This window comes from Aythya ferina (assembly GCF_964211825.1).
Source record: "Aythya ferina genome assembly, chromosome: 3".
Classification (NCBI taxonomy): Eukaryota; Metazoa; Chordata; class Aves; order Anseriformes; family Anatidae; genus Aythya; species Aythya ferina.
In genome coordinates, this window is record NC_140298.1 from 56912284 (window position 1) to 57488999 (window position 576716).

Here is a 576716-nt window from a genome sequence, read left to right on the forward strand (position 1 = left end):
AGGATAGACCAAAAATAAGCCTTCAAGTGGCCTTTACTGGTTCTAAGACTGCCAGCATGACCACATCTTGGCAGACACAGTTTGAAAGCATAGAAACTTTTAATAGTTAGGGGACCCTTGGGATCTAGGAATTATGAACAGAAAGAAAGACATCTAAAAATGTGGCTGCTATAGCTCAAGAGATGTATCTTTCCAAAAGAGAATGAAAGTTTTATATTTCAAGTTGTGGAAATACACAATGAAGGTAGAACTAACTACAATTCACTAGTTCATTCAGACACTTCTACAGCTGGTCTTGGTCCAGTGGAGAGGGGATCTTTAAAAAGCAAACTGACATCACAGCAATAAGTCAAATCTGTGAAGGGAGAAGTCTGAGCAAAGAACTTGAGTCCATACTATACATAACAGTGTGTTTTGTAGCTGCTAAACTGGCAGCATGACACCAAAAACATGGTTTAGTCAGATATTTTTTATTTAGACAACAGTCTAATTAATTTTGGGCAGGTTACCTTGATTTCTGGTTGTTTCTGACTTATTTCTGTCTCCAAGTACTACTTCTATCTTGGCAAATAGCAGTAATGCAAAAGAATTTTTTTTGCTTTTAAAAAACATCCATTAATGACCTTTATGACCTAAGTCAAAAGGAAAATAAAAATATACTGGAGCTGAAAATGTTTGCTTGTTTGTTTGTTTGTTTTTTACTCTTCTTTTTGTCTTTTAGGATGTACAGTTGGGGGATTGTCATTGAAGAAAGTAAATTAGAGAAGTTTGGGTTTTATATTATGCTGATACACTTAGTAAATTTCCGTAGCATTGGTTTTGAATAGAAAAGGTAAAATCTATGCCCTTACTCAACTAATATGTTGAACTGTTTTTAATCTATCAGTCAGGAGAGGGATTTTATTACTTCATTCTTTAAACAAGGGGAATCATGTGTAAGTCAGAAGCTCTGTGTCATTACTGGGTCAATGCACTACAAAGTTACCTCATCATGGTATTTTATTCAGAAAAAAAAATGTTTTGGAGTGAACACAAAAAGGTCTTGATAATGCCTCACTCCCATGAGAGCATAGCATAACAGTTTTCAACACTTCCCACTTTTGAGCTGCTGTATGAACCAGTGTGGAGGGCTGTCTGTATTACTACTGCCCCATGCCTACAGACTGCCAGTGCCATGCATCTCCAGCCATCCACCTCCAGCAGAATTGCTGTGCCACAACATTCTGCCCTAGTTCTCGTAAAGCTGGAGGGCCCCATCTGCATCAAAAACTGGAGACTGCTATAGAGTAGAACAATTATTTCCACATAACATCAGAGACAAGATATCCTGGTGGACATTAGCAATTTTGCAAGCCCTGGCTCTATAGCAGGCAGCCCCTCTAGCATTTGTGCCATGTAATACTTATCTGCCGGTCACATAACGTCCCTCCCATTACAGTCCTCTCACCATCCTCCCATTTCATGGCCAAGGCATGCAGCAGCCAGCTTCTCACAGTAGCTGGGGACTTGAAGGAGAGAGCAGAGAAAGGATGAGAGAGCAGTGCTCCAGCTGTATCTTATACATGTTTGTCCACTTCCTATACTCATACAGGAAAACAAGTTCCAACATGGGTGAACATCTTTGGAAAGCTAGCTATGCTTGATGTCACTAACTCTGTTACATCTGAACTACTAAAGAAATTCTTGTATGTATATAATAGGCATAAAGGGTGAATGCGTGAGAGTTGTTTGTGTCCTCTCTCCATGCATTGTGACTGTCACTCCTCACACTGCAAACCCCAGACTGATATGAAACCTATAAGCTTATCCAAAGATTTGTCTAATGGTGTTGAAAATCTTTGCAAAAGCTGGCATGGAAAACTAGTCCTTGCCTGAGTGCCAGGGCTGTTGCTTTTGGGGTCCTGCTATTCACAGTGATGGTACTGTCTTTTGGCATTGCTGCAGCACTGCCCACAGCTGTACACGGCCCACTGCCCAGGTGGATCTGCAAATTGCATTCCAGTGTTCAATTACGCATAGCTTTTGACTGTATATATTTTTAGATTTGTGAGAGTTGAGTAATACTCAGGGTAGATGAGCTGAAGACAACAAAATAAAATCAATAAGATAGAAAGCACTGCCAGTTACAAAATGACAAAGTATCCTTATCTTCAAGCATCCTAATGCTTGAAACTAAATACTGTCAAGCCTCCTTCAGCTTTGCCAGTCTGAGAGCCGTTACCTGATTTCTGTAACAGAGCAGCCATTTCAGCAGAGCTCAGCACATCTTTGGGCTTAGGAGTCTACAGCAACTTCTCTGAGTTGATCTTGTAGCAGAGGAAATATCTGTAAGAGAGAATGCCAGCAGTGGCAAACATTATAAATTCTGCTGGGCACCTGCTGCAGTTAAATGCTTCTTCCATGTCTAGACACTGTGTGCTTTCATTTCCTCCAGACAAAGACAGATGTATTCACCATATTTTATTGTTATCACTTTCCTACAGATTCAGCAAAGAAAACACATGGTTTTCATAGCAGCATTTCACTCAGTGAAGGAACAAGTCTGTTTTAAACCACCTTTTTGCCCTCAGGATTTGTGTAGGTTCCCGTGCTTCAATTTGACATGATATCTATCGATGGATGCTCTAATAGTCTGGCTCAGATTCTGGCTGAGCACTGACAAAGAAGGGAAAGCTAAAATCACCAATGCCTCTTTTTTTTTTTTTTTTTTTTTTTTTTTGGTGTGAGATTTCATTCAGGTAGTTGTTACTTCTAGGACCAGAGATTCTTCATTCCAATGGGATTTCTCTTTACTGATTGCACAACACAGGTCCTGAAGATAGCAAGGATCACTCTACATCCAACATTTCCTAATTTTAGAGTGCTTAACTTTTCTAATGACCTTTTACTATGATTTTCTGGAATGTTCTGTGTGATGTTTACAGGGGAACAGTATGTTTGTCTCTGTGTGTGGGGGTTTATCCTTTATTGAAATGAAGTGTCCCAATCACTCTAACAGCTTGTATCATAAGAAGTCAGGCTGCATTTTCCAGCACAATGGCCAATACTAACAAGCTCAAAAACATAATTCAATTAAACATCAAAGCTTCAAGCCAGCCTGTACTTAGGCAGTATTCAGAAGTGCCTGACCATAAAAGCACCTGATAAAGATGCATGTCCAAATAATATTATTAGAACCTGAGCAGAAGCAAATTCAGTGTGGCTCTTTTACCCACAAGTGAAATAGATAGGAGAGAATACATGCAGAGGACAAAAATGGTACTTTTGCACCACAGATACAAGAAGGCCAGCATGCCAATGATCACACACTGCAAGATTCCTGAATGGGCAAATATGTGCTCTGCAATTAACCAATTTCACAACTCCTTTTCAATTCTGAACTGACTGTAAAGGTGTTTTATGATGGTTTTATAAGGGCAATTCAGCCTGAACTGGGCTAATAAGAAGAATACACTGCTGTAGTGTTTTCTACTTTTCAATAGAGTATAATCAAATATTGAATGCTGTAGAGTAATGGTTGTTTGCATGGGAGATCATAGAGTCCAGCCTCCTCTTAGTATTCCCTGTTACCTTTTTCTGGCAGTGTTTGGGTTGTATATACAGGTGTGATCTAAGAAGTTACAAGCTGATGTGCCCTGTCAACATCCAGTGAAATTATTATTATTTTTTAGGTCTTATCTTTACAAAACTGTTATTTAGAGTTATTTAGTAGACTAATGTGGTATATTACTGCCATTTAGCTAGCCTGCAAAATCAGTTTTTTTTTTTTTTATTTATTATTTTTTTTAGATGTAGGTTGTTATCTTACAGAAATTTTGAAAATACAAAACGTCATCTGGAGAAATAGTTTGAATGTAACTAGATAGCCCAAGTCCACTTCAGAGTTATCTCACTGGAAATGTTAAGCTGTAAGTAACTAATTACCATTTGACTATTAACATTTCCTGTTAGACTTAAAAAAATTAGCAATTGCTACTTCTGAAGTTTTGCTGAAAGTCATTTCGAGCATGAGTCAAAAAAGGTAATTTCTCCAGACCAACTTTACCATTTTTAACCTTGCTCATTTTCCATTGCCTCGTACCTCTTATTGTCCCTGATGTAGAGTGAGTACTAAGACAGCTTTCTGCTCTATGTTTTGGTTAAGAAATTAACTAACAGTCTCAGATACAAGTCCTTTAAAAGTGTTAGGAATTCTCTGAGATAAACATGAAAGAGGGTGAGAAAGTGGTCTGGCAAAATACCTCTGGGTGTTTGTTACTGGCCCAGAAAGAGACAGGGAACCTGGGCAGATGGTTTGATGCTTTATGGCTGTTCTTATAAATTACATGAACCTCTGCAAGTTCTGATCCTCAGAGTTACCTTGATCAGTCCTAGATCCTCATATGTCTGTATCTTACTGGCATTGCTAGTTGCAAAACCATGGAGATCTCAGAGCTGCAAAAGGCCAGATGCTTAGAAGGTGTGGTGGTCTTACCATGCTAGGCAGCTAAACACCAAAACCGCTCTCTCACTCCCCCTCCTTAGATGAGGAGGGAAGCAGTAAAGTAAAGAACAACCCACGGGCTGAGATAAGGATAATTTAATTAAAGAGAAAAATAATAATAATTATGAAGGAAAGATTATTATGAACTAAACAATTTAACTAAAGGAAAAAAAAAGGGGGAAAGGGGGAAAAGGGAGGGAAAAAAAAAAGGCTATGTGGAAGTGCAGAGGAAAGAAATTACTCTCTACTTCCCACAAATGAGCGATGCTTGACCACGTCATTGAAGCAGGGCCTCAACACACATAGCCGGGATTACGTGCTGCTGCAGGGAAAGTTAACATCCCAGCCAGACCCAGTACAGAAGGTGCTCATGGAAGTTACAACTTGGATGTACCCTCTTCTTATACTATTCCCTTGGCATACTCTTTTGACCACTGCAGGAGATACTATTTTTATAGACTTTTGCTTTGGTCCTGTAAGGATCATATTGTTAGCCATATAGCTTTAGAGATGTTAGACAAAATTATAGCTTTGGAATAACTGGAAATGATGAGTTTGGAAACATTATTTTGGTCTTACATTAGTGTACATGGGTACAAAATAGGAAACCTTACGCTGCATTTTTTAGGAAGACTTTACTGTACTAAAGAATAAAGGTGATACTGTTGATCAAATATACACTTACTGTCTTTACCTTTCTCACATGGTTTATAAGGTTTGGAAATTTAACATAAACTTATGCAAGCTTATTTTTGGCAGTGTAAAGCAATGATAAATATTTAAGAAAGTTGAGATTCTAACATGACTTTATTTAAAAATCTTTCAAATAAATGCAAAGTTGTTCTGTACAGTTATCATTGATATTAATAGGAAGTGCATGTGAATACAGAAAGGACAATAAAGTGGTTCTTCAAATGCCAGTGGACTATAAATCAGACCATATGGGATTGAGTATTTGTTGCACTACCTCAGCAGTTACCTCAATTTCAGTATAATTGGGTTCTAATTAAATTTTACTTTTGGAGAAAGGCTGCTAAAAATTAAATCTTAAGAGCTTTATTTTTCAAGCTGAGAGCATGTTGGCAAGTGTTCACTGTAATAAGCCTGTTAAAAATCCGTTTATTTATCTGACTTGGCCTCTATAATTCCCATGGAAGTAAAAAAAAAAAACAAACAATGAAGAACATCTAAAAACCAAACCCAGGTGTCCTGAGCTATGATTTTCAATAGGATTGTCTGAAAAAAAAAATAAAAAAAATAAAATCCTTCCCAAGAAAACAAATCATACAAAAACAAAACAAAACATTTTTTTTTTTCTTGAAAATGTCACAATTTTGTGTGATAATAAGGTAATAGAAAGTCCATTAAAGTAAATGACAAACTTGTTTGAATTTAACCAAGAAGCAGAGAAAAATGAGATTTAACTTCAGAGAGTCTTTGTTTTTGAGGAGAAGAACAAAATGCCCAATTCATACTCTCTGGTGTTGGTTTTAAATCTAAGGAAGCGACTGACAGTTCCCATGCAGCCGTGATGTGCAGCAAGCTAAATAAAAAATCAAATTTTAAAGGGTCTGTCCTGTCTATAGAGAATTTTTACTAGAAAATCCCCTTGATATTTAAGAAAATTACACGTCTTTTCTTTCATGTGAAAGATATTGATATGAACAAGCACAATATAGCAATTTGATGAAAAGTGCAGAAAGTTAGAATGTTGATTCCATCAGTGTGTAAGGTGAAAATAAAGATATTTTCTGACAAATTCTTGTATCAGACACTGCTCAGCTGAAGACAGGGTAGACCATAACACTTAATCTTTTTCCCAGAGCTTGTATAATGGCAGAACAAAAAGAAAATTTTAAATGAAAAAACATTTTCCCTTCTTGCTGTGACAAAAATTTACACAACAGATAGAGACTCTTCCATTCCTATTAAATATATTGAAAGTTTTCCTGTTTTGTAAATCGTCTTTAATGAAATTTTGTTGGTTCAATGACTGTGCAGATTGCTCATAAAGAACATAGAAAATATTGTAGGTGGTGTGAACAATGGGACAATGCTGATTTTGTAGTGTATTTATTATATACTTTGCTTAGTGGCAAACATGTCTAGATGGATAAAAAACCCTCACGATTTGTAAACACATAGAAGACCAGAATAAGTCATGTAGCTGATACAGCTGAGTAGACACACACATAGTCCTGCTGAGGTCTTCAATATTCTTCTTAGGGGACTGCTCAGAAGTGGGAACAGCTAACAACACAAGACTTGTCAAAATCATAGAATCATTAAGGTTGGAAAAGACTTCCAAGATCATCTGGTCCAACCATCCCCCTACCACCAATATTGCCCACTAAAACATGTCTCTAAGCACCAGGTCCAACCTTTCCTTAAACAACCCTAGGGATGGTGACTCCACCACCTTCCTGGGCAACCTGTTCCAATGCCTGACTGCTCTTTCTGAGAATAAATGTCTCCTAATTTCCAACCTAAACCTCCCGTGGAGTAACTTGAAACCATTCCCTCTAGTCTTATTGCTAGTTATCTGTGAGAAGAGGCCGACCCCAAATCCCCACAACTTCCTTTCAGGTAGTTGTAGAGAGCAATAAGGTCTCCCCTGAGCCTCCTCTTTTCCAGACTAAACAACCCCAGTTCTCTCAGCCACTCCTCACAGGACTTGTGTTCCAGACACTTTGTAGCCCTTCTCTGGACCTGTTCCAGGGCCTCAATGTCCTTCTTGTAGTGAGGGACCCAAATCTGAACACAGTACTTGAGCTGCAGTCTCGAGAATCCTGCAACAGAGAATCCTTAGGGGTAGAGGGGGACGATCACCTCCCTGGTCCTGCTGGCTACACTATTCCTGAAACTGGCCAGGATGTTGCTGGCCTTCTTGGCCACCTGGGCATGGACTTGACAAAACCCCATGAAATCAGACAAGTATCAGTCTTCAGATGATGTAGTAAATTAACATTTATATTAAAATTAAGTTAATATCCAATATATGTTAATTATGTTGATAGAAATATCAGAATACTTCATCTGGCTGTAAGTATTCATTCAAATATAGGCTAGACACATCTTCCTGCACTGGTGCTCCTTTTAAATCCTAACCTCCCCTCCTAGCACAGATGTTTAATTCACCTTCTATGGAATGTGTTCCACTGTAGATGTTTTTGCCCTCATTAGAATAACGCAGAGCCTGAATGTCTGGTTGGTTATATAGTACTGCAACTAGAAAGTAGGTACTTGCTGGGCAGTCACAAGTGAACACTGGTTTCTGTACTCAGTGCTCCTTTGTCATCATCATAAACATAACTCTCTATTGTAAAAAATGAAATGAAATGAAATAATAAATATAAAATAAAATAAAATAAAATAAAATAAAATAAAATAAAATAAAATAAAATAAACCCTTTTTGCTTATCAAAACCCAATAACAGAGGAATTCTATGACCTGACCTACAAATAATAGTGGTGTGTTTTTTTTTCTTTTCTTTTTTTCTTTTTTTTTCTTTTTTTTTTTCTTTTTTTTTTTTCTTTTTTAGTAGAGGAAGGTGCAGCCTCTATAAGACCAGTGCTGAAATTAGAAGTGGTGGGATTTCTCAGAGAATACTGTAACATGACCATGATGACTGATTCATTTTCCAGAAAGAGAATTTTCTCTGACATGGGATGGGGAAATAATCTAGGAGAAGACAGTGGGAAGGTATCAGAGAAGAAACTCCTAAGGATTCCCAAAACAGTAAATAATACTCTGGAAACCTGACTTGGTTTCATCCTTGAAGTTACAGTTCAGAAGGAAGTTGTCATGTACCTCATCAAGGACCTCAGTGTACCTCAGTGTATTTTTTGGGGTATGGTGGACTATAAAAGGTTAATGCTATGAAGGTAGGCATACATCTTCCTGGTAGGTGTATTGAAGTGCTCTCTTTCAGTGATCACTTCAATGTCATGCTCCACAGATGGATTTTTTCATTTTATTGGATATTCTGATATTCCATACCGTAAGAAATATCTAGACAATTTTGTATACCGCAGTATGTTCTATAGCGGTTGAGAGATTTTTTTTTTCTTCCTATTTAAATTCAGTGAGTTTTTCAGTTCCAAGAAAGAAGGAAAAAAAAAAAACAAACCAAAAACAAAAAAACAAACACCAGAAATTAATATTTCATATAGTAGTGTGATAGAAATGCCTTAAAAGAAAAAATGAGGAATATGATTTTCTCAGTCTGTTGTTACAGCTGCAGGGTATGGTGATAAATAACATTTTGCTTTTCTTCTCTTCCCCATTACTGTGGCAGTGCTAGCGTTGTTCCTTCTGGAAAAACTCCATGGTACAAATAACAAGATAAAACCACTTTCTCCATGTTGTGAGCTGAACATAGAACATTAACTTGAAAAATCAATGGTCCTCATAAGATTATAGTTTTCTGGGATGGGGAAAGGAGACTTTTGAGACCAGCCTCAAGTCTTAAGAAGTAATATATGAGACTTCACAGGCTATGCAGTACTAACTTTACCTACAGAAAGTTTATGGTGCTTAGGAAGGCAACTTAAGCTGGTGCTTACATACATCTGTGCTTACAACCCTCTGTGATATGCCCTATGTGGCGACCGGAGAGTGTAATATATGCCAGGGTCTTGTGCTGTTATAAAGTTGGGATAAGTGTAGGGCATTCACCCTGACCTGGAAGCTGGAATATGTCAGGTAATACAAACATACTCTTACAGCACTGGTATTTTGGTATTTATTATTTCAGGAAGAAATAATACAATGCCATTGAGGCTGGTCTCTAAAACACTAAGACTTATATATATATATATATATATATATATATATATATATATATATAAAGAGGGAAATTCTCTTGTTTTGTGATCATGTTAGAAAGGAATGGTAGGTATTTGTGGTAGGACCCTTACTGTAATTTGGATGAGAACTTTATTGTAAGTATGACAGAAGGAGAGAAAAGTAGCTGAAAGGAATCATAAAATAGAGTCATGGTAAAAGAATCATAAAATACTCTTACTTAGTTTTGAAAGTAAATCCTAGCATCTTGTATCAACAGAAGAGATCTTATATTTGTTTTAAAACCTTGCTGAAATAAGACAAAGCAATCTCAGCCTGAGCAGATAAAGAAAATTTCAAGGGCAGATTGCATGTCTGGAATAACTCTGAAACTATTGCTGAGAAAAAAAAGCTATCTCTTTTCTCTCTCTCTCTCTTTTTTTTTTTTTTTTTTTTCTCCAGTCTTTACATCTGAAAACTGACTGGTACTTGAGGCACCACAAAAAGTTAAAGATCCTCAGGCTCCCCCCCCCCCCATGTCCGTGTTCCAGCATGAACATGGACATGACAATCACAGCAGTGCAGTTTTTTCCTGGCCATGACGTGTTTTAAGTGGTCCTCCATTTCATTTCCTCTTCTTTCATTGGCTTTCATATTTATCCTGCAAATATGTGTGTATAAATAGTGTTTTTGAAGGTGCCCACTCTTTGTTGGCATTTTAAGTAGCACTATGAAACCTCTGTTAATAAATATAATGCTGTGTTATCTATTTCTGAACTCTGGGTATAATGCTAGAGGAATGTTTTTGTTACATCCTACTTAAAATACCTCTTCACAACTCTTTTCATATCTGCAAATGCTGATGTATAAAATGGCTGCTTTTTGTGTACTCTGTGACCCTTGATGTGTGATGATGTGCTCCTCCCTGACATTGATCTGGCCATTGCTTTGCTCAAATATTGGCCTTGCTCAAGCAGATAGTGACTAGTAGATAGAGTACTAGTTATGCTTGAGGCCTTGCTCATACAGAGAGTAATTTCCTGTGCATGCTTTATAGGGAGATCTTAGCTAAGCAACATAGAGGACTGCATATATAGAATCCTTTAGACATAAACTGTTGACCAAGTCTGGGACTGAGACTGGATTCAGCCACACTTATGCTCCTTACCTCCTTGTCTCAAGGAGTTTAGGAATCAAGGGCCAACGGGGGGAGGAGAGGAGCAGGGGGTGGGGGACGAACAACACACACAGACATTCTGAACCTTGTGGCTTAATGGGAGGGCTTCCCTAACAATCTTATCTATCCCTATCCTCTATGCAGTAAATTATCAAATGTGCACCTTCCCATCATTGAATCTTTGTGAACTCATGTAAGCTTTACTAAATCAATACTTCAAATAAATAAACCATATTGCTGTTTCTCTCTTCTGAGAACTGTGTTTCTTGTCTGTGACACAGTGGCCCCATTTGGGCCAATAACATTGAGGATTGAGAGGCTGAATTTTTCTTGTCTTGTGGTTTATTTCTGAAAGAACATTTAATAAACTCAGACTTACTGTCTCTTGTACTAAACAGACAAGTAGATGTATCATTAAGTTGTATAGACATTGGTTTACATTTCTTTTCTGGGACATTTCATTTTTTTTCCCCTACCTTATCATGATAAATACAATCTTAATTGGAAGAAATAATGTTGGCCAAACTATGCAGCTTAGCTATCTTTTGAAAATATTTTTGATAAAGCTGACACAATATGTGGTGCTTGATTCCCCAATTCTCTCTAAAACCATTTAATATGTCTGTTAAAAAAGGGTAAGAACAGTGTGTACAAAGATGATTATTATGGGAAAAAGAAGGGGATAAATCAGAAGCCTAATCACTAGTTTTGTTTTATTAGCCTTAGGCGAATACTATACTTCTCCCCTAATGACAATATTCAATACCTAATACATATAGAAAAGCATTTGTCTCTGGTGTACTTTACAATATGCATATCCCCAAATTGTTAGCAGCTGCCTGGTTCTCAGACTTCATGTTCATTCAGCTGTTGACTTATCTGTAATGACTGCCAAGAAGAGGATTAAGTAGTACATACTGTAGTAGCTGTTCTAATGAAGGCTTTTCTCGCCAAGATTTTGAATTTCATATTTTGGTTGTAAACCATAATGGATTGGGCTCTTTGGTGACACAGCTGAACAGAATGTGAGGTTACTTTAAATCCCCTAATGACTGGCCTCTCAAACTTTTGCCAGTTAACTTCCCTAGAATAATATTTCATGATACACAATTTCAAACCTCACTTTTTCCAGGTATTTTCAACATAGAAGTACTTTTAGGCAGGGTTGTTACTTTGAACTGGTTCTTAGCAGATATTCCTGTTCTGCAGAATCTCCTGAGATACAGGATGTCCAAAGGATTCTTACACTAGAAACTGACCAAATAGGTATCCAAATATGTATTTCTCTCGCAAGTAGTTCTTCCTCTAGCTGTTTGTCTAAGACCAGCTATCTTGTTATGCAAATGATGTCACTTTAATATAAACGCAGAGAAGGCTTAAGCTTATTGGGAGAAAAAAAAAAAAAAAGTGAGGTTGAATGGTTGAATGATAACCCTTGCTAAAAGAGAAAAATTATCCTTCTTGGATAAATGTGTGCTCTTTAGGTATGTCTACAACAATGTGATTGACTTAAAGTAGCAATGACTCAATGCAGCACTCGTGAAATGAAGTGGCTGCAATTCTGCAAGCCACACACAAAAGGACTGTCTCACTTGAAAGAAAGTATTCTCTGAATGACATATTTGGCATTTTGAAAATCAGGAAAACATAAGAACAAGTATCAATTAGGTAAGTAGACAAGAAGTTGAAACCTATGAGCTGAGTTTCAACAACTAAATCTTACTCACTGATATACCCTACCAACCCACCACTTTCTCTGGGATTCACAATGAATTTAAGTATGGTAATTCTGCTGTTATATTCCTGCTTAATGTGCATAGCGTATGCTCTCATTTTATCTTCCATCTGCTGAATTTAATTTAGCTTTTTAAAAGTGTGTGTTTCACAAAGTCTGCCAGAGAAGTCAGTAATCCAAGCAGAGTGTGAACCACCAGCAGTTTCCATGCAATGTACTAAACAGTGTATCCAAAATTGGAAACAAGACATATCTGCTAGAATAAAGCCAACAGTGTGTTCATGATCATCTTGACCTTTGAGAAAATGACAAGAGATGAGAAGGAGAGTGAGCAATTGATTAATCTGTTTGCCAGCAGCTACCTAAAATGGAGTAGAGTAGGGTTTAGAAGACAGGAAAACTGCGGAGATTGAGGAGATGCCAGGAGTCTGTCATACAGTAATGAGGAAAAAGCACACAGGAAACCCTGGGCTGGACAGACAAACCAAGCAGTGACTTATCATCTGTTGGCTTGGAAATAAGGTACCTCAGAGGGAAGAGGCAGCAGTGAGCTGGGAAACAGGCTAAGGAATGCTGAAGCTACTCAGTATATTTGTCAGTAGGCTGCAGTCTCGTGTCTTTTGGCCATGCAGAAGCTCTCTTCAAGGAAGACAGCTCTACTAAGAGATCATGGCTCAGTGCTAAACTGTGTAGCACCTGTGGGACTTCTGGCAGCTGCTGTAACAGCTTGATTTGTTTTCAATTTACTGTATATTGCGTTCTGTGAAAAAGGTCTAGCTGGGAAACAAGGAGCAAGGTTGCTTATTTCTAGGTGATGCTGTCTGACTCCTACACCACTCTATGGTGTAGAAAGAAACTTTTCTTTCAAACTCTCTTGAAAGAAACTGGGCAATGCCAGGAAAGAAAATCTGTGTGGGTCAGAAAAGCAGACTGCAGCTAGAAAATAAGGAGTGAGAGGAGCTCTTACAGCAGAGGGCAGACATATAAGTGACAGAGAGAAGGAAATTCAAGGGAACAGAATGAAATAATGGCAGCTTCTGATGAAAATATCCTATCCTTTAAAATATCCTGTCCTTTCTGTTCTGTGGGAACAGAAGACGTTTGCTTTCACGCAACTGGTTTTAATTTGCTTCACCTGACCTTTGATCTGAGATTTTCTCTGTATGAAGAAGTATTTTTTTTTGCAGCGCTAATGTTTCCTGCTCTAATAAAACTTAAGTATAAGTGGGAAACACTAATATAGAAACATATAAAAATATATATTTATGTTATATATATACATTAATCAGCAAGTCCAAACGCTCTGGGATCCATGCTCCAGGTAGCATCCAGGTATTTTCCACAGCAGCTTCCATGGTGGAGACAGAGGAAAGTGTGTCAGACAATAATCCTCAGAGAAGAAGGTTCAAATAACAAATTGGACAGAAATCTTGTATGCCTTTGGTATATGCTTTAAATCCTGACTCACTGGCAACTTCTCACTATTAGTGCCTCCTACTCATTTCCCCTGCAAGAGGAAGGATGTGTTCAGAGAAAGTCTCTTGGATGAGGCTCCATTGAGAAGAACAAAAATAGCCAACTGGCAAATCTTTCAGATGTTTAGATCCTGATCATTTTATTGTTGCCAAGGCATTTACTGTTGGAAGGTCCCAGACACACTTCACAGAAGAAGTGTAGATACTTTGGAGTTGAATGGTGATCTGAACTTTGTGATCCTGGGACCAAAACTGTAGGTAATTTAAGTGGCAAATTTGGGTTCCCATGTCCCGTCTAGGACTTAACCTTGAAGTTTCACATTGCCTTTTGTTCCTGTACTAGCAAGTTGCAAAGTCATTTAAATAGCATAAATTGGTTGGCCTTGTACTCATCTGTCTAAAAAAGGCCTGCCAAGCATCTAGCTAATAGCTAGCTCATAATCTTTGGATGCTTTGCAGGATCTCTTTTCCATTTCAGCTCATTTGTTGAAGCAGTACAAATTAGAAGAAAGAAGCTTCAAATGAAAATTAGTTTAAACCCAGTCTATGCAACATCTCTGCCACTGCATTGAAAGAAGGTTCCAGCACAGGAGACAAGTGTGTTGTGCCCTAGGAGTTCCTACCTGATACAGCCTTAAGGCCAACTGACATCAGCTCACAGCAGCCAGGAACCATAAATGACACCTTATAGCTTCTAGTCATCAATCCCTGAGTAAACACTTCTCTGTGCAAGAGGAAAAAATTCTTCTAAGCATAAGTGTCAGGAGATTATTTTTACTAAAATAATACATAGTATATTCTGGCAGCAACCCAGCAACAGTTGTTTCCTTTTACTTAAGAAAAGAGTATTATAAACACAGAATTATTTCTAAGGTTCAGCAAAAATCAGCACACTAATTAAATACCAGCTTATATAAATTATTTTTAAGGTTCAGCAAAATTCATTTGACTAATTAAATACCAGGCTATGATAATTATGGTATTAATACTGTAGTAATGAAATTTTCTAGTTATCAATCTAATGTCAGTGTGAAAAAAATATAAACATTGTTGAACAGAGAAAAGTGAGCTTTTAGCAGAAAAAAGTATGCAAAACAAAGGATGTGGTGTCATCAGTGGACTGGCTCAATTATTTAATAGAACAATTCATTTGAAATGAGCGTTTGGGAGTGCCGTTAAAAAATTATTTTCTGTGTATCTGCTGTGTTGAATTCATTCACTCCAAAGCTGGTGCTGTCATCTGTGACCATGAGACTCATAAAATAATAAGTGGATAAAAATTATCTAACAAGTTATTTTAATTCCGTGCATCGATGCTGATATTTCAGTCTTCATTATTCCAGTTTTGACGTTTTAACACCTCAGACAGAGGTTTCAATGAAAAAAAAAGTCATGTTATCAAACCTTAGAGAAATGACTGGAAATGAAGACAGGTAGTTGTTTGACAGAACTAAATCAGGCCAGTTATTTACTTAGAAATGAATTAATGATTTTGCAGGGAAGTCTTTCTGCCTTCATGGAAGACAAACTTCATCTCTTAATAACAGGAAATACATTTCCTTGCTCTATTTCACTCTAGCTACTTTATTTATTTATTTATTTTCTGTTGTGGACACTGAGTTGGGGCCAAGGACAAAACCTCTAAATGTTAAAGAAAGCCATGTAATTTTTACTAAAATACATGGCATATTCTGACAACAACCCATGAAGCAAGTAGTAACATACTTAGTTACATAGTAACAAGCTCCTGTCAGCATATCTGCACAAGGTATATGCTTGGTTTCCTATCATTCTTTACTGATGATTCATATGACAGCTACAAAACCACTTTTCCTTCACAAGGATTAGTCATGTTTCAGCTGTGAAAACCGTGAAAATGCCTTTTTCTCCTGATCAAAGCAAGGCTCAAGGAACTACTAACTCAAATGAGAACTTAGGTGTTCATTCCTCACCAGATTGCTTGCAAATGATGACAGAAAGATGGGAAAACTCATTTTCAGTAATGTGATAAGAAAGAACTAAATTAATGGATATACAATTAGAGAAAAGAGGAGATGATTATAAACGAAATATCTTTAATTTAGATCTGAATATGTAGATCTGCTTTGATGAGTTAACAAAATGTATTGCCTTTTCAGCACAATATTTGTTCATAATAATATTAAAGGGATTTGATTTCTTTGACTGGGAAGAAAGCCAATCCTAATCACAGGCACAATAAATTTGCTCTAATCCCTTTCTCTGCTTTTTTTTTTTTCTTTTTTTTTTTTTCCCTCTCTCAGATATTTATATAACAACATTTCTGCACTGTCTAGTCATTTATATGTATTGTTAATCCAGCACAATGTCCTCTACAATGAATATTATTTTATTCTATACAGGCCCTAAAATGGCTGCAGCAATCATTTTCTTAATTACATTATTAACCACAAGGATACCACATGTTTTTTTTTCAGAGAGCATGAGTTTCTATTACTCACTACAGTTATTGTAGCCAATAGTGAATAGAAAAAGATGAAGGAAAGGGGAAGAATTATCAGAAAAAGGGAAGAGAATGAATTAGAGAATCATCCTAAGGGAATGAAAATAAAATTGATTTAAAAAATCTGTTTTATCTCTTTTCTGTGTTCTTTGGCTGGAGGTAATCATCGTAGCTACTTCAGAAACAATTGAGCTATATCATCTTATGAGAATTTGGGCATAAGGGTAAATCATGAGCAAGAATGATTTGCTTAAATACATTTAATGAACCTTTTAACTTCCTGAATGATTTGTGTAGTCAGGAAATCTCTAATGCAGAGGCTGAAATAATACTGTTTATGTCTTGGGGTGAGAAGAGAGACATATAGGAGAAATCTGAAATAACAAAAATTAAAACGAACTTTAAAGGACTTCTTAGTATATTATCTCTAGCAGCAAGTTTAACCACTGATATTTTATCTCTGATAAGGAGATACGAAGTCTAGCTTGAAATAAAAGGATGAATCCACTCACTATGATTTCATGATCTGCTTTGCCAATGAGCACCATTGACCTGATGGTTGATACACTGCCATTATTGAACTTTTCTTTTGATATTTAGCCTATTTCTTCCTTGTATGAAGAGGAAAGTAACTTATTTTAGTCTCTAAAGTAAATAGAAAAACTGGTGTCTGTTCTATCTCAAGCACTGAATCACATGACCTTTGTTAGATTAGTCTCCATTCTTTTGTCTCTGAATAAAGAAATAAATCAAAGAAGTGTCACTGTAAAACTCTTTGATTTATTTATCACTCCTTAGGAAGACATTGTTAGCTTTCTGAATTATATTCATTAAAACATCAGCTTACATTCCTCTTCTATATTCTTGAATTTAATTGAAAAAAGGAGATGATTTAGAGGAAATTAAAACAAAGCAAAACAAAACAAAACAAAAAATCTTATCATGATTTAGCTTAGTTTTCATGCTGGAAGATCCAAAAGTGGTTTTCATGTTGTTTTTCTAGAAGTCCCTTTTATGAGTAGCCAAGGATTAGGACGCAGTCTAAGTGCCATTAAGCATTTCTACAATGTCACCCCATCCCACAGCCTCACATAGCCTTCTCAAAGGAGATGTACCTTAAGAAAGAAAAAAAAAACAAAAACTGGAAACACTGCTGAAAAAGGACTGTCCTATTAAATGCCCTTCCATTCTTAAGGGTTTCTTTCACTGTAGTTGCAGATATGCTCACAGCTCCTACAACTATGTATTTCCTTGTACAAATCTGCTGATAGCTTTTTGCATCATGAATACATGAAAATGGAATTCCAAGGAACTGCATGTATGGAAGAAAAGAATATTAAGGCATGAGAGATTATCTGAATTAATCATTATTTTCTGTTTCTCAGACAGTGAAATGGAAGTCAGCATGGACTTAACATGCATTTGGCATCTCATGTTAGAGCTAAAAAGCATTTGTGAGGATCCAAAACAGTAACTGCAGAGGGAAGCATGCTGTGTTGTGACACAGGCCAGCCTGGTTTCCATGATGGATGCATTTCCATGCATCTACCACCACCTAAGTAAGGTGAGAAATGAAGGTCGCTGTACTCTTATTCAAGAGATTAGATTATATTTAAGTAATATATGAGTATTCCCATCCAGTGTGCTGGGTCTGGCTGGGACAGAGTTAATTTTCCCTGTAGCAGCCCATATAGTGCTGTGCTCTGCACTTGTACCTAGAACAGCACTGGTATCACAGCAGTGTTGTGTCTGCTGCTGCACAATATTAACACCACATCAGGACTCCCTCCAACCCTGCCAAGAGCCAGCAGGCTGAGTGTGAGCAAGAGATGGGGAGGGGACATCACCAGGGCAGCTGACCTAAACCGACTAAAGGGATATTCCATACCATATTATGTCACACTCAGCAATAAAATGTGGAAAAGGGGAAAGAGAAGGTTGGGATCTCATTATGAAAATGTTTGTCCTCCCAAACAACCACTACATGTATTGAGGCCCTGCTTCCCAGGACATGGCTGAACATCGCTTGTTGATGGGAAGTAGAGTAATTTTATTTCTCTTTGCTTCTGTGCAGCCTTTGCTTGTGTTTAACCTTGAGTTCTTTTCATTGTATTTTCTCTCCCTTCCCTTCTGAGGAGGGGGAATGAGAGAGCAGCTTGGCTGCCCACCCAAGTAAAACCACAACACACAGTAACAGGAAAGATGTAAAGTTTTAACCATGATTTTAAAGGATATGTCTTATCTTCTCTTGTTATTTAGTACTTTTTTTTTTTTTTTTTTTTTTTTTTTTTTTTTTAGGAAAGCTTTACTCATATGATTATGTTAAATACAAAGACAAAACAAATCATGTGGGTGCTCTTTCTGCTCTGATCATAAAACCTGTGACTTCCAGAGATACTTATGTTGAAATATGACAGGGATGCCAAAGAAAATAGACTCATCTCTAGCTTTCCTCACTCCAATAGACTCAGCATTTGTATTTGTCTTGATAAAGAAATTATTATTATTATTATTATTATTATTATTATTATTATTATTATAATCCCCATAGGAGGCGGTATCTCCAGCAGCAAAATACCTTTTAATCTTTTTTTCTGAACACGTTTGTGTGGAGTTTGAGGAACTGAGTAAGTGGAGATTTTTCTTACAAAATTAAACTGTGAATAATACCTAATGCCAAATCAGACTACAAGTCTGAATTCTGGATTACACTTAATTACATTAATCACTGCTGTTTCATTACTCTCTACAAAAATGATAAAATCTTGACTTATCTATAATAATAATTGCTGGTTGTGATCAAGCATTTGACTGAGCTTTTAAAGAAGAATACTCTTGTACATGAAGCTCAGGTGGATGTTGGCTCTTATTGATGATCATGCAAAGTTCAGCTCATGAACAAGTGCTCTCTGATTTGCTTTCTGACAAAGGAACTGGTCTTAGGAACAAATGCTCTAGCAATGCTTTCTAATACTGTGGGGCTTGCAGGTGTTATGAGTCTAAGTCTAGCACTGGAAATTAATTTCAATAACTCACATGGACAATTTAGTTATCAGCTTTTCTTGTTATGACTCTGAAGACAGCATCTCTTTCTGATAGCATGGAATAATAAGAAGATTCATAAGCTACTAGGAAGACACTATGAAGAATGATTTTAAACATTTTGGAATGCAGTAATACCTCCCAAATTACATTTAGATTTTTTGCTTTTCTACTTAACAATCAAAATGCCAGTCAGTAATACAGCTTTTCCTTTTCTGGAGATACCTTCTACCTTCATCCTGTCTAACTTCTTTTGCATGACTGTCTATTAGAAACAACATTTATCTCACCTCTAGATAAAGGTTGCAACTCCACATACTAGCATTAGGACCTATTAAAATCAGGAGCAGTGCTTGCATTTTACCCTGTGATCAGCCGGTCCTTGCTTCCCCATCTCCAAAGGAGAAAGGCAGAGGGAAGACAAGGGCAGCGGAAGTGGGACCCAGTCACTCAAAAGTTTTTTTTTTTGTTAAGGCACGGGACTCAAAATGCTCCTTTATGCTTTGAAAAAAGCAGAAGAAAAGGGCTTTATGCTTTGAAAAAGCAGAAGAAAATGGTTACCTTGTGTTTTCTTCCTCATACTGTTATTCTGACCATTTTTAGGTGCAACTACAATAAGTGCTAGCATGTTTGAGATATTAATGTGTGAATGGAATAGGTGGGTGTGGCTTGAAATATGTGGTTGTAAAAATGTGATTAATTTGTGGGGTCAATATTCTCAGATAATGCAGCAGTAACATTTTCTCTACAATATGGTTTTCAACATGAGCAATTCCTTCACCAAAAGTAACTTATTACAAACTGAACCTAATACTTGCTAGAGTGCAGTAGCATTAATTTGCAAGTATTAAGCATCAAAAAGTGAATGAAATTCCTTAGAGTATCATTCAATTATTTCCCTTCCTTTTCTGTATACCTGGACATCTGTTGCTGCCTCCTGCTGTAGATGACATAAAAAGGAGAAGCTGTCCTTCTGTTCAAAATATATACACACCTTGTTATTTCCTATTTATGACTAAGTTCTTATTTGTTGTAACAAACAAACAAACACAAACAAACCACCACCACCAACAACAACTTGAAGTGAAAATAGAACTATACAATCATTACTGCAGATAACTAGAAGGATGCCCATTGATTACCTGGAATGAGCAATGTGAAGCTCAACCTTGATGCAGCTCAAGGACATAGTTTTAGTGCCTTTTGCATTGTTTGCACTACCAGAATTATTAGCTTATCAAGATGACATTTGCTGTTAATCTGTGTTTGTAAAATGCCTTAAGTTATGCCAGCAACAGCATCCCAGTATGTGTGGCAGTATGCACAGAAAATCCAGTGTCCTATGAGCTCCAGTTCCAAATCTGGTCATCATTTGTTGAGGTCATCTCTCTGTCTACATATACTACTTATATGTCTACATATATATATATATATACATGTAGATGACTTTGCATCCTCACCTGGATCCTGGAATGAACATAATTTAGATTTCTGGGTTGCAGCCTTTTAATTCTAGGTTGAAGAACTTCTCTATAGCAAAATCATACCCCAGTAATTTCAACAGAGTAACAAGCACCACATTTTTTTTGCAATTGCAACATTGTTCTGTTTCTTGTTGTTGTTTTGTTGTTTTTATTGTTGTTTTGTTGTTTTTATTGTTGTTTGATCATAAATTCGGTCAGTTCATGAGATGTAGACATGTAGACATTTCACAAATGTTATTCTTTAGTCCACAAATTAAACACTTTAGTTATATCTGATCTTATTAATGTTAAGTATATCAGATGTTGATGTAAAGTGTTGATCTACAAAATAATGCATAGCAACAATAGCCTATTTTTGCATTTTGAAGCTTTGAAATGGTCAATTTCAGGTGAGAACCTGAAATATTTGAAGGTTTTTCCTTGACATCTGGGTGATTTTTTTCAAATAGTGAAATGTGGAAACAAAAACAATTGGAAAGCTCATGTATTACATCACACCTACTCTAATGCCTTAGTTCTTTCCTTCTTGTTTCTGTAGAAGTTAAAACATGGTGGAGAGAAAACTATATTTAAGGTTTTAATACACCTTTATAAACTGTTAAATAGTATGCTGTGCTTTGTTTGATTCTTCTTGATTTTGTTAATTTGGTGATATATTTATTACATTTCACTACAACACTTTTATAAAGAATTGTACTTGTTTGAAGAACAACCTTTTATTTTTTTTTCTTTGTTATTGTCCTCTCATGTAATGCCATAATCCTCTGTGATTTTAAGACAATGTTCTCAGCAAGAGACCGAAATATCACAAAGAATAATCTCCTGATAAGCAAAAGCAAAAGACCGATTTCTCTTTGCAAAAGGTAAATTCTTTTCATGGGGTTGTGCTTAGCATAACAAAGGAAGCCATAGCAACATAAGTAAGCATAGACATTCTTGTTGTTTCAAAAGCTGTAATTGACCAGTAGGGTTGAGACAAAATTAAAGACCAAAATCACTAGTGTTCAAAGTTTGCAAGCAAAAAATGTGATGTTACGTCAAGGTTTGGATTCAGACTTCACAAAAATTCAGGGATAAGGATCACAGATAAGTACATTCGAAATCCCTGGGATTTATGTCTACTTTACAGCAGACTTAACAACTAGAAGGGTGTGTTGTGAAATACAAGACTTCTTGCAGAGTGCAGGATATTTGGTGATAACTTTCCTAACTTCTGGAGGTTCAATGAATTAGAAAGAAAATCTCCCATGCTGGCTATTATTGCTTATATTACATTTCTAACTAACAATCCTGTTTTTTTCCTATAGACAGGGTGTCATGACACCAGCACCAGCATCAGTGTAAAACTACTGTTTTACACTTCCTGCAGACCAGATGACACTTTATTTGGATATTTTATTATCCGCAGGCATGGTCTGCCTGCGGATAATAAGAGAAAAATTTGGCCTAGATTCAATCCATAAAGACTTAATGGGAGAGAATATTATCAATGGCAGCCATTGTAGCTTCCAGTAGGGTGGTAATGGTGAGGAAACAAAGAAAACACAACCAACAAACACACACAAAACAAACAAAGAAGTTGGAAAAAATAAACAAAACAAACAAACAAACAAAACAGAGTACTGGAGTATATCAATTTTTGCAATATATATATATATGATATATATCATCTTCTTAACTTGAGATAATAATTTTGTCTGATTAAGGAAAAAATAATCTGTAAAACATAAAGCCTTAGGTAATCAGTTTCAATTGTATTTATGACCTTCAGATTGAAAAGTGACACTTATGTTTGTGATAATTAGATGAGAGCTGACATGCAGTTCTCAAACCCTGTCATTAATAAGAAATAAGCAAATGGAGTTTGTAGTGCTGGAATTTCCACTGAGGATTTTCAAGGAGCACTTTTTAGCATAGTACGACACAGTATTTTCATCAGTAATCAAGAACCAGATTTAAAATACAACAACAAAACAGAAAAGAAAAAACAATGTACATATTACACAAGGCTGATTCTGAGTGGTAAATAATGATAGCTAGACAGTCATACTTACAAGTTTTGTTAAATAGTAGCCATCCAAAGAAAAAGATGCATAAGCAATACCAATTGCAAATACAGAAGTTACCACCGTGATTCTTTCATGGCAAAATGTATTTTCTAAAAAGATAAATAACTGAGGATAAAATTACAATGTTATGGTGTAACAGAAAGTCTAGTGTCACCCTTAGTGCCATGAAAATGGAATTATTGAGTAGAAGCATGGCTTCACCTCTATAAAGGGCTTTGTTCCTACAGTATGGGTGTACTTTATGCTGTGGTTATCCACGCTTTCAGAAGGATGTTGAAAAATTGCACAAGACTAGAAGTGATGAACGGTCTGTAACATATGGCTTTCTTTTAAAGAATGGAGGAGTTCACTTTGTTTAGTATATCAAAAGGAAGTGTAGTATATCAAAAGGAAGAGTGAGAACTGGCATGATTCAGCTGGAAGTTTTTATCCTTCAGAAGGTGAAAGGACTGGGATTATTAAAATTATTTCCAGCTCAGTAAAACAGAAAATGTGAAGAAAGTCAATGATCTGGAATCAAAGCTGAATAATTTAGATGAGAAAATAAATACATTTTGATGAAAGACATAATCAATTATACAAATTACCAAGATACATTAAATATAAACATTAACAAGAAACAAAGAAATATAAGCAAGAACAGTATTTTTATAATCAGAACTATTATTGATTAAGGTCTTTTGATTGGAATTAAATACTTTATATGAAAACATTTGGCTTAATATTAGAATAACTATGAGAAATTCAAGATGTACTCTCAATCAAATAATATAACAGTTCTTCCTGGCCTTCAGGTTTTGCAGGTTTTCTATCAACATTTCTATGTCTATCTCCTTTTTTAAAAAAATACTGTATATGTAGTAACAATGCATGAAACAAGCATAAGGGATGTGTATAAAGAAGTAGTGATGGAATAGGAAATCTGTTTCTGTACATCTCCTGCAATGCCTTTTTCTTTCCTTTTCTCCCTTTCTTTAAAACTATCAGGGTTGTTTCCTGATACTGAGGTTGTATAAAGAAGGATTTATCTTAGAAGGATAAGAAAGCTCTATAGAGATAATACTTAGCAAAATGCTTTTATGTCTCAATTGCACTTTCCAGTTCAACTGATAAATCCACAGAGTGCATTGGAGGAGGCAGGGGGGAGGTTGTTCCACATAATCGTTCAAAACTGGCTGTGATATCTAATAAAATCTGGAGATTGGTAGTAAAACCTACCTTTCCTAATTTCTGTTCCAACACGTAGTAAAATGTAACTTTCAGAACCAAAAAATGACCTGAAAAACAGTTCAGAGAGATGAAATAAACAGATGAGCTTCAGAAGAACTGAGCAACAGTTCAGAACAACACTGTAGATGATGTAAAGATCAAGCCATGGGAAATTGTGTGACCGTGGCTTGCTAAGTAGAATGTGTGCAATGCAGAGTTAGTATTTATTCCCCCCAGAAAATACTTTTAGAGCAACCTTGGGCTTTTATTTATTCTCTCTCTCTCTTTTTTTTTTTTTTTTTTTTTTTTTTTTTTTTCCAAACAAAGTTTCAGTATTCTAATCATTTATGAATTCCTTTAGTTTCTGAAAGTTTTGTACATGAAGGAGGGCAATCATTTTGCAATGTCTCATCCCAGACTCATACTGGGATACCTCAACCACGGATACCTCACATGTTTCTATGATTGTGATGAAACACTTGATTATCTTAATATCATTATTATCAGTGGATATCATGGAAAATTAATGCTTAAGATGCCTGAGAACATGCTTGCACTACAAATGTAGACCAAGGCAGAGAGTCCCTAATTTAACAATGGATACCAAGCTAACAAGTTACAACAGAAATTCTTTGTGGTATAGCAGTTCAGATCCAGAAATAGTCATGAGGTGATGTCTCTTAGGCAGGGCAAGGCAGGCTTAGGTGAATACGTCTTTTAGGAATAGCTTTGGTGGACTGGAGTATGGTAGCAATAGTCTGGTGGTTCTGTTGACATGAAAGTTTTCTGGAAAATTTTACCTCAACAGTATACTATATTGAAGCATCAGAATCAGTGCTATACCACCTACAATCTTGATAATTATGGTGAAATTAACTTCCTAAATGTGCATGTACATAAAATGTGTTATTTATAATGCGGCTTTTACATGAAAGCTCCTTGCCTTTATCGCATGCTTTATAATATAAATGTTGTTTCTTTTCAGATCAGTACCAACATTATTTTTTAAGTGTGTTTTCCTTCCTTTCTTTCTTTTTTTCCTCTCTGTTTTTCCATAGCAGAGCCAATTCTAAGCTGTATGAAGTCAGTAGAAAGACTACTGTAAACTTCAAAGGAACCTGAATGTGTTTTTAAGAACATTTTAACATGAGCCCTCTCCTGTGTTGAAGGATCATTTAATCAGTAGCATAGGAAATACAAGCTGACAGCTCCAGGCTCTGTCATACTCCACAGAAAAGGACAGCTCTTCTGAACAGAGTATCTCATTAGTTCAGATCACCCGTCATGTTTGGGGAGGCATGCTTAGTATGGCATTGAGTAGTCTTGAGAACATAGAAGACATTTTCTTGACTGGTGACAAGCCAAGACCAGTTTATACAATTAAAAACCTGCTGGTGGAAATGGCTATACATTTTGTTCCCAGCACCTGTTTGCACTGATACCATATCCTGAATTAAGTCTGATTTGATTTGATTTAAGTGAATCTGCTAGTGTTAATTTGTTTGTTCCAGAGTCCCACACTTTCCCACATACAGCCTGACTGATTTCCAAAGCAGACACTAAACACTTCTGTTTACCAATGACCTATTTTATAAATCAGTGTGAGACAGAAATGATGTCTTAAATAATGCTTTGCTGGTAGAGGTTCTGACTGTCATATCTGGAATTGAAGGAAACATTGACAAAACAGGCTTAATTTATTATTACTACTATTATTTTTTATTTTACTATGCAAAGAATGATGGCTGTTTATGTCTACCTGCTTTATGCATTGTTGGAATATCCAGATATAACATGTTTTTTCTCATGCAAGGGAAGATGCTCTCTCACTGTGCTCTGCAAAATACATCCAGATCAATCCTCTCTGCAAGGCTAAAATTCATGAAAATAGGGGCTTTTGTTGATTGTCAACAAAACCAGCTAGATTTATCCACATTTCTCTTTTGATTATTGATTTATCTTTTATGATTGATATAAGTAGCTTTGCACATTTTGCCTTGTACTTTCTTTATCATTTGCCATTCATCCTGTCTTATGCAGTCTCAACTTAGATCTACAAATGATTTATGAAGCAAGATCCCACTAAGAGTATGTGCATACTGATTTCCTTTCTTTCTCATCACGTCTCCATCTCATAACAAAAGGGCACAGACAGTGCTGGGAGGACTACTGTGTAAACTATACATACATGTACCTGAAGGTAAATAAAACCTTTTTCTTTATGCACACGGAGAATCTTCCCTCTTCTAAGAATGCATTGGAACTTCTACAGAAAGGATGTCTTAGGCAAAGTTAGTGAGTATTTATGTTGTGAACAGAATTAGTATCTAAATGAAACAAACAGAAGCACAACTTGCTTGAACAATTAGCATAAGGATAATGTGTTTCCCTGACTGGCTATGTGACTCCATGAGCTCTGTGTTTTAAATGATATTATCCGTATAATTAATATAGATTGAGGAGATGTCCAGAATTATAATGAATATGGTAACTCTTGAGCTAAACAGATAATTATATCAGGAGGAAAGAATTAGCCAAATTGTGTTGGGTTTTGGCAGACACTAGCATTGGATAAGTATATTCACTTTCATTTGTCCCTAGCTGATACAAGCAACCCAGTCTCCAGAGATGAACAGATGTACAGAGCTCACTCTGTCACCTGGTTCACCATCTTGTCCTTTACTGTGTTCTGTCAATGGCAACAAGCTGGTACTGGCAACAATTGGCATGGAAATTCAGGAATGAAGCATTTGTATGCTTCATTCACAGAAAGCATTTGAATTATAGCAACACCCTTCCATCCCCCTGCCCCCCCCCTTTTTTTTTCTTACTTTATGTTCATTTTAATAAATCAAATGTCTCAAAATCCAAACCATTAGGGCTTAGCAGGAAGCTCATTATTTTGGATTCAGTGACTCTAATTTTAGCCTCTTGGAAACAGTTAAAATTACTGTAACTGCTCTTCATTTGGAAAGCTTTTGAGACTGATAGTCTGCCTGGTGTCTCTCACTTCTGCCTTGGCAAAGTATATGCCAATTTAGTCCTTGCCGGTGTGCCAAGTAACTAAAGATTATCACCAGTGATAATGTGAATTATGATTATTCTTAAAAACTATGCCAAAAATAATCGTTATTGGTCAAAGACAATGTGCATACATGTTATAAAATTATAAAGGTCTGAACCAACATTACAAAATCCCTAGGATATGGGATTCTAAACAGAGTCAAGTCTTTTCCAAACAAAAGTTTTTTAAAAAGAATTTCATAGATGCTCAAAACAAAAATAGTCAAGAAGTAAAATATTAGAAATGTGTTACCTATACATATGAGTATATACATGACTCTCTCCTCTCTTCCCTCCTCCCCATTTGTATATCACATATATTATGTTATTGTATATTATTTGTTTGCAATGTTATATAGCATATAACATAATTAAATTATATATATACGTGCATACAAACATATGTACATGCGTGTGTATATTATGTGTGCACTTTGTATGTAAAAATATAGGATGAATAATATATACTATATATACCTACTTATAATATTATGAACAAAACATTAAACTCTGAATATCTTTAAGGTTTCCTAAATTTCTTGACTGTTTCCATTTTTGTATCATTTCCTAACTTTATTCAAAATCACCTATGAAGCTAATTTTTCTACCAATCCTAATGAAAATATATTTTATTCTCATTACTATGGACCACTACATGACCTTCTAAAGTCATGACCTTGTCCTTTTCAAATGCTGATTGTGGGGTGCAAATTTATGCATGGAAAAAATATTTGTATTAAGCTTACACTCATCTTCTCCTGTTTATGCTTTTACACCTTATTTGTTGACACAACTTTTGTGGTGTTAATTTTCCTCTTACTACTTGTATGCTTTCCCTTCTAATGTCTCATATCTTTATTTATAGTGTGAAATAGCTGTAGTGTCCTACAGCTTCCTTACTTCAGGAAACTGCTTTTTGTGGATTCATCTTACTTGTTCCGAAAATAGAGATACTATGAGTGAAAATGAAAACAAAATTAAACCAAAATCTGAAAATGAAAGCAAAAAGGAATTATCCATTTGATACATGCAAAGAGTCATTCATCCTTGGCAGCTGTTAATATGAAGTAATAATATACACGTGAAACATGAGCCCCCCTTGTGGCATATTCTGTTTCTGTCAGGTTTCTATTAGAGCAGTGTATACATGTATGTACTTTCTGTAGGCAAAACAATGTGAACTCTGTTTTGTTGCTTAAGATTCTTATTGCATCTATGAAAAGAGTAAAAAGAGACAGATTATTTTTTTTACATTCTCAAAGAATATTAAAAGTTATTCAGAATAAGAAATGGTTTTATTAAACATTTTCCAAACTAAAATTAGTTTATCATGTTATGAAGACTTTTTTGTAATTAATACTATTCTGACATCTCTTGCTTTTATTTTCTGACTGCAGCATTGCAGGTAAGGCAGAGCTGTGATTTAAAACACTTTGTAGATGAAAGATTTATCTTCCAGGACAGTACCACAGAGCTCTTATTGAGTGTTAATACTGCTGAACAAATTGTCTCTTAGAGTGTTAAATTCTGTGTTTTCAGACAATTTATGTGATCGAAGTAACAAGAGGTTCAATTTTGCTTTTTAAATATAAAGCAACTGTGTATAAATTACTGCTCACAAGTTATAATTCAGTAGTTAGGACTTTTCTGCAAGATGAATGCAGATAATACAACGAAGCCATAGATTGCTCGTTTAAATTTTATTTTTAATTTTATTGCATAAGATAGTATATAACATAATCCACATGAAACATACTTGTAACAATACTAGGTCATTTTTCAAATTTGTAGAGCAAAATAGAATTATAAAACCATGCCACATGGATGATGCTAGAGCACTTCTATATATCTCGTACTTATATTGGTTATTCAATATATGAGTAGGGAAAGGAAAATCATGACTTGTATAAAATCTTAGACTTCGGCCTACCTGTCAAGACTAGTAAATGACTGTTGACTTATATTACAAGCCACTGAAAATAGAAAGGCCCCTATTACACCACAAAAGTGTATTGTTTCTTGCTATGGAGGTGTGAGGCCCAAAGGATACAATGCAGCTCTATATGATATCCTCTACGTCCCAAGCAAACAGAAAAGTGTCATCCATGTGTTCTTTTCATCTTTTTTTTTGTTAAATTATTATTTTTATTTATTTTTTTTAATATGCTCTATATTGGCTTTTAAATGGAAAATATTTTCAATTTCTTTTTAAAAAGAAAATCTATGACAAATGAAAATTCAGTATTATGTCTATCTACAATTTGTAACTGAGAACTGTGACATCTGTTTTGCATGGGTTTTCATGGATTCTGCAGAGCATGCCTGGAGGTCCCTTTGGACGTCAAGACAGTCACTGATATCAGACTCATTAGCCTGTGCCTGGTTCAACAGCTACCACAGCTGCTGATATGAACAACTTGGCAACCTGCTGTCACCAGATCTCATTGCTAGTTGCGTGACTTTGCCCTGGGCTGGGAGCTGCTCGTGAGCTATTCGTGAGCCACAGGATATTAAAGGGCCACAGAGCAGCTGTACTGCACCGTATCAATCAGTTGCCCTAACTCATATCTTCATCTACTTTCCTTGGTGACTGCTAACGGGAAAAAGGAGTGTTTAATTCCTAATCCTCACTTGATGGAAATCAGTGTCACCGATATGAATAGAGCTGCACCAGTATGTGCTGGCCCATGCTGTGTTCTGCTCCTTAGAGTGTATTTTTCTCTACATTAATTTTTAGGGAGTCTCACCCCCAAGTAGTGTTGTTATACTAAAGGCATGTTTTATTTATATGATAATATTGTCCTAGATAATTTAATATAATGGATCCTTAACTTGCAGCACTGGCTATTTAATGCAAATAATGTAACCATCATAAAGCAGCAGACATAATTTTATGCAAAGAACACTCTAGCTGGCTATTAGTATCCACATGAAAAGCTGTTACTACGATAAGTATTTCAGGCTAAATTTTGTTATATATTTCAGAGCCACTTGTAAAAAAAAGGGCAATGAAATATATTTCCTAAATTTAGATCAATCACACAGATTTTTCTCAAGATGATTTTAGAATATACAGCAAATTTGTGATGTTCGGTATTTCAAAGGGTAACAATGATTTTTAAAAACTTTATATTTCTTTACTGTTTTCATTTGTAAACATATTGTGTATCTTGAAAACATTGTCTTGATTGTACAGGAAATTATTAATTTCCTTTGTCTGTTTCAATTTTTAATATGCTTGTTCTGTCATTTTCAGGTTCTTTCTTCCTTCTAGTTTCTTTGTCATTTGCAGGGGAAGAAGGGGAAAAAAAAAAAAGCTCTCTTGTTCTTATATACTTTTATTTCATTATCTCTGTCCTGTTACCTTTGTGCATCTCCTGCCTCATCAGAGGTTCATGATATTTCTATCAGAATTTAATTGATATAAATGTTATAAGTGTCATTTCAATATTTTTTTTCTTAAAAGAACAGATTTATTGCAATGTAATCCTTTTACTAGTGAAGTAACAGGCTTAACAACCAGGATCTGGTCTTCAAACGTACTTTCTAACAAAAGGGTCAGATTGAGGGCAACATCCTCACAATAAAATCTGTAACAATGACCTGTACTTGTTTCTCACTAAAAACACTACTGCAGAAGAATGAGTAGGGGGAGAGTTTAATGTATTTCCCCTTACCCATTCCCAATTTCTGCTACAGCGGTGCTTTGGAGCTGATCCTGACAAAAGTGATGGTGATGAAGGATATATTAAGTCAGGCACCCTGACTGAATGTACCAGTGTGCAGACAGCTGATTGAAACTGAGCAGCCATAGAAGTCTTAACGCCAGAACTCCAGTTGCATTTTAACTGCTCACACATGGAAAAATGTGTTGAGCCATCAAGGATGAGATCATATTTAGTTTTAGTACAACCATTGTAACAATGTTTTATAATGCTGACAATCCTATGTAACTGCAAGTAGTTTGTATAATGTTTTACATTGTTGTTATGCGAACATTTTATTTATCAAGACACTTTTTCAAGAAGCCAAAAGAAATGAGCTTTACAGAATTTGACTCGTAAGGCAAATGTTCCAGTTTGTAACTGTTAAAGAAGAAATGATAAATACATGTGCAACTTGCATCACAAACACAAACTAATTCTTGTAAGTGTTCAACACATTGGGTGATTCACTCTTGGACACATACAACATCAGAGTTGTGGCTCTTATTTTGTATATACTGAGGTCTACCTCCACAAAGAACTTCTGGGTAACATCTTTCTGAAGCTCATTTCCCACCTGGCCATCCCAGCACCCAGAGAGCCCCCACTGCTAGAAGAAGCAGTGCACTGCATACATGCAGCAGACCACCACTGAGGGTTTGCTGGGCATCCTTGCAGCTGAAGGTGTGTGGTTGTATGGGCTAAGCATAAGAACATTGTGTATGAGAAAGGTGTAGGGCCTGAACAACCAGCCTCCTTGTCATCTTGTTCGTAAAATATGTAGTGAGGACTTACGATAGAGTTGTCTTTTGATCCTGCATTTTACAAGGAAGTTTGTTTAGTGAGGCAAAGGACAATGACTTGAGCTGCCTCCTCCAGCTTCTCTAGTCCAAGACCACTCCTGTTCAGCTGCTGGTGCCCAGCCCAGTACCTGCAAACTGTGGGTCTCTGACCAGGCTGGGGGATACAGCTTCTGCTTTTCCCTTTGTAGGCTCAACCAGTAGCAAAGCTGAGCATGTGTCCTAGAGACAGGCAGCTCTAGCCAAAGGCTGCCTTCAACAGGATTCACATAAAACATAGAAAGATAGTTGACCCTCGTTCCTCCTCTCTGGCTGACACACAGACACCAATCTCTAGGCTCAAAAGCATGCACATACCCACGGATCATTCAAGTACGTGGCATGGCCCCTCTGCCTGTCCAGCAGCCCTCACCTGGATTTTAAAGTACCAATGTGACCACTTTGTCAGCCCAGCACCCCTGTCCAGTCCCTGGCCGTTCCAGCTTGAAGTTTGCTGCAATGTGCACACACTCACACACTTGACCCTCATGCACACCACATTTATAAGTCCCCTTGGGCATACCATCACAGACCTACCACCCACCTGATACTCTGGCCAGGAGCCATAACCCCTGCTACTTGCTGGCAAGTCCAGCTTAATGTTTGCTAGTGAATACACATACACACCCCGTGCACACCATGTTGAGGAAGATACACTCACCCCTCCTCAGCCAGGCACATCAGCTATGACACATGGCCCTGCTCCAGCTGCTGGTTCAGAGCTGGTCACTTGCCTCACCCCTACAGAAGTAGCTGAACTGCTCCCATCCCAGGTGGATGGAAGTAGAAGACACTGCTCACTCAAGGAGCTGATGCTAGGACCCCACTCACTCTAGTATGCGACACCACAGTCTGTGGGCCTACACCTCCTGGTCTAACTCCACTGGTTGTCACCCAGTAGCTGGCATTCTGGGCATAAAGTCTTTGGAAACCTGTGTAGGTCTAGAGAAGAACCTTCAGATACCAATGCTAGGACCCTCACTTGCTCCAACAGCAGACACCACAGGCATGGGTGCCTACACCCCTTGTTCGATTCCAGTAGCTTTCACTAGAATTCCCCTCACACCAGTACCTCCAGAAGCTAATTTTCTGGGCTCAAAGTCTGTAGGTCTCTTCTTAGATCCAGACTGCTACATTCCCTCCAGCTACTGATGCTAGGACTCCCACTTGCTCCAGTAGCTAGCACCACAGCCCGTGGGGCCTACACCCTCAGCCTGACTCAGTAGCTGGCACCAAGTTCACACAACAATTTACCAGCAGCTGTTTTTCCATGCACAAAATATGTAGGATGTTTACTAGATTCAGAGAGCTATGCCCCCCACCCTCACTACTGACACTAAGATCCTCACTTGCTCTAGTAGCTGGCGTTATAGTCCACAGGCACCTACACCCCTGGCTTTACCCCCGTAGTTAGCAGCAACTCCATTCACACAGGTTCACACCATTCACACCAGTGACTGATTGAGACCCCCACACTTGCTCCTGAAGCTGGCAACTCAGGCCCTTTCCTGACCCAATTCCAGTTGCTGGCACCAAAGTTCACTCACCCACATCCAGATTTCACCAATAGCTGGCACTTAATCCTTGCAGCTCAAGTACACATAGGAGAGAAAGGGCAGATATGCAAAGAGATAGCTAAGAAAATATTTAATGAGAGAAAAACAGAATACAGGACAGACTGTGGTGATTAGGCAAACAAGCATACTGACCAGTTGTGCTTTACATGTGACTGGCCCTTTTATACACTCTTCTACCTAGCAGCCCTCTTTGTTGCTCTTGCGCCCCCTTCTACGTGCCCACCTGGGGTCTGGAGGACTCTGCACCCTCTCAGCCCTGCCCCTCCCTGGCTCAAAGTCTTATCAACTGTGAAGCTGTTATTATCAGCTGCTGATCTTCCTAGAAGTGATGCCTATAGCTTGATAGCTCCTTAACTAAGTGTGACTGGGAGGTTTGTTTCTTGTTATTGTCTCCATTTTTGCTTTGTCAGGTCTGTGTCTCAGCATTTTGGTTATTCTTTCCCCTTCTTTACTTCTTATCATCCTGATCCATGGATTCTCACTCAGAATTCTCACTTGCTTGAATTAACAATCCCATATTCCATCTTTCCCTACCAATTAGTACAACTCACTGGGCTTTTCTGCCATTGTCTTCCAAATTAGAAGTCCTCAAACAGATAACCCAGCTGGAAAGACTGGGTTAGATGAGGCCCTGAGCAACCTGGCATCCCTGCCTATGGCAGAGGGGTGGAACTAGATGATCTTTGAGGTGCCTTCCAAACTAAGTCATTCTATGATTCTATGAATAAACACTCTCACATTCTCACATGCCCTCATCAATTAGTGTGACTGATCAGACTTGGTTCCCATCACTTCCTCCTCTTCTTATTAATCCTTTGTTGCACTGGAAAAGGTTCTTGACCAGATATTCTTAAAATAGCAGACACTCTCCTATACGCCTTTACAAATTTAATGAGGTAGGCTTTTTGACATCTCCACTGTTGAAAAAGAATTAAAGCTGCTGCTGTGCTGAAAGACTGTCTGCAATGGAGGAGGCCTGTTCTTGCCTGGAATCAGAGAACTGCTAATATCAGGAGTGAGACACTTCATCCTTGTAATACCGAGGATGGAAATTTGAAAATTTCTTATACAGTTTTGTATATGTGGATCTCAAAGATGCAGAGACATTATAGATCTTCCTGTCTTCTCATCAGAATGTGCTTTTTTTTTTTTTTTTTTTTTTTTTTGTACAACTTAGACTGAGATTAATGTGTTTGACTATTATGAAGTCAAGATTTTTATTATGCATTAGCAGTTAATAAAAACACTATGTTTTCTAGATCCATTTGAAACTCACACATTTCTCTCAGCTTCCTTGTAATTGCTATGAAATAGAGTTTCAGATTATTATTTACCTGCTGTGTTACAATTAGCATGTTTCTAATAGCTTCAAGATGGAAAACTAAAGCTGAGCATCTGGGTCTAATTATAGTCCTTGTCACCCATTACAGGAACTGATACTTGTTGCTCTTGACAGAGTTAACAGCCAATAGAATAAAACATAATGGTCTTATCAGGGTGCCAAGCCTAAAACTCTAATTAGTCAAAAATGAATGTAATTTGATTTGTGGAGAAACATATCTGAGGAAGATGGGGATGCTACATTATGTTTGTGTGTTTGATTAATAGGACAGAAAATAAGCCTGTTTTCTTCAAAGTGCATATTCAAAACCAGAAGAAACCCGATTCATTTTTTATTGGCATTATTTATAAAGTTTATAAACAGGGTACATCAACAGAGCATGAAAAAGCTATCGTTTGGATTTCTGCAGCCATAGTCTCTCATCCTCGTGTGGAATGATGGTACAGATGTCTCTCTGGGCTGGCTGCCAGTTCCCTACCAAGCCACTCTTACACTTTTCCTCTTCAGCAGGACAGGGGGAGAAAATAAGATGAAAAAAGTCATGGGTTGAGATAAGGTTGGGGAGATTGTTTTGCCCATGAGAGTACTTGGTGAACAGACTCAACTTGGGGAAAATTAATTTAATTTATTGACAATTAAAGAAAATTAGGATAGTGAGAATTAAAACCAAATTAAAACACTTTGCCCCAATCACCTGGTTCCTAGGCTGAGCTTCAACCTCAACTTCTTTACCTCCTTCCTGTTTGAGCAGTGCAGAGGGATGAGGAACGGGAGTTTCAGTCAGTCCATAACAAGTCTCTGCTGTGCCTTCATTGTATCTCTCTTTGCCTGCTCTGGTGTGGTGTCCTTCCCACAGGATGCAGTTCTTCAAGAATTGCTCCAACGTGGGTCTGTACCACAGGGTCTTCAGGAACACACTGCTCCAGCATGTGTCCCTTATGTGAAGCAGCTTCTTTCAGAGTTTATCTACTTGCTATAGTGGGGGTTCCTCCATGGGCTGCAGAGTGGAGATCTGCTCTGCCGTGGGACCCATGGGCTGCAGGGGGACAGCTGGCTCCACCAAGGGCCTCTCCATAGGCTGCAGGGGAGCTGCTGCTTCACCACCTCCTGAACAACTCCTCCCCTCCTTCCTCACTGACTTTGTCTGCAGAGTTGTTTCTCTCAACATTTTAAATCACTCCTCTCTCCCAGCAGCTGTTGCACAGCATTTCCCCCCCTCTTAAACATGATCTCACAGAGGCACAACCAACATCACTCCTTGTTTTGGCTCTGGCCAGTGGTGGGTCCCTTGGAGTCACTTGGAACTGAGTCTTATATAACAGGGGGAAGTTTCTGGACTTCTCATAGAGGCCACCCCCACAGCCTCCCTGCTACCAAAACCTTACCTTTATAGATCCAATACACTCATGTATAAAATACTTTGGCAAGGCTAAGTAGCTTTCAGTTAATGTTGATTGTGGGAATGAAAATCCTGATTCTTACTTATCTCAGGGTTTCTTAAAGGGTTAATTAAACATCATTGAAGATCATCTAGATATCTGTCTGGGAATTGTCAGCCTTGTTCTACTTAAACAGGAGCCTTGAAATAACATAATCTTGAAAATTATTATGAGTGATTTTTTTATTCCCTTTCAGCAATAGGTGTTCTTGATCCTGGCAGAAACTCTTCTGATATCCACACTGCAGTCCATGGAGGAGCCCACAGTAGAACAGGTGGATGTGGACTGAAGGAGGCTGCAGCCCATGGAGAGCCCCCACAGCAGGAGGCTCTGTGCTGGACCTGACACCTGTGGGGAACCCAAGCTGGAGCAGTCAGCTCCTGAAGGGTGGATCCTGTGGTACGGACCCATATTGGAGCAGTTCTTGAAAAACACCAGCCTGTCGGAAGCTCACATAGAAGTTTCTGGGACTTGTTCTATTTTTGTTGTTTTTGTTTCCCACAAATGTATGCTAAGTCCTTCAGCCAAAAAAGAAATAAAATAAAAAAATGGAAATTCATCAAAATGTTTCAAGTACTTACGTGCCTAGAAAACTCTATGTTTATCAAATAACACATATTTGATCTTGTTCTCAAGCTTACACTTTCCAGTCAGTCACACATTTACACACAGGCAAATGAATGGCACAAACTCCAGAAGAATTCTGGATTTTTTTCTGCAGGTGTAAGTGAGCTTGGCTTGCCATAGCCCAGCTATTCTGGCACTTGCCTCTTCATGAGCACAGTGTGAAATCCTGTTCTACAGTCAGCTCATCAAAATACAGGACAGTTTAGGAAGGAGGTCTATTCACCTCACAGTTGTAGATAGCCTCTTTCCCTCTACAATTACTTTGGCCTTCAGCTGCTGTTCCAGACTCTCTCATACCCCTCTTTTCACTGTCTATCCTTCCAATTTTGAAGTTTGGCAAATCCATAAACCTACGTGGCTTATCACTGATGTACAATGAAGATTACTGCATTGAGCTGCCCATTCATTGTGTTTACTATTTTAAGGAGGCCTAACTTTTCCATCTCCTGAGCCAGAAGCACAGTTTTAATGTGTTTATTGGTGTTTATAGGGTTAAGTCTCTAAACCTCTTAGATCCTAGTGAATCTTGGTTTGCAGTCATGAGCAGCCTGGAGTATAATATTATTTATAGAAAAGTTACCTTTTCCTCACGTTTTTTCCCCCAAGAAGCCATCTAATTAAGGTTTTTATCGTTATTATTATTAATTTTTAATGAGGGCTTCAATAAACTTCAATTGTTATTTAATTTGTAAACCTACTCAGATTTTCAAAATGGATTAAAAGAAAACATTTTAGTTCAAATATCTCCCAGAGAAAATTGGAGCCATTCCAATCCTCCTGGCTTTCCCGACACACGACAGCTTCCATTACGTTGTTTTCAATTCTCCACAACTGTTATGACAAATTGTAAAGACTACATTGCAATGCCTGTGTTATACTTGCCAAACTTTTAAGCAGAACTGGTTTATCAAAAAATAGGCAGACATATTTAATATAATCAGCGGCTTTCTAAAGTTAACAGGCTTTAACCTCTGACAATGTAGCCATGGCAACCTTTTGTGAAATGACTACTAATCAGTAACAACAACTAAAGAAAAGCTGATATGCCAGCAGCTTTAATGTGGGTGACATTACACAGGTCTGTTTTGATGCTGGACATGAAATATACAGACACAATAGGGAGAGTGAAGGAAAGAACTTGTAGTTCAGCTGTAATTGTCACAGAAGGTGAGGTTTGATTCAGTCATTGCAGAGATGTACCAAGTAGCTGCCTGCTGGAAGGCTGCACCTCCATGTGTCTCCAGTGGAAAACCCACCCTGAGACTGCAGAGAAATTACTCTGGATTCCTCTCCCTGCATAGATACAGACTGGCATGGTAAGGCAGCCACTGAATATTTCTTAATCTGTAAATGAATGAGTAATTTACTGCTTATGCACTTACCATGGCCTGTTTGCAAGGTTTGTGACTCTTCTCTACATTAATCTGCTTCTCCCCAGTGGTGCTTTCCAGCTTGGCAGCTAAAGCCACACCCCTTTCAAGTATGTTCCTTTATTGTAATACTCTGCTGAATGCCAAAATGTTGAAAAGAAAAATCTGTTGTTTCTGTACTCATCCTCATGAATAAAATGCTCCCTTTTTTCAGTGTGGTTTTCCTAATTCTTCCACAAACTAGTTCTAGAACATCCACAACATAACACATTTCCACTCTTTCTGAATAATACCATTATAATACACAGTAGTTGCACAGAAAACACAAACAAAACAAAACAAAACAACAACAACAACAATTCTCTAAAGGAAAGAAAGACAGCATTGTAATGCTGTCAGAGAAGAGACTGGGGTAGAGCCAGGGCATCTCAGTGCTGTACCAAGGTGAGGCAGACTTCCCTTCCTACCTTTCCAGAGTCAAAGGCACTCTTTCACTGTTAGCATGAAGAAAGGATAAGATAGACACATCTCTCTTTATGAAATAGTAAAAAAGAGCTGCTGTATTTCTTGTTTTTCCCTAATTTCTTTGTCATTATATTACTGAATTTCTCCTCTGAGTCCTTTCTCTGGATTAATATTTTTAGTTCCAGAAGTTTCCAATAGCACCTGCTGTGCTATTCACCTCAGGAGTAATCCTTCTCACCTCAGATTTTAAAGCAGGTGAGATATCACTGGAACACTAACTATTTTTTGCCTTTCAGTATGTAGATTAAATGGGTGAGGGTGAGTAAAGAGGTCTTTCTGGATGAGAGAAAAACGTTATTATGAACATGACTATGGCATGGAATATATCATGGTGAAGATTTCTTTGTAGTGGATAGAAATCTAAGGTAAATATGTCTCTCTCCCCTTCATGTGTAGTGTGACACAGCACTTTGCAGACTCACATGCTTCAGGCTAGAGGCTATGTACTTGCAGATAGATACATGATGACAGTTTAGTAGGTACTACACAAATATAAGAATATACAGGATTCAGACCACAGATAGTTAATGTGCATCCAAAATGAATATCTGCAAAGCAGCATCCCCATTTGTTGAATGTCAGAAGAGTCAAACTGGTTCTATATGTGTGTGTGCTTCTAAGAAGAGCCAAGGGTTTTTGTTGCTTTTCTTGATCAGTTATTTGGATCTCTGAAAGTATTACTGTATTTGATAATCCATGAATGCTACAAACATCTTCATTTTCATCTTGATTTTATTCCACAAAATGGACTTGGTAAAGTTTTGGTCAGTTAAAATGATTTCATTGGAATAATTACACAATATTTCTGTAATCTTTTAATTAACAAAGTTGATACAATTCCTGATAGTATATTTATTTTCATTTTATTGCAAGTAAGGCATATGACTTCCTGAGTGACCCAGGCAATTGAATGGAACACCTAATTTTTGTAGTTTTAAACTAATTGAGTTATTTTGTAACTAAATAGCTGGGCTTATTTTAAATAGATTCTAAATGAATTTTATTTTCATATAATAATTTACTTTCAATAATGATTGCAAATAAATAAATACATGGTTCAACCTCATTCCCAACAGATTTTCTGTTTTGCCAATATTGGATTAAGAAGTTCCAATTCTTAAAAATTGTTAACTACATTTGCAGACTGTCTTTCTCAGATTCTGGGAAACACAATTGTTTGTCATACTACAGAAAGCAAAAACTGCTTAGATTTTGACTAACACAGGCACAGCCAGAGTGTTTGTTGGTGTCAGGGAGGGGAATATAATTCCAATGAAAGCTTTAAAAGTCACAGTAATACCAGTCTTGCAGCAGTTTTCCATGTCAGCTTGCAATTTTCTGAGCTTCACAAAGATCAATGCACATTTATCTGAATCATGGGCAAAATATGATAGTAAAGATCACCTTTTATTGCACTGAGTTGATCTCTGATGAAATTTTTGCACATTATAAGAGCTGTATAAGGTATTGCTCCAATAAACCTAGGACTCACTGTGATATTATAAATAACATGACACTAGGCATTGGTGAGGACACTTCCCATTAGCTTTCAACTGTCTCTGTACTTCTATGTACAGTATTCAAATAAATTCCTTTTTCTTGAATAAAAGCACTGCTGATGTATTGAATACCTATTTAATTATCTGGATATAATAGACCTAAAATTACTTATGCTTTATACCTCTTTTATACCAGTTCAATTTTAAAGGGGGTTAATTTTCAAAAGTAATGGTAACACCATGTTTCTTACTCCATCAATTTAGCTACATAACTTATATATAACTCATTATAACTGAGAACGGTAAAGTAATAAAGCTGTTTGCTGAAAACAATACCAGTATAGATCAAAGCCACAGATCTTATAGTCACTCAGCTATTGTACTCAATCAAAGTAAAAAATGAAACATTCCAGTGACCCAGTATAACCTTAATATGCATATTGCTGTAACCAAATCATTCAGCTCTTATTATTTATTCACAGCACACCAATATCCCATTGTGCTAAGCAAGAGTGGAGACATAGAAACAGTCTCTGCTCTACTAGAGTTTCTAGTCTGAATTACAGTTAAGTCTATACGTGTTGAATAGAAGAAGAAAGGTAACAATACCAAATACATTTCTTGGTATTTTAAAAATGCATAAAGCTGTAGTTTCATTCCCTTGAAAACATGAAACAAACAGACAAACAAAAAACTCACCATGAGCTGTATGAGTTTCCATATGGAAATTCATTGTAAGGATGCTAGCATTTCATTTTCCCTCAGTATCTCTGACACATCAGAATGACAAAATGTAAATTCAGCTTTCATTTCAGTTCTGACATGGATCGGATAGGAGTCCTAAAAAAAACTTCACTCTGCTTTGAAGAGGGGGGTGATATAATCATAATACAGACTGGTACATTCCTGCCCACTATCTTTGCTCATTTAAAAATTAATTCAATTAGCTTGTCTCAGTATTAAAGAGAAGAAATTGAAAACGAACTGAAATAAAAATATCCATTGCACCTTCATAAAAGGATCAGGTGATTTGAAATTAAATAGTTCATGTATGTATGAGGAGCAAATAACATTAGAAGTAGAATCACTCAGATATTTAATTTTAGTAGGATTTGTATGATGAAAAGTAAGGTTAAAATATATATTGGCGTGCCAGTTAAGAGGTTAAAATTTTTGAAGGCCATTTTGAGAGATACTTTTTTTTTTTTGGTCTTCTGAATGTCCAAAAAGCCTTCCATATTTTTTTTTTTCTCATTTTCCCCTTCATCTTTCTTGGTTCACAGGATAGACAAACAACGTAAGCATAACACACAATAAAGAAACATGACTAGATCGTCCCTAAAGGGAAAAAAGTTTCAGTGGAGTCATTTTAAAGGCCAGTTGTCCTTTCAGAAGTAGATTAAATGGAATAGTGAATCTGTATTCTATTTCCACTTCAGCATCAGCCCAGGCAGTAAAAACTAAACAGTATTAAAGGCTGCACTATCTGCCGTGTGCACAGGGTAGGAAAAGAGATGAAAGGAATGGCAAAAATTTACACTGAAAGGCCAGAAGAATCAACACTATGCGGAATGGCCTCAATTAAATTCTACCTGAGCTAAGAGTTCTACAGTTAAGTCCTTTTTGACCTCATCCTTCCATGATTCTTCCAGAAGGATCCCCATGATTCTTCTTGCCTGATATTGGCCTAGCTTTATTTGGAAGTAGTCTATCTGGAACACTATACAGAAAAAGGATAATCTTCTGGCATTTTGAAATTTCACACTCCTCCACAGATCCAAGCTCAGCCCACGTTTCTTCAGTGAGTTTCAGTTTCTCCAACCGTTAGTGTTTTGTGCAATAGTCAGATGTTTCTTCAACACCTCTGCATTTTAAGATGCCATTGTCTTACATTCTGGATATATGGAATTTGGGTGACTAAGCTTGCATTGTGAATGAATTTCAGTCCTGGAACTGAATGTCTAACTTTTCGGTGTAGCAGTGTTGATTTCCTCTTTGTATTTGGCTCAATGTGATTTCCAGGTTCTCCTAGACACTACATCTGAATCTACCCTTCATTAGTTTTGTTATTCTAAAAAGAATGTACAAGTTTTACAGTCCTTATTAGATGTTTAGGTGCTAGTAATTTATTGCAGAATGGACACCAGATCATCCACACTGCTGTTTTTAAACCAGATTGGTGAGCTTCATAAAGTCACCACTATACTGAGTTCACCCCTCTATATTTAGCTATAAATTTCCATCTTAAAAAACAGGCAGTCTTGTCTAAGGATAGCAAGAGACAGAAGCAGTAGTATTATCCTTGGTAATTGATTTCCATGGTTTAATCACTGTCAAAGGAGATTATGCTTAATTTGTTAGTTTGAATTTGTCTGGCTTTTACTTTCAATCATTGGTTTTATCATGCCTTTCTTCACTAGACTAAAGAGCTGTTTAATGATTGGTAGTTCATCCTTGTAAAGAATCATATATCATATATATACATGCATATATATATATATATATATATTTTTTTTTTTTTTTCCAAATTTAAAAACATTAATAATCTCTTCAATCCTTCAGTAATTTTTCTATATTGTTCTTATTTACTTATTTTACTACCCTTCTAAACTTATGGAAACCAGAAGCAGATATATTACTCTATTGTCATCTCATTAAAGTCCTGAATTTGTTGTAGTGCTGCATGATAAAAGCATACTGCTTTTTAGGACACAGAATGTAGTCCTTGTCATAGATCTATTACTTCACATTTGTTGTATTGAAAGGCTGTGCTTAAGCAGGTTTCATTTGACCAGCATTTCGGAGCATTCTCTGACTCTCCTTATCAACATTTACCATTTTGTCAGCTCTGTATCACCTACAAATATTACCGGATTGTGTTTAAATGCTCCTCATCATTAAGGTACTGAAAGCTTTCAGTCCATTATCAGGCTCTTCAAATGCTGGAAATACATCTATTTTATGATGATTCCCCTTGAGAATGACATTTTTTCATCAGTTAATTGTATAAATTTTAATCCATCTAACTTATGCTTCATGGATGCTGTGTCTAATTATTTTTAAATTAGACTGTTGCTCAACATGAAGTTGAATGCCTTACTTTATCCTACACTGTGCTTCTGTTATGTCTTTATCCACTTAAGTGAAATCCTCTCCACTGATATCCCATTTGCTTGACAACACTGTGCTGATATTCCCTATATGCTTTCTCTCAAATTCTTTATACTTTTAATTCTTTATACTTTTACAGGCTTAGTGGCCTGAATGTTGCCTTCAGGGGGCAGTGGCGACCTGGTTCAGGAATGGCACGGTGACCAACCCCAGGCCACTCGGTCCATCGGCTCACAGACACCAATGTAGTGGATGGCAAATGGCATTTATTGTCGAGTCACATGGGGTTATATACCCGAGGCCCATAACGTCACTTCCGCTTGCTTACATCACAGACCACACGCTACTGTCCATCAAGGGAGGGGCTCCACCTTTCCATACAGCGTGACATCTTCCGGCCGCCAGACCCTAACTACCCACACCTGAACAACAAGCTTACAGACTGACCAGTCAATACAGTCAACAAATGCAATACTATCAATACAATATAATACAATAAAGCCAAAAAATATCAATTATTCCAGCTTCAGCTGCTGTAAGAGCTGGATCCAGGCTTTTCTCAACAGAGAATCCCATAGCAACAGTCTTCACCCACCCAAACCAAGCCCCCTTGGAGGGCAGCAGCACATGTTGCATGTTGGCACATAGCTCTCTGGGCAGTGCTGGATGCCTAGGAGCCTGTCACATGCTCAGTTCAGATGCCTGGGAGCCTGATGGATGCCTAGGATCCTGTCATCTATTTTCTTTCCCAAAAAAAAGCAGTGGCCCAGGTGGAAGCAACTCATGGGTCAGCTTAGAACAAAACTGCTAAATAGGCTGCTGGTTCTGGCCAAAGACATTCCCAATATTCCAGATTTTAATAAAAATAAACATCAACAAGCTAGCTGTCTCCCCAGCCAATGCTTTCACTACTCTGGGTAGTTGTGTGAACTTCCTTAGTTTACAATATTTCTCCACCATCTAAATAGGCAATTAAAACATTACTCAATTATTAATATAACAAAAAGTACTTCAACCTTGTTTGAAGTATCTCCATGTTTCTTCATGAGTGTGAATCAGAAATATTCATTAAAGACTTAATGACTCTATATTTAATGAAGTTTTGTTTGTTTATTATAGAACAGTGTGCTGTAGAAGTCTAACAATGAAGTCCTTGACTATGTATTCATGGTAATAGTCTGAAACAGCTCCTCTCTCTCTCTCTTTATTTATTTATTTGCTTCTCGTGTGTGTGCTTCTTTATGTCTCTTCTTTGAAGGATTTGCCAATTGTTATATTCATCTCATTTTAATTGCCACTTTATTTTCCAGAGCCACAATAAAAATATAACTCATAATAACTATCATTTTAATTCTCTTAGCGTGTGAAGAGAAAACTTTCATTCTGAAACATTAAGAATATTCATTTTTTTAGAGAGCTCTTCCTTCAAAACACAACAAGCCTTATTTTCATTTAACTCACATTATGAGGAAAAGAAGAACCTGGAGTGTCTTCTCTATATCTTTCTTTCATAAGATGAAAGGCATGGATATGAACTGAATTCACTGGAAGTTTTACAACTTTCTGTTTCAGGTGGGAGGGTGAAAGAAACATTCACATCTGTCTTTTGGATTTTATTAATAAGCTGGATCTGAAAACATGCACAGAGACAGTCAAGGCTTTTCCAGTGCCAGACTGGTGTGCCTCTTTTCTTGCTCTTCTTGGGGAAAATACCCTCTGGCATGCATTTGTAACTGGATCCAAAATGTATCCAGGACACACTGTGTAAGAGACAGCACTGTTTATTTGTGCAGTAGTATGTCAATGGCTAGAAAGACGTTTTTCTGCACTGTGTATTGCTATTGACTCATGATGTTGTTTCTGCACTATGTACTACTAGTGACTCATAGTGAATGACATAATTATTTCTCTTGCACACCTTTGCATACAAATGCCTGTAACAAATGAGGAAAGTGTCCTTGGCAAGTGGGAGAGCATGGAGCTTTACATGTCTCAGGATAGATTAGCTGGGCCAAAGGAGTCTGACCACAGAGATGTTAATTCTAATTCTGTTTTTGTAGCACTGAGGCCACTAGCACCACAGAAGGTTATTAGATTTTGTGTCTTCATTTTATATCAGTTACTGTTGGATAGGATGTTCAAACATTTTAAGCGGTATTGAAATGATGAAGATTGTCCATAGCAAGCAGAATCTCTCAGCACATCCTTGAAAGTCTCTGACTTCCATGTTTTAATCTCTTCAGGAGACTTGTTCCACAGCTTAACTACTCAGAGAAGAATACTTTATTTCTAGTACATTCATTTTCCTGTACTTTCTCAGCTGCACTGCCAAAACCACAAAAGTCTAATATGAAATAAAATCTAAGGAGTGAAGGTAAAAAACAAACAAACAAACAAACCAACACCCAACCAAACAATTCCCCCTGTAAAAAATATTAGAAGAGCAAATTATCACAAATGGCTTTCCTGAACTTTGATTAAACTGAGGTATTTCACCCACTCTTTGAAAGCCTATTCTTTGTGATATTCATAAGTACGTAATATTTTATGCAGGTCTCTTCCCCTTCTCTCCTCTCCCCTCCCCTTTTCCTTTCTTTTCTTGTACCCAAAAAGGAAAAGAAAAATGTAAAATGCAATGTATATAAAATAGCATAAATAGCTCTTTATACTGCATTGCTTATATTACACTTGCAATACACCTCTATTAAACTAAACTTGGAGAATTTTTATACCATTTCACTGATGTTAATTTGTTTCTGCTGAAACTCACTTCATAGTACAATGCAATCAACAGCAATAATCATCTGGTATTTTATCCTTTGTTAAGATACTACTGATCCAAGTTATTCCCAGATAACATGAATCTATCAGCAAGGATATTTTTCACTTTTGAACTGCTAGTTTTCAAGTTGCAACACTGCACATGTTACAAACTAAATGTAAAGAGCTGCTTGTTTCCATTTTGAATGTGGAATACTGATTATTAATTGAAGCCTGGCAAATCTCACAAGGACATGTCTATATTTATACTTACCCTGAAAAAGATAGCCTTTAATACCAGATCAGAAACAAATGAAAGCAAAGTTCAAGTAGTAAAAATTACTGTGACTTTAAATCTGTGGAAACAAGGAAGAGAATTTAAAGAATTTGGCACCTAAATCATATTAAAATTCAATGGGAATTGAATTTCTCAGATTCAGCTAGAAATCTTAATTTGGGGGCCAGATTTTGAAAAGATTTTACATATGCAGTGCAGATGTGCATGTAGTCATATACTCAGAACAATACTGGTTACCTAGCCAGTGATGTCCCCACATTATTGAATACTTAGATATCAAAATATTAAATATTATGCTTTTATGACATGCATCTGTAGCTGGACCCAGATAATAATTTAAATAGGTTAAGTGTATGAAACTCTTTACTAAATTTTTCTTATATGTTGCTGACTAGTGATGATAATTTACATTTAAAAGTACTTTATACTTACATTTATCCTTTGTTGGCAGATGAAATATTTGATAATAAATTATTGTCCCGAGACTACTATAGTCATCATGAACAGTCTTACTTATCCAAATTCTACTGAAGCACATTTTGCAGAAATTAAAGTGAAAATTTTCCTTTATAGCCTCTGCAGAGAGATTTAATTTTTTTTTTTTTTTTTTTCAGTGATAATGATTAAAATATATTTCCAATCCTGTGTTATCTAGGTAAAAGATTGTCTTCTAAAACATTTTTACGTCCTTATTATTAGAAATCTGCACACAAATAATTTCAGAGAACATTGGTAACAGAAAAGTTTTACAATTAAAAAAGTTCTTATAAAGAGGCCAAAATGAAAGACTACACATTTTTTATAACTCAATAATGCCAGATACCTCTAAAATTAATCTCTTTCCAAGTAGTACTTGAAATACAACAGCAGGCACAATATAAATTGTATGAAAATCTTAACAGAAAATGAAACTATGATCCCACCACAAGTTCTTTTCATAGTAGAGAAAAATAATTTACAATTTTTTTCTGCAGGGAAGATAGGAAAAGACAGACAGATAAAAAATTAAAAATCTTAGTGGTTTCTGGTCCAAAGGCATAGTTACATATCTCTTTGTTTTTCACTTGATATGATTCTATACTCATAATATCTCTTAAAATATAAGAATTAACTTTAGGCCAAAAGAGCTGCATTAATAATAGAATAAGTTCTGTCACAGTCCATAAAATAATTATTTCCTCTACATTTGTTGGTTTTCTCATAAATTCAGCTGTCTATCTCATACTTCTATGGAGACCCCACAAATTTCACTGCTGTGTAAAACAGCCACTCCGCTCCCCATGAAAAAATGAAGCAGGGGCTCTGTCACTGTGTCATTGCATCCAGATAAGAAACTTGAACTCAGGAAGGAAGACAGCTTTCTGATCTAGGAAATATCTTACTCTTGCTATACTGAGCAAAGTCCCTCCAAACATGCTGGTGAAGATCCCTAGAAGTGCTCTTGTTGGCTGCTGCTCAGAGGCTAAAGCAGCCATCAGGTAGCAGGCATGGAGGGACACAGAGAAGGAAAATTATGCCTAGGGACCAGGGGAAAAAAAAAAAAAAAAGGAAAAGGGAGGGAAGAACTTGAGAAATATTGATGTGTTATATGCTGCTTGTAAAAGGAGGGAGAAGAGAGACTCCAAAACTCAGAAATCTGTGGTAATCCTAGTATGAAGACTCCCAGTTAAAGTAATTCCTGTAATTTACTTTCCATACACAATATTTTTTCCAGTTATAGTTTTATAATCTTCCTGACTTCTAAATTCATAGTCTTTTTTATATCAGCCCAAAATCTTGAATTTCCTCCCTTCCAGTAGAAGTAGCTCCTAACTGAAGTAGTACAAGGCAGTAATTATGGTAAAAAATGACTTAATAACACTTCTGCCACTTTCCAGCAATTGTCAAATGGCTCCTTACCACATTATCCTGCTGTGATAGTAGCTGCCTAATGAAAATTCTATGCAGCTCTTTGAAAATAGAATGTGTTTATATTAGGATGATATGTGCTTGAATGTCTCGTCCCTCTTGGTATTTACTAAATGCTACATCTGTTTGATACATGCAGTGCTATATATAATTGCTAACAGTCTCATGATGCCTATTGACCATATACAGTTACACCTCATCTATACAGTTTTCTTGCAGACAACTAGACATCTTGTTGTAGCCACATCTAGCAATTGTGCTCTGGTGTAAACTTATTTGGAGAAAAGAGCATGAAGGCTGCAAACAATTGTCAGATGCCATTTGCACAAAGTATCCTGAGCAATTAATTATTCATCAGGGAAGATGTTACATTGCTTCTATCACAGAAGATTCTTGCTGCAAAAGGAGACAAGCAAGGCCACCAGATCCATGCTCTCCTGTGTTATTATTAATAGAAAACATCTGAAAAACACTCACTGTGATTTGTCCATAAGTATGAGCAAAGATCTGTGGGGAATTGTGTCTCTTTTAAATACATAATGCCTTCCGTTGCTTAACTGGAATGACAGAACTATAAATTGCTAACACTGCCCTCTGTGTTTAACCTGTCCTTTCATGAATAAAACATCTGGGAATGAAGCTTCAACAATTTTTTATTTTGAGTCTTTATTGGCACAGAGTGAGATCTTCGGAATCTTTCAAGTGTCATTCATGAAGTCTAAGACAGGGCTCTTCAGTTACTGGTTCCCCATAAGCCTGAAACTTCATAATTCCTGGGAGCTTTTCCTTGAAAAATGCATATTTAAAAAACGAATGCGTCATCACTTCCATACATACCATGCAGCATATAGTTATATTGCCTTTAGAATATTTAATTTATTGTGCAGGTAGGGCTTGTTTATAATTTTACTTTCTTTTTCTCACCCATTGTGCAATTAAATATAACCTTAAAGTAGTCAATTAGTTGAGATTAAAAAAGTTGGCTACAGTCCAGATCCCTGGCAGTATGATTTCACTCAGCTTTAAGTTTATCTTTATGACATTTTTAAAGCTAAGACCATTCCTGGATTTGTAGAAATTACATCTTTATAACGACATCATTGTAATTAAAATTACAATTAGAGAGAAAAATTATCTTGAATCTGGTAGCTTGAAGACAGAGCAAATGCTTTGCAGATATTGTCTAACAGGTAAAAAACAAACAAACAAACAAACAAAAGTTATTTGGGCAAGATCTGAATCTGCAGCAGGTAGTCTCTTTCAGTAAGTAAGCAGCAGCTATTTTCCTTCAGTATCATGGTTTGCTAGGAATAACTATTCTAACATTAACTAATTCAGAGGTCTATTTAGACTACAGTATTTAGACTACAGTGAGAGCACAGAAACTGTTCTGTGCTTGGTGGTTCTTGGCCTACTCTGTTGCTCTCTTTTACTTTTGCATTTACTGTTACATTCTCTAGTTAGGGTACATAGTTCTGTATTCTTGTTGGTTCCTGTGACAGATATCAGGAATGAAAAAAAAATCCTACATCTTTATTTCAGATGTCCACCGTTAGGTAACAATTAAAATGTAATCATTAATTGAAGAAAAACTTTTGTGCCTCAAACACAAAAACTTTTTATAAATATATACAAATATATAGATTTATGCATAATTTATATGAATACTAGCAGATATTTGTCTTAAAATATATAATCCTGCTTTAGAAAGTCAATCATTTGATTGTACACTGTCATTTTTTAGTGTAATTTTAGTAATATGTGGCCCAAAACAGTGTATTGTGTGGGAATGAATGACTAGCTAAGGGAGATTGAAAGACAGACACTGTTCACAGGTGATAATGATAGCTCAGCACTATTTCTCTTGCAATTATCGAGAAAGAGGTTATTACCTTTAGAAATGGGAAAAAAAAAAAAAGCCACTAAAGTGTTTTATTTATTTATTTATTTTACATGTGCCAGTAAAGCTGGTTTCAGTTTGTACTGAAACACTGCTCACTGTTTACTCATTTTAAAATACAATCTGTGTTACATTTTACTTGCTTATTATGGGGAGCCTTGAAATTTTTACATTTAGCTCTATTAATGTTCAAGATGGAATGAGATACAAACAGCCTTCTCGTATGTATGTGATCAACACTTGCAGAAAAAATTTTAGAGTATTCAGTTACAACTGAATACACATTTGGATCATGCTACTATGATGAAGTTCAAATGTGGGAAGGGAAGTCAGGAAACTACTTATCTTGTGTGCATATAGCAAGTTTAGTCATTGCACAGGTGTTGTTCATAGTCCTTAGTGGTCAAAATGATGACTACAGGGCTACACATAGTACTGAATTAAAGGTACTGTTACATTTTTGGTTTAACATTTTTTAGTCATCAGCAGAGATTCTTACTCATATGAGCTGTCATTCTTTTATGAGAACTTATTTGCTTAGTGAGAAAAACAGGAAAAAAAGGCAACATGAAAGGGTGTTACAGATCACAGTGTATGTATCATTTCATCTCTATGGAGCTGAAACTAATGTGGAATTTTAAAGTGGTTTCCAGATGATACAGAAATATCCACCAGAATTCTGGCAATATCTTAAAATCTTGCAGTTCTTTGTAAATGTATTATGAATGACAGTATAATCTCAGTGGATATTTGTAGCCAGAGGTTTTTCTTGAACTTTCTACTTTTGGAAACAGTATTTTATTAACTTTCAAACATAAAGAACTACTTAAAAATAACACTATCTACATCTCTCAGGAGCAAACATATGACGTAAAATTTCCAATGTCATTTTACATCATGACTGTGCAAGAATTATGGCCAGAAATTGGTTGCATTCAGAAAATAGATATGTTATGGTTCAGACATTAAAAAACTACATAAAAAGAAAGTGACAGCATTCTAAACAAACTGAAGTCTCCAAGGTTTTGCTGTGACATATTGTCTACCTGTGCTGTGAAAAATGAGCTTTGCAGCAAATTTTGGCATGCTTGATGATTCCTCCACATTTTATTGATGTTGCTGGCTATTGTTCATCCTCATATCATTCTTATTCAAGAAGAGCTAAACTTTGTATAACTATGTGCATGATTACATCTGTATCTAATCTGACTAGATTATGCAAACCAGAAATAAAGTTCAAAGCATGTCTGGGCATTCACTTTTTGAAAGCTAGAATCATTCCCTAGGCCAATTTTTTGTATGAATAGCAGGTTAACACTACCGCTGGTGGGTAAGTCTGGCTTCACAGACTAATGCTAGTTTGCTTAATTGACATTTTGCATATAATGCTGTTGGCCTTTGGAATAGCACTATATCAGAAACATTGCAATATGAGTCAGATGAATATAGCCAAGACTGTGTTTCCAAGAAACACTTTTAGCTTCTAATCGGAGAATATGGCACTTCTGTAGATTTACGGGATGATGTGAAAGGTTGGAAGGCATGAGCAGAGGCCATCCAGACCACCCTGCTGCTCAAGGCAGTTAGACCATATCGTGCAGTGCTATGTATGAAGGATAACCCCTCTTTTTCTTAGAAACTTCCTTTTCAATTTATATAGAAAATAAGTGAAATAAAAAAAAATTTTTTTTTGTTTTATTTTGATGCACCCCTTCTACTCAAGTGAAATTCAACCACTGGTTGGAAAAAGCCCAGTCTGAAAAAACAGGCACCAACCTTGATCTCTTAGTTTTATACCAGGCTCTGAATTTTGAAATATCATTTTATTTTTCAATGATGTTTTTCTTCTCCCATTTTATCCAGGGGTTCCTCTTAACCCTATGACCTTGAGGTCTCTTCCAACCTAGAAAATTCTGTGATTCTGTGTGATTCTGTGATTCTGGTGAAAGGATTATACTCTTCTGGGCATGTAGAAAGAGTCTAGCACATTGGGGTCCCCCTCTTCTTGACCTCCTGGATACTAGTTTAATATATAACAACATAATAATAAGCAATAACAAGACTGCAATGGAGGCAGAGGCACAGTGGAAAGCTAACTCTGATGAGACATCAGCTCACTGCATAGAACAAAACACTGGGTTCTATTTAAACACCGTGTCTCCATTCACATCAATTAAAATGACAGGAAAATGTATATATATAGAGAGAGAGAGAGAGAAAGAGAGAGTAAATGATTTTACAATAATTAATTCCTGCTATTCTTTTCCTTCTCACACTTCTGTGAGAAATTTAGACCCAAATAATTTCTTCAGACACTGTTCATGTCTGAAAACCAGAGGTCAAATAATAGAGAGGAAGATACCCAGTTTGACATGAGGTCATATATAAACCTAGACGTGTAAAAATGCCCCCTATGAGCACATGGTCCAAAGGACACACACAAATATTTATAGGGTGGTTATAAAGAAGGAACAAATTAAAACTGCAAACATTTCTACAGTTGATTCACAGGCATAAAAACAGCCAAAAGGAACTGTTAAATGAATAGTTTGATAAACTCCCTTTCCTCCCTTGTACACAAACATACCTACTTGCAGTGTGTTATGAAAGACACTAATTATTCAGTCTGTGCAGTATTAGTTAAGGCATTTGCAAAATGACATGCAATAAAACCTGATGTTTCGGAAAAAAGCTATTTTGATTTTTTTTTTCCCCCAGCCATATTATTTGTGAATATACAAGCTGACATATTGTCATAGAAATGACTGATTACAGCAAAGAGAAAGGTGATCTTTGTTTTTGTAGATTTCTTCCCTCATAATTACAATTCAAATGAAAGATAGCAATTAAAATTGAAAGACCTTTTGTTCTTATTTTCTGAATTATGAAAAGATGCATTAAAACATATTTAGTAGGTGCTATTTATTGTTGGAAAGACATGTAATTATTTTGTTCTTCAATAAAATATTCACTAAAATTGCTGTGGTATTGAATAAATAATACAGAACATCCAGAGTGGTAACATAATTGCAAAGTAAGCAGACTTCTGATTATATTGCTTTAGAAATAATGGGAAGTAGAACTGCTGATATTTCTCATAATTATAGGTCCCTTAGGTATTTTCTTCTCCCTAAAACAGAGGAGTAAACAAATGCACAGTCATTATATTTCTGTAATGATTTGCAAAGTCTAAAGCTAAGAAAATTTTAGGAAAAAATGTTCGTTGAATGAGCTTGAGCTATTAAATACATTGCGAGTTTAATGAAAATCTATTTTTTAATGTAATCTGGGAATTAATGGACTTATTATTATTTTAAAATTTATCTGTTTATTTATTTATAAATCCTTATTGTTTTTAATGGAGAGCACAGACTTAGAAGTGTTTTGGATCTGCTTTACAGAGTTGTAGAGCAATAGCAAGAGAATTTAATACACTGGACTTTTGCTAACAGTCTTGATAGCAGTACTGGTTTGTAACACAGCAGGCCTCTTTCAAGGAAGACATAACCAAATATCACAGATGTAATTGAAATGAGTTTGCAGCCTTAAGGGGATGTTACAAGTAGGATATATTTATAAGAATTTAATTCAAATTACAAACAAAATTAAAGTAATAATTTAGATACAATATGGTTTATGCGATAACTTGTAGATTATGCCATAAGAATATGTGATATCTAAAATCCTGGATTGAAGATACTTTTAACTGTATTTTTGGCAACTATTTAACTTTTTAAGAATGATGAAAATATCACATTAAGTATCCAATAAAGAATACTTTTTGCTGAATGGCTAGGTCAAGATTTTTAAAGACTTTGGGGTAAGCAGTATTTATTATTTCCCTGAATGAATATGAATGTCTGCAGGTAAAGGAAATACTTTTTTAAAATGATTTTTTTAAATTATTTTTTATTATTTTTTATTTTTTAATATTTTTTATTATTTTTTTTTCCAGTTTGATTGATATTATGTATTAGATCATTCAAATTTTCAGTCAAGATTTACTTTCTCATTCAGAGATTAAAGAAGCATACTATATAATCAAAAATGCAACATGAGAAACTAAAAAGTTTCAAATACTGATCCTGCCAGTGGTGGCACTGCAAGACTTAGCTGACATTTCAGGGATATGGCAAGCCAGCCTTAACCAATTGTTTTCATAACCAATCAAGAAAGTGTACATGACGTCATATTGCAAAATAAATGTATCTTATTTTACCTGATTTAGAGCTTCCTAATAGCTAGGCATGATAGGGAACAGACTTGCTTACTCCTCGTTGCTAGAATGAAATGACATAAAAATATATAGTCTCTAAGAATCAGTGATTTTACAATAGAAAACCAAAAGAGCCACTTCAAAGTTCAGCCTGGAGAAGAGGAGGCTCAGGGGTGACCTTATCACACTCCATAGATACCTTAAAAGAGGGTGCAGCAAGGTGGAGGTTGGTCTGTTCTCCCATGTGCCTGGTGACAGGATGAGAGGGAATGGGCTAAAGTTTCACCAGGGGAAGTTTAGGTTGGAGATTAGGAAGAACTGCTTTACCTAGAGGGTTGTTGAGCTGCCCAGGGAAGTGGTTGAGTCACCATCCCTGGAAGTCTTTAAAAGATGTAGAGATAGTGATATGGCTTAGTGGAGGACTTGTTAGTGTTACGTCAGAGGTTGGACTAGGTGTTCTTGGAGGTCCCTTACAACCTGTGACTCTGTAAAAGAGTAAGCAAAGCTAATTCAGATGTATTTGAATTTCTTTTTCCTACCACTAGAAATGAGCTTGCTTAATACAACAGTTTCCTAAATTTATATTACATATATCCTATATGTATAATACATACCCACTTTAAGTGTATCTGTATCTTTACATCTACACACATAAAAATATTTTTGTGATAACTCAATTAAATGTATTTATGTATATATGTAGCATCTATGCATGTATACACATTAAAAAAAATCTAATTGCAACATACTGGATCATACGGGATATGTATGTGCATGTATATATATGTAAGTGTACATATATGTGGATATATATGTATGTATAAACATAAATACAGACACACACACATATATTTACATCCTGTATTTTATAGGAGATTACTAGTATGCTACTAAATATTCCTACTTCTGGGGTCTGAATTAAAATTTTGTTGTTAATTTACCATAATATACTAATGTACTCCTTAAGACTGTTGTTTGATTAAATATTTGTGAGAAAAAATACTTGGTCTTGCAGCTTAATTTCCAACAGATGCCAGTGAACATGAAAGTTTCAATTATTTTTTTCTGCATTTTGCCAAGTTAACTAAATGCACAAGCTTCTAATTTCCCAGACTTTCACACTCAGATGTTAAAAGTTTCCCTTGTGAGGATGGAAACCATCTACTTGCAACATCCAGACAGGCTCAGGGAACACAAAACTAGGAACAATCAAAAAATTGCATTTCTGGCAGCCTACATTGAAGTGCAACTCAATCTCAATTAAACTCCATTTTAAAGGCAAGAAAATCATATAGAGATGTTGGAAATATCAATATGAGACAGTAAGCAGACAGCTGTGTGCTGGTCAGGCTCCAGCAGTTCACATGGTGCTTTGGAAGAGCACTGTTGTGGATGTAGCACATGTGGATCTGCTTGTTGGTGGTGACTTGCTGGCTAAACCAATAGACCTGAGACAAAAGGAACGTATGGTAAAGCAGTTTAATTATGTGTTTTTATTCTTTTCATAATAAAAACTGGAGGCAAAAGGAGAGGTGTGGAGAGAGTAGTAGAAGACACTAAATGGAAGGGGAAGGTTTCAAGCATTTCCAAGTAATTCTTAATGTGTCAAGACACCTAATAAGCCCAACACTAATATTATGTGTGATTACCACAAGAAAACATTTATACTTGCCTGTGAGAATTTTTCTGAGATTGACACACAAAAATACCACTTGGCTTCTATTTTTAGTTCCTTTCTCACAAGTTTTATGAACTATACTTGCCAGTTTAACTGAACTATATAAAATCTCTTTATATCAAGCAGATTCTTATGCTAACTTAAAAGCAGTTACAATGGTTTGTTGTTTTTGCAGTTCACTTTGGACTTTTATTGGATTTGGGTTTATTGATTTGATATTGATATTATTTATTTGACCTACACAGTAGGTCTGATCACAGAAAGATTAATAGGTTTCTCATGTCCCTCTTGTAGTTACATGCATATAACAAAGCTTTCAGAGGTCACCGAGTCAGATACTCAAAATATGAATATTTTTCATTTTTGTTGAATGTGGTGATTACCTGTTTCTACTGCTATTTTAAAATATATATACCTTTTATGGGGAACACAAGATTTAGATTTGACCTAGCTGAACTAGGAAATGTTATGTGATTAGCAGCAAAACTAAATACTGCCGGCTTGTGCAGCATGACATAACCACATGAAAGATTTTCTTCCCAGTATAAATCACTAAACGTTTTTTCTTTCTGTCCCATGTGTGTAAAAGGAAGAACAAAACCTGATGAAAGGTTGATGCTTGAGAAAGTATCTTTGCAACAATTAAATCACTCTTCTGCAAACATCATAATTCTTATAATATTTGAAATGAAGATTGAAAAAGACATAAAAGTTCCAACTGTGTACTTTTGTCCTCTTTTCAGATAGATGAAAGATGTTCTGGGAGTGCCTCCCAGAACAGATCCATTTCCAATTTTTGCAAAACACACAAATAATCACCTGTGGATATTGTTGAGGTCACAAGCTTAGTCTGAATAAAAATGAATAAAACACTTATATGTGCAATTACATACACAGACTTGTGTAAAGAATGTGGAACTAGAAAGTGATAATATTCCCTAGTTTGAAGCTTAGGTTATTGAGGGTGGAAAAGAAATTTTCCCTTCAAACAGATTATTCTATTTTCAGGTTTCATGTATCCTCCTTTCAGTAAAACATCTGCTATGCTAGATAATCATTCTTATGACTCACAGTGTGAAGCTTCCATTGCACACCATAGCAGACGTCATTTATAAAACACAATCCATAATTCTATTTTATCACCCATTCAAGATCATATACATATCAGACCCACTCCCAGCGAATGAACACATTGAATATAATTTCTCAGAAGCCACATCTAGCTTCCTATCTGTATTCAGGTTGGTGAGAGGTACATCCATGCACTGAGGTACACCCACTGTGGAAACATACTTACCAAAGAAGCTACTAGGAAGTCCTCCCTGTCCCAGTCTCATTTATTTACAGGGACTAGAGAAACAGTTTCTCCAATACCACTTGACATGGTCACTGATTAAAGAAGAGTTAAGTTCTCTGCTGCTTCCAAAATGTGGTGGTAGCACATATTTCTATTAATACACACAGCTTTATGTTATGGCTTTTAATGTGGAAAATAGGTGACAAACTTTTCCTGGGGGGATTTCTGCTCTCACACACCTCTATGAGCCAATAACTGGACACAGAAGGAACAGATCAAAGAGGTCAATTTTTGGAACCCCGTACCAAAGTTTTGGACAAAGATTATAGTATCATAGTATCTTAAAAGGTTCTTGAGCTACAGTCTACCTTCTTTTTTCATTTTGTTTCTTTAGATATTTTTCAGTGCACATGTAGGTATTTACTCTACTTCAAAATCATACAGTTTGACTAAACAGGAAAGAATTTCCCTGATAAACCACAGGTAAATCAGAAATAAAAACAGGAGTAAGGTTGGCACCTACTACTGAATTGAAGCTTAGCTCTGTATTAGCTGACACTGACAAGAAGTAATCAACCTTGTGCCTACCTGTGTGAGCATGGGATGTAACAAAAGTTCTCTAGTTACTTTTACCTCCTGCAGCTGTAGGACATCTGGCTCTCTGGTGGGGAAGAAACCAGTACACAAGAACAATCACACATCTATGACTTTCAGGAGTCTGCAGACATCATTCATCTGCCAATAAAATATTTCCCAAGCAATGTGTTCCAAACAGGGATTATCTTTTAGACCATAAAGTGTCTAATAAAACTCTGTTAACACAAGTGCAGAGACTAGATGGATGTTTTATGCAGTTTATCATCCAGAATTCATGAAAGTGAAGGGACCATTAAATCTAACAAGCCTTTGTATTGGCACACTGCAATTGGGCCTGCTGGACCCACTGCCATCTGTGGGTGATTTGGAAGAGGTAAACTATGAAATCTGATAGCATCTATATTGAAGATTCAACTGGTAAAATCATAATATGTTTAGTGTGGAAATCTTATACTTTTCCTGACTTTTAGGTAAAGTGATGGAGCAGCCCTGAGCTCTGGCTGATGAAGAGCATCCTTGGTGCAGGAAGTGTGGAGACAAGCACAACTCTTTTCCAAAGGATCATTCCAGGTCCAAACTGTGTACATTGTGGGCAGTATCCCACATTGTCACAGAGAGGATCCGGTCGCTGTGGCTCTCTTTCAAAGGTGAACTCCAGGACTTAGAACAAAATAATCCTAAGTACATATGTAGTGTGGCCTGCAACTGTTGTGTCATGTCTGAGAGACACTCCAGAGAGTCACAGCCTTGAGAGTGTATTTGTTAGAAACAGGGAGACAGAGCCCGTAGCAAAGAAACACATATCTTCCCATTATTTATTTCTGCCAAGCTAGACTGATTTTCAAAATGACCAGATCCTGCTTTGATTTAAGCCTGCATTGACTTCTCTGACAAAATTACAGACAACATTGGGTATCAGTGGCTTGCAGTGCTGAAGACACCTAGACTTACAAACTGTAAACACCCAGAAACAAGCATTTTAACAGAAATTTTTGAATACCATTAATACAGTTACAGACAAATTATCCTTGATTTCTGCTCTGTGTATATGGCATACAGGACTACATCAAGAGACAATATTCACTAAAATTTCTATATAAAACAGAACTCTGTGAGCCTAGCAGGTGGTCTGTGTTTTGAAAATAACCCAACCAAATGTCTTCAGACTTGTCCCATATTTTTTATCCCAGTCTGAGAGAAAAGGGAGAGATTCAGGCCTCACTAGAAAAAAGAATAAGAAGGAAAGTCAAGGTCTTCGTATTCCTCCTACCAAATTTGTAGAATCATAGAATCACTTAGATTGGTAAAGACCCTCAAGATCACCAAGTCCAAATGTCTCCAGGGATGGAGACTCCACAACTTCCCTGGGCAGTCTGCTCCAACACTTGATCACCCTCTCAGTGAATAAATTTTTCATAATATTCAATCTAAACTTCCCTGGTGCAACTTGAGACTGTTAAATTGGAAGAGCATATAAGAAAGGGACTCTTCATCACTCTGCAAGGCAAGATGAGGCTCATGCAAATATGACATGGCCTCCATCATGTCTGTGAGATGTTTTCAAGTGAAAGAGAACATCTGGTGAGTACCCAAAAGTAGCTGAAGCTATACCTGTGAGAAATCTGACTGATTCCACCCATGGCAGTGTATTTCTACTATACTTTGAGCATATCTGAGCCCATACTACTGACTCAAAGCTGAGTCATCAAGCACACTTTAACCAGGGTTTTAGTACTTCCTCAGAGGACTTTGCAATAATGCTGGCAAGGACTTGTGCTGACTTCTCAATAATGTTATTTTCACTAAGAAAACTTGAACGTCAGTTGAACTCCATGATATTTCCTGTCCTGAAAACACAAGTAAGTTAAAAAAAAACCCACAATATTTAATAACTTGTAGTGCGCTTATTATTCAAATTATTATTTTTTTTACAAAAATATAAAACATTTTTATGAATTAAAGAAATATTTCATATTAATTATAGATGTCAATATGCAAAATATTTATTTGTGGTTTACTTTATGAAGATCTGTAAGTGTATACACATGTTTACACACAGAGACATATGTTTTTTTTTTTTTTTTTTTTTTTTTTTTTCTGTTACTTGTAGACCCCTCAGAGTTGAAAATAAATCATTAGAAGACACTGCAGATTGTTTTGTTTTGTTTCTGTAAGAAGCCTCTGCAGCTGTTATCTTACCAAGTGCATTTGATAACTTTTGTGGTATGAGGTGACTCTCTTATCCTTATAAAATTTGTCCTGTTATTGTCCATCACTATTCCAGTCAAACCATTCGGGAGGCAAGAGAACATACAAAATATTCGAGGCATGATTACCTATTTTTTTTTTTAAAGAAAAAAAAAAAAAAAGAAAAAAAAAGAAAGAACTGTAGATTTCTATGTAATCTTTGATAATGGCCTGTAGAAAATACTCATTTTCTAGGCATTCATTTTTTGATGTCATCTTACTCTTTATTGTTAATGAATTGAAATGGTAAGCTAAAATTAAAATTAATTACTATGTAAATCATATGAGAGCAAAACTGAAGCATAAGCAAATGTTGCTTATGTTTTTGTATCCAATATCCCCCAACTATTATCATAATACATTTTTTATCAATTCAGCCTTTTCAAATAGTAACAGTACCTATATCATATCATTTGAGTAAAAAATGACTTGTATCAAATACTTTTTACCAAAATAAAAATGCATAATCAAACATGTAATTTATTATTTTATTTGCATACATATTTTACACAAAATTTCATCTACAAAATCTACTCTAGGTTCTTTCTCAAATGTGGTGAGTGTGTCTACATGACTTATTGTAGCTGTCATAGCTAAAACAAAATAAAGCTCATCTTCAGTTTTAACTCATCGTTGGTTTTAAAAATTGTTATGCATCACTCAAAGATGAAACACTTTCATTCTTTTTTCCTTTGGATGTTAAGGTATTGATATAAACTATTTTGACAAGACTTTTGCTAGCACGGAGACCCAAAAGTATACACTTCTGGGTGTATCTCACTTCACTGCTGGCAGAACTTTCAGCAGGGGGTGGTCTTTTAAACATTGCCATGCTGTCATGGACATTTATGAGCTTTGGGCTGGATGTTAAATAACTAGACAGAAAGCAAGTGAAGTGGAACTGAACAGTGAAGGGAAAAGTGATCTCAATCTTTGTGCTAGAAACTGGTCAATTTGCTTAGGGACAAGCGAATGTCATAAAAGGCATGCAGCAAGATGCTTTCATTGCAGAGGGACAACAACTAACAGATCTGAGGCATACAAAGACCTTCAAGCTCTGTAGACATCTCTTACCTCTGAAGTTCAGGGTAACCTGGGACATGACATCTTAATTTCACTTTGTCTGTAGAGGGTCCAATCACACAGGAAGGACTCCAGACATCTTGTTTAACTGAGAATGGTCATATTATGTTGCTGTAAGAGAAAATGAAATAAATTAAGACTATGGACAAGGAACTTTGCTGAGGCCTACCTACAAGGCAGACAAATAATTTTAAACCTTTAACACTCAGGGGATATGAAAGGTGTCCTCATTTCAATAGGATTAAAAAACCACCATCACAAGCATCTGCAAACATCTGTAAATAGTGAGTTCAATCACTAGATTGACATTGGCAGTACCTCCTTTTACCATTGTCACAAAGTTTGCCACTCTGTATCTCCCTTCCTAGGTGGTATGTGTGTGGATATTGCTACTATTGCTATTCCTATTGCTGAAGTAGTTCTAAAACCACTGGACCAAAAACAGAGACCAATTATTTTTGGCTTTGCAAGTGAATGAAGATAGGTTTTGCTCTAAAGAGCACACAATCTAAAGAGAAAAAAAATCAACAGAAAAGGGAGAGAAAAGACAGAGTTTAAGTGTCCTTATTCCTATTTCACAAAAGGGAATATTCCTATTTATTCCTATTTCACAGAAGGGAAACCATTTATATATATAAGGTAAACCTTAATGTGCATACCTTATATATATAAGGTAAACAAAGGATGGCGTAGTAAATCTGGTGTTGGGAGATGGATTTGCTTCTTCCTCAATGCCTACTTAATAAACACCACCTCTGTACCCCACCAACATCATTTTAAACTACACTTTGTAGAACTCTGTGGGAAGTGAACTGTGAAACTTGATCAACTTAATAGTGCTTATGACTACATATTCACATTCCCTTTTTCCAGGGATCATATTGCCTACTCTCTATATATTTGAATTCCTGATTATTCTTAGCTTGTTCCCTGTAGTTAGATTTTTCTAGAGTTAACAAATTGTTTGCAGTAAGGCAACAACAAATTCCAACATGAGATGGTACAAGAAAACAAGAGCAATTACCTCCACAATCTAAAATACTTTAGTAGTACATTAAATAGATTATAGACATCTATGAAACATCTTTCCTATATATATATACATATATTTTTGTTTTCCCTCTCCAAATATATTTTGGTGTTTTGCATTCTGGCACCGATGCTTTTGCCTATTCTGAGAACAATTTGCTTTGCTCCTTCATAGGGTGCATAACAAAGATTTCTCTGAGTTCAGGTGAAGTCTGGAGAACATGTCTCTAGACAAAGGCTTTATTCATGGAGAAAAAAGTTGGATCGTCACAACAGGAATCCTTTGCCTAGATTTGGCCATAGTTCAGCACAACCGTTGTTGAATGGGTGCGTGCGGGAAATCTCCCACTTTCCTTCCTATTCTCCCTGCCTTTAGGGATGCTGCTGCAACCTGGATGCCACATGTGCCTAGTGTGGTGATGCACTGCTTTCACCTGAGAAGACCTCAGTAAAAGAAGATACAGTTGATGTTATCTAACACATCTTGGTAAAAGAATACCAGAGCAGCATTATTCTAGACCAGTGGTTTGGACCTCTGCAGTCTGCACCTGCATGCTCAGACCTGTTTGCTTTGCTTGGTTGGCTCTGTGAATTGGAATGGGTTGCCCAGGGAGGGGGTGTTCAAGGAAAGGTTGGACCTGGTGCTTAGGGATATGGTTTAGTGGATGACATAGGTAGTAGGGTGATAGATAGATCTTGAAGGTCTTTTCCAACTTTAATGATTTTATGATTCTTGTGCAGAGCTGGCACCCCTCTGGAAACTGCTGTAGTTGATGTTATGTCAATGTTATGTCAATGTTATGATGTTATGTCAACGATATGATGTTAAGGAGTGCTTTGCTGGCATATGATAAATTTGGTTTTCTCTGGCTCCTGGTGCAGATATGACCTTAATGGAAACATACCTTTCAACACCTAAGAAGAGTAAGTGCTGAAAAGAGCATGTGGTCTGTTTTTATATCAGATGTAAAAAGTTCTGCTATTTGTTTCCAGTGAGACTACAAAAAAAAAAAAAAAAAAAATCATGTCCTATCTCATGAGTGTGTGTGTTGGACACAGCAGGCCAATATTTGCAAAATATTGCTTCAACCCAAATCCTAACTGTAATGCCTGAGAGACCAAACTGGGATCTGCTGAGATTACTGAATTTCCTGGTTAGCTGTATCATGGTTATCCAGGACAGCCTGGATGTTCATAAATATCAAGATTCAACATTAAAAAAAAAAAAAAAAAAAAAAAAAAAAAAAAAGGACAAGTTCTTTTCAACTTTCTTATAAAGAACATTTTTTTTTTTTCCTTAGCATTACTTTGAGTTGCAAAACTTTTTCCAGAGACAGTCAACTTGGGCTTTCTCTGGCCTTTGCAATAATGGGAAATAAATTACTTCTTCAAGTAAAGGAGTAAATAAACACCTAATTACCTTTAACCATACTGATTTTATATTAAGCCATTCCTTGGGATAAACATACACAAAATAGTATAAAATGGCTTTGAAATTCAGAAAATATCTATTCTTCTAGTCTTCTTAAGAGCTTTCACTGAGTTTTGGCTACAAAGGAATGCACCTAAGAAATAACAACACCACGTCAGGTTCAGTCCTCTGTTTTTTACCTAGCTATTTTCAACTTCTATCTCTGTTGTTTTTGCTATACTCTAGCTTTTCCTTTTTGGATTCAGTTTTCCTTTGATGTTTGTCCTTTGTAGCATCAGGAAAGTGAAGAGACCATTTTCACTTTCTTCTCCCATACCCTTCAATGAACCCCATGTATCTTCTGATAATAAACTGTAGTTTTCTGGTACAAGAGGTGCCTTTGGGACATATTCTGCTGAAGACAAATCTCTGTGTCATCAGTTTCTTTAGTGGTTCCTTACAGACCATCATAGTTTTCTTCTGCTTTCAGAAATACTTGCAAACCATTCCTGTCCAGAGCTGCTTGGACTTGTGACTGCATTCGAATATTGACAGTGTTGTGAATCCTGGCTGTTAGCATGTCCTTCTTACACTGCAACACATATCTATTTACCTTTCTCTTCCTCATGTTTCTCAGTGATTGGGACAATATTCATTGACCAGTAAAACAGAAAATAAAGCTTAATTTCTATTTGGGGTCCTTAGGAAATAAATTTTACTATGTAATTTTATGTCCATCAATAATTCCATGTATTGAGTGAGGGTCCTACCTTTTCTTTTAGGATCTTATTAACTCAACATTGTTTATAAGTAGAACAAAACTTATTAAGATTCCTGCCATATAGGAATTGACTTATTTACTTACAATTATCACAAAGCCAAATTGTATCACCACCTATAATACACTTAATTGTTGCAAAGCTGAAGTGAATTAGAAAAGGGGTATTATTATTTCTTCGATATATATTTTTTTTGTATGATAAAGGAACTTAGGCAAAAAAAAAAAAAAAAAAAAAAAAAAAGGAAGCTTTGATTCTTTTATCTATTAGGTAAAGGTAATTCCTATTGGGAACTTCTAACTGGGTCCATTTTCAGCTTTGGAGTATGTTATCCATCTCTATAGACATTAATTCATATAGTCAATTTGTCATTGACATTATCCTCTGATAATGTTTATTATTGTAGATAAAGTTATTGCCACAGAGCTTGCTTTCATTGTCATATGTAATTGCTCCATTACTCACCCTTTTCTTTGAAAAATCATTAGTTTAATTGGCTTTGGCACAGGAACCTTACCTTTAAGTAGATGCTGCATATAGAAGAGTGGGTCCACTTCCAAACACAATGTATTCTGTTTATTAAACACAAGTCTGAGCTTCCAGTAAATGAATATAATTCCTCTAAGTCCTAATTTCTCCTTTTGCAGTTATTAGGTTGGGGTCCTTCCACATGGCTTTTGTTTCTTTGTTTGTTTGTTTTCCTTGTGCTTCCCTGTCATTGAACTTTATCCTTGATATATCTGTAAATTGAGAATAGTTTTGGTAAGTATTGATGTTGATTTAGCCTGACAGCTTTGATGAGTAACAATTTGGCTCCTTTAATCAAATCTTGGGAGGAAAAAACAGATGTCTATTTGATGCAAATAAGCACAAAGGCCTGTTTTGGACAACTGTTAACTTAGGCCAAATCTGATACCAGCATAAACTATTTTTTCATTTACATTCTCCAGATGTCCTATTGTTTAATGTGTCTACCCGGTCTGATGGTTGCTTTAGTCATGTTAAGTAGCATTGGAACCAGTTACTAAATTCTAGGCAAATTTTTAATTACTTTGTGCTCATTTTCCAGGTAGATGGATTTTTCAGCTTGCAATATTCTGAATAATTTTATGATTAAAATTTGGAGAAAATAATTCTTTTAGGATTTAGATTTGGGAAAACATATGCCATATATGTGTTCTCTCTTTCATACTCATGCATACCATCTGTCCTTTTCCCTCCTCCCATCTCTCCAACACACAATGTTTATACTCAGAGGATAATATCCTTGTTTCTGCCAAAAATAATTTGAGGTTTCCTTTACTTTGCTCTCACTTCTTCTTCGGGGTGCCTAAAAGATCTTAAAGGTCCAGGCTGCAAACCAAGACTCTTCTGCTCCAGAAAAATGCTTGTCCTCAGCCCACACAGAAGAGCCAAGAGATTATGTATGTTCATGCTCTTCTCTGCTGCTTTTGTGTCTGTGTTTTTGAGTTTGATTTTTCTGAAGAGAGAAAAACAGACTGAACCACCAATGTAGCAATTGAATGGGGCAGCAGGTTCCAACATTTCCATGTCCCATGAACTGATCTTAATAATTGTGTTGTACATTAGTCTTCTTTCTAGTCAGTTCTTCCCAAAGGCCTGTTGGTGTTATGCCTACTGACAATATAAGGAGGTGAAACATTTTGACAATAAAATTCTGGAGAAAATAAGAGTACTTCTTGTCTGAAGATACAGGAGAAAAAGAAAATATAGAGAAAGAGTTAAGTTCAAATTAGCAGTTGGGTAAGGCCAATTTTGCCCTTCTCCCACTTATTACAAAACATATTAATTGCTTCTTCAGATGGATGAGCAGTGATACTTCCTAATTCTGAGAGATGTTTGTTTCCTGAACTGTTTTAGCTAAGTAACAAGCATTTAAAGGTTCCCTTGTGGCTGGGTGAAAAGTGGAAAAATTAGAAATAAACATATGCTAATTTTTCTTGTTAGAAATTCTTTGCACATGGTGCAATTAAATTACTTGTGGTTGTCTTGAAGAAATTTTAAAAGACTGTCCTTATTACAATGGTTTTTAAATTGCTCTTTACTTTTGAAATGAGAAACAGGTCCTCTTTTTAAAATTGTTTTTTGTTAAGAATGCAATTTGGTAATTGTAATAAGACCAGCCATGCCAGCAAGAAAAAGAAGACTGCAATAATAAAAGTCACATTTTTTTTTTTGACATTTTCAACATTTCCCCCTAGAAAAGGTATAGACTGAAGGAATAAAATAAATTTGACTAATCTCTGTAATACAGATCTCAGATTAAACCATGCATTTCCCTGTTTGTGGACAATTATGGCAATTTTGGCCAATGTTCTGGAGACCATGAATTTAATTTTATTGTCTGGTGCACGTCATTTACAAGATTCACAAAAACGCTGATTAAATACACAGAAGCAGTCTCACTAGTTTCCTTGACCATCAGGTCAACTGTCTTGCTCAGGTTGCCTTTTGCAGAAATGACAACGCTTTACAAGATGGGAAACTTTCCCAAGTACTCTGTTTTGCAATATACTTATTGTTGTTTAAAGAGTTGCAAGAGATCTACATCAGTAGGAAACTTTACATCATGCAAATGTTAAACTGCTTTTAGTGACCCTATATGCCAATTATTCAGAAGTTTTAAAACAGTCAAAACTTGCAGTACATCAAACAAATTACATAATGATGATATGTTATTATGTTATTACATCATAACAAGGCATGTCACTGATCCATTGAAGCAACCCATATTTTGAGATGAGCAGAGGTTCAAACCACCTGTTATGTGAAGTACAGAACCTTTTAAAATTAATGTTCTGAAGAGCATTCCAATCACAAGAGCGAATGGGATGTTTCTGGCAGACATGGGCTTGACCTGCACATAGACAATACACTGGACTTTGAACAGTTGTACCAAGTCAGAACATTTGGTGTGAAAGAAACTTTGGGAAATGAGATTACAATTTCTGCATACAGAATGTGAAACCTGTCTGCAATGGCAAAACTTTAAGCAAAGAAAAATGTCTTCAGATACTTTGCCTGAATAAAACCTTAAAACTAGAATAGCAAAAGAACAGCTAAAAACAGCATTTGTGATAAGAGGAGAGTAGTAGGAGATACTGTGCTCAGACTCAAATACAAACTCTGAATTCTAATATATTTTTAAAATTCATTATAAAGATCATAAGAAAAGGTGATGTTTAGAAGATGACATCTTTAGACAAGTCCAGCAGACTAGTCCATAAAAATCAACTGCAGTATTAAACAAAGTTATTACATAGCAATACACTTACAGGTGGACACTGAAGTTTGCCTTATATACTAATGCATATGTTATCACTTTGCCAGAATGACCACAGGAAGAAAAGGCTGTGCTAAAGGATTGTGATATTACATCACCCACAGGTGCAAAGTAATTAAGTACACATGTTGGTTTGTATGCGTGAGTGGGGAAACATTTTACAATAGCAAGAGAAAAGCAAGCAAAATTAATTTACAGCCTTGCCAAGGCAAATTCAGCAGCCATGAATAGTTAAGCATCTTATACATGTATGAACATCGACAGATAAAAGATAAAAATCCCTTAGCAGAGGGATTAGCTAGGTTTCCTCTTTTGCAATTAAGTGTTATAAATATTTAGAGAGGACTACTTTTGGTTACTCCCTCTTTATGGCCTACAAAAACACAAGATCTTTTCTGAGGAGTAGAGACAAGTCAAAAGGAGAGTTATGGGAATATTTTCTCTCCCAGGCAGAGAAGAGAAGAAATCCAGTTGTTCAATATTTTGGCAAATCTTTCTATTGTAAGGGTTGTTGTGGGGGTTCCAACTTCCTTGTTTGAAAAAAATTAAGTCAACTCCACTGTTTTGTGTGTTAGGTGAGATATAGAATGCAGCTGCTTCCTCCAGATGCTTTGACCCAGGATCACTCCTGCCTGGCTGCTCGGTCCCAACCCAGCCTTACTCCATTAGTTGACACCGAATTCCACTTACTGGCCTCCAGCAGCTGTCACTTAATCCTTTTAAATCAAATACACACATGCATGCAAGTCACACTGCCCCCCTGCCCATCCATGTTTTGGATGAGATATTCCAGCTGGAATAGACATTCCCACATTTCCCAAAGACCTCATCAGTTAGTCTGACTGACAAGATCTGGTTTCCATCACTGCCTCCCTTTCTTATTATCCTTTGTTACATTGGGAAAGGTTCTTGACAAGATACCCATAAAGAAGCAGACGCTCTCCTTCTACATACCCCTACATTGCAGAATCTTATTCTACAGTTGAGAAGATTTTTCTCTGAAGGCTTCCTAGGTTGAGTACATAAGAAAGTAAGAACCTCAAGGACAAGATAGATATAGAGGTGTTGATGCACAGCTTTCTTGAATTGATTTTCCTTGATGAGCTCATTCAGTCACTAACAGGCATGTATAGCCCAGCAGGGCTTTCATTACCATATCCACCTGCATAGAATGTGTGTATACAAAGATGAATAAGCTTATATGCCTGTTGCTCTGGGAGCTTGGCTTTATGCAAGGCATCATTTAATTGTCTCACTATATGATTTTAAGTGATTTTAAACAAATTTTACTAGAATATAGAGAAAATGCTACAGGGCAATTTTAAAATTATTGATGTAATAATTGTTAAGAATAATTGAAAGAGATGTTCTGAAATTCTTCCAGTATATCTTAGTCTGATATAAAGTATGCTTTATGAAGAGCAATTATGATAATCTTACAAGCAATAAAGCATTCATATAGGACACATAACCTCTTTGCACAGATGAGGCATCACTGCAATAAAGATGTTATAGCTCTAAGATGATGACAAGATAGTAAGGAAACATCTCCCTTAAAGATGAACAAAGCACCTGTGAATTCTCTATAGGCAACTCTGTTAGTTCTCCATTCCACCACTATTCACAGACACAATGAAAAATATTTGGAGAAAGCTGTAGTTGAATGCAATTCAAATTGTCCCAGCAATTTTTGTCAGGGAATCAGAAAGCTGACATCTTAGTTCAGAGTTCTAAAGTTTCTCTTATACACCTTACAAAATAGGACTGTAACTCCATGACTCTAAGCGTATGATGAAGATGAGAAATATCAGCCTTTTAAGCTTTAACCCAGTATGGCCACACAGTAATAAAAATCCTTGTTTAGTTTTGAAGAAAATTCTCTTTAATCTTCCTGCACAGTGACTCTTGATATTTCTCCTTTATTTTCACATGTTTAAGGTTCTTATATGCCAGAGCTATTTCATTGTGGAAGTGGAGTCCTGCACTGTGGCAACAAATATAATTTTGTTGTTTCGTTTCTAGGGAGAGGAATAAACACTTTCTCTGCTTTAAATTTTGTTCAGCATTAGGGCAAATTCACAATTCCCCTGAATTAGGGCAAATTCAATTCTATTCTTGACAAGGAATAGTTTATCTTTAGTAGTTTATCTTTAATAAACTATTTAAACTTATTTAAATTCAATGTATTTAATTAAACTTATTTAATAGTTTAGCTTATCTCTATGCATTGAACTGTTGGGAAACTGCTGTTAACCACACTATTTGTCACAAATCCATGTCTACTATGTTGTAGTTTTTTGAGACATTCGAGAGGGCAAAAATTCCAGACCAATTCAGAAAAAGAGTCATATTAAAGCAAAAGCAGAACTTTTTACAGATCAGTAGTTTTGCATTTTGACAAGCACCTGCAATGTTTGAGGCTTCAGTAAAGAAGTCAAGGGAACTTTGTCAAAGACATTGCTGAAAGGATGATGGGCTTGGGGTGGGGGTAGGGAGTGACATGGAGAGAGACGGTAGAAATAGACGATCCATGCCTAGTCTAACAGGGCCTTACATGATGCTGTTAAAGTTCCTAGATGACATAGCACATCTTGGCATTGGTCAATAAAATTAGAGATATCTGCTTAAGTTCAATTTATTTACAGTTAGAAAAGGGTTGTCTTCACTTAGGGTTGGAGACAAAAGATAAGAAAGGCTTCAAGTGAAAAGAGAGGCAAATCTAAATACTGTAGTATGGTCTAAATTAAAAAAACTGTTTTTCCTATATATTGAATTTTTACACTGACAAAATTTACTAGTTTCTGTCCTCTCTCTCCCCCCAAGGGGAAAAAAATCTACTGTTTTACTTGTGTTAGGCATTTCAAATTTATCTGAACTAATTCATGATTGTGTTTAAGTACTTTATGTAGCTTGACCATTTTTTATTTGAAGTACAAGGAAAAATTACAATGAGTTTTCTTACATAATGGATGTTCTTTTCTCTCCTGTTAGCTTTGCAATGGAACATCTCTGTAGGGCAGTACAATCTATTACATTTTTCTCAGATACATTATTTATGATAACTGTTAAAGCGTGTTTCATTTTTTCTTACAATGAATTCTTACAAGCTATATAAATCTGAATATATATTATTGACATTGCTAAAATTATACCAGATCTTATGTTAGATGTGAACACTCAGATGATCTTTATTTCTGGAAGCACTGCCTGAATGTTATAGTTTGAATCTTAGCTGTTATGTGACCTAAAGAAAACACAAATGGGAAAGGTTCATACACAAACCAAAAGGGGACTGATAGTGTGATGATCAACAAAAGATCTGGAAGGAGATATATATGACTAATCCTTTAGGTTTATTATTAATATTGATGAAAAATTGGTTTGGTTTGCTTCCTCCCTCCTGTGTAAAATTCAGGGCAAACTCTTATAATATATAGACTGTATATCTGTAGTCTACCTATCACATGACTCATCACTGAATGATTGGTATTAAATATCTTAATAATTCTTGTAAAAAGTCTTTTTATTTAATTACTGTCTTGTCTAGACATTGCCAATGACTTTTTATTTTGATTCCTTTATTTTCTACCCTCTGAGATCTCTTTTATGTCATCTCACAATAAAATATGGGACATGTTCTGTAAGAAGATATCACTGCTGTTTTTGTGGAGAAAAGCTGCCATAATGTTCTCCAGCAATTAGCCTGACCCATACTTCAGACCTATGTAGGACTCAAAGACCTACAGATCTGGCCAATCTTATGAACTTTAAAACCCATACTGAAGGGTGTCTGTTAATTTCTCCTGTTTCTCTTGTACCCTTCTTCTCCAGCCACATCCCTGGAAGTAGCTGGACAGGAAACCAGAGATCTGTTCCCCAACATGTGACCAACATTAGGTCACAGTACGTGGGTACTTTCAGGTTCGCACCAAAACCAAGGCTTTCTGTACCCAAAAGAGCAACATAGTCTTATGTGTTAGACCTAGCTCCTGAAGCAGAGTCCATATGTAAATCCTATCCCCTCATGTAGCTTCATTTTAGTGAGATGTCTTAATGTTGTAGGTGAAGTTCACTGAACAAATTTAGTGCTAACTGGCTCCAAACTTCAATCATTTCAGGCATGAGCCAGCACAGTTTTACTGGAGTATAAGTAACTTTTGCTGTTTTCCAAAACTCTTGAAAATGTGGTACTGCTCACATCAAATTCTTCCAGATCATGCGGGTGCCAGGGAAAGAAATACTCCATGGGAATGAGTAGCTAAACAGATGGGTAAGTATTTAAAATAAATACTTAACACATTATGCTTGGACTTCTGTAAAGAACCAGAAAAATAATGTTAAATCAAACATTTCTGCACTAAATTATGATCATACATTATCCAGAAGGAACTTAAAAACAAATGGAAATGTTTACAATTCATGATTAAATAATTCCTGTGATCTTGGGAAAAAAAAAAAAAAAACCAAAAAAAAAACAGACAAGCACAAACCATAAAAAAACAAAACAAAACAAAACAACAAACAAACAAACAAACAAACAATAATCTTCAAAAATTCAGTGGCAGCTCTTTTATGAAAAAAGCCTGACTACAATCAAGTCTGTTTGGACTATATCATGCACAAATGACTTCTATAGAGACTGCCAATATCCTTGAGAAAGTGGTTACAGATTTGCCTTCTTTGCAGAGTCCAAAGTGTTTGCATTCCTACTGTTTTGCTGATTCTTTTAGGATTGTATATCTACTATACTGCTCAGGAAACCTGTAGAGTGGTCTGGTATAAACAACTTTTTCAAACAGAAGTTATCAGTTCTCTAAACAATGTTGGGCCTACTGGGCCCAGTGTTGTTACAATACACTAGTCAGACTGCCTCTGACTATGGGATAATACAATGAATCGGAAAAAAAAAACAAAAACAAAAACCAAAAACCAACCAACCAACCAAACAACAACAACAACAACAAAAAACACCAAAAACATCTCATTTGGAAACAGTAAGTGGGAGTAGTGAACAGCATGGGAACTGTATTCTTGGAATGTTAACACACATCACATAATGTAAAACACTTTGATCCAATTATAGTATCTGGAGACAACTGAAAATTGGGGACTGAAACTGCGTATAGTCATACTAGTGCAAACTAGCACTCATGAATGCTTATTAGCTTCAAACTGCAGATTAAGAATTATGAACTTTAAAAAGTATATTAATTGTATAATGTATACATATGTAAAAATATTCATTTTAACACATATTTTATATCATCTAATCATACTGAAACACGATGATTTAGAAGAAACAGAATTGTTTGGGTTGGGGACCTTTAAAGACCACTTAGTTCCCACACCCCTGCCATGGGCAGGGACACCTTCCATTAGATGAAGTTACTCAAAGCCCCATCCAGTCTGGCCTTGAACACTTCCAGGGAGGGGACATCCACAACTTCTTTGGCCAACCTGTTCCAGTGCCTCACCACTCTCATAGTAAAAAATGTCTTTATTCTGTCTAATTCTTTCCAAAACTGTTCGTATGAGATTTTAAGGCTGTAGATACCATATGACAGCTAGTCTTACATTTCAAAAAGAGTGATGATTGTGAAGGGGAATCCAAGACCCAAGAAGCACATATATTTATTTATTTATTTTTAATTATTATTATTATTTTAAATCTAAAGTCAAATTTTAATGTTCCAGCTAACAAAACATGTATTTTGGTATTATTTTTTTTACACAAGCCTTTGGGAATCTACACTGAAATATAAAATATAGTGATGTTTATGACATTTTTTTTTTTCTCTGCCAAATGGATATGGATGAACCTGGAAAGATTCCTTAAAGACATTTACAGTCAGTATTATTCTGATATGTAACACGGTGCCAAAATTGTCATGAAATAATCTACAGTAGATAATTATTTTTATTGAAGGCATTAGTAGAATAGTTATAATAATAAGTGTAATTGTGAATTGTTCCACCCTTTTGAACAATTACTACCAATTTCAACATGGCCTTCACAATGAATTACAATTCAGCTCACTTACATAACTTGACATAAGCTTGGAGAGGATGAGTCAAGTACTATTTAAGAATTGCAACAAAACTTTAAGTAGACTAACACACTGCAAGCGTAATAAGAATGATAGACTCTGTACACTACTGCAAAGGGAATAATATCTCACACACTGAAGTGCAGGCTGCATGCAAATACTCTGCAATTCAAATACTTGTGATATTAAGATAGCATTCCATTCCATTCAGAATATTTTTGTTTGTGCATGCAGAAATACACACTCCCACTTTTGTTAATATACTTCTTACTAGAGAATGAAAACAAAAAATAAAATATTTATCATGGGTGAAAAATTTATCACTGTGAAAATAAAGAGTTTTCTTCTAGAATGCAAAAGAATCCTGAGTTAAAAGCAGTTAAAAGCAGATGTCTCTTTGTCTTGGCTTGATCCTACTCATCTGATTAGACAGATTTCTGCAGTTTTTCTGTAATAGCTTCTTGTAACAGTTTTTTTTTTTTTTTTTTTTTTTTTTTTCCTGTAAGATTTCCTGTAAGAAACTTTCCCTTTTCCAACTCTTCTTGTTTCTTTAATTTATTCCTCGGAGATGTGTGCTTGCTCAATAGTCATGAAATTTTGTAACCTTTGGATTTGCATTATATTTGTTTTTATTTTGTCAGTGAGCAGAAATCCAATACACTAATAAAATATCACAACCAGCATTCATCTTCAAACCATAGCTACTGTCTATTTATTTACTATTTATTTACTGTCTCTCTCTCTCTCTATATATATATATATAGGGGGTCACTGATATAAAACAGGAATTACAATAAATATGCAGTGTATATTTTTCTGACTTCATTGTACAAGTACCTGGCACGATGCAACTCAGTTCTAGGTTCTTTTTTTTTTTGACTTTGCAACATTCTATTAATTTGTCAATTATCATCATGACATAATAAATAAACAATAAAAAGCTGAAATAGATGAATAAATTAATGACTATATCTAAACACAGTAGTCCACTATTTTCAATAACACAGAGTAATTTATAATTTCCCTCTGGTTTCACATAATTTGAAATGATTTGAATCTTTTAAAATAAAATGTTTGCCTTCAAATTAAAAAAAAATAATCCAAAATTTAAATATTAATAAAAATCTAAATTAGTGAGCACAAATTAAGAAAATTTCAATCCAGCAACTCTTGTTGAACATTTTTTATTATTTTTTTCTGGACCTTATTTTAACAATGACAAGTCATACTGTTTATTAGAAACATTTGTCTAGTAGGTATATTAGGTATTTCTTTGTGAATGGAACAAGTTACCTGGTTTATTGAAGGCAATTATTCTAACAATGACAGTAGAACACCTCCAACACTCGCATTGCTTTACTTACATGTTAAATGAGATCTGCACTTAAGCATTCCGAGGAATATCACTATGTGTAAAGCTACTTACATACTTATTTACATATTTATAATACCCACTTCCTTTTTTTTTTTTTTAAAAAAAATTTTTATTTTTATTTCTACCCACTCAACAGTGCAAATTTACATCTGTATTGAAAGGAATCTTTTGCAATGTGAAAATCATTTGCAAATTGTTCTCACAAGAACAATTTGTCTACATAGATGTTTTCATCTAAAGAATTATTTTACTTTACTAGAAGATATTTTTTCATATTAAAAAAAATAATGAAATTAGTATGCAACTACAGATTATTAATCAAATGAAGAATGTCGGACTGCTGAAGTAAAAAATTTACCAGAACTGTTTCACAGACCTATTCACTGCTGAGAGTTTAGTCAGTTACTTACTATTGGAGCAAGCAAAAAAAATGTTAAAATTGTGTGTAAAATTGAAATTTAGCATAGGTTTGATAAAAAATTCATTGAGAGATGTGACTCTTTTTTGACAATTTGTTAAGCTACTTTTTCCCTTTTGAAAGTTAAGACTTTCAAAATTTATGCATACAAAATTTACACAAACCTGAACTTATATATTTTTCACCCGGTTGAGAAAAATGCAGTGTTTTTTATAATATTCAACCATAATCAAGGAAATTATGGTAAGTTTCCTTGAGTTTCACTGTGAATTTTGATGAATCATTTTTATGAATATCACAGCCAAGTTGAAAGCCAGTAAGAAAATGTTACTATATCTTGAAAACTTGCTTTATCAGCTAGTGGGAAAGAATAGCATGATCAATCACAGTATTTCCATGAGAAAGAATATGTAACCTTTCTCCCATCAAAGTACTACATTGTAAATCATTCAGAAGAGTAATAGGAGTTAGAAGAGAATTAAAAAAAAAAAAAAGTAACAATAATAAAAAAAATCAGGGCTGTATACTAATATAAAATGCTAATAAGAGTTTCAGCTGCAAACTGAAAACCCATTTGCAATAAATGGAAAGGACAATACACAGGGAGTGTTGAACACTAGTATGATTAAGGGCTGCCACACTGATGATGCTAGAAACGTTGTGATCATAGAATATTTCCATGAGAACATCATTCATGTAACTGAACATAAATGGAAGATTACATCAGAAATATCTAGTAAAATGCTTGAAAAAATCAGCTGCAGAAAGGCTTTCTTTTCTTTTTACCCCACTTTCCCCTATTCTGTGTTTCTGTTCAGTGAAATGAAGTATGTAATGTTCTTACTAAGGCCTTGCTGATTGACAGTGTCCTTAAACGGGTATATTAAAACTATATATTTATCTGATAACGAACACAAATAGATACATGATTCCTCAAGTTATGCAGTGAAGAGATAACACTGTATAAAATATTTTTGTTATTGTTGCTTAAGTTGTTTACATGGTCTCATTAAATAATTTTATTATGTTCAGTTTCTAGACAGCATGCTATAATTTCTTGATTCTAGTCATAGAATCATAGAATGGCTTGGGTTGGAAGGGACCATGAAGATCATCTTGTTCAAACTCCCCTGCTATAGGCAGGGATGCCACCCACTAGATCAGTTTGCTTAGGGCCTCACCTAATCTTGAACACCTCCAGGGATGGGTCATCCACAACCTCTCTGGGCAACCTGTTCCTGTGCTTTACCACCTCACCACCATAGTCTTTAATTTGGAGGAAAAAAACAAGCATGCTGTGCACACCCCTGTCTCTCTGATCTAGACTAAACTTGATACAGGCTTATAATGGCAGAGATGAACTTTTCAGTCTTTTTGTTGTTGCTGTTTTTGTTTTTCATTCATTAGGAAAAGCCTAATAGGACAGTCATATGACTCTAAAAATCTAATGTGGTCTATGCAGTGCTTCTGTCTCACTGAACTTTCTAGAGCTGAGATGATTAACAACCATCGCTGGAATCAAAGTGTTAAAAATTATATACTACTGCTAGCTGGAAAGTGAAAACAAGGGAGTGATGTACCATTTTACATGAAAGATCTAAATGATGGCAGAGAAAGGAAAAACAAAAAGTATTGGTCAAATAAGATCTCTTTGAAGCAAAAGTATTTTAGAAAAGGATGATAACCACCCCCAGCCCCCACCCCCCCAAAAAAAAAAAAAAAAAAAAAAAAAGTTTAAGTTTAGTTCTGCATGTCTGTTATAGACAGGAGAGGTATAATCACAGAGATTTATTAGGGGTTGAAATATTGTGTGACTCATTGACTCATTCACTCCCCAGCCAGCTTGATAAATGAACACAAATAGCAGTGCTAGGGATCAGTAATTCTCAGATGTGTTAGATAACGCTTTGCTTTATCAAATAGTTACCAAGTCAGTCAGAGCAGATAGTGGTATTTGTGCTCTAGCTTTGCAAATAAATGAAGAAATTACAGAAGGTTGGTGGTAGAAAATAATATTTGAAAAACATGATCACAAGTTGGTTGAGTTTAAATAAAAATGTAAGCAAAACTAGGTCTAAAATTAAGCGTCAGATTTTAAAAATGCAAATTTGAATAAATTTCAATAACATGGAAGTGAAACCAGCTGGACCAAGGCACTTAGATATTTGCCTATTTATAAAAGATCTGGAATTTCTCCAGAACAAAAGTGCAAACCCTGTCAAGAATAAGGAGTAAAATGGTTTGAAGTTTGCTCTCTGAAAAGAGAAGTTATAAGAAACAGCACCCCCTGTACTCCTCAAGAGTGATGTTAAAAATAAGTAAAGGAATTTTAAAGAGAAGATCAAAAGGGGAGCTATTTACAAAACAGAAACAAACAAACAAAACAAACAAACAAACAAACACACCATACAGGAGATCAAATAAGAACTTATGAAAAGAGTTAAATTAAAATTCCAGAAGTTATTCAGCCAAATGAATTAAAAGTAAATAAGAAAATAAGTAGTGATTATGTGATGTGTGAAATGTGTTCATCTGATTCGTGTCAATATGGAACAATGCTAGGGCCACATAATATGATGAAATGTGACCTTCTGTCTTACATACCCTTGTATAACTACAAGTCTAAGAAAAACAGAGTGGTTAATGTATATAGTTATTGTATCTTGCAAAGGAATGGTCCAGTAATTCGTGTCAAGAGGGGATAAGAGAACAAAGGTGTTTCAGAATAACTGCTATTAAGACTATTGCATGGGACACTTCCTTCCTTCCTTCCTTCCTTCCTTCCTTCCTTCCTTCCTTCCTTCCTTCCTTCCTTCCTTCCTTCCTTCCTTCCTTCCTTCCTTCCTTCCTTCCTTCCTTCCTTCCTTCCTTCCTTCCTTCCTTCCTTCCTTCCTTCCTTCCTTCCTTCCTTCCTTCCTTCCTTCCTTCCTTCCTTCCCTCCGTCCTTCCTTCCTTCCTCCCTTCCTCCCTTCCGTAGTCAGTTCTGAGAGAGGTCATCACTGCTCAGTCTTTACAAGGAGCTTGGGTCACTGCCCTTTCAGCCCACACTCCTTGAGGCAGTGCATTCTTGTATCCTCCCAAAAAGTTCTGTAACTTCTCTGCATTTCCATAACTATTGCTAGCTTTGAAAATGAGCTGTCAAGTATGCTCTGGTCTGGCTAACTGCATATTCATTGTTTACACTATACTACCCTTTGCTCTCAGCTGCCAAAATTGGTTTCACCTGTAATGTGTCAACATTTGATTTGATGGAAAACCACTGGTCTAGAACTTGTATAAAGCACTCAGATCATTAACTACCTGCTTTTTATTGGTTGGTGTCATAATAATAAATACTACATTCCAAGAGAAATACTATTATTATATATATATTTTTTTCTGATAAAAGCCAATCTCTTCTGATCTTCTCATTATTTTATCTTCTGATCTTCTCAGTTATCTTATCGTCACAATGGCATGCATGTTATAGAGATATAACAAAATGGGGTTTTGTTATTAAAACTTCATGTTTAATCATTGGGTGAATGCAAATGAAAAAGAGGGAAAAATCATACACTTGGTGAAAACAGAATATTTTTCTGGTGCTATCTAGGCATGATTAGATCAGCTATAGTTTGCATGTCCCTCTGTTCCTTCTCTCTCATAAAATTTGTTAACATTGTTGATTGTTTTGCACTTTATAAATAAAGTGTTCATCTGAATTTTACATGTCATTTGACACAAATTAGGTATACATTATAACTACAAGGTCTTCCTTACTCACAACTGAAAGAAATGGGACGGTCTTAAAATACTGTCCACCCTTTTTGGCATAGTCTTTGACTACCCAAAATGTAACAAGATGGGTCATTTTGCTTAGAAATCACAGAATTCACAGGGAATGTATAAAACTCTTATAAATTTACTATAATTTATTACCTAAGGTTCATTTTTATTTCTCAATAGTGTATTCTGTGGCTAGTTTTCAGATTGGCACAGTCATAATCACTTCAGGTCTGTCCACACCTCTTGCACCAAAGTGCTAATGTCTGGTAAGTCACTTAGGCAGGTGTAAAAAGGACACCCCTTTACCACAATCTGTCTTCATCTCTTATGAAATTATAGCACTTTATTTTAAAATGCTATTTCTTTTCACCACATTTTGCCAGTCACAACAGCAATTTGAAGCTCAATAAGGCTTTGCTTGCCCAGTTGTTAGAATTTTTTAGCATGGAAGACCCTGAACTGAATCTCTCAATGCATTGAGATGCATGGATCTCCATGCTTTTGTGGTGGTAGAAGTCTTAAAAAACAAACAAACAAACAAACAAAAGCAACAAAAAAATCATTATCTATTCACTGCCTCTAATATTTATAACTTCTTTTATTCCTGTTAATATTTAAAAATAAATCTATATCTTCTCTGTTTATATCTAGAGCTGCAGTTAAAATATGTGACTGACTGTCATGTTAATCCTGCTGTTTGCATTAGGAACTCCCAGTCCCCATACTTTTTCCAGCCAAGGTCTGGCCTAAATTGAGCTGCTGTTTGCTAAATATTGTGCAGTAGTATCATTAAGCATTTGTTGCTGCTTCTTTAGAAATTCAAATGATGATTAATTGAGAAAAAATGAGGCCTTTGATGACAAAACCAAAACAATTACACAAACTTTTAGTTTTCCCAGAAAGTTAATCATGGTCACTAAATGTTGGCATGGCAACTAACAGCAACACCCATTAATCCAGTCACTTGAAAAGGTGGCAATTAATAACTATATGCATCCTTATTCTTATATTGTGCAAGTAGTAAACAAACATATTCACTTTGCCAAGTTCTTGAGTTGTAAGGTAGTGCATAAATATCATCATATCTTTTATTCCCTCTCAATCATATTCATTTCCAAGAAGCATGTTTACCTTTCAAGAACGGGTACTTTCTGAAAAAAAAACATATTTCACAAACCGGGTTTAATTCTTGGAATGGTCTTTGTGATATGGTATTGTGTTATTTCATTGCTGGAGAACAACCTGGAGAGAAGTGTGGAGATTATTGGACATTCAAGGTCCATACAAGGTCAGCCTACTGTTCTCCACATCATAATATATCACAACAATTAATATCAATAAATATTTTCAAAAAAAAAAAATTTCAGTTGCCAATAATGTGAAAAAGAAAGTACCTGTTTCTTTCTAAATTTCTCCTTCCTCTGAAAGCTGTGTGGATAATTAAAATTAGTTTTAGTCTGGGAACTTGAACTAAACAATGAGATTTTACAATAAACATACAGAACAGCTACAACAACATATATATAGAGAGAGATAGATTCAGACCATTAAAGATCCCTCTTTTCAACTTTTCAAGAGCTTTCAAAGAGAGACATTTATACCAGTCAATATTTTAGCTAGTTTTGTTTTGTTTTGTTTTGTTTTATTTTATTTTATTTATTTCCCCACAGGCTTTCAAACATTTATTTTATTTTATTTTATTTTATTTTATTTTATTTTATTTTATTTTATTTTATTTTATTTTATTTTATTTTATTTTTTTATTTTATTTTATTTTATTTTATTTTATTTTATTTTATTTTATTTTATTTTATTTTATTTTATTTTTTTTTGTTTGAGTTATATTTTTATAAAATGACTCACAAACCTCTCTTCCTCCCTTTCCAGTGGAGCCGCAATCAATCAGTTGGTTAAATGGAAAAGTTCAGTCCAGAATGAATGTATATGTACCTATGGTTAAGGTGACAAACTTTTGGACAAGACAAAATTTCAGGTTAACATAATCTACTATGATTAAGGACTTGGATGCAGAATGTCATTTCGCATATACTCTGTTCTTTTTAAAATAAATATGGCAGTTCTCACCTATCTTGATATTTCACACAATATTTTGAGGACAAAGTAAATCCCAGCCCTCTACCCTGCCTCCCTTTGGCCAAAACTCTGGAGTTTTGACTCCATTCTGGTATTTGTGAATCAGAGATAGTGTTCCTGAGTATAAGTGTACTTGTTTTGCTCCTGCTTGCTTGAACAGGAAAGGTTGATTTGAAGTGTAATTCTGGACATATAACCTGGGTTAAAAGCAGATTCCACTAGCTATAACCAGCCTTGATTTTAGATCAACATCTCCATACAGTATCTCACACCTACCAGCTTTAGTTCCCTCGTGTCAAAATAATTGCAGCTCATGAATCACCTTTCATAATAAGCACCCTGATGATGCTTTAGAAAAATATTTTTCCCCATAAATGATTTTTTTTTCCTCTCAAATATGGATGACAGGATTCAATACCATCAGGAAAAATATTTGTTTGGCTGGACTAATCATCACTTGGAAAATAAAGTGGTTGAATGAATAAATGAAGTGGTTGAGTCTGGCTGAGTCGTTGAGTCTTACTAATGTGCACAAGACCTGACAGCATTTATTTCTTTTAACCTTCTTTGTTTCAGAGAATGTTGTTTTATGGAGAGATTGTGACAGGAATTGTCTTAATAATGTATCTCAATCCTTAAATGTTCAGTTAAATATAATTTAAAAATTCCTTTTAATAACTAAGCTACTGCTTACTGTTCTATGAAATCAAACTGATGATACTTTTAATAAATATTCATTAAAAAAGGCTCAGACTCCCTCAGAGATAAAGATTTGTGTTGCAGCTGTTTTGTTGCAAAGTAGCCAAGAAGTGGCTAATTTACAATGAAGTCTGTCTTTATCTGTGTGTTGAAATATTAGTTTAAAATAGTTTAATCTATTTCTAAAGAGGAAAAACATTACCCTTGAGCTAATGTTATAATTTCTCAAAGACAAAGTGGTCAGAGAAAATGAATCATTATTTTAATCTTAACAAATACCCTTTTGTATAAATATAGATATTTCATTAAGATAAAGTAGCAAATGAAATAATCATGCTAGAACCATTCCTGGATTTAAATATAGAATATTCATTTATATTGAATAACTTTGCAATTAATCTTAAGCTATCATTTTCTTAATCTTTTGAAGAAACTCCCCAAAGCATTATTTCCTTTAAACTTCATGTAAAGCTATTGTATTGTATAAACAGTATGTCATATAAACTGCAAAGATATATAAGTTTCTGCAAGCAACACAGTTACAGATATTGCTAGGTATTTGATCTATGTCTTCCTTGTAGACCCACAGTGTGGTAGTTAACAGAACATGAGAGGGTTTGTGACATATTATTCCCAGTTTTATAGTGGAGATAGAATTTTCTGGTTTGAGAGAACATTAAAAAAAAAAAAAAAAAAAAAAAAAAAAAAAAAAAAAAAAAAGATAAGGAATGATGTTTTCTTGAGTAATTTACATCTACCCTGAGTTTCAGGTGCAACTAAGCAAAAGAACAAAAGCTCTACAGGTAATACAGAACTATTTAATCTGTTTTTAGAGAAAATTGATTATGATCTGTAAAATCCAATCTGGATTTTGATTAAGAGAAAAAAAAAAAGATCCATACATTTTGTAATATGAAGAAGGATTTATTATTTAATAGATATGGAAAATGGTCTTGTTCAAAAACTGAATTTTCCATGATGGATATTTTTAAAGATTTTGATCTACTTTTAACTATGCATCTAAATCCTACTGTCTCAAACTGGCTGTTTTGCCTTAGGTTGGCTGATTGGTAGTACTTTTTAGGAAGAGTACAATAATTAATTTTCTAAATTCCTGTTAGCCAGGTGAGAAGTTCTATACTGAAGTCATGTAACCTATCCCTCATCATATTTTCTTCTTTGAAAGAGGGTGTAATATTTATATTTGTTACAGCACACACGCCCCCCCCCTCCCCCCATTGGTCAATTTGTTAAGAAATCTTTGGTGGGTCATCTGGTACAGCTGCACTGGGACAGAGGAGAAGGGAGGCTCTGAGTTTGTCATACCCAAATCTCCCAAGGTCCTCCATTTTATCTGGTTGAAGTTTCACTTCTCTTATAAAATAAAATTTTTACTCTAAGGCAACCAATGCCTCAAACAAGTAAAATCTGACTGAGATCACCTTCTTGAAAGACCCCATTATTCACTTTGCCCTTTAAAAATACACAGGAATGTTTATTTTAAAATATTCTAACCTATACTACAGAAAAAATAAAATGAAATATTGTTATTGGACCAGAGAGAATAATTTTATCTTTTTCTATGTGTGTTATGTGTTCACCTTTTTATACTCATTTTTTTCTTTGCTAGCACAAATGCAGGATTCCTTTATGATGTCTGCATGCTTTCTCTAATACAGTGTGGTGGGTTTACAGACCCAGCACATACAGAGAATGTAATAACATAATAAGTCACATGATTTTCACATAGCTGTGCAGAAAGAAAAGAAGACAATCGATTGAAGAGTTATTTATCCTTTTCTATTCCATCCAAGAAAAAGTGCAAGCTGTTTTGCAGGTTGCACCCAGAGACAGTTGGCCCCATGGGAGACAGTTGCTTCAGTGTACTGACTTAGATTAACCTGCTCTGTAATGTGTCTTGAGACTCAGCATATCCTTGGCAAGATTTTAAAACAGATGCGTAAACAATTATTTCATTAATTAAGTCAAGATCAAATTCTCTAGAACTGTGACAATAAAAATATAACATCCACAAACACATATATACAAAAATTCACATAAAAATTTTGAAACATTTCTGTCCTAGAAACAAGAAAAAAAATGAGAAAAGGTCTTATAAACATAACTGGGACTTTCTCAAGCCTCAAATGAGGAGGATATTCTCGGATACAGAAAGATGGTATTGTAAATCTGAACACCATAAATTATATGATGTTACTGCAGAACAAGTGTCAATTGTTATTGCACTTACTCAATGACCTTTGAAATTGCCTTTATATCAAAAACAGACATGAAAGACACAATTTTAATCACTTTGACTTCAGCATTATTTATGTTATATGCTAGGGTCCAGTTGTGTGGTTTTACTCAGCTGGACAGCTGAGCTCCACCACAACCATTCTCTTACTCCTGCTGCTCAAAGGGAAAGGGGAGAAAATATAATGGAAAGGGCTCCAGGGTTGAGATAACAACAGTAAGACTACTCAACAATTATGGTCTTTGGCAAAACACACTCAGTGTGTTTAGATTAGAGGAATTTATTGCCCATTACTAACAAGCTAGAGAAGTGAGAAACAAAGGAAAGAAACCAAAGTCACCTTCCCCCCATCCACCCTCTTCTACCTCCTCCCCACAAGTGGCACAGGGGAATGGGGGCACTGGGGTTGTTCAGTCTATAGAACTTTGTCTGCGCCTCTCCTTCACAGTCACTCTTTGCCACTGCTCCAGCAAGGCCTCTCCCACAGGATGCTGTCCTTCCCGAACTGATCCAGCATGGGCTTCCCACAGGCAGCAGCTCTTCAAGAACTGTTCCAGATATGGGTCTGTACTATGGAGGTCCATCCATCAGGAGCAAACTGATCCAACATGGGTCCCTCACAGGCAGCAGTTCCTGCCAGGTCACCTGTTCCTGCGTGGTCCCCTCTCCACAGGCTACAGGTCCATCCCAGAATGTGCTCTGTTGAGGGTTCTCCATAGGCTGAAGTCTCCTTCAGGCCACATCCACCTGCTCCACCAGGGGCTCCTCCGTGGGCTGTAGCGTGGAGATCTGCTGTGCATCATGTACATCATGGGCTGCAGGGGGACAGCCTGCTCCACCAGGGACCTTTCTACGGGCCTCAGGGGAACTTCAACTCCGAAGCCTAGAGCAGCTTCTCTCCTTCATTCTGCACTGACCTTGGTGTCTGCAGGGCTGTTTCTTACTCCTCGCTCTCCCAGCTGTTGTTGTGCAGCAGTTATTTTTTCCTTTCTAAAATATGGTCTCACAAAGGCACAAACAGCATGGCTTATTGGCTTGGCTCTGGCCAGTGGCTATTTTTTTTTATTTTTTTTTTATTTTTTTATTTTTATTTTTTTTGGAGCTGGCTGAAACTGGCCCTTATCTAATATAGGGTAGCTTCTGAACTCTTCTCACAGTGGCTGCCCCTGCAGCCCCCCGATACTAAAACCTTGCCATGTAAAACACACTACAAGTTCTCATCAAAACCATAGAAAACTGCTGACTCCTACTGGCCATTGGCTTAATCCATTAATGCCTCTATGAGAATACAACTCACTATGTAAAATGAGAATGTAGGCAAATACTGTCCCTGCAGACAGTGCCTTTCCAATGTGATCTTCAAATTGGGCATCAGAGAAGAGTTTTCCCTCCTTTGTCCTTTTATTGCAGCCTGGGAAATTGATGCACAGAGGCAGATGTTTTCCACTGCAAGAAAAGATGAGTTCCTCAATGTATATTCTGCTCTCACTGAAACACTGTAAAACGTCTTGTGAAACTGGTGAGAAATGTATAGAAAAAAAAATAAAGGTATATTTGCCTGTTTTTGTATTATGTAGTTGTTTAGCAAAACAGGTAAAATGGGCACAGACTAAATGAATTATTAGGAAACAATGAGACTTGAATTATATTTTCCCAGGCTAGTAAAGTTTTGCCATAGTCAAGTGTCTTAGAAAAGACAATAGAGAGTGGCTAACCCAGGGGGGTTTCAACTGCCTTAATTCTGGCAGCCACTGAAGGACCATTATTTTTCCTGTATGGAAAAAATATGAGGGTATAAGAGATAGAGAGTGAGAGATCACCAATGTTGTGTATTAAACCTGCTGCACATCAGAGCTTTAACTTGTACACTAGTCTGTACAGCAGTATTTGAAACTTTGCTATTGCCCAAGGTTAAAACAGTATTTCCACATCATCATCCCTGTCCACAGGTCCTAAAGAATGATCCTTGTTTGTAGCAAGGGACCTCAGAGAACACAGAGGAGCAGCTCTGATTCGTCTCCAAAGCAAGCAGTAACAGATCATGTTACACAAATGTGTATAAATATCTGAGGGGAGGTTGTCAAGAGAATGGGGTCAGTCTCTTTTCAATTGTGCCCAGTGAGAGGATCAGAGGTAATGGGCAGAAACTGAAGCACAGGAAGTTCCAGCTGAATATGAGGGGCACATCTTTACTGTGAGAGTGACAGAGCACTGGGACAGGTAGCCCAGACAGTTTGTGTCCTTCTCTTGAGATATTCAAAACACACATGGAGGCCATTCTGCACAATGTGGTCTAGGTGATTTTGCTCAGCAGAGGGTTTGGACTAGATGATCATCAGAGGTCCCTTCCACCCTTGACCATTCTGTAATTCTGTGATTCTGTGATCATCACTCCAATTCTCGTATTATTTCTGCACCTTCTCTCATGAAAGGATGTCAAAGCTCCAAGCCTCTGGATTAACTTCCAAGATACAAATGGCAGAATATGAAATGAGACTGAAGAGTAGAAGAGATGGTACTAGGCTGCACTAGCAGCCTTCATGGTGCATTGTTTTACACTTTGAAACTTTTGAATTTCAGTTCAGTAACCTGTGAGACTTGCCATTTACCTCTCATTGTAACTGTCAGAAAAAAAGATCAAAAGATCCCATAAGAATAAAATTGACAACATACTATCGTCAGTCTCTGCTGCCTCCAAAATTGCAAATTCAAAAGAAACAACTGGTTGTGGATATTTGTTTATGCAGAAGTAACAGGTTGGCATACACTATATAATCATATGGTGTCCTGTCTCTTGTCATGAATAAATTGATTGTGAAATCCACAGCCAGAGTTTTCAATATTGATTGCTTGTTCTCTGTTGTGATTTTAGCACGCTAACAATTTAACATGGAATAACTCACATGGCCTTAGCCTTCCCCCTTTGTCAGAAACAGATAGCTCTGAAGGGTTAAACTGTCTGCGGCCTAAACTCATGGCTTGGCCTCACCAAATAGGCATAAAATTGAAGACATTATGTAGATAGCACATTCCTCCAAGGAAAATCTCTAAATATATATTCCCGAAGCATTACAGATGTTTGTCTAATCTTTAATTACATCACTTTTATGACCCCTCCAAAAATATATTATAGTGATAAGCTATCTCTGCAGTTAAAAAGCCTTGCCTATTTTCTACTTTGTTTCAGTGTAATCCCATTGTTTCTTGCTGAATCCAGAGGAGACACAGAGAAACTGTGCTACTTCCCTTTTTTATAGCTGTTTTTTATGTACTTGTCCTTTGAGTCTCACATGAATTAATTTATTTCCTTTAATCTTTCCTCTCAGATCATGCATTCTGACCAGACTCACTGATTTCTAGGCTGTTTTCTATGCTGGCTCACACCTTTTCTTGAAATGCAGGGTCTGAAACTGGCAACCGAGGTTGTCTTAATAAGGTAGAATAGAAAAATCACTTCCCAGATCTTGCATACAATACATCATTTTTTCCATCAGTATGATGATTCAGACTCAGACTATGATCATCTGACAGGTATAAGGGGGATGTGGGAGGAGAGAGGGGCCACCAAAACGGGGGGTAAGAGTGCATCAATAAAAGTAATGCGTCTTTTGAGAGTGGGATTACAGACAGAATGTGATAAATGGATACAGGCTGTGATTACAGTCCAGCAGATATTAAAAAGCATTTTGCTGCCATCTAGTACTCTAATAGTAGAAGCACCAACCTTTGGAAAAGCACAGGAAAAAAGAATAATGTAAAAACAAAGAAAGAAACAAACAAAAAACCTGCAACCCTAAGTGTGTAGGATCTACATGAGCATCAAATGCAGAATAGAAGCACAAATAGTGTCAGTCAATACTTCTCTGTGGGATACCACTGTCCATAGATCAATAGGAAATTAGATTCACAGTCTATCAATGTTTCTGTGAATTGTAATATTTCTTTTCTATCTTGCACAGGAGACTAAGTGTCATACCTGCTTATTTCACCATCTTTAAAATCTGGTCTTGATAATGCATGTATCTTCCTAGTCTCCTAACTTTTCTCAAACCACTGCTTTAAAGTGCTGGCAGTCAGGATGCCTCTGAGTTCAGACTCTCTTTCTATCTGTAAAATGTTCTCTCAAAATATTGTCTCTGATACAACCCATTGGCTTGTCAGACAATCTTTGCCCTGTACTCCTGCTCTATTTCCAATCTGTGTAAAAAGCCACTTATTAACACACCGCAGTGTGCTGGTTAATTCTATTAATTATAAAGAAAGAAAGAAAAAAACATAAAAATTAATCATCTTCCTTCCTCACTGTGGTAGTCAGTGGATAACTGCTCTGAAAATTCAAAAACACATAACACAAATTCTGTTGTGTTTCTGCTACCCAGAAACATGTATTCCCTTGCAAAGTACAAAGTAGTGTCTTCCTCCTTTTCTCCACGGCTAATGTTCTTAATCAAGACTTACACTCCTACACTAATACAACAATATTCTTTTACTTTACCTCACCAAATTTCTAGAATGTTATTTAAGCACTGTTCAGGAGAATTATGAATTATGTCCTGTTATGACATATTTACTTGATGTTCCTTCTATTGACAGTCTTTTTCACAATAAACGTCTCAAGTAGCAGTTTTGAGATATCCTTCGCATATATAGGGCCAAGAAAAACTAAAACAACTTTTAGTAACATAAAAATCCATTTATGCATTTCGCCCTCTGAATAATCAAGAGACAATTGCTATCCTTTTTACATCTGCTTCCAAATAACAAAGACCTCACATGTAGCTGAGGCGTATGAAGAGGTGATGTAAGAGTACAGAAAACTGTACAAAATCCTTCCCTGAAACAAGTATTCTTTAGCATTTATGAGGTGTATATTTTACTTTATTTAATGTAGCGGTGTTTATACATATGAAGAGGACCCTAGTTTATTGTCCCTTCACATATAGCTAGTTCTTTTTGTTCTATACACCATTTCCCACTTCTGTTGTGGTTATGTCACCAAAAAATAAATTTCTGACAGACTGCCAATTACAAGTTCCATCATTTTTACAAATGCTTGATGCCATCCTATTAACCCTGGTTACCCACCTACAGTCCCCCAAGGTAGGCCAGGATGTGCTTGAATGAACGCACAAATACAAATCTTACAAAGAGCTGCTGTTTTGGTAACTTTCCCTCCTGGGCACTAAGTTGCAGTGTTTTGCAGAGCTCCACTCATCTATGAAGAGTGAAGAAAATTCTGGGATTAACACACAATATCCTCATCTTTAGAAAATACAAACTTTTTTTTTTTTTTTTTTTTTTTTTTTTTTATTGAGAGATTTTTGGCCTTTCAGATAACTTGCCTTGAGCACCGTAACGTTAAATAAGGACGTTCAATTCAGTTCCACATTGTGATTTCGTTTTATGAAAGCTGATGTGCTTGGAAAACATTTTGTAACCTGTCTACATCTACAGGCAACAGAATGTAAAGGGATTTTTTTTTTTTTTTGTATAATTTAAATCCTCCTAAGTGTTTTATTTTGTTTTGCCTTTATTTTTAATTCTTATTTTGAAATTTAAGTACTTGCTGCAGGGATTTAAAACATCTGTTGTTTTTTTAGCACAAAGAATGATGGATATTTGCTTCTTCATATGAAAGATTTATTGGATAAAAGGATATACTAAATGACTGGTATACAAATTAGAACTAGATGGGTTTAGAATTCAAATGCATCTATATATTTCACATGAGCTTTTAAAGGAAAAGAGGTACAAGATTTATCCTGTGTATAAATTAGAGACAGGAAAAATGATACTCAACATTAGGAGTGTATTGAAGCAAAACAAAATATTAACCACATTCCTCACTTAAAAAAATGTTTTAGAAATTGTATGTGAAGATAGAATGCAATTTGGAAAAAAAGATTTGAAATTAAACTGTTTTCTACTTAAAATGTTTTCCTTTTTCCATCATATTGCATTAGTTGTGTTTAATGGATTATGATATTCACGTCATCAAGATACAATATGCAAACTTCTGTGCACTAAACTTGTATGCAATATTTTGGCTATCATATTTATATAATTTTCAGTTTATCTTGTAGGAAAAAGATAAATTCATATTTATGTTATTATTTATTTTAGTTAGTACAGACGGTCTCTTGTAATCATTATGGATATCTCTTATTTATATCGTAAGTAAAAAATGTGGCACTGAATAGAAGCAAGTGGATGGCAAAGCATCCTTCTGTTACATTGGTCTCTGGATTGCCAGTTATAATAAGCCTGAAGGCTTTAGTGTGTTCAAAAGATCTGGCAGATATGGCAGACAGCACTGAATCCATAACATATCTGCATTTGTTTGCCCATGAAAAAACCCATAAGGGTAAAAACAGTCCCAACCATGCAGAACCAGGAAGCATCAGCACATAATTTCCCAGGACTACAGATGCACTTGGCCTGCCACTGTAGAGGAAAAGGAGAGCTCTTAGAATTAAGTGACAAGTGATTAGGTCAATCACCTGCCACTTTTTGTGTTTTCCAGATCAGGTAGGAGGATAATTAGGTAATCATGTTCTCCTTCTCACCTTAAGAATTACTCCTCAAGTACTGCTATACTGCTATTCCATGGCTTTTTTTTTTTTTTTTTTTTTTTTTTTTTTTTTTTAACTGATATCGCAGGAATTTTCTTGGACTCACCCAATCCAGACTTGGCTAGCTTGAACTTCTGGTGCAGTTAGTATTTGCATTTTGCAAAAGGAGGAAGGACAAGAGTTCAAGGAACTTATATGGACCTTTGAATGGGTGATGGTAATGGCCGGCCTAATAATCAGGCACTAGTAAAATCCTGAAGTTGTTGCTCATCTTAACCAATTGACTGTCAGGCTGCAGGCTGTCTCCCCGCAACCAGTGGATCCCACATGGATCTCCACACTGCAGCCCATGGAGGAGCCACTGGTGGAGCAGGTGGATGTGGCCTGGAGGAGGCTGCGGCCCATAGAAAGCCCCTGCAGGAGCAGGCCCCGGGCCGGAGCTGCAGTGTGTGGGGGACCCACTACCCGTGGGAGACTCATGCTGGAGCAGTTTTCTCCTGGCAGATGAACCCCATGTTGGACCAGTTCTTGAAGAGTTCCTGCCTGTGGAAAGCTCATGCACGATCAGTTAAGGAGGGACAGCATCCCATGGGAGGGCCCCATGGCAGATATGAGGCATTAGGGACTGACAGCAACTCCTATTCTCCCGTTCCCCTGTGCTGCTTGGTGGGAGGTGTTGGATGAGGGTGGTCTAGCTTGTTATTAATAGGTAATAAATGTCATTAATCTCCCTATGCTGAGTCTGCTTTGCCCATGACTATAATTGTTGAGTGATCTCCCTGTCCTTATCTCAGCCCTTGAGCCCTTTCCATTGTATTTCCTCCCCCTTTCCCTTTGAGGAGGGGGAGTGAGAGCAGTTGTGGCGGAGCTGCCCAGCTGTGTAAAACCACATCACTGGTAAAATAAACTGCAGGGTAATATGCTGCCAGCATAACCAGAAAGTTGTTTATATAAGTCTCAGCAAAGATTCCATATACTTTTCCATCACCACTGAAGGGTTCTTAATAAAAGAAAATAACTAGAAGAGTTTTATGGGATTTGTAAATTACTAGCAGAGCTACTTTGAGTTTTGATGATCAGAATGGCTCTTCCAGTCAAAAGATCATTACAAGCATTAAATGATTAAGAGGTGATTTTATTACTTCTCTTTCACGAAGATTTTTTTTTTAAACTGTGTGTTTTTCTTACCCTTTTTGTCCCTCCATAATGTGACAGACTCGGGACTGTTACCTCAATGGTTTTCTGCATTGCCAAGCACAGTTCAGAGTACTTTTAGAAGTGATTGTGGATGAAAGCTGAATTTGGTTTGCTCTGTCTCAACCTGAAAGTAACCATAATTTGTAATTGGTCAAGACTGACTGAATTTGAACTAGCAAAACTGAATTTCTAAGGAGCAGAGAACAATTGTAACATTTTTTCCTCAGAGGTTTGTTTGGGTTTTAGAGTCTGAATGTTATTAATGACTAGCTCAGCTGCTAATAATACTTGGTTAGGATGATATTGCTTTGTTCTCTGAGTCAAGTTCTAGGTAGACAAAGTGCTATAATTAGCATTTTTGACAGTTGTAATATTTGGCCTTCGTTTAAATTGTTTGAAAAGTCACTTTCTTCCACTTTTTTAAAAATGTAATTTTCGGAACGTGACTAATATATGCTGAAGAAAAAGAAGAACCTAATTTGCCTTAGCTTCTACTAATTTCTGTATGGCAGGAAGACTTCAGAGTTATGGAACTGAACAAATAATTAGTAAAAGAATCTGGGGAAAAACAAGTACAGTGTATGCTTTTTAACTTGATGTACTTGATGGCAAGATTTATCTTTTTATTCATCATCATAAATTGGAGAAAACATTAACTAAAAAAAATAAGCATTAGTCCTTCATGTAAAATCATGCACCTTAAAATGCATGTTCATGCATTAGAAAATAGAAAAGGAAGATGTTAACTCTGCAGCAGTAAATAGCAAAAATAAATGTCTTGTTAAAATCAGTAACCTTGAAAGAGATTTTAAACCTAGCTATTTTTGCATAAAATAATATTCTCCAGACATTAGCTCATGTAAATGACTTATGATCCATGCACAAAGAAAACTCCTCAGATTGTAGCCCTCTGCCCCATAATTCTTTGTTCACAGAGCCACTGCTGTTGCTGTTCATTGGTAGTAGATTAATTTTTCTAGTGCCATTCAAAAAGAAAAAGTTTAATGCATTTGGGGGCTGATGGTGCAGTGGCTTATTACCTTTTGTACCAGATGTGGAGCCGTATCTTTGTTCCATGTGTCACCTGTTGAGAGATCTCTCTCATTTTAAATCTCTTATAAGAGATTAGAGATTATGTTTATACATAATATGATATATATACATGTATATATATACATATATATTATATATATATGTATATATATTATATATACACATAATATTATAGATTATGTCCATAATGGGGCATAGGTTAAGAGTAGAGTAGTTAGGTAAGGAACAAGAGTAGTTAGGTAAAGGAATATACAAAAAGTACAAAGCACTGCATATGCAAACATGTATGATGAATGAATGCGTAATATGACTGGATCTTGAGTAGAACTCCTTTGTCTTGGATGGCAGATGAAAAACATCTTTATCAGCTTTCTAGGTTTGGCATTAAATCTTTAAAAATGCAGAGCCTACTTCTGACCTCAGTAAAAGCAACATTACATTTCTGCCGATTTCAGTTTTACTCATTGATTTTACTCAATTGAGTTTTCATTTCTGTAGTCATAAATTGTTCAGAAAAAGGTCTCTGCTAGATTCTACAGCTATATAGGTGTTGATGGTAAGTCTATATCAATAAATTAAGTGTTCCCAGGAATATGCGGTTATACAAACATGTCAAGCTCAGTTATTCAGCTGGGCATCTTCTGCACAGAACATGACTAACATCACTACCACTCACAAACGCAGCACAGAAAAGCTACAAACTGGTCTGAGGAACTGGGAAACTACATGTCTCTTACTCCATCCTTTCCTCCCTGAAGTCCTATTCACACTTTCAGTGGAGGTCTGTTTCCTTATCAGTAGTAACGAACTTGAAACTCCAGGACAGCTGTAATTCTGTGCATTTTTGCACTATTAATGATGTTGCACATGCTTTCCATGGGAGTAGAAAATATTTAACTACAGTTCAAATAGAAATGAAGATACTAATTTAGACAAAAAGACTTGGCTTTTAAGGTGCATTAGTACTAGGAGTTAACTTGATTCACCAATAAACTTTAAAACCAGGACTTAACTGTGAATTTGATTCATCTAATTTGAATCTACTTCTAGTTTCATGGACCAAGTACTTAGAAACAACCACTGTGAGCACATTATAGAAATCCAGATGGATTATAGTCTGCTATTGAGTTGGCAAATACAGGCAGTTTTTCCTTATCAAAATAGTTTGTTTGCCTATTACTTTAAACTAATGTGATGAACCTTATTTGTCAAAAAACATTTAAAAAAAGAGTAAATGTTCCACTTTGACATTTTTAAAGGTAATATTACACAAATTTCATAATGTAAAAGATGTTTCATTTAGGATTCCAAAACTGGCCTATGATTAATTTAGAGAGGGAAAAAAAAAAAAAAAAAAAAAAAAAGTAATTAAACATGATCAATATTTCTAATAGAATACCTAAGAACACAGGACAAAGAAAGGTTTAATCATCAGCAGCTCCCATCTTGTGCTATTACAGGCAACTAGTCCATTCCATCATTCCATTTAAGGACTTAGATAGATTTATCCTTGTTTGTATTTTGTCACTGATTATTTTTTTTTTTTTTCCATTTTAAACTTTACCTGGAAAGCCACAATAAAACGATTCAAATCAATTCATGCTATTTTTCATTTATTAATGCCTCCCTTCTTATCTCTTGAAAAATCCTCTGTTTCTGAGACCATAGGCCTCACCTATGCTTATCAATAAAATAATAATACTGTTACTCTGACAAAGAAGTTGATGAAAGATTCAGCAAATATTACCTAAGGTGTTTTATTTATTATTATTATTATTTTTTAATTTAATATAATTTTACATTGTTTTACTTTAGTTTATTTAAACTTGCTATTGCTAAAGAATTTGTAAATTATTGGTGTTTTTAAGAGTGAAAAATAATGTGTTATAAACAACTAATGATGGAAGCACTCAGCTCGAAGTATTAACACCTACACTAGACTTAAAATTAAGGATAATATGTTCAAGTGTCTTAGCACTGTGTTTGGCACTGCAACTGCTAGACTTAATTATAAAATAGAATAAAATGTAAGGTGATAAAAGGCTATAACAAGAAATAACTTTTTACATTATTTGGGTAACAACATATAACTATAAAAAAGGAGAAAAGGGATGGCTCATTTTATCTTTTTCCAAGAGATTTTTTTACAACCCATTTATTTCTAAGATCATTATCTTACAGAAAGTAGTGTTTTATTCCTTCTGTATTCTTTATGTTTACTGAATGTGAATATTTAATGGGAAACACATTATTATTGTTATTTTCTGTTCCCACTATCACACTATATAAAGAACTAATTCAACTGGAAAGAAAATATTGTTTAGTGGGAAAAAAAAACAAAAACAAAAAACAAAAACAAAAACGTAAAAGAAAGAAAAAAAAATAACAAAATTAACACAGCAAAGAAATTAATAATTTTCCTTGGCTTCATTTCTTTTGAGTGCCCTACTAAGTACTTTATTAATGTTCTCAGTTATTAAGACAGCAGTGAAACTTTAAAGCAGGTTTATTATTCTACAGTTAACTGCAAGAGACCTGTGCTTGGTTGACAGGTAATCTCTGTGCTTGTTCCTGATCTGATTTTGCTAGAGAAGAATATTACTGCATGATCAAAATGAATCTTTTATAGAAAACGATGCATGTTTGAAAATGCTCAGCAAAATTATACTTTTTATAGAATCATAAAATCATCCAGGTTGGAAAAGACCTTCAAGACATTCTGGTCCAACCATCACCGTACTACAAATGTGTTTTATATGCAGCAAGAGAGTTGGTCTGAAAAAAAAAGTGTATCTTGTCAGATTCTGATTCTATGGCAGCCAGACACAAAATCAATGTGGTTAGTGACTTGTGCAGGGATCATTTGAGACGCTGCAGAAAACTTTCAAATATATTTTTAGGATCCCACTCTTCCTGTGTTTGCCTGAATTGCCCTTATAAGAGAAAGCCTTTGGAGACAGGATGAGATGTGGCTTAGTGTGCACTCCAGCTGTTTAATTCAATTACTGGACTGCACTGATTAAATGCAGAAGTCATTAATAGAAGCACTGTATTTTCTCCTCCAGTTTTGTTCCACAGAATAAAGTAGACTGCATAATTCCCTTACAAATGTAATTATTTCTATTGGAACAAATAAATTTAAACTCTGGCCACCTTTCTTATTTCTTTTTCACATTGGAGAGAAGAGTGAAAAAAAAACAATGAGATGATGTCCATTTGCACTTACAGATGAGTCTACATTTAATTAATGTAGCTTAGCCATGAGGAATATTCAAAACTTGGCATCAAACTCTAAAGACAAACTATAAAAAAACTGAAAAAACAACACACGTTAATGCAATAACCCAATTTTCAAAACATGAGAAAATTGAAAGAGAAATGGAATACAGTGATGGTCCAAGCTGTAAATTGGGGAAGTCTTGAATGAAGACCTTCCGAAAAAGTGAGATAATCCAGAGACTAGATAGACTTGGGTAGAATTAGGGAGTTTAAATCCAAGAAAGTGCTCACAGAGGGACTACCATTATAAAACAATTTTTACCTTACCCTTTTTTACCTTCTCTGTTAGCCCATGACTCTTACACTGACTTAATTGTACCTCAGCCTCAACTGAAGGCATTTATTTCATAGCCAATGACAGAAGCCTTTTGGAGTTGAGTAATATGAATTGCAACTTCACCAGATGCAAGAAAGAGCTGAAACCAACTATCCAAGACACTTTGCAGAAAGTAGGAACTATCACCTTATGGATTTCTGACAGAAAACTGGTGTTAAACTTTGTGCTGTGCCATTATTTAGAAAAGAAAGATCTAAGTATTACAGCTTATCTTGATTTAGGTGTTAAAAACACTTTATGTTCTTCCTAGACAAAGTGGAATGATGGGTGGGTGGATGGATGAATTGGGTTGGACACCCTTCACTCCAGACTTAAGTGGTTCAGCACAAGCAAGAATAGCTTTTTCCAATGTTGGGGCCAAAAATGTGTTTGTACATCCAAGTGGATTCGGGCCTGTTTTCTTCAATCTACGTGTTTAAATTTATGTATCTAAGTAAACTGTCTCTAGGTCATACTTGTACAGCCAGTAACATCAACAGTAGGTGGTTCTTGTCTTTAATATGCAAGTAACAAAAATTCTAAACTAGCCATTTTTAATCTTTGGAGACAGGAAACAGATGTAGCAGACAATCACCAATTGATCATTCATCCACTTGAAGTTGTGTACTAATATAGTGCTTTAGGCAAGCTGACATAACAGTTGAAATAACTGAATGTGTTTCACATAACTAAGCACTGAAATATTTTTTTTTCCTTTTCTTTTTTTTTTTTTGTTTGTTTTTTAAACACAACACTTATACTTCCAGAACATGTATTTCAATCAAGTTACATTCTGCTAAAAAATTCAAATAACATTAGCAGAACCTATGCATACCCACTAAAAGCTAAACAAATGCAAACAAGGAAATCAAACACAAGAGTTAGAATCCGGTAATTTAATTTTGCTTTCCTCGTGACAACGACAAGACACATGAAATTCAACCTTAAGACATTACGCAACCAGAGATGAACTGAATTATTTTGTTCATCTCCTTGCAGTTATATAAACATTTTGAGAGGCAATTCATCCTACTGTAGGTCAATGTGCAGCTGTAATTCTTCAGTTTATCAGTACTTCTTGTGGAATCCTTAGCAGAATTTTTTTTTTATTTTTTTTTTTTAAATACATATACATGAAAATTCAAGTTATGGTAAAAAATAAAATTATAATAATAAAATAAATAAATAAATGCAGAATATATTTAATGCATGTATTGTAAAAAAAAAAAAAATCCAAATGGAATAATTAGTGAATGTAACAGCAGAGCCCATTTCTGTCACAGCAAGCTCCATCATTTCAGCAAACAAAACTGAAATAATGAAGGCATCTCTTAAAGTGGTTATAAAAGCATTTTGATTGATCTAAAAACCTGTACTTTTAAAGCAACCAAAAGTAGTAGTAGAAAGAAAGCCACTGAATTGCATTTGCCATTGATTTTTTTTTTTTTGCCAGAGTGTATAAAATATCAAAGAATAGATGAAGATCTCAGAATTACACTGATCTTCAGCAGCTGACAGTTGAAACACTACTATTTACAGATAGTTATTTCATTTGTGAATAAATAAGTGAAGACATATGTTTATCACAAATATGTTTTTTCATATTTGTGATATTTCAAATGTACATATTTTCATATTTTTCAAATTCATATGGTTTGTCCATATGAATGAATTTCTGGAAATTAAAAAGAATATATAACCATATCAAAGTGGACAGCTCAGAATCATTGCAGACCCTGTGGTCTCACATAACTGGCTTTTTCTCATATTCTTCTTGCTGGGAGACCTTTCCCACAATTGAACCCCAGCACTGCAGGACAGGTCCCATTCAGAGACACCATGTGCAAGATAGAGGAACTCAGCCTACCAGTGATCTGCAGGCTTCATCTGCTGAAGAAAATAAGCTCTGAGAAGCCCACCAGCAGGATGTCATTTAGATAGTGTCCTCTTCTTCTTGGGGTGTGGCTTGCCAATTGCATGCAACCCACCTGAGTTCTACCTCTCTGTTGTCTCATGATATGGTGTAAGAAGAATTCTGTGTTGAATGAGAGGAAGCTGAAAAATCTCTAGTACTTTCCAGTTACATAGTTCAAAGCAGTATGAAACATTTCACTTCTATCATAATGTTGGTTACAAAAACTCTTTTCCTTGGAGTTGTTGAGGGGAGTTCATTTTAAAATGACAAATTACTTAAAAAAATAAATTCCATCTAAAGATATTTACTCTTTTACTGTTGCAAGATTTATTGTTGTAATTTGCAATTGTAAATTATTGTAATTTATTTATTTCTTATCAATGACAATAGAGAAATGGTCCCTAACGGCACCATTTGTTCAGAAAGGACTATGATATACGTAAGCCATCCTGCTGACTGCATCATCAATTCTAAATACAGCAGCTGAATTGAAGCAAAGGTTTGGAGATGTTTAACGAGAGATAAATGTGTTAGACAAATTTCATCCCACTTTCTAGTTTGGTTAAGTATATAGTCTGTGGATCAGAATCTACATTTACAATATGGGACTTAAATTAATTCTCTTTGGGGCAATAAAATGAACGAGTAACATTCTTGTGAAAGGGCAACTATTAAAAATATCGTGTGTATTTTTTCTCTCTCTCTCTCTCTTTTTTTTTTTTTTTTTTTAATCTCTATCTTAAAACTCATATGAATGTATAGCTCATTGTCTATATAGGTTTGAGCTATCTCAAAAGTTAGTCACTTTTCATCTGTGCACTGTTCTATAGTTTAGTATCATCTGTTAGTGTGAAAAACAAAGGCTCATTGAACCATTAGTTTTTCAGCTTTTGGTACTTATTCAGACCATGATGCGTGATCATCCATGTAACTACTGCACTGTTTTCACTTTCAACAGCAATATTGTCTCTGGGCATCTTGCTAGGGTACAGGAAGCAAGAGTGATTTTTCAGTTTTTAAAAAATGGGTTGGAAAACAATCAGAGGAAAAGTTTAAAATATTTTTTTTTTCTTTATTTTTAGAAAAGTTTCAAGGGTTCAGGAAGGGCTAAGTCTCCTACTTACAGACTGGCAAGGAACAAATGATAAACAAATGAAACTTAACACTGCCTATGCTACGTTTACTGACTGCCCAGCATAATTCGCTATAGGGACCTTTGAATTTATCTAATAAGTTTAACTACTGTCACAACACAATATCATGCAATTTTAAATGTTTAGTAGCAAAATGATTAGATTTAAATTTTAGATTTAAAATAACTTTTTTGTCTGTTCAGTATGTTAAAATATACATTAAATCATGACAGACTCAGAATATTTCCCCATTTAATCAACACTTGAAATATGCAAACTGAGGCTGCAGCTGCTAGGGCAAACTGGAAAGAGAGCTATGGCCAAGTTGAATCAGGTTCTTCTTGATTCAGGGTTTCTTTCAGGATTCAATGTAGCACAGGCATGGGGCTAAAATAACTCTGAGACCAGGTATGACAAGGATATTTCTTCAAGGTGTCAAGAGAAACTGAACAAAAACACCAGGAGTCACCAGCCTCACAACACAATGCAATCTTACAGCATTGCTCTAACTTGTAACTCAGCTCTAGCTCCTCCTGAGTTCTGTTTTAGCTTCTCCTTTTTATGTTTTCATCCCTGTACCCCTTCAATTTAGTATCAGTGCAAATTGTTCACTTGCACCTCTCTTTTTTCCAAGGGAAACTACAGCAAAGAGGTTTGTATGCTCCTGGCAATCTTAAGAAATCTGGATATCTGACCTTCAGAGTCAAGCCATGTTGCTGCTTCTTCACTATCTGCTGTATTTCCAACCTTAACTGCACACTTCCAGATTTTATATAGAATGATGACTAGTCAGTTGTCCTCAAAATTGTGAGTTGTCCTCAAAATCAGAAGCCTGATTTTGATCTCCATGGCTGTTTTCTTCTGAAGTTCTCTCCTCTGGTTTGTCAATACCATCTTGGCAACTTATTTTTACTTCACTCAATCCAGTGCACACAAAATTTGAGTGGAGGATGGCCCAGATCCTCAGCTTTCTGCTAATAAATTAGAAGGAAATCACAACACGTTGCCAGTGTTTCACCCCATAATGCAAAATTGGTTAACTGGTGAACATCAGCTACCTCATGTGGGCAAGTTCTTCAGGACTTGTCTTATAAAATTTTTTTTCTCCCTCTGTTTTCTGTTAGACAGCTGACAATCAGTGACCTGGCTGAGAAGTTTCCAGAGGAAAACAGAACTTTTTCCTCACTGAAACCAGTGGGAAATTTGATAATCACTTACAGGGGAGTAAGCATTCAACTGCAGTTAAGCTTTTATAGAAAACAGATTGAAATAAAAAAAAAAAAGAAAGATTGAAATAAAAACAAAACAAAACAAAACAAAAACAAACAAACAAACAAAAAACCACAAACCTTCAACATTGGCAACTAGGTGTTGTTTCACGTTTTCTTTTTCTTTTACTTTATTTAGTTATCCACTCCATAAGTGTTAAGAGAAAAGAAAGCCAAGTGCTTCACAAGAGCACATTGTTATTCAAAATCTCTCAGGAAAACCCATCTCCCAAGAAATCTGACCAGAAGCAATTACAGAAAGCAAGCACAGAGTGTGACTACAAGTGTGATGCACGTTGACAAAAAGTAAAATTAGGAAGACCTCAAAAGACTTTAGTGATTTACATCAATATGTGGCAGTCTCAGTAAGCAACTATGATTAAAAAATGACAGTTCAATGAATCCTGTGTGTATCATATGAACAGAGTGTGAACAGTGCTCATTATGAAAGCAATAAGAATGACAGATTTCATGATAGGAAATTAAGATCCTTGTAGGAAAATATTCTGGAAATAAAATAAAATACAGCTCAATAAAATCTGTATTCAGTTACATACCCCATTTGGATAGAATGCTGAAATAAAAAATTAAAAACAAAACCAAAAACAAAAAAACACAAATGATTGTCTTAATTTATAAAATAGAAAATTCACTAAAATGTTATGAATATAACTGCATACAGTTTTAAAACTCACTGTTAAGGTCCAAGATGCTGTTACTTAAGTAAGATTAAACGTATTTTGAAGTCTTGAAATAAAGTTAATGGAAGAAATTTTATCCTTCTCCATGAATCACTTTTATGGAAGACAATCAAACATTAGGCTGATCAATGACAGTGTAGAACTCTAATAGAGATTTCTGATTTCAAACAAAATTAGTATATAAATAATGTGTGTAATTTTTGAAAATTTATAAAAATATTTTGATAATTGAAAACAGATTTTTATAATAATAATAATAAAAGCCTACATATATTTAAAGATTGATTACTAGGAATGATTTCAATACAAATAAGGATTATAATATGGCATTTTAGTGTAGAGGAAACTCTTTTTTTTTTCATGTATTTACCTATTCCTTTCTCCCCTGATATCTGCTAACTTTCAAGAGAAACAGCAACACATTCAGTACATTTTTTTCCCTGCTTTTCTTGTACTTTAAATTGTAGCAAAGTACTTTTGTCTTTTGCTAAAATTATTCATAATTCATTCTTCCTAGTCAACATTTTTACCCATTACAATAAACTAACATACAAATTGTTAAAAGTAATGATAGGTAATTATTACTCATAAAAGTAATAATACAAGAGAGGTAAAAAGGTAAAAATACAAGACAGGTTATGTGCAGTGCATGACAATGTCCTGGAGGATTCAGGAACTATTATTTGTATTCTTCAATATCATTATTTGTCTTTTTATCTTAGTTTCATTTTCTTAGTTTTAGACAGGAGTCCAGGCATAGATGAAGTAGTGTAAAGATGTCAACAGTTCTGTAACTTTTCCAGATCACGTTTTCATTTTTTGTGAAAGTTAATGTTGCACAAGAAAGTATCATAAAAAGAAAATTGGGTATTAAAAGAACCTTAAAAGAGAACCCCATTGGAAAAATTAGTTGTTCATTGTTGGTTTAAATGCAACAAAACAAAACAAGCAAAAAACCCCAACCAACCAAACAACAACAACAACAACAAAAAAAAAACAACACAGAAAATACTTTTTTTTGGGGAGACTGGTGGGGTGGGGGGCAACAATTCTATTTCAATGTTTAGTTCTACAAAACAAAACATTATTTGTTAGTACTGCCATAGTAGTGTGTTATTACTGATGTTGGCAGTAGATGGTTATCCCTTGTAAATGATACCATTCCTGTTAGTGCCATTGAGATATACTGATTTTTCCCAAGTGTAATAAATCATCTGTTCTGCAAGAAACTGAAGGCTCCAATGCAAAAAATAGAAAAGGCCTGAGTGTAGAAGAAATAAGACCTCTATGGACTTATGAATTTATATAAAAGCTCCATTATCTTTGGAACAGGTAATATGTAGTTAGCTGTAGCTAAACAAAGGTCTGCTAGAGACAGAAGCATGGAAATGTATGACCTTTCATGAGATGAAAATAACTATTCAAATAGTACTATATAAAATAATTTTCAAAATTATTCATTTTAATTTTAAATTTTATATAAATGCCTACATTAGCTGAAAAGTCTATATGCTATCCTGAAAAGATCCTATTATAAGCTGGTGTTATTAGCAATCAAAACTGAGGAATGTATGAAAAATACATCCTTCTCTTCTGAAAACCAATTCCATCATTTTCACTTACTGATGAACTCAGATAAATTTATAGAGATATCAAAGAACCTTCCCTGAATCTTCTTCAGCAAGTTTTTCTTATGCAAACTTTAAACTTAGAGTCAGTTTTGGCCTGTATTCAGTTAAAACACCAGTAATGTTCTCATCTATATCAACACAAAACTATCTTTCTCTCTTCTGTTCTCTTTTGCTGTTAGCTTCCTGATACTTCTTCAGACTTTCAGATACATGTCTGTCATGAATGCCTCAATCTGGTATGCTAAAAATAAGAAAGAAATCAGGCAAGCTGAGCTAATGTTTGGATGTATAAGATTATTTTTTTTTTATGCTCTCTAACAGCCTAAACAGCATATGAATGGGAGATATGAGAAATCTGGACAGATTGTTTTAATTAAAGAAAGAAAGAAATAGATGAACTGCTACCAAAATAAAGAAATATGGGTACTCAGAGTTAATTTCACTAAGATGAAAATGTGTTGAATTTTAAGTATCCTTTATTCTAAATTGTTACCTGGATGACAGAAATTTTCTCTTTGACTTTCACTTAGGAAAATGATAAAAAGTAAGATGGAGATAGTCTACAACCTCAGAACAATATAAAAAATCCCGTATACCTAAATTTCTGTAACTGTACCTAAAAATTGTACCTAAATTTCAAATTAAAGTATTTTGTTTAAATTATTTTGGCATTAATGCCCTATTTATCTATTTATTTATTTTTGTTAGCTAGAATAAACTAAAATGTCGTCCATTGCTGGGAAAAACATTCTCTCCTTACCTGAGGGTAAAGCTTTCTTTAACAACAATTTTCACTTTTTTTTTTTTTTTTTAATTTCTCTCTCTCTTTTTTTTTTTTTTTTTTTTTTCTTCATATTCCTCAGAAATAGAGCTAAAGCTAAAGCTTTCTGAAACTTTGATTGGTCTGGAGACTGACTTGTTTTAAAGCAACTTTTTAAGGAAAAAAAAAAAAAAGTAAAAGCAAAACCCCAAAACATACTTTCTTGTTAGGCCTGTTGGTATCCTCAGCTGAAAGCCATGATCTGTTTTTAACAAACATTGCAGGAACAGCTAGAGGGAAGGTATTACCATTTATCTCACCAACAATCTCATCATCTCAATACATTTGCAGGAGAAAAAACTTTGGCTGTAATCTCATAGCATTTGGAAGTAAATTAAATATATGATGAACTGCAGTTCTGGCCACTCATCTGAATATACTAGAGCTATAGACTGAAGGGTAATTTATTTTCTTGGTTGTACTTGTATTACGATTAATTTGCTGCTAATGTTTCTAGTTCAAATACTCTTAACTGAAGCATATATATATATATATAAAGTCTCTGCTATGTTTTTGACAAAAACAGTAAACCAAGAAAATATATCCAGAATATTTTATACATGCACCTTATTTTCTTGCAGGTTGCAGTATTAGAAAATAAATTATTTATTCACAGAGGTGCTTACCTTTCTTGAGAAAGTGAATTGTTGCTTATTAGCCTTATGAAAGGAGTTTCAACAGTGCACTGAGACTCACGGAGTCCCAAACCAAAACAATAGCTGTTATGCCTACTTTGTACCACAAAAAAGATGTAGAGAAGTACATACTTTTCTTAGGTTCATTCATTTCCTGTAATTTCAAAGAGATACTGGTGGTTTAAGTGCACAATCTAGAAAGCGTTATGTTTTGTTTAATTAATCAAGATTATACTTCTCAAAATGTTAAGCTAAACTTCAGTGACATTGAAGCATCACTCAGCATCACTTGAAGCACTACAGGACGGGAAAGAATATTTTCCTTGTTGTTTTGGAAACCATTAATTTCAGCTGAGATGGCTTTATATGGTAGAGGTCACATGAAATCAAAAATCAAGACTGAATTGTTTGAAAGCTGTTGAGAGAGTTTTGGAAAGGTTCCAAGTTTGGAAACTCTGGAAACTGCTTCAACTCTGAAGTAGTTTGCCAGTGTATTTGAAAATGTACTGAAGGGTTAACTCCGGAGGGGAGTGAATACACCGCATATATTTCTCAGAGGATTTATGGCTTTTTTTTTTAATGTAATTAATTAATTAATTATTTTATTCAGTGACTTCATGACATGCATAGTAATCTCTGAAGTCCCAGGTAAGTCTGAGTTATGTAGTCCAAGACATGGGATATCTGTCTTACCCCATCAGAATCAGGTCTCACCCCATCTTCCTGTTCACAGCATGCTCAGATGTGACATCAGACTGGGTTGATCAGTGTTTATCCAATCGGGTCTTTAAAACTTCTAAGGACAGAGAAGGCACAGCATTTCTGGGTGACCTGATCTGACTGTCCTCAGAGTAAGAAAGAGATTCTATTACCCATCTGAAACTCTCTTGTTTCAACTCTTGCCCAGTGTCTCTCATCCTCCTGCCATACCCCACCATTAAGAGCCCAGCCTAGTTGACTTCTTGTCTCCTATATATTAACTGCATATATCTAGTATATACAGTTTCAACTGATGTCTTGATGCCATTTCACAAATACCAAATATGAAGAATAGTGCACTTTTATAACCTGTCCACAAACTGGACTAAAATAATCTGAGTCAAAAAATCAGAAAAGGTATAACACTAATTTAAATGGAAAAAGTTTTCTCTGGCCTATCAGCACTGGGTCCTGTGTTCCCCAGGAGCCTTTTTGTTAACATTACTAACTGCTGGTCCAGCCTAATAAATATATATATATATTATATATATATATATAATATATATATATATATATATATAAGCAAAACAAATGGCCAGATAAAAAATGTAGAGTGTCACGTACTAAAATCTGGATTCACTTTCATTCTCTGTTTTTCACAGATAAAAGAAGACATATATTAAGTGAAGGTGCAAGGAAAACACTAGCAGCAGATCTCATTAAATAAAAGAGAGGCAAACAGAAAGCCCAGTCTAAATGAAAATACATCCTCTGACAGTTAAGTTCCAATGTAATGTAACAATACCAGGTACAGATATATTAATGAACAAATATGTCTTATCTGAGAATTTCTCTTCATATCTTCACTTGTTTGTTAATTCCCATAGGTCTGTTTTTGTAACATAGGGTTCTCACAGAAAGGTACATTGTCTTTCTAGCTTTTATGGAAAATAACTAATTTTGTGTGTGTGTTTAGAGGCAAAGCAAGATATAATGGTGTTTATTCTATCATTAATCTGAATAGAAACAGATGTTCATCTAATATTCCAAGTTAATTAAAAAAAAAAAAAAAAAGAGAGAGATGTGGCCTATATGTGGGCACAGTATGTGTATTTTGCCTTTTCAAGGCCAAGGTTAAGAAAACACCGGATTTTTATTTTTTTATTTTGGGCATAAATAACTTTCTGCTGGATTGCCACAAATCTGAAGAGACACTATTGACTCTTACAGGATTACTCTGAATTAACAACAGTGCGACTGAAAATAGAAACTGATTCTTTTGGTTTTAGATTAGAAAAAAAGAAGCTTATTCCAACCTTTCTAATTCTGCAAGCTCACAGACATTTATGTAATATGTTTCTTATAGAACATCATAACTAGCTAATAACTGGAAAATCAGAAAACTTGAGTATAAGTTTGTTAACCAGTACTACAATTGTTTTATCAGCAAAACACCTTCTACACATACTTACACCTTTTAACAACATAACAGAACTAAAAACAACACCTATATAATGGATTCTTAGTATGAGACGAATCAGTGATTCCAAAGGAGTTGATGCTATAAATGACCCAAGTTTAGATCTGGCTACATGCAGGACTCTCTGAAGGTGCCAGGGCTTTGGGCAATTACTACAATTGGGCATGAATACAATTACTATCATATGTGGAGACAAATCCACATGCACTTTATGTCAAGTCTAAAGTACTTAAATTTAAGAGGTAGATGTAACTCACCCAGCAGTTAACCTTTCAGCAGGGCTTAAAATGCCAATGGACTCTGAAGTATTTGATGATCTGTAAAGCCAACTTTTTGATGTACTGTTTTTTGTTTGTTTGTTTGTTTGTTTTTATTTTTTTTTGAGTTTCACCAATCTGTCACAAATAAATGCAGGTCTATTCTTTGTAATGCAATTTTTATATCTTAAATGCAATTATTTTTGCTCCCATGCTCCCATGGTATGGGTGTGTTCAGTTCATCACTGTTCATTTATACCAAAACCAAGAACAATTTAAATTAATTTTGCTGGACTGGACTGTGACATTCCAGGAAACATCTTTTTGACAAGAACAGAGCACCCACTATGCAGATGAAATAGAAATATTTTCCACAATACATAACACTTTAAGATCATTTTATGAATATCTTGCATCATTTGTACACACAGTAGGCATACAGGTAATGTAATTTGTTATTGTGATGTATTTATCACACTTTTTTGTTTTGTTTTGTTTTGTTTTGTTTTGTTTTTTTCTGATAAAGACCGAAAAAGGAGCTGCAGGTTTCTGCCATTGCTATTAATTTCCTGATACTGGGCAATATTGTGTACAAACTTTAAGCCACTTTGTGGGGACTGGATTTGCAAGAGGTCAGGTAGCCCAATTTTTATGTAATAAAGATGAATAAACCAAGTGGCACTAACTCAGATCACCTTGCTGATCAAAGAACTCTCAAGCTCAGCTGCAATTAGGATTTAATGGAGTGCTCATTATAAATGATACTTATAATGAATCAGGTTGTGCAGTATATTTTGTGAATTTCAAAAGGGCTTTTTCTGTAGCTCAGAATTAATTGAACATTTGTTATGAACACTTAGATACAGGGCTGTCAATTTGCCAAGTTTTAGGCAACAGTCACTAGATTTTATGGTTCATCAGAACCACACGACGACAATCACAATAACAAATGCAGCAAACAAAATGAAGAATAATGTGAAGTTTGTTCCTGCAATGCACATTTCATTTCGTCCCAACTACATTTCAAGAATCAGCATCTATCTTGCAACTCAGAACTCTTACTTCCAATTAGTTTATACTCTTTTTTGCAACCCAAGTGTCACTTGTTGAAATTTAAAAATGAATAACCTAGTTTGTGTTCTATTTTGTTAACACAACCAAATGAACGCTGGCATGTAAGGCTTAACTCTGTAATTGCTAATCATATGAAGATCGTGTGAAATAAAGGAGTGATGCATGACTGTTCTAAAAATGATTTTCTAGTATCATTTTGAAAAGTTCTCTACAGAGCTTACTAAGGTAAGTTCATGAGACACTGTTTTTCAAAACTGTTTTACTTTACATTACATATATAATGCTGTCAAAAAAAAAAAATGAAATATAGTTTTCTCTTTAGCAAAATACACTACTATCAATATAAATGATTCTATCAGCATCAGTTAATACAAAAGTCCATATTACAACTGGTGCCTCTTTTATTTATGTACTTAAATTTGGTCTTAGGTCATAGGATTTGGACTTATTTTTATCTTAGTACTCTAATCAATATGAACTAATCAATAACGATTATCTGATAATATTCTTTAGGGGCATGAAAAGCTATTGCTTGGTCTTTGAAAACACCTAATCTACATCAAAAGAAAGGAAATTCAGCTGAGGTGTGAGAGAGAATTTTCTAATGTTAGAGACTAAAGTATAGGTACAGTTTATATCGGTAGAGTGTAGTATCTCCTGCACTGAGGCACTTAAAGAGAAAGCTTGAAATGCTTCTCAATAATTTTGTACTTGACTGATCCTGCCTTGGACAAAATGCTACGTTTGGTATTGCAGTGATATGGTGGTAAGAAAGCGTTCAGTATGTTGTGCTCAGATTTATTTATTTTTTTTCCTCTTGGGGCCCCTATCTTCCTCATCTTTGAGCATTATAACAGTATTTTAAAACACAGATCCTTACAGATTATCTTCACATAAATTCTATAGTTAACAGTCCACTGTTAGCATCATGAATCAAAATGGTAAAAAACAATAATGCTTTTCCAGCTGGGAAACTGGTTAAGAAATTGCACACAAAAAAGTATGTGAGTATGAAAAGGAATAATCTGTGGAGGAATAATAAAGGAATGCTGTGATTCTATAGACACTGCAGTTGGCTCAACACACAGATTATTGCATGCAAAAGATATTTGTTTAATATCCACTTTAATTTGATTATATACCCTTGAGACCAGAAGCTCAAGTATACAAATGGATTAACAAATACAGTCTTTCACTTTAATCTTTCAATGTTATGACCAGAATGTCTTATAAGAACCATTGATTGGCTGCCAGCTGTGATAAAACATTGCAAATACAGTCATGAAGGGTCATAATGCTAAATCTGCTTCATGACAGTTCTGATTTATTGAAATACAGATATGAATTCAGCAATGAAGCCTCACAAGACACATGCAAAATGCAAATCTCTGTTAAGTTGACTGAAGTACTCAGACACCACAAATGACAAAAATAAGAAAAGATCTCATTCACGACTGGGAATGACGTTGTTTGATTTTTTTTTCCTTATTCAGCAAAAGCTGCATTAGCTGCATGTCTTCTTATGTGTATTGTCATAGTATATTGTTGCAGTTAGCATTTTTCATTCTAGTTAACAAACTCAGAGCAATGGCATTTACAGCTCTGAAACAGGAATAAGCGGAAGCAACTGTTGGAAAGTGTCCAGAGGAGGGCTACGAAGATGGTGAAAGGCCTTGAGGGGAAGACGTATGAGGAACGGCTGAGGTCACTGGGCCTGTTCAGCCTGGAGAAGAGGAGGCTGAGGGGGGACCTCATCACAGTCTACAACTTCGTCGTAAGGGGTTGTCAAGAGGCAGGAGACCTTTTCTCCATTAACACCAGTGACAGGACCCGCGGGAACGGGGTTAAGCTGAGGCAGGGGAAATTTAGGCTGGACGTCAGGAAGGGGTTCTTCACAGAGAGGGTGGTTGCACACTGGAACAGGCTCCCCAGGGAAGTGGTCACTGCACCGAGCCTGTCTGAATTTAAGAAGAGATTGGACTGTGAACTTAGGCACATGGTCTGAACTTTTGGGTAGACCTGTGCGGTGTCAAAGAGTTGGACTTGATGATCCTTAAGGGTCCCTTCCAACTCAGGATATTCTATGATTCTATGATTCTATGTTTCCCTGGAGTACTTGTTTCCTGTAGCTTCTATATCTTGTTATTCAGATCTATGTGATTGATAATAACTCTTCAACATCTATGCTTCCCCTAAACAACACAGATATACCGTGGAAAACTAAAATGAAAAGCTTTTTTTTTTTTTTCACAAAAGGGGACAAGAGGGACTAGAACAATAGAATTATGTTCACAATACAAGAAGCCACCAGAGATTTGATGTCATTGTCCTAGAATGGAATGATAGTTGTAGAGAATTAATGTAAAAGTTAGCATTGTGGGCTGGCAGGCACAAAGACTTCCATAAGCATTATAGGTTTCTTTAAAAGTTAACTTACTACCACTGCATTTTCCAACGTTTTTTGTATGTTTGTTTGCTTGCTTGTTTTTCCCTCAAAGTTCCTAAAACTCATTGTGAAAAATTATTTTATCTAACCAAAGGTGAGATTTTGGTTAACAGCAGGGTTTTGAAGAGCTCCATGGAGGGAAACTTCACAACCTCTCTGGGCAACCTGATCCAGTGCTCCATCATCCACACAATACTTCCTCATGTTTAGATAGAACCTCCTGCATTCCAGTTTGTACCCATTGCCTCTTGTCTTGTCACTGCAAGTCTAAAAAGGGCAACACTAAAAATAGCCTGTCTACATCTTCATTGCAGTCTCCTCTCATATATATATATCCTCCTGAGCTTTTTCTTCTCTAGACTGGACAGTCCTAGCTCTCTCAGCTTTTCCTCACAGAAAAGATACAGGCCCTTCATCATCTTTCTTAACTCTAACATCAGTGGATTTTGTTTATACATTTCACATCCAAGTTCATCTTTTATCCTTGAAATGTCATTCAGTGTCATTACGAAAAGCTATTGATCACACACGTCTCATTTGCATAGTTCTACTACAATTGCTACAGATTCCCAATAAAACTTCCATAACACCATTTAAAAGAAAGTCTCTTGCTAAACTCTGCAAAGCATATTGTTAATAGCAACTTGACCTGGAATTTGCTATCAGTTGAGTATTTATTTATTTGTTGATTGATTGGTGGCTAGCAGAATAGGTATTTTTCACACCAGTAAGAATTCATTGTATTTAATGTGGTGTTTTGATGAGGTTATGCCTATTCAAAATGAGTCAATAGGGGCTCACCTACAACAGAGATTTTCTTTTGAAAAACTTTTTTCTGTGAGACACACGCAAGACAAAAACTGTCACAGAGAAGTACACTATTTCAGTCCTTTCATTTTACTTATATCATGCTTTCTAAAATATTGTCATAAATTTTTATTATTTAGGAGTCTGAACCTGACTTTTTATAAATTGACAGAGAAGCTCTGCAAATTTATACCAGTTGTGTATTTTGTCTCACATTTATGTTTTCCTACTGTTGTAATTACATATCACATATTTCTGGCCTTATTAAAGAGCTTACTTCACTTTGTCTCCACTCCAAGACCAGGTGCATCACCTGCATACCTTTCTGCATGTTTACTGTGGTTTAACCAGGCAGGGAGCTAAGCACCACGTAGCTATTCATTCATGAGATGAGGGAAAGAAACAGTGAGAAAAAAATAAAAAAAAAGTTAAAACTTGTGGATAGAGGTAAAAACAGTTTAATAGTACAGAAAAAGAAGGGAAAATAATGGTTAAAAAAAAAAAAAAAAAAAAAAAGAATATACAAAGTAAGTGATACACAGTGCAATTGTTCACTACTTGCTGACCAATGCCCAGCCAGACCCTGAGCAGCGGCAGCTCATTCTGCCAACTCTCCAAGTTTTATTATTCAACATGACATCAATTGGTATGGGATATCCCTGTGGCTAGTCTGGGTCAGATGTCCTGGTTGTATCCCCTCCCAGCTCCTTGTGCACACTAAGCCTCCTTCTGGCAAGGTGGTATGAGAAACCAAAAACTCTTTATCCTTAAACACTGCTCTACAACAATTAAAGCATTGGTGTGTTTTAGTATTATAACAGGATTATTCTCATCTTAAAACCACAATACAGTACAGTATCAGCTACTAGGAAGAAAATTATGTCCAAAAGAGATTGTTTTCATTTGAAGTCACAGCATGTACCATTCACTTGAGCCCAGCCAAATTTATCATAAAGGTTACACTAAACCTCTGTATGGAAAACCACTGAAAGAACTAAAGAATGAATCAGAGGTCTGAGAGCTCTTGCCAGTGCTGCCATTTCTCTTCTGTCAGCCTTCATTCTCCAGCATTCAGGCTGCTAGTCTTTCCCAGCTTATACCTAAAGGCACAAGTCTCCATGCCCCCACCATCTCTCTAGCCGCAGATATACTGTCATAAACATTGATTAATGACAAACTTGAATACTGCAGTTGGGACATAAATGAAGAATTTATGAATAATATTTATGAATAATGCACTGCACCAGGCTTCCCTTAAAATGTTAAAGAGAAAGAATGTTTTTAATGAAAATTCATAACAAGCTATGCAACTATTTTTTCAGCAGTGGAAAAACAGACCCTTCAAAACTGTTTCTGAAGATAAAATAACATGATTTTACTGCATGTTGTCCAAATGTATCCTAATACCACTTTGTGAAAGCACAGATGGATTTTCTTCATTATTGTTGTGCTGTAGAACAAATGCCAAAATTCTACTGAGTGTATGACTGTAAGAGACTGACATTTAAAGCATGTCCCAGTGTGCTTCCATTATATGCACATAGATACAGAGCAATTGCAGTGGCTCCAAAATAGAGTTCTGTGTGAGAATTTGAGTTGATTATCTGAACAGTACATAAGGACAAAAAGGTTTCTAAATAATTTGAAATAACTTTGAACAAAACAAAATCTTCTCCTCAGAGATGCTGTAAACAAAAATATTCCCCAAGAAACAGGTTTTTGTGGTTTAAGAATTCTGTTCATATGAAAGAGGTAATTGTTATCACTGACTTACACTAATAAAGATTTATCTACAACTAGCTCAAATTTACTTTTTTTTTTTTTTCTTTTTTTTTCTTTTTTTTTTTCTTTTTCCCTATAGCTTTGTCTGTCTTAAATGGCATCTCAGTAGGTATCATGATTTTTCTTTACAGCTTGGTTGAAATACCCTTCAGTCAATGAGTATAAGCAAGCAAGCAAACAAAAGCCCCAGACTTTTAAAAAGTCTCTCTCTCTGTTTCTTTTTTAATTTTATTTTTTAATAGGTACTTAATCATTCAGTTTTTCTTCTTAAAGCTCTAGTCTTTTTTATCAGTTGGAAGAATACACTAGAAAATATCATGAAACTTTTTGCCTAGCTTAATAAGGTATAGAATCATAGAATCATTAAATTTGGAAAAGACTGTAAGATCGAGTCCAACCTTAACCTAGTGCTAAAGTCCACAAGCATATTCAATCATTTTTCAACCTAGCTGCACTTTAGACTCTTTTCTGATTCACACTCTGACAGAAGTCTTATCTCCAGGGCACCAAATCAAGGAAGAAGTTTTCAGTTTTATTTGCCTTATTCAGAGATTTCACATTCTCTAGACCACCTTGGATCTATGGGACTAAAAACAGTCACTGGATGCAGTAAGACTAATATATAGTTAGAGATGATTAATGATAATATGGTAGAGTGGGGAAGATGGTATTGAAAGGCCAGATAATTTTTTTCTTTTTCAGTAGATAGACAACCCAAACTTTATCTGCATATCCAAATGAAGGATTCATCTTTCCAAATGAAAATAGTGGGGTACCAGGACCTGTGAACCTGTTTAGGTTCACAGGAAGAATCAGCAGATGCTTGCTGCCTTGTGGTAGGAAGGATATATCAAGTTATGAGACAGAAGCATAAAAGACATATATATAACTTCTAAAGAAGATGCTATTAAAGAGACTCAGGAAAATGACTACTAGTTTTTGTTATAGTAATATCTTCAGTGCTTACTCTTGTAATTTTTTTATGATACAGCTGTTCTCTTAGCTGCTGGAAAACATTATTTAGGCCAATGTATTTCTTCAGGATTGTGGATCATAGGTGATGTAGTCAAATTTTCTTCTATAGCCTCCTGCTGTTAGTATGTACTCCATAAAATTAGTCAACACGAGGAAAAAATCCAAATCTCATGTATGCTTTTGCAAAACATTACATTTAAGTAGTTGGGTGATATGGGATAGGTATCAACAACATTTTGTAAAATTCCTTGTTGGTTCATTTCTCACAGTGGTTTGAGAATCTCTGTAGTAAGAAAATCTTTGTTGATTGAAGCTGATATAAGCACAACATTTGTAAGTATCCTTCACAATAAATTGGACATGCCTTAGGGGCTGATGGTTGCTTCTTAGAGAAGGTACTGCAAACGGGGACTATTGAATATGCTGGTGCTAATTCTTTTTCTTCTCAAAATAGTACTTGTCATTATAAACACAGTATAAAACACAGTAAAATGTTAAGATATTTTTAAACAGTAATTTCAAAATCAATTTTAGTTTAATGTAGCTGCACCGTTGCTTTCAGTAATGCTCCAATATTGCAATATCTTTTACTAAAGATTCCAAGCTTAGGATACTAGAGTCATTCTTTCAAAGACCTCTAACTTTGTCTGCCTAGCTGCTAAAGAAGATCACTACAGATTTCAGTTTGAAATAAAAAGTCATTATTTTTTTTTTAAGTGAAAAAAAAAAAAAATAGTCTGCAGTACCACCACATTTCTTTTTCTCCAAGTCTTATATTATCAAGGGGGGCAAAGTGCTTTCACTTAGCTTTAGAATTTTTCCTCATTGGAATTCCTAATTCCTTTAAAAATCACGAAATACCATGTTTTTAAATCTCTAAATGAAGTAGCTCTTTTCTATTCGTCTTTCCATTAAAATATATATTAAAAAAAAAAAAAAAAAACAGACACACAAAAAACACACTTTTTTTTTTTTATTGTTCCCCACACTGTCAGCCAACTTCAACTGTAATTGAGCTGTGGATGCCTGGATTCTCTCTCTACAAAGGTGAGCAGCAACCCTGTGGTTCTCCCATGTCACCTGATCTTGCTTCCAGCAGCCATGCACTTTCTTTTTCTGCCTAAACTTTGGAAGAAGATCCCTGCTCAGCCAAGCTGGCCTTTTGGCCCTCCTGCTTCACTTCTAACATTTTGGAATTGAATGTTGCCATGTTAAGGCACTTTTGACTCTTTGCATAAAGACTTTGTAAGCTGGAATTTAAACGTACAAAGCAATGTATTGACTAATGCACATAATAGTATTAATATTCTTCTTAAGAATTAATATGCTCACTTCCCTTGATGAGATATCAGTGATATTTTGCATGCCATGCAGTCACCACCCCAGTGGGCAAGGATGACCTTCAATTGCCCTTTGGAACAACAGAGTGACTCTTGGTGTTGATGAGTTGCCAACTTCTGACTCCATATTTTCTTTCATTTAATTTACTGTTAACTCACAGCAACGTCAACAATCTCACCTCTGCCTTTCCTATCACACATGGTTCTAGTCTGTCGGGTTCGAGACCCTCTGATTATTCCCCTCTGATTATTCCCCTCTGATTGCGTGGGGAAGCAAGTGATAGACTCAATATGAGTGGTAATACAAGCTTCAACTTTATTGCGCAGATATCCATATATTTAAACACACAGCTATAATTATGCCTACTGGTCACTATCCTATTGGCTAAGCCTAAAAGTGTTGCAAAAAATACTGTTTCTCCTACTTGCGGTTACAGCGCATAAGCTACTCCCTTATTTTCCCAGGCCTCAGATCCACCTGTTTATCTCTCTCTCAAGGACAGACTACTCTTTTCACAAGAATGCTTCTCATCCGGCCTACTCCATGGTTATAAACTCTGCATTTTCTTTGCCTTGCTTGTACAATTCCTCTAGGGACCCGTGCCCTTGCTCTTTGAGCCATTCTTCAACACTAGTCTACATATTTTCTCAACTTTTTCTGAATTCAGCAGTATCCTCAGAAATCTGAATCACATGGCATCAAAATCAGATCTTGTGACCCAAGGATCACATCGTGCTGAATTCCTGACTGGTGTGTTTCAGGTACACATCATTATTACCAATGAGATTTTCAAAATTTGATTTGGAAATACTGTATTTTCTACATATTTTCTCATTCTGTGTCTTTTCTCACAAAAACAAACAAGCAAACAAAAATGTCCGTGAGTTTTTGCAATGTGATATTGAGGCCAATTCTGACAAACTGGTTCCAGGAATGCTTTATAGCATGACAGAAGACTATAAACTCCTTTTCTATTGGAAGCTGAGCTTTTAGCTATCCTCGCAGAGAATGAATGTGTTGAATAGGAGCAAGATGACAGAAGAAGACCTCATTACTCTGAGCAACTTAATCAAATGAGTTTAGCATCTTGGTTTTCGGTTTCAGTTACAGAAGCACTGGCATAATAAGGCAATTTTTAAGGCAGTCCCTTTTTACATCTTTCCAAGTCAGATATTGCAGATATCTTCAGGGAATCTTTGTGTGCCCTATGCAACACAATCTCTTAGAGAAGGAGAAACAGAATAAATATTTGTCAGGCATAAATTCATAATGAAACTAACGAAACTCATTATAAAAGTGGAATTATTACATCAGTGGAGTGAAAAAATTACTCCTAATCACTTTGAATTACTTCTTTCAATGGTATGATAGGGCTGGAGGATTTTTCTATATTGTCTTCTACATAAGATTTGGGGAACATAAACATGGATCCTATGATATCAGCTGGCAGAAGACTCAAATCTGCAAAACACTGGGCGTATGCATACTAGAAATATGGTGCACAGTGACTGCAAAATAAATGTTGGAGCTACCTGTTCTGAGAGGGAGAAAAAATAAAAATCAGTGGTTTAAGCACAGAGTAATATCTCTGTAGAAGCCAAAGGATCAGCGGAGAAAGAAGTGGAAAGTGGAAGGTAAAATAAGTGAGCACCTTACTTATTTTGAGTGTGTGAACACACACAGAGTGAAGACAAATCTGTAGTTCTTTTCTTTTGGAAAGAAATCTATTAGAGTAGAAATATATTTAAGTAGAAATTGTTTTAACTGTATGAATGACTATATGCAGCCTTAATAAGACACGTTACAGTAAGTGCTAGCAATGTTTATAATCAAAAAATCCCTTTGTCTACTAACGTTGATCTGATCTATAGAAGATGTAATTTAGAGGAAACAACATTCTATTAGCTCCTGAATCCCATGGATCTGGCAATGAATGTGTGCATCTATTTCTGGTGTTATTGTCACAAGAATAAGATGTACCTAGTAATATTTACTGATAAAGACATCTGGAGTATTACAAAGTGAGAGAATGGTGTATTTTTAATCCTCTCTATAGAAGTTGGTTTAAAATTTGCATGTAGAAAACATGCCTGTGAGTTTGATATTAAAGTGTTGATACAAGTAAATTTGTCAGTTGCCACAAGAACAAATCCTTATCAGATGAATGGAACATAACAAACCTTTTCTAGGTGTCATTCATGCTACTTGGCAAATAGAGGATATGAAGTAAGGATGACTCATCAGGTGAACCTGTTTCAAGTAATTTTTCCCATTTTGTTTAATTAAATAAACAAGTGTTTCTGTACCATTTGTAAGAAAACTCTGGAAGATAGAGGACTTCCACTCTACCGTACGGCAGAAAGTGACAGTGAATATTCTAAAACTTAGAGCACATCAATCTCGTCCTGAAATGTATCTTTAAAGCAACATTGTGATTTTACTTTTTCCATTCTTTAAATCTAAACAATCAAAATTGCTTATATAGTATTTTTGCATACACAGCTCCTTGGTTTTGAAGGCATTGTTAATACCTACACTTTCAGCAGTTCAGAAGGGACAGATGTAATAGCACTTCATAATTCATTTATTTTTTTCCTTTTTATTTTTCTGTACTGTAGTTATGGTATTGACCTCCTGGAATCAGGAGGTCTGGTCTTTCATCCACTAGAATGTGCTGGCTTAGGCTATTTTGTGTGATGCTGGCTGCTTTTTGCTTAGTCCCTACTGTTTCTTAATTTTTTTTTGGATTTTGTTGTGATGAACGGGCTAACCAGCAATTCCATTTTGTCCTTCGAGACAATATTCTTTCTCTGCTTCACTGTTTCTACTGTTTCACTAAACATCAGGTCAATTTGTCAATTCAGACAAATATGCACAGGAAGGTGAAAGACCATTGATCTCCATGTGCTGTTTATGGTGACTGTTGCTAACTTCTGATGACAGTGTTATATTAACTTCTTTAATTATATGTAATTGCTGGATCAATTTTGCATAATCTCCACATTTTCATTTTAACAATTTAACAATTTAACAACAAATGATAGCATAATGTATTTATGAGAAAAATTTCTTGCAGGCTTGACTGTATAAACTAAACCTCAAAATAAGGAATTTATCATTTGCTGTACTCTGTCAAGAATATATTTACTTATTTATTTATCTGTATTCCTACAAAAAAATTAAGGAGCATGTTGTTGAAGGAATTGACAGTCCTAAGCACAGATGTACCTTGCACATCTCTCAGCTTTAAAGCTTCTTTATTCATAATTGCTTAGACACATGCTGCTTCAATTTTAGTGCCAGATTACCAATGCCTAGACTATAAATCTAGACTATAAGTCTAGGCATTGCCTGTCAGTAAGGTGCCTGGATACACAGTATTTTTCCTTTTGTCATAGAATAAAGGGTCTCCAAGAAACCCTTCACCTTCACTGTTTGGTTCAAACCTACAGTAAAAATGTGCATATTACAATATGCAAATGAATTCAGCAATATCATATGAGTATTAGGAGCACAAGATAAATGCACAGAAGTCAACATGAAATTTTCATTTCAACATCCAACTGAGAAAATGTCTATTAAGCTCAGGAAAAAAACAAAACAAAACAAAACAAAAAATTCCTGATACATATTACAGCCTTGTTAGGTCAGAGGTTGGACTAGGAGATCTTGGAGGTCTCAGCCTAGACGATTCTGTGATTCTGTGATATTCTTCTGTACATATGTAGACATTATATACATATATAGGCAGCTCATATCATTTCAGTTTTGACAGATTTTTTAGAAAATATCAGTTCATGAAACCTGAAGTATTTTAACAAACAAGTCTCTTGTGTGAAGGATATTCAGCAAAACTGTTTGGCTCATATAAGACATCCCAGCAAGTTCTGCTAGCTCCAAGAAACCTTTCTCTAAGTGCAATTCATAGGTCATTTGTATACATGGCAAAAATCTCCAAGAACCCAACTGAGTTGGACAGATTAATATATGGAAGTCATATATGGAAATATATGATGAGGGCATTTTTAAAGAAATTACTGAATTAATCTGTTTACCTAATCTCACAACCTAGTTATTAAGCCTAATATCTGCAACCATGAGGGTAATGACCTCTTTGGAAGAACTGAGTTTTATTTCATGGCAGCAACAGATTTTTTTCTTATTTTTGTATGGTAAAGTCCACCAAACAGCATTTCCTCAAATTTACAAAAATCCTGTGGTGAAAGGGAGAAAAAGTAAAAATGACAGCTTGGTTGTTTTTGAGTTTCTAAATACTACAGCTATGAAGAAATCTGTAACAGAATTGAGCATTGAAATAATCTGGAATTCAAAAACAGAAAAACAAACAAACAAACAAACAAACATAGATGAAAAGTCATCCTGTTTCAGTAAAAACCAGGCATAGTTGAAAACAAATCTTTAGTAAATGACTGGGTATGAAATGAGAGTACCAGGCTTTCTGCAATCTGTAGGGATACACTTCACTTTTAGATAGCTTCATATTGCCAGAAATGATTTTTAGGAGTAAGAGGTCAAATAGTGAACTTGCTTTTGTATGGGATGCAGTACACCTGCTGCAAGCCCAGACAGCACAACTAGCAAGTATGTATAGAAACATTCTTGTCTCATCTTTTTCTCTAATCTAGAAGTGTCAAGGCACTAGAAGTGTCAAGGCGAAGGAGAAATATGCTTGGTTCTGCTTGGTTCTGTTCTAGATCCTAGAAAATAAATGTTTTTATTGGTTCTGTTCTAGATCCTAGAAAATAAATGTATTGATAATAAAATTGTGAAAATTAGATGGACATAGCTGTTCTGTACTAAGTGCATTAAAAATATGATAGAAAAATCTTCAGTAAAGTGTTTTTCTTTGAATTGACGAAGTTCAGGGTATCAGACAGATTTTCAAAACCTTGTTTTTACTAGTCATTATAATTTTTTTTATTATTATTATTTTTTCAGCATGGACTAAAACAATTAAAACCATTTCAAAGTTAGCAATCCTAAATTACAACAGTAAATACCATTAAATTTTGTATCCTTTGCGGACTGAATTGGTACCACAATGCTGTCATTATGTGAAGGGACACAAAGCATCCAAATGAGGAATATGCTTTTCATTTGTGTATATGAAATAAGTACAATATCTAAAAAAAAAATCATGATTATATCACTTGTGGGAATGAAAGAACTCGCCATTTGAGAAAATGATTCCATTATCTGTCCAGCTCATTACAAAAACATACTTTGTCTATAATATCACCATATTTTAATGCAGAAATTAGAGCTTGTAAATCAAGAAATTTATCTTTTAAATTTACTATGCATTTCTTCATTTACATTTAAATTACTGTAAATATTTGTTGTGTTACATTTAATACACAAAGGAGTTGAGTTTTGAAGGTACTTTTTTATGCTTGTATTCTTTAATCTCAGTGAATTTAGTGTTCATAAAATGAGCATTTCTAACAAAGAATTGGAAGCTACATCTATACTATGAATTGGGTATACATGATCCATGATGTAATGGATCATAGAAATAGCCAATTCATCCCAACGGTGATAATAATAAGCTCAGACTGGTTGTTTAAATCAAGTTTCCAGTTTCTAGTTCCAAATTTGTATCACAGAGGTCTTTTTCACAATCATTACTAGCCTCATAGAACAGGTTAGATGACAAACACTACATTCATCACTTGTAATATTGAAGCAGAAGTTTAAGTTAAAATGGATAAACTCTTGTTCTTTATCACTTTTTCATCATTTCCCCAACATTCACAACAATTCTTGAAGTGATACTGCTATATGTCTGAGAAAGTACTTTGCAATAACAAAAGCTATGATTTGCACAGGACACTGATGACAAATGGATTAATGATGGTGTATTGGGTCTACATGGAAAGATTTTGGTATTGGGTAGGGATGGCCTCTGTGAGGAAAGTCCAGGAGCTGTCCCATATTAGAAAAGAGACCATTCCAAAAGGGACCCGCTACTGGCCAGAGATGAGCCAGTGAACGATGGTGGTTGGATGCCTCTGTGAGAACATATTTAATAAGGGGAAAAAAAAATAAATGCTGTGCAAGAGTAGGTGGGAAAGAGGAGTGAGAAAATGCTGAGAGAAATAACCCTTTCCCAGTGAGGAAGGAGGGATAGGAGGTGCTCCAGGTTTCAGAGAAGTTCCCCTGCAGCCTGTAGAGAGGCATACAGTGGAGCAAGCTGTCCCCCTGCAGCCCATGTTGTACCACAGTGGAGTAGATTTGCACACTGCAGCCCATGGAGGAGCCCCCGGTGGAGCAGGTAGATCTGACCTGAAGGAGGCTGTGACCCATGGAGAGGTCCCGCAGGAGCAGGCCCAGGACTAGAGCTTCTGCCTGTGGAGAGGAGTCCATGCCGAAGCAGGTGATCTGGCAGGAGCTGCCACCTATGGGGGACCAAAGCTGGTCCAGCAATACAGACCAATATTGGAGCAGGTCTTGAAGAACAGCAGTTAGTGTGAAACTCATGTTGAATTGGTTCAGGAAGGAATGCATCCTCCTTGCTGGAGCAGGGAAAGAGAATGACCATGAAGGAATGGCAGATTAAAAAGTTTTATGGACTGACTTCATCTCTCATTCCCATTCCCCTGTGCTGCTCAGGGGGAGAAGTTGTGAATGGAGGGAAGGTTGTGGTGATTTTACTCACCAAGGTATCTGAGCGCCACCAGAACTACTCTCTCACTCCCCCTTCTCAAAGGGAAAGGGGGAGAAAATACAGTCCAAAGGGCTTAAGGGTTGAGATAAAGACAGGAAGATCACTCAACAATTATTGTGACAGGCAAAAGAGACTTAGCATAGGGAGATTAGAGGAATTTATTGCTTATTACTAACAAGCTAGAGAAGTGAGAAACAAAGGAAAGAAACTAAAAACACCTTCTCCCCATTCACCCTCTTCTACCTTCTCCCCCTGAATGGCGCAGGGGAATGGGGGCTGCGGTCAGTGCCTAATGCTTCACCTCCACTGCTCCTTCATGGTCACTCTCCACCTCTGCTCCAGCTTTGGGTTCCTCCCAGGGGATTCTGTCCTTCCTGAACTGATCGTGCATGGGCTTTCCACAAGCAACTGCTCTTCAAGAACTGTTCCGAATATGAGCCTGTACTATGGGGTCCATCCATCAGGAGCAAACTGCTCCTGCACGGGTCCCCCATGGATAGCAGGTAACAGCTCCCGCCAGAACACCTGCTCCTTTATGGGATCCTCTCCACAGGCTGCAGCTCTGGCCCAGGGCCTGCTCCTGTGAGGGCTTTCCATGGACTGCAGCCTCCTCCAGGCCACATCCACCTGCTCTACCGGGGGCTCTTCCATGGGCTGCAGCATGGAGATATGCTCCATGTGGGACCAATGGGCTGCAGGGAGACAGCCTGCTCCACCAGAGGCCTCTCCGCAGGCCACAGGGGAACTGCTGCTCTCTGCCTTGAGCACCTCCTTCCTCTTCTTCACCTACTCTGGTGTCTGCAGGGTTGTTTTTCCCTCCTCACTCTCCCAGTTGCTGTTGTACAGCTTTTTTTTTTTTTTTTTTTTTTTTCCTACTCTTAAACCTTCTCTCAGAGAGGCACAAACAGCATCACTTAGTAGCATAGCTCTGTGCAGTGGTGGGTCCCTTTGGAGCTGACTGCAACTGACCCTTATCCAATATGGGGCAGCTTCTAGATACTTCTCACAGAGTCTGTCTCTACAGCCCCCTACTACCAAAACCTTGCCACATAAGTGCACTACAATGGTGTATTTAGTTTTATTTTAGTTCTTACTGCTCTAGTCAGTTATCAATAGATAAAAAATTATATTTATTTCTCTTACTCTGGGCCTGTTTTGGCCATGATGGTAACTGGTGAGTGATGCTCCTGTCCTTATCTCAACCTACAAGCACTTTTTCATCATATTTTCTAGTTAGTAATACTTAGAATACTTATTCTAGTTTTTTTGTTTGTTTGTTTGTTTTTTTTGTTTGTTTGTTTTTTATCTCTTCAGAGATTTATCTCGACTGGTGAGTAAAGTAAACCCTCCTACCAAGTAGTAGTGATGGACAAAAGAAGAGTAATCAACAGTGTCAGAACTAATGCAATTCATTTATTTGTTTCCTTGCTTGTTTTCTGCCCCTTCAGAACAATATGCTTCTGAAATCCTTACCCCATCATAAAGTCAGTAAAGTCATGCAGTCATAAGAATATGAATGGGAGAGAATCTCAGAGAGGGACTGGGGAAACCGAAAGACTGAAAATTTTTGGAAGGAAAATCTTCAAAGCTTAGTATAGATACCCAAAGTATTCAAAAAGTTATGTTTGTGAAGAATCCCATATTAAAAATTAGTATTGAGAAAATATAATTAAGATGTGAAGAAATAACATAATCAAGTATTGATTTTTCCCCCTATTGAGAGGTTTATTTCATTTCAAACTATAGTTCCCTGCTCTTTGCTGAAAGATTTTGTACAGTAAATTAATTGTTGGCTCCTTTTCTAAAGGTTTCATCTTTTAAAGTCTGTTAGCAGCAATTTTATAGTCTAAAGGAAATTAGCTCTACACTGGTAGTGCTCTACAAATAAAAAATCAATAATAATTAGTTTTCACATTTAAAGGATTAGATTGTCAACTGTTAAGACTTTTAATTTGCCAAGATAGTATTGCAAAATGAATAAAGTCACAGTGAAAGAAATGACTGTAGCATTAAACCTTGTCTGTTAGTCTTGTTACTGGGACAAAGCATAATAACTTAGAATATCATGTTAAATCACTTCCAAAATATCAGGAGGCAGCCAGGATGCTACTGCATTGATCTGGAAAAGAAAAACTGGAAGGGAACCCCTGGTGCATCTCTTTGATGGACTCATGATTTCAGCTATCTTTCTAATTGACTACAGATAAAAGAACCAATATATGATGCTTGATACTATCTCCCAGGATAAAAACACTACCTTTATCCATCCTTCCAGTAGAAGAAACTGTTAGCCTAAATTATTTCCCTGACAGAAAGAAGGGCATGAAGAATCTGAAAGAAAAGAGTCATGGCTGTGATTATGAGGAAAGAAGGGCATGCCAGCTCCCAGCATGTAAGAGGAACAAATGTAGATAGACAGAGGCAAAATACAACCTATGATAGGGAAGAAAGAGAAATGAAATGCATCTTATCCCCTCATGCATATGGATTTTTATTACGGGAGCAAAGGCAATATTCAACTCATTTCATCAAGTGAATGCATAATAACCACATAGAAAAGGATCACTGGGAAAGACAGAATGGAACACAAAATTGCTGGTATGTGGAATGAGAAGCAAATAAGAGTACGAGAGAGCAGACAAAGACTATTACATAGGTAAAGCACATGAAACAATGATAAGAAAAGAGTTGGTTCTGGAAAGTGCACAAACCCCATACCATGAAAAGGAAAGGGCATCAAGGGAAAAGAGAGAAACATAACATTATGGCAGAGTGAACAAGAATGGGAAGCCATTACAAAGAGCCTGAGATATGGAACTATAGCCCACCCACAGTAAACAAGTATATGCATTCAGGAAGAGTGGGAAAAGGTAATTTATTTTAAGTCTCCGACAATAATGGTGTACTCAGCAAAACACAACAGTAGCATGAACCTGACATCTGCACAATGTTCTCCAACATGGAGATGAATTTTATCAACACTCATACTCTTCCTAACACTCTACTAACTCTTCCTAATGCTGTACTTACTAACTCTTACTCATAGTCTTCCTAACTACTCTCCTTTTGGGCAGCTGGAGTGCATAGTTTCTACAGATTTTATTATGTCACTAAAGAAACTAATATGTTTAGCTACATGGTCATGAGAGCAAAACATTTTTTTTTTTTTTTTCAGAAGTAGAGTGATAGCAATAAATATCATGTCTTGTTCATATCACTGGTTTTAAAAGGGGATTTCATAGGACTAGCGGATAACCATCATCTGCTAGCCGAGAAGGAATGAGTATGTCAGCAATAGAAAAACACCCTAAACAAAAATAATAAAAATAGAGGTTACTTGACAGTTTTAAACATAACATACATACCGTGACCCTGAAAACCAAACCAAACCAAACCAAACCAAACCAAACCAAAACAAAACAAAACAAAACAAAATAATTAAACTATTTGGAAGTGTAACATAATCAGATGTGAGATAAATCGCTTTTAAAGTTACAACAATGCTTATACTTATGTTTATACTTAAATTTCTCCATCCTTTACTGGATGCGGGGGGAAACTTAGTTACAAGAGATGAGGAAAAGGTGGAGGTGCTTAATGTCTTCTTCGCTTCAGTCTTTAGCGGCAATACTGGTTGTTCTCTGGATACCCAATACCCTGAGCTGGTGGAAGGGGATGGGGAGCAGGATGTGGCCCTCACTATCCACGAAGAACTGGTTGGTGACCTGCTATGGCACTTGGATGTGCACAAGTCAATGGGGCCGGATGGGATCCACCCAAGGGTACTGAGAGAACTGGCAGAGGAGCTGGCCAAGCCGCTTACCATCATTTAGCAACAGTCCTGGCTATCAGGGGAGGTCCCAGTTGACTGGCGGCTAGCAAACGTGATGCCCATCTACAAGAAGGGCTGGAGGGCAGACCCGGGGAACTACAGGCCTGTCAGTTTGACCTCAGTGCCAGGGAAGCTCATGGAGCAGATTATCTTGAGTGTCATCACGCAGCACTTGCAGGGCAAGCAGCCGATCAGGCCCAGTCATCATGGGTTTATGAAAGGCAGATCCTGCTTGACGAACCTGATCTCCTTCTATGACAAAGTGATGCGCTGGGTGGATGAGGGAAAAGCTGTGGATGTGGTCTACCTTGACTTCAGCAAGACTTTTGACACTGTTTCCCACAGCATTCTCCTCAAGAAACTGCCTGCTCTTGGCTTGGACTAGCGCACACTTCGTTGGGTTAGAAACTGGCTGGATAGCCGGACCCAGAAAGTTGTGGTAAATGGAGACAGATCCAGTTGGAGGCCAGTCACTAGTGGTGTTCCCCAGGGCTCACTGCTGGGGCCGGTCCTCTTTAATATCTTCATTGATGATCTGGATGAGGGCATTGAGTGCACCCTCAGTAAGTTTGCAGATGACACCAAGTTAGGTGTGTGTGTCGATCTGCTTGAGGGTCGGAAGGCTCTGCAGGTCGATCTGGATAGGCTGCACCCATGGGCTGAGGTCAGCTGTATGAAGTTCAATAAGGCCAAGTGCCGGGTCCTGCACCTGGGGCGCAACAACCCCAAGCAGAGCTACAGGCTGGGAGATGAGTGGTTGGAAATCTGCCTGGCAGAGAAGGACCTGGGAGTGATGGTTGATAGTTGGCTGAATATGAGCCAGCAGTGTGCTCAGGTGGCCAAGAAGGCCAACAGCATCCTGGCTTGTATCAGAAACAGTGTGACCAGCAGGAATAGGGGGTTGATCGTCCCCCTGTACTCGGCTCTGGTGAGGCCGCACCTCGAGTACTGTGTTCAGTTTGGGGCCCCTTGCTACAAGAAGGACATCGAGGTGCTTGAGTGGGTCCAGAGAAGGGTGACGAAGCTGATGAGGGGCCTGGAGAACAAGTCCTATGAGGAGCGGCTGAGGGAGCTGGGCTTGTTCAGCCTGGAGAAAAGGAGGCTCAGGGGTGACCTTATCGCTCTCTATGGGTACCTCAAGGGAGGCTTTAGCGAGGTGGGGGTTGGTCTGTTCTCCCACGTTCCTGGTGACAGGACGAGGGGGAATGGGCTTAAGTTGAGCCAGGGGAGTTTTAGGTTAGATGTTAGGAAGAACTTCTTTACCGAAAGGGTTGTGAGGCATTGGAACAGGTTGCCCAGGGAAGTGGTGGAGTCACCATCCCTGGAAGTCTTTAAAAGACGTTTAGATGTAGAGCTTAGGGATATGGTGTAGTGGGGACTGTTAGTGTTAGGTCAGAGGCTGGACTCGATGATCTTGAGGTCTCTTCCAACCTAGAAATTCTGTGATTCTGTGATTCTGTATACATTGTAGATAACCTGAAAGAAACTGAGCTTTGATTATTCTGTCTTTCCTGGACATGTTTTTTATTCAAGCATGATGCATTTGTAAGAGTGAACATACACTGATGAAAAATATAGATGCTGTATTATTTGGGCTTTACTAACTACAAGTGTTCTGTGATGCAGTGAACCCAAAAATGTTTCTATCCCCTGTAACTTAGCTACTGCTTTTGTTTGTTTATCTTTGTTGTTGTTGTTTTTACTTTTTTTTTTTTTTCTTTTTTTGTCATTGCTGTTCTTGTTGGCTTTTAGTGACTGCTTGAAAATTATTTTTACAATGGGAGAATCAGTTCACAAGTGATGAGGGGTAAGTGAACCTTCTGTTTTAAGTCTCTGCTTCTTTTAAGGTAAGGTCTACTTAAAATCAATGAACAAATGTTATAGAATAGCTGTAACATTATAGAATATATCGATGTTGGGATCTGGATTGGAGATTTAAGCTTAGAGTTTTAAACTTCAGTCCACGTTGTGAAATTCGCAGAATCACAGAATCACAGAATTTCTAGGTTGGAAGAGACCTCAAGATCATCGAGTCCAACCTCTGACCTAACGCTAACAGGCCCCACTAAACCATATCCCTAAGCTCTACATCTAAACGTCTTTTGAAGACTTCCAGGGATGGTGACTCCACCACTTCCCTGGGCAGCCTGTTCCAATGTCTAACAACCCTTTCAGTAAAGAAGTTCTTCCTAACATCTAACCTAAAACTCCCCTGGCGCAACTTAAGCCCATTCCCCCTTGTCCTGTCACCAGGCACGTGGGAGAACAGACCAACCCCCACCTCGCTACAGCCTCCCTTGAGGTACCTATAGAGAGCGATAAGGTCGCCCCTGAGCCTCCTGAGCCTCCTGAGCCTCCTGAGCCTCCTTCATCTGTAGCATTCAGAGAATGTCAGCAATGCATGATGCTGAATTGCATGAAACACCAAGTGTGGAATAATTTAATATTACTCAGTATCGCTTCAGAAACCATAGATGGATCTTACATTGATTCTACTAAACAGCTTTAGGTAGCTTTTATACCTTTGCAGAATTAATAAAACCCAGCAAATCAATATTAATAAAAGAGATCCTGTTTAAAAAATAAATGACAGTCACATTAAATGTCATATTTGTGAATGAATTTTAAATGGCTGTTTGTTTAAAAGAGTTTCCACGCATAATTAGGTAAGGTCAACAGCTTGGACCTATGATTTTCCCACAGCTGACTGCATGACTTTTTTTTTTTTTTAGAAAATAGAAGACAGCATCTTGCTCAGATAGGACACGGTTCATTAAAAGTGATTAAAAGTGGATGAGCTCTTCACCTCATTGCAGCATGGGAACCTCTGGACAGATTTCAGTAGGAACAGAGGGAGGTTTATCAGAACAGAACAAGCTAGGCAGTTCCAAAAATCACACCACATAACTTACATATATTGCAAGTAACATACTTTATATACTTTATATAGTTTAAAATATTTGTATAACCAGTTTTCCAAATACCATGTTATTCCAAATAAAGCTTGTATACTTTTTTTTTTTTTTTTTTTTTTTTTTTTATATAGCTGCTTGTTTTCTTCCATTTTTGTTTTGAAAGCTGTTGCTTGGAGCTGTTCTGGAGAAAGCAGGAGAGTAATAAAGGGAATCTGTCTCTACCTTTTAATTCACATAGTGGTTCTAGAGGGTGAGAGGAGATGGGAGTATTCACACGGCTAATGGCTACCCCAAACCAATGATTATTATTAAATCAAGTCTTTCATAAATGGTGTTTTTCAAGAAAATTTTAGAGAAACATTTTGATAAAACTATGAACACAAAAAATAGACTACAGAAGTGCTGTTATTATGGGACTTGTTCTAACTGAGTTGCTTTTGTTGATTGATTTGCTTTCCTAAAAGAAGTGAGAGAAGTAAAATTTTGCAATTTTGGTATAATTGGGATATAGTCTTACATCTATAAGAGGGTCTTTACTATAAATAACACAGTGTAAAATGAGCTCAGAAGCTTTTGTTCCAGATTTTTTTTTTTTTTTTTTTTTTTTTTTTGCATACTGTGCAAATTTAGCAGAGGGAATGTAGATTATCAAACTCTGCCAGGTGACAACAAATGACATAAATGATACCATACAAGGAATGAAGACAATGAAGTCTGAGGGACACATTGGCAATGTAATCATAAATGTCAGACAGCCAGGAGAAAATAAATAAATAAATAAATAAATAAAAATAAAATACTCATGAATAGGGAAGGCCAACATCTAGGAATCACCTACAGAATAATCATCTTTGAGTTGTGTTTCTCACCTCTTCCAGGCATAAAAAACATAAGAAACTAATACATTGAAGAACAACACAGGAAAAATGGAAAGATAGCTATCACTTGAAATGAATACATCTAAGAAAGTGCACTGATTGCTCAAGCTGGTTGAAAGAATTTAATAGTCTCTGAAACCTTCTAAATGTATTTGAAAGGATCTTTTCTAAGATTTTGGAAAGCAAGATTTTGAGTTCAGTGAGAACCTGATCAATTTGAAATCTCAAGTATATATATTAATTGAAAGCATTTGTCATTTGCTCACTGCACAATTTTGAAAAAAAAAAAAGTTTGTAACTAATTCACACAAATCTAAATCTCATATCCATTGTTTACATGAAGGAAAACATGAATTCACTGACATTTAAAATATGAAAATTTCCAGCAGAGTCCAGACTAGCAGTGCTGCAGATAACCCTTGAAGAATGTCTTTCATTATTATGTATTTTCAAAAATAAAAGGAATACATAATTGAACGTTTTAATAATATTCATAGTAGTGTAACTGGTTCTTATTAACAAAGCAAATGTAAAGTCAGCATCCTTTTTCCTTTAAGATCTGTTTTAAAAAACTTTTGACTTGTTAAAAAAGAAGGGAAAAGAAGACATCAGCTTTGCAATGGTTAGTTTTAAAAAGAAACAAAGAAACAAAAAATATTTGCTTATAAATATATTATGATAAATACAAAATCTGTTTGCTGATGAACTCAGGATTGTTTACTCCCTGAGTTCTAATGCTGGAGACAGTACAGTAAGATCCTCTGTGAACCAATCTCATCAGATTCCTCAAGACTTTTCTCTAAACCACTCAGGTATTGTGTGCATCTCAGCAAAACATTTTTTTTTCTTCATCTTATTGTTCTAGAAACCTCTTTTACATTTCCGTCTGTAGTATAATTCCCTGAGCAACTGTTAGTTTGACAGGTTAGGCATTGCTTGTGACTAGTCTCTTGGTTTCAAAGCAATAAAAGCAATTATAGTTTCCCACGTTGAATAAATAGGAAAGCTTATCCTTTTCACTCTACTGGACATTTTTCTAAATGAAAGTAATTCTTCACAAACAAGTGTTCCATTATAATTTGCTTATACACAAGTTACTTCCTAGGCACTTTAACACACTGAGGTTTTACTCAGGACAAAGCTGAGTATTAAACCAATAAAGGATGGTCCTGCACAACTCTTTGCTAATAAAGTGCTGTTGGACTTGCAAATGAGAACGATGCATATAGAATATGCTCCACTGATGTTCATGTGATCTCACCAGGAGTTGTCTTGCTGCTAATCATCTCATCTGAAAACCTGTTTTGCAACCATCTGCAAGAATTGAGAGGCTGGTTGAAGAGAGGGACAACTGTGGGGAGCAGAAGGGCTGAAAAGTTTCTGAGAATGACTGCTCTGTGACACTAAAGTACAAACCAGGATGAAGTTATACGCCTTTAGCCCTCTAAAGATGAGTATTCAATGCACATGCCCAGTGTAGCCTGTTTTAATGACCTCCAGAAGTCCATTTCACTTTGTATTGTGTTGTGTTGTTTATCCCTCTGTATTTACATATGCATGGGCTTTATGTTGCAGGCAGGGAATTGATTGTTCTACGTACTGGGAGCCCAGCACAAGACATTGTATTCCAGGATTCGGTAATTTTGAGCAGGCCATGTCTGCTCTACTTATGGCCTGAGAAGTCTTTATGTTATTAATATAGTCTGTAATTTTTTATCTTTGGGAGAGGTAACCTGATCAACAGATAGGATGTATTTATCCTGACTGAGAAACCATTTCATGTTTAAGAATCAGCTATGCATATAACATTTAACCTGAGCAAACACAGGCTTCTGCTGTGTTGCTCATACAGCATGGCTTTCAGGGCTGCATTGTGCTGCCCACACCCCTTGGCTGCAGGACAAAACCATTCACTTCACCATGGAATAGAAGCCTGTGAGCATCTCCCACTCATCACTGGTGATTATGCTACCCGTGTGGTCTTACCTTTATCTAGAAATGTAGAAAGATGTTCTCATGAAAACATGCTTTAGGAATAGAGTGTATTATTATTATTATTATTATTATTATTATTATTATTATTATTACTATTGGTTTGGTTTGGTTTCTTTTGGTTTGGTTCTGTTTTGTTTTGTAAGGAAGGTACATGTTACTCAGAGGGCCAAAAGGGAGAGCTTGTCTGCACAGACAGGACCTACTCTGCTCTGTGTAGTGCACTGGAGGAAAATCCATCTGGGCTCCATCTGATGCTGCATGAATGCAGGCTGCCCAGCATTAGAAGAGATGCAATATTTACTCACAATTTATATTCCTCTTCTTATTCTATCTCATTAAAGCACTTATTTTATTAAGCCATTTGTTGTTGCACCTTTCTTATAGAGATCCAGAAAGAACCTGTTGTTATCTTTCACACCTTGTCCCTTCCCTATCCCAGTGCAGAACAAAAGATTGCTTACGTTTTGGAGATTCAGAAAAAAAGATTGCTGAGTGTTGCACAAAAGCATCTGACTTTGGTGAAGAAAAAAAAAAAAAAAGAAAAAAAAGAAAAAAAAAAAAGACGACAAAACACCATATAACTGGTCTCCAAATCAAATAATCTACTCTTCATCACTTATAACTAACACAATTTTCAAGACACATCATGAGTGTTTCACACCTGGACATAAAGACTGTCAACTTTCATTCCAGATTTCAGAATACGCTAAAACATACTTTTCCATTTATCTATTCTTATCTATTTTCTACTTCAACACCCTGCATATTCACTTCAGTCAATGTATTTGTAGTCCTTTGATTTCATTAGGACAAGCACAGTATTGCAGGGGTTCATAGGCCTGAAATGTCAATAAGCAGAAGTTCAAGCAAAGTGATTTGAAAGATGTGAGAGTCTCAAGTCTCTGTCACAATACATTACTAAAATCAGAATTAAACTTACATTCATATTAAAAAGATTTTGAGAATGGATTTGATAGAGATGGGTCACACAGATGACTTTAAGAGAGAATTTTATTAAAAAACTCAGCATCTTACTCATTGCTCTACCTACATATTCAACCTCACCATTTCACAACTTCTGAGAGTTTCAGAGTGATCAAATACAGGAAAGCCATTGAGTCACAGATGAAAAATAAAATGGTTATTTCACTTTGGTTAGAGGAGGGGATACCTTGATGAAGAATGGCTCAAAGAGAAAGGGCATGGGTCTCTAGAGGAATTGTACAAGCAAGGCAAAGAAAATGCAGAGTTTATAACCATGGGGTAGGCCGGATAAGAAGCATTCTTGTGAAAATATGCAAGGAGTAGTCTGTCCTTGAGAGAGAGCTAAACAGGTGGATCTGAAGCCTGGGAAAATAAGGGAGTAGCTTATGCGCTGTAACCACAAGTAGGAGAAACAGTATTTTTTGTAACACTTTTAGGCTTAGCCAATAAGTGACCAATAGGCTTAATTATAGTTGTGTGTATAAATATACGGATATCTGCGCAATAAAGTTGAAGCTTGTATTACCACTCATATTGAGTCGATCACTTGCTTCCCCGTGCCGTTAATCGGAGGGTCTTGAACCTGCAATACCTGCCACAGTCCTAGACTGCAAGAGGTGTATTAGTCAAGAGTTTCTAGTCTGCCCCTATTTCGAGGTTAGAATCACTCTAGGAATTCACACGTTAAATTTTAGAAAGAAACAACTAAGCTTATAGACAAGAACATGAAGAACCTTCACTCAACAGAGGAGCCAAATCTCTCCTCCCATGTATATTTTCTTTTTTCTCTTCCTTTGCACCAGAAGCTGACATAACACTGCAGCTTCTCAGAGGTGGGAGGTGAAAAGATGAAACCTTCCTGTTTTCTTGATGTCTCAAGCTTATGGAGACTGAACTGCAAAAGTGGTGGTACTTCTCTGTAGTCCAGTGCTCTGATGCTGTTGTAGTTGCTGCTGGCTCTGGTCAACAATTCCCACAGCAGTGCTTCAGCAGCCCACTCATATATTGAACCTGCCTTAAAGTAAAGCACTGGAAGAAACTGGCAGTGCTGTTTGCTCATCCAAATATATATATATATATATATATATATATATATATATATATTTTTATCACATTAACATTTTGGATATATAGCTTCAACACTTTTGAAAGACAGCACTTTTTGCACAGAAGCAAAAAGACACTTTTTAAAGGTGGAAGTGCACTCTGAAATTAGAGTAATTCTGATTGTTTCTAATCAGTTATTCTTTCAGTCATGCTCCTGAATATGCAGAGAGGTGTTTTTTTTGTTTGTTTGTTTTGGTTTGGTTTGTTATTAAAGGGGTTGCTAGTGGAGAGGGATAAAATCCACTTGTAATGTAAAATTGGCCACATATTTCCACTCAAAAAATGTCAATACAGGAAACATACAGGAAACAGCATTTACCATGGTTTGTTTTCTTGTAAGAAGAACTAGGATTCTTTTATTTATTTATTTATTATTATTATTTTTTTTTTTTTCCTCAGTACAGAAGTATCAAAGTAGTATAATTACCTGGACTTAGATTCAGGAATGGTGTGTGGGAGCTATTTGGAAATCTATTTCTATAAAATCAATTCCTATGTCTGTATTTAGCTCAATATGTGTTTGCTGTGTACTCATTCCCCTCTGTTTGACTAAAGCTGAGTAATCAGTCATTGCTAGGAATTATTACTCTTAGGAAACTTTACTCTTCAGGAGGATTCCTATCTTAAGGATTGTTATTCAGAAAACTTCTATTCTGGGACATTATCATTGGTGATAAATCCTTAGTGAGGAAAACAAAATGCTAAATTTTCACTTAGCGTATGATATATAGAATATAAGCTCCATAACAAAAACAAAAAAAAACAAAAAAATAAAAAGAAAACAAACAAACAAAAAAACTCAAAATCCTACAAATATAATAATGGTATCTGTTTTTCTTTGTTTTTCTAATGCAGCAAAAGGAATACCTGTGATTTTTGGCTTCTTGATATTTGAGGCACATGCTCAGTCTTGAATGATGGTAGAGAACTAAATACAATAATTTCATGTGTTATCCTTTCACGGTGGAGAAATTAAAATGTGTAGTCAATATATATATATCGACTATATATATAAATGTATATTGACTACAGAATTTGGAAGAATATTGCTGCAAATTATTACACATTTATTTCCATAATACAGTGAAAGATATGAATAAATATTTTTGCATCAATACTAACACTGTTCTTTAGTAGTGATGGTCTCACAGTTTAAAAGTAAGAAAAATCTGGATTGTAGTGGTTATAAATGAATTGCCAGTGGTTAATATCAAATACAATTAAAAACATTGTCAAAGGTCAATCTTCAGCCTGGCTTATCTCATCTGCTTTGAATTTATGGTTAATGTTTTAGAGTATAAAAGCAAAGCAAAGCTAAACAAAACAAAACAAAAACCAAGCAACACAAAAAGACACCATATGAATGTTAAATAAAATTAGTATTATGTAGCCAGTTTGAAGAATGTCTCTAATCTTTCAGAGAAAGCACATGACTGTGAATAACTTAATTTAGTGGCATAAGGAGACATTGATGAAGGAGATACAGTATTCTAATGCAATGTTAAGAAAAAAATTACCATTCCGCACACTAAATGCTATATTTGTATAATGTTTGGAAATATCTATAAGACAAGTGATTATTTATTATATAATTTTAATTAAAAAAATATTTGTGGAATTTTCTCAGGTTTGATGATTTATCCACTGTTATATTTAATTTTATTATTATTATTATTTTTTTTTTTTCAGATGCGTCTATATGGTGATCTTGGTAAAACAACAAACAATTTATGCAGAAGAGCATAGGCTGATGGCTTAGGATGTTTGTCCATCTCTCCTATTCACTTCTTTGGTATCACTGTCCACTCCCTTCTTCAATCTCCTCAGTCTTCTCAAAAATAAAAATAAAAATAAAAATAAAAATAAAAATAAAAATAAAAATAAAAATAAAAATAAAAATAAAAATAAAAATAAAAATAAATTTATTTAAAATAAATAAAAAGAATATATGTATATATATTAAATAAAAAGACTCTCTGGGAGAGTAAATAAGCTGAGAAAAAATATATTGGGCATATATTTGTGTCAACACAGCAAGGACATTATCTCAAGTAATGACATGTAAGAGGAAGATTATGTAAGATTAAAGCGCCTTTGTATGCTATTTCCAGAGTATTTTGTCCAAACAGGGAAGGCCTACCACTAAAATACAGGTTTTAAAAACGCTAACAGCATCCATTACATTGGAAATGGATGGAAGTTATTAAGACAAAATTAGTTATTAAGACAAAATGAAACTACTGGAAACAACAGAGTGGATATATAATAAAGCATGGTTGAGTGAGTGAGCTATTAAATTTTACATCCCACAATGTTCCTGTTATTCTGGAATGTTGCAACAGTGAACTGTGATAATCTGTGGAGATATCAGTTGCCTAGATAAATGTTCATAAAGGAGATTTGGTCATTGTGGTTTATCTATTCATCACATACAGCAAGAATTTCTGGAGTTACTCCTACTGTGTAGGAGTAAAAGCAAAACCGTTCCATTTTATAGTCAAGGACAGTGAACACAGAGCACTTAGGTTCTGAATAGTGGATTCTCCTGGGACATCTCTTTCATTAGATGTTTCTGGACAGTTTGTCAATGGGACTTTCCTTCTTATTTATTTCAATACTCACATCACTACTTGGCTGGTGTCTTTTGTACATACAGTTCCAATTAGGTTCTGCATCTCTGAAGATAAATCCACCATTAATTGCTGGTTTGTCTTATTAGGCAGCTTTTGCCAAATGCTCAATATGATTTTATATGATATGATTTATGCATTAACAAAGAGTTCTTCCACAGTCCTTTTATACAATTTTGTCCAAAACACTGTCAACAAAAGAATGGAAGGATGTTTTCACAGTACCTGAAGAATCTTCTAGGGATCAGAATAATATTCCACTGAGTCCTCCTACAAACAGAGGTAGATTATGTGTTGAAAAGAGCATACAAATATTTTTTTTACACTGTACATTGTTGCATACACTTCTAGAAGTCTCACTGGGTAGATTATGCTCATTATTGAATTAAGTTTGTTTATAGTTAAGAAAAATTTATTAGCTGAAACACATAAAGGCCAGTTCTGAGCATTTTTTTTTTTAATAATATAATAATATAATTATTTAAATTTAAGTTATTATCAGGTTCTTTCAAAAACAACATGACTTTTATTAACCATGGTTGTCATATTAAAAACTAGAAGTAAAACAACAGAATGCTTAATCATGCTCTGATATTCCTGTTTTATAAATCAAGATGCCCCGTCATTGGTAATTGGGAAGACTAGATTCAAACTTTGGGATTCCTCCACCATCAGTAAAAGCAACCTGTACTCAAATTGCATGCACACAAAACTTGCTTCCATCCTTGTTTCTTAGGCATGGACACTGGGCAAACCACAGGGATATAAGGTGGGGACAAGTTCAGCTGTCTGCAATACAGATATGCTATCTCTTTCGTAAGAAGATGAAGTGTTGGATGGAGACTATAAGGTAAAATATCACAATATAAGAGAATAACAGTTATTGGAAAGAACTAAATGGAAATCCACTTTCCCTTAAGCTAGTATTGCTTATGCTAATCTAATTCAATTCATAATTTTAGTCTTTTCCATTGAAGAAAAAAACAACAACCATAAAGTTCTCCAATAAAGGAAAATGTAGGTCTTTTAAAAGGCCATGGTGATACTTAATCATCTTACATTTGATCCAGAAACCTTCTTTTCATCGAAAAGACCATTGACTTCTATTAAGTGTGTATGTTACTGATTCTTCTTCAAACACATTAGATTTCTTCTAACCACATCCTCTTTCTTATTGTCCTAAAATCAAAACCAAGTACTATCACTGTTTCCTTCTTTCTTTTCTTTTTTTCTTTTTTTTTTTTTTTTCTCCTCCTTTTCCTCCCGAGGTTTCTCTGGCAAGAAAGTCTTGCTTTAGAGTTTATTTAGCTGTTTAGCTGGAGAGATACAACACAGCACTGTGTACTTTGAGAAATAAGATCATATAATTCTATTTGGAAAGATTTACTTTTTTAATTCTTGAAAAAAAATCTCAAAAATAATATATGACCTTCAACAATACTTAAGTACCTCATATTGTCTTTTTTTTTTTTTTTTTTTTTTTTTTTTCCAAAAGCAATATGTTCCATTTAGTTTAGTAAATTTTCAGTTATGATTTCTTATTGTTGCCTACAAAAATATCACTCCACACAAAATGGTCAGCATTTATTTCATTTTCTTTGCAATGTTTCATTTCATATAAAATGTTGAAACTGTTTTGCTTTCTGCTTAAAATCAAACAACAGCCCACTTACTTTCTCATAAAATACACAGTACTGATCTTCAGAGGATCCTTTGGAACCAGAGCTTGAAGAGGTAGAGAAAGCAGATCTGAACTGAGATGGCAATTAGTGCCAAGCCACATACAAGATAGGAGAAAGGAGGTAGGAGAGGACTCAGGCAAAGTCACACAGCTGAAGAACTTTTGCTGCTGGTGCTTGTAACTAAATCCTGCTTAGAACTTGTCAACCATTTCAGTTTCTTAAGAATATCTAAAATTATAGTAAGATAAATATTCAGGTCTGATATCAGGCATAACTTTATTGCCTACTCGTATCTGGCAGGCAGCAATTTTTGTGCCCAGCTACAGACCTTTTCTGTGAGAGTGTCCTGAGTACCTAGCATTTCCTTTTCAGCTGTCATGTGCAGACACAGCATGAGAGTTCAGACTTCTACCTTCACAGCACAATCATCCACAGATATGTCTGCCTCATTATCTCTTCCAAGGTTCTGGAAAGCAGAACTGCTGTTATCTTCCTGATGGCCAGGAACAAGACCTTTTCCCTGTTACCTTACCACATAATGTCTATTTGGAAATATTTATTACTTTTTTTTTAATTCTTGAAAAAAATACATATATCTTGAAAATAATATATACAATTTAGAAACAAAGGTATCAATTCAAACATTTATTAGTATTTTAGTAATATCATACATATATGCTAGTAATATGTATTCATATTATATCATAGAATCATAGAATATTCTGAGTTGGAAGAGATCCACAAGGATCATCGAATCCAACTTCTGGCTTCACATGGGACCACCCAAAAATCAGACCATATGTCTGAGATCATTTTCCAAACTGTTTTTGAACTACAGCAGGCTCAATGCTGTGACTGCCTCCTTGGGGAGCCTGACCACCCTCTTGGTGAAGAAAATTTTCTTTAGACCCAGCCCAAACCTCCCCTCACACAGTTTCATGCCATTCCCTCAGGTTTAGTATTATGTAATACTATGAAAGGAAACTTTCAGACAGAAACAATTGTAAAGTTACTGCAGGGGAACAAAATTCTAATCAACGTATTAGGAAAAAAAATAACGTTATGTTCTTCGAGAAGTAACAACATGATTAAAACCAAAATAAGGCTACACTGTGAAACCAGTACAGGGCTATTTCATCTTCCTGCTTGTACACTGGCTTAACAAACATCTTCATTCATACTTTAACTTCTTCTTAATAGGATTACTCTAAATGTAACATGTTTGATGTTGCAATGCAACACTTCTAACTCAAAATCACTCTGCAATACAATCTCTTCTTACTGGTATTATATAATCTACATGTATTACATCAACCAAAGAGGACAGAGATGTTTTAATAATTTTTGGTACTGAAGGTTCAGAAATTCATTTCTAATACTAACATGATTGAATTTGTGTTTTATGCTTATAGTTTTATGTTTTATGCTTTGGTGACAAAAGACTAGTTAGCATGTTTTTTTCCTTCTTTGATAATCAAACAGTGAAAAGTGTACTTTCCAATCTGAAAACTAAATGACTAAACTCATAAATATCCTAGCAGTCAAGAAAGTACAATATCTCAGCCCTCACTGTCCTATGAAAAGACATCTTTATTCTTATTTCTAAATGTCAACTGAGAAATCCACAAAACTATCTCAACTTCATACTGCATCTTTGATTTCCACTGGTACAGAAGTCTTTGGAAAGCATTAATAAATAAATAATTAAAATTCTATGTACTTAAAAAATATTTTTGTTTGTATTTTAAGCAAATTCATCAGTTGTATTTGTGCACCAACTGTACAGAAAAGAGGGAATGAAAGATATAACTTTATCATCATGTCCAGTTATGGATATTAGACATGGTACAAGTGATTTTATTTTGTATATATCATCCTGAGGGACTAAAGATATTCTTATGGATTGATTTGGGACTTGATTATATAACATATTTATGTAACATTTAAATAAATAACATTATAATATTTTATATAACATATTTGCTTAATATTTTATGCTTACTAGATTTTACCATGAAAAACTTGATGTTGCTATGAATCCAAACTCTTTTTCATAGTCATGAGTATATTTTCAGATACAGAGCAGCTAAGTACTTAAATGGCTTATGATTTATGTAGTCAAATGAAACTGCTGATATGAAACAGAGAAAGAATGGACCAAATGTGGTACTTGGACCAAATTCCATTGCCTATTAGAAATATAAAATTTCAGAACTATCCTACTGAAAATCCCATGATCTTTACAAAGTAAGGAAACTCCTGCAGTTTAAAAGTCTCATCAGCACTTAATACTTTTATAGTACAATAGTTCAGTTGGAAGGGACCTTCAAAGATCATCTGGTCCAACTTTAGAAACCGGACCACAAAAGTATTTTCCTTTTTGTATAGGAGGCATGTATGGCTATCATCCCTGCATTCATTTCATCTCCATTACTTCAGCTTTTGAAGTTACATCCAGAAGTTACATCTAAATACTTACTTTATGATACTAAAAACTGGAGAGAAAAATTATGTAGTTGCTTGGTAAAAATCAACATTAATAAAGGAAGTTTAGAAATAGGATTTAGCATGGTTGGTATTATATGATGTACAATGTCTTTTTGACCACAATGACAACACCATAAATTGCTAACGATGATAATCTAGATTTATTCTAATTAATGATCTAATCTGAAATAATTCAGTCTGTAAATCATTTTCATGTGTCAGCTGGTAGTTCTCAGCAAAGGTTATTTTCATTGTGAGGAAACTTACTGCTCATATTCTGCACAGTTTCTTAGCTTAAAGATTTTCCCTGGGCATCTTTCTAGTTGGAGAAACAATATCTGTATATTAAATGTAGAAATTAAATGTCACTTAACTTGTAATAAAAATATGTTGGCAGTACCCAAAGTTTCTGTACAGTTTGTGAATGAATGAATGAATCAAATGATAAATTAAGCTAATAACTGATACAGGAATTTGCCACTATTTATTTCATCTTCGAAGTAACAGACACAGGAATAATTAACATATTTATTGCTGATCTTCCTGTTGTGCAATGTGGAATATAGCTATTAGCTGCGCTTCTTGTTCAAAGCCATATATGCATTTTCTAAACACCATACATAATCTAAGAAGTCCCTATCCAATGTGTTAGTTTGTTTGTTTGTTTTCTGAATGCATTTTAACACATTTTTCTGTTAACAAAGCAGGAGAATTTTTGTTGGATAATGAAAATGAAAGACAAACTGCATTTTTTATTTTTTTATTTTTTTACAATAAGGTAGCAAAACATTGGAATAGGTGCCCAGAAAAGTTATGGAAACCCTGTCTGTACACATCTTCAAAACTCCATGGCTCTTAGTAACGTGATGTGGAGAAAGATGAATTACTCAATAACTTTCTTTGTTTTAATCTTTCTGCAAAGTGTTCCAGCCACACTTTAAAAGTCACAGAAGGCAAAGGAAGGGACAAGGAGAATGAATAACCATCCAGTGTAGAAAAGGATGAGGCTTGAGACCATATAAGAAACCTGAAGGTGAATAATAACATATGTCTGAGGGTCCTAAAGGAATGGACAGATGAGGTTGCTAAACCATTATATTTAAGATGACGTGGAAGTCCAGTGAAGTTCCAACTGGCTGGAAAAGAGGAAACATAACCCCCATTTTTAAAAAGGGATAAAAATTACGACCTGGGTAACTATAGGCCAGTCAGTATGAACTCTATACCAGGCAAGAGCATGGAGTAGATACTCCTGGAAACTAAGCTAAGGTACATGGAAAATAAGGGGGTGATTACTAACAGCCAACTTGTCTTTACTAAGGGCAGATCATGCCTGACAAAGTTGGCAGCTTTCTGTTACAGGGTTACAGCACTGGTGGATAAGGGAAGAGAAACTGATGTCATCTATCTGGGAGTGTGCAAAGCATTTTGCACTGTCCTGTACAACATCCTTGTCTAAACCGGAGAGACAAGCATTTGACAGATGGACCACTTGGTGTACCCAGGTATTGGCTGGATGGTCACATCCAGAGTTGTGGGACAATGGCTTGATGTCCAGGTGGCAAGTGGTGTTCCTCAGTGGTTGGTATTGGGACTGGTAGTATTTAACATCTTTGTCGGTGACACAGACAGTGGGAACATGTTTGCTGATGACGCCAAGCTGTATGGTACAATTGACAGGCTGGAGGAAAGGAATGCTGTCTCAAAATACCTAGATAGGCGTGAGAGGTGGGCATGTGCAAACCTCATGAAGTTAAATAAGGCCAAACGTTCTGCACCTTGGTTAGGGCAATCCCAAGCACAGACACAGGCTGGGCAGTGAATGAATTGAGAGCAGTCCTGAGGAGGACTTGGAAGTGTTGGTTGGTGAGGAACTCAACATTAACCAGCAATGTTCACTTGCAGCCCAGAAAACCTATCATATCCTGGGCTGCATCAAAAGAAGTGTGGCCAGCAGGCTGAGGGAGCTGATTCTTGCCCTTTACTCTGCTCTTGTGAGACCCTGCCTGGAGTACTGTGTTCAGCTCTGGGGCCCCCAACATAAGAAGGCCATAGACCTGTTAGAGTGAATCTGGAAGATGATCACAGGGATGATCGGAGGCCTGAAATACCTCTCCTATGAAGACAGGCTAAGAGAGTTGGGATTGTTCATCCTGCAGAACAGAAGGCTCTCAAGAGCACTTATAGCAGCCTCTAGTACATAAGGGGCCTTCAAGAAAGCTGGAAGGGGACTTTCTGCAAGGACATGTAGTGATAGGACAAGGAGTATTTGTTTCAAACTGAAAGAGGGTAGGTTTAGATTAGACATTAGGAAATTCTTCACTGTGAAGTTGGTGAGGCACAGGAATAGGTTGCCCAGAGAAATTATGAATGCCCCATCCTTGGACATGTCCATGGCCAGGTCGGAAGGGGCCTTTAGCAACATGGTCTAGTGGAAGGTGTCCTTACCCATGGCGGGAGGGTTAGAACTAGATCATCTTCGATTCTACTCTTCCAACTCAAACCATTCTGTTATTCTATGACATAACATTGCAGATAGATGTAACTTCAGGTTTTAGGAAGAATCTCATTTTTATTCTGGATATGTTTTAATTTTTAAGAAAAGGTAGTTCTGCAAAGAATTTTTCTAGTGTTATGTCATTTTTGATGCTACTAAGGTCTGTGCTCAGTGCTCCAGGGACTTCTACATGTGTCATGCATGACTGCAGTCTTCTTTATCCAGATGCTTAATGAACAGCAGGGTTAATTATGTCTTGACATAAGTAGAATTTGAGGCAATGTCGTATCTTGTGTTAACTTTCTGACATGTTAAACACATACTAATCAAGAGCTATTTAGTACCAGCACCCACCTACAAATACCACTCCTAAGGTGCATTTTATACTATAGTTTTTTAACACAAAAAACTTTCTATAATAAGTTTTTACAGCATGTAAACTTACAAAATTGTAACAGAGCATATGTCCCCTGTGAGGATCCAAGAAAATAATTGACTTTGCTCTGTTGGTAAAAGCACGCAAATGCTTATCATCATCTCAGAATTATATTACCAGCTGTAAGACGTAAACAGGGACTCAGCCAGTAGCAATGGGTAGTTGGAAATGCCTAGTGAATGTAGCATTAGAGAAACGGAATCCTTCTGGGTTCAATAGCTATAAAATCTGAAGAAAACAGCACCCACACTCATTAGGGCTGTTCTCTTCAGCTGGGGACTTTCCATGACATAAAACAGGAGAAAAAAAAATCTTTAAAAGACAGATTAAACATTTCCAAGCCTTAATTATTCAGTGTTTCTGAGAAGTCTGAATCAACTTGAAACAGATTATATATGATTTTTTCTTTAAAAAGGGGCTTTTTTTTTTTTTTTTTTTTTTTAGACCAGAAATATCTTTAGGAATCAGTTTTCCTAATTTAAGAGAGTGATTTCACTTAACCATTCTGAACTTTTGCAAATTTACTTTCTACTTGCCTTCTGTGTACTTCAAAGACTTTTCCATGCTTGGGTTGATACAGTCTGGCATGTACAGTCTGTCCCCTGTATACAACTAAGATTAACAGATCCATGGTGTCATTTCCTTTTCCACACATCTTCTAATATGCCTTAACTAGACATCAGGGAGCTCTTTCACATCTGTCCTGGAACTCTGTCACCAACATGTCAACAGCGGTTCTCTGGCCAGCTGCTATCAGGTTAAACACACTATGACTGAGATATGCCTACCTTACCTCAGATAATTTAATATCTTTCCTCCACATAACTGATGATAATTGAAATAATAATTTGGTTGAATTTGGCTAATATTACTTAAACTATTATAGCAGGTTTGCTGACAGACAACGTGATAGCACAAATATATTTTGCTTATGAAACTAGGTCAAAAACAAATTAAAATTCTATTTCTTTTGTCAGGGATTTTTATCTTATTCTACTGCTATTGGTATCAGCACTCTGTCATTTGAATCATCATAATTCAATAACTTTGAATTATGGAACATAAGTACAGGGCATGTCTCATAAAATTGTGTATCATTATACATTTTTCTGCAGGTAACTTCTGGGAAAAAGAATGAACCACTAATTTCTCTGTCTGAAAAACCTTTGAAAGATGTAAATGTGGAATTTAATCTGTAAAAGCGCAGGAGAGTACTGACTGAAGTCTCCCATATCTTGGAGAAATTCCCCAGCCATTAGGCAGGTAGTGTTTTTTGTTACTGTCACCTGCTGTTACTGACTTTGGTACTTCCTGATGGGTTTAATTGTTAGGTCTCCTCACTTTATGTATGACTGAGTCCTGAATGTGACCAGATCATTTATCAACTACTCTATCACTGGCTCATCAATGAATTGTTATATACATTTGTAGTGGGTTTACGTGGCAAAGTTTTGGTAGCAGGGGGCCATAGGGGTGGTTTCTGTGAGAAGGATCTGGAAGCTGCCTCATGTTTGGTAAGGGCCCCACTGCTGACCAGAGCCGAGCCAATAAGCGATGTTGTTTTGTGCCTCTGTGAGAGCATATTTAAGACAGGGAAAAAAAAAACACGCTGCGCCACACAGCTGGGAGAGTAAGAGGAGTGAGGAACAGCCTTGCAGATGCCAAGATCAGTGAAGAAGGAGGGGGAGAGGTGCTCCAGAGGCTGGAGCAGAAGTCCCCTGTGGTCTGTGGTGAGGACCATGGTGAAGCAGGCTGTCCCCCTGCAGCCCATGGAGTACCACGGTAGAGCAGGGTTCCATGCTGCAGCCTGTGGAGGAGACCATGCAGGAACAGGTGACCTGGCAGGAGCTGCTGCCTGTGGAGGACCCAGGTTGGAGCAGTTTTCTCCTGAGGGATGGACCCCGTGGTACGGACCCATATCTGGAGCAGTTCTTGAAGAGCTGCTGCCTGTGGGAAGCCCACACCAGATCAGTTCATCAAAGTCTGCATCCCATGGGAGGGACCCCACAGCACAGGGGACAAGAGTGACCGAGAAGGAGCGGCAGAGAAGAAGCGCTGTAGACTGACCATAACCCCCATTCCCCCATTCCCCTGCGCTGCTTGGGGTGGGGGGGGAGGAGGTGGAAGAGGGTGGATGTGGGGGGAAGGTGCTTTTGGTTTCTATCCTTTGTTTCTCACTTCTCTAGCTTGTTAGTAATAAGCAATAAATCTTGTTATCTCCCTATGCTGAGTCTGTTTTGCCCATTACAATAATTACTCTGTGATTTTCTTGTCCTCATCTCAACCTTTGAGCCCTTTTCATTTTATTTTCTCCCCGTTCCTCTTTGAGTAGGGGGAGTGAGAGAGCGACTGTGGTGGAGCTCAGCTGCCCACTGGAGCAGAAACACCACAACATTGTTCCAGAGGACTCAGGACATCAAGTGCCGAGACTGATTTCCAACTCTGGAGGTCAGATACCTCCAAAGACTATGCACTACAGTACTTATTGTTTGGATGTCTAAACTGTTTTCTGGAGGTACCCTTTGATTCATAGAAGAATAAAAGTTTGAAAACATTGAAAAGCTCTAAGAATTAAGATAATCATTTTTTAAAAAAATATATTTGGATTGCACCTTCACATATACCCAGATGACAGACATGATGATTATGGACAGTCTTACTTTTTCAAAATAACAGTTTTAAAACTAAATTAAAGAACAGAAAGACAAAAGCTATTCTCTGCCTACTGATTGACTAAGTCTAGTTTGCTGGATCTGTTTGCTACCTGAATGAACTATTCATATCATCATACTGTTAATTATCACTGATAATTTCAATATTATAAAGACAAAATGCAGTCTCTCATGGAATATTGAATCCTGCTGGGAAACTCACATTGCGAAGTTAGGAAAACTAGATGAAATGCAACGTTCTAGTTCCAGAAAAGGAACAGAGAGTTTGGCATAATTCATAATTACAGAATTCAGCATCTGACCAACCCTGCCATTCCTCCTCCAGAATTATGGGAAAGGGAGTTTCTAATGTAAATTGTTAAGCTGTTTTGACATAACAATATAAGTTTGCATTTCCCATTCCTTCACTTCATCCTTCATTGTCCGTTCCCTCATTTTCTACTGAAGTATCTCTCTGATCTGGGTATTATGCTCTGTTCATGGAAAATGGATCAGAGGTGCAAGGGAAGGAAGGATAAAACAGAAAACAAAGACTATATTAAAAGTCCAGCTGACAGAAGACCCAGCTTGACACAGCAGAGAGTTACAGAACACAAACAAGGAATGTTTCTAATGAAAAAAAGAACGCCAGCAGTCTGAGAGAGAAGGAAATGTACACAGGGCTCGGCTCTGGTCAGCAGTGGGGCCCTTACCGAACATGGGGCAGCTTATAGTTTCTTCTCACAGAAGCCACAAATATGGCCCCCTGCTACCAAAACCTTGCCATGTAAAACCACTACATCACGTTAATGAAAGAAAAGAGCATAGATCAATCTTTGTGTTTATAAAATCTCTCATATTTTTGATGAAGTTGTAAGTATGTTTGTTACTGCTTTGTGATTTTTGGACACTATTCCTATAGAAAATCAATTGGCATTCCCTTCACACAGCCAGACAAGCTTTGAGAGGGTGTACATACTGTGGTAACATATTGTAGCTGGGGAAATAAAAATATTTAGTATAGGTAACCTTGTGTAATCTGGGGTTGTCTTCAGTCCCCAGAAGTGAGAATGTATACCAGGGAGATCATCCTTAAAAAGTTTCAATTCAGGACAGACAGCATATTGTGAAATAAAATAGAGATGATTACTTAGCGCTTCAGATCTGAAAATGTCTTATTGCTAACTCAGAAATATCATCTCTCTGCATCTCTGGTGTAGTTGTTGGTTCTACAGAGAGAAGATGAAGGCATTACTAGACACGGAAGTGATTAATAAGGCACTTCAATTAAAATTCTTACCTCACGTTTTATAATTGTAAGCAATTGTCCTTTATCTGTGTGTACCTGAGATATATTAAACATACTGAGTCAACTGATAGTGTGGACCACCAAACATAGAAATTCACTCAATGATTGATCACTTTGGCTTCAATTTAGTGAACTCAGATGTCTCAAAGTAAGGAACAGAAACTGTTTAGCTGGATTTGTTTTCTTTGTCATATGCTGTTTTAAATTTATTTGAAGGAATATTCAAGCAGTATTGAAGCAAAATAGAGATAAAGAGAATCTGTTAAAACTAACATCACTTTTTTTTTTTTTTGCTGAACTGTGGCCTCAGACATAAGGCATAATGAGAAAAAATATTATCTTGCAGAGTTTAGAAAAAAAAAAAAAACAAAACAAAACTTGGAAGAGTATCAATGAAGAGAAACAAATATATCCTTAATTGAAAGTTTTCAGAATTAATTTCCTAAAATGTGAGCTGGTGCTAGGTAGTAGGTAGTAGGAGCTAGATAGTAGGTGCTTCAGAAAGGTTTTGAAAATTCACACTTAGTCATTGTTAAATCCTGAAGAAAGCTTATCTCTGTACACACTTTTTGTCTTTACCTATATGGCTTCCTATAAACCTCAGCCTTGCTGTGTAGCATGAACAGAAATGCTGAATTTATAAGGCCTAATAATCTCACATTTTAAAGATAGCTCTTCTTTCCTTTATAAGGCTGGAAATTTTTATTTTCTTACCAGACATAACCTCACTGTGTGCAAAACTGGAGATATCAAACCTTCAGTATATTCTTTAGGTGACCATGCTGACATACACTTAGAAATGACATTCAGGATAGATAGGGCTTGAGAGTTATCAACCAGTACCTTGCAGTAGAAATCATTTCATTTCACTCTTACTAGTTCTGTACTACTACCAGTTGGTGAACCTATCTTAGTTTCAGGTAATTAAAGAATAGATCAGGTATTATCAGAGTTGCTTTCTAAAATCAAAAAGGCAACCAAAAGGAGTAGCTGTAAGAGTTTAAAATGATTCCAACAAGTTAGATACAGACTACTACTTAAAAATAAATAAATAAATCTTTATTATCCTTCAGGAAATATAAACCAGTTTCAAGGGGAGGACACCAGATCATCCTCACTGTCAAACTCAGTCCTTACCCAATACAAATTTCCAAGTTTTGTTCTTTCAAGATTTTTTTTAGCTAAATACTGACCTTACTCTTCTTGTTTAGCCTAACAGATACAGTCTTCTCACAGTTGGAGTTGGCATCACTTCAGGCAATTTTCTGCTCCTGCTGTGCAAATTCTTACTCCAATTCACTGTCACTTGTCACTCTCCAGAATAAAAATAATTCAAATAGTAAAAGACCCTTACAAACTGTCACAGGAGTTAAATTAAATTTATGTAAAAAAACAGAGGAAATCCAAGAACTCACTTATGTTCCAAAAGAAGAAAAATAAATATTTTCTATCTCCTAATCAATATTCAGGACTGCTATGATCTTAATATCTCCCTTATATCTATTTTCTTCTAACAGATTCACTAGTCATTTCCATCACTTAATACTTATCTAATTTTAGATGGTCCATAAATATGTTATCCCAAATGATTTTTTAAAATGTGGAATTCAGCATAAATAATAATAATAATAAATTTCACTGAAATGTACTTATGTTCAGCTAGAAGGTACAGAAAATCTTATCCTTTAAATGTTCATACTGAATTTGGCAGCATCAAATACATTTCCTTGAGGAAACTTCTTTTTTTGTAAAGATAAGAAACAGACTGAAATATGAAGGAAAACTTAAAAATTAACAAATGTCACTTCTGGTAATATTTAATTCTACAGCAAGTTTCCCATTGGTTTTGCAGGAATGTGAATTGGTCATTTGAGTATAACAGGATTTTAAATAGTCTTTCCATTAAAATTTTAAGACTTTTATTTTTATTTTTTTTTCCCAGTCTCAATTTTTCAGTTATTTTGAGGAAACACTAAATCTTATTTAATATAGTGATTCTGAACTATTTTATTTTATTTTTTTTTTTACTCTAAATATCTCTCACTTTACTATAGTCTCTGTTTCTTGCTGCCATTTCTCTGAGTCTAGTTATCTATGTTGGATTGTAGGTGGTCAGTAGACAACCTAAATAAATGTTTTCAAAAACAGTTTAAAAAGTGGTTGTTTTTTGATGTGGAGTCCCTTTACAACACTTTGCTTTTTCTCTATATTCTTTCATCATTTTAAGGAATATCTCAAAAAACTACAGTGAAAGAGCTGTGAGATGCAGCAAAATAAAGAAAAGCTCAGTATAAGGGGTGCAGTTGCAACATGGTTTATACTTTTTTTTTTTTTTTTGGAAGTACAAAGAATTAATTATGAAAGACTTTGGTAGAACCCCAGTGTATTTGAAAAGGTAAAGAAAAGGTAAGGATATATACAATGTAATATCTTGAACTTGTAGTGCCTGCCCACTTTTCTGTTTTTCTCTCTTTTCTGTTATCTTCTGTCCCTGAATAAAATCAAGGTCATATTAAAAATGGGGCATGAAGAGGCTTTCAAGTTGTTCCAATTGAATTAAAATTAAGATGTTTGTTTACGTAAGTCAGTATTGCTCCATATATTTTGAAAAGGGAACAACCCATAGAAAAGATGAAATAATACCATTGGAAATCCTACTCTATTCTTTCACCCCTGGTTCTCTGTAATTTAGATTTATGCAATTTTTTGACTGGTCTTCTAAAGTCATGAGACTTCAGTCAGTACATTTTTTATGTATATATTTTGCCAGCCTCTCCATTGCGTACTTTTTAACTCACTGTACAATATCTGTATAATAACACAAATAGATCATAATCTTTAAAAATATTTTAAATTATTAAGAAAACTGTCAGAAATGGAAGAGAAGACAGAACCAAATTCATGCTTACAACAGTGAGCAAAGTTTTCTGTTCTGCCTCACCCACTGGCTGCTGAATTATTCAGACTATTGTTATTGACCAAAAGCTTAGTATTTCTCTCTGTTATAATACACAATGAAACAAAAATATTAGAAAAACAAAGGAAAAAAATTTACATACGTGTATGTAATAACAGCAAGTACAGAACACTAAATGCAATAGGGTTTAAGATCATGATTAACAATGTATGTAACTAGCATTTCAGTTCAATCTGTGATTCCTTATGCACAGCAGAAGCTCATCAAAGCATGTAACAAAGCACATTTCAGGGACTGCTCATTTCAGAGATGATGACAGATGCTCTTAAGGAATGTTTTATTATGGCCAAAATAAAATGTGCGGAAAGTTATTTCAGTAAGAAGAAATTAAAATGGAAATACTAAATAAAGTGAAAACAATAACAACAATTAAACAAGACAGCTCATACTAGAAGACTCACATGGAGTAAGCTGGGAGCAATGTCAGAAAAGTTTTCCTTCCAAAAGTGAGTATATTCAGATCCTGGTCACATTATTTTGTGTAATTTCAGAGGTTCTAGAGAACCCTGAAAACCCTAGAGAACTCTTCTACACTTGTCCTGTGTACAACTGATATCTTTTTGTTTTCCTGTAATTTTCCCAATACCCTTCAGTTTAATCTGACATGTAATGGTAAAGTTAAAAAAGTTAAAAAAACTGATGTCTGAAAATCATTCTCCTGTTTCTTAAGGAAAGTGTTTCTCAACAAGGAAAATAGATATAGCTTTCAACTCTTCCATGATTTATTTAAATAATTTTCCAGAACCAATGGAGCATTGCAAGAAATAAAGAAAACAAAAGGAGAAAAAAATACAGTTAAAACACAATATTTGAAGTGAAGGTATGAATAAAAGTAGTTGTGTATGAGTTTTTTTTTTTTTTTTTTTTTTTTTTTTTTTTTTTTTTTGTTTTGTAATTAATAATGGAACAGTAACATTTATAGAACTTGGTTAACATAAGGACTTTGGTGTATGCAGGACTGTTGCACTTTGTTTCCTTTCTCATTTTCTCACTCCTCTCTCTCAGCTTCTCTTGCACAACCTGTTTTCTCCTTTCTTAAATATATTCTCCCAGAGGTGCAAACGACATCGCATGTTGGCCAGCTTTGGCCAGCAGTGGCTTTTGGAAGAAATTCTTTCTTCCTTCTTATTGACATTACACAATATTAGATGATCTCCAGACTAAAGGATGATTCTGCTTAACAGCTATATTTCAACTGCAAACATACTAATCATGATTTACTAACATGCTGCTACTATTATGTCAAGCATTGTGATAGAAAACAAACAAACAAACAACAACAACAAACACACTAGAAAAATAACAACACCACAATTAATTCTCATGGAATCATAGAAAAGTTGCTGTTTGCATCTTTCAGCTTTACACATAAATTTTAACCAAATTATATACTCAGTAGACCATGCATAAGAGTTTTGACATATCTGGATATTGGGAACAAAAATGAATTATTGAAGTATTTAACCAAAAGGGAAATAAAAAATTTTGTTCAGATAGAATTTAATATATTTTAATTTCTGCTCATTGCCTCTAGTTCTGTCAATGGACACCACTGCGAAGTCAGGCTCCCCATTCTTTCTTTCCCTCCTTCAGGTATTTATATACAATATGATCTCCTGGAGGCTTCTTAGTCCCAGTCCTCATAGACTCTCCTCATATGTCAGATAATTCAGTCCCTTAATTGTCTTTGTGGCCTTTCTGTAGACTCTCTCAAGCAAGTCCATGTCTTTATTCTAGCATTTGAAATAAAGAAAAAAAAAAGAGAGAGAGAGAGAAAAAAAAAGAAAAACAAACAAACAAACAAAAAAAAACAGTCCTGTGCTTCATTAAAATATCTTTAATTTACATATAGAATTTCAAAGCATTTAAGTATTAAGCTACTTATTCATGTCTGAATTGCCTTTGCCCTGCATGTCTTTATCCTTGTTCATACAGTTACCACTGATCTCCACTTTCAGCTCACATGTGAATGGCCTATATGTCTGCTCTCTTCAGAGCAGGAATTATCTGGACTGAGCAGCTCATCCTCTCACAGAGTCTACTTTTCTTTACCTGCAAAGTCATGCTTTATCAGCCTTTTCCTTAGCAAAATTTCTTTTACTCAGTCTCCAATCTCTTTATTTTTTCCTGTTAAAATTATAGGTTGCATCAACAGTTGTCTTGACATGAGCAGGTTACATAGACAAGGCTAAGAAGGAACTAAACTGATGTTTTTGTTCCAAAGTCAACTTAAAAGAACAAATAAGATGCAATGCTAACTTCTTTAAAGTCTGATTTTGTCTTCCTTTGAAGTGCACTAGAATGGGAATGGAAGGTTTTTCTCCAAAATGACAAAAACCATCAAGCATCCTTCAAAAGCATCCTCTTCCCCCTCTCCCCCCCTACCTCGCCCCCCCTTTTTTTTCTCTCCCTCTCTCTTTTTTTTTTTCCCCATAAATTATTCCCAACTTGGCAAATGTCACACTTGGGCTACCATTTTGAACATTTGTGTCTGATCAGAGACTGCAAAGAAGAATTTTCTGAAGCCATGCTTGGTTGTACTATGACAAGAACAAATACATGTTACTGTTTAAGTTATCAAGATTATAAACCTGAAAGTGAATTTTTATGTGACTAAATTTATTGGGGAGCAAAGTCTTTCCACTGAAAAATGGGTTTCTGTCAGTGTATTTGAAAGCTACTAACCATAACACAGCATATTTGTAGTTTTCTTCTTATGGTAATAAAAGTGCTAAGGAAGACATTTCTTTACTAATGTTGTTCCACAAAGGCAGGTGAAAGGTGAAAGGCAGGTGAAAGGCAGGTGGCAAGCCAAAATAATATGCAAAATATTTACTGTCTCTCAGAAAAACAAACAAACAAAAACCAACCAACCAACCAACCAAACAACAAAACAAAACCAAAACCAAAACCAAAACCAAAACAAGCAAACGAAATAGCACAAAAATTCATTCCCTTATCTTTCCCCCTCCCACCTCAAAAATGTAACCTGAAAACAATGACAATGTAAAAAGCTATTTTAACATAGAATTGATAGGGATTTCCATAAGGTCTAGGAGATGTCAGAACCAAAGTGTAGGTCATGATCTTCTAAGACACAAAGCATAAGTCTCCTGAGCCATCTACAGGTCTTACAATGAAGTGTAAGGTTTCTAATGTAATATGTAGGGCAGATGCTCATTAATAAGCAAAAAGAAAATACTCTCCCATCATATCCTTCTCCCTTTTCTCATGAGATGAATGTAGTACCCCATCATCTGTTTTCTCCCAGGCTGACTACATTCACCAGTGTATGAGTACTCTATGGACACTTTAGAAGGGCTGTTAGAAGCAGCTGTGCAGCTAGCAGTCGTAGCCATCATCTAGCATTCAAAAAAAAAGGTCAAAAATAGCTTTGAAAGCCTGAGGAGACATGATGAGATTTTGCTCACACCTGTTCTGAAAGGACTTTGTTGTAAGAGAAAAGGGGGAAAAGCAGTCAGGACTTAAAGAGTTAAGGACAGTATGAAATCAACCTCTCAGTCTCACTCTTTCTTTATCCTTGGGAAGCTCTGCTTTTTCATCTTGACATGGCAGTTACTACTGGAAAAGGCATTGACATTTAAGCATATTCCTTCTGACACACTCAGTTCATTCCTGGATATAAGTACAGTCTTCAATAACCAGGAAACAGAAATTATTCTTGACATAAGAGAATCGTTTCAGGTAATCCAAGTGCTCACAGAGGGTGTGGAGGACTGCACATATGGGCAGTGCAGGAACTAGTTGAAACTATTCAATGTGGATAGAGAGGCTCTTCAGGGTTCTTTCAGCATTTGTGCAGGATCAATGAATTAGTGTTAAATTTATTGTGTGAAGCCTGTCATCTAGCAACATGCTTTCCATCTCCACCTTTCATGGGGAAAGGGCATGGTTAAAATTAGTGTGGACATTCATTAATTGATAGCCTTATGACCTGCCAATGTATAAGTATATATATAAAGATATGAACCTCTCAGTGTTACAACAAACATCTTCAAATAGGAATTATCCTATTTTTTCTTAAGAGAAAGTAGTGGTGTGCTTAATGATTCTGACACAGAAATTACAGAAGCCAGGGTAATCAGAAGTCTCTTTCATCAAAGCACACTGGGATGACTATATTGTGGCGATCCAGTAAGGCTTGCAAAACAATGGAGTGGTGGGCTTTTTTTTTTTTTTTTTTTTTTTTTTTTTTTTTTTTTTTGTCAACGCTGTCCTGTCCCAGAGACAAAGAGAGAGAATGTATACTCTTCGAATTCTCACAGAGACTGGAGGTCTGTAAAGTTTCAACTTAATTTCCCACGTGTTATTTATAGAAAGAAGCTTTGGAAGATAGTCTCAGAGAATCCAACCACTGTTCTTGTCCATGATGGATTTATCACTCCGTTTGGGTAGTCACTGATTGAAATGAGGTTTGCAAGGCTTCACTTGCTGATAACCACTGTCTTAAACACAAAATAGGCTCCAAGTGATGTGAAGGAGTGACATCTATTGGGTTTACAAAATCTCTGCTGATTCCTTCTTTATCCAAAATCCGTATCTGGATGTTGGCAATCCCATGTCCTAAGGAAAATGCTTTCCCACCAGCCTGACATTGTTTCTTACCCAGACCCTCCAATAGTCTGTGACATGACAGTGACATAGATTCCCATTAGGTGTTATGAAAACATTGGATTTTGTTGTTTTTGTGTATTTGTTTGACTGATCTACTTATTGATGTATTTTAGCTGGAACATGTATTTGTGCTTGGAATCAGGGAAATTATGTCACATGAATTAAGTTTAAATATAGCAATACCTATAAAGATTTGAATGAAAATTTTGTTATAGAGCAAAAATACAGGAACAGATACTCACAGAGCTCTCATTTTCTCATTTTTAGAGGATTTTTGTTTTGTTTTGTTTTGTTTTTTTGAACAAGGTGAGTTTATTTTCTTTGTGGTAGTCATGGTTTTGTTCTATCCATTAAGAAATGTGTGAGGAAGCATTCTCAGTAATATGGGAAAGACTTGAAGAAGTCTCTCTTTCCCCCCCCCCCAAACTCCTTTTTTTTTTTTCTATTTTTTTTTTTTTCCTAAATAAACTTATTTATTTTATAAATGAAGAAAGAAGAGATTCTTGCACTATCTTGATATTGATATCTCAATCACCAAGTAGCATTAAGTAAAAAGAAGAAGGAAGATAAACATGCTTATGACAACCTTGGCAATAAAATTATCTGTATGATATATATTGGAATTAGCAATTTATGTCCCATCAGTGAGGTACAAGACTGATTCACATAACTCAAAGTATTTCATTAATATATGAAGATTCATTCATTCTGTGAAATATGCAGTAATTCTTTCGACAAAGTTTTGGTTAAAAAGTTTTATTCCTTCAATCATTCTTTCTCTGTCTTCTCACAGATCAGAAAACAAACAAACAAACAAACAAAAACAACCAACCAACCAAAAATACCAAGGTTTTTATCTTCATAGTGAAGGAATTAAGGAATTAAAGATGATATCGCCTTTTCATCCAAACTGTTTTTTCAGTCATGGATTTTCATCTAACCTGTTTTTCAGTCATGGATTGAACTGGATACGTGTTTTTTTGTTTTGTTTTGTTTTGTTGTGTTTTGTTTTGTTTTGTTTTAGTATGGAAAGAGCCAGGATTCCTGTCCAGTTTTAAAATGCAGAAATGGTGTTTCTTCCGATGTTAAAAAGGTCCATTTTCTTCTCCTATTGAGCCATCTTGTGGCTGATAACTGTAAAATGCTCTTGAAAACGTCTACCCAGCATTATGGGAAAGCTCTTTGCCTAGTGTTACCCAATGGTTACATTAATGAGTTACTATACTTCATTCTTGGATGTTAGCATAACAGGTTTCTTGTGGGGAAAACATGTATAAATATATAACAAATATAGAATAAAATATCACTTAGAGAGAGGACATTAATTTAAAAGGTAACTCTCAGTGCTTCAATATCAATAGAGGCTATTGTAGAACATTGAAAATGGGGCTACATGTGTTTTGTGTGTTTTTTTTTTTTTTTTTTTTTTTGTGTGTGTGTGTGTGTGTTTTTTGTTTGTTTTCTAATGAAAATAAACTTAAAAGTTAATATTGTGTTTTCCCAGACATGAAAACTAAAGCTGCAGTGTCTTAAACATGTACGTACTCTCATAAGCAGAGTTTGAGAAACTGATTACTGTAAATTATACTGTAAAAAAAAGAGGGAAAGTCACAAGTGGTTGCAGCTGTGTTATTTAATTCTTAAGGTTTCAGTAAAGGAACATTCTGGAAAACAATAGGAACCCTGACATTTTTCTGTAAAAAGATAGACAGATCACGTTGTTGATCATCTTAGTGCAAAAGTGAGTCATTCATTCATTATCTAGCATTTAACAAAGTACATGTACATTCCTTATACCAGTGACTATTTAAAGGTTGAACTTCTGAAACGCCATTTTCTCCATTTGTACAGAGTAACTGCCCACACTGTCAAACAGTTCTCTTACAAAATCTCTAAGCTTTTGACAGCATCTGAAACCCATATGATATCTGGCATAAAAAGGATCAGTGGCAATCCTCCAAGAGGAAGAAAAGTCACTGAAGAAATTCTCTAAAAGCTCTCTCAAACAGGTGAAATTAAAGACAGATATTTGACACATTTCATCTTATATACCCAGCTAGAGCACTCAGCAGAGACAAAGACCATCATCAGGTAATGCTGGTATTGAGAGTAGCTTGTGCAGAGACCTTGATCAATTATAATTTCACAGAATTTATTTCCTAATTTCACAGATTTATTTCCTAATTTTGTCAAATGAAGCTGACTAGGCAGCTATCAAAGACATTCAACATTCAACATGTAAATTTGATATGCAAGATTTATACTTTTAAGCAGAAAGTAAAAAAAAAAAAAAAAAAAGATAAAAACATAGGAATATTTGTGACTTACAGAACAAATCTTGCTTGTTAAGTGGATCCTAGCTAACGGACTGGAGTTCTGGGAGAGTTGTCTCAAAGGAAAGTTATTGGAACACCAAGTGTTCATCTTGACTGATAAGAATTTATGGAGAAGTCACTAAATTCAAACTCAAGTTTATGAAGTGTGCAAATGTTCTGATAGTAAATACAGTAGGGAATCCAAAATACTACTAGAGAAGAGGCCTGATGCAATACTCAGAATGGAAAGCTAGAAGATCAACACAAGCCAAGACACACTGATGAATGTGTGTACTTGTGTTCGTGTCTATGTGTCACGTTTTACAAGTACCAGCAGAATGCATGTAACTGACCAAAAAGACAAAAGTAGCACAATTACACCTGACAAAATCTTTATAGAAAAAAAACTTTTCATTTTTAGTTGTAAATGACTGAGTTGGGTCAATCAGAAAACAAAAAGATTTATTAATGGATGCTAATGACTGAGCAGAAACATTTCTACTTCTATTGCTAATAATATAAGAAAGTGGAAATAATAGGAAAGTAATTTGGTAGAACTCTGCTATTTGAATGGAACAACATATAAAATGTACAAAAACATGTAAAAGAGTATATGAGTGAAACATAGAAAAACTAAATACATTTTTAAGGAGAAAATTTATATTGTCCTCTGAAAAAGAAGTCAGGTGACATCTTCCAAGAAAGTCATGTTGGGATTTTTGTTTGGCTCAAGCTGAGCAATGTGAATGAAACAATGTGACTGAGAGAGGTCACCTGATTCCTCAGTCTACAAATGATCCTGTTCAGAAATTTACTGCACTTTAGCAAGCAACAGCAACAGCAGAGGATTTAAATGAAAAAGAATAACCATATAAATGAAGAGAGAAGGTTTGGACAGACAGAAGACAGATTATTGCACCTGAAAGTTCTCAAGACTGACTGAAAAAGTTAAAAAGATTTCTACACTTCTCAGACAAATCAGTGAAGAAGCATATAAACTGTAGAAGAATTAGCAGGAGGGAACTTTGGTATATCAGTCTTGCTATGTCTCTATCATAGTCTTACAGTGTGCTAAGACACTGTAAGGCCAGCAATAATTTAGCAGAATCTTTGCTGTCTATTATCACACAGAATCTAGTGTTACTTGCCTGCTAGTATCACAATACTGAGCAAAAGAAATTCTATACAAGGTACTATAGCTCAAGAGAGAGAAGATGGAATGTTAAATAAACCTAAATATTTATATACTTCACAGCTTTTTTTTTTTTTTTTTTTTTTTTTTTGGATGGTAGATACTTATTGTAATCTTTGGAAGGACTACTCCTGAGAGAATATATCACTTCAAAAGTTAACATTCCACATTCACAGGGAATTGGGATATTATGGAAAACTTGTTCCTGGACTCCTCTCTGATTTTCCATTTAAAATGAAACAAAACAAGACTAAACAAAACACACACTATCATGTCTATGTAAGTCTATTTCTTCAACTTTTTTTTCAACTGTTTCTTTGTGGGGTTCACCAGAAAATCAACAGAAGTTAACTTCATGAAGTTAAGTTAAATGATTCATCTCTGCTTCAGGGAATCCAATGGCTCCATCTTTTTTGATCACTTGCTTTTCTGCAATGTAATTTATAAGGGTAGATGGCAAGAATTATAAGGAATTTCAGAAAAAAAAAATAAAAATAACATTAGAGATGGGAATGACTTACAGATTTTTTTTTTCTTTTTGGTGTGTGTGTCTGTGTGTATGTGTTTGTTTGTTTTGTCTTTTTGGCTTCCTGTGTTTACAGAAGTATTTAGAAAATAGAACCTAAGAATAGGTTCACATAAGACAATGCATGACTTGTTTTGATAGATGTGTATTTGCATACAGCTAGGACACTCCATGCATTAAGGGAGAATTAGTTGCCTTCGCCTGTGCTAGAAAAATACACAAACACAATGACTTTACTTCATCATTATCTATCCTTCACATCTTAAAAGAATACAGTTAAAATGAGGTTAGCAGGAAGAGAAATTAAGAAAGGGAGAAAAATCAAAACATTATTTAAAATAAAAAAATATGCATAATTCTGTATATCTTAATTTGAAAGAAGCATAAGACTTATGACTCTAGTAAAATGACCAGAGAACAGTTAAAGACACAAATTTTGCAGAGCACATTTTCTTAAAATTACTTAATAAAACATATGAAAGAAATCCACACTTCATTAAAATGTATAGAAAATTTTACTAATATTTTACTAGAGATATAAAAAATATTTCAGTAAAAATTAAATTAACAACAACAACAAAATGCAAGGTAAATCTAGTGAAAGTTTAAGTATATATATGCTACTATATATATATAGTAGCAAAAAACAGGGTTAGACAGAATGATGGTTTCCTACATGAATATTTCTGTAGTTGAGTAGAATTTGTTTGTTTGTTTCACTATGAATTAAAATGTGAAGTGTAATAATCAATTTGATAATGGATAGGCTTTTATTATTATTATTATTATTATTATTTCATTTATTTATTTATTTATTGTTTGAGGATGCTCAGGTGATGAGGAATAAGCAGCAGTGAATGGATGGGATAGAACTTCCTGCAGGGGGCAAACTTGAACCATTTTCCACTTGCTAGCCTGAGCTACTGTGATTTATGAGTATTACACTTGTGGTTCATTTTACTCCATTTGCTCCAATTGTTATTACGACTTTTCTAAGAGATTGTTTATCTCACTAGTCCTGAGCCAATTCTAAATAACTAGATAAAATCCAAAGGAAATAAAAAATACAAATTTTACAAAATCTTATGTCCCAACTAAAAATAAAACAAAAACCATACACTTTTCCTTGCAGTCTCTAAGAATGTTCAGTTTGCCACCACTTTTCCACTTCTATCCCTTCCTTTGTTTAGAATTATGAATTTTCCAGTATTCTCTTCTGAAAGACAAATCCTAAAATATCACGAGAAAACTTTTATAATGCTATATTCCAAGCAAGGTCAAGTAATTTGCAGCCCTATGAAGATCAAAAATCAACTTCAATTCCTAGGCTAGGTCTGGATGGAAACAGTAAATTATTCACAATTTTTTATTTTAATCTACCTTTAAACACATTGTGCAGTAAATCTATAGTTTGTTTCACTAGGATTGTGAATACATTTTGTAACTGAAATGCTAATAAACTAAAGAGTAAGGGGTTGCCAGAGGGCTAACCTAAAAAATAAAATTTCCATTCTCACGATGTCTCAGCATAACAACCACTCAATGTAAGCCTTCCTCAAGGTTCACTAAATCTGAAGCCTAAAATAAACTGAAATGAAAATAATATTATTAATATTAGTACTCTAGATTTGTCACTAAGCAGGATATAATAGAATAGCTTTCTGATCACCAGTCTTGCTGGGTAACAAGAAATTTCCCCCTAAACAGAATACAAAGTGATCAAGCATCACCAGTTTACTGTGTAACATAATCATTGGAAGCCTCCCTGCAAGAATGCAGACTGTATCAGAGTTTTATTCGATTTCAAAGAACACACATGGGATTTTATATTTACACTGTACAAATATGAGTAAAATCTTTTGAGTTTTACATAACTGTGCTAGGGATCTCATGAGAATACACTCTCTTAAAATATTTGTAGCACACCTTGCTTTTCCAGTAAGGAAACAATTAACATTAAAAAAAAAATAAAATAAAATCTGGTAGGACTTGACTAAAACAGGAACAATCTCAGAAAACTGAAAAGCTGTTAAAGGTTACCTATGTTGTTTGGAATGAGAAGGTTTTAATCTAAATTTAGGAGAGACAACTATGAAAGTACAACCAGATACACGCACAACCTCTTCCTCCAAGACAATACCTGGAGATTTACAGAATCACAGAATTTCTAGGTTGGAAGAGACCTCAAGATCATCGAGTCCAACCTCTGACCTAACGCTAACAGTCCCCACTAAACCATATCCCTAAGCTCTACATCTAAATGTTTTTTAAAGACACCCAGGGATAGTGACTCCACCACTTCCCTGGGCAACCCATTCCAATGTCTAACAACCCTTTCGGTAAAGAAGTTCTTCCTAACATCCAACCTAAAACTCCCCTGGCTCAACTTAAGCCCATTCCCCCTCGTCCTGTCACCAGGCACATGGGAGAACAGACCAACCCCCACCTCGCTACAGCCTCCTTTAAGGTACCTGTAAAGAGCAATAAGGTCACCCCTGAGCCTCCTTTTCTCCAGGCTGAACAAACCCAGCTCCCTTAGCCGCTCCTCGTAGGACTTTTTCTCCAGGCCCCTCACCAGCTTCGTCGCCCTTCTCTGGACAAAGGAATTTTTTGTTTTGTTTTGTTTTTTAATGTTATGAAATGGTTGGCGACCTGCTACGGCACTTGGACGTGCGCAAGTCGATGAGGCCGGATGGGATCCACCCGAGGGTACTGAGAGAACTGGCAGAGGAGCTGGCCAAGCCACTTTCCATCATTTATCAACAGTCCTGGCTATCGGGGGAGGTCCCAGTTGACTGGCGGCTAGCAAATGTGACAGCCATCTATAAGAAGGGCTGGAGGGCAGTCCCCTGGGGTACTATAGGCCTGTCAGTTTGACCTTAGTGCCAGGGAAGCTCATGGAGCAGATTATCTTGAGAGTCATCACGCAGCACTTGCAGGGCAAGCAGCCGATCAGGCCCAGTCATCATGGGTTTATGAAAGGCAGATCCTGCTTGATGAACCTGATCTCCTTCTATGACAAAGTGACTCGCTGGGTGGATGAGGGGAAGGCTGTGGATGTGGTCTTCCTTGACTTCAGCAAGGCTTTTGACACTGTTTCCCACAGCATTCTCCTCAAGAAACTGGCTGCTCTTGATTTGGACTGGCACATGCTTTGTCGGGTTAGAAACTGGCTGGATAGCCGGGCCCAAAGAGTCGTGGTAAATGGAGTCAGATCCAGTTGGAGGCCAGTCACTAGTGGTGTTCCCCAGGGCTCACTGTTGGGGCTGGTCCTCTTTAATATCTTCATCGATGATCTGGATGAGGGCATTGAGTGCACCCTCAGTAAGTTTGCAGATGACACCAAGTTAGGTGTGTGTCGATCTGCTTGAGGGTAGGAAGGCTCTGCAGGTCGATCTGGATAGTCTGGACCCATGGGCTGAGGTCAGCTGTATGAAGTTCAACAAAGCCAAGTGCCGGGTCCTGCACCTGGGGCGCAACAACCCCAAGCAGAGCTACAGGCTGGGAGATGAGTGGTTGGAAATCTGCCTGGCAGAGAAGGACCTGGGAGTGATGGTTGATAGTTGGCTGAATATGAGCCAGCAGTGTGCTCAGGTGGCCAAGAAGGCCAACGGCATCCTGGCTTGCATAAGAAGCAGTGTGGCAAGCAGGTCTAGGGAAGTGATCGTCCCTCTGTACTCGACTCTGGTGAGGCCGTACCTCGAGTACTGTGTTCAGTTTGGGGCCCCTCGCTACAAGAAGGACATCGAGGTGCTTGAGCGGGTGCAGAGAAGGGCGACGAAGCTGGTGAGGGGCCTGGAGAAAAAGTCCTATGAGGAGCGGCTGAGGGAGCTGGGCTTGTTCAGCCTGGAGAAGAGGAGGCTCAGGGGCGACCTTATCGCTCTCTATAGGTACCTCAAGGGAGGCTGTAGCGAGGTGGGGGTTGGTCTGTTCTCCCATGTGCCTGGTGACAGGACGAGGGGGAATGGGCTTAAGTTGAGCCAGGGGAGTTTTAGGTTGGATGTTAGGAAGAACTTCTTTACTGAAAGGGTTGTTAGACATTGGAACAGGCTGCCCAGGGAAGTGGTGGAGTCACCATCCCTGGAAGTCTTCAAAAGACGTTTAGATGTAGAGCTTAGGGATATGGTTTAGTGGGGCCTGTTAGCGTTAGGTCAGAGGTTGGACTCGATGATCTTGAGGTCTCTTCCAACCTAGAAATTCTGTGATTCTGTGATTCTGTTATTATTACTTTTTTTTTTCTGATGTCCCTAAGATGTCCCTAATCACTCTGCCTCATGGTCACTGGTCCAGATTGGTATTTACCTTGAAATGGTCCTGATAGCGTTTTGTTTGTTTGCTTCCTGAACTAATAACTGAAGACAATAAATACAGAAGTATTAATAAAATAAAATCTTAAAGATTTTACTCTTTTTTTTTTTTTTTTAATTTGTTTGTTTCTAGCGAAAGGCAAACAGTTCTTCAGTAGAGAAAAATATAAAATCCAGCCTGTTAGAGTAATTTAAAAAAAAAAAAAAAAAAAAGATTCCTTTAAACAACACTAGAACCTTAGCCACAACATTGCTAAAATGCAATCTGATGCACATGACTGGAGTACATGTCATTGCAAAATATGCAGATTCATACAGCCTGCTTTGCTGTTCTACTCAGACCTTTACTCTTTCCATTTTGGTCTTGCTTTTATTTCCACAACTGAACAGCATGAGACAAACAACCTAATGCTAGCCTCTCTCTCTAGTTGATCACCTCCTCTCACTTCCAAAAATAAGATCAATATTAGAACTTCTGTGAAGTCGATTTGAGCTGTAGCCTCAAAGCTGAATGATTACATTTAAGAGCTTAAATTCAACACCTTCTTTTGCTTTGTCTCAGCTGGTTGTAAGGGCTTTTTTAGGACACTACATGTCTTGAGACACTTTATATCTTAATACTAGAACAGGTTTATTAAATCAAACTATGTTTACTCATTTATAAATCCATCCTTTTAATCTTCAAAAATATTTCTCTGTGGCTTTAATTTGATGTTTATCAAAAGGTGTGGTCTATTCCAACTTAGAAATGAAATACTGAGATAGATTGTAGGAGCAGGAAAATATAACTGTATACAATCTATTTTAAAATGAGGGCAGACCTTTTTGGTTGTTAAGTCAGAGTGAAAGAATACCAGCTAGAGAGTTTAAGTTAAAAAAAACAATCATAATAAAAAAAATCTTGAATGAATTCCAGTGAAGATAATAGAAATACAAATGATATATTCCATTATAAACCTTGTAATAATTTAAAATTGATTAGTATTTGAAGAATAATGGATAACTGAAAAGCAGTACTATTATAAAGCAAAATGCAATTTTTGATACCATGCAACTCCTTCAAGATCTCTATTTTTTCCCTCTTTTGTAATATTCACAGCAGAAATAAAGAGATATCTGTCCTTCATGAGAAATGAGTCTAGTTCTGAAAATGATATTGTTAGTCATGTCAAGTTTTAATAGAAATAGTGAAATAATAATTTGGAAATAGAGGGAACCAGGACCAGAAGGAACAGTTCAGACATGCAAGTGCAGGAGGTCTCTGTCTGCTTAGAATCTCAATTACAGTAGGTCAGGCAAAGGGAACTCAGCTGCAAACATGAAGCTTAATATGAATGTATTCAATGGCATATGGGAGAAAAAACTCATATAGGTAAACCACAATTCAGTCACGAGCTCCTGAACAGATTATTTAGCCTCCTTCATATATTCTTTTTCACGAGGTATAAGAATTTATAACTCCATAGTCAGAAATTGAGCCATAGAAAAGATGCACTGGCTTTAGTGCATAAGTCAAAGCCTCCGCAAACATGTGTGATATCAGGTTATTTTTACCAAGCAATAAATAAAAATGTTACATTAGAATAATACAATTTATAATTCAATTTTGAACTCAAGGCAATTCCATCTATAAGAACATTTTTACTTTGATTATGATGTTTTGACAAAACTAGTGCAATTTAAGATGGTGGTTGAGCTCTTTCTTTAGAATCCAGTGGCACAAATATAATTAACTTCTTCTGTTTATTTATTTATTTATTTTCCAAAAGGAAAACAAACAAACACACACACACACACACACACACACACACGAAATATTAAATTTTCTTTCCTGCGTCAAATTTTTAGATCATAGTAAATCCTAACTTCTCTTCTAGGCACTTATTAGGCTTCAGACAGGTAAAAAGATAAATGGATTAGTAAGTAGATAGCTATAAAAGTTTCTCTAGTAAACAGTATAATGAAAGTAAACATGACAAGTCCTCATGAGAACTGAAATGTAAATGAGGTAATGTGACGTAACTCTTGAAATTAGGTAGGGATGTGTAGTGACAATACAGATGCTAGGGTCCTCAGCTCTTACAGGAACACCTTCCTCTACGGCGATTTTAGTTACAGTTTTCCCTTCTCTGACAAAGAAGCTAAGAATGAGTGCTGCGATAATCACAGATTTTATTTAAAAATCTAGGTTTTCTAGCAGAAAATGAACAAATTCATTTAAGAAAAGTAAATTACCAATGATTTCTGATTTTATTTATTTATTTATTTATTTATTTATTTATTTTAAGAAGCTCTGAGTAAAAAATGTAGTCTTGACATATTTCCAATTGAGCTGCAACAGTATAGAGTAAGGCAGAGAAGAATGTGGCTGAGCTGTGAATAGTTACCACTGAAGACTTTCTTTTAGGTGGACACAACTTTGAAACATATGCCATGTGAAGCAGTGTAGGGTAGGTTCAACTAAGTAAGTGTTGTCATAGAGTTTGAGGAAGAGCTCAGATCATACCAAATTGGGTGGAAAGAGTGAAGATACATCTGTTGAATCTTCTTGTTATGGATTTTATTTAGGCAACATAAAATAGTAGGTTCAAAATTTTAACTTAAGAAAAATAGGCTGCTATTAGTTGAAGACAAGTGTTATTGAAAGTTTTCCTCCACAACACAGCAATTTTCTTTTCTGATCCCTTATTCCAAAGACAAATTGCAAGTTAGATTTAAAGTTTAGCTTCTAGTTTTACTGATCTCAGCACTGTGATAATGTAAAATGTTGAATCATAGAATAATTTGTGTTGGAAGGGACTTAAAGATCATCTAGTTTTAATCCCCCCGCCATGGGATGCCACCTACTAGATCAGGTTGCCAAGGGCTCCATACAACATGGCTTTGAACACCTCCAAGGATGGGACATCCACAACTTCTCTGAGCAACTTGTTCCAGTGCCTCACTACCCTCTGAGTAAAGAATTTCTTCCTAACATCTAATCTAAATATCCTCTCTTTTAGTTTAAGACCATTCCCCCTTTAAGACTATTCACTACCTGCTTGAGTAAAAAGTCACTCTCCATGTTTTTTATAACACTTTTTTATAAGAACTGAATCACAGAATCACAGAATGGCTGAGGTTGGAAAGGACCTCTGAAGATCATCTAGTCCAATGCCCCTGCCAAGCACGATCACCTAGAGCACATTGTGCAGGATGGCATCCAGGTATATTTTGAATATCTCCAAAGAAGGAGACTCCACAAACTCTCTGGGCAACCTGTTCCATTGCTCTGTCACCCTCACAGTAAAGAAGTGACCCCACTGAAAGGCCACAGTGGAGCCTTCTCTTCTCCAGGCTGAACATCCCCAGCTCTCTTAGCCTTTCTTCACAGGAGAGAGGTACTCCAGCCCTCTGGTCACCTTTGTGGTCCTCCTTTGGACCCTCTCCAATGGGACCACATCTTTCTTGTGCTTGGGGCCTCAGACCTGGATGCTGTACTCCAAGTGAGTTCACGCCAAGTGAGCAGAGGGGGACAATCTCCCTTGACCTGTTAGTTGCACATCTTTTGATGCAGCCCAGGATGCAGTTGTCCTGCTGGGCTGCAAGTACACACTGCTGGCTCACGTTGAGTTTGTCCACTAGAACCCCCATGTCCTTCCCTGCAGGGCTGTTCTCAATGAGTTCTTCTCCCAGTCTGTACTCATGTCTGGGATTACCCCAACCCAGGTGAAGCACTTTGCACTTGGACTTCTTGAACCTCATTAGGTTCATGTGGGCCCATTCCACAGGCTTGTCCAGATCCCTTTGAATAGCATTCCTTCCGTCTATTTTACCAACTGCACAATTTAGCTTGGTACTGTCTGTAAATTCGCTGAGGATGCACTTCCTCCCACTTTCTCCCACTGGAAAAGATAATAAACTACTCCAGTGGAGTAGTTTATCCAGATGGACCCCTGAGGGACACCACTCATCATTAGCCTACACCTGGAAATAAAGCCACTGACTGCAACTCTTTTGCTGTGGCAATCAAGCCAATTCCTTATCCACGGATTAGTCCACCGTTCAAATCCAGACCCTCAATTATAGAGAATTACAGAATTTGGAAGTTCTCCTAGGGCCGGAAGGCAGAGCTGAGTGTCATAGGTGGAACTGTGCCCAAATGAACATAGTTTGTAGCAAGTTACCATGTTGTAGACGAGTTTTGAGATCATCTGATGAAACTGAACAGGTACAAGTCTATGGGGCCTGATGACATGCATCACAGGGAACTGGCTGGAAGTGGACTGGAGGGAACTGGCTGATGTAGTTACCAAGATACTCTCCAACATATATGAAAAGTCATGGCAGTCAAACAAAGTCTCCAGTGACTGGAAAAAAGGATACATCAATCCCATTTTTAAAAAGGGTAGAAAGGAAGACCTGACGAACGACAGACAGGTGAGCATCACCTCTCTGCCTGGGAAGATCATGGAACAGATCATCCTGGAAACAAAGTTAAGGCATATGCAAGACAAGGAGGTGATATGAGACAGCCAGCACAGCTTCACAAAAGGTAAATCACGATCTGTCGACTTTGATCTGACTCCTGCATCAGTCGACAAATCAAGACCAACTGATGTCATCTACCTGGACTTCTGCTGGAAGTGTGGCTTGTTCACCATAGAAAATACCATTACATTGTCATCATGTTGTGGTCTTAAATTCCTTGACAATAACTACATGACACCAAGGAATAAAGGGAACATTCAGGAGCTGTCCAGTCTTTTGTGGATGCACAATGTAATTTTACATATCTGCTCTGTTTGTATGCCTGTATCAATATTTCAGACAGATCTAAAGAATAGAAAATGGATAGGAAGTTCATGAACAGTATTCATTTGATAACCACTCATCTTATAACTTCTCCATTTAGCTGAACAGGGATTGTCCCTGGACTACTTGGAAAAATAAAACAAAACAACCTCTGAACAACACAACATCCATAAAGTTCTCTTGATATTCCCTGAATATCCTGCTAAAATTCTGATTGCATACTTTTAAATACCAGTATCAAAGTCCACATGAAAATCCCAAAGATTGTTTCTTAGAATTCCTGCCCATGTGATATAGGAATATTGCAGCACAAATGTCATAAGACTTCTGACAGTGATCCAGGAGAAAATTTTATTTTTTACAATTTATTTTTTGTGCCTCTTCTGTTTGTTTCTCTGTGTACTACTGTACATCTTATTGAAACACCTCATTAATTTTCATTGGCACCTATTGGCACTAACACCAATGTTCAACTAACACTAGTTAGTGATAACAGACATTAGTGGAAAGTGAAATTTAAAAGAAAGTATGCACATAAGTAAAGACACACAGGCGAAGATTCTCCTAGAAAAAACATTTTTTACAAAGTAAATATGTATCTTGTGATATATATATATATATTTATTTTTTTTTCTATGGGAGTGGTCAAATGCTGGAACAGATTGTCCAGAGAGGTTTTGCAGTTTTGATCTACTTAAAGCTTTGAAGCTACTTAAAATCTCAGTGGATACAGTCCGGGGCAACCTTCTGTATGTGAATCTGAATGGGTAGGGAAGTTGAATTAGACAGTCATGGATGTCAAGGACAAAAATAGGGTCTTCAAATACGTCAGTAGAAGAAGAAAGACTGGTGAAAAAATAGTCCTGCTCCTGAATGGGGGGGGGGGGGGGGGGGGGCAAGGGATAAACCTTGTTGAGAAAGGATACAGAGAAGGCAGAGTTGCTGAATGCCTTTTTTGCTTTAGTCTTTACTGCTAAGATCAGTCCTTGGGAATCTCAGAATTTGGAGACAAGAGAGGAAGTCCAGAGAAAGAAGGAATTTTCTTTGGTCAAGGAGGATCAGATCAGAGATCTTTTAAGCAAATTTATCCACAAATCCAGGGGCCCTGATGGAATGCACCCACAGGTGCTGAGGGAGCTGGACGATGTTATTGCTAGGCCACTCTTCAGCAACTTTGAAAGGGCATGGAGAACATGAGAGGTGCTTGAGGACTGCAAGAAAGCCAATGTCACGCCAATCTTCAAAAAGGGCAAGAAGGAGGACTCAGGCAATTACAGACCAGTCAGCCTTACCTCCTTTCTTGGAAAGGTGATGGAGCAGCTCATCCTGAAGGTCGTCTCCAAGCATGTGGAGGATAAGAAGGTGATCATGAGTAGTCATCATGCATTCCCCAAGGGGAAATAATGTTTAACCAATCTGATATCCTTCCTAGACGACTAGATAAGTAGATGAGGGGAGAGCAGTGGATATGGTCTACTTTGACTTCAGCAAAGCTTTTGACACTGTTTCCTATAACATACTCACAAATAAGCACAGGAAGTGCAGGCTAGATGAGTGGATAGTGAGGTGGATTTCCTGGATAGAAGAGCTCAGAAGGTTGTGCTCAGTGGTGCAGTTGTTAGTTGTTAGTTGGAGGCTGGTAGCTAACAGTGTCCCCCAGGGTTGGGACTAGGTCCAATTTTATTCAATTTATTCATCAATAACCTGAATGATGGAACAGAGATGGAACTCATCAAGTTTGCTGATGACACAAAGCTGGGAGGAGTGGATGATACCCTAGAAGGCTGTGCTGACATTCAGAGAGGTGTTGACAGGCTGGAGGGCTGGGTTGAGAGGAAGCTCATGAAGCACAGGCAAGTGCAGGGCCCTACACCTATGGAAGAATAACCCCAAGCACCAGTACAGGTTGTGGGCTGACCTGCTGAAAAGCAGCTCTGCAGAGAAAGACCTGGGAGTCCTGGTGGACAGCAGTTAACCATGAGTCAGTAAAGTGCTCTTGTGGCCAGGATGGTACATTCAGAATTGTGTTGCCAGCAGGCCGAGGGACGTGATCCTCCCCTTCTACTCATCCCCGGTGAGGTCACATCTGGAGTATTGTGTCCAGTTCTGAGCTCCCCATTGTAAAAGAGGGACATAGAGATACTGGAGCGAGTCCAGAGGAGGGCTACTAAGATAGGGGACTAAGAAGGGTACTGGAGCACCAGTCATATGAGGACAGGCTGAGAAAGCTGGGCCTGTTTAGCCTGGAAAAGAGAAGACTGAGGAGAGACCTCATCAATGTATATAAAACTCTGAGGGGAGGGTATCAAGAGGATGGAACCAGTCTCTTTTCAGTTGTGCCCAGTGAGAGGACAAGAAGCAAAGGTGTCCTGGTTTCAGTTAGCACAGAATTAATTTTCTTCCTAGTAGCTGGTGGAATGCTGTGTTTTGGCTTAGAATGAGAAGAGTGCTGATAACACCCCGATGCTTTAATTGTTGCAGAGCAGTGCTTATACTAAGCCAAGGACATCTCAGCCTTTGCTCTGTCCTGCCAACGGGCAGGCTGGGGGGTGCAGTAAGAGCTGGGAGGGGACAGACCCAGGACAGGTGACCCAAACTAGCCAAAGGGGTATTCCATACCATCTGACGTCATGCTAAACAATATATAGGGGTGGCTAGCCGGGGGGAGGGGGCCGGACTGCTCGGGGTTAGGCTGGGCATCGGTCAGCGGGTGGTGAGCAATTGCATTGTGCATCACTTGTTTGTACATACTATTATTACTTTCGTATTATCACCATTGTATCATCATTATTATTATTGTTATTATTATTTTGTTATTTTTTTTTTTTTTTTCCTGTCTTATTAAACTGTCTTTATCTCAACTCACGGGCTTCACTTTCCATTTCTCTCCCCCGTCCCAGAGAGGGAGGGGGGAGGGTGAGCGAACGGCTGCGTGGTGTTTAGCTGCCGGTCGGGTTAAACCACGACAGTCTTTTTGGCGCCCAACGTGGGGCCCGAAAGGTTGAGATAACGGCAGATCTGCCAGAGGCCCGAAAGGTTGAGATAACGGCAGATCTGCCAGAGGCTAATCTGATCAGAGTGTGTTAAACTAAAATTGGTGTAAGGATTAGACCTGCTTAATAGTCACTTGTCATGATGCTGATTGCTTTAATCACAACTCTGCTGCGCCTGTTTTCCAAATTGAGTATTATAGTACATTATTTTCCGTATTTGCTCTCTGTAGTGTTGTTTCTCCTCTCCGGGCCCTGGTTTCAGACCATTATGGTACTAAGTGTTATAGCAATGGCTTATGAGACGATAAGATATCTGGTCATGACTCTAACTTGGTATTTATACTCAGTAACATCGTGGACTCTGTACTTTGGAAACAGCATCTTGGGAACTATTAGCAATTATACCTATTGTTTTTCTCCATTAGAGAGTCAATCTGTGGAGGGGAAAGGGGAGGATATTTTTCCTTACTTGCTTACTCTCCCTTTCTCCTTCACCACCCCTGTATCCTCCTGGGTCACTCTGCCTTCCTCCTTCACCACCCTCTTATCCCCTGAGCTTGTCACAATAGCTCTCCAAGATATTGAATATTTCTGGAATACTCAGAATACCATAGTCTTGTTGTTCTGCCTCATGAATGCACTTCAGATTCTGCTTAAAGTTAAACAACTACTTATGAAGCTCATCCGGAGATCTGCCCGGAGGCAGTATAGTTGTGGGTGGCAGGGAGTATGGGTGGATATGGGCAGGCATCTAGAGCAGTTGGCACCCCCAGTGTGTTGGAAATTCACCCCTGAACAATGGCAAAATCCTCAAAAACTGGCAGAATGCTTGAAAAAAAGGTGTAATGATTCTGGCAGTTCCAAAGTAACACAAATCATTGTAACGTGCTGGGGCCTGGCTCATGCCTATCGAGCTGCCATTGATACTGCTGTCAACTTAGTGACAGACCCTGCGGCCACTCCAAACCCTGTGACAGATCCAACGGCCACTGTGACCCCTACGGTGGATTCTGCAGCCGCTCCAGCTCCAGCTCCTGCAACTGCTCCAGTCCCAGCTCCTGAAGCTGCTCCAGCTCCAGCTCCTGCAGCTGCTCCAGTCCCAGTTCCAGCAGACAGTCCTTCAAACACAGAAACGAGGAAGATTCTGACCAGGATTAGGGGGGCCCTGCCTCCAGCCAGGGGGAGGAAAGGGACAATCGAGTTTATTGGACTGTGTGGATTCGATGGCCTGGCACATCACGCGCACAGAAGTATAAGGCTTTAGTAGACACCGGTGCACAATGTACTATAATGCCATCGAGCTATAAAGGACCAGAGGCCATCTATATTTGTGGAGTGACAGGGGGATCTCAGCAGTTGACTGTATTGGAGGCTGAAGTGAGTCTGACTGGGAATGAGTGGGAAAAGCACCGCATTGTGACTGGTCCGGATGCTCCATGTATCCTTGGCATAGACTATCTTAGAAGAGGATACTGCAAGGACCCAAAAGGGTTCCGGTGGGCTTTTGGTATTGCTGCCTTAGAGACAGAGGGCATTAAACAATTATCTACCTTGCCTGGTCTCTCAGAGGACCCCTCTGTTGTGGGGTTGCTGAGGGTCGAAGAACAGCAAGTGCCAATTGCTACCACAACTGTGCACCGGCGGCAATATCGCACCAACCGAGACTCCCTGATTCCCATCCATAAGCTAATTCGTCAATTGGAGAGCCAAGGAGTGATCAGCAAGACTCATTCACCTTTCAATAGTCCCATATGGCCAGTGCGAAAGTCTAATGGCGAGTGGAGACTAACAGTGGACTATCGCGGCCTGAACGAAGTCACGCCACCACTGAGTGCTGCAGTGCCGGACATGCTGGAACTTCAGTATGAACTTGAATCGAAGGCAGCCAAGTGGTACGCCACAATTGATATCGCTAATGCATTTTTCTCCATCCCTCTAGCAGCAGAGTGCAGGCCACAATTTGCCTTCACTTGGAGGGGAGTCCAATATACTTGGAATAGGCTGCCCCAGGGGTGGAAACACAGCCCTACCATTTGCCATGGGCTGATCCAGTCTGCACTAGAGCAGGGGGAAGCTCCTGAACACCTGCAGTACATCGATGACATTATTGTGTGGGGTGACACAGCAGAGGAAGTTTTCGAGAAAGGGAAGAAAATAGTCCAAATCCTTCTGAAAGCCGGTTTTGCCATAAAACAAAATAAAGTCAAAGGACCTGCACGGGAGATCCAGTTTTTAGGAATAAAATGGCAAGATGGACGTCGTCAAATCCCAATGGATGTGATCAACAAAATAACAGCTATGTCTCCACCAACTAACAAAAAAGAAACACAGACTTTCCTAGGTGTTGTGGGGTTTTGGAGAATGCACATCCCAAATTACAGTCTGATTGTAAACCCACTCTACCAAGTAACTCGTAAGAAGAATGAGTTTGAATGGGGCCCTGAACAACGACAAGCCTTTGAACAAATCAAGCAGGAAATAGTCCATGCAGTAGCCCTTGGGCCAGTTCGAACAGGACCAGATGTAAAGAATGTGCTCTACACTGCAGCCGGGGAGAACGGCCCCACCTGGAGCCTCTGGCAGAAAGAACCTGGGGAAACTCGAGGTCGGCCTCTGGGGTTTTGGAGTCGGGGATACAGAGGATCTGAGGCCCGCTATACTCCAACTGAAAAGGAGATATTGGCAGCATATGAAGGAGTTCGATCTGCTTCGGAGGTGGTCGGTACTGAAGCGCAGCTCCTCCTAGCACCCCGATTACCGGTACTAGGCTGGATGTTCAAGGGAAGGGTCCCCTCTACGCATCATGCAACTGATGCTACATGGAGCAAGTGGGTTGCACTGATTACTCAGCGGGCTCGAATAGGAAACCCCAGTCGCCCAGGAATATTGGAAGTGATCATGGACTGGCCAGAAGGCAAATACTTTGGGATATCATCAGAGGAGGAGGTGGGTCGTGCTGAAGAAGCCCCACTGTACAACCAGTTGCCAGAGAATGAAAAGAAATATGCCCTGTTCACTGATGGGTCCTGTCGTATTGTGGGGAAGCATCGGAGATGGAAGGCTGCTGTATGGAGTCCTACGCGACGAGTTGCAGAAGCTGCTGAGGGAGAAGGTGAATCGAGTCAGTTTGCAGAAGTGAAAGCCATTCAGCTGGCTTTAGACATTGCTGAACGAGAAAAATGGCCAGTTCTCTATCTCTACACCGATTCATGGATGGTAGCAAATGCCCTGTGGGGATGGTTACAGCAATGGAAGCAAAACAACTGGCAGCGTAGGGGCAAACCTATCTGGGCTGCTGCATTGTGGCAAGATATTGCTGCTCGGGTAGAGAACCTGGCTGTGAAAGTACGCCACGTAGATGCTCATGTGCCCAAGAATCGGGCTACTGAAGAACATCAAAACAACCAGCAGGTGGATCAGGCTGCTAAGATTGAAGTAGCTCAGGTGGACCTGGATTGGCAGCATAAAGGTGAATTATTTATAGCCCGATGGGCCCATGACACCTCAGGCCATCAAGGTAGAGATGCAACATACAGATGGGCTCGTGATCGAGGGGTGGACTTGACCATGGACGCTATAGCACAGGTTATTCATGACTGTGAAACATGTGCTGCAATCAAGCAAGCCAAACGGTCAAAGCCTCTTTGGTATGGAGGACGATGGCTGAAATATAAATATGGAGAGGCCTGGCAGATTGATTACATCACACTCCCTCAAACTCGCAATGGCAAGCGCCACGTACTTACAATGGTGGAAGCAACCACCGGATGGCTGGAAACATATCCTGTGCCTCATGCTACCGCCCGGAACACCATCCTGGGCCTTGAAAAGCAAGTCCTATGGCGACATGGCACCCCAGAAAGAATAGAATCAGACAATGGGACTCACTTCCGAAACAACCTTATAGACACTTGGGCCAAAGAACATGGTATTGAATGGGTGTATCACATCCCCTATCATGCACCAGCCTCCGGGAAAGTTGAACGATACAATGGCCTGTTAAAGACTACCTTGAAAGCAATGGGCGCTGGGACGTTCAAAAACTGGGATACGCATTTGGCAAAGGCCACCTGGTTAGTCAATACTAGGGGATCTACCAACCGAGCTGGACCTGCCCAATCAAACCTGTTACGTACTGTAGATGGGGATAAAGTTCCTGTAGTGCATGTAAAAAATATGCTGGGTAAAACAGTCTGGGCTACTCCTGCCTCAGGAAAAGGCAAACCTATTCGTGGAATTGTTTTCGCTCAGGGACCTGGATATACTTGGTGGGTGATGCAAAAGAACGGAGAGGTCCGGTGTGTACCTCAAGGAGATTTAATACTGGGTGAGAATAGCCCATGAACTGAATTGCACCATGTTAAATAGTATATTATACTGTATGTTATCACTACCATGATTACTATAGGTGACTAATTAGAATGTATGGAAAAGAGTGTAACCTGAGCATGACATAAATGGTATGGAATAAGGGGTGGATAGATGTCCTGGTTTCAGTTAGCACAGAATTAATTTTCTTCCTAGTAGCTGGTGGAATGCTGTGTTTTGGCTTAGAATGAGAAGAGTGCTGATAACACCCCGATGCTTTAATTGTTGCAGAGCAGTGCTTATACTAAGCCAAGGACATCTCAGCCTTTGCTCTGTCCTGCCAACGGGCAGGCTGGGGGGTGCAGTAAGAGCTGGGAGGGGACAGACCCAGGACAGGTGACCCAAACTAGCCAAAGGGGTATTCCATACCATCTGACGTCATGCTAAACAATATATAGGGGTGGCTAGCCGGGGGGAGGGGGCCGGACTGCTCGGGGTTAGGCTGGGCATCGGTCAGCGGGTGGTGAGCAATTGCATTGTGCATCACTTGTTTGTACATACTATTATTACTTTCGTATTATCACCATTGTATCATCATTATTATTATTGTTATTATTATTTTGTTATTTTTTTTTTTTTTTTTCCTGTCTTATTAAACTGTCTTTATCTCAACTCACGGGCTTCACTTTCCATTTCTCTCCCCCGTCCCAGAGAGGGAGGGGGGAGGGTGAGCGAACGGCTGCGTGGTGTTTAGCTGCCGGTCGGGTTAAACCACGACAAAAGGGTACAAACTGAAGCCCAGGAAGTTTTATCTGGGTAAGAGAGGGCACTTTGCTGTGAGAGTAACAGAGCACTGGCACAGGTTGCCTAGAGAGGATGTGGAGTCTCCTTCTCCGGATATATTCAAAAGGCACCTGGATGCCATCCAGCACAATGTGCTCTAGGTGGTCCTGTTTGTCAGGGGGGCTGGAGTAGATGATCTTCAGAGGTCCCTTCCAATCTCAACCATTCTGTGATTCTATGATTCTTTGATCTCAATAATTCCCTAACCTTACTGTTCCTGTAAATCTGTGAGGAGGAAAACAAACAGAAAAACTGTCAAAGACTGAAGTATTTTTTCTTCATGACTAATCTTTCCCTTGTCTCTCCAAGTGCAGAAGGCTGAACACTTGTATAATTGTGTAACATGGTGGTGAGGGACACCAATCTCATTACCGCATCTCACAATAACAGAGAAAAACAAGAACATCACCTTAATCAATAGGTGTAAATTGGCTGTAGTTCTGCTTGACAGGGGAGACAGGAAAAGACAGAATTTGAATGGTCACTTTGTGGCATTTCTATGGGCTCTGTGGTTTTGTTACTGCATTTCTGCACAGAGAGGAAGGTTCATTTTTGGCAGGGTGAAAAGAATGTCGTGCTGCACTGCTTGCTGTCATGGCCAAGCAATATGACAGACCTCAAACCTGTTAGGCTTGATAATGCAGATGTAGCAAAGTCAGATAAAAATCACAGTGACAGCTCGATGGATCCTGCATACTTACACAGGTAAGTATGGGAAGTTTTTTCTCTGGTCAAAGTGTATAGGTCTCTCCATTTTTCTCTGGTCAGAGTGTGTAGGACTGTCCAAAGTCTAAGCTCTAAGTTTTTGCGCTAATAGCTAAGTAAAGCACTATAATACTTTAAGACACTAGTGGTCTAAATTTGTAGTATTAACAGTCTTCCAGTGGTTACCATTCTTCTGTCAGACTTAAAGGAGTGCAATATACCCCTGTACCCCTACGAATACCGCATACATACTAATACTTTTCTCCATTCTCCACTTGCTCTAAACTGATGCACTAACCTTTAGACTGAAATGTTAGAACACGTTTTTTCTTCTGTCAATTGTACTACAGAGATGGCTGTTTCCAGTAGATATCTTAAACTGACACAAAATCAGTCAGAACTCATTTGCCAGGGACATTTTTATTTATTTATTTATTTATTTTTGAAGGTGATGAGAAACAAGGTCCAAATGGATCAAAATGCCTTCCTATACCTCTCAGAGTTTCTAGTAATCTGTGGCACAAAAAGTACCTGTTATCCCAAAATGATGACAGCATTTGTTCTCAACGTTGCATTGTACACAAACTGCATATTTTACAGATGGTCTGTTGTGCTGGTATCGATCCCAAACATTATATTAAGAATTATAATAATTCTGAAAGCACTGTGGAATAAACTGTGTCCCTAGCTAGTAAAATGGTCTTGGGGAAGGAGATATGAATATAAAAATTAAGGTTCCATTGCCAATGGTTAACACTTAGGTGTTGGGTTTTATTTTCTTGTTCCAATACTATTGTTAGTTTTTTCCAACACTAGCTGGAAAAACATCTACAAACTTTTCAGGAAATGTTGCAGGTGAAGATAGCAATTAATTCTCAATGAAAGTAATTTTCATAGATGCCATAATAAACAGACAACATTGAAGGCTGATGAATAATTTAAATTGAAATTTAGACTACCTCTAGATACATATGAAGATAGAATATATATATATAAATGTATAGTTTATTTCATTATTATTATATATATATATATTTTGTCATGCATCTTTAAAAATAACAGTAATAGTCCAAACATGATCTTAGCAGGAATAAAAAATTGCTTATGGAAAAAATTGCAATTCATTCATTAATTCTGAAACCTTGCTGTAATAAATTGAATTACATAACAGACATCAGTTCAGTCTTGCATGGTTTAGTTTCTTGAAGTGTGAGGTAATCTATCTTTTTAAGTGTTTTTGAACATGAAAGAGCAAGTTCTTAGGAGTGTCAGAATTTTATACTGGAATGAAGCAAGACTGTCTCTACTCCAGGAGCCTACTTTGAACAGATGTCTCACTAAAACTTCAAAGGGAACATTAACCTTTACATAATATGTAGAATTGTCCAATCCTTATCAGGAAAATAAATTTCTTCTTGACTGTAAACGGTGAACATTTATTTCCCAAGGTATTAGGGTTGATAGACATTTAGCATTTTTTGGCCTTACTTGAATCTTGAAGAGAAAAGACCTTTTTATACTTACTAATGTTGTTTATATCAATGAGGTTTATATTCTAATTTTAATTACTCCAATATCATTCCAGAGTAACTCCTTTAAGACGAATGCATTGCTCTGCCTTTCAGTTGAATTAAGTGTATTTGAAGTGAAACAGTTTGAAACTTTCATTGAAATTGACCTTTTAATCCTCCTCCAGACTAAGGGCAAAATTGTAAGGAGATTAATGCCAGCTCCAGTGGGCGTTATCATAGTTATCCTAGAATCATAGAATCATTAGGGTTGGAAAAGACCACCAAGATCATTTGGTCCAACCCTCACCCTACTTCCAATATCACCCACTAAACTATGTCCCTAAACACCAGGTCCAACCTTTCCTTAAACAACCCCAGGGATGAAGACTCCACCGTTTCCCTAACAACATGTTCCAATGCCTGACTACTCTTCCTGAGAAGAAATGTCTCTCAATTTCCAATAAACATATACATATATATATATATATTATTTAGAAAGAACCATGGATCTAAAGCACCAGGAAATGATAAATAAGAAACATAACGGAAGCAGTTTGAAACAAAGCATTGGAAACATAATGGAAGCAAGTAACAGAAACAAGAAAGTAGGAACAAGATAACAAGTGTTTGTACAGAAAGAAAGCAAAGAAGAATGATCAGGTGGTCATTAAAATGTGTAGTGCTAAAAGAAGAAAGAGAGAAAGATCTAAAATAAAAGTAGGATGAAGTTGGGAATCACATGGGAAATATCCTCTTTGGGAGAAGATTTCTTTATGGAAAACATCACTACTAAGAGCATAACAAATAAGAACATTCATTACAGAATTTCATTTATTCTGCACTGCCTTTGGTTAGCAATTTGATATAGCCACAGAGAAATAATTGTCTTGTTCTGAGGAAAATTTGTAAACTGAATATTTGCATCTTAAACACTGTGTTTGCATGAAGACATGAACATTAAGTACTGACAAGGCAAGAAAAATACTGAATTTCTTAGAATATTAGAGCAAGAGAATCTGCCATTCTCCATTACCATACATGCAAGTTATCAGCTACACCTATCAGGGAGAAGTTGTCAATCAACTCTATTGCAAGGATGAAAGAGTAGATGGTACAGTTTAATTTTATTATGGAAATTGATTTGCATCTTTTATATGTCTTGATTGAAATCTTTCCAGGTAATGGCATTGAAGAATACTCATAAAACTGCCATGACTGTGGTAATAACTATTATTATGATCAAATTTAATAATAATAATAATAAAAAAAACCTGCCTGCAAGATGGGCAATATGAATAATTCATGTACAGTGTTGCTTAAAATGTGATAGAGAGAAAAAGACTTGTAGGAAAATTCTTAATGTATCCAGACAGGGATGATAATTGGTTTTTGCAACTAAATGAGTACTTCATGTACAAGACAGCACTAACAAGGCAGGAGAAGAAATTTACACATTGGGGAGACAATTTCATTTATCTGGTTGCAGCAGGATAAGTGGAATAAATGGTTTTCCTTAAAGGAATTGACAGAAAATGCATATCTTGATAATAATTAGTTTTGTTTACAACTATAGAACAACAGAACAGGAGACACAATAGTATCTTTTCAATATATAATAGCATATGTACCATGTGCCTGTGTAGGCCTTACTCATACTTTAAATCAAATACCTGCAAACACCTACTGGCTCTCTTCTAGGGTTGTCTTTTAGTTGCATGCATAAACAGGATTCAGGCATATGGAGAATTGTTTCAGAGTTGCACTTTATTTAATTTTGTTAGCTTTCTTTTAAGTATATAGCAGGAGATAAGCTTGCTTTTATTGCCTACCATCTGGTGGAAAAAGAATGCAATCTCGTAAAAAGGAACTAAGACTAAGACAATATTTTAGTGTCAGGGTCTGAAGTTTTGGTGAATGAGTTCACCAAGGATGTCAATTTCAGGAACAGAAAACCATACAAGAACTCATCCCTCTATCCTCACTCAAAGGCACTGATTAAATCTGGGAACTGGCATCTCAATTGTTGGTATGACTAGTTGAATTTCCTATATGCCAATGTCTGTTTTTGTCTCTCAGAAACAAAAGAAGGTTGAGAATAAACCAAACTCATAAGTAGTATCCTACATCCTCCACTTTGAGCAACTAAAGTTGGGCCATTATTTTCTGTGTGCCTGGATTTCTTCATTGTCGAATACACAGCAAGAGGACATGCATATCTCATATAAATGTTATACAAACACTCAGATCAAAACCAAACCAATCTTACCAAAACCAAAACTTATTATAAAAGCAATCAGAAAATTTTTGTGTAAGAAAATACACAAAATTCTTTTTCTGTGCTCCAAGAATCTTTCTATTGTTGTTAGTCCAGACTTTTTTTAATAGCTTTTGCCCTCCCTGGTGTTCAGGTGTAGGAGATCCAGGGTATGATGGTCAAATGTCTGTCCCATTCATTGTCCTATTTGCTATTTCAAATCAGGGCTAGGCATATATATTAAAAATACAGAAATCTGTAAGTACTTGTATGTAGTAGTATAGATGGAAACATTCTTCTGTTTGGAGTACAGTATGTTCTGAAATTATCAAAAACAAAATGAACCTGATTTTTTTCTTTTAAAAATATATATACACTAAGAAACAAAACCCAGTTAAGTAACACGAATAAAAATTGAGAGCTGGATTTAGACAAAATCCCTCTTAATATACTGTGCTTTCCCATTTCTAATTCTCTCCACGTTTGAACCCAAGATCAATCCTCTTTGTTCTGACTTGCCACCAGGGTCTCTGATCAATGTTGATAAAACAAAGCAACAATAAAAAAGACTTCTAAAGCTACTACGGAGAAGTGTGGGAAAACTAAACCAAAACAAAACTGTGTTTTTTGCTTACGACTATGGCCTGTACCTCCATGTGTTTGTTTAGGATGGATTACTTGCTATGGAGATTAGATGTAAAGGGAGTTACACTTGTACAGTTACACAATAATCTAGAATAAGAGACAAAAAGTACTAAAATACAGTAGCCTGGTTAATGGGACCGTGGTTGCTTTGCCAAGATAGAGTTCTGGAAATAATAACCCCCTCTAAATCTTATTTATCATCTGAAAAATTCTGCCTCATGAGGGGCTTTCTACAATGACTCAGATAAAAGGTCAGAGCTTTAAAATTACACACTGGTTTCTAAGAAAACCAGGGCCATGAAATGAATGTTATCCAGAGCCCAGGGGACAGATCAAAACATGTGACTGACAGCTGCAGACACCCATTGAAGTTTGCCTGGCTCTTTAGTGTGGGCTGGATAGGAGTGTGGAGTGGTGGCATCACAGGACTGGTTCAGAGTGGCAGTTACTTCCAAGTGCACAGTGGGCTAAGACTTGTGCTAGTAATCTAGGACATTGTATCCCAAAGAGCAGCTAGGTTATAGGTCATTCTCTTAGTAAGAACTCCCAATCTACCTGGTCTCTAATTGACAAGGCACTGCAGAGATGACCTAAGTGACTAATAGCCCACTCCAGGTCTCTGTGTGTTACCAACACCACACAGAGCCATCCCAAAAGATACATTCCTTCAAACTCACTCTTTAAGGAGCCTCTCAAAAGTAACAGCTTCACTGAGGGAAGTGGGCAAGTACTTTTGAGCACCTCAGGTTTTGCTGGTTCTCTTTGTGGGTTATTTATGCTCAACTACGAGTGTACTTTAAACATGTTTCATACTGATAATCAGTAATAACTCTAGTCAACAGATGGAATTATCAAATTAAATTATTTTATTGAGTGGTTCGTGTGGGTTAAACACTGGTATTTTTAGTGCACTGAATACATTAACTAGCATCAACACCATATGAAAAAGGTATATTTCATGTTTATAGCTCTTGTCTTTGGGTTAAAAGTTCAGAAGGAACACTTAGGATTTGGTTTGCCAGAAGGAATTCTGCATTCTTCATGTACAAGAGAAATCTGAGCAATGTTAGGTATTGCATGTTCTGGAGTTCAAATATAAAAATGGTAGGTAACTTTTATGAGTGAGATGGATGTTCACAGAAAGCTGTACAAATATGCTGAAATGTTTCAACAGACAGAGTAAAAAACAGAAAAAGTCTAAGCCAAATAACTTAGGTTTCTCTAGTTGAGAGTCTACTATTTACTTGAAGACATTCTATTCCAAATAGTGTTTCTCTTACTAAAAGAAATACAGAACTGAAGTTTGAAGTTTGCCTTCATAATCTTGTTCTTCCTGGCCAGGCCATTTGTAAACCTCACTATGAAGAACAAAACATAATCTTTCTGGATTGCAAGTAGAATTTGATCATTATACTGATTCTGCTGTGAAAAACTTTTCTCCTATGTTAGCTACATTAGAAAAATCAACACCTGAGAAGGCTGGAGTGACATATCAAAATATTATAGGAAAATCTTTTCTGCTTCATTAACACAGTCCCCAGAATAACCGTTTCTGCATGTTATTGAGTTGTAGGGATGCACTATAAGTTTTAGCAATAAAGGCAGTGTGGCCATGTATTACCTACACAGACCAAAATACTTCAGAGACAAGAAAAAAATAAAAGAAAAATTGAGAACATCCTTCTTGTCTTCTCATTGAATAAAACAAGTGAATAGCCTTTAGTATTCCCATATTTAGAGCTTTTAAGCTTATTATCTGGGGGGCAAAAATAATAATAAATAAATAAAAAAACAATCACAGAAGTCATACCTGGCCTGATTTCCAGTTGAGATAAATCTAGCACATTCAGTAGAGGTTCTACATGCCACAGAGGAATCTGTGACACTTTATCTCCTGACATGAACATTAAAATAAGTTTCTTTTATAGATCAAATCAGATTCCCATTAAAAATGGGAAGGACAGTTCTTATTGGGAAGCCAAAGATTGTGAGTACCATGCAAAAAGAAAAAAGTCCAGGTCATGAGATATTCTTTGCCACAACAAGGGTTTGCAGGAAGGAAAAAGTGATGGGCTGTCACCTTATCTCTTTTCAAAGGTCTGCAGATGAAATTCGGTACATTTTTCAATTCTATGTTCTCATCTTTCAAACATTTTTAATGCTTTAGAAAAAGACAATTATATATATATATATATATATATATATATATATATATATATATTTCCCCCCAGGAAGAAAAAGACATCGGTGTCAGCTCAGATTGTACATTGTATGAAAGAAGTTCTTTGGCAATGGATTAATGGTCTCATTTCTTCCCTCTGGATACTCCCCACATTGCTGCAGTTACTACATATACCGCTGGAGGCTGTGGAAAACACAAAAATTAAATGAACCTTTTGCAGTTCAGAAATGCCATTTCTTTGCCATTGATATGCACTACAGATAAATACTGAATGGATGAAGGAAAACAACAAGAAAAAGAGACTGTGGTTGGTAATCTGGGAATTCAGGAAGATGGGGAGATATTCAAGCACTAGTCCCTGATTTTAAGAGAGAACATTCTAAAAGAGAAACTCACGGTTTATTTGGGAGGGGGGGGGGGGGGGTGTTGGGGAAGGAATAAGGAGTTAGGTAGGAGCAAAAGGATTCATTACTTATCTCCTTATTCTCATCCCAACTGGGATGAAAGAAAAACAAGCAATATATAAATTTTCAACACATTTCACAAAGCTGTTTTTGCATCCAACAAATTTTTAGTTGAGACAATTGACAGTACAGACCCTAAAAGGAAAACAGTTAGACACTCTGATACAGCACACTTAGGTGTCTCATAAACTGAAAGCCTGAAGTCTCTTCAGCTTAAAAACACAGGTCTGTGGTGTCCAATCTAAAACAATCTTTCCTGTGTCAGGGTGATCATCTGCTGAACCATCTCCTGAATGCCAATAGGAATGAATTTAAGTTACTCATGTACAGATATAAAACACATGGGTGGTCTGCTTTGAAGTGTCAGTGTCTTAGATTTAATATGCTAATAATTTATGCATAAAATACAGGTTGCATTGAAGGAAAAATCCAATATTGTCAGTTTCCATGACAACCACTGTGCTAGCAGATTACATTGTCTCACATCAGATGGTTGCCAAGGTTGTGACCTATTTCTTAGTTCTAATGATTTTGTTTGAAGAATTTGGAAATGTTACCTATAACATAAACACTACTATATTTCACATGGATAGTCCTTAGCTATTAAAATAATAAAAAATAATAAATAAATGAATGTTAAATTAAGGAAAAAGCTTAGAAACTGAAAAGAAACTGGGCTTCCCAGTACAAGAGACACATGGAAATACTGGACGGAGTTCAGACGAGGGCTACTAAGGTGATTAGGGGACTGTTTAGCCTGGAAAAGAGAAGACTGAGGGGAGACTTCATCAATGTGTATAAATATCTGAAGGGAGGGTGTCAAGAAGATGGAGCCAGTCTCTTTTCAGTTGTGCCTAGTGAGAGAACGAGAGGCAACGGTCACAAACTGAAGTCCAGGAAGTTCTGACTGAATATGAAAGGGCATTTCTCTGCTGTCCGGGTGACAGAGCATTGGCGTAGGTTGCCTAGAGAGGATGTGGAGTCTCCTTCTCTGTTGATATTCAAAAGGCACCTGGATGCCACCCTGCGCAATGTGCTCTAGGTGATCCTGCTTGTCAGGGGGGCTGGAGTAGATGATCTTTAGAGGTCCCTTCCAATCTCAACCAGTCTGTGATTCTATGGTTCTCTGATTCTGTGATCCCATGAAAAGGACATATAAAATAATAACACCAAGAGGGAAGATTTGATTAGCTGCATGAGCAAGCAGTGGGTATTTCGGATCCAAGTCAGGTGTTAGGTACAGTGTAGCCAATAGTCAGTACCCAAAGATCACTGCCACTTATTTGGCAGCTCATATGAAATTAATCTTATGGTTGTCCCTAAGAAGAAGTTATTTTTAACATGAAGTCTACCAGTGAATCTGGCAATATGATTAGCACTCCTGGTGCTCTTACTGTCATTGAAAAAAAACAAAGAAGGACCCATGCATTGAATAATTTCCCCAAGCACTATGGTAGTCTTACCAAGGCAAAAGGAGGAAGACTGCCAGAGTTTATGCCCATGTTGCTTTATTTTGTGCAGAAAGAGAGATATTTCTTGCCAAGTGCTATCACTCAAATACTTTTCCCTGCCTGACATCAATTATTAAGAATAAAAAACAACAAAAAAAAGACAGTTGACATCAACCTCTTCCTGACCTCAACTTAAATGTTTTCCAGATCATTTTTAGAATCATCAATTATGAAAAAAGTTTTTTCCTCTCTCTCTCTCTCTTTTTTTTTTTTTTTTTTTTTTTTTTTTTAATGTGAGCAAGAGAACAAATATTTTTAATAGGTTTTGTGCCAGAACTAGATGAAGTCACATCTTTTGGATTCTTTACTGATTGAAGTTCATTAAAGTTTTGAAAAATCTTCTACCTCATTCTGGTTTGTCACATTTTGATTTTATTTTTTTTCTTCTTGATCAAGAAAGGTGTTGGGTTGCTATTCTTAAATAAATATGTTGCAAAAGTACCTGTAGGGCATTACTGTGGTTTAGGTAGCAAATCAATGGTCCTCTTTTTTTTTTTTTTTTTTTTTTTTTTTTTTTTTTTTTCTGATTTTATACACTGTTCTATTTTTAAAAAATCCAGAAGTGTAACGTCTTTGTCACCAGCATTCTTAAGTGACATTTTCTAGTTGAGCAAATAATTTCTCCTTTTTCCTTCTCTCCCTTGCTGCTACCAGCTTGGAAAGCAGTCACTGTCAATTGTGATGGTGGAGTCAATACTACATCATACTTTGTGTTTTTATGAAATTCTGCACACTTTCTATGGTCCATAGGAAGTCCCACTGCTTGTCCAGGAAGGTCAATTAAGGTAAAATGGAAAACATCTCAAGCCATTTTTATTTATTTATTCATTTTTCAGGATTGCCATTGCTTGTGTACAATCCAATGATCTTCAAGTGTTAGAAGTACAGTAATTACATCAGAGTTAACTAACTTTAATAACACATTGGAATCTGACTTCAGTTATCACTATATGATTAAGGAAATGCAAATAACCATCACTTGAAAAAAAATATTTTTTTTTACACTAGTATTTGTAGTTCTGCTTCATTTTCTTTTACCTCCATTCCTTTCTTTGCAGTTGTTCCATCTTGGTAAAAGATTATCTTTGAATCCTAGGCTCTTCTTTTCAGGTTTGTTATACTGTATGTTTTGCAAGAGCTGCAAATAATAAACAAAATGAAACACTGCAAAATGTGTTTCATCGTGTTCTATTTTTTCTTCCAGTTCTTTAACCTATTTTGTTCATGACAGACACATTTATAACTGACCGTTATTGGGAGGTGAATTAACTCTAATGAATAAATATGATAATGGATGTTCCTGCTTCCTCCTGCCCCAGGCTGGTCAGCTAGTCCAAACAGAAAGATTTAGACAGAATAATTGTTGGCATTGATTTGAGTGATTTCCTAGCTGCCTGGTTTCCACAGAAATCTATTGCATGTGAATGTTTATTGTTCAACTTTCCTCAGAAATCTCTGCAACTAATTCCTCTAGACCACTGTAGTTGGACTGAAAGAAAATGAAGAATTGTCTGTCTTGCTAAGGAATCAGGAGAAAAATCATCTGGAATACAGCCCCCTTTTACTGATGTTGTAACTTTTTTAGCAGATTCATTGACTCACCTGAAAGAAGTTCAAGTATGATGTTAATCATACTTGAGAGAGAAAGTTAAAAATGGGGGGAGGAATAGGAGGAGGAGAAGTATTTTGCTAGCAACATGCAGGTAGTACAGTTATTTTATTTCTAACTGTAATTGTCCCTAGAGAGGCATAGCTTGTCCTAGAAACTAGTATCTATGACTTTCTGTCACTTTGTAGAATTATTTCAGCTGCCTTCTGTGACTCACATATGATGCACCAGAAAAGGAGGCTCTCAGCTGGAGACACAAGAGAGAAAATAAACATTAAAAAATACAAATATAATACCTAGATCTTTTAACAGCTGAGCACTGATAGTGATTTGTTGACACATGAACACTTATTTAGAGCGAGGATCAAAAAAGGTGGAATAGCACATTTTTTACCAGTCTCTCATGGGTAAATAGGAGTTGAAGATAAGACAGTACTGTTTTCTACTGCCTTGTCTGCTTAGCTCTACATGAGAGTATCAAATCTCAGTGGCCTGGACCTAAGAATCAGTGCTTTGAAAACATCTTTCTGAGTGACAGCCTGGCTATAGGATGCTAGGAGCCAACTGCAGTTGGCAGGATACCCTGGATGTGATGGCTGCATATTTCTCTCTTTCCTTTGTTTAGAGTTTTCTGAATGCTGTTAGAGAAGCCCAAACCGAGCCCAGGTTTTGTGAACCCAGTAGTGGGGCTCCTGCTTCTTTAAAACTGTGCCTTCCAACAAAAAGAGTGACATGGTTTAATGGTGGACTTGGCAGTGGTAGGATAAGGTTGGGATAGATGATTTAGAGGTCTTTTCCAACCTAGATGATTCTATGATTTTGTGATTCTGTGATTCCATTAGTACCCTGAGGATGTTTTATCTTATCTGTGCAAATCTGATGTCATAATCCTATCCTTGAATTTTTTTGGTTGCAAGCTTTTGCATACATTTTTCTTACTAACACTGTCATAACTGAAAAAATACATACATATCTACAACTATATTGAAATTTTACTTGCATCGTCCATTCTTCTATTTCCTCTATCCCATGGTCTCTGTCCCATACTGGGGAGTAACAGCAATGTGAAAATTTAAACTTGTGTCTATTCCCTTCTTCAGCAAACATTACTTCAAGTTATTAATTTGTGGTAAGGTGAAAAGCAAAGGCAAGCTGGGGAGTGAGAGGCATATTGTGTGTGCATAGTTCTTCTGATCTGCAGTGTTTTATCCACACAGTTATGTCACTGAAGAGTGTGAAAATCACATATTCTTTGCCAATGTGGCTACACCAGCCAAAAACCCCATGTGGACACAGCTATGCTGACAAAAAAGAGCTTTATGGGTTGACCTCTGCATGCTCAGGGAAGTTATATAACTATGCTGTCAGAAAAAGTCCTTCTGTAAACATACTCTTACTCTACAGAAAGGGATCTTGCTGCCACAGCTAAACTGGCATGGATGTATTAGTACAGTTATGTCTGCAATATGGACAAGTTCTGCATCCTGTGCAGTAGCCGAGGGAATACGTGTATAGTCATGGTAGAAGAAAGAATCATGGCTATCTTAAGCTACTATGAATCCTTATTCAGCATTAGTTAAAATTTGCTTATCACATTATCAACATCATATTTCTAAAATGTAAAATAAATTTATTATTTTTATTGCTTTGTTGTTGTAGTTGCTGTTGTTGTTGTTGGTTTTCCTTGCTTTTCCTCTTTCTCTGGATAATTTGTATTACTCCAGTGTCTATCATTAGGAGCTGTTTTTCTAGGTCAGTGGTTTAATTCTTTGATCATTTCTCAGCCTTTTGGCTAAGATCATGTATAGTATCTGTTCTTATCAGTTTAATATCTGATATGTTCCTCATTTGTATTAAATGGATTTTTGGGCTCAGGTTTTCTTTTTTGTTTGTTTGTTCGTTTTTGGATGAGAGAATTGAGTGCACCCTCAGTAACTTCACAGATGACACCAACCTGTGGGAAGTGTCAATCTGCCAGAAGGTAGAAAGGCCCTGCAGAGGGACCTGTTAAGGTTGGGTCGACAGGCAGAGGCCAATGGGATGAGGTTCAACATAACTAAGTGCTGAGTCCTACACTTTGGTCAAAACAACACCATGCAGCTCTACAGGCTTGAGGAAGAGTGGCTCTAAAGCTGTGCAGAGGAAAAGAATCTGGGAGTGCTGGTTGAGGCTTGCTTGAACATGAACCTAGGTGTGCCCATTTGGCCCAAAAGGCCAGAAGCATCCTGGCTTATATCAGGAAAAGTGTAGCCAGTAGGACCAGGGAGGTGATCACCCCTCTGTAGTCAGCTGTAGTGATGCTGCACCCTGATTACTGTGTTCAGTTTTGGGCCCATCACTACAAGAAGGACATCGAGGCCCTGGAGCTGGTGAAGGGCCTGGAACACAAGTTCTATGAGGAGTGGCTGAGGGAACTGGGGTTGTTTAGTCTGAAAAAGAGGAGGCTCAGGACAGACCTTATTGTTCTCTACAACTACCTGAAAGGAAGGTGTGGGGAGCTAGGAATCACCCTCTTCTCACAGGTAACTAGTGTGAGGTGACTAACACAGGTGACTAGCGGGAATGGCCTCAAGTTGCACCAGGGGAGGTTCAGGTTAGAAATTTGGAAATATTTATTCACAGAAAGAATAGAAAGGCATTAGAACAGGTTACTCAGATAAGTGGTGGAGTCACTGTCCCTGGGGGTGTTTAAGGAAAGTTTGAACATGGTGCTCAGGGACATGGTTTAGTGGGTGAAACTGGAAGTAGGTTGGACCAGATGATCTTAGAGGTCTCTTCCAACCTTTGTGATTCTATGATTCTATTCTATGATTATCATTTAGAATATGTCATATCCACTAAAAAAATCCTAAAGTTTTAACATTTCTTTACGGTTCCTAGTAGTTTATAAAATATTTAGAAATACTTTGTCACATCATTCTAACATCAAGTCACATTATGAAAATATATTTGTATGTGCATTTTTTAAATGGGTTTAAGAATAGCACCAAGATGAAGGGAAGTACCAGGGAAACTGGCATTGTGCTGAACCTGTAAGTTTCACAGAATTATCAAAGAAGGATTTGAATTCCTTTCAGTAAAGACAGAGCTAGGTGAAAACCAGGCAATTAGTATTGTCTTGGAATGATTAATCCAGTTACTCTTTTCCAGATAACTATACTCAAGTCAGTTCATGTTATTCAAACTTTTTGTTATTTTGCATTATTCAAAATTATTTGTTAAATAATTCCACAGAAACCTAGGGAATCAAGATTTTTCTGCTAGCCAGAAAAAAAATCCCAACACTTTCATATTCATTGTCCTTTCTTACTGGAGTAGAAACAAAAGCCATTTACTACACTTTCAACTCTAATAGCAAGCCTGCTGTCCCTCCTACTGATGGTGACATTGTGAGTAGGCAATCCATGTGCAACTACTTTTCTCTCACATGTTCATAAACAAATTGATAAATACATAATAATACACAAATCAATAAATGGAAATTTATGCAAAGCTGAAAAAGTGTGGGATAGAGGAGTGGACAGTAAGGTGGGTTGAGAACTGGCTGACTGGCCAAGCTCAGAGGGTGGTGATCAGCTGTGCAGAGTCTGGCTGGAGACCTGTGACTAGCGGTGTTCCCCAGGGGTCTGTGCTGGGTCCGGTCTTGTTCAATATCTTCATCGACAACCTTGATGTTCGCCCTCAGCAAGTACACCAATGACACAAAGCTGGGAGTAGTGGCTGACACACCAGAAGGCTGTGCTGCCATTCAACAAGACCTGGGCCAGCTGGAGAGATGGGCAGGAAGAAACCACATGACATTTAATAAGAGCAAGTGTAGAGTCCTGCACCTGGGAAGGAACAACCCGAAGTATCAGTACAGGCTGGGGGATGACCTGCTGGAGAGGAGTCCTGAGGAGAAGGACCTGGGAGTCCTGGTGGATGACAGGTTGACCTGAATCTGCAGTGTGCCCTGGTGGCCAAGAGAGCCAATGGGCGTGCATTAAAAGGAGCATGGCCAGCAGGTCAAGGAGGTGATCCTCCCTCTCTACTCTGCCCTGGTCAAGCTTCACCTGGAGTACTGTGTCCAGTTCTGGGCTCCCCAGTACAAAAAAGACAGGGATCTCCTGGAAAGAGTCCAATGGAGGGCAACAAAGATGATACAGAGCCTGGAGCATCTTCCCTATGAGGAAAGGCTGAGAGACCTGGGTCTGTTCAGCCTGGAGAAAAGCAGACTGAAAGAGGATCTCATTAATGTGTATAAATATCCAAGGTGTGGGAGACAGAGGGATTTGGCCAACCTCTTTTCAGTGGTTTGCAGAGACCCTTTTTGCAACGGGTAATGGCCACAAGAAGAGCACAGGAAGTTCCGCACCAACATGTGAAAGAACTTCTTCATGGTGAGGGTAACGGAGCACTGGAACAGACTGCTCAGGGAGCTTGTGGAGTCTCCTTCTCTGGAGATATTCAAGGCCCGTCTGGACTCCTACCTGGGCAGCCTGCTCTAAGGAACCTGCTTTGGCAGGAGGGTTGGACCCGATGATCTTTCGAGGTCCCTTCCAACTCCTTCAGTTCTGTGATTCTGTGAAGTGTAGAAGAGAATCAGCATCTCTCTTGATAAAATTCACCCTGGGACAGTGATAAAGACTTTCAAGATATCAGTGGTTTATCTTTGGATTTTGCATAATTTATGTCTTAATCATTGTCAAGTGGTGAGAGATGTATAGGTTATATACACAAATACACATATATATGCACATTTTATAACAGTTGGGATTTAAAATTTCTATCCTTGAAAGTCTCCCAGAAGATAGAACAAACCATTTGCTTCCAAGTCCCAGTGTCAATATCTGGCATAAAGAGTTCTCTTCTGAATAATTTTCTGATCCGAGTACACCAGAAAAATAAGACAAACCCATCCCAGTAGGGACTGAGGAAAAAGAATGTCTGCCCACACAAAACTAGAAGACAACAGATTTTAAAGTAGTAAGGATTGAGAGAGATATCTTGTAAGGTACCAGGTCAACCCCTGCAAAGTGTTGGGGGACTAGTGAGAGTGTCATACACATGTTCAACTTTTCTGCCTTGATGTGTACATTGTTCAGTCTTTGGGGAAAGACCTTGGTGCAGTACTCTATGATGTTTTCTTCAGCTGTCATGTACCTATGAAAGATGTAACCACAATGTTGTTGAAGCTTTGGGGAAGGAGCAGTGTGCAACTGAATGCCAGATGAAAACATGAAATCATAACGTTTGAAAATTATGCCCAATGTGTATGCCACAAAAAGGCACTTTCTGCCACTTACTCAGACTCTGGAGAGCTTAGCCACTAGAAGTGTAGTGAGTCCATGAATGCATGCATGCTACATTGGTAACAGTGATGAGAATAAGAAATAAGACACAATAATTTGTTTTTGTTAACATAGTATATCTAATAATTTAGGCATTAGTGGAACAGAAAAGAAACACTAATAGAATCTATTGATTTTTCAAAGATACCCATTACCTTTTAAGCAGCTATAAGGTAGTTACTAGTGTTGTTATAAAATACCAATGTTAGATAGTTGTCACTGATGTTATAAAATGTTCAGATTGTTATAATTTTGAGAAAGGCATTTCATTTCTTGATAATAAAGTTTCTGTTTTTCCCTTTTGAATTTTCAGATTTGGCTGCAGAATTCTTTTGCAGCTCAGTATAAGCAAGAGATTTTGTCGAGCAACTCACTAGACAAATGTTAAGTAATTGATACTGAACATATCTCATTGACCAAATAAAGGTTTTTGGGTAAGAACTATAATGCTTGGAACAAACCTGACTGATGGTTAGAAGCCATTTGTTAAGCATCACGCTTAAGCATCAAAAAACACATGAATACTGTGAACACATGGACGTGAATACATGAATACACTGTTATGAGGGAAAAGAGTTAAAAATAGCTGAGGGAAAAGGGTTAAAAATAGCTGACTACATGGTTCAGGTAAGCATGTCAGGAAGTCTATCAGGCAGGGAATCAGAAGGATTGAATCATGCAAGACTAACAACAACATCCAAAATTGTTGTAAATGTATGGAGAGAACCATATGACCTTGCTAAGCCTTCAGGTAATCCAAACTTATTAAAATATATGTATATTTTAAATTCTGTGGACAGTAAGTTATAAGAACAAGTAGAATATGCAAAAGATTAAGAAAAAAAATATTTGTCTTTTGTAATGGAAGAGTATTCATCATGGAATAAAAGCAGAAGATTATAGCACTTAGCTGTTGAAGAGAGGTATGCATTTTAATTAACATGTTAATTCTTGTATTTTTACATTTAATTACATTTATATTTTTATTATTTGTCTATACTTACATTTGCTTTAAGCAGCATATTTATTGATATACAAAATGTTCAGACAAGTCCCCTCAGGTGGTCATGTCTCTTCCATGGAGCCCAGAGATGACTGCCTAAAAGGTGACATGCAGACATCTACTTTCCAACACAAACTTCTTTAGGAAGATTTTTTTTCCCCATATATTCCTTAAGATCCACTCAGTAAACATCAGAGATAATAGGCTATTTTGAAAGAGGGATTTTTAGAGCAGGAGAATAAGGAGAATTTTGAGGAGAAAGGTTATCCTTTCAGTTACATTGATGAATCCTAATGTTTGCAGGTGTACAGGCTGCCAAGGAGAGAGCTACTGCACATACTAATGCATACATTCTATTTTATTCTTAGCTTTTAAATATTACATCACATTTACTGAAATATTCACCCATTTTTCTAGCAAGGGTAAACTGAGCTAAGCAGTGGTAGCTGCAAGTTCAATAGGTCTGCAAATCTTGTCTTGGGATGTCCCTAAAATGGCTGGATTCAAACCAGGAGAAACAGATAGCCCTGATTTCTTGTGCTGTCAGATATGCTGTGACTCAAAAAACTTAGTTTAGCTTTTAATCAGTCTTACCACAGAATTCTCATGTGACATGGATGAACAATTTAGTTCTAGATTTTGTAAGTATCTAATCTGTGTGTGGTTTCTAGTAAGAGCTAAGCACCTACGCAGATCACTATTTTACTTTTACATCATGGGCCTCAGTTTGGCTGCATCTAAATTTCCTATCAGAGAAATGGCATAGCAGTGTCCATCTGAAAATGTTAACTGAAGGTTATAAATTACTGTTGTCACAAATGGTGGATAAGTTTGGAAGGACAATAAAAATCTGTTTTATTTTTTTTAGTGTTGGTCAAAGAGCCAGAGGTCTAAGAGGTGTGTAAACTTTTTTTTTTTTTTTTTTTTCCAAACATCTTCAAAAAGTCTTCTTTTTGTTGTTGTTGTTAGTTTTTTTTTGTTTGTTTGTTTGTTTGGTTGGTTGGTTTTGGTTTTGGTTTTATTTTTTCCCCCAAATCAGTCTTTTTTCTTCTTAATATATGAGATCCTATAAAATCCCTTTCTTTTGCTGCTGCACTGGAGAATGTACAAGCAGACTTGGCCTTGAGAGGACTCTTGCATCCAGAGGTGTAGTGCCCTTTCCCTTAATAATGAGGATGACAAAAATGGGTACAACAGGAGGCTTTGTACTATAGCAACAAATTAAACCACTTTTATTAAAACAAACGAGACAGCTGAGATCCTTTGATATATCCACAGTGCCTACATCCTGCAGATGTCTCACTTCAGTCAATTAATCAGCCATTTCCCAGAGCATGGTAATTGTTTATGCAATCCACTTTGATATGTTTTATAGCATTTTGTTTAATCCTCCCTAACTTTTCATCCCTGGCAAGAGCTTTATGGTAACATAAACTGTAATTGTGCATTAAAGAAAATTACCTTATGTTACAGTCTACAACTGCTTTATCACCCTCATCCTTACATACATAACCTGCACTCAAACAGCTAAATATGGTGAGGCTGGGCAACATGCTACTTTAATAGCAAGTAAATGCAATGACTTCTTGACAAAGAACTTAACCTCTATCAGAAGAGAGAGTCAGAACTGTCTAGAAGAATTTTATATTTCTCTGCCAATGTCAGGAAGAAAACTATATTGACATTGTAGCTGGCAATATTTTTTATTTTTCCATAAAAAATCTTTCTTGAAGACAGGAAGAAAAAGTCCTTCAATTCTCTGTCCTCTTTAAGAAGACTTTTTTTTTTTTTTTTTTTTTTTTTTTTTTTTTAATTATTAGGGCTTTAAAAACATTCTTATGTTTAAATTAGATATCTTATTTTCATTTAAATTCTTTGCATTTATTATTTTTTTTTTTGTGTGTGTGTAATAAAAACAGAAATGAAATAAAAAGCAAATTAGTATCAAAAAAAAAAAAACACACCAAAAACCAAAAAGCAGGGTATTCATGTGTTTCATGTGTTTTTTGATGCTAAAAACAAAAGCAGGGTATGAGAAATTGCTCAAAATCTTTTGCCAATCTAATTAATTGGATAAGTAAAATCAAAAATGTTAATCAACAACTGAAACTTTTTCACTTTTTTTTTTTTTTTTTAATTATATATATATGTTATATATGTTCATCTGGTTCGTGTCAGTATGGAACATTTCTTCCCTTTCCTCCCAGTGTCCCAGTCTCCCCCTCATTATAGTCAAATTATCAAATCTTCAGAAATATTCGTCAAATCCATGAGCCTATTTGCTTTTCTTATTCCGAATTCTTATTTCTAACAGTTACAACTTTTTTTTTCTTCTTTGTGGTTGATTTAGCACTGCTATAGGTGTGACTGTCCCTGTGAATGGCCTGTGAGGAATGTTTTAACTACTCGTGAAGTGTCAATAAGAGAGCTATTTGTGTTTGTATGTTCTTTCTTTGAAGTCTCTGATGTCTGGGGGTTTCAGAACAACTGCTAACAACTAGTGACTGTTATGGCTTCTGAATGGGACGCTATGCGAGCCCCTGATATCTGGCCAGGTGGCCAGGAGATTAAGGAGAAGAAAAAAGAAGCTGAAGGACGGCTAGGAGACAGAACTTGCAGGGGACGCTGTGTAAGCTTGACATGCTGCCAAGGAGTACAAAGGGGAAGGACAAGAAAAAAACTTGGAGAGGAAGACTACGAGCCTTGAGCATGAAAGACCCCTAGAGACCCCCCGAGGGACAACCGGAGACTGATGCGCATGCTCCAGTAGGAGGGACTGGATCCCGGAAGCTAATTATAATAACCTATTTTTTTTAGAAGTAGTAATGAATATGTATTAGTCTAGGAGCATAAAAATCAGCTACTTGATGTAACTGGTGTGTGTCCTGGTGGAGCGGAGACTCCCGGTGCACCCAGCGCTGTTTGCTTACCTCTATTCTTTTAATAAACTGTAAACTTTAATTATAATCCTATTTTGAAGACTGAGCCATTTATAACATCTTTCTTCCTTCCTTCCTTCCTTCCTTCCTTCCTTCCTTTCAACAGAATCAACAAGCTCTGCTGATCTTTTGTCTTAACCTGAGTTTTGTTTTGAGAACCAGACGTCGAATCAAAAACTTCTGGTCAACATTACCACAACAAATATTTGTCCTGAACAGTTGCCAGATACCAGTGAGATGAAGAATCCTTGTTGTTGGTGATACTCTCCTTCTAGGAGACTTACACTATTTACATATTCCCATCTTCTTATATAAGTCAGTAGAAGTATAGTTCTGTACAACTGATTCAAAGATCGAAGCCGAAATTCCTTTAAGTGGTATATTCTTTATTGCAGCGCTGGATGCACGGGGGATCTCTCCACCTATCGTGCATACCTAAAGCGGAAAGCAGTCTTGAATTTATACAATCAATCTATCAATATTCTACAAGCACCTATACATATGCATTACCTATCCCCGCCTTCCCTCGCTTCTTATGCTAATTAGCCTTTTGGCACCTTGCGCCTGCGTAGAGCCTTCCAAGAATTGTGGGCAGGGGTCTTTGGGACGTGGGCAGGGGTCTTTGGGAGGAAGACCCCGAGTCTTCCTCACAGTGTACTTTTCACCTTTGGTCAGGAATTTGCTGAATTGGCAGGTTTCTTAATTGCAAGAGCTGGTTGTTGCTAATTCTTCCGTTTGTTGTATCTTTATAATGAATTCCAATGTCCAGTTTTGAGATTTATAGTCCTTACGTTTGTTTCTTTGTCCGTCTGCCGCTTCCTTATCATGAGTTCCAGTGTCTTGTTTCGAGATATACAGTCCATGTCTGGGGATTGTCCTTGCCTCCCCAATGCCTCCCCAATACCTCCTTAATCAATCCCCCCTTTTCTTTTCCCATGCAAATTCTTTTGCATCAGATACTTTCATTATTTACAGTAACACAACAAAGCAGGCATCTAAACAACATGCACACAAATATTCCTAATGCTACTAATGCGATTAGAGCAATGAACACTTGTTTCAACCATTGAAAATTGGGCAACCAGGAGGTTAACTTATTCCATAGTTCACTAAAACTCCACGAAAGATCATCTTTACTGATATCATGTAGGACCCTTGTCTGCTCCCATATTTCTTCCAGGTCGGTAGAGATCCTTCCACTCTGATCTACATACACACAACAACTTGTGTTTATTACTGTACAGACTCCCCCTTGAGCGGCCAGTAACAAGTCTAGGGCCATCTGATTTTGTAATACTACCTGTGATAAACTAGATATCTCTTCTTGTTGAGCCTTTATAGCATCCAGAGTTTTGTTTTCTAACTTCTCTATAATTGCAGAAATATTAACGATTGCCTTTTCCAATTCACTCACTCCTAACCATGTGATAAACCATCGAACGAAACTATGAAAAGCGGTGTGTCTCTCTATCAATGGATTGTTAATTTTTCGTCTGATTCTCCGCATATGAGTTCTCAAGTAACCTCGAGGCACTACATCATGTACTGTCATATTGGGGACTACCGCTCCAAGAGTGCAAGTTCCCTTCCAATTCTCAGGCAAGACCTTACGAGCTGTATCGTTGCATAGCCAATACCACCCTTTTCCTTCTGGAACCGTCCAGCTGGTTGAATTTACCCAGCCGCTAGTCATACTAATATCAATTGTTCAATTACAAGATGTCTGATTTCCCACATAAGTAGTATCCGTATTTATACAATGCTGTTTTCCTATACCCTTAGGCGGGTTACACCTTTGTACACATGCATAATAGGATTCTAACGGCATGAAGCTACTCACTTCTAGTTCCAAAACTTCTTAATATTTTCGACCCCAAGATGTGTCTTCCCACAAATTAGTCCAAGATATGTTTGCAGGCAAGGGAATCCCGATTAACGATACACCCTTACTCCCATGCTGTGGCAGATGGGTGCATGCCCAACAGTTCGTCTTATTAGTTACTTGAGAAATTGTTTGTATTAAGGTCAGGTGTAAGTTCTCATCCCAAGTTGCCCACCCCGAATCCGAGAACCACACCCCTGCAATCATTAGGATCTGGAAAACCGTAATTTTGTTGGTCCAATTGGAGTGGTGGTCTATATCCTCGCCGGGACCTTCTTCACCCTTGAATTGTGGATCCAAGCTGCTTGCTTCTTAATCTTAATGGCGGTGTGTGTTGTCAGTAATACTTGGTATGGTCCCATCCACTTTCCTTCCATTTTTCCTGTAGGGGTTGTCCTGAAAAAGTCTTTATATATATATATAATTCCCGAGCTTAAAGGGGTGGATTGGTTGATCCAACCCTCTAGCCCTGGTCCCTAAAACAAATTTATGTACTTTATTTAATTGTTTAAGCATATAAATATTCTGATCCTAACTGTGTTAGGTCCTCTCCACTAAATAGAAATTGCTATGGCCTTCCATATAAGATTTTGAAGGGACTCAAATTCCCTTTTATTCTAGGTTTAACTCTAATTCCAAGTAATGCTAAAGGGAGGGATTGAGGCCATGACAAATTAGCTTCTTATCCAATTTTAGCTATTTATTGTTTAATTAAATGGTTCATTTTTTCTACCTGTCCACTTGCCTGTGGTCTATAAGGAGTATGCAGTTGCCAATCTATCTTTAGAATCTTACTTATCTGTTCTACCACTTGAGCACAAAAATGTGAACCTCTATCAGAAGACATTGCTCCTAGAATCCCAAAGCATGGTATTATTTCATTTAACAAGACTTTAACCACTTCTCTTGCTTTGTTTGTTCGACAGGGAAAGGCTTCAGGCCTTCCTGAAAACGTGTCAGTCAGAACCAGTAAATAATGATACCCCCCTTTTCTAGGGAGTTCTGAAAAATCAATTTGCCACTGTTGCCCCAAATAATTTCCTTTACCGATTATTCCAAATTTTATTCTATTCTTGGTATTGGGGTTATTGTGTAAGCAAATGCTACATTGTTGAGTTACTTGTTTTATCATATCATCCCACTAATGTCTGACTCAGGCTCTTATGCAGTGTGCCAGCTCCCCAATGCGTTTTATTGTGTTCTGTAAGAACTATGGGCCATGTCAAACTAGACGGTATTACTATGTGGTTATCTTTTAAATATACTCATCCATCTGGTTTCATTTTACCTTTCAAATCTTCAATTAATTTTAAGTCTTCTTTTGTATAATTTGGATATAGTTTGGATTTTACCGTCTGGTATCAAAGACAATGCCTTCACCTCAGTTATTTCAGCTGCCTGCTTAGCCTCTGCCAATCGATTTCCAATTTCAAAATCGGTGTTCCCCTTTTGGTGTCCCTGACAATGCATGATAGCTACCTTTTCTGGTTGTTTTACAGCCTCTAACAATTTTAAAATTTCTTCAGCATACTTTGTGTTTTCACTGAGCGGTCAGCAATCCATGTTCTTTCCAAATTGCTCCATGAGCATGTACCACGCCGAATGTATATTTAGAATCTGTCCAAATATTTACCCTTTTTCCCGCTGCCAGTTCCAATGCTCTCGTGAGAGCAACTATCTCCGCCTTTTGAGCTGATGTTCCAGAGGGTAAAGGCTTAGACTCGATTACCTGCTGAGTAGTTGTTATAGCATATCCAGCTTTACGTTGTCTTTGCATAACAAAACTGCTCCCATCCGTGAACCAAGTTTCTTCCGCATCTTCCATGGGCTCCTCCTTAAGGTCTGGTTGGCTGGAATACACAGTCTCTATAGTTTCTAAACAATCGTGAATCACAGGTTGTGCCAGAGCATCACTAAGAAAAGAGGCTAGATTCACAATATTAGTTATCACAATTTCCACATTGTCCTGTTCTACCAATATTGCTTGATATTTCAAAATCATCAATTCTTGTTTAAGTTGTTTAAAGACTTTTTGTGCTTCTCCAGTCCAGACTAACTTTGACTGGTTAATCTTTATCAATTCACATAGAGGCTTTACCTATAGTCCATAATTATAAATCCAAAGGCGACACCAACCTGTCATTCATAAAAATGTTTGTAGCTCCTTTACCATTTGAGGTTCTGGAGTCTGGCAAATGACTTCCTTATGTTCAGTTCCTAGTTCTCGTTGTCCTTCCGAAATTTCAAATCCCAGATAGGTCACACTTTGTTGAGCCAGCTGGACTTTCTGTCAAGAGACTTGATATCCATTTAAACCCAGAAAATTAAGACGACTTATAGTCCATTGAATACAACTCCCTTTAGTCTCAGTAGCTATTAAGAGATCATCTACATATTGTAACAAAGCACCTTCAGTGTCCGGAGGCATCCATGTTTCGAGTTCCCTTGCTAATTGGTTTCCAAAAATAGTGGGGCTATTCTTGAATCCTTGAGGTAGTAATGTCCACGTAAGCTGCGTCTTTCTGCCTGAATCGGGATTTTCCCATTCAAAGGCAAATAGGTTTTGGCTTTCTGTGGCTAAGCCTAGGCAGAAGAAGGCGTCTTTTAAATCCAGTACGGTAAACCAGACTTGACTATTCTTTAATTTAGTCAGCAAAGTATAAGGGTTTGCCACTACTGGATGTATATCCTCAGTGATTTTATTTATGGCCCTCAAATCCTGAACTAGCCTATAGCTTTTTCATCTGCCTTTTTAATTGGCGATATGGGTGTATTGTATTCTGATTCGCATTCAATCAATAATCCATACTGTAAAAATTTATTATCTCTTTAATTCCTTTCCTATCTTCTATCCTCAAAGGATATTACTTAACCTTAACGGGTTTCTCTCCTGGCTTTAATTTAATAATTATTAAGGTCACATTTTTACCTCTTTCAGGGGTTTCAGTAGCCCAAACTCCTGGACATACTTGATCTGTGATCTCTAAATGTATTTCACTTTTAGGGTCAGTTTGTATTAGTGCCAAGCTTAACACATTTGTTAGTTGTTCTTCTCCTATACTTAATTCCATTTTCCCTTTTTCAAAGACAATTTCTGCTCCTACTTGCTCTAATAAATCTCTACCTAAGAGTGCCCATGAGGAGTTAGGCATATATAAAAATCTGTGTATGCCCCATTGTTTCCCTAACTTGTACTTCAAAGGTTCACAAAAATAAGCCTTTTCGGTTACACCTTGTCCTGGTTTCAGTTAGAACAGAGTTAATTTTCTTCCTAGTAGCTGGTGGAATGCTGTGTTTTGGCTTAGGATGAGAAGAGTGCTGATAACACCCCGATGTTTTAATTGTTAAAGAGCAGTGCCCATACCAAGCCAAGGACACCTCAGCCCCCCCCCGCCCCGTCCTGCCAACAGGCAGGCTGGGGGCGCAGCAAGAGCCGGGAGGGGACAGACCCAGGACAGGCGACCCAAACCAGCCAGAGGGGCATTCCATACCATCCGACGCCAGGCCAAACAATACATAGGGGTGGCTAGCCGGGGGGAGGGGGCCGGACCGCTCGGGGCCAGACCGGGCATCGGTCAGCGGGCGGCGAGCAACCGCACCGTGCATCACTTGTTTGTACACATTATTAGTAGTGGTACTATTATCATCATTGTATTATTATTATTATTATTATTATTATTATTATTATTATTATTATTATTATTGTCTTATTAAACTGTCTTTATCTCAACTCACGGGCTTCACTTTCCATTTCTCTCCCCCGTCCCAGAGAGGGAGGGGGAGGGTGAGCAAACGGCTGCGTGGTGTTTAGCTGCCGGCCACGTTAAACCACAACACACCTTTTACCCTAACATAATAATTCTGTGAAGGCATTAATGCTTGATATAGAACTGAATACGTTGCCCCATATCAATAAGAAATTTCACTTCCATTCCTCCCCTAGCTTCATTATAACCAGTGGAGGATCCGCTAGGGTAGATTCCCCAGGTCCCCATTATTCCTGTTGAAATCAGGGGTCAATTACCCTAGGAAAAGGCTAGTCAATTTGTCCTCCGAAGCCAGGTCCAAACCGTTTTGTTTTATTTATTTATTTATTTATTTTCATTACATTTCAGAGTTGGTCTAAAAATTCCATAGGGGTTTCTTTTAGACCTTGTTGGAAGCATATTCTCAATTCCCAATTCATCCAGGTTTTAGTATTTACTTAACCGTTCATAATTTTCAGGATGATTTGGGTCTTAGCGGGGGTCGGTCAGGGGAATGCAATTGTCCACAGTTCCCTGAGCGGTCCCATCGGCAATCTGAGCTCGCACATGAACTCAGGTTGTTTTAAGAGTTAACTGGTTTTCTGTTTCTGTGACAACTCTCTCGGACCCATCATGGTCCCTTTGCCCCAAAGGGCTAACACCCATGATTTTAAGATCTCTGCCTCGGGCAGAGGCAGAACTATTATCATTCCTACATCCTCTTTCCCTGCTCATTCAACTTCAAACACCTTTAACACTTTCAACAACCCTTTTAACACTTCCTTTATCTTTCTCCAGCCTGTACTTCTCTAATGCCATCATCAAAGGCTCAGTCAGGGGCCAACTTAATTCCGTACCTTTTCCCACCAAGATGCTGAAACATCAGTATACAGCATTTCATCCTGTTCTGCTTCTCAAAAAACAACATTAACTGTAGCAAAATATTATAGTTTAAAGTTCCATTTAGGGGCCACTTTTCTCCACATTCCAGCTTATAAATCAGCCACCACTGATTACGATATTTTATCAATGTTTTCCTGTTCACACTTCCACCGGCAGATCCTCCAATATCCTTCCAGTGACTTAAAACACATCCTAACACACTTTTCTTTAAAATTTCACTGCTTGTTTGCCCCCCCATTTTCCAGTTTACACTTTCAGAATACACATGTTACTTGCAAAAGCGTATCACAAAACGTATCACTCACAAAAATACGGGCACGCATTATCTTTCAGTAGCGATGTCACAAAACTATTACTATTACCAGGAATATTGCCAAAATCACAATAACAATAGTCAGAGTCAAATTCCACATGCGATAAGTCAGAAAACCGAACTGTGTAACACCGTAACGATATCTTTCTTATAACAATGCCACGAACCTACTATTACCACCAGGAAAATAGCCAAAATCGCAGTAACAATAACCAGAGTTAAATACCATACTCCATGAGTCAGAAAACCGGAATAGACAACACAATTCCAGATGGACCTTAAAGCGAGCTCTTTCCTTAAGGTCCCCAAATATACTTATGGTGCTTACCACAAAGTATATACCAAACACTGCCTCGCAGAAGATCACCTTCTGACTTACAGACAGTTCCAGATACAGATGGACCCCAAGGTCCCCAGATATACTTGTGGTACTAACCACAAAGTATATACCAAATACTGTCCTGCAGAAGTCACCTTCCGACTTACTGGACAGTCCCAGATGACCGGTCTACCAGAAAACCAAACCAGAATAAAGAATATACTCACTTACAATGATGGGGTCCTTGTCTGCCTCCGCAGTGATCCGGTGAGTCGAGGAGTCCCTCCGGGAAATCCCGGGGGTACCCTAGGGAGTCCTGTCCCCAGCGGGTCCTGCGGTCCGGCAGAGAGGTCGTCCCATCTGGGGTGCCAGATTGATTCAAAGATCGAAGCCGAAATTCCTTTAAGTGGTATATTCTTTATTGCAGCGCTGGATGCACGGGGGATCTCTCCACCTATCGTGCATACCTAAAGCGGAAAGCAGTCTTGAATTTATACAATCAATCTATCAATATTCTACAAGCACCTATACATATGCATTACCTATCCCCGCCTTCCCTCGCTTCTTATGCTAATTAGCCTTTTGGCACCTTGCGCCTGCGTAGAGCCTTCCAAGAATTGTGGGCAGGGGTCTTTGGGACGTGGGCAGGGGTCTTTGGGAGGAAGACCCCGAGTCTTCCTCACAGTGTACTTTTCACCTTTGGTCAGGAATCTGCTGAATTGGCAGGTTTCTTAATTGCAAGAGCTGGTTGTTGCTAATTCTTCCGTTTGTTGTATCTTTATAATGAATTCCAATGTCCAGTTTTGAGATTTATAGTCCTTACGTTTGTTTCTTTGTCCGTCTGCCGCTTCCTTATCATGAGTTCCAGTGTCTTGTTTCGAGATATACAGTCCATGTCTGGGGATTGTCCTTGCCTCCCCAATGCCTCCCCAATACCTCCTTAATCACAACTCATGCACTGTCAGGACATTAGCTTCAGAAACACATCTGCTCCCTTTTTCTTTTATGCTGCATTCTTTGCCCCTGCACTCAGCACTGAGTTTCAGAACAATCTTGGATTTTCCTCACCAGTCTTCCCAGTGTGCCAGCAGGAAGTGAGAACGGTACAGACAAAAAAAAAAATCCCTCCTGGCCTTTTTCCTGTTTGCAGACAGTGTATTTTTCTTTATTTTCCAAGGACTACTGAGTGGGAGCACAGTAGTCAATTCATGAAAAAGGATGTTACTGGAAAGAAGAAATGATGACCTACAGCACGCAATGGCACTGTTGTTGCTCATTGCTTGCCACACTTCAAACTTACTTGTCATCCTTCCTTTCCAGGAGAGAACGTGAGAATTATTAGTTCACTCTCTGCCATAGCATGAGTGTCTGCAGACAGTGCCTGCAAAAATTACTGATAACACACTTTTACATGCACCTTGGACTTTGAGACTAGGAAAGTAACTCCAGTGACAATTAAAAATCCATTTCTTCAGCAGGTAGGGATGGAAAGAAAGCACAGTCATGAACCTGACAAAATAAAACATGATGATTAAGATAGAATTATGAGGGAAAGGAAGAACTCTCCCTTCTAATTCCACTCCTAGATGAGGTAAGTATCCTACAAATTTATCTCAAAATCTCCTGCCTTCCCACAACTATTTTTTGGCCTGTTTAGAGGCACTACCACTAACTGCTGTGCCACCCCGCACTGACTGGGACCAAGAAGGTATCGGGCATGTCATGGGTGTTAGCTGACCTCAAGATAGCTTCTCGAACTGTCTAAAGATGTCCCCTTTGTTGCAATGTATGACATAATTTCCATGCCACATGATAACCTCCACAAAACCACGAGTGCTGAAAACCATTGCACTGAACTCCAGCAGTGAAGAAATAAAATTTTATCATAAAACACAACTTTTTCTTCATGCCTCTTCCTCTTTTAATCCTTTCTGTTTACCACTCAAAAACCTAAGCCCATGAAGAGATTCTCTAGGGCTTTTGAAAAGGATTTTCATGCAAATTAATCTATGTCATCAGGTTTGGATTTTTCAGACCTCTCCTCCTCCCTCTCCCTAAGAATGGAAGAGCTATTACCTCCCCAGCACTTGTCTATAAAGCTTGATGATATATAGAATCAGTAAACCATTCTTTACCCTAACTCTGCATATTTTTTGTTATGATCTTTTCTTTCTTTTTGGGTTAGAGAAGTGATATGTGTTACATTTGGATCATTTCCAATCTTACTGTTGTGTGCCATACTAAGTACCACAATGATCCTTAATTGGCAGTAAATAAGAAAAAGCAGTCATCCTTGGAAAGCAGCTGCTCTGTGAATATATGATATAATGTTTGTGTGGAGGCTGTGGTAGGAAGGTTTCAGGTCACAGTTAGCTTAAAAGTAGGGCTTTGACACTTCATGTGCTGAACTAATAAAAACTCCATGTATTATTTGAGGGAACAGAATAGGCAGGAATGTCAGACAGGCAGTCTCACCACTGGACAGAAATGAGACCACTCTGTTCTATGAATTGGACTCCACTCCCTTTTGTCCTTCACTGTGTAAGCTGGACAAATTGGACAAATTATGACAATTTGAGTGTGGACCATTATGCTGACTTTGTAGCATTTCACACTGGATAAATTTGGTATTACTTTTGAGATCAGTGAACTGAGTGAAACAATGGGATCTGGCTGTTTGCAGTGTGTAGGAAGAGACTGGCCTGTTTTTCCATAGGGGATGTGCTCACTTCTTTGTTAACATGATATAAGCAGGCTACCATTTTTCAGAGACAGGAAATAAATGTAATTTACTCGGTAATTTCTTGTACTTATCACTAGATAGAACACAAGTTATCTCCAAATTTAATTTATTTGTATAATACTGTTAAAAGAAACAGAGTGAAAAGACAAAAAGAGAAAGGTACTCACCTTTTGTATATGGCTGCATTTGGGCTATGTCCTCCTTTAATTTTCAAATATAACAAACCTGGAGAGCTTTTCTGAGCAATTGCAACCAGGTGGGTGTAAATTCATTGCCCAACAACAAATTAATTTACTTAGGTATGATACATCTTCTTCCTTTTCTCATTATGGTAATTGAATATTCATCACATAACAAGTGCAGTTAATTAGCAGATTACTCATTTACTGGACAAATAATGAACATCTTATTCTGAACAAAGAAGAGGAATAGGAAAGCCAGAGGAAGAGAAGAGAAAACATACATTTTTATAAGGCTACTATTTAAATTACTCTTCTTTAAAATAAAGAGAGAAAAAGGAATCACCAAAGATATGCAATTAACTTTTATTATTATTTAATGATAGCTATACTGTATACAGAGATAGCATAGCTCAGGCTTTGTACAGAATAAGTAAATTTCTTGCCACTATGTTCCTATAGAAATCAATGGTAAGCCTCCCATAATATCAATAGGGTTGGATTTTGCTCCTGATATTTCAAAAAGAAGGGAATATTATCATCAGTTTAAAACAAACAATAAACCTTTATGATACATCAAACTAGATGCTTTAATTTATTATGCTGTTGGTTCCTGAAGGCTTTTTGTCTGCCTGTCAGCATCACCGTTTTTTTTTTGTCTAATGTTTAGGCAGTAAAGATTTTTCAGAAAGGCCATTTTTGTCTCTTCCATTTGTTCACAGTGACTTCCCTGCCCATAATTCCCATAATTCAGGCTCTCAGATTGTATATTACAATCTTGCTATCACTAGCCAGAAAGCTATATAAATTGGCATGGTTCCATTAAGGGCAATGGAGCCAACCAAATTACCTAGATGAAGAATATGATCCTTAATATTGAAGTTTACTTACTCTGCCCTACCCCCCCCCCCCCCCAGCCTGGTGTACTGCAAGATAACTCAGCTTTCTTGCTGAGGTATCTAGACATTATGCAGATATTTAGCAGACTTTTAAATGCAAAGGAAGCAAAATAAATCTCTGATATAATTCTGCTAATGTCAGTGGTCTCATACCAAATTTAGTTGCAACCAGCATCTTAAAGCTGTGCCAAGTATAAATTCTCATTGAAAAAATAAGTGGTGAGAGGAAACAGTTCTTATAGGTGAAGCTAGAGCTGTATTCCATGAAGCTACTTGACAGGCTCTGTTTGTGGGAGGTTTTCCTTAAATTGTGATAGTTGAGCGTTATACTACAACCTGTTGGTACCTGATGGAATTATTCTGATATTCGCTAAATTTCACAAGTTCCGGACTATGTTAAGCATAGGTATGCTTAGGTATCAGACCAAAAAAAATCATATATTTTAAAATAAAGTTTTGACAGATTGAGGGTTTGGACTGAAGAGTAGGAAAGCAAGAGGGAACATAGAGTGGAAAAAGACATAAAGAGGGGAAAAAAATAAAGATTTTGGGGCAGGGGAAGGAGGCAAGAGCTGGCGACTGCTTTCTTTTAACAAATGCCCATTCTCAATTATGCTGGTCCAAGAAGTTCCTGTTGTCCCCCAGATGAAGGCATATTTTATTGAGAGACTGGAAATAGTTTCATTAGTCCCTGGATTTATATTTAGCATCACTGAATGATTATATTCCTCATTATGATTATATATACTTCATAATTTACTTAGATAATGCTCTTATAATATTTAATATTATATGTAATATATATATTATATATTATAATATTTAATATTATAATACTTATAATGCTCTAAAGCATTATAAGATAATATAATTATCTTATAATGCTTTAGAGCATTATATATAGCATTATATAAGCATTATATAAGATAATTATCTTATAATGCTTTAGAGCATTATATGTATTATAATTATCTTATAATGCTTTATATAATTATCTTATATATAATTATCTTATAATGCTTTAGAGCCCTGCTAAGCTTTGTGCTAAGTTTATATAAACAACTGAGAGAAATTAGGTCTTTAAATGTGCGTGGGCTTGCAGTGGTAGTGCAAGAGGGTTTTGACAACTGGACTGATATCTCTGCTGAAACTTAATACAATAATTTATAGATGAAGTTATATTTGTCATATACCACAGGCTATGTCTTTTAGTGATTATTTCTGTTTGTAACTTCTCTTGCTGTAAAATGGGTTCTATTAGCCCACCATTCAACCTTCTTACTATGCTTACATTGAGTGAATTTATGAAACTTCACATTTTGGAAACTGCAGAACTGGAGTGGCACCCTAGAAAATGGGAAACAGCAACCCAAAGCATCAAACAAGTAAACAAGTCACAGTTATGTCCCATGCTAAATTCTTGGGTTTTAAAGTTATTTTCTCTTCCTTTTTATTTATCTATTTCCTGTATTAATTGGAGTAGCAGCAGTAGAAAGTAAAGGATAATAATAGAGGTGGTTTTTTTTTTTTTTTTTTTTTTTTTAAGTACGTAAACAGTAGGAGGAAGACTAGGGATAATGTGGGTCCCCTGCTGAACGAGGGGGGTGTCCTGGTAATGGGGGAAGCTGAGACAGCAGAGATACTGAATGTCTTCTTTGCTTCAGAGACTCCTGCCTGGGACTCCTGGAGCCTGGAGGGAGAAGAAAGAGTCTGGGAAATGGAGATCTCCCCACTGGTTGATGAGGGTGTGGTTTGGGAGCATGTGAGTGGGATTAACGCACATAAATCCATGGGCCTCGATAGGATGCATCCATGTGTACTGAGGGAGTTAGTGGGGGTGATTGCCGAAGAACTCTCTATCATCTTTAAAAGGTCCTGGAGAACAGGAGAGGTGCCTGAAGACTGGAGGATAGCCAATGTCACTCTGGTCTTCAAGAAGGTCAAGAAGAAGGATCCGGGAAATTACAGGACAGTTACAGGACAGAGACAGGACAGAGACGTGGACCTGTTCAGCCTTGAGAAGAGAAGACTGAGAGGGGATCTTATTAATGTTTACAAGTATCTAAAGTGTTGGAGACAGAGATATTTGGCCAACCTCTTTGCAGTTGTTTGTGGGGATAGGACATGGGGCAATGGCCACAAAATGGATCACAGGAAGTTCTGCACCAACATGCAAAATAACTTTTTCATGGTGAGGGTGACAGAGCATTGGAACAGGCTGCCCAGGGAGCTTGTGGAGTCTCCTTCTCTGGAGATATTCAAGGCCCGTCTGGACAATCTGCTCTAGAGAACCTGCCTTGGCAGGGGGGTTGGACCCAATGATCTCTTGAGGTCAATTCCAACCCCTACAATTCAGTGATTAGTTCAATTAAAACAAACAAACAAACAAAAAAACACACCACAAAAAAAAAAAAAAAAAAAAAAAAAGACAACAAAACTTGAGATCGTTTTCTATGCTTAATCTTCCACAATTCCTGCAATTATTGTGAAGAACAACTCTTCAGATGGAGCTCTTAAAATTCATTTTATCTCACCAAAACTAAGCCTAGACATCTTTGTTCTGACCATGAGAAAATGGACAATTGTATTGAGTCAGAGATCACTGTTTGGATGCTAGTAATATGCAATAGTAAAATGATTGTTTTACTCCTTGAGTGGCTTGAGCTTCTTTCTCCAATAAAAAGTAACTCACCCATAAATCAGAACATGTTCAGTTATTTACCTGCTGTGTATTTGGTTGAACTGTAAGGAACAGAAAACCACCTTGGCAAGCCAGAGAGCACTGAAGGGAAAACGTATCTTTAAAAAGAAATTATATTGCTAAACTTTTGTTCTAAAGAAAAAGACATCTAGATTAGTCTTGCTATTTTATTTAAAAAGACTGTTTTATCTCCAAGGGCAGATGCTGGATATAGCATGTCAGAACACGCATAACCTAGGGGTGATATGTGGAAGAACAGTTTGAAAATTGTCCTTGAGACATTTATTTTTGAGATCAAAGTGGAGAGCTGCATCATGCCAGATTTGTACTCTTCATCTCTAGCAATGCTTTTGGCTAGAAGGGGGCATTACCAAGTATGTCCTGGCATGACACACATTGGAGTTGGAATAGGTAAATTGCAAATGAATTATAAAGGGGAATATACAGTTATGGTGAATGGGTTCATTAGCATTACAAACAGTGCATATAGATGACCTTCAGAGCAGAAGTCCCTAAACTGATGAATGATGCTAGCTGGCACCATGCAATGGGAACAAACCATTTTGTATTGGTATTTCTTCAAAAAGCAGCTGCTTGTGAACTCCAGCCAGAGACAGGCTATACAGGCATTTGCTAGTTCCTGCTCGGATCACCTGGGGCATCACCACCAATACTGTATTATAATATTAACTGAATGAATCACTCAATGGGAACTGTTAACAACTTACTTCAAACTTGCATCAAATTAGTATGCACAAGCCCAAGACTTTGCTTAATGTGATGTTTTAACCCAACAAAATGTTTCCACCCATAGAAAATAATTGTAGAGAATAAAACAGGAAGCTTTTTGAGAAACGCAAGGAGGACCTATGTTGTAGCCAGAAACTAAATGCCACTAAAAACATGAGATAGAAAATACTTCTTGGAATATCAGTTTGTAAGTAAGTAAAGTATCAATTTACCATAAGTTGTAGTCCACCCCTCAGTCTAGCAAGCTCTGTAGGTTTTATGAAGTTATTTGTATCCTATATCTATCTACATCCAGCAGATGTAGGACTGTCCTCACAAGATATAAATAAACTTTGCTCCACATTTACACGTACAGTTCCTTCACCGAGAACTAAGCTTAAATGTTTGTTACAGGTCTATTGCATTAAGGGGTGTAGCTGATTAACTGTTATGGGCCCACTATCGCAATCACAGATTCACCAATAACGCATTAACTGTTAGGGGTCCTGTTGGATTCACAAATAATGCATTAAACATTAAGGATCTGGTCAGATTCAGAGCACTGAACTACCACGGTCATGGATTCACCAATAACGTATAACCACCCTTACTCTAGTCACTTTTAATGAGAACTATCACGGCTAAGAACAATTCAATCAAGTGCAATTTATTACAGCAACAGGTACACAGGGTCTTTTGATTGCCAGCGATAGTTATTGTCTACAAAAGCAAGCTAGCATGTATGAAATACACAGGTGACACAGCTGCGCAGCCCGGAAATTAACATGTTAAAAGGCACAAAGACTCTATAGAGATTTCTAAGTTTCCGTGGAGACGCACAGTATAACCAAGTGTTCAAATCTCCCCTGAAGGCATCCCAATGGGGGGGGGGAAAGAGGCTCAGCTCGTCAACTGATCCCAGAGGTCAGGAGGTCCTCGGGATGGTGTATTCCCTCAGGATAGTATGTCCCCTGACAGTGGTATCTTCCCCTAACATCCCCTCTCTCTTAGGCCAATTTATATTATTTTCTATCTTTTAGGTGGAGCTTGAGTGACTCTAGCCAAGCATATCTTAGTGATTGGTGAAAAGTTTTCCTGTCTCCGTTTCTCAGTGAGGGGTGGTCGCACCTTGGAGGCAGGTAGCTTTTGGGATGGAAGTGTGTTTTGGTATTATAACGATCCTAGTTAATTCAGGCAATTGCACCACAAGTTCTCTGTCAGAAACCAAAGCTTCCTGTATATAGATAAAAGAAATAAAAGAATGAAGCAAACCAGGCCCGTGGGTATGTTGTTGCACCTACCTCTCTCTAACTGTTATGTATTTAACATCCTTGGGAGAAAGGGAGTTATTCAAAATATAAAATACACAAGTCTGAGTCCCAGCTGCAGAACAAGAACCTGAGCCAAACTTACATAGATGAGTATTGGTTTGCTCTCTATGGGCCTTTGGGTCTTCCTCAAGATCAGTCCTGAAATACCACTTTGCAGTTAAGAAACTTTTTCAACAGAAACTATAGTTTCGATTGAGAAATATATTCAGGAAGTCGTATGGGCAATTAAAACTTACCTGATCAGTCCTTCAATTAATAACTGGTCTCCTTCATTTTTAGTTTGTGACCTTTATTTGATAGTATCTTCTGCTGACATTCCAAGTGATTTTTACAAGCAGAAGGAAATCACAGTAGCAGTTCGAGGCAGCTACAGAAGGAAAACGTGGAGTTAGCTTAGGGTTAAAAAATGTAGTTTTCCCACCCTGGTAACAGCTACTGTGAGCAGGTGAATGGAATTAGTGATCCTTCCAGGTGCCTGTCTGAGGGAAAAAAAAAAACAACACCAGAAGTAGAGCCTGAGGGAGAGATTTAATGATAAGGGGTTACCATGAAAATATGTGATTCATATCTCATCTGTTGAAACTCATGCACATGTTGGTTAAAGTTTACATGAAATCCTGCAGTTTTCTCAAAGCCTCAGTTATTGTAGAGTCATTTCAGGGGCTGCTATGCTGGTTAATTGCTATCATATGTGTTATATGAAACTCTTGCCAATTCAGCTAGGTGAAAATCTGGCAATCTAGCACATCCTTTAGATGAAAGAAAAATTATGGCACACAGTGAAATATGTGAGTAATGCACCAGCTCAAGTATTTAGAGCAGAGTGCAGCATGCAAAATTCCAAGTGAAATGTTCAGTACCTCAAGATCTGGTAAACCGACTGGGTAAACAGTATGAGAATCAAAGTTCCTGCTCAGCAATGTCACACACATATGTTAAAGGAAACTAATCAGTCAGACTGGGGACTTTAACCTAGAAGAGGGGCAGCATGAATATATAATGCTGAGAGAAATGCAGCAGATATCCTAAGAAAGTTAAAGTAAAATGACTTGTGTTTAAAGAGTGCACCATCTTCTCCATCCAAGAAAATTAATTAATTAATTAAATACATAAATAAACAAATCCCTCCAGTTTAATATTTCAGTTATTTTACTGAATGTTACTGATATACGTTACTGTCTGAAGTGTTACTAGTAGGATGTGAAAAGTTCAAGGGCATTTCCTATGCTAGGGAATGTATTTATTTTCTAAATAATAAAGTCAATAGACAGAGATGACTCGTGAAGAAGAGATTTTTTCAAAATGCAAGCCATGTAGGAGAGATGACCAGCCTGTTCTCTATTAATCTTGCTATACTTCATACATCTGAATCTATTATTTGTATAATGTTTATTCTCTAACTAAGTAAAATCAAAACTTATATCCCCATTAGATCAGGAAGGTCACTGGTGTGAATTAATCACTAACCATGTAAAAGAGTTGTACTCCCAGGAAATTGTGATCAATTCTGATCTGCATATTAATTGATGGCTCATTCAGGAAAGTGTTAAAAAGCAATTTACAGTTGGACAAAGTGAATTAATTCAGTGGAAATATCTTTATAATAGATACATAGCTGTCCATGTTGGAAAGGAAATATTAAACATAAAATCTGCAAATATACTGCTGCAGAAGAACCACATGTATACTCTGCAAAGGGAGACATGCAAAAGTGCATGTATTTCCATCATCACATAAAAGCTAAGATTGCTCCAGAGAAGGAATATTGGAATAAGGATGGATGAGTCCAGAATATTATCTTCAACAAATGAATAAACAGCAGAAAAGTCACACAGTTAAAATCTGCAAGGTAACAGGAGTTGCACTTTAACCAAACAAACATCTATGGCTTATCTATGCAAGAAGAATGCATTTTGAGTTCATCAGTTGAATTCAGAGTAATTTTTTTTTTTTTTTTTTTTTTTTTAATGAAATAAACAGACCCCCAGAGTCCCAACAGTTCTTTGTCCTGGACTTTATAAAACATAATGAAATTCAGGATTAAATCATCAGTACTCTTCAGCAGGTTCCAGATCAATGACTTCACTGCTCAATCAACCTTACATCTCAAAAGCCTAGGATCTGCAGTGTGCCTAGGGACTGGCAAAATTAGGTGGTTTCAGATCAAGAAATGTATGCATGTGTGTGCATAGACTAAAACAGAGCCCCTACCTAACGCACACCCTGGACATTTCTGTGTTTGCTCTCTACTTCATACTGAGCAAGCATCAGGTGAAGATGTTCATTAACAGTCACTGCAGAGAATAAAGGAACTCAAAATATCTTCAAGGATATTTGAGTCCAATTACACACCAGCAGGCAGAAAGCTAATGCATATGTCAGAGTACCAAGTACTTCACAAAGGTCTGCCTGGGGACTGAGACACTGAGTGCTGCACCAACATCTGTTTGTTGATAATATTGAGGGATAGCTCAAGGGAAAATTTATCATTGTATATAAAAATTAGAATAAAAATGGCCACTGTGGGCCATATCTTGTGCATCTCTAACAGCAGCCAGTAGCAAATTCTAGGCAGAAAGTGTAAGGAATATATTGTTAGAATCTTTGAGATTCTAGTAATTTATATTTTCAGAACTTGCTGAACTAACAAGTGGTGAATCATTGTGTTTAATAGATGTTGATCATCTCTCACACAATCATACTACATAAAAATGTCTAGTAACTTTTTGAACCAATTTACAGTTTTGGCCTCTACAGTATTCTTTACCAAACAATCAATTCTAGGTTAAGTTATGCTTTCAATGAAAAATCTTTGCTTTGAAAAGCCTCCGGGTTTAAAAACTTCCGCTGGATAATTTTAGTGGGTGACCCTTATTTCCTCGATACTGTTTTGCATTGGACTTTGGAACAGTTATTATTAACTCCTATTTTTTATTTTGTTTTCTTAGCTGCTTCTGAGCCTGAAATTGTTAAACACAGAAAAATACCTGAAACAAATTCTGTGTCTTATATGGCAATAGCTTAGCCAGAAACCACACCAGTGGACATGTGAAACTGATTTTTTTTTAAGCGGTAAATCTCATATGTCATTTTATCATTAGTCAATACTGAGATCTGTCTGAACTTTTCAGTCAGCTTTAGCTCAAGCAACTGTAAGTAATTGTATATTGGCTGCAAGCTTTGTTACTCTCCTTATTCATGTTTTCTTTACAAACTTGTTTATGTTAAGATGGGGAAACCCAGGTCCTCACACAGGTACTTTAAAGACCTTCTGTAATTGTAACACTGATTGTAATTCTTGATTTTTTGTAACCTATGTTTTCATCTCTTGTAAATTCATCACAGAACCTGAAAGTTTTCAAAATATTTTGAAAGCCATTTGTGTTTAAGCAACAAGATCACCATAACCATAAAGGTCATTGACACCTCCAAAGAAATCTAATAGACCCTTTGGTGACAGGAATTCTAATTTTTGTAAGACTCATAATGACAATATAATTAATAGTAACTATGTTGGAAATATTAATTGTTTACAGTATCTCCCCAAAAAGATTGCAGTCACTTAGATGACAGTGTCAGAAAGTTTTCTTTGAAAATACTAATAGTGCCAAATCATACTGGTAGTGTAGACAGTCCAATGTCTCCATAAAATTGTCATTGTATATTTTAACTAGCTAGTTCACATTCCTTTTACTGTTTCATACAAACATTACCAAATTACCAGATATTTAATGGATAAGTAAGAGATAGGTGTGGGATAAGGAGGAATAAAGTCATCCTATGAAAAGCAGTAGCTGTCTGAATACTCTGAATGGATGAGAACACCAGAAGGATGGAGTCCCACACATGGAACTCCATGAGCAGCTAATTAAAGGATGCTCAACTTGTAAGAGAGCCACTCAGACTACTAATTTCTAATATTCCTGAGTCCATAGGATTAGAAAATATATGTATATATATATATATTTTCTTGGAAGAGGGAAGGAATTGCTTCAGATAATAGAAATAATTGAGCTTAAATGTATTTTCTCATGAGAAAAAAAAAAAAAAATTCAGCTTTGTAGCTGAAACTTTCTATTAGGTTGTGTCCTAACTTTATTTTTTTACTTTTTAAATAGCATTGTGGGGAATCATTAAAATTAGTAAATGATTAATATTTTTAGTACCTAGAAGAGTTTAAGTGCTGCAAAAATGTTTGTGTTGAAACTCTATATCTCTATATGACAACAACAAAAGCACAGTTCAGATCAACTCATTTTCACTTGCAATGAAATCAGAATGTCTTCAGAATAAAACAGGTTGCTCGGTCACTGAGACATGACTACATAAGCTGTTTACTACTTTGTCCTGGTTTTGGCTAAGAAAGAATTAATTTTCCTTCTAATAGCTGGTATGATGCTGTGGTTTGGATTTAGGATGAGAATAATGTTGATAACATGCTGATGTTTTAATTTTGCATAGCAGTACTTATACAGAGCTAAGGACTTTTCAGCTTCTTACATCACCCTGCCAGTGAGGAGGTTGGGGGTGCACAAAGAGTTGTGAGGGGACAGAACCAGAACAGCAGACCCAAACTGGCAAAAGGAATATTCCATACCATGCCATTCATACCATTCCATTAATGTCATTCTGAACAGTTAATATGGGGTGGCTGTCTAGGGTAGGGGGGACCTCTGCTCGGGAACAGGCTGGGTGGTCAGTGGGTGGTGAGTAATTGCATTGTGATCACTTGCTTTTTACATTATTTATTATTGTTGTTATTATTATTATTATTACTATTACTATTATTACTATTATTTCTATTTCTGTTTATTTTCTCTTCTATTAAACTGTCTTTATCTCAACCCACAAGCTTACTTTTTTTTTTTTTTCCCCATTTTTCTCTCCCCCATTCCACTAGGTGGGAGGGTGAGTGAACGGCTGTGTGGTGCTGTCGTGGTTTAACCTGGCCGGCAGCTAAACACCACACAGCCATTCGCTCACCCCTCACCCTTCCCCCTCCCTCTCTGGGATAGGGGAGAGAAATGGGAAAGTGAAGCCCGTGAGCTGAGATAAAGACAGTTTATTAAGATAGGAAAATAATAATAACAATAATAATAATAACAATAATGATGATAATAGGACTACTACTAATAATGTGTACGAAACAAGTGATGCACAATGCAATTGCTCACCACCCACTGACGGATGCCCAGCCTAACCCTGAGCAGTCTGGTCCTCCTCCCCTGGCTAGCCACCCCTATATATTGTTTAGCATGATGTCAGATGGTATGGAATATGCCTTTGGCTAGTTTGGGTCAGCTGTCTTGGGTCTGTCCCCTCCCAGCTCTTGCTGCACCCCAAGCCTGCCCGTTGGCAGGACAGAACAAGAAGCTGAAATGTTCTTGGCATGGTGTAAGCACTGCTCTGAAACAATTAAAACATCAGGGTGTTATCAACACTCTTCTCATCCTAAGCCAAAACATAGCATTCTATCAGCTACTAGGAAGAAAATTAACTCTGTCCTAGCTGAAACCAGGACAGGTGCTTAGCTGCTGGCCAGGTTAAACCACAAGGCACTTGAAAGAAATCTAAGGATCAAAATTTTGTAGATTCTTCAGAGATAAAGAAATTGCCCTTAGCTTTCATTTTTGATATTTGTTATTTCAGCTTATGCAGCCATAGTGTAACAGAATCACAGAATGGTTGAGGTTGGACGGGACCTCTGAAGATCATCTAAGTCCACCTCCCCTGTCAAGCAGGACCACCTAGTCTCCCCTCAGTCATCTCTTTTCCAGGCTAAACAGGCCCAACTTTCTCAGCCTGTCCTCATATGACAGGTGAACCAGTCCCCTAATCATCTTAGTAGCCCTCCTCTGGACTCGCTCCAGTATCTCTATGTCCCTCTTGTACAATGGGGAGCTCAGAACTGGACACAATACTCCAGGTGTGGCCTCACCGGGGATGAGTAGAAGGGGAGGATCACCTCCCTCGGCCTGCTGGCAACACAATTCTGAATGTACCGTCCTGGCCACAAGAGCACATTACTGACTCATGGTTAACTGGTGTACACCAGGACTCCCAGGTCGCTCTCTGCAGAGCTGTTTTCTGTTAGGTCAACCCACAGCCTGTACTGGTGCATGAGAATATTCCTCCAAAGGTGTAGGACCTGGCACTTGCCTGTGTTGAACTTCATGAACTTCCTCCTGGCCTCTCTCTCCAGCCTGTCATGTAGAAAGATTGTACAAAATAATGTATTACTATTAACGCTGTATTAATTCGCTCAAATGAATGGCACAGTCCAATATACAGTAGGAAAGGTGAGTAACTTTCTCCAAGTACATCTGCTTAAATAGGCCTAATTAAAAATCAGCAGATTCTAAATCTTTATTTATGCTGAGGGAGACTTCTGGGCCCAGACCAATAAAGAAGGAACATTAGGTTAAAAATTCTTAGTGGGGCTAGAAATGTAATAATTATGTGAGTCAGTTTTGCCAGTATTGGGTTTTGCAAATCTCATTTGGAAATGAGAAGGCATTTCAGATGGCTGCATATGCCATGAAGTAGACCTTTATATGGTTTTGATTCTTTTCTGCTGTTTTTCTTCAGTTATCTTTTCCTGCAATTTTTCTTCACACCATCCTGCTAGAACAGTTTTGCATGTATAACTTGTCAGCTAGAGATTGAGGATGCTCCCCAGTTCATCTGTGATACCTGCTGGATATCAGTTACTGCTGTTTTATACCCCCAAAAATAGATTATTAATATATAGCACTAGGATCGAATAAACTACCAGGGATTAGACAAGAGAAACTGTGGTCTCCATTCAGAGACAATATCCACCTAATTTGGTAACCTGTCTCTGATCAAGTGTTTCAGAGGAACAAAGGAGAGAGAGCCTATGGTACATTCTAAGGTACTCAGAATAAGACCAAGAAAATTTAAAAGTCTTCCTCTATGTAAAGCTGTTAGAAAAGGCCTGTATCCCCCTCTTAAACTGGTTCCAAAATTCTGTATTTCCCTTTCCTTTTATTGCACAGAAAGGAGATATGGAAAGCTTATCTGCTTTAACTTGTCTTCCAACTTTCATCAGTTTGTAACATATAAAGGTCATTATTTAAAAATGCTTATTTCAATTTGTTTTAAAGCATTCTGTCTTCCTTTAGTTACTTGAAAAATATAGAGTTTTATTATGTTTTAGCTCAAACAAGAAAATTGCACTAGTAGTGCAATTTAGATTTAGAGATAGAAAGTTCAAACTCACTGTGAGGGGGAGAAAGAGGTATTTCAATTCAAAATGCTCTTTCTCTCAATAGCAAAAGAATGAATAAATGTTCAATTAGTGATTATATTTATCACCCTAAAAATATTGAAATATTTTTCGGTTCAAGAAGCAAAACAAAATATGCAAAACTACACCAAATTTGTATGAAACTGCCTACATTTGTAGATCATACTTTTTAGAAGTGTTTTTAGTGAACATAAAAAGTTCATTAATGAACATAAAAAGTTCATTAACATCTTGTGATTTGGTAAATGTTTCACAAATATATATAAATATGTTTAATTAAACTTAATTGTAATTAGGTTTTATTCTTAAGTGTGAGTAAGTGGATTACAAAGGATACACAGTACTATACTAATATGTAATAAATCTCATTAATGTGTACACTATATATGTAAACTAAATACATTCAATGACACTTCATTAAAGTTGGAATGAGAACAATGCAATCATTTTATTTATTTATTTATTTTTGTGGAACTTCTAGACACTAAACACTTCTAAACATCTAAACACTTCTGGAAGTGTTTCTATATGCTTTGATTGTCTATTGACATTACTGACTGTTTCAGGCTTTCTATTCCTGAGATGTTGCACTATTGGGGTCAGGTTTTTTGCATTGCTAGAGTCAGTATTGAAGCGTCTTAGCCATATTGAAGCCATAGCTTCAACTTTCTCAACTTTAATATACTCCATTCATCCTTTTTTTTTTATATATATAAGAGAGCTTTAAATAAGATTATTTTTAATTTTTTAATAAGATTAAATTAATATTATAATAAGATTATTATTATTATAAATATTTTTAAATAAGAAAGCCTTAATTTTAGCTTTCCTTAATTCTTTTCATTCAGGTTGTATACATTTGTTCTGAGATGCCAATTCATATGTTTAAACAGCCTCCAGGATGCCTGTAGAAATTTTACTTTATTTTTTTCTTCCTTTTTACCTTTTACTTTCTTCTTATCACATTTTTTTTCACTTTTTTTTTTTTTTTTTTTTCACAATTTTACTCTTTAGCATACAATTATTTTAGTGAATATTGGATATTTTGTCTTTTGTTTCATTGATAAGAATGTTAAATGTAAATGCAAAGATCACTAATTAGTAATTTTTGAATCAAGCTCAGCACTCAACTCATTTCTTTCTTTCACTATGAATTTACCTGTGATAATGCAATACTATTCCATTTCAGGTGTCTAAAAGTGTATTTTTCCTGTTACGCCTTAATGAGCCAATCTATTTTAATTTAACCTTGTGTGTCCGGTAACTGAATATACCTTTTATTTCTTCTTTCTGTCCTGATATCACAGAATCACAGAATTTTCTAGGTTGGAAGAGACCTCAAGGTCATCGAGTCCAACCTCTGACCTAACACTAACAGCCCTCCACTAAACCATATCCCTAAGCTCTACATCTAAACGTCTTTTGAAGACTTCCAGGGATGGTGACTCCACCACTTCCCTGGGCAGCCTGTTCCAGTGCCTCACAACCCTTTCAGTGAAGAAGTTCTTCCTAACATCTAACCTAAAACTCCCCTGGCTCAACCTAAGCCCATTCCCCCTCATCCTGTCACCAGGCACGTGGGAGAACAGGCCAACCCCCACCTCGCTACAGCCTCCCTTGAGGTACCTATAGAGAGCGATAAGGTCACTCCTGAGCCTCCTCTTCTCCAGGCTGAACAAGCCCAGCTCCCTCAGACGCTCCTTGTAGGACTTGTTCTCCAGGCCCCTCACCAGCTTTGTCACCCTTCTCTGCACCCGCTCAAGCACCTTGATGTCCTTCTTGTAGCGAGGGGCCCAAAACTGAACACAGTACTCGAGGTGCGGCCTCACCAGAGCTGAGTACAGGGGGACGATCACCTCCCTAGCCCTGCTGGTCACGCTGTTCCTGATACAAGCCAGGATGCCATTGGCCTTCTTGGCCACCTGAGCACACTGCTGGCTCATATTCACCCGACTATCCACCATCACTCCCAGGTCCTTCTCTGCCTGGCAGCTCTCCAACCATTCCTCTCCCAGCCTGTAGCTCTGCTTGGGGTTATTGCGCCCCAGGTGCAGGACCCGGCACTTGGCCTTGTTGAACTTCATGCAGTTGACCTCAGCCCATCGGTGCAGCCTATCCAGATCCTCCTGCAGAGCCTTCCTACCCTCAAGCAGATCGACACACGCACCTAACTTGGTGTCATCTGCAAACTTACTGAGGGTGCACTTGATGCCCTCGTCCAGATCATCGATGAAGATATTAGAGAGGACAGGCCCCAGCACCGAGCCCTGGGGGACGCCACTAGTGACTGGCCTCCAACTGGACTTGGCTCCATTCACCACGACTCTTTGGGCCTGGCTATCCAGCCAGTTTCTAACCCAACGAAGCAAGCGCCAGTCCAAGCCAAGAGCAGGCAGTTTCTTGAGGAGAATGCTGTGGGAGACGGTGTCAAAAGCCTTGCTGAAGTCAAGGTAGACCACATCCACAGCCTTTCCCTCATCCACCCAGTAGTACAGTAGTACAGTGCCACCTCTCCCTGGAGCTTCTTGATCTGAAAACTTCTCCTCTGTATAACATATCTGTTCAAAGACCTGGGGAAGTTGCTCTGCTCCCAGTCTTCTCAACTAATTAGCAGATGACAATCAAAATAATTAAGACCTATGAAAGGAAAAGCCTTGCAAATATTCATCCCTCACACTCCTCTTGCAAGGGAAAGGCTTTAAATTAAACAACCCCCTGAAATATTATTAATGTGAAGATTAGACAAGTTTTATGACAGCAAGTTTTATTCTAAATAAGCAGGGGAGCATTTCCTTTAAACTAGAAAACATGCTTAAATAACTAACTGTTTTTAGTTTATTTTCTAATAAAACAGTTTGACAAACTAAAAAGTAATCTCTCCGCCAGTATCATAAAACAGAAAACAACAACAACGAAACTAAAAAAGTACAAACGCTTCACTGATGAGATTCAGAGCATCTCATCTACAATGATGTATGCCATAGTGCAAGGTGAAGATGTTAGTATAAGACATAAATATAGGACATAACACAAAATTATGCTCAAAACTTAATCATTTTTCCAAGATTAAAATGCAATGACAGAAAAATAATCCCACTTTTAATCTAGAGTATTTTGCCAAAACACAATTCTATGATAGGAAATTATTTCTATTAATGACAGTTCAACTTTATCAGTTGCTCATTGAACAAGATTCATGCAGACCAATGGGTCTACATCTCATTTTTGGTGTTCTTTCAGTTCATGGCAGTCTTGTCTGTGGAATGGTTGGAAAATTGTTTTCAAAATTGTTTTGGGAATAATTTGACGGAGTCAGCAAACTGAGAACACTGCTGTTCATAAGGATACACAGCATTTGGAATGGTTCTGTTTGCTGGGACTTTGCAGATGCAAAGGAGATCCATAACATTGAGACAGAAGAATAACAGAACAACAGTATAAAAATATACATATCGTATGTTAATGCAATTAAATGGTGACTCACGGGATGCTGGAAAGAAGGATTAAAGGTGTTGTACCTGGGCCAGGAGCAGTTTAGAGAGCACGCTGTTCCTGCTATATTGTTATATGACATGAGTCAATATACACTAACTCAGAAGTGATGTCCTTACCAGAACATTTTGGAAGCCTCAAACAGACCAAAATGAAGTGTCTAAATGAGTGTTTTTTTTTTTTTTTTTTTTTTTTGTTTTGTTTTGTTTTTTGTTTGTTTGTTTGTTTGTTTTGGTTTTGTTTTGTTTTTATTTTCTTCCTTTCTCCCCATAACACTGAAAATAAACAGAAAGTCTCTCCAGTTGTTCACTGGAGTCTCAAGATTTTTGCAATATTGTTAAGAAATCTTGGAAAATAGGAGGTATGTGAGAAGTATTAGAATCGGTCTGTAGTGCAGATCTTGTTATATTTTTCACCCTACATCTGCTAGTTGGAAGAAAAAACAAAAACAAAAACAAACACATTTTTATAAATTATAATTGCAGTATGATTTGAATGCCAGAAAGCCACTGCCTAAGTAAGATGTTTGTTTCAGTTGTCCCAGCTGTATGTTGCCAATGTAGACTTTAGTTTAATTGCGGGCATTCGTTAAAGTAAATCATTATCTATCATTGTCATTCCAGAATGATAAAACATTAAAATAGATGCAATATTCAGCACTATTTAGACAGATCTGAAGACATTCAAAAAGTATGCATTCTGAGTCTTTGGATTTTATGCATTTGCTAGAAAGACCTTTCAGATCAAAATGTAAGCCAAATTGTTCATAAAATATCGTAAACTGGTAGAGGAAAAAAGGATAAGCCTTCTAATTTCCCCATTTATCTGAAATTGGAAATGCTATAGAAATGCTTAATTATTGTCATTTCATCAGGATATCTCTTCAGTCAATGAATGAAACAGAGATTGTGAGATATCAAATATTTTTTTTTTTTTTTTTTTTTTTTTTTTTCTCAACGGGGGAAATCCATAGGTCCCCAGCAAGATGTGATAAAGGAAAAGTGGATATGACACGGTACTTGGCAATTTAAGACAGTCACATGTATGACAAAAATATTCTTTAATGATTAAGAATGACCAATCTCAAAATTAAGGGAACTATATTTTGGTACGCTAGAGAAACTTTAAAGCTCCTTTGTGTAGCATGTAGTATACAGAATTGTTTCAGAAGTGCTGCAGAATTGTTTTAATTTGACTATTAAAGTTCTAACCAAAAATAGAACTATCAGTACTGAATTTCTATACCAGAAACTATATTCTGCCCCATTGCTCTTTTCCACAGCTACTTGGCACTTGCCAGTGTCAGAGCAGCTAAAGGACACAGAGTGTGAAGGGACACAATAGAAGGCAGCAGTGTTGCTCTGTATCTGACAGAGGTACAGAGTAGCAGGTTCAAGATGCTGTATGCAATGACTGGATTCATTCAGTGATCATGGGATTTACATTGAATCTGTGTGTCACTCTTCCTTAGTGGTTATGACATATTGCTCCTTACGTTACCTTTTTGTTGATTTAAGCAAGTTTCCTCTATTGCTGGAACTTTGCCACAGACCATTTTCCCTCTTAAAAATCAGAAGAAGAAAAAACCATATATTTCCTTGGAGGGGATCATTCTTCAACTAGCCCACCTGTAGATTAAAATATAATACAGCTTTGCATAACATTTTTGAACCAAAAAGTATTAAAATAAATTCTGTAACAAAGGAGCACCACTGTCACATCTACCATCCACCCTGTTTACAAGACTGCAACAAAGGAAAGTGAAAGCATGAGAAATGTTTTTCCCTTTTCCATGTAAACACAATCACTTTTTTATAGTCACAACCAATCTAATATCCATTATCACTTGGCAACATAATTTATGGCAACTACACTTGAGTGAAATTGTTTATGCTTTGCACCAGAAACATAGCGAATATTTTGATAGCCCATCATAGTTTTCAAATTATACTGTTTGGACGATGTTTGTGCGCTAAGATTCTAAGGATGACCTAATTAATTAAGACTTTCTAATCATAGCTAGAGACATTTTCCCTCAGACTGCTGTTCCTGTTTCTGTAGCTATCTGATACTGGATACAATCTGTTCCATTCCAAAGACACAAGTCAAACATACTGATTACTCTGTGCAGTACCAGTCACGTTAGACCTGATCTGGTTTGAGACAATAGGTGCTCTTATCATCCAAATAATAATTTGTTTTATGAGCCTCAGGGAAAAGTGACTTTAAAGGAAAGATTTATTTATTTATTTATTCTCCACAGCTAGGACTGGAATAAAAACTGCCCATTAAAGCATCGAAATCAGGCCTACCTACCTCTCACTGTGTTAGAACAATTTCCCAAGAGACTTCTCAGAGCAGTCTGCAGGGAGAAAGAAATGAGGCCTCAGCTCTTACTCCATGGAGCAGTTGTCCCAGTGCATTCTGCGTTCTGGAGACAACCCAACTTTGCTGTTTAGACTGATATGCCAAGCCCATCTGTTTTCACTATGATCCTCTAGGTTTTACAAGGCTCCAGCCACATTCTTTGGCTCCAGCTTACAGAATGTGCTTTCAGGATAGAGGATCTCTGTCTGTTATTACTTTTTGGAAATGGATCTCTGGCTATGAAAAGAACAGTGTGTCCCCTAAGGGTACCTCTTGATTATTAGCTCCCCAGTTCGTTCCCAGGTCCTGACACCCTTGTACTGAGGTCAGAGTAGATAGTTTTAGCACTCTAGACACAGGCTAAAACTCTATAAGAATGTCTACGTTGTTCTTTCCCCTACACAGTTGTTGGCATTCTGAACTGTGCAAGTGCATGTTAACTGGAAAAAGAAAATGCAAACTTTTCAAGAGACTTCTAAACCAACAGAAAATATTTAGGATTAAGTATTTACTGAATGATTTTTCATTGTTCTTATTTTCTGATCAATCCTTTTTTTTTTTTTTTTTTTTTTTTTTTTTTTTTTTTTTTAAAAAGAAGCAGTTAATGAACTATTTTTATTATTAAAAATAATAATAATAATAATAATAGCTCTTACCTTCTGGATTAACTCTTCTACTTTAAGTAGTTTCCTCCTTGGCCCCTGAAGGCAACATCCTTTAGCACATCTGGGCCAGCAATCATCAGACCTCTACTTACACATGAAACATTCTACAAAGAATTCACCTACAAGTTCATCTTCTCAGCTGTTGTGTTTTCAGATATTTGGCACAGTTATCTTTTTCCTTGTTTCTGTCTAGGGACTTTTTCCTCCCTAAAGAGTTAGTTCCCTGCAGAGGAACAAGAGAAAATTGCTTTTGCTCGGGTTGCTGTCACTGCATTTCTTTGTTTGGGCAAGACATACTCAGGGTATGGTCATCAACAGGTGTTCTGAAAGGCTCTGCTGTGCCTAATTTGCAAGCACTTGAGACTTTTATTGATTACACACAAGACTCATACGGGATAAGGAAAATTGCTTTTCCCAAATAACATTTAAATTCATATTTTTACAATGTTATGACCCCAAAAGAACAGAGAACATTTTAGATAATCCCCAAGTTACCTATACTTCACAAAACAGAGTTCTCATCTGGGACGTGGAAGAACATAAGCATATGATTTTTTGTAGCTCAAATTCTGGTTAAATTTGAATTTCTGTGATGGAAAGATTTTCACTTCTCTCTCAGATTTTTTTTTTTTTTTTTTTTTATCCCATGGCATAATAGACATATTTTGAAAGCTCACTTCATTTTGTTCCCTGCATGTTTTTTTATGTTGAATATTGAACTACATTTGAAGACTTAAGCCTTTCATAATTTCCTAAAAAGATCTGTGTACTTGGAAAATTATATATATATATATATATTTAATTAATAAAGCAGTCATATCAGAAATAGCAAGAATTATATGGTACTTGGAAAGGTCTGTCCACAATAGCAAGTAGAGTAAAACACTTTGTGCTGAGGATCTAACATCCAACATAGATCCATTTCAGAAATTCATATTTTGGAATTGCTCCAGTCTGGTCCCATTTACTGAGTTTCCATTTGAAATTAAAATACACTATGTGCACTCCTAGAGTGCTCCCTCTAGCTAATAGAAACCTGAAAGGAATTCAGTTTATACATTCTGAAATCTCTCCAAGACCACTTCATGAGAGTCATAAGGGTCAAAACACAGATCCAAAACGCAGAAAATATTGAAAGTTGTGCTTAGTTTCAGGAATATGCTTCTGATCTGAGTTAAATATGCATGCAGAAGAACCTGAAGATGAATACCAGCAAAGGATTAAGAGCTATGGGTGGTTCTTAAAACAATTTAGCAACCTATTCCTCAATTTCCTTTGTAAAAGAACAGAAAATATCACTCCTTTCAACTTTTTGTCACCCCACCCTTCCTTAACAACTGTATACTGAAAAACCATCAAATGAAAACTTCTATCCATTTGGATGGATGAGAGGGAAATATTTATTTATTTCTAATGTGTGTATCTCTCTGATATCTTAGACAGATCAGGTAGTGCCTAATGTTGGTTTGACAGGTAAACCAAACCAGATGTTAAATATATTTCCTTTATGACCTAAAAAGAACCAAGATTCCATAGAAATAAGCAGTGTCAAAATTATATATATTATTTTATCAAAAATAATTAAAAGAACATTATTATGTTGCAATATCAAACGTTCTCTATCCATTGACTATGATGTGCAACATAGGAGACAGAAAACATTCTAGAGATCTAGAATGATGAGAAGACCTGCAATGTTAATCATTCGGGGTAGGTTTTTTTTTTTTTGTACAAACTTCATTTACATTGCATTTAAGATTTCTATAGCAGTTTTTGTACAGAATAGATAATGCTCACTCAGCCAGCAGATTCCAGCCTCCTTCTTTTTAGTATTCAGTGTGTACTTTTGTAAGGTATCTACTACACACTATTTCGATCTGTTCCTCATGTGAGTTTTTTTACACTGTTTACTACTGATATATATGAATGCTTTAAAAACAATTAATTTATCTTCATAACACCTCAATGAGAGGATTACTTTTTTTTTTTTTTTTTTTTTTTTTTTTTTTTTCTTATACAGAGAGAACTGAGGCACGGAGATATAAAGGCAAAAAGTGTTTACTTGTGTGGAGTGGCTAATCTGAGATGCTTCATACCTGATTATTTGTATCATATGATATAGGAGGTTGTTTGCTCAAAGTACACCTTCAATTAAAAACATGAGTGCTCAGTGTTTCTTTAGAGCAGACACCAATCAGGAGCTGGACACTTAGAAAACACAACAAAGCGAACACTGGACCCATTTGGCTGTACTGAAGAGCCTTCTTTCCCTTCCTGCTTCAACATCCTGGCTGCCCTGGAGAGGCAACAGGGAAACTTGGCCTGAAAGGAAACTATGTCACATTTAAACTAAGCACCTTTCTGGGAAACCTGAGCATTCATGATGGCAGGTAGCAGGGCATATTTTATTAGCCTTCCCGTTTAACTCCAGTGACTCACTAACAAATATTTATGAAAGATAATAATAATATTCCTTACAATCAGAAGGCAGATTTGCAGAATAATGTTCACAATCTTTGTCAGGCCCTTGGACATGCTACTCTGGGTGCCAAGGAAAAAGGTCCAGATGATTGGAAATTGTGGAGGCAGTCAGAATAATTCTTGATTGTTTAACATTGCATTATGAAACACGAATTTTCATTCTTACAATACATTTATATTAAAGCCAATACAAATATTGGTTGTACTAGACCACTTTGCTAGAACACCTTAATCAGGAAGAAAATAGAAAGAGTTTTGCAAATACAGTTTAAAATAAGTTGATGTTTATTTCAGCATGCACGCATTGGGCAAGAATATTCAGATTAGCTCGCAGGAATTCTTAAGAGCCCACATCCTTTCACTTATGCACAGTTAGTGATGCCTGTGATGTACATTTAATTTCGCAAGAGAATCCCAATTAAAACTATGACCTTCAGAGCAGTTGTGGAAAAAACTATTGAAATGCTTTGAAATGGAATGACCAGAATCTGAATACATGCCCTAGAAAATAAAAATACTTTAATTTTCAAACAGTCAAATTGGGTTCTGCTCTGTAATGTTTGTATGTTTATAGCAAAACGAAATTATTATTATTAATTTCATTTTTTTTAAATTTTATTTTGTTTTATTTTATTTTCTATCCTCAAAGCTCATACTGAAAATGGTATCATTGAAAAAAAAAAAAAAGGTTAATTGGTACATGTTCACCTGTCATTTCACAGGAACAAGAATACATAAATTATAATTGTAGGAGAGGGAGAAGCAAAATCTTGTAGAAGTGCTCAAGACCTAAATCTTTTGTGCATCCAATTGATGTGACAGGCACAGAGGTTCCCAGCTCTCTGTGATGCATTTGAAAACCCCCAGCTTAAATCTGTGCATACAAAACATTTTCTGTTTTTTGACATGTATTAGCCGTGTTTTAATAGTTCTTTCTTTTTTTCTTTTTTTTTTTTTCTTTTTTCTTTTTTTTTTTTTTTTTCTGCCATATTTTAAGCCATTTCAAAAGATTTTTGATTTTTTACCATCCCACCTGCCTTACTGCTGGTTACCAACTCTAGTGTAGGCTGAAAGAGCAGAATTCGCCCATGAAAACTGTTTTGAATCAGTGAAAGAAGAGTGCAGTATGCAGATAAGACAAGCATCCATGCGGGCAGGCTGGGGAAGGTCATTTGCTCCTAAGTGCTAGGGACACAAAAATGCAAAACTCCTGAAAGGGTGCTGCTGGATACTGCGGGACGACATAAGTCACTAGGTGGCAGAAGCACTCCTTCTGCTTCTCCTCATACCCCTTGTGATGCAGGCTGTAATTAGGTCAGTGTACGGTAAAGTAGGACTGGGTGATAAATAAAGTAGGTTTTCTCTTCTAGTACAGACTGCAGCTTAATTTCACTTCTTAGGTAGTGTTACAAGGTAGATTAAAACTTTTAAAAGCAAAGCAAGGGCTTTCTTGCCAAAGTAAATGAAATTTAAATGCACACAGGAGCAACGGCAGAAAAGGAGGAGGGAAAAAAAAGGAAAGATGACTCCTCTCTGGTGACATTGATATTCTGCTCAGAAGAACACCAAGGAGAGGGAGGTTTGTGCAGAGATGTGTGTTAGAGCTCAAATCCAAACAGGCAAATTATGCAGTTTTGCCTGCTCTGGTGAAAGGCAATAGTGTACACCTTTTTCCTTGAGATATTTATCCAATTTTGCTAAGAGAAAAAAAAAAAAAAAAAAAAAAGCAGTTCTAGTCAGCAAAACATGATTGAGCTCCCCTTCCAGAGTTCAGAGTAATGCATCTCACTATGGAGATGGTACTGAAGGTCAAAGATTCTCATCTTTAACATCTCCTGAATCACTTAATCTCCATCTGACTGGGAGCCACATTACCCTAGAGCTCAGAGTCAGCTTGTGGAAAGGAAGGTACAAGTTGTCAGAACAATTATTACAGTATGTGCTTAATCAGATTCACAAGGCTGTTCTTTCTGGGTTAAATCATGTTAAGGACTCAATACTTTTTTTCTAGTTAAGTCAGTGCAAACCTCTCTTTGATTTCAGTAAGAAGAGATTTTGCCCTTAGTGTAGCATGTAGTATGTTCTCAAAAGACATAACAGAAAAGGAGTTTTCAGGAAGAAGAAGACAGAGGACAGGGTAACTCTCTGCACCTCTCTAAGTTTTCCACCCCTAAAAATATCAGGAGATAACAAGACCTAATTAAAACAGAAGATGACCTGTGTGAAAGGAACAGACACATAAATAAGAAGACAATAAAGACAAATGCATGTGATAAACCATCATTTAGGCAGAATATAAAACCATACCTAAATATAAAACAGTGACCCTTAAATCTGATATCACAGAGGTATGCTCAGATTAGGAACTTTGAAAGCTCATACTACTCCTCTCTTCAGTTCGTAAGGTGCTTGTTCTGGCTTTGGGACTTAGGTAAGAACCTCTTGCCTAAAACCCACTGGGATCAGAACAAGTAGAGTGCTGTATTAAATCCCCCAAAATGCCAGCTTGGTCAACTTATTTAAGTATGGACAACTTACATTGACAGGATCAGAAATCTTAACAGTGCACTTTTATTTGCTTTAGTTTTTAGGTGCGCTAAAGGGCAGCATCTCTGTCTTCAGTTAATATAACATTCTAGCAATGGATAACCATAATGGGAGTAAAATTTTGTGGCATCAGATTGTGCATTTATGGGAAATTTCAATTCTGTTTGTCAGTGGGGAAGCATCTCCCTTGAAGAGTCCTTGTCATCTCCTGTTCATAGCTGCTCCTGGAGTGGCTTTCCCTTGACTCTCTAAGGTATTACATGGATGTTGACCAAATGCAGATTTTTTTTTATGTTCAGCTGAATGGGTTGGCCATTCCTACTTTTGCTGTTTGAATAGAATCAATCACAGAATGGTTTGGGTTGGAAGGGACCTTAAAGATCTTCTACTTCCAACCCCCCTGCTATGGGCAGGGATACTTCCCACCAGACCAGGTTGCTCAAAGCTCCATCCAACCCAGCCTTGAACACCTCCGGGGATAGGGCATCCACAGCTTTTCTGGACACCATGTTCCAGTGCCTCACCAACATCATAGTAGAGAACTTCTTTCTAATATGTAATTTAAATCGGCCCTTTTTTTAACGTAAAACCATTTTTCCTTGTCCTATCACTACACTCTGTGACAAACAGTCCCTCCACAGTTTGAAGATTAACATAGAAAGGAGGAACCCTGGATCTCACTCTTTAATGGGTATAATGCAGGTACTGTACCTGCAGTACCTTGTTATGCTTCTAAATCCATTTCTACATATCACTCATAGAAAGCAGCCTATAACTTAAGGTGTTTGGGTGAGGAAAACTTCAGTCCTCTTTCCACCTTTTCTTAAACTAGCAGTTCTCATGAGTTTCCAGGTGAATTCTCTAACAACTAAGCTATACTGCAAATGGTGGTCACAGGTTGTATAGATCACCTGATTGCTAAAAGCAATGCAGTGAACTCTGTTCTTTTCAAGGGTCCATGAAAACAAACATTTCATAGACTCAGGTTTTCTCTTTTCCAGTGACAGATGGGAGTTAAGATCACCCTTGCTTGGTGTTTTTCAATGCAGCCTGGCATTTTTGGAGAGATCACATTGCACAGTATACTGCATAAATCCTTTTGCATACCAGACTGGATGGCAATGCCTAAAACACACAGCTGTGTCTCTTTTTATATGCATTTAAGTCTTATATTAGACCCAGGGCTATAACTTCATTGTTTATTACTGTTAATGAATTTAAGTAGGACAGCAGCTACATTAGCATATAGATTCTGCTGTGAATTTCAGATGTTGAAATAATTTACAAAGAAGTGAGAAGTGGGAGAAAACAACCTAGTCCTGATATCCATAACACTATTTTCTCCCTCTAGATGTGGGCGGGCATTCTATGGTGGCAGTAATAGTTATTCACAGCACAAAGATGCTGTGAACCTGAAAGAATAAATGCATTAATATTAGCCATATCATTCAGGTCCTCAGACAGAGACAGCTAAGGAAGAGCAGAGTATTAAAATAGTATCCTCCCTCAGTCCTTTTCTATCATCTGTGTTTCTTTAAGAGTTTTCTGTAAGAGGCTACTGAATTGGTTTTAGTTTTGCGTAGCTCACCATGAGACATCAAGTGGCACCGCAGTAAGAGATTTTTTTTACTTAAAAATTTTATCAGGCAAAGGTATCTGACACCTACTGAGGTTTCAGCAGTGTCACTAATGTTTACCATCTCCAGCAACAGCTGATGTTACTAGTGACTTATACTGCAAATTACTCTCTGATCTGGACATCATGAACAAGCCAGTTGACTAGATTGACTAGTTTAGTCAACCATAATAATTGCTTGAAAATCAACTATGCTGAAGATTAGATTTCTTTCAACAGGTTTTGTTTTACTGCCATTCCAAGAATCCTGAGAAAAGGTGAAAGACAATGATGACAATACATGTGCCTAAAGGACTCTTGCCTACACATGGTTTCTCATTGATGGTAATACCAGAACAAAAGAATCATCAAGATTTTTTTTCTTAGATTTCACCAGCATAAACAAGATCATGGATTTAGTGTCTAAACATGCTAACAAGTCTGACAAGTTAAACCCCAAGCACATTATTTTTGTTACTACTAAGCTTGAATCTGCACAAGTATTGGATTTATTTTATTTTATTTTATTTGGTTTAGTTTATTATTTTTCATATTTAACTGCTTTAGAAAACAGGTTTTTTGAATAAAGGGAATGATTAGGACTTTTCCAATATTGAACTGCTTAGCTCACAAGTTCATAAAATAACTGCTACAGAAAAGTACTGCAGCAGTACAGAAAGAAAAGCAGCAACAACAAACTTCTGGAAACTTATATATATATTATTTTCTCTTTCTAATTGAGGTCCAAATGTTGAAAAGAAAACAGATGAAGATAAAATAATTTTGCTTTTACTTTTAAACTTAAACAAACAAAACAAAACAAAACAAGCAAACATCATTTCATTTCTTTCATTTGCTGAATTGCATAGAGCTTAGAATTTCTATTCTGCAGTTGTGTTATGTGATGCACAACAAGGTTTAATGCTATGTTTGATGTTAGAAAATCAGTAGCACAAAATAAGGTATATTTAACTTCCTCATCTTAACTATTTTCCTATAAAAGTAAAATCAGTGTGGTAAGGGATGTATTTGTATATTCTCTATCCAGCGCTCTCTTTCTTTGTGAGAATCAACTCAAAACAGAAATGCTGAATCTTTCAGACTGTGCTAGCCTGAGGACTATGTCAGTACCTCATGCTGTCATTTCTCCTCAGTAATATGTCATACCCTTTCTTCATGATCTAGTGTGTACTTGTGCATGCCAGATATATCATGGGTAAATATACAACACCTTCGATCCCATGATATTTTTCAAATCCATCAGTGCCTGAATTATCATATGACCAGCTGTCATATGACCAGCTGTGGGTGCACCCACCCTTCCAGTACCATTTCTGAATTTGCAGGCTTATGGCAGAGGAGAACTCTGAAAAATATACAGCTGGGAGCTGTCAACATCTTACATGCCAAAACTGGGCTGCTCCTGACTTGAACGTCTATCTCCAACCTAGAAAAACTGTTCAGTGCAGAAACATGTTGGGATGACCTGTTCTGACTATCACAACAGTTTAACTAGATGTATTACTTTCCACTTGTAGAACAAATGAACTTTTCTGATAAAAGATTAGTTACTTGATTTCAAAATCAATTTTATTTTGTGCTGAACACATGAATATCAGTCCACTCATTCATGAACTTCTGCATGGGAATGAAGTTGTTTGTTCAGCAGAGATATCAAACTGTGTTGAACAGGTTGCTGCAGTTTTAGTGATGAACTTAATTGGCATCCAGTGACATTGAAATAACAGAGGGTACTACAGGTCAAACCTCATCTCCATTGGCAGAGCTCTGTGGGGAAGCTTCCATAGTACCTACTGCACTGTTTTTCCCTCTATTCAGTACTATCAGCATTTCTCTTTCAGATGAACACCATACTTTATTTTAAACCAAGAAATCTCAAAAGGGTGTAATATGTGATTTGCATAATAAAGGGTGAATAGATTCAAAATACCTCCTTGAAAAGCAAGGAGTAGAGTTTTCCTTTTTAATGATAAAGTCTCATGTCACACTCTGTATCTCATTTTAAGTCTCCCACAAAATCATTTGATTACAAAAGCAGAGGATAATTGGCATGACAAAAACAAGGACACAAGAAGTGAGGCGTTATGTGCTGTTTCCACAAATATTACAGCTAATTGTGTCAATTAAATTATCTAATTAGTCTACAGTAAATCACTTGAACACATACTAGCACAAATTCAAAGCATATGTCTCTACAGAGAAATGAATAGTTCCTAAAGGGTCATAGTTTAAGAGGAGATATCAGACATGACACAAGCAAAGAATAACTGTGATTTGAATTTTATTAATAATCAAACACAGCTAAGTAGTGTTCAGGTCATCCAACTGCCTGGGTGATGATCTGGTAATAACAATTACACGTGGCATGCCAAAAACAGATCTGGACAAATTCTGACCATTCTAGGAAACAGCGCAAAGCAACAGCTGTATCACCCCAGGACTGAGCCCCCACTAAAATGCCCTCAGAGAAGCAGGATATGTGTATTGGCCTGTGTTCCACTAGCTTCTAGCAGAGCAGGCCCACCTGTAACATGATTGATTCATAGACAACCCAGTAGAGGCAAAACTTGTGTTACTCAATTAAATGGTCCCAGGACTACCATCTATGCCACTGAGACCAGGTGTCAGGGAACAGCCCATGCCTGTATTGTACTGGGTCCACTCTTGTGTTCCTGCTGGGCACCCTGGGCTCATGGCCCATGCTAACTCACAGACCATGCCCAGGAGATGCTTAGGTGAGCGACAGTTTGCACAAGCCAAGCCCAGTTACAGAATGTAACTGGGAAATCAGTGTCTGGTGGAAAATTATAAATAAAATTAATAAAAAATAATAAATTTATTAATAAAAATAATAAAATTAATATTTTATTTATAATTTTAAATCATGCATTTAAAACATTAACATTATGAATAAAACATTATAAATAAAAACGACTGACACATTCACATGCTAAAAAATAGACCAGGAGAATCATTTGGTTTAAGAACTACCAGCTGACTCTTAAGCCTTAACAGCTTAGAAATTTTGCACAAAATACTGTAACCAGTGTTCAGAATAAACCTCTACCTTTTGAAAAAAAAAAAAAAAAAAAATGATACCACTGTATTATACCAAGATACAGGCAAAAAGATTTATTTTACACTGTTGTCTTGATAGAACATACTCTACAGACAAAACAGATATATATATATTTTTTTTTCTCTACCTGTGATGCTACAATTAATCTGAGCTGGGCTATCTGCCTTATAATTAAAAATAAAATAAAGTCTTTGCTTTGCCAGACCTATATTTTATATTTTAGTAAACATCATTCTTGTGTCAACAAACATGTCTAGTGTTTCAAGTTAACTTTCTACTGAGGGAAAAAAAAAACATTTCCTTCTTTCATGTAGTTTACAAAATGCATACCTGATATCCACCGTATATTGAGCTATTTCAACACATCACATTTTCGTGATAGTGTGAGAAATTGGTATCGTGACTCCAAAGCATGGGTTATTCAAGCAAGAGAATCAGGGAGGTTATAACTGGGCTTTAGGACCACTCTACCTGTCCTCATCCTGTACTGCTTTCTCCCCTCCCTCACAGCAGCAGCTACCAAACACACCATCTTCTGCATCTCCCACAAGGAGCTGTAGTGGGCAGACAGCAATGCCTTGCTGCATTCAGAAGCATCTGCTTGATCCAGAAGTAGTTCTCATTTGCTTCTCAAAGAAAAAGCATTGGGCTCTATTCAACTTACAAGTCATGGCTCTATCATGTCACTTTCCTCTTTTTGAAAAATCCTCTAGTAAAAGTGAAGAAAAATAAAATTGAAAAAGACATATAGGCTAATATAGGCTTTCCTTTTCATTATAAATTCTTCTTCTTCATGTTAACACAGTTAATATATTCTCAAATAGAACTGGTCTTGAGCACAAAACAGTGTTACTGAAAAGAAGTATAATTCAGTTCACAACAAGTGTACATAAATGTCTTTTAGAGGTAAAAAAGCTACACTGACAAGTCTTGAACAGTTGCGATGATGTGCAGAACCTTCCTCAAACACAACCAAACTGCACCTAACTTAAAAGAAAAGATCACCAAGGTCAACAAAGACAGAGAAAGGAAGCCAGGGTGTAAAAGAAGAAACAGATTTTGATTTTTATTTTGTGAGACTGACTTTTCCCTCTTTTCTGTAGTTTTAAGATATTGAATGCCCCTGGTACATGACCTTTATCAGGCACATCATGAATCTATTTTGACTTTCTACTTTATTTAAAGGTAGATGTCATTGATTTTATTGCCTACACCACAACCAGTGCAGGTGTTTTAATGAAACTTAGCACTAATGTTTTGTTTTGTTTTGTTTTGTTTTGTTTTTTAAATTGCTTTCTTTTCTAACTAGTGGCTTGCATAATTCAGAAATAATTAAGCATTAATTTAAAGACATTTCAGAAACCATGCTCAAATATAGTCATAAATACACATATAGGATTTTTTTTTCTTCTTGGAATGAAATACAGCGATAGATTTAATTTATTCATAATTATCATCAGAGATTTGCATATGATGAGAAAATTTTCCAACTCTAACATGTTGCAAGGATTATGTTATTTTTTAAATGACATTGTTAGTCCTTTCAAACAAAGCATTTTTAAAAACCTACTAAGAAGTATTTACTGAAACATTACTGCTTTTCATGAAGATCAGGAAAGGACATTGTCACACTACAAACCTCAGAAATGTGTCCATTTTCAGAGAAGAAAAGGCTTTGTTTGCTGGGAACACTTGTTTATAATGGAATGGACAATGATTATATTGTCTTTATTTGCCATTTAGGATAAAAATCACCAGTTAATTTGAATGGCCCAAGTTTCAATCTTTCATGTGTTAATGTTTTGCCTTTATAAAGGGCAGAAATTTTTCTGACAAAGAAACTATACTTTGCAGAAAATGCTTCAAAAGTTTGCAATTATATAGCAAAAATAATAATAATAATATTCTAGACCAAAGATAACTGACATCCCAAATGAAATTGCAAAGGAAAGAGCACATCCAAGAGCCTGTCATCTAAAACAACACTAAACAACCATTGTATCACAAAAGGTGGCAAAAGCAGCTGGTCACATACATACATGCATGTGTTGTTATGGGTATATATCTGCCATAGTTCATGGTTTACTTTGCTACTGATCAGGACTAGTCCTTTCTTTTACAGTAGATTTTGCACAAAAGTTAGAGACCCCAGGCAACTTCCTATTAGCTGCAGGTTGCAATTAAGTTAAGCCCCTATATGCACATCTTATACTGTTTCTGACCTAAGAGACCTGTGTGTGAGACTATGCTTGGGAAAGTGAGTAAAAGGTTAGTGCAGGACAAAATATTTGGCAAGAATCTTTAGACACATGTGTTAACATAAATGTTTTAGGCTTCACACTACATAAAAAGGATAACAGATCCTTCTCCAAAGTGTTTATTGTCCCAATATAGGACAGAAATAAGAAAGGTGGTAAGCAGGAAGTAAAATTGAGATGATCACCATTAGGTGGAACTAATGTTATGAGGTTTTAAATTCATTTTCTTCTTTAGAAATAACAAAATATTTCAAATGTAAAGATGAATTATAATACCGCCATTGCCCATTTAGGTTTGGGTAAAGGATTTATTAGTAAGACCTTTTCAATTCTGTTTTCCATACGGTATTGTAAAGTTGACTGAACAGACAGTATTAAGAGACTGGGTGAGAGATGGACTAAAATTTAGAAATGAGAGAGAAATGGTACAAGGAATGAGTACAGAGATTAATAGAATTATAAAAATGGAAGTAAAAAAAGAGACATTTGGGAGATATAATGGGAGAATACATGGAGAAATACATGGGAATAAGCATATAATTTCAGGCTCAAGCTCAATGGGCTATGGGCTTCTTCTATCCCATTTACTAATTGCTTCTGAAGTAGGAGTTGCAATGTTATCAAGTATGTGAGAATTCCAGCTCCAAAAAAATGTCATCTTCCTGCATCAGGAATCTAATTTGGACCGTAATATAATTTACATTTGAACTCCACTGATACATTATACACCTATAGAAATAATAATGAATACAATGTGGGTACGTAATTATTCCTTTGCTGTATCACAGATTAGAGGTGACATGCTTGTTTTCAAGGCCTACTACATTCCACTAAGGTAACTTCTGCCTACAGCACACTTAAGCAATAGTGAAACACTGAATGTTGGAAAGCCTGTCATTGTGAAGACACAGCTGTAGCTTCCCACTTACTAGGCTGAAAATGTATCCTGCATGATATTGTTTTGGGCTTTGTTGGCATATATGATGTGCATTTTTGATACAACACAGGCTGATATAATCAGGCACAGTAAGACCTATGTAAAACTATCACTAAAAAGAGATTTGTTTCTTTAATGGATAAAATCAGGCAATTCCTTTGACAACAGTGTTTGCAGCAGCCATACTAAACATAGTTACGCTTATCAATAAGTACTTAACAATACATCCATATTGAATTTATGCTTCTTTGTTCATCCAGAAACCAGAAACATCACCAACATGATGTTTTGGAGACATTTGTTAGCTTCATACACCACCACACATAGATCAGAGTCTGCCTATTGGGATCTACTGAAAGATCAAGGCAGTTTTCAGAAGTGTAGCTCTATCTTTTGTTTTATCTATTCTATCTATGTTCTATCTATTGTTTTCTGTAACAATATATTGTAGACACACACAGACATTAAAATTAGGAAATGCTTTGTGCATACTGGAAAAAAAAAAAAAAAAAAGTTTATGTAGTTCTTTTTGTGCAAAGGAAAACTGTCCTGACCTAGTTAATATATTTCTCTGGCACAAACTCTTTTAGTTACAGACCTGACACTATAAAATGAGGCACTATACTGTGCTTTTTGGACATCTGTTACCATCCAGCCACCCAGAGAGTCAGCATTTTTCCTTTGGTGGTGTAGGTATGATCATGCTACTGGAAATGAGGACTCACTCTCCAAGTCATTCCCAGTTGAGATAGTTGGGAAAATATTCTGCAGTGGCTCAGAGACAAATGAGTATCCTTGACAACTCATCGTATAAGGAAAGCTGCTTTTAGGTTTGCTTAGTCACAGATGAAATTCTCAGTTCATGATGGTTTTACCCTGCTGGGCAGCTATACACCACAACTGTTTTCTCACTCCCCCTCCTCAGAAGAAGAGGGGAGAAGAAAGTATGTATTTTTGTTTTGTTTTGTTTTTGTTTTTATTTTAAAAAAAGGGCTCATGGGTTGAGATAAGGGTGATTTAAGTAAAAGGAGAGGAAGACGGAAGGAAACAAATCAATCAAACTCTGTGCAGAAGCACAAAGGGAACTGGAGAAAAAATAAAAATTAAAAAAGATCTCTTCTTCCCATCAATGAGCAATGTTTGGCCACGCCCTGGGAAGCAGGGCCTCAACATTCAAGTCTCATCTTCATAATGAGAGTCCCTCTTTTCCCACCTTTTATTACTGAGTGTGAAATTACATGGTATGGAATTTGGTCAGTTTAGGTCAGCTGCCCTGGTGATGTCCTCTCCCTATGTCTTGCCCAACCTCAGTCTACTGGCTCAGGGCAGGGGGTTGGAGAGGGTCTTGATGCTGTGCTCAGCAATAGACAAAACAATGGTGTGAGCCAGTGCTGTTCTAGCTACGAGTGCAGAGCACAGCACTGCGTATGGGCCCATATATATGGGCTGCTTCAGGGAAAGTTACCTGCATCCCAGCCAGACCCAGCACAAGTGTCTATAAAAGTTGACAAAAACAGGGGGCCAAAGCCTCTGTGAGACAGCTGTGAGCTATACAGCCTCTCCTGTCATAAATAGCTGAGAGTTTAAGGACTTATTATGCATAATAGGAGATAGCAAGGTAAAAAAAATATAAAAAGTTGATGTCAGCTTATTCCAGCTCCTGGGAGTTTGCTGCTGGTGCTGTGCAGATGAAGGTACACCAAGTGCAGTTTGAACCTTGCATTCTGCCTAGCTCCCCTGTGAGCCAGCCCTTTTCTCTCTCATCATATACACTGTATCTCACATATATTGTGCAGGGGCACCTAAATTAAGGACATTTTCATTAATCTAATAAATTGTATGGAAAACAGAAATGATAAACAATTCATTTTTATTATTTTCTAGGAGAACCTGTTGACTGTTTTGCTTTTGACCTTGCATCTTTTAAGTCAGGAAAACTGAATTTTATCAGGGTTACTGACTCTGGAAGAAAAGATTGCACTAGTATGAGGAAACTGTAGTTCTTGATTTTAGAGGTAGCTAGAGCTTTCTGTGACTCATGTTTTATTTTTATGGATGAGAGTTTATTGCCCATAAAAGTGAGCTAATAAGCCAGCACAAACTATATGCAAACAGCTTGTGGACACTCTTTTCTTACCACAAATTTGAAAAATCTACAACTCAGCCAGGCAGGAATGTCTGAACAACACGTCATTGTGAATGTTATTGCTTCTTCTTACATTACTGACATTAGCTCTGGTGCCATGCTGTAAGAATTTTTCCACATTTCTTCAAATACTGAAGATGTAATCTGGTATTTACCATACATTAAGATTGATAAATTCACTGTTGTAATCAGTCTTGTTATTTGTAATTGCTTATTACCAATATTAGAACAAGAAAGATTATCCATGGCAGGAGTAATGGTCTTATGAATAACTATTGAGAAGAAAATGCTGTGTGTGTGTGGAGAGGAAAAAGCTAGGATTTGGGTCTTATGTCCTGTGTGTTGTGGTTAAATAGCTTCTAGAAATACACCGTAGCATTAGTAAATAAGGCACAGTTTAAAACTGTCCCAGTCACAAGGAAGTTTTCTTGAACTCTGGGGAAAAAAATAAAAAATAAAAATTGTTTTGGGTAGAACATAGGCTGCTTCCATACACTTTGCCTAAGGAAGAAGTAATGCATTAACTACATAATAAAGCTCCAAGCCAATAAGATATGCAAAGGTCATATTTAATGGACTGAAAAATAAACAACAAAGAAAAAAGAAAAAAAAAAAAAAAGAAAAAAAAAAACAAGGAATAGAAATATTTGGAAATAGAGACGTAGAATTAAAAGTCACTGATATCTATATCTGTAGCCTTGTAGAGCTGTGCAGGCATGAGGGAGAATCATGTGTAGGCTTTTGGATGCTGTTTAGAACTGCACTACAGGACTAGAGTAAACGGTGGAGAACAAAAAAGTAAAATAAATATTCATCAAAGAAAATAGCAGTGTTCTCAAATGTTTCATATAGCTGATACTTTTCCATATTCAACACTTCCTATGAACCAGACCACTCACTGAACTTTTAGTTGGGAAACACTAAATATAAATTTAAATGGCAATAAAGTTTCTTCAAACCACATTACTGTGTCCATATAGTTAGAGTTTGGAAGCCAGTTTGGAAGCCACTTAAATATCATCATTTATCCCATTCCCACTATCTGGTAATAGAGTTCTTAAGCCCTTTTAGAATTGTTTTGATCTGATTACAATATAAAGTTTCCACCATAGTTTATACTTTCCAGTTTTAGATATTTCTTCATTATTAAAGAAGATGTTTTAGATGTTTCTCCATTTAGTAGCATGCTTACCAAAGGGCAAGTATTGGAGCCATACTAACATTATCAAGTGGAGCATCTATTTGTTAATCCAGGTACAATAAATTTATATTTGCTTGAAATATAGAAATATAAATTTATATTTCCTTGAAGTCTAGACCTATTTTCTGTAACAGATCCATCCATTCAAAGTATACAGCCACATGTTAGGAGTTGCAAGTGCACAAATTGCACAGCTATTTCAGACATGACAAGATAAGAAAACATAACAAACCACAAAAAACAAATTCAACAAAATAATATAGTTATTTGTCTAACACCTAGCATTAGTTTTCACCCCAAATTTGTGGTTACCTTAGTTTTTGTTGACATTTTGTTGGCATTAAAGCCACTTCTAGATATAGATTGACAGCTCATTGCAGAAGTTTAGGAGAGAGTTCTACAAGAAATTAATATTTTAGCATAAGAGAAGCAAGAAGAGAGAACAGTGTTGGACTTTTTTTTTTTTTTTTTTTTTTTTTTTCAGGCAAAAAAAGGGATAAGAGTAGAAAGAGATGAGCAGGTGACAGTCCCAGTTCTCTTTCTTCTCATTACTATGGAGTTATATGGTAGCATTCTGCATCAGTCAAAATCAAAATCAAAATCAAGATAAAAGAAAACAACAACAACAACAAAAATACCACCATCACCACAACAACAAAAAAGCATGTAATTAAAAATAAAAATAATTTGTATACATATACATATATATTTGTATACATGGGCTTAAGTTGCACCAGGGGAGTTTTAGGTTGGATGTTAGGAAGAACTTCTTTACCAAAAGGGTTGTTAGACATTGGAATAGGCTGCCCAGGGAAGTGGTGGAGTCACCATCCCTGGAAGACTTTAAAAGATGTTTAGATGTAGAGCTTAGGGATATGGTTTAGTGGGGACTGTTAGCGTTAGGTCAGAGGTTGGACTCGATGATCTTGAGACCTCTTCCAACCTAGAAATTCTGTGATTCTGTGATTCTGTGATATATCTACATATGTACAGTTACGTATAGTTAACAATCTACTTATATAGTTTTTTTTAAAGAGTTACATGGGATTAGACCAGCAAAGACTGATTGAACTGTAAAAATAATGTGTGTATAACACTTCTCAGGATTAAAACAAAAACAAAATCAAACAACAACAACAACAACAACAACAACAACAACAAAACATTAGAATGTGAGAAACTACCCGGATTTTTAGCCATTCATGTGTTTGTACTCCTACAGAAGAATGAGGGTAGTGCTTAGGCTAGTTTTCTCTTTCAGTTATTTGTACAACATCAATCATAGTATCTAGGTGCCAGTTTTGACAAAGTTTCACTGGCAAAGAAACAGTTATTATAGGTTTCATTGTGAAATAACTGGTTATGTGTCAGCAGCTGCTGTAGAGAACTGCAAATACATCAGTGACTGTACAGAATGAATGTTACGGAGATTTGGATACACATCACTGAGCACTGGAGAGACTACAGACACTAGAGAAGACTGTGATGTATTCCTATTCTGCAGAAGAAATATTTCCCTGGAAAACACCTTCGGAGATATATTCAGAAAGCAAAGTTCAATACAGAAAAACATTCCTGAAAAACAAAAACCCAGCATATTTTTATGCCATTCAGAATACATGAAAGTAGTAATTGTTTGATGCAGTGACTAATGTTTTAATTGACTTGTTTAAGACAATAGTTGCATTTTACTGTAGCTACTACTAGTGCAATCTGTAAGTCTCATATTATAGTCAGTTGATAAAGTAGGTAGTCATCTCATACTTGTTTTGGATCTTATGAAAATGGATTATTAAATCGCTTACTAGGTAGTATAGACAATTTAAGATACAACTTATATGAAGGCGTATGTTTTCAATAGAATCTTTTTTTTTTAATAAAAAAACCCTCATGCCTCATAATTCATGCTTCTAAAATTTCACTACCTATAGATACATTAAGAAAGCAAGATCCACATCTCTCCACTTGATGCTTAGGGAATAATTTCCCCTGGAATTACAAGTTATACAACTATACATGTATACATGTATACAAATATACATCCAGAGCTCTTTGTACTTGCGGATCCCTTGAGAAAATATTTTGCTATTCTACATACTTCAAAATATGCTCTTTAATTCTTCTAATAAAAAGCACACATGTTCTGACGTGCAGTGCATACCAGGCAAAGAGAAAAGCCTATATTTTTGTCTGAGCCACCAGCAGCTGACAAACCTGCATAGGCAGAATGGTGGTGGTTGTCTCTGTGTCCACTATTCACAAGAATATTTTAAGCAGATATGTACTATCATTCAGAAAACATTCTTTAGCTACAATAAATGTCCCCATGTTTTTGAAAATTTCCAATTCATAAATGCCCACATAAATGCCCCTCTCCCTCTCCCACCCCTTACCCCCCCACCACAAAAAAAAAAAAGGAGGGGGGAAATGTGGAAAAGTTAACTTTTAACAGTCAATTCTCTCTTCTGTGCACTTCAAATGCAGTTTCACTTTATGTTTTGGGCACATGTTGGGGTCATTTCTTATTTTATCAAAAGAGTTTTCCCATCTTAATTAAAATCAGTGGACTATGCAATTCTGTTAGATTGGAGGAAAGGAGAGTTTTTAAATTTACATTTAAATAAAACTGATTTTCTGAACTTCTGATATAGTTGTATTTTTAATATCTTGTGCTTCCTCTTATATTTATAGGTGTTACCACTGGAGTTATGGCGAGTCTTGGTTCACAGTTTTGGTTGTTATCATTCAGTAATAATAGAGCTTTTGTATCCATGGTAGTCTAAGTACAGAGCCAAGACAAAGTTTTAAGAGGAGGTAATAATTTTGTTAAATCTATTAGTATACCTAGAAGAAAAGGCAATATGAAGAAGAACTTGCATGCTTAAAACATAGTTCATTTTCTTCCAAGCAGTTCCATTTGGTCCAATACAGGATATTAGTCAGTGCTACTGAGAATATACGGATTCTGCTGTGGTGTCTTGAGTGTTACCTTTCCTTCCTTGACACAAAACACTGATCACAAAACACTTTAACTTCTTACTGGCAGATTTCAAAATTTTTAATAACTAATGTGACTGACTAGAAACCTCCTTTATTTTATTTATTTATTTATTTATTTATTTATTTTTCAGTTTTTCTCTGTTATCTCTAGATATCCAGAATTTCAGTCTTCATTGAAGATTTCATCATCTGTGATTCAGTAGTGCATTAAAAAACATGCTGTCGGAACTTCTTTATAGTATAAGTGAAGCACTGAAAAACTTCAATTTACACTTGAAGTGTGTGTAATTAACAGAAATTCTCTGTAGTACAAAAAGATGCAACATTTACTTACAGTACTGGTACACTATGAGGTATGTAGACGTGCATAAAAAAATAGACTGCTTGAATTTGTTTCTTGTAGTTTCCAAGATGGAATAATGACATCACTGCATGAAGAAGTTTTCTTAATGATTTCCTATTTAAAAATTATTTTAACATGGAGACCTGAGGAGTCTTCCTCATATTTAATTTCAAGCTGTGATATGGTCAAGCAGCTTCTTTCTTACCATGCTTTTGTATTTAATACAGTTTCTTATCAAATAATTATTGAATTACTTCACAATTGAAAATATATAGTTATGCATTCAGCATTAATAATGACTGAAAATGCTTCACTGATCTGAAGGTAGTATAACATTGTTGAGAATCTTTTCAGTAATTATTTGTTGCTTTGAATATAGGATGGAAAACAATAAACCGTTTTCCATAGTCAGAAAACAAAAAGGGTTTTGGAATATTTTTATTAAATTGTAATAGAAAGATTAAAAATATAATTTGTGACTAACTATAAATAGTTCTGAAATGTCTTGTTAATTGCCAGTTATTCTCAATGATTACACAGCAGTTTCTCAGCTAATTTTTTTTTTTTTTAAATTGAAAATCAGAATTTTTCTTTAAAAGATAACACTAAAGAGAGTATTTTGAAAAATTTAAGAGTTTTTGAATCACATAAATTAATCAAAACTTACCTTTCTTTAGTGCTATCAGGCATACATTTTTCTCAGACTTCTTGGAATATTTATCCAACAAACCAGATGTAGACATTTATTTGGTTTTCACAGAAATTAAAGTCAACTACACTCTTCAGTAATTTTGTTATGGTGAGAGCATATCATACTTACTGTAGAATTACTGGCTACTTTTACAGTGCATGTAAAATAGACACTACTTTTTTTTTTTTTTTTTTTTTTTTTTTTTTTTTCCACTAATGTATAGGAATTTTTGCATTTCCAGTGAAAAAGTTTTTGTTTTGTCAATTTGTTTTTTTTTTTTGGTGACCACATCTAATAAATTTGCTAATGCTACTAAGAGGGACCCGGACAGGATGGCTCAATGGGTAGAGGCCAATGGGATGAGGTTCAACATAGCTAAGTACTAGGTCCTACACTTTGGTCACAACAACCCCATGCAGCGCTACAGGCTTGGGGGAGAGTGGCTGGAAAGCTCTGCAGAGGAAAAGGATCTGGAGGTGCTGGTTGATGCTTGCTTGAACATGAGCTGGCTGTGTGCCCAGCTGGCCAAGAAGGCCAATGGCATCCTGGTTTGTGGAATAGTGCAGCTAGCAGAACCAGGTAGGTGATTATCCCCCAGCTCTCGTGAGGCTGCACTCTGATTACTGTGTTCAGTCTTGGGCCTATCACTACACAACGACATTGAGGCCCTGGAGCATGTTGATAGAAGGGTTATGAAGCTGGTGAAAGGCCTGGAACACAAGTCCTTTGAGGAGTGGCTGGGGTTGTTTAGTCTGGAGAAGAGGAGGCTCAGGTCTCTCTATTGCTCTTTACAGCTACCTGAAAGGAAGGTGTGGGGAGCTAGGGGTCAGCCTCTTCTCACAGGTAACTAGAGAGAATGGCCTCAAGTTGCACTAGGGGAGGTTCAGGTTAGAAATTAGGAGACATTTATTCTCAGAAAGTACAGTCAGGCATTGGAATGCCTGGGAATCCCAGGGAAGTGGTGGTGTCACCATCCCTGGGGATGCTCAAGGAGAAGTTGGATCTGGCACTTAGGGACATGGTTTAGAGGGGTGAAATTGATAGGGTGATGGTTGGACCAGATGATCTTGAAGGTCTCTTCCAACCTTAATGATTCTATGATTCTATGATTCCATTCACAAGCTTTGAAGCATTTAAGCATTCTAGGGAAATTATTTGCTTGATTTTCTCATTGTTTGCAGTCAGCGTGACTCTGAAGTCAGGAAGGGGAAAAAAAAAAAAAAAAAAAGAAGACAAAAAGTGTTTCATTTAATTATATCAACATCAATTATACATGACCTCCCTTTATCTCAGACTTGAGCTCAGACTTGATCTCATTGAAACAGAACAGGCAAACAGTTATCCTACCTAGAATAATTATTTTTTTAATCCAAATGAAAACAAACAAACAAAAAGCTTTTCCTAATTCTGTATTGTAAAAATTTAAATTTTGCTCAGGTTCTCAGGTTCAGGGAAGTTATCCACTATATGGAACTACTGGAAACTATGATTAGATACTTAGGCTTTCAATGTTATGTCTTGGATTTAGCAGTTAATTCCCACTAACTTTGTGTTAATTCTGCGTCTAAAGCTATTTGTATCATGCCCAAGCAAAAAGAAGAAACAACAACATCAAAAGCAACCATCACCACCACCACAACTACTACCATCAAAAAAGGGGGAAAAAAAAAAAAAAGGGAAAAAAAAAAAAAAAAAAAAAAAAAAGCACTTCTGACTTCTGTTTTTGTTGCAAAACAGGGAATGACTCTGTTTTAAATGTTTGCATCCAGGAATCTAACCCTTAGGATTTTTTTCCAAGTTGCTAACCCATTACAGAAGCAGCCATCCATACCCAAGACTCAGTGATAGCTTTTTAGATTACAGGAGTTGAGTCCTAGGGAAAGGTTGATTTTTCTCTGTTTCTGCAAAATAGTATGTAGTTAATTTAAATTTTCTCAGCTTGAAACTTACCAGAACCATTGTGTCATGCCCAGTTACCAACTGATTTAATTATGCTGTTCAACAGAACTTGCCAATAAAACAAGGTGTGGGGTGTTGTTGCTGCAATAAGCTTGGAAATTCCAGAGAGAAATGAAATGTACTTAAAGTTTCAAATTCTAAATACTTATTTCCTAGCAATGCTAGATGAAAATTCTTGACAAATGCATTGTCATGACCAGTCTGTTTCCACAGGTGGAATATAGGGCAATTACATCTAATCTCTCACTGTACCATGTAATCATTAGTATAAAGGTAGTGTTTTTTATTAATAGTGTTGTCATACCTTAAAAAACGATTAATTTATGTGCTGTTACAATATAGGTATCTGACATTGTGCTGAACCCATATGTAAGCATTCATGTGTACAATAAAGTTTTTCTTTGAAGTATGATTTTTATGGACATTGTGAACATTTTTAGCTAGATATTAGTTTATTTTATTCTTTTTATTTTTTTTTTTAATTAAATGCTGAATTTAGGAGTTAAAAATATTTTATTTTCCTCACTGTATAAGGAAACAAGTATTTTGGGGTTATTAAATTCTGAGTGTTACTGAATGTATATTTCAAAAAAAGTAGTGCAAGGCTTGGCAGGGCAGCAAAGGTGAGAGCATAATGAGGCAAGGAGAGGTGAGACAAGGAGAAAAGAAAAAAAAACACCTGAAGTTTATTTATAATTGTAAACAGGAAATAAATGAATATAGTTGAGAACAGATAAATTACCTGCCCAGCTACACAAAAAATTATTGACAGTGCTGTATAGACACTCTATGTCAAGTATCCTTCATTTTCCTCTGTCAAATCTAATCAATCATTTGTCGGTATCTGAGATAATGCATTTCAGAAATGCAAACTGAATATAAATTCACTTTCTAAAGAATACCATTTAGCAGAAGATATATATACCAAGCATCTTCAAGAAAATCATTGAAACTGAGTCCTTCCACTGGAAGAGCACTGTCAAATATAGAAAAAAAATGTACCAAGAAAGAAATAAAAATGCTTGAACTTGTAACTAACAAAATATTACCCCTAAAATGTTCTGTGTCATCAGAATAAGAATTTATGAGTTATTTCCTGAAAACATGATTCCTGTTCTTGAACAAACTTATGTATATTCTCAGAGAAATCTCACTGGTTAAGTCCAGTAAGAGTGATGTATCTAAACAAAAGTTTTATTTATTTATTTATTTATTTATTTATTTATTTTCAGAAGATATGAATAATGTATGCCTTAAGAGAACTGCATCCATCACTGGTGTATTTTGATATAAGTAGTCACTATAAATTCAGTCTGTTAAAGTTTGAAGACTAGGATCCAAGAAGACAACATTTATATTTTCTTTTATAAGACGTATTAGATGCCTTGAAATGGGAATAGGAAGATAAGACTGCTGAGCGAAAGACAAGTTAGGGCTCTCCTAGGAGAAAAGGCTCTAGAAAAAAAATATCTGAAACTTTCAGCCCTTCAGTTTCTCTAGCATATGCTCATATCTCAGACTTTGTGTTAAAAGTTGTCATAAATAAAGGAAACTCCACTCCAGGATGAAAATCCAAGTCAGGGTTGATTCCACTACAGAAATGAAAGAGAAAGAACTGCATTAGAGGTGGGTTTCCCATCCCATTTATTCCATATATATGGAATAAAGATATATATATCTCTAAATATCTATATATCTTAATATCTTTAATATCTATAAATATATATAAATATTTTATATAGTATATATAATATGTATAATATATATTTAATATTTATGAAGTATATATTTATTTATTAATATATAATATATTCATTTTATTTATTAATATTATCTGTAATCTATAATCTATATTTATTATATATATTATATATATATGTGTATATATGTATATATGAATAAATGAATAAATAAATATATATCCCATGTATATATGTTGCTGCTGGTCAGTGGAAGCAATTCCAATGACAGACACCAGACACTGTCCTTTCAGGTCCCTTTCTGTCACTTTCTGCTCACCCCTGTCCCTTCCACAGTGGTAGATGCTTTCCCACACTTTCAGAGATGGGTGATAGGCAAAGAAAATACAAGAGCTGCAAGTATTTTGTTGCCACAGCAGTTAATAATTAGACAATAAGTAAGACTTCCAGAAGCTATCCACAAAGCATCCTCCAGGCATTTATTAAAGAAATGGCATTTTATGTGTAAAATATAAGAATGATTCCTTTAATTGAAACCAACAAACAAAAATGTATGTTGTATTTGATATTTCTATCTGTCATGGAATAAAAAAAAATGATTTGAAACAGTTAAAATTTCATGTGACTTTTGGGCTTGCATTTTCTGACAAAAGAAACAGTTTCAGGATGTCTGTAGATATTTTAGTCACTTCTTGTTACTTCATATATATAACTGAACCTAAGAAGAAAAAAAATAAGCAAAATTGTTGTGTTTTCTCTCTCTCTCTCTTTTTTTTTTTTCTTCCTACCTTTCTATAGTAATTTTTGATACAGAGACATCATATTTATATTTAAACTTACTTTTGACAAAATATTTTTTTCTTTCTCAAAGCTACATGATTATTAAGGAGTGATTCTAATTACATTATATGATGGCTAGTATGACTACCACTGCTACTGCTAATTTTATTTTTCTGATGTACTCAGTTTGTAAGGATGATGGAGCATGACTGGATCATGAACTAATATCTTAAAACCCAGGTATTTTCTTTTGCAATGCTGACTCTTTGTCCCTGTTTGTAAAAAATGCACTGGGTTTTCTCAAATGTTCATTAAATTCCACGGTAGTAGAATATAGTAGTAGAATACACAACTGCCTGCTGGATCAGGAGAAGACTTTAAATACATGTTAACTGAAATTTCAAACAAGAACAATTTGTTGTAATAATTCCACTGATGAGGAGCAAAATGAATTGGTCTTTTTTCTTCAAAAGAAAAGAATGGTCTTGTAAGAGAAATATCTGTACTAATATTTACCCCCCCTTTTTTTTTTTTTTTTTTTTTTTAAATGAACAGATAAGAGTCCACTTTTAAAGGGTGACAAATAATCACTCTGATTATTCATTTTTAATTCATAAACATTAAAAATATGCTCAGAAAAACTCTTCCCAGACAAGCAAATATTGAATTTCTTTTTTTTTTTAGGTAACTCTTATACCATAATTCAAATCAAGTCAAGTACTTGTATATGTATTAAACTTCTTGAAATTGAATTTATAACAATTTACCACAAATATTGCAGTAGTAATATAAGCTTTTTATTGACAGTTTAATTTCACTCTTACAGAATAAATCTGTATTGTAATAAATATGAACTGTAAGATGGGAATAGATGTGTTTCAAACACATATGTTAAGCTTAAATAATAAATTAATTGAATTCTCTCAAGATGACTACACAGAACAAAGGTATTGTAACACATGATGTTTTCACAGGGAAGAAATTCCTTGCTTTGGATTTCATGCAGAGTGTTCTAATGCCCAGTGGCCCTCTTTTAGCTGAAATGAGATTTTTACTCTCAGAAAAGAAAACTGCATGTTAAAAACAAGTGTATACTCCAGAATGATTACATTGTGTAGCAAAGTGTGAAGACAATGGAAGGGATTACAGTTTTTTGGTTTTGAAAGTTACCAGATAATGGCGACTGGCAAAGAAAATAATCATTTGCATAGGTATCTGACATATGATTATATATCAGATGATTTATTTAAGGTCTTGACAGGCTACAGTGATGAGCATGCTAGAAATACGATAAATGGATGAATGGAAGGTACTCAGTGAGGTGAATGTGAATTGAAAAGTCAATATCGATTTGAAAATCAATCAGCCAGGATAAGACTGCTCAGTTTGTGTGCACAAAATACTGAGCTAAGAGCTGTATGTAAAGCCTAGGTAGAGATTTCCTAATCCTACAGAAAATATTTTCTCCAGCAGTGTTCGAAGGTCCACAATGAAAAAAAAATAAAAATCAATTCAATTGTTTATAGCACAGGAAATCATAATCTTTCTTATACTAGAACCTGTTCTCCCAATTCCAGAAGCCTGCCTTGCCTATCTAGGGTTTAGAGAAGACTCATTTCCCTTTCAGCAACATGAGAAGGGCAGGGTTGCTGCAACTCCCTGACCTCTAGCTGAGAACCCCATGGTAAGCCAATCCTTTAGACAGCTGTTTCAGTGGAGACACTTGGCTGCCCTCATCTCCATACCACTTTGAAAGGGTTAGCAAGAGAAAAAAGGCTCATTGTTCTTATTCCAAACAACCCAAAACATAAAAAACACTTTCAGAAAAACTGCACCTATTTATACAGAAAACTATTTTCTATTACTGTTTTTGTAGTCTGGTACAATAGGACCCCAATCCTGACTGGGAGCTTTTAGGATTGCCTTTATATCAATATAATATAAATATATATAATATATATATATATATAAAAATATATCAAAGGTCATTAGTGGTAAAAGCCAAGAACTTTAAACTTAGGAAATACCAGAATTAATGATGATAAGCTTTAATTTATATATACATCCTTTTTTTTTTGTTTTGTTTTGTTTTGTTTTGTTTTGTTTTGTTTTGTTTTGGAAATGGCTTTTCATTAAACAGCTATACTATTTCTGATGGACTCCCAGCTTTGTTCATTGCTCAGGACATTGCTCAGGAAGGCTTATGCTCAGCAAAAGAGTTACAGTTCAGTATTTCATGCTACTCTTTGCTTAGGGTTTGGCACCATGTTGTATTTACTGAATGTCATTTAATTCAATTCAATTCAATTTGAATACAGATTTATTAACATTTACATGACACTTATTGTTCTAGTATTATAATGTGCCTGAGGAATAATTTATACACCTTCTTGGTATTTTTGAGATATGAAATGTTATTAGTCACATTTTACAAATAGGAAGATATGATTCATGTATACTTATTTCAAAAGATTACAGTCATTTTGGATGCCCAGCTGAAGATAGCTTGACGTGTTAGATTGTATCACAGCATTATTTATCACAATTTATCAACTTATTATTTATCACAACTTATGTGCAATTCAGTAGCAAATGTAGAAGAATATTTCTGAGATTCAGATACAAAATCTTTGTGAACACCACAACAACATTAATTTCAAAATCAAGTTCTAGGTGACTTATCTGCTACACCATTAGAACATTCTCATGAAGACAGGGATAAATCAATTTCTCCTTGGCAGATCTACTACAGAAATCATAAACCATGCCTTCTTTTGCTAGTTTTTTTTTTTTTTTTCTTCCCATTTATACAAGAATCAGGAGAAGAGTTCCTACAAGGAAATCTACTCAGAGCAATTTTAGCCTATTGCAGTAATGAAACAGTGTTTAAATTAGAAGTAGAAAGCATGGAAAGGAGAAAAAAAAAAAAAAAAAAAAAAAAAAAGGAGAAGGAAAGTGCAAATATTGTACTTCCTAGAGGAGTTTCATGAACTTTAGAATGCAGCAAAAATAATTATAAAAAAAATGAAATTATAATTTTACAAGGGCCATTACGTTTGTTGTCATTAAAAAATAAGTAAACTGTATTGGAATGAGAAGCATGAATAACGTTGCTTTCACACACATAGACAAATGTGCAACAACCCCTTCTCTTGTTACAAAAACATGAGGAATGCATTCTTCATATTTTCAAAATGGAAAACGTGCTTCTTACCACTCCATATCCTCCGAACATCTATCTGACACTGCATAATGAAACAGAAACTCCATCCAACGGACTTTCATATTTAAATACCTTCTCTTGCTATAGTTATATTGCCTATATGACGTTGCTGTTATCTTTTGCATGCTGAAGAGCAGATATACAAAGATGTGCAACAGCTATTGATTACAGTCATATACAAAGAGTAGGTAGGTGTTCTTATGGTCTTATTTTACTTTCTGTTCAGAGAGCTAGATACAATTTCAATCTGAGTAGGAGAGGAAAGCAAAGATTTGATCAGTCAACTCACTTATGGTAGTGAAGCTAACATGATATTAACAGGGAGATATTGTTAAGGGGCTCTGTGGTAAGGCAGAAATTATCATTTGGATTCCCAGTTTTAAGACACATTTGTCATCTTTGGTTCATCTTCTTTGTACTTTAGATTTTTTTTTTCTAGATCAAAATATTCCCAGAATATAAAAGCTGATGAATAGAAATACCATAGCAAACCGTCAGGTTATTTTTTATCTATCCTGCCAGACTCTACGTTTTGGAGTCTGTTTTGAGCTACATGTATATGATACAATCCAGATCGCATGCATATAACTATTTCACCAAAGTAGTTGACATTTATGCTGAGTGATTATATCTAATAAGGTTACCACATTCACTTGTATCTTTTACAATTTTAAATCAAGTTACCAACGTTTACAGTTTCCTATGCATGATTTTTTTAATGCAAATGCTAAAACTTGAGTTACCAAAGCAAAACCTTGAATACCACAGTCTTTATATAGTTAGTACTATAAATCATTAAAGTGAACTATCCTAAAACTGTTAGCATATATAAGCAATCCATATTCAATTTGTGGGGATCTAGATTGTTTGAATGCCAATAACATTTCTTCTAAAAAAATCAGTGTAATCTCAAAACATAGTATTACCTACCATACTTGATATTCTTCAATGTTGCTTAGGGACATAAATTTTTCTTGGAGTTGGTCTTCAAAATCTTAGGCATTTTTTGAAGGTCTAAACCACTTTTTTTACATTTTAAACATTTTATTTTCTACAAACAATCATTATTGTAGTGAGGTATTATGAAAGTTCTGCTCTCCTTAATTTGTAAGACATCTAACTCAATAAATAATCCTCTAGATGATATTACTAAAATTCCCATGTCATATGATAGATAGAACCCAGGAAATAGGCCTGTTAGCTTTCTTCCTTGAGGTTATACTTCCCCAAACCAAGTAAAGGTACTCTTCCTAATGCAGTCCCCAAAAAGAATTTTAGCAGCTATAATGACAAAAAGATGCATTCTTGCTTTAATTAATACATGTAAATAATTTCAAAAATGACTTAATTATTCCTTTCATTAGTTTATCTCTCTCTCTTTTTATTTTCTGGTCATAGTGAATATTTCCTATGCAATTACAATTCTGTGACTTCAACTGGAGAGTTATCTACAGATTCATCAATTCAGTGCAGAAAATGATCTAAATGTTACACATTGATTACCTTTTCCTAAATAGTCATCAAGGTTATATGTTCTATTTTAAATATATCTGCACAAATCTCTGTAAAATATATTTCTTTAATGTTTAAACAAAATGTAAAAAATTACTCAACAGCACATCTACAATATATCTTAAAACTAAACCTATTTCAGTCTTGAGAATGTATACCTGAGATGAACATCTTAAATATAACTTAAAGGTCAGGCCATGTTTGTTTTTGTTTTTGTTTTTGTTTTTGTTTTTGTTTGCTTTTGTTTGTTTGTTTGTTTTAAATTTCCCTTGTTTCTTAATTAACAAAATATCAGATAAAAGGGTAGAATTATTTGTACATAACTAAAATTTTATTAATAAATTCAGCTACTCTAATCAGTGTCATTCTTTACTGCTTTCTATTTTTTTCTCTCCTCAAATTTATTAATACTTGTAAATGTAAAATTCAGCCATTTAGATTTTATGTAAAGCTTGTTGGGCTGTTGAGCCCTTGCACTTACATCTTTATCATTTGATGCAGTATGCAACAAAAAACAGAGTGAAAATAGCTCATCAGGTCCTGAGTCTTGTCATAAGGCTGAAATAACCTCCTAAGGGGTCTCAGTGCAAAACTACTTTTGTTGTTGCTGTTGTTTTAATTATTATTAAACTTAGAAAAGCTGGAAAACATCTTTTCCTGATTATAACTGATATTATGTCCTCTGGAGTTTCTCATTGCAAAGAGCACCTCCAGGGGATCTTGGGAAATATCCCAGGGGATAATGTGTCCCAGGGATAGTTTAAAATTGCATACATTAAAAAGGAGAGTGACCAGCAGGTCATTCCCCTCTACTCTGCCCTGGTTAGGCCTCGCCTGGAGTACTGTGTCCAGTTCTGGGCTCCCCAGAACAAAAAAGACAAGGATCTCCTGGAAAGAGTCCAGCGGAGGGCCATAAAGATTATATGGGGCCTAGAGCATGGGTCCTTGAGCATCCCCCCTATAAGGAAAGGCAGAGAGACCTGGGCCTGTTCAGCCTTGAGAAGAGAAGACTGAGAAGGGGTCTTATTAATGTTTATAAATATCTTAAGACAGAGGGATTTGGCCAACCTCTTTTCAGTATTTTGTGGGGATAAGACAAGGGGCAATGGCCACAAAATGGATCACAGGAAGTTCTGTACCAATATGCAAAAGAACATCTTCACGGTGAGGGTGATGTTCTTCACTGGAACAGGCTGCCCAGGGAGGTTGTGGAGTCTCCTTCTCAGGAGATATTCAAGGGCTGTCTGGACCCCTACCTGGGCAACCTGCTCTAGAGAACCAGTTTTGTTGGGGGGGTTGGACCTGATGATCTCTTCCCTTCCAACCCCTACAATTCTGTGATTCTGTGATCCAAGGGGGGAAAAAAAAAAAAAATAATAATAAAAAAATAGATGCACCAGTGTTTTGATATGATCAGATTTCACTCTTCAAGACCCTCTGACTGTACATTTTTAAATAAAAATAAATCCATGATAGACATTAATTATAAGCAATTATAAGATGACACGAGAGAAGTATGAATGGAACTAGAGATTTTTAAAAAGAATGAACTAATGGTCAAAAAAGTAACGGTCCAATAATCATGATGAACAATATTTGGTAAAAGCTCACTGTGACATACATTGAAAAAGGAGACAAATCAAATGGAAAAGTGCTTATAATATATATTACTTCTTTTATTTTTGTTTATATTTATATATATTATAAATATGATATATATATTATGTTATATAAATGTTTTTCTCATAAATATTAGAAATGTAGAGTAGAACAGATAATATAATAATAATGGAAAAGGATGAAATCCTGAAAACTGCTAAAGGAACAAAAGGATACTAGAATAATTTAGTGGCTGAGAAAGGTATTGAAACCTAAGAGCAAAATTCATTGCAAGCTAGATATGACAAAATTACTAGTAAGATTTATTCAGTAATATATATATATAATACATATGTATAATATAATATATATATATATTTATATTTATATATATATATATAAATCCTCTGTTTAATATACCAGTCAAGAAAGAAGTGAAATGAGGACAATGAAGTACAAATTAATTCTGCATAAACTGAGAAGGATGTCAGTCTCCATCTATTATCAATATTCAAAGAGCATAGTGGGAAAATGGAGTGAGATTATGGTTCCAAACTCAGCAAAATACCAAGACTGAAGCCAGATACTGTTGAAAAACTGAGACTCCGTGTTTCCAGAGATTTCTCCTGAGTAGCTTAAAACTGACGTCTTACACAAGTCCAAGTTAAATTCACATCTTTGTGGTAGCAAAAGAGCCTGGTTCCTGCTGAGCAGGCCTGATGTACTTATCTCCCTGTGAGGAAGTGACTTAATTTCTCAGAAAAAGTGTGAGAGTATATTTTACATTTTAGTATATAAAACTGGTGGAACATATCAAAGAACTACATACTACTAAAATTCAAGCATCATCTACCATGAATAAATATATTCAATTAAGATAATGTTCAAGAGCGCTTAAAAAATGGCTGAGGAAATGTCTGTTGCTCTGAAGTTCACTTTAAATAAATATCTAAACACAAAAATTCCAGCAGCTTAAAGAAATGTCAGTCTGCCATATTCAGTAGATGGTGAGCTTTTTATCAGTCAAAAGCAATAATGGAAATGCTGGTATAAAATTCACTGATAAGGAATTCAGAGATAGGAACACAATTAAATCAGACAAAATGATTTTACATAAATTAGATCTATTCAAATAAACCTGATTCTATTGTTTGATTAGGTAACAAATTTGACTGAAAAGTTAAATAGAGAGATGTCATATACACAGATCACGACTGGCTTATGACACAGTGTTGTCCAGAACTCCAATTATTAGTACACAATATCAATAAATCACCTAAGAAATTGATTAAGAGCTAAACAATAAATGAATCTTAAGGATTTATGTGTCAACTGGGAATAAGCAAAAAATATGTGTTTCCAGTGGATTTACATAGGGAATATATTCAATGTTCAACTTTGTGTTGTTAGCAATGATCTTAGCAAAAATAAAATTACTGATAAAGCTGATGGTTGAAGTGCATATTGGAGCAATGACATAAAGATGAAGACATGGGAGTTGGGTTGATATAGAATTGGGTCCACTTACAACCAGATTTAATGGAATAAAATAAGAAGTAAAGTGTCTTGTAGGAAGAATACAGGAAATTTATACAGTCAGGACTGCATAATGAAAATCAAGATTCCAGGGAGGATTTAAGAACCTCAGTACAAAAACGACTTAAAATTTCTTGACAGTGAGACACCATGGCAAAGAGACTAATAGTTTTCCTATTTGTCTTACAGAAGTAAGACAAAGAATTTCTAATTCTTATATGATTTAGAGAGATTCAATACTGGAATGACATTGACAATTCTTATGTTCCTACTTTTTAAAATAATGGTGCAAAATTAACCATTTGAAGAGAATTCAGGGAAGTCCCACAAAAGCTGTTTGAATTATGAGCTTTTTTAAAGTTTCCTAAAGGAAGCTTAAGTGATAGTAAGAATAAGATAGAGATATGAACTGATTACAGTGTAGTTGCATTTTCATGGTAAACAAATATTAGGGATCAACACGATATGTAATTTAGTAGGTGAAAACATTTGATTTTTTTATATCTAGAGTCAGTGCATAGAAGTTGAAATCAGACACATTCACATGAGAAATAAGAAAAAATACTTTATAACTGGTGTGGAAATAATTATTATAGACAGATTCTAAATGTGAATCTTCTTATTACAAATAACCTCTTTCTTGTGCCAGTTCCATCTATTTTTATTCCTTTCCTTCCCCCTCGTTTACTTGAAATGCTGAAATTTATGTCTGGATAGATATTTATTTACTTCCATCTGTATTAAAATAACAGAAAACAAACTAACCTAACAAAGTAAATGAAACTAATTATTAAGGTAAATTGCTGCAAATCAGATGTAAACGTTTTACTTAATAATGACAAAGTTTTAAAACCAATGAGTATTTTTAAACATATTGAAAAACATCTGCATGTGAATTCTGGACAGAATAAAGTAAGAGGAATACTTGATGGACATTTTGGGATAGCAAGAGGGTAAATATATTTTAAATAAATATATTTAATAATTTTGTTAAAATGGTAAGACAAAACTATTTCCATGGCTTGCTGATTTATTTATTTTTTTTTAAAGGTACTAGAATAAATCCTCCTTTTCCAACTCCACTCTAAGTGCATCTTCTTTGGCTTAGTCTCTCTGTCAAATATATTCCCAGCCCTACACCTAACCTCATCCTTAATATAAACCTTGAACCTAAACATAGGTTGAGCACTGGGCAAGGTCTCCAGACAAACAATGCATTGCAGAAATTACAATACATCCTACACGTCTTTTTGTTTGTCTCTTTTCCAGCCCCACTGTGCTGTGTCCTGGTTTTCTTTCTTTCAATCCTAACTTCAACCAAGCTCTAACCCATAAACAAGGCACCCAAAAGCAAAGGCAGTACAATGTGACATAAAATTACTCCTGAATATTCTTCATAATAAAACAGACATTTTCAAAACCTTGAAAATGTGGGATGTTTATGTGGACGTTAGACATTAGACGTGGGATATTATTTCAGCATTGTTGGTCTTTTAGATCAACAGATCTAGGTAACCCCATGATGATGATGATGATGATGATGATGATGATGACGATTGCACTGCTTATAATATATGATCAGGGGTTTAGGCATGCTGTGACAGCCTTTATCTATTCTTAAAAGTGGCAATTATAGAGATAGGTCGTCCTCATTTCCCATGAATAAGGGAGAATCTCAGGTCACAAATCCATACAGAAATGTTGATTGTGACTTCATGCAGAACAATAATCACAAGAAGCAACTATTCAAAACATTACCAACATATTCATGCATGGCTTTTGTTGTGAAATCAGGCAAGTAATTTTCATTCAGGCATTTACTAGTTAAAATCCAGAAATCTTTTTCAGTTTTGGGAAAATTCTGTTCTGAAAGAGATCAATTCTTTTTATGAGAGCAAAGTCAGACCAGTATTAGGCAAAGAAGGTTGGAGAATTTTCTGACAACATATGTCCAAACTGAACCTTCTTACCAATGTCTTCCAGTTTCAGTCTTCAGTTGGAAAAGCTACCTCATGTTCCACATGTAATTTCTGCTGAATTAGTTCATTTATCTCAAAAAGTGTGATAAGGGGAATCAGACGTGAGAAAGTAAGGTTGCAGAGCATGTCTGTGAGCTGCAGAATCAATCGCACCTTGAAACTATCATAATTGTAATGGCACACACACACACACAATCAACAACAAAACCAGCTTTCTGTCTCATTTTCATTATGAACTGCATTTGAAAAATCACTCCCAGATTTTTACTAGGCAGAATTAAATGATCTTTTATAAACCTAAAATACTATGTTTGTTTGTCTGTTTTTCCCTTACTGGTGAATCCACTCTCTCTAGAAAATGTAAGCTGCCTCTTCTCTGTTTAGTGTCTCTTACACTGCATTTTTTGGCCTGTGTTTGAAATGATGAGCAACAACTGACTGAGGCATAACTACAAAGAATTCTATGTCTCTATGCCTTTTCATTAAAATGTAATTCTTTGTTTTACAACGTATCCTGGAGAAGTAGAATCCAAGAATGTGGGTAAACATGAGCTTAAACTGGCTGACATTTGCTGTCTGCTTTTGGATGAACTGAATCACTCTTCATACTCTGACACACATAAAGACTACATTCAACATTCAACTGCCAGATGAAATGACCTAACAGTATTTGATATGGGGATGACAGAGAAGACAGTACTTGAAAGAGTTTTATGGCTCTTTATGATATAGGTATTAGATGCTTGGTGGCACATCCTGTAGTGTCTCTATTGGCATTAGCTGACTATGTTTAAGCAACTGAGCTGAGCCTTAGATCGCTGTAAACTCTATTAATTGAAGGTAAATCACTCACTGCATGTGGGGGTACTTACCAAAAAACACACACCTATGTTTTGGAGTATTAATTTGGAAATGAAACTCAATCCAAATCATTATTAATAGGAAATCCACAGCCTGTTTTGATTAAATGTAAAAGGTTAAATATGTTTATTACATACACATTCCTTCAATGATTTCTTAAGTATTTTATACTTATAGTATAAACTTATAAGTATAAATTTATAGTATTAACTTATAGTATATACTGAGAGATAGACAGAAGGTTGACTGAGATAAATCTGTATGTGAAGTCTTATTGCAGTTCTGATACTGAGCTTCTGATAATAAAGGAAACCTCACAGAATAAAAGTGTCTATTTCTGTTAAGATCCTCATGAGCACTCACAAGTGGATACACAAGAGAAAATCCATCCCTGTTTAGAGAAAGGTTAGATGTGTGATAAGAATGTCAGAAGGTATGCTCTAGTGTAAATATTCCCACCAACAAATGGCAAGCCATTTGTTCTATTTGTTCATTTCCTCTATATTTCCTCTCTTTCCTCTCTCTCTCTCTCTCTCTCTCTCTATATATATATATATATACACACTACGATTTTTAGTGAAATTATTGCACTAACAATTTAGTTTATTTTATTTACTCTACACAGTCCTGAGAAAACATGGACCTATCTTTTTCGGGAAAAACCATAAAAGAGCTTTTATGGAAAACTTCAGCCCTCACCCAAAATGAACGCTTAGAGTTTAGCAAAATAAGAAGTGAAAGTGGAGTTTTACATATACGTACTTTGTAAAAAGTGAAGCACGTTAAAGGTGATTGGGGAAAAGAATGTTAGGGTACAATCCCATTTTTATAAATTTCTTTTGCTCTAAAGTTACTGGGCAAAAGAGAAACCAATCTGCATGAATTCATGTATGTGTGTTAACACACACACACAGAATTATATTTAAAATGCACTATTCTGTATTACACACAAATAAAGATATAATACAATTTACTTTTCTAAGCATTGCAGCTATTGATAACTTCAGTTATTTTGCACTTTTTTTTTTTTTCTTCAAACATCAACTCATAGAGTCATATGAATTTGTGATAATTACCACTACCTTTAAATCAATATTCTTCATATTCTTTATTAAAATTAAAGAGTGGACAGACAAGGCTAACTGTCATTGTTGAAGAAAGTGGTTTGAAAAGACTTATCTGAGAACACTCTAATCGTGAAAAAATAAGAATAACATAAAACACAAATCCTGCAAATGTTTAAAGCTGAGACCTGACTTTGGAGACAAATGAGACATCTAGATATTGCAGAAATTGTACATAAGAATTTTCAGTTTTTAGTAGTGTTTTCCATAGGCATAATAATTCTAAATTAATTGAATCAGTGTATCACAGGTAAATTAGTAGAAATCTAGTGGAAAAGCAAGATTCTACAGATCTACACCGGAAAAATGTAGACACATATTTAGAAACAATTCAAATACAGTCCAGTTGCTTCTATGGATGTAAACTTCACTATAATTGGACATCAATAATAAACAATTTTCTGCTTAGAATACTTCAGTGAATGAACCTCCTTTCTTTGACTTTGTTGTCCTTCTAGAAAAGAACCAAGACTAAATGTAGTCAAAAAATAGCTTTTAAATTGAGATAAGTAAGTAAAACAAAATAAACTTAAATAGCAACAATGAAAGCATAAGAATATTGAATGTCTCTGCCCCAAATTAAAAATTATTTGGAAATAAATGTAAAGTTTGTATTACTTGATGTATTTCTGTGAGGTCACAATGTGTAAGAGTGAACATGTTTCCTAACATCAAAAAATAGAAGACACGGAAGAAAATCTGAGATTTATGTCCAAAGTAAAGGAGGAATAAAACAAATGCAGGCAATTTAGTTCTTGAGAGAACTGTTGATAACTTAACTGAGCACAGTATGCATACAAAAGCAAGATGACTTGGGATGACACGTCTGTGGAACTAGCATTTATGAAATATCATTACTCATGTCAGCTGTATTTTTGCTTGAATGCATTTATGAAAACTATGAAATAAAGCTAATATTATGGCAGCTTTGAGGAGGAAAAAAAAAAAAAAAAAAAAAAAAGAAAGAAAAAAAAAAGACACCTAATGTCTAGCTTTTAGTAATTTAAGAATACCACCATAAGAAACAGATGGCAAAATAGCTCAATATCCTTTGGAAAAATCTTCTGTTACTGTTAAAAACTACACCTGCTGAAATGTGTGATCTTACTTTAAATGTAGAAAGGCATTAATAGAAATGTACAGCAATGTGGTTATATCTCTTAATTGGTATACCCGAGTGGAAACAAACATGCTAATTAAGCGATCATCCTGATTATAAGAGCCTGATAGGAATACACAGTTCTGGGAGACATTAGATTCTATTCCAGTTTTTGCTTTAAAAATAATCATAGTAAATGCTTGAAATATTTAAATTATATAAAGGTAAGTGACTCATTACAGAGTATGGAAAGTAGTGCAGTAAAGAAATTTGTGACAGGACAAGGTTTGCATCTCCATATTCCTCTATATAAAACTGTGGACAATAACAAATTGTCACTTTGGTTGACTAGGTTTGCCTTTTCTCTACTCATTAGACAGTTAGACTTGTTACAGTCAATCTATTTCCTGAACTTTGTTTAAGGCTTTACTTCAAACCAGGTGCCAATTTACAAACTGAATTCAAAGTTCTTGTTCAATTTTCTACCAATGCATAATCTGGAATTCTTAGTTCAAATTGTTTTTTGTGCTCTTTGGGTGTTTTGCATTCAGTGAAATTTGCCATTCTGTTTGAACACGCTCCAGTCACAATGAAAAAATTTCTTCCATTTAAAAAATCGGTGAGTTCACATTCAAGGCAGACGGTGGGTACAGGGGAATGGGAGTGGAATTACAGCTTCCAGACCCCTGCTCTTCAACACAACACATTTTTTCAAGAAAACAAGAGCTTTTTTAGTTTTGACATCTTCTGGTCTACTTGTGTCTTCAGAAAGAGTGAGGAAAAGAGAAAGAAAAAATTCCACTGAACATAAAGAATGGGGATAGAAACCAAAATGCTAAGAGTTGTTTTTTTGAGGAAAGACTTTTTTTTTTTTTTTTTTTTTTTTTTTGAGCTATAAACCATTTTCTCTAGCCAAATCCAATGAGGGAAGTTTAAGACCAACAAAGGTTTCCCTTGAATTTGTGCTGCTTTTTGTTTACTTCTGAACCATACAAAAGATCAACATTTATCTGTTTCTTACAATGGCATGTCTAGATGTACTGAATAGATGGGAATTACAAGTGTTGTCATGGGAGCATATACTATATACCACAGAAAAGAGGACAAGAACAGAGGATTAGTTCATATGATGCATTAGCATCTGCACTCAGAGATATGCTTATAGCTAGAACAAAAAGGAAAAATAGTCAAACAAAACATATAGTTATGGTTAATTTTTAAATAAAAGCCCATTAAATCCAATATATCATTGGAGGTTGAATATACCACCACAAAGTCAGTCATAAGCTCACATAGAACAAAGAGAAAGAGGAAGCTTCTATAATATTACTAACAATATTAATCACCTGCTATGGTAAAAAAAAATCCAGCAGCTAGCACAATATAACATTTCTGATAACAGTTTTATTCCTTACAATAAGTAGAGAAAAATAAGTACAACTCTGCTTAGCCTCTTATCTGTTATGTGTCAACAAATAATAAAAAGAATTGTATTTGTATCCAATACCTTGTAAAAAATAGCATTTACCTTTGTGGTCATTAAATTTCTCGTTAGATGGCATAAAATATGCTCCATTTATTTATTTATTTATTTATTTATTTATTTATTTATTTATTTATTTATTTTTCCAGTTAAATGAGAAAGAATTACAATGTTGCTAAGAATCACAACACTTTTCTTCAGCGACTCTGTTCAAGCCCCACTCTATCTTCATCCTGGGCTTTATAATTGTGTGCCTCAGCCTTCACCCTGATGCTTTGCTGAACTGTAGACAATCTGTTGTCAGGCCCTGAATAGAGCCTGAGCTTCTGGAAATCTGTTGGAAGAAGACTTCCAAAGGTAAATGAGAATAGATGGAAAAAAAATAAAAAAAGAAAAAAAAATCTTGCTGTTTGATTGCAGAAAATGGTACATAGAACATAAGACATAGTATGTATGAGATGGCAGAGGTGTAGGATTACACTGTACTTGAGTGAAAGGTGAAAGATGTCTGAGAACAAAATAGTTGTCGAATCCCCAGATTTAAAGGAAGCTAGGTAATAAAAATGTAAAACAAAAGAACCAAACAACCCTTCCAGCTACCTGTGTCTTGCAACTGCATATAAGATCTGAAGAAGTCCATACTCTCTTTGAAGTTCCTTTCTGAACAGGTCTGGAAATCTGCCTGTCAAATTTTTGTTATGTTTTCCTGAAAATATATTCAGTACACTGAGAAGTCAGATTCTCTGAGTCACTGTTAATGTTATCCCTTAATTTTGCAGTGTATATATATATATATATATATTAACATACATATATACATACACACATGTATGTCTATATATATGTATATGTATACTTAAAGACATGTTTATACAGAGAAAGTTGTAGCTCTGAGAACTTAATGAACATACCCCAGCTACAATTTAGAAGTACTAAGCCAAAAAGTGCAGGAAAGAAAAATTCCTACAACTGCATGTGTGCTGACAGTTTCTACATTTCATTCCAGTCTGTTATAATGTAAAATGTCCTACTCTTCCAACATACATTAAAAAAAAAAAAAACAGCAGGTTTTACAAGGAAAGCACCACAGACCTTTGGTCTTGAGCAGGACAACAGGGCACTTACTATAAGAAAACCAATTGAAGACACTCCTTGCACAACTGAGTGGCAACACTAGAATTTTCAGTGCTCAGATGTGATTAGAAAACATCTGTGAAGGAAAATCAATTGTTCCTGATAGTCAGTGGTTAATTTTCCACAGTCAGAATAAAGAATGCAATATGACATCTTTGAAATGAGAAAGTAATTGTTTATTGTTTTAACATTTCTCCATTTATTTGTGCTAGCTATCCTTTATTTTCTTCACAACTAATTCTCACCATTCTTAGTGATATTTCTAGTGATATTTAAACCCTGTTTTGCTATAAAGACCAGTCTGCTAGAGTTCTTTAAGGAGATGATTTGTGATTCATGAAGGAAGAGTTGAACAAATGCTTATAAATTGCCCTGTGATGGTTTCATAATGGAAGACTTGCTAAATGAAAAAAGTTAAATCTGATCAACGAAATTGAACACTTATTAATATTAATAAGTATTTGACCCATCAGAGGAATAAAGTCCTCAGATTCTTTGTCTTGATCTTCAAAGTGTCTTTGAGATACACCTGCATTACAAAATGCTCATTTTCTTTTTGTTGACATTACCAAGAAAGGGGTAGGAGGTGAAGTGAATGTGTCCCTCACGTAGTATGAGTAACATATTGCAGGAAGAACCTCTGCAATCCAGATCTTGGGATCAAATTACAATGAGTTTGAATTCTGGAAGGAAAATATGAGTTTAAAGTTATTATTATTTGTATTATACTAGTGCTGTTAATATTGATTTAATCTTACACAGTGATAGAGATTGAAATTCCTGAAGTGATAACTGTGCTGAACTGCTTTCAGCATGTAAAATGGTATATTGTCTGATTAAATCTTGCTCAGTTCATTTGTTTATCTTATCCTACACCGTAAATTTAAACTCTCTTTACGTGATTTGTATCCTAATTTACGAAGGGTTAGAGAAAGAAAAGCAAAGTGTGTCTATTTGTAATGATATTCTCAGTGACCCCTTTGTAGTCTGAGGGACTGTGCACTCAGAGAGAGAAATGCTGCTGTGAGCGTGCCTTATAGGAGGCTGCACAGCTCTCCACGGCCAAAACCAATCCAGCTTTTGTTGTCTGTTTGTATAGCACTTAGCTCAGTGATACCCTGATCAATAATTTGAACCTGAGAAACTATTTCTGTACAGCTAAGCATGAGGCAACCATGTTAACAGCTCTCTGGGAGTAGTCCAAATGATGTATCCTGCCCATTGTGCTTCACTGCTGCTGCAGGCATTTTCTGCTCTGGCAGGGGCAGTGGCTGTTTATTTCAGTGCTGGCTTTCAGCATTAACACCCAGCTGTGCACTGCAAAACTTCCCACACTTGCAGCAGGGAAGCCAAGGGACACATTTGTTCAGCAAGTGTGTCTTAATCTCATTTTTAAACTTCTCCCTCAGTCATCATGACTGCATGGCTGGGACTGAAGACTGGGATTCTGCCTTCATACCCTAAGAGATGCCAGGGCCCTGGACTTGGACCTAGTTTGTGTCACCATTTTTAAATTGGCTTGTTCACTTAATGACTGTAAACAGGATTCTGCTAAACACAGACATTCTGAAAAATATATTTAGTGACATAGGTACTAAAAACACCTTGTAAAATAAGAATAAGAATTCCATAATTATTTGGGAAAAAAAAAATGTTTTCACAGTTTCCAAACTAGTCTGCCAGAAAATTTCTTATTTGTGCTTTTTGACATAGAAATCTGTTAACACAAATAGAGGAAATATAACAGCAGTTATTCAAGCAAAGTACATTTCTCAGAATTTTGGGGTGACAAAATGTAGAGAGATTCTTAGAATCCAGATAAAAAAGAAAAAATATAGAGAAAATATTTTCAGTATGTTAGTGAAGATTGATAAACTTATTATATGTAAGTTTCTACCTAACAGTTTTAAGAGGCTATCTTTCCTTGTCAGGTTGCATAGTAATAAATCTGATGCATGATTAACTCATGCATCAGATGATCATGCATTAACTCAGAACTGTAAGATTGCCTTTAGCAAGCACAGTAAACTCTGGCAGCAGACATATATTTTGGATAAAAGTTGTAAAAGTCGACTGTCCTGCTTATGGCACTTTTACATCACTGATCATTCTGTACTGTAGTGAAGTTTCTCCTAATTTACACCAACCTAGATGACATGAAAATAAGGGTCAAATGGTTTCACAGACTGAGTTATTTATTTCCCAGTGGCAGCTTCAGAGTCAGATCAGTCAGTCAGAGAACAAAGGTTGTGTCATCCAGCAGTTCAGAACCCTCCCATAAATGAATTTTGTGATCTCAGCCATCTTCCTAGGGGATGAATGTTTCCTGACATTAGGCAAGCAAATAAACAAACAAATAAATAAAAAGTGTCATTACAACTGGTACTCTTGCTGAGAAGCCCCTACAAAAAGGTCAAACAGTAAAGACAAGAGCTGAAGGGACACAGAAAATAAGTTATTACTTATACCTTCCAGGAAGTTTTTCAAGTTCAAGATAGTTAATGAGGCAGAGACAATCTGGCACCTCTTATGGACATGGAATTTTTTTTTTTTTTTTTCAAATTGAAAACTGAGCAGACTTTTTTTTTTTTTTTTTTTTTTCTTAAATGAGTGAAAATAGTTACTTGACATATTCAGTATGAAGTGAGTGAATGGTTCACCTGACTAGCAAATTATGGATTAGTGTGAAGGTTAAAAACCAGTAGAGGAATTTATTTGGGGGATCAACAGTGGCTTTGGGAATATGAACAGGTGATGAGAAGTGGCAGAAAATGTTTTCTGCAGAATTTGAAAGAAAATCTACCAAGACTATGATTGCAATTAATAATGACAGTTTGAAATAGAAAAGAAATGGTCCTTGTGGCTTGTAGTGAGTGGTGCAAAGAAGGGAAAAGGGTTCCGGCAGATATGATATGGGAGGAAGCATTTAGGGTGACACAAAAGCTCATATGGGTATATAAAGGAATAGCCTGGACCAATAGCCTTTTCTTTGTAAGCCTTACAAAGTCTTATTGGTCCAAGCAAAGATTTTAAATGAAGTACAGGATCTCTTAACTTTACATTTTCCTTTACTCTTATATTCTACTGAGCTGCTTTATTTCCATCATTAACACAGCTAATTTATCTAATGAAAAAGTTGTGTTATGTAATTTCTCAGGGAAGAGATGCTAATGGTTTAGCAACAAAGTTCAAAAAATATTTAGACATTCTAGAGCATAGGTCCAGCCCCCAAATTCTCCAGATTCATTCGTTCTAAATTCTCATTCTTCTTCATGGGGGATTTTGATCTCTGCACCTTTTGCAGATGATGGCATTATGATTCCAGAAGGTCCAGGGGGGACATTGAAATTCCCTGCAAGCTCCGAAGCTCCCTCCATTGATCAGTATGTTGGTCAATGATGCAGTCATGCACAGATGTTACATAATAGCAGCAGAGGGTTACAGAGCCCTAAAAATATTTTAATAAATAATAATAATAAAAAGTTAATGCTATAAACCCTGTATTAAATGCCACAGCTTCCTCTTTTGCATAAAGTTGTGGCTCTTGTAACTGGAAGTTGGACCTTTAGCTTATTTGTTTAGGAGACTTCTGTTGATTCACACAGAATTTGAAAGGGAAGAAAGAAATAAAATAAAATAAAATAAAATAAAATAAAATAAAATAAAATAAAATAAAATAAAATAAAATAAAATAAAATAAAATAAAGAAAACATGGCATCTGAAAAATTGTGTAGACAGAAGAAGAAGGGGGAAACCAGACACTTGAGAAATTTTTCAAACATGATTCTTTGTCTTCTTGAACTCTGATTTAAACGTTGCTTAGCAACAGTGGCAGTAACAGCTGGGACACCCTTGATCTTGTTGTGTAAACTATTAAAAATAGGTGATAGAAAGTAGCACCATGGAAACAATGACAATTCTGAAGCAGGTGTCTGCAGTGCTACTTTTCAGCTTAATGTCAGAGGTGTAAATTACAGAATTATTTTCTCCCTTTAATCTGAATTCTTAGGAAGGAAGAAATCTTTATATCACCAAAATTAAATAAGACTTAAGATAGCATTATCCTATTCTGTAGCATTGCTTTTGATTACTGCTTTATACAGTTTATTGCCAAAACCTTTAGAGGATCTTCATTTCTGAAAACAGGTTATTTCTCTCCAGTGAATTACTGAAGCAGTCATTCAGCAAGGGGCATAACTGGTATGTACAGTATTAACCTCAGCTATGAAAGGATCATAACCTTGATTTCAGCTGGATGGTTTAGCTAAAACCTCACCCCAAATTATTACTATTAAAATCATAATCTGAAAATGCTAACTTTTTTTTTTTTTTTTTTTTTTTTTTTTTTCAGGGCTAATAGTCATATCTGGGATTAATAAAAATGGACACTGGAATCTGCTATTCTTATTCTGAGAATATTCAGAGACACAGGGTCAAGACTCTTTTAATATGACTAGTAATTCCAGGGCATGCAGAAGAATACCAACTCTCAGAAATAATCATTGTCTGCCTTGTGAAGCAAGCTTCTGCTTAGGATCTTATATGTCTGTGCCTGATCTTCAATGCCTGTGTTAAATCAGGCAAAATTGCTTTAAAAACAAGCAATGATATATCTTATTATGCTAAGATTATTGAATGTGAATAGAACATTCCCTATTATTAGTGACATTTACATACATTAAAAACTTAAAATATTAAAAAGGAAAAAAATATCCTTGGACCATAGCATAGTTGCATAGTAGTGTATTACACAGTTTGTTGTTGTTGTTGTTTTTCTTTTCAATAATTATTTGTAATGAGTGCTAAACTGAGTCAGATATTCATAAAAGCCTGAGAGTTCAATGTCCTTTAGGAATTTTTGAAAACTCTACCCTTATTCTATCATGGCTGTACTTGTATTCAGATGTATTAAAAGTCATACTTTGTACAACTGAATCAAAACAGAATCTGGGGGAAAAAAAAATAAAAAGTATAAAAAATCACCTATCTGGCCAATAAAACTGTAGCTATGAATCTAAATCCTATTTACATAGGATTTACTCTGTTAATTAAAGAATTCAGCTTAATTCTTTAACACAGTTTATCCATCTGAAAACTGTTGTCTCCACTGAGCATCCTTCCTGCTGCTGAGATTTATACATTGCTAAAATAGTGACTTGTATCAATCACTCTTTTGCTTTTTTTGGAGTTAGGGACTGGAATGTATAATTTTGACATTGCACTGTAATGCGCTATATTATTATTGGAAGGCATTCTGAATCCCATGCTGAGGAAGGGTCAAGTTGGCATACAATAACATTGCTTCCTAAAGAATTAACTTCTGCTGCCACCTGGCTGGAGAGTAAATTGTGGGTATAAGTCTCATTCTTTTTGGTTTACAGCAAATGTGACTGAAACCTTTACTGTATTCTTGTCTGGATGGGCAAACCAACAGTACAGAATACCATGAAAGTTACAGCCTTTTTCTTCTATTTTAATTTGGTTTTACATACTTTCACACATTGTTAAACAGAACAATTACACACAGACATATTCAAATAGTCCATCTGACACTGGGCTGTATTTGAAAGAATGTAATAATATTAAAACTTTGTGCTCAGCACACATTTCTTCAAAGACTGCTGTGTGCAAGATAGCTGTACTAGCCAAGCAGATAGATTTGTCTTCCTGACCTCCAAGAATTAAGCTAAGTACTGGAACTGACTTCATTGAAGCCTGTTGTTGCCAAGAGTTTCATAGCAGCCATTCTGCAATAATCTATCAAGATTTAATTATTTATTTTACTCTTATTATTTTATGAAATAATATTCTTGATTTCAATTATCCTGTCCTGTATGAAAATCAGCCTCTCCTCCGTTATTTGGATGAATGGGGAGTTGTCCAAAATGTAGAATTTATTTTCAGTATTCCACATATAAGTCATTCAGTTCTTATCAGTAGCAGCCAATTTGCAAAGGAAGCCACTTCAAAAAATTGTACTGGAGAATTTAGGCAGTGTTGTTTATTTTAAACTGACATATCCCAGTGCTGGTATGGCAGATACTCTACTTTTTACTCTACTTTTGAAAAGTATATGAAGTCAGTGGAATAAAATACCCTAATTGACTACAACAACTTTCACAGAAAACACTTCAAAACCTACATCTGATACTGAGAAACTGTCACTGAAATTTATAAAGGTTATCTTTAAGAATTTCAGCTATGGCTAATACACTTCTTTGTATATATGTTGTACTAACACATTCCTTGACTAGTATCAAAAAACAAAAAAATAAAAATAAAAAAAAAACTGTGGCAGGTTAAAGACTACAAGATCAAGGGGTTACAAGTTACCTTTATTGTTTGCTAATGTCCTACATTTATTTAAGTTCCTGATTTTCTACATACACAGTTATATTTTACTGTAACAAGAACCAGAGCCATGAGGATAGAATATCACAGACAATGAACTCTGTCTTACAGGAGGTTTGTTGGTTAGTCTCAAGTTTATTGGTTACACCACAAGCATACCAAAACAATAGAAATCACTAAGCATTCCATATACATATATAATCACACAGCAGCTACCTAAGCTATGCTTTTAGTAAAGGAAACATTTCAGCTGACAGCTTCACAAGTATGTGTCTTCTCTGTTGGAGGACTCTAAGGGATAAATTCAAGGGAGATATAATCCCAATGTTTCTATTATTAGATAAATGTCATTTCCTTAGACTCTTTCTCACTGTTTGCTACTGTCCTGCTTTTCTGGGGACTGATAAATTAGACAGACATATAAAGAATTTAAAATCCTTGAAAGCATCCAGAGGAGGGCAACAAAGATGATAAAAGGGCTAGAAGACATGACAGATGAGGAGAGACAGAGGACACTTGGGTTGTCTAATCTGGAGAAGAGAAGGCTGAGAGGTGACATCTTTGTTCTCTACTACTTCCTGAAGTGCAGAAATAGAGATAGATGTGCTGGTCTCTTCACTCTGGTAACTGATGACAGAACACTTGGAAATGGCACAAAACTGTGCCAAGGGAAACTCACACTGGATAAAAGGAAAAATTTATTTACTGTGGGGGTGGTCAAACACTGGAAAAAGTTTCCTAGAGAGGTGGGTGATGCTCCATGCCTGTCAATGTTCAAGAGATGTTTGAACAATGCCCTTAATAATATGCTATAGCTTTTGGGTAGCCCTGAAGTGGTCAGGTAGTTGAACTAGATGATCTATGAAGGTCCTTTCCAACTGAATTATTCCATTCCATTCCATTCAATTCTTCTATTTTTTCCACAGATCCTTTTACAGGTCTCTAAAAACCTGTTTTCTTCCTGTTTCCTTATTTGCCACTTGAATAGAAAGACTGTGTATATGGGAGATAATTTTTTAAGGTCAGTCCAAGATCCAGTAATGAAACCTTGCAGGAACTTAGGACCATCCTGGATCTACCTGCCCTCTGTTCTAAGCACAAGTTTCTACTTTAACACATATGTTAACAAGCTCTACTACAACATACTTCATTGTACAATTGTTTTATTTTTTTGAATGAGGTGGAGAGAACAACTAAGTTACAGACATCTGTTACATTGCTGAAATTGTCTGAGATATTTGGTAAGAAAAAAAAAAAAAGGAGAGTGGAATAGGTATAGCTAATCCTGTTCTACCCAGTGGGCTGAAACATCCTCTAATTCATCACCTTGTCTGGCAGAATAGCTGCCTGGAAACTTTTCTGCCAGCTACTGAGATTATGAAATCTTCAGCTCAGCTGCTGTCTTCTGTGTTTGCATAAATTCAAGTATAGTATGTCTTTGACTTAATATGATGAACATCTTGAACTTGACCTCCCCAAATGAAATAAAGACCAAATAATCACAGTATATATAGTGTTATAAATTTTCCCATATCTCTATTCCTTTCACAGAATCATAGAATATCCTGAGTTGGAAGGGACCTACAAGGATCATGGAGTCCAACTAATGGCACCACACAGGTCTACCCAAAAATTCAGGCCATATGACTGAAAGCACACTCCAAACACTTCTTAGACTATGACAAGCTTGGTGCAGTGACCAAATCCCTGGGGAACCTGTTCCAATGTGCAACCACCCTCTCAGTGAAGAACCTCTTCCCAATATTCAGCCTGAACCTCCCCTGTTGCAGATTGACACCATTCCCTCAGGTCCTATCATTGATCACTAAAGAGTATGTCAGTGCGTGCCCCTCCACTCCCCCTCGTCAGAAAGCTGTAGTCTGCAATGAGGTCTCCCTTCAGCCTCCTCTTTTCCAGACAGAACAGACAAAATGACCTCAGCTCCTTCTCATACATCTTCCCCTCTAGGCCCTTCACCATCTTTGTACATCTTTTTATACTGTGGTGCCCAGAACTTCACACAGTACTTGAGGTGAGGCTGGAGAAGCACAGAGCAGAGTGGGACAATCCCTTCCCTCAACCGACTAGCAATGCTGTGCTTGATGCACCCCAGGACATGGTTGGACTTCCTGGCTGCCAGGGCACACTGCTGGCTCATATTCCACTTGCTATCAACCACAACCCCCAGATCCATCTCTGCAGGACTGATCTCCAAAGTCTCGTCACCCAGTCTATACATATAGCCAGGGTTGCCCCTTCACAGGTGCAGAACCTGGCATTTGCTCTTGTTAAACTTCATGCGGTTGGTGACTACCCAGCTCTCAAATTCAATCCAATCTCTCTGCTCCTTTGATGATATTCTTGTTACCACCATCACCAAACAGCAACAAGTAACTTTTGGGTAGGAAGAAAAGACAAGATGCATCTGACTGAGAAAGTCCTGTTCCTTAGCTTAACCCCACTGAGCAGTTTGGGAAGGGGAGACCAGGGGTTGATCTGGGTGCAGAATGTGGTAGAGATGGCCTCATGGCTGACTCTGCATGCTGCCTCAGGTGTCTGTGAGGCTTGGAGGTCAGTCTGGATCTGTGAGGATGTCCTGGGGCTGAACTTCAGCCAGTAGAGCTGCCATGCCAAAGTCAGAAAGTTCCTGGGGGATCTCAGATGGGACTGTTCTGACTGGCTGAGTAATGTTTATGTGTGTACACAGTGCCCTGATGTTTCTCTCCTCTGCCAAGATAGAAATTTCCCATCTGAATTTAAGTCTTCTCTCCCCATCCTCCTCTCCATATTCCAGCCTCTCTTTCCATATTTGCTCAATTCAGCATTTTCAGGATCTGTGTGTGAGGTTGTTTTTTGTACATGCTAGCAAATAAACATATGGAGCAGCCCAACAAGCTCATGCTCTTGCTGATTTCACTGCCTGCTGGGCAGTATAATGAACCACCAAATAAACTGTTTGCCAGCAGTATTTTAAGATTAATGTTTGAAAAAATAAGCCTGAGAATGGTAATACAAGAGTTGAAAAATGGACTCCCAGACTTCTCAGAAGAGATGCGTTTTATTCTTGCTATGCCTTGACAGGTATCTTCCCACCAGGGCTGCAGTTTGCAATGTAAAAATTAATCAGATGTTCAAGATAATTAAAAACACATTTTGAAGTGCTTTGGGGAAAGAGATATATGGAATGAAGGGACAAGTCCTTAAATGGACTTACAGACAATGATTTTACAGTTCAGTTCCCCTCAGCACGCCTATTAAAATGAATCTTATTGTTACTTTCATTCTGTTTGCAAATTTTCAGTATCACAGTATCAGCAAAACAATTATGGACACTTTATTCTCAAATGAAATGCACATTAGAATGTTTTGTTGTTGTTGTGTTGTGTTTTTTTTTTTTGTTTGTTTGTTTGTTTGTTTTTCTTCTCAGTAGCACCATTTAAAATAGAAGTTAGCAAAAACAAAAATATTTTATTCACAAAAAACAGACAAGAATAGAAGAAAATGTGGGGATTTCACGAGGAGATATTGAACACCAACATACCTATATGTGAAGATGATATTCCATTTTCAGAGTGATACTGGGACTACTAACAGTCTCAGAAAACCTGATTCTGTAGTACTCCAGCAGTATATCTGTGATCTGGAGCCTGTAAGACAGAAAGAAGTCCAAGAAATGTTTGAAAAGATGGATGAGTTATGGAAAAGATAAATAGTTTTGGGGGTTTGCTTGAGAACTTCACCCCATCCTCCCAAAAGATGAGAAGTATTTCCTTTACTTTGACCTTCTCCTGTGGAAAGAACAATTTAGAACTTTAGAAGGATTCATTTCAAAAAAAAAATCTTCCATGTGACTATTGTAGAAAAAATCTATCCCTTGATAGTTTCACATTGACATTATGCCTTTTTAGTGCCCTCATATCTAAAATCGATATATGTGCCTATCTGAACAGCTGGGGCGGGGGGATAGAAGTGAACAGGCCTTTCAAACCCAGAGCAGCAAAATTATGCTTTCAGTAACATTACACAATTTTGGCCACATTACAAATGTATAGAAAAGATTGCATATTTGTTTGCTTGGGTATTTATTTATATTCTTTAAAATATCTTGTTCTTTTCAAAGCTTACTGTCCCTTCTGGCACTGGAGCTACATAATACTGAATATGTGTGACACCACATTCATTTCCATAGCAGGGGATTATGATATTACAAACACAGGATTAGGTCCACTTGAAGGATCAAAGCAAGAAGAGAAGTGAGAGGTATAAACTGTATTTATTTATTTATTTATTTATTTATTTATTTATTGTAAAGTAAACAAATATCCAGTATAATATGGTAAAGAAGAAAAGCAACAGCCAAGTGAATGTTTGTAACTTAACCTGAATTCCTGATCCGCTGGAATATTAGATTTTACCTGATATATTTTTAACCAGTAGAAAAATTCCAAATTGTTTGTTTTCTTTTGCTTTCCACTGCAGCAATGCTATTCATACAGAAACCAATACAGAATCTGAAACAATATCCTGGGGCCATTTTCATACAATTTAGCATCTTGTATTCATGTGCATCAGGGAACAGCTATGCTTGCTATTCACGTTGCTGAGCTATTGCAGTACATTTATGGTTGATTTTTCCATTGATGCTAGAGCGCTGTATAATTAGCAGTGAATAACTTATTTCAGGAATTCAACCTCATTTTCCTCTTTATGGAATGTCCACAAATAGATAAAAACAAATCTCTTATTCTGTTCCACTATAAAATGGAGAGAAGCTTTCTGCTTTAAATTCTGAATGTTTCTGAGTGTTCTGTAAAATGGAATTATTCAGTAACTGAATTTAGAAATGTGTGCTTGATAGTTATGGTTTTTCACCTAATTGCCATAGCTTTATATGACTTAATTCAAAAAGTGTTACTATTTCAGGATGAGTTATTCATCTGATACAAACTACCATAGATTTGTTGAATTTGTTGAAAGAGTTGCTTTGTGAGGCTGAAGAAAGAAAAATGAAGTGGCATGTCACATATAGAGATGTTCTGGACAAAGGAGAAAAAATATAAAAGAAAAAAAAAAAAAAGCCCACCAGCTGGAAAAAAAAAAATCACCTTATTTCACTGAAAGAAAATGTTTAAAAATATCTCCTAACTTTCTTTAAAAAAAGGTTTTGTTTACTTTCTTGGTGGAACAACTGGTTCATTGATTTCACTTGAAAAACTGAACTTGGCAAAGCCAAGAAGCCCCCCCCCCCCCTTTTTTTTTTCCAGAAAAGTTAGGAAGAGTTACATGATTTTCAAATTTCTTTTTCACATTGTTTTCTTTTGTTAAGTCACACCAAATCCATTCTTCTTTGTTTTCTAAGCAACAGTCAGTTTAACTTTCACATTTGCACAGGATAGGTGCTATGTAGAGCAATTACCCATTTCACAGGAAATTTTTACAGCTTATCTGAAAATGTGTGTTTAAATTTAAATGCATTCTTTATGATCTTCTTTCATACATAAATACTGCTTTCCTTGAAGATTAATGAAAATGACTGTCTATAATATTCTCAGAGAATACAATGATTAATCCATTTTAACTACCTTTATTTTTCCGTCCATCTATAGATATTACCAAGAATACTCAAATGCTCTGTTTAGCTGTTTACTATGATGAGGGAGAATACAGATTCATTTCTCAGGGAGAGTAGGATGAACAAGTCTTTCTCCTGACTGGTAGGTTTACATCAGTTCCTTAGAAGTGACCATGCATGGGTGGAAAAATGTTTTTGAAAGTAGTAAGGATGTGAAATGTGATGCAAAGTACTTATAGTATGTATTACAGACAAACAATCAGGTTAAATAGAAGCAAAAAGAATGACAAGCAGATGTAATTCCCTACCTTTCAAGGTTGAATCCTGATTCCTAAGCCAACCTGCAAAACTCCCCACCATCACCCCTGCAGACTGCTAATTAATACTCTTCTTTGAAAGAACGTTGCAAATCAGACTCAGAATCACAGAATCACCTAAGTTGGAAGAGACCTTAAGATCACCTAGTCCAACCTCTGACTAACAAGTCCTCCACTAAACCATATCCCTAAGCTCTACATCTAAATGTCTTTTAAAGATACCCAGGGATGGTGACTCCACCACTTCCCTGGGCAGCCCATTCCAATATCTAACAATCCTTTTGGTAAAGAAGTTCTTCCTAATATCCAACCTAAACCACCCTTAGCACAATTTTAACCCATTCCCCTTCGTCCTGTCACTGGGCATGTGGGAGAATAGACCAATCCCCACCTTGCTACAGTCTCCTGAAAGGTACTTATACAGTGCGATAAGGTCACCCCAAGCCTCCTCTTTTCCAGGCTGAACAAACCCAGCTCCCTCAGCCGCTCCTTATAAGACTTGTTCTCCAGACCCCTCACCAGCTTTGTTGCCCTCCTCTAGACTCTCTCGAGCACCTTGATGTCCTTCTTGTAGTGAGGGGCACAAAACTGAACACAGTACTTGAGGTGCGATCTCACCAGAGCCAAGTACAGGGGTAAAATCACTTCCTTAGTCCTGCTGGCCATGCTGTTTCTTATACAAGCCAGGATGCTGTTGGCCTTCTTGGCCACCTGAGCACACTGCTGGCTCATAGTCAGCAAAATATACACCAATATTCCCAGGTCCTTCTCTGCTAGGCAGCTTTTAATCATTCAGACCACTCAGATGTCTTTTCCAACCATCTTCAAAATTCCACATCTAGAGGAAAACTTTGGCTGCAGCCTAAAAGCCACGCCTACATAAGCTCCCCCAAGCTAGCCAATCTTCTTCCCATGACTTGTCAGGAAACAGCAATGTAGGCATGTAACCTAACTAAATCCCAGATCTTCAGCCCAGTCCTTGACCTGATCCCTGGTGGTCTAGTGATTCTGTGATTCTGAATAGTGAGTGAGGATCCAGATCCTGGCATTTATACGTGATAGTTTATACACAGCTGAAGTAAATACTGCAGTCAGAGGTCATGGTGCTAGATGTTGAAAAATCCTGCATAAAGAAGAGATCTCAGAAAAGCAAATTTAAATAACATTAATGTCAAGAAAAGTCTTTCTGATTGCTATATTCTTTATCTATCTTGACTAGACAGATTAAAATCTATGACGGTAATTTTGCCTTTTAGGTCATTTTCTTTTTTCTTTTATTTATGTTTATTTATCTTATTTTAACAGGCTCTGTAATAATTTTCCTCACAGAATGACTAGCAGAAATATGACCCTTACGCACCTTGTATAGTTAATTCATTAGGTCAACTCTAACCACTAAGACCCTTGTCAGGTTATTTCTGTTGATGATAAGAAACAATTGACCTTAAAACATTGAAGCCAGGTAGATGAGCCTATTCCACAAGGTCTCTTGGCTCCACCCTTGTGAAGTGAAATCTGCCAGGTGGGGATCATTTGACCTTTGCTATATAGGAAGCCTGAGGACTTATGGGAGAAATTGCCTCACCAGGGGAGTTTGAGGCTTGGGTTGTCTAGGGTGCTTTTCTACTGTCTGGGTGAAATGGACTCAGTGTTCCCCCGTAGGCTGCTTTTATTTCATGTTTTCTACCATCTCTGTGAAATAGTTTTAGAGATTCTTTGAGCTAGTTACATCAGTGGTGCCTTCTCAGTACAGGAAAACCCTAGTGGTGCTACTTCCCCGTGAAGTAGTTTGGCAGTGACTCAAGTTCAGAAGCTGGCAGGTAAGTGTTCCAGGGTTCTATGGTTGTTTTGTGTTGGGGAGTCTGAGTACTTCCTTCACCTTGTCTGTTTTCAGTGAAGTTACTTACATGGATTCTGAGCTCCCTTCCTAGCCCTGGGGTGGGGGGGGGGGGGTGGGGAAAAAAACTCAGAAGCTCAAGTGCATACAGGTAAACCTGACTTTGAAGAATGTTCTCAAGTATTTGTTAAGATTGAACAGCAGGCTGTGTGAAAAAGGTACCTTAATGTGATCATAAATTTTGTGGTAGCTTATATGCAGCTGAAGAAAATACTGGAGTCAGTAAATAGTGGAATCAGCTTTGAGACTGCAATACAGAATCATCTAGGTTGGAAGAGACCTCCAAGATCAGAGTCCAACCCTGGATGAACACTAACAAGTCTTCCTTTGAGCCACATCCCTAAGCTCTACATCTAAACATCTTTTGAACTCCTCCAGTAATAGTGATTCAACCACTTCCTTGGGCAGCCTATTCTAATGCCTAACAACCCTCTCAGTAAAGAAATTTTTCTTAACATCCAACCTAAACCTCCCTTGGCACAACTTTTGCTGATTTTTCCCCCTCATCCTATCACTGGGCAGGTGGGAGAATAGACCAATCCCCATCTCACTACAGCCTCCTATGAGGTACTCAGAGTGTGGTAAGGTGGTGTCCTGGTTTCAGCTAGAGCAGAAGTTTCAGATAGAACAGAATTAATTTTCTTCCTAGTAGCTGGTGGAATGCTGTGTTTTGGCTTAGGATGAGAAGAGTGCTGATAACACCCCGATGTTTTAATTGTTGCAGAGCAGTGCTTATACCAAGCCAAGGACATCTCAGCCTTTTGCTCTGTCCTGCCAACAGGCAGGCTGGGGGTGCAGTAAGAGCTGGGAGGGATCAGACCCAGGACAGGTGACCCAAACTAGCCAAAGGGGTATTCCATACCATCTGACATCATGCTAAACAATATATAGGGGTGGCTAGCTGGGGGGAGGGGGCCAGACTGCTCAGTTAGGCTGGGCATCGGTCAGCGGGTGGTGAGCAATTGCATTGTGCATCACTTGTTTGTACATATTATTATTATTATTTTCCTATTATCACCATTGTATTATTATTATTATTGTTATTATTACTTTTGTTATTATTATTTTCCTGTCTTATTAAACTGTCTTTATCTCAACTCACGGGCTTCACTTTCCATTTCTCTCCCCCGTCCCAGAGAGGGAGGGGGAGGGGGAGCGAACGGCTGTGTGGTGTTTAGCTGCCGGCTGGGTTAAACCACGACAGGTGGCCACTGAGCCTTCTATTCTCCAGGCTGAAAAATCTCAGCTCCCTCAGTTGCTCCTTATAAGACTTGTTCTCCAGACCCCTCACCAGCTTTGTTGCCCTTCTCTGGATTCTCTTGAGCACCTCACTATCCTTCTTGTAGTGAGGGGCCCAAAACTGAACACAGTACTTGAGGTGCAGCCTCTCCAGACCAGAGTACTCACATACCTGAAGCATATTATGCAGTGTCAATGCATGACTGACAGAACTACTAGAAAACCTAATTGTCTACTGAGCTTGAAAATCCTACTGGGGCGTATAGGAACTGTAGAGTTCTTCATTGAAACCAATTATGTGTACTCTAGGCTGTGCACTTTAGTCTTGAGAGGTTGTGGAATTTAAAAAGAAGCAAGTAAGAGTGGGTGAGAGCATTTTCTTGCCAGGCATATTTGTCCAAGTTCAAGATTAATCCACAAGGGCATAGGCACAGAAGATTAAGGAACTAAACACAGTCTTCATTTCTTGCTGTATTTTATTTTTACTTTGAAGCTATTTGAAGGAATATGTCCATAACATTACCTTCTGTCAAGCACAAGGCATTGTTCATGAAACAGATGTCCAATATATTTCTATCATCTGAGTAGTGGCACACACATACAATTACACAACAGAAGCTAGATTCTCACAGAAGCTGCAGAGGAATTTGTTGTATGTGAGTGAGACGCCACCAAAAAGTTTTATTTCAAACCCTGCTTTGTTTTCCAGCAGTGCTAGAGTTAAGGATATATTTACACTGCGGAAGATAAAATTTTGATGAAATCGTTCTCAAGGAGTTAAAAATCAACAAGATAAATTCCCATTCTAAATTAAAAAAATAAAATCAGGAATCATACACAGCATGGACATTCTAAGTATGCACTACAGAATAAGAACAGAAAATGTAATAAGTGTTAAATTTTGGCCTTAAAATATGATAGGTATTAATTCAGTCAGACAACAGAACTGTGTTACAAAGATATCCATGCAGCCTAACATTATTTAATTCATCCTTTTTTTGTGTGTGTAAAGTGTTTTGATGTGTATATATAGACAACTCAAATATTCAAAGCAGAATACGTTATATTACTAGCTACAAACCAATAGAGTATTTACTTTGTTCAAATATTGCGTCGGTGGATTTTCAGTTATCTACGTTCATATCTTGCCATAATATCACATGCCTAAAAAGCACTGAAAAAGTGAACTGTTATTTTTTATTTTTAAGGAAGGAAAAGTAAAACTGTATTATACAGGAAACATCTCATATGCATTGCCAAGAAAAAGACATAAAATAGGCTTAGGGAATTAAGAGTTAAGAAAAGCAATGGGAGAGAAAAAGTGTCATAAATAATGCAATATCTTGGGCATGTCAGAGACAGAATAACATTCTACTCATTCATGAAATCAAATATACCAAAGGAAGGCATTGATTCTGATAATGGAAAATGCACAGGAAAGAGAAGCCCCAGTTGACTTAAAGGACTGTATAGATTAAGGTAACTTGCAGCAGTTTGATCACAGAAAAGTTATAGAAAAGCATTTATAGAAAGTGAAAACATAGAAACATCAGATTGTGTCTTGAGTCTAGGCAGGACCAGACTTCTACCCTACACTTCTTTTCAAAATTCACCATAGCAAGACTATTGCTGTGCACAGTATGTTATTCTAGTCCTCACATGGTTATTTTGGGGCAGTTTTGACTTCTATAATGTAGTAGAAAACCAAGAGATTTTGGAAATGGCACAGACCTTTTAAAGATGACACCAAAATGAATTTTCCCTTAAGTACTTTTTCATTTAATATCATATGAAAGCAAGGTAAAATTGTGCTTTTAATCTAGAAAGGAGATTCAGAGGTGAATGAAGCACTTATATGTTTGTGTATGTTAATTTCTGTGAACAAAATGCAGAAATGTGAAATGCTTATGTGAACAAAATGCAAAAATGTGAAATGCCTATGAACAACCTTTTAAGACAATATGGCAGTCAAGACACTTTATAATTGTTTTTGGAGGAAGAGACATATGAACAACCTATGCTAATTTCCTGCCCCAGGTGTTGTAGGTCAAGAAGCAAGGAAACACCTTCTGAGACAAAGCATATACCTTGATGACCTGGAATCAAACCAAGCAAACCTCTGAAACTATTTGCATTCCAGGCACTGCAAGACTTTCTAATTTAGTGGGAATGCAAGCCAAATGATGGTGGTTTTTGGATTGATTTGTTTTGGTTACAAATGTTCTTTCCCATTCCTTGGAGCTACATTGTCAGAGATTGCATTCTACCTACTATTGTCCCTGAATATGAAGCAGGGACCCAAACAATGCTTGTTTAGAACCTGATGAGAATTTTAGTATCTAAAGTAAAAGTGCATAAAATTACTTCATTAGCTCATATGAACTGTGTACATACTACTGAATTACCACCATTTTTGTGTTGCCAATATCTCTTTGAACCATGGATACATATATATCGCCTTTGCAATTCAGAAGATGTTCTCTATGAGTACATCTGGCTTGTGCACCACCATTTTCATTTTCTTTACAACTTCAGGATCTCATGCAATGTTTCTTAATATCTGTAATAAACTGTCTCTGTGTAAAAAAAAAAAAAAAAAAAGTGACAAAAGTGCAGTCTTCCAGCAAACAGAAGACAACTTCTACCTGTGTTATTTTGGACATATTCTGTATACCGAGGAACTGATAATTTTCTTGACCATGTGCTTTACAGTCTTCTGACAGCTCTGGATTTTCATGTCAGATTACAGCAGAAAATCCATTATTATGTCTTATAATGAGCATGGAAAGTGCTATAATAAGAAAATATATGTGAGGAACAAAGAAAGTGTGCTAAAGTGTAAGTAAAAATTGGCCCAGTGAATTTAACAAAACAGACTGATTCAATAGCAGTCAAAATGCTCCTTATCAAAACATGTAACATATAAGATATGCATTAAGCAGTAGATATTTTCTTTCTTATTTCAGACTTCACATAACCTTTACTAAGACTGTAAAACAATGCTCTTTTTAGTGTTTTTAATTATTTATTTTCTCTCTTTTTCCTCCTAAAGTAAATAAGTGCACTGGTATTTAGTTTGAAAGTTGTACAAATTCTACCCATTTAAGTAGAAGTATAATATAGCCTGATATTTTTACAGAAGTCTGAATGCATGTAACTCTCTAGAGTATTACAAAGACTTGTAAGGTTCTCATTCACTTCTTGAAAATTTCTCTTTATATGCTAGGCACACTCACAGGGTTAACTTAGGTGCCAAAACTTTTGCAGACAGCATTGTTTGTTTGTTTGTTTGTTTGTTTTCCTTTGCAGGCTTCAGACACTCACTCTGCAAGTTAATTCCTTGATTAGAAAGGCATTTTTCAGGAAGATTGCATTACACATTGCCAAAACATTAGATATAATTTAGGTGTCATACACCTAGGCCAATTGCTAACTCTGTGAATTCCGTTCAATGGCCTCTTCAAAAGAGCCTTCTAAACTCTGTGCCAGTGTTGTTTGCTTAGATCACTTTTTATCATCTTCTTGCCTACTCTGTTAATTCACTTTTTTTTTGAGAATAGACTGTCAAATTTGTTCACCTGTTTGCCATTAATAATAAAAATACTATAATAACAATAATCATAAGAGAGCAATAGTTCACCACAGGATAAAAAGTGTAGCAGTTGGGCTATCAGCTGCCAGTGTTACATGATATAGCAGGAAAACTTGTGTGCAGCAGAAGGTTTCCTAAGGATTTCACTAGTTAGAAACTTGGACTTGTGCCTGAAAATTAATTCCATAGGGGACAATGGTTGCCTAGTTCTTATACAGTATTTATGGCAACAAAGCCCTGGGAATTACACCACTGAATTCTTTTTGAAATTATTGAGGAAAGCAGAGACAAACTGCCTAAGATAACAGATAACCTGAAGTCCCCAGCACTAATTTTAGGTTACATGATTGAAATTTAGTCATCTCCTTTTTGTTTGCATCTTCCTAAATGCCTAAGCACCTGTATGTCCAAAGGTGAGACTGAATTGCACTGCCTGTTCCGAACTTTTGTGAATACACTGATTGATATGTTTCCTTAAGTAGAGAGCAACTCTTCTGAGTATTCCCCACTTGGGTTTTGTCCAGACATTAATCACCTTAGTTCACAAACCAGGTAGTGATGTTGTCTTTTACCTCAGGAGTGTTCAGGTGTGCTGCTATTGGGATATGGGGAAAGGCTTGAAGGAAACTGGCCATTATCTCACTGCCCACTTAAAAAAAAAAAAAAAAAAAAAAAACAACTTAAAATATTAACAATTTTATTGTCATTGCACACAGACAAGAAACATCTGAGGAGTTCTACAGAAGAAATTCCATGGGATAATCTGACTGTCTGAATCCCTGAAACTTACTGTAGGAACTAGTTTAGCTCAAGCCCTTGATGCCTGTCAATTGCTGTGTATGTAGGTCACATTGGGTATCCACAAAGAAATTGAAATTATTATGAAATTGAGAAGATAAATATATATATAGTTTTTATAATAATGTAATATCCATCACAGAGATGGTGTGGCCCAAGAGTGATAACACTGTTAAAGATGTTCTATCTCCTCCAAGGATTCACACACATTGCTGGTGTGTATGGAGCATTAGAGAGATGACCAGAAAAAGTAAGCAATGCCTTTCACAACATCAGCAGTCACAAAGTACTTCCCAAGTTGAATTGCTCTGTCAAGTTTTTAGACCCCTGAACTGTCAAAGGCCAGTTTTCTGCTGGTATTGAGTCCTGTGGAGAAAGAACTTCCCATTCTGATCTTAGGCTTTATTGATAGATTATGATATATCTGACAATTCAACACAAAATAAGCATGAAGAAAACGCAAGGAGAGAAAATCTTAAGGCTTTGTAACTTTCTGATGTGGAAGATACTAAAGCTTGGTTTTGGTTGAATGGTTAGCCAAGATCAACATTCTTTCTTTATTAAAACAAACAAACAAACAAAAAAACAGGAAAGGAGAAGAGACACAGGCAGAGACCTTAACACGTAAATGAGAGTAATATTTTTCTTACATTGGTAGTTGTAAATGGTCAGTGTTGTTCTTCCTAACACAACTGTGGTGAAATTATTAATGTTAATATTATTTTTTAAAACAAGCAACAACCAAAATTATATGTAGTGAGGGAAGACCAAACTGAAAAACTACAACAAAAATGGAAATCAGTAAACATTTGTATATGCTGAAATGCTTTACTTTGAATGTTTTACCAGTCCTTTAGCAGTTGAAGTACACATATGATACTGCACTTATTGAGCAGAATGATAAATCTGGAAAGTTGACCAAAGTAGCAGTGATACTTTGGAAACTGATGACAGTTAACTACTGCATGTGTAGTCTTCTGGAAGTCACAAAGAAAATAACTGAAGAATTTTTAATTGACTGCCACAGGAAATAGGTGTTTCTTAGTTCCAAGACACAATCTTACCAACTTCATGCCAGAATGCCATATTCAAATTACTTTCTCTTTAGTATCAGAAAAAATGTTGTAAACTAGGCCTATCACTTTAGAAACCAGGGGACAATCCTGCAAGATTCTGAGTGGTACTGAGTGCTACTAAGAACCATGAATTTTCACTGCAATTGAAGGTGAATATTAACTTCTAAAATAAAAATGTTAAATGTTACTTTTCTGTACACGAAATCAAAAATTAGTATACACATTTTTTACATTATTATTGTGCTCACTCAACTTGGAAGAAAGCCACAGCTCAGTGGCTTGATTTCCTTCATTTAAAAATAACTACTAAAGGCAACTAGAGCGTAGCATGCTGAAGCCTCAACTTCCATCTACATGAATAAGCACAGCATTTTCATGTAATATTTGAGTCTTCAACGTACCTTCCTGTCCATAGAATAAAATAAGACTGTGAAATTAAATGTGACAAAAGAGCTTTTTTTTTTTTTTTCAAATAAAAATATGTGCAGAAAAAAAAAAGCTGTGTTCAATAAAACATGATGAATACAGTTGCAAGTATCTTCTGCATAAACAGTAAGAAAAACTTCCTAAATAACCAAGAGTTATGTAACAGGTATAACAAAAAGTGTTTTTTTTTTTTTGTTTTGTTTGTTTGTTTTATATGCTAGATATCTATGCTCTAATAGTACCGCATAGAATAGGACTGATTGCACTTGCCATGCACACAGAGTGCTGGAACAGTATGCAGTGTTTCTTCCTTAAATTATATTTAATTACTTTTCAATTACAAACACTTTTCATGAAGCTCTTATCCAAACACTATAGTAAAAGCAAACGTGCAACAGCTGGTACTAGGACATTTTTATGAGTTTAAATAAAATACACAAAGAAGTATCTCTTCAAAGACAAAGATGTGAAAAGTCTTCGACCTGAAATTGATCTGTACAAGATTATTCTTTCTGATTGCATTTGAAGCTACTATGGTAAAGAAGATTCCATAACACGAGAGCAACTTATGAAGTCATCTCTCACTTATTTATGTTTTGTACAGTGATTTTTTTCAGGTTTGAGTAACCAGACCCATTACACACACACACATATATATATAAAGACTTCATATTTATTTATTTTTAAAATATGGGTAGGTTTTTTTTTCAGGAAAAAAAATAGTTTTCTAAAACTAGTTTTCAGGCAACTAGTGAAACTTGGGTGTAAAAAAGGGAAAGTGGAAATTTGTTTCCCTGGATGTAAGAAGAATTCACTGGTAATTAATCACAGGCATAGAAAAAATAATTAGTATTTAGGCATTAATCATCTGTGTTTTACAGAAGTGCGTTACAGTGAAAGTTGTATAATTTAAAAATATATAAGAAATGGATTCACTAATGTCTAGAACAATGAATGTGGGGGAATGATGAATTTGGTTAATGTTAAAACTAATTCCTTAAATCTAAACTATGCTTGATTAGGGATAAGCAGAAGGATTCATAACCAATTTGAAATTAAACCAAACTTGGAGATCAGTTGACATTTCTGATGCTTTTCTGATATTTTTCAGTTCAAGTATGAAATTTTAGGCAGAAACCTAAAAAATTCTACCTATCTGAGTCCAAGGTGTTGAGATCTCTAACAGACTAAATATGTTAACCAGACCTGACTGAAAATTGAAAGGTGTACACACTGCAAGAAGAAATTTTCCCGGATCTGTGATAAATATTCTATGGACACAAGATAATTTTTTTTTTTTTTTTTTTTTTTTTTTTTAGCAGAGATTATTTTTGTGACTTCTTCTCTAATGTATTTCTAAAAATCTGGGTAACTACATTTAGCACGTTTAGCAACGATACATGCTATAGGTCTAAATACATTAAAGGTCATGGAGAACTTAACTTCAAGGACAGTAGGGCAGAGTCATGCATGTTTTTCTATTTTTCTATTTCTGTATTTCTAAACAGTATTTCTATTGCAATGATACTTCACTAAAATCTGTATAGAATAGATGAAATAGGTGATGTAAATAGATATAGATTATTTGCTTTTGTATATATGATTGGCTTCGCAGGACTGTCTTAAAGGCTGACCCTCCATTTGAAAAAGACTTGGCTAAATTTAATTTAATTAAAAAAAAAAAAATCAAAACAAACAAAAACGATGAAAATTCAAGGGGCAGGCATGACTGTGTTGCTATCTAAAATGATTTAACATCTGCTAGCAGGATTACTGCAATAGATTTCTCCAACATTAGTCTGAGGTTTTCAACACTCTCCTATCTCCCACATTTGATTACTTTCTATGAGATGAGGCAGGGTGTTTCTGACAGCACTTCTTGATTTAATTTTGTACTGTTGGGCAACAACATGCCAGCCATAGTACACCCCTGGTGGATTTGTACAAGCTTGGGGATATAGCAATATCCTATTGGATTTTTAGGAAGGATGCCAGACACAACAGAGAGAATTAATTATTAACAGCACTGCTATCTTTCTAACTTAGCTTCAAGGCATTATTGTGTTTGCTTTCAGTGATGGCTATCATTTCTCAGCTGTTCTGTGTATAATGAACTGCATATGCCTCTTAGATTTCAGACCTTAATCTAACAGGTTATCTGTTGTAGCCACAAATTCTGTCATTCCCTGAATATGCAGGTATTAGAGTTTTTAAATTAAACTGCAAACCTCTCTAATGTGGCAATAACATATACAAGATTACACTGAGGAGTATGCTCTGACAGACATGCGACACTACAAATTCAAGGAGATTGTTGCGAGACTATACACCCATAAACTTCAAATTAACCAACTACATTTTGTACTCTAATGCAGAGAAATATGAATACTTAATCATAGAATCATAGAGTCATAGATTCAATCAGAGTATCATAGAATCATAAAACAGCCCAGGTTGAAGAGGAGCACAAAAGGTCATCAGGTCCAACCTTCCATGGGAAAAGGGAACCTAGATGACATGACCAATCACCCTGTACTGCAGCATCTTGGAAGTCTCCTGTGATGGGAATTGTACCAAGTCCCTAAGAACGTTGTTCCAATGATTGATTTATGATTTATCCCACTGTAAAAAAAAAAAAAAAAAAAAAAAAGTCTTAAGACAAAACCTGTCCTAATGGATCATTTACCTGTTGCCCTTTGACTCCTCCATTTGTCTCCTTTTGAAGACAGGAGTCTTACTCATTTACAAGTGAACTCTGTCATTGCTTAAAAGTTACCTTAAAATATACCTTAAAAGTTAATTTACTGTGAAGCTCAAGGACATACCTAAGCAAACTTCCTTTTTTTTTTTTTCTTTTTGCTGCCTGAAAATTGTTGTTTCTAATGTCTTCATAATTCAGCACAGTAATGTTTTGTTTTGTTTTGTTTTTTCTCAATAAGCAACATCTGCTTAATGTCCTATATAAATAAATAATAATAATAAAAAGCTACCAAATCCTTGTCAATATACATGTTGTTCTTAGTTGAAAAATTTATTTGCAATCAATATTGCACTCCGAAATCAGAATACAAACAGACTGAGGAAACAGATTAAGATTTCAGCAACTGGTTGAAACAAATTAAGAAGGAGACTTTCAAATTGACCACAAAAACAGCACACAATAGTATATTTTTCACCAAATTATTCTAAACCAAATGAACCAAAGCTATTTGTTTTGTAACATTTGTATAAAACCAAGGGTGTTGTGGGGCCCAAATAAGCAAGTAAGAAACAAGTAAATATTTTTTAATTGGCTAATGTTTTTAGCTTTCCTAATCTTAAGGTTTTCTAGTTGTAGTAGGCTTATGTGGCAAGGTTTTGGTAGCAGGGGGCTTCAGGTGTAGCCTTTGTGAGAAGAATCCAAGAGCTGCACCATATTAGATAAAGGCCAGTTCCAGCCACCTCCAAAAGGGAATCACCAATGCCCAGAGCCGAGCTAATAAGTGATGCTGTTTGTGCATCTGTGAAAGCATGTTTAAGAAAGGAAGAAAACAAACAAAACAAACAAACAAACAAAAATACCTGCTGCCCAAGAGCATCTGGAGAGTGAGAAGTGAGAACCAGCCCTGCAGCCTCCCAGGTCAGTGCAGCAGGAGGGCAGTAGCACAGGCACGCAGCAGCAATTTCCCTGCAGCCTGTGGAGTGGCCCCTGGTGGAGCAGGCAGATCTCCATGCTGCAGCTGGTGGAGGAGTCCCCAGTGGAGCAGGTGGATGTGGCCCAGAGGAGGCTGCGGCTCATGCAGAACCCCCACAGAAGGAGACTCTAAGCCAGACCTGCAGCCCTTGGAGAGGAGCCCACACAGGAGTAGGTGATCTGGAGGGAGCTGCCGCCTGTGGGGGACCCATGTTGGTTTTGTTTCTCACTGCTCTAGCATGTTAGTAATAGGTAATACATTTCATTAATCTCCCTATGTTGAGTCTGCTTTGCCCATGACGATAATTGTTGAGTGACCTCCCTGTCCTTATCTCAATCCTTGAGCACTTTCTGTTGTATTTCCTCCCCCTTTCCCTTTGAGGAATGGGAGTCAGAGTGGTTATGGTGGAGCTCAGATGCCCAGCTGGGTAAAACCAGCATAGCAGTTTAAGTGTATGTTCACGCAAAAAATTGGAACTGTGTAGATACAGCTCATTTTAGGATAATAATGATATAGTATACTTTCAAGAAAATTTCCCTAGCTAGGCAGGAAGAAGAAGTTACAATTTTTAAACTGTTAATCAACAGGTCTCCTTCTGGAGGAAGAATATTGCGTAGCATAAAATGAAACATTTTAGTTTGAGAATTTCAACAAAAGTAGCTTTTATTTTTCTTTAATCTTAAAATTTTATGTACTTGCTAATTTATTTTTTAAATTAAAAATATAAACTTAAAACATTAAAGTAGAAATTAAAAACTTAAAACATAATTGATGCTAAAGCAAGAGATTAAGTTCTTTAACATTATTTCAACATTTCGTAACTCCTTCAACCAAAATTTCAGGAAAACTTCTCATAGATGACGAGACAATGATATATAAATTAATTGGTATAAGCACGTAATGTTTTGTCATAAGTTCTTCTTATCATCTATTTAGACTCTTCTGAGATCTGCTATCTCTAAGACTAGTCTTAGACTAATCTCAGCTTCTAGTCTTCATTAGTCTCTTGGTAATATCACACTTACAATAAAAAGGCTAGGGTGGATTCTTCTGAGAAGAATCACAAAGTATACCATCTATTTTGCATTTACCATTTCTCAATTCTTTCTATTTGTGTATAACTAGGTACTAAGGTCTATATTTTGGATCCTAGGTTCAAGACCTGCATTTCAGAAGTTCTATAATGAGTTTTGTTTTCTTGCTTAAAGTTAATAGCAGAGAAGTTCAAAAGTGGCAATTCTTAATACACCTAGACTAATTTTTACCAATATTGATCAAAATTCTTTCTCTTGTTTGTTGAAGAATTTAGTTGCCACTTTTGCTACTGGTTTAGACTGCAGCTAAAAAATGGTTCTGGACTGTTATTTATAAATAGTTTTTTAAAAATTGTGTTCCTGTAACTTACGACTTCTAAATACATTGGTATACAGAGTGAATGAAGTAGATAAAGTTATATTTTCAATGTCAGTTTGCAGTTTGTAGTACATTTAATGTGCTGCAATGTACTACATGGCCTTATATAATCATAATATACAGGGCCATATATATCAGAAGACGGTATGGTATAAGGCTTTTGATATTTTCAAAAGCTGATAACTTGTGAGGTAAAAAAAGATCAAAAGAAAGAACAAGAGGAAAGTAACAGTAAATACATTTATTTGTCAAATCTTTGCACTCCCTTCAGTCAAGGTGCTGTTTTATAGTCTGATATAGCTTTGTACAGTTTCTATTCCATAAAACAGAATGCTGTGGAAATGGAACATGTGGCTTCAGCTCTTGAAAATGCCCTAGCACTTCTTCAAGTGAATGCATTGAAAATATTCTTTAGGTAATCAAGAATGCAACTGACTGGATAAGGTAAAAAAATATGTAATCTAAAAATCTGTTTAGCTAAAGAGACTTGCTGCAAATATTCAGCTTCTCCATTGGAAGTTTTATGGGAGGTTATTTCTTTGTAAGCAATATCTGAAATATATTATATCTGATTTTTTTTTTTCTGATATACTTCTTCTGGAAGACTGGTATTGTTACAAACCATTTAATTCTTGGTTGAGTTTACAGAGAAGTAAAAAAGTATAGAGTTAATACCTAGCTTTGATGACAAATGTGAGATTGTTCCTACTTCATAAATAGTTTGGCAAAAATAAACTTGTTCCAGAACATTGAAGCTGAACTTCTGGAGAGAATTCTGTATGTCAGTTTTTCACCTAATCTGCTTTTCACCTAATGCAACAGATAATATTTACAACACCTACATGTATCTACAACATTTATCTACCTCCAGCTGTAGATAGCACTTCTTTCCTTTCATTCTTGATGTGCATCCTGTTTTTAATTGCTGAGGACTCCTAGGGAATAGACACACACTAGCTGACTCAGCAAAATATAAAAATTATGACAGATATCAGAAACATTATAAATATAGACTTAGGGTGAGAAATTGAAAAAGAAAAAATGCAACAGATCTGGAACAGGCAAGTATTCCTTTCTGAACCATATAACATATTAATTCCTGTGATCATATTTCCTTTGCAAGGAGTTCCCCGGGAACACTGTCGAGAAAGATTTTTTCCAAACCTTTTCCAATTGCAGGATTTTCTTGTTAATGGCATAATGATAAAGCAACTGGTATTCTTTTTCTCACTTTCATGTTTTCTGAACAAACTTTGAACATCATCATGTGGTTTTACAATTCACTCATTCACTTATTCATTTGTTTTCATGCAACAGTCCCAACAGACCAATGCTGAAAAAAGTGAAATGCACAAGCAATACTATCTGTTCTCAAATGACCATGCAGAAAGAAATGGACATTGCAGTTATTCAGTGTTAAATAATATTCTTTCAATGTCTAACATTTATTTTGAATGTTAGAATACAATTGCCATATTTAATGAAGACTTTAACTGTACTGTCTTTCAGCACAGGGGGTTTATGTAGCTGGTTTCCATCCATTATTTGTACATTATGTATTTGTTTAGTATAACGGTATAATTAGGGAAAAATATAGGAGAGTAGAAAACAGCTCAGTTTTGTCAGAAAATGTATACAAATTCAGTATGATACAAGAGAACAAAGAAGACAAAGTATCAAAAAAAATAAAGGGGGGAGGGAGGGGGGGCGCAAAACATTTAACCAAACAGATAACTTCAGCTGCAAGTGAATCCAATTGAAGTAAGACTGAGATGGCTGAGTAACTGAGTTACATATGACCCTGTTAAAGATGATCAGAATGAGCTCCTGAAATAAATGTCAATATGATCCAAAATACTCCCGAGGGATACCAGAATTAAGACAAGTGACAAGTTAGTGTGTGTCTTTGTCCAAAATAACTGATGTTGCTGTCACAATAGCTGTAGATAATATCACTCAGCACAAGGAAGCTCTTCTCAAACATTGAATAAATATACATTTTGACAGAAAACAAACAAACAAAAAACAGTATAATCACGTTGCTTTTAAGCTTTAAAATGGAAAAAAAATATCTGTAAGAACAAGATAAGGTCAAACAGAAAAAGAAGTTTTCAAGAAGCTGACTAAAACATAACACTGCATTCTATAACTGATGGTGTAAGACAATACAAATAATTTATGGATGTAAGTAGATAGAAACTTCTGAAAGCTACAAGAAAATAGATTCGTAATTATGATCAGGAAGCAACTTAATCTGTTATGGACAAAGCAATAAAGAATTTATCTCCATTTTAGCATCTCTCTGCCAAATTATAAACCACTATTAAAAGAAATGTCATTGGATTTCTGAAATTTTATTTTCAGTAGTGTTCCCAAAATAATATTCTTTTGTAGTCATGTCATAGTAATATCTTAAAACAAGGAATCACAGAATTGAAGGGGTTGGAAGGAAAATGGTATTCATCTTACCATGCAAAAATATCATATTTTTTTATGAATTTAGTTGATTATGATCAACCACCAAATGAAGGATTTCAACTGCTTTATGTTTGTATAGCAACAATTCAGAATGACTACTAAGCTGTAGTATATTTGATTCTAGAAAAGACAAGCCTCTTTTTCAAATTTAGGTACATTATTTAGTCAAAATCCTTTTTACTTAAGCAAAATGTGGTCTGGGACATAGGCTTAAATCAAGGTTTGGATAATTATACCCATATTTTAAAAATGAAAAAAAAAAAAAAAAAAAAAAAAAAAAAGTTCCATACACCATAAAGTATGAGGATGTTTGAAAGCTCAAAATGAATAAATTTATATGTAGACATCTTACATCTGCAGCTTAGAATTCCTGATGTTCTAGTGACTATGTCTAGCACCAAAATCTTTGGAAAATTAGGTCGTTTGCAGATTAACACAATCCAAGATAATGTTAGATGTTTTGTAATTTGCTTTGCATGTATTTATGAACTATAAAATAGTTTTAAAGTAAAATGAAAATCTGATGATATTTTTGCTCTTAACTACTATGCTCCTTGTTGATTAGCTTTGCAGTCAAATACTGATACCTGCAAATAAAGAGAAATTCACTTATACTTCAGTGTTCCCCCTTTAAAATATCATTCTTTAAACTTGTTAGAGATTATAAAGTAAGCTAGACAGACTGTATTTTTATTTCTCAGCATAACAGGATCAAGCAAGTTCTGTGATATGTAAATGGAAAGGATATTTCTGTATTTCTTATATTTTCAATAATTTAGCAGCAGTCCTGGCTAACCAGAGAGGTTCCAGTTGACTAACTAGAGGTTGGTTAATGTGACCAAAAATTTTTTTTTCATATTCTAGTTGACATTAATACTTGGTTAACACAATGTTTCTACCACAATGCACACAAAACCAAGTACAGTAAAATCAGCAGTGTTAGTGAACTGGTGATCTACACTCACCCCCATTCCCTTGTATCACTTTACCTTCTTCTCTTTTTATCCCCCACTGTCTATGTTCTTACCTAGATAGAAACAAAAAATATCCACATGGAAAAAAATAATAGAAAAGATGAAAGTAATGGTAACCTTCTGTGGTGGTTTTACCTTTCTGGGCAGCTAAACTCTACCACAACTTCTCTTTCTCCTTAGAAGAGGAAGAGAAGAAAGTATGCTGGAAAGAATAAAACAAACAAACAAACAAAAACCTCAAAAGTTTAGAAAAGGTTTGAGATAATTTAATTAAAGGGAAAAGGAAGAGGGAAAAACAAAAAAAAAAAAAAAAACAAGCAAAGGCTGTATGGAAGCACAGAAAGAGAGAAAATAAATTACTCTCTACTTCCCATCAACTAGTGATGTTCAGCCATGTCCTGGGAAGTAGGGCCTGGGAAGTAGCCATTGTTTGGGACAGCTTCATAATGTGTACCACCCCCTCCCCCCTTCCCCTTTCCCACCTTTTATTGCCTCTGAACTGTCACAGAAATTCTGACCTAGGGAAGAAATTATTTATATTTAATTTTTATAAAATATCTCAATTTTCTAAAAAGAATCGAGTGGCTGGCCAAATATATACCTATAAGAACCCTACATGTTGCTGTGTTATAGTTTGGCTTGTGTTCTTCTATGGATTCACAAATGACAAAAGAGTAAAGTTAGTAACATAGATATCAACATTACTCCCTTAAAAAAAAAAAAAAAAAAAAGTAAGAGGAACAAGCCCAAACTAGTTCTAATGTGGTACAATTTCAGTAAAATAGATTAACTGCAATGTTTTTTTTGGATAAGGAAGCCAGTAAGAGATGGGTAATGTGCAATACATATGTGGTCCTATTTATGTTAGAATTAAGAGCACCGGGAAGCACTTTCACCCATGATTGCATGTTCCATGTTTATTTTCTGTACTGAATGTTTAATAAGTACCATTACAAAACTTAACATTTTTTGTGTGTTTTACATTGAAATAATATTATAGTATTCAGGAGAGAAGGACATGAATATAAAGGCAGATGGCATGCATATTGTTAATAAGTGTTTTTTGTCTATTACAAACAATATTTTTCTGTTTTAGCATTAGAGTTGGGCTATTCAAAAATGGTTTTGAATAAAGGAAGAAATGAGTCAAACATTTTCTTTTGAGGTTTATCTGAGTAAAACCATTGAGGGGTTTTGTTTGTTTGTTTGTTTTTCATGTGTTTACAATTAAAGGATCAAAAGGAGTTGAAGATTGAAAGAAAGACTATAATAAGAAGTTTTTAAGAGGAAACACCATTTGCTTTATTATGTTTTATCCTCTATGACTTCAACATCATTCTCCCTTACACTGCCGGACTTAGAATTAACAAAAGACATGTTTGAGTGATGATATCTACTAACCTTTAGAAAACCCACTGTCTGAAGTCTGAAAATTAATATACATAGTACAGAGCCTACATAAGCTGTGCAAATTTTGTAAACTGTTATGGTCGCTAATGCTTTTGAATATTCAGCTCTGGTAATTTTATTTCAAAGCATGTTTCCAAAATGCGTAGAGGACAAAATGCCTTTTCTGTAGACCTTGCCCAGAACAACAAGTCTTCCAATCCAGGCAAATTGAGAAGCAATTTTAGTCCAATAGCACATTATCACAGTGACTTTTATTTTATTTTATTTTATTTTATTTTATTTTATTTTATTTTATTTTATTTTATTTTATTTTATTTTATTTTATTTTATTTTATTTTATTTTAAATGGAATGCAGTTTTCTCTGCTAGGATACTGCCCTAACCACAAAGAGAAAGATTCATTCTGAAAATATGAACTTGGTTCTGTTACAAGGCTAGATTCATGATGGAGTGAGCATCTCTCAAAGCCTTAGCTGCTGAAATCAAGAGATTATAGAAACACGTCAGCTTTCATTTTTTAAAATGAGTGCACATTGATCTCTCCTACTTGCACTTGGAAGCCAGACAAATGTTCAAGTTCAAGAATTAGAATGGAAGTTAAGCATTTATTATTTCAAATCTTATGATTGTTAAAATTAATCTTCTGTCTTCAGGAGGTCTGAAGGAGGCTTAGCGTTTGGCAGTATTAGGAACTAGTAACACTTTACATATCCATTATGGTATTTTTCAAAAATGACTGGTATACATAATGTAATAAATGATGAATAAACAACATACATGTGAGACCTTAATAGAGTTTTGTTCCACGTTTTCTGTATCCTAAAATTAAATACTGGAAAGAGGATTTCATTCCTATACTGATATATGTCTGTATATCAGAGTAATTTAAAGTGATATGGTGTGGTATTTACAGTCCAAGTCCAGAATATTTATAATCAAACAATCTCCATTGTTAAACACTAAAAAGTTTAATAAGTATAATAAATGGGCTTTTGCTCATGTTTTGTGTTAATTTAAATTAAGGCCTTTTAAAGACCAAAATCTAGAAAGAGATTTTATCTTGGTAGTAGCACATTCTAATTGTTATACTATAAGAAATGACACGAGGTTGAATCTTTTCTTTATATATGCTGCAAAATAATTCAAGGAATAATGTGTAAACTGTGGAGACAATGCAGAAGGGAAAAATGCTTATTAAAGAAGAAAACATTTGGAGAACAACTTCTGAATTTCAGATAGACTTTCTTCCATTTGAGATATACCTTCTTTTGGGACAAGAATTAGGCTTCTCTTTCAGTCTTTTAATCTTATTTGAACCATGCAGTTCTAGATATTCATATAGATGGATGTATTTAGGAGACAGACATGAGGAAGGATTGGTGTATGATGATTTAGACATTTCAAGTATTCCTGAAGAATACACACAGACATATGTTACTGTAGATGGTAGTTGGTGAGGGAACGGTATTATAACCATGTATGACACTCAACTCTAGGTAAGAGCACAAAGCTTAATAACTAAGGACTGCACTTAAAAATCAAGCAAGGGACCTTACTATAAGTCTTACTCATGAATTGTATATATAGATTATTATCTTTTTATTACTTGCAATAAAATAAGAAAACAACATATTTCTAAAAGTGCAAATTCTTTTGTAATTTGTGTGTGTGAAACCCAAAGAGGGCTCATGTTTAGAACACTTCCCGTGGAAGAAACTAGCAGAACTGAGTTTCCCCAGCTGAATATTTATGTGTCCAAAGAGGAACAGCTTCAAGAAAAAAAAAATAAATAAATAAAAGAGAACAGGAAAAAAGTCTTGACTCAATATAGTGGAAACAAATTATACTGCTATTTTGTTTTTATTTTTCTTTATTCTTCTAAATTTTAAGTATGCTCCATTAAAAAAAAAAAAAAAAAAAAAAAGTTTTATTGTTTTATTTAGCTTTATAAGTGAGCTAGCCAGAGAGTATGGAATTTTTGAATCCCACTGAATAAATTGATTGAACCTGTCAGGCTGGCAAGTGATATCAAGAATTAGACAGTGAAGGAATAGAAATGCTAAGACTTCCTTACCCATTCCTGACTCCTGCTTACTTGATTAAGTGAGATTTTTGTAAATGTTCTGGCAGTCAACACCAGAATTCTCCAGATACCCCACTGAAACCCACTGAGTCTAACTGGTGAATTTAATCCAGGTGCTTTGATATGAATGTGCAAGCATCCCATGATTGAACATGGAATAAAAACTGGAATTCCCCAGCCCAGCTAAAATGTTTTGCTGCCCCATTTCTGTAAAGATTTTGAAAAAATCTTCAGTGGAGCAGGGAGTTAATTGGCAAACTCTGTAATTCTCTCTTTCCTTTTATAAGTACCTTGCCAGCTCAAGGTGGTTGAAGTGCTTTGGCTGACATTCACAGAATTTAGTGCCAGTGGCAAGGTTTCTTCTCAGTTAGCAATAAATCTCTGTCTTTAGAATTCAAAGCAAGTTGTCTGATTTTTTTTGGGGGGGGAGAGGGGGGGCTGGGACAGGGACAGACGGACACGACACTGTGATTTTAGTATATTGTCATTTCACTAATTTGGATAATTTTTTGTTCAGTATATAAGGAAAACTGTAGCAGTAGTACATGTTAGAAGGCCATATGTTGTAAGTGGTTATTTAATATATGTAGTTTTTAATTTTTTACTGAATTTAAGCATCTGCCCAAAAACACAACAGATGACATACAAATCACACTGCTCCTACTTTCTCCATGTATAAACTGACAACTTGACTAAATTCATATACTTAGAATCATTTGTTACCTGTACTTCCTGTAGAACATCTGTGGTCTGTTTAATGAAGACCGCTGAAAACCTGTTTGTCCTATCATTTGCAGGTTATATTTGAATTCAATTTATTATTCAACAGCATACTTACAATTCAAACTACTTATCTAGGAATGATTCTTAGGTTTTGTTTGTTTGTTTTTGTTTTGTTTTGGTTTTGTATATTCATGTAATTAAGGTAATTGATTCACTGAAGGCTCAGATAAGCAAAGTGTCTTTAAAAAAAAAAAATCCCATTTAAAGAAAAGAGAGTTTTGAGACAGTAAGTGATAAGAGAGTATGTCTGTATTTCTGTATTATCAGGATGTTATGAAATATATTTATTTATCTGATTAAATTTTGGATTTTGATAAAGAATCCAGCAACTCTATTTCCTCTGAATTAAATATACATTAATTCATTAAAAGCTGCTTGCATTTGCCTCTCTCCATTTTTATATTATTATTATTATATTATTTTTATTATTAAATATTATATATATTATTTTGTCTATATTATTTTCATTAATATAGAAAAAATAATGGATAGAAATATGAAAGATGTATATATACCAAAATAATATAAGACAAGCCAGTTCTCTATCCCAAGAACCCAGACAATCACTGTGGTGCTTCCTGACACGGTAAAGCAGCAGGAGACAGCTAATGAGGCAAGTCATCCGTTATCATTGCAGTGATAGGCTGATTTAGTTATCTGAATCAAAATGACAGATTCAGGAGGAAGGCTCCTGGGAACTTCACTGAAAACATTATGTTGATGTTACCATGCATTGATAAATCTTGTGGAGTACCTCTTTGTCTCCATGTCAACAATGAATAGAAACAAAAAAAGCAAGGGTTAAGGGGCATGCTTTTGGAAAACTAATATCGGGGAAGATATTTTCTTTATAAACAGGTTTCATTAAACACTGAAATAAGCTTCATGCCTAGGACAAATCATGGCTCTTCAAAATATGGGATGTTTTATAATGTAATTTCAGCTTGTCAGGAACAATTTTTCTCTTTCCGTTTAAGATTACTTAGAAGTTTAGCTTTAGAAGCTACAGTCCATGTCACTGGTTGCTTATTAATTTTATTCCAATGTAAAAAGGAAGAAATAGACTTTAACCATTTCAATGCCATCTATGAATACCAATAATTCAAAATGAAGTGTGGTTATACTTTTATAGGATATTCAAAAATTTAGATAAGCCAAGTTAATTTTCATAAAACTAAATCTTTTCAGGAAAGAAGCAATCGGGGCGGGGGGGGGGGGGGGGGGGGGGGGGAGGAAGAAAAAAAGTAGAAGCAAATGGTGAACAATTTTGTCTGGAAACTGAAAGTAGAGTTAAGTTTTGTTTTTGAAAGGTGGACTTTCTAGTAAAATGATTAAGAATAATCTAAAAAAAACCAACCAACCAACGAACCAACCAAACAAACAAACAAAAAAACAAACAAACAAACAAACAGACCATAAGAAGAATAGTTATTCAGAAACACAGCATCTCACTATTGAATCTTTCATTATTTTTTGAGGAAATTTTGCTGACTTGTGATATTTCCCTGGGACTTGCCAGCTGATTTAAGAAATAGATTTTAAGTTTGTTTTCTTTTTCTCAGGAAATTTACCTAGTCATTCATCTCTAAGCCACAAGTGTTCTAAGTTAAATGTGTTTAGAGGAAAAAAAATAATAAAGAAGAGACAAAATAATCTGAAAAGTGTGTGTATAAAAGTGTGTGTATATCCATTCTGAATCATTAAGATACATGTTTTTACTGAAAACTGTAGAATGTATATTCTAGGAGAAAATAATAATGTGAAAAAATATATGAACTTGAATTAAAAAAAAAATAAAATAAAATTGTCCTGGAGCACTGCTGAGTGGGAAAGCCAAGGTTTACTTTGGAAGGAAAAGGTTTACTTTGGAAGGCCAGAACAGTGTCTGTAGTAGACTCAAAGGGGTTATTGATCCCCAAAGTATCTATTCTCCCTGTTTCCCAGCAGCTTAAATGGTAGATGGTGCAAAATTGGAACATGAAAATCCCAGTACAAGAGGCAATGAAAAATCACAAACTAGGAGAACTAGTTTGGCAATTTTCCTCTTTTACTTCCAATATGTTACAACCTACATTCCTGATACATTTTGCTTGTAAATGGATTTCGGAAGGCAGTTTGTCTGTACCAGTTTTAAAAGCTCTATTTACAGTTGAAATAAGAATCAGTAATTATAACAACATCAATGACAATTGAAGTTAAGCAGCTTCAGGCAAAAGATACAGGAAGTTTGACATAAGGGAGGTACTTAACTAGTACTGAACACCTTTAAATGCAGAGAGAAGAGTTTGGAGAAGATGACCCTTGTCCCACTTTCAGACGACTCAGGGATGCTAGACAATCAAACTTTCATGCAACTTTCATACCTGTTGGAAAGAAAAAATGCTTTCTGTTCAATATTGGTCTGTACAAATTAAAATATCTTACAGTTCTGCATCATAAAGCCTTTATTCTTCCTGTCAGAAAAGATTATGCAAAATCTTCTGTAATAGTCTGACCTCAGGAGATGGTCAGTATACTGAAATTTGTGTAAAGATGTTTCCAGAAGTGGATTTTGAATGAAAACTTTACTTTTAATTTTTAAACACACCATCATCATCTTATTTTGCAGCTGTAGAATTACTTAACATAGTTATCTTACTCTAGAAGGGTGGGTGGTAAGAGGCTGAGGTAGAAGGCAGTAGGGTACAAATCACAAAATCTCTTTGAGCCTCAGTTCTCCATCTTTGTCATAATACTTCTTACTCCTCTTTTGAACTGTCTTCAAAATTCAGACTTTAACATTTCTTTCTTTATATCAATCTAATCCATTTTAAAAACCTCATATGCCTCATAATGTGAACATATGCTACTTTGTATGGGAGCTCACAGTTATTCTCATGTGACAGCAAACTAATGAAGACTAACCTTGTACCTGGACCAAAACAAAAAAGCAAACAAAACAAAATGATTAATTGCTACATAACTCAAAATCTCTTCAGAGTTCTAGCTTTATGTTCAAAGTTGATGAAATATATATAACACTCTTTCCAGAATTCAATTGAAGATACCTTTCCAGAAATCTGGGATTCTCCCCTCTACCAGAAGTGTGTGTGTATATATACATATATATATATATAATATTCATCTAATTCTTCAAATGCTATGTATGACTGTCATGTCCCATGACCTTATCTTAAAAAATTGTCCAGTGAGAGGTTATGACCTCCCAGTGTGTCATAATCACACCTTTATTTATTTATTTATTTATTTATTTTTATTCTGCTCATAACTCAAATACAGTTCCATTGAGAATCTTGGAACAAACTAACTTCTTTTTTTTTTTTTTTTTTTTTTTTTTTTCACTTTTTTTTATAATCTGTAAACTTCTGCCTCTATTTATGCTGTAAGCATATTATGATACTGAAAAATGCAGTATTTTTTAAATATGTGTTAAGAAAACAAATACAAAATTACTTAGAACATCATATTATTTGTTATCTTTAAACATCCGGATCTTTTGTGGGAGCATATTGTATTAGTCCATCAGTACTACTATCCAAGTCCCTATCACAAATTTGGAAAAGCTGTTTTCATGACCAAGCAAATAAAGATGTTGCCATTTTGGTCTTCTGGGAACCTTGCCCAGATCGACTGCATTAGTAGGCAATAATAGATAATGGATATCCTTGAAAAAAAAAATGCAGGAAAGGAGTAGCTTAAATGAGTCTTTAGAAGATTGAGTTGGTTTAGAAGATTGGCCTTGGGTTAGATTATAGAGGCTAAGTAGTCACCCTCATATGATAAGATTTAAGATCAGTTAAGGAGTAAATAGTCTTCATTAAGAATTTCATCCTTTTGATCTCTCAGGATGCCTTCTACTCAAGTAGAACGCATGTACTGTAGCAGTTCAATAAACAATGTACCATGAACCAAATGCAAACAGAGACTAGTAATTCAAGTTGTAGTCTATGTGTGACATTTCAATTAACATAGAAAGCCACCTGGAGAGACAGGGACAGAACTGGATATCTGAGAATCACCATGGAGTAGCATTGTGCTTCTCCAAGGGGTCACTAGTAAACGTAATCTTCTCAGTAATGAAAAAAATAAACAAACGAACAAACAAAAATTTCACAGATCCCAGGGAGTTTTATCATGTAAACAAGGTTCAAGAATTACGAATTAGAAGAGAATTTGTTCCACGAAAGAAGGAGTTTGTCTTCACTTGCTTAAATCCTCCTGTATTTCAGAACAGCATGCTGTGCATGTATTGCAGCAAAAACTGCAACAAGGAAATTCTTGGCTCCACCATTAACTACTCCACATGATTAAAGCCATCTACATGACTGAATTTTGGCTAGCTGGCTGGATCAAATGGCATAATTAATGGATACCCCATTCTGTGATATTAAAACGTGTTTATAGAGATACAATAACCTGCCCTGAGTTAAATAAGTGTGGCAAAGCAAAAAATAATTTTGAATGTATGAGTGCTGATACAGTAATATTACCACTGTAATGCTTTGTACTTAGATGCTTTTTTTTTTTCTTTCTTACAGAAAAATCTCTGTAACATAAGGAAAAAATAAATAAATAAAAGCACATTTGTGCTTATAATAGGGAAAAACAAAACAAAACAAAACAAAAAAACGTGCTGCTTTTGAAGAGTGAATGAGGACCTAACTACTTTTTTTAGAGGTAGTTGGGATATTGCCATAATTAGTAATGCAGGCACAGATAACTCACTCTTGTGTGAGCTTACTGAAATTTATTTTAATAAGCTGTTTGAAATACCTTTATTATGAGAAGAAATATGAGGAAAAACTATATGAAATATAGGAATGTAGAAAAATAGTTATTGTTTGTTTGTTTGTTTTTGTTTTTGTTTTAATTAAACAGCAAAACAGATATAAAGACCAAATTATTTTTGTCCATTGCCATTAGTTACAGATGTACGGAGCCTAGTGAAGGTGATAACACAACCTTACCTCCTATCTTGGTGAGCCACTTCACTATATTTTACGCCAATGTTAATGTCAGTCTACCAAATCCATATATACTCTGATGGAACAGTACCTACAACTAAGACTAAAGAATTATAGAAATGCCAATAAGTGAATTCTGTAATGATTTGAGCTTTACATTAAGATGGTTGAGTGCATAAAAAGCAGATTGAGAAACCTTGTGCATAAAGAAGTCGAAGCTGATATAACAGGAATTCAGATGAAATACAAGATTCTATCTTCTATCTTAAAACTACTAGTGACCTAGTTTTATACTCTTCAATTTCTCCTTTTTGTTACTATTTTTGCTATACATATTTTTATGTTCCAAGAACTCACACAAATTACACAAACGAAGCAGCCTAAAGTCTATTAGGAAACAAGTAAGATCCCATTTACAGTAAGATTGCCAAGGAAAGTGATCACCTGAATAGTGAACTTGAAATCAGACTGAAGCTAAAACCAGATTTTTTGTTGTTGTTGTTGTTCCCATGTAAAAGATGAGGGATTTTATTTACAACATGCATTTAAATTAGAAGTCATACACATAAGCAAAGCCTCCTGCAGCATTCAAAAATTAAAGACAAAAGAATTTGAGTGTTATCAAAGGATAAAAATTCTGCTGTAAACTGTTCTCAGAGAAAACCTGACAATAAAATAAAGCATATGATAACCAACACTCCATTTTATAAATCCTTCAAGTACATAACCACCAAATTCTTATTAACTCATTGGAAAAATAAAAAATAAATAAGCAAACACAAAATCAAGAACAAAAAACAGTAGTTACTATATCCCTTCCTAGTTTAAACAAATTTCCAGACTGTCTGCTAAATTAATAGTTACAGCATTCCACTTAAGTTTGTTGCTGAGTCAGCAGCTCTATTGACTATTCCAGCCACCAGCAAAGTAAAAACATTTGGGTTCATATATAAACAGGCAACCTCTGTTTAGGTATATTATGTTTTGGTAGGAGGGGGGCTACAGGGGTGGTCTCTATGAGAAGAGTCCAGAAGCTGCCATATCAGTCAGCTGGCTCCAAAGCAACCTGCCACTGACCAGAGGTGAGCCAATACATGACATTACAGAATCACACAGAATCACAGAATTTCTAGGTTAGAAGAGACCTCAAGATCATCGAGTCCAACCTCTGACCTAACACTAGCAGTCCCCACTAAACCATATCCCTAAGCTCTACATCTAAACATCTTTTAAAGACTTCCAGGGATGGTGACTCCACCACTTCCCTGGGCAGCCTGTTCCAATGTCTAACAACCCTTTTGGTAAAGAAGTTCTTCCTAAGATCCAACCTAAAACTCCATTGGTTGTGTCTCTGTGACAGCAGATTTAAGGAAGGGAAAACTGCCGTACCACAGCAGCTGGGAAAGTAAAGAGTGAGAAACAGCCCTGAAGACCTGTAGGTCTGAGTAGCAGGAGGGCAGGAGGTGTGCCAGGCACCACAGCAAAAGTTCCCCTGTGGCCTGTGGAGAGGCCCCTGGTGGAGCAGGCTGTCCTCGTGCAGCCCATGGGTTCTACATGGAGCAGATCTCCATGCTGCAGCCCATGGAGGAGCCCCCAGTGGAGCACATGGATGTGGCCTGTAAGAGGCTGCAGCCCATGGAGAGCCCCCACAGGAGCAGGCCCCAGGCTGGAGCTGCAGCCTGTGGAGAGGAGCCCACGCAGGAGCAGGGGATCTGGGGACAGAGCTGCTACCTGCTACCCATGGGGGACCCGTGCTGGAGCAGTTTGCTACTGAGGGATGGACCCCGGTAGTACAGGCTTATATTTGGAACTGTTCTTGAAGAGCTTCTGCCTGTGGGAAGTACTCACAAGATCAGTTTGGAAGGATGGCATCCCATGGGAGGAACCCCACATGGAGCAGGGGAAGAGTGTAACTAAGGAGTGGCAGAGACAAAGTATTATGACCAACTGCAACATCCATTACCTGTTCCTCTGTGCCACGTGTGGACATGAGGTTGAAGGGATTGGGTAAAGAGAAGATATATATATATATATCTTCTCTCTCTATATATATATATCTTCTATATATATATATATATATATATATTTGTTTGTTTGTTTGTTTGTTTGTTTGTTTGTTTTTAGTTCTTGCTGCTCTAGTCTGTTAGTAATAGGTAATAAATTATATTAATCTCCCAATGCTTAGTCAGTCTTGCCTGTGATGGTAATTGTTGAGTGACCTCCCTATCCTTTTCTCAACCTTGGAGCCCTTTTTCATAATATTTTTTCTCCCACTTCCATTGAGGAGGAGAAGTGAGAGAGCAGTGTGATGGGGTTTAGCCAGCCATCAGTGTGAAACTATCACATTAAGAAATCTTGTTTTCTTATTAAGCAGTGGTGTATATCAAAGATGGTTCAAAGTCAGTTAGTTTCTTTCCTTCTAGGAATTTCCACGGAGTCTGGATTACAGATAAATATTTATACAGAAAATCACACCACATTAATTATAACTGAAAAGTGAAAGACATTTCTTCATGAAAAAGAAATTGCAGACAGTATAATAAAGCATTACATACTTTCCTTCAAATGCCACAGGAATTTAGAGACTCCAGAATCACTCTGGTCCTACAAAAATATATATATTAGAAAGGACATTTTTTGTCAATTTTTCTCAGTCATTTGATGTAGTTAAGGCGTGTCTATGGAAGTGGTGTAGAGGGCAGACTTTCAAATAGCACTTTATGTTGGCTAGTACAGAACTGTATGGAAGAACAGATTGCAGAAGTAAAAAGCTTTTCACTGTCTTGGTCAGAACAGTGTATACAACACAAGTGCAAGGCTATTGCCCTTCTTCTTTCTTTGTGTACAAAGAAATATAAAATAGGACACTTTACATTTTGGTAAACAGCTTCATTCTTATCTCCAAATAGTCCAGACAACCTGTTCAAACTCAACTTGATTCTTTAGTGTTTCATAAATTGTTTCTTTGGGTTTTCTTCATACAGTTACATTAACATTACAGAATTCACTCATTCCTCACTAACTAATGAGGTATAAATGTAGTGTTAGAAATAAAACCTTGGAATGATAAAGATGTTGCAGTTTTGAAAATGCTAGTTCTTGAAACAGTCCTCAAAAAGTGTCCTATCTATAAGAACAGCAAAGTTACTTCAAGATTCTTTAAGTCTAAGTTGGCTGTGTTTCCAAATGAACAGAATATTAATTATATAAGATCACTTCAGTAGAATTTTCTTTGAATTTACTTTTCTTTTTTTTGTTTTGTTTCCAGTGTGTTTCCAGGATCTGGGCAGTTTGTAGTAAAGAATATTTGGAGATTATTTTGCATAATTTCCCTTCCCCTCCCCTCCCCTCCCCTCCCCTCCCCTCCCCTCCCCTCCCCTCCCCTCCCCTCCCCTCCCCTCCCCTCCCCTCCCCTCCCCTCCCCTCCCCTCCCCTCCCCTCCCCTCCCCTCCCCTCCCCTCCCCTCCCCTCCCCTCCCCTCCCCTCCCCTCCCCTCCCCTCCCCTCCCCTCCCCTCCCCTCCCCTCCCCCTCCCCCTCCCCTCCCCTCCCCTCCCCTCCCCTCCCCTCCCCTCCCCTCCCCTCCCCTCCCCTCCCCCTCCCCCTCCCCCTCCCCTCCCCTCCCCTCCCCTCCCCTCCCCTCCCCTCCCCTCCCCTCCCCTCCCCTCCCCTCCCCTCCCCTCCCCTCCCCTCCCCTCCCCTCCCCTCCCCCTCCCCCTCCCCCTCCCCCTCCCCCTCCCCCTCCCCCTCCCCCTCCCCCTCCCCCTCCCCCTCCCCCTCCCCCTCCCCCTTCTCCTTCTTCCCCTTCCCCCTCTCCTTCCCACTTCACTCTGTTCCAGGAATACCTAAATCATCTGTGATTTTAACACAACTTCATTAAATAGCTCTAACAAAAAAGGAACTGGACTCCCCCCCCCCCTCACCACACACACACACGATATCATTTATACTCTATGCTTCATGCAGCTAACATTCCTCTGTTCTGACTCAGAACTGTCAGGATTCTATGACCTCAAATTTTATATTTTATTAAAAAAAAAAAAAGAACAACAAAGTGCATTTTCTTTTTTTTTTTTTTCTCTGATAATACTCTTTAGTCTAACCCATTTTGTATTTTTGCCAAGATTTTTCTGGTTCAGACAACCAGAAGAATGGCAGAGAAGGACCTGGAAGTATTGGTTGATAGTCGGCTGAATATGAGTCAGCAGTGTGCTCAGGTGGCCAAGAAGGCCAACAGCAACCTGACTTGTATAAGAAGCAGTGTGGCCAGCAGGTCTAGGGAAGTGATCGTCCCCCTGTACTCGTCTCTGGTGAGGCCACACCTCGAGTAGTGTGTTCAGTTTTGGGCCTCTCGCTACAAGAAGGACATCAAGGTGCTCGAGAGAGTCCAGAGAAGGGCAATGAAGCTGGTGAGGGGTCTGGAGAACAAGTCTTACAAGGAGCAACTGAGGGAGCTGGGATTGTTCAGCCTGGAGAAAAGGAGGTTGGTCTATTCTCCCACGTGCATGGTGACAGGATGAAGGGAATGGGGTCAAGTTGCACCAGGGGAGCTTTAGGTTGGATATTAGGAAAAACTTACTTACCGAAATGGTTGTTAGGCATTGGAATGGGCTGCCCAGGGAAGTGGTTGAATCACCATCCCTGGAGGTCTTTAAAAGACGTTTAGACATTGAGTTTAGTGATACAGTTTAGTGAAGGACTTGTTAGTGTTAGGTCAGATGTTGGACTAGGTGATCTTGGAGGTCTCTTCCAACCTAGACAATTCTGTGATTCTGTGAACAAAATGAGATATTTCCCATTGTTTTCACAGATTTTCCTTTGTGTTCAAATGTCACCCATCGAATTTGATTGTTTCCTTTGTGTATGTTAGCACAGTGATAAAGATTCACCGATGCAAAATATACTCTGATAACAATTTGTGTGATCTATTTTTTTCCCAATTCAGTTGCCATTTTTGCACATCAATAACTGAAAGTAGTGTTTGTCCTGTGTCTCTTCATTACCATATGACACAAGGCCAGAACATAGTTTGTCTCAAAATGCAATCAGTACAAGTACAAATAACAGTTACAAAAAGAAATCTTTTTGTTTTCAAGCTGAAGGAGTAAAGGCTGAAATCATAATTTAAACCATTTTAAAGTAATTTTACACACTGCTTTTTCTACATATCTTCGCTTCCTTTTAGCCAAAGGCAAAGAAGGAAAAAGGAATGAGTAAACAGCCTGCATCTGTTTTGTAAGAGATCATGTCAGTTGTTATTAACCATAATATTATCTTTCATTGGACTGGTTGAAAGCAAACAGAAGGTCAAAATATTTGTTTTTCTTGTTTTGCTTTCTTATTTTTGAAAGAAAATTCAGACAAAATATTTCTACTGAAATAATTTTAAATGCAGTATTTATTAGAATCATTCACCATTTCATGCAACATTTTTAGAAAGTGGAAAGCTTTTGGAAGGAACATATGGGTGCAATACCTTTGGGGGTAAAAAAGTGCTTATACTGTGGCATAACAAATGTCATGCCTGTAAGAACTAACATGAAGAACATGATCTAATTTTACCCTGTAAGCATCTAATTTACCCTGTAAGAAAATAATTATTAATTGAATCAATAAACATTAGGAAGATACCTCATTTTCCATTAGTAGACTTCAAAGAACATTCTCCTTTTTCTGCAGATGGAGTACAAGTTACACCAGGTAAAGGGGATGAAATGTCAGAGCCAGTAATAGAACGTGATTTGCCTGACAGCCAGCTCAAGGCTCTTTCCACCAGGCAATATACTAAGTTATTTTGCAATCTTTCTTTTAACTGTACTGAAAATGCAGCTCGTCCCTTGCAATTTTTCAGTTACAGACACAGACATACTCTGCATCATTTTCTCCTGCTGAAGACCAGTCTGAGAATTATGTATGTTATCACACATAGTGTTTGTAAAAAGTTTTCAATGGTTTCAAGGTTCAATCTATTCAAGCCTACACTAGAAATTCCTCACATAGATGGGCTTTTTGCCCCCCATTTTTTTTCTCAATGCTTTGCTCTTACCCATGTTTAAGGTTCTTATTTGAAAACACTGTCTCCCAGAATTGCAGAATGGCTGAGGTTGGAAGGGACCTCTGGAGGTCATTGTGTCTCACCCCCCTGCTCAAAGAGGGCCACCTAGATCAGGTTGCCCAGGACCATGTCCAGACACCTTTTGAATATCTCCATGGAGGGAAAATCCTCAGACTCTCTAGGCAACCTGTCACCTGCACAGTAAAGAAGTGTTTCTTAATGCTCAGACAGAACTTTTGGTGTTCCAGTTTGTGCCTACTGCCTCTTGACTTATCGCTGGGCATCACTGAAAGGAGACTAGTTCCATCTGCTTTACACATTCCTTTCATGTATTTATAGACATTAATAAGAGTCTTATTAATTAATAGACATTAATAAGAGCCCCTGAGCCTTATATTCTGCAAGCTAAACAGCCCAGATCTCTTGGCCTTTCCCCATAGGAGAGATGCTTGAGTCCCTTAAACATCTTTGTGGCTTGTCATTGGACTTTAACCAGTAGCTCCATGATTCTCATGTACTGAGGAGCCTGGCACTGGATCCAGCACCCCAGGAGTGGCCTCACCAGTGCTGAGTAGTGGGGAATGATCTCCTCCCTCAGCCTTCTGGTAACAGTTATCCTAACACAGCCCTGAGTGCTGTTGGCCTTCTTTGCAGCAAGGGTACGTTGCTGACACTCAATTTGTTGTTCCCAGGTCATTTTCTGCAAGACATCTTTCTAGATGTTTGTCCCCCAGCATTTACTGATGCATGGGATTTTTCCTCTTCGGCAGTAGGACATAGAAGTTCTCCTTACTGAATTTCATGAGGTTCCTGTCAGCCCATTTCTCCAGCTGGTCACTCTGAAAGGCAACATGACCTTTTGGCATATCAGCCACTCCTCCCAGTTTTGTGTCCTCTGCAAACTTGCTGAGGGTACGCAGAGTGAAGTACACTTCATACACTGGGGAGAGTACACTCTGGTAATGAGAGGAGTCTGTCTACGTCAATCTATTATTTTAAGTAATTTTAAGAACACACAACTTGTTCATTTACGGTTTTCTCAACTTCAGTAAAAATAAAAAAAAATCATAGCAATATTTTTGACAAATTATCTTGAAATATTTTATCAAGAAAGCCATAGTCACATGGAAAATCCTACACAGAGATCTCAAGTCATTACCTTTCAAGCACTCCAAGCTGTTAAACTGCTAAAAGAAACTTTTCAGGTAATTGTTTTCAAAAAGTCAGTAACTGCTTGTAGTTGCCACACAGTAATATTTCAAATTTTTGTTGTGATAGATGAATAAACTGGGGCAGTCCATTATTAAATAATGCATGAGTCATATTTAGTATACAGCAGACCAAGTACTGAGTTTTAAACTAAAAACTGTTCAACATCGTCAAACAATTGTCAACAATTTAAACCTAAAAGCTGTTAAACATCGTCAAATCTGTGCCACATTTGAACATGTTGCATACCTCCCACTAGTTTAAGTGGAATTTGAAAATCCTTTCTAGAATTTTAAAATCAGATCTTTAAGATATTGTAAATTAATGTCCAACACCTGACAACACAGGTTAGAAAACTTCTAATTTTTTCAAATTAGTCTGCATTTTGTGAGCATTTCCAGTCATAGTGCTTCTAGCTATGTGCGAGATACTTTCACCCAGTACAGATATCCAGATATACAGATATACAGATATACAGATGGAAGGCAGAGGAAGATACACGAGTCAATAAATTACTTATAATTATAGCATTTTTTCTTGGAATTATCCATCTATACAATAATTGTATGGATGGTCCTTCAAAAAGTTAGGAGGTGAATAGGTTCCAGTCTGTTAATCTGACAGTGAAGAGTCATCACACGCAGGTGATGAAAAAGCAGAGACACTAGAAAGCAACTCTTGAGTTGTAAGATGTTTCCGATATACCAATAATTAGAAAGAAGCTAGACATGTATAAACTCTAAGGTAGATACAGAAGAAAAGGCACAAATTAAGATAATTAGTAGTGAAGTCTTTTAAATTGACAAACTGAGAACTGTCCCGGAAATTGTTGTTTGGGCTGGGAGGAAACAGGTTTTATTCTGTAAAACTGTAAGTTATTTAGAACCATTTTCTTCTAATCTGGACAAATACACACATATATATTTATATGTTTACAGAAGACAATCTCCTAAAATGGTGATTTGGAAACATGGAACCAATTGCAGGATAAAAGTTAAAACAGCTTTACTGCATTGTTGTGAAAGAACTGCTAAAATATCTGATTAACTGTAGTAGAACTGTTACCAACATGAACCATCAAAACTGTATTAAGTACTGGTAGATGCATCATATGAGTTACTCTATAATTCGGCAATTAACATTTTGGTATCTTATACTAATCAAAGCAATACAAACACTTAAATACTAGACACTGAAATAATACATTTATATAGTTTCTACGCAAAACTTTCCCAAATAAACCTGCCTCATTTTATGCACTGCTTGAATTAGAGAGGATTCATGGCAGGTTACTTTTATATAGTAGAGGAAATTTATGCTTATTTCAGATACAGCTTACAGTTTGCACAGGATTCAAAGTTTGTTCATCATGCGAGATAGATCAACTTGCTTAAGGGGAAGTTTGTTGTTCGCTCGCTTGTTTGATTTGTTTCATTTGCTGTGGAAGATGGGATTGGGATGGAGGGTTGGTTTGGGATAGGGAAGGAAAGGGGTTTAATGGGTTTATGGGTTAAACCCCATAGTTAAAGGGGTTTAATGTCATCCTGCAATTTTTTTCTTATCTTTGATAAAGAATTCCTGTACAAATTTAAGTAGCCTTTCATAAGCAGTCATTAATTGTGCATTCATCATATTCTGGGCTTGACCTCAGGTCATGAGGTCTGCTCTGCAGAAGTGTTCAACTTTTGTGGATCTAACATAAAAGCACTTTGAACCTTTAAAATGCACTGTGGTGCATGCTGGCAAATCATATTCTATGCCCTGAGCTTGGACTCGAAAAATCCAGGAGTGCATTTGACCTCTTCTTGTCTCTCTTTAGTACCTATAAAATAGGAATTACACCACCTTTTCATGTCACCAGAGTGTTATGAAGATTAAATAATTTGTGTGAAGTGTGTGAAGCACTGTAATATTACTATTTGGGCATCACAGAAAAAGAAAAAAAAAAAAAAAAAGAGAGAGAGAGAAAATTAAACATCCTGTGTTCAGAATAAGTGAACACATAAATCTGAAGGCCACATACTTGATAATGAGAATAACATTTACTGAACAGTTACTTTTCTAATTTCTCTCTTATTGTCCTTTCTTCAATCACTCTGTTGCTTTTCTTTCCTGCAGTCACCAATGGTTTCTCTCTAACACTTGCCAGAAACTTGTGGTGATAACTCCCTTCAAGCTCTCCAGATTTCATCCTTATATTCCCTCCCTGATATCCTGTCCTGTATTCCTCTTCTCTTCCTGTCTAAACTGCCATTCCAAAAGTAAACAACAACAACAACAACAAAATTATATTTATTAATTGATGTCCTATTCCACCATTTACATTTTTTTTTCTATAGCCAGACTTATTTAATTAGCTGGGGAGAAGAAATCATAAGTTTTCATATGTGTGTGGAAACTGGTGCAATGAATGTTAATCTTGATCTAAGCATTTTGATGATACCATAAAATAAATATAAAATGCAACTAGTGACATGGCTGGTTTGTATTTTCACGTCAGAATGTTACAACAGATGTAGTTTAGTTCAATCAATGCACTTTATTTCATAGATTTCCTGGCATATGAGAATTAAGAGGAAAAATGAGAGAGAACTGAGAATACTGTTACATATTTTCTTATTTTCCAGTCAGTATAATAAATTCCACTTTTTTTTGGTATCTTGAATACCAATTTGTAGATTTTCTTTTTAATTTACATTACTAAATTTGTTTACAAATACACACTAAATATTTCAAGAACCATCTGCCTGCCCATGTTGCTACTCTATAAGTTCTGTACAAATATCTTCCTTTTCATTTTTATTGAGAAACAGACTTTGAGCCCAAAATGCATCCTGAGATATCAGTCTGACATAGTAAGTTTGGATAATGACTTCTCTTAGGTAGAAAACTTTAGCTACTCCATACTGAAATGGATTTTTAAGCTTGTAGAACTACAGACTACGTTATCTCTCTGAGCTAGCTTACAAGTTATCTGAGTTATCTGAGTACCTGAAATGAGGAGCAAGTTCATAAAAAAAGATTTTTAATAGTTTTTTTGAGTAGTTTTTTATATTTCTTAAGGAAATAATTATTTTATAACACAACTGTCTTTCAACAACATAGATTTTTTTTCAGTAAACTCCAGAGATAGAATTGAAACAAAGAAAAAACAGCAAGGAAAGACATTGAAAATAGAATGGATGATTTATGCATGTTTGAAATTTGGTGATTCAGTTTTCCCTGAATTTTAAAGTGAAGCAACTTTATGAGGAAATATTAAACCAGTAAAATTAGCAAAGTTTTAACACAAAATCGAATACTAATGTTGGAAGAGAAAAAGTCCTCTACGTTTGTTACAACTGAATGTAAGGATATCTGTGTGAATTGGTTAGAGAATTAGAATTTACTGTCATGGAAGTATTTAAGACTGACAAATCAGATCAGTTTCTTCTTTTCCTTTTTTTTCCTTTTCCTTTTCCTTTTCCTTTTCCTTTTCCTTTTCCTTTTCCTTTTCCTTTTCCTTTTCCTTTTCCTTTTCCTTTTCCTTTTCCTTTTCCTTTTCCTTTTCCTTTTCCTTTTCCTTTTCCTTTTCCTTTTCCTTTTCCTTTTCCTTTTCCTTTTCCTTTTCCTTTTCCTTTTCCTTTTCCTTTTCCTTTTCCTTTTCCTTTTCCCTTTCCTTTTCCTTTCTTTTCCTTTTCCTTTTCCTTTTCCTTTCTTTCTTTCTTTCTTTCTTTCTTTCTTTCTTTCTTTCTTTCTTTCTTTCTTTCTTTCTTTCTTTCTTTCTTTCCATTTACTGGATTGGTACTTGTTAACAGTACAATTTGTTGTCAATGGCTACCTTTTAGTTGCTATCAATTATTATCATTATATATAAAAATCAATTGGTCTTCAACAGGCTTATCCTAAACCAACCATAAGTTCACAATACCAAGGAAGTGATGCATCTTTATTCAGCACCAAGGGCTATGGTCCATTACTGAGTTAAAGATTAATTAAGGCCATTCCCAAGAGAAAGGAGATGCTGGATGGTCTCTCCTTTTTCTACCCCAACTTTCTTCCCTTATTGGTTTTTGTTGTTGTTGTTTGTTTGTTTAACGTGCTCCTCTCCCCTTACCCAAAAGAAAAAAGGTGATCTCACCTACTTTTGACAACATTTTGGAAACCAGGACTTACGCTGTTTTATCATATTCTGCAGGATTCTGATTTTAACAGACAACCACCTTGTCTGTTTTACTTCATCAGCTCTCTTTTGACAGATTATACTACTTGTACATTTTCCTCCATCCAATTTGTGCAATTATAGCAGAGATCTCTGTTTTTCCCTCAGGTGCTATGGATATTATTTAAATATTTAAGCTTAGCTGTCTTACCAAATGTTATTAGTGATGGTACAGTGTTACAAAATGCTTATACATTTTGCCAGTCATGCTATTTTCATAGACGCATAGAATGGTTTGGATGCAGGGTTTGGGTTGAAGACCATCCAATTCCAATCCTCCTGCCATGGGCAGGGACACCTACTGCTAGACCAGGTTTGAGCCCATATGAACTCATTGAGAGTAGCCCTGCAGAGAAGGACAAAAAAGCTCAACATGAGCCAGCAGTGTGTACTTGCAGCCCAGCAGGACAACTGCATCCTGGGCTGCATCAAAAGATGTGCAACTAACAGGCCAAGGGAGGTGATTATCCCCCTCTATTCTGCCCTTGTTAGTCCCCACCTGGAGTACTGTGTCCTGGTTTGGGGTCCCAACCACAAGAAATATGTGGACCTGTTAGAGCAAATCCAGAGGAGAGATACCAATACGATCAGAAGGCTGGAGCACCTCTGTCTTGTGAAGAAAGGCTGAGAGAGCTGGAGATGTTCAGTCTGGAGAAGAGAAGGCTCCAAGGAGACCTCACTGTGGCCTTTCAGTGGGGGCCCTTCTTTACTGTGACAGTGACAGAACACTGGAACAGGTTGCCCAGAGAGGTCATGGAGTCTCCTTCTTTGGAGATATTCAAAACACGCCTGGATGCCATCCTGCACAATGTGCTCTATGTGATCCTGCTTGGTAGGGAGGTTGGACTAGTTTTTACAGTTTCCTTCCAACCTCAACCATTCTGTGATTCTGTGATTCTGTGATTCAGTTTTTAAAGGAGGTTTATAAAAAACATGTAGAGCGATGACTTTTTACACATGCAGTTAAGTTATAGGACAAGGCAGAATGGTCTTAAACTAAAAGAGGGGAGATTTAGATTATATGTTAGGAAGAAATTCTTTATTCAGAGGGTGGAGAAGCACTGTGTTGTGGCTTAACCTGGCCTGCAGCTAAACATCACACAGTCGTTTGCTCACCCTCCCCCCTCCCGGTCTGGGATGGGGGAGAGAAATAGGAAAGTGAAGCCTGTGAGTTGAGATAAAGACAGTTTATTAAGACAGGAAAATAATAATAACAATAATAATAATAGTACTACTAATAGTACCCCCTCTGCCTGGTGACAGGACGAGGGGGAATGGGCTTAAGTTGCACCAGGGGAGTTTTAGGATAGATGTTAGGAAGAACTTCTTTACTGAAAGGGTTGTTAGGCATTGGAACAGGCTGCCCAGGGAAGTGGTGGAGTCATCATCCCTGGAAGTCTTTAAAAGACATTTAGATGTAGGGCTTAGGGATATGGTTTAGTGGGGACTGCTAGCGTTAGGTCAGAGGTTGGACTCGATGATCTTGAGGTCTCTTCCAACCTAGAAATTCTGTAATTCTGTGATTCTGTGATTCTGTAATAATGTGTACGAAACAAGTGATGCACAATGCAATTGCTCACCACCCACTGACCAATGCCCAGCCTATCCTCAAGCAGCTGGTCCTCCCACCCCGGCTAGCCACCCCTATGTATAGTTTAGCATGATGTCAGATGACATGAAATACCCCCTTTGGCCAGTTTGGGTCAGCTGTCCTGGGTCTATCCCCTCCCAGCTCTTGCTGCACCCCCAGCCTGCCTGCTGGCAGGACAGTGAGAAGCTGAAAAGTCTTTGGCTTGGTGTAAGCACTGCTCTGCAACAATTAAAACATCAGCATGTTATCAGCACTCTTCCCATCCTAATCCAAAACATAGCACCCCACCAGCCACTAGGAGGAAAATCAACTCTATCCTAATTGAAACGAGGACACAGTGGAACAGGTTGCCCAGAGAAATTGTGGATGTCCCATCCCTGGAGGTGTTCAAGGCTGGGCTGGATGGGCCCTTGGCCAACCTGATCTAGTGGGTGGTATCCCTGCCTATGGCAGGGGGGTTGGAGCTAGATGATCTTTAAGGTCCTTCCAACCTGAGCCATTCTATGATTCCCCCTTGTCCTATCATTACTTCCCTAAGCAAAAAATTGTTCTCTCTGTGTTTTATAAGCCCCCATTAAGTATTAAAAGATGCAATGAGGTCTCCCCAGAACCTTCTCTTCTTCAGGCTGAAAACCCTCAGCTCTCTCAGCCTTTTTCCATAAGAGGGGTTCTCCAGCCTTCTGATTACCTTTGCGACCCACCTCTGGACCTGCTGTAACAGGTCCACACCCTGCCCCATACCTGTGTGCAGTACTCCAAGCAAAGTAGAGTATAGGAAGACAATCACCTCCCTCAACCTGCTGGCCACTTCTCTTTTCACAGAATCACAGAATGCTAGGAATTGGAAGGAACCTTGAAAGATCATCTAGTCCAATCCCCTTGCAGGAACAGGAATACCTAAATCATATCACAAAGGAATGCATCCAGGTGGGTTTTGAATGTCTCTAGAGAAGGAGACTCCACAACCCCCTGGGCAGCCAGTTCTAGTGTTCTGTCACCCTTACTGTAAAAAAAGTTTTGTCTCATATTTAAGCAGAACATCTGATGTTCCAGCTTGCACCCATTGCCCCTTGTCCTATCATTGGATGTCACCGAGAAGAGCCTGGCTCCATCCTCCTGAAACTCACCCTTTACATATTTATAAATATTAATAAAGTCACCCCTCAGTTTCCTCTTCTCCAAGCTAAAAATACCCAGCTTCCTCAACCTTTCCTTGTAAGGGAGATGCTCCACTCCCTTAATCATCCTCATGGCCCTGTCTTTCTTGAACTGAGGAACCCAGAACTGTATGCAATATTCCAGATGCGGTCACACCAGGAGACCTCTTTTCTTCAAAGCAAGCAAATATCAATTAAGTCTTCTGTATTGTTTGGGGGCCGTTATTGTTCCAGTACACATTGGCTTTGTCTACAAAATGTGGTATATTCAGGCAAATAACTTCACATGAGTGCCATACATTTTTATTTTTTTTTTTAATTACTTATAACTGTATTTCTACCCATTTGGCTTTTGACTCTAAACTTCCACTGAAAACATACACTTCAGAGTGTTCAGAGTGGACAGGAAATTCCCGAGGCACTGCCCATTCCCTTAATACGGTAAAGAACTGTGTTCTTAAGTCTTCAGTACTTGAACATAATTTGATTTCTTGTATCGATCCTGTAGAAATATTGTTTCAAAAAGTCCTCCAAAAGCATCTAATATTCAGATTAAATATATCCATTGACAATCCACATACAAATTTTCTTGTGGAGTGATAATTTTGCACAGATTTTTAAATATTTTTGTCATTTACATTAGCTTGCTAGTTCTTCCAAACTCCTTTAGAAGTTTCCTCTTTCCTGATTGCACCCATATGAGTATTTTTGCTGAAAAATATCTCTTGCAATAGTTCCCAGGAGAGTCATGCAGCTGTGCTGTTTTACAGGACAACATGTTAACAGATGTGCTGTCAAGCCACTGGTTGTAGTAGGGGAACTTCAGAACCTCCTGGTTCTGAGTCATTTCTGAACTAATAGTTTTCAATCCGTATCAGAATTTTTTCACCTACTGTAATCTAGAGTGTCATGAAATTGCCATCAGAATGGTTTTCTAATAGAAAATACCTTTTTCTCAAAATCATATTTTACCACTGACAAATTATATTCTTTACTCTGATGGTTACAAAAAAAAAAAAATCTGCAACTATTCATTTCTCAGTTTGTCTTGCACAGTAATCAGGAGGCACTCTGATTGACTATGGATGCCAAGAAAATTGTTCTGCCAATCCTTCTATTGCATTTGTTCAGAGATAATTTCCTTTTCCAGTAGATGTCTACTGAAATCTCTCATAATCCTGACATGTCCAAAAGGACTCCTTAACTGTAAGTGACATTCTCCTGACTATACTGTTTCATTGAAGTCAAACCCATATACCTTTTAAGCCAAGAGTGCTAGAGTTGAAATTCTATTTTTTTTTTCTTCCCAATATGCAGCACAAATGTTAAAAATCAAATCACTACTAGCAACTTCAATTGTGAATTGTGGCTCCATGAAGACCCACATGGCATCCATAATTAAGATGTGATCTATTTATTTATTTATTTATATTAAAAACCACAATACAGCTTCATAATATGCCAAATGACTGAGTCTGTCATCTGAGTCAGAAATTTTAGGAAAAAAAATCTTTTGGGATGGTTCTCCTTGTTTCTATGTGCTCTAAAAAAAAAATTGAAGGAATAACTGTCCTAATATTTTCAGTCCTCTCTTTTCACGTCCGAGAGAATGTCTTACTACCCATTCAGTAGTACCCATGCAGAAGTACTAATTGTACTTCTATTAATGGAAAAAAAAAAGAAAGAAAGAAAAAAAAAAAAAGTTTAAATTATTTAAAGCAGAGGAAAAAGTGCAGTTTAGATACTGTGAGTTTTAATCAAATAAATAGATTTTTGGTTAATCCATCTAACCAGCCACAGAAGCAGATATTTTTATATATTTAATATATTTTATGTCTAATTTACACTGGAGAAGAAATCCATCAGCACTTGTTCCTATCTAAAAGGAGTCTAAAAACATGTAGTCTAGAAAATCTGAAGGTAAATCTTATTCACTTTATGACTAAAATGGGTTTCCATTCCAATAGCTAGGAAATACTTTATCTGTATTTTAATCTTTAAATGCATCCTTGTAAATTAGCTTTATTTCTTTAATTTTCCTTGGGGTCATGAGTACCACTAAACTGTGTGTTTATGCTTCCTAACATGGTAGAAGTATGGTTTTGTCTGCTACTAAATAATTTTCAGTTATGACTGTTATTTCAAGGAACAAAATCAGGAAAGAAAAAGTGTTTAAATATGATTAAATATGACTATTTGAAAAGCAGCAAAGTAAATTGTAGATAAAAAATTATTAAAATATTTAATAGTGACATTTCAACTCATCTATCATTATCCTTTTTCATTTAAAAATAAATATTTAATATAAGGAAATTTTCTTCCTGCAAGTACTTTTCTTGGCTTCCACAGCAAACAAGTGCATATTTGTCTAAAATTCTAGTGGATAACTTTGTCTTTGGTGAAATGCATCATTTTGCACAGCAACCTTGAGTCAAGTGATGCTTCAGTTGATCCAAAATCTTTCATTCTCTGGCTGTCTGAAAAACATAAGTAAAAACAAACTAATTCACTAACTAACTAGCTAACTAAACAAACAACCCTTTTTCTTTCTGTTTCATTTCTTTCTCCTTTTCCTTATCCTTATCTTTTTTTTTTTTTTTTTTTTTTTTTTAATGCTGTCCTCTCTGTTATGTATTTATTAACTTTCTTCTTTTTACTCCTTTTTCATTATCTTTTTTTTTTTTTTCCTTACTTTCATGATCTCTGAATTGCGGTATGATGCATAGATTAAAAAAAAACACAGCAGCTTTCAAGTAAATAGCACTTTTTACCCTTCTGCAATGTGCAGAATAACAAGCTGGGACATCAATACATCTTCAAAATCACTTAAGTGCTTGTCATCAAAACAGAGATTAATTGCTTCACAGCAAACTTGTACACTATGTATAGGTTCCAATTGTTTGTAAAACATAATGATCCTAGAGCTTTGAAAGGTGCAAGCCTGACATCTCAGGAGACTGAAAAAATGTTCTAGGCCCTAAAATGTAGAGACCATAGAGAGAAACAGCTCAAATGTGAGCCATATTCTTCCATCAAGGAAGTCACCTCTCCTCCAAATGGCAAGTACCACTTCTAAAGCTGAGGAATACTTCTGCCTGTTTTAAAAATGTACTTGTTATCCCTGGCTGCAGGAAACTGTCAACTAATTCCTGAAAGTTCAGTGCCCAATGAATAGTCTGGCAATTAGTAGGATTTATTAACAATATGTTGTTTTATAGTTGGTTGATTGGTTTTCGTTTGGTTTGGTTTGGCTTGGCTGTTGTTTTGTTTGCTTCTCTGGTTTTGACTATGCATGTGTTTTTGTTGTTGTTTCCTTTTTTTTTTTTTTTTTTTAATTACATTTCTAAAGCTGTCTTGTAGGTGGGTAATTAGAATAGCTTATCTTGTTTCAACTACTGCTACAGCCCCCACCTCTCCATTTAATTATGTTTTTTTTTGTTGTTGTTTTTTTTTTTTTTTCTCAATATATCTAAAAAATCTTCAGATTCGGTACATTAATGTCTTCTTTTTCACAGTTATTTCCTTTTCACAGTTTTTTCTAACATTTCATAGTTTACAGCTGTCCATTGCAATTTCTTTATGATTCATTACATTTCAAATGAAAAATAAATAAATAAATAAATGTTTGTGTAAACAACACATGAAAAGGAATAAGATGACTGTTCTAATTCAAATCAGAAGAGATCAAGTTGTTACTTTTGTCTTTTACCTCCTTTTCCAGATTGATACCCAACATCTACAGTCATTGGCCACTTAGTGAATTGATTTGCACACTTTTACTGCTCTAAAATTTGGCCATCATTTATCTAGTCCTTTAACTGTTTTCTTTTTGTTTCCTTTCTTTTACTTCCATTTTCTGTTCTTTGATTTCACTAAAACAATTTAATTAAAGATAGGAATATGTTTATCTTCCAAATGATTGTCATAGGTCTCCCCCTGCTCCAAACACAAACACAAACACCATTCTCTGCAAATTTTATGAAATTCAGGGTTTCATTTAAGAATACTTGGGTGTAATGAAATGAGACTGATTAGATTTTTATTATTATTTATTTATTTATTTATTTATTTATTTTGTACAACTTCATTGTGTCTTTACCATCTGCATGTAAATAAATTAAAACACCTTTCACAGATTGGTAAAAATACTTGAAAAGATTTCACATCAGGGCTTGAATATCACAGGCAATACTTTTGATTTCACAGTTGTGTCATCCTGTATGAGTGATAAGTGTAATACCTTTTTCAAACTTGTCTAGGTTGTATGATACTTGAAATATGCATGCAATCTGCATGTGATCCTTCAGGTAAAAAAAAATAAAATTATTATTAATAATAATAATAATAATAATAATAACAATAACAATAACAATAATAAACACCTACCCACACCCCAATTTAGCAAGTATTTCTTATATTTAAATATTAGATTTTCCCAGAGAACTTATTCTCCCCAGTTTTTCAGGAACAGTGACTGGCTTGTCACTGTACTAGGTCACTAAGCCCTTTATTTGGCTGACAAAGTACTTCAATCTGCTTTATGAATAACCTGTTCTTATGGCACAACAACTACAGTATGTTGACTGGAAAAGATGATTAATTTTCAGTTTGTTTGTAGACAGATCTCCATTTATAAAACAAACTGGCAAATCACTTCAAACAGAGAGAACACTCAAAGCTAAGTGGTATATTTCTTTAGCTGATACCCAATGACCTTTCAAGATGAAAGGATAATAGTCAACACAGAAAAAGAAGAAAGAAAAAAAAAAAAGCCCTGTGTGCTGTTTGCAGGGTTTAGAGGTCACTTGGCTACAGAGAAAGAAGGATACAATGGAGGCTGCAGAAAACACTGAAGAAGCAAACATGGCATTCGTTTAGATTTTTTTCTTCTGAGCCTCACCATTCACCACGGGCCTTCTTCATTTAACAAGTGCCTCTGTTCCCCAAACTAAGGATATGTTCTGTTTATTGTGTGGCTGAAACTCCGCTTATATATTAGCTGTCTATCTGCACTCTTCTTTGGAGAGCAATTAATTGGTCAATCCCAAAAGCAAAATGGCATGCATATCCCATTCAGCTGTCTGGTGATCATATGACAGTGCTGAGAGAATATGATGGAGGTCTCACAAGACAAAGTAAGATATTATTCCCAGTGAAATCCTGTGGCTACATGCACCTCTTTCTACCAGTACAAGCAGGGCCTTTGTTCTGCTTTCGATCCTGGGAGTCAGCTTGCTTCTTCCATTGAGGAAACTCAGAGCAATTTCCCACACTCATAGCAAGGCATCCCCAGGCCATAAAGATTGTTCTGTGCTCTGAACACACAACAATGTTTAGATGGAAATAGAATATTAAAACCAAATTTATTTATTTATTTATTTATTTTGACTGTCATTCAAAAGCTCTACTCTTAAAAGTGGGCATTTATGAGCAAAATGCATTTACAGGAACAGAACCTGAGTCTTGACTATACAGAACATGCTTAACAAACAAACAAACATACAAAACTTTTTCTCATCTCTAGCTTTGTTTAACTTTCTATACTGCTTCTCTTGAAATAAATTAGTGTTTGTGAGCAGAGGTGCCAGCCGGGTACATCCTACATATTTTAAGTCCTCATGTTTTCACTGCCCATACACATATCCACCCTCATACAACTGCCAAATTAACTATTCTTCTCCTTCATGCAGTCTAGAGAGAACCCCAGGTTCTGTGAGCCATATTCTGAGCTGTTGGGAGGTATTAACAAATTTTTAATGGTAGCTACCAAGCAATTTAGATGGCAGAGGTTCCAAAGCCATCATGAATGCTATCATTAGAAATCATATTTTACCCCTAATCTATTCTTTCTGAATTCAAATAAAATAAAGTAAAATATTATTATAAAAATAATAAAAAAGATAAAAAATAGTTAAAAGGAACAAAAAGCTGAAACATATTTCTGTCTCAACATTAGACTCCACATGGACCAGCACATTTTCTTCTGTCTTACCACTCACCTGAAATACTACTTGTTAACTGTAACTACTTTCTAACTTCTTATTGCACGACTTCTGAAAAAAAAATAGAGTTCAGTTAAATTTCTGCTCTGTGAAAGTTGTCCGTAGGTTTGGATTTTGTTTTCCCAAGAAGCTAAAGACTTAGGTAAGGAAGCAACAGTGATATGATATGAAGGCCTGGGTGCCTATTTAACAGAAGACTAGAAAAACTCTGTTTGCTTAACCTAGTGAAAAAAAGGCTGAGAATGAATATATGTTAGTCTACATCAGCAGGAAAGAAAACAGTTGTTTATGTGAAACTCCACTGTTGTCACAAGAACAAATGGGTGTGAACAGCTGGAAATAAATTTAGTGGGAAATTAGAAGAAATGTCCCAACTCTTAGAGCAGTCAGGTTCTGGAACAGAGATTGCCAATAGGAAACTGGGTAGAAAAAAAAAAATAGAAGAATAGAGAAGATAGAGATAAGTAATGAATGAGTCATCTGAAAAGTCAGAAGCTGTATTAAAGAATTTCAAAGACTTTCTTCAATCTTGCGTTCTGGGGATTTTTTAATGGTTTTATTTATTTATTTTGATGTGCCATAGTAGAAAACCTGAAAGGAATTTCAAAAGAAGGTTAAAAGAATAATGTGTGGAAAAACAGTTGATTAGGACTCTAATTTATACCTAGTCTCCTTTGAAAATCACAATATTGCACTGGATATTTTCAGAGAAGAGTGAGGATTAGAATCATAGTGTCATTAAGGTTGGAAAATACCTCCAAGATCATCTGATCCAACCACTCCCTTATCATCAATATCACCCACCTACCTAACCACGTCCCTAATGTGAGAAACAAAGTTATGTTTTTGCAATAGAAGGTATTTTTGCAGTGGAAAATTCCACTAACCTTGCATATCCAAAAGCGATTGTGCGGCATAGCAGTGGGGAGATAAGCAGATAAGGGGAAGGTCCCACTGTCCCAAAGGATGGATAAGAAGGATAGCTAAGAAAAACAGGATGAGCTGTACGAAATCAGTAAAAACACAGGCCCTCTAGTACAACAGAAGAAGGAAAAAAAAAAAAAAAAAAAGAAAAGGAGAAATTAATGACTGGTCAAATAAAATTGTACATGTATGGTATAAAACCATATATGGTTTTGAGTAGGTACTGAACCTGTAGTACTCAGGCAATGAGGAAATGGGAGAAATCATTTGTCAGGTAATAGGGAATATAAGGTTATGATAAACTTTTGCTGTGCGCTCCTGCTTGTAGGATGTCCGTCCACCATTGCAATCACAAATAAAATAGCTTCACAGAAGATCCCATTTGAAGAAAATTATTGAGATTTTTCTCACACTAAGCACCACATCCAACCTTTCTTTAAACAACCCCAGGGACAGTGACTCCATCTCCCTGAACAACCCATTCCAATGCCTAACCACTCTTTCTGAGTACAAGTTTCTTGTAATTTCCAACCTGAACCTCCCCTGTCATAACATGAGGCCATTTCTTTTTGTCCTATCTCTATTTATCTGCAAGAATTGGCCAACTCCCAGGTCCCCACAGCTTCCTTTCAGGTAATTGTAGAGAACAATAAGGTCTCCCCTGAGTCTTGTCTTCCCCAGACTAAATAACCCCAATTCCCTCATCTGCTCCTTATAACACTTGTGTTCCAGACCCTTCAGCAGCTTTGTAGCCCTTCTCTGGACAGGCTTCATGGCCTTGATGTCTTTCTTGTAGTGAGGGGCCCGAAGTCCCACAAAGTACTCTAGGTGCGGCCTCACCAGAGCTGAGTACAAAGTTGATTATGTTACCTTGCTCGTGAAAGATTCAATGCTTCTCTGAGGGGCTGAAGCTCTGAACAGATTCTGGGAATTAGTGGCATAGGGATTAAAATTTGGACAAGATATTGTTGGAACACGTCTTCTTCTCCACAGTCAGTTCTCAGAAGCTCACAGTTACACGTCTACCAGCCCAGGGGCTCAGATATCCGCAGGCCAAGGACCAGCTCTGTGAAACACAACTACTGCATGACCTTGGCTGGATTTTACTGTAAAATTGTTGCTGAACTGTGTGGGAGAGTTCCTGAGCTGAAGATGAGCATGATAAGAAAAAGAAAAACAAAGACATCAAGGAAATGTCCATCCTTTACTGGATGTGGGGGGAAACATTGTTACAAAAGGTGAGGAAAAGGCGGAGGTGCTTAATGACTTCTTCACCTCAGTCTTTAGCGGCAATACCGGCTGTTCTCTAGATACCCAGTACCCTGAGCTGGTGGAAGGGGATGGGGAGCAGAATGTGGCCCTCACTATCCACGAGGAAATGGTTGGTGACCTGCTACGGCACTTGGATGTGCACAAGTCGATGGGGCTGGATGGGATCCACACGAGGGTACTGAGAGAACTGGCAGAGGAGCTGGCCAAGCCACTATCCATCATTTATCAGCAGTCCTGGCTATCGGGGGAGGTCCCAGTTGACTGGCGGCTAGCAAACGTGACGTCCATCTACAAGAAGTGCCGGAGGGCAGACCCGGGGAACTACAGGCCTGTCAGTTTGACCTCAGTGCCAGGGAAGCTCATGGAGCAGATTATCTTGAGAGTCATCACGCAGCACTTGCAGGGCAAGCAGGCGATCAGGCTCAGTCAGCATGGGTTTATGAAAGGCAGGTCCTGCTTGACGAACCTGATCTCCTTCTATGACAAAGTGATGCGCTGGGTGGATGAGGGAAAGGCTGTGGATGTGATCTTCCTTGACTTCAGCAAGGCTTTTGACACCGTCTCCCACAGCATTCTCCTCAAGAAACTGGCTGCTCTTGACTTGGACTGGCGCATGCTTTGTTGGGTTAGAAACTGGCTGGATAGCCAGGCCCAAAGAGTCGTGGTAAATGGAGTCAAATCCAGTTGGAGGCCAGTTACTAGTGGCGTTCCCCAGGGCTCACTGCTGGGGCCGGTCCTCTTTAATATCTTCATCAATGATCTGGACGAGGGCATTGAGTGCACCCTCAGTAAGTTTGCAGATGACACCAAGTTAGGTGCGTGTGTCGATCTGCTTGAGGGTAGGAAGGCTCTGCAGGAGGATCTGGATAGGCTGAACCAATGGGCTGAGGTCAACTGCATGAAGTTCAACAAGGCCAAGTGCCGGGTCCTGCACCTGGGGCGCAATAACCCCAAGCAGAGCTACAGGCTGGGAGATGAGTGGTTGGAGAGCTGCCAGGCAGAGAAGGACCTGGGAGTGATGGTTGATAGTCAGCTGAATATGAGCCAGCAGTGTGCTCAGGTGGCCAAGAAGGCCAACAGCATCCTGGCTTGCATAAGAAACAGTGTGGCCAGCAGGGCTAGGGAGGTGATCGTCCCCCTGTACTCGGCTCTGGTGAGGCTGCATCTTGAGTAGTGTGTTTAGTTTTGGTCCCCTCGCTACAAGAAGGACATCGAGGTGCTTGAGCAGGTCCAGAGAAGGGCAACAAAGCTGGTGAGGGGCCTGGAGAACAAGTCCTATGAGGAGCGGCTGAGGGAGCTGGGCTTGTTCAGCCTGGAGAAAAGGAGGCTCAGGGGCGACCTTATTGCTCTCTACAGATACCTTAAAGGAGGCTGTAGTGAGGTGGGGGTTGGTCTGTTCTCCCACGTGCCTGGTGACAGGACGAGGAGGAATGGGCTTAAGTTGCGCCAGGGGAGGTTTAGGTTGGATGTTAGGAAGTACTTCTTTACCGAAAGGGTTGTTAGACATTGGAACAGGCTGCCCAGGGAAGTGGTGGAATCACCATCCCTGGAAGTCTTCAAAAGACGTTTAGATGTAGAGCTTAGGGATATGGTTTAGTAGGGACTGTTAGTGTTAGGTCAGAGGTTGGACTCGATGATCTTGAGGTCTCCTCCAATCTAGAAATTTTGTGATTCTGTGAATCTGTGAAATTGTTGAGACAATACTAGTTAACAGCTCAGAGAATAAAAAGAAAATACACAATGTGAAACAATATAAAATGTTGAGGGAAAAAAAAAAAAAAAAGAACAAAACAGCAATTTAGAGAACCAAAACACAGAACTCAAGTAGAGCTTTGTTTGTGGGCTGACATTCCTTCCCCACCTAAAAGACATCTGAGCAGCGTCTCAAACGTCTGAGCAGAACGTCTGAGCAGAACGTCTGAGCAGAGACTCAAACTACTGCCTGCTAATACATAGATCTTACCTGTTAGGAAATTTACCTATGTAATAAGCATGTTAGCCAACAAATAATTAATATATTCTCATATGCTCTGTATGAGTTGGAAAAAGGCCCAAACCCAAAGCTAATTTGGCAGAGGAAGAGTTGCATTATTTGAATAGGAATTCAGAATAACATCTTAGGGTTCAGAAGGCCAAGACATCCATTGAGAAACTTGGTTTGATCTTTTTAGACACATTAACATTTTCAAATGCAATCCTCTTGAGCAGTCTGACTCAAATTCTTGCCACCACCAAGGGGTTGATAGGGCATATGAGTAAGATTTGAAGCTTTGTGTCTACTGATTCCTTGACTATGGGCTGGAGGGATTCTGTGGATTGTGACAGAAGAGGTTACTCAAATGATTTCTGCTCCCACCACAGGCCTCATCATGGCCTTCCACTTTATCCATATATGCCAAACTTTTTTTCTGTCATTTCAAATTGTCTCCTTACTTGATAATATTGGATGAGACAGCTGAGCATATTTATACCTAGCTGGTGGTAAAGTTGCACTGAAAACTTTGTCTTTTTCATGGTAATGTAAAGAAGTGTCTGTAATAATTAACATGATGGTACAGCACAGAGCAATTCACATAGAGAATGTAGCTTATGCAGTTGCTAAGAGAAGCATCTAATCAGTATGCTTTGAATAGAAATGCTAATGAAATAGAGCTGGATGCTAGTTATGTCATCTAACACTACTGTATATAGAGCAGTTAATCCTCTTCAGGATTGTCTTTATTATCACTGAGGTCTATACCTGTTCTTACTACTAATCAGATAAATGCTGTCATATGGCAGGAAATAGTGAACAAATGTAGTGGTGTAAGGTTATGTTCAGCTGGACAACATCTACCTGAATGATTAATTGAAGGTATATGTGAAAGGCAACTGAAACTCAGCAGTTCTGTCAAACAGCAAAAAATCAATAAGAACACTACAATTTTGGTCTGTTGTATTTTTGTGAGAAACACAAAGACAAATAAAGGATATATTTTCAAACGTGTCAGGAAGTCACTGCAAGATCAAAGCCTTTTATTTTTTCCCAACTGAATGATAGCTTCTGTTAATACAGCAGTAGGGACAGAATCTAATATGCAACGCATTTCCCATGCCTTTCATCATAGATTCATTAAGGTTGGAAAAGATCATCTGGTCCAACCATCCCCCTACCATCAATAGCACCCATGTCTCTAACCATGTCTCTAAGCACCACATCCAACCTTTCCTTAAACACCCCCAGGGACAGTGACTCCACCACCTCCCTGGGCAACTCGTTCCATCCAGGTTTTCAGTGGTTTCTTCCTCAACCTTTAGTTAAAGATCACTGCTACTATGCAGACACATTTTGCTGTTCTCCTGTATAGATGTTTAAGAAAGCTTTAAGTGCCATTATGAGAAAGAAAAAAAAAATATGTCATTTGAGTGCAAGGTATTTACATGTGGAGTATTCATTTAGCTTAGCCCATTAAGGTATCCTGATAAGGAACAGTAATTTCTGTTCAACTGAACACATGCAGAGTCAGCTTGCGATGTCCAGACACGTGTGACTTCTTCACTGGGATGGTGATGGGGAAGCAACTTTTGTCTTGAGTCTGAACCAGAAAAAAAATAACATCTCTAGAGACATAGATAGGTGTTTAAACTATCTGGACGCTGAGCCCAATTTATGTTAAGCAGAGAAAGAAATCAAGACACTGTGTGTTTCAAGCCATATTGGGAAGTGTTAAAGATAGTTGGCTTTTAATCTTGAGAGTAAATGTCAACCACTTCAGTACTGGCTTTATCACAGAATGAAGAAAAACACTATTTGTGACTTTTTTTTTTTTTTTTTTTTTTTCCCAAATAATAGCTTCCAGTCCAATAAGTTGCAAGATTTGTAAGATCAAATGAATGATGAGAACTGTTGAAAACATTCACAATGCAGAAAGCTTCCTGAGTGCCATATGAACTCATTCTGAGGCCAATATATTTACCAGAAAGGCATAATAGATTTGTTCCTTAATTTCTCTTTGAAATATTACAGTCATAAAATTAGTGGAAATACTATAATGTGTCTTTGCTGACTAGCAGTATATGAATAAGCAAAGCTTACAATCTGAATTTCTGTTCAGCAGCTTTTAATGTTGTTCAGAATAAATAAGGGTCAAATCTGGAGTGATTCACTAATTCACAGACTTAGTGAATGCCAGAATAGTTCAATGAATTCGAATGAATGAAGGTTCCAGTGAAATTTCTTACTAAAATAAAGTGTTAAACATATATATATATATGTATACATGTATAGCGAGGAATATGTCAGTACAAATACCAGAAGACTTTGAATCCACATTCTGAAGCTAGATTTGAGATACAGATTTCTACTTCTGAGCACATTCAGAAATATAGTATAGTTCCAGGAAACTGAAGAGGAAAAAAACTCGGAAGAACTCTGTACTCAGGAATGGCCCTGATCTAGAAACAGATAATAGGTGAGGAGAAATAAAGCTCCTACAGGGTCATGATTTTATTCAAGAAGTAAAAATTGGATATAAATTGCACTTAATATACTCAAAACAGACTGTATCTGCACTGGTCTGATACCAATGTTAAATAACTGCTAATGACTTTTTCAGAAGCTCTTCTGTAAAATGTGGCCATAGGACAGAGTTAAAAACTAACAAGAAACATATAATAAGCCCAGTGGCTTCTGTCTACCAAATTCTCAATCTCATTGGCAGCTTGTTGACATAAATGGTATGCATGTTATGGGAGTCTTCGTAGAATTTGTCTAATAAGATTAGATAACTTTCTAAGCTGATATAATCAGTAAAGAGAATATCGTCTTAATCGCCAAAGTAAAGAGATGGAAATCTCCAAAGGGTGATATATCCTATCCTAAGATAATAATTTTTGGGTGGAATATTCAAAGTCCCAACTAAGGTAATGTTTCTGGGAGATCTCTTCTACACCTCATATGCTTAATTACAAGGATAAGACCTCTAGATGAAAACAGTTATAATTACATTGCAGTGATAACATAACTATATATCATTATAGATCTTATAAATCCTGTTCTGCTTTCATTTCTAGGAGAATGCTGAAGGAGACACAGATGAGATGAAAATACTGCATCACTAGTAATTAATGAATCAATAAATGACTTTAATAACCTTTATGACTTTTCAGGAAAATAGTTATGGTTTTTGATCCAAGATAAGAATTTAACAGCTCAGTTTAAAATACTTATATCACAAAGGGGAAAAAAAAATAGTATGAAGAGAGCAGGACTAGGTAGATGAAAGAATAATTTGAACTTCTGTTGACACAGAAGTATGGTTCAGCACCAGAGCAGTACTACAGAGTTAAAGGTTGCCAAACTCTGTCTGGAATCTCGGAGAGAAGAAATTCAGCTGGCTGATAAATACTGGAATAAACAGACAAACAAAACAAAAACAACAACAACAAATGACTTTATATGCTGTGCTATGTATTGAGGGAAACAAACAAGCAAACAGAATTTTGATATTGTTTTTGATTATAGATAAATACAAATAGAAGTAAAAGGACTTTTATTATTATTTTTATTATTTTTTAATCAAATTCTTTATCCAAAGAGCACTGTATTCCCACTTAGGAATAACTTTTTTATCTAACTACATACGTTAGCAGAATATTTGCATACCGATTTGTGAAACAATGATCAATTCACAGAATCCCAGAGTCACTGAGGTTGAAATACATATACACACCGATAAGATGACTCTGGGCCTTTTTCTGCTCCAAGTTGAACACTGTCATCACTTCTATGACAGATGCTCCAAGCCCTTAATAACCTTTGTCACCTTTCAGTGGATTAGCTCCAGTATTTCCATGATTTTTGATTTAGGGAAGCCCAAAACTGAGCTCAGCACTTTAGGTATGTCTCACCAAGACTGATCAGAGAGGAAGGATCAACTATGTTTACCTGCTTTACTCTGTCAATCTCAATTTTCCCAAACTATATCTATTTGCTTGTTTGTTTCTTTTTTGTGGGGAAAGGATTGGTTTTGACAAATATTGTACTTTGAGTATTGTAAGAGGAAGGAATTCTGAAGCTTTCAAAAAAATACTATTTGTAAATTTCAAAAAAAAAAAAAAAGTTCATCATTCATCTGAAAATTAGTTCTCATATAGAACCTCAATTTTTAATTTATTTTTTTAAAGAAATAAAAAGGAAAAAAATTGAAATAAAATTGACCTTATCAAAGCATAGTTGCAACAAAATTTTGATCATTTTGATATTTTTTTCCTTATTTACTACATGACATTAATTTAGAATTTTGTAAATTATAACAAGATAAAAAATACATTTTCCTGACACAGTCTTTAAAATGTTGGCTTTAAATAGTCCCTGCCAGTTTATATAATAGAAGCCAGCTGACTTCTCAGAAACCATACAGTTTCTATATACCTAGAGGCCATTGGTGCAAATGAGAAAGTTAATATCAGTAGGAACCATACTCCAGGCACCTCCTCTGGTCTCACAGAACCACAGAAGCTGAGGATTTTTCTGTAGCTAAAGACAATGAGCAAAGAATACTTATTTTGAACTTAGCTTTCCATCCTGACTCATGTGTAACAGCTTTCTGAGTCATTATTGTTTGCTGGAGATTATATATTGACATAAAGAGGAAGGCTGCTCCATCTGATGTTAGAAGGTTATCATGTTATCATGGTAAAAAAAAAAAAAAAAAAAAAAAAAAAAAAAAAAAAAAAGAAAGAAAGAAAGAAAGAAAGAAAAGAAAAAAATGGAAAAAACAAGACCTCCCCATTATAGAAAGAAAGAAGAAGAAAAAAAAAAGAAAAAAAAAAGAAAAAGATTAAAGCTCTCAATGTATAATTTATAAGGAAAACACATGCGACATTCACACAGTAATTTGGTCTTAAGAGAATTATCATTTACAAATGAATCATTGGTTTGGTACTTCTTGTGTCACCTTAAAACGTTCAAGCTTTGTAAAGTGGTATGTACGTTCAAAGACTGTTGTCAATTTTATTCCTTCTTTCCTTCCTTCCTTAAATTAACCTTCCTTAAATTTGAGAGAGTATTCAGTACATGAAATTTCTGGTCTACAATAAAACTAGAGAAGTGACAATAAAAATATGATTACAAATAAAATATTATTACATAATTCTGTCATTGTGTCTTAACAAAGGAAGAAGAATTTTGTATTGAATATACCTACTCTATTACATAGTACTGGATAACAATTGAACTGATTTACTGTTTTAGAGATTGTTCATTAAACAAGTAAACGCATATGAAAAGTTCTCAGCAACCTGGTTTTATGAAACAATCTGCATTTCAGGCTAGTCTTCTCTCAGGTTGTCTGTATTCAAGAAAATCATCACCTATTCACAGATTTCATTATGATTTTGCCCTCTGCTTATTCCTTTTTTAGGTTACAAAATTAATTTTACAGGGGGTGGGGATGGTGGGGTGTTGTATTCTTGGACATTGTCATTTAACTTTCATGACAAACTTGTAATTTCTTTTACAGTCCTTGAGAGTTTTTGCCAATGGCCGAACAGATGCTTATATTTTAGTGTCAGTGAAGATGCTTTTTCTACTTTTCTTTGACTCTTTGGACTTTGTCTAATAAAAGCTAGTATATAAACATTTCTGACATAAGCAGCATTGTGAGAATCATACTAGAGTAGAATATTAGGTAATCATTGAAGGAACACCACTGATTTCACAAATGGGAAGTATTTGAGGTCTTATACAATTAATCCAGTGCTGAAAGCAGAAGTCTTTCTGAAGGACTGTTGAAATCTTCGGAATGAGACACATTTATTTTTCTTTCTTTTACACTTCCAAACTGCCAGATCATTTCTCAAATAGAGAGACTTAATAGATGTCAGTGTTGGGGATTTAAAATTAATTGTAAGATTTATGACTCTCACTCACAGGGTGAAGGATGGTTCCAAAAGCCAAAATGTCAGACAAAAAAAAAACAAAAACAAAAACAAAACAAAACAAAAACACAGAAGAAGCAAAATTTGCCAGAGAACATGCATTAGCTTTCTTTTAATCATAATTCTACAAAAAAGAAGTAGAGATATTAATAAAATACATACATCTCATGTTTTTTAAAGTTTAAACATGAGTTTGGCTCTCCAAATGACTAAGACAATCGCTGAAGTGCATGTTATTATGAGGAAAGGTGCAAACAATGCAAGATGTCACAAAAGATGGTGCTATTAGCTCTGACTTCAGTGAATTAAAGCTGCTAACTGAAAAATGCACTCTGTGCCCCTGGTCACAGAATTCTGTTTTAAATAAAGTGTTTTAAATAAAGACAAACATATTGCACAGCCTGTAGACTGGTGTGTTTTTTTTTGTTTGTTTGTTTGTTTGTTTTTTAACAGAAATTTGCATATAGTCTGCAAATGCTTTTCTTGTGTTAGAATATGTAAGGCTTTTTTTCCCAAATTTACTTTCATTTTATGGATATTTGAGGAGATAATGGAAGGAGCTTCTTGGAGGACAGAAAGGCAGGGCCCCAACAGCCAGCACCTATCCCACTGCTTTTAGTTTCCAAAGGTGTACCATAAAATACCTTGCAAATGGTATGCAAAGTAACTTTGGAAAAGAAATCCAGTATGTACCAAGAGCTGTGGGCCAGGGCCCTGCCTTGTTACCCTTAGCCAGGAAGCAAGACAAGTTGGGGGCAGACAGAAACACCGGTTTAACATATTGCAGAATGGCTTGGGTAGGACCTTGGGTAGGACCTCTTTGGCATGGGCAGGGACACCTCCCATTAGACCAGGTTGCTCAGAGCCCCATCCAACCTGGCCTTGAACAGTTCTAGAATCATTCTTGCAAATTATAGTTAAAGAACAAATTTTAGTTGAAAAGCACCTGAACTGAACTACATTAAAGGATGACTTTCATGAGGATTTGACCATAGATCACCTTCCTGTGAATTAGCTCTGTTTCTAATTAAAGGGATTATACTGTAAGTAACAGTTGTTCTTTTTTAACATGAAGAAAGTATCATATTTAAAATAAAATATGTAAATTAACAACAGTAATTATTACATACTGTTTGTAAGACAAAAGTGGAAAGACAAAATACAAAACATTGTCCTTATAATGCTCAGTATATGCAAAAATCACTTTGATTTGTATCTAGTTAAAAGGTGACTCTATATACAGATAGGAAACAGTCAGTAACTTAGTTTGAATAGCTGATTTTAATACCAGTATTTCTTGTTAATTTCAGATTTATCTCCAGTGCAAAAAAGATACCTCTACTGAAAGGTAAAGTGTTGGTGAAAAAAAGGTAAGAGACCCTATTATCTGTTTCCTTTCTCTACCTCAGTTCTGCTTTGGTCATGATAATCATATTGGACACACAACAGAGTATTAATCAGAAGCAGACTTCTATCATTGGAGCAGCCTTTCTATTGGAAAATTTTGGAGAAAAACTGGGAGGAAAAAGTGACTGGCAGCAGCTGGACAAGAGGCAGAGGAAAAAGAGGAAGGGCAGTTGCGCCAAGACACTCGTCTGAGGAGATGTGTCTTGTAGCAAACTAGCTCTGGTGGAATGTTTTCATTTATTTATTTATATATTTATATTTTATTTAAAAGAGAAGCAGACAAAATGATGCATCTTCCAAAAGAATGAGTAAAGAATGGGCATTCCAAACCTAAATTGGATTAAGACTGATGAAGGCAAGAAATGCTTTTTTTAACTGGCACCTAGGTGGCACTTCTCAAGTAGAAGAGACATGAGAATTGGTATTTTCTTTACTGTTAAATATGAGCAGAAGCATCAAGCTGATCAGGGCAGGGCTTCCTTCAATCAACAAAGCAGACCTTCAGCAATGAAAATCGTAAATCAGGCTACCTAATCAAAAATAAATAAGATAGATATATAGATAGATAGATAGATGATAGATAGATAGATAGATAGATAGATAGATAGATAGATAGATAGATAGATAGATATTGGGCCCTAAACAACACCCAGCTACTGACACACTGTCTCCCAGGAAACAGTGAAGTGGCAAGTCCTTTCAGAAGTCCTCTTAGTTCATTCGCTCATCTAGGCTTCTTTCTTCCGCTATCTCCCTACTAGCTCCTCATTTATGCAAAGAACTTCTAAGACATCAAGTTCCTACAAAAGACAGAAATTCTCTAGAATTTTCTATTTACAGTAGTAAACAATCAAACACACAAAACCATAATATTCCAGGCAAAATTATATGTAGAACTCAATAAAAATAATTGCTAAAATGTTTTATATATCAGATATATACACTGACTGTGCCATTGAGCAAAATACCTTGAACTGATCTCTTGATCTTTGGCCAGTACCAGATGCCAATGGCATGCCTAAGTTTTTTGTTTGTTTGCTTGTTTTTTCCTCTTTCTCTCTCTCTCTCTCTCTGTTTTTTTTTTTTTTTTTTTTTTTTCCCAGGGTTTAATTTCTGAATTCCCTGAGAGGCCTAAAGTTTTTCCACTTCCAGTGAAATTTAAAATAGTTACTAATGCGTATTGCTTTTTTTAAAAAAAGGAAGAGGAAAAAATATGGAAATATTATTACAAGCCTACTGTTTTAGTTACAGACTTAGACACCTGCTTGAGATTTACCCTTTGGCATTTTATAGCACTTTATTTATATATGTGAGGCTTAGAGTGCACATAAGTTTGCCAGCCTGTGGGAATGAAATCACAGCAACTTAAACACTTTAGATACATAACAACAATAAATGCTTTAAGAATGTTTCTATTACCTATGCTATTATTTACACTATAGATAAACATATTTTTGAAAATGATGCTGCGCCAATTATCCACACAATCTCTCATCTGACATCTGACATAGTGTTTTTCCTTGTTTGGCTGTCTTTACTTTATGGGATACACATCATTATTTCAAAGGAGAATTTTCCATGAACAAATTTAGCCCATATTTCCACAAATGGGTCCTAATTTGACATGGAGGAAAATAATTTAAATTTAAAATTACTACCAGGATAGTATTCTGTTTTATTATAGAGACTAACACATTGTCACTAGACTCTCCCATTCAATGATGTCACTAGACTCTCCCATTCAATGAATGCTTTCAGAATAGGAAAAAAAAATCACACTCAAAAACCAAAACAGACCAACAAAAAGAAAGAAAGAAAGAAAGAAAGAAAGAAAGAAAGAAAGAAAGAAAGAAAGAAAGAAAGAAAGAAAGAAAGAAAGAAAGAAAGAAAGAAAGAAAGAAAGAAAGAAAGAAAGAAGAAAGAAAGAAAGAAACTACCAGTTTTGCCCTCATCAGTGACAAAATTGCCCATTACTCTTTCTTTGAAAGCTCAATGACCTGCAAGAGTTAGATTCAGTATGGATCCTGCTATAATTACACATACAGCAAGTTTTAACAGAAAATATTTGAAATGGTTTACCTCTCCACAGCCAGATCTGGAAAATATGAAAGGTACTGCAATTTAGATTTCTGGGCAGACTCCAAGACTTCAACTTTGCCTTTCTGTATCCTATTCAAGTACCCAGACCCTAGGCTTTAAGAAACTTTTTTTTGAATGAGTCTTTCAGTTTGGTGAGAAATTTAATTCATATTAAAGTTAGTCTATTTCTACAGTTTTTCAGTTTAAATTGAAATTTTGGCAAAATAAAATAAATTTTAAACTCCTCAGCCTTAGCTGTCATATGATTTTCTATATGAGAATCTGTAACTATATATGTATGAAAGATGGTGGAAAATATTTAAAATATGTAAACTTTCAGATTTCTGAGTCTGACTTTCCACAAACAGGAAATGTACACAGTTTGTCTACAAGAAGTTTCAAATCAGTGTTCCAAATTCAAACAGCTGAGGAAGGATAGTTTGCATAAACTTATCTAAACAGTTTATTGAACCAGAAATCTGGACTTTCTATTTTCGCTTTCTATTTCCCAGAAGCAAAACCTATTTTAGGATTAAAGGGGAGAAAGAAAATAATGTTTACATTAAAATATATACACATTCACATAAATTACAGTATTTACAAACAATCTGGATACAGTAAAAGACTCCAAGATTTCTAGCAGGCTTAATTAATAAGACTATTGCAACAAAGAGTCATTTTACCCCCTCAAGCATAGCATAATGCTCCCAAGTCTCTTAATCAGAGCCATAAAGAGCTTACAGAGAACAGACAATTTTAATGATCTTCTTCATTACCGCTGAAAAGCTGATCTAAGTAAGACAGATATCTGTATAGATCAAATGATTCCACCAACTTCCAAATTTACTTTGTTCTGGTGACTGAGAGATCCTGAAATGGTTCTTCTCATTGCATTAAACAAATAAAGTTCTAAAGCATAAATTAATCTGTGATTTCAATTCTATTCTAAATTCAATTTTATTTTTATAGCTCTGATTTTCAGAGACATAAAATCAACATTTTTATCAAATGTAAGTGCTTTTAAGAAAAATCTGTTGATAACCCATGTATTGAAACACTGAATAATTCTTATTTTTTTTCATTATTATTATTATTTTTTTAGAAGAGGATCTGTTTTAGCAGATTCTAAATGCACAAGTATTTTTAATACAATAAGTTTGAAAAGGTGACCTGAGATCAAAATCTAGGGTGGCAGAAATTTGCAGAAAAAAGTGAGGCTTTAATTTATCATTATGCACGTTTGACAAATTTGTGAAGAAACTGAGTTTGTTGAGCCACTTGTGATGGTGATCCACATGATTCTGCATATCCATTAAGAGGTCAGTTCATGTGCCAAAGTGCTGTCAACTGAAAGAAGATAGAAAAAGCATGGGAAAAAAAAAAAAATAGCATTCTAGATAACAGCATGTTAATGGTCACACAGAACATTTACGACAGAGCAGTAAGTCAGTATCTTTACTATTTTGGAAGAGAAGGTAGACTAAACATTATACCACAGATTTTCAGTACTCGTAGACATTAGAACAGCACATAGATATTAAGGTGATTGACATTCTGTCTGTACAAAACAGATTAAATATTCTGTACAACGTTTTAAGTAATTTTGCAATGCAAAATAGATGTATATTTGCTTTGGCTTCCACAACCAATATTTAACATAAAGATTGGGAAGCTGATGCGGAGAATTAAGATTTTAACATTCCATTTTTTTTTTTACTGCTTTGTCCTTATTTAAGCCTTCATTTCAGCAGTAACAAATGCATGTGATTTATTTTTTTTCTTTTGAGTATCTCCTTTTTTTTCTTTAGCACAGAATTAAAATACTCTCCTGTTGGAGCAGAACAAGCATAAATTAAAAAAAAAAAAAAAAAACAACATAGAGAGTACAAAGATTTATTTTGAATCTCACATCTCTAAATCCCTAACACTAGAAGCTTCATTTACTTTAAGAAAAGCCGTTCTGTAGTATTTAGATCTGTAAATGTTAAAAATCACGATTCTTGGGGGGAAGAAAAAGTCAGTATTATAATACCGTACATGATGGTTATAGGCTAAATCACAATTTTTTTGGCAAGAAGCATAAAACAACATGAAAAAAATGTTTTATATGTTCATTCTTAAGTGATTTAAATTTGACAATTGCTATGCCTCAGTTTTTCATGTTCAACTTTAAAATATACAAAAGGATGTCACACAAACAGAGAAATTTAAAACCTAACCTCTCAGTAAAACCTCTAATCCTAGAGATGGCATATTTTCTCCCTTACATTTTTTTTTCTGTCTTGATAAGATCCCAATCCTGTTTTTTATTCAATTCCACGTAAAATAAATAAATAAATAAACCACATCCTTCTGACTTCAGTAGATTTTAGCTTTCTAACATGCAATATTGATAAATGTGGGACAGATTTTTTCAGCCAAACACCTGCAAATACAGTAGATTCCTTCAAGCCATGTTATTACAGCAAACAGGAAAAGTTACTTTGACTATTTTTTTCTTCCTTTTCTACTGAAACCAGTAAGTATCTACAGGGTTACTTCTGACTGCATTATGAAACAAAATGGAAAAAAAAAATCAAAATTTGGTCAAAAACATATCTATACAGAGACACTGAAGCTTCTGAGAAATCTCTTGGAAACATTCCATGTTAGGAATGTTTGACCACTTAGTAGTAATTCTGTGGCCAAATATTATTTTGTAGATCAGTCAGTTCTTGCTGAGAATACTGACAGAAATCAGACAGATACTGACAGTATCTTCCCTATCATTCAGGAGAACTTGTTATTTATTTCTGACTAAAAAATAAAAATCCTGATCCTTCTTTTTCCCACCCTATCAAACTAGATTTCAATTATAGAAAAAAATACACTGCTTTACCCAGACATGTGATAATAATAATCATTTCCCAAACAAGCTACCACTCAAATATAATATTATTGGACTGCAAGGAGTCAAAGAGTCACTTACAGAAAGCAACCTAATATTGTATGATTTTTTGTTACATAGCCATCAAATTTATAGCGTTATTTCAAAGAATATCACTTTGTGTTTTGAACATTGCTTATTGTACAGCATAGTGGGTACAATATTAAAACCAGTTCTTCCTACTCTCTACATATGACATTTTAGAATTTGAGTATCAGAGCTTAAAATAAACAAATCAAAACAAAAATATATATTTTCCAGTTTTAGTTTTGTCTTTGTAGTTTGAGATCTAGAAGTTATACTTTTTCAGTATTATTTATGAATGGCCATCAGGGATAACGATTATTTTATGTCAAATTTTATGCTCTGGTTTATTGTAAGAAAACCTAAACAGGTTTTCCTTATGTGGCTTTAGGGATGCCAAAGTTAACTTCAACATCCACTCCTGTGATACACGCTCATCAGCATTTTCTTTGTCTTATAGCTGTAGTGGTCACATAGAACTGTCTGTGCCATTTCTCCAAATGATTTTGAACTGTTCTGAAGAAGTGAGGTGCTTTGGGGGTGAAATTTAAAACTTTTTTTTTTTTTCTTTTCTAAGCTGTAAATAGCTAGATTAAAAGCTGTCCCAATCTTACCACTGTATATTATTATTCAACACAGGCTTGTAAGATCCCTTAATATAATGTTCAAGTATCTCTTGGCTTCTTTATAAAAGATACTATAGGTAAGCGAACTTAGATGATAAGGGCTTTTAAAAACATACAGTGGAATAGGAACTTATTTTTCATAGGTCAAGTCCAAAGCTTCTGAATTTAAGTCAATTTATAGAAGCATTAAATGAAAAGCAATCCCTGGAAGGCAATAGGTTAAAACTGCCATGATAAATTCAGGTAGACATGGTAACAATGAACAGGAAACAACAAACTTCAATGGATGGAACAAATCCTTAATGAGTAAGGTGGAGAAATATGCAAAAAATTAACAAAGTTAACAACATTTAAAGGTATATTGAATAGAATGGAATAATTAGTGTGAAACAAAAGTGTCTAAGTCCCTGGCTGGTTCAGAGTAAGGTTAAACTCATCATACCAAATGCTATTGCCACATTAGGCTTTACACAAAGAGGAAATTGTGAGTTCTGAGTTACACTTCATTGCTGATGTAGCCAAGGTGATACTGGATGAAAAGAAAGGTGTTATGCTAAACTGTGAATTCATATCATTGTGTAACTAGGATGAAATTATAGCCGTCAAGGAGCACTTTTGACTGAAAATTAGGAGTTTTCCAGAGAAACTTTAAGATTTCAATGAACATTTTTCAGTAAATGTTAATGGGATTTAGTACCTAACTGCATTAGTGACCTTTGAAAATCTCTGTCAAACTGACTGAACTGCAAACAAAAATACATCATTTCTCATTAATCTCCACTATTGTGCTAGTAGACACAATACTAGGGTAGCTAGTATTGTGACTATCTTTAAATGATATTTTGGGGTGAGCTAGAAAATTATAGACCAGTGAACATGACTTTAGTATTAGGTAAATTATCTGAAAACACATTTAAATAGACTTGTAAAAGACACAAATGAGCACAATGCAACAAAAGTCATCAGAGCTTCTGTAGAAGGAAATTGTACTGCTTAAACCTTGATTTGTTCAAAAGAATAGAGATAATAGTGGATTAAAAAAAAAAATGTTAAATGTAATTTGGATTTCTGAAGGATCCCAACAGAAAAAGCTTGGCACAAAGATTTGTATAGGGTTTATATGGAAAATTTTTGGTAGTGGTAGGAGGCTGCAGGGGTGTCCTCTCAGAGAAGAACCTAGAAGCTGCCCCATGTTAGATATAGGCCAGTTTTAGCCAGCTCCATGGGGGCCCACTGCTGGCCAGAGCCATGCCAATAAGTAACGGTGTTTGTGCCTCCGTGTGAGCAGATTTAAGAGGGAAAACAAACAAACAAACAAAACCAAACCAAACCAACCAAACAAACAAAAAACTCCAAGGTCAGTGCAGAAGGAGGGCAGGAGGTGCTCCAGGCACCAGATCAGGTTGTCCCCCTGCAGCCCACGGGTCCCACGGCAGAGCAGATCTTTATGATTGAAGCCCGTGGTGAATCCACAGTGCAGCAGATGGATCTGACCTGGAGGAGACTGCAGCCCATGGAGAGCACCCACTGGAGCAGACTCTGGGACAGACCTGTAGCCTGTGGAGAGGAACCCATGCAGGAAAAGGTGATCTGGCAGGAGCTTCTACCCATAGGGCACCCACGTTGGAGCAGTTAAAAAGTGATCTGGCAGGAACTTCTACCCATGGGGAACACATGTTGGAGCAGTTTGTTCCTGACAGAGTGACCATGTCTTACAGACCCATATTTGGAGCAGTTCTTGAAGAGCTCCTGCCAGTGGGAAGCCCATGCAGGATCAAGTCAGAAGTACGGCATCCTGTGGGAGGGACCCCACGTGGAACAGGGGAAGGGAGTGACTGTGAAGGAGCAATGGAGACAAAGTGCTATAGACTGACAGGAGCCCCCATTCTCCTTTCCCCTGTGCCACTTGGGAGAAGAACATAGAAGAGGGTGAATAGAAGTTAAGAAATAAGTTAAAGAAGTTAAAATAGAAGTTTTTGTTTGTTTGTTTGTTTGTTTTTCTTGTAGTGTGCTCTAGCTTTTTAGTAGTATGTAATAAAATTTATTAATATCCCTTTGCTGAGTCTGTTTTGCCAATGACAATAATTGTTGAACGATCTCCCTGTCCTTATCTCAACTCTTGAGCTCTTTCCATCATATTTTCTTCTGCTTTTGTTTTGAGTGTGAGCGCAGTTGTGGTGGAGCTCAGCCACCCAGGAAAGTAATACCACCATAAGATGTTAGCAGTAAGAGCAATAAGTCTTGGGAAAAAGTGTAATATTTAATGTGTGCTATTACAAAAAAAAAAAAAAAAAAAAAAAAAAAAAAAAAGACGTCATATTTTTTTTCTAATATAACAAGATGGATGAAAATTAATTTTGGAGACATATTTGTTCCATTATCTCGGGTTAATGGGTCCTGATGTTGGCTTTTATAGTTAGTTTTGGTCAACCAGCTTTAAAGTCACTTAGAAAGCTTTGTGAAGAAGGCAGAAAAACTGACTACAAGCAGAGAAACAAGCAAATAAAATAAAAGTTTGCACTATTGTCACTATTTTCATGATGCTGTAAGATCAGTTTTAAAAGCCAGTGACTCTAAAACTGACTAAATAAATAAATAAATAAGAATCAGTAGCACAGGAGTAAGTACCCTGTATTTTTAACTATTGTTTGCAATTTTAGTGCTAGCAAATTGCTGGAGACTATTGTGTCATTGAGGCCAGGATCTGCCAAGACCCTATAATATTCCTATTAAATTTTCACAAGCTCCAAAACAGAGAAGCATCTAACTTTCTGACTGAATATTCACTGCTAAGTCTCAAACCATGCCTGCTAAATATTTCAGAGTTTTAATTGTTACAGGTCAATCAAATGTTAAAGACATTTGTAAGACTTCAATAGTCTAAATACCAGCACCCAGAAGTGTTCTTTAACTCTTCTTAATTGACAAGCATAATAGTAATCATTGCATATCACTGAGGTCCATGTTTATTATTAGATAAAACAAACTAAAAACAAACAACAATTGATGTCACCAATTCATTCATTAAGTTCCTTTTATGTTTGGTGAAGAGATATAGAAAACATCAGTGTATGTGATGGATTGTATGATCTCTTTTAGATAAACATGTTGATGAGATAAATTATTGTGGTGACCTTAAGCATAATGGCTAGATCTTCATGGAAGATATGGAAGCTAAGGACCTACCTTTAGCCAGATGACTCCTATGCAAAATGTACGCGATGTGCCACATCACCATATTAGTCATAGGTTAGAGGAGGATTAATATTGGAACAGAGATAATGTGTGGAATTTACATAGGTGAAATATCAGCTGATACCTCACAACGTTTCAAATGCTGTTCTGTATGTGGCATTATACTGAATATATAATATTTTATGAAATAGCACCCATGTTTATTAAAAATACAGTGGTTTTTTTTTTTTTTTTCACATGGGGGGTACATTATTCCATTATTCCTAATTTCCTATGTATATAAAGGAAATATATCTTGCATTTTTCCTCCTGAAGCACTGAAATTGCTATGAAGGAAGATACTTCCTTTCCTTAATTAGGAAACCGTCAGAAAGTAAAAAATAAATATATTTTTATCTAATTTCTAAAGTTTTATTTAATCTGTCAATCCAAAATAAACAGGATTCATAGAGAGAACCTGGCATAAATTGCATGTTATTGCTCTACTTGTATTTTTTTTTCTTCTAGATAGTTCACATCATTTGGAAGTTTCTCTGGAATTTGCTTCTCGAAATAGTAAACAAATTACAAATCCTGGAGAAAACATCAAGAAGCTAGCTAACTACATGCTTCACTTCTAGCAGAGGCTATAGACATCTTCTCAGAATGAAAAAGTAATTCATTTCAGTCCACAGTGTCAAATAATTGGAAGCAAAATATGCTCAGAACCTTCTGTTTACATTTTGTCTGGAGTTTTGGGAATTTGGGCATCCCTAAAGCATCATCAACATGAGTATATGCAACCTTAATGATTGCTAAAAGGATGATACTCTGGAAATAATACATGATACAATGGAAAAATAAAAGATATAGTTGTGATCAGATTTTTTTGGCAGACCTTGTAAGAACAGTCTTATATGAAAAGGGTTATGTTGTGGCTAAACAAAATGATTTTCCAGTCTATGAAATCTTGAGAATAAGTCTACGCAATTATTTTGCAAGGGTGAGAACATAAAGCATAGTGATATAAAATCAACAGTATTAATAAAAATACAAAAGAACAAGGAAAACAATATTTTTACTCTTCCATGAGTATAGTTTAGCAGCAACTGTTAGTGTGTTTTTGTTCAGGAGAACTCATACTCACAGTAGACACTTAATACATCATTTGAGGAGGGCAGAGATGATATGTGTTCTTGTATATGAATAGAATTTTTGAGACCAGTGGAAAAAGATTTTTCAGCAGCAGCATAAAACAGGTGTCTGTTTAGCTTGCCAGTATATCTAACAAAGGGACAACCCTACATTATATGAAAAAAACAACATGTGGCATTTCCTAGAAAGCAATCTAACTTGGAGGACACATCTGCATGAAATACAAGCTTACTTTACCTCTGTTTGGATCTCAAAATTCATGAATGTAATCTGTTCAAGTGTATGGTTGCTATATGGCTTTTGTCGTGATAAATTTCTAGAATGCATATGTAAGAAAACACAAAACAAATAACAAAAATTAAATCATGCAATTCCTAGCAGAATATATAAGATCTAGGATACTGCTGGCAGATCAATGGTCAAGTATTTAATTTCCAAACTAGCAGAGGATGTTTATATAGATCATTTTGATAGTTAATCAATTTACAGTATCTTTAGTACGTAGCCTGCCCTGTATTATAATGAACTACTTTGTGAGAAATCCTTTTCCATTTCTTTTCATTCCTTTCCATTTCCTTTGATGTTTTAAAAACTACTAGAGAAGGAATATCTCTCTCTCTCCTTTTTTTTTTTTTTTTTTTTTTTTTTTCCAACAAAAAGAATAAGGGATTAAAGGGTCTTAATTTTACTGAAAATTTTGAAAGGAGAAAGAGGGAAAATATGACATGTATCTTCTGTCAGCTCTTTCAGAAACACCTTCTTCAGTGATGCATATTGAAGTTTTAACTATTTTATTTTTTTTCCCAGCTTCTTCTTTTTCTTTTTCTGTGAAATGCTCTTGGGGAAAAGTGAGATGAGACCAAGACTAGCATGGAGAAGGAACAAAGGAAACACAGGCAGAACCTAAAAGCATCCCTCAGCACTACAGGCACAGACACAACCAAGATTAAATCACAGTAATTTCTAGGAGTTTTGTTGAATGATGAATACAGATCTCGTGCTAAACAACAGGTATGATATTTTGGAGCATGCCTAGAAGAATTATCATTTTCAGTGTCTGGAGGGGGAACAAGGTGGAGAATGACACAATTTTTTCCCCAAAAAAAAGATTTGAATGATGCAGAAATATGTGGCTCTGGTGCCAGTGTAAAGGAATAAGGCAGCAAACAACTGCATTTGCTTTGTGCAATTATCCAGATTTGCTGGTTGCTCTGTTAAATATAGTTGTATCCCTGCTTATGGTAGACTTCTTTAGTAGTTGCTGTGATTCAGATGTTTCTGAAAATTAGAGTAAGAATCATGTTTTCAGTGTACATGTAACTAAGTAAAACCTTATGCCTTTATTTTGGAGTATGAACATTAAATTTGGAGGTGATATCAGATAAGAATCAAAGAAGTCCCTGTTTCTGTGAATGCTGGTTTAAATTTCCACTTAATTATTGGATTTATGACATTCTTTTTTCAAGCTATTTATTATATTACAAAACACAAGTAAAACGTTTCCTATACAACAAGATTACTATGACTGCAATATCAAAGTGCTGAAGGATTTCAGGAAGTGTCCAAATTTGCAAACCTCCATAAATTTAATTTAACTGTGTGTATTCACATTACAATATTATCTTTAACAGTATGATGATGTACTAATTTGTTCCCATGAAAATCTTGCTGCAGACTAGTCTAATCTCATGATCCCATGAAGAATTTTGTTATTTCCTATTTCCTATGACAATTTATTACTCAATGAAAAACAGAACTCTCCTTCCAAATGAAAAGTAAGATATACATTCCAAAATGTTTATTAATTACAAATTACAATTAAAATCCAAGGATTTAACATTAAATTATGGGGAAGATATGACATTCTGAAACAAAGCAAGGCAACTAAGAAACTTCCAAGTGTATCGTTTAATATTGGTCAATCTAGCATACATCAATACAGACAAGACTTTTTTTTTTTTTTTTTTTTTTTTTTAAGCTATATCAAATATCTATCCATTACTCAGGGCACTTTATTGCAGTATCTTTCACTGCCTCTTTTGTGTTCTTATTTTATTTTTATCACAGCATAGTAATCAGTCATGTAAAGCTGAAGGCTTTAACAACTTTTTAAACATTTACCAATGAAAAGCACATAAATATTGATATAAATATATCAAAAAAGGAAGCATAAAATCTATGATTAAATAAGTTGCTGTTTCTGAGATAACAGCTAGAAAGTAATACCAACTTAATAATACCAACTCAGAGCCACAGCAAAGATGTGGTACCTAGAATATATCTTATGTGAAAAATAATAGTGGTTCAATAACTTTGCTTCCTTGTCTAAACTTTCATATGTGACACTCTCCCACTAGGTCTGAGATAAGTCAAAGAATATTTATAATTATTAATTTTTATTAACATAGAGGTCCCCTAGATTATAAAGACAACAGAAACATTACCCTGCTAGTGACCAGCTTTATCATTCAGATCAGTTAAACATAGAATGTGAAAGTATAGAATCAGTTAAACCTAAAATCAGTTAAATATAGAATGTGTGCATGTGAAAGGCACACTCCTTTCACAGGGACAGTATTTAACCTAAAGAACATCCAAACAAGAGAACTGGATTTTTCGATTTTATGTATCCTCAAGAGAAGAGTTTGGATGCATGAGGGAATCCACCTATGCAACATTTTATGAAGAAGAAAACTTTCTTCAAGAAAATTTCCCTCCTGTATTCCTCTTGTGCTTTGTCAACAGCTTATTACCATTGCTGTACTGCATCTTGCTGCCACTCCAAAATAAAAGACTGTAGGACCATGTTCTTGGCTAAAGAATTGCTAAAATGATGCAAGTCATATATATATATATATATATATATATATATATAAATGAAAAATAGGAAAAATATTTCTAACTTGAACCATTTCAATGTCACTATTTCCTGCCTGGTCCCTGACAGTGATTTTATGAACCCCACAGAAGCAGAAATGAACTGTGGTGCAACAACAGAAGGGATTGGCCAAGGTCAATGAGAGCTGCCTATGCTGGTTCACCCAAATACAAAATTAATGTGCAGCTACTTGATCTTGACAGCCAAGCACAAGTTACTGGCAACTGTGTTAGCTATGAGGTTAGCTCAGAAAGTGTTGTACACCACCTGACTTTAAAGCCTATCAGTTCATGAACACCTTATGGGAAGAGAGTGTTTAACCAGCAATACAGGAGGAGAAGGAGATTGCTACCCACTTGTCAAATCTTAAATAATTAAATGTTATTAACTTCATTTCAGCATGTCCTATTAGACTTAAAAGTAATATCTAGTCTTTAACAAAGTAAACATATTCTCCATATACTGAATATTCATTCTGATACCTCTGTGATTACCTTAAAGAAGGCAGGGAGTATGTTGATTTTACCTGCAATACCATTAACTTTAAAGTCGGCCCTAATTTATCAGTGAGACCAGTTTGATCAGAATGCAGCTAACTTCTGATTTCATGTACCCTAAAATAATAGAATAAAAATTCTGTTAAAGACACCATTCAAAGGTGGGGAAGGGGAAAAGGAAAAGGAAAAGGAAAAGGAAAAGGAAAAGGAAAAGGAAAAGGAAAAGGAAAAGGAAAAGGAAAAGGAAAAGGAAAAGGAAAAGGAAAAGGAAAAGGAAAAGGAAAAGGAAAAGGAAAAGGAAAAGGAAAGGGAAAAAATAAAAAGGAAAAAGACAAGGACAAGGACAAGGAACATTCTAGAAGAGAGACATCCAGGCCTAATAGTATGTTCTTTTCCAGTTTAGTCTGCCCCTGTTTAGTGGGACCAGCTCAGATGGAGTAAACTTTCCCTGCAGCAGCCCATACAGTGCTGTGCTCTGCACTTGTAGCTAGAGCAGCACTGGTATCACACCAGTGTTGTGTCTACTGCTGGGCAGTGCTGGCACAGCATCAGGACTCCCTCCGATGCCCTCCAAGAGCCAGAAGACTGGGGATGGGCAAGTGATGGGGAGGGGACATCACCAGGGAAGATGACCTAAACCAACCAAAGGGATATTCCATACCATATGATGTCACACTCAGCAATAAAAAGTAGGAAAGGGGAAGAAGAGGAGGAGGGGCTGGGCCCTTGCTATGAAAATGTCTGTCCTCCCAAAAAATGGCTACGAGTATTGAGGCCCTGCTTCACAGATGTGGTCGAGCATCACTGGTTGATGGGAAGTAGAGAGTAATTTCTTTTTTCTCTCTGTGGTTCTACACAGCCTTTGCTCCTTTGCTTGTTTTTTTGTTTGTTTGTTTGTTTGTTTGTTTGTTTTGTTCTGATCTGTTTTTTGTTTCCCTCTTCCTTTTCCCTTTAATTAAGTATCCTTTTCTCAACCCATGAGTTGTTTTTTTTTTTATCTTTCCAGCATACTTACTTCTTCCCTTCGTCTTCTGAGGAGAGGGAGTGAGAGAGCAGTTACGGAAGAGTTCAGCTGCCTAGTGAGGTAAAACCACCACACCCTTTCACTTAGAGTTGCAGTGCTCCCTTTTACAAAATAGGTCTTGTATATCTTGATAGATTGTTGCAATCTCTGTAGTATTACCTGAAATCAACATTGTCCCTAATCTCAAATGATGTACCAAAGTGGCAGCTTCAAGTGGGATTTCAAACACAGGCCCTGCATTTCTGAGCTCTAGGTCCCAGATCAACACTGTAATTCCTATCTTTCATCCTGAGGCACCTGACTCTTCCTATACAGCTGAATAATCTCAGCTGAAAATACAACTGAGATGGTTCTGCAGTCCTTGCCTGATGACAGGTCTCTGCAGACTTAAGGTGTATAAGACCTTTACTGACCCAGCACTTCCTAACCCCAGACAACAAAATTATCTGAAAATGTGGCAGATTTAAAACATTCTACTATGGGAAATGTTCAGTTTATGATTTGGTTCATATCTTCTAAATACATGCCTTTGAGCAGAACATCTTCAGCATTAAGAGAGGATAATGAGGTAATGATAAATTACTGTTTTTGATGTCTGTTTGGCTAGCAGCCACTAGCAGCAGTTAGGATCAAAAGAACAACAGATGTCCTTTATAATATATCAGTTACTGAGGGGATGATCCCAGATCTGAAGCACTGTAAGTCCCTTCAAGAGGAGAACATAAGGGTAGAAAATATGACAGAGTTAGAATTAGATTATACAAATATATATTTGAGATGAATACCTTATATATCTTTGATTTCTTGGGTCAGTCTGCTGAGTTTAGTTACAAAAGATCAAGTACTTGGACTGCAGAAATAGTTGGAAATATATTAAATGTTATGTTCACTATGTTCAGGACAACACGGAAAATAGGTTTTTCAGTTTTATACTGTATGTCTAGAATTACAAATGATTTGCTAGAAACAGTGTTTTTCTGCTTCTCAGAGATATCCTTTCTCTCATCTGTTTTGTTGTTATTTGTTTTGTATTGTTTGTTGTTGTTTAACGGTGATACAGACACTTTCAGCTGGTAGATATTAAACTAGAAACAGCTGGATTCTGTCTACAAAATATTTTACTACAAACAACCTATATGTCTGTTGTCTGTCCTTCTTTCTTAAACAGACCCCTGCATGTTAGAAAGCATGCAGGAGCTTGGGGCCCACCATAGAAAAAGACACACAAAAATAGGAAAAAATGGCAGTCAAGGATAGTGTGGGTTGCGTCTTTGTTTTATCCTGAGCCATTACTAGTTGTTTACACAAAGAAACACAGGATATAATTTTGATATTTACAATTTAACTTTGTTTACACTGTTTTTGTTTTATTGTTTTGTTTTGTTTTAACTTTGATATTTACAATTTAACTCTGAAACACTTAAACCTCACTACAAAGAGTAGCAAAAACCAGTTAACACTCTGTAAGAGGTATCTGTAGGATATGCCTGTTCACATGGAAAAACAATGTACAATATTGTGCAAAATTACTGACTTGGTTCCAGAAAGGCATGTAGATATACTTGCTTATTTCTGATGGTGTTTTATTCCTTCAGCAAAACTAACATAACTACATAAAAGGGAAATTTTATCTTCAGTATATTGGCCAAGTTATTCCATTTAGCCAAGTGTAAAGTAACATGATAGTCTGGGAGTATCATCCAAAATTTCAGAGGCACTACAGTGTGATTATAGATATATAGATATATATACACATAAATTTATACACACACCCACAAATAAACATAAAATCAAAGAATCATGGAAAGGTTTGGGCTGGAAGAAACTTTAAAGAGCATCTAATTCCAATACCTTACCACAGTATTTCTACTAGATCATTGGAACATAAAGAATCATTGGGTTCAAGTCCTGAGCAGAAAACACAATGTGCTTTCACTGTGTTGGAGATGATACTTCTCTGGTACATCATTGAGTAGCTTTTTCTATTTTATATACTATATGACTAAGGATGGACAATTTCTGTCAACCAGACATCTGTTGATGTCAACCACAATGGTTGTAAGCTGCAGACAATTGAAGTTCATCTAAACAGATCAGAGAAGTTGATGTCTCATTCCTTCATGTTTCCTTTTTGTCATCTCAGTGAACACTAAATTTAACATTCTTTAGCTGTCTGACCAACTTAGAATCATAGAATCATAGAATATCCCGAGTTGGAAGGGACCCATAAGGATCACCAAGTCCAACTCCTGGCACTGCACAGGTCTGCCCAAAAGCTTAGACCATGTGACTAAGTGCACAGTCCAATCGCTTTTTAAATTCAGACAGGCTTGGTGCAGTGACTACATCCCTGGGGAGCCTGTTCCAGTGTGCAACCACCCTCTCAGTGAAGAACCTCTTCCTGATCTCCAGCCTAAACTTCCCCTGCCTCAGCTTAACAGCATTCCCGCAGGTCCTATCACTGGTGTTTACAGAGAATAGGTCACCTGCCTGCCCACTCCCCCTTGTGAGGAAGTTGTACACTGCAACTGCCCCTCAGCCTCCTCTTCTCCAGGCTGAACAGGCCCAGTGCCCTCAGCCACTCCTCATATGTCTTCCCCTCTAGGCCCTTCACCGTCTTCATCACCATCCTCTGGACATTCTCCAACAGTTTGATGCCCTTCTTGTACTGTGGTGCCCAGAACTGCACACAGTACATGAGGTGAGGCCGGACCAGCACAGAGTAAAACAGGACAATCACCTCCCTCACAGAATCACAGAATCATCTAGGTTGGAAGAGACCTCAGGATCATTGAGTCCAACCTCTGACCTAACACTAACAAGTCCTCCATTAAACCATATCAACCAACTAACAATGCTGTGTTTGATGCATCCCAGGATACGGTTGGCCTTCCTGGCTGCCAGCACACACTGCTGACTCATATTCAACTTGCTGTCAACCACAACCCCCAGATCCCTCTCTGCGGTGCTGCTCTTCAGTGTCTCATCTCCCAGTCTGTACATATAGCTGTTCCAGGTGCAGGACCCGGCACTTGCTCTTGTTAAACTTCATGTGGTTGGTGATTGCCCAGCTCTCCAATCTGTCTAGATCTCTCTGCAAGACCTTTCCACCCTCAACAGAGTCCACAACTCCTTCCAGTTTGGTGTTGTCAGCAAATTTGCTCAGAACATCTTCTAGTCCTACGTTCAAATCATTTATAAAGACATTGAAGAGGACTGGCCCTAAAATGGAGCCTTGAGGGACCCCACTAGTGACCGTCCACCAGCCAGATGTGGCCCCATTTAACACAACCCTTTGAGCCCTGCCCGTCAGCCAATTACTCACCCATCGTATGATGTTTTTGTTAAGTTGTATGCTGGACATTTTGTCCAGGAGGATCCTATGGGAAACTGTGTCTAAAGCTTTGCTGAAGTCCAAAAAGATCACATCAGCTGGTTTCCCTTGATCAACTAGATGGGTGATCTTATCATAAAAGGAAATCAAATTTTTTAGGCAGGACCTACCTCTCATGAACCCATGTTGGCCTGGACCAGTGATTGCATTGTCCCCCAGCTGCACCTCAATAGCTTCAAGGATCATCTTCTCCATAATTTTACCAGGCACTTACGTGAGACTGATAGGCCTGTGATTGCTAGGGTCTTCTTTCTTACCCTTCTTAAAAATTGGCACAACATTTGCCAGCTTCCAGTCTACTGGGACCTCTCCAGATTACCAAGATCATTGAAAAATAATTGAGAGAGGTCACGATGACATCAGCCAGTTCTTTAAGCACTCTAGGATGGATTCCATCCAGGTCTATGGACCTGCATGGATCCAGGTGGAACATCAAATCCCGCACACGTTCAGGGTCGGTTGGGAGTTTGTCTTTCCCACCATCATGGTCCTCCCGCTCAGGGCACCCAGGGTCCCAAAGCCCATCATCAGCACTGAAGACAGAGGTGAAGAAGGCATTAAACATCTCTGCTTTGCCTATGTCATTTTCTGTGAGGAGACCTTCCCCTTCAAGTATTGGACCTCTATTTTCTTTGGTTCTCCTATGTAGTACTGGAAGGATTCATTTTGAAACTCTTCCACACATTGGTGAACAGGGAGACTGAAATTTGAACATATTTTGACTCCTAAGTTCTAAATGATTCCCACTCTAACCAATGATAAGTGCAGTTTATCACGCCTAAATTTCTGTTGTCCAAAAGTTAGATGTCTTTGTATTAGCCACCTGACACAGCCTTCATTTGCAGTTTGCAGAAATGTGAGCTTCAGGATAATGACTACTCTCATCCTGAAATAGATATTTAAAAAAAAAAAAAAATTGAAAAAATGATTCAGCTAAAAGGGTTCATGTTTCTTTCTATCAACTCTGATAATTATCTGAGATATCTGAGATCCATTTTTCCGAGACAGAAATTTAAACTACAAAAGTAGAAAACAAGAGCTCTGAGAGCTCAGGAGTTAACAACCTTGTCTCAAACTATACTTGTTAAATGTCCTAAGTGGAGACTCAGTAACCTCTGGAGCCATTATCTCATTATCTCTTGCCAGCAGGGTTTTAAATCTGGCTTACATTAATAGAAATCATAAGAATTTGGATGAAAATTTATAAAAGACCACAATCTCAGGCAGAGGCAAAGACAAAACATAGTAAGACAACTTTCTGTGCTATGTCCATATCATTTACTTTTATCATTCTTTTTTTGTGCTCCATGTGTCACCATGTATATGGTATTTCCACTCTTACTTTATTATCAAAACAAGTTATTTAAAAACAACTTGTAACCAATAGTTTCATGAAATCCCTTTTTCAGTTATGCCTCAGAAACGAATAGTTGTACACCATATTTTAAGTTGCACACTACATTTAAACTTTAGATGTCTAGATTTGAAGCATAAATTTATCAAAAGAAAACATCAATAAAATTATACTCAGGAAAAAAAGTTTTAGGGATCCCCATGAAAAAATCTGCAAGTCTGTTTTATACTACTTTTGTTTCAGGTCAAAGTGTTAAATTTATTTTAAAACATGTAAGAACTACTTTCTCTTAACCAAAACTTGAGGATCTTTACTAAGCCAAATATCTCCTATCTGTTGGACTAAGATTTGTTTGTGTTTTAGACAAGGATAAGGACCCTTCTTTGTTTCAGAGCTACAGTGTTCTCAGCAGAGAACAAATCTCATGTACACAACCACAATTAAAATATTTGAGATTATTAATAGATTATTAATAATAATATCAGTTATAAACAACAGCAGATTTGATGTTCAAAATAGGGAGGAGTTACTGTATTGGTATGGACCTATCTAATCCTTAAATCTATCTGAAGATTAATAGACATTGGAAATAAATGGACAAAACAAGTTGTATCAATAAGTTTATTTGAACTTTAACATTCATTTCTGTATAATCCTGCTGCAGAAATGTTTGCTCCTTTGAAGTTGGTGCACTTTTCAAATGATGTTTACAATTTAATAAAAATACAGCCCTTGCTCTCCAGAGAACAAAATTGTTCATCCAGTTTCACAGATGTAGCACCCTATTCCTGGACTCAAATATCAGACCTTTTGGGAAAGCACATCCCATGGTTTAAGGCAAGCAGTAATTTAAATTTAGATCAAGTCAACAGGAAAAGCTTCCTGTCAGAGTGCATTCCTTTAGCCAAAAGGAAGTGATAGAATATAGTTCAACACATTAAAAAATTCAACTTGCAAACACTTTCAGTGAGTGTAAATGAAAATGTAGGGGAAAAAAATCTTGTAATTAACAAATTTTCTCTTTCTGTCTTTAGATTCTCTGCAGCTCTTGCTTGAATACTTCTGTGATAACTTGTTACAGGAGATATTTAAGATCGACTAAAGGAAAGATTCAAACTCAACCTTTTTGTCAATGTAAATTACCTCAGTTAAGATATTGTGGTTCATGAACTGGAAAGCACAATAGAAATTTAATTGATTTAATGTTCATTGTTTTTATTTGGGTTGCATAATGATCTATTTATCTACAAATGTTAGGTTTTACTTTAAATCTAGAAGTCTACAATGTACCATATGTGGGCATCTGAACTTCACCTATGTTCGAGAAGACATCTTTGAAAATGAAATTCTCTGTTTTCTCCATGTCTTTTAGTGGAAATTTCCATTCTTCTCCATTTCTTTGGTGGAAAAATACAAAGACCATTCCTTCAATTAAAAGTTATGTTATGATCCATATCAGTAAGTCCAACCGTGAAAACCTCTATGGACAGCAAAGCAAATTTACAAGAAACTGACTTTTTAGAAGCAATTCAAAAGCGAGGTGGGGGGGGGGGGGGTGTAGTTCTTTTAATATGAATATGATTGCTTCCAATGTGAAAAATTACTGTCATAGCAAACTGTAGGTAACACCTATTGTTTTCCAATATCTATCTATCTATCTATCTATCTATTATTTTTTTTCCTAAGAAATAAATTTGTGCTTTAAAGTTCTCTTTATATAAAAACAAAGACTATAATCCAGAAGTCCAGACATGAAACAGATTTTTATAAAAAGCCTTATTTTTATAAAAAGTCCTACTTTAACTATTAGGATCTCAAATTAGTATCTTTTTTGTTTGTTTGTTTGTTTGTTTGTTTTTAATATATATATAGTGGAAAATAGATTATTTTCCTTTTCCACAAAATTTCTCAGTGGAAAAGAGGACACTAGAATGAATTTCTTTCAGTTATGGTATAATGAAAGAAATTTCCATTAAAAAAAAAAAAAAAAAAGCCATCAAAAGTAGCTTCATTTTATATAAGAGCTGTGGACCCACAGATGAATTATTGCTTTCCTTGAACACAGATTCATTCCTCAGCACTTCTGCTTCCCTTCATCAACATTCCAATCTGCAGGCCTCAGGCTGCAGCCACACACAGGCACTCACAGTGGTGTGGAGGAGCTGATTGTATAGCCTGAAGTGTATGAGGAAAGGCTTATTACAAAGCAAATGCATGAGGGTTTCCTACAGTGTCACTCCCCTCAAGCAAGCAAGGCAGGAAATTGATCATGATTCTGCAAAGTAATTAAATTTGAAAGGAAAAGTAAACCCTATTTATCTAAAGCAAGCTTTGGTTTAACTAAAGACAGCATCTAAGGCCTTCCCAAATAAAATATCTAAAATAAAGCACTTATGAAACATGAGACAGAATAGATGTAAATAGAATGAATGTAAATTCATGTTATGCAAACAAGACTTAAGGTTAAATGCACCAAACATCCTCACTTTTGTACAAAAAGAACGTGAAAAGTTTATGGCACAGACAGAAATATTTTATGACATGTATCTGATGACAGTGAAAGACAAGTGTCTCACTTACCATAGTAAAATCCAAGAAAAGGATCCAAAAAAAGGAAGAAAAAAAAAATTAAAAAAAAGGCACGGTTAAAATACTTCAGTCAGTAGCTTAATAATTTAGAAGTATAGCACACTCTAAATATTGGATTTTTTAATTCTAGTGGTAGACACTTAAACCCATTGAATTCTGTCCTTGTGAATACTACTATATGTTTGTTTGTTTGTTTGTTTTATGTATCACATAAAGAATACCTAACAGTGTTTGGAGGAAGGCCTGAATTCACTTAATCTAACATGTCTAAAAATTTGCACTAATTTCAAATAATGTAGTTGAAATATGACCTCCATCAAATTAAAAGGCTTCCATACAGCCAGTTTTTTTAGTTATGGTACAGCTCAGTATGTCAGTCTTCTCATAATTAGATACCTATTGCAGAGCTCACTGTTTTTTTCAAGTCCTAAAATATAAGCTTATCAAGTTGTGAAGTATAAAGCTCTTAGATACTTGTATGTATTTTCAAAGTCACTCAAAAGAGAAATCAAGAAACCAATACTGGTAGGCAATTATCTCTGCATGAGGTTAGGCTGTAAATAAAATTAATAATAATAAATAAATAAATAAATAAATATATAAATGAAAACAGAGAGTGTTTTACCAAACTTAAACTTGTTCACTAGGTTTGCTAATCTATCTAGAAAAGACCAACACCTGAAGTAGCCAATACCAACCACCAGAGAAAGCAAAAATGAGAACAAATCTAAACAGGGCATCCTGCCAATGTCATGGGGTGCAGTTCTTCCACCCTGCAGTGATTGTCTTGCACTATGACTCATCCAACTCTGAAGTAATCTAATAAAGATATGATTCAGGGCAGTGTGATAGGAATCATGATTGATTTTGCACGCACAGGTTTCTGACATGTACAAATGGGGAAGACTATTTCATAGATAATGATTTGATGCTTACAGAAAGCCAAAGACATAATTCATAACACCAGTCATTTTTCTTTGTAGGAGAGAATATTTTACTTCATATAAAGGCTGTGTAGAAAACAGTATTTAACTTGTAATAAACTTTAATTAAATAAAATGTTAGCTCTGAACTGGAGAAATAATGAACATATAAATGTTTTTCGTAAGTTATTCTCTCAACTATTCGAATGAATTATTTTCAGCCAAATCTTTTATGACTATTCACTTGCTTGGATTTAATTAGCAGTTTTGCCAAGAAAAAACACTAATTTTCAGCTTATGACTTGAAATATCCCAATACTAAATTATCAGATATGCTTTCTGAGTTCCAACAAGCTAGCTATTTGGAAAAGGTCCATCAAATCACAGCAAAGAACCCATATTACTTTACCTCATATCATGCTTGAAAGTTAAGTAATGCAATTCATCTGCCACATTGCAAATTGAGAAGAATGAAGATCTGATTTTTTTGTTTGTTTTGTCTCTTTGTCTGTCTTAATGAATGTCTATCTAGAAAATATTGTTATGCTTAAGGAAGTCATGAAGTTTTGATGGACAATTCACAACCATAAAAACAATGGATATATTTGGAAGTTAGGCACATTCAAAATGTATATTCAGCACTATCACAGAACAATACCAATCACAACTTTGTTTTCTTCCATGCCTATGAAGGTGCAGTCTCATTATCAGTTAATACTATAAATAAGGAAGCTTCTTCATATGGAGTTTATTCCTTTCTGTGTACCTTTGCTCTTGTCTGTCCGATATCAACAACCATAACAAAACACCAGAAAGCTTCAGATGAACGAGTTTTCAAAAAATGTTCATGACTTTATGTCAACTTTACTAATATGTATCAAATACAACTGAAATAATTGAACTTTTTTTCTTTTTTATCAGACACTATTATATGATACATTATTTTGAAACTACTGTAATTTTCATTATTTTTTTAGATCAAAAGAATCACAGAATCACAGAAGCACAGAATTTCTAGGTTGGAAGAGACCTCAAGATCATCAAGTCCAACCTCTGACCTAACGCTAACAGTCCCCACTAAACCATATCCCTAAGCTCTACATCTAAACGTCTTTTAAAGACTTCCAGGGACGGTGACTCCACCACTTGGCTGCCCACCAGGTTGCCCACCTGGGCAGCCTGTTCCAATGTCTAACAACCCTTTCGGTAAAGAAGTTCTTCCTAAGATCCAACCTAAAACTCCCCTGGCTCAACTTAAACCCATTCCCCCTCGTCCTGTCACCAGGCACGTGGGAGAATAGACCAACCCCCACCTCGCTACAGCTTCCTTTAAGGTATCTGTAGAGAGCAATAAGGTCACCCCTGAGCCTCCGAGCCTCCTTTTTCTCTAGGCTGAACAAGCCCAGCTCCCTCAGCCGCTCCTCGTAGGACTTGTTCTCCAGGCCCCTCACCAGCTTTGTTGCCCTTCTCTGGACTCGCTCAAGCACCTTGATGTCCTTCTTGTAGTGAGGGGACCAAAACTGAACACAGTACTCAAGGTGCGGCCTCACCAGAGCCGAGTACAGGGGGACGATCACCTCCCTAGCCCTGTTGGCCACACTGTTTCTTATGCAAGCCAGGATGTTGTTGGCCTTCTTGGCCACCTGAGCACACTGCTGGCTCATATTCAGCCGACTATCAACCATCACTCCCAGGTCCTTCTCTGCCTGGCAGCTCTCCAACCACTCATCTCCCAGCTTGTAGCTCTGCTTGGGGTTATTGCTCCCCAGGTGCAGGACCTGGCACTTGGCCTTGTTGAACTTCATGCAGTTGACCTCAGCCCATTGGTTCAGCCTATCCAGATCGTCCTGCAGAGCTTTCCTACCCTCAAGCAGATCGACACACGCACCTAACTTGGTGTCATCTGCAAACTTACTGAGGGTGCACTCAATGCCCTCGTCCAGATCATCGATGAAGATATTAAAGAGGACTGGCCCCAGTACCGAGCCCTGGGGAATGCCACTAGTGACTGGCCTCCAACTGGACTTGGCTCCATTCACCACGACTCTTTGGGCCCGGCTATCCAGCCAGTTTCTAACCCAACGAAGCATGCGCTAGTCCAAGTCAAGAGCAGCCAGTTTCTTGAGGAGAATGCTGTGGGAGACAGTGTCAAAAGCCTTGCTGAAGTCAAAGAAGACCACATCCACAGCCTTTCCCTCATCCACCCAGCGCATCACTTTGTCATAGAAGGAGATCAGGTTCATCAAGCAGGACCTGCCTTTCATAAACCCATGCTGACTGAGCCTGGTTGCCTGCTTCCCCTGCAAGTGCTGCGTGATGACTCTCAAGAGGATCTGCTCCATGAGCTTCCCTGGTACTGAGGTCAAACTGACAGGCCTGTAGTTCCCCGGGTCTGCCCTCCGGCCCTTCTTGTAGATGGGCGTCACGTTTGCTAGCCGCCAGTCAACTGGGACCTCCCCCAATAGCTAGGACTACTGATAAATGATGGAAAGCAGCTTGGCCAGCTCCTCTGCCAATTCTCTCAGTACCCTTGGGTGGATCCCATCTGGCCCCATCGACTTGCACACATCCAAGTACCGTAGCAGGTCACCAACCATTTCCTCGTGGATAGTGAGGGCCACATCCTGCTCCCCATCCCCTTCCACCAGCTCAGGGTACTGGGTATCCAGAGAACAACCAGTATTGCCGCTAAAGATTGAGGCGAAGAAGTCATTAAGCACCTCCGCCTTTTCCTAATCTCTTGTAACTAAGTTTTCCCCCACATCCAGTAAAGGATGGAGATTCTACTTAGTCCTCCTTTTTGTGTTGATGTATTTATAAAAACGTTTTTTGTTATCTTTAACGGCAGTAGCCAGATTGAGCTCCAGATGAGCTTTGGCCTTCCTAATTTTGTCCCTAAAAGAAGGCTTTATTCAGCCTGAAATGAAGTGTCATGACTTCTTATTAATCTTCAGATACAGATTATATGTATTATAGTGTATGTGTATTATATATGTAATGTACATTTGTATGTATATATGTATATAAAAGGTAAATTTCTCTACACTTTTGCTGTTTTTTTCAGAATAGTTGAAAAAACAAAACAGAGTTTGTACTCTCCACCCAAGACTACACCTCACTGTGGCAATCCCCACACAATTCCCGTGTCCCTCTGGACATGTGTACATTTCCAACAAGATGAGCACTGGAAATTGCTCCAAGTTCTCACTGAGGTATTTCTAATCCTCTCTTCTTTCATCTAGATTTTTTTTTTTGTTTTTTTTTAATAGCTAATGCCAGTCAATTAGCATAAAGAAAACAGATTGATTAACTTCACTGAAGAAAAACAATATATAGTAAGAATAGAATTTACGGCTATCAGAAGTCATACATGAAATGCCATGAAGTCTGCAGAATGTGAAGCAATAACTTAGTTACTGCACATAGCCACCTAACTTTTATTCCAAACTGTCAGAATCCATTACAGTTTCAATTCATTTATTACTGCACCTTTTTTTCTTTCTTCTTGCAATCATTTATTTAGAAAAGCAAGCTTCTGTTGCATTTACCACTGCTGTGGAGTAGAATGAACCTGTTTTTCAGATATTAACCAAGCTTATTCTTATATCACATAGAGTTATACTGTGAACCACATCTACATGTAAACAACTGGCCCACATGTACTGTCATATATCTTGTTCTAAATCAATTAAAGTGTTATAAAACTGCAAAGACTAGCTGTATTCTCATGCACTTTAAACTAATTCTATACTTATTCTTCTTTAAAACTGTAATGTCAGATTAAGTTAAATCACCTTACTTTCTAAGTAAAGGTTTTATAACCTACAGCATAGTTTCAGAAATTGTGTTCCACTATATTCATTTCCATTTATCTATTCAACGACAATGCCTAGGTGATTTTATTTCTGCGATTTTTCTTTAAATCTAATTTCATTAAGATTTAATAATTCCTTAAGTTGTTCTCTTTGTTTGTTTGTTTGTTTTTCCTCAGGAAACCAAGCTGGTTTTTTTTTAGTCTGCTACTGGGTAATTTATAGGCCCTATCCACATCTGTCTTTATCACCTACATCCCCGTTTATATTATTGGCAGGCATGCAAGTACAGAATTCTGTAATGCCCAAGTAATAGAGCTACAGGAGAAAATTGTCCACTCTGATACCTTGAGGCTTCTTGATGAGAAAGTGGAGACATTCTGCTGAATGAACTCATTGCTGCCTGTACCACCAATTGGCCATGTCAATGGCTTCTGAACAACACCAGTGAAGGAATTTTACCATCAGCAACACTTGATGAAATGAAATTCACAGACTGTGCACCATATCTTCATCTAAAACTGGTTGCAGAGAAAGAAGTCTGAGGCCTGCTGGATATCATTCCCATCATTTTATTCATAATCATTCTCCCAATTTTGGGGAAAACTGAAAAGCTGACATTTCATCTCAAGAATGTTAGATTTTAGTTGTCTGACACAATTACTACTTTAAAATAAGACAACAAAATTGAGAAAAGAGGAACAGTTCTATAACACAGAGAAAAGTTACTAGATTCTTTTTCTGTCTGTAACCACTGATATACTCAAGTCCTGGCCACTAATATTTCCTTTCTTTTTTCCTTTCCCCTGAACATTCACATGTTAAAAGAAGCTTTGGGGATAGAAACTGTCAGCCCCTGAGCTCACCTAGGGGAATTTGTACAATCCAGGATGCACCATAATTTTGAATACCGTGCTAGTGAGGATTTTAATTAAACTCAGTGGCAGATAGTTTGAAGCAGCTGAGCCCCATAGCTATTGTGTATGAAGGGAAAGCATTAAAGAAGTAGAGATGGATAATTATATTGAAATCAAGATACATTTCACAATCCCATATAATTATCTAGGTCACCAGGATGACCCATCAAAAACAGGAAATCCTTGCAATTCAGGCAGATTTATATACATATATTTTTGTTATAATATGAAGCTTGGACAATATTATATGTGTGTAGTATAATTTTAAGCCACATATGTTTCCCACAAAATATTTCTTAAAATAAAAACTCCTGAAAAAAATAACTTTATCTTCCCCTGTATCCAGAAGTATCTAAAAGCCTATCCCATCCTATATCTGCACCACAAAAGCCGTTTGTTTTTGTTTTTTTTTTTTAAAGATGATGCTTCATTTTCTGGAAAATGAAGCAGAAAATAGAGGTGAGAAGCTGAGATTTGCACAGATAACTCCACAGTGTTATCAGAGTTGGAAATACTATTAGGAAGACCTTAGTTACCATTGCATCATGATCTATACACCTGCTTGCTCGTTAGCAATTTAGTTTTGCAGTGAGGCTGAGGATGACAGGTAAAGTGTTTGTTTTAAAACAAGCTACCAGAGTCAGCACCATTTGGGTGGTGGAAATCACCAGAATGGACAACCTGGTGTCTGTGGCACCAGGTCTAGGTTACTGGACCACTGGTTCCAATCCTGATTTCCTATTGAAAGATATTAAATATTCCAGAAGGTCTTTGTTAGCAAGCAGAAGTATGTTCTTTTATCTATTTTAATTTAAAATTCTACAATGTTCTTGAAGGCCTCTTGAAGGCCTTTTTTCCTTTTTTTTTTTTTTTTTTTTTTTTTTTTTTTTTTTTTTTACTGCAGGTTTGGTATCAAGATTTTGCTTTCCCTTTTTCCCTTTTTCACACAAGATGTGTGGCATGCTGTCTCTCTCTGTTCTGATCCCAATAGCCTTCCTGATGATGCTAGATTCTGCTGAGTTTTCTTTTTAATTTATTTTTAGTACCACTCCATTCCAAGTCAATGGTTTCAGACAATTGTCAGTCCAAATTTCTTGAGTTAAGGGCTATTTTCCAGTTCAGTATTGGAGAAAAGTAGCATACAATGAAAAGTTAAATGATTTTGTCACTGTAGCTGAACCAGACGCATTTCAAAGTGTCTATTTTCTTGTTTTCTGTTGCATCATTAGGGAACTCTAGATTCTTGTGAGTTAAAGATCTGCTCTTCTTTGTCTCTCCAGCTTTCCCTGTAATCTGCTTACTGACGTCTCTCTCTTGATTTATTGATTTTGATTAGGAATAAGAAAGCAGTTCTAGAAAGATATGGCTTAATAGTCATTCTCAGATACTTTATTTACCAAGGCATAACTCACTGCCTACACAGCTGAGACCCTGGCTTAGAACCAGCTATGCCGATGGTTTGTATCTGCAAAGGGCAAAGCATTACAGATCTAAAACAAGCAGATAACATGGTATCACAGTGAGACCAAACTGTATTTAAAGAGAACATGAAACATTCAAAATATCCTTTGAAATTCTACTCTCAATAAGCAAACTTCAGAACAGAGTTTACACACATGCCTTCAGAAAGCCCCACCAAACATGTTGTAAGTGAAAGGTTTTTTTAAGCTCTCATCCACATGTAGTTTAGAAGATAAATAAATAAATAAATAAATGCCTCAGCTTTCTCCTTGTCTCATGAGAACCATCTCCTCTGACTAACAGCTCTTTGGTATCATAATGAAGCCTTTCCTCATTGGGCTTATTTTAAACTATTTCTATTGTTTTCTGTGTTGGCTAGGGAACTCTCTAGTCAGTTTGTGTTCTCATTTGAGGCAACAGCCTACCAGTAAATAAAAATGTTCAATTACCACATGAGATCTGAAACTGCTGCTCTATCACTTTAGACACCATTAAAAAATGTATAAAAATACTGGGAAAACAGGAAATAACACTGATTTGGGATTCATTTTTGAACAGTATTCACTAATTAACTATCCAAAATACATTAAGAGCCTAAGGAAATCTTCATTATTTCAGTGGTGGAGTTGTAGTTAATAAAATCTTTTTATTTATAACAGTCACAAGAGCATTCAAACCAGGAGCTATGTGCCTGCTAGTATGGGAATTAAACAGTACCTGAAAACACACTTCTGTGTCATGTCTTACAAAGTATTGTACAAGATATACACATATTTTGAAGGAAAAAAAAAGAAATTCAATTTCACAAATTTTCCTTTGTAATGGACCAAGCTCCCTATAGTTTTTCCATACATGCATGGGCAAAGCTCATACACTTTTTAGTTTCTTTCAACTGCTCAAATTAAGATGATATTTATGAAACATAACAGTCTAATCTAAAAGTCAGGGAGGTTTTGGTGGCTAACACATATTTTTAATGCTTCCTCCACATTCTTTCTTCATCATTTCCCTTTTCTTTCAATCATACTGAGACATACCTGTTATTAGTGTATTACCTTATAATACTCCTACCCTATTAGCCTACTCACAAAAGATCCAAACTCATTCAGTTGCCTCAGTTTGTTTCTTTGAGTTCTAGCATAACTGTACCTCTATACTTTTACTTTTGTTGCTTTTATTGGAAATACTATTGGAAATCTTCATTTCTTTATTCAATATTTTTAGTGTTACTCAGTAATTTCCTGTATGGTACCTATAATTTCTGTCCTGAGCATATGTGAATTACTAGAATGACTAGAAAAAAAATAATTCACATAATTGAAACTCATTTCAGCATCAAATTTGTCTCAAATGTCTTTTGACTTCCCTTTTTAGAAGAGGAAATGGAGAAACAGAAAATGTGTTGTAGTTTTCCTCCTAAAATAACTGAAGCTGAAGTTACTTTGATATGCAAGTAGTGTTTGGAGACACCCACTATTAATTTATCCTTTCTGAAGCTGTCAGTTATTTTAACATCATGTCTACTTAATACATCTAAGAGTTTTAACACTGGAGTAATTTTACACATTAATTTTGGAATATATTTTTCTTCAAAATAAGTGAAGAAACTTGAGAAGTACTCTGCCTCAGCTACTTTGCACTCAACTTAGCACGTCTCAAAACAGCATTAGTATTGACAGGTATCAAAGGTCTGAAAAGAAAATATAAGAACAATCAACACGGAATGTTGTGGTCACTCTCTTCAGCTGCCATCTATTTATATATATATATATCATTTATTATTATTTTTATTATCTAGCTAGAAAGGTGTCTGCTCACATGCTGCTTCTCTGATGCATGACATTATATAAGTTGAAAACTATCCACTTCCTCATTATGGCAGCTGCCAAAATGGCAAAATGGTGCCTCTTTTATATTCAAAGACAGATTACTAACATACTCCCAGCAAAACAGAGAAGGAGCAAAAAATAGGGTATATTTCTTCCAGTGGACTCATTCATTCTAGGCTTTTATATTGCTAGTTTATCTGTGCTGTATTTTGTTAAATTTCCTTAAATATTCCAAATTTTGTCACTTGCCCATTCAAACAAATGGTATTAATTTTAAGGAGACAATACTTAGCTAATTATTTATATTAGTGTGGCTGTTAAATCTTATTTTGATAAGGAAATAATTCATAACCTAGTTTGGTGAAATGCCTTCCTTCATGATGCTTGGAGGTCCTTGCTCTGAACTGATGCAGACATCCTTTTATTTTTGTTACAACCTCTGTTGACTTTCCTCTGCATTCCTCTTCCTTATATTTCCCAATTCTGAGAATAATTAGCAACACTCACTAGTGATAGCAGGGCTACAGCAGCCTAACAGTGATATCTTGCCAACACCAGCTGAGCTTCAGTATTTATTTATTAAGATCACAATATTTACACAGGACAAACTTGCTGAGATGGCAAAGAGATGAATACAGTTGCAGCAGCTGAATTTCAGCTTGACTTTCAAAATGGAATAAAACCCGTACTGGATAACATTTATCTCTAAGAGGAAATCCAAACCTTTAATTCTACTTTCAAATTATGTTTTGCTGTCTCTTGAATGTAGTCTATAGGTGATGAAAGTAAATTTTGTACTGCAGGGTTTAGAGGGACAAAACTGATTTGTGCCCTGCATCAGAATGTAGAGACATTGGACATGTAAGGAAAAGACTCATCACTTAGATTGGCATCCTGTTTGTACTGCTACTCTACTGTACTGTACTACTCTGAGCAAGCCACAGTCTTACTTCTCATATCTTCTTGTCAGTACTGATGTCATGCCATTAAGCAATACGAAAACTAATGCCTATATATTCAGTCTACTACTTTCTTAATTCATCCAAGGTGGAAAGAAACAATAGACAGGCTCATGACTTAATGTGTATATGCTTTACAGTAAAGTGAATACTTGTGTAACTTAAAGGACCAGAGTCCTCCATTAGGAAGTCTTTTAAGGAAAGCTGCTAAAGTGTAACTTTAGTTTACACTTTATAGTGTAACTTTAAAGTGTAACAAGTTTACACTCAAAGACACTCAATATTAGGAAGATTACTGGCTGCTGTATCCTCTTTTCAGAAAACAGTGTGTGCTTTCTCTTCATTTACATTGATTCAATCATATCCTGATGCAATCATTGATACGTTGATACACTGATACAATCATATCATTACGTATGAACCAGTAAGGAATTCCCTTAGATCTAGGAATAAAAGAACTAGCGATGAAATACTACCCTAAAATTAATGTCCAAACATTCAAGAAAGGTTTTTCTAAGTCCTTCATGATGTAAGTAGAGCTAAGTTACTTCAAAAGTAATGTCTTCCAAAGGAAAATGTGAACCCTGTGAATTTTTCTAGAAAATGCTTAAGCCAAAGAGATCACCTTTACATAGAGAATGTGCAGAAAATAAATGCCACAGAAAGATTTCTGAGTGAGAAGCTGCCTCCATTTGTGAAGGCAGGCGTTGCCAATGTAACCTTAATTCTACCAGTCATTATGACTCTAGTACTTGCTACTGCTGAAATAGGTTGTTTAGCCTGGAGAAAAGGATGTTCAGAGCAGACCTTATCATGCTCTACTATTACCTCAAAGGAGGCTACAGCAAGGTGAGGATTGGTCTCTTTTCCCAAGTACCAAGTGATAAGACGAGAAAATGGCCTTAAGTTGTGCCAGAGGAGGTTTATATTGGATATTGGAAAAATTTCTTCACTGAAATGGTTGTGAAGTATTGAAACAGGGTACCCAGGGAAGTAGTTGAGTGGAGGTCTTCAAAAACATGTAGATGTAGAGCTTAGTGACATGGTTTAATGGTGGACTTGGCAGTGCTAGGTTAAAAGTTTGGCTAGATGATCTTAGAGAACTTTTCTAACCTAAATGATTCTGTGATTTTATGATTCTATGAAATACAGTAATTTTCCTCTTCACTTTTGGATACCTGGGTGTCAGGGAGCAGCGAGGCCTGGATGCTCCCCAGGAAAAATGCTATGGGCCCTCAGCAATCTGGCACTATTTCACAGGGTCTGAACATGGTGGGCTGAGCCTAGTGCCTGTAACAGGGTTCATTGACAGTCTCAGATACAGCAAGCCATGAACTAGGACCAAAGAATCCAGTGAGGAGCAGCAGCAAATTAGGCTGAAGACAAGACACTAGCCCAAGAGGTCCATCCAGGAGCTCAAGAGAGAGCTGAATCACAGAATGGCTTGGGTTGGAAGGGACTTCAAAGATCATCTAACTCCAACCCTTCTTCCACAGCCAGGGATGCCACCTGTTAGATCAGGTTGCTCAGGGCCTCGTCTAACCTGGTCTTGAATGCCTCCAGGGATAGGGCATCCACAACCTCTCTGGGCAATCTGTGCCAGTGCCTCACCACCCTTCTACAGTAAAGAATTTCCTCCTAATTGTTAATCTAAATCTCACCTCTTTTAGTTTAAAGCTATTCCCCCTCATCCTGTCACTATCTAATTGAGCAAAGAGTTCCTAGAAAAGAGTTGCTCTCCGTCTCTAAAGCCCCCTTCAAGTACTGAAAGTTGGCAGTGAGGTCCCCATGGAGCTTTCTCTTCTGTAGGCTGAACAGTCCCAGGTCTCTCAGCCTTTCTTCATAGGAAAGGTGCTCCAACCCTTGATGATCTCTGTGGCCCTCCACTGGACCTGCTGTAACAGATCAACACTCTTGTACTGGGGGCTCCAGACCTGGATGCAGTACTACAAGTGAGGTCTCACAAGAGAAGAGTAGAGGGGGACAATCACCTCCCTTGACTTGCTCTCCACTCTTCTTTTGATGCAGCCCAGGCTGCAGATGGCTTTCTGGGCTCCAAGAGCGCACTGCCAGTTCATGTCAAACTTTTCATCCACCAGAACCCCCAAGTTCTTCTCAGCAGGGCTGTTTTCAATGAGTTCTCCTCCCAGTCTGTACTGCTGTCTGGGATCGCCCCAGCCAAAGTGCACCTTGTACTTTGACTTTCTGAACCTCGCTACGTTCACATGGGGACAATTCTCAGGCTTGTCCATGTCCTTTTGGATGGCACCTCTTCCTTCTCTTCTATTGACTGCAGCATTTGGTTTGGTGTAATCTGCAGACTTGCTGAGGGTGTACTTAATCCCAATATCTATGTCATTGATAAAGATATTATACAGTACCAGTATGAGGACAGATCCCTGAGGTATACCTTTTGTCACTGGCTTCCACCTGGACATAGAGCGACTGACAACCACTCTCTGGGTGTGTCCATCAAGCCAACTCCTTATCCACTGAATGGTCCATCCATAAAATCCATAACTCTCCAACTTGGAGACCAGGAGGTCATAGGGGACTATGTCAAAGACCTTGCAGAATTACAGGTGGATGACATTTGTCAGTCTTCCTTTGTCAAATGATGCAGTCATTCCATTGTAGAAAGCCACCAGATGGGTCAGTCACGATTTACCCTTGGTGAAGTCATGCTGGCTGTCTCAGATCACCTCTTTGTCTTACATGTGCCTTACTTCCAGGAGGATCTTTTCCATGATCTTGCCAGGCACAGAGGTGAGACTCACCAGGGTCTTCTTTTCTATCCTTTTTAAAAATGTAAGTGATGTTTTCCTTTTTCCAGTCGCCAGAGACATTGCCTTACTTCTAGGACTTTTCAAATATGATGGAGAGAGGCTTGGCAACTACATCAGCCAACTCCTTCAGGCCCCAGCGATGCATGGCATCAGGCCCCATAGACTTGTACTTGTTTAGGTTCATCAGGTGTTCTCAAACCTGCACTTCACTTACATTGGGTGGGAGTTTGCTCCTCCAGCCTCCATCTACAGGTTCAGGGAAACAAAAGACTTGGGAAGCCTGACTGGCAGTGAATACTGAGGCAAAGACGTTGTCAAGTACCTCAGCCTTCTCCATGTCTGTCATTACCAGTTCACCCTTCTTCACCCTTCTTCACCCTTCACCATCAGAGGGAGTACATTCTCCTTGGCCTTTCTTTTCTGATCAATGTACCTATGAAATCCCTGGCACCCTTTCATAATAGCTTAGATGGGGACTGAAGGCTCCAGACTGAGATAAAATGGGGCTCGTGAGCCCATGGGGTGGGAGGTTTCAGGTGAGGCAGGTCATGGCCATTCAGCCCTATTGGTGCCCTGAGGACCCTGATACGGGGCCACCCTAAAATACCCTGCAATGATGTCACCTATATTTTGTTGAAGCAGTCCCAGGAAACAGTCTGTAAAATGTTCAGAGTAGAGAGCACTGACAGAATATTAATCCATAGTAGAAGTGAAAACTTCTGATCATTTTCCTGACAACAGTAAAAAAAAAAAAAAAAAAAAAAAAGAACTCACTATGTATGAAGGCAAACTTTTTCTTGAAAAAAAAAATGATAATGAATGATCAGGGATCAGGTAATGAAGGACTTTGACAATGTCTAAATGGAAGCATAATTGGAAATATTTATTTATTTATTTATTTATTTAGGGGGGGGGGGGGGGGTGAGAAGGTGCTTTTCTAATTTTTCAGTGCTGAGTTGTACTACCTGAATGAATTATAAATATATTCATGTGAAATTTGTATTGGACAAACATGCCAAGATCTCAAAAATGTACAGACAATGATTTTGTCTCACCTCCAGTTAATAATGGTTCATCTTCACACAACAGTTTTGCATGCATGCTTATAGCTTCTCAGGATATATTATTTTATTATTTTTCCAAAATGGGCAGCTTCTCTGATTTTAATCAGTGTTGAGTGATTAGCATTCTTGAAGATATACATGAGAAACATTCTTAAGTATGGTTCACCTGACCTCTCCAGCTATATTAAAGATGATAGTTTTTATGAACCACGAATACACAATCATTGACTGCTAGGAGGTAAGCTATAAACCCTGGAGTACTTGATCAAAAGTAGTTACCTGATCATAACTGTTTTCTGGTCTGCATGAAATAAATTGACCTTTTATTCTTTTTATCATTAGTGAGCATCAATAACACAGTAAATATCACTATGGATTGTCAGAAACTTTTCAGTCTAACAGAAGTGTCTCAATACTGAGGCAAAAAAATGGCACAAAATACTGACCTGTCTCCAGTCCCACAGGGAGAAAGGATTTTCTGACTCAGGGGTCAGATAAAATGCAAGTGCTTTCTCTGCTCATAGACCTGGTTTTTAGATTGAGACAATTTATTTTTTTATTATTTTTTATTTTTTTTTCTGGCATCATCACAACAGCAGTTTTACAAAATTATTTTTTGAAAATGCTGTACTCGGAATAAAACATAAACATGTAACTGAAAGAGACTACTTGAATGATAAATTTCTTACTTTTAAATGTGGAAGAATACACATACACCAAGTCTAGACATTTACTTTTGAAAAAAAAAAAATGTTTGACAACTATGAGCTAACAAAACATAATGAGGATAAAAGTTGTTATGTAATCCTAATTAACTCTAGTGTATTTTTGTCCCTTCTATAATAGTATTGGTATTAGCTGAGAAAAAGAAAACTAATTAAATATTTTAAAATTCAATCATAGTAATACTAATAAAGAATGTAAACCTAAAGACAAAACAGTTCTGTTAGCAAGAATCTAACAATGCAAAATGAACACTAACATCATACAGGGTCTAGGATGTTAATTAACCCTCAGTCAACTTTTCCTTTTTTAATACTGAGGAGGACATAACATCTTTCAAATATATTCTTAATTAAAAGTTATATGCAAAACATCTGTCTTGGTACGTTTATTTCTGCAATATTGTACTAATGTTAAATGATGTTTCTGAAGACGTTGTAGAGCTTAATAAGAGCAAAACAGAGCTGGTTTAGAAGCTAAAAGACATTTAGAATTACACTAGAAGTTGAGAGAATTTAAAAATTGAAGATATTTAATGAAAATCCTATGGAAAATCTAAAAGAAGTTATTTCCTATAATATTGCAGGGTGTTGGATTTTTGTTTGTTTGTTTTGTTCTGTTTTGTTTCAATCAGTGAAATATCTGTAAACCCTGTAATTCAACTGTCATTAGTTAATATTTACAGTTCTTTCTGAGTACACATCACTGTGGCATTGGAGACATAAGACAGATTTTTTTTAAGGAGTAGAAATGTTGCATAACAAAAAGGTCTGGAGTTACAACTACGACATCATTTCTAAGAGATGATATTTTTCTTTCTACCATCAGGTAGCGGTGAAAAGCAATATATCATTGTTATTAGCATAGGATTAAGCCTACTGTATTTCAAAGTCACAAATCAATTTTCACAGTGTTTTAACCTGTGGGATGTCAAATGAATAGCAATTAGTAGTAAAATAAATGAATGCCAGCTGCAATGAGGTTTTCTGTTTCAATGGAACCTTTGCGTAGGAAATTAACTTCAAAACAAGAAGTGAATGTTTAAGGACTAGATAATGTGAATTATGATTTTGTAGTTGTTGTTGTTTCTGTTTTTTTTTTTTTTTTTTTGTTGTTGTTGTTGTTGTTGTTGTTGCTATTTGCTTTCCTTCTTCTTAAGAGTTTTGATCAACAGCAAGCTGAACACGAGCCAACAGTGTGCCTCAGCCACTAGGACGGCCAACCATATCCCAGGGTGAATCAGGAATGGCACTGATAGTTGGTTAAGGGATGTGATTGGCCTGCTCTGCTCTGGTGTGGCCTCACCTTGAGTACTGTGTGCAGTTTTGGGTACCACAGTATAAGAAAATATATAAGTGTCCAAAGGAGGGCAACAAAGATGGTAAAGGGTCTAGAAGGGAAAACTCATGAGGAGCGTCTGAAGTCACTTGGATTGTTTAACCTAGAGAATAGGAAGCTACAGCTTCTTCACAAGCATAGGGACAGGAGATGATCTCTTCTCTCTGTTGACCAGTAACAGGACCCAAGGAAATGGCTTGAAGCTGCAACAGGGGTGGTTCAGGCTGGATATCAGGAAAAGGTTCTTCACCAAGAGGGTGGTTGAGCTCAGGTGTTTGAACTCCTCAGGGAAGTTGTCACAGCACCAAGCCTCCTGGAGTTCAAGGATAATGCTCTCAGACACATGGTCTGATATTTTTTGTTCTTGTGTGCAGCCAGGAGTTGGACTCAATGATCCTTGTGGGTCCCTTCCAACTTGGATATTCTATGATTCTAAGAGTGATGGACAGTTACTTTTCCACCCATGCCAACATGCACACAAGAGCAAAATTCAAAAGGAACTACTTACATTTAAAACAATTTAATGGGAACTATCGTTCTTAAAGCAATGATAGTTAAAGCAATGCAGATGATCTATCAGTGTTGGAAATGTCATTTGAAATGGGAAAGTATAAAAATGAGAAAATAAACATGGGGAGAAATAAAAGTAAATTTACTCAATTCAACCATTTTCAGCCATATCAGAATCTAATCTTCAAGCTTAGTGAACATAGTGGATTTCCACTTTGACTTAGGCATGAAACCACTTTGAAACCATAGTGCTTTTATTATACTTTGACTACATTAAATGAATGTACTTTGGTTATGACTTTCACATACGTAAACTATGATTATAGAATATATAAACACAATTTCACTTAGCCATGAAGTAAGAATTCTTATTAAAAATGTATATGTTATCTTTTGGAAAACAAAATGATTAATTCTTTATTTATTTCACTGATGTAGTTAATTTAAGCTTAATAAAACAATAACATGAGAGATATTAACTGACAGATCACTTTATTGTGTTTCTGTAAGTGTAAACAAAATGAGAAAAGTTAATTCAATAAGCATTAAAATAATACAAACAAAAACCACACCATTATGAGATTAAAATAGAAAATCTGACGATCATTCAGGGGACACTATATGAAATACTAACCTTTGGAAATTAATCTGGGATTTGTTGTAGCCTCTGGTGGGGGTCACAACAAATTAGGTTTCGGGAAACTTTTAATACTCATATTTAAACTGTGTTTAACAATAAATAAAAAATGTCATTATTTCCATCAGCTTCTCTGAATAAATTCTTAAATAATATAACAACCTTAAAAGCTTATTTTTAATATTATAGTCTGTTTTAGAGATATGAAATTAAATTACAAAAAAACTAACTCTGCTATCATAATTCTTAGTGTGTCAACTAAAAGTTTTTACACACTTTTGTAGTAGTGTAAACTTTAGATTTAGAATTAGCAATATTTGGAAACAATCACTCTCCACACTGTTATATTAAGTATCTTAATTTATCTTTTTCCTCTTCATTAAGATTAAAATAGGAAATCAACCTATAAAGATTTATTTTTCATTAGTGATATAGTGTTGAATGTAAACAATTCATTAAACTAAATAAATATTGGCAGGTCTAATTTTTAATCATATGTATGTCTGACATATATCTGCAGTTCATAGTTGCTCAACTGGCCAAATACAAAAATCTGCTAAAAAAAATAAGTCTGACTGATGCAGAATATCAAGCCTCCAAGGCCTAAGTGATCTTAAATGAGCTAGACTCACTTAAGTGTTATCTTAGAACTTAAATGGTGCCTCAGCTACTGATGCACTCTTCACCGTAGTTAGGCAAGGACAAAACAGTGAGAGCAGCCTGTAGCTCTGAAGCATCAGAGACCACTTTCCCACTTCATCCCAAAACACCGAGCTATTTCTGCTACATCACCTTCTTTCTAGCACATGAATATCTGTTTCACTTATTTATTTATTTATTTATTTATTTAACTTATTTTGTATTTTCGCAGGTGTAGTGGGTTTACGTGGCAAGGTTTTGGTAGCAGGGAGCCATAGGGGTGGTTTCTGTGAGAAAGATCTAGAAGCTGCCCCATGTTTGGGAAGGGCCCCATTGTTTTCCAGATCCGAGCCAATAAGCGATGTTGTTTTGCGCCTCTGTGAGAGCATATTTAAGACAGGAAAAAACGCTGCGCCACACAGCAGCCGGGAGAGTTAAGGGAGTGGGAGAACAGCCTTGCACCAAGGTCAGTGTAGAAGGAGGGGGAGAGGTGCTCCAGGCGCCGGAGCAGAAGTCCCCTGCGGCCTGTGGTGAGGACCATGGTGAAGCAGGATGTCCCCCTGCAGCCCATGGAGTACCACGGTGGAGCAGGGTTCCACGCTGCAGCCCGTGGAGGAGACCACGGTGGAGCAGGTGGCCCTGCACCGACGGAGGCTGCCGCCTGTGGAAGACCCCTGCCGGAGCAGATTCTGGGCCGGACCTGTAGCCCGTGGAGAGGAGCCCACGCAGGAGCAGGTGACCTGGCAGGAGCTGCTGCCCGTAGGGGAGCCAGGTTGGAGCAGTTTTCTCCCGAGGGATGGACCCCGTGGTACGGACCCATATCTGGAGCAGTTCTGGAAGAGCTGCTGCCTGTGGGAAGCCCACGCCGGATCAGTTCATCAAGGACTGTATCCCGTGGGTGGGACCCCACAGCACAGGGGATGAGAGTGACCGAGAAGGAGCGGCAGAGAAGAAGTGCTGTAGACTGACCATAACCCCCATTCCCCGTTCCCCTGCGCCGCTCGGGGGGAGGAGGTGGAAGAGGGTGGATGGGGGGGGGAAGGTGCTTTTGGTTTTTTTCCTTTGTTTTCTCACTTCTCTCGCTTGTTAGTTGTAGGCAATAAATCTTACTATCTCCTTATGCCGAGTCTGTTTTGCCCGTTACAATAATTATTGCGTGATTTTCTCATCCTTATCTCAATCCTTGAGCACTTTTCACATATTTTCTTCCCATTCCTCTTTGAGGAGGGGGAGTGAGAGAGCGGCTGTGGTGGAGCTCGGCTGCCCACTCGAGCGGAACCACGACAGCAGGTGCATCCCATCAGGACCCATTGAGTTATGGATGTCCAGCTTTGGACATCCATACCACCAGCTGTCAGCTGGGTGGACACCATGATAGGTGTGCTATCTCACAGACTGCCAATACCTGATGCAGAGCCCTGTGCCCTGCCACACCGGTGTGCATGTGCTGCTAGCCCCTCCCTGTTCATGGTGGTTTGGGGTGGTGACATATTGCTGTCCTCCTGGAGTCTGTTTCTAGGCAGAGGGCATGGGCACAATCGCCACGGCCCTGGTAACGCCCATTACCTGTCAGCCTCTCATTAGAGCTGGTGGGTGTGGGCTGGTCACGCTGCTGTCCTGAGCCAGCCCTAGCGAAGCAAGGGCCCACGATCTCCCTGTAGCTCTTGGTCAGGTGGTGTGGCAGTTCTGGCTTCAAGGCGGCTGACCTCGACTACTGAGTCTACTACTGAGTAGTAGTCAGGCATTGGAATGATTTGCCCAGGGAAGTGTCAGTGTCACCGTCCCTGGAGGTGTTTAAGGAGAGATTGGTCTTTGTGCTTAGGGACATGGTTTAGTGGGTGACACTGGTAGTAGGTTGATGGTTGGACCAAATGGTCTTGGAGGTCTTTTCCAACCTTAATGATTCTATGATTCCCCCTGCAAGCATTTCTCAACCTTTCCCTAAGCTAAGAACAATCCAACCTTCTCTATAAAACAAAACCATAACAGATAATACTGCCAGAAGCTTTTCTTTTGTAACCAGAGTAGAACTAAAGACATTGAAAGAATAATTTTCTGAGTGGTGGGAAAGGCCTGAAAAAAGCTGCGTTCTTTATCTTCTTTATATTTCCTCTGAAGTGACAACTAAACCCTACCTCTGTCTTCCCACTTGTATTTTAGTTGTACATTTTTCACTTGATCAAACTTGCCTCAGTTTGAAAAACAACACAGATGCTGTCTATCAGTAGATGGTCTACCTACAGATAGAGAGTGCAGACATTTCTCTTTGAGGTGGTTATCCATACTCCCTTTGGAAACAATTAGAAGAAAAGGCTCCTAGGTTTATCTGAATCTGAGGTACACATCTAAAATACAATAGATGAATTGGCTGAAACAATTCTCTTTTTATAAAATAAGAACAATGATACCACAATTCCCAGGAATATATGAAGATATAAATTGAACAATATCACCTAATACCTCTATAAAATATCAATTGATTGCAAACATTTAACGAGTTCTGTGGTTTTATTCACTGTTTTCTCTGGGAAAACTGACTTTAGACAAGAGAAACTCATTTGCCCAAGACAGCTGCAAAGGCCAGGGACCCAGCTAGGCCCACAACAGCTTGGATTATCTTTGTCACTCATTAACGCTGAGAGTTTTGGAGAAGATGCCAGATATTAATTTGTAGAGGAACTATTTTCAGTAAGTGTATCCCTATATTTTGAGAATTTGTATTTGAAACCTTAATTTTGACTGAGAAGGGGGTTGGATTTTATCACCCCAAAATGTGTTTTTACCAAAAGATATTTTCACTTGAGATACTGTAGAATTTAATTTTAAATACAAAGGTATGTTCTGACAAACATAAAAATATTTGGAAAAAACTAGGGCCATTTCTTTCCTCTAAAGACAGTAAAATAGATTTTTTTTTTTTCCTTGAAGTCTACAGAAATGTACTATCTAAATTGCTCCAGGAAGGATATAAATGTGAAAAATTATAGAGTCACTGCTAGTGAAGTTCTTGCTGCAGTTCTCCTGGAAATGATTGTATAGAACCAGTGTGCCAGAAAAACTAGCAGTCAACTTCCCAATAAGTGGCAGACTTGAGAAGATGTGCCAAAACCTGTTTTGGCTTTGCATCCAGGCAAAGCCCAACTTCTGTATGGTCTGCACCCACCAAAGCAGTCTGCTGCAGTTGTCTGAGAAATCTTATGGTTTTCAAGCATTTCCTGAGAAACCATTCAGGGGTTTCTCTGCTGTCCAGCCAAACAAATATTCACAGGCCAGATATGTGTTTGACACATCCTTGAGAACTACAGCCCATGAGTTTTCTTCTTGCTGTGCCTCCTAGTTGGCACAATTGGAAGCCCTATGTGTTTGCTGTCTGAAGTAAGTTTGAGAGTAAACTTTGACAGTAAAGTGGTGTTAGTATCTGAATCAGTATTTCAAATTCAGTTATAAAAAGCATATCTGTTACAAAGATGATATAAGTACACCAAGGCTACATCGATTGACTGACCACTAATGATTGTAGCACATTAGAACCACTCCTAGAATATGTGTTCCAATTTGGCTTCATTTGTACGAAATCCAGTTTGCATCCTTTGAACCACTGTAAAGTAAGCCATGGAAAGCAGAGAGGACCAGAAAATTTGTTTCAAAGGTGCATTTCTGATTCAAATTTTCTAAAGTACACAACTTAAAACAACAAAAAAATTTCTTCATCATAGACAGAAGTTTAGTTTTATTTTGAACAGCAAGGTTTGGGGAAAACTTTCCTCAACTAAACTCCATAGGAGACTGCTATTTCTTTCATTTTTAAAGAGAACTCTGATCCCCCCTTTGATTATTCACTAATCACAGAGATAAGATGTAAGATGTACTACAAAGTAATGCACAAGAAAATTAAATGCATTATTCTTTCCATAATAATCACTTTTACAAACCACAGTATAAGTAAGTACAGCTTGAATGGCAGCTTAATTTATATAAAAAGCTAAAATGCTAGATTTTTATTTTTTTTTTTTTTACTCCTGAAGTTTTCTTTGCTTCAGCTTTTGATCTTCCTATAATCTTGATACTCTACTCTCAGTCAGAGGAGGATGAACTTTAGGTGTTGTTAAAAATAAGATATATATATAAACTGTATCAGCTGACAATATTCAAGATTCCTTGTATGCTTAGAACAAAGAGTATGAGTGCAGTAGGAACTTAAAGGTCATTTTTACAATATCAGGTAATGTTGGAACTAAAAAAAAATAAGCAGAATGTTCTTGGCTGAAATAAGTCAGAACATTTTCAAGTGTACAGTATAAGCCATTAACACTTGTTTTTGGCACATTATCACACAAAAGAATGACGACTTTCACCAAAAAAGGAGGTGGTTTAATTGCCTAACCTGCATTATCTCATATAATAACATGGAAAGCTTTCTTAATCCACTCTTCCCTTAAAGTATTTTATCCATTGTGTCAAATTATGCTGTTCTGTTCAGCTGCTGCACAATGGTTTAGGCAATAAGGCTTCACTAACCTGACTAAAAGTAAAATCTAACCTAATTTTGTGCCATGATATAATAGGCTTAGTGGTTGATCCTGAAAAGAATAATGCCTATCTTCTATGCTACAGCCAGCTCCACTGGCATCAATGAAACTCCTTAGTGTACAAAGAGTGTACATACACATTAATCTTTGCAGAAATAGAGACCTAAATTATATGTGAATGAAACAGGACCAGACTGTGTGCTACAAAGCAACATTTTACAATGAAGAACACTACAATATGGCAAATATAGCTGCATGATTCTTCAAAATATTTTTCTGAAATTTTGAAGTTAAGATTTAACTTTTTTTGTACATCAGAAAGCATCTGTGAATGCTTTTTTTTTTCTTCACGATGACTTAAAGAAATGTCATGTTTGTACATTTCTACTCTGAAAATAATGGAAATTCACAGCAAAATAAAATATTCCTTTCAATTTTTTCAGATTGAAGGATGAACACTGTATACTTAAATAAATTGATTCCAGTTTACAGACAAATTTCTATGGGTAAAGTAGCCATAGAAAGAAGGTTTTGTTGGATAATTTTTCATTGCCTTATTTTCAACTCAGACTAAATGAAAATCAAGATAAAATGGTGACCGTCAGAATTCATTGCACATATCTCAAGTTCAGAAATGAACGTATATATATATAACTTAGTTTGACCTTAAGCTCTAAGGAACCGGACACTGAACAAGTATTATGCATTTGCCTTCAACTGGTGTTTCAAGACCTATTTGTTGTGCAGAACTCTTCAATACAACTCGTTTTTCACATAGCTGTTATTACAGCTACTTTTAGAGCAAATGACTTAAGGCTTTTGTGTTATTTGCTAGGTGGACTTCATATTCTTGGCACACTAGGACATATATGGATTAAAGCAGACAGCAAATTTGAGTACGTCTGATTTGAGTACAAAGCAAATGTCTCAAAAACATCCTGTTATTAGATTGATAATTAGTGAGTTCTTCTTGGTCTTTGGTTAATGTACATCTGGATGGGGTTTACTTGGCAAGGTTTTGGTAGTGGGGGGCTGCAGGGGTGGTCTCTGTGAGAAGAATGTAGAAGCTGCCCCATGTTAGATAAAAGCTAGTTTCAGCCAGCTCCACAGGGGCTGGCCACTGGCCAGACCCATGCCAATACACAATGTTGCTTGTGCCTCAGTGAGAGCAGATTTAAGAATGGGAAATAAAAACCCGTAATGCAACAACACCTGTGAGAGTGAGCAGTGAGAAAGAGCCCTGCAGAGACCAAGGTCAATGAAGGAGGGCAGGAGATGCTCCATGCATGGAGCTGAAGTTCCCTGCGGCCTGTGGAGAGGCCCAGGGTGGAACAGATCTCCCCCTGAAGCCCATGATGTACCATAGCAGAGCAGATCTCTATCCTGCAACTCGTGGGGAGTCCCAGGTGGAACAGGTGGATATGGCCCGGAGGAGGCTGTGGCCCATGGAGAGCCCCCATGGCAGCAGGCCCAAGCCTGAGCTGCAGCCCATGGAGAGGAGCCCATGCAGGAGCAGGGGATCTCTTGCCCATGGGAGGGCAAGATCCCCTGTGCCACTTGGGAAGGTGACGTGGAAGGGGGTGGATGCGAGTAAGGTGTTTTTAGTTGTTTTTGTTGTTGTTCTTTGGTTGTTTATCACTGCTCTGGCTTGTTAGTAATAGGTAATAAATTTCATTAATCTCCCTGTGCTGAGTCTGCTTTGCCTGTGACAATAACAACCCTTGAGCCCTTTCCATCCCATTTTCTCACCATTTCCCTTTTAGAAGGGGGAATGAGAGAACGGTTTTGGTGGAGCTCAGCTGCCCAGCTGGGTAAAACCGCCACACAAAGGATGCCAACAAAAGCTTTCATGCTACCAGAACTTTATTTGAATAAGACGGGGAACATTTTCAAATAAGACATTTAAGATAACTAATTAACCTTCAGTACTGAACATACATATGCTTGTGCTTGACTTTCTCTTACTAACCTTTGAGAGACTGATAAAATCTGTAAGGTTCAACATCCTTATCTTGTCTGAAAATATACATTGAAGAAGCACGGAAAACACACTTACCAATATTTGAAACTAATAAAAGGAGGCCTGGGGAGCACTTGAGCGGTACTCAGTGAGCTAAAAGAACAAGCTAAACAAGAAGAAAATTGCATTTGTTTTTTCGGTTTCCCAATGAAGTGCTTTTATATAACTGAGTATAACAGAAGAGGTCTGAGAAAGTAAATTGTTCTGAGCAGCCCTGCTCTGACAGGAGAGGTGTATATTCTACAAACAAGTGGCCATTTCAGACGTAGCTTCTGCCCTTGCTCTTCCCAAGGAAAGGACCAACCAGAAGAGTTAAGTTCATTTGCTGAACATAATTCTTAATGCAGGATTCTCCATGGGGTGTTTCTTTGCTTTGAATAGCCTACACTGTAAGGAAAAGAGTAACTGCCACTTTTATTATGTGATCCTGAGTGTGGAAGTATATTTTCAGTTCATTTCAGTATGCTCTTGACTGCCTCAAGTGGAGTTCTGATAGAAAAATCCAGAACACTAGAGTAAGTAAAGTAATTGAAAAAAAAAATATAGCTGGTCTTAAATATTTATTAAAATATGATTTTTCACTGTCTTTCACACCATAGACTATTAGGGATGTACAGAAAAGTGTTTTTAATAACAAACGAGGAATCTCATTGTGTGTTTTATACTTCCATTACTTTGAATGTTAGATACCTAATATTAGCTAGCTGTCATTAGATCCCTGTTCTTGATATCTACAGGTGCAGGATACAGACAAAATATTCCAGTTATGTGTTCCTCTCATCTTCATTTTCTGCCCTCAGTTCTTTTTGTTTACACTGGATTTACACATTGGTTGTATTGAGCAGTAGGTGCAGGTTTTGGTTTTGTTTTTCTCTAGTTTCTTGTCTGTTTGTTTTCCCCAGAATATCATAGGTATTAAGGTTTATAAAGATATTAGAAACTATCTTGTGTGTAGGGGTTGCTACATAAAGTATTATTTATTTTAAGAAAAATTCTTATATATATGTAAATAATAACTCATACAGGTTCAACAAGATACATATGTCTTAAAATTTAAATCCCTGAAAAGGGGCTCTCGTTTAAACTTCTTAGGCTGCTGTTCAAACTACTTCCACTTCTTTAGGTGCAGGTCTTTTAGTCTTTAAAAAAAAATCTTAAAACTCAAATCCACTCCAAAATGTCACTTTTAATAACTCTGTTAAAATTTTAAGGTAGCATTCCATTATATCCAAGAAAAATCATTACTGTAATACATAAGTTTTCTGATAACTATGACATATAAATTGTCTGCAGAAGGAAATCAGAAGAGTGTATATCTTGAATTCAGCTCATCTGTCAAAAGCTTAAAGATAATTTCTGACCACACTGTTATAGGAACAGTTCTGAAAAACCCGCTTTGGACTGCTCTCAAATGACAGCTCTTGGAAAGATAAAAGCACTAGCTTGGAAAATGGGAACTCCTTTAAGTTTCACTTAATGGAGACTATTTCTGAGTAGTTATACACCATGAAGTTTTGATTTTGCTATTTAAAAACCTTAAAATGAAAATGGTATCAAGAAGAGAAGGGTTAGGATTGAGACAGCAAGAATGTCTTTTGAGATAATACAAATACATGGCAGTAATAGTAATCCCACAGATTATTTACAGAGTGTGCCATGAAATCATGAACCTGGTGGGTAATCTTAATAAAATTTTCTGAAGGCAGACTACAGAGCAGATAAGAATGTAATGCATTCATAAATATTTAAGGAATTCTGAACAGAAGTTTCTGTTTTATTAAGAGGAAATAAGAGGAAATATCTAGATCACTAAAACAGAAGTGTATACATGTAGTTAAATCTTTCTAATGATCAGCCAGCTGTTAAAAAGAGGCTGATTTACACAAATGGGCAAAGCACTTGCACACAGACCTACTGGATAACGATGACTAAAGGTTGACATTGTTATTGGGCAGAACATTATGGTTGAAGTGGTCTGATGATGCAATGAAAATGTAACGCATTTATGTACATTTGTCAATGTTCAAAAGTAGAATTCTATTGTGCAAGCTGCTGCCCGCTTGGGGTTTCCAGCTGTGCTTGTGGGACTGGATACAGTCACAGAAGTATTGGTTTTTATATCGGATTAAGATACATGCACCTAGAGTCTAATAGTAGAAATCTGGATCCATATACTACAACATCCTTAGCTCTTCTAGACCCGTCCACCTGGTATCTCACTTTTCCTGCTAGGGCTTTTGAGAGAAAACTTTCTGTTTAGTTGTTGAATGTGCTGGAGACTCTTCTCTTAAAGACCTATATTAATCTTCTCTAGGGATTTCCTTCAGAATCTGAGGATTAAAAATACAGCTCTTCAAACAGAAAACATACATATGAAAGAGATCACTGGAGAATTCAAACTCTAAAACCAGCATTTATGCCCATAAACAAACATATACATGTACTCACTCACTGATAATACTGTGCATGAAAAAGTAGAAAACAAAAAGCAATAGTAAAGATTATTGTTTTAACCTCTGAAAAAGGACTGAAGGGGTTATCTATTGTGACTTTCTATTTTGTACCTCACAAAGCAGTTTTCTGAATTAATTTAATTTTTAAACTTAACTACAGTTTATATTTAAACATAAATAAATAAATAAAATGAATATACCTTTCAGACTTCATTTAAACATTTTCAAGATGTGAATAGTATGTCACAGACCATGACAAGTTAATTATACTAGTTAATTACATTAGTTATTTACAGTAATTATACTATACTAGTTAATTATAGTAGTTATCTACTAGTTAATTATATTTGCTGCAGAAAGTGTTTGTCTTCAGCCTTGTTTATGAACACATCTAGCTTCTGATTACACTTCACTGGGACTTGTTATAGTGTTGCTTTTCCTTATAGGTATATATAAATTCTAATTAGTCTTTGCTAGTTTGCCAAAATTATTATTTGGCATTTTTGTCTTCATAAAATAAATAACAATAAGAAATAGGTCTTTTGGCTTCCTACTTAGATACAGCACATGGTGCTTTTCAATATACTATCCAAATTTTAAATATATTTCCTATATTAAGGTAAGAAAGGAACACAGAATTCCAGAAGTTTATGTGTCATTATCAACATCAGAAGGCATATTGACTCTATCTTCTCCTACTTTCATCTTTTTATACATCAAGAAAATATTAGGCCTGTTGGTCTTTTTACAGTTCAGAGAACTTGTGTTCTGTTTCTTCACTTCTTCAGTTTCCAGAAGTAAATTTCATCTTTAATATATACAGACTTCATCTTTTGATTCTACATGTAGGACATTACATATTAATAAAATGCGTGTTTTTTACCAGGGTAACAAACTGATCTAGATCACAACTACTGACTGCTACTCATGTGCTTGTATTGGCTGCACCTGTGTCAGCAGTAATTCAATATATTTTTCCTATTTCCTCCATATAAAAGTTACAGCACAGGGTCATGAATCATTCCCTCTGGGAGCTATTAAAATGCAATAATATCCATTTTTAATTACACTTAAAAGGGGTTAGTTTTTAGTCATTTAATTTGCTGAAATTCACATTTTCACTTTTATTTTCTGAAAGTTATTTTTTTAATAAAAGTTCAGAAAGTTCAGTCTGTAGTGAAGGAAAAGAAAAGAAAAGAAAAGAAAAGAAAAGAAAAGAAAAGAAAAGAAAAGAAAAGAAAAGAAAAGAAAAGAAAAGAAAAGAAAAGAAAAGAAAAGAAAAGAAAAGAAAAGAAAAGAAAAGAAAAGAAAAGAAAAGAAAAGAAAAGAAAAGAAAAGAAAAGAAAAGGAGATAAGTTAAAACTAATAAGTATCAAGAAAGAAAACAGTGTTAGTTTCTCAAAACATCCTATGATATTTATACCAAATTCATGATATGGAAGGAGGAGGGAAGAGTGCAAAGACTAATTTTTAGTCAAACAATGAAGACATATTTGCAGTATTTGTCCAGTATATAGAAACCAGCTGTATATTTTCAATCTAAAAATGAGAAGGGAATTTTTATGGGGAAATAAAATAAATAAATAAATAAATAAATAAAACACAATCTGCAGTTTAAGGAACAATGACTTTTTTTTTTTTTTCTTTTCTTTTCTAAGAGTTCTGAAAGAGGTTTTAAAAATAACTGACTATTAGAAAATTCCAAATAAATACTCTATGAATTGGATTTTTTAATTATTATTTTTTTTTAATCTGTCTGTTTTTACAAATAGAGGAACTATAGACAAATGATCAAGAAATTCTTTGTTTAAACCATCCTCATTTACAGCAAGATGTGTAATCAATATGCTATTTTGGGTGCACTCAGACAATCATAGCTAACAATTTAGCTCTGATTTACCATCCTACTGCATTTAATATTGGTCTCTAGATTTTATGAATGTCTAACAACCCAGGCCAGAAAAGCAAAAATCCTTGAGAAAATGTCAATTACACTTCTGTAGAGCAAGTAAATATTGCATGAAGAATATAACTGGCACATATAAATCAATGGATTTGATGAATCATGGACATGAATTTTTCAGTCATTAAATGCTGGCAGGTGTAAATAGTGCATACACATATATGAAGTGCAAATGTATATTTGAAGATTTCATTTGTTAGGTAATCTTGAATAGAAAGAGTAGACATTTTAATAAAGTATGTAACTTGGTGTTAAGTAGATGACTTCAGATTGTGGTTCAGAATATACTTCCATTTAGAAGTATCAAGGAGCAAACAGCATTTTCCACACAGTCACAGACAACTTGAGTTACTGGTTGGTTTGTTTTTTGCTTGTTTGGTTGTTGTTTTTTGTTTGTTTGCTGTTTGAAATGCTGGAGTGCTACCGTCCCCCAGTTTAAAACTATAATAATAGAAAGCATTGTTTCCATAGAAACCAAAGAATTTCAAATGAGGAAAAAAAGTAGACTGCAGCACAGTTTGGCCCCTTCATGCAAGCAGAAAAGATAGTAAGCACACAGGCATTATGAAAAAAATAATTCTTCTCCTCTCTACTCTGCTCCTCTTCTCCCCTTTGCTCCCCTCCCCTCCATCTTCTTTTCTCATTTTTGGGAAGTCTTATAGAGCTCATGAATGACAATGGTAAGAGTGTCCCATGCAAATTGAAGATAAAAACTGATGGTGCTGCACTCTGTCATATATTTCCCACGTACGGATGTGCAGTATGCTAGCAACCAGGAAAAAAAATGCAATTAAAAGAAATAAATCAATATCTTTGCTTACAAACTACTGAGACGGCTTCCTTGAAGTGCATATTGTGGTTTGCCCCACATTTGGTATGACAAATCCTTGGCAGAATTCCTGAAATCTGAAGCTTTTCAACATGCTTTGACTGTCGGTGTATATGCTTTCAGAGCTGTAACATTTGTATAACCAATACAAAAAGACCTTGAAATTCTTGGCTTCAAATTATCATTGTACTGCTATGTGGAAAACAGAAATGAAGAATAAAAATCTAACCCCATCTTTGAGCAGCAGCAAAGCTTATGTACTAAACAAAATTATTTTCTTGCTAGCCTATTATTTAAATATATATATATATTTTTCCAAGTCTCCAGGGGATAGTTTAAATAAAGCACCACTGATAGTTTCATATCTGAATTTATACCATGGAATTAACCATCTCCAGCATAGCAACCCTAAAACAATGAAAACCAACAAGTCAATCTGAAGAAAATAAATAAACAAATAAATAGATATAACTGTGAAGAACCTAAGGTAATAAGTAAATAGATATTTACATTCTGTTACTTCTTACCAAAGCCATGTTCCTAACTATCTTAGATGGTTATCAAACCAAGTGCCATTTCTGAAGTTCCAGAGCTATCAAGGAGATTTTGGCAACCTATGGATCATTGCAGGTTCTTGTAAATAATAGGACTTGTTTGGTAAGCAGCCTTAGGCATTTGTTTGTGTATCTTTAAATTGCAACGACTGGAATTTCAATGTGTTATAACATTAAATACGTAACTGTCATGGTTTTCAATGGGATAAAGTTAATTTCCTTTGTAGAGGCTTATATGATGCTGTGGTTTGGGTTTTTGATTAAAATAGTGGTGATAATACAGAATCACAGAATGGCCAAGGTTGGAAGGGACCTCTGAAGATCACCCATTCCTACCCTCCTGCCAAGCAGGATCACCTAGAGCACATTGCACAGGATGACATCCAGGCATGTTTTAAATATCTCTAGAGAAAGAGACTCCACAGCCTCTCTGGGCACCCTATTCCAGTGCTCTGTCATCCTTACAGTAAAGAAGTGCCCTCTCATTCACAGAATCACAGAATTAGGGATTGGAAGGAACCTTGAAAGATCATCTAGTCCAATTGCCCTGCTGGAGCAGGATCACCTAAATCATGTGACACAGGAACGCTTCCAGTTTGGTTTTGAAAGTCTCCAGAGCAGGAGACTCCACAACCCCCTGGGGAGCCTGTTCTAGTGTTCTGTCACCCTCACTGTAAAAATGTTTTGTCTCATATTTAAGCAGAATCTCATATGCTTGCACCCATTGCCCCTTGTCCTATCATTGGATGTCACTGAGAAGAGCCTGGCTCCATCTTCTTGACACTCACCCTTGACATATTTATAAACATTAATATGGTCACCCCTCAGTCTCCTCTTCTCCAAGCTAATGAGACCCAGCTCCCTCAAATTTTCCTCGTAACGGAGATGCTCCACTCCCTTAATCATCCTCATGGCTCTGCTCTGGACTCTGTCAAGTAGTTCCCTGTCCTTCTTGAACTGAGGGGCCCAGAACTGGATGCAATACTCTAGATGGGGTCTGACCAGGGTAGAGTAGAGGGTGAGGAGAACCTTTCTCGATCTACTAACCAAACCCCTTCCGACACACCCCAGGATGTCATCCATTGGCCTTCTTGGCCACAAGGGCACAGTGCTGGCTCACTGTCATCCGTCTGTCCACCAGAACCCCCAGATCCCTCTCCCCTTCACTGCTTTCCATCAGGGCAGTCCCCAACTTATACTAGTATCTGGGATTGTTCTTCCCCAGATGCAGGACTCTATATATTTCATTAAGTTTCTCTCTGCCCAACTCTCCAACCTGTCGACATCCCGCTGAATGGCAGCACAGCCTTCAGGTGTGTCAGCCACTCCTCCTAGTTTAGTGTCATCAGCAAACTTGTTGATGGCACACTCCATTCCCTCATCCAAGTCATCGATGAATATATTAAAAAACACTGGTCCCAGTACCAACCCTTGAGGGATTCCACTAGATACAGGACTCCACCTCAACTCCGTCCCATTAACCACAACCCTCTGGCTTCTTCCCTTCAGCCAGTTTACAGTCCACCTCACTATCAGATCGTCTAGACCGCACTTTCTTAGTTTAGCTATGAGGATGCTGTGGGAGACGGTGTCAAAGGCTTTACTGAAATCAAGATAGACCACGTCCACTGCCTTTTCATCATCTATCTACCCAGTTATATCCTCATAAAAGACTATCAGGTTGGTCAAGCATGACTTCCCCTTGGTGAAGCCATGCTGACTGCCCCTAATGACCCTTTTATCCTTGATATGACTAGAGACAATGCCAAGGATAAGTTGTTCCATCACCTTACCACAGATGGAGGTGAGGCTGACCGGGCTATAGTTACCAGGGTCCTCTTTCTTGCCCTTTTTTTGAAGACTGGAGTGACATTTGCTTTCCTCCAGTCCTCAGGCACCTCTCCCAATGCCCATGACTTAACAAAGATGATGGAGAGTGGCCTAGCAATGACTTCCGCCAGCTCCCTCAGCACCTACAGATGCATCAGGACCAATGGACATATGGATGTCCAGCTTGCTTAATTGGTCCTTAACCCAGCACTCAACAACCATGGCAAACTCCTTTATTCTGACTTCATCTGTGGCCTCAAGGGTACAGGGCTTCTCAGGAGAGCCTCTGGCATTATAAAAAAAAAAAAAAAAAAAAAAAAAGAAGGCATTTGGTAACTCCACTTTCTCTTTATCTTCTGTCACCAGGGCACCCACCTCATTCATTGGTTGGCCTACATTGCCTCTACTGTTAATTTTATCTGCAATGTATTTGGAAAAGACCTTTCTGTTGTCCTTCACCCCTCCTGCAAGGTTTAATTCTAAGGAGGCCTTAGTTATCCTAGTTGTCTCCCTACATTCTCTGACAACAGCCTTATATTCCTCCCAAGTGGCCAGCCCCTCCTTCCATGATCTGTAGACTGTCCTCTTCCACTTGAATTTGCCCAGCAGTTCCCTGTTTAACCATTCAGGTTTCCTGGCTCTCTTTTCTGACTCCCTACTTGTTGAGATGGTTCTTGAGCTTGGATGGAGCAGTCCTTGAACACTAACCAGCTATCTTGGGCTCCTTTTCCTTCAAGTACTTTTTCCCATGGGATTTTACCTAGCAAATGCTTGAAAGGGCCAAAGTTGGCCCTACTGAAGTCCAGGGCTGCAATTCTGCTCAGTACTCTGTTCCTGCCACATGAGATCCTAAACTCCACCATCTCATGGTAGATGCAGCCAAGGCTGCCCTCAACCTTCACCACTTCAACCAGCCCCTCCTTGTTAGTGAGGACAAGATCCAGCAGCACTCCTCTCCTGGTTGGCACATCCACCATCAGGTCTCCCTGTTTTCATCAATTAAAGGGCACTGCCCCACCGGTGCAAGCCCAGCTACAATCCCCTCCCCCTTCAGATCTAGTTTAAAGCTTTGCAAATGAACCCTGCTAATTCCTGTCCCAGAGCCCTTTTGCCCCTGTGAGATAAATGTTTCCTACGTATTACTGTCAGGCCTGGTGTCTTATAAAACCAGCCATTATCAAAAAACCACAAAACTCTGCCTGTAGCATGAGTTACATAGCCAATCATTTATGGACTGGATCCTTCTATTCAGTCCCATGTCATCACCCAAGAACAGAAGCAGGGAAGAGAAAACGACTCGCACCCCAGATTGTTTCACCAACCATCCCAATGCTTGAAGTCTTTCTTCATTCCCCTCTGACTATGGGATGCAGCTTCCTGCCCACCTTTTTGGAAGATGAGTAGCAGGTAGTAGTCTGTCAAGTGCACCAGGTTGGGGAGTGTCCTGGTGATATCCCTGGTCCTGGTTCCAGGTAGACTACATGCTTTCCTTCAGTGGTGAGGGTCAATTCTGCATATTGGGCCCACTGTTCCTCTCAGAAGGAAATCTCCTACTACAGTTACCCTCCCTCCCTCCCCCCCCCTCCCCCTCCCTCCCTCCCTCCCTCCCTCCCTCCCTCCCTCCCTCCCTCCCTCCCTCCCTCCCTCCCTCCCTCCCTCCCTCCCTCCCTTCCTTCCTTCCTTCCTTCCTTCCTTCCTTCCTTCCTTCCTTCCTTCCTTCCTTCCTTCCCTCTGCCCAACAGCAACATGACAGAGGCTCCACCCCCTGGGAGGCATCTCCCTGGCGCCCTTCTCTCTGGCACACCAGGGAGTTACTCCACCAGTCAATCTCCTGCTCACACACCCTGATGCTCCTTAGTCTCTCCACCTCCTCCTTGAGCTCAGCCACCATGGACAGCAGACCTTCCACCTGAAAACAGGTGGTCTCCCTGTTCCTCTCCTCCTCCTGAGGCAGGCTCAGGTACTCACCGCAGCCAGAGGCCTGAACAGCCATGTCTCTGGGCAGGCCCTCTGTCTGGGTCGCCACAGCCTTTCTGGAGTGTGCTCTCTGCCTAGTGAACACCATGATAGGTGTGCGATCTCACAGACTGCCAATACTTGATGCAGAGCCCTGGACCCTGCCACACCAGCTGCACAGTGGTGTATACGCGCTGCTGGCCCCTCCCTTGTGGTGGGTGGCAATGCATTGCTTCCCTCCCAAAGGCTGTTTCTAGGTCGAGGGTGTGGGTGCAGTCGCTGTGACTCCCACTCCCTGTCAGCCTCTCTCATGAGAGCTGGTGGGTGCGGCCTGGTTGCGCTGCTGTCCTGGGCCACCCAGGGTGAAGCAAGGGCCCAAGAACCCCCAGTAATTCATGGTCAGGCGCTGCAGCTGTGGCTGCCAGGTGGAACTTTCTGGGCTTCAGTTTGTGCCCATTGCCTCTCATCCTCTTGCTGGGCACAACCGAAAAGAGACTGTTTTCATCCTGTTGACACCCTCTCTTCATATATTTATATGTACTGATCAGATTTCTCCTCAGTCTTGTCTTTTCTAGGCTAAACATGCCCAGCTCTCTCAGCCTCTCCTTGTATGACAGGTGCTCCAGTCTCTTAACCATTTTAGTAGCACACTTCTGGACTTGCTCCAGTAATTCCATGTCCCTGTTGTACTGGAGAGCCCAGAACTGGACGTAATACTCCAGGTGTGGTCTCACCGGGGCTGAGATAGAAGGGGAGGATCACCTTCCTTGGCCTGCAGGCAACACACTTCTGAATGTACCTTAGGATACCGTTGGCCTTCCTGGCCACAAGGGCACATTGCTGGCCCATGGTCAGCCTGCTGTCCACCATGATTCCCAGGTCTCTCTCTGCAGAGCTGCACTCCAGCAGGTCAACCCCCAGCCTGTACTGGCTCATGGGGTTATTTCTCCCTATGTGCAGGACTACTTGCCCTCGTTGATCTTCATGAGTTGTTCTGTAGATGTTTTAGTTGTTGCAGAACAGTGCTCACACAAAGCTAAGGACTTCTCTGTTTCTTATACTGCCCTGCCAGTGTGGAGTCTGGGAGTGCACAAGGAGTTAGGAGGGGACACAGCCAGGACAGCTGATCCAGGCTGACCAGGGAGATATTTCACACCATGTGGTGCCATACTCAGAAATAAAAGCTGGGGTAAAGGAGGGAGTAGGGGGTGATGGCATTTGTCTTCCCAAGAAACTGTTATGCATTATGAGTATTGGTTTCCTAGAAGTGGCTGAACACCTGCCTGCTGATGGGAAGTAGCAAATGAATTCCTTGTTTTGCCTTGGTTGTGTGTGAAGCTTTTGCTTTACCTAAAAGACTGTCCTTATCTGGTTGTCCAGAGAGGTTGTGGAGTCTCCCCTGGAGATATTTAAAACCCTTAAAACCCACTTGGATGCCATCCTGTGCAATGTGCTCTAGGTGATCCTGCTCTGCAGGGGAGTTGGACTAGATGATCTTCAGAGGTCCCTTCCTACCTCAGCCATTCTGTGATTCTGTGATTTATCTCAACACATATGCTCTTGAACTTTTACCTTTCTAATTCCCTTTCCCATCCCATCTGGTGAGAGTCAGAGAGTGTCTGTGTGGTGCTGGGCTGCCTGCTGGGGTTAAACCACAAAAATAATTTTGACTGGAAATTTAAATACGTACTCAAACTATCTGGATCTTCAAAGCATACTGATCAGAATTCAGAGAAAAATAACTTATCCACTGTCCTTTGTTACTTCTGTGGAACCCATAATTCTTGCCATAATTCTTCACATACATTTTTATTTTTATTTTTTTAGTATTTCCAAGCCTCAGAAAATATGTTACTTCTAGTGTAGTGTAAAAAAGTATTGATGATTTTCCCTTATAATAATGTTTTGAAGACTTAAATTTCAGAATGTACATAATTCTCTAAATAAGCAAAGATCCTGTCTGTGTTAAATTCCTAGAAACAATTTCATTGTAGCCTATTCTCCTAAGGATATGAAGCATACAATAACATAATATTCATGTGTTTGTGCATGTGAAAGTCTTTCCAACTGTCTCACTTTAAAAGAAAAAAATAAAAATAAAAAAATACAGCATGGTAGGGCTCTCAAAGCAGTTCTGTTTCTAGGCTACCAAGTAAAGGAAAGACATTATTGATGCACCAACAGAGGGGAAAGCAGCAATTATAAGGAAGACCTCACAGAGATTTCACAAAGGAAAGAGATGCTATGAAAATCCCAGCTGCATACAAGCTTCAGATGGAGAGTGTATCTCAGATACAAGATGCAGTCACAAGATATAAGATCATCTACCTTTTTTGTTACAATGCTTGCGTTTTACCTGTTCAGATGAGATTAGTGACTTCCTTGAGGGCAATTTGTGTCAGATTTCTGTTCTAGACATTGCTGTCTCACTGAAAGAACTCTTTCACATAGGAGTCAATAAATGATATTATGTCTCCAAACACACAGGGTATCCAAAAAGAAGTTGCTAACAATACTTGTAAGAATAAGGAAGAATTTTTGCTACAGAACCTAAATTCTGGGCTTGGAAGGAAAGGCTGACCAAAGGGATAACACATCTCTTAACATAAATACATAATTAGATACCATCCAGAATGGAGACATAAATTGTTTTCTAACATAACTTCCAAAATAAAAGAAAAAAATTTATGCATAAAACCATGTTCAACTTGGAGGAAATTGCATTTACTTACAGTGAGAGTTTTCCTGTAAAATAGGGTAAATACCTTGTGTGATGATTAAAGTGTGCTAGGTTTTGCAAGAAAGAGATGTTGTTTTAACCACAAGAAAACCTACTAGATTTTCAGTGTGCCTACAAGCTGAGCTGGGGGGATAACTGGGTTACATGTATTTGTGACTGTTAGCAAAAGATTGTCAGGGTTCACATGTTAGGAAATGGTTACAGCTGAAAATATTTTTTCTCTGTTGCACATCTTCAGGCATGGTTCAATTCACATTAAAGCACTGGGGGATGTGAAAATGGAGGAAAGCTAGATGAAATACAGATATACTTGATACATCAGCAGAGTCAGGGTCTGAACTTTTCTGTTGAATTTTGGATTCAAAGCCATCAAAGGTGCAAGCACCCTGAGTATCTTAAGGGTGTAATAATTCTTTTCTGACTGTGGTGGCAAGACAGCTGATTGTTTTGGCTTCTAAGATGAAGACATTCACATTCATTTTCAGTTCTTATGAGAGTAGTTTTCCTGTACTCTGTATTTTTTTGTTTGGTTGTTGGCTGCCTTATTGGTAGTTGTTTGGATCATCATTTTGCTGAGAGAAATTCAGGTAAAATTCCTTGGGAAGTTTGTTATAGGAAGCAAAGGAGGACTGCAACTGTAGCCTGATGGAGACATCAGCATGTTTGGGTATGTCAACATTGTGCAACAGACCATTGCACATGCAGTTGCACTTCAAAGGCTGTTCCCTTCTGCAGCTTCTGCCCAGCATCAGGCAGAGTGAATAGGGAGTGGAACAGAGCCATGACAAGATACTTGGTCTACAAGGCAGTATTGTCCTGCACTTTTGGTACTGGTTCTAATGAGCACATATGTAACCACAGTAACATGGCTCTACTGCTTGAAGGTTCAACGTTACTGTAGATCAAGGGTCTCCTGAGGGACACATGTATGATAGCCAATTCCTGAATCCTGTCTTTCTAGGCTTATATTCTGTTTGCATTCTGTTTGAAATTACATGTATGTACACACCCTGAAGTTTATGCAGAATCTGTGATTATGCTACCACAATGAAAAACACTGTATATACTGGTATTATGCAATAAATGAGGAATATTGTTTAACCTAACAATTTGGTTAACAAAACTAAAGCAGCAGATGCTATATGAGAGATGTATAGACGCTGTACACTTGCAACAGACACTCACTTATATTAAAACTTCCTAAATCATCTGCATGTCTCTATTAAGAAAAAGCATGTAAATCACTCTAATATCCACCCCAAAAGTAATGCAGCTGGAAAATTTGTATGCGTGAATGCAGGTCAATGCTTCCAGCTGCTTGGGTTATTTGGGTTATCTCAGAGATATCTAGCTACTGCCAGATCCCTACCCTGAGGCCCAGAGTGGATTCATTCCCTATAGAAATCAGAGAAGACCTTTTCAAATGTGTGCATCTTGCCTCAAGAGTAGAGTTATATATCAAGTAATGCAAACAACATAAAACTTGACACAATTACATCTTATTAAATTTGTATTTACCAGTCATCATGTTGGTAGGTCAAAGAGATCTGACTGTGGCTGTGTCAAAGCAGTCACTCAGACTAAAGTGATTACAATGGTACCTGTAGATCTCAGACAGGTATATCGGTAGGCCAGCAAAAAAAATTTCAGTACAATATTTTTTTAAAGTGACTAGCAGTAGTGGGGAAGGATATTGACTCATTTCTGGGGACTCATTTAAAGAAACATAATAAGAAAATGTTAAGTTCCACCTCAGTGAGAACCACGTTCCTCAAATGGCACATACGAAACCACTAGTCACCTTTGAAAATCCTGGTTAATCTTTTTTTTTTTTTAATTAATTAATTTATTTATTTATTTCCCTCCTACACTTGTTAGCACATAGGTCACATGCTGTTGTTGAGATCTTTTAACATAAATAGCCACTGAATTTATAAGAAGAAGCTGTGTTTTAAATGGAGAAATTAAATAGAGAAAAAACATAATCACCTGCCAAATCAGGTCTAATTTGGAAATACTATATAGTTTTTGCAATTTCTTACACACACACACACACACACATATATATATATATACGTTGAGTGTATATATACGTATACACTCAACAAACCATTATGTCATAAAAAATTACCAGATCACATTAAGGAATAGGAGCAGTAAATATAAAGCTAAAGTCAGAAATGGGAATTTAAACTTGTAAATTTTATTCCCAGTTATCCAAAATCGGCTTTTCCAACTGACTCACATCCATCACTTTAGAGCCACAAAACACAGAAGAGCTTCCATTTGGGAATGAATAAAAGGTTGAAAAATGTATAAAGACACTCAGGTGTCAGAATATCAGATTTGAGACCACATTCTAAGGAATCTGAAGATGTACAACCCCACGGGACCAGATGAGATGCATCCTGAGGGAACCAGCAGATGAAGTTGCTAAACCAGTATCCATCATACTCGAGAAGCTGTAGCAGTCTGATGAAGTTTCCACTGATTGGAAGAAGGGAAGCATAACCCCCACTTATTAAAAGGGAAAAAAGGAAGACCTGGGGAATCACAGGCCAGTCCCACCTCTGGGCCCATCAAGGCCACAGAGGAGATCCTCCTAAGAACTATGCTAAGATGCATGGAAAATAAAGAGGTGACTGGTGACAGCCAGCAGGAGCTCTACTAAGGGCAAATTGGTCCTGACAAAGTTGGTGGCCTTCTACAATGGGGTTAACAGCATTGTTGAATAGGGGAAGACAAACTGATGTCATCTACTTGGACTTGTGCAAAGTATTTGTCACTGTCCCACATGAAATCCTCATCTCTAAGTTGGAGAAATGTGGATTTGATGGATGGACTACTTAGTGGATAAGAAATTGGTTGGATGTTTATACTCAAATTTTTGAGGTTAGCAGCTCAATGTCCAAGTGGAGATGAGTGATCAATGGCATTCCTCAAGTATCAGTACTAGGACTTGCGATGTTTTGTGGTGTGGTCAACATTCTGGGGGAGAGGGATGCTGTCCAGAGGGAACTTTACAGGTTTGAGAGGAAGTCACATGCAAACCTCCTGAAGTTCAACACCTGCACCTGGGACAGGGCAATCCCAAGCACAAATACAGGCTGGGCAGAGAATGGATTGAGAGCAGCGTTGAGGAAAAGGACTTGGTCAATGAGAAACTCAACATAAGCCAGCAATGTGAACTTGCAGTCCAGAAAGCCAACCATATCTGTGGCTGCATAAAAAAATTTATGGCCGGCATGGCATGTCAAGGTGATTCTCCCCCTCTACTCTGCTCTCAAGACCCCGCCTGCCATACTGGGTTCAGCTCTGGAGTCCCCAGCACAAAGTCATGGACCTGTTGGAGCAAGTTCACAGGAGGGCCATGAGGATGATGAGAGAGATGGAACACCTCTCCTATGAAGACAAGCTGGGAGAGTTAGGGTTTCTAAGCCTGGGGAAGAAAAGGCTCTAGGGGGACCCCATTCCAGCCTTCCAATACCTAAAGGAGGCCTACAAGAAAGCTGGAGAGGGACCCTTTGTCAGGGAGTATAGCAATAGGGCAAGGAGTAATGGTTTTAAAATAAAAAAGGGTAGATATAGATTAGATATAAGGAATAAATTCTTTGCTCAGAGGGGGATGAGACACTGGAATAGGTTGCCCAGAGAAGTTGTGCATTCCCCATCCATAGAAATGTTGAAGGCCAGGCCAGATGGGCTTTGAGCAACCTGGTCTAGTGGGAAGTGTCCCTGCACATGGCAAGAAGGTTGGAATTAGATGATCCCTAAGGGTCCCTTCCAACCCTAACCATTCTATGATTCTACAATTAAAAAATGAGCCCCCAGGTGAGACAGCCAAAATGAAAGGTTAGCCCAAAGATTTCATAGAATCATAGGATCATTAAGGTTGGAAAAGACCTCCAAGATCATCTGGTCCAGCTGTCACCCTACTGCTAATGTCACCCATTAAACCATGTCCCTAAGCACCATGTCCAACCTTTCCCTAAACACCCCCAGGGACAGCGATGCTACCACTTCACTGGGCAAACCATTCCAATGCCTGACTGCTCTTTCTGAGAAGAGATCTCTATTTCCAAAGTAAACTTCCCCTGGTACAACTTGAGGCCATTCCCTTTAGTACTATCTCTAGTTATCCGTGAGAAAAGGCTGATCACCAGTTCCCCCAACCTCCTTTTGGGTAGTTGTAAAAAGCAATAAGGTTTCCCCTGAACCTCCACTTCTTCACACTAAACAACACCAGTTCCTTCAGCTGCTCCTCATAGGACTTGTGTTCCAGACCCTTCACCAGCTTTGTAGTCCCTCTCTGGACACTTTCCAGGGCTTCTATGTCCTTCTTGTAGTGAGGGGCCCAAAGCTGAACGCATTACTTAAGGTGCGGCCTCACCAGGGGTGAGTACAGGAGGACAATCACCTCCCTGATCCTACTGGCTACACTATTCCTGATACAAGCCAGGATGCCACTGGCCGTCTTGGCCACCTGGGCACACCTGGGCTCATGTTAAGGCAAGCATCGACCTACATCCCTTTACCTCTGCACAGCTTTCGAGCCACTCTGCCCCAAGCTTGTAGTGCTGCATGCAGTTGTTGTGGCCAAAGTGCAGGACCCAGCACTTAGCTATGTTGAACCTCATTCCTTTGGCCTCTGCCCACCGATCCAATCCATCCAGGTCCCTCTGCAGGGACTTCCTACCCTTCAGCAAATCAACACTTCCTCCCAACTTGGTGGTGTTGTCAATTTCTTCTTCATCTGCAAATTTCTTTCTTTTTTTTTTAGCTCAAAGGTAGGGATAATGATTGATCCATTTGGCAAGATTGTTTTTATGAAATAATTAATGTTTGAAGGGACTGGTGAATATGAAAAACAATGTGAAGTCATATGTGTCATTATTAAAAGAAAATCAGGTACAGCTCTAGAGCTCACTGGAAACTGTAATAGTCATTGCTGAACTCAAGTACATATCCACAGTCAGTGGTTACCTTTAAGAGAATGCTAGCTTTAAATAAAAAATACAGATTTTGAACACTGCTTTACACATTAGCATTTCAGTAAAAGTTAAGAGGCCTCACTACAACATAAATCTGGGGAACAAGAAAAGTAACAATTCTAATATTAATACTACTAATGATCACTGATGACAAATGGTAGGAAAGCTTATTATTTTAAGCAATTGTCCGTGACTACTTAACCAAATTTTTAGACAAATATTTTTGGCTCTACTTGTATCTCTTTCCACTCATGCTGATCTGGCATAAATATTAATGGGGAGTAAATGTTAAACTCTGCACATATAGTCATGGAAACTGAATGTAAAGGGCTTAATTCTCTCATGGTGCAACTGTGGAATTATGCCAATGCAGAAATTTGGCTCTACACATGTGCACACACAAGCACTTGGCTGCCAGTTTTTGTGCATACAGCCAAATGCAAAACAGAAACAATAACATGTAACTTATACAAGCTCATACAAATGACCAACACATTCTGATTACAAATAAAAAATAGTCATATAGGTGCGTAATTAATACAGAGTAAAATTAATAACATTCCAAAAATAATTTTGTGAAACAAAGGCATTAAAGAAATCTAAATCTGTCAGATTAATTTTTCGTTGTGCAGTAGTCCAATGCAGCGGTGGTGGGAAGGAAGAGCCACAGTATACAATAGCAATGCAGAGTAGTTCTTCAGCAAAACAAGCAAACACAATGGTAAGCCAAACAAAGAGAACAATGAAAAAACAAGGTACCACTGAATGTGTAAGCAGAGCTTAGTCCAAATACAGCAGAACCTAGAAAGTAGGGGCATCTTCTTTAACAAGAAGGTAGCTGAGAGTATGATATAGCTGTTGAACTCTGTATTCATGGAGAATTTTAATATATTATTTAAAGCAGGAATAAAAGGTGTTTCAACCATACCCAGGACCTGTGCAGGATTCTGTTAATTCTTGTCACAACTGGACACCTATTGGGAAAGAAACTATTGAAAATACTACAGGGCAGCATTGTTAGGCTTCCAAATAAATCTGAGCTATGCTACACATAGTGAAAGAATGAAACAACTGTACAACAAACACTTGGTCATTCCTCTTGTGTCACAGTTGTGAATCCATGGATGCATCGGGCTGCCTTGCTGAGAGGGTTAATGTGTCTTTGCACCACCACTCTTGGTCCTAGCTGTTCTGCCTTTTCTGTTTCTGACTCATAGACTGTTGTTGGATGAGTTGGATGAGCCTACATTGATGGTATTAATACATCAGAGATACAAGGCTGAAACACTGCAGCAATTCTGGGGTCAGATATGGCTTTGGTATTCTTCAGTTGGCTAAATTTGTCTCCTGCAGGTGACCTCTTCTGTTTACAAAGACAACCACTTCAGCAAGGAAAATTAGGTTGTCTGTTTGAAATTTACACACACAAAGAGATACCATTTATCTTCAAAAGCCACAAAAGAAGGGATCTTTCAAGAGTACTTTTCTTGTGGAAGACCATTTCCTGGCACTTGTCTGTGAGCATTCCTCTTTTATATAGAATTTGCAGACCTTTCAAGACACAAAAAATCTAGAACAAATTTACAGATCATAGAATAGCTTGGATATCTCTGCAGAATAAATTTTCTATTCCTAATTTTAGGAAAAAAAAATGTAATTTACTTCTCTTCTTTTGTCCTCCCTTGAATTTTCTAGAACAGAATCCTCTCTAGTTTTACACATGTATTATTCGATCAAGTTAACATCAGTGTTTGGGCAGAATGCCACAGTGGAGATTAGGCTGTTTTATTTACAGTTTAGTTAATTCTGAACAGAAAAGGTAATAATTTAGCAAAGTTACATTGTACCAGCTAGAGCTGTCTGAGATTGAGCAGAGACACAGAAACATATCCTGGAGCAGCTCAGTCATACAGAGCTGAGCAGCTTTTATTCACTGCCATTTATTCTCTTTTTCCCAAATATATTCATTAATACATAATGCAATGGAGCCAAGGCTTACTGTGTTCTTACCTTCCTGCATGATATTTCTATTCCTTCAGGAGAAAAAATAACAATCTCTTCTGATCTCTTTGCATTGTACACATTTAATAAGAAATACAATCCATTTTTCCATATTACACTTTCAGATTACCTGATCATTTAATCATCTACCAGAGATATTTATGTTCTACGAGTTCAGTAGGAAGAAATTTCACCTCCTGAAGTGACTTTTCAGTTACCCTTGTCTTGCCAAATTGCACATTACTTTCCAGTCATAGTAGGCTATATTGTTTGTCCACATGTATGACAAGAGAAGGGAGTGATAAGTAATGATGAATTTGAATTAGTTTGATAGACCACACTGAAGGACTTCACTAAGTCCTTAGACTTAGTGAACAACAAATTATTTTGCAGCCAGTGTCATATATCTAAAAGAAGAAAATGAAATCCTCCTTTAAAGAATGACAGCTAATACCTATAGTCAAGAGACGTCCAAACGAAAGCTTTTGCTACAAAGCAAATGTGAATTTCCATGGTGAGATAGTGTTACTTCTGTAAATTAAATTACTGAGATTATTAATAGAAACATTTTTGTAGCTCTTATATATATGAGCAATTTGAAGATTTGTTTCAAAACATAGAAATTTTGCCCTTTCCCCATAGAAAATTTGCCCTTACGCAACAGGTTTGAGGCCCTGGAGCTTGACAGACCACTAGCTGAGGAAGAGGTAGCAAGTGTTCCCAGGAGGATGCCTAGGGCGAGAAGGTCGACTCCACGCCTCAGGACTGCCTTCACTGAGACAGAAAGAAGGGTGATTGTTGTTGGAGACTATTCTCAGGAGAACAGAGGGCCCTATTTGTTGGCCTTCCCTACCTGTAGGGAAGTCTGCTGCCTTCCTGGGGCCAGGGTCAGGGACATTGACAGAAAGCTTCGCAACCTGGTTCGCCCCTCTGACTACATGTATTATCCTCTTTTGATAGTCCAGGCGGGCAGTGACAACATTAAAGAGAGAAGCCTGAAGACTATCAAAATAGACTTTAGGGGACTGGGACGGTTAGTGGATGGAGCGGGAGTGCAGGTGGTGTTTTCATCCATCCCTACGGTGGCAGGGAGGGGTACAGAGAGGACACGGACAGCCCACCTGTTAAACACGTGGCTCAGGGGCTGGTGCCAATGCAGAAATCTTGGGTTTTTCAACCATGGGGCACTTTACTCAGCACCTGGCCTGATGGCCACAGACGGGTCCCTATCTTTTAGGGGAAAAAGGATCCTGGGCCAGGATCTGGCAAAGCTCATTGAGAGGGCTTTAAAGTAGGTAAGAAGGGGGATGGGGCTGAAGCAAGGATTGTTGGGGTTGTACCAGGGGGAACAATAGCAAGGCCGGGGGATAAGATAATGGCCCAGCTGAAGTGCATCTACACTGATGCACGCAGCATGGGTAACAAACAGGAGGAGCTGGAAGCCATCGTGAAGCAGGCAGGCTACGACTTGGTTGCCATCACGGAGATGTGGTGGGACCAGTCTCATGACTGGAGTGCTGCAATGTCTGGCTATAAGCTCTTCAAAAGGGATAGGCAGCACAGAAGGGGTGGTGGTATGGCTCTCTATATTAGAGAGTCTTTTGATGTTGTAGAACTCGAGGCTGGGAATGACAAGGTCGAGTCCCTTTGGGTTAGGATCGGCAGGGACAACAAGGCTAGTGTCCTGGTCGGGGTCTGCTATAGACCACTGAACCAGGATGAGGAGACGGATGAGGAATTCTACAGGAAGCTGACAAAAGTTGCGAAATCTTCAGTGCTTGTTCTCATGGGGGACTTCAACTTCCCTGACATATCCTGGAAGCACAACACAGCCCAGAGAAAGCAGTCTAGGAGGTTTCTGGAGAGCGTGGAAGATAGCTTCCTGATGCAGCTGGTTAGTGAACCTACCAGGGGTGGCGCCCCGCTAGACCTTCTCTTCACAAACAGAGAAGGACTGGTGGAGGACGTGATTGTCAGGAGCTGTCTTGGGCAGAGTGAACACGAAATGGTGGAGTTCACTATTCTTGGAGAAGCCAGGAAGGGGACTAGTAAAACTAGTATTGGACTTTCAGAGGGCTGACTTTGCACTGTTCAGGACACTGGTTGGCACAGTCCCTTGGGAGGTGGTTCTGAAGGGCAGAGGAGTCCAGGAAGGCTGGGCGCTCTTCAAGAAGGAAATCTTAATGGTGCAGGAGCAGTCTGTCCCCACGTGCGCAAAGACAAGCTGGCAGGGAAGAAGAACAGCCTGGCTGAACAGAGAATTGTGGCTTGAGCTTAGGAGAAAAAAAAAAAGGGTTTATAATCTTTGGAAAAGAGGGCAGGCCACTAGGGAGGACTATAAGGATGTTGCAAGGCTGTGCAGGGAAAAAATTAGAAAGGCCAAAGCTCATCTGGAGCTCAATCTGGCAACTGCCGTTAAAGATAACAAAGAACGTTTTTATAAATACATCAACACAAAAAGGAGGACTAAGGAGAATCTCCATCTTTTACTGGACGCAGGGGAAAACTTAGTTACAAAAGATGAGGAAATGGTGGAGGTGCTTAATGCCTACTTCGCCTCAGTCTTTAGCGGCAATACCGGTTGTTCTCTGGATACCCAGTACCCTGAGCTGGTGGAAGGGGATGGAGAGCAGGATGTGGCCTTCACTATCCACGAAGAACTGGTTGGTGACCTGCTACGGCACTTGGATGTGCAAGTCGATGGGGCCAGATGGGATCCACCCAAGGGTACTGAGAGAGTTGGCAGAGGAGCTGGCCAAGCTGCTTTCCATCATTTATCAGTAGTCCTAGCTATCGGGGGGAGGTCCCAGTTGACTGGCGGCTAGCAAACGTGACGCCCATCTACAAGAAGGGCCGGAGGGCAGACCCGGGGAACTACAGGCCTGTCAGTTTGACCTCAGTACCAGGGAAGCTCATGGAGCAGATTATCTTGAGTGTCATCACGCAGCACTTGCAGGGGAAGCAGGCGATCAGGCCCAGTCAGCATGGGTTTATGAAAGGCAGGTCCTGCTTGACGAACCTGATCTCCTTCTATGACAAAGTGACTCGCTGGGTGGATGAGGGAAAGGCTGTGGATATGGTCTACCTTGACTTCAGCAAGACTTTTGACACCATCTCCCACAGCATTCTCCTCAAGAAACTGGCTGCTCTTGATTTGGACTGGCGCATGCTTCGTTGGGTTAAATACTGGCTGGATAGCCGGACCCAGAAAGTTGTGGTGAATGGAGTCAAATCCAGTTGGAGGCCGGTCACTAGTGGCATTCCCCAGGGCTCGGTACTAGGGCCAGACCTCTTTAATATCTTCATTGATGATCTGGACGAGGGCATTGAGTGCACCCTCAGTAAGTTTGCAGATGACACCAAGTTAGGTGCGTGTGTCGATCTGCTTGAGGGTAGGAAGGCTCTGCAGGACGATCTGGATAGTCTGGACCAATGGGCTGAGGTCAACTGCATGAAGTTTAACAAGGCCAAGTGCTGGGTCCTCCACCTGGGGTGCAATAACCCCAAGCAGAGCTACAGGCTGGGAGATGAGTGGTTGGAGAGCTGCCAGGCAGAGAAGGACCTGGGAGTGATGGTTGATAGTCAGCTGAATATGAGCCAGCAGTGTGCTCAGGTGGCCAAGGAGGCCCACGGCATCCTGGCTTGTATAAGAAACAGTGTGGCCAACAGGGCTAGGGAGGTGATCGTCCCCCTGTACTCAGCTCTGGTGAGGCCGCACCTTGAGTACTGTGTTCAGTTTTGGGCCCCTCGCTACAAGAAGGACATCAAGGTGCTTGAGTGGGTCCAGAGAAGGGCAACGAAGCTGGTGAGGGGCCTGGAGAACAAGTCCTACGAGGAGTGGCTGAGGGAGCTGGGCTTGTTCAGCCTGGCGAAAAGGAGGCTCAGGGGTGACCTTATTGCTCTTTACAGATACCTTAAAGGAGGCTGTTGCGAGGTGGAGATTGGTCTATTCTCCCATGTGCCTGGTGACAGGACGAGGGGGAATGGGCTTAAGTTGTGCCAGGGGAGTTTTAGTTTGGATGTTAGGAAGAACTTCTTCACTGAAAGGGTTGTTAGACATTGGAACAGGCTGCCCAGGGAAGTGGTGGAGTCACCATCCCTGGAAGTCTTTAAAAAACGTTTATATGTAGATCTTAGGGATATGGTTTAGTAGGGACTGCTAGTGTTAGGTCAGAGGTTGGACTCGATGATCTTGAGGTCTCTTCCAAACTAGAGATTCTGTGATTCTGTGAAATTAGAACAAAATGCCAAAATTCTGAATAAATTCGGTATTAATATGGCTCAAAATTCAACAGAATTTGGCAAAAAAATACAGAACTGAAATAAACATGACTTCAAGTGTAAAAGTTAAACAAACTAGTCTATTCTATTTGCCTTCCAAAAGAGTTTATCTCAAAATATTTTTTTTTTTTGGTAATAGACAGTTCTTTCATATGAAGTAAAAAGGCATATTGAAATCAGATTTTCATACTTACATACAAACAGAGGAGAAAGATATATTTTTCCATCTTGACAATAATTAAATTCTTGCATAATCTATCAAAGATATGATGGAATCCCTCTTACTTTAAAATCAGGACTGGGCAGAGCTTGCTAAAATCATTTTATTCTGAAGTTATAGACATATTTCAGAATTTATTTTTTAAAGTTTTTCATTTCATAGTTCACTAGAATAAGACTCACTTCATTAATGGTCTTTTCAGGTCTTCATAATATTAATTATAAATCACTGCATTTATTATGTACCAACCGATAAGATATATCAGCTTTCGATAAATATGCATGTAATAGAACATTTTTTTTTTGTAAATTTAGTAATATTACCCTATATTTATTAAATTACAAAAAAAGTAATAAAATATTTCAGATATGGTAAAAGTACATCAATTTAACAATTCCTTATTCACATTTTATATAGGGCTGTGCTATAAAACTTACTGTTTCAAGGAATAGCTATTTGAATTATACATTGACATACATCCAGTGTTCATTAAAATAAATCCTTCCAACATATTTTGAAACACTTTTTTCTCAAGTATTAAGTGAATTACAGTGGCAATTCTCCTGATCTTTCCAGTTCTTAAAAGTTAATTATTATTGCAATCATAAAGGTCCTTCAGATCTGTATTTCCAGAATTTCCCTCACTAGCTTTCAAAGCTCATCCTAAGGTATTGAAGTGATCAGTACACCTTGAATTTATAAGCTTTAAATCACAGAATTTTCTAGGTTGGAAGGAACCTCAAGATCATCGAGTCCAACCTCGACCTAACACTAACAAGTCCTCCACTAAACCATATCACCAAGTTCAACATCTAAACATCTTTTAAAGACTTTTTAAAGACTTCCAGGGATGGTGACTCCACCACATCCCTGGGCAGCCCGCTCCAATGCCTACAACCCTCTCAGTAAAGAAATTCTTCATTATATCCAACCTAAAACTCCCCTGGCGCAACTTCAGCCCATTCCCCCTCATCCTATCACCAGGCACATGGGAGAATAGACCAAGCCCCACCTCGCTATAGCTTCCTTTAAGGTACCTATAGAGAGCCATATGGTCGCCGCTGAGCCTCCTCTTCTCCAGGCTGAACAAACCCAGCTCCCTCAGCCACTCCTCGTAAGACTTGTTCTCCAGGCCCCTCACCAGCTTTGTTGCCCTTCTCTGGACTCGCTAAAGCACCTCAATGTCCTTCTTGTAGCGAGGGGCCCAAAACTGAACACAGTACTCAAGGTGCGGCCTCACCAGAGCCGAGTACAGGGGGACAGTCACTTCCCTAGACCTGCTTGCCACACTGTTTCTTATACAAGCCAGGATGCCGTGGGCCTCCTTGGCCACCTGAGCACACTGCTGGCTCATATTCAGCCGACTATCAACCATCACTCCCAGGTCCTTCTCTGCCTGGCAGCTCTCCAACCACTCATCTCCCAGCCTGTAGCTCTGCTTGGGGTTATTGCACCCCAGGTGGAGGACCCAGCACTTGGCCTTGTTGAACTTCATGCAGTTGACCTCAGCCCATTGGTCCAGACTATCCAGATCGTCCTGCAGAGCCTTCCTACCCTCAAGCAGATCGACACACGCACATAGCTTGGTGTCATCTGCAAACTTACTGAGGGTGCACTCAATGCCCTCGTCCAGATCATCAATGAAGATATTAAAGAGGTCTGGCCCTAGCACCGAGCCCTGGGGAACGCCACTAGTGACCGGCCTCCAACTGGACTTGGCTCCATTCACCACAACTCTTTGGGCCCAGCTATCCAGCCAGTATTTAACCCAACGAAGTATGTGCCAGTCCAAGTCAAGAGCAGCCAGTTTCTTGAGGAGAATGCTGTGGGAGATGGTGTCAAAAGCCTTGCTGAAGTCAAGGTAGACCACATCCACAGCCTTTCCCTCATCCACCCAGCGAGTCACTTTGTCATAGAAGGAGATCAGGTTCGTCAAGCAGGACCTGCCTTTCATAAACCCATGCTGACTGGGCCTGATCGCCTGCTTCCCCTGCAAGTGCTGCATGATGACACTCAAGATAATCTGCTCCATGAGCTTCCCTGGTACTGAGGTCAAACTGACAGGCCTGTAGTTCCCCGGGTCTGCCCTCCGGCCCTTCTTGTAGATGGGCGTCACGTTTGCTAGCCGCCAGTCAACTGGGACCTCCCCCCGATAGCTAGGACTACTGATAAATGATGGAAAGCAGCTTGGCCAGCTCCTCTGCCAACTCTCTCAGTACCCTTGGGTGGATCCCATCTGGCCCCATCGACTTGCACACATCCAAGTGCCGTAGCAGGTCACCAACCAGTTCTTCGTGGATAGTGAAGGCCACGTCCTGCTCTCCATCCCCTTTCTAATTTTTTCCCTGCACAGCCTTGCAACATCCTTATAGTCCTCCCTAGTGGCCTGCCCTCTTTTCCAAAGATTATAAACCCTTTTTTTTTTTCTCCTAAGCTCAAGCCACAATTCTCTGTTCAGCCAGGCTGTTCTTCTTCCCCGCCAGCTTGTCTTTGCGCACGTGGGGACAGACTGCTCCTGCACCATTAAGATTTCCTTCTTGAAGAGCACCCAGCCTTCCTGGACTCCTCTGCCCTTCAGAACCACCTCCCAAGGGACTGTGCCAACCAGTGTCCTGAACAGTGCAAAGTCAGCCCTCTGAAAGTCCAATACTAGTTTTACTAGTCCCCTTCCTGGCTTCTCCAAGAATAGTGAACTCCACCATTTCATGATCACTCTGCCCAAGACAGCTTCCGACCACCACATCTCCCACCATTCCTTCTCTGTTTGTGAAGAGAAGGTCTAGCAGGGCACCTCCCCTGGTAGGTTCACTAACCAGCTGCGTCAGGAAGCTCCACGCTCTCCAGAAACCTCCTAGACTGCTTTCTCTGGGCTGTGTTGTGCTTCCAGGATATGTCAGGGAAGTTGAAGTCCCCCACGAGAACAAGCGCTGAAGATTTCGCAACTTTTGTCGGCTTCCTGTAGAATTCCTCATCTGTCTCCTCATCCTGGTTCAGTGTTCTATAAAGGCCCCCACCTGGATACTTGCCTTGTTGGCCTTCCCTTTGATCCTAACCCATAGGGTCTCAACCTTATCATTCCCAGCCTCAAGTTCCACAACATCAAAAGACTCTCTAATATAGAGAGCCATACCACCACCCCTTCTGTGCTGCCTATCCCTTCTGAAGGGCCTATAGCCAGACATTGCAGCACTCCAGTCATGAGAGTGGTCCCACCACGTTTCTATGACGGTTAACAAGTCATAGCCCGCCTGCTGCACGATGGCTTCCAGCTCCTCCTGTTACGCATGCTGCGTGCATCAGTGTAGATGCACTTCAGTTGGGCCATTGCCTTCTCTCCCACCCTTGCCATTGCAAGGCAAGACTGGCATCTCCCAGCCTTGCAAAGCTCTAACAAGCCTTGTTGCAGCCCTGTCCCCGTTCTTACCTAGTTTAGAACCCTCTCAATGAGCCCCGCCAGCTTAGGATCCCGGCCTAGGATCCATTTTCCCCTTAGAGGTAGGGACCCATCTGCGGCCATTAGGCCCGGTGCCATGTAAAACACCCCATTGTCAAAAAAAAAAAAATAAAAAAAAAATTCTGTGTTGTCACCAACCTCTGAGCCATGTGTTTAACAGGTGGGCTTTCCGTGTCCTCTCTGTACCCCTCCCTGCCACTGTAGGGATAGACAAAAACACCACCTGTACTCCCGCTCCATCCACTAACCATCCCAGTCCCCTAAAGTCTCATTTGATAGTCTTCAGGCTTCTCTCCTCAATGTCATCACTGCCAGCCTGGACTGTCAAAAGAGGATAATACATGTAGTCAGAGGGGCGAACCAGGTTGCGAAGCTTTCTGTCAATGTCCCTGACCCTGGCCCCAGGAAGGCAGCAGACTTCCCTACATGTAGAGTCAGGTCAACAAATAGGGCCCTCTGTTCCCCTGAGAAGGGAGTTGCCTACAACAATCACCCTTCTTTCTGTCTCAGTGAAGGCAGTCCTGAGGCATGGAGTCGACTTCCTTGCCCTAGACATCCAACTGGGTAGACTTTCTACTTCTTCCTCACCTACCAGTCTCTCAGATATTCAGGGCCTCAAATCTGTTGTGTAAGGGCACCTGGGAAGGTTCGGCTGGCAGGGGGGGCTTCGCCTGCAATGTCGAGCATGGACCTGTTTCCATTGCTCCTCAACCCCTAGGTCTCCTTTCTCTGCCCAACAGCGACAGGGCAGGGGATCCACCCCTATTTGGAGTGTCTCACCTCAGTACCTCTCCTTCAGGCCCTGCAGTGAGTTGCTCCTGCTCACACTCCCTAATATCCCTCAACCTCTTGACCTCCTCCTTGAGTTCTGCCACCAGGCGGACCAGGTCATCCACCTGCTTGCACCTCATGCATAGTTTCTCTGCCACTTGCAGATAGTAGCAAAAGGCTCAGACACTTCCCTGCATCCAGAGACCTGAACTGCTGCATTTTTGAGCAGGCAAGCAGTCTGGATGTGTACAGACTTCCTAGAGAGAGCACTGTGCCTGGTGGACACTATCGCAGCTTAGCTAGCAATAGACCACTGTTAGAGAAGTTGTTCGTATGGGCGGGGGGGAACTCTCTGCCCTGCCTGCTCACCCTGCCTGAGCTAACTGAGATCCATCCCTTTGAGGAACACTGGTGTGCAGGTATTCTCCTCAAGAAGGTAGAACAAAGGCTGTTCAGTAGTAGAAGCATATTCACAAGAATCCTGTAGTTCACACTGATCACATTTTACTTCATTTATATCATGAAATATAGGCCAGGTTTTAGTTGCTTAAACAGGTGTTTGGTCCCTTTTAAAACATCCTTGCAATTCCCATCAAATCTGTAGTAGTTATACCAGAAATGGAGAAGCAGGATATAGCCTTTTACATCCTGTGTCATATATGCCAGACATGTAGATGTCTCATACAAGCCAGCAATTTTCAAATGTCATTAAGTGTTTATTTTAAGGCAGTTAAACTGAGAAGACAGAGAGCAAAGAAAAACAATGAATGCATTTGATGTCTTAATTTCTTCCAAACCTTCAAGAATTATAACCATAAGACATCAGTCAGATTCTGTCAGAATGCCATGAGTCTATGCGTGGGCTTCTTTCAAGAAGTGGGGTCAATCTAGAGTGTCTCCAAATACTTTGTTTCTTCCTTACTTGGTCATACAATTGAAAATGTTACCATATATATATTTGACCACACAAAGACAACAACAACAAAAAATAACAACAACATAAAAACCTCCTCACTTCTCTCTTCTGCCAGGCTTTAAGATATTTGTTGCTAGATTCTCCTTCTAGACTCACCAACCCTAAGAAAATTCCCTGTCGAAAAGTTCCCAAATGAGCATCTTCAGGAGATCAAAGCTTTCCAGCAGTTGATCTGTTGCTTAGTTACCAACTCCCTGGAGTTATTACTTTGTTTGAAGTTATAACTGCTTTGTCCTGAACAGGAGTCAATATTCTGTCCAAAGGGGCTTCCACCTGAAAAGAGGCTCATCAGTGTTTAGCAGCTCTCTGATCACCCATCTTTAAAACTGCAACACAGAAAAGGAAATAAAAAGATGATAGAGAGGGACATCAATCCCACATACAAAATGTATTTTACAGACTTAACACATGAACTCATGGAGTATCTCCATTATCAAACAGAAATTGAAGGTTCTGCATAGACAGGTTCACAAACTGTAATATCACATTTGGAAACAGAAATTAAAATTCAGCTTCCTGAAACTCTAACTGTGAAGGACAGCCAAGTCAAAGGTTCTGGCAAAGTCTTATCTTAAATTAATAGAGAGTTGTTTCATTTAAGATGTTAACATTAAAAAATATCTGGAAGACACCCAAGACATTATAAAGCTATGATTTTCCAAATATTCTTCACTTAGTACATCCTTTAAAACCATCTTTCTCATACAAATAATTAAACATTTCATTTTTTAAAAGTGTATTGGGAATTAACATAAAGTCAATTTTCTGTTCTAAATTCTGAATGCAAATATGAAAAGAAAGTACATAGTACGAAGGGACCATATAGTTTTTTTCTACAGACAGGTTGTAGAGGACAAAGGTCTTTTGGTGTCAATATCACATTTATTTCCTACTCAGTCTTCACACTGCAGGATGCAACACATTTTATTACCTTTAATAATGAAAGCCTATTATTTTTGCAAGCAATTCTTGGCAATCCTAGCAAATCCCTCTCATAGTTGAAGTTGAGTATATTTGATATGTGGGTATTTATCATCCTTTTAAGAATGAAATAATTGGAACTTAAAATAAAGTAAAATATCCTGTTATATTTCTGAAAAGCACGATTCTCTGTTTCATCAGGAAAATCACCAAGAAAACAGCCACATCTTTATATACATATATACATGGACCATAACAGAATATATTATAAATTTGTTATGCATTTACACTTGGGCCATAAAAGAAAAAACATATGACATACTGTACACAGACATGCATATATATAAATTTACACTTTTTCATTTATATATATGTATATATACACATGTATATAACCATGTATATTAGTGTATATCTATACATACATAATATACATATATATAACATATTCTAGCATTAGACTTGTTTATATCCTAAAAGAGCAGTTTACACACACACACACACACACACACAAAAGATTATTAATAAAAATAATCATTTTCTCCATTTCCTCTTCTTTTCACAAAATCTGACCACAGCAAAAATTAATAATAATAATAATAATAATAATAATAATAATAATAATAATGCTCCTTGTTGCTTTTCTAACCCTTCAAACAATACCAGTGATTTCCAAACACATGATTATTCTGGATAATTCACCATAATCTCAAAAATCCCAGATAGTTATTAAAGATAAATAAATAAATAAATAAATAAATAAATAAGACAAAATATTTATTAAACTTCAGAAATCATGACACTTTTCCTGAAGTCCTAAGATGCATTTGGCTCATATGCTTTCCTGCTTAAGAAAGAGGGTCTCCTCACAGAAACAGTATCCTCATTTGCAGGACTAAATAAAGGGGTATGTCTGAACTATGCGTCAGAAGGTTACAGTGAACTAGCAAAAGAACTATAATAAAATACTGAAATAACACTGTTTTTTTTTTTTTCATATTAAATCTGTCATGTGACAAATCTATTAAAAATGGCAGTTTTATCTTGAGATCAGTCAATGTGTGATGAAGCTATCTGTCTCTCTTTACACTCATCTCTGCCAAGAGTTCAACAGACTGCAGTTGTATGGCCTTCATTTCTTTCACTGCAAGAAATGAACATTTACTTGACTAAAGACAAGGTTTTATCAGAGGAGAGAAGACGATGCATTACACAGCGCCACATTCAGCAATCAGTGTCTTCTGAAAGCTTCTCTAATCGATGGCACTTCAGTGGAGAAATGTGAAACTTTAATAGACTCCCATTTGCAGTTTCACTCATAACTGAACTGGCATTTGACAGTAGATAATTTAGGTATAGGGCCACTCAGCAATAGCTAGGCTTGCCAAGCCTGATGTTCAAACTTAATCAGTTGCCACGGGTAGATAGCTGCACATTCTGTGGATCACAGACCTTCAGAGAATTCAGTAGTGCAGGATATCATTGCAGAGGGAGCTTGGCTGCTAAAGCATACTCATAGGCTGCTGTGGAGCCACTGCTCAGCAGGAGGGAAGGATTTTCCAGCCCAGAACAAAGCCCTGGTTGCAGAGCTGAGATGATGCCACAGCTCTGTGGCCATGATGGGCTCTGGCAAGCTGCCAACACCACATTCTCATGCAGATTTAGGCCTGTCAGTGTGTAGTGAACCTGAAATTGGTACAAGAAGTGCAAATGTGGGCCTCTTTTTGGAACAACTAGCCTCACCCACTCAACTGTTTGGAGAAATTAACTCTGAACTTTGATCATATGTCATAGTGAAGGAAAAAAAGAAAAAGAAAAAAAAAGAAAAAAAAGATTAACTTTTTACTCTCTGATGAGGTAAAAATCAAAAATGTCTGTTATAGCCTCAGAGTACAGCACAATCCACTCTACACACTTTTGTAGATGTTGCCTGTGTAAATGCTTTCTGTGAAAGCACAGCTACACATTTCAAATCTATTTCATCTACTTTGTAAAGAAGGGAATTTTTAACAAGTGCCTATGGTGGAAACAGAAACAAGGAGACATACAACATGTTTCTTGCATACAACAGAAACATTCAGCCAAAGGTGATTGAGGGATGAGCCAGTGACTCCCACATTCCCAGCATGGTTTTGATAAATTGGGGAAGAGTCAGAAGCAGAAACACAGCGTTTCAGGTAAAGAACTCCACAATACCGGCAGTACATATGTTATATTGCATCGTCACACTCAAATCTGTCAATCTTTACACAAATTGTTGGAGTAATTCTGCAAAGTTTAAGCAGATGAAGATTCCAGAAATAGCAAAGAGTATTACGAGGGGAAAAATTCCATCTTGAGTATAACTTTGTAGCTGAGTCTTCTGCACAGTATTTTCAAAACCTGCATGATTGGATATGGTTTATGGAGCTAGACATGGTTCATTAGACAAGTGTTCATAATGGCCTCCTGTTACATCTGCTGAAAGTAAAATGCTTTGATCTTGCATCCAGGAGCAGATTTTGAGACTGCCTACAATATCATGCATGCTGATGGTAATTTACCCTTAATTTTCCCATTCAGTTTGCACTGCAAAACAGCAGGGTGGTTGGCTTAACTCTAAATGCTGTAGTGTCAAAAAATCAACAGGAGCCACTGCCAGTATTCATGTGAATTTTTTCTCTTCAGATTTGAAACAGAAAGACTTTACATTTGTTTATTCCATAGCCAAGCAGATAGACAACTTTACTATCATATCATACTATCATGAGACTCCCAGACATTTATTAAAATCAATTGACTGGTTTATTCATCTTCAGCAATCAACTATATATGTATATAAATCTGTTAAGTCAAATTCCATATTAATTGAATACTGTATTAATTATTAATTACTTTCATAAGTATATTTGCTAATATTTATTGACACAAAACTTTTTCTTTTTTTTTTTTTCTCTTAATGAAGCTGAAGATGTATGGCCATAGTTTAATTTTTTCACGTTTTGTTGTTCTTTTGTGTTTTGTTTTGTTTTTTTCTTTTAAGAATATAAATTCGGTTTGCTGAAAAAAAAAAAAAAAAATTCTTCTTATTTGCTTCTAAATTCATATGTTAGTCTAGAATCAGAAAACCCAAGAGTTTTTGTTTGTTTGTTTGTTTGTTTGTTTTTGCTGTATAAATCAGATATTTTCATGTACCTGGTGTATTACATGTTCAAAATGGGAAACAAATCATTGGTCCAAAAGGTCTCAAGACACAGTGAACCTGATTCAATACATTTCTTCAGAAAATAAAAGTGGTGTGTATCTATATGTGCGTGTGTGTATATATATTAGTCAAGCCAGAAGAATTTTCTGCTTGAGAACTGAAATTCCCATGGAGTGATATTAACCATAAATAAATGTCACTTTTATTGTTTATTTCATCAAAATGAGGATTTCACTCTCTTTTCATGGCTTCCAGTCTCTCAGTAATACAGACCTTCAAACTTAATCTCAGCCAAAGGCTGCTGCTTCTGCTTCACAGCAACAGATTCTCTCAATATTCCTTATTTGCAGAGGGGATTCAGCTACACATTTTCTCCTCTATTCTTACTAGGATGAACTGTGAATTATTTATCTATACAAAAATGTGACAGCCACTTAAAAATACATGGAAAGAAAATCCACCTCGACAGTAATTTATTATCCAGATGCAGCTCCAGAGCAAAGGGTAGGTGGCATAGTTTTACTAAATGAGTCAAAGAACTATTCTGTAAAATATACCTTGAAGTGGCAAGTACTGAAACATAGAATATAAACCTAAAATATTCTTTAAATATTTCTTGATGGTTTGATGAGAAATAAATTGAAATAGAAAGAATCAGGACACTGGTTGGCAGAGTCCCTTGGGAGGTGGTTCTGAAGGGCAGAGGAGTCCAGGAAGGCTGGGCGTTCTTCAAGAGGGAAATATTAATGGCACAGGAACGGTTTGTCCCCACGTGCCCAAAGTGAACGGTTTGTCCCCACGTGTCCCCACGTGTCCCCACGTCCCCCCTAAGTGAAGGCTGAATATGAGCCAGCAGTGTGCTCAGGTGGCCAAGAAGGCCAACAACATCCTGGCTTGTATACGAAGCAGTGTGGTCAGCAGGGCTAGGGAAATGATCGTCCCCCTGTACTCGGCTCTGGTGAGGCCGCACCTCGAGTACTGTGTTCAGTTTTGGGCCCCTCGCTACAAGGACATCGAGGTGCTTGAGCGAGTCCAGAGAAGGACTACGAAGCTGGTGAGGGGCCTGGAGAACAAGTCCTATGAGGAGCGGCTGAGGAAGCTGGGCTTGTTCAGCCTGGAGAAAAGGTGACTCAGGGACGACCTTATCGCTCTCTACAGGTACCTTAAAGGAGGCTGTAGTGAGGTGGGGGTTGGTCTGGTCTCCCATGTGCCTGGTGACAGGACGAGGGGGAATGGGCTTAAGTTGCGCCAGGGGAGTTTTAGGTTGGATCTTAGGAAGAACTTCTTTACCGAAAGAGTTAGACATTGGAACAGGCTGCCCAGGGAAGTGGTGGAGTCACCATCCCTGGAAGTCTTTAAAAGACGTTTATATGTAGATCTTAGGGATATGGTTTAGTGGGGACTGCTAGTGTTAGGTCAGAGGTTGGACTCGATGATCTTGAGGTCTCTTCCAACCTAGAAATTCTGTGATTCTGTGAATAACAAAATCCTTTTAAAAAGCCTTTCTGCTTAATTCCTCCCCCCCCCCCCTCCCCCCCCCCACTGGATTGTCTTATTCTCCTATACAACACCTAGGTAAAAATCTGAACAGTTAAGCCATGTTTTTCTGAGAACAGCATTGCTCATAAATTGATTCTTAGATTATTAATTATATTCTTCTCTTTTATGTCTACATACATTGTTTCTTCTTGTTGTCATAAAAATAAAAATAAAAAATATAACCAAATTTTATACATTGCATTTTAATGAGGTACCAAATCTAACTAATGACAAACATCATCACCCCTGTGATGCATTTCACAAACATAAAAAGTGAGCATTTAAGTAGGTCTTAAAATGAAATCCTGGATTTGGGAAAGATCACTCAGCACATGACCAATGTCATTCATTTCAGTACTGCTGGAAGATAATCACAAACTAAAATGATATATAGAAGCAATGAACTTGTGATTACAACATATCAGGAACCCAAATCTTACTTTTAAATGCTTTTAAATTCCCCCTGAGTTTATGAGCTCTTAGGCTACCAACAGATGTTGGATGCATCTCACTTCATGTAGGTGTCTAAAAGTTAGTACTCTGAATCTAGCCTAGTTATCCAAGAATATCTTCATCAAATTCTTCCTTTCTTGGGGATAAATTTACATTTCCAAAAGGCAATTGATCTCATACAGAGATAGATGATTAAGACTGGGGAGATGCCTTGTCATCTCTAAGTGTCTCTCCGCAGACTGGAAAGGGTGGATAGAGTAGACTTCAGGGGGTTATTTTTCAACAAATAAAGTGAGATGAATTCCCCTGTCACTGAACATGCACTGCTACTTAAAAAGTCCTTAGGCATGAGCTTAGGTAATAACATTGAAAATGTATAATTACAGTGGAATGGAATACTTTGACCTTAAGAGTATTCTTGCCAAAATATTATTATTTTCCAACCCAAAATGTTTTACAGATCTGTATCAGGTTTCTACTTCTGACTAATTATGTAGTTGTTATTACATGCTACATAAGTATATAGCCAGTCCCCCACCAGTGTCTGATTTTCAAATGTCCATCTCTCCCGTAGCTCAGTCAATGATGTCTGATCCTTCTTAGCCTAAGACAACAGCACAATACCTCCAGAGACTTGAATCAGTGTCCAGAAATGACAAATCCTTTCATTGGATAAGGCAGAAGTTGGTGGTCATCTAGGTTCCTCATTGGGTTTAGCGAAATATTTGAACTTGGATAGTGGGTCCCAGCCAAGTGTCTCACCTCAGGAATCAGACAATGAAAATAAGCAAAAGCCAGCTACCACAGTGTATAAGATGGTAAAGAAAGATGGTATGGAAAGAAACCTCCATAAAACAGGTCTTTAAAAAATGATATTATTACTAAACTACAGTGTAAGTCATAAAAATTCGGTTATATTTTTGTCACTGTCTTGAATTTTGCTTAAAAAGCCCACTGCTGTTTCCACTTGCCTGAGCTTGTGTACGTGTTATGCAACTGTACTCCACAGAAAATGTGAATCTTTGACAGCTCTCAGTATGAGACCCGAACTCTAACAAATTAAATTAATTAATTAATAATAATAATAATAATAATAATAATGATAAATCCTTAGCTGGGAGATCAGCAGTGTTAAGTCAGGATAATTTCCTAAATGCATGCAGTGTATGACCCTGCAGTTGTGATGTGCTGATATCAGTGCTGATGATATCAGCAGTGTTAAGTGTTAAGAGAGCAGTGTTAAGCCTATCTGCTTGAGAATAAGATTGATGGATCTAGAATCTGTACTTGGTTTTGGCAGCTGTGAAAGTCAGATTGCCAATGTTACACAGAAATGAAAATTGGTAGGGAATCAAAATTATTTCAGACACACTGAGGTTACAGGAAACATGATTACGAAATCATAAAACAATGAAAAGAGCAATCAGCTGCAGGTACAATTCTTAAAAATGCTTCTAACACATCTATTAAAACTAAATATTATGTTTTCTGCTATATCTGATTCTGTGATTCTGTGATCTAGCCTATTAATAAAGATAAATTTATGTTAATATGCAGAAATGTAATATAGTTCAAGATGTTTCTGTGACTTTGATTTTTAAAAAAATAGTGTAGTTTTGCACTTTTGCAAACTAAATTGTGTAGCATTTTGCTATAAAATTCACAAGCACAAGCTGCATGATGAGTGATATTTAATAATCTGTTTTACTGTATAAAACACAACATTTGGTGTAAATGATAATAAACAACCTATTTTTTAAATAATTATTTCAGTTTCAGTAAGCAAGTTCCTACTAAAGTTCCAGTTCTACTCTGTCACTTTATTTTGTCTGGATCACCAGATAATGTTTGAGGTTTTGGAAAGGTTAAAATTAAAGAAGTTATAGCTTATCATTATAATAAGCTAAACGAAATGTGAGAAGCTGGTTACTTCATTCCCATATGTCTGCTGAATTTCTCCTTGTGGAAACATAATGACATTGATGACATTCTTTCCTTTTTTTTTTTTTTTCAAACTTTCAAGCACACATTTATTTAACCAAGCACTAACTATATTTCAAAAGGCCTGAAGATGTTAATTTTCTCATTATTACCACAACTATTTACTGGTCATAATAATGTGGTGTGTTTTTACAGTCTAGTTAGAAGAACACAGCCATAAAATTTCATTATATTTATAAGCAGTGTCATACATGTAAGGTGTAGTCATCTGGATGATTAGACAAGACAAACTAAGCTCAGCATGTAATTTATACTCCTGGGTATATGGTCAGATGGTGAACTCAGAAAATTCTTCATACTACTTTCTGAACACTTAGAAGAAAACAGGAGGCAAAGATGTCTTGCTTGAACTTGATAAATAGAAAGGTTAGTAGTGTCTGATTTTTTTTAGAGAAGAGTACCAAGGTTTTCAAGGGTAACTAATTGTTTCATATGCCCAGTAAAATATTTACTTAATAACAATGGCACTGTGTGATTAGTTTCAGTTCTTTGATTTGTCAGGATTTTAATCCTTAAACCATAAATTATGCTGGAATTAACTCAGGAAAATTGAATCATTTTCAATGTTAAAATAAGAGTATGAAATTCAAATCCACCATTTTCTTCAACACTGTTCTAAACTGCTGTATATGTAATTTTGAATGTCATAATGTTTGTTTTTCAACAAGTAGGAAGTCTTTACATCTTATATCTGTCCATGTGCAAAATGAGATTTGAGCATTAAAATACATTATTTGTACATTTGATTTTTTTTTTTTTTCTGGCCAGCACTCACCTCATATTTACATTTTTTTACAGTATTATAAAAACAAACACACAAGTAAATAGAAAACTGGAAACATGCCTTTTTCTTTTTTTTTCTTTGTCGTTGGTAGGACATTGTCCTACTTTGCCAAGTTTATGATACTAACCTTGTACTGCTGGTTCACTGCATGTTCCCAAATTAATAGAGTTACAGGATAAAAATGGAATTCCTGAATATGCCATAATGCTAAAGAATACATCTTTTTTTAAGTTTTTGTAATGAATTTTCTAAAATTAAAAGACAACACAATTTTCTGAACAATGAGGTTTGTATTAGATCTACAATTTAAACCATTATAGGTTTTTGCCACATTTTTCTGAGGTTTGTTACTTTTTAAACTGATTTGCATGTATCATGAAAGTTACCCAGATATTCAGATGAATACATTATTTTGGTTTTCAAACACATACACAAACACACAAAGCAAGACTATGCTATGTGCATAGGGAAGGAGAGGGGAATAGACTCAGTTATACATTATGCTTCATATATAAAATAATTATATTTATACAGAGAAAACAAAAGTCAATTTTAAAAATAAAGGAATATATATGCCATATAAGTGAGTATTAAATGCCTTTCTGCACTGTGAAACATTGGTAAAGATTAATAAGACCAGGGAAATGAGACACTCTAAATGAGGCACTCTAGGAAAGGAAGAAAGACACTCAGCTTCAGCAAAGACAGAAAGTGAACATGAAGTTCTTCTAACATATATTGAACAGTTCTTAGTGTCTAACACTAGAAAATAGAAACAACATTACACAGTACTTACTACCTCTTGCATTTTTTCTCTGAAATTTCCACATAGTTTTGCTAATCTCTTCCCAGAATTTATAAACCGTTTATTCTGCATTCTAAAAACCTCCTGAGAAATATCTTTTTTTATAAAATTTAGATGGACTAAAATTTGGATTGTAACTATTTTTCTAGCTGGGATCAAAGCCTCATATAAGCCTATACAGGTCCACCAGGTGTTATGGTCTTGTTTATAACAGACACCTTTGGGCAGTGTTGCATCACACAGTCACAGAAGACTTGGAAAACTTGGACTTTTTCCACTCTTAGTAATGGGAACCTTGAATTATTGTTATATATCAATTCATATCTGAGGAATCATAGAATCATTAAGTTTGGAAAAGACCTTCAAAATCATCTGGTCCAACCATCACCCTACTTCCAATGTCACCCATTAAACCATGTCCCTAAGCACCAGGTCCAACCTTTCCTTGAACATCCCCAAGGATAGTGACTCCACCACTTCCCTGGACAACCCATTCCAATGCCTGACTCCTCTTTCTGAGAAGAAATGTCTCCTAATTTCCAACCTAAACCTCCCTTGGCGCAAAGTGAATAGTGCGTAATATAGATTTGTCAACAGGACTTTTTGTTTTCTTACACAGTTAGGGTCTAAAGCTTCATTTAGAACTTCATGAATGAGCTTACAGCTTCACATGTGGTAAACTTACCAGAACAGGTGGAGAAGGATAGTGGAAATGGGAAAGAACAAAAGAATGACCATTTTGCATAGATTCTCAAAACAGCAAATAGGGGTAGGTATTCTAGAAAAAGAACTCAAAGTGGTAACATTGTCATCTGTGATATAAATAATTGAGCATGGTCTCTCAGATTACAGCTGAATGTTCTCTAGTTCTCCACCAAAAGGATGAAGAAGATTCTGTCATTCCCTGCATACTGACAGAACCTGGGTTGCAGAGGAAATTAATATGTAAAAATAAATAAATGAATAAAACACACATTGAGGTGGTATATAAATAAATGTGCTTTTTATATGCAATCACATTTATCTGTAATGTGAATCAAAATCCAATTTCTGAAAGATCTTTCCAAGTTCCACAGATTAGAGTTAACATTGAGAACTATACGGAAATGCAGAATTTCTGGGACATGCAAATATTTCTGTAAAATGAGTACTCCTGAAGATTAGAGGGTTGATTCATATTTCTAAAATCTTGAAAATGTTGTTATAATAAGACAATATAGAACTCAAAAAAAAAAAAAAAAAAAAAAAAAAGTGGTAATTAAAAACAGTTACAGTCATGTAAACTCCATGTATTTTCTGATTTCTTTAGATCCTTTGTTCCTTCACTTTATTTAATTTATTTATATATGAAAAAAGGAAAAGGAATAGAGGAAGAATTTGGAATTACTAAACGAACTATTAATTACAGTTGAGGGGAAAAAAATTATCATGCCATACTTGATCTAAAACCTAAAAGTAAGTTCTGGCTATGATGGAGATGGGTCAGGGATTGCGAAATGATGAGAAAACATTAAGGAGACCTGAGACTATTCCAATATTCTATCCCTCGCCAGAATAAATAGAAGACCCAAGTGCACCAGTATAATAAAAAAAATGTAGTTTTAGGAGGCTCCACAGTTCAAATGACAATTCAATTTACATTTCTGGGTACAATTAAACCTCAAATAAGGTAAGAGTTAAAAAAGTAAAAAAATAAATAAAATAAAAGAATAAATAAATCGTAATGAGATCTGACAGGAACTGAGTATTCAGTTCGGTATCTGAGGAACTGAGTCTTCTTACTGGAGAGACAAATACATGGAGCTATGTCCAAGCATAACCTTCCCAGTGGCCCTCAACCCAAAATGTCACTTGATAATCTCAGGATTCAAGCGACATTTTCTTAGTGTGTTTCACAGCAACTGATCCTGAGGACTAGTCATGCCTCAGGTAATGCCTAGCACATGTAGTTCTAGACAGCTATACAGAAATACTTGTAGCTAGTGAACAAATAGCTTTTGTGTATGGGAATGCCTATAAGAATCTCTGTAGTAAAAAATGCAAGAGAGAAACAGCAGGACAGGAAGAATGATCACTAACACAGGGCACTGGAATCCATACTGAAATATTTGGAATTTACCAAATAAATATTATGAAGAAACTAATGTTGAGAAGACAAAGGAACTGAAGGGGTCTTGATTTTCTTTATCTATTCATGATTGTCTGTTTAGGGTAAGGAAAGAGCTGATACAGGCTGGGGTTTACTAAAATCTTCATTCAATTTTCCTTGTTAATTAAGAAAAATCAAGGAAGAGATATACAAGCTCTATTTGATTAGAAGTATTTATGCAACTTTCTGTCCTAACAGATTGCATTTCAAAGTCACCCACAATGTCACAAGTGCTTTAAAGTAGCTCTCTCCTGATCTTTTAGATTCAATTATTCACACTTTTTTTTTTTTTAATTTTTTTTTGGATATGCTAACATCATGTCACATGCAGAGTCTGTCTCATATTTGTCCAACACAGTTTATAAGACAAGACTTTAACCTGGGACACTTAAGCAGTTGTGCTCTGCTTTTATACAGTAGCCAGACACTCAAGCTGTCATCTCCATTAGCATCAATTCTCTTTTGTTCCCGAATCTCAACATCTTTCAGCAGAATGTACACCTCCCAGTGCCCTCCACAGAAAAACAACTTTGCGTTAGATCATCAGGCAGATTAGTGCTTTCAGGACTAGATCCTACTCAATATCCTCTACACCTTTCACTCCTTTCATCATATTAAAACATTTGTGGGTAATTCTTCCTCTGTATGAAACAGGTGAGCAAAGTTTCATATAGAGGAACATTTAAGTCCTATAAATATCAGATACAAACCCACATAAAAAGATCTGATTTTCACTGCATAAATTTTAAATTGATGTCTAGCATTTATGCTTCCACCCAACCCTCATTCTCTTGAAAACAGCTCCTCTGTCGCTATAATTATTTTTTCCATTATATTAATATCTCCATGGTACATTGCTTGTTCGTGTCATATTCTTCAGTGCCACATATACCACAGTTGTGATTTTAGGAGGTCAAGTAGATTAGGTTTGGGCCATAATTTCCATCCTCTAATCAGACATATAAATTAGCAATGAACTGCACTGACACACTCACAGTAATTTATTTCCATTTCTGTTGTGTATGTACTCTGTTAAGTATGTATTCAGAGTAGTAGGTCCAAAATTTGACTTAGATATAATTGAAGATAGAATTTAACTTACAGGTAAATTGGTTTTAACATTCAAATTTCTCTATGATAGCTATGATACTTTATTTTTATTTATTTATTCATTCATTCATTCATTCATTTATTTATTTTCCTGTAAAAGGTACCTGTCTCAGATAGCTGTAGGATAATTAATACTGAGTATTTACTTTAGAATGACAAAAGTCACAGAGCCTTTTTTTTTCCTTTTTTTTTTTTTTTCTTTCACTTTTAAGACATGAACACCAGCCATGGGCTAACTTGCTTATTTTTAACTGCATTCCTTTACTATATAAAATGAAAATAAGAAGTAAGAAGACTTTGCAACATCACCCTAAGTCTGGCAACAAATTCTAAACTGAGATCTTTCTAGTGTAAATTAGCATAATTCTCTTTTTGTTTACTTAAACTTGCTGACATTTATGCCTCCAGCTTTTTAATGTTCCAGAGGTGATTCTCAGAGCTGCAGCATATCGCAGCCTTTACCAGTGCACCTGGGTTCAAGTCAGAGAGAGAGAAGATAGTCAGCAGCTCTTTAAATCAGACCATTATATTAAAGCCATTCAAGAGATGTACCCTTTTATCTCAAGTTATATCTCAAATATTTCATTTGGGGTCCTTTTTTTTTTTTTTTTGGTCATTTAGGCAGTTAGATATTTTTTTTCCTTTTTCTTGAAAACAAACCCGGTCACTTGGAGTTCATCCAAAATATTTTGTTCAGTCTTAAGCATATTTTATTTTGATATATTTGAAATAAAAAGCAAAGAAGCCACATTTCAGATAGCAACATGTATCATGATTTTACATTTTTATCTAATAATCCTGTGCTCAGAGAATTCAGTTAAAAGTATTAAATGCACAGGACCAAGACCTTTCTTGTGCAGGGATCTGACCATTTACAGCACACAGAGTTTACTAAAAGCAGTACCATATATTTTGGTAGATGTAGCTCTTCCTCAGACTTTTCTGTCAGACCCATGATATTCTGTACAGACTATTTAAACATTCATTGGACAAGAGCAAAGCATAAAAATGACTATGTGGCCTGCTTTTTCAGGTGTTCTTCTGGGCAGGATACATTAATTCAAATCCTTTCTCTGAGTCAGACAAAAATAGAACCGCTATTTCACCGTGTTCCAATGCCTTACTTGTGGGGAAAAATGACTTTGACTACCTGGATTTTTATGGCAAATGCTTATAAGCTGTCTTCACATTTCAGAATGCTCTGTCACTCTTAGTTGGTACAATCACAATTTGGTATATTTGATTCTGAGTTGTGTTTCCCAGTGAATGACTGATTTTTTGACAATGTAATATCCAGCTATAATGGATATTCTTTATAAAATACACATACTGAAAAGAAAAGAAAAGAAAAGAAAAGAAAAGAAAAGAAAAGAAAAGAAAAGAAAAGAAAAGAAAAGAAAAGAAAAGAAAAGAAAAGAAAAGAAAAGAAAAGAAAAGAAAAGAAAAGAACAGTTAGTGAAAAAGCTACCCCCACTTACCAGACAATATCAGAACTTGAGAACACTACAGCATTTCTCACTTTATTCAATTAGTACTTTGATTTTATTTTTCTTTTCTCTCCTCCTCCTCCTCCTCCCCCCCAAATGGCATTTTAAAGAAATGTCAGAAAGAAAGTGTTTGCCTCATCATATCCAACATTGATTCTATTTCAAAGGAAGACTTTATTTCATAACCATCTGCAAAGAAGGGAAGCCATGTATTTTTTGTCATTTTGACTAATTTTTCTGAATAATTTAAGAAAATCATCTCTATTTGTGTTCACACTGCACCTAACACAATAGAACTATGCTGCTGCAATGAAAATCAGTCTGTAATCTCTGGTACAATAAACATATGCTATGGGGAAAAATCTACTTTAAAATATCTATCATAGAAGCACTAGAAAGCGAGCAAAGTCAATAACAGATGGAAGATATTCTGCTTTACCAGAATACTGGTCTTCATCAATAGGACTGAATGATAGAGTGGCTTAAGTTGGAAGGGACCTCATAGATCATCTAGTTCCAACTCCCCTGCCATAGGCAGTGATGCCACCCACTAGATTAGGTTGCTAAGGGCGTTATCTAACCTTGTCTTGATCATCTCCAGGGATGGGACATCCACAACCACTCTGTTTCAGTGCCTCACCACGCTCTGAGTAAAGAAATTCCTCCTAACCTCTAAGTCTCCTCTCTTTCTGTTTAAAACTATTCCCCCTCATCCTGTCATTATCCAATTGAGCAAAGAGTTGCTCCCCATCTTTTTTATAAGTCCACTTTTAAGTACTGAAAGGTTGCAATGAGGACACCCAGAGCCTTCTGTTCTGTAGGCTGAACAGCCCCAGCTCTCTTAGCCTTTTCTAAAGTCCTACTTGCGGTCTTGAAGACTCCTGAAGGCAGGCCTTCCTGAGAGCCACTAGGAAGGAAAAGTCTCTCTTCTGGAGCAGTTAACCCATTGGGTGAGCAGTTGTGAGAATGACCAAACTTCTGACATGAAGGTGTTTAAACATTTTTGTAAGAATGGCGAAGGACTGTTGAATAGGTCCTTTGGTACTCTAGTGCCTTAGCCATCAACACCAACCACATAGGTGTCCTGGTTTCAGTTAGAACAGAGTTAATTTTTTTCCTAGTAGCTGGTAGAATGCTATGTTTTGGCTTAGGATGAGAAGAGTGCTGATAACACCCCGATGGTTTAATTGTTGCAGAGCAGTGCTTATATTGAGCCAAGGACATCTCAGCTTCTGGCTCTGTCCTGCCAACGGGCAGGCTGGGGGTGCAGCAAGAGCTGGGAGGGGACAGACCCAGGGCAGCTGGCCCAAACTAGCCAAAGGGGTATTCCATACCATCTGACATCATGCTAAACAATATTTAGGGGTGGCTAGCCGGGGGAGGGGGCTGGACTGCTCAGGGTTAGGCTGGGCATCGGTCAGCGGGTGGTGAGCAATTGCATTGTGCATCACTTATTTGTACACATTACTAGTAGTAGTACTATTATCAACATTGTTATTATTATTATTATTATTGTTATTATTATTATTGTTATTATTATCTTCCTGTCTTATTAAACTGTCTTTATCTCAACTCACGGGCTTCACTTTCCCGTTTCTCTCCCCCATCCCAGAGAGGGAGGGGGAAGGGTGAGCGAACGGCTGTGTGGTGTTTAGCTGCCGGCCAGGTTAAACCACGACAATAGGAAAGGACACACAAATGAGGATGGTCTTCTTTGCTTTATCATTGGACTCATCACTGCTCTTTCTGACTAGCTACTAGAGTTTTACTTCTCTCTTTTCTCTCTTTTCTCTTTTTTCAATCTTATTTTTTCTCTATTCTCTTCCTCTTCTCTTGCTCCTGCCTAACTATCGGCAACCTGGCACTTATAGGGACCCCATTCCTAGCCGGATTCTACTCAAAAGATCTCATCATTGAAAGCCTAAATACATCCTACCTAAACACTTGGGCCCTATCACTGACCCTCCTAGCCACAGCATTCACTGCAACCTACAGCATCCGCATAACCCTACTAGTTCAAGCCAGACAAACCCGCATCCCCCCAATAATGCCAGTAAACGAAAACAACCCACTAATCACTGCCCCCCTAACTCGACTCGCCCTCGGCAGCATCATAGCAGGAATACTAATCACCTCCTTCATCACGCCAGCCAAAACACCCCCAATAACTATACCCCTCATCACTAAAACTGCTGCCATCCTAGTAACAATCCTAGGGGTCATCCTAGCCCTTGAGCTCTCAAACATAACACACACCTTTACTCACCCCAAACCAAACCACCTCATAAACTTTTCCTCCCTATTAGGATACTTTAACCCCTTAGTCCACCGATTCTGCTCCAAAGCTCTACTAGAAAAGGACCAAAACATTGCCTTACACCTAATCGACCTCTCCTGGCTCAAAAAAATAGGACCAGAGGGCCTTGCCGAACTGCAAGTGGCCGCAAGCAAGGCCGCAACCCTAGCACACACAGGACTTATCAAAACCTACTTAGGATCCTTCGCCCTATCTATTCTAGTAATGATCTTAACCACACAGACCCTCTAATGGCCCCCAACATCCGCAAATCCCACCCCCTACTAAAAATAATCAACAACTCCCTGATCGACCTGCCCGCACCCTCTAACATCTCCGCCTGATGAAACTTCGGGTCTCTACTTGCCATCTGCCTAGGTACGCAAATTCTAACGGGCCTCCTGCTAGCCATACACTATACTGCAGACACCTCCCTCACCTTCTCCTCAGTCGCCAACACGTGCCGGAACGTCCAATACGGCTGACTCATCCGCAACCTACATGCCAATGGCGCCTCATTCTTCTTCATCTGCATCTACTTACACATCGGACGAGGCTTCTACTATGGCTCCTACCTGTACAAAGAAACCTGAAACACAGGGGTGATCCTCCTGCTCACTCTCATAGCAACTGCCTTCGTAGGCTACGTCCTGCCATGAGGACAGATATCATTCTGAGGGGCCACCGTAATCACCAACCTATTCTCAGCCCTCCCGTACATCGGACAAACTCTAGTAGAATGAGCCTGAGGGGGATTCTCGGTAGACAACCCCACCCTAACCCGATTCTTCGCTATCCACTTCCTACTGCCCTTCCTAATCGCAGGGATCACCCTAGTCCACCTAACCTTCCTACACGAATCAGGCTCAAACAACCCCCTAGGCATTGTATCAGACTGCGACAAAATCCCATTCCACCCCTACTTCTCCTTCAAAGATATCCTGGGGTTTATCCTCATGCTCACCCCCCTAATAGCACTAGCCCTATTCTCACCAAACCTCCTAGGGGACCCAGAAAACTTTACCCCAGCGAACCCACTAGTAACCCCACCCCACATCAAACCAGAGTGATACTTCCTATTCGCCTACACCATCCTGCGATCAATCCCGAACAAACTAGGGGGCGTCCTAGCATTAGCCGCCTCAGTACTAATCCTGTTCTTAATTCCCTTCCTCCACAAGTCGAAGCAGCGAACAATAACATTCCGACCACTTTCCCAACTCCTATTCTGAACCCTAGTAGCCAACCTCCTAATCCTCACATGAGTGGGGAGCCAACCCATTGGATTCTCTTTCTCCCTTCCTCTCTTGCTCCCTCCATCTCCCTCTTTGTAACTTTTACCATTAACAGTCCTTGTGTGCCATCAGCTACGAGTCTTGCTAATATCTCTCTGTACAGGTGAATCTGTCCCAGTATCATTTGTGTAACAGGATCTGCGATTAGGATAGTAAAAGTGACAAAGAACATGGTGGATTAAAGATAAAAAATAATTCTGCATAGCAATGGAGAAAGATCTGGAGAGACGATTGAAGAATGCTAGTGAACTCTCAGAAGAGAACATTCAGAAACTAGAAATGAAGAAACAAATTCTCAAAGTATATTTCACAGGCAGTATGAGAAATCCTGACATTGTGAAGGCAATAGCAAAAGATACCAATTTACTACTGCCCAACTCCCTATGTTAGCAATGTATTTGATTATTTTCTTTACCATCCATGTGCACTGCACTGGTTTTTTTTTGTTTTGTTTTGTATTATTACTATTATTATTTTTGGATAAATTTCTTAAATGAATCCTGAAGAAAGGATCTGGTACTTATCCATTTGATCATCGGTATAAAAATGACTACAGGTAACATCTCAGTTTCCATTCAAATTTTATTTCTTTTGCTATCCATCTGAATGATTTTAAATAAAGAAGCAGTAAAACGAGCTAGATATTGATATGTTTCATTTTCTATTTTCAGGTTTCATATATGAGACTTAAGTCTCAAAATCTGAAAGAAGAATAGCACAGATTTTCTATTTTCCTATTCATAAACATAAGAATTTAGTATTTCTGAAGCACATGAAGCAAATAAGTCTTTTTTATTATTATTCATAACTAAAATTCTGGTCTATTTTTATTCTTACTATAGCTTTTATGGAAAGCTATGCATCTGAGTCAGCACCTCAAAGAAAAACTAATTTTCAATTCATGACATCTTTTTTTTTTTTTTTCCTTCAATTACTTATCTTCATTTCCTTCTCATTTCATTTTTCCCTTTTGATTCTCATTCACTCAGATGAAATTGCTACATAGTGCAAATCTCTATGTGAGAGAGATATATCATATACTTGAGTAGTATTTAGTTTAACTTGTTTGTTTGTTTGTTTTGGTTTCTTTTTAAACTACCATAAGTACATTGTCTTGATATATAGATCTAAAGTGTGGGAAGGAGAAAGGCTGTATGAGAAGAATGTTCATTTGTGCATTTTGTGATTGTTTTTGCGGTCAGATCTTCAGTGTAATTTTTCACTCTTCCTTTCCATACTGTGGTGTTGGCCTGTCAGGTTTCTAAATTTATCTTCCCCCCTTACTGTATCATCAGCTGTGATTGTTAAAACTTGTGTTATTTTCAGTGATATTAGGGTCCAAGGAGATGTTAGACATCTGATTTTGTATGTACTTCTGTTTTAAAACTTAAGATACCCAGTGTTCTTGAATAGTATAAATTTCCAGAGAGGATCCTGTAAAATGTTTGACAGAAGTACATAGTCATTAAAAATTCACTCCAATCTGTAAATATACTTCTAGCCACTGCCTTTGCAGTGTATTTTCTTGGTGCTCATCCTGCATTTACCTAGAAACATGCTGACACTTTTAAGTATTCCAGTGCAGTGAGATTTTCAATATATGCCTTCTGTGAATCATCCACCCACAGCAACAGAGAGAAAAAAGATATTCATCCAGGTTTATGTGGAGAAGATTTTTTTTTTATTATCTTCCCCAAACAAGTGTCTTTGTCTTAATGATGGCAGAGCAAAAGGAGTCTTGCTTACATGTACAAGAAATTGCTAGTTGAGCTTACTCATGGTCCTCCACAGTATTTGATGTTTGGGCACTGCTGCAGTCTCTATGACCTATGACACCATAGAGCATTAGCAGATTAGGAAATATAAATATATATATATATATATTTTACTTACAAATAAAGAACATAAAAAAAGTGTTATATATATTGAAAAAAAGTTTTATATATATTATTCCTATGATAACTGTGATGTTTTGGGTTTGTTTTTGTTTTTTAAAGACTAGTCTACAGAAAGAGAAATGGCAGGTATAGCAGTAAGTCTGCTATTAAAAATCATGTGCTCAGTTCCCTAGAGTGTTTATTCTGATTTGAACAAACATGGATCCTGCAACTGAGTTTAACATTGAATGTCAAGTACTTCTGAAGTTTCCCTGGAACTTGAGCACGTTAGATCATTACAATTTATTTCTCTTAACATATTGCTTCTCTCCAACGACATCCAGACTTTATTTAATATTACCTGACTGAGTACCATGGTAACAAGTATATAAAAATGTAGCAACTTGGGCCAATCATTCAGTGAAATTAAGACAGCTTTCTCAATTTACCTTAATTGATGACGTGACTGAGGATCCTGAAGCACAAGACAGATATGCAAAATGAAGAGTCCAGCTGCTCAGAGAGGAACACTTTCCAAATACAGGGTGACCAAAAGACTGACAGAGGCTCCCATTTATAACTCAGACAGGGTTAACTGGAAGAGCTGGAAGAGTCTGTTTAGCAGATTTCTCAATTTGCAGACAGTAACAGCAAGGATCCAACCCCAAAGACTCTGACTAAAGGAGAATTATTATAATAAAAAAATATCGGAGCCATCAAACCATAAGTAATCACATTGTAGGGAGCACAGAGAAGCTAAGAGCAATTTTAACATTGGTACTCTATATTAATGTATGCTAGTTCAGAGCAGTTCCATACTCTATTCTTGATCAAAGAGGGCTTTCCTTCTTTACTTTTAGTCCTGATTGAAATGACTTAACTGAAAAGTAACTGAAAAAAATGTAGTGGATCTATGAAATAAATGCATTTTCTCAGATCACAATCTTACTTGTGTTAATTCTGCAGGGCTAAAAGGTGTAAAACTGAAAATACCTTTATGTTGGTCAGCAGCTCCAAATACCCACAGGAAGTAGAGCTGAGTTAAGTAGAACTACTTTTACCTAGCCGCTTTTCAAATAAGTACAAACCTTCAAATATAAAAATGATGAAATCATAACAAAGTGAAGAGTGAAAAATTAAAATCACCAGAACATTCCGAGTGTGACTTTGCTTGGGTCAGAAGTGAGCATGTATACAGAAGCAACCTGAGAATCTGTTGTGTTGGGTCTGTCTGAGCTGGAGTCACCTTTTCCCTGCAGCAGCCCACACAGTGCTGTGCTCTGCACTCATAGCTGGAACAGCACTGATATCACTCCAGTGTTGTGTCTATTGCTGTGTAGTGCTGGCACAGCATCAGGACTCCTTCCAAGCCCCCAAGAGCCAGCAGGCTGGGGGTGGGCAAGTGATGGGGAGGGGACATTGCCGGGGCAGCTGACCTAAACCAACCAAAGGGATATTCCATAACACCTGATGTTATGTCCATAACCCAGGACGTGGCCAAACACCGCTCGTTGATGGGAAGTAGAGAATAACTTTTTTCCCTCTCTCTGTGCTTCTGCTTGGACTGATTGTTTCTTCTGTTTCTTTTTTTTCCTCCCCATTCCCTTTCCCTTTAAGTAAACCTTTCTCATCTCAAACCTCGAGTTCTCTGTGTTCTATTTTCTCCCCCTTCCTCTTTGAAGAGAGAGGGAGTGAGAGAGCGGTTGTGGTGAAGCTCGGCTGCCCACCTGAGTAAAACCACCATATCTGTATGCAAAGAAATGGTGCTTCTAGCAGGAGCAGAGCCAACCTGAAGAGATGCAAATGGATACACTCCTTTCACTCTAAGTATGGGATACCTATTAATAGTAAAACCCCAAAATACACAAGAAACAAGGTTAGAACAATTCCTTATACAACAGTTCTATAAAGCAATTTAAACTAAATTCCTAAAGAACATTCTTAGAGAGTTTACCATTTGTTCAGATGTGAGTATCCTCCTTATAAACACTTACAAATATTTATGCTTACACAGAGGCAATAACTGTGTTAAGAGGGTACATTCAGAGAAGTGTTGCCATCAGGTCAAGGATCCTACCCCTCTACTCAGCCCTGGTGAGGCCACGCCTGGAGTATCGTGTCCACCTGTGTATGAGGACAGGCAGAGAGAGATGGGCCTGTTAAGCCTGGAAAAGTGTATAAATATCTGAAGAGATGGTGTCAGAGGATGAGACCAGTTTCTTTTCAGTTGTGCTCAGCAATAGTGGCAATGGGCACAGACTGAAACATAGTAATATGAGAAAACACTTCTTTGCTGTGAGGGTGACAGAGCACTGGGGCAGGTAGTCCAGAGAGGCTGTGGAGTCTCGTTTTCTGGAGATATTTAAAACCCACCTAGAAGGCATCCTGTGCAATGTGCTCTAGGTGATCCCGCTTGGTAGGAGGGTTGGACTAGATGATCTTCAGAGGTCCCTTCCAACCTTGGCCATTCTATGATTCTGTGATTATGTAACTGTACCCCTGAGTCTGTGAAAGTTCATCTAACAAGACTGAGGTATTTACATGTATATCTTCCTTACACACCTTTAGACAATGCACTGTGATTGGTTTTGAAAATATATTCCATATATTTTATCATAGATATGTTACTGTATTTAATACTGAGATCCATTACCCTCAGAGTAAAGTGGTTTCTGTCATCTGGACATGTTTATTTTTGAAAGCTTTTAGCACTTTCATGGCTGCATGACAAGTTTGGATATCCAAAGTGTAAACTGAGATTTGGAATCAAAGTACAGTTCACTTATTCAGTATTTGCTGCTCTTTTTTTTTTTTTTTTTTAAAGTGCCCATCAACTATTTAACAACCCACAGTGCATTGTAAAGTCATATATAAACTTGTCTTGTGGTTATAATAAATAATTATTTTCAAGATCACATGGAGATTTTCAGTATTCTTCAGCTGTGTAGTCAAAATGGAGATGTAAAAATTTCAGTAGTTCGTATCTAACAAAGTGCTGATATTATTTATAGTGCTTCATGTGACAGCTCACTGATTACTACAAAGGTATATATGCATGTGTATTTGCATATGAATACATATATATAAATAAAACTAGCCAAAACCAAGATAATGCTGGTATATGCCCAAAATACCTGCTCCCATAAAGAAGCACCCATAAAACTTAGAATAAAATAAACTTTTAAATGCCGGAATTTCATTTGGATTTCTATTTTCCTTAACAGTGTTTTCATGAGTTTGAAACTTTTATTACTTACAAAGACTCAGAATAAGCTACAGTTTACTGTTAATACAGTATCTTCCTTGTATAGAGAATATTAAGAAGAGATAGTTGTGTGAACTGTTTTCTTCCAACACTACGACAAAAGTATACTTTCTTTGCTTCAGTCTTCAATGTTATGACCAGCCCTAAGGAATCTCAGAGCCTTTGGACAAGAGAGGGATTCTGGAGAAAGGAGGACTTTCTCTTGGTCGAGGAAGATTAGGTAAGAGATCCATTCCAGCAAACCTGATACCCGTAGATCCATGGGCCTAGATGGGATGCACCAGTGGATGCTGAGAGAGCTGGGAGATGTTATTGCTTTGACACTCTCGATCATCTTTGACTGTCTGTGAAGAACAGGAGAGGTGGCTGAGGGATGGAAGAAAGCCAATATCACTCCAGTCTTCAAAAAGGGCAAAAAGGGAGACCCAAGTAACTTCAGGCTAGTCAGCCTCATCTCCATCCCTAGAAAGGTGATGAAACAGCTCATCCTGGATGTGGAGAATAAGAAGGTGATCAGGAATAGTCAGCATAGATTCACAAAGAGGAAGTCATGCTTAACCAATCTGATAGCCTTCTGTGATGGAATGACTGTAGATGAGGACAGAGCAGTGGATGCTGTCTACTTTGAATTCAGCAAGGCTTTTGATATTGTTTCCCATAACATCCTCACAGATAAGCTCAGGAAATGCAGAATAGATACTCATCTATACTGACGTGGATTGAGCTGAGAGTCAGTGAGCAGACTGGCAGAGCTCAGAGGATTGTGATCAGCAAGCAGTGCAGAGTTCAGTTGGAGGCCTTTAGCTAGTGATGTCCCCAGGGGTCAGTACTGGGTTCAGTCTGGTTGATACAGAAGAGAGCTGTGCAGCCATTCAGAGGTACCTGGACAGGCTGGAGAGTGGGGTGGTGAGGAACCTTATGAATTTCAACAAAGGCAAGTGCAGGGTCCTGCACCTAGGGAGGAATAACCCCATGAGCCAGTGCAGACTGGGGGCTGATCTTCTGGAAAGCAGCTCTGCAGAGAAGGACCTGGGAGTCCTGGTGGACAACAGGTTAACCATGGGCCAGCAATGTGCCCTTGTGGCCAAAAAGGCCAACAGTATATTGTGGTACATTCAGAGGTCTGTTGCCAGCAGGTCAAGGGAGGTGATCCTCCTCCTCTGCTCAGCCCTGGTGAGGCCACACCTGGAGTATTATGTCTAGTTCTGGGCTCCTCAGAACAAGAGGGATATGGAACTACTGGAGTGAGTCCAGAGGACTACTAAAATGATTAGAAGATTGAAGCTTCTGTCATATGAAGAGAAACTGAAAGAGTTCAGCCTGTTTAGCATGGAGAAAAGAAGACTGAGGGGATCTTATCAATGTGTACAAATATCTGAAAGGACAGTGTCAAGAGGATGGAGTCAGCCTCATTTCAGTGGAGTCCAGTGACAGGACAAGAGGCAACAGGCACAGACTGAAACGTGAATTTCACAGAATCACAGAATTGTAGGAGTTGGAAGGGGCCTCAAAAGACCATCAGGTCCAGCCCCCCTGCCAAAGCAGGTTCCGTAGAGCAGGTTGCCCAGGTAGGAGTCCAGATTGGCCTTGAATATCTCCAGAGAAGGAGACTCCACAACCTCCCTGGGCAGCCTGTTCCAGTGCTCCATCTCCCTCACCGTGAAGAGGTTCTTTTGCATGTTGGTGTGGAACTTCCTGTGATCTATTTTGTGGTCATCACCCCTTGTCCAGTCCCCACAAACCACTGAAAAGAGGTTGGCCAAATCCCACTGTCTCCCACACTTAAGATATAAACATTGGTAAGATCCCTTCTCAGTCTTCTCTTCTCAAGGCTGAACAGGCCCAGGCCTCTTCAGTCTTTCCTCATAGGGAAGATACTCCAGTCCACGTATCATCTTTGTTGCCCTTTTCTGGACTCTTTCCCTGTCTTTTTTGTACTGGGGAGCCCAGAACTGGACACAGTACTCCAGGTGACCAGGGCAGAGTAGAGGAGGAGGATCACTTCCCTTGACCTGCTGGCCACGCTCATTTTAATGCACGCCAGGATCCCATTGGCCTTCTTGGCCACCAGGCCACACTGACGGCTCATGGCCAACCTGTTCATCCACCAGGACCCCCAGGTCCTTCTCCACAGAGCTCCTCTCCATCAGGTAATCCACTAGTCTGTGCTGATATATGCAGTTGTTCCTTCCCAGGTGCAGGACTCTACAGTTGCTCTTGTTAAACCACATTTGGTTTCTTCCTGCCTATCTCTCCAGCTGGTCCAGGTCTCACTGAATGGCAGCACAGCTTTCTGGCTTGTTGGCCACTCCTCCCAGCTTTGTATCATCAGTGTACTTGCTGAGGGTGGGCACTATTCTCTCATAAAAGTTGTCGATGAAGATGTTGAACAAGACCAGACCCAGCACCGACCCCTGGGGAATACCGCTAGTCAGAGGTCTCCAGCTAGAATCTATGCTGCTGATCACCACCCTCTGAGCTCAGCCAGTCAGCCAGTTCTCAACCCACCTTACTGTCCACTCATCTATCCCACATTTTCTCAGGTTTGCTAGCAGGTTGTCGTGGGAGACAGTATCAAAAGCCTTGCTAAAGTCATCGCAGATAACATCCACTGCTCTCCCCCATCTACACAGCTGGTGATGCCATCATAGAAGGTTACGAGGTTGGTCAAACATGATTTCCCCTTGGTGAATTCATGCTGACTACTCCTTATAACATTCTCATACAATTGCTTGGAGATGGCATCTAGAACAAGCTGTTCCAACATCTTTCCAGGTACAGAGGTAAGAATGACTGGCCTGCAGTTTCCCAGATCCTCTTTCTTGCCCTTCTTGAAGTGACATTGGCTTTTCTCCAGTCTTCAGACACCTCTCCTTTTATCCAAGACCTTTCAAAGACGATAGAGAGTTGTTTGGCGATCACCTCCACTAACTCCCTCAGCACACATGGATGCATCTCATTGGGATCCATGGATTTACGTGTGTTTAGTACACACAGACACTCCCAAACCACTCCCTTGTGAAACAGCGGGGGTGATCTGCACTTCCCAGACTCTTTCTCCTCCCTCCAGAGTCCAGGAGTCCTGGGCCTTTGAAGCGAAGACCAAAGCAAAGAAGGCACTCAGTATCTCCGTCTTAGCGTCCCCCATTACCAGGACATCCCTCTCATTCAGCAGGGAACCCACATTATCTCTAGTCTATCTTTTACTGTTTACATACTTTTAAAAAAACTTTTTATTATCCTTTATCTCTTTTGCAAGCTACACCTCCAGGTGGGCTTTAGCCTTCCTTGTCTTGTCCCTGCAGGCCCTGACAACACTTCTATACTCCTCCCAAGAGGACAGGACCTTTTTCCACATTTCATGTGCCTTCCTCTTCCTTTTGATCTTGTTGATGAGCTCCTTGCTCATCCACGCAGGTTTCCTGCCCCCCTTCCCTGATTGCCTACTCTTCAAGGTGTACCAATCCTGAGTTTGGAAGAAGTGCTCTTTAAATGTTTTAAATTTCTATATAAGTATATAGAAATAGTATATAGTATATATTTCTATATAAGAAAACACTTATTTACAGTGAGGGTGACAGAGCACTGGAACAGGTAACCCAGAGAGGCTGTGGAGTCTCCTTCTCTGGAGATATTTGAAACCTTCCTGGATACCATGATCTCTAGAGGTCCTTTCTAACCTCAACCATTCTGCGATTCTGTCTATTTCTTTCCATTTTCTGCTCAAAATTTTGACCTTTCTTACTGAGAGATTTTGATCAAAATCTGTCCTGCTTTCACAACTAAAGAGGATACTAGTTCTGTGATCTTGAGATCATAGCCAGGAGACTGTAATAGGTATGTGTTTAGCATCATGACAGGGAAGTCCACATTTACATACACCCACTGACTATTTTCTATAGCAGCCACAGGATCTGCATACAGTATTACAGAAAGAAAGGATTGTTTTCTTCCCAGCCCTTGTGGCTTTCTCCATAGATTGTACAGCCACTTACAGTGTAAGAATAAGTATAAAAGTTTAGTCCTATGGATACAGGTAAAGAAAACAGGACCAAAAAACAGGATTGAACACTATCAGAAATGAATGCAATAAAATACATGCTTCACAACTCTCAAGAATAAGTAAACTATGAGTCTTTGACTTGATATAGAGCACAAAAGCAAATATTAGATGTTTAGACTCATGCATGAAATGACAAAGAAGTTTTCATTAATTCATTCTGTAAATGCCTACATTAGACCATACAAAACAGTTTGAAGTTAAAAATTGTTTCTTCTTAGTACACTGGAAAAGAAAGACAGATTGCACTTGATTTAGGTACATTATAATTAGAGATATGTGAATATAATTTGTATTATTGGCAAAATCAGTGCAAATATATTAAAATGTAGTGCATGCATTATTCACTTTGCTGGTGTTCTGTCATACAAGAAATAATATACCATAAGCTAACATAACATGTTTCAACCTCAAAAGTACTGTGTTTTTGATTTTAACTGAACAAAAAGAAGGCTGAGAAAACAACATCAGCTCTTTCTGACATTTTAATGTCTCTGAACGTACCTCAAACCTCAGAACAAAAATTAATATGCACAAATTTAGCATGCAGTTTGTGAGCTTAAAAAAATATAATGGATAAATATTCCATTTTCTCCAGTGATTCACTGAACCTTGACCAGATTCAGTTGTTAATGAAATAATACCATGGCAGAGAAGTTCAAAGGAGTGTATCACAGAATCACAGAATTTCCTAGGTTGGAAGAGACCTCAAGGTCATCGAGTCCAACCTCCAACCTAACGCTAACAGCCCTCCACTAAACCATATCCCTAAGCTCTACATCTAAACGTCTTTTGAAGACTTCCAGGGATGGTGATTCCACCACTTCTCTGGGCAGCCTGTTCCAGTGCCTCACAACCCTTTCAGTGAAGAAGTTCTTCCTAACATCTAACCTAAAACTCCCCTGGCTCAACTTAAACCCATTCCCCCTCGTCCTGTCACCAGGCACGTGGGAGAATAGACCAACCCCCACCTCGCTACAGCCTCCCTTGAGGTACCTAAAAAGAGCGATAAGGTCACCCCTGAGCCTCCTCTTCTCCAGGCTGAACAAGCCCAGCTCCCTCAGCCGCTCCTCGTAGGACTTGTTCTCCAGGCCCCTCACCAGCTTCGTCGCCCTTCTCTGCACCCGCTCAAGCACCTTGATGTCCTTCTTGTAGCGAGGGGCCCAAAACTGAACACAGTACTCGAGGTGCGGCCTCACCAGAGCTGAGTACAGGGGGACAATCACCTCCCTAGCCCTGCTGGTCACGCTGTTCCTAATACAAGCCAGGATGCCGTTGGCCTTCTTGGCCACCTGAGCACACTGCTGGCTCATATTCAGCCGACTATCAACCATCACTCCCAGGTCCTTCTCTGCCTGGCAGCTTTCCAACCATTCCTCTCCCAGTCTGTAGCTCTGCTTGGGGTTATTGCGCCCCAGGTGCAGGACCCGGCACTTGGCCTTGTTAAACTTCATGCAGTTGACCTCAGCCCATCGGTGCAGCCTATCCAGATCCTCCTGCAGAGCTTTCCTACCCTCAAGCAGATCGACACACGCACCTAACTTGGTGTCATCTGCGAACTTACTGAGGGTGCACTCAATGCCCTCGTCCAGATCATCGATGAAGATATTAAAGAGGACCGGCCCCAGCACCGAGCCCTGGGGGACGCCACTAGTGACTGGCCTCCAACTGGATCTGTCTCCATTTACCACGACTCTTTGGGCCCGGCTATCCAGCCAGTTTCTAACCCAACGAAGCATGCGCCAGTCCAAATCAAGAGCAGCCAGTTTCTTGAGGAGAATGCTGTGGGAGACGGTGTCAAAAGCCTTGCTGAAGTCAAGGTAGACCACATCCACAGCCTTTCCCTCATCCACCCAGCGCGTCACTCTGTCATAGAAGGAAATCAGGTTCGTCAGGCATGACCTGCCTTTCTTAAAGCCATGCTGACTGGGCCTGATCGCCTGCTTCCCCTTCAAGTGCTGCATGATGACTCTCAGGAGGATCTGCTCCATGAGCTTTCCTGGCACTGAGGTCAAACTGACAGGCCTGTAGTTTCCCGGGTCTGCCCTCCGGCCCTTCTTGTAGATGGGCGTCATGTTTGCTAGCCGCCAGTCGATTGGGACCTTCCCCGATAGCCAGGACTGTTGATAAATGATTATGAAGAATTTCACAATTAGTTATGAAGAATTTCACAAATATGAATGGAAAACCCAAACAACTTCACTGGTTATTGGTATATGTGGTGTGTTTTTTTCAGTATTTGTTTTGTGTTTTCGTATTTTCTGTTTGTTTTCTTTGAATATTCAACAGTAGTGTTTGTTGATAGTACTATTCTTCTAAAGAGATGTTTATAATTACAACGTATAGAACCTGAACTATGACAAACATACTAGAAACTATTCTACAAAATAACAATGTGCTGATCATTGTATATCAGCTTGACATTTTGGGGAGAAAAGTTTCTTTAAAAAAGTTTCTAAACTGAAAATCTATTTTGTTGGGAAGCTCTAACTTGTTGTCTGCCATATGTCATATGCTGAATTCCTTACCTTCTCTTCTCTGAGTACCACTTTCTGGCTGTGATATGGGATGATTTTCCCAAGTCAGGATATAGTTTTAATTTTAACTATGAATCCTGAGCAAATTGTACAGATGTGAATGACCACCGGTAGTCAACTGCTTGCTGTCTTCTTCCCACTTTCTGCAGACCACCTTTTTTCAGGAGCACCAAAGGAAGTCTAAAGCAGAAAGCCCTGACTACCCTGTTGTCTAATGCAATCATGGGAAGGGGAACAGAAGCTCTGTGAAGACAGCGTTACTTTGCTGTAGATGAAAAGCAAGCATAGACTTACTCTGTGCCAAAACCAAACAAATAAATATACACACAAATACTACAAACAAATGAACAAAAAAAAAAAAAAAAAAAACAAAAAAAAAAACACCATGGCAGAAAACAAGGTCAATCATTATGTATCTGCAAAAATAAGTGATTAAAGGTTTCCCAGATTTAAATAAACATATTTCCTTCTGTTAAATAAATATGATACAAGCTTGTACTATGCTGTGCTATCCATCTTCAGATTCATTCCCTTCATCAGAAAATACCAACAGAGTTCAGTAGGTCTTGTCTAAGAATAATGAAGGAAAGCTGAGGAAGGGAAAACATTTACAATACAAAGTCTTTTAAACATGGAGATGACATCAAGTGAGCACTCAAGATTATATGGATGCTATTTATAACTAAAAAAAAAGAAACATCTATGGACAAGAGAAGGTTTGAAACCACTGAGATTGAAGTATTCATAGAATACCCTAGAAATGTGTGAAAGGCACACTTTTGCTTTAAATAGATGAGAGAATATTGGGAAACTGTGAGTAGTCTTCTTACATGACAAAGGTCACTGCTTTTTAAGAGTTACTTCAAACAAATCTTAAATTCTTTCGAAGCTTTTCCTCTGAACGATAAACTAAGTGACACAGAATATTCCTACAATCTCAGTTTTATGTGTATGCCACTAACTGTGGTACCATATATGCACAGTATATGCACAGTAGGAGTCCCAGGTCTACTCAAAATAACAATCATTTTGTCATTTTGTAGTGTAGCAGTCAAACGGTGGCATATGTAGCCTGGGATCTGTCAATGGTGAGCATTTACATGACTTACTACATATAACAATATAAAAAACATAACAACATAAAGCAGCATAAAACATTCTGCTGTTAACCTGTGCAAAACACAACCGTACATGGAGAAAGAAAATACCCTTTTCTCCCATATGAAAATGCATTATTGTTGTAGTCCATTTAAGTATTTAAGTGCTCATAGCTGAATGCGTTGCTCTTTTATGGCCAGGAAAAAAAAAAAAAAAAAAAAAAAAAAAAAAAAAGGTGTTTTGAAAACATTTATGATTTTCGAACTGTTTCTGAACAGGAAGGAGGAAAAGTGTCAATTCTTTTCTTATTCAGGAGCTATTAATATTTGTTTCTTGCCTGATCTGACTCTGAATTTGTCTTGGATTATTTGGAAAATTGTCTTCTTCATAATCTTTTTTTTTTTTTTTTTTTTTTTTTCTTATGGTCCTGTAAAGCAATCTTAATGATCTAGACATGTCCTGAAGCCCCTCTAAAGCTATATGGAGGAGCTATATTGAGGATTCATGCCCTTGGTATTTACTACAAGTGGAACTTAATAGCTCAGACAAATTCTTTCACATATGTTAATAAACTATTGTGGCACTATGGTGTTTCTGTCTTGGTTTCTGCTCAGCTATTATTCCTGCATAATCTCAGTTAGCTAGTACATGATCTTAATATAATTCCCACCTAAACCCCTTTCCCTTTCCTCTGTCAGCAGCATTTCAATATATAATCTTTTACTGTACACACTTGTTTGTTACATGTATTTCAGGACACTTTCTAACAGCCACTTCCCATTCTATTCTATTCTGCATTATATGTTAACACTAAATCCATATTTACAAGAACTGCTATGGTTGCCTTGCTCTCTCTCTCTCTCTCTCTCTCCTTTCCCATATGTCTCATGCATATATATATAGAGAGAGATTGAGACTAGTATTTAAATGGTTGATAAGAAGAGGTCTGCAGAAGCAAGAACAAGAGTCAGGAAACCCAGGTGTGATATTGTTCTTGCCAATGTCTAGCCATTTGATCTGTTTATTTCCACTTGTGGTACTTGTCTCTCATGTCTGCAGTTTGGGACAAGCCATTATGTCTTATTGAGACATTGGCAGCTAAGTTCCATTGAGTGACCACATAATTGATTCCAGTTCATGGCAGAAGGAACATAATAAAAGCAAGGAAACATGCATGCATGAGCTATCTTCATGGTTCTACGCAACCACCAAGTGTAAATATACACATATCTATATTTACATCCATGATATTTCTCACCCCACCTTACAGCAGTAGCTGTTCTACGTATTCCAGAGTAGTTACGATACTCTTTGCTCCTCCTGTTACACCTTAACAGGTAGTTTGGAAATAATATGAGAATATATATTCACCTCCATTGCTCTTACTGTACTTCCAAGCCTGAGTGGAGGTAATCAGAGCATTGTTCAGGTTGGAAAACATGCAGAAGCCCACCTTGCAGGAGGCAGTCATCACCAATGCCCTGCAGGACAAAGAAACAACACTGCAGGAAGGAACTAAGTATTTTCAAACACACACACACACAGCTCTGCCCCATCCCAATATGCCAACTTGGATAGACCTCAAACCACTGTAAAGAGAAAATGTATTATCAGAAACAGTGGTGAATTATGGTTAACATGTTTGTTGAATTAGGCAATCTTTTGTGGGACTACCAAAGTCTAAAACACCTGAAGGGCAATTCAAATACTGTTACTATATTCTAATCTGCAACATGTTTTCTGTATAAAGAAGCCACTTGTCTTAAAGAGAAAAAAAAAATGTATTTTTTCTTATAAGAAATAAGCTTATTCTGCTGTATCTAATGTGACATGTCTTTAAGAAACATCTCAGTATAGAGGCTGTAACATTATATTTCCACAGGGAAGTTTAAGTGCTTGTTTAAAATAAGTATAGAAACAATACCATTATTTTTCATCTTAATACTGAATTTACTACATTTATTCCTATGAATAGTCCTAGGAACTTTAAATTTATACCACTTCCATATGAATTACTCTTCACTTCACTTTTTTTTTTATTATTATTTTTTAATAAGAAAATTAAGGAAAATTAAGTAAATATAATTTTAAGGAAATAAGGAAATTAAGAAAAATTAAGGAATTAAGGAAAATTAAAGAATTTTAATAAGGAAATTTTCAGTGAGACCACTGCCAACACTAACCAGTACATTTGCTATCAAATCTTTACAATAGTCAATAAGCATAAGTTTGTTTTCTGGTATGACTGAAATAGCCAACAAACTATATTAAAATCATAAAAATTAGTTTTCTATTAAAGTTGTATTTGATTTTGGCCACAGGGCTGTGGCACAGCAATGACAAAATAATATTGTGCCTGTCTTTCCTGGAAGAAAAATATTTGTCTTAGGGCAAGTACTCTGATATTTATGTTCCAACTGTTCACCCTGGAATTTGGTTGAGCAGAGCTGTGCATCAGTAAAATTTTTATATCTCTTGATAAAGACATGAAAGTCCAAATTTGAGTTTGACCTGTTCTCTCCAATCCTCTGCTTTGCTCTGTTCTTTGAACTGATCTGCTGTCATGTGTGGTTTTTTGTTTGTTTGGTTGGTTGGGTTTTGTTGTTTGTTTGTTTTTTTATTCTTGAATGGTCAGAAAGCAGTGGTCATGGTTTCATCTTTCAAAACCAACAGCACATCAATCATGGTAAATAATAGTACTTCCCTATTGAGAGGTAAACCATGGCAGGGAAACCAACACGTGAGAGTATAACTTCAGCATGAACCACTAGCATATTAATAGTTTCAAGACAAAATCAAGATTTTGGTATTATTTAATTATTATTTATTATCCTCAATCTTTCCTAAAAACAATCTAGGATTCTGCTTTAAATTTAATTTTGAGTAACTTTTAAATATTTATTTTAAAATACCCTAAAACATCAAGAAAGAATATGTTTACTTTTCAGGAAGAAAATCCTTAAATTTTACTTATTTATTTATTTATTTATTTATATTAAATTTAACACAGGAACACTAAAGCAACCAATAAATGGTAACAAGTTCAAAATTTTTGTTCAGTATGAAGAAATGAAGTAGTGTAAAAAGTATTTATTAATGGCTTGTTTTAAGGAATAAACAATATTCAAATAAAAACACTTTTATGAGAAAGATTTGTATTTTCTGTAATTAGAAAAATATGTTGCCAGTTCTAGTCTGCTGAACAAATAAAATAAAATAAAATAAAATAAAATAAAATAAAATAAAATAAAATAAAATAAAATAAAATAAAATAAAATAAAGGACAGGAAAGCAGGAAAGGAGATCTCAGTATTAAATGACAAAGAAATAATGGTGACTAATAAGACAAAGAGTATACAGTTATTAAGCAGAAACTGTGGTTATAATGAGATTTCTTTCCAAAGATAATTTTGAAAAGAAAAAAAAAAAATGACAGCATACAGATCTCTCTTGTTCATTGCTTTCCCATCCTCTCTTTTATTCTCTAAGTTCCTCATTCCCTTCCCTTCCCTTCCCTTCCCTTCCCTTCCCTTCCCTTCCCTTCCCTTCCCTTCCCTTCCCTTCCCTTCCCTTCCCTTCCCTTCCCTTCCCTTCCCTTCCCTTCCCTTCCCTTCCCTTCCCTTCCCTTCCCTTCCCTTCCCTTCCCTTCCCTTCCCTTCCCTTCCCTTCCCTTCCCTTCCCTTCCCTTCCCTTCCCTTCCCTTCCCTTCCCTTCCCTTCCCTTCCCTTCCCTTCCCTTCCCTTCCCTTCCCTTCCCTTCCCTTCCCTTCCCTTCCCTTCCCTTCCCTTCCCTTCCCTTCCCTTCCCTTCCCTTCCCTTCCCTTCCCTTCCCTTCCCTTCCCTTCCCTTCCCTTCCCTTCCCTTCCCACACAGAGACCTACAAAATAGAATCCTTTCTTTTTCGTGATAAAGTCAAAACACACTATATTTTGAACAACAACTGAAATCCTCAGATGTTCTAAGTGGTGCCTACTGTAGGAGTTTATACAAAATGCCTACAGCAAATCAATATTCTCCTGCTTTATACTGTCATATTTAGCCCTCTTGTGATTTGGCAAAGTATAATATTGCCGTTTCTCAGAAAGTGGTAAAACCTCTGAGACGGTATATGGCTAATAGGCTCCCACAACTTTGATTACCTGTACTTAAAAACAAAACTAAAAAAAGCCCTATAACACATTTCATAAAACATTTTGTTCTAAAGTTTACAGTGAATAAGAAATCCACATGCCCTTATTTATTATGAAGAGGACCTCAGGAAGAATTTGTAAAGATGGCTCTCTAGCTGTAAAAATCCATTCTGAATTTAACTGCAGGTATGTTCACTTTTATATGTTGTGTTAATACATGCATTATTGATTGTATTCATTACTAAGAAATGGCTCATATCTTCAGTACAAAACAGATCCCTTAAAATTTTCATGAAACTCAAATATTTGAGCTGCTGTTTTGGAGAAAAATGTGACTAGACCATTTTCACCTGCTCTATGTCTAGTTTAGCAACTTGATTTAGAATTTATATTTTTTTTCTCTTGAAATAGTGAAAGGAGAAAGCTCAAGGCTCTCTAAAAGGGGCTCCCAAGAGAATTGTCTCTCCTGTTACACTAAGTATAAAAGTTAAGTTCTTCCACCCCTTTGCCTTTCTGTTTGTTTTTTTTTTTTTTTTTTTTTTTAAATATCTGGCTCTACACACATACAGATGTCCCCTGCCATCTCCAGGGCTAATAATAATGTTGACAGAAATGTCTTTCCTGAAACAGGTCATTATGGACCATCAGGCTGTAGCAACAGGCTGAGGCAATTATGGTGAATAACAACAGCATAAGCAATGAGTTGCTTCCTGACTGAGACAGCCTGTGTTTTGTTTGTTTGTTTGTTTTCCAGTAATATTAGCTATTAGTTCTGACCATTAGATTTCCATGTAGAGCACCTAACAGAGAAGTGGAGCATACTTGTCTTCTCTGGAGGCAAATGAGACTGAAGTAAAGCAGCCTCTGCTTCTTAACACATAAAGTTCCTGTAATCCATACTACAAGAACCAACAGAGAGAGCACGTTGGTTTGAGAATACGTCAGATATTAGGGAAGAGATCAACTACAAAGAGGATAGTAAAGGAGAATGAGCCAATCCTCTTCTAACTCTCAGACGTTTGGGTTGGAGCTTGAAGAAAGAACACAACAAAAACATATTTTGCCTTCTCCTGAATAGCTGAAGCTGTACCTGGAAGATGGCTATTGTCCCAGTTTAGGCTGGGAGGACTCAATAGTACAAAGGCTTGCAGAAAATTGGTTCTTAGCTACATCCAATTTGAATTAACAGAGACTCAGAGAAAAAAAATGGGGACCCTGATCCCAGGAACCATGATTAACTTAGTGGGGTTCATTTCCTATAGCAGCCTAGGTGGAAATTACTCTGTCCTAGAAACAAAATTCCTTACTGCAGCAGTCAAGAACTTCAGCCAATTGTATTGTGACACTTACATGTGACAACACTAACATTAGACTTTCTATGTTTATAACTTTTTATGTTATTATGTTACATATTTCAGATTTTTAGAATCTGAAGACTTCAGGCTTTTTCTCCTGAGACTGTATTGAATGGGAAAAACTGAGCATAAAAATATCCAGGAAAGTCTTTTTCCTGGATAAAAAAGAGAAGGAGGTGACCATAGTAGCAAAGGCACTTTTTGTTTTACCATGTATCTATGCAGGAGTTTGTCAGAAAGAAAGGAACATGAAAAATCAGGAAGTGATTATTGGCCTTATCAATTGTGCAAACACACCATAGAACTTCTGAGGTCCTGATGGAATTCTTATTTCCCATCTCCTTTGTCTGTTAAAAGATGAAGTTCAAAGGAAACTCTCAGTTTCCAACATAACTGTCTTGCTGAATACTTAAAGTTTTCATGTTTTATTATGGAGTTTCCCACAAGTGGTTTAATTGCCTGTTTCCATCTACTCCTTTCATTACAGAACCTTAGTTATCTCAAATAAAAGATGCAATTGAATTAATGTGTTGTTTTAAATAACATATTAACAAGGAACAAGGTCTATTTTAAGTTGCTCCAATGTCATGCTCTCCTTCAGGAGATTCTTCTCAATATGATTTTTACTCTTTAACAAAAGAAATTCATCAAAATTCCGTGTCAAAAGATTTTGAGAGGCTCCAGAGCTCTGAAGGTTTATGTGTGTCATAGGTACGTACATGCATGTTATCATTTTCCCAAAAAATGAGACACACTGTGCTCCTTGCATTGTAGAGATAGCACTTTTTTTCTGGTTTCACCTCTATGTAGTTTTCCTTCTCTTTAAGTAAAAAAAAAAAAAAAAAAAAAAAAATGGGGCAGGGGGAAGGTGGGCAGCAGGAAGAAAATCCATGTTTAGTTATAGGAAAATATATTTCATAACGAGCAAAAATTAAGATTCCTGACTCTTATATAAATGTGGTTTCTGCTGCAGTTGCTTGTCCCATCTGTGTCTCTGTGTCTCAGATATGTCTCTTTCTTTAGATATGGTACAGTACATTTAACCTGAGTGGTCTACAGGTCTAACAAAAATAAATAAATAAATACATAATTAATTTGGTGTCAGTTTTGCCTTTATAAATCTGACTATAAACTACCATTCTCCAGTACCTCCTGTACAAAACCAGCAGCTGATCCATACCAGCATTGCAACTTGGAGCCTCCAAAATTTGAATAAGTTCCCTAGAAAAGGATAAGAGCTGTTGCTGTTGTGCTGAGGTTAGCCATAACCTCTTAGGAACTCCTACATTACACCCACCATAACAAACATTGTTTATCAGGCGTCCCACATCCATCTGGCTTCTATGGAAAACTTAGGAAGGGAATTACAAGCTCCACCCACCACCACTCCAAAAATGGTGTATTGTGATATAGATATCTCAGTTTTCACAAATACAACCAGTGACAAATACAAATGTTTACCTAGAGTAATCAATCATCTTTACAATGTCAACATTAAATCATCCCTGATATATTGGTTAACCTCATTATAATATTAATTACATCTTATATAAAAAAATATCTTAAATGGTTAAAACATGGAGTCAAATTCAGAATTCAATTGTGATATTTCGTATTTTCTTTATTTCCCAGATCCTGAAATAAAATCTTTATATTTCATTCTTTATATCAATCTTTAATTTGTTTTTGTTTTTAAAACCCAAAGGAGAAAATAAACATGTTGAATAATTCTCTTGTTCAAATAATCTGTTTAGCTGGCTAACAACATTTTAAACAATTGTTTCAGCAGTAAAAGAGTGCAAGATTTGCAAGAAAAGGAACTGCTGTGAAAAAAGCAGTGCACTGAAAGGAAAGAATGTGAAGTTAAATTATGCAGCTGTGAAGCTAAACTCTGTACAGGCAGTGGAAGTTCTTTTTTTTTGTTGTTGTTTGGTTTTTTTATATATTTATTTATTATTAGTTTATTTTATTTTTATTTTTTATATCTTTTTGTATTTATTTTTATTCTGGAAATGGAACCAGATTTACAAAGATTAAAATCTTACATTTATTTATTTATAAACTGAGTTTCTACTTTCTGAGAAAAGAGGCAGGAAACTAGTGTATTCCCAGCTATTATTTCCCAGGCTACATCTGAAAGTGTACTCCTTTGCAGACACATGACTAAATCCTGTTTACTTTGTAAATGAAAAAAAAAAATAATAATAATAATAAAAAAAAATCCTAACTATTTCTATGAGATGTAGATATGGCCATAATTCTGTGTTTGTCATCTCTTATTGTCCATGACACTTTGTTTTGCATATCATACACTTTCTCTGACAGACTGTGAGAAATGAGACAACAGATAAAGGAATTCCAAAATTGTCAGGATGGAAAATTAGAATGATACTGCACTTATCTTTTAATTCCCCCTTTTTCCAGCCTGTGTTTGAGATTCTTTCATCATCAATTTTATTCATGCCTGAAACTAAAAACACCCTTTATTGTTAAATTATATTTCATCACCCAAACTATTTTATTTTTTTTCTGAATTCTAAGAGACACTTTCCATAGCTTAATTCAGCAGTTACTTATGGAGCTGTCTCTGAAGTCACATTTTTCACAAGATAGTACATTCCTGCTTTACAGCTGAGAAAAAAGATGTTCTTTGGATGGAGTACTGTGCAGGTATTCAGAAACACATTAAGCCATGGAAAACTAATCTCATGTTCATTTTCAAAATCTTAGAAACAACCTAAGAAACGTTCACTGAAAATGATTTAGAAAAAATAATATTGAATTAGTATGCATCACCAGGATAGATTTACTTCCAGCCTGTGTTTCACCCAGAATAATGCTATTTCTAAAATATATTATTTTATTGGGGAAAATCTTTTATGTATTTTTCTCTTGCTTTGAACAGTCTTCTGCTTGTTCATGTATAAAAGATAGTGTAGTTATGGGATACCCTCTGCTTTCCCTGTAAGGTTTCATTTTTCCTCTCTCCAGTCTTTATATTTTTCTTTATCTATCCCCATGTCTGTAACACCACAATACATATAAAATACATTTCCTTCTTTTCCTTTGAATTCTACATTCAGATAAAGACTCCCCACTTTTCTGAAACTGTTTAAAATGATCCACCCCAGCAAATATGCTATCTCAAGTGAGCAGTGATTTTTATTAAAATGAATCATCCTTTGGTTGCTATAAGTCCCAATTCTGTCTACCACATCATAGAATTAAGTTAATAAGAGTCGATGTGTTTTCATATTTTATACTGCTGAGTCACTCTAGTATGAAAATAAGAGATGTCAATAAGCTTAAATTATTATTTATTTATTTATTTATTTTCAAATAGATCTGTGCAGTGCTGGAAATCAGTACAGTTAGCAGTAAAAGTGGGAGTCCACAGGGTAGGTAAGAGAGGAGGAATCTGTCTTTAAACTTATTTTGGTCTAAACAATAGGTGAAGAGGACATAGAGCCTCTCATAGCTTTTTCTCTCTTGCACAATTGGAACAATGGCCTGGGCAGCATCACTATGCCAAGCACTCCAGCAAAGCTCTTTGGCACACACTCAGACCTAGATTCTGAGGCAGATGAAAGCTACATTTGTCTTCTGGACTTTGCTGGGTAGTCCACAAAAAAAATTGTGGTGTGGCATAACCCCAATATCCAGCTCCTTCAAGCAATTACTGAAACATTATGCATATTTTGGTAAATGTTTGAAATGAATCTCAGAAAATTTTAAAAAGTGGATTAGTAAAGCAGTAAATGCTTGCATGTTTAATCATTTTTTTTTGGTACAGAAGCCTAAGAGTGAAGTTATGGTCACCTACACCTTTAATATCCATATCTGAATCTGCATATTGACATTTTTCCTTGATACATGTCTATTCTAAACCTGCCTAGAGGAAAACAGAAAAAAAATAAATGGAAGAACATGACTGGGGAAAAAAAAAAAAAAATCATGCATAATTCTGCAAACTATTCTCCATGCTTGGCATTAGTTTTAAGCAAAGGTGTAAGTTCTCATATTTAAAAATCAGTTCACCTATCAGTTACATCCCTGCTTGGGAGGTAACTGCTCAGAGTTCTCATGTGGTTGTTCTCCTAGGAGAATCCAACTTCTCAGTTTCAACGTGCCCAAGGCATCTGCTTTCCTTACCAACAGGACACAATCTCTCTGTCACTGACATTAGAGGAATTATCAGTACATTTGACAACAGTGATGTTCAACACTGAATATAGCTATCATATCAGTAAAAATAACATGGCAGCTTACTAGAAAATTTGAGAAATAAGGACTTTGAAAGCTTTCATTTATGTGAAAAAATATATATAATTGACAAATTATTATTAATATCATATGATTACCATTTTAAGAGGTGTTTTTTTTTAAGACAGAAAATGGCCAGTTGGTCACAGTGAACTCTGCCTGGGGATACCAAGAAAACAATGTAGAAGTGGTTGCTGGAAGTGCTTTACATCAATTACAGACAAACTAGTAAAGAATTTTAAACTGTTGTTCAGAAAAAAAAAAAAAAAAAAAAAAAAAAAAAAAAAAAAAAGATTTTCACAGCAAGAAATGACATTTTGAATAATATACTTCTTTTTTTTTTTTTTTTTTTTTTTTCTATGAGAAAACTTTCAGAGATTTCTGTACTAGAATTATTTTAATGACATTTTTCTCTTTGAAGATTGTGCTGCAAGCTTCAACAAGCCTTAGGAACTAGACTGTAGATCATTTTAAGTTATATTAAAAAATGACATTATCAAATTCAATTATAGACAAATATCTGCAAATATTCATTGTGCTGTTAGGGCTCTTTTGACTGTTTACTAAAAACAAAAATGCAATGCTAATATTACAGAACACAAACCACATGTTTTCTGTACGTATCTCAATTCTAATAAAAAAAATAGTGAGAAAAATGGAAACCAGGTTAAAACAAACAAACAAAACCATTATTTTAAAGAATATTTAAGTCCAAATATTGGCTCAGCAATAGACTGCCAGATGACATTCATATAATATGCCATTTATGTTGTTTTTTTTTTGAGTGTATCAAATATACAAACAAGTTGAACATCTGTGGTTGACACTTTAAGAACTAAGAATAATGACTTCAAAAATATTTATTGTCTTAGAAGCCCAAATTCCACTTTCACAAAAATGGTAATATTTCATATTTGAGCAAAATGTCTCCTGAAATTTCTTTTAAATGATGCTGGTGCCACTGAGCTATCTTCATGCTCAGGAAACAGTAATGGGCTGAACAGAGTCTGTTGCAGTTAACAGCTCTCTCCTTAATTTTTTATACTGAACACTGCTGCTTCATACTACTAAAGGTTGATTTGGCCTTTTCTTGAAAACTGGAGGAAGCTTTTTTTTTTTTTTTTTTGGGGGGGGGGGGGGGGTCATTTGTTAGTGACACTCCTGAAAACAATTAATATTATATATAACTCATAATATAATTATTCAACATAATTATTGGCAGGAGCCAATCAGATGATTGATATCTTTGGTAAGTTGTCAGAGTTCACTGGATGTAAGAAAAAATCCTGTCTGGAAATTCAAGTTAATTTGGAGGAACCAGACATCTCTTTCAATTCTTGGAGGCTAAAATTTTATAATACAAAATAAATAAATAAATAAATAAATAAATAAATAAAATAATAATAATAAATACTATAGCAATGGACAGGTGCTAAATATATATATATTTTTTTCTCCTTGAAGTCATAAAATAGCAATAGTAGCAGTGCAAGTTACCATGGGTGTTTACATTACAGATTGTAGTAGCAGACTGAAAGACCGGCACCAAGGGACAATGACTCTACAGTGTAAGGTTCTGCGTAGAAAGCTGAGTGCCAGCATAAGTTTAAATAGACATGGCAGAAGAAGCCTGGACATAGGAATAATTTCCACTAATTCTTAGAAGAAGAAAGACCAAATACTTAGGGATGGTTAAGTGTCTGCCTTTGATTCTATTTCTTGAATATTTATACCTGCTGATCCATAATTTGAAACTTGTCATTATATTTCCACAGATGCATCCTTTCCCATGCACTTTTCAGCAGTTTCAAATTCTTCAGCTCAGTAGGACAAAGGATGAGATATTGTAGGCAAAGCATTTGAAGAATGTTGTCTGTTTGAAAGCAGACAGACTACAAAGAATTTACTATTTCTCTTCTGACTTATATACTTAGTACAGTACCAGATTTAGGATGCATCAAATATTTTCCTAAGTTCCTCTACCACAGTGAATGTACATATAAGTTTACTGTCTCTTAAATTATTGCACCTTGAAAATTACCTCACTGAAAAATAAGTAAAAATAAATAAATAAATATTTAGTGTTTTCCCCAAATAGAGGGCAGTCTATAGTCCATCTGCTTTATAGTTTAGGTTTTAGTATAGCTTTTATTGTTTACTGTGTAACACTTGTGCAGAAGGCCAGCACAATCAGTAGTAGACAACAAATGTTTACGTATATATCCATTTGTCATACTTTTATTTGTCTCCAGAATCATTGAAGTATGGTCCTAAAGAAAAGAAAGATTATATTCAAAATATAATCATTTTCTCACATTTCTTTGACTAAAGAAACTGAGAGAAATTTTGGTATAGACATTTAAAATTATGAACTTGGATCTGTATTTATATGAGCAAATTTTATGCACAGGGCAAACAATCAAACAGTTTATAAATATGATGTTAAGTTTTAACTGTTTTGATCAGTTAACTTTATCTAATATGATCCTATTTCAAAAAATGGGGTAAACTTTCTTAGAATCCTTTCCAAGTCTATGTTTGTTTCTTCATTTGTTTTTGTAGATGTTTATCTCATAAAGCATACAGTTACAGAAACGAAAATTGTTGTTGTTGTTTTTTTGTTGTTTTTTTTTGTTTGTTTTTTGATGCCTAATATCTTTAAACTTTTAGATATCGTAACAGGAAGACTGCAAATGTAACTGAAAACTAAATGCATACTAAAAATTCCTGTGATGTACTTTCTTCTGCTATGTGCTATGTATGATTTTAAAAATATTTATTAATAGAAGGCTCATTTTGTTGGCTGACCAAGAGAAAAGCCAGTGACATCCTACAGAAGGAGAGAGAGAGAGAGAAAGAAAGAAAGAAAGAAAAAGGAAGGAAGGAAGGAAGGAAGGAAGGAAGGAAGGAAGGAAGGAAGGAAGGAAGGAAGGAAGGAAGGAAGGAAGGAAGGAAGGAAGGAAGGAAGGAAGGAAGGAAGGAAAGAGAAAATAAAAAGATGTCTGTCAAAGGGATGAACTCCTATATGGATTTTAGTACAACACAGGATATTTTGTGGCCTATCATTCCTCAAAAATATTAAAGTTTGTAAGCAATCTGATAAAAAGAAAAAGAGTATAAGTGAGTGAAATTTTTACCTTTGGGCCACATGGAAATTCCCAAGAAACACACCTGCCATCTTTGAACAAACAGTTGAAAACTTGCCAAGATGTACCTTTTTCCCCCCATTCTTCCAAATTTCCTCTCTCCTCAGCCAGTCTTTCTCCCTGTTGAACACATGCAAAAGAGTCAGAAATCCCATCTCATGCCTTGCCACAAGCCATAGAAGTTTTGATTCTACTTTGATACAGGTGTGACTCAGAACTCTACCTGCTAGAAACAGTAGGAAAACTTTGATAGAATAGTCTCAGGGCCCATATTTTCATTTATTCAGCTGATTAGCAACAGTAAAGAATGAGATTGCATGTAGCTAACACTAAACTACTTTATTTTTTGAGCCTTACAGTTAAAGTCAACAGAAAGTTTGAAGGAGTTAAAGGTTTCTCAGCTGATTAAAAAAAAAAAAAAAAAAAAAAAAAAAAAAAAAAAAAAAAGGTCAAATATTTAAAGTAATTATTAACCTATCTGTTGTTATACTGACACAAATGTCAAGTGAGTTTCTTCATGGAGTCCTTCCTAAACCATTCAATATTTTTATTAGCCGTGGTGTGGAATATATCAAAACACATGCTAAACCAAACTTATTTTAAGCTGCAAGAAAACAATAAATAATTTAGAGTGTACACATACAGGCAACTTCTTAATAAAATTTAACTAGAGTTAATAAAGTATTAATAACTTGATAGCTAGAAGGAACAAAATGTCCTCCTCAATAGGGACAAGGTGTAATTGGTATTTAAAAGCATGCGAATAATCGTGTTCAAACATAGAAGGCAAGGCAAGTAATGAGAAGGACAGGAGATTGTGATGGATGACAAAGCTTTTGTGAAATAAAAAAGTAGCATTTTCACACGCACACAAAAAGGGGGGGGGCATGGGGGAGAGGAGGGAAGGGGAAGGAAGGGAAGGGGAGGGGAGGGGAGAAAGGAAATGAATGGTAAAGCATATTAATCTGTATCAAGAATGATAAATCTAAAACCAAGTGAGTTAATTTCCCTGTGCTACTTAATGTTTGTTAAACAGCAGTTGGAGTCCTACACTGTTTTAAGCATTACATTTGAAAAATAACAGACAAATTAGGGAGTTCAGAGAAAAAGAACAACAACAAAGTTTAAGCATTGACAAAACCAGTCCCACAAGAAACCATCTAGAAAAAAAAAGACTGAGGGGATACATCAGTGAAATAGCAGAACCACTGCCACCTCCTCTAAGACAGCTTTAATTTGGTTACTGTTCTTTTCCATAGTCTGGGCAAAGTCCTCACTACAAAAAAAAAAAAAAAAAAAAAAAAAATATTTTATATTTTATTTTATTTTATTTATTTTTCCCCCCAACTCATTGCTGCCAAATGAATGAGTTAGCTGCCTAAGCAAGTGGTATCTCAGTGCACACAATTACTCTGCTGAGGAGTAATCCTACTGATGGGAAGAAAGATAAGATTGACAGGTGGTTGGTAAACACAGTGGTTTTCACTCTAAAACTTTTGTCTCCAAAAAACAAAGAACCACAAAATGTTTGGAGAGCACAAAATAGTGAAGATGTATCCTACAAATACCAGATATCCTACTCTTTTATAAATATCTGCTATTGGTCTAAGTCCGAGACAGACAAGATATTTAAGGTAATTCAGTATGGTCACCTTCGGTTGTCATCTCCTACTGGTCAGACTTACAAAATTTGATTGATTTTAACTATTCTTACTGCTTGCTAAATAGATAGAATAAACAAGATCTGCTTAAAATAGTAAATAAGTGTTGAAAAACTGACAAAACAGCAATGACATTTTATTTACAAAAATAATCTGGGAAGAAAAAATGGGCAAGAAATAGAAACAGGCTTTTAAAGTCTTTCCCCGTTCTTTACACAATATTTCCTTTTGCAGATGTGGCCATTTTTCCATTCCATAAGCATTCCAGATTCAGAAGATGGGGAGGAGGAAAATGTTAACAAGATATAATGCACATATACATTAATATACTCAGTTTTGTTTTGTTGTTTTGATACCAGCAAAACTGCCCCTCTCCCTAATATGCTTAAGACTACGTATAGTTTCTGATCTAAATAATATCATCACCTTTATCCTATACTCACTGTGGCAAAGCCGACTATGTATTTCCTCATTTTATATAAGACAGTTCAACAGAAATCTTTCTAAGTATAGAGAGGTGTGAACCACTATAACATATACCATAAGATATTGCCTTCAGAAATTTCCGTTTTCCTAGTAATTCTCAGTACTACCGTTATGTGAAATACCATAAGTCCTTGTTAATTAAATAAGACCTTAAAGACCTTATCATTTAATAAAGGACTTTATATTTAATAAAGATCTTAAAAATAAGTTGGCAAAACACTGCAAAAGAGCTGGCCAAGTTTTTCTAATATACAATACTTGCAGGTGTCATCTGAATATGGGTGGGAAAGGAGGCAAGCTGTAAGCAAATTCTACCTTCACAACTCAAATCATGTTAAAAGCTTTCCAGTTGTCAGAAGACCCCACGCATCTAACAGGGCTATTGTCCGTTTGCTCCATGCATTTTATAGACTAATGCATTGGTCAGAGTGTAGAAGTGAAATCCAATGCACGCGCTAATGAAGTGCTTGTTTGTTTGTTTGCTTGCTTGTTTGTTTTGTTGTTGTTTCATCTTACTGAAGCATTTTTATTTTTTTTAATTTATTTATTTATTTTTTTTTTCACCATCTTCAGAGATGCTGTACTAAGTTCTGGTAACTCTTACTCTAGATGCCAAGGGCAACTTCTGGAACTAGTGTTACCTACAAGAAGTTTCCCTCTTTACCCTATTCCTGTCATCAACAAGCCTCCTGACACTTCACCTTCATGTGCAAAAGCAGCAAGCAAATCCCTGTAGGTCTGTCAGTGTTGCTTCATCAGCTGAAAGACAGGCCTTTCTGCCTAGTGAGGCAGACATCTTCCTTGTCCTGTTTCTTTCTGGATACTGTGTCACTTGGGATACAACCAGGCTGATGGGCCTTGCTGTAGTTGCCTACAACACTTGATTAGGGCACTAAATTCTGCCATGTGCTATTTAATAGTGCAGATGTTTACAAAATGCTCTAGTCATAGAGAAGTTTAGCACCTACAGAAAAAAATAAATAAATAAATAACCCTGTTTCTATGCCTTTGTCAATAAAGATGCCTTTAAATATTCCCATTCCCTGAAGATATCTGTACATGGATTTGAAGATAATAAAGGTGTAGCCTTTAAATTAAGTGTGGAAGGTCTAAATACGTTGTTGAAAATTAAGTCACAGTAAGTTAACCACTAATTATACAAATAAAGGTAAAAAGGGGATGTCATTCACAATAAAGTTCAAACAGTCCAGCAGTGCCATAGCAACCTCATCTGAGGATTTCTCCTGAGCCTCACACTTTGAAAAAAAAGTACTGCCATAGTACATTGTGCCCATGAGGAAAGGGATGGCTCCCACCATCGCCAGAAAGGAAAGCAGAACTGATGGTTTTAAGAAGGAAAATGATACCTATGCTAGAAACAGGATAACTGTCTTGGTTTACATGCCTCCTCCAACGTAGCACCATAAACTTCCAGCAGAGATTGGAAGGAACTTCTCACAACATATTTCCATATTTCTCAGTGTTAAAAAGTAACAAAAAACTTAAAGCAAAGAAAAAAAAAAGAAAAAAAGTTTGCTCTAGTACACTATCTTGTAATAATAACTAGTAATGAGAATAAGCTACAGACAAATAATAAAAGATGTAATGTAATTGACTAATGGAATGCACATATATATATGTATTTGTGTATAAATATGTGCATGTATTTTTAATGTATGCATATAGGGTGTATATAAAATCTGTATGTACTTATGTGGATATATATGTGTGTGTGTGTATATAATATAGGCAGCTTACAATTACACTATAAAAATAAAAAACCTGACCATGCAGAAAAGCAAACACTTTGAACTCATGAGAGACCCATGCATCCAAGGACATTAATTTTGTCTGTGCAATGTGTTATGACTACAAACCAGGTAGCCTCATTGTTTCCAACCAGACTACCATTAAACACATATAAAGGGAAAGCGTTGTAGATTTCAAAACAACGGAAATAAGTCTTTATGCTCTAAAAGATAAGTTAAAACATAAGATAAGTTAAAACATTATACTCTTAATATCATAGTGTTCTGACATCAAAATCCATAAATAATGACATTGCGTCAATGGAGAAATGAAAGTTTAGTGACACTGGATAAATAGGAAGAGAAGACTATATATTGTGATAGTTATGAGATGTAATCTATCTAGCTCCCGGGGTGACAATGCAGGTTATAGGGCCATAAAGACCTTGAGCAAGCAAATCAGGGGAATGGAACTATTGTGGAGGTTAAAAAAGGCATAGAATTAAACTATATCATAGAATAAAAATTTCTTGCTATCACATACACCAAGACAATTACAGTTTCTTTAACATTATATTATTTATATTTTTATTCTATTTATATTTAATAATTAATATGAATATTATAAAAAGTACAGAAGACTAAGATAACAATTTTGCATAGCTTTTTTTTTTTTTTTTTTTTTTTTTTTTACTTAAAACCAGAGTCCTAATTTAATTTTGCTTCATTGCTGATAATTAAGTTTCTGTTTGCTTTAGACAGGTAGGACTACAGAAACAAAGCTATGGTCAGTTTTAAAATAAATAGATAGATAGAGAGATAGGTAGATGATAGAATGAAGATAAACGAATATGTTCAATAGCCAGCTTTTTTTTTTTTTTTTTTTTTTTTTTTTTTTTTTTTTCCATAAATAGTGCAATATATGTGACTTGCAAGGAAAGGTGAAAAGTTTTCCTTTGTGATCTTTAATGCTTACTGTTGAATGTGTTTTCTGAGACATTCATTCCAACCACATTCAAGCAGATATCACATCTCCAGAAATTTTATTCAAATGCACTATATAACGGAACAAGAGTCCAACAGTGAAGCGTATGCTGTGTGCATAATGATTGAATTGTGGACCATTTCTTTTAACAAAGAATATCATTTGGAAGAGAAATTAGCAACAAAAAAAATGATTCTGAAAATAAGCCAAATGCAGTATTATCTATGTCTTCATCTGCTTCACTGTTTTGTTAATAATCTAATCTAACAGGAAAATAGATGCATCAAAAAGTGTTTGTTTATGTTGCTATGGCTAATAATCTCCTACTTCAGGATGCAAGCAAGCCTTTTTCTTCTTGACTATTAATATCTGAATTAATTCTTTTGCTGTACATCTCCATTTCATATTTGATTGACAACTCTGGTTACATCAGTGTTTCATATTGTATCATGTGTTTTCCATGTAAAAATAGCTAACCAGTCATATGTATCTGTATTTTTCCAGCTAAACAAAGCCGAGGATGAACAGTTCAAAATGTTTCTTTAAAGAATTATATTATAGGGTGGTTTTGTTTGTTGGTTTGTTTGTTTTTAGTACTCTCAGTGTCCTCCTATTAATAATAATAATAATAAAATAGTACAATATATTTTACCATTGTTGTTGTTTTAAAGGCTGTATGATGAATCTCTCTTCTTTGCAATCAGTTCATTTCCATAATTCTAGAAAACTGCAGCTAGTTACTTTAGTCTTAAGGAATGTAAAGTAACAGTTCAAACTGCATATGTACAAAACTGAGTCCAGTTGATTTCAAGCATAAAAAGCAGTGGAAAGGAGTTCATAAAGAATTATTTGGTCACCTAAATTAAATTGTATTAAATTTGTATTACATATTAATTAAATATTTATATATTTATATATTATATATTTTATATATACTATGTATATTTTATATATATTATTTGTGTATATATATTATATAATATATAATATTATATATATAGGGAGTTGGCAGGGCTGATAGATAGGGCTTTAAACTAGAGTCGAAGGGGGAAGGGGCTAAAACCAGGCGCGCCGGTGAAGACCTAAGGGATGGTACGCTAGAATCAGAGGGGCTGTGTGCCAGTGGGGTCCTTTGGTCAGATCCACAAGGTGCTGAGTGTAAGGAGACGCACCTGAAGTGCTTTTACACAAACGCACGCAGTATGAGGAATAAAATAGATGAGCTAGAAGTCCTGGCCCAGTCCCGCAACTACGACATCATCGGCATAAGCGAAACCTGGTGGGATGAGTCCTGTGACTGGGGTGTTGCGATAGATGGTTACAGGCTCTTCAGGAGGGACAGGCAGGGTAGGCGAGGTGGTGGGGTGGCGATGTATGTGAAGCAGGGGCTGGACTGTGTGGAACTTCAGGTCGGCGATGGCAAAGTTGAGAGCCTCTGGGTAAGGATCAAGGGACGAACGAATAAAGGGGATGTCGTTGTGGGAGTCTATTACAGACCACCTGGCCAGGACGATAGCGCCGATAAATTATTCTTTACAGAACTAAGAGAGGCCTCGAGATTAACTCCCCTTGTCCTTATGGGGGACTTCAACTTGCCGGACTTTAACTGGGAGTGCCACACGGCTGACACGAGCAAGTCCAGGAGGTTCATGAAGCACCTAGATGATAACTTCTTGGTACAGGTGCTAACGGAGCCAACTAGGAAAGGTGCCCTCCTAGACCTGTTGCTAGAAAACAGAGAGGGTCTGGTGGGAGATGTGGTGATTGGTGGCCGCCTCGGTCATAGCGACCATGAAGTGGTTGAGTTCAAAATTTATGGTGACAGAAGGAAAAGTGCCACCAAAACCTCATCCCTAGATATGGGGAAAGCGGACTTCAGGCTGCTCAGGGAACTAGTCAGTAAGGTCCCCTGGGAAACTGCTCTTGAAGGCCTCGATGTCCACCAGTGCTGGTCACTCTTTAAGCGATGCCTCCTAGAAGCACAAGATCAGGCAATTCCAAAATATCGCAAGTCAGGCAGGCGGGGCAGGAGGCCGGCGTGGCTGACCAGGAATGTTCTAACGGAGATTAGGCAGAAACAGAGAGTGTTTCGCTACTGGAAGGAGGGCCAGGCGTCATGGAAAGAATACAGGGATGCTGTTCGTGTTTGTAGGGAGAAAGTTCGAGTGGCCAAAGCACAGCTAGAGTTGAAGCTGGCTGTGTCTGTGAGAGAAAATAAAAAGGTTTTTTTTAGATATGTAAATGGAAAAAGGAGAACTAAAGAATACATAGGGCCGCTCCTTGATAGGGAAGGTCTCCTCACAGACGATGACGTAGGCAAAGCAGAGACGCTTAACGCCTTCTTTGCCTCTGTCTTCAATGCCGATGATGGGCTTCGGGACCCAGGGTGCCCTGAGCTGGAGGACCGGGACGGTGGGGATGACAAACTCCCAACTGACCCTGAACGTGTGCGGGATTTGCTACTCCACCTGGATCCCTACAAGTCCATGGGTCCGGATGGGATTCATCCCCGGGTGCTGAAAGAGCTGGCGGATGTCATCGCGGAACCTCTCTCAATTATTTTTCAACGATCCTGGGAATTTGGAGAGGTCCCGGTAGACTGGAAGCTGGCAAATGTTGTGCCAATTTTCAAGAAGGGTCAGAAAGAAGACCCTAGCAATTACAGGCCTGTCAGTCTCACGTCAGTGCCTGGTAAAATCATGGAGAAGTTGGTTCTCGGACTTATTGAGGCGCACCTGGGGGACAAAGCAGTCATTGGTCCCAGCCAGCATGGGTTTGTGAAGGGTAGGTCCTGCCTAACTAACCTGATTTCCTTTTATGATAAGATCACCCGTATGGTGGACCAAGGGAAACCAGCTGATGTGATTTTTTTGGACTTCAGCAAGGCTTTTGACACGGTTTCCCATAGGATCCTACTGGACAAAATGTCCACCATACAGCTAAATAAAAACATCATACGATGGGTGAGCAATTGGCTAACGGGCAGGGCCCAAAGGGTTATGGTAAATGGAGCTGCGTCAGGCTGGCGGGCGGTCACCAGTGGGGTCCCTCAAGGCTCCATTTTAGGGCCGGTACTTTTCAATATTTTTATAAACGATCTGGATGTAGGAATAGAGGGTATTTTGAGCAAGTTTGCTGATGACACCAAACTTGGAGGAGTTGTGGACTCAAATGAGGGCGTAAAGGCCTTGCAGAGGGATCTGGACAGGTTGGAGAGCTGGGCGATCATCAACCGCATGAAGTTCAATAAGAGCAAGTGCCAGGTCCTGCACCTGGGACGGGGAAACCCTGGCTGCATGTACAGACTGGGCGATGAGACGCTGGAGAGCAGCCTAGAAGAGAGGGATCTGGGGGTCGTGGTAGACAGCAAGTTGAATATGAGCCAGCAGTGTGCCCTGGCAGCCAGGAGGGCCAACCGTGTCCTGGGGTGCATCAAGCACGGCATCGCTAGTAGGTCAAGGGAGGTGATTGTCCCGCTCTACTCTGCGCTGGTGCGGCCTCACCTCGAGTACTGTGTGCAGTTCTGGGCACCACAGTATAAAAAGGACATGAAACTGTTGGAAAGTGTCCAGAGGAGGGCTACGAAGATGGTGAAAGGCCTTGAGGGGAAGACGTACGAGGAACGGCTGAGGTCACTGGGCCTGTTCAGCCTGGAGAAGAGGAGGCTGAGGGGAGACCTCATCACAGTCTACAACTTCCTCGTAAGGGGTTGTCAAGAGGCAGGAGACCTTTTCTCCATTAACACTAGTGACAGGACCCGCGGGAACGGGGTTAACCTGAGGCAGGGGAAATTTAGGCTGGACGTCAGGAGGGGGTTCTTCACAGAGAGGGTGGTTGCACACTGGAACAGGCTCCCCAGGGAAGTGGTCACTGCACCGAGCCTGTCTGAATTTAAGAAGAGATTGGACTGTGAACTTAGGCACATGGTCTGAACTTTTGGGTAGACCTGTGCGGTGTCAAGAGTTGGACTTGATGATCCTTAAGGGTCCCTTCCAACTCAGGATATTCTATGATTCTATGATTCTATAATATAATATATATTATATATTATGGATATTATGGATATTATATATATATATTTAAATATTATATGAAATAAATATTAAATATAAAAGTAGTATCGAATTAGTATATCATTTAAAGGCCTCTGTTTCTTACCCTTTTGATTAGACTTCTTTGAGTAGTCTCAAGATAATCAGTTTTTGAACAATGACCTAACTACTCAATATATTTTTATTCAGTCAACTCTCTTTGAAATTAATAAATATATGAAATAACGATTCCATTGGCAAAAGTAATGAAAGCAAGCAGTATGTGCTAACTGAAAACAAAAACAACAAAAACTAATATATCTGACCCTTTCTCAGAACTTAATTTTTCTGTCTTGTAGTGTTTTCTTATTAAGAAATATAAAGGTTCAAATGCAGGATACTGCATTTAGCCAGAAATAATCAGTTGCAAATACTATGTAACTACTGTCTGGTTAGAAATCCTGTAAAAGGCAGTGGGCCTTAGGTTTAATCAGGAGCTGAATATGACTCAATAATATCATGTCAAGCAGTCACACTGAGGATATACATACATATAGACAGCAAAACTGTGCATGAAATAATCTAATTGCTGTAGTTTGTTTAATAAAGCTTCTATTATAACCCCATCTCGAATTTTTGAGACTTCAAGAATAATGTTGATTAACTGGAGAGACTCCAGTGGAGAGCAATCAAAATGGTTAGAAGTCATGAGGGGATGGTCCACAAAGCAAGATATCCACTGGCTCTGGATAGCCTAGAAGAATGTTGAGAAAGAGGGAGGAAGAAGAAAAATCCTCTTTTGCAGCAATGAGTATTTAGACATCAAGGAAAAGAATACTGATAAGGATAGATAATCTCTGTAGAGGTTTTAATGGAAAGAACGTAATAACTATAATATTAAAGATCACTAAGAACAAACCAGGCAAACATTTGTCTTGTTGGACATGGAGAGAGCAGATTGTTTCTTCACCTGCAGAGGTAAACCATGTGACTTCCTGGCATCCAGATACATTCTTCTGTTAGACACCATCTCAAGGAGTACGTCAAAAGCTGAAGATTTATAAATGTCAGTGGTTGAAAGATAAATAACACCACCAGATACTTGCATATCCCTTTAATTAGAGAATGTCACAGCTATTAATAAAAAGAGCATCACAATTGTTATGTGGTCAATATAAATCCACCCATTGCACAGATGAATTAACTTAATGCAAAGAGATTATATGATGTTTTTCCAGGGACCATTTTTCCTTGTTTTCATTTCTATTTTCCTTTCTCATACATCAGATCAAGATTTATTTTGTTGATTTTATTTAAATGGAAAGCTGTATTAGTGTATACAATATATATACATATACAATTCTAAGTATGCTGTACATATGGTTTCTATCTACAGTATCAGTGATCAAATCATACCCAGACTAAACAAAAGGTTCTTTAGCCAGTCTCTCCTAAGACAAAAAAAAGGCAGATGTTAATTTTTGTGTATCCCCCAAACTTTTTTCCATAGTCCATATAATAATTTAAATATTTATGAATGCATTAAGCCAAACAAATCTGTTTAGTTTGATCTGTCTTTCCAAATGCCTCATTTATCTCACTTATATAGCAAGTATATCTCACTTATATAGCAAGTATATAGCAAGTATAGCATCTAAACTATGATACATACTTAGATTTCTGAAGTCACATACTAAGATAAACCTTCACTGGTGTTTTCAATGGTTGTCACAATAACCCATGTGAGGTTTCTGGTTGTGAAGTGTTGGTTTTTCTTTATATATACTTTTATTTTTTTATTTTACTTATTTTATTTTTTTACTCTATTTTAGGTAACATATTTTTCACTTAACAAATGTAAAACTGAACAAGATATTATTTTTAGCCCCAATGAGTATGTCTCCTGAAGACCAGAAATTCTGAAACCTTGAAACAACACAAATCTTTCAACAGATATCTTCAAGGCAAATGATAGAATTCAATGCAGTACGTGTTTTTATCATTTCAGTGATGCTCAATTGGAAAGGGCTTATATGTGACCTTTTTTTTTACTCTGAAAAGTATCGTATTTTGTAATCAGTGCTGTAGATTAAATCTCTGTTGTTCTCTTGTGGTGATAATAAAATCCTCTTAAAACTATTCTTGTTATTCTTAAAGTTTTTGTTATTAAAATATCCATTGTTTACAAACATACAGCATGATTACTTCCTACTGTGGCTCATAAATGGTAAAATCATTTTGTGACATTGTTATAAATTATCTATTTTATTAGAACAATTCAAAGGAAACAGAGACGTTAGCTCATTAGCTACACAGCAAAGTCATTCAACAATGTACATTCTAATGGGATAAAAGAAAAGAAAGAAAAAAAGAAAAAGTATTTTTCCCATTACAAGTTACATATACATATTTTAAAATAATGTAAAATTATCTGCTTATTATTGTGATATGACTCTATGAAGGATTCCTGTCCTAGTTCCAATGTGCACCATGCAATGGCATCCTTGGGAAAACAAACATCTGAACCCTGCTAACCTACATTTTAAACTGTTCACCTTCATAAGATCTGAAAGCAGAAATCAGTTCCCTTCCTCAGGTTTTCAAACAAATTGAATTTCACAAAACTTCTTCACTTTTTAATGAGGCACTTTAAATTTCTGCCAGGTTTCCATTCTGTGCTGTTTTTCAGGTTGTATTTGGAAGGCACACCTTCCAGAACACAGCAGACTATTGGAGGGACAACTGCTTCTCACATTGGCAAGGTGCAGCCTGCCAGCAGTACTTGCTTTCTCTGGAAGGCCCACCATTTAAGTCCAGGATCCCACTAAATATTCAGCTGGGAAAGAGTGTTACTCAAGCATGGAAATATTTCCTTTGTGGGGAAAGAAGCTCCTAGGACAATGTCATGCTCCTCTGAATGCTGAACTTGGGCAGACTGACCACAGGACTCTCCTGGCACCAGATGCCCCACTTGATTGTCAAGGAGCAGAACTTGTTGTCAGGCTCCACATTAAGATGCTACCTATGGAGGGTTCACAGCTCCAGGCCCTGATATTAGCAGCTTCCTGGCACCTGAGCCCTTGGGCCTATAAGACTGCACCTTCCCCCAGTGCCTGATGTGTTGATTGTGCTGTAGCATAGATGTGGAAATGGAGATGAGATATTGTAGCTGACTAATACAGCAACTGCAGCTGGGCCAATGCAGAAGTATTCCTCAATCCCTTTGCTCCTTTATTTTGTTCTCAGCAATGCCTGGTCACTCTCCAGCTATTTTGGAAAACATCCTTCTCAGCTGCTTTATCTTCTGCTTGTTAATTCTGAAGTTAAGTTGTGCTATCAGACTGCATAACATTCCTGCCTACTTGCCTCACATTTCTCTTTAATGACACATGACATTTCACTGCTGTTTGGATGACTGTGGCACTCATTCTATTTCCTCTTAGATTCAATTTGAAACAATGAACAATCTTTTCATCTTTCACCATACTAATTACAAGAGACAAAAGGGTTGTTTCAGTTTCAGCATGCTTATTTTATTTTCAAGGGCATTGTAATTTTCTTTATTGCAGGTCTCTGTTACATATAGATTTTGCTGGACATATGGAATTAATAAATGTTATTAGCAAAATAATTTCAATCTGTGAGATGAATGTGAGCTTATAAGAGCATCATATTCACAACAAGAAAGAAGAAGAAGAAGAAGATGAAGAAGAAGAAGAAGAAGAAGAAGAAGAAGAAGAAGAAGAAGAAGAAGAAGAAGAGGAAGAAGAAGAAGAGGAAGAAGAAGAAGAGGAAGAAGGAGGAGGAGGAGGAGGAGGAGGAGGAGGAGGAGGAGGAGGAGGAGAGAAAAGGGAAAGGGAAAGGGAAAGGAAAAGGAAAAGGAAAAGGGAAAGGGAAAGGGAAAGGGAAAGGGAAAGGGAAAGGGAAAGGGAAAGGGAAAGGGAAAGGGAAAGGGAAAGGGAAAGGGAAAGGGAAAGGAAAAGGAAAAGGAAAAGGAAAAGGAAAAGGAAAAGGAAAAGGAAAAGGAAAAGGAAAAGGAAAAGGAAAAGGAAAAGGAAAAGGAAAAGGAAAAGGAAAAGGAAAAGGAAATATCCTCAGATTAAATAGAAATTTAAAAAAATGGTGAGAAAACTGAATAATTCAATATAAAATATTCACTTATTCAATAAAACAGAGGTGTAATTGTGTCTACAATTCACAACTTTATAGTTTGTTTCAGAAAGTGTACCTTTAAGATGTTCTTAGCTTACTAATCTCTAATTTTATTGTCCAGAGCAAAAAGGAGATCACATATTACTGTAAATTTCTGGGTCACACATTGCTAAATTTGCAAGACATTTGACATGTGAAAAGGCAATTAGCAGAAGGCAATCCATGCCATCTCCCAAATATATTAAACATTTAAAGTAGCTTGGGAAAGAAGGGGTTATCAGAACTTTATAAAATAAATTCTATTACTGAATAGTACTGCAGCAACATCGGAGATGGAGAACTATGACTGCAGCCTCAAGAACAATCTGCAGTCAGCATTAATTGCAAAAAATGGTCATAATGTTGCCATCTGTTTCAGTGGAAGCCATTAACAGTTTGTGGTACTTTCAGTGCATAAGTCTCTCTGCACTCCTGGAAAGTTACAGCGCCAAAAAATGCTTTCACAAGATTAAATCCAATGTTAGCAGTTAGCAGTTACAGCTCAAGGATGTTTCAAGCCCAACCCCCCACCCCAATTTTTAAACCATTTAAAATTCAATGCAGTTGTAGGAAGTATTAAGACATTAACTCTTCCAATTTCTTCTCACTACGGAGAAGTCATTTACATGTACAGTCTCCATTATGACATAACATACTTTTTTATTCCTTCTTTATGAAGTCACTAACACCCTTAAGATGTCTAACATAAGTGCCCTGAAATACTCCAAGGAAAGATTCATTCTCACTCTTGCTGTGACTAAAATGGAATAATCTGTAGAGATTATCTTTTTTATTTACCTTGTTAAGGTGATTAAAGTTAGGCCAAGTTCCTAACTGCATAATAACAGTGGAAGATTAAAATATGACCTAGAGTAGAGATTTATATATTACTGCTGCCATGCAACTAATGGACAAGTTAAAAATCCAATTATAGACTTTACAATTTTCATGAGCAAGAATGCAGAGAAACAATAGGCCACTGATTGAATATTTGAAGTTATTCTCTTTTCAATTTTGCATAAGTTTATTTTTATATTCACTATTGACACACTTCATAGAGATTTCTTACAAAAAAAAAAGAACATGCATTTTCAGAATGAAGAAACTACAAGGAAAAAACTGTTGACTTTTTTTTTTTTTCCTTAAAAATATAGATGTTGCATCCTCCCCTTCAACACTAGGAGGAAAAGAGAACTACAACTGAATGCTTATCATCACCCTTTTCATGTTATACTGATGCTAAGATACATATTTCAGTGATGACAGAATGCTTTTTGGTTTGTTTATTTATTTATTTATTGGTTCATTACCATGAAATATAAAATCTGAGCACATTTTTTTTGGTGTGGGGGGGTTCTTTTTCTTGTTCTTTGGTTTAGTAGAAATGATATTTGATCCTTTCCAAATCAGTAGCTTCCTACCTGTTCTTCCAGATGCATCTAAACAGATGCATAAACTGCACTAGCATGAGTTCTTCTGTAGATGCTGCTTTTAGAAAACTCATTGGAGCAGAGGGTATTATGAACTGGAGAAAGCAGAAAATGGTATTGAAGCACTTGACCTAGAACAGATTTCTTGTTCTCTTAAGCTGTGCTTTAAAACATTATTGTTTCTACTTAGAAATAAAACCTCTTTTTTCTGTCTCCTTCTCAGAACTTTCCCAACTGGGCAAGAATTAGTTAACTATCTCGGAAAGAATATAAAAATCATAGATGTGTAATAATTATGCCGGGGAAAAAAATAAAAAATAAAAATAAATAAATAAAAAAAAAAGAATGATAATTAAGAGTCTGAAGTACAAAAGGGTAATGCACTGTCCTCTTCCCCAGTAGGGAAGTTCATTAGCAATGAAATCATGTCATTTGCCCATCTGTTCCTAATTGCATTCACCACAGGAACTAAGTGACGGAAGTGACGTCACCCAGGCCCTGCACAGGCTGCTCAGTAAATCACACATGGCTTCAGCTCTGCATGGGTGTCTGCTCCAGCTCCAGCTCAGCCTCTTCTCCAGCCTTCTCCATTCACTGGGTACCCCAGCCAGTATATGCCATTGCTTGATCAGGGCTGGCCAGAATGTGCTCTCTGAGAGGTTGGGTATGGAAAGAAAAAAAGGTGACATAGCTCCTGGATGCTAGCAAAGCCATATTGAGGGGGCAATTACTTGTCACTATGCTTCCAGGTAGTTGGAAGCATACATCTTGTTTGTGTGCCCTAAACATTGGGTGCTCAGCAGCTGCTGCAGTATCAATGGGTGATTGAAGAAGGCCCTCATTAGATTAGTGCTGAGCTTATTGCTTGTGCCAGTCTCATTATTATTGGTGACTAAACTGGCAGATTGTCAGGACGCCTCATGGCAAGATGAGCTTTTGCAGCTCTTTGTTTGTAGTTATTATAAACAATGAAGTGAAAGCAATCCCCTGGGCATAGTCATGTCTCAGATGTTTTTTGCAAGCAGCAATCAGCGTGCAGAAGCAGCAATGGTAAACAACTTCTTATTTTAAGAAGCGATATTAATTAAAGCATGAGGCATGGTTCTGAAAGAGAACTTGTTAATTATTTAATGTCACCTGCACTATCAAGCCCACCAGTTGGAAATTGTTTCATTTTGCCTCAGATGAGCTCTGCCTGTCATCTGAACCAGTGGAAAATAATGTGTGGTGCCAAGTGCCAAAAGAATAGGCAGCATACAGCTGGGAGTCATATCACATTTTAATGTACAATTCAGGTTTATTACTTCTAAAGAATTCTGGACGTGAATAGTCAGCCATATTGCACAGTGTGTATAAATGCTAAGCTTAATTGGGAACATTACATTCCTCATAAGAATACAGAGAATATTAAGTGGGCTGCAGTTGTAGGTATTCATGATTATTGAAATTCCTGGCTGTCAACTGATATCACTGCATACCAGTAGATGGTTTGGAAACTTTGCCCAGCTGTTAAACTAAATAATATGAGTCAAGGGTTCGACATCTGCTAACACATACACACACATTGAGAAGGGAGACATTTTTCAAGCTTTTTGCTAAGCTCCTGCTGCTATTGCTGTAACACAAGAAAATACTGCACACTTTTCTTGAAAGACATACAGGTATGAGCAGAGAAAGTAAGATGTGAGCTGGAATCATTGGATGTGAAACTGTTCAGAAGTGACTTCATTGGAAATACTGGCCCCACTGAGAACCCCTTGGAGTCATTTGGTGGCCAAGTTCAGCCCAGAAAGAATGTTACAACTCAGTGGAATTTCTAGTTTCAAATGAGATAGGAAATTAAATTAGTTTTCATCATAAGATGACAACATTCTTGATAAAAGTTGAAAAAGTTACAAATATGAAAAATGTGAACACCATTCTTTCAAGTGAGCATCAACATTTTTCCACATTGATAGATATGCTGCTCTGGTCTCTCAGAGAATAGCTTCCAATATTTATGTCTACTCCTATCAGTATGTAAACAGAAATGCAGGTGAAAAAGACCTAGAAAAGAGAGTTTGCAAGACTAAGAATCATCTCCAAGCTGACTTCAAATCATTAAACTGCAAAGGTAAAATCAGTGCTTTAAGAGTAATTAATCTCTACTATAAAATTCATCTGAATAATCACCTCCGCCTACTCAGTACACATACCTAAATCTAGCTTCCAAGCATCAATCCAAAAGACCACAGAAACTCAGGCTTTCAACCTCTTTGCAGAGCATACAAAACTCTGATAAGGCATTAACTCAATTACATAAAAATTGTCTTTATTCTGAGAAAGTTTTCTATGGGAGTGTCAAACAAAACAGTAGGAGTAAAAATAGTTAAGCATAACAAAGTTACAGGTATCAATAACTGCCATAAAAAGAAAAGGAAATTAGGAAGTAAGCATGCAAGAAAGGACAAAAACATTGATTCACTACTTGCTGATTTGGGAAGGAGTATTGTATTTTCTTGCATACAATGTGCAAGAAAAACATTGGAGCCCTGAGGACACAGTCTTAACCAAAGGGTCTGCAATATTAATGAATTGCACTTGTGATGAACTATAAGATCCATCAAAGACTGAGAAGAATACAAAGCTTACCAGAGAGGTTAATTAATTATCTGATAGGTAGAGATAAGACAACAGAAGATCCATATCCCAACTCAATGTAACCCAAAACTTGACAGAGCATATCAGGAAGGATGTTAGCCACAGGAAGGAGTATGTATCAACATAGTTAGATCTGGCAGTCACTCAGAGCTAACAGAGAAGTAAACACAATAAATGAAGCACCAAGGAATTCAAACGTAGTACTTCAAATCATGAAAGTGTCTGTGAGCTGTTTGTTCCTTTAAGAAACATTTATGATTTGTAAGAACAAAATGTTGCTGTAAGTTACAATTCTATTATCACCTTGCAACACACCAAATTGATTACACAATAATGTTTCTATTTTTTCCCCACTCTCTCAACCATACTCAAAAGTGTCTTAACAGTCAATAAAGCAGCAACAGCAGCAGCCACAGTTTGCTGCTGCTAGATAACATTTTTGAATGGGATTAATTTCACCCTTATTGGAAAATAAAAGTAAAATGAAATGAAATGAAATAAATAAAATAAAATAAAATAAAATAAAATAAAATAAAATAAAATAAAATAAAATAAAATAAAATAAAATAAAATAAAATAAAATATAAAATACAATAAAATATAAATAAAATAATAAAACAGGTTTATTCATCCACTACTGAGGGCATTTTTCCACCAGGGTTAAAGGTATGGAAAGTCTGTCAACTTTAGTACATGCACATTTTATTTTTCAAGGTAAAAGATCTGGGTACAGTAGAAATTGGTTTGTACAAGACAATTTGCCATGTGTTCACTTCAATATTAACATTCCAGTGTGAGAATCAACCAGCGTGAACTTAAATAAAATAAGTAAATAAATAACCAAGTCTTATCTTGTACAAGAGAGCCGACTGATAGTTCCTTTCTTTTCTAATAAATTATTAATCAACTCATATTCAGTGACAAAACTTAAATTTGCTCAAAGACAGTCAAATATGTCATGAAACCATTTTTTTCCTTCCAATGGAAATTATTTCTCCCACCATTTAAAATCAAAGATGCGGAAGTTTTGTTTTGCAAAATTACATATGTCAAGAGCTTAAATTTTCATTTCAGAAAACATTTTTATTAATCAGTGATACTGGAAAATCTTAGAGTTAATGAAAAAAACAAAAGATAGAACTAAAAATTGAGCATATTGAATTTTACATTTAGCAATTGAGGAAAACAGAACATTTTCTATTTCGATAGTCATGACTCAGAAAATAAGAAGTAACAGAGTGAATCACAGGATATGCAATCTAGGCATAATACCCCACTAACAGAAGAAAATAAAGTTAACAAGAATTTGATTTATAACCTGAAGGTGAACAGAAGGGGGAGACAGATTTTTAAATGAGTATTTTGCTTTTCAATGAACTATTTTGATGTTTTACCGAATAATAATAATAATAATTAGTAGTAGTACATAATAATAATAATATATGTATATTATGTTATTACATGAATGTATACCAATATATACATTCATATATAGCATATAATGCATATATATTATATACAATGTATTCTATTATATATAATATATATATAATATATAATATATAATATATAGTATGTCATATTAATATATTTATATATTGATATATATTGCTGTATACCATATATATTAAATGTATACATGTAGAATAATATAATATAATAATAATATGATTTTTTGATAAGTTATTGCCGTTTATTATTATTATTATTATTATTATTATTATTATAAAATATGAGACACTTATTTTTATCTGGCACTCAGCCAAAATGGACCTTCCTTTGTATGGTGAAGATAGACAGTATGTATGGGCTATCCAGCCATGAACACACAAGCTAGCTGTTGAGGTATTTCTAAGATAAACCAGTGTCTCCCTTAAGTGAACAAAAAGGAAAGACACCTTTCTGGATATGGATCCATCAGTTATACTTACATAATATTCTGCTTACAGGTCCTAATTTTCATAGCAGGGCTTTCTTCCTTCATATTTCCAGATAATGATAATAACATTACAAAAGTTACCTATTTCAAAGGAAAAGGAATCCAGACATTGTTTGTTATTTTGTCAATTAGTCAGAATCATATGACTAAATCTATTACTTTGCTACTTACACAACTTTAAAGTGTTAAACAATATAATGAACACACACTTGACAACATGAGTACAATCTTATTGAGTTTCCTGTTGCCCTGGGGAAAAAAAAAAAAAAAAGAAAAAAAGAAAAAAACTGTAAATGTCAGTGTATTGAACAAGGAGCAAAAGCAGTAAAAAGAGTACTATCTGAAATGTTGTAAAAGGTTCATAAGATTGCTAAAGAAAATATGAGATATAATAGCAACCATCATTGGTTGCAAACCTACATTGACATAAACTTTTCCACAGTACTGAATTCATTACCTTGCTTATTCCTCCAAACGTCTTTGTTTTCAAAACAATAATTATTAACTGGTTAAGATGGTCCGTTAATTTTAAAACTGCTAAAAAATGATAAAAGTTTCAGCTGAGATTTTACAAAGCGGGCTTTCTACTCTTTATTATTATTATTTTTATTTTTTTTCTCCCAATAAAAACTTTCTGGAAACCTATACAAAAGTAGGAAAAAAAAAATCGTTTTGAAACTGATTTTCTGTTTCCTTTCTGGTGATTAACTAGTTTGGCATCTCAATACCTAAACTTGAAAGCAGGATTTAAGGACTTTGTTGATACTGTTTTTAGTTGCCTTGATTATCAATAATAAGGGGCATGCCTGTATTCCATGTTTATTTTTGTTGGAATCTTTTGTTTTTAGTTTGGTTTGGTTAACTTCAAAAACACTCTACCATGCTGCAGCCTTTGCTATCTTTGCCATTGTTGGAAGGATAGTATAGTCATACAAGCTTCTGAACATCTCCCCACACTACAGAAAAGTCCCCAGGGACAGATGCAAGAAGTTTAGGACTAGCACATTTGTACACATAGAATCTTACTACAGTGAGTGGCAATCTCATCAATACAGCCAATGGATTCTGTAGAACTGCCTAAGTTTACAGGCGTAGGGATGGACTCTTTAGATGTCATAGCTTAGCCTCCAGCTGTGTCTCCAGATGGTTGAAGATCACCCCTCAGGTTTATGTCGCATCTTTCATTCCCATGCACATGTCCTGAACACCCTTCAGTTGTGGTTTTGTTGCTTGTTGGTGGTTTGTGTGATTTTATTTTTATTTTTCGTTTTCAGTTCTTCTTACTTCCAAGCACTTACAGATGTGAAATAGTAACTCCTCTGTCAATTAAACACTACGGTAGCATCTAGAGCAATATCTAAATCCTACCCATGAGCTCTACTGTAACTCCTTTGACATCTGCTGGTATTCACACCATTCAAACTTGATAAGAATATGAGACCAAATCACAGCTTCTGTTTATGCTATTGGTAAGGGACTTCATCCTATTTTGTGGCCTTCCAGACTTGAATGATGGATAGCTTGTTTTTCACATGGGTTTTGGCTCTATTAACTTGTACAAGACAAAGACACTGAAAACAATGTACACATTCCCTTTAGGTCATGGGCTGTTTGCCTGTTGCTGGGGACATACTGGATATCTGCAGCTTCTGTATGAATTTCCAGAAAAATTTTCAGCAGTGACCTAAACTCTGATGACCAGTAGAAATCTTCCATGGTCTGTGGTACAATCAGTGTGGAGTCTTGTTTTTTGAAATTGCTTTTGCAGTTGTTTTTAACTGTGCTGAGGCCTGCTTAAAGTAAAGTAAGTCATAGTCATGGATAACTATTTCTTCTGTTGCATTGAGTAGTCTGTTTACTACTATCCTCTTGGCTGTTTCTGCTATTATTTTTTTGTGATGAACAGGAGCGAATATCTATGACATAGGCTATATGAGAAGCAGAATTTAGCCCTCCACCTAGTCAATCTTTTCTCTAAATTTCCGTGCTCTGAAGGAACATGGAAAACAGTGTTGCAATGACTAAACATTGCCAGGTAACATCATCTCCACTTGTTTCACGTTTTCTATCAGTCTCTTTGTTTCTTCAGTGATGGCTCTGCTCTCCTGTTATTTGGCAGTCAATTGTCTGAATTCTCCTGAAGTGTATTGTAGCTCATTTTCTGAAGATAGCATGCCTTCAATTTCCCGATCATGTTCATTGCCAAATTGTCTTCCCAGAAATAAAAGTAACAATTGATTGTGACCATACTGTTACTAAAATGAACAGATCTGACTCTCTCTCTGCTATAAGTTCACTATGTTTTCAGCACTTAACACTTATGCATGAACACCAAATTATCCTAACAGGGAATGTACTGACTTTTTCAGTACTTGCAATGTCCCCTAGCCTAGAACATCAGCCGCCTCTTGGAAAACAGCCACCAAGTCCCGCTTCAGGTATTACCAGAATGGATTGGACTTTTTTCAGAAACAGGAAGGGACTGAAGCATACTTCTTAGAAAATGCCAGTGTTACATTCCAAAAAGTGTGCTCTGCTAAGTGTATCTGCTTTCATCAGTGCACTATTTAAAAAGTTGTTCTCTTTTTCTTGTCACAGCCCTCGAGTGTCACTGTATTTTGGAGTTTTTGGGGATGAACACAGAAATGACTTCTTCCAAATGCTTTATATATGTTGAACTTCATATTCATTTTGTACCCAAATTTGCAGAATATCCATTTCCATTTCCAAATCAAAGCCAACACCTTTTCTGGCTAAGCTTACAGAATTTATTTTTCTGATAATACTTTATACCCAAAGAGCTGTTGGATTTCCTGCATTATTCTTTCTGAGTTTCCTTCTGAAGCATCACAGCCTGATTGTAGCAACTCTGCTGAACTGATGACCAGTACCCCGACACACCTTGTATGTTAGCTGTCTCAGAGTTTAATTAAGGTTGGGTAGGAGACAGTTTTGGATAAGGTTTTGGATAAAAAGATCCCACAATCATGAAAAGCTAGCAATTAGGGGACTTTTCTAAGAAAATGTAGGCTTGAGTCTGTGTTCCACTTGGAACTGTGTTACTTGCACTCCAGGTGTACATGTATCAGTGCCCTGCAGACACTTTTCCCCCAGCCTGCTCATGTAAGTTTGGCTGAGGGTCCCAGATCAGCTCAGAGAGAACGCAATGAATGACCCCGGGGACCACTACTGGCCTTAGGGAAAGTTGCTGTTCAGACACCTTGAATAAACCTTAGCAAGGCCCTTTCACTTGGAAGCTGCTTTAAATTGAGGTTCTTGCCCTTGGCCCCTACCTGAGCAGTCACGGATCAGTCAGGGACAATTTGTCCCTAAGTTTTGGATGCCAGGATTGCCAGATGTTAGTAAGATAGGTAGAGGTTGACTCCTGACTGGCAAGAGCTCTGTCTCATGGTATGTGAGCCAAGAGACCAAGTCAGGCCTGGTTAAAGCTGTATTTGCAAAGAAATCTTAGATTGCAATGAACTGGCATTTTCCAATAAAAAGGGCATTGTTGTTTTGTAGTTGTTTGTTTGTTTGTTTTTCTTTATTTTTTTAAACAATTCCAGACCAGTCCTATTCATAAACTTTTGATAGATCTTAATCTAGTGTCAATAGTGTCTAGTAGTCAATAAACTTTAATAGACTCCCAAAACATCTTTTGAAGTGACCATGTCTTTAAAGACACCGTTTCTTTGGGATCAAAGAAACAGTGTTTCTTTACCCAGTAAACATCTGACATAAGGGTTTTTCATTTTGCCCACTTAATCTGGTCTGTTTTCCACCTAATGTCCTAGTCACTAACAAACAGAAGTTGTCACAAACTGACATCTATGTATTCTTGCTCCTGTATTCTCTTTCTTACTCTTCACTCAGAAGAAATAAAGGATTCCACTCCATAGAGTTAGTTGTAATTTGTTAACATATTTATTTTCTGGATAGCTATTTGAAACCTACCTTTAAACAGTAATACAAGATCTCAGGTCATAAGCTTTCTTGTCCCTCTACGGTGTTCTTATATCAAAGGTGGGGTTATGTATGTTTGCTAGTTATTTTTTATTTGATTGTTGTTGTTTGGTGGGTTTTGTTTGCCTTTTTTTTTTTTTTTTTTTTTTTTTTTTTTTTTTTTTTTTTTTTTTTTATAAGTTCCTGCAGGACAAAAGTGTCAGAGTGCTAAATTAACGTTTCCTGTCATAGGTTTTTACTCCACTAGGATACAGTATGGGGCCTGCATTTCTTGTTCTTCTCCATCTGTCATTGTAACAAAATACATTGTTATGCATCATTTTCAAGGATTTATATTTTGCATCTAGTTATTTTACTATAACCTCTAAAAATAATCTAAATCCATAACATTTTTTGATCTCTTATCAGTCTATTCCCACACAATATCTAGTCTCATATTTCTCTTGTATAACAATACCGTTTATTAAATATTTATCCATGCTAAAAATATCATTACTATTTCTGGGATTGTATTATAGTTTTCTCCACAATCCTGCTCAAATAAAATATTTCAAATATGTATATGAAACTATTGCAGAGTTGTAAATACAACCAATTAAAAGCTGTCAGACTCTCCTGAAATACAAGTGTACTCAGAGTCTACCTGTTCATATATGGATTTTTTTTCTTCAGTGCAGACATAAAAACAATGTACAAATGCAAGGTAGCTGAAACATTATCCCAGAATATTCCATTTTCTATTTCACACATACTATTGTTTGTAACCTTCATTCTGAATTCTTAGAATGTTTTTTTTTTTTTGCTTGGTTGGTTGTTTTTGTTTTTGTCTTTAAAGCTGAACTGAGGATCTTGCTAAATTGAAACATTTTCCTGTGGTTAACTCAATTTCTGTGGTTAAAGCATCCCTCTGGTTAGATTCCTGCAAATGAAAAGAATTATTTTGATACATTCCAAGTTATAAGTTAGTGGTAGAAATTATTTATTCATCATAAAATCAAATAGTTTAACATATATTATATATATATACACATTAAGAAGAAAAGAAGAAGAAGAAGAAGAAGAAGAAGAAGAAGAAGAAGAAGAAGAAAGTATCAAAGAGACTGTAAATTCATAAACATAAATATTGCAGCTGTCACAACTTTTCCAGTTCTGAGTACATAGATTGATGAATTAGCTCTTGTTCCAAGCATGTTTTCTGTGACTCTGTTTTTCAAGTTCTTTCAAGTCTGAAGACCTTGCTCAGAAAATAAATAAAAAATAATAGTAATAAAAAAGCAAAAGAAGGAAAAGGAAAAGGAAAAGGAAAAGGAAAAGGAAAAGGAAAAGGAAAAGGAAAAGGAAAAGGAAAAGGAAAAGGAAAAGGAAAAGGAAAAGGAAAAGGAAAAGGAAAAGGAAAAGGGGAAAAGGGAAAAAAAAATGAAAAAGAAAAATGAAAAGACTGAATAAGGTATTCTGTATGTCATCTCATAATTTCCTGCTTAAACATGTGTCAATTCCTTTAGGAGTCCCAGTGCTATAAGTGAGACTTAGGAGAAAATGGAAATAAAAAGATGATAGGAGTGCAAATTTTACTGAAAATTTGCACTTCCTAGTACTTCCAGGAGACAATCCCAATCTTATCTCCAAATTTCCGGTATTGTTTGGTTCATTTTTTTACTTAATAAATCATTTTGTGAACCATCTCGTATTTAGTCTCTCAGAGAACAATTAAAGCCAAGTAAAATGGAATGAAATGCCAGGTCATGAGACTAATGGTTTCAATGGTGACATAACTTACTCACTGAGGACTCATGGCATACCACACTAATAGCAAATAATAATAATAATAATAATAATAATATCTTCATTAGGAAACACCAGATAAACTTGGAAACATCAAATAAATGTAGATCATTTCATAATATTAATACTGTAATCCTGTGATTAATACATTCATCATGTATCCAAATAAATAATTTACTGTAAGTACAGGTTTGTCAACTGTAATTCACTGTGTTTTGTCTTTGTTCCTTCACAGTGTTATAAACAATATCTTTTGATCATGATTAATTTACAAAACAAACAATATAAAGGTGTAACAAAAGTTACACCTGCTCATATGAGAGCTGCATTTGTCATTAGATCTTACTAAAACAGCTTTTAAGGTGTGAAAATTCTACACTAATGTCATCCGTAATATTAAAAATATTAATAATAATAATAAATCCAGTAGGGGTTTCATGGTGTTTCAGAGATGTTTTTAACTTTAATGAATTTGTTTACTTTTTAATAGTTAGATATTTTCATCAAGAATCAAAATGTAAAATATTTTAACAGACAGTTTTTCAGGACACAAATTGTTCAAAAGTTACTGTCAGGAAGAAATTTTTTCTTCTAGTATATTATTTTATAATTAGGTACACAATATTTAATACATCCTCCAAAACTTTTACTCCAAAGCATTGACCACTTGTACAGATAGGATCTGTACCAATTGTACAGGATGGACCTATTGGACTCTTCTGCTGTAAAAATTGCTGTGTGCATTTATATATAGAATGAGCTACAGGACAAAAGTATCCTCCCTCAAGTAAAACGGACATCATCTTGCCCTCTAATATACGTTTGCTAATGGTGCAGGACACAGTGTCCAAGATTTCTTCTAATGCACTCCCAATATTTTTTCCATCAATTCAGAGAAAATACAATATTTATCTTGTCTCCAGATGTGTTTCTAGACCTGTCATTGCTATCTCTCAAAGCAATGTTTAGAGGCTCTAGCTTTCTATCTTCAAATCTTCCATTTTGCCATATTTTTAAGATTTTAAGGAATTAGTAGTGTAAGTATAAAAATTAATGGTAAAGGAAGGGTGGAATTGTGTAAGGCCACAGATGTCTTACATAAATGCACAAGTTTAATAGAACAGATCCCAAAACACAGTATTACATTCAGATTCATGACAGTATTTGTAGCACAGAATCCTTACAAGAGCCAAACGCATTCTGAAACTTGTCTGTGTTCATATTCAAAAAGGATTTTCTAACACCCAAGCTGTGATTCACAGTCTCTATTTACCCATGAGATCAACCTATCACTCAAGGGATTAATAAATATTTTGTGAAATTGCTTATTTCTATATGAGGTTATCAAACAATGTTGTTTAGATCAGTATGAAACTCTTCAGAAGCCTTGCTATGTAATAAATACAGACATTTTCAAACTAACATCTGCATACTAAGGTTATGTCTGGTACAATAAACTGTCAAATATAAACCTTCAAGCCAAATCATGTTCTAGGAGCAATAAAGAACTTCTCTGATGCAGCTTTGCAAGAATTAATCAACCTAGGCTATGCTATAATGATATCCAAACTAATGTATTCAAATACTGCCTGTCATCTAGAAACAACATGAGGCAAATAGACTATAACTGTAATAAAAACAGTTTTGAACGCAACATAAGGTGACATTCTTTAAGTCAAGGAATAGACAGGCTATTGCAGTTTTGAAGAACATTTCCTCTTTTATGTGGAATTAATATTTCATTAGTTTTTTTGTTAGTTAGTTGTTGGTTGGTTGTGTTTGTTGTTGTTGTTGTTTTCCCTCTACAAATTTAAACTAGTTTAAACATTTGCTGAGAAAGCTTTGCTCTCTTGTTTGGAGTTTTTGTCTTATGTCTATTTTTTTACATGGAGTAGGTTATAAAGCAATGCAAGAAAAGGTTATTGCTCTGTTCTGCGGGTTTTAAAAATTCCATTTTGAAACACTATTTGTGGGAGAAGCTTTAATTACCTCTGGTCTTGAAGGTGCTCTGTATTGCCTTATTCAGACTTCCTATGAAACCATAACACTCACTGCCCCAGGTAGTTTAGAATAAAGGATACTGTAGTTCTTACTGCTATAGAAAAACACAATGGGAATTTTTAATGGGACCTACTCACTGTCTCACTTTTCGTACTTGGGCATAGCTCTAGTTTCAATAAAATAACAAAGGTGATGGGAGTAAAAACAAACTCAGAAGGAAAATAGAATAGCCATCAATCAAGCAATATCTGCAGCTATCTCCTAAGGGTAAAACTGGTGTGCTTCTGTTATATCTCATTTCAGTACAGGTTGGCATAAAAAGGGGCTAAAAAGAGCATAGAAGACATGAGAGAGAAAGAGAGAGAGAGAGAGAGAATGGGAGATTTAATCAGACTGACTGACAAAGCTAATATATATTCTCTATGAAAGAGGAGTCTCCAGGGTCATGGTTTCAGTGTTGAACAAGAACTCAAGAAAGTTTAGAGAGGTGGATTGAGTCAGAATTGATTTTTCTCTGTTTACTACATTCCCTGGGTGAAAAGTTAATGAACCAAGGCTAAAGCATAGAAAAAGGATAGGTTACTTAAAGGGCTGTGATAAAAATATCATCCAGGTAGATCAGGGATAAACTGTCACACTCCAGAGCAAGCACCTCACTAGCCACAAAAAGGAGGGGAAAAAAAAAAAAATGACAAGGCAGAGTGTGTTCTGTGATGATACATTGTTCTAAACAGAAAATGCATGGCAATCTCAGCAGCGTAAGCATATATGGACACCTCTTTTACAGAAGATAAGTAGCTATTTTACTATAGAACTTTTGACAGGTCCAGAAAGTCTGAAGTAAAGAATTTAGTATTAGAATGACAATTTCTAGGGATAAATGACAGAAGATGGAATACCAGGTTGTTAAATAGGACTGCAAGGGAGAGATTCAGGGTTAGAAGGCTCTCTAGCCTGGTTAAATCCACCTCAGCAATATGAGGTAATGTTTTTCTCCTGTCATTAACTCTTCTTACATGCCCTGACAGAGGCAGGTTCCTTGGTTCCAGAGTGTCACGTTTGTTTTTCAAATACCATACAAGGAATATGTCTTGGACCCTTTTTTGCATACTGTGTATAGAACCCTTTCTTTTTCCTTTTCCAGAAAAGAAAACGGAACAAAACCAACTGACTCCTTTTACTTTCCTACCCTTTCATCACAGAAAGTCCAAAAGCAACCTTTTATCTTAGACTCCTTTGGATCCAGGAAGAGTGAGGAAATCAGTACTATTTGATCTTACATGAAAGAGGTCATTCAGAATGCTGGAGATGGGGATTGAAAAAGTTGCTGATTTTGGGTGGCAGAGATTTTTCCATGTTTCACTTTTCTTCTCTTATCAGAAATATATTTATCTAGAGATTTTTTTACAGAATTGTACTAGGTTTTGAAGAACATTTTGTTGGAAAAGTTTTTTATAAGCAGAGTCAAAACTAGAGAACATGAACAGCATATGTTCTGACCCATCTCACATATACAAGTAGATTAAGTAATTAAAAAGAGGCATAGGTTCCATAGTCTAGTGGTTTAGACATCTATCTATGACATTAAACTCAATATATCTAACATAAATGAACCTCAGTGTACTGAGCTTTTAGGGTGGTTTTGATTGTGGTTTATCTGTCTGATGTTCTCAGAACAGCTTCCATGGATTCACTTTCACACTTGGGCTAAACTAAACCCTGATTTTTTATTTATTTATTTATTTTTCCTCAAAAAGTAAAAATTGTGCTTTGGACTGAAAAGTTGTTTCCTTATGAATTTTAGTTTCCTGATGCAAAAAATGCAGTCCTCAATTTTTTCCTCACAAAATAACAGAAGAGAGAGGGCAATTAAAATAAATGTAGCTATTTATTTTGTTGCCTCTGCTTGGTTTTCATAGCCCTTAAACTTGTCACTGGCTAGTGAAATCCACTTGTAATGACTTTATGATACCAGTAATAAATTCAGGGATTAACTACAGGAAAAATAATACTGCTGCTCAGAATAGACTAGAAGTGCAAAAATGAAGCAAAATGTTGATATATAATGTTGATATATATGTCCGTATGAAAAAACATGAGGTCAGCAATGTGAACCTATTCACAGTTTTTTCTTAAAACAAACAAACAAAGTAAAACAGCAGGCGGGAAAGTGAAGTAGGTCAGGCAGAAGTTCTGTAGTGAAGAAGGACACAGTAGCTAGTAGTGTTTTCCTTTATTCTGTTTCTTTGTTAAGTTTTGACAAAAGAAAGTATTTTATTCTTTATAAATCATAGGACATATTCAGGGAGTGGGAAAACATTTGAAAGATGGTGAACAGCTAATGCTAATTGGTACCTTCAAATTTAGTCAACAGGAGGGTAGGAATTTTGAACACCATAGTTTGGCAATTAGAAGCCCAGTGTAGGAATTTATAGGTTGCATAATGTGGTCATGGATTCTCCCTCCTTGGAGATCTTCAAAAGCCATCTAGATACAGTCTTGGGCAACCTGCTCTAGATGTCCCTGCCTGAGCAAGGGTTTGAACAGATGGCCTCCAGAGGTCCCTTCCAACCTCAACCATGTTGTGATTCTGTGAATTCAGAAGATACCATCAGATATTAGTTCTACCAGTGTTCTGAGCTATCAGATCGACGACCAATAACAAAAGCAGTTGGCTACATACTTTAGATTTTCATGACCTTTGTTGAAAAGCAGATAAAAACTAGGCCCACAAAAATAAATAAATAAATAAATTTAATAATAATAATAATAATAAACCATAAATAAAATAAAATTCAGTTCCCAAAGGAGACCACATAGGTCTCTCATCTATTTTTTATTTTATTTTATTTTTTTTTCTCCAGTTAAGACCATTTCAGCAAAGAACATACAAATGTTTATAATGGAAAACTCATTCTGCCAAGAGATACATCTAACCATCTACCCTGCAACACACAGGTTACTCACTTACTTTTTTTAAAGTAGCTAAGCATAATTAAAAAAACAAAAACAAAAACAAAAAAACTTTTCAGACTGTATTGTGACAGTTTGCTCTATGATGTCATGCCTGTAGTTACAGAACAATAATTGCAAATCTATGACTCATTACAAGCCAATCAGTGTAGTCAGTTTCCTAATGCTATTTTCTACTATAATATTTTTATTATAAAGGCAGAAATTCTTTAATCATCAAGCTGAATGTCTGCCAAGAGCTCATTTTATTGACCATTAAACATGCTTCTGTTTAGAAGAAAAGCTACAACATCACTGTTTCCAAAAACAGATTTGTTCTGCAGTGGTTTTTCATAGGATGATTTGCAACAAAATGATAGGTCAAATAAAATGTTTAACATCTACAGATGTACTGGACATTCACGAATGAAGGATTTAATCCAAAATTCATTAAATTCTCTAGTGAAACTTGCAGTATTGTATTAGAACCCATACAAGGAAACAACAACATTCATATTTGCATTGACAAACACTAAATTTCTTAAAAATATCTCTTCTAATAAATAATATCTGCATCCAAACAGAATCACTGCTTGTCTTTTGATGTTTAGCACTTTTTCTCAACTTAAAATACAGTTTTCTGTAAGGCCACAGTTTTAAAACATTAAGTAGAAACTGGTATATCCATTGGTGAATTGTTGGAATCTTTTGTAATGACAGTATTACAGCTTCCACTCTCTTTCAAAGGATTCCATGTGAGGCACAGCATGATGTTTTTTATATAAAGAATAATGTTCCACCTGCTGGAAAGAGGTATCTTGTTGGCAATGATCTGAAAATTGAGATGAAATAAAAATATATAGATAGACATACTGGCTTTACAGTCAGAACAATGGGTTGTTTTCCAGTCTCTGGAAAGCATGTATGAAACCTTATGCCAGTACCTAAATATGTCTACAGATGCAATTTCACAGAACGTTTGCAGCCTCATTCAGTAAAAAATTATCCTTTTTACCAGAATACATTCTCTTTGGACAATAACATCATGAAAAAAACACAATTATGTTACCTTTTATCCTTAAGACAAAATCTAGAGTCTATAGGAATAATCTCACTGCATTGACCTGCCAGCACCAACTAATGATTTCTTACTTTTTTCTCCTTTTCTTGTTCATTTTACCAAGAAAAGTAGCAGAGAATGAAACTAAAAGCTTTTTTCTAAGGCAGTAAGAAAAGACAAAAAAAAAGACTACTCCTTTGCAGTTCCACAAACATCAGTAGAATCATATGATATTTGTCACTAAATAACCAATTCAATCAATGATAAAGTAAGGGGAAACAGTGCAGTCTGGTAATGTACTTAAAATATATATATATATATATATATAAGAAAGATGAGCTTATACACAAAAGAAATCTGATTATGTAAGTTTGTAAATAAGCAGAGGTTTTGTTTTCTACCAGTTAGCAAGCTGAGATATCTTTTTAACTGTCATGAAAGGTATTACATGAAAGGTATTATTAGTAATAAGAAAACACAAGTAGTAATAATATAAATTAATTAATTAATTAATTAAAAAAAAAAAAAAAGACTTTACAACAAATGGAAAAAGTGGACAGAAAGACATGGAAGAAAAAGAGTGTATCTGTGGCACAGATGTACTGACAAATGCATCCATATTTTAGCACAAGCATGTTGCATCAAGACAAACTGGAGAAAAAAAAAAAAAAAAAAAAAAAAAGAAATTAAAAAAAAAAAAGGCAGTATGTTCATAATTTTCCAATGCTTAAAACAGGTTTTTGGTTTTTTTTGGAATGGAAATATCAACACTCAAAACAGGTTGGCTATTTCAAATTACAAGATTACAGGTTAGATATTATCTGGTAAAAGAATGAAGACTTACAGACTAACAATTCACTGTTGATGTCATTAGATGATGTTATAAGTATGGTGGTTTTGTTCATTTGTTGGTTTTTGTTTTGTTTTGTTTTGTTTGTTTGTTTGTTTGGGAGAGGAACAGTTACCTATGCTTTGGACTACATGCTTTGGACAGTTTCTCATTTCTCTTGTCCAGGAATGCATAATTAATAATGCTTTGGATCCTAGTGGATAAGCCAGTAGTATCTTATAAGCCATCTCCTATCTGAGTACCCCTAATGCCTTAGTATATCAGTGCTTTATATCCATCAACAGACTGCCTGAAAGCAGATGAAAGCAGATGAAGAGTTAGGTCTTCTTTGCTATTAGTCATAGGCCATGCTATGTTACCCAGAGCATTTAAAGCATCCATTCATGCCAGTTCAATTGGATTTTGATATATGACATGTAATTCCATGTAATTTCACCCATATAATTTGGGGAAAACATTCTTCCAGGTAAAGATATATCTAAATGTAAACATGTCACATCAGAGGTTGTATTGCAGGTGCCCAGGGTGCATCACTGAGCTAGGACTAAAAAACCTTCTGCTCTCCCTTTTGCAACACTGATGTGATCAAGTTCTTTACTTGCTTTTTAATCCCACAGACAGTTGCTAGTTGTAAACAAGAAAGCTGTAGGTAGCCACTCAAATATCCAAGGCAAAATCTTCTCAGTTGTAGAAATAACGTTGTCACACTAGTGAATGGAGCAGAAGCTGAATGAGCAATATGGACAATTATTAGATATTTCTGCTTTTTGTACTATTTATCAATGTTAACTTTCCATGAATGACACCAATAAAGAAAGTGTATATTAACATACTTTGGAAGAAAGTTTATTTTTTAATACACAAACAATCTGAAAACTAAAATGCAGCAGTGAGCTGACGTTTTGAGAGATTCATCCAAAATAACCTTAGAAACATAGAACAGCTAGGGTTGGAGGGGACCTCAAAGATCATCTTGTTCTAATCCTCTGTCATGGACAATGATGCAACTAAAGAACCGCTCCTTGCTGTGCTGCAAATTTTGGATAAAGATGTTATTTAGTGTTTTGTCTCATTACTATTGTAGTTGGAACAGTTTGCTCAAAAATTGTATTGTAAATGATAACTGAGAATGAAAATGAGAAGAAAAGAGAATGATAGTTTAGTGAGATAAAATTAAAGGGATGAAGGACAATAAGCTGGAGATCTCAGCATCTAAGCAGCCCTAGGAACAGAAAATAGAGAACAGGAGAATTTAGCAGAAAGGTTGCATTTTTCCTCCCTTTTTAAAGACAGTCCTCAGAAAAGAAAACAACTATGACTTCTGTCAGGAGTCTCTGCACCCACGGGCACCCTTCCCCTGACCCGTCACAGCAGGGTCCCCATCTAGGTCCCCTCAAACTGGGGCTTAGCTGGGGCTCCATTCAGGTTTGTGTCAGGGCATCCAAGCGTGCCCTGAACCATATGCCCTGTCATTCCTGACTTGATCTTGTACCAGATTCATCACCTCTTTGCATGATGATCACTGGATTATAGTTGGACAGTATTCCTGGCATCAGGTCACCTGCCTGATGGAGTTGTGGTGGACAACAGCCAGAGGAAACAAGCAGTACATCTGGAAACAATGATGGAGCACACATGGGAACTTTAAGACATCATGAATACAGCACAGAAAATTTCAGACCTTAAAGGAAGTTCCTGACACCGAGGAAAGAAGCCTGTCAGTATGCACTTTAAAAAGAGAGCAAAACAATGCGATATAGGAAGAACTGCCATAAAAATCTGATTAATATATATGCAGTAATAATTATTAATAATAATAAACATTTTAAAGGTAGGGGAAAAAAAAAAAAAAAAAAAAAAGAAAGAACAAAAAAAATGATTAAGGGGCAAGAAGGAAGACTGCAAAAACTAGCACTTCAGCCTGACTCCAACAACAAGAAAAAACTGAGACTCCTGGCTGAAGACTGTGTATTTAACACCAACAGGACCATCCACAGAGCAAATCTAAGGAAGAAAGTTGTGAAAATAATGAATGTACATGCAAATATAGGTCTGAAAAAGATGCAGAAATACATTAGTTAAACATCAAAAAGGGTTGTCAACCTAATCCAATGAGGGCTAATTAAAGTTGGTAATATCAAGAAAGATTAAATGTTTCCTACAACATTTAAGTCAGTTGCAAAGACAAGCCTCAAACTCAGACTTTTTGAATGTCTGCAAAGCAATGTTTAGTGAGTCCCACTCTCTTACATTCACAAAGTGGACTTTGCCTCTGTTATTACTGTCAGTTGCTGACATCTCATTCCTCAACAATATCTTTCCCACAGATTCTGTAGCAAGATTTGGGAGAAGCTTTTCTTGTGTGTTATTCCACTATAAAGTTGCAGACTTTACCCAAAGGCTGTTTTCTCTTTAACCTTATGCAACCAGTACAGTCTGCTGGGGCATATTTTGGCAGTGTAAGCAGTATCTCTGACTGCCTGAAAAGTGACCATTAAAAATAGGTGTAACTTCCTGCAATCTGTATCTTGTAATCGGAGGTCATTATTAACGGTTGTGTTATGAAGCTGAAGGAAGAACCAGCACTTTTCTATTTATTGTCCCTAAGATCTTTACTGATCTTTGCTCATGTTAATTAAAATGCATTTTTTTTAGTCAAAACATTGCTTTAAAAAGTACATTTGATATGAAACACATCCAAATGGCTAAAATGGTAAAGAGTTCTTATTAATATATAACTATCTAAACTGTTTTTTGAGAAAAGAAAACATTTAGAAACCTTCCCCTGGTATATAATACTTACAAATACCTATAAATTACCAGTACCAACAAATTTATTCCTACTTATTCTTTACCAATGCTTAGCAATAGCACAATAGCAACAGGAAGAGAGAGAAAAAAAAAAAAAAGTTGAGGGGTGGGGGCAGGGGGTAGGGGGGAAGAGTACTTAATTTTCCATTGTTACTAAAGGGCCAATAAGGCAGTCAAGAACTGGTAGGGAAAGTATTAACTTTTTTTCCTGTATTTTCTCTACACCTCCACTGGACTTCAACAGCTCCTGTCACCTTCTTCTAAAAGTCTTCTGTAGGTCATTTTCAGATTTCAGGTCAGAATTAAAAATGACCTTAATGGTTGAAGTGATGTACGTTATTTATTTGGTAAATCTCTGTTCAACATAGCAAACTTCCGTCAGGGAGATTCCTTTTGTCTTTTCCCTCTTTACCAATAAGCTACTTTCAAGCAACAAGGTCCGTCTTTTTTTTTCTTTTTTTTTTTCTTCTTTTTTTTTTTTTTTGGAAACTTCTTCAGACAGATGAGGAGCTTGAACCTTCTTTTTTTTTCATCCTGGGGAACTGTATAGTAACTGTATTAGATGAATCAGAAGGGGAAAATAAAATAAGTAAATAAATAAATAAATAAATAATAGTTAATATCTAAAGCCTGAAGTCCAGAAAAGTTTATGAAAGATAATTTTCCAATGCTGTTGTATAAGTTAATTACTATCTTCCTCAGACTCTTTTGAAGTTTTGAGTAACCATGCATTTCTTTATTGTTTTGGTCAAGATACAAAGTTTGATTTTCTGATTTCTTCTCAGAAGGGAGAAAATCTAGAAAATAAAATCAAAATTTCACTGCATAGCCATTACTACAAACCATTAAGCAAAATTCAGTAATTTTTCCCTTAAACCAATTTTATATATATAACAGAGGTTTTTGCACAGATTTTTATTATATTCATCTTGTTTGTAGAGTAGTAATATATTTACAGATCTCCTTTCATCATCATTTTCTCATATAAAACCTTAGCAAAGAGGCACACCATCTTCAAAGCACCAACAAAAGTGAGAATAGAGACTCAATTCATATTTTAAAAAGTCTTAAAAACCAGAGCATATATACATATAAATTAAGAAAAATTGAGATAAAACATAGCAGGAGAAGAGAAATACTACCCTGGGAGCAGAGGCCCCCATTATGTTATTCACAGAGTAGATCAATGCATTTTTGATACAAACACAATGCTTAGTTACAAAGGCATAAGTCCAGCAATTGACTTTGCATAGACAGATTCTGCTGCCCTCTTGAAGCCTCATTGACTTCAATTGACTCCCATGTGGAGTCAGTTGCAGAATCAGAGACTGATAATGATGGTGCTATGAGGGCCTGAGTCTTTGTTCATTAAACTCATTGTGATTTTTTACAGTTGATTTTGTGGATTTCAAATGCAGATAGCTAACAAAGCAAAGGCCATTTGAATACATTTTTAAACTTAAAGACTTACTTTCAGTCACTGCATATAAATGTTAAACTCAGCAGCATACAACTTTCTAAAAATACATTATTCTCTCATATGGAAAAGTAAATAATAATAATAATAATAATAATAATAATAATAATAATAATAAAAGTAAGAAAAGCTTGCATCCTAACTGCTTGAATTAGGATGAATTACTAAAAAGTAGGGAAGGTGTTTTTGTTTTTGTTTGTTTGTTTGTTTGTTTGTTTTGTTTGTTTCTTTGTTTGTTTTCCCCTAAATTTTCTAACCATTAAAGATCTCCTCTTCTACCACTGTGGCTAAATGTGATGTATTTCAATTTAAAAGTGTCCACTCATTTTCTTTGATAATTTTGTACATTCACTATATAACTCAATATTAATTAAAGTCAGACAATGCAACTGAAACAATTATAGGCTCTCTTTTGGATTTAAATGCTCCACCACTGACTGAACATTTACAATTAAATGCAATTAAATTTTCTGTTTACATAGGCTACAATTCTTGACACTATCATTTTTATGGCTTTACAGTGAGAGTAAAAATCCATGATAGACCTCAATTTCCCTTCATATTTTTATTCTATGTCACTTTCACAGTAAGAAACACTGATGACAGTGTTTTATTTAGTAAGAACTAAGAGTATTTGTCTGCATTTCATGTTTTGAAGGCACTGTGATGTGCTATCAGTGACCCTGGGTCTCATTAGAAGAATTACCCATTTTAAAAGCTTATTACACTATTTTTTTTTCCTTAAAGTAAGTAAAACAGAGATTTTTAAAAGCCAAGAGCTGTAACAGAGAGATACAAACATACAGTAAATGGTTGTATTTCCTGTGCTACTCCAAATTCGTTTTTCATTTTTGTGTTTGTGCATTAGCTAATATTTTCAGACACTTGGGGCAAGATCATTAGCTTTACCTACGCTTGCTCTATTCAATAAATGCAAAACATAGCTTTATAAATAAAAGATAATGTTGCAAATGTGGAATAATCATACTATTTTTAGATTAGTGCATTCCAGAAGTCTTACTGCCTCTTCTACCACCCACACAGTTAAAATAAATAAATAAATAAATAAATAATAATAATAATAAAAAGTAATGACATCTGGTATATAGACTAAAATTCATGCAATTGTATATGATCAGGCACATTTAAAACAATTTTTGAAGACATCATTCAATTGCTGGAGATGAAGTACTATCATTCATATAAGCAATAAAACTGCCCTTGTCTGTTAGAGAAATTGTCCCAAACTTCCAAAGCTACAAATTTGTTTATTTTAATTTCATTCAATTTTGCAAATGTACATGTAGCAATTCTCTTATGCTATCTCTCTAGCCAGGCTAACTGTTCTGGGAGATGATCCAGAACCAGTCGAGCCATTTTGTTTAAATATTAATATGGGTGTTAAGTTAGCTTTCAGTAAAATCTAGCAGCTGTTCTTTGTCCAACTTTAGATGGCTTGATGATGTGAATTTTCAAAAGTGAGACTTTGTTTAAATATCTCTTATGTTTGTCATTCCCTGGAATATCCATGTAGACCTGTTCAGTTCTTAGGCTCATGGTAAATTACATACTTTGTGGAGTTTTTTTCAGTTTTATTAGCAATACACTTGTGATGAAGTTATCCTCCATTAACATTATCAAGACTTTGGTGTTGTTGAGATTGTGTATGCCTTATACTCTCAGAGCAACCTGCAAGGAGCTACCAGCATACAAGCAGACATTGTCTGTAATTGCTGTTTGCAGCTGCACAGGGCTGCTGTGAGCCAGGTAGCCAGGAGAGAGACAGGAGCCTTTTTCTTACAGACTAGATGTACTTCTTCTAGTAGGACTCAACCCAGAAAAATCAGGAACAATAGTAGAGCAGTAGAAGAAAGTTGGTCCAAAAAGCTTTGCAGAACCAAACCTGGCACACAGCAACAGGGCAATCTGGTTGGCATGGGACACTGAGTTAACACAAGAACTAATACCCCAGAGGTAAAGCTTAAGCAGGTTTGTTGAGAATGAGACAAGGACAAGACTAAACCAAGAACCCATATGCATCTTCAGGGAATATTTACCACAAAAAAAAATGTAGAAAAAAAATGAGAATTGAAAATTTTCTTTTTTTTTTTTTTTTTTTTTTATGAATTTGGATCTGAAGCACCTAATTTACATTGAGCTTGAATCTTTCACCAGACTATCTTCATGAAATTTATGAGAAAAAAACAGTTCTGAGACCCTTTCCTGATAATGTTCTGTTGAGATCAGTGCTGCTGTTAGTAGAGTAACAATGATGTGAACATGCAAGCCCTATCGCCCAATAAACTGAATAGGGGTTACTGAGCCCATCCATGAAGAGGAATACCTAATTAATTATACATAATAATGCAGAGGTTCCATTGATTCCACTACTTCATAATTTTTAAATGTTGACTTTGCAGACTTGAGTAATACAATTGTTAATGTAGCAGTTCTTTATGCTATATTTGTAATGCACCATCCTTGTGTTCAAATGGATTATACAGATTAAAATGTATAGTTATTGTAAGTGGCACAAATCAAACTTCTCCAGCTACTAATCTCAAATGGAACAGACACAGAACAGCCTTATTAAGCCATCTCTTGTGTTTTGCAGTGAAAGACATTGTTTATTTCCTGTCTTTATTATATACAATACACTCTTGGTAAGACAGGAATGTGGTTGCAAATATATATTCTATAATAGCCATGAGAAAAATGTTTGCCCTGTATTTTTGCTTGCAATTGAACTCTTTTGAGGAAAAAAGCCATGAGATCAAAGCAAACTGAAAGAAGTTGTGAAAATGACGCCACACTTCAATCCCCTGTTAATACATCAGAGCTGTAAATGCAGGATGCAGCTGCATGGCCAATGGGGAGAAGGGAGCCTGAGGGGTGGCATAGTTGGTACAAACATTTCAAAATAAACTCCGTACAGTGAGAGTTAGTGAATGTTATTTCTTTGTGTCCCTTTCAAATAAATCTACCTTGTTCTTCTGTTCCTGTCTCTGAGAATGGGATAAAAGAAGCACTCAGTGGTCTTCCCCAAACTAAGATAAAAATGTTCTGCTTTAAAATGCATTAATAATAATAATAATATTTAAAAAAAAAAAAAATGGGGAGGGGGGTGCTTTAAAGCCCTTGGAGTTTTAACTTTAAAACTCCAAGCTGTCCTAGAAAAACTAGACATGCATTATCTGGAAAAGGTGAGAAATCTCTGACTTCACCAATAAAAGCGAAAACATTCTTGGCTTTGTAGTAATTTTAAAGTTTAAGACACATATAGAAATATAAAGATATAAATATATAGATAGATAAATATAAGTTTTTTTCTATATGAAGTTGGAGCTAAAAAAATGTGTAACTGTACGAGATTTGCAGACACTTTTCATGAACTATTTGTTCTGTGTACAAATGAAGACCTGCATTCCATCTCCAATGTTATCAACTTTAGCCATTTGTCAGCATCCCAACTACGTCTTGTTGTGTAATCAACAAAAATACCAAATATGATTGCCATGACAATTACCATGATGATTACCAAATAATGCAAAGGCATTATTACCAGAGTCAGAGGGAATGTTTACCCATTTTGTTAAGGATTCTGCAATCATATTTTGAAGGCAGCTCCATTTATTTAACTCTGCTTAAAAAAAAATCTAGCTATACAATTTATTGGAAAATAAACATAATTACAATTCTAACCAATTTTGAAGAACTCTTTGTGGATTGCAAAATGTATACATATTTTCTGAACTTGGTAATTCTACATTTGTTTTTTTCCTAACCATACAACGGAAGTAGTTTTAGTGCTTCTACAGTAAAAATACTTATTACTATTCCAAAAATACGGGAGAAAGATACTTCCAGGATTATATAAATTCCACCTTTATGCCCTTTTCAAGAACAGCCAGTAAATGTCAAGTGTTAGTTTACCTAGTCTTATCCACTGTATCTTGGAATTCAGAGCTGAATGGACTTTAGAAAACGACAGTTAGGAAATGGATATTGGCAAACTGTAATTTTAGCCTAACATCTTCAAGCTCTGTCTATAGTCAGAGGAGTAAAATATTCTCCTATAGATGATGATTCAGAGCAGAAACCTAATTTAGCTGCTCTGACTCACCCTGCTCAGAATGAATCAGCAGGAACCCTTGACCAACATTATGCCTGAAAACCGAAAATGCCTTTCCTCTACCTGAGCACAAATGACGCACAATTTCCATTCAGAAATAAATTTATATTCTCTACAGTACTTACTGTAACCCATTTTAAATCATGTGTTCTTCTTTACACTGGAAAAAAATAAAAAATAAAAGGCAAAATAAAACAAACTAAAAAACAAACAAAAACAAGGCAAAAGATAAGACAATTAAATGATGGTCAAAGCAGCATAAGTCCTTACAGTCACAGCTGATACAGAAAAAAATATATATATATATATATATGTATATGATAGTCTTGTTCCACTTGATTTATCTCTTTAATTTATAGGGTCTATTGAATGTGAATACCTAACATGCTTAACCAACAATATCTTTTGAGGGGCAAAAACTGTGATTTTCTTTATGAACTTGGGCTGTGCTTGATAAGCCTGGCTGGAGGATGAAACTAGTTCAGACTGTTAATTTCATACAAAAAAGAAAAAAAAAAAAAAAAAAAAAAAAAAAAAGTCATATACATCATCTTAGCAGGAGAAAAGGTGACAGAGAAATAAAGAAAAAAAAATCTCCACTATTGTTTTATTTTGTTTTTACAGTAGGACAAAGGGAAAGAGATATTCTCAAAGTATCTCAAGGAGTCAATTTTTATATGGGTATAGTGATAGGACAAGAGGAAACAATTTTAAATTAAAAGAGAGGAAATTTAGACAAGGTATTAGGAGCAAATTCTTCACTCAGAAGGTGGTGAGGCAGTGAAACAGGTTGCCCAGAGAAGTTGTCCCATCCCTGGGTGTGTTCAAGGACATGTTGGATGGAGCCCTGAGAAACCTGATCTAGTGGAAGATACACCACCCATGACAGGGGAATTGGAAATAGATGATCTTTAAAGTCCCTTCCAACCCAAGCCATTCCAAAAATCTATGAAGTATATGGAAAGACAAGAACTACCAACGATGATATTAGATATTTTTAGGCTTTAACGATTCACAGTTATATCAACCAACTATGAAAACTGCATGTTGAACTGGTGGCCTTAGGAAAACTCAGCTGAGTAGACAGATTCCTCTGAAAGAAAATATTCTCCAAGTTGGCTATAAATACAGTCTGAGAAGCAAGTTTATTTGAAAACTTAGCCAGCTTTTAAAATATGTTTGAGTATGTAGTCAAAAGAGCAATCCTTTTTAAAGATTTTATTTTATCAATACTAGCATTCATAAAAATATAAGCATACTTATGTCACAGAATTTTATTCTCTTAACTTTAAAAGAAGACATTAACATTTATACAAAATATTTCCATCAGAATTATTTCATCTGCAAAGAGTACCTCAGGTCTGCTCGCACATCTTTACAAATACTGAGTTCAGGGAACATTTTATAAAACCATTTTATCACCTAACTACAGTTTTAGTTACCCAAATGATGTAGACTATGGATAATCTGTGTGCTTCTATACCTACAGCATACTAACAGTGGTCTGTTATGCTCACTATATCTGAACTAACTTTAAAGCAGATTGTTTCTTTCAGGCTAGCAATACACCTAAGGCTTTTGGTATACAATACTTGCAAATATCTACTTTGCACTTTAACATGTAAGTATAATCCACTGGCAGTAGCAACAGCAAGCTAGACATATTTGGATTTAGAATCTGTTAGAAAAGGGACACAGTTATTTAAGAGTTTTTGAAAATGATACCTTATATATTTCAAGCATGGTCTTCTACATTCAGCAGTCATCATGAGTCATTTCAACACACATTTGTGTATGAATCAGTCACCTTTTCTGGGTTCTCTCTTCTCTTCTCTTCTCTTCTCTTCTCTTCTCTTCTCTTCTCTTCTCTTCTCTTCTCTTCTCTTCTCTTCTCTTCTCTTCTCTTCTCTTCTCTTCTCTTCTCTTCTCTTCTCTTCTCTTCTCTTCTCTTCTCTTCTCTTCTCTTCTCTTCTCTTCTCTTCTCTTCTCTTCTCTTCTCTTCTCTTCTCTTCTCTTCTCTTCTCTTCTCTTCTCTTCTCTTCTCTTCTCTTCTCTTCTCTTCTCTTCTCTTCTCTTCTCTTCTCTTCTCTTCTCTTCTCTTCTCTTCTCTTCTCTTTTCTCTTCTCTTCTCTTCACTCCACTCCACTCCACTCCACTCCACTCCACTCCACTCCACTCCACTCCACTCCACTCCACTCTTCTCTTTACTCTTCTCCTTACTCTTCTCTTTACTCTTCTCTTTACTTTCTTCTCAATTGTCACTCAGTATTGCCACATCATCCTCCAGGCAACATGTTCAGTGTGAAACACAAGTGAAACCTTTCAGATTTGTCTTATGGGGAGGGGAGAAACACTATAGCTCTACACTGCTGCATCATAACATTTGTATGTATGTATACATAACATTGCATCACAAGCTGACCTTGCATTTTTGTATCTTGCAGTCACGTTATGATGCACATCATCACACCATGATGCTTCATTTCAATACAAATTCGCCTCAGTAGGTCCAAACAGTGGTGTTTCTGGAAGTCCTGAAGCCTAGAAAATTGAATAACTTGATACAGAGGTTAAAAAATTGGGATTGCACTGCAAGCATTACTGAGTTCGTTAATCTCAAAACCAACATTTCTTTTTACCATGAACAATTCAGACAACAGCAGTGCATGGGAGTTCACTATTAGTTTAGGGAATAATATTTTGTTTGTTTACTTGCTTTTGGTTCACTAGCTGTCATGAACTTAACAAAATAAACCAGACTATTGAGCAAACAGCACTCAGTTTAAACACTTTGAATGACTTGTTTACCAAAGATCCATTATCTAGCTAATGGTTTTAAGCTTTTCTCCTACTTTAATGTGAGTTTAGACATAACATCATGGTAGAAGTTTATTCCAAGTGTAGTTGAATTGAATCTTCATCAATTTATGTTTGTTTCTGCCAGGTTGGCCTGGCAGAGTTTTTGCAGATGATGCCTAATTGTGACAAACAAAAAAGGGGAAGCTTTTTGTTAAAACAGACACAAGATCCCAAAGACTCTGGAAATTCGTTAATAAAACCCAACACAGAGTCTGTCCATGTGGTGAAAGAAAGTGAAGGAAAGTTACCTCGATGCTGACAGTACAGGTCAGCATGGAAGTATTTCCTTCCATGTCCAGATTTGAACAGGGAATTGAGATGGGGAGATATTGCAAGGCTGTGTGGAAGTCTGTATGGAATGAAATGCCATTGAAACTATGCTAAGATTCTGCTAGCCATTTAAGTAGTCCTGTTGTGAGTTTTGTACACTGCCTTCTTCACAAATATGGAATTAATCCCTTACTCAATCACAGACACCCTCTAGTAAAATGTAAAACTCATTCCTCTCTGTGCTTCTGTGCCTCATGGCAATACAATAACTCATGGTAAGAACAAAAGGTCGATGAGAGGCATGTTATCCTACTGCCTTAGTGTATTCTCTGTTCCATTAAAAAAAAAAAAAAAAAAAAAAAAAAAAAGTTACAGTAACTTCTTCAAAATAAAACCATTTTAACACTGGGAAAATAATCAGAGTTCTATACTAAATTGTTCTATTTTTACATGTTGTTATTAAAAGACTACATGACAGATTAGGATGACATGATCAGTATGAAAACATGTATACTGATCAGCCCTGTAAATTATTCACTTCAAATGTCTCTGCTGCTAAGCACATCCAACCATACAATCACATTTAGCAGATGTTTCAGTTTTTCTTAAAACAGAAAAACTTAAAGGGACTACTTTTCCCACAGTTTCAAGGACTGAAAACGCACGCAGTCTGACATACATGCACAGAAATAATAAATGTTTAAAGCCACACACCAAAGGGAGTTGAAAGTATAGAAAGATTTATATATGCACAGAAACTGAAAAGACTATTACACTTATAGACTTACTTGTCTTGGGGGGAGAGGGGAAGCAGAATTTTGCATCATTCTTTTTTTTTTTTTTTTTTTCTCCTGAAAATTCTAGGAAAAAAAACTGTGTCAGATGCAGGTTATTGGAAAAAAAAATAATTCTGCTTTGCAAAGACCAGTCTTATTCTGTAGTCTTGCCAGTAAGTGAGACAAGGCAGGAGGTAGAAGTATCTTACTTTGAAATTACACCCAACTTGTTTACGGACGTGGAAAAGAGAGCAGTATCACTTAGAATGGCTTCACACTTACTCTTTGGATTACACAGCTTTTAACATATGTTAAGGTCTATTTCTTCTCTATGGGATGTTGTATGAAAGTGTCAGAAACAGGTATTCAGGCACTGAGAACTTCATTAAAAAGCTGTCATGCCCATATGTGCTTAAAATTAGAACACAAAATACAGTTTAACTTATTCAGCTGAGAAAAAGTAAGTAAGAAAGAAAAGGCAGAAAAGAAATCTTACTCAGTTTTTTAAGTGATGCAGTCATCAAAGCAACTGAGATAATGATGAAAATGCTCTGAGCACATTATGTGTTATCACAGAGGTGATCACCATTCACAACCAAACACTGTATAAAAAGATGACACCACTCTAGGGACATGTGTGTGAATGAAGGAAGAAGGAAACAGTGTATTATAGAAATAGCTGACCTCAGTGTAGACAGTACATCCAAACTCTAATTTGCATAATTTAGCTGGTATAACCTGCTGGAGAAGCCTTACATGATCTTCTGGGAGGCCATGATCCTCAAGCTTTCGATTGTTTCAAAACAGAAGAGAAATGAGATGGAATTCTTGTTCTTACGGCACCGTCAATTCAAGATTAACCATTCTAGATCCATTCCTTTCCTCATCAACTTTTTCTTAGCAACCCGTCCACCCCTCTTCCAAAGTTCCTAGCAGGTGTGTTTCTCTGATATAAGTAGTTTTCTGGAACGGTAGCTAACTCCACTACTGCCTGCAAAAAGGGCTGGGGACTATCTGTTTCCCATGATCCACAACTATAATTAGCAGCTGTTCTTATCCTGCTCTAAATAAAGATTACACATGCTACACAAAATGAAACTTACTTTAATTTGTTGATTGGTTAAAAGGATGAAATTGGCTTCCTTAACAATTCAACAAACAGACAAACAAAATCATGATGTTCAGTCTAAATATTTTCTCCTGCAGATACTAGCATTTCTATGTTGCATCTAATTGTCACTGACCAGAAAGTCAGATCATCTCCTTAGGATTCTTGGATCTATAACAGCTTGCACAATGAGCTAGCAGAAAGTATGTGGCATTCTGGTGAAGCACTGTGACTCTTGCTAAGCAAATGGGTCAGAAAAAAGGATCCTTGTACACTTACATGTTATGGTCTCTGTCAGTCTGTCAGGGGCATCTCCCACCACAACTCTGACCTAATGAAGTCACAGCACTCTCTGGACTTATACAGTTATTAAAATGGTTGCTTGCTGCCCTAAAGGAATACAGAAATCTGCTGCTAATGTAGGTCTTTCAATGGACCACATTCCCATTCTCAATTACGTTTGAATGGCATAAAAATAAGTATAATTAGCTGACCTAGTAGGCTGGCTGATACTTTTCCCTCTTCCTTTACTCTCCCCTAGACTATTCCCCCTGCTGCCCTGCCCTGCCCAGCCCTGCCCTGCCCTCCCCACCCCCCAAGTATTCAAGCACACATTTTTATTTCATGAGGCTATTTGCAAAATCACTTCCCTCTTTCTTGGGATTACTTATATGTGTGGTTCTATTTTAATTGGCTAACTTGTGCACATTAGAATCCCCATCACCCTGAAAGTTTGCTGCAATCATGCCTTGCCTATTTTCACAATCTTTATTTGCTATACTATCATCTGTTATGGTTCTGAAATCGAAGCACATCTAAATAATATAATGCCTCTATTATGGCAAAATAACAGCCCTGAATAGAGATATTTTGGATCATATGTCCCTCATCTCCCATTTCTTAAGACAGTTAAGAAAGAGTAAAAATATGAGTGTTGTATTCAGCATTGTGCTCTTGTTCACTGCAGCTTTCTTTTTTTAGACTTTGCTGCAGTTCCTGTAAGGAGCTGTGTGACTTTCCCACCTTGTGTTCATTTGTACACACTGTTAAAAGAGACAGCAACAGTCCTGTATCCAAATCATGTGTGTAAAAAATTAAAACTAAAAATCAAAAAAAAAAAAAAAGAAGAAAAAATGAAAGAAAAAAAAAAATGATTTATTTGGACTATATGCAGAGAAGCACTGAGAAGACAGAGGTTTTGTACTGCAATCTTCACAAAAATGGTGTGATTTTCTCTACCAAGCCATATTTTACAATGACAAGCAATGACTGGACAGTGGCTGAGATCTGAACATTGCAGCAGTATCAATCAATCATGCATCTGATAAACACATTTCGAAGTGTATATTAAATACAGGCTGGAATTCATGCAGCCTGACATACAGTATATCATTCTCGATGTGTTCTTTTCCTACCAGCAGAGCCTTCTTTGTTCTTCAGCTGTTTTACTTAAACTGCTTCCTTTCTGCAAAACATTTTCTGAATTTCAGAATAATTTCTGTTAAACCTATTTTTGAAAGTTGAAGTTTAGGTCAAATGCAAATATGAATATAGTTTTATCCTGCATGCATAATTTGTAGTCTGTGAGGAACTGACTCATCTGTCTTCTGTATCTGGCACTCATGTGATGAGCTCTCCTGCTAAGAGTGACCTATTCATCCTTCAAATAAACATCCACAGAGAAAGAAAAATAATATGTACAATTCCAAAGAAGGAAAAACATATTGTGCTAGATGTGATATACTTGTGTCTGTTCTGTCAACAGTCTTTTGAATTAAACGTCTCTTATTCATAAAAAAAAAAAAAAAAAAAAAAAAAAAAAAAAAGGGGGGGGATAAAAAGAAAAAAAGAAAAAATATATTGAGTAGTATCTTCTGCACTTGAACAAATCAAATCTCAGAAATATCTGAATTTAACTGTTCATGGCACATAAACAATTCAGAGAATGTTTTGGCTCAGTGATCTTAAACAGAATGCTTTGAATAATTAAGAAAATGTTAGCAGAAATTTTTCAGTTTGAGGAGTTATGGTCTTGTGGCAAACAAAAGAATATTAGAATCTTTCACCTCCCACCTCCCATTCTGCCCAAAACAGTTTCCTCTGACCTTGCTTGATATCTCTTCAACCATTTGATTGGGAAATATATATATATAATGTGATTTAAATGACTCATGTATTTACTACTTATGGATAACTTCATAAATGATTTTTCATAGAAGACCAACACAATGTAGCAAAACTGTCAGATAATCCTTTATCTACAAATACTGATTGACTAAAGGTGCCACATCCTGTCGCCATTTAAGATTTGTTTAACTTTATTCACAGGAGAAATCCTGTTACATCCAATGCGAGCCAAAAATTATGAATATTTACATGTCATGTGTACATAAAATAGAATTAGATCCTTAGATGTTTTAAGTACTCAGCCAGAGACCAAACCCATAACAAGGCTTATAAATTTGGCTACTGCCACAGACAAATGGAATTGTGGCTGAGAGTAAGTTCTCAAAATTTGTTGAAAGATTGAGCTTGTCTAATCAGAAAAATAGAAAATATAAAAGTAGTTTGTAGTCTGAAGATGATTCTAAGAAAAAAAATCTAATTGAGCATTCAGAAATTAAAATAAAATAAAATAAAATAAAATAAAATAAAATAAAATAAAATAAAATAAAATAAAATAAAATAAAATAAAATAAAATAAAATAAAATAATAAAATCATCAGTTATTTGTAGAATGAAAAAGACTACATGTAGCAGGTATTGACACTAAGCTTTAATATGAACTGTATTTCTACCTGACAAACACAGATGATAAAAAGGAAGACAAAGTATTTTTTGTTCTTGTTGTTTTGTTTTGTTTTGTTTTTGTTTTTGGCTCAGGTATGTTATCACTTCTAGGTAAATAGATTTCCATTTCTTTTTCCTGAATCTATGAAATGAACCCTGAAACTATTATTCAGGGTTGGCTCATTTTATCATATGCTTTACAACACTGTAACAAAGATGTCTGTATGAAATCACTGGTTGAATTCACACAACCCCCCAGTCTGCAGATTATACCCTCCCAAAGAGGGCAAAACACAAAGGATTATTTATTTCCAGAGGCGTTACATAGAGCAAGATAAAAACACAGGGGGGTGTCCCTGTAGGCCTAATCTGTCCAGTAGCACCTGCATTACTAATAAGATTGAATGCAATACCTAAACTAAAACAAAACAACAACAACAACAAAAAAAACATCTTGGCTAAATTCCCAGATAAGGAGATGTTCATAGGATTGGCTACTAGAGGGGAAAAACAACAATTTTGTGTTTTTTGTTTTTTTGTTTTTTGTTTTCTGTTTTTTGTTTTCTGTTTGTTTGCTTGTTTGTTTGTTTGTTTTTTATTTTGTTCAGATGATAAGCTGAACAAGTATAAGATGGAAATCAATAGGAAAATAGACATACAACCCCATAATGTCTTCTGTATTTAATTATTTTATAGTGTACAACTGGCAGGCTCAGGTTTTACCAGGTTGTTTTCTGTCACTTAGAACATTGTGAAAATCTGTTTTACAGACAGACACTGTCAAATTAACTACGTTACTACATTGGTAATTTAGAGAAGCAGAGTTAGCTCTACAATTAATTTGATCTTAAAGTGGAAATTTTGTCTGCTTTTCCTGACTTTCCTTTGCAGACAGCTGCTGGCAGTTGTATTGCTGGAGTTTTTCTTGTATTTCAGTTCATTTGGGGATCTTGTTTATAGCATCATACCCCACCTCCCATTCTGCCCAAAACAGTTTCCTCTGACCTTGCTTGATATCTCCTCAACTCTTTGATTGGGAAATATATATATAATGTGATTTAAATGACATATTAGAAGGTTCAAGGAAAGAGGCTGATGGTATCTCCTTTTTTTTTTTTTTTTTTTTTCTTTTTTCTTTTTAAAGAAATGAGGAAAATCAAAATAATAAGCAGCAAAATTTCATTCCTGTGGTGTATTTGGAAATGAAACATTTTCTCTCACTAGAAATCAAAAGTGACTATTGATTCAAATACAAAAAAATATTATAAAATAACTCTTAAACTTTTATTTCCAATTCAGCACTTGAAATGTTGTAATGTTTGTGCAGTCACTGTAATAGAGAACTGTCTCTTGTATCTTGTGAAGGTAGGTCAGATGGAAGCCAAAAAGAGCATTCTTATATTGTTACTGGCATGTATTGAGGAGACTGCTTAATGGGGCATTGCCTGCATATCCCAGACCAGAAAACAGTTCAGGCAAAACAACGTCTGCTGCACTGACTATATACTATACTAGCAATACATAAAAGACTTTATACCCAACAGAGCTATGAAGGAATCTACTGTGAAAACCGCAGAGACACAGAGAGGAAGACAACATACTTTTTAAGCACACTATACACCAAGTTATACAACCAAAAACAGAAAATGTTCTCTCTTAAAAGACAGCAGTTGTAAACTGTTATTGCTGACTACAGGATGATTACAATATGGCAACTGTAGCTAATAATTTGGAGTCCAAAAGCAAGCTGGTCTCAGGAATTTTGGGGGGTGAAGAAGGGAAGAATTTTTGTTGTTGTTGAAAAACTCCTTTGATAAATGTCACCTATAATAGATAAAGGGAAAGTATAATGTAATGAATTAGTTGAACACAGGAGAGTTACATAAAGAACACAGTACCTGGTTGTTGAACCAGACTGACTGTCAGCCAGTACAGTCCTATGGGAAATACAGTACCTATGGTAAGAACTGCCTTGGTTCTGCTATAGGTGTTCCTATGCTTCACAGCAAAAGTTCAGCAAAAGTTCCAATCTTTTCTCTCTATCAATTTTCCCTCATATTCACAATGATTATTCAAAAAGTTTTACCCCACTGTTCAGGATGGACCATGCACAAACTGGATATCAGGTGTCCTAGATCCTGATGCTCTTAAATGATGCTTGTAGCTGAAATTTAGGCAGCAGCGACAGACAGTCAGAGGTTACTCTGTGACATGCCAGTCACAGAGGTTACTTTACCTAAGTGCAGTATGATGTTTAAATAATCTAGATATCCGGAGGCCTCAACAGTTAGTTAGCCATAAGACACAGACTCTGTCTGAGTGTGACAAATAACCAATATTGAGCAGAAAGATAATTAATCTTGTAAGTTAAAGTGTTGTACATGTATATAAATTATCAGCCACTTTAGACAAAAGGGAAAAACAGATTCCTGGATCTGTGTATTTATACAGATATATATAGATATAGATATAGATATTTATCTTGGGATCTGTGTATTTCAATGGTATTTTTGGTCATGTTTGATATTTCTAGGACTGTTTTATTTGAATCTGATATTTCTGAGACTATCATCAGAACCTTCAAGATGCTAACAGAGCAAATATATTTGAGTAGAAGTTTCCAATGCCCCTGCCAGATGTGACAAGGGAAGGATGAGCCATAGGAGACCCCTAAGCAGCTTCTAACAAACCTACAAAGTGACAAAGATAAATTGTTCTCAGTGGTAGCTCGGAATAAAGTCATGGTGAAACCAGGTCAGCATTCAATATCATGAAATATAGTGAATGCATGGATTGTATGAAACTAAAAATAGCCAGGACCACTATTTAGCCATTTACAAGCTGGCTGTAACATGAATTCTGACTACAGGAAAGAAGATTCTCAAGGTATTTCATGCACAAGTTGAACAACAGAAATATAGCCTTACTTAGAAACTTTTCTGGGAAACTGATAGTGCTGGTAAGACTAGCCAAAAGCAAGAAGTTAATTTTAGACCTTTGATTATAGGACTTAGGTGAATCGATTTAGAAAAAAATAGTAAAATACCTATTTTCTAAGTCCCTACCCTATACCATGTCTTGTTGACATATTTCTCAATCTTCCCTCTTCCGGGGCTCATCGCAGTGACAGCTTCAGAAGCATGCATATGCTTAGTAACACAGCTGAAGAAGACTGGAAGCTCTTGAGTGCTTGAGGACATTCTTTGGCAGTAGTTGCCTGGATTGGTTTCATTTTCCCTCTTCCTATAGGTATTTATATTCTTTTGTTGGCTGTAAGGTAATAAGGGTCTGCTCTCAATGGAAAGGTCCAAGTGGTAGCTAAGCATCTAGGAGGTTTTGTCTTCTCTGGAATGAAGGCAAAGAGATCTTTGAAAACATTACTGGGAATTTTCTTCATTTTGCCAGATAATATTTTATTTTTTTGCCTTTCCTACACCTCCCTTTTTTCTGCCTCTCTGAAACCTATTTGGACATTCTTGATAATGAAACGTGTTATTAAATGTATATTGCTATAGTGCTTGTTATTGAGGTTATGCTCTCAACCTACATCTTTCAGACATTTGATTACAAGTAGCATCTGAAGTACCTCCAAAGACTCTTTTTCGGTAGTTAATGTGGACCTTAGATGCTCAAGGTATTTCAACTACTGTTTTATGGTGAATCGTTTCTGCCTGCTATAAGCAGATCCTTAGTGTGAACTTTACCTGACCCTGCTGATTTCTACCTGCTTATAGGATATGAGACATACCGTGAAAGAAGCAGAGCACAACTGTGAAGGCTGTACTGTATCCTGCAGACAGTAGGCAGAAATGTAGCCCTGTGACCAATAAGTGAAGTTGACAAGCAAGTGCTGTAAGACAATGAAAAGGATGAACCAAGTGATTCACAGAAAATTGAAAAAAAGAAATCCTCTTTTCCACAAAATCTTAGATCATCTTTTAGTCTGTTAGTAAATTAGTAAAAAAAAAAAAAAAAAAAAAAAAAAAAAAAAAAAGTTTGCATTTAGCTGCAATAAATATATACAAACAACACAGTATTACTTTTCTTTAATTTACGCTGCAAAAGACACAGCTGGCATCTGCACAGCTACAGTTGCAGTGCTATAGATTTCATAAGTAACTGGCACCATGACAGAGATACTTTTTCTTCTCTCTTCTACAAAGAAAAGTAAACCATCTGCAAGGGAATTTAACAAATGGGTGGTGCTGCTGCCACAGTAGAACAGTCTACTTCCTTCATGTAAGCAACTGTTAACTTTATTCAGTATGCCTGAAAGTGAATTTTGCCATAAAAGCAAGGGATTATGTTATTCTAGTCTTCCATGTTTACATGAAATGCTACCATACTTGAATTTCAGAGGGCCACCTACTCTGAATTTACTTATAGGCTTACCTATAGATTGATTCCTAGAGCCTGGCAGTGTAAAGAGAAATTCTTATGTTGCTAAAATCCACACAGATAGACCTGTTTCCAGAACTTCATTCTGTTTGCTATTTTTTTTTCTAATTAATTCACCAATTAATTCCCAACAGTGTCTCAGCATCTCATGCATTAGACTCAGCTAGTGCATCAGTGGTCTGTAGCCAAGCACCCACAGATGGCAGCTTGAAAAAAATATTGATTTTCAATGACTCAGACTTGTTGTTCATTATCTTCGTAAACATTCCTTCCTCATAAGCATATGACCACAAGGATATTGTCTGTACTAGGTAGCTAGGAATAAGCAAATGTGTCAATTCATAGAGCAGCTTTCTCCCTAAGAACCTATTTCTTCCATAGACTACTCTCATGTGCGCAAAGCAGAAAGAAAAAGGTGGTGCAGCTGCAAAAAAAAAGTAAACATGATGCACCCCAACACAGGGAATTCTAGGAGGGAGTTCATCTACCACTAGTCCAGTAATTCTTCCTCTTCTTCTCTGGCATAGTGAAGTTCACCTGTGCCTATAATGATGACAGTCAGCAGAGACAACATACCAGCACTGATTTTTCTGTGTGATTTCATATGGATATTTAATAAGGAGGATTTGCCCTTCTGGGGAAGACAAACAAACAAACAAAACTCATTGGCAAAGAAGTAAAGGAAACTATTTCACACATTGAATAAAGAAACAGGATAGAGATGTGTTTTTCAAAGAGTAAAACTGCAATTGGAAGCTCTGACTTTACCCTTACACTGTTGATTTCTCCCTGCTTACAGGATATGAAGTATACCCTGAAAGAGATGGATGCCTGCTCCATCAAATAGAGGAATGGCAAAAATCATTTGATCATACATACATCATAAATCTCATTTGGTTTGAAGAAACCAAATGAGATTTAATAATAGCAAGTGTAGAGTCCTGCACCTGGGAAGGAACAACCCAAAGTATCAGTACAGGCTGGGAGATTACCTGATGGAGAGGGGCTCTGAGGAGAAGGACCTGGGGGTCCTGGTGGATGACAGGTTGACCATGAGCAAGCACTGTGCCCTTGTGGTCAAGAGGGCTAATGGGATCCTGGTGTGCATTAAAAGGAGTGTGGCCAGCAGGTCAAGGGAAGTGATCCTCCCCCTCTACTCTTCCCTGGTCAGGCCTCACCTGGAGTACTGTGTCCAGTTCTGGGCTCCCCAGTACAAGAAAGACAGGGATATCCTGGAAAGAGTCCAGCGGAGGGCCACAAAGATGGTACGGGGCCTGGAGCATCTTCCCTATGAAGAAAGGCTGAGAGACCTGGGTCTGTTCAGCCTGGAGAAGAGAAGACTGAGAGGGGATCTCCTCAAATCTTCTCAGTGGTTTGTGGGGATAGGACAAGGGGCAATGGCTGCAAGTTAGAGCACAGGAAGTTCCGCACTGACATGCGAAAGAACTTCTTCACGGTGAGGGTGACAGAGCATTGGAACAGGCTGCCTAGGGAGGTTGTGGAGTCTCCTTCTCTGGAGTTATTCAAGGCCCGTCTGGACTCCTACCTGGGCAGCCTGCTCTAAAGAACCTGCTTTGGCAAGAGGGTTGGACCCAATGATCTTTCGAGGTCCCTTCCAACTCCTACAGTTCTGTGATTCTGTGATTCTGTGATACATCTAATTGTGTGGAAGAAAGCAGAAAATTATATAGCCGGTAAAAAAAACCTTGTTAATAGAAAAAAAAATACAAATATATAAATATAATTTAAATATATATATACTGTTTTACTTCTACACTGAGAATAGGGATTTCTGTCTAACATCATTTTTGATATATATACACTACCGTGTTCCATAAAATTAGCAATCTACATTATTTTTCTCCAAATAAGATATTACCAGGAATAAACTGTGTTCAAAACTGATACTTTATCCCACAAATGTAAATTCTCATCTATACAGACTTAGTGGAAAGGAGAAATCAGAACCAAATAATTGAGGAATCTTTGATTTTACCACTGGAACACCACATTAAGTAGTGGACTGGTGTTTTTTTTCCCTGATGACATGGCATATATGTGTCCTAATATTTTTCATGATGAATTTTTCACAAAGTGCTGTAGTGTACTGTGTAAAAGATAAGTGTAAATGATTCTGCTCTAAAACTGGGCATAGCCTGGAGTATTGAGGTTGTAGATATAGGATTTATCATGCATTGATACCACTGAGCCTCAGTACAAGTCACTATAAAAGTCTGTTAAAAACATTACCAGCAGGAACAAAGGCAAACAAAGAAACACAAACTGATCTCCAGAAAAGCATATCACAGCAATATAAGAATTTTCATAGCCATGTCACACTGATGTTATAAAAAAAATCATTATTTAATCTGTAGTTTTTTGAAGTGTGATAAATAAGAAGTGTTATTCTTCTCCACAGGAAAAATCTCTTCACAATGTAAACTAGGTCTCTGCTCTGAAACTTCAGGATCATCTTTAAGGAAAAGTGAGTGTGATCATATGATCATTCTAATGAGCTAGGGAAACTATGAAATTTCTCGTTATCTATTTAAATGCATAATCACTATTTGAATGTTACTGAACTCAGTGGCATCTTGTGGCAGTGAATCCTACATATTTGTTCTGTGTTGACTTACTCTAGTTTTTATTAAAATCAGGCAATAAATGAAAAAATCAATACCTCTCCTCATGTGAGAATATTATAAAAAAAAAAAAAAAAGTTTTTGTACAAAAAAAAAAACACAGGCACTGTCCAAATGGCGACATATGAAATAGTTCTTTGACAGCATTAATTTCACACGATAGATACATATATTTCAGTAGATACTCCTGAATCTTCTTATTTCAAATCAGATGTATTTATCATTGATAGCAGCACCTCAGAGCTCAGCACACACAAGTAAAACTGGCAAAGAAAAGGTGCCCCCAGAGAAATGTTCCTTGGTCTCTCCAAAAGTTCATCAGAAAGAAGGGCATCAGTTTATACAGCTAAGACAGAATACTTAGGAGTTACAAGATTTAAGACTCAGTCCCAACACTCTGAGACTGTGTTTGCACTGATAAAGAATGTGCTGAAGCCCATAGCTGAGCACAGTGATCTTGGAATCCCTGCACTTCCCACTCACATTGCTGGAAAGTGTGGAGCCAAGCCAAAAACTCCCACATTGTGCTTAAGGGTGACCTCAAGATGCTTGCAGGTGGTTGAGAGAAGCTATTCTCTACCTCCAAAACATGAGTCTAGAGATGTGCTAGAAGCAAGTTAAGGCTCTGTCCCTCCAGAATGCTGCTGACCATAGGGAAGATCAATGTTGAGGGGCCTGTACAAGCAGATGCAGAGGTCAAAAATGTGGATAGTTGTGAGATTTGTTCTTTAGGACAAGCTTATGCTAACATAAGCACACTCATACTAGTAGTTCATGTAGTTACTGATCCCACAAATGCAAGTGTAAGCAGTTCACTATCAGTCCAAGAGAAGGTTTGTGCATAAGCTGAACACACTCACCAGTGATTGTATGATCATGGATGGTAAGCTTTGTCTTAGTTTCCCCAACAGTAAATTTCCAATCGCAAAGTTTATCGGTTTTGCAGAAAGTCATGAAGAGTACAAATACAAGAGTATTTGATAACTGTAAATGGAAATAGCTGGATCAGCATATCATTACTATATTCCCTGAGTGGTGTGCAAAGCATCACTACAATAATTTGCATTGCAAAGAAAAAATCCCTTTTGAAGATATGCTTGCATTCCAGAAGATGATTTTTCCCTCTGAAAAATCAAAGAAAAAACAACAGAGCTGTTGGACACACCTATACACAAGACTGTTTTCTTCTCTTAAGAAGGTTTTCTTCTTTGTTTCTTTCTTCTTTTTTTTTCCTTTCTGTTTTTTTTTTTTTTTTTTGTTTTTTGTTTTTTTAATTGTTATTTTAGGCAGCAGGGAAGGCTGAGTCTGTGTGATGGGTCCTCTTTTCATTCTCACTTATTAAGTTTTACCAATAATGAGAGATTTAACAATTCATGAAATCAGAAGGTGAAGACAGCAATCCACTTTCCCCTCAATAACATTGTTCTTTTGGATTACTTTTCACTTTTTTCCCCATTCCAATTAATTTTGAAGTCCAACTCCCCACCATGCTGTGTTGCAAAACCATTCTCAGTTTTCTCAGTAACTGTAATAACAGTAATATCTTCCTTAAAAAAATAAATAAATAATAAAAAATCTGTACAAGAGTGATCAGCAGTAAGGTAAGTCCGTTATCCACAAACAGCACTCTGCTTCTTCAGCCCAGGCAAAACCAGATGTGGACTGACTAGACCTACAGGCTTTGGAGCAGTAGTTGCACAACTACTTTATGTACAAAATGTCACAGTCCTTCCCTGCCTTTTCACTTGGTTATATTATACAGAATTTCTATATGTCCCATTGGAGCAAGACACTTGATCTTCCTAGCTTCATGCATACTCTGGGCGCACTTCCTGAACATTTTTAACTGTACTACCTGAAAAAAGGGAACTGGGGACAGCTTCAAAATGCAATATTCTGTTTCCTGCCCCAATCCAGATAAAGGCACTGTTCTACAGCTTAGAATTAAAACCGGACATAGCAAAACCTCTCCTTTAGAACATCACTAGTTGCTTCTACTGTTTCCAGCACCTTCTAAAGAATTCTCACCCAACTATGTTATTACTACTTTACTGAGATCATCTGAACTACCTCAGCAGAGGTTGATAATTGAACAGGGATTTCTTTTACAAAGATAGATCACAGCAGCAGGTATAACATCATATCAGACATTTTGCATGACCATAGTCTTAGTACTGATACTAAAATATATAATTTGATATCAGAGCAATCCCAAGTATAAATACAGTCTGGGCAGAGAATGGATTGAGAGGAGCCCTGAGGAGAAGCACCCCCCAGACCTTGAACAAGAAGTTCAACAATGAGCCAGCAATGTGTGCTTGCAGCCCAGAAAGCCAAGAGTATCCTGGGATGCATCAAAAGAAGTGTGGCCAGCAGGTCAAGGATGGTGATTCTCCCTTTCTACTCTGCTCTCGTGATGCCCCAGTTGTGGGGACTCACTGTGTTCAGCTCTGGGGCCCCCAGCTCAAGAAGGACATGGAAGATTAGGTGTTATTTTGTTGCACTCCACGGTACACTGAAATCCAGCTCTGAGTATAGATTCTTAAATTTCCATGATCGGTGAATTTCAGAATGACCTGGGGGTAAAATGTATTTCCCCCAGTAAGAAGACCAAGGTCTTTACCTCATAGCTCTTGTTTTCTGGGAAATTGTATTCTGAGAAAGAATGCACAAGTTCTTGTTCAATCCTAATCAATTCCACTGTCATGATTACATTCAAAAGGTGTTGTTTTATTTTAGTTGAGACACATTCCAGTAGCTAAAGATGAGCCCTCTCTTCAATTTCACTCTCAAGACACATGAGTCTCCAAAGGTTCAGTCCCACTTTAAGTGATGGCTGACTCCTGTACTGCCCTGCTCTGACACAGAGCACACAGTCCACACTGTACACTGAATGAAACAGCCATCCTCTGCAAAATGTTGCATAAGATTACACAATAAAAGACAGAATCATAATGTGCATGCATTGAAGGGCAAGATCATGTATGTTATTCTGTAATGATTTCTGATTGCTTCTCTTAATTTTTGCACAGCACCTATCTTGCTCCTCTTTTAAAGATCCTATTCCCCCTCTCAGCCTCCAATGCTCTTTCTTACCCAACCTTGCCTTTTCCAGAATCATGTTTCTGCCTCTCTTTGTTCTTGTCTCTTGCACCTATTTTGATATTTTCTGTACTCACTATCTACTTCTGTTTCTCACTGCTGTTTGAACAAACACTTCACTGCCTAAGGCTGCTATCTCCTGACAAATACAACTCCCCCCTTTCCACCCCATCCCCATGTCTGACCCTACCTTCTCTCTAACTGTAACACAAAATACTTTCAGATGTACAGAATTTCTGATTTAATTTCCTCTCCAGACACAGAAGGGAATTATTTGAAAAATCCTGATTAGACATGATCTGAATCAACTGAGACAACATAAAGTACACATAGCACTAATAACACTGAAAACTTATATAACATTTTTAACCATGAAGGTGCTTTACAAACACTAAGGGAGTGGTTTTTCAGAGGTCCCATATGCTCATTGCTCATAGGACTTTAGTTTTTTGTTGTTGTTTTTGTTTTTGTTTTTTTTGTTTGTTTGGTTGGTTGGTTTTCGTTTTTTTTTTTTTTTTTTTTTTTTTTTTTGTGACTCCTCAATGCTTCTGCAAATGAGAATCTATCTAATTAGTGTTTTAATGTTACTAATAATATAAATAATATATATTATTTAAAAAAAAAAAAAAAAAAAAAGGAAAGGAAAGGAAATGCACACTTCCTATAAATTGCATGGAACCTAAAAAACTGTTCCAGTGTTGTAGAAAATTTTAGGTAAAATTTTAGGAAATGTCTAGATCTCTCATGGGTTTAACCCCTGACATGTAGGAAAAAGAAAATATAAATTCAACTCAAAGTTGTTGACTCTAAAAGCCACATAGTGGAGTTGTGGGCACTTAATTCCCAAGTTCATTTACGAGTTTGTGCAATTCAGTCCACATAATATAAATTTATTTTATTAAACATCCATAGCCTGAAAAAGGGCCATATTACCATTAGTGTTTCAGACAGAAAGGTTTTCATATAAGTGAAATAGGGATTTGTAAAACTTTGTTAACAGAATCAGGGAATCAAAGGATCACAGTATGTCTTGGGTTGGAAGGGACCTTAAAGATCATCAAAACCCAACCCCCTTGCCATGGGCAGAGATAACTTCCACTAGACCAGGTTGTTCAAAACCCTATCCAACCTGGTCTTCAGCACTTCCAGGGATGGGACATCCACAGCTTTTCTTGGCAACCTGTTCCAGTGCCTCATCACCCTCTGAGTAAAGAATTTCTTCTTTATATCTAATCTAAGCCTACCCTCTTTTAGTTTAAAGCCATTTCTCCTTGTTCTATCATGCCACTCCCTGACAAAGAGTCCCTCCTCAGCTTTTCTGTAGGCACCCTTTAGGTATTGAAAGGCCACTTTAAGATCTCTCCAGAGCCTTCTCTTCTTGCTGAACAACCCCAACACCCTCAGTCTGTCTTCATAGGAGAGGTGCTCTAGCCCCTTGATCATCTTTGTGGCCCTCCTCTGGGCTTGTTCTAATACTTCCATGCCCTTCTTGTGCTGGGGGCCCCAGAGCTGAACACAGTGAGTCCCCACAACTGGGGCCTCATGAGAGCAGAGTAGAGAGGGAGAATCACCATACAATTCCCAGTATTGACCCCTGAAGAACACTACTCATCACTGCTTTTCACCTAGATATTGAGCCACTGACTGCAACTCTTTGAGTATGACCATCCAGCCAATTCCTTTCCCAGCTGAATGGCCCATCCATCAAATCTGTCTCTCCAATTCAGAAACAATGATATCGTAGAGGATAGTGCCAAATGCTTTGCACAAGTCCAGATAGGTTATGTCAGTTTCTCTTCCCCTACTCACCAATGCTGTAACCCCATCATAGAAGGGCACCAGATCGGTCAAGCAAACAACTGACAGACAAAACAGCTGTTAAAACATTTCAATCTGACCCTTGCTGTTGACATAGACAACCCTGAGGTAACTAGCAGCCATTTTATAACTGCAGGCCTTGATTGTGGTGATTTCAAAGTCCACTGTCAGGAAAACTTGAGTGAAGTCAGCTAATCCTGCAGAATTCACATTATCATTTTTTTTTACATCAAAAAATATTGGGAAAATTCATGGAGATCTTTCCTCAGTTGCTCTACTTGGAAAAGTTTTACTATAATAGGTCATATTTTGCAGACCCTTCTGCATGTATCATCTATGATTTCACTAAGACTAAACATTTCTGTCCTTTTAGCTAAAAGCAAACCTGACATCAGGAACTGTTTGAAGTATTGGAACTTCTAATATTCTTCAAAAAATATATGATGGAAAAATTGTCCATAGGTCAGGCCTAACCTCAATGATTAAATATAAAAGAAAAAAAGAAAACTAAAAGTATCCTGTTTTTGTGTACAGATATTTTTCAGTAATAATAAGCCTTCTGGTGGGGGTATGTAATATTTACTCTAACATTTTCATGCAGTTGAACAATTGAAGTTTCTGTTGTGGGCCCAATGTAAAGTCCTATGTAGAATCATAGAATCACAGAATATCCCGAGTTGGAAGGGATCCATAAGGATCATCAAGTCCAACTCCTGGCTCCGCACAGCTCTACCCAGAAGTTTAGACCATGTGACTAAGTGCACAGTCCAATCGCTTCTTAAATTCAGACAGGCTTGGTGCAGTGACTACGTCCTTGGGGAGCCTGGTCCAGTGTGCAACCACCCTCTTGGTGAAGAACCTCTTCCTGATCTCCAGCCTAAACTTCCCCTGCCTCAGCTTAACACCATTCCCGCAGGTCCTATCACTGGTGTTTACAGAGAATAGGTCACCTGCCTGCCCACTTCCCCTTGTGTTGAAGTTGTACACTGCAATGAGGTCCCCCCTCAGCCTCCTCTTCTCCAGGCCGAACAGGCCCAGTGCCCTCAGCCACTCCTCATATGTCTTCCCCTCTAGGCCCTTCACCATCTTCGTTGCCCTCCCCTGGACACTCTCTAACAGTTTAATGTTCTTTTTGTACTGTGGTGCCCAGAACTGCACACAGTACATGAGGTGAGGCTGGACCAGCACAGAGTAAAACGGGACAATCACCTCCCTCACAGAATCACAGAACTGTCTAGGTTGGAAGAGACCTCAGGATCGTTGAGTCCAACCTCTGACCTAACACTAACAAGTCCTCCACTAAACCATATCAACCGACTAACAATGCTGTGTTTGATGCATCCCAGGATACGGTTGGCCTTCCTGGCTGCCAGCACACACTGCTGACTCATATTCAACTTGCTGTCAACCACAGAACTCAGATCGCTCTCTGCAGGTGCATTCTTAATGGAAATGTTAGAAATAATAGCCTCTCTATGAGCCTATCCTTTAAGTGTGCCCATCTGGTTATGTAATTCAGTCCAATGGTCATGCCTTTTTCTCCACAGTATATCAAGATCATCTTGATCTATACCACTTGTTTGGTATCTCTTAGGAACTTAGAATCTTTTCCTTGCTACAAGTCTTTACAAGAATATGCAGTAGCTTTAAGAAAGGCCACCTTTTTTATTCTTCCCCTCTCCTCCCCTTTTCATAGATCAATCACTTTGTTTTTCAGACTCACTAGAGATCTACACAGCAGCAACTTTTCTTGCAATCCCAGTAACTCCTGTTTGGTGAAGCAGGTCACACTAGTGGGGCACAGGCACTTTACATGAAAGAAAAGGGGAAAAAAAAAAAAAAAGAAAGAAAAAAAAGAAAAGTAACCTAAGGCTCAAGTTGAAATCTCTGCTGGACTGCTTGTTTAAGGAGGAACATAAAATTGCAAGTTTAGAAAAAAAAAAAAAAAAAACTTAGACAAAGCAGCTACCTAGTGCAGTAGGTCTTTATTTTGTTGTATGATGCCAGGAGTCTTGTGGAAAAAAAAACTCAAATACATATTTAGCTCTGAGACATTACATATGCATACTTGAAAGTTGGCCATGCACTTTAGTCTGTTGAGATCAGGAGGTAAATAATTAATATATTTGCATTCTTGTTTCACATGTATTGCTGTGTGTTTAGGTGTGCACATACATAAACATGGATATACACATTTGCATAAATATACATATACAAACATATTTCAGAATAACTTTCAAAAGTTAAAATAGTTTAGAAGTTCTTTGTATATAAATTCTCATTCTTTGAGGATCATATAGGACACTTTCACTCTTGGCAGATGATTGGAAAAATGACTTTGTTTTCATATCTAACAAAATTAATATATAAATATGAATAGAGCTAACACCAGAACTCAATCTAGTCCGAATTCACCATTCCTAGAATTAGCAACCTATCTACACTTGCATATATATAAATTGGTACTTTATTATATAGCACTGAATTGTACTCATGAAAATTTTCAGAATGAATATATAGTACTTGTATTGTAAATACAGTTTGATTTATGTTCATGACAGTTTTATGGCTTCCTGTCTTATCTGAAATTGCTTCACCTCAGATTCATTGTGAAGCTCTTTTACTATAACATCATGGCAATTTTCACCAACCATTTCAGTTTATCAAGATACTTTGAAATCTCCAGGAAGTTGATTAAAACCCCACCACTTTTTGCTTTCTGGAAGTAGACTGTGCTTGTATCCCAAGAATTTTGGTGAGCAAAATATCCATCTCAATGTAGCAAAGCTTTCATTTCAAATAGATACAACACTATATTCCCCAGCACAGTTGTTTCAAGCCTCGATCTTATGAGTTTGGGTGCATAGTTTGTCCTGGTTATAGCAAATCCTGTGGCCTTAGTAGAAAGCATGACCAATACATTAATTTTCAGATCGAAGTGCCAAACAAACAGTGACTGGTACAAGATTTTAGGTTAAGAATTTTAATGATGGCATTGCAGAGTGCAGATGAAGCAGAGGCTTTAAGTTTTCAAAACAGTCGAATGAGCTGATTTTTCTTGCCTCCTTTATTCTCCTTACCAATTCACTGAAGCATGTGCAGAGGACATTTGACAAAAGCCTGAAGTTATCTATGTATACACACATATATCCTGTGGACTTTCAGTGATATTCCCATGTCATGTTTGATATGTAGCTTCATACATTATATATAGTCTCTATGTCATTACATAACATAGATAGCATATCTTATATATTTAATATGAAATACATGTGTATTATTATATATGTAGAAGACAAATGTATATATACATAAAAGAGTATTTTTCTTGTTTATAGAAAATCAGTTGTGTATTTCCATGCAAAAAAAAAAAAAAAAAAAATGAGTTCCACTAATATCCTGTGTAACAACTACTGTTTTTAAAAACACAATATTTCTATCATAAACTGTCATATACAATCATAATAGGGGGAAAAATCCCCAGCAAAACCATAGTTGTCAGAATTCACAACCAGTTTTTTAGAGGCTTAACTGCTCTCAGTTTTGCCTTGGGCCATTAACTAACAAACCAACTATTAACTGCTTTTTTTTTTTTTTTTTTCCCAGAGATTATTGCTTAATTGAACTCCTGTGCTCTGTTGGTTATTTTTATGCCATTTCATCTCACAATGACTATGCATTAGTGTATTTTTCTAGTATATCAACCATCTACTGAAATAAAAAAGATAAGTGTTGGAGAATTGGATATTTCACTGTACATACTATTTAAAATACATTACTTCAATGAACAGCTTCGATGTAGTAGACGTGCTTTTTCATTTGTCCTATTCTCCAGAGCATATGCATCAAGTAACTTAGATGCAGGATTAATGCATGGTGCTATTCAGTAACGTATACAATGTCAAGACACTGTATTAGTAAGCTGTGTTATATATTCATTTGGGTAAGACACATTTGATTATTAGCATTCTGTTCTTCAGCAACAAGCCACATGTGCTGTCTGTTGCCATGGCAATAAATTAGGAAAGATAACCTGACTACTTATCAATTTTTATTAGTGCAATCATCCTACCTGCTTAACCCCTCAGTAACAGTAACATATTTAAACACCATTGATAAAATCAATGCAACTCTAGGGGTTGAGTTAAGCTAATAGAGGGGGGGAGGAAGCCAGAATAGTGTAGAGTTAGGATAGAAATAGTGACACAATGCTGATGTAATTCATTAATATTACAGGATCCAAAATGTTAATGTTTCTGAGGGCGTTAGCATATTGGGAAGTGATGAAAACAAAAGCAAAAATTTACGAAGGATAAAATGAAATGTGCTTTCCTCCTGCAGTGTTTAAAGCAGTATGTGTAAATGCATATGTTAAACTATAAACCTGAATAAATGGAATCAAAACACCTACTTGCTAAATATTAAGAAACATCATATGCTACTAAATATATCCTTTAAAGAAGACAGGAATGAGCTAACTAAATTTTAGCATGGTTTTCTTTAAGATATTGAAATTATATTGTTATTGCTCTATGACCTTTAAAACTTCTGCTAACACCCTTTCAATTATCACACATAGAAAAATCGATTATCCTATAGTATTCAGAAATAAGAATAAGCTTCCCATTCATTCCAAGATCTTCCTGGGATCAAAATAAAAGTTTCAACAGATTTATTCTGAAGTATCTCATTTTGATCTAAAGATCTAAATGTTCCTGCGGAGCTAAGTGTGGTTAATCCCTGTTTGATTGTTGTAAGGCCAGCTATTTAAATCCCAATATTAGCATTAAAGCTGCTGCTGGATTCACAGTCATGGAAAAAAAAAAAAAATCTTACAAATCCTGTTTGTTTTAATGAAGTGCTGTAACTTCTGGTGTTAAAGCAGGGCATGAATGCACAACACAGCAACAAAGGATGGTCAGGAACCTCCTTGGGTGAGCTCTTCATATGTATACCTTTGTTGGAATGAGATATGCCTTGCTCTGCTTTTGGATTTCAGGGTGACACCACCCTTCACCCTGGTCTTACTGTCATCCCCTCAGTGTCCACATGATTTGAGTTGTCAAACTAAATTTTATATCTGTCAGCATGACATTATTCAGATAGTAAAAGGCTGGCAACTCAAGACTTTTCCAAAACCTTAAAAAACAAAGAAATATTAGTCATAGAATCATAGAATATCCTGAGTTGGAAGAGATCCAAAAGGATCATCAAGTCCAACTCCTGTGTCCCCAAAGGACCACCCAAAAAATCAGACTACATATTGGAGAGAATTGTCCAACTCCATTGAATTGAACTCCAGCAAGCCTGGTGCCATAACCACTTCCCTGGGGAGCCTGTCCCAGTGCCCAACCACCCTCTGGATGAAGAGCCTTTCCTTAACACCCAGCCAGACCCTCCCCTATCACAGATCCATGCTATTCTCTCGAGCCCTGTCACTGTCCCCAGAAAGCAGGGATCAACACCTGTCCCTCTGCTCCCCCTTGTGAGGGAGCTGCAGGCTGCCATGAGACAGCCGTCTCTGCTCTGGGCTGAGCAAACCGAGGGCCCTCAGCTGCTCCTCATATGTTGGGACTTCCCCTTCCAGCAGAATCCAACACCTGCTCTTACAAAAACTTCATGTGGCTGGTGATTGCCCTATCCTCTAATTTGTCAAAATTTCACTGCAAGACCTCTCTACCCTCAGTGGAGTCAAGTGCTCCTCCTAATCTCGTGTTATCCACAAACTTACTTAGTACACCTTCAGGTCCTGCGTCCAAATCATTTAGGAAAACATGGAAGACAACTGGCCCTAAAATGGACACCTGTGGAACCCCAAAAATGATTGGCTTCCTGCCTGCCTGATGTAACCCCATCCTCTGAGCCTGACCCATCAGCCAATTGTTCGCTCATCATACATGTATTTCTTTAGCTGTGTGCTGGACATTTTGTCTAGAAGGAGATTTTTACTACATAGACAAAAAAGGGAAATTATCTGTAAAATTGCCTTACTGCTGGAATTTGGTGTAAAAACCCCTGGAAGGAGATGGAATTCTTCCCACCTGCATCCTGACATACTTAGCCACTTAATGATTGAGGTTTCAAAACAGATCACTAGTCAGCAATTTTTACTGATTTATTGATCTGCAAGTGGATTTTTGACACCTGCTTCCAGGATTGATGTAATAGTTGATAGCTCCAAGGTGGGGAGCAAAGTGTTCCTGTGCTCTCATTCCTGCCAGGAAGGCAGGCAGAGGACAGACACACCAGATATTTAGGGAGTAGCACAAAGGAAAAAACAGATGATGGCAGAGTTCAACCTACATCTCTTTGGTGAACTGTGCAGTTTTTCTGCTGCCAAGTCAGAGCAAGCCCCCAGGCACATCATTTCTGACTGCCAGCATTGGTTTTAAAAACTAAGACAGAAAAAAACAACACATCTCTCCTCAAAAATGTTCTCACACACACTTGGAAAAACTCTGGGGAGAGTAGAAGACAGCATGGGCTGATGGCATTGCAGTTTCTATGCTTTTTGAAACTCTTGCTACATCCCTGACTAGCAACGCTCTCTCCTCCCTCATGCTCCATGAAGTTCAACCACACCAAGGCACAGCACAGGCCTCCATAAAGTGCTTGTTACACCATCCCATCACACCAGGAAGATGTTTCCAGTACCACTACCTTCACTATATTGACAATCCCCTCTGAGGATGAGTTTGGTGGAAGTCATTACTACTGCCAGGGAATTGAAGCACAGGGCCTCAGCTCCCAGGAGCCAAGCCTCACCTGGCCCCTGACCCCACCTTTGTAGTGGGCTCCTGCACCCCAGCCCTTGGGCTCCATGGCCAAGAACACCACCCTAATTTCTGGCAGCACTCACAGGTTCTGCCATGAGCTCTCTTTTGAACAAAAATGACTCCTTACTTCAGCTGGGAATTACTGGCACAAAATTTTCTGAAACGCCTAACTCCTTCACTTAAAAGACTGTCAACTATCATCTTCTGAGGAGCCATGGGGGAATATGACAAGAGTTTGATGGTAACCAGACCCTGTTTCCCAGTGCAAGTAGCAACTCTAGCATGCCAGAACAAAAGGCCCCTCTCCTTAGAGCTTGCTCTAACGGAGAGGCAGACCTATTCTTTCACCCCTTCCTGGCATCTGCTTCTCTCACTGGGGGAGATAGCCACCAAGAGCAGGCTGCAATTTCTTTCCCACTGCAGGCTTCCTTCACCTACCCCTGTGAAAGAAATGCACTCCTTGGAAGTGGAAAAGCTTCAGGTGGGACAGATCTGATGTAGAAATTGCAGTAATAGGAAAAGACCAAGGAGACCTCAGGAATCAGGGGCACGAATCACAGCTGCAAGAAGAGTGAGCAGAAGTGAGATTGGAGTGTCTTGAGCTGTGACAAAATAGGACATCTGGGAAAACAAATGCCTTTTTTTTTTAATGTCTACCGCTACATGAATTTTCAAAATAAACCACAGTTAAAATTACTGTGTATTTTTAAGGCATCTGAAATCTTATATTTAAACTTCTTCCTCAAATGAAGAAAAGTCTTTTGGGTTATGCAGATACTTAAGAATAATGAGCTGCATAAACTCTGCACTTTCAGTGATATTGAAACTCTCAAGTCATATTTGACAAGTAGTCTCAGGGTCAGTATATTTTTCCTCAAAATGTTTTAAATGTTAAAAGAATTATGTATCTCTCACAGTAATATTTTTTCAGAAGGAGTAGTTCACTTTACAGTCCACGGTGAGCTTCTGATCAGATATGTTACATGTTTTTTCTCCACAATGTGAAGCCATCAGACAAATGTTTCAAGGCTAGCTGGTAGTATGGAAGCCTTGATTTATAAAAGGGTAGAGGACCCATGGACCACAAGCTGTCTGTGTGTGAGTGCATTCACCAGTAACAGGATTTCATAAATCTGGATGTGTTCTCACTGAACCTTCTGATCTTTGCAAGCTTTCCCAAGGAAAATCTTTTGTTCAAAGTTCTGATTGTCACTATGTTTTCCACATCCAAGGAGATGTTAAGGTGATCCACTTTGTTCCCATATCTGAAGATGCATTTTCAATTGAGCCTGAAGTGCCCAAGGTCAAAGTGCAAACTGAATTAACAGATTAGTTACACCATTCCAATCCAGTCCTGATCTATAAAGGAAAAAAAGGCATTGATATAAATGGCTGTCCACTGATAGCTTTCTAGTTTCTAAACAGGGCTGCTGTTTCTGCAGACCTCTTTGGAATGACTGTTGAATGCAAACAGAACTTCTCCAGTTGGAAGCTGAACAAATCCCAGCATTGTTATCTCCCCAGAAGCTCAATCCTTCCTGTCAGCACCTCACTAGAAACAGGAGTTGTAAAACTCTGAATCCATCTATTACGTTTCTAATAAAATGTACTAATAGTATACATCTAAATAGCATATCCAGGAGCATTTTTAAATGCTGGGTTTTGAGCATAAAGCCAAAACAGTCAGTGGCAGACATCATTTTAATAACTGGAATTTTCTCAATCTAAACATTGCTAGGTATTTATTGGGCAAAAGTGGGATCAGAAATGCAACAGAAGTATATTCAAGTTCTAAAGTCTAAGTCTTGCACGTGAGTCTGATATCATGTTCTCATGAGTTCAGCACAGGCACACAGTTTTGATACAGCTCATTACAAGCTGAGATTTATTTGCAGGTTAAAGACGTCACAAAAATAGATACCAGGGTACCACTGGGAGCTGTAGAAGAATTATTCTTTTGATCTCATGCAGGCAACAGATGTTTTCAACATCAGAACCTCATAGAAAGGGAAGAAAAGAAAAGAAAAGAAAAGAAAAGAAAAGAAAAGAAAAGAAAAGAAAAGAAAAGAAAAGAAAAGAAAAGAAAAGAAAAGAAAAGAAAAGAAAAGAAAAGAAAAGAAAAGAAAAGAAAAGAAAAGAAAAGAAAAGAAAAGAAAAGAAAAAAAAGAAAAGAAAAAAAAGAAAAGAAAAGAAAAGAAAAGAAAAGAAAAGAAAAGAAAAGAAAAGAAAAGAAAAGAAAAGAAAAGAAAAGAAAAGAAAAGAAAAGAAAAGAAAAGAAAAGAAAAGAAAAGAAAAGAAAAGAAAAGAAAAGAAAAGTGTTTTCCTAAATAAGACAAGTAAGGCCCAGTCTTGAAGACAATTTCTTTAAAACTAAGTGTGAAAAGAACATTTTTTTTTTTTTTTTTTCTGAAAGACAATTTGCCATCATCTTAAACTGACATCTGGTGATTTACTTCATAAACCAAAATAACATTACAAGGGATAGAAGTGAAGAACAGAAGCTAATAATGTAAAGGTAAGACTGTTAAATAAATACATATCAGCCAGGCAATGGTCTACATGTGCACAAATGTGGGAAGCAAATCTTTCTTTCGCTTCACTGTCCCAGCTATTTTCAGACTGGACAACACTTTAAAGGAATAAGTGTATTTCTTTTCCTTATGAGGACAACACCATGCTGCATAAGGAGCTTCTCTCACAGCTTCATTCAGATAGCCAGGAGAACAATTCCTGTAGAAGGTACTGTGCTAGCACCACAGTAAATATCCCAGGTCCCAAAACTAAAAACTAATCAGGCAAGTGGTTTTGAGTGACATTCTGTTCCAGTCTCCTTTCAGAACCTAGAATCAATAGGGAAGGTGATAAAAGGACTATTTCACTCCAAATAAATTAAGAATATTCTGTGAAATGCAGCCATCCTGTATCTTGGTTTTCATCTTCAGATTCCAGACTGATGAAGAGTTTAACTATGCAAAATATATGCATAGAGTAGGGGGAGAGAGAGATATATGTATACAAGGGGGGGGAGAGAGAGAAAAGTTTTACGGAATATATATGTCTGTGGCAAGATAATTCTATAGAATAATGTGGTGGTTTTACCATGCTGGGCAGCTAAACCCCACAACCGCTCTCTCACTTCCCCTCCTTTAGATGAGGAGGGGGAGAAGTAAAGCAAAGAACAACTCACGGGTTGAGATAAGGATAATTTAATTAAAGGAAAATAATAATAACAATTAAATAAAGACTACCATGAACTAAACAATTTAACTAAGGGGAAATAAAAAGGGAAAGGGGAAAAGGGAGGGGAAAAGGGAAAAATAAAAAGAAGGGAAGAAAACAAACAAACAAAATAAATGGAGGCTATATGGATGTACAGAGGAAAGAAATTACTCTCTACTTCCCACAAATGAATGATGATTGACCACGTCCTTGAAGCAAGGCCTCAACGCACGCAGCCGGTGTTCGAGAGAAGGACCAACATTTTTTCAACGAGAGCCCACCCCTCCCCTCTTCTTCCTGTTTCCACCTTTTATTGCTGAGTGTGACATCACATGGTATGCAATATCCCTTTGATTGGTTTAGGTCAGCTGCCCTAGTGATGTTTCTCTCCTCACTTTTTGCCCACCCCCTAGGAGGGTTAGAGAAAGGCCCAATGCTGTGCCACTGCTGCTCAGCAGTAGACACAACACTGGTGTGATAACACTGCTGTTCCAGCTACAAGTACAGAGTACGGCACTGTATGGGCTGCTGCTGGGAAAGTTAACATTCCAGCCAGACCCAGTACAAATAAACATATTTCCTAGAAAAAAATATATAAGCAGTATTCTATGAATTTTTTTGAAATTGTTTCTACAAGAAGCATTAAAAGTTTAGCGCTCATTTCACTGTATGCAATTAAGAGGTATTTCAAAATTCCCAGTGTCTGGATTCCAGTCAAAAAGAAAGCTTATTAAGAAAAAGAATATGAAGGAGGGGAAAAAAATACTGGTTACAAGTTACAACCAATGAGTAAAAACCCAAATCCCTGCCCAATTAACACCAGTGAAATGAAAATATTGCAGATAGAGATGTTTGTTTATTTGAACTTTGTTTCCTTTCTCCAATGAAAGCACACAATGTGGTAGGAGAAGTCAGAGATACAGAAAATCTCTGAGAGGAGAAAATTTTCAGTAATGACAGTTCAGAAATTTTTAAGAAATTACTAGCACGTAGAAAAACAAGCATGCTTTCTAGATGATCCAAAAGTCTTACTTCCCTCATTCTGTGGCTTGCACTTTACCACCACCACTATATAGTCTTTTACTGTTTCCACAAGTAAAAAGTTTGCTAATGACCAAGCCTGGGGGAAGGGATATGGCCACAGTATTCTCCAGAGGCACAAAAACTCAATGAGCTTGACAGATGGTTTTATTCATTCTTACTTCTCTGCTCATGGTGAACGACTGTGATTCTTTTTTACTATTCATTTTGCTCTATTGTCAGCTCTCCTCTGGATCCTTAAATAATTCCTCAACTAAACCCCCAGACCATGCTTTATTTTTCCTCTGAGCTCTAAGTATTTTTAAGTATATTTGTGATGCTTTTACTTCTACAAGACAATTTTCTTTTCTGTCTTTAATTTATACGGTTTCTCCAGAAATACAATCAGGTGCACAGGCATGCAGCCAGATGTGGAAGTTGTGATTGTGTATAAATATTAGATATATTGTGATTGATTATTCAGCCTAACACATTTCAAGAGTTCAGAAGAACTCAGGAGGCATGCCTACGTAATGTGAGAGCGGAATACTTAATCAAATATTGAAAATATACAGCTTTGCTTAGTTCTAACACAGTTTATAAACAAAGTGGTTCCCCAGGCTCTAGGACAAAGGAAGCTGGGTTTCCTATGGATGTCAGTCTAAAAAAATAGAATTACCCCTGAAATTTTCCCAAGGTAAAGCATTCATAAAGTATTTCTCTTAACCATGGAGTCTTTGGTGTCTTATAAAGGCTGAATTTGCAACTTTTTATAAAGGCTGAAGGTGCAACTTTTCCCACCACTGGAGGGGAATTGATACCCACCTTTTACCCTTCCACCTACTTTCACAAAATGTTATAGCAATTTAATAATCTGTAAATATTACCCTTCAGTCAAATTGCTTGGAATCAAGAAACCAATTCAAAAGTGGTTTTGTAGGTATGGGGGACAAATGAATAGATAACTTTGATATGTGTATGCACTTACATGTAGCCAAACATGCAGTATAACCATGTAAGTCTTGTTTTCCTGTGAAATCAGAATATAAAATAAATGAATATTTGCCCAATTGGGCTAAACAGTTTCTGTACCTGTCAACAAGCTTTTTTTGCTTAAAATTGGATAGAATAGAAATACAAACTTTGCAGTGTGCTTAGAAGGTTAATAAATCTAGAATTTGGCTGAAAGAGGGACTAAATTCCAAGTTCAAGACTGCTTAGCTGACACAAGGACACCTGTAGCGTCTTGTTTTTACTGAGAAATCTTGTCTTGTTCCCTCAGCTGTGCAAAGCTGTGGGAGTTTCAAGCCATCTAAGGTGTTACATATCAAAACATCACCAAGCTGTTAAAGGTTTTATAATATAAAAACAAAACTGGGGATTTTTTTTCTGAAACAAATAACCTGTCATGCTCATTTTTGACAGCAGCAACACAAACCCCACACTCACCACTTTTGGTTTACAAGGGACCCAGAAAATCACTGGTTATTGTGTGAGAGGTATTGCAAAGACTTCAGCTGGAGTAGTGTGCTCCAATCCCAGAAGATGAAGTAAGACCACGGTAGGCATTGGAAAAGACTAAGAGCATCAAGAAGGAAGGAAGGAAGGAAGGAAGGAAGGAAGGAAGGAAGGAAGGAAGGAAGGAAGGAAGGAAGGAAGGAAGGAAGGAAGGAAGGAAGGAAGGAAGGAAGGAAGGAAGGAAGGAAGGAAGGAAGGAAAGAAGGAAGGAAAGAAGGAAGGCAGGGAGGGAGGGTGGGAGGGAGAAAACATTAAGCAAGCAGAAAAAGCATGATCTCTAGCTTAATGAAGCAGAAACTTAGCAGGGACAAGACTGCAGATATAACTGTATCAAGAAAGATAGACAGCTATTTAAGCTAAAAGACAGTGTCAACATAAGGGCATTCGAGCCATGAATAAAACTGAGCTTGTTGTTTCCCAGCTGAAAGAACACTGAGATTCTCAATGACCTCCCTATATGGCCAACGATTTTTAAAAGGTCAGCTTTTATCACAGAATCACAGAATTATCTAGGTTGGAAGAGACCTCAAGATCATCGAGTCCAACCTCTGACCTAACACTAACAAGTCCTCCACTAAACCATATCACTAAATTCAACATCTAAACATCTTTTAAAGATCTCCAGGGATGGTGACTCCACCACTTCCCTGGGCAGCACATTCCAAGGCCTCACAACCCTCTCGGTAAAGAAGTTCTTCCTAATAATTATTTGTCATTTGATCTGTTTATGAAATTTTATTACATCCTTGCATGGGAAGAGACTTAATGCAAAGATGCAGGTGGTGTTCACCAGTCTTGTCTTCCTCTGACATCTTCTGGGCTCTTGTGTTACTGGTATCTAAATGCAGCAGGCCAAAAACATTAATGAAAGTCCAAGGGATAATTTCAGATAGGAAAAATATCCAATTCTTGCTATATTGCAGTGAACAAAATATTGCTTTCTACTTCAAACCTTTCACAAGGAAGAAAAAAGTGCCCCTCACAATCTGATTTTAAATCCGTGTTGCAAACCTACCCCCTCAGGGGATGCAAAGAAAACTTCATCCAGTTCTTTTGGTTGGTCCTCTCATCCACTATTATACATTCCCTTTGACTTGATCTGATTTTGGAGAAATCATCTGCTGCTGTAGTTGTTTTTTTATTTATTATTCCAAAGAATGTTAACTACCAACACCTTTACCTGTATGTTCACTCCTGTCGTTTTACCAAGCAAGTTGGTCTCCAATCACTGTTCTAAAACATCAAGAAATTCATATTGCATTCACTGTGAAAATTAAAATTGTACTGTTTGCAAAAGTGTTATGATTTAGTGTTTGAGTTTGATCTTTGTAGAACAGTATAAGGAAGTTTCTGAAGACAAGAAGTCAATTTCCCAGCTCAAAGACAGAGTCAATTATACCAAAATTTTGCTAGAATTGATGAGCTTTACAACTTCATTTTCCAAATTTTCATCCTATTTTACTACTAAGTTAGCAATCTTCAAGTTGACATTACTGTATAAAAGTTAAACAAACTTTTAAACGAACACTTTCATTTATAAGCATTAAAGCTTTTCTGATTATAGACAAATCAATATTAAACAAATTGAAAACTTAAGTTTACACATCTGCGCTGCAAGTTAAAGTATTCTGTTATAACACACCAATATCTATAGATATTATCCATGGTAATCAATATTTTTAAGATATAGTACAAGATTTGGCTCAAGTATATACATTTTTATTATTCTTCCATAATCTTCAATAGTGCAGAAATACACTGTTTATTTTTACATAAAAGTTTAGACTCCTGGCCTTTTAGCAGCATGTATCCTTGGCTGTTTAAAAAAGTGTGAGCTAAATAGCTTGCTGAAATATTGCATTTCAAAAGATCAGGAATGGGCACAAGTAGTAAAGGTCCGTATTATGCATGAACTAGATGAGCACTCCAGCTGCATTCTGCTTCCAATTACTTTTGAATTATCCCCAATCCCTGGAACTAAAATGTGATTTAGAGAGGAAAATGTTTTGAATTCTGCATTTAGGTAAGAGAAGGAAAAGTCAACAGATAGAAAAACAATGTTGAAAAGGCATTTTTAGACTGAGTACTGCTGTTAGGCTGAAGCAGGAGTTTCATGTCACAGGCTAAGATTATAAGATGTCTGCCTGAGCTTTTTCTTAATAATAATGTTGTGAACCCAAACTTTCTTAAAAATAGAAGTGTGTTCTTTTTTCAACAAAACAATGAACTGTTTTGGAACAGATGTACGGAACTCAGTGAGATGAGTCATCGGCTGTGCTCAGTTACAGTGGCTTTATCTGTAAATGCATACAGACAAAAAACCACTTGAGAGTTCATAAAAAGAACAGCCAATCTACTGAGAGCTAATGACACCGGGCTATTCTTGGAAGAACAGTGTTTGTACGTAATGTCAATAGTTACCAGTTATTGCCTCTATTTGGAAAAATGAATAGATATGTGCAGTTATTTAACAGTTCTCTCTGCAAAGACTCTAATTAAAATATTGGAACCTGCAATTGTCTAATGCTGACCTGATTCAGCTACTGAGCACTCTGTGGTGTGAAAGCATTTCTGCTTAATTTAAGTTTGTTTTCTTCACAGAAGACAACAAGTGTCTGGCATACTAAGAGGCATAGTGTTATATATGGTTTGCATAAGGTTGCATTAAATTCAGTAAGATGGATAAAAATCTGTATCTTAACCCCAAGTATTTGTATGCTAGCTCTTTTATGAGGAAATGATAGATACCCCCTACAGATATTAATAAATGATAAATACCACCCGCCAATATTAATAAATGGCACCAACATTAAATATGAGAAATATAGTGGTGAATCATACCCTTATAACCAAAATAAGCATTACAGTCTCATTCCCTCTGACATACATATCAAGATTAATTTAGTGAATAAAGTTTTGTTTCAGAAGAGAACACTGTCAGCATAAAATAAATAAATTAATTAATAAATAAATTAATAAATAAAGAAAATGGAGCATTTTTATTTGTAAATATGTAACTTGACTTTCAAATCCAATTCTAGTATTAAGTAAATCCTCTGTTTTGTGACAATATTTGAAAATCTGATGCATCACCCTTAAAGTTTTCAAAGTCAAATACAATACCTGTACATTATATGCCTTTTTTAAGACATGCAAAACAAATTACATGGTGTTGAAGGAGGACATATGGTAAAAGACAAGCAAAGAAATTTGTATGATTTATTCATATAATTTTGAAGTTGCTTATTTGAAATCTCATCCTATTAACATCTATTGCCACCTAATTACTATAAGTAATTGACAGCTCTCATTAGGAAGAGACAGAACTAAATGGAATTAAGGTCTTGCTCTTGCAATTGGATTTCCATGAGCTGATGCCTTCATTGTGTGGAGCCTCTTTGGCATATGTGGGCTTGATCTGGATGCAGGAGTCCATCTGTGCAAATGTGATTGCAAGATGAGTGCCTACATGATATCACAGGAATTAAGCAGATTCTGTTATTGGAACAGACCTGTTCCAAAGTTACACAGGAAGTTAAAATTTATCCATTAAGGCAAAATAGAGTAAAAATTGATACTTTGTTACCTGCATTTGGAAAATATTGCAAATGACTCATTCTCTGGTAATCCAAACCTGAAATCGGAGAAGATAATTTTTGCAAATATGTTCTTTTTTTTTTTTTTTCCTTTTTATGTCATTAGTAGGTCTTTTCTATTATTATTGTTATTAAGAGATTTTAAATGCTGTATGGGGAGATAAATACCCAAATCATGTTACCAATAATAAAATTTATTCATTGAACCCCACACATGCCCTTAAAAACTTACCCCTTGAGCTTTAAAAAAGCATTTGGGGATTAATTTTATTTATTTATTTATTTATTATTCATAGCCAGCTTTGAGATCAAATGTACTGCATGATACTTATACAAAATAAATTTACTCCTAATATATCCATGTCCAGCTGTGAAGATGGTGTGAACTAAATTTACCCATGGACAAGCAGCTGTAAATTGTATGAGTGCTGTGACTGATTGGTAACTAAGCAATACTGCCTGTTACACAAGGCAATAAATTGGTAGAGGAAATAAATAAAAATGGTGTGGCAGAAAGAATACATAAAAATGTAGTGCCAAGTACACAAGGAGAAGCTATACAATGATCAAAGATTATTGATTAAAGATTAATTATGCATTTCATCTGTTTCCTGGCAGATCACCTGCCCCCTCATCATCTGTAAGCACTTTTGCCTTGTTGGATTTTCTTTTACAATCATCTCCTCATATTTGGTCATTTACTTTCATTATAGGTACAAGTAATATACTAAATAGATGCAAAGTCCATCTGCTATATACTTTTTTTCATACCTAACTTACTGAATGAGCTACTAGTGTATGTAACCACAGATTCTGACATCTCTGCTACAAGAGAGAGATCCAATTAGAGAAAGTTGTTTTTCAGGAGGCAGCTAACTCATGAAGACTGCATTTCTATACTTTCTGTTCACACAGCAATACAGCAAGCCTTCCCTCTCTCCTACCTCCACCATGGCACTTCCCATACCCTTCCACAAGTCTTTTATTTTTCCTTCATGTATTCCCCATATAACTCTGTCCTGGTTTCAGTTAGCACAGAATTAATTTTCTTCCTAGTAGCTGGTGGAATGCTGTGTTTTGGCTTAGAATGAGAAGAGTGCTGATAACACCCCGATGCTTTAATTGTTGCAGAGCAGTGCTTATACTAAGCCAAGGACATCTCAGCCTTTGCTCTGTCCTGCCAACGGGCAGGCTGGGGGGTGCAGTAAGAGCTGGGAGGGGACAGACCCAGGACAGGTGACCCAAACTAGCCAAAGGGGTATTCCATACCATCTGACGTCATGCTAAACAATATATAGGGGTGGCTAGCCGGGGGGAGGGGGCCGGACTGCTCGGGGTTAAGCTGGGCATCGGTCAGCGGGTGGTGAGCAATTGCATTGTGCATCACTTGTTTGTACATATTATTAGTAGTAGTACTATTATCATCATTGTATTATTATTATTATTATTATTATTATTTTCCTGTCTTATTAAACTGTCTTCATCTCAACTCACGAGCTTCACTTTCCATTTCTCTCCCCCGTCCCAGAGAGGGAGGGGGGAGGGTGAGCGAACGGCTGCGTGGTGTTTAGCTGCCAGCCGGGTTAAACCACGACAGTCTTTTTGGCGCCCAACGTGGGGCTCGAAAGGTTGAGATAACGGCAGATCTGACCAGAGTGTGTTAAACTAAAATTGGTATAAGTATTAGACCTGCTTAATAGTCACTTGTCATAATGCTGATTACTTTAATCTCAACTGTGCTGCGCCTGTTTTCCAAATTGAGTATTATAGCACGTTATTTTCCGTATGTGCTCTCTGTCATGTTGTTTATCCTCTCCGGGCCCTGGTTTCAGACCGTTATGGTACTGTGTGTTGTATCAGTGGCTTATGAGATGATGAAATATCTGGCCATGACTCTAACCTGGTATTTGTACTCAGTAACATCTTCGATTCTATACTTTGGAAACTGTATTTTGGAAACTATTAGCAATTGTATCTGTTGCCTTTTTTCATTAGGGAGTCAATCTGTGGAGGGGAAAGGGGAAGATAATTTTTCTTACTTAATCACTCTCCCTTTCTCCTTCACCACCCCTGTACCCTCCTTGATCACTCTCCCTTCCTCCTTCACCACCCTCTTATCCTCCGAGTTTATTACAATAGCTCTCCAAGATATTGAATATCCTTGGGATACTCAGACCAGCATAGTCCTGTTGTTCTGCCTCCTGAATGCACTTCAAGTTCTGCTTAAAGTTAAACAACTACTTAGGAAGCTCATCCGGAGATCTGCCCGGAGGCAGTATAGTTGTGGGTGGCAGGGAGTATGGGTGGATATGGGCAGGCATCTAGAGCAGTTGGCACCCCCAGTGTGTTGGAAATTCACCCCTGAACAATGGCAAAATCCTCAAAAACTGGCAGAATGCTTGAAAAAAAGGTGTAATGATTCTGGCAGTTCCAAAGTAACACAAATCATTGTAACGTGCTGGGGCCTGGCTCATGCCTATCGAGCTGCCATTGATACTGCTGTCAACTTAGTGACAGACCCTGCGGCCACTCCAAACCCTGTGACAGATCCAACGGCCACTGTGACCCCTACGGTGGATTCTGCAGCCGCTCCAGTCCCAGCTCCTGCAGCCGCTCCAGTCCCAGCTCCTGAAGCTGCTCCAGCTCCAGCTCCTGCAGCTGCTCCAGTCCCAGTTCCTGCAGCCGCTCCAGTCCCAGTTCCTGCAGCCGCTCCAGTCCCAGCTCCTGCAGCCGCTCCAGTCCCAGCTCCTGCAGCCGCTCCAGTCCCAGCTCCTGCAGCCGCTCCAGTCCCAGCTCCTGCAGCCGCTCCAGTCCCAGCTCCTGCAGCCGCTCCAGCTCCAGCTCCTGCAACTGCTCCAGTCCCAGCTCCTGAAGCTGCTCCAGCTCCAGCTCCTGCAGCTGCTCCAGTCCCAGTTCCTGCAGTCGCTCCAGTTCCAGCTCCGGCCGCTACTCCAGTCCCAGTTCCTGCAACTGCTCCAGTCCCAGCTCCTGAAGCCGCTCCAGCTCCAGCTCCTGAAGCCGCTCCAGCTCCAGCTCCTACTGCTGCTCCAGTCCCAGCTCCTGCAACTGCTCCAGCTCCAACTCCAGCTCCTGTAGCCGCTCCAGCTCCTGTGGCCGTGTCAGAGAAACGAGCTGTAGCAGTGCAAGTTGACCCTGCAGAGGGCATTCCAACCCCTGTGGCAGACCCTGTAACAAAGTCAGAGAAACGAGCAGTAGCAGTGCAAGCTGCCCCTGTAGAGAAGGTGAAAATATGGTATAGAAATTCAAGTCGTTTAGAACGCAGAGAGTCTTCTGCCAATCCAGGTAAGGCTTCTGCCAAAACTAAGTATAGAGATGACGAAGATGATGACGACGCTGGGCCGTCAAGGATTCAGGAGGAGGAAGATGAGGATGCCGAAAGAGCAACAGTAACTACCCGAAGCCTAAACGAGCGCGAGCTACGAGATGTGCGAAAAGATTTTGGTCGCTGTATAGGTGAGCAGCTTGTCACCTGGCTGCTCCGGTGCTGGGACTCTGGAGCCAATTGTGTGGAATTAGACGGCAGGGAAGCCAAGCGGCTGGGATCCCTTGCTCGAGACGCCGGCATTGACAAAGCAATTGCAGATGGAGCACGACCCACCAGCCTCTGGAGGCGTCTCCTCTCAGCTGTGAGGGAAAGGTATCCCTTCAAGGAAGATATTTTATGTCTACCAGGCAAGTGGACCACTATGGAGAAGGGAATCCAGTACCTGAGGGAATTAGCCGTACGGGAAGTGATTTATGAGGATCCAGACCTCAAACAAACATCCACAGATCCAGATGAAGTCAAGTGTACACGACCCATGTGGCGGAAGTTTGTACGGAGTGCACCATCATCATATGCCAGCTCATTGGCAATAATGGCCTGGAAAGAGGATGAGGAACCCACAGTGGGTGAAGCGGCTAAACAACTCCGGCAGTACGAAGAAAGTCTCTCCTCTTCCTTACAGGCCTGCGTCTCAGCTGTGGAGAAACTTTCTGAAAAGGTTCACCAACTTGAAGAGAATCTATTGTCCTCCCCACCTGAACCAACCAGTGCCCACCGACCAAAGGAGAACACTTGGGAGAAACTTTCTGAAAAGGTTCACCAACTTGAAGAGAGATTATTCTCCTTCGCACCTGTACAAAGCAGTGTCTCAGCTGTCAGGGGTAGGCGTTCACCCACACAAGGAAGACGATATGGTGGGTACTCACCCCGTGCCACCCTGTGGTTTTACTTACGAGACCATGGAGAGGACATGAGAAAGTGGGATGGAAAATCTACCGCGACCCTAGAGGCACGGGTACGTGAGTTGCAAAAGAAAACAATCAGGAAAAAGGGATTCTCCGAAAAGTTTGCTGCTCCAACTTCCAGCAGACAGTCCTTCAAACACAGAAACGAGGAAGATTCTGACCAGGATTAGGGGGGCCCTGCCTCCAGCCAGGGGGAGGAAAGGGACAATCGAGTTTATTGGACTGTGTGGATTCGATGGCCTGGCACATCACGCGCACAGAAGTATAAGGCTTTAGTAGACACCGGTGCACAATGTACTATAATGCCATCGAGCTATAAAGGACCAGAGCCCATCTATATTTGTGGAGTGACAGGGGGATCTCAGCAGTTGACTGTATTGGAGGCTGAAGTGAGTCTGACTGGGAATGAGTGGGAAAAGCACCGCATTGTGACTGGTCCGGATGCTCCATGTATCCTTGGCATAGACTATCTTAGAAGAGGATACTGCAAGGACCCAAAAGGGTTCCGGTGGGCTTTTGGTATTGCTGCCTTAGAGACAGAGGGCATTAAACAATTATCTACCTTGCCTGGTCTCTCAGAGGACCCCTCTGTTGTGGGGTTGCTGAGGGTCGAAGAACAGCAAGTGCCAATTGCTACCACAACTGTGCACCGGCGGCAATATCGCACCAACCGAGACTCCCTGATTCCCATCCATAAGCTAATTCGTCAATTGGAGAGCCAAGGAGTGATCAGCAAGACTCATTCACCTTTCAATAGTCCCATATGGCCAGTGCGAAAGTCTAATGGCGAGTGGAGACTAACAGTGGACTATCGCGGCCTGAACGAAGTCACGCCACCACTGAGTGCTGCAGTGCCGGACATGCTGGAACTTCAGTATGAACTTGAATCGAAGGCAGCCAAGTGGTACGCCACAATTGATATCGCTAATGCATTTTTCTCCATCCCTCTAGCAGCAGAGTGCAGGCCACAATTTGCCTTCACTTGGAGGGGAGTCCAATATACTTGGAATAGGCTGCCCCAGGGGTGGAAACACAGCCCTACCATTTGCCACGGGCTGATCCAGTCTGCACTAGAGCAGGGGGAAGCTCCTGAACACCTGCAGTACATCGATGACATTATTGTGTGGGGTGACACAGCAGAGGAAGTTTTCGAGAAAGGGAAGAAAATAGTCCAAATCCTTCTGAAAGCCGGTTTTGCCATAAAACAAAATAAAGTCAAAGGACCTGCACGGGAGATCCAGTTTTTAGGAATAAAATGGCAAGATGGACGTCGTCAAATCCCAATGGATGTGATCAACAAAATAACAGCTATGTCTCCACCAACTAACAAAAAAGAAACACAGACTTTCCTAGGTGTTGTGGGGTTTTGGAGAATGCACATCCCAAATTACAGTCTGATTGTAAACCCACTCTACCAAGTAACTCGTAAGAAGAATGAGTTTGAATGGGGCCCTGAACAACGACAAGCCTTTGAACAAATCAAGCAGGAAATAGTCCATGCAGTAGCCCTTGGGCCAGTTCGAACAGGACCAGATGTAAAGAATGTGCTCTACACTGCAGCCGGGGAGAACGGCCCCACCTGGAGCCTCTGGCAGAAAGAACCTGGGGAAACTCGAGGTCGGCCTCTGGGGTTTTGGAGTCGGGGATACAGAGGATCTGAGGCCCGCTATACTCCAACTGAAAAGGAGATATTGGCAGCATATGAAGGAGTTCGATCTGCTTCGGAGGTGGTCGGTACTGAAGCGCAGCTCCTCCTAGCACCCCGATTACCGGTACTAGGCTGGATGTTCAAGGGAAGGGTCCCCTCTACGCATCATGCAACTGATGCTACATGGAGCAAGTGGGTTGCACTGATTACTCAGCGGGCTCGAATAGGAAACCCCAGTCGCCCAGGAATATTGGAAGTGATCATGGACTGGCCAGAAGGCAAATACTTTGGGATATCATCAGAGGAGGAGGTGGGTCGTGCTGAAGAAGCCCCACTGTACAACCAGTTGCCAGAGAATGAAAAGAAATATGCCCTGTTCACTGATGGGTCCTGTCGTATTGTGGGGAAGCATCGGAGATGGAAGGCTGCTGTATGGAGTCCTATGCGACGAGTTGCAGAAGCTGCTGAGGGAGAAGGTGAATCGAGTCAGTTTGCAGAAGTGAAAGCCATTCAGCTGGCTTTAGACATTGCTGAACGAGAAAAATATGCTGGGTAAAACAGTCTGGGCTACTCCTGCCTCAGGAAAAGGCAAACCTATTCGTGGAATTGTTTTCGCTCAGGGACCTGGATATACTTGGTGGGTGATGCAAAAGAACGGAGAGGTCCGGTGTGTACCTCAAGGAGATTTAATACTGGGTGAGAATAGCCCATGAACTGAATTGCACCATGTTAAATAGTATATTATACTGTATGTTATCACTACCATGATTACTATAGGTGACTAATTAGAATGTATGGAAAAGAGTGTAAACTGAGCATGACATAAATGGTATGGAATAAGGGGTGGATAGATGTCCTGGTTTCAGTTAGCACAGAATTAATTTTCTTCCTAGTAGCTGGTGGAATGCTGTGTTTTGGCTTAGAATGAGAAGAGTGCTGATAACACCCCGATGCTTTAATTGTTGCAGAGCAGTGCTTATACTAAGCCAAGGACATCTCAGCCTTTGCTCTGTCCTGCCAACGGGCAGGCTGGGGGGTGCAGTAAGAGCTGGGAGGGGACAGACCCAGGACAGGTGACCCAAACTAGCCAAAGGGGTATTCCATACCATCTGACGTCATGCTAAACAATATATAGGGGTGGCTAGCCGGGGGGAGGGGGCCGGACTGCTCGGGGTTAAGCTGGGCATCGGTCAGCGGGTGGTGAGCAATTGCATTGTGCATCACTTGTTTGTACATATTATTAGTAGTAGTACTATTATCATCATTGTATTATTATTATTATTATTATTATTATTTTCCTGTCTTATTAAACTGTCTTCATCTCAACTCACGAGCTTCACTTTCCATTTCTCTCCCCCGTCCCAGAGAGGGAGGGGGGAGGGTGAGCGAACGGCTGCGTGGTGTTTAGCTGCCAGCCGGGTTAAACCACGACAAACTCAAACCTCTTCCTTCACTCCCAGATCCACCTCTTGGGCCCTACCAATTTGATAGCTATTCTGGGCTGTGTAAGTGTTGATTAGCACCTGCTGATGATCATGATGCATGCTGGGCCACATAGTAAAAGAGAGACCTAGATGCACTGGAGTTCAACAGAGATATGAAGGGCCTGAAGCACCTCTCCTATGAGGGTGCAACTGTTCAGGCTAGAGAAGAGGAGTCTCAGGGTCAATGTTATCCATGTATGTATATATCTGGAGGGGGGGTGCAAAGAAAATGGAACCATGCTTTTTTAAGAGGTATCCAGTGCCATGGCAAGAGTTAATGGATACAAACTGGAATACGAGAGATTCTGCCTGAAGATCAGGAAGCACTTTTTTTAATGTGTCAGTGATGGAGCACTGGCACAGGTTGCCTGGAGAGCTGTGGAGTCTTCTTCCTTGGAGATCTCCAAGAAACACCTGAACATGGTCCTGTGCAGCCTTCTCTAGGTGACCCTGCTTGAGCACAGGATTTGGACCAGATGACCTCCAGAAGTCCCTTCTAACCTCAGCCATTCTGTGATTCTGTGACAGCAGCTGTTCAAATGTTTTCCTTCTCCTGAAGCAATTAGTGTTTGAGTTCAGCTTGCATCTTCCACCTATAAGACATTACTTCAGGCTTGTAGCCTCTAAGGGACAAGTAGAAGAAGATGGTCTTTGAAACTGACCTTTTCAACAAAACCATACAGGTCATATTTTAGTGTTGTATAAGGTTCCTGTTCTATTTGTATGGGACAAAGGAACTCACAGAAAACAAATAGAGTGTGGAATTTATATTGTCCATTCTGTAAAGTCACTGTGTAGTGGGTGTATGGCTAAATAATAATAATAATAATAATTTTGATACAAATAACCCTTTTTCAACACTATATGTATAAAACATGAGCAACAGTAGCCTGAATCATAAACATCTTCTTTGCAGCTGGGAGCAGGAAAGAGAGCTTATTGGCTGAAAAGAATGGAGTTTGTTTTACTGCAAGAAATGTGGAAGAAAATCAGATTCTGCAGCAAGATCAGGATACTCACTGTGAGAACTTAATGAATAACATCTGTAGGGGTTGCTGGCAGAACTGAGAAGTAAAACACTCAACTCAAAAATTAAATGTCTTGGTTTTCCTCATGAAAAGAGATGTTTAATTTTTGGTGAAATTAATGACCATTTCATACTATTTTTCTATAAATTAAGCACTAAAGCTCAATTATAACATTTACCTTCAGTGATATTAGGACCATATGCCCACAGACCCTGAAGAAAAGAAAGGAAGTTCAAAGAAAGGAGGAATTTCCCTTGGTCAAAAAGGATTGTGTCAGAGATCATCTAAGAATATTTTATATCCACAAATCCATGGGACCAATGGAATGCATCCACATGTGTTGAATGTGTTATTGCTAGGCCACTCTCCAGAATCTTTGAAAGGTTGTGGAGAACAGTAGAGGTGCCTCAGGACTGGAAGAAAGCCAATGTCACATCAGTCTTCAAAAAGGGCAAGAAAGAGGACTCAGGTAATTACAGGCCAGTCAGCCTCACCTCCATTCTTGGAAAGGTGATGGAGTAGCTCATCCTGAAGGTCATCTTCAAGCATGTGGAGGATAAGAAGGTGATCAGGAGTAGTCAGCATAAATTCATCAAGGGGAAATCTGGCAGAGGAGCTGGCCAAGCCACTATCCATCATTTATCAGCAGTCCTGGCTATTGGGGGAGGTCCCAGTTGACTGGCGGCTAGCAAACGTGACGCCCATCTACAAGAAGGGCCGGAGGGCAGACCCGGGGAACTACAGGCCTGTCAGTTTGACCTCAGTGCCAGGGAAGCTCTTGGAGCAGATCCTCCTGAGAGTCATCACACAGCACTTGCAGGGCAAGCAGGCGATCAGGCCCAGTCAGCATGGGTTTATGAAAGGCAGGTCCTGCTTGACGAACCTGATCTCCTTCTATGACAAAGTGACTCGCTGGGTGGATGAGGGAAAGGCTGTGGATGTGGTCTACCTTGACTTCAGCAAGGATTTTGACACCATCTCCCACAGCATTCTCCTCAAGAAACTGCCTGCTCTTGACTTGGACTGGCGCATGCTTCGTTGGGTTAGAAACTGGCTGGATAGCTGGGCCCAAAGAGTCGTGGTGAATGGAGTCAAGTCCAGTTGGAGGCCGGTCACTAGTGGCGTCGCCCAGGGCTCAGTGCTGGGGCCGGTCCTCTTTAATATCTTCATCAATGATCTGGACGAGGGCATTGAGTGCACCTTCAGTAAGTTTGCAGATGACACCAAGCTATGTGCGTGTGTCAATCTGCTTGAGGGTAGGAAAGCTCTGCAGGAGGATCTGGATAGGCTGGACCAATGGGCTGAGGTCAACTGCATGAAGTTCAACAAGGCCAAGTGCCGGGTCCTCCACCTGGGGTGCAATAACCCCAAGCAGAGCTACAGGCTGGGAGATGAGTGGTTGGAGAGCTGCCAGGCAGAGAAGGACCTGGGAGTGATGGTTGATAGTCAGCTGAATATGAGCCAGCAGTGTGCTCTGGTGGCCAAGAAGGCCAACAGCATCCTGGCTTGCATAAGAAACAGTGTAACCAGCAGGGCTAGGGAGGTGATTGTCCCCCTGTACTTGGCTCTGGTGATGCCGCACCTTGAGTACTGTGTTCAGTTTTGGGCCCCTCGCTACAAGAAGAACATCAAGGTGCTTGAGCAGGTCCAGAGAAGGGTGACGAAGCTGGTGAGGGGCCTGGAGAACAAGTCCTACGAGGAGCGGCTGAGGGAGCTGGGCTTGTTCAGTCTGGAGAAAAGGAGGCTCAGGGGTGACCTTATTGCTCTTTACAGATACCTTAAAGGAGGCTGTAGCGAGGTGGGGGTTGGTCTATTCTCCCATGTGCCTGGTGACAGGACGAGGGGGAATGGGCTTAAGTTGCGCCAGGGGAGTTTTAGGTTGGATGTTAGGAAGAACTTCTTTACCGAAAGGGTTGTTAGACATTGGAATGGGCTGCCCAGGGAAGTGGTGGAGTCACCATCCCTGGAAGTCTTCAAAAGACATTTAGATGTAGAGCTTAGGGATATGGTTTAGTGGGGCCTGTTAGCGTTAGGTCAGAGGTTGGACTCGATGATCTTGAGGTCTCTTCCAACCTAGAAATTCTGTGATTCTGTGAATCATGTTTAACCAATCTGGTATCCTTCTGTGATGAGATGACTAGCTGGGTAAATGAGGGAAGAGTGATGGATGTGATCTACCTTGACTTCAGCAAAGCTTTTGACACAGTCTCCCATAACATCCTCATAGACAGACTTGGGAAGTTTGGCCTAGATGAGTGGACAGTGAGGTTGATTGATAATTTTCTGGATGGCAGAGCTCAGAGCATTGTGCTCAGTGGTGCAGAGTCTAGTTGGAGGCTGGTAGCTAGCAGTGTCCCCCAGTGGTCAGTATTGGGTCAAGTGTTGTTCAATTTATTCATCAGCAACATTTACAATGGAACAGAGTGCAAGTGCTGATGACACAAAGCCGGGAAGAGTGGCTGGTATCCCAGAAGGCTGTTCTGCCATTCAGAGAGGCCTTGACAGGCTGGAGGGTTGGGCTAAGAGAAAGCTTGTGAATTCAGCAAGGGCAAGTGCAGGGTCCTGCACCTAGGGAGGAATAACCCCAAGTACCTGCACAGACTGGGGGCTGACCTGCTAGAAAGCAGCTCTGCAGAGAAGGACCTGGGTGTCCTGGTGGACAGCAAGTTAACCATGAGTCAGTAATGTGCCCTTGCAGTCAGGAAGGCCAATGGTATCCTGAGGTACATGAAGAAATGTATTTCCAGCAGGCCAAGGGAGGTGATCTTCCCCCTCTACTCAGCCCTGGTGAGGCCACACCTGGAGTATTGTGCCCAGATCTTGGCGGCTCCCCAATACAAGAGGGACACAGAGCTACTGGAGCAAGTCCAGAGGAGGTCTACTAAGGTGATTACAAGACCTGTAATACAAAGACAGGCTGAGAGAGCTGGGCCAGTTTAGCCTGGAAAAGAGAAGACTGAGGGGAGACCTCACCAATGTGTATAAATATCTGAAGGGAGAGCATCAAGAGGATGGAGCTAGTCTCTTTTCAGTTGTGACCAGTGAGAAGACGAGAGGCAATAGGTGCAAACTGAAGCACAGCAAGTTCTGGCTGAATATGAGGAGGCACTTCTTTGCTGTGAGATTGACAGAGCACTGGAACAGGTTGCCCAGAGAGGCTGTCGAGTCTCCTTCTCTGGAGATATTTAAAACCCACCTGGATGCCATCCTGTGCAATGTGCTCTAGGTGATCCTGCTTGGCAGGAGGGTTGGACTAGATGATCTTCAGAGGTCCCTTCCAACCTCGGCCATTTTGTGATTCTGTAATTCTGTCAGCGTATTAATTATGTTGTAGATATCAATTGAGATGACTACCTACACTGACATAGATCAAAAAGGAAAAACAAACAAACAAAGAAACAAAAAAAAACCTGTAGGTAGATACCAGTACATTGATAGTCTGCTATTGAATGTACACTAATAGGAAAACATTTTTTTTTAAATGCTAACTTTAAAGAAAATCATAACAAATGCTTTTTAAATCTTGGCTAGTAATTACCATTTCTTCTAATAAAAATTGCTGGCAGATTAAAGAAAGAGGTCTTGATCCTTCGCTAAATGTTATTGCTATTGTGAATTTTACTGAGAGAGTTTTCATTATTTCTTCTACATCAGAAGCCAGGATTGCAAAACAGGACTTCTGACCTATCTGGCCCCACTTCAGTATTCAATTTAGCAGGTCAAACATAACAGTCAGAACTGTAACAAAAATATTTTGGTCTGGCATAAGATATTTTATCTTCTTTATAATAATTTTATCATTCTTTATAATAGTGGGAGTCCAGCAAACAAGCTTACAGTATGAGAGAAATCCACAGTAATCTGTGGATAAACCATAGTTTATAGATGTTTGCTTTTGACTGAACCTCATCAGCCTTCCCAAACTGGAAAGAGATGCAGCAATGAGAACATCTGGGAGGCTTCGTTCAAGAAAGTCTTTTTGTATCCTGCACCTAAGTAACTGTCTTGTCCCCTCCAATACTTATACTGTGTTTCCTCCTTCTTTTTCAGTGGAGGTGCTTGGCCAGCCAGGGAATGGCTCAAGAACCTGGAAAATGAGCAACCATTCTGACGTCATTATAATGTAAACATTATAATGACGACATTATAATGTAAACAACAACATAGAACAAGGATCATCATGTTGTGAGTGTATATAGTATAACTATAAATTTAGAATGGGTTCAAACCATCTGCATAAGCATATGTGTTAAGTGATATGTTAAGTGACATGATAATCCTGCCATTTGCCAAAGTACAAAAGGGAGAAAAACAGACAAATATTTATAAGAAAAGATTGATATGCCATATTCTCTCTATTGCCTACATAACTCCAACTATATTTTCTAAAGAATATGGCATGATATTTATCTTTCACACAGCAATAAGGCAAGATATTATTTTAATAATGTTTGCAAATTGTTCTATAAGTGCAAATGTTTGATAAAGACAGTGAATGACAAAGAGCCAAAGAATATTTAGATATAGGAGTGCTTAATCCAGGGACCTCTAAAGAAAATGCTCCTCTTTGAGCTTTTTCATAGTATATAAATCAGGAATTGGTGAGCAAAACTAGATTTTTACATATGCTCAAATACTGAGAAAATAAAATAATGTAACAGCAAATACTTGATCCATTTTCCTATCACGTGAAGCATAAAAAAATACAAGAAATGTAGAAATAAAATAAAAATAATATTAAAAAATATTTTAAAATTGTTACATGATCAGTAACCATTAGAAATCAAATTATTTAGGCTTTTCCTTCTTGCAATTAATTAATTATCTATTTTCTTGAACAAGGTTTTGTGAGATTCCATTATATAGTGACATTTAGTATTAAAGCAACAGCTTTATCACTTCTAGTAACAGTTCTCTACTTCTCAAGGCAAGAAACTTCTGGTTACGAAAAGACATTTATCTAGCATGAGATAAGTCAAGAGAACATTTCTTAAAAGAAAATAACAAGAAAAAATGGTACTGGTGGAAATAAACTCTATTTGATCCAAATAATGTCTTTAGAATTCAAGGGGTTTAAAAATTATTTAATACACTTTATAGTCACAACAGCAGATTCTCTCAGAGGATTTGTTTTCAGAAAGCTCTAACTGTGTAAAATTTATCATCCACAAAGAATCCCACTGGTTTTCAGGAATCTGCAATTTCAGCATGGAAGATGCTTCTCTCTCTCTCTCTCTCTCTTTTTTTTTTTTCTTTTTTTTTTTTTTTTTCCCACAACAGTTTGATACATACAGCTTTCACTCTGAGGTTCATGAAATAATGATTCTTTACAGGAGCATAACTGGGACTTAATATGCTAACTTAGTGTCAGCACCGTAGTCTAAAACTCTGCTGAATGCTTAATTATAGAATAGAATTACCTATACCTGATTAAGCAGTCTTCCACAAAATCCCTAGGTGAACATGTAAGCTGCAGGGGAAGGAGACAGAGGGGGAGGAAGGAGAAGGGGGACTACATTATTCATGACATAGAAAATGAACATTAGCATGCCCACATGTGTATCACAGTGAAAATGTACTCTTTGAGCTGAGATGAAGAGGAAGGAAGGTGGGGATGTTTAGAGGGATGGTGTTTGTCTTCCCAAGAAACAATACTGTATGATGAGCCCTGCTATCCTGGAAGTGGCTGAACATCATTCACTTGCTTATGTGAACTTCATCAGTGAATAAATTTCTTCTTTTGCTTTGCTTCTGTTTTACATAGTAAAGAGAGTCTTTATCTCAATCCATGAGTTCTCACACTTTTACCTTTCTGATTCTCTCTGCCATCCCAGTTGGGGAGAGTGAGTTAGCAGCCTATGTGGTGCTTAGCTGCCTGCTGGGGTTAAACCAGAACAAATGGTATTTTAGACCTGCATATCTATGACATCTACAATCCCCTTGACTAAGCTTTTTTCTTTCTCTCTCCTTAGCTGCTTTAAATTTTCTTTAAACAATTCCCTAGAGAGTGCCATCAAGTATCTCAGGTTTATGTTGCACAATAACCTCTTCTTCCCAGTGTGCACCTGCATAGCTGAGTTGAAATGGGACCATTATGTTTTAACCTCCTGCAGTCACAAATGAACTTTCTAGATTCCACCCTCAGTGTACAAACCAAAGCAAGAGTGAAAAAATATTTTATTTTCTATTCTTTTACATGCAAAATATCATGTTTCTTTTCCAATGGAGAATTAGGACTGAATTCTAAGAGTGTATATATTTATAAAGCCAGCTAGTTCTAGATCATATTCAAGGTTTAATAATAAATTTTGAAATACAGATTTTTTTCTCTGCTGTGTTGCTCCTGCCTCCTTTACAATTTTAAGGTTAACTTAGAGAACAAAAAAGGTGTTTAACACATGCAGCATAATTGATTTTCTACAAGAAATTTATATAACTGTTTTGTTTTTCTTCTTTTTCTTGTCATACAACCTCACAATTTCTTTGTATTTCTGGCTGACACCTTGGAACAAAGATAGATAATGAAGATTTTCTTAAGTGTGTCATCAGCCTAAGTGCCCTGGCTCTTTTCAGGGCTATTGAAGGAGTTTTAGTAGGAGGCAAAAAGACACGCCTTTGCAGAAAGTGTATGTAGATCTCTCTCTATATCTTATATGATCTTACCTATTCTGATGAGCTGGGTAAGCTGAACAATTTCTATAAATAGATAGCTTGCCAAAAACTGTGCTTCTATTATTAGCTATTAGATAGATGGCAACTGATCTGCATTCACTTTTCTAATTACACTGCATCTGGGTTCTTCTGCCTCCTCTGTAATTCTGTCTTTTAGAAGAGAAAGAAATGGGAGAAGAAAGCTCTGCCAGTCTTATTTGCACATCTCTGCCAAAATTATGATTTAATAGCAATAAAATTTTTCAACAGCAAGGCAATTTTTCCCTGTTTTTATCCCAAAGTCATATCAAGTGAACCTGAATCAATGATAAATGTCTACATTAAAACCATCATTGCTAATAGTATTCTATGTCATTCGTCTTTTGTTCAGTGTGACCAAATTACAATCAGCACATAACTATAGCTACTTGTGATTAATGATGGTTTTACTTAGTAACTGACAGTGAAGCTTCTGGGAGGAAGATGGTAATATATTTCAAAATTTCAAGCTATAAATTTTGGGAAAAAAAAAAAAAAAAAAAAAAAACAATAACAGCTTTATTTTCAAAGCTGTAGTTAACATTGCTGCTGCTGCTTTTGCTATTGTCAGACTGAAGGGTTTGAAGTTACTCAAATTTTGAAGGGATTATTTCTGCCTTCTTAGGGTGGAAGTTTTGGCTTAGGAGTTCTTAAATCCTTCATAGATTATACACAATGTTTCAGAAGAACTAGAGAGTACGCAGGTAAGAGTGTTGCAATTATTCAGTGAAAAAAAAAGTCTCAGAGCACAGAAAAATTAAAAACTTATAGATAACCTTTATGAATGAATTAGAGAGTAGATTTTGTGAAATACTGGAAAGAAGTTGTAAAATCTTTCACTTGATAGAAATGAATCTTGATAAGGTCAGAAGTGGCTAAAAGCCATTTTTATCATCTGATGGCCACTCAACATCTTTAGGCTGGCTTTTCTTAGTCTGGCACAGATGTTTACATCAAAACAAGTGCTCCTGTTGACATTCCCAAGAGTCTGAACAAGCAGAGAGACTTCCTAAGCCCATTGCACACAATTACAAATGAACAGCTGGGCAATGTATGAAAGACCTATGCTGCTACTGCTGAAATTATTATGTCTGAAAAACCTCTGTCTTTTGAACCATTAGTTTTTACATTGTAACAACACTATGATTATTCAGAATTGAGAATGAAGTAAAAAAGGTACATATTTTAGATGTGATTTTAGGCTGCCCAGGGAGGTTGTGGAGTCTCCTTCTCTGGAGATATTCAAGGCCCGTCTGGACTCCTACCTGGGCAGCCTGCTCTAAGGAACCTGCTTTGGCAGGGGGGTTGGACCTGATGATCTTTCGAGGTCCCTTCCAACCCCTTCAATTCTGTGATTCTATGATTTTCCTTTGCATCAGTTATCTAAATATATAATATATATTTTTATATATGTATATATAGATGTTTTGAACTAATGCAACTGGAAAGCATAATTGTATTTTCTATTTTTGAGAACGTGAAGGAAATACTATTATTTGCTGGAGTTTCACAGAATTTTGTCTTTCTTTCAACTTTTCCCTGAGACCCAAGACAAAAATCAATCAATAACCTACAAAAGCATCAATTTCCCTTTGTGGCACTTTGCCTTTAATTTCTACAAGCAGAATAATGGATATCAGCTTTTTATGTGAATGCTGCAAGTAACATATAGCTAAAGAAATATAGTTTAAAAAAAGCGAATGACATTTTGAAATTAATCCCTATTTTGACTAAATATTGTATCTAGGAGCTCTGGGAGCTCTCTGAAACACAACAGGAGAAATTTTATTTTATTTTTCCTTTGTTTAAACTAATGAAGAGTATTTTAGGATGTTTTTCTTTGGCAAAGTCACCTTGGATCTATACATGAATCAGCAACATATTGTTTGTGGGTGACCACTGAACTCTATTTCCACTACAGTTCATTATGAGGTATGTACAAGAGGTGTTGTCAGTTGATAATGCACTTGGGTCACCACCAATGCTAACAGAGATCATAGCACAGCTTACTTTTTCAGATCTTAGCAAGAGTTTAAAGCTATAAAGACTCAACACCATACATATTGATAACATTACTTGTACACTGAGCATATTGGATCTTCAGACCATTGAAAGACATTTCAGAACCCTTAGAAGTAAAATTACTTCAGTTAATTCTGCTTCCTTTAAAGCCGCATTTATTTAAACATGAACATTGTCCTGGTTTCAGTTAGAACAGAGTTAATTTTCTTCCTAGTAGCTGGTAGAATGCTATGTTTTGGCTTAGGATGAGAAGAGTGCTGATAACACCCCGATGTTTTAATTGTTGCAGAGCAGTGCTTATACTAAGCCAAGGACGTCTCAGCTTCTTGCTCTGTCCTGCCAACGGGAGGACAGAGCAACGGGAGGACTAGCTGGGGGAGGGGGGCCGGGCTGCTCAGGGTTAGGCTGGGCATCGGTCAGCGGGTGGTGAGCAATTGCATTGTGCATCACTTGTTTGTACACATTATTAGTAGTAGTACTATTATCATCATTGTATTATTATTATTGTTATTATTATTTTCCTGTCTTATTAAACTGTCTTTATCTCAACTCACGGGCTTCACTTTCCATCTCTCTCCCCCGTCCCAGAGAGGGAGGGGGAGGGTGAGCGAACGTCTGTGTGGTGTTTAGCTGCCGGCCGGGTTAAACTATGACAAACATGAATCCTACAGAACAGTCACACAATAACATACATACAACTTATGTAAGGTTGACTTTATTTTTAGTTATAAATTAATGTATTCTTACCGTAATTTTGATCAGAAAGAAAAAAAAAATCAATAATGTAAATCAGTACATCAAAATATACAGATGTTGCCTGCCAAATATTTGTATTGAGATAGCACACACTTTGTGACATTCAGACCACAATGCAAATCCATAGAAAGTGAATTTTACAATGATTTATAGCGATTTAACTCACCAAATGAAATAAGTGAAGTTTACACCTAATTAATTATTCAGAATTCCCCAATAAACTGTTCCATTTAATAGATTAATCATATACAAAAGACACTGTTCTCCTTCTGATGCAGTCATTCACAATGAATTTGTTTCATCTTTTCTAGCAATGACATAGTTGAGCAACTTAGGTACTGGATTTAGGTCAGAAACTGAATTTAGTACATCTGAAAAAATCTTTAGCTGCATTTTAGCGTCTTCAGACACATAATATATATTGTTTCTGCAACCATTACTTTTCTCCTAATTAACTTAGGAAAAACTTATCATGCAGTTTGCCAAGATCAGTCTTACATTTTAGTTTACCCATGTATTAATTCTCTGACTTTTAATAACTTATATTAGTATATTAGAATAAAACAAATGATAATAGCAGTAATATAATCATATTATGTAATTATATGGTGATCTTTATTAGTTAATATACTGTCAGGTAAACTTTATCACAATACCAAATTCCACAGTTTGATTTTCAGATTAGGTGTAATGCAAAGAAGTTAACACTTTTGAGGAGAACAAACTATATCAGTGAGATTTTGTAACAAAATAAAAAGAAAATAATAGATTGTAGTCTGAGAAGAAGAATATAAGTGTGTTGTATCTGCATTACTTCAGCAGGTAAATTGTGCAGATGCTTGAAAAATATCATGACTGTAGAGATTAGTTTGTGTTTGGAGAGTTTTCTTCAAAAATAATGTCTTCATGATTTATTTTGTGTATTGCTAACCTAAACTCGGGTTGAAACATTCCCTTTCACTACCTTTGCTACTACATTTGAATTTGATCTGTAGTTAATGGATAACAGATCATTAATTAAAATCAGTGGTAATGAATTGCTGTCCCTTTACTATGCCATGGTTTTAGTTATGCCATGTATTGTCATCATGTATATACCTGATAGCAGTTCCAGAAATTTCATGTTTTCTTTTAAAAGCTGTTTTCAAAACCCTCATCACTCATAACTCTGATTGGAATATTAAAATTCGTGTTGTAAGGTCAGTTATTCACCTAGCCTGTGATCTTATGCTGTATCAGGTTGAGCTTCCCTAATACAATCCTGAGGCCAGCTGGTTTATTCTTCGTAACTCAGAAAAGGTCTTGTGACTTACTATCAACACCTTGCAAAAGAATAACAAACTACAAAACAGTGCCACACATACACCAGGAAAAAGAGAGAGAAAGACAAGAAAAGAGAAGAAAATAGAAAAAGAGAAGAAAAAAAAAAGAGAAAGAAAAAAAAGAGAAAGAAAAAAAAGAGAAAGGAAGGGGAAGGGGAAGGGGAAGGGGAAGGGGAAGGGGAAGGGGAAGGGGAAGGGGAAGGGGAAGGGGAAGGGGAAGGGGAAGGGGAAGGGGAAGGGGAAGGGGAAGGGGAAGGGGAAGGGGAAGGGGAAGGGGAAGGGGAAGGGGAAGGGGAAGGGGAAGGGGAAGGGGAAGGGGAAGGGGAAGGGGAAGGGGAAGGGGAAGGGGAAGGGGAAGGGGAAGGGGGAGGGAGAGGGGGAGGGGAAGGGGAAGGGGGAGGGGAGGGGAGGGTTTGTTCTTCACAAACATGCATTTTTAAAGAAAATTAAGGAAATATTATGGAAATCTTGAACTTTCCCTATTACTATTTGATATTTAAATATCATCTTGGGGAGGGAGGAAGAAAGATAAAATTCTAACAAAAAGAGCACAAAATATTGGTACGTATAAAGACATTGAATAATCTAAAAATTTTAAAAGCTACAGAGAAAAAATAGTAGAATGAAACTGTTCCAAAGCAGCAATGTGTTCTACTTAGTACATTTGTTGTATTTACTCATTGTCTTTAGACAAGTGGCAATATTTATGAGGAAAATAGCATCTTTTCGTTATATAACTTTGCCAAATTGATGTAAGATCTAAGCAAACTTGAAACTTCAATGTAGATTTTTACTCATGGGTGTCTGAAGTCAAAATTAGATCCTAATAGTTCATTAAAAGGGAAGCTATTTATCAAACCCAATGAAATTAACAGTGTCATCTGTCCAGTTAACACTATATCTTTCCAATTCATTTCCAGGTCACCAGACAATGTATTTAACATCTCAGACTTAATAATACGAAAGGAAGAGCAAAGCAATTATTCTAATTCTTTATAAATGTCTTAAGTGTCTTCTTTTTCCTCCCCTTTTTTAATGCTTTTTTTTTGTTGTTCTCCTGATTGCATTTTTAGTTTGTTTATGTCTACATTAGTCTGTCTATACATATTCCTTTAATTTTGTGGGTTTGAGCTAATATAGCTTCAGATGGAAGTCTAAACAGAAATGTTTGTTGTGTGTTTTGTTGTTGTTTCTTTGTGGGTTGTTTTTTTTTTGTTGTTGTTGTTTTGTTTTGTTTGGTTTGGTTTGGTTATTTGGTTTTGGATTTTTTGTATGTGTTTCTATCTTTGAAATCCCTATGGCAGCAACAATTGAGTTTGATTTTGGAAGGTCGCTGGTTCAGATTATTTAAAGGAATTGAATGGGTGTTGCACAAACATTCACAGAGTGTACCTAACATTTCCATGGGGTAATGCTCACATGGAGAATCAAATATCTCATACAGGATGGCCAGTCACTGTTGGGATGTTGATGGGAGTCACCATTACATCATCTCTAGCATGATCAGGAGATACTCCCTATGAATTTTTGTAGTCCAGGTGGTCCATGGTTCTGTATGCACTATTGAAGTTCATGCATGATCTGTTTCTATTGGTTATCTCAAGTTATGTATAAAACATCTCTTATTTGTCTTAGGTATATGTAAATGATTTTCCTGTGTGGCCGTCACTGCAACTGTGGAACAGTTTATAAACTATATACCTGTGTGCAATTTTGTCAATCCTATAGCAGGACTGCTTGGGGAGCATCTGTCATAGCCAGATTCTCCACCCAGGGAGTTAATTGGCACATTTTAAGCATAAATATCACTACTATCAGTTGTTATGGGTACAACAGAAGTTGCCTAGGGTAATCTCCAGGATTGTCTGAAATTCTTACCTGCAGAGTTCTTATAACAGTAAGTCAAATGCTTTACTGTGAAGCTGGCTACAAGTGCAGTCCTTCACCTTGTTTCAAGTCAGACCATTGTCTCAAATCAATCTCTCATTATCTCACCCTCAAAATAGGAACAGGGGAGTTCCTGGAATGAAAGGGAATTGCTAGGTAAGTGTAAAGGTTATGCACTCACATACACACAAAGCCTGGATGCTCGGCTACATTGAAATAATAATAAGACAAATCTGAATTTCCCTCTTAAAATAACATCAAAACTTACATTCTGTGTATCCTGTGTCACAGGTGAAATGATACAGAACTATGTAGTATCAGCAAGTTAAAAATAGCCGTAGGCCCAGTCACCACTGGAAGCTTCATGATCATGTTCAAAAATCTGATGTTTTATTTTCAAAAGGTTGGAGAAGAGATCGTTTTTAAATACTTGAAAAGTATACAGGATTTTTCTTACCCAGAAAACATCTGCATAACAAAATTGGTAGGGTCGAATGCATATACAATATGGGCTGTCAGATATGAAAATAAGAAAAATGCAAATGTGAGAAAAACAGTGGCTAAAGAAGTGAGTACACAAAACTGCACACAGTAATCCATTTACTGAAATAAGGAGCTCTTTATGTATGTCTACATTTAGTCAGGGTAATTTACAAAAAGAAAGTGAGACTTTAAATGGCCATACACTGTAATATAATTAGCTAATTGTGCATATGTCATGTGAAGGTTTTCTCATTTAGATCAGATGAGGAAGAAAGGAATAAAATCATGAATTCCCAGTCAGAGGTAGAGCTACTTCTGATAGAAATCTTCAGTTTCTGCCTCTTTGCCATTTCAGAAGCAATTGACCAACCTCCAGAGCTACAATGATCACTTTTGCTCCTTCTCTAAATCCATCAGTTGCCACCAACCAAGCTAAAAGTGACCACTTTCTTTTCACAAATCCTCATGTTTCAGCTTTCATTCCCAGGAAAACTCCATCTAATAGTCTCAAAGTAATAGTCTCAAAGTCTTTCAGCCAGCAGCTCATCATTTCTGCCCAGCATGACAGCATAATTCATTTTTCCATTTATGGTATCATCTTTTATTTTCATCAGTATGATGTGTAGTTATGGAGAGTAAGGAACAGGGAGAGAGGAGAAAAGTAAATATTCTTATTTAGTTTTGCTGCCTAACTCATCCAACTAAGCCTGTCTTCTTCATCGGCAGAAGTTCAGCACCAACATTTAGGCTAAGTGAAACCTACTTCTTTGTCTAGAATAGTCCCAGCTAGACACTGAGAAAAGAACTACAGTCTTTCAGATTTGTCTCTTACCACCCCTAACACTTTTCTCCCAGCTTTTAGTGCTAACCATGACATCATACAGCACATAATATCCCTTTGGTCAGTTTGGCTAATCTGCCCTGACTATGACTCCCACCAGCCTGTTACCCACTGCCAGCTTACTGGCCTTTGTGGGGCCTTAGACAGACAACCCAGAACTGCTCAGCAATAGCAAAAACATTGGTGCGATATCAACACAGTTCTAGCTACAAGTGCAAAACACAGTGCTACATGGGTTGCTGTGAGGAAAATTAACTCTATCTGAGCCAGACCCCATACCATCAATTTCAAACCTTATGGTTTCTCACACATACATAAATGTATCTTTATATGTCATGACCCAGGGGAAACACACAAACACAGAACAGCCATATATTAGAGTGGGCCTAGAAAATGTAAAAATAACCCATATCTTATTCATTCTTTCCTTTATGGAGTAAAGAAATGGTTCATAACTATGTATACTAAGGTATACTAATACTTGATCATTCATAGACAGATAAAGAAGAAACAATCATGAAACAATCCTGCCAGAGGACTACTCTAGTGAACTCTGTCTGTCAATGCTGTCTTTTTATCTCACATTTTTACATCCACCACTGCATAATTCGCATTATCAGTCTCTGACTCTTGACATAAAAGTAGGATATAAATTGTCAAGATGGGAAGAACAATTTTCTTTACTCTTAGTTTCATTTCACTAATTTCACTAGCTAGCTTCACTAACAGTCTCAGCTATCTTCTTCACTTTGCTGCAAAAGCTATAGATGAAATGATCCTGTAACAACAAAAAATTCACATCTAGAATTCTTTCTCTATTATGAGATTCCTAGGTGTACCAAGTCTGGCTGGGATGAAGTTAACTTTCCCTCTAGAGGCCCGTATTGTGTTGAGCTCTGCACTTGTAGCTAGAACAGCTCTGGTATCACGCCAGTTTTTTGCTTATTGTTAAGCACATCATCAAGACCTTCTCCCCTGTCCATGTCCCTACCCGCTCCCCCCTCCCCAAGACTGTAACCTGGGGGTGGGCAGTAGGTGGGGAGGGGAAGTCACAAGGGCAGCTGACCTAAACCGACCTTACCTTATGATGTCACATGCAATGAAAGCTGGGAAAAGGAAAGTAGTGAAGGTTCTTGTTATGAAGATGTCTTCACATATTGAGGCCCTGCTTCCTAAAATGCAGACAAATATTACTCACTGATGGGAAGTAGAACATACTTTTTTTTTCTTCCCTCTATGCTTACATGTTGCCTTTGCATGGTTGTTTTTCTTTGTTGTTGTTGTTTTGTTTTGCTTTGCTTTTTCCCCCTTTCCCTTTCTTTTACCTTTAATAAATTATACTTATCTCAACCCATGATCCTTGTTTTTCTTTCCATCATACTCTCTTCTCCCCCTCATCTTTTGAGGAGTGGGAGTGAGAGAGTGGTAGAGGTGGAGTTTAGTTGCCCATCAGGCTAAAACCACCACACTAAGAACCTTAGAAAACCTTAGAACCCCATCTGTTCATGACAGAAACCTACCTTTCTGTCACTGTGGATCTGAAAACCATCTGAGCTAAAAGTAAAGTTGTCATTTACAATCATATTTTTTTTAACAATGTTATACCAAACTTCCCATGCGTCATAATATGACTTTCCTCTTATATTGTATTCATCCAGGAGAACTTCTAGAAGAACTTTCAAGTTTAGGTTCCTTCCATCCATTTTGAGATCCATCGGCAGTACCACGGTACTTCTTTTTCTTATTGCCTTTTAAATCTTTTGATAAGTCAGGAAGGTGCCAGCTCTGTCAGTACAAATGAAAATATGAGAATTTTCAGCTGTAATACTGAATAATACCACTGTAATACTGTAATACTGTAATACCACCCACAGTGGTTTCCAAATAATAAAACTATACAGGGCTAATTTAGTGTAGTCTGTAATATGGCAAGAAGTTCCTGAACTACATCTATAAGGTAACATACTAAAAAGGTTGGATAGTTTCTTTATTTGTTTATTTGTTTTGTTTGTTTTTAATTACTGAATATATGACTGTCAAACAGTAACCAAAATACTTTAATTCATGCAGAATTCATACACTAATCGTCTTCTGTTTATTGAAACAAACAAACAAATAAACAAACAAACAAACAAAAAGTTTGTTTTCATGGTGAAAAATAAAATCATCCCCTGTAAATGATACATAGAAAATTAACTAAAAGCTTTCAGGGGAGGGCAGGGCAGGGCAGGGCAGGGCAGGGCAGGGCAGGGCAGGGCAGGGCAGGGCAGGGCAGGGCAGGGCAGGGCAGGGCAGGGCAGGGAAGGGAAGGGAAGGGAAGGGAAGGGAAGGGAAGGGAAGGGAAGGGAAGGGAAGGGAAGGGAAGGGAAGGGAAGGGAAGGGAAGGGAAGGGAAGGGAAGGGAAGGGAAGGGAAGGGAAGGGAAGGGAAGGGAAGGGAAGGGAAACAACAGCAAAGACATTATAACAGCTGGAAACTAAAGCTTGATAGATCCAAATCTAAATGTGTCACAAATTGTTCCTGGTGCACAGGATTAACTATGAATATGAACTGCCAATGGCTTGTTTATTTGTTTGAACTTACTAATTAAGATAAGATGCCATGCTGCAAGACATATCAGTTAAATGTAACATTGTATGGTTTAGATAATACAGGAGAGAATACATGATCTGATGGTCTTTTTGTTTTTTATAGTCTGTAATTTAGAAGATTTATTGAAGATTTAACCCGTCAGAGTGGCTCCAAAGAGTGTTTATCAATATGGTGATAGGCACTTTATATATATATAAATATACAAAATATTTCCACAGAAAAGAGTGAATTGTTTTCATTCAGGAATAGTCTTTCTGAGACTCAGATGGATCCTGATACAACTCTACAATAATAATAATAATAATAATAATAATAATAATAATAATAATAATAATAATAGACTGAAAATTCTTTCTCTTTCGTTATCTTAAGACATTTACCATATTCTCAGTCAAGGTTATAGGAAGAACAGTGGACCATTTTCCAGTCCAAAGTCATACTGTGTCAAAAGCTACTTGTAAGCAGACTCAGACTCATTCTATCAGTCTCAGAATATCCACAAATCCTCTTCACATAATCTCACTGTCAAATGATTTCTATTTTGCTGCTTTGTAATGTATTAGTAATCAATAACTAGGTGACACAAAAGGACAATGTATTAGGTTTTGTTTCATACTATACATGTAATCTAAGCTTAATTATATATATATATATATTGTCCATTTATTTCAATGAAATGACACTTAGTCTTCTGAATGACTTTGATCATCTGGAAAAAGGCCAGAAATTAATTTATTTTATTAATTTATTTTCACATTTGAAATATATGATAAAAGGGTTTTGGTATTTTCTTGTATAGATTGGCATTTTCTATATAATACAGGAAAATCCACAAACCCAGTTAATCTGATGAAGGAGAAAAGAAGTGACATTGTCACATTATTTCACTGGTTTTATTGTTAGGTTTTTATTACTTTTAGTTTTCATATTTCTAGTAGTTGTTTTCAGTAAAAATAATGGTATTAGATTATTAAAGGCAAATATATTATAAAATACAGTTTTATGAATTAAAAAAAAGGAATGTGGTGAATGATCTTTATTTAAATTTATATTGTTAAGTGAAATATCCAATATAATCTGAAAAGAAGTTTTTTTTCTAGTTCATCAATAGAAATGTTAAATTTTATATGATCAATAATTTCAGTGTTTGAGTGTCAGCTCAAACTCCTAACTATTTAGTCCTAATCTTAATACTTGTGGGTACCTTACATATTATATATAGGACAGTCTAACACCAGTACTCACAGAATCACAGAATTGTAGGGGTTGTAAGGGACCTCAACAGACCATTGGGTCTAATTCCCTTGCCAAAGCAGATTCCCTAGATCAAGTTGCACAGGTAGGAGTCCAGCCAGGTCTTGAATATTTCCAGAAAAGGAGGCTCCACAGCCTCCCTAGGCAGCCTGTTCCTGTGCTCCATCACCTTCACTGGGAAGAAGTTCTTTTTCATGTTGGTGTGGAACTTCCTGTGCTTCATTTTGTGGCCATTGCCCTTGGCCTGTCCCCATATACCACTGGAAATAGATTGGCCATATCCTTTTGTCTCCCACACTTCGGGTATTTACAAACAATCCTGTGGTGGTTTTACTTGGGTGGGCAGCTGAGTTCCACCACGGCTGTTCTCTCTCCCCCCACCCCACCTCCTCAGAGGGAAAGGGAGAAAAAATGTGATGCAAAGGGCTCAGGGGTTGAGATAAGGTCAGGAGGAACACTCAATAATTATCGTGACAGGCAAAACAGACTCAGAGTAGGGAGATAGTAATATTTATTGCCTATTACTAATAAGCTAGAGAAATGAGAAGTGAGAGTGGGGTCCCTCCCATGGAATGCCACGGGATGCCATCCTTCCTGAACTGATCCTGCTTGGGCTTTCCACAGGCAGCAGCTCTTCAAGAACTGCTCCAGATATGGGTCCGTACCACAGGGTCCATCCATCAGGAGCACACTGCTCCAACCTGGGTCCCCCACAGGCAGCAGCTCCTGCCAAGTCACCTGCTCCTGCGTGGTCTCCTCTCCACAGGCTACAGGTTCAGCCTGGAATCTGCTCTGGCAGGGGTCCTCCACAGGCCACAGACTCCTTCAGTGCAGGCTCCACCATGGTCTCCTCCACAGGCTACAGCATGGAACACTGTTACACCATGTTACACCATGGTCTACAGGGAGACTACCTGCTTTACCATGGTCCTCACCACAGGACACAGGGGACTTATGCTCCAGCTTCTGGAGCACCTCTCCCCCTCCTTCCTCACTGACCTTGGCACCTGCAAGGCTGTTTCTCATTTCTCTCACTCTCCCAGCTTCTGTGAAGCAGCATTTTTGTTTGTTTGTTTGGTTGGTTGGTTTTCCATTCTTAAATATACTCTCACAGAGGCGCAAACAACATCACTTATTGGCTCAGATCTGGTCAGCACTGGGGTCCTTATCTAACATGGGGCAGCTTCTACAGTCTTCTCACAGAAGCTACCCCTATGGCCCCCTGCTACCAAAACCTTGCCATGTAAACCCACTACAGATCCCCTCTCAGTCTTCTCTTCTCAATGCTGAACAGACCCAGGTCTCTCAGCCTTTCCTCATAGGGGAGATGCTCCAGGCCACATATCATCTTTTTGGCCCTCCGCTGGACTCTTTCCAGGAGATCCCTGTCTTTTTTGTACCGGGGAGCCCAGAACTGGACACAGTACTCCAGGTGAGGCCTGACCAGGGCAGAGTAGAGGGGGAGGATCTTGACCTGCTGGCGATGCTCCTTTTAATGCACGCCAGGATCCCATTAGCCCTCTTGGCCACAAGGGCACAGTGCTGGCTCATGCCAACCTGTCATCCACCAGGACCCCCAGATCATTCTCCAGAGAGCTCCTCTCCATCAGGTAATCCGCTAGCCTGTACTGATACATGCAGTAGTTCCTTTCCAGGTGCAGGACTCTACATTTGCTTTTGTTAAACCTCATCTGGTTCCTTGCTTCCCAGATTTCCAACCTGTCCACAGACATTTTTTGTTTCCTTCTTTTCTGGCTTTTTTTCTTGGTTGGTTGGTTGGCTGGTTTTGAGTGCGTGTATGTATTTTTCTATTAGTGCTGGATTTTGATTGGATCATATTTAGGTTGCAATAATATTAAAGGTATTTCTTGTCAGTTTTGTTTGTTTGTTATTGGGATTTTTTGTTTGGTTTTGGTTGGGGTCTTTTCTTTCATTTCTTTCTCAATTAAAGTAATTGATAAGCTGAATTTTTAAAGCCTTTAACTATTGACCACAATAATTATATTCATATTCCAATTTATTATGACAATCTGCAGAATTTTGCTAACAGTAAAATGATTTTACATATCCCATAACAGCTTTCTTCTATGATTTTTATTATATGCATTCATACACAAAGCATTTGTTTAGTTTAATATAAACACAGTTTTATCTTCATGTGAAATTCAGTCAAGCTCAGTTGGTATTATCATAGGAACCAGCCCTGAAACTGCAAGAAAAATAATATTTATTTTCCTTTCCAGGCCAAATTTACACCATAGAACCAGGACTTTACTTTTCCTGTTTTGTTTTTGTTTGCTTGTTTATTTGTTTTAAAGAGAAGAGTTAAAGTGGAATTAGACCTTTTTCAATGCTGAATGTCTTTCTGCTTAGAATAGGATGTCCTGAGAGTTTTCATAAATGCACAGGTTCATATGACAATTTGAACTCAACATCACTAACTTTGTATAACTTCAGTAACAGCAATATATGAGTATTTTGTACAAACTACACCTCTAAAAATTTAGGTATATACCCTCAGTAATTTCAGTATAGAATTGATGTTCTTTTAAAAATGAAATGTCTGTGTACCCAAATGGAATAGAATGTGTATGTTGAGATATTTTTCAGTGTTATAAAATCAAACTCTCAGTTAAGAAACATACATTGGGAGTACAAGGTGATCTGCCATGCTACTGTCATCAAATGACAACACTGCCAAGGTAGATATTTTTTCCAGGTTGGCTGTCCTCTCAATATGCTTCTGTCATTCTGAACTAGATTCTTGTCATCCTAACAGTTGCTAGTTATAGGTCTGAATTTTCTCTAGAGTCTTTGTTGCTTTCTTTGAATGACAGGCAGTTCCCAGATCATAACTGCTGTGTCTAAATAGTCTCGAAATAGTATCAGGGACCAAGAGTTGAAATGTAACTAGCTGACTTAAGAACATCTATATCACTGCTGCTTCCTGCTGGACAACAGATTAGTGCTGGGTTAGTCTCTCCTTTGCTAGAAGAGACCTCAGCAAGGGTTGAGAGCAGCTATGCAGAGTCAGAAGGGATAGTCCAAAAGGATCCACCACTGGTACATCACCTCTTTTGCTGTGTCCATGCAAATGACTCTTTCTGTTTCCTGTAAGCAAAGGAGCTGACCAAGAAGAGGAAAGCATAATACTACTCGAACAAGGTGACACATAGGGCATGATGCCAGCAGAAAATATCTAAGTATATAATCTTCCAAGCCCTACAACTACAAATAATCATTAAGACTGTCTTTAGGTTTACTTTGCACCAATGAAAGCTTTATAAGAAATGCTCAGCTGTCTTAAATGACAGAAGAGTATGAACACCGTAAGTAGAAGTATTGTAATCTATACAGAGCAACCCTCATGAAAAGCCTTCAGCTCAGGTCTAGAAAAATCACTTAAATGTATTGGACACTATTTCAAACTTTCTGCAGCTAATCAGCCCTTGTCTTCTTCACCTAATGTGCTAGCAAGGATATCTGATATTGCCAGTGGGACAGTTGGATTTGTAGCAATGGTATTTTTCCAGGATCTGGACAGACCCCAGCTGCTCACTCCATATAGAGCCTTCTCCACTGTCATCAAATACTAACTCTCATTCCCTGCTGATCTTGGCTGATTTCAAACTACTGATGTTCCAGCATTTTACATATGTTTAATAGTCTTGTGCCTAGTTCAGCCTACAAAACAGCAACTTCCTTAAATAAACCAATATCTGATTTGCTGAGTTTTAATAAATAACAGGTATAAATGGTTACTATAAATAATAACACTGATTATCCTGTGTAATCAAACTCTTCACCTGCTGTGAGATGCACCATATTTATGCAGATCAGCGTAGGCTTTTCATCCATGAAATTATAGAATGTATAATGTGATGGGCCATGATATATTTAGTGTACTGTAATTGCTTATTTATAAAAGAGCTATCAACAGCCCACTTTAAATAAATTCAGAAATCACCGTGGGGCATTTCAAAATGAATATTTTATATGACATTTCTAAAAGATTGTGAACATTTCTTTGAATGGTAAAATTAATGGCTGTTTTGCTGTTTAAAGTCATCCTGTGTAGATTCATGATAATAGCATATAAACTGTAATTACTATATTTGTGTTTTAATTAAGAATATAATCATCCACCTCTCTCATGCTGTAGTTTTCTGAAATTAATATTGGGGGGATTTAAAATGGTCTGTTTACTCTGTTTACTCATTGAATGGTTATAAGGAAGTAAATGAATTAGGCAGTAAGATGTATACCTGCAACTAACTTCTAATGAGAGAAATTCTGCAGGGTCATCCTTGTCTATTACATTTTGAGACACACTGGTTGATCTTTCCCCTTTCCTGTAAATAACATCAACTAAAGGTGTCAGCTTTGCCCCCTTTCATATATCATCAACCCACAGTGCATCTACTTAAAGATAACCAAGTTTTGTCCTGTAGGCAGCAATACTGCTTTTGGAAGAGGAAAAGACAGAAAGGAAGAAGACAGACATTCTAACAGAGAAATCTAAAACCTGCAAAAAACTTATTGATGTGAAGGCCAGTTAGGTCTCTATTCATTTTGACAGACTGAGAGATGAATAGATAGATGAAAAAGCAATTTCATACTTTTAGTGAGTGTCAACACCTATTCCATATCTTCCAGAATAGTGATATTAATAAACATGTTGATCCATAGAACAATATATCAAAATCACCCTTCAGGGTCATCATTTTGTTTCTATCTCCCCTGTGTTTATGTGATTTACAAATAAAGCTTGAAGGAAAGAAATGCCCTACAACTACTGTACTTTCTTTACCTGCAATAGAAAATTAAACCGATTATGTGTCACATAATTAATGAAGACACTAACATGTCTTCAGCTGGATCTTAGTGTAATCTAAACACGATTATGAAGACACTAACATGTCTTCAGCTGGATCTTAGTGTAATCTAAAGAATTTGTATTTATGACAATTGCATTGATATTTTGTAATATAGAATTGCAAGTTTGGAAAATTAATTAAACATATTTTTTATGACTTTTTTTTTTTTAATGGCTTGATCTTCTAGTAGCTAATAAGTTAATTAATCTCCACATCTCCAGTATAATTTTCCACAGAAGGGATATTTAATGAATCTCTTGAACATATGGAGTCTCTGGTATCTAGAAGGGATGAGTTCATGTGGCATTGTATCCCTTAGAGAGGACATCAACAGGACCTCTCATCCCTACTAAGTCACATATTTTAGTGGAAGTGAGAGATATTACCGATAGTAAGATTCTACAGCACATCTGTCAAATTTGGTTGAAACTGGCAGATTTGGCTAAAAGTGCAGTTTCTAGGGGCAGAAAGAGACTGATAGAATCATGCCAAAAACAAACAAACAAACAAAAACTTATGTTCTTAAGCTGAACTAAGGTCTATCATGACATGTCGGCATTCTGCTTCCTTACCCAGCCTGAACCAATTTGTACAAAGCAGGGGAGGAATGGTAAATTATCAGAAACTTTTCAAACAAAGTCCAGTTGAGACTTGGCTCATGAGCTGAGTAGAAATATAAACTGATTTTACCAAAACTGGTTCATGTGTCCAAACTATTTTCATTCAAGTAATCCTTTCAGATGTTTTTTCTGCCTATGTTTATATGATGGCTATGTGATTTCATTAATGCATGTAAAATGTATTTGACTCCCTTCTGACATAAAATGGAATTATACCCTTACAGTACAGGCAAGGAACAACAGCTGAGACATACAGGTGCCAGAAGGAAAACTCTTTATTGGTGTGTCTTGAACTGATTTCCTACTGTTTCTGGCTTTACAGTGCAGGGCAATCTGCAGCCATTAGACCATCATGAATTATGTACATTTTCACCACAAATTGGATCAAAGTTGTTTTGCACAGATGTTTCTGTGATTGTGATGCATTGGGGAAATTTACTCTTCAGCGTCCCACAAATATGTATTTCCACCTGTGCTTGGTCTAGGAGGGGAGTTGGGCCTGTAAGATAAAATATATAGTTAAAATGGTTAGCAGAAAACCTTTGAATTGTCTGTGTATGTATTTTTGTAACCATAATTCTTTGTTTCTGCAACTAGATTTCCAGTTTTTCTTCCATGAAGAAGGAAAAGCAGACTAATGGAAAATATGCATTTTAACCCATCATTCTATGGGTAATCTTGAGATTAGGAAATCAGCTTGAACCTCAGTATGGACAGTCCCCTCATGCTGACATACACATCCTCAATTCTTTTGGAAAGTCTTAGGTTGAATGTGTGTGTGGCAAAAAAAAAAAAAAAAAAAAAAAAAAAAAAGTCTATATGAATTAGATGAGACGCATTTCTAAGAGTATTTATATACCGCTCTGAGGGAAATACTCTTAGTCCTGGTCAGATTTCCCTCCCCTCTTTGATCAAACAGAATCACACCACTCTTCATACAGTTCTAATTGCAATCTACTCTACTTGAGTCCTTTTTTGTGCTCTTAAATTCAAAGTGGAATGGTATGAAAGAATAAAGACACATTTCCAGAGTACACTAAACCATATTGTTGCAGTGGTAGATTGCAAAGGGAAATTGGAAAAGGCACAGATCTAGCATTCTTCTGGCACCCTCACAACAGAGATAACATGTCTGGAACCATTCAGCCTTTCCCTGAAAACAGTACAAGTATGTCATATTAATAATTCAAAAATTAGGCTTTTTAACATACCCAAGATTAATAAAATATTTGTTGACTCTTCAATTTTTTTTTCTGTTGTTTAGCTGGTGTTTTCTGAGGTTTGTCTATTATCTATCTTTATTTTAATTGACGTATCGTAATGTCATTCTGACAACCCTACTGTCTTAATCTTTGTCAATCTTATTAAACTCCTGAATCAACGAATACTCAAAGGCTAAATTTTTATCAGAGGTCCATTGTAAATATTAGGATCTCTGATGCTCCCAGTTGAATCTGTTTTAGAGTAGTGTCAGTTCATTGACTCCAAAGGAATGACTTATGATTTACAGTGGTGTAGGGACTGAGAAAACTCAAGCCTTAATAAAGTGGTGAGCTCTACATAAAGGTTAAATGGAATAGAGGAAAATTTATAGTCTAAAAGACCATGGAAAATACACTGATGGAGGAATAATAGTAAAAAAAAAAAAAAAAAAAAAAAATGTTAATAAATATATAATAGAGAGAAAGAGAGCATAAAGAAGGGATGAAAAGGAGAAGGAAAAGAAACAGAAATGTTGTTGATTTGTAATTGTTTAAAAGGATGATAAAGTGCAGTAGATGAGAAGCAGTATTTGGTTTTAGGAGCTGTCTCTTCATTATTGCTATTTTGGGGATTACTTTTATTTTGCTTTTATAGTTCTTATAAATCAGGACTAACATTGCTCAGGCACTACTGTGCTAGCTGCCAAGAAGATGTACATTCAGCAACTCCCAAGTTTAAGTCCTGAGCAGCAGAGGTGCTTTTCTGGGGTGGATTAACACAACAGAGCTTTGGAGGCTGTACTTCCTACCATTCCACATACGTCCCTGGCTGGCACAGCCAAGGAGATCAGGGCTTCCCACTCTGCAGTGAAAAGGAGCATGTTGCTGCACAGCTCCTAGTTATCAATACCATATCTGAGTACTCACCACTTAAGCTGCCATTAATGTTCATCTTTCCCAGGATACATATGAACCATCTATCTTGACTTCAATAAGACTTTCAGCCATGTCTGTAAGATCCTCATAACAAAGCTGTTGATATAAACTGGATTAGCAAAATTAGTGAATTGAAAACTTGCTGAACACAATGATAACAGTTGCTGATAACACAAAACTGGAAAGAGTGGTGGGGTGCAGCTGCCAATGGCCTGATAAGAACTTCACGAAGTTCAACAAGGAAAAGTGTAAAGTCCTGCACTTGGGGAATAAAAACCCCAAACTCCGGCGAGTTCTGGGAGCAGACTAGAAACCTGGTAGAAAAGGACCTGTTGGTTCTGGTGGACACTGGGTTGAACATGAGTTAGCAGTGTACCCTTGTAGCAAAGAAGGCCAACAGGGGCTGTGTTAGGAGGTGTTGCCAGCAGGCTGAAGAAGGTAGTCCTTCCCCTCTATTCAGTGCAATTGAGGTCACACCTGGATTGCAGGGTCCAGTGCTGGGCTCCTCATTGCAAGAGAATCTTGGAGCTACCGGAGGAGGTCCATTGTAGTACCAAAAAGATGATAAAGGTACTGGAACATCTGTTATATGAAGAGAAAAGATGAGATATCTGGGCTGTTTATCCTGGACAAGGTACAAAAACCAGTCAGTATCTTTTCAATGGTACCCAGAGGCAGCAGGCAAAAACTAAAACACATAAGAGGTCTGTTGAACATCAGGAAATACTTTTTTACCATACAGATCACTAAGCAATGGAACAAAATACCCAGAGAGACTATGGAGTCTCCTTTCTTGGAGATCTTCAAAAGTCATCTCTACATGATCCTAGGCAACCTTCTGTAGGTGTTCCTGCATAAGCAAGAGGGGTTGAACAGATGACCTCCAGAGGTCCCTTCAAATGTCAGCCATGCTGTGATTCCAGAGACAATCTCAATAGTGTCTCACTAAAATATTTTTGCCACTTGGAATAGAGATGTTGCAATAAGTCTACACATTTTAAAAATATTCCTTGATAGACTATCTATTTGGTTCTTGACTTCCCAGCCATCTATCTCAGAAAGGATTAACGTAAAATTTGCTATAAAACGTATATATTTTTCTGTCAAAAATGTTTATTATCAAGTAATGCAGCATTACTAGGACTGAGAAAATATCTATGCTATACTTCCTGTTTCTCCTCCCTAACATTCTCCTTTCTGCCAAGGAAATTTAACCCTCTACAGAAGCAATCAGGAAAGCCACATACCATTTGTTTTCTACTCACTTCTAATTTCAAGATCATAAATTAGTTTTAATGGTGCACAGCTCTTTGCACAGTCATCTGCATACATTATCCTATTTGCACGTCTCTGCTCTCCGGAGCTGATCAGACACAGAAGTATAGGCAATCTCCTTTTTTTTTGTATTGACAGAAAATCAGTCTGTTGTCAACTTTGGCAACATCTTTGTAACTCTCAGAATGCTTAAACATTTAAAAAGTGTTTCTGTCACCACCATTAAAGTACTTAGTCTATTATGTCATATACATTACAAATCAGTAATTTTGCTTCCTGGCAATAGCATAATGATAGTAAAATAAAATAAAAAAGGGAAATAAAAAGTGGTTTGTAAAAATTATAATAAAGAATATCAACTGAATACTGTAAGCAACATTTTTTGAGTGCTATCTCTTACCAGCTTTTTCTTCTTCACCTACATACAACATGTTTGTAAGGAAATCATGCAGTGTTCTTAGACTGTTAAAGACACCATCAATCATTGTCTTGCTTGGTAATATTTCAGTTGCTCTGGATAATACTGTCATTTTCATAGCTTTTCTGATGCATGGAAAATCCTACCCACTCCTTCCCAAAGAGTAATGTTTGCATATGAGAAGTGGAGGCAGTGTTGGTAGGATGATGAACCATTAATAAACCTTTCTGTGTGCTTCCCAAGTATTTGGAAAGTGTATTGCATGGCAGTCAAGATCAATTTGTAAGATTAGCTTAATGCTTTGTCATTTTGTACATTCCTGCATTGTTTTATTCTCTTATAAGTTGCAAAATATACTGAGTACTTGCCACTACTCTAAGTACCCGTGCAGGTTTTCTACTATGAATTCTGTAAGGCATGACCCATTTGGTTTGACATGGGACTGATTTCAGTCACTAGCCTATGTGCAAATTCCTTTCACAATTTTACCATCACTGACTGTCAACTCTACTGGGAGTTTCATGTAATTTGAATTTGTTTCCATACTTGAGAGGAGAAAAAGCATTTTGGAATGGGAAAAGGGAGATGGAAGGGCTGAAGGGAAAAGGAGAAGGAGAACTAAGGAAAGAGGAACAGAGAAAGAGGGGGAGAGGAATAGGGAGAGGAAAAAGAAAGGGTAAGGTTTAACCATAAGTAACAACCAAGTGAGAAATGTTAGTGGAACACAGTCAGTTATGAATAATTCTATAGCATTGTGCATGCTCTGTTCTTCAGTGTTGCTATGTTTTTTTGTGTGTTTTTGTTTTTATTGTTTTGTTTGTTGTTGTTGTTGTATGTTTTGGTTTGTTTGTTTGTTTGCTTGTTTACAGGACGTGTAGTTTCTGTTTTTGTTTCTGTTTTGTTTTGTTTTGTTTTCAACTCTTCTTCTTACACTTTCCTGAGACTATATACCCTCTCTTCCCACTTCTCCACCAGATTCACAGGGGAACCCTCTACAACTATACAACTCCATAGAGAACAATTATTTCAGCTGTGCTACCTTGTAGGCTTTGCATGTAGCGAAGAGTGACAGTGAGAAATGTAACACATAAGGTAAAAGTATGTTAAAAAACATACGCTCGGATTATCTGAGAATAAATAATAAATAGAAAAGGTGAAGACTTAGGCATGATGGAGTGTCAAACACATTTTGGAAGATCACCCTGTTGAGATGAAATGCTAAAATCAATTCCAAAATCTCTCATTTTCTCTCTGTGCTCTCCTTATCTTCTCATAACATGCTTGCATGTATTCTAATACTTTTACACTACTACAGACAGTCTAGATCAGTTTTGTACTCCCATTTGAAATCAGAAATAATAACCACCTTGACTACTTTGTACATGTTATTCATCTTCACTGGACTTAAAAGAAGAAGAGTAAAAAGTAGAAAAAGAAGAGTAAAAAGAAGAAGAAGAAGAAGAAGAAGAAGAAGAAGAAGAAGAAGAAGAAGAAGAAGAAGAAGAAGAAGAAGAAGAAGAAGAAGAAGAAGAAGAAGAAGAAGAAGAAGAAGAAGAAGAAGAAGAAGAAGAAGAAGAAGAAGAAGAAAAAGAAGAAGAAGAAGAAGAAGAGGAAGCAGCAGCATGAGGCTTCATTCTCATGATTATTTGAATAGCCACCTGAGTCATATTGTGAAAATCTCAATAAAGGCAGTAGAAAAGATTAATACTGTAGATATGATATAGTTCTTCAAAGAAGATTTCTCAGTCAATTTTATCTAGAGATTGTATACATGCTTATATGCATGCATATGTAATTCAGTATGACACCTCTTCTATTTAAAGAATCATGTCATATGCAAATATTATCACAGAAAACAATAATGTGTATCCATTTATTAATAGAAACAATTCATCAATATGTAGGTTTATATGCTATTGAATGTTGTGCAAGTCATCTTTGAGTCATCTGTATCTAAATCGGTCTGAGTAATTTAGTAAATCTAAACAGTCTAGGTAAAGCTATATTTAAATTCAATTTATAAGCAAGCTTTTTGACCAAATCATATTATCTCAGTTAACTAGATACTTGGCACAAACCCTTAGCTCATTGCTTTCTGCACATTCTCTGTTGAGAATAACAGGAATATTTGGAGAGGAGTCTTATTCTTTATTTGCAAGGCTGGCCAATGTTCACCCCATGAAAGAACTGTTTTGTGTCTAGAAGTAGAGTGAGCTGAATTTTATAACATTATTACTTCTAGGAATTATCTCCAGTCCGATTACACAATACTTGTTCATTACCAATTCTGACAGATGAACATTACAATTGCTGCTTTACTTTTCCATTTTTTTCTTCACCAGTAAGCCCACTCGTCTTTCCATGAGGGTTTTCTAGGTTTCTAGAGCTTCAGTTATAGCAAGAACATTAAAAACAGGCAAACAGGAAGGGAACACATAAGTATTTACAAGTTCTTCATCTGGATATACACATACTGCACAAGAATAAAAAGAGCACAGAGAAAGAACTTGACAGATTGTTCATTTCTGCTGATTTATAGTAAGATGAGGCAGTGGCAGTGCCAATATGCTGTCATTTTGTTTAAATGCAAGATGGAAAAAAAGGGAATTTGTTTCAGTATTTAAATAATTTCAAATCAAGTTAGCCTATGTAAAGCCATTTTACAGAAAAGGTTTCATGGTTGTTACTGTCATTTGGGCATGACAAAACAGTGTAATGATTTCATGTTCAAGATTTTATAGGCTCCCCTTAGGGTGTTAGGCAATATATTTAAAAGTCACAGCTAGTCTTGCTGGCAAAACTTTCACAACTCCTTATCCCACTTTGTATCTCCCACACTGCTGAGGGAGTGACTGGAGTGGAAGCTTAAAGTTGCAGTTACTCATTACACTCTAATAACATTTGAGTTAATTAAATATTTAATAAACATTCTGGTCTCAAATCACTTTTAGCAGGGACAGGCAGCACCAAGGAGACATTCATCAGTTCAAACACTTTTAGCCCACACACATATTGTGTGAAAACAGTGGCAAACTTATGTGTTGGGGTTACCTTCCACCCACCTCAGCATGTACAATTCCTGAAGTCTAAACTGTGTACTGTTGTAGCAAAATGGAGCAGACATCTACAATCACTCTACCCTCCCTCTCTGTATGGCCTGTAAATTTCTGAATATATACATATACTAGTTAGAGATGCCCAGATTTACATGTTACAGTACAGTAGTATGCAGTGTGGTGTTAAAATAATGACTACATTAGTCATAAACAGGGAGTCACAAATGAGTTATGCAGGTCCTCTAACCCAGCACAAGGCTTATTAGCTTGGATAGAGTACCATGTTTACACTGCTGTTCTGCCTGTTGCCCTGGGACTAGTCTGACAACTTGTAGGTCTCCTACCAATCACCTAGTTCCACTGTGTGGCATAGACATACACATAAAGTAGAAGTTCCCTTATGGAAAGACTGCAGATAATGTTTTCCACATAGAATACAGGCACACAGAAAATGCACACACCCTCCTTCCACTCGGCCTGATGCGTCATCTTCAAGTGCCATGGGACTACCCTTGGAATAGGGAAAAGAACGAGAACTTCCAGTGATAACATATAAGTTGCAAAAGATTGCAATACATGGCCATGAATTTTAGTTGTTTTAGCCATCTCATACACAGACGGTTCACTGGGAAAGATCTCACACATATTTTCAACTGAAGTACAATATGTTTTTTTTAAAAAGACAAAATTAAAGCTCTAATAGCAGCACTTTGATGGTATCCAGAAATTTGGAGTATTAAAGATGTGAGTGATGCCTAATAAATTATATTTACTGCATAGCCCTCAGGTTTACTAGATAAGCATAGGAACCACCTAGGAATGTACTTAGCACATAAATATTAATTGCAAACAATAAATATAACTGAAAACAAATAATTTACATAATGTTTCTTTCTCACTCCTTTTTTAAGACATTATTTCAATCTTTTCTTTTGTTTGAATATTTCCACTCTTACCATAATAAAGTGAGGGTAAAATACTCTCTAAGTAATAATAAATGAATGAATGAATGAATGAATGAATAAATAAATAGTCTCCACTATTCCTTCAGCTTTTATTTTCCTGAAAAAAAGTTTTCTATAAAATTCGTATTATTACTATAATCTTGCATAGATTATAACTAACAAGAAAGAAAATTTTGAAATGCTGGCAATCACTACCACTTTTCCAGGAACAGATAAAATATATACAAATTTTAAATCTCCACTACTAGTGGCTGGGTAGTGGCCAAGAATCTTGACTGTCAGCATGACCTTTTTTGGGACTTAGCCTAGTGCCTCATGAAAACGTATTTTCTTCTAAATATTATTATTATTGCCAGAGACAGACACTTTTTCTCATATCACAAAAAGAAATGGCCAGGTTCTGAGAGGGAACATAGAAAGTACTGCCACCTGAGAGAGTGTTCAACCTCATGTCTGGCTTGCTGATGGGCAAGAGCAGCAAAGACCATAAAATACTTGCTTTTTCTGCAAAGAAGCTAGACACCAGAGTTCTTGGGGACAGCCAGTTCACCATTGTTACAGAAAAACAATGGTTTTCAAGAAACTGCATCTAAGTCAAAGCATTTCAAGCATTAATTATTAAATTCTGCATATACATACAAAATGGAAGCATAATCACAGAATCACACAGAATTTCCTAGGTTGGAAGAGACCTCAAGGTCATCGAGTCCAACCTCCAACCTAACGCTAACATATTGAACTATACACATTGAAATGGTATCTTCAAATTTAAAGCAATTCTTCTCTTAGTGCATTATTGTACCATACAGTCCACTCAAACTTCTTACCTAGAGCAGCATACAAGGCTGTCAGAAAATGTGAAAATCAGTTATCGTTATCTCTGATAAACAAAACTGAAGGAAAACACATAGGAAAGCCAAGAATCCATCATTAACAATTATCCTCAGTTTTCATTTCAAAATGGTTGTGATGACTGTTTAATAGTAGAAAGAAAAGGTGTTTGAGGTACCTCTAACTACACAAGATAGGACCTTAAAGATAAAACACTTTTATTTCTACCTAAGAACCATCTGCTACCTTTGCTGAAGTGTGCAGTCCCTTCTACAATAGGTGAAAGTACTTATTCTCTTTGTTTATTTAACATCATAACACTTTCTAGAACTCACTGCAGTAATTCAACCTGCAAATGACTAAGACTTCAACAATGTTAAAAGATAAAACTCACACGCTTCTTGCCAGGAAAAAGGTTCAAAATTCATGAAAAAAGCTTCTGCCCAGGCAGGACATCTAGGCACTCAGTAAGATTCACGGACTACCAGCAAAGTTAATGAATTCTCATTCTTCTCATTAAATTCCAGTTTTATCCCATAATTTTTGAGTCTAAATCTGAGAATATATCTTTATTAGTCCAAAACCTCTTTGTGTAAGTCTGAGTTACTCAGGAGGTAAACAAAAGAAGAGACATGAGATGGAAATACAGGAATGCTAATGCTATAACATACTCCAAAAATATTAAGTCTGCTATTCCTATGCATCTCAACCTCTGGATGATCAAGGATGGTTTCCTATGTAGATAATGAAACACAGAAAAGTAGCATCATTTTTCTCCAAGTAAAATGGCAGAACTGTCCTCAAAATTCAGCCACACAGCTCACAGTGCTTGCTTACTTAAAAGTCTTCTCAAATGTGTCACAAGCTCACACTCATGCCACATGTGATGTAGACTGGTCTGAGAACTATAGATAAAATGTGCAGCAAATACACACTTCATCTGGAACACTGACTACCACACAGAATCTGGAGAACACTTTTCAAAGTGATAACCTCTGCCTTACTCTCTTACCTTGCACTGCTTGCCTACCTGTCAGTGGGAGCTGTGTCTTTAAACACCTCTAGACTTTTCTGGGTGACAACATTAAAGAAAAGCCACAGCCGTTTTGCTGTGATCTTGCCAGCAATGCAGCGGGAATAAGAATTCTGAACTGGATGTAAACCATTGATTAACCAAGTATTTCACTTTTCAGAAAAGGTCATGATTTATAGATGTTATGATGGACAAGCAGAAACTCCCCATCCATGCTTTACAAGATTCACCTGACTTGAAATGAAAATGTTGTTCTTTGACTGGTAAAATTGTACCATTTCTGTTAAGTATATTGGTGTCAGTATTTTTCTGCAGAGACCTCTGTTTGCAGATGTCTTCTGTACATAACTGTGAAACACTTGTCTTTTAACATAGCAGTTGTAAGTAGCTACAGCATACTTCAGGGAGACTTTATACCTTAAATACATCACCAAATATTTATAAGTTCAATAAGTAATAGAGAAGTCTCACTACTGCCTGATGATTCATTTTTAAAATGCACTCCTTGGTAAACCACATTTACAAAAATATGATTTCTTAAAGAAAGTGCAGTGGAAAATGCAGCTTGTATAATAAGAACATTAAATAGTAACAAATGAGTCATTTTAAATAATCCATTGTGATAGGAAATATTATTTGCTTTAGTATGCAGAAGCTATAGTCATTGAATGAGGTTTTAAATAGGCTACATTCTATTGTACTTTACCTTCAGGGTTCTTGGGAATTTATTCTTTCTAATGAGCTGTGTACTATTCACTTAGATGCTTCATTCTTATTATTATGTGTAAGTTTGTTGGGGGCGGGGAGGGATGGGGGGGGGCACTATCTGCTTTAGCAAATGTTTGTGTTTTTTTTTAATAAATTGATTCTTTTCCTAGGCATTCTGTTAACTGCATGGGATAATATTGGAAACACTTACAGTGTTTCTGACAGTTTGAGAAAAACATATATAATCTTTTCAAGCAGATTATTTACATTAAAGATATTCTCCACTAGAATAAGATTTTCCCTTCTGGCTCCACTTTTTGTTGTTGCTGTTATAGAAGTGGTGACAATAAAGAAAAAGAAAATCACATTAACAACAATGAATCCTTTCTTAGATGGGTTCAAACAAGGAAAAAAATAAAAAGGAAAAAAAATGAATGAAATTCAGAAAAATGGATTTGATCCTGTGTCTTTTCCTCTAATGAAAAATACTTTCACAAGGCAGAAAATTACTGTTTAACCCTTGCAATCCTCTCAGACGATGAAACTAAAATAAGTTAAAGCATTTTTCTATACAAAATTTTATTAGGTTTTCATGTATGGAAAACGGTTTGTTAAACCTTGGTAGCTTTTCTTTCACATTTTGTTTAAACAAAGCTACATGTGGCAATATTTGTCAAGATCCAAGATTAAAGTGTTCTGAAAGACAGGGGTTAGATTTATTTGGATCCACTTTCAACGGTACTTTGTATTGGCAAAGTCCATCACAGTTCAGATATATACAGTTCAGATATGTGCACATATACAAAGTGTATATGCAGTTAAGATACACATGGGTATTATATCCTCTTCCACCACAGAAAACCCTTAGATCATTATCTTTTGCTTTCTCTTTGGTATGCAGTTCACTGCAGACATGATTTACATCACAAGGACAGTTTTTGTCTCTTCTGCCACAAAAACATAGAGACATCAAATGCAAATAGCAGACAGCAAGGTCAGACAAACAGGAGGCACCATTTTATCCCAAAACACATACAGAAGCCCTGGACCTGTGTCCTGGTTTCAGTTAGAACAGAATTAACAGGCAGGCTGGGGGTGCAGTAAGAGCTGGGAGGGGACAGACCCAGGACAGGTGACCCAAACTAGCCAAAGGGGTATTCCATACCATCTGACGTCATGCTAAACAGTATATAGGGGTGGCTAGCCGGGGGGAGGGGGCCGGACTGCTCGGGGTTAGGCTGGGCATCGGTCAGCGGGTGGTGAGCAATTGCATTGTGCATCACTTGTTTGTACATATTATTATTATTTTCCTATTATCACCATTGTATTATTATTATTATTATTATTGTTATTAATTTTTTGTTATTATTATTTTCCTGTCTTATTAAACTGTCTTTATCTCAACTCATGGGCTTCACTTTCCATTTCTCTCCCCCGTCCCAGAGAGGGAGGGGGGAGGGGGAGCGAACGGCTGCGTGGTGTTTAGCTGCCGGCCGGGTTAAACCACGACAACCTGCTTTCAGATTTGTGGATTTGTACATGTAGATAAGTCTGTATATCATCTGGAGAACTGCATGGAAGAATACTCAGTCTGGGGCTACTAAATATGAAGCCATCACCTCTTGCTTTGGAATTTTCTGGGCCACAGATCACTTGATGTTAGGAGTTCATAAAACACAAGGATCACTATCTTCTCGCACTGAGTTTACACTGAGACTATTTCTCTGGATGGACTTTTTTTCAGACTCTGCATTCACAGTATCTCTTTTCTCACACTATGATTACTAAAAGGGGGGGGAGGGGGAAGGAGTTTCTGACTGACACTAATGCTTCACTGTTTGAAACTAATAAAGAGCAAATGTTCAGCTTTGGATCCTATCAAACATTATTGTTGAGTCAGAAATTAGGAACAGACTAATCTGCGTAAGTGTGAATTCCTCACTACTCTAGCTAAATGCTCATTGCTTTCTCCTGCTGTGTACTGTGCCCTAAAACTGGGAGTGCACACAGACTGCTCTCAGGCTGGGGCTCCTCCCTATCTGTGGAGGAGAGAAACAAAAAAAATGTCCTACAAATCTGGATAGCAGAAGACAGGACAACCCTTTCCACTGTCCTTTCTTGCTCACATCCTGTAGGAAGAAAAGTCAGAACAGTGTCACACCGAGATCCTGCCTAGTATGCAGGGCTCAGCCTTAGGAAATGGGTCAGGGAAGAGGAACAGAGAAGTGGTTTGCTAGGTGCAGCAGTGCAGAAGAGGAAAGACAAACAGCCAGGAAGTAAAGTCAACAACAAAGTTTCACCTTTCTGCAGCCCAGAAGAAACCAGAAACTCTCCCAGGTGGGATAGCAGAGGGCACTTTCCATGAACTGTGTTTTGAAATCTGGAGAAGAAACAGAGGATTTCATCTTATCTACAATATTTTTGCCACCCATCCCTGCTGACAAGCAAATAGTCCTCTGTTGAGAAGGAGCATTTAAAGTTATCACAGAATCACAGAATTTCTAGGTTGGAAGAGACCTCA

General features: G+C 37.0%; 1 protein-coding gene and 2 long non-coding RNA genes across 4 annotated transcripts in view; 2 read left to right on the plus strand and 1 right to left on the minus strand.

Annotated features, from left to right (window-relative positions):
* Window positions 1-172532: 172532 nt before the first annotated feature.
* On the plus strand, window positions 172533-467749 carry LOC311435174 (uncharacterized protein). The gene is made up of 2 exons (XM_084515877.1): window positions 172533-175934; window positions 467734-467749. The coding sequence occupies exon 1, from the start codon at window positions 172702-172704 to the stop codon at window positions 175753-175755; it is 3054 nt and encodes a 1017-aa protein (XP_084372003.1). The 5' UTR covers window positions 172533-172701; the 3' UTR covers window positions 175756-175934; window positions 467734-467749.
* On the plus strand, window positions 281640-361500 carry LOC311434505. Its single transcript, XR_014691541.1, has 5 exons — window positions 281640-281654; window positions 348138-348341; window positions 351712-351789; window positions 357850-357935; window positions 360967-361500. It is a non-coding gene; the product is annotated as an uncharacterized lncRNA (long non-coding RNA).
* Window positions 467750-564028: 96279 nt separating the features above from the next.
* The window catches only part of LOC311435175, a 190140-nt gene continuing 177452 nt past the window's right edge, over window positions 564029-576716 (minus strand). The window contains exons 5-8 of one of the 2 annotated variants that reach the window (XR_014691975.1): window positions 576496-576575; window positions 566387-566491; window positions 565901-566005; window positions 564029-564270 (exon numbers count right to left, since the gene is read on the minus strand). This is a non-coding gene — a long non-coding RNA (uncharacterized lncRNA). Of the gene's footprint in view, window positions 564271-565900; window positions 566492-576495; window positions 576576-576716 lie in introns of both variants that reach the window. The other variant, XR_014691976.1, reaches the window with a different exon arrangement.

Excerpts from the sequence above, each read along its gene's own strand:
- LOC311435174 (XM_084515877.1), top strand. The coding sequence starts at position 172,702 with ATGCCATCGAGCTATAAAGGACCAGAGGCCATCTATATTTGTGGAGTG.